Here is a 487587-nt window from a genome sequence, read left to right as displayed (position 1 = left end):
CAAAACAGCGGCTCGCCTTGGCTTTGTTTTCCCTTTCAGGTGCTCTCATTTTCTGTTAGAATTTGGTAAAGTTAGTTTTTTCTTTTTTATCAGACATCTAGTTTTTAGGTTTGTTTACCTGACATGTTTCGACGTACGACTGTCGTCTTCCTCAGAGTGTCACCGGATGTTATTGGTGACGCATCTTTTATCAGCTGATGTTTCCGAAGGCGTGGCCTTCCTGTCTGACACTCTGAGGAAGACGACAGTCGTACGTCGAAACATGTCAGGTAAACAAACCTAAAAACTAGATGTCTGATAAAGAAAAAACTAACTATATTTAATATAAGACATAATGAACGTAATCGAAAGAGAATTTGGTAAAGAAAAAATTTTTTTTTACCAGTTTAAGGTCAGTCCGTATCATGAAATACCGTGACTAAGGTCTTGAAAATACTGACCGAGGCCTCTGGGCTGAGGTCAATATTTTCAAGGCTGGTAAATTATATACGTGTTTTATTTATTTATTTAAATATATTTGTATATGTAAATTTATTTATCTAGAAGTTTTCGAAATACTTAATTTATCTAGATGTTCTCTCTTTTTTCTATTCTCTGTTTATCCGATAATGATGCTACTGGAATTTTAATTTCCCTGATGGAACCCTCCCAAAGAGAGCAATAAAGTTCTATCTAATCTAATCTAATCTTTTATAGTTCACTCAAAATGTATTTGACTCATAAAATTCTGCAAAAATCCTATAAGTAGTGTATAATTAAGCAAAGGCTCTGACAGATAGAGAAAATTACGAACAGATTTGGTCTGATCCTGTAATAAAAAGATCTAAACTACATTAAACACCAACCAAAGGACAAAGTGATAAATGTGCCGTGTGGTGAGTCTCCTCGGGGCCTCAGATTAACTCCTGAAATGCCGATCCTGTCAGGGGAGAATCTCATCAATGTTCTGAAACTGTTCCTGTCCATTTCAGCTCCCTCTTCCACTGAATGGGTTCAGCTCGAGTCCCTGTGCTTTTTCACCTGCTCTTTCAGGGTTTTTAAGGGACTGAGGTCCAGGCAGTTTCATGCAGCTCACAAGTTGTTCCACATTCAGTGTAGAATTGTGTGCAGTCTGATTCACTGTGCACCATGAACACACACTGACCACGTCTCCGAGTCTCTTTCATTTGTTAGAACTAAATGACTGATGTGTTTATGAATGTGTTGTCTGTTCCCCAGCATGGAAATGCAGGAACACCAGAGTCTTCATCTCACACACAGATGTTCATCACACCCTGAAAATAAAAGAAAAACATCTGGATTAATCCCCACACACTGGACTGTGGTACTTCATGACCAACAGCATGTAATCATCTCTGCTCCAAGAGAAACATTATTATCTCCTGTTTATAATTTAATTAAACATTTATCCAGTCTTATATAATATCTGTGTTCTAACACTGAGCTCCAACAAACGAGAACTTCCACAAGCTCTAACAGGAAAGTGAGCAGATGTTTCACATCACATCACTGCTCTTATCCAATCACAGGCTTTGGAGCTTTTTAAACAGTAACTCACACTGCGGTGGGTTTGATCTCTTGTTCTACATGTAGATTTAAGTGCAGACTTTAAGAAGAAGCCGAGGTGAATTTTACAGGAACGACAGAAGACACGGTGTGGAGGTGGAGAGCAGGAAGGAGTGTCAGAGTGAGTCAAGTGGCTTCTTAAATCACATTAGTGGCAGTGTGGCATTAAAAATGATCATTTTACTGAGTTTTGAGGAGAGTTGAGAAGAAAGTGTGCTGCTGATCAGAAACAGGGAAAAGCCGAGATCATCTTATTCAGACAAAAGCAGCAGGATGAAGTCAGAGACAGCAGGGTGTCACAAGGAGACGAGGTGTTCATTTACAATCACACTCATGCACTCAGACGGGACATTTTGGAGACTCTGACTGACTCCATCTTTGGCTTTCAGATGCCTTTTAAAATCAACACACTTTAATGAACACGAAACAGAATTAAAGCTAATTGTTAGAAGAAAAAAATCTGATGAAATAGAATACAGTGAAAATTTCTAAAACTGGTTTTTTTTCATGACCTGGTCATGTGATATTTACTGAAACATCACATTCAATTATTTTTCAAAATTTATCTCAAAGTCATTACTCACATCAGTTTCTGTAGTTTGTAATGTTTATCATTCTTAAGAGCAGAGAGCAGATTCTTTCCTGAGTCTCCAATTTTACTCCCAGACAGATCCAGGTCTCTCAGGTGTGAGGGGTTTGATCTCAGAGCTGAACTCAGAGCAGCACAGCCTTCATCTGAGATGTCACAATCACACAACCTGCAGAGACACAATGACAAACACTTCACTGCCTCAGTTTATGAACATCAAGATTTGCTTTTTTAAATTAGTGGTGTGTGTGTGTGTGTGTTCGTTCCCATGGATTGATCATTATTGTGAACATGATTTTAATGATATCTGTATAATAAAACAGAGCATAGTGGTTGTGCCCTGTGATCTCTCATACACACACCTACTGATCCTGTTCTTCATTTTACAGTGGTGCTTGAAAGTTTGTGAACCCTTTAGAATTTTCTATATTTCTGCATAAGTATGACCTAAAACATCATCAGATTTTTCACACAAGTCCTAAAAGTAGATAAAGAGAACCCAGTTAAACAAATGAGACAAAAATATTATACTTGGTCATTTATTTATTGAGGAAAATGATCCAATATTACATATCTGTGAGTGGCAAAAATATGTGAACCTCTAGGATTAGCAGTCAATTTGAAGGTGAAATTAGAGTCAGGTGTTTTCAATCAATGGGATGACAATCAGGTGTGAGTGGGCACCGTTTTATTTAAAGAACAGGGATCTATCAAAGTCTGATCTTCACAACATGTTTGTGGAAGTGTATCATGGCATGAACAAAGGAGATTTCTGAGGACCTCAGAAAAAGCGTTGTTGATGCTTATCAGGCTGGAAAAGGTTACAAAACCATCTCTAAAGAGTTTGGACTCCACCAATCCAGTCAGACAGATTGTGAACAAATGGAGGAAATTCAAGACAATTGTTACCCTCCCCAGGAGTGGTCCACCAACAAAGATCACTCCAAGAGCAAGGCGTGTAATAGTTAGCGAGGTCACAAAGAACCCCAGGGTAACTTCTAAGCAACTGAAGGCCGCTCTCGTATTGGCTAATGTTAATGTTCATGAGTCCACCATCAGGAGAACACTGAACAACAATGGTGTGCATGGCAGGGTTGCAAGGAGAAAGCCACTGCTCTCCAAAAAGAACATTGCTGCTCGTCTTCAGTTTGCTAAAGATCATGTGGACAAGCCAATAGACTATTTGAAAAATGTTTTGTGGATGGAAGAGACCAAAATAGAACTTTTTGGTTTAAATGAGAAGCGTTGTGTTTGGAGAAAGGAAAAACACTACATTCCAGCATAAGAACCTTATCCCATCTGTGAAACATGGTGGTTGTAGTATCATGGTTTGGGCCTGTTTTGCTGCATCTGGGCCAGGACGGCTTGCCATCATTGATGGAACAATGAATTCTGAATTATACCAGTGAATTCTAAAGGAAAATGTCAAGACATCTGTCCATGAACTGAATCTCAAGAGAAGTGGATCATGCAGCAAGACAACGACCCTAAGCGCACAAGTCGTTCTACCAAAGAATGGTTAAAGAAGAATAAAAAGTTAATGTTTTGGAATGACCAAGTCAAAGTCCTGACCTTAATCCAACGGAAATGTTGTGGAAGGACCTGAAGCGAGCAGTTCATGTGAGGAAACCCACCAACATCCCAGAGTTGAAGCTGTTCTGTACGGAGGAACGGGCTAAAATTCCTCCAAGCCAGTGTGCAGGACTGATCAACAGTTACCACAAACGTTTAGTTGCAGTTATTGCTGCACAAGGGGGTCACATCAGATACTGAAAGCAAAGGTTCACATACTTTTGCCACTCACAGATATGTAATATTGGATCATTTCTCCTCAATAAATAAATGACCAAGTATAATATTTTTGTCTCATTTGTTTAACTGGGTTCTCTTTATCTACTTTTAGGACTTGTGTGAAAATCTGATGCTGTTTTAGGTCAAATTTATGCAGAAATACAGAAAATTCTAAAGGGTTCACAAACTTTCAAGCACCACTGTAGCTCTGTGTTACTGTATGAATGGAACGGAGTCACTGGGTTTACTCACACGAAATAAATTCTTTGTAAAAAAATAAATAAAAGTCTTGGGCAGGTTCGAACAAAAATTACTTTTTCCTCTGATTATTTGAATAATTCAAAATCAACAGAAGGGTGGTTGCCATGGTTCTGCTCCTTTTTTGTTTTTTATTTGTCACTTTTTTTTTTATCCATTTAATTTTTTACCCCATCAGTTCTCTGACATTAACATCTCATTTTAGTTTGTCAACGCTATATTCCTGAGATCATTTCCACCATGTCACTACAGCTCACACAGAGGGCAGTTAATTTGAGTCACAGGTGCAGTTTGTGGGTGTTGTGTCCAATTTCAAGGTTCAAGCAGACCTTGTGGCTTCCATTAACAAGCTTTCAAATAAACAAAGATGTACCTTGTCGGATGAACGGTTGATGATGGATGGATGGACAGGTGGATGGAAGGCAGGCAGGCAGTGTTAGCAGGCAAGGTTAGCAGGCCGAGTTAGCATGCTAACAGAAAGGCTCCAAGGAAAGTCAGTAATCCAGTAAAGGTACATCAAAAGTATCAACTTAAGATCAAAACCAAACTAAAAATATTTCCAACTTGTTCTTAGATTTAAACTTTCAAAGTAGTTTTTAAAATAGCTTCCTAATGGTTTTCCTAAAGGCTTGTAAAGAGCTGTGTGACCACCAGGTCCTTCAAACAATTCTATTGTTCTGCTCTGCTGAACTGACTCTTAAGGTCAAAGGTGACTGGCGGCCATCTTGGCTCCAAAGTTCTTCACAAGTATCAAAATAAGAGTATATTACCAACCAAAGTAAGACCGACTAAAATAAACTAAAGTTCAACCAAAATTTCAAGTGCTCCTGTAGCACAATATTACAATTTATCTTCAAATCAAAAATGGCTCTTACATGGCCTGCCCCTTATAGCAACGAAGGAATGTGAGCTATAATAAATAAAAAAAAAATCTATTTTTTCTCAAGAGCCATATTCAATGTCTACTGTGTGCAAGAATCAGTGCATGCATCTGTATGAGTGTGTGCACGTGCGCAAGTCCATGTTTGCTTAGTCAGCTTTAGTTTGCTGGCCATCTACCAGCAAGCAAATCTTGCTGACGGGTCTTTCGAGCTGACTTGTTTTGGTCTGAAGTTGCATGCTGCGGACCAAGCCTTTGGAATCAGGAAGGGCTTCTGTGACCCTGGCCAACATCCATGATCCTTGTGGTGCAGTAGCGTCTGCTACAAGTACTATGTCTCCTTGTTGGAAATTGCGCTTGACGTGAGTCCACTTTTGCCTCATCTGTAAAAGGGGCAGATATTCTTGGGTCCACCGCTTCCAGAATAGATCGGCAATGTACTGCACTTGCTTCCAGCGGCGCCTTGCATATGCGTCTTCCTTTGTGAACAACCCTGGAGGTAGTACAGGCTGGACTTTCAGATTCAAAAGGTGGTTAGGTGTTAATGGCTCCAAGTCATTCGGATTGTCCGACATGGTTGTGAGTGGATGACTATTAAGAATGGCCTCAATCTCGCACATCACTGTCTGAAGGCCTTCATCGTCCAGATGTTGTTGACCAGTCAGTCTGTAGTATCCTCTTGACCACGCAAATAAGTCTCTCCCATATCCCTCCATGATGGGCACCATGGGGAGGATTAAAGGTCCATTTTACTCCCTTTTGGAGCAGACTTTGCTGTATTTGTTGCAAGTTCCAGGATTTCAATGCTTCTTTCAACTCCTTCTCAGTTGAGACAAGGTTTGTTCCATTGTTCAGATCGCAACTCTGAGACTTGCCCCCTTCTGGCAATGAAGCATCTGAATGCATGAATGCAAGAGTCAGTGTCGAGTGACTGTGCAACTTCCAGATCGGCTGGTGAGACATGTGAAAATCACTCCATAACGCTTCACAATGCTACGGCCTCGTCTTACTTCCAGTGGTCCAAAGTAATCAACCCCTACATGGGTAAAGGGTGGTAGATCGGGGATAAGCCTATCCACAGGGAGCTCTGCCATCTTCTGTTGACCAGCATTGGAATGGGCTTTTCTACATGTTGTGCATTCATTGATTACCTTCCTGGCAAGGGAGTTGGCACAGGGGATCCAGTATCTCTGCCTAAGTTTGGAGAGAGTAAAATTCCTTCCACTGTGTCCAACTTCTTCATGGGTATGACGAACTAACAATTTGGAGACATGATGCTTTTTGGGCAGAATTGCAGGATGCTTTTGTTCAGTGGGCATGGCCATTTTTCTAAGATGACCACCAACTCTCAAGGAGCCAGAGTCAATGAAAGGGTCTAGCCTGTAGATGGAGCTGTTCCTGCTTACACATTGCATGCCTTTCTGCAGGCAGGGTACCTCATGGGCGAACCCTTGCCTCTGGCAATATTGCACAATAGCCATCTCTGCATCCTCCATGTCACTGACTGATAGCACATAAGGGTCAGTTTTCTGCTGCTTGTTCTGCCTTGTGACCATTTTATGCCTGCTTTGATCAAGCCCTGCTTGGTGTTTCTTGGCAAGTTGCAGAAGAATGGACTTCAACCTCAGGAACCATGCAACAGCCCTCTTCAGTTTCATCCATGTGGAGAAATAGTTCATCAGGTAAGTAGTAGCATCACAGCTGTCCTTTATAGCTACATTCACCGTGACAACTTTTCTCAGTTCAGGATCATCTGAGGAGAGGACAAGTTCAACTGGAGAGTCTGGCCAGCAATCTGGTGGTTTGTTCAAGAAATCTGGGCCACTGATCCAGCTCTGTTTCTTTAAGAAGGCATCAATTTGCAGGCCCCGAGAGGCACAATCAGCAGGGTTCAAATTGGTGCCTATGTACTTCCACTGACACACCTCTGATGTGCTTCTGATGACGTTAAGGCGGTTGGCCACAAAGGTTTGAAATCTTCTGCTTTCATTCCGTATGTATCTCAGAACAGTCATGCTATTTGTCCAGAACAGAGACCTTTCCAATTTCATGTGCATATCCTCAGATAGCATCCTGTCTATATGCACTGCTAAGACTGCAGCAGTGAGCTCCATCCTAGGTGTGGTCATTTGCTTCAAAGGAGCAACTCTGGCCTTTTCCATTAGAAAGGTGATATGCACTCTGTTGCTGCTACTTGTCAACCTCAGGTAAGTGACCGTGCCATACCCTATGTCGCTTGCGTCACAGAAGTGGTGCATCTGGGCTGTGATGATGTTTCCAAAGTTGTTGGGAACAAAACGGCGACTGACCTTGAACTCCCTCACCTTTGGGAGGTCTTGCCACCATTGGTTCCAGGAGCAGACATGGATCTCTGGTAACTCCTCATCCCATCCAATGTTCTGCTTGCATAACTCCTGTAGAATGCATTTTGCAGGAAAGGTGATGGGTGCAAGGAATCCAAATGGAGCTGACCATGGAGAGAATTCCGCGTCTGCTGGTTGGGCGTTCTTTTATGGTTACTTGGAAGGTGAAGGTATCTTCTTGGACACACCATTGCACTCCTAGTGCTCTTTCAATGGGCAGGTCCTCAATGTCAAGGTCAAGATTCCTTACATCCTTGGCCCTGTCAGCTTCTAGTATGGATGCTAAGACAACCTTGTTGTTGCTAATCCATTTGGTCAATGTGAATCCTCCAGTGGCACACAGTGACTTCAGCTTCCTACAAAGCTCGATGGCATGATTTTCCTTGTCAACAGCCTTGAGCAAGTCATCGACATAAAAATTGTTCTGTACAGTGCTTGTTGCTTCAGCTGAGAAGCACCCTGTGTTATCCTCAGCTGTCTTCCTCAACGCGTAACTTGCTGCCCTGGCTGAGGATGTTGCACCAAAAAGATGCACAATCATTCTGTATTCTTTCAGGGGCCAAGTGATGTCCCCGTCTGGCCACCAAAGGAAACGGAGGAAGTTGACATGACAAGATGAGACCTTTACTTGGTGGTACATTTTCTCTATGTCTGCCATGAGGGCAATTTGTCCAAGACGAAAGCGTGCCAAAACACCAATCAAGGTGTTTGTGAGGTTTGGACCTTGGAGAAGCTCAGCATTGAGTGAGGTACCCTGGTAGCCTGCAGAGCAGTCAAATACTACATGCAAGTTTCCCTTCTTTGGGTGGAACACACCATGATTGGGTATGTACCACACCTTTCCATCTTGCTGAGTCAGCTGGTCCTGGGGTACAAGCTCGGCATGTCCACTGGCTAGGACAGTTTCCATGAAGGCCCTGTACTCCTTGTGGAAATCACTGTTCTTCTGGAATTTTCTTTTCAATGATAAAATTCTTTGTTCTGCTAGGTGACGGTTGTTTGGCATTGTGAGGTTGTCCTTCCTGAATGGTAACGGCAACTCGTAATGCCCATCGACCACCTTTGCAGAGCTGTCCATGATCTGCATGAATTTGCAGTCTTCCACTGACATTTGTTTCATTTCATCATACTTCTCTGGGAAGTCATGGTGATACTGCTGAATCAATAGCTCACCAAGTGTTTCCACTGAAATGCGGTGTGCATGAACGTGCCTTTGGCCTTGCTTGTCAGTGTATGTATTTTCACCATGAAGTCCATTCACCACCCAACCAAGCAGTGTCTTCATAGCAAAGGGTCCATTATCCTTGCTATTGATGATTCTCCAGGGTTCCATCAACTTTGGTGCATTTATACCGATAAGGAGGTCAATGTTTGCATCAATACTTGGTATACAAACATCCTGGAGGTAAGGCCATTTTCTTAGGTCTTCCTGCCTGGGGATATGCTCCTTGCTGACAGGGATTTCCTGCTGAGTATAAGTCTCTGGTAAGTCTATGAATGTCTTCGCATCCAGTGCAGCAACTTCCAGACCCCTAACTACTACGCTGTTCACAGCTTTCTTTTGCCCCATCATGCGCAGAAGAATTTGTTGGTTTTTGCCCATTGCATTCAACCTTTGTCTAAGTCATTCTGTGCAAAATGTTGCAGAGCTCCCTGGGTCGAGGAATGCGCATGTCTGCACTGTATGGTTTGAGTTCTTCAATTTCACTTGAACTGGGACAATTAAGAGAGTGCATTGCCTGTCACTACTTGCATGAGATGTCTCTGCCTTCAGTGAAACCAGCCCAGTGTTCACAGTCTTTCCATCGGTCTTTGGCATGTGTAAGATGGTAGGGTGGGGTTTAGAGCACACCGAACATGTTTCCCTTTTGGTGCAGTTTTGGCTCATATGCCCTTTAGCCAGACATCCAAAACAAATACCTTTGGTCTTGAGGAGTTCAACTCTTGTGTTATGAGACCTCTTTTCCAGTTCCGGACATGACGCGGTCTCATGTTGACCATCACAGATAGAACAGAGCTTCATTGGGCCGGAGCCTTGCATGGCATTCCCTGCAGTAGAATGCCCTGCAATGTTGTCATCTACCACTGCTATAGTTGTGGCGAAACTGGATCCTTTACTCTTCTGTTTGGTCCCAGAAATGGGCTTACTGCTGCTGGTGGTTGTCTTTGATGGTCTCTTGGGTACTGACACACCTTGAAGATTACCGAAGATGGGGTCTTGTAGAATCCTGGCCTGCCTTTCCAGGAACTGAACAAGGTCTCCAAATGTGGCCTTTGCGCCAGTCCTTTCCCTTATATCAAAGGCATGTGTTCTCCATTTTTCACGGATCTTGTATGGCACCTTGGCCACAAGAAGTCTCAGGTTTGAAGGAAGATTCAGTTCATCCATGTACCTGAGCGTGCGCATCAGATTGAAGTAGCTGCGAAGAAGTAGAACATAACTCTGCAGAGCGTCACCATTGTCTGGTGGGATGTTCATCCAGTTCAAGGCTTTATCTACATAGGCGGATGCAAGTTTGAATTCGTCCCCAAAGTGGACTTCCAGCAGCCTCTTTGCTTCCCTGTAACCACTGTCAGCATCCATGTGAAGACAGCTCCCGACCAACTCCTGTGGCTGGCCAGAGGTGAACTGCTCAAGGTAATAAAGCCTGTCTTTATTACTAGTGGTGTTGCCTTCAATGCGGTGTTCAAAGGCTTGCATGAACGGTCTGAAGTTCAGAGGCTCTCCATTGAATACAGTAAGATCTCTTGTTGGGAGTGAATTCATCTTCTGCTGTTGTACAATGAGAGCAGCTATGTCCCGTGTTGTTGTTGTTGTTGCCCGACGATGAAGGTATGGGTGGATGAGAAGCACCTGTAGCGGCTTGAGTGTTCTGTTGTGGCCGTGTTGCTTGAGCATGCCGGTCAGGCCTCCATTGCTTCACATCCGGCACTAAGACTTGTTGTAATGGTGTCTTGGGAACAACAGAAATCTTTGCATACTCCACAGGAGATAGTTCTGGCTGAAGTTCTTCCTTGACGTCCTTGTAATGACTCTCCAAATACGCATTCATGCCATCTCCTGATGTTTCCAAAAGCTCAGTTGAGGAGATTGGTTCAGCATCAACACTCTGCAAGACCTTTATTTTTGCATCTGCCGCTGTCAACTCTGTTTCAAGGTCCATTTTTTCCATGTTGATTTCAATTTCCATTTTCCTTTGTAGCAATGTATGTTTTTTCGCTAGTGCTGCATGCTTTTTCTTGAGGGCTGCCCGTTCGGCTTCAGCCTTTACTCAGGCAGAAGAGACTGACGATGTTCTGGAAATGACACTGGCAGAACGTACATGTCCCGTTTTGGCTGACACATTGGAGACACTGTCCAGTGGAGTAACTTCAGGCTGTAAGTCACCTTGAGTGTTCTTCCATGTGTCAACTTCCTTCAAGAATGTCTCAAACGTTTGCATTTTCATTCTGTACCAGTCATCATCAGATCCTTTTTCTTCTTCATCGAGCAGTTCTTGAACAGACTGATGAATGTGCTCAAACTCAAATAGTGCTGCATTCAATTGTTCAAATCCTGTATTCACATCTTCTACATTTCCACTCATCAATTCCTGCATTTCATTCATCCTCCTTATACACAAACATGTACACACAAATAACCCATTTATTGATAATATATTGATGTTTAAACGCTATATTGATGATCTTTTTGTCATTTGGAAAGGCACAGAAGAACAATTAAAAGAATTCCACCGTTACATGAATAGTTTAGTGGACACCATTACATTTAGCCTAGAATATGATAAAAGTCAGATACATTTCCTTGATACTTGGGTTAAGCATAAAGATGGGAAACTTTTTACGACATTGTATAAAAAACCCACGGATAAAAACAGCTGTTTGCATGCCTCTAGTTTTCACCCTGAGCCCACCAAACGTGGGCTCCCTTATAGTCAATTCTTATGTGTAAGGCGGATTTGTCAGAGGGATGAGGATTTCCTGATCGAGGCAGACAAAATGTATGAACAGTTTATCCAGAGTGGTTATGCCACTGATGTCCTTGATTCTGCCCTGGGCCGGGTGAAATTTGAGGGCAAATCAGGTCGCACTTGTTCAAGTGTAAAACCACCGCGCAAGGATCCTCCTCTCATCTGCTGCACCACGTACACACCCTTTAGTTATCAGATAAAAAATATTGTTAAAACAACACTGGCATGTCCTTCAAACTGATGTTATATGTTCTGAACTTTTTTCCCAGCCGCCTCTTTTTACATATTCTAGGTCTCCGAACCTTAAAGATAGGCTGGTACATTCAGATACCATTGATCACTCCAAACGCCCGTGCGCACGACTGGATGACATTACTGGTTTTTTCCCCTGTCGTAATTGTGTGTCTTGTAATAATATTCATAAAACGGACTATTTTATTAGTTTCACAACAGGGAGACGCTATAACATCAGAAAATTTATAACATGTAATTCTATTAATGTGATCTACTTCCTAAGCTGTCCCTGTGGTTTACAATATGTGGGGTGTACCCGCAGACAGTTGAGAATCCGTCTCAATGAGCATCGGAGCGCGATATATAGGGGGGACTCTAAATCGCCAGTTGCAAGACATTTCAATGAAGCTAAACATTCGGCTAATGATCTTAAGTTTGTTGGCATTGACAGAGTTCTCCCCAATCGTCGTAGTAGTTGTACTAGCCAGTTTTTACCGAGATGTGAGGCCAGATGGATTTTTTATTTAAAAACATTGCAACCGAATGGATTGAATGATGATTTTGATTTGACTTGTTTTCTATGAATAGTTTGTATACTTAGTCTTATGCTTATTGTCCGATGGTTTTTTTTTTAAAATTATTATATATATTTTTTTCTTTTCATGTGACATTTGTTGTGACTATGTATTATGTCATTGGTTGTATTATGGTGGGAATGATGCTGATGATGGTATGTCTTTGTTTATGCACCCTAATCTGTGTTCAGGCTTGGTTATAGGCCTACTACCTGTCTTCCGTGTATGTGGCCTTGTCTATATAAGGGCGTGTCTTTATTTTTAATTGTTTGCACTGAGGATGGTCTGATTGTGACCGAAACGTTTGTACTTTTCACTTTGGTAGCACTTTTTGTTTGTTTTAATATGCAATAAAAGTGCATCATTATATCGGCATGTAGGTGTGCGAGTTCCCTTTGTTTGTTTCTAGTTATTCTATTGGAACTTACGCACCCGCCAGGTATCAAATTTAAAAGGCACGGTACCTTCATTGGAAAGCACGTTCATTAAAGTTGTTCATCTGCCATTTTTTTTAATTTCAATAAACAAAAACAAAAATATTCAAATGCAATTAATGTTGAATTCTTCAAATCCACAAAAAAAAAACAGTTGTATCTTGCTTTCCTTTTCAAACAAAAATTATGTTTGCTCCAGTAGCAATTCCAAGTTAATTCAGTAGGATACTCCAATAGTCATCCACTTCATTCAAAATCAAACTTAAAACTTATAAAAATCTTCAATGTCCAAGTTTCGATGCAATTCAGTTCAATGTTGCACTCAAAACTCAAAAGATCAAAAAAAGTCCTCAATTCAAAAATCTTCAAAACTCAAAAGGCTTCAATAGTTAGCAGTTAGCCAAAGTGTCCATGCTTTCTAAACAATTTGTGATGGCACAGCTCTTTACCTCTGTTGTGTCCAATTTCAAGATTCAAGCAGACCTTGTGGCTTCCTTTAACAAGCTTTCAAATAAACAAAGATGTACCTTGTCGGATGAACGGTTGATGATGGATGGATGGAAGGCAGGCAGGCAGTGTTAAGGCCAATTTATGCTGACAACCCAGTACTCGCAGATGGTGTCTGCGAAGCCCCCCCCCCCTTTGCAGACGCTCTGCGCGCACCTCCCAAAAATTGTGACCACCGCAGACAGCCTCGCAGACAGGGTCGCAGACAAGAGGGCTCTGATTGATCCACTCTACATCCGCTGTACACGCCCTTCCGCTTCCCTACTTTCCCGGTTTGATTTGTTTTCACGACCGCCATTTTTAAAAACACGAGTGAAGATGGAGCAGCACGAAGAGCGGTTGATCGAGGAAGTACATACATCTATACGACTCCAGTTCTAGTCATTATAAGTAACCGGAGGATAAACACTCCACTAACCACACCCACCAACTACTCCTAGCGATTTCGCGACTTCGCGCCCCCTTGCGTTGTGGCGGTGAATAACATCGCGCACGCCTATTACTCCCCGCTCAATGATAAATTACAACTGTCTGCGAAAAGCTATCTGCAAAAGCCTTGTCGCAAGAGCATGCAGAGCCCCTTAGCAGGCCGGGTTAGCAGGCAAGGTTAGCAGGCCGAGTTAGCATGCTAACAGAAAGGCTCCAAGGAAAGTCAGTAATCCAGTAAAGGTACATCAAAAGTATCAACTTAAGATCAAAACCAAACTAAAAATATTTCCAACTTGTTCTTAGATTTAAACTTTCAAAGTAGTTTTTAAAATAGCTTTCCTAACGGTTTTCCTAAAGGCTTGTAAAGAGCTGTGTGACTACCAGGTCCTTCAAACAATTCTATAGAGATCTTGCAGTCACGTGACCGGAAACTTAACAGCCACCATCTTGTCGGGCAACAACACAGCTGAATACTGCTGCACTCGTGTACAGAATGGATCAATTTCAACCGACGGATTACACGGCTCATTTTTCTAATGAACAGATAACTAGATATATGTCTAAAATAAACGATCTACAGATTAGTGACCCTTTTGGCTTACCGGATGTAGTTTTCACGACCGTGTCAGTGGATGTTGAACTGCCAGAGGTGGAATACCTGGACGTGTATAATTACCTCATCAACTTTCCCTCGCTGTTCAGTGGTGAAGCACTGCGTGCTTATAAATCTCTGGACAGTTATCTTTACAGAAATTCAGGATGTGTCAGCGACTCAGATGTGGCATCTTGTAAACAAGAAAATAATTCTCATTGGACGATAAGTCACTTAAGTATTACTAGTACTGCACTGACCAGCCGATTATAGAATAGAATAGAGTAAGGCAGGGCTTTTCAAAGTGTGGGGCGCGCCCCCCCTGGGGGGCACCAGAGTTCTTCGGGGGGGGGGGGGGGGGGGGGCACAACGTGAGAGACAAAATGGATCGATTTTTAGTACCTAAAGCTACAGTGAGTGAGGAGACGGCCAAGCAAAAAAACAGAGCCTCCAGGATGTTGCGATTTGCAACTTCAGCGCAAATTCAACCAATCCCCGCGAATTCAGGGCGGTGTTGCAATTATATCCAATCACCGCAACTTTCCCGCAAATTTGACCAATCGTTGGCGTCGTCTTGAGGTGACGTCGACAAACTACCTTCCGCCTTACTTCTGGATGTCTATGTTCAAGAGAAGCAGCATGTGCGCAGTATTGCCAGATTGGCGGTTTCAATTGCATTTTGACGGGTTTTGAACATATTTTGGTCTGGAAACCGTCAGCAGTATCTGGCAACATTGCATGATGTGCGAGTCAGTGTTTATGTCGGCTTAAATTCTGTTACTGAAAGTGTGCTATGTTTACAGTGAAGGACTGTGTGCACTTTATTTTTTTTACTTAATACACGAAATTAATGGATGCCAACATTTTTGCCAAAATGGTATCTTATTTTCCATTGTTTAGGCAGCTTCAGCATCATACTGTGAGATTCTGTTCAAATTGTTTTTTTTCTTCTATGAAGCCTGAGCCATTTATTTTATTAGTTTATAATTATTGTTTAATTTAGTCTTCAGGAGAGACTGCCTGCACACAGTACTAGAATTAATAGTTTTTTTCTTGCATGAAAGCTGAGGCATTTATATTATATTTTAAGGTAACTTCATGTTGTGCTGTGAGGTTCTATGCACTTTAACTTTTGAACCAACAGGAGCATTTGGATAAGTAAAGCCTATTTTTCTGCATTTTTGTAGTCCTGCTAATCTTTTATATTGGTAAAGTTGTTTATAGGACCATTTCTCAGTGTCTTTGTTTTTTTAATCAATAGTTTTTCAGTAATAACTTAACATTTAACATATCACTCAATTTTAATCACAAAAAGAGAAAATCGCAACAATTTCTCGCAACTTTCACTTCCTCCCGCAATGTAATCGCAACAAAAACCTAAAAAACACCGCAACTTTCATAGCAATTTTTTTGGACCCCCCCCCCGCAACATCAGACATTTTAGCCCGCAACAATCACAAAAAAGGCCCGCGGAATCCTGGGGGGACTGAAAAAAGAAGGAAGTATGACCACAATTATTTAAAGTTTGGATTTTCATGGACTGGATCTGAAGATGCTCCACTGCCACAGTGTGTTGTCTGCCAAGAGGTGCTCGCTAACGATGCGATGAGATGTTTAAAATGTGTAAAACAAGATGTTTTAAAAAGCACAGATGTTTAAAATGTGAAAAAAATAATAAATAGTATGTACAACAACCATTTTTTAAAAATATGAATGGAACAAAAATTGTAAGGGGGGGTGCTGTTGTTTATTTGCTCTCCGAGGGGGGGCTGACTCTCCCTCACTTTGAAAACCCCTGGAATAAGGTAATTCCAGCTGTAATTCCAAATCGTCCATCTTGTTTACCATGGATCTGGCGTTGGAGAGTTAGAGGCTTAGCAGTAGAGATTTGAGTGGCTGTTTTCTGAGCTTAGTCAACAGGCCGGCTCTGCCTGCAGCCTCGCTTCCGCTCCCGACACCGCCTCCTTCGCTTTGCTTCCGTTAACAATCCACGGAGACCCCGCTGGTCTCGCTATCTCGTCCAGAATGTTGTGCATGCAATGGAAATCGCTACAAACTGTCATTTTCTGCTGGAAACTAACGTCCAGTAAGTCCATACGGTTGTAGTGGATATTGAAGTCCGATACAGACGAACAACATGCAAAAATAAACACAAAAAAACATAAAAACTGTGCACAGGTAGGGAGAGCTTGTAGCCGCAGCCGTGATAGTAGAATTGTATATAGTAGGGTTTTCCAGAAGAAAAGGTAGAAGCAGAAGTAGAACCAGAAGTAGAAGTAGAAGGCGGAAATATGGTGTTTGTCCAACAAAATGGCGTCTGTCACAATCTGGATCGGCTGTGACGTCACATGCAACTGCTCCATTGTTCTGCTCTGCTGAACTGACTCTTAAGGTCAAAGGTGACTGGCGGCCATCTTGGCTCCAAAGTTCTTCACAGGTATCAAAATAAGAGTATATTACCAACCAAAGTAAGATCAACTAAAATAAACTAAAGTTCAACCAAAATTTCAAGTGCTCCTGTAGCACATTATTACAATTTATCTTCAAATCAAAAATGGCTCTTACAGTGGGATTAGTTACAGTGTTGTAGTAAATTTCACAGTGAGTTCAGACACATTGCAGTTGGATCAAGTCCCGTTTTGTGCTGCAGCTTCTCACATACGTCCATCTGACCCAAAGACTCTGTGACAAATCATCAGTGTGCAGTGAACAGAAACAATCTTCCTCCTCAGGACACTGATGATGAACCTAAAACCTCTGCTTCAGTCTCACTATTAGAGAATGTGTCTTACTGAGGAGCAGGTCATGTGACTCTCAGAGAGATGATCTTACCCCAGTGTCTCCAGTTTACAGTGAGGATTCTCCAGTCCAGCACAGAGACGCTTCACTCCTGAGTCTCCCAGATTATTATTATTCAGATTCAGGTATCTCAGGTGTGAGGGGTTTGATCTCAGAGCTGAACTCAGAGCAGCACAGCCTTCATCTGAGACACCACAACGCCACAACCTGCAGAGACACAATGACACACACTTCAGTGCCTCAGTTTATTAGCATTACCACAGGCGCCTGCACACAGCATTGGATATACAATAGATATCGTGAATTGCGGTGGAGAGAAAATAGCAGTGTTATTGACCGCCGTCTCGATGCAGCAGTCAAGCAGTGTATATAACAGAGTAAATATCAAGAGAAAGTATATTTAGATAGTTTTCCATTGGTATATTTTCGTGTACATTAATTAAAAATGGTACAGGCGTTACGGTGAGTTGAAATTCAAAAATTGATCTCTAGCACAGGTCCCTCGCAGTGCTGCAGGCTACAGAGCGTGAGTGGGCCCTCCTCGTTTGCAGGGTTCACTATTTGGACCTCGACTTTCCGAGCGTTACATGAGAGACCTGGTATGAGTGGCTGCTTTTTCAGCATTACAAACAATCAGAGGAAATCCTGAGCTTCAGTCCGATAACTTATTTACTGTTGGCAACCAAAGTGATAGAATTCTATGGTAAGTTGAACTTTATCCTTTTCATCATTACTGTAATATTTGTAATTCATGAACTGTGCAAGGTTTCATAAGAACAGTAATTCTATATAGTATTCTATAACTTTTCCTGTTTCTAGAATAAAAATCCATAAAATTTAACGTCCACGGAAACACGATTTAAAATTGTTGGTTGACGTGTGTGACATCGTAAACAAACAAGTGATCGATAGAGAGAGAGAGAGAGAGAGAGAGAGAGTCAAAGTGTCAAAAATGGATTCTGCATAAAAGTTTCCTGTTAGGTGACAAGTTTCATGGAAACATCTCCAAGTCTTTAAGTTATTACACAATACGTCTCAAAATATGTAAAAACACCCCAAAATGGGGTCCATAACTTGGTACTGTTTCTGTAATTACAAACAACCCAGATCTAAGAAATTATCCCAATCCTGCATGTTGCAGTCTCTGTATCTCTGGAAATATCTGATCAACTGTGATTAAATTAAAGCATTTAAATCAGCAGAAAACAAACACACACTCTTTAAAATGCATTACACTGCAAATTAAATACATGAACATGAAATTTCCATCTGGTATTATTCATTGAAATTACACGCGAGTGTTTGTCCCATGGATTGGTCATTATTGTGAAGATGATTTTAATGAGATCTGTAGAATAAAACAGAGCGTAGTGGTCGTGCCCTGTGATCTCCTCTCATACACACACCTACTGATCCTGTTCTCTACTTTAGCTCTGTGTTACTGTATGAATGGAACTGAGTCAGTGGGTTTACTCACACACACACTGTATTTATCACTAAATTAAAATAAAAAACAACAAATAAAAATAAATAAATAATAAATCTTGGGTGGGTTCAAACAAAAATAAATTTTTCCCCTGATTCCATGGAAGCGCCTGAATCCAATAAACCCAAATTATGAGCCAAAGAAAATATTCAATATTTATTACTGTATTAAATTATTTGAATAATTCAAAATCAACAGAAGGATGGTTACCATGGTTCTGCTCCTTTTTCATTTTTTTATTTAAGGTCACTTTTTTTTAAATCCATTTAATTTTTTAGTTACAGTGTTGTAGTAAATTTCACAGTGATTTCAGACACATTGCAGTCGGATTAAGTCCCGTTTTGTGCTGCAGCTTCTCACATACGTCCATCTGACCCAAAGACTCTGTGACAAATCATCAGTGTGCAGTGAACAGAAACAATCTTCCTCCTCAGGACACTGATGATGAACCTAAAACCTCTGCTTCAGTCTCACTATTAGAGAATGTGTCTTACTGAGGAGCAGGTCATGTGACTCTCAGAGAGATGATCTTACCTCAGTTTCTCCAGTTTACAGTGAGGATTCTCCAGTCCAGCACAGAGACGCTTCACTCCTGAGTCTCCCAGATTATTAAAGGACAGATCCAGGTCTCTCAGGTGTGAGGGGTTTGATCTCAGAGCTGAACTCAGAGCAGCACAGCCTTCATCTGAGACACCACAACACCACAACCTGCAGAGACACAATGACACACACTTCAGTGCCTCAGTTTATTAGCATTACCACAGGCGCCTGCACACAGCATTGGATATACAATAGATATCGTGAATTGCGGTGGAGAGAAAATAGCAGTGTTATTGACCGCCGTCTCGATGCAGCAGTCAAGCAGTGTATATAACAGAGTAAATATCAAGAGAAAGTATATTCAGATAGTTTTCCATTGGTATATTTTTGTGTACATTAATTAAAAATGGTACAGGCGTTACGGTGAGTTGAAATTCAAAAATTGATCTCTAGCACAGGCCCCTCGCAGTGCTGCAGGCTACAGAGCGTGAGTGGGCCCTCCTCGTTTGCATGGTTCACTATTTGGACCTCGACTTTCCGAGCGTTACATGAGAGACCTGGTATGAGTGGCTGCTTTTTCAGCATTACAAACAATCAGAGGAAATCCTGAGCTTCAGTCCGATAACTTATTTACTGTTGGCAACCAAAGTGATAGAATTCTATGGTAAGTTGAACTTTATCCTTTTCATCATTACTGTAATATTTGTAATTCATGAACTGTGCAAGGTTTCATAAGAACAGTAATTCTATATAGTATTCTATAACTTTTCCTGTTTCTAGAATAAAAATCCATAAAATTTAATTAGAGATGAAAGTGGAGCAAAGAAAAAAATCCTGAACTTTTGAAATTCAAACTAAGCTTTTTTTTGGGGGGGGGCAACGTCCCCTGAAAAAATTTTAATCACATAACACGCAAAACCCTGCATTCTAGTGCATTTTAGTACTTATTTTCACTAAAACAAGTTATAACTTTTTAGCTTTTTTCTTTCATGTACATTAATGATTAACATGTCAAAAATATAAAATTTAATTCCCCTCGTTAATGAGTAATTTTCAGGAGTGCATTTAGAAAACGCGGTGATTTTCCTGGCTACACAGTTCATTACTTTGAAAAAAAATCAGACAGTTGAAGGTAAACTCAGCAAAATCCCAAAACAGTCCTGTTAAAAAGTAAAGGTCTGTTAGAGTTTCTAAAGCTTTCAGGTTTCAATGTTGGGGACACTGAGCCTCGTTTATCAATCTTTTAGTAGAGTTGTGCGTTCGCATAAGCTAAAGTGAACTAAAAATTTTCAATTCATATTTATGCAAGTTGAAGCCAATTGTTTACATTAGTTCATATTGTGGGTGGCACGGTGGTGTAGTGGTTAGCGCTGTCGCCTCACAGCAAGAAGGTCCGGGTTCGAGTCCCGTGGCCGGCGAGGGCCTTTCTGTGCGGAGTTTGCATATTCTCCCCGTGTCCGTGTGGGTTTCCTCCGGGTGCTCCGGTTTCCCCCACAGTCCAAAGACATGCAGGTTAGGTTAACTGGTGACTCTAAATTGACCGTAGGTGTGAATGTGAGTGTGAATGGTTGTCTGTGTCTATGTGTCAGCCCTGTGATGACCTGGCGACATGTCCAGGGTGTACCCTGCCTTTCGCCTGTAGTCAGCTGGGATAGGCTCCAGCTTGCCTGCGACCCTGTAGAACAGGATAAAGCGGCTAGAGATAATGAGTTCATATTGTCTGTAAATTTAAACACACCAATGAATACCAAATTTCTCATGTAAATCAGGGGCATAGCTAAGACTTTTCAGGGGTGTGTGTGCGTGCGTGTGTCACACACTGACTGGCAGCCTGAGTGCATTATGTAACAAAAAATAATTACCATTTCTAGTTTTAGGTAGCTTAGAAACAGGCTCTTCCATTATTGCTGTTTCTTCCACGTTTCTTTGATGCTGTGTTCTAGAAACGGCACTAAAACGTAGCTTCGAAACCACAAAATGCAACTTTGATGGAAAAAAATATATAATAAATTGCTTACCTCTCTTCATGTCGAAAGAAGGAGGAAAGTTTTGCTTGTTTTGACATGGCGAATTATTAACACAAGAGGAAATACTTGTAATTCACAACTAAAATGACTGCAGCTACACTGGCAGCTTGACCATGCTTTCTAGTGCGCTTGTGGTGCGCAGAACAGTGCCAGTCCTGCGCGCCTTAGCTCGTGCACCTGAAGGCATGCTGTTAACAAAGAACACCTGTCTTTAATCAATGAACTACAGTTATGTTCAATATAATAGCAGTCCCTCAACAGTAGCAAGATAAATCACTGTTTTTGTTAAAATTTCAACCTTTACACTGCAAGCAAGTTTCTGGAGGGTATAGTAAAGGTATAGAAAACCAACAGACCCAACAGGCCTGCGGTGCATGCTACTGATTCTGTGAAATTGAATGATTAGCTGAAAGGGGTGTGTTCAAAAAAATAGCAGTGGTGAGTTCAATTAGGGAGGGCATTGATTTTGTAAAAAAAAAAGGTGTTAACAGGTGGTCCTTATTTAAGGATCAAGGCAACGGACATTGCATATGCTGGCTGTCCTGCATTGGTCCTGAAAAACCAAGTAAAATGGGTCGTTCAAGACACTGTTCTGATGAAGAGCGGCTTTTAATCAAGAAATGGATAAAAGAGGGGAAAACCTACAAAGAAGTGCAGAAACTTATAGGCTGTTCAGCTAAAATGATATCAAACGCTTTAAAATGGCAGCCAAAATCAGAAAGATGAGGAAGAAAAAGAAAAACAACTTCTCGAATGGATCAGAGAATAACCAAACTGGCAAAGGCTCGGCCAATGATCAGCTCCAGGAGGATCAAAGAAGATCTAAACTTGCCTGTGAGTATTGGTACAAATCAGACGACGTCTATGTGAAGCCAATCTACCAGCAAGAAACCCCCGCAAAGTCCCATTGTTAAAGAAAAGACATGTGCTGAAGCGGCTACAATTTGCCAAAGAACACATTGACTGTCCTGAAAAGAAATGGCGTAATATTTTGTGGACAGATGAAAGTAAGATTGTTCTTTTTGGGTCTAAGGGTCACAGACAGTTTGTCAGACATCCTGCAAACACAGAATTCAAGCCACAGTACACAGTGAAGACCGTTAAGCATGGTGGTGCAAGCATCATGATATGGGGATGTTTTTCATACTACGGTGTTGGTCCTATTTACCGCATACCAGGGATCATGGATCAGTTTGAGTACATCAGGATACTGGAAGAAGTTATGTTGCCATATGCTGAAGAGGAAATGCCTTTGAAGTGGGTGTTTCAACAAGACAATGACCCCAAACACACCAGCAAGCGAGCAAAATCATGGTTCCAGACAAACAGCATCCAACGAATGGAGTGGCCAGCACAATCCCCGGACCTCAATCCCATAGAAAACTTGTGGGCTGACATAAAAAATGCTGTTCATGAGACAAAAGCAAGAAATGCAGAGGAATTGTGGAACGTAGTACAATTGACCTGGGCTGCAATACCTGTTGACCGTTGCCAGAAGTTGGTCGACTCCATGCACCACAGATGCGAAGCAGTTATCAGAAACCATGGTTATGCAACAAAATATTAGTTTAGGATACTCAGCAAAGTTGAATTTTCAAGAATTTCTTAGTTTGTATGGTACATTTTTGAGTTTCCAAAGAAAGATGTCAACACTGCTATTTTTTTGAATATTACATTTCTTGACTTTCTGTGAAATATTATGAAATGTAATTACTTTTTCCAATTTTCTTGCTTTGAAATAGAATGTGCAGTATGCCCAATGCATTTGTGTTCATTAAAGTACAATTTATTTGAAGAATTTTGACATTTACTCGCCTTTTTAAAGACACTGCTATTATTTTGAGCACAACTGTATGTTTGGGGTATTTAAGGACCGTGCCCATGCAAGGACAATGCAAAGTATTACGCCGCATCTAGGAACGCGAAAAATCTAAAAAATAAATTTCTCCATTCGGGAAACCGGAGATTTTCAAGAGTTGTGTCAAATATCCGGATTTCCGGGTAAATCTGGAAGACTTTCATCTAAATTTAATGTCCACGGAAACGTGATTTAAAATTGTTGGTCAACGTGTGTGATATCATAAACAAACAAGTGATCGATAAAAAGAGAGAGAGAGAGAGAGAGAGGGTGTCAAAGTGTCAAAAATGGATTCTGCATAAAAGTTTCCTGTTAGGTGACAAGTTTCATGGAAACATCTCCAAGTCTAAGTTATTACACAATACGTCTCAAAATATGTAAAAACACCCCAAAATGGGGTCCATAACTTGGTACTGTTTCTGTAATTACAAACAACCCAGATCTAAGAAATTATCCCAATCCTGCATGTTGCAGTCTCCGTATCTCTGGAAATATCTGATCAACTGTGATGAAATTAAAGCATTTAAATCAGCAGAAAACAAACACACACTCTTTAAAATGCATTACACTGCAAATTAAATACATGAACATGAAATTTCCATCTGGTATTGTTCATTGAAATTACACGCGAGTGTGTGTTCCCATGGATTGGTCATTATTGTGAAGATGATTTTAATGAGATCTGTAGAATAAAACAGAGCGTAGTGGTCGTGCCCTGTGATCTCCTCTCATACACACACCTACTGATCCTGTTCTCTACTTTAGCTCTGTGTTACTGTATGAATGGAACTGAGTCAGTGGGTTTACTCACACACACACTGTATTTATCACTAAATTAAAATAAAAAACAACAAATAAAAATAAATAAATCTTGGGTGGGTTCAAACAAAAATAAATTTTTCCTCTGATTCCATGGAAGCGCCTGAATCCAATAAACCCAAATTATGAGCCAAAGAAAATATTCAATATTTATTACTGTATCAAATTATTTGAATAATTCAAAATCAATAGAAGGATGGTTGCCGTGGTTCTGCTCCTTTTTCATTTTTTTACAACCCCGATTCCAAAAAAGTTGGGACAAAGTACAAATTGTAAATAAAAACAGAATGCAATGATGTGGAAGTTTCAAAATTCCATATTTTATTCAGAATAGAACATAGATGACATATCAAATGTTTAAACTGAGAAAATGTATCATTTAAAGAGAAAAATTAGGTGATTTTAAATTTCATGACAACAACACATCTCAAAAAAGTTGGGACAAGGCCATGTTTACCACTGTGAGACATCCCCTTTTCTCTTTACAACAGTCTGTAAATGTCTGGGGACTGAGGAGACAAGTTGCTCAAGTTTAGGGATAGGAATGTTAACCCATTCTTGTCTAATGTAGGATTCTAGTTGCTCAACTGTCTTAGGTCTTTTTTGTCGTATCTTCCATTTTATGATGCGCCAAATGTTTTCTATGGATGAAAGATCTGGACTGCAGGCTGGCCAGTTCAGTACCCGGACCCTTCTTCTACGCAGCCATGATGCCGTAATTGATGCAGTATGTGGTTTGGCATTGTCATATTGGAAAATGCAGGGTCTTCCCTGAAAGAGACGTCATCTGGATGGGAGCATATGTTGCTCTAGAACCTGGATATACCTTTCAGCATTGATGGTGTCTTTCCAGATGTGTAAGCTGCCCATGCCACACGCACTAATGCAACCCCATACCATCAGAGATGCAGGCTTCTGAACTGAGCGCTGATAACAACTTGGGTCGTCCTTCTCCTCTTTAGTCCGAATGACACGGCGTCCCTGATTTCCATAAAGAACTTCAAATTTTGATTCGTCTGACCACAGAACAGTTTTCTACTTTGCCACAGTCCATTTTAAATGAGCCTTGGCCCAGAGAAGACGTCTGCGCTTCTGGACCATGTTTAGATGTGGCTTCTTCTTTGAACTATAGAGTTTTAGCTGGCAACGGCGGATGGCACGGTGAATTGTGTTCACAGATAATGTTCTCTGGAAATATTCCTGAGCTCATTTTGTGATTTTCCAATACAGAAGCATGCCTGTATTTGATGCAGTGCCGTCTAAGGGCCCGAAGATCATGGGCACCCAGTATGGTTTTCCGGCCTTGACCCTTACGCACAGAGATTCTTCCAGATTCTCTGAATCTTTTGATGATATTATGCACTGTAGATGATGATATGTTCAAACTCTTTGCAATTTTACACTGTCAAACTCCTTTCTGATATTGCTCCACTATTTGTCGGCGCAGAATTAGGGGGATTGGTGATCCTTTTCGCATCTTTACTTCTGAGAGCCTCTGCCACTCCAAGATGCTCTTTTATACCCAGTCATGTTAATGACCTATTGCCAATTGACCTAATGAGTTGCAATTTGGTCCTCCAGCTGTTCCTTTTTTGTACCTTTAACTTTTCCAGCCTCTTATTGCCCCGTCCCAACTTTTTTGAGATGTGTTGCTGTCATGAAATTTCAAATGAGCCAATATTTGGCATGAAATTTCAAAATGTCTCACTTTCGACATTTGATATGTTGTCTATGTTCTATTGTGAATACAATATCAGTTTTTGAGATTTGTAAATTATTGCATTCCGTTTTTATTTACAATTTGTACTTTGTCCCAACTTTTTTGGAATCGGGGTTGTATTTAAGGTCACTTTTTTTTTAATCCATTTAATTTTTTAGTTACAGTGTTGTAGTAAATTTCACAGTGAGTTCAGACACATTGCAGTCGGATCAAGTCCCGTTTTGTGCTGCAGCTTCTCACATACGTCCATCTGACCCAAAGACTCTGTGACAAATCATCAGTGTGCAGTGAACAGAAACAATCTTCCTCCTCAGGACACTGATGATGAACCTAAAACCTCTGCTTCAGTCTCACTATTAGAGAATGTGTCTTACTGAGGAGCAGGTCATGTGACTCTCAGAGAGATGATCTTACCCCAGTGTCTCCAGTTTACAGTGAGGATTCTCCAGTCCAGCACAGAGACGCTTCACTCCTGAGTCTCCCAGATTATTATTAGTCAGATTCAGTTCTCTCAGGTGTGAGGGGTTTGATCTCAGAGCTGAACTCAGAGCAGCACAGCCTTCATCTGAGACACCGCAATCATACAACCTGCAGAGACACAATGACACACACTTCACTGCCTCAGTTTATTAGCATTACCACAGGCGCCTGCACACAGCATTGGATATACAATAGATATCGTGAATTGTGGTGGAGAGAAAATAGCAGTGTTATTGACCACCGTCTCGATGTAGCAGTCAAGCAGTGTATATAACAGTACATATCAAGAGAAAGTATATTTAGATAGATTTCCATTGGTATATTTTTGTGTACATTAATTAAAAATGGTACAGACGTTACAGTGAATTGAAATTCAAAAATTGATCTCTAGCACAGGCCCCTCGCAGTGCTGCAGGCTACAGAGCATGAGTGGGCCCTCCTCGTTTGCAGGGTTCACTATTTGGACCTCGACTTTCCGAGCGTTACATGAGAGACCTGGTATGAGTGGCTGCTTTTTCAGCATTACAAACAATCAGAGGAAATCCTGAGCTTTAGTCCGATAACTTATTTACTGTTGGCAACCAAAGTGATAGAATTCTATGGTAAGCTGAACTTTATCCTTTTCATCATTACTGTAATATTTGTAATTCATGAACTGTGCAAGGTTTCATAAGAACAGTAATTCTATATAATATTCTATAACTTTCCCTGTTTCTAAAATGAAAATCCATAAAATTTAATTAGAGATGAAAGTGGAGCAAAGAAAGAAAACCTTGAACTTTTGAAAGTCAAACTAAGATTGGGGGGGAGGCAACATACCCCGAAAAAATTTTAATCACATAACACGCAAAACCCTGCATTCTAGTGCATTTTAGTACTTATTTTCACTAAAACAAGTTATAACTTTTTAGCTCTTTTCTTTCATGTACATTAATGATTAATATGTCAAAAATATAAAATTTAATTCCCCTAGTTAATGAGTAAATTTCAGGCGTGCATTTAGAAAACGCGGTGATTTTCCTGGCTACACAGTTCATTACTTTGAAAAAAAAATCACAGTTGAACGTAAACTCAGCAAAATCCCAAAACAGTCCTGTTAAAAAGTAAAGGTCTGTTAGAGTTTCTAAAGCTTTCAGGTTTCAATGTTGGGGACACTGAGCCTTGTTTATCAATCTTTTAGTAGAGTTGTGCGTTTGCATAAGCTAAAGTGAACTAAAAATTTCCAATTCATATTTATGCAAGTTGAAGCCAATTGTTTACATTAGTTCATATTGTGGGCGGCACGGTGGTGTAGTGGTTAGCACTGTCGCCTCACAGCAAGAAGGTCTGGGTTCGCACCCTGTGGCCGGAGAGGGCCTTTCTGTGCGGAGTTTGCATGTTCTCCCCGTGTCCGCGTGGGTTTCCTCCGGGTGCTCCGGTTTCCCCCACAGTCCAAAGACATGCAGGTTAGGTTAACTGGTGACTCTAAATTGACTGTAGGTGTGAATGTGAGTGTGAATGGTTGTCTGTGTTTATGTGTCAGCCCTGTGATGACCTGGCGACTTGTCCAGGGTGTACCCCGCCTTTCGCCCGTAGTCAGCTGGGATAGGCTCCAGCTTGCCTGCAACCCTGTAGAACAGGATAAAGCAGCTAGAGATAATGAGATGAGTTCGTATTGTCTGTAAATTTAAACACACCAATGAATACCAAATTTCTCATGTAAATCAGGGGCGTAGGGTGTGTGTGCGTACGTGCGTGTCACACACTGACTGGCAGCCTGAGTGCATTATGTAACAAAAAATAATTACCATTTCTAGTTTTAGGTAGCTTAGAAACCAGCTCTTCCATTATTGCTGTTTCTTCCACGTTTCTTTGATGCTGTGTTCTAGAAACAGCACTAAAACTTAAAGGTGGGGTATGAGATTTTTTTCAGGAGTATTTTTTACCATATTGCTTGAAAAGCTCCTCACACCCATGTTGCAAGCAGTACAATAGAAGGTTTGACCCAAAAACGAAATATTTTAATCCAGTCTACAGTGTAAAATAAAGGAAAAACAACATCCAATCATATCGAGGTACCACCTCAAAATGATTGGATACTGACACGTCAATCAGACTGAAGCCGGAGCAGCCCGCCCTTCTGTGTGTGTGAGAGAGCGAGCAGACCCTCCCCCAACCCGCGCGCTGCGCTTCGAGACAGAAATGCACACAAAAAGAGCAGTTTTCCCTCAGAGTGGCTCCCTCCAAACAACGGGGATTTACACGAAAACGGAAGGAGATATTCACAAAATTCTTTCACAGTGAGCGCCACAAGGCTTTCCTGAACAAACTGATGTAATTTTTTTGTCTGTAGTGTAAAAAATGAGGTCACTCAAGCGAGTTAAAAACGAGTGACTTTTCTGCCAAGTTTTATAATGGCAGTCTATGAGGCTGCACGGCTGTCCTCTCCTCACTTTCAGGCTTCTCATTCAAAAACTGCAAGTCCTATCGTGTAGGTAGACACATTGGGTGAATCAGGACAAGTGTGGCTACTACTTTTGAGAAAATTATGTGTGTGTAGTGAAAATTGGGGTTGAAAACACAGTTTAAATGAGAAAGTTTGAGCTATTTTTCCAAGCTCTCCCCACTGGTGTGTAACACAATAGACACCCATTATAAGGCTGATTTTCTCAGTCTTTATAAGGGGGAGGAGGGGTGGAGATGTGGTGGTGGGGGGGGAGCATGGCGAGGGCGGGTGTGTTTCTTTTCAAATTATGGCTTGCAGGAACCGTTATTCCAAAATCTCATACCCTACCTTTAAGCTTCGAAGCCACAAAATGCAACTTTGATGGAAAAAAATATATAATAAATTGCTTACCTCTCTTCATGTTGAAAGAAGGAGGAAAGTTTTGCTTGTTTTGACATGGCGAATTATTAACACAAGAGGAAATACTTGTAATTCGCAACTAAAATGACTGCAGCTACACTAGCAGCTTGACCATGCTTTCTAGTGCGATTGTGTTGCGCTTGCGCAGAACAGTGTCAGTCCTGCGCGCCTTAGCTCGTACACCTGAAGGCGCGCCGTTAACAAAGAACACCTGTCTTTAATCAATGAACTATTCTTGGGGTATTTAAGGACCGCGCCCATGCAAGGACGATGCAAAGTATTACGCCGCGTCTAGGAACGTGAAAAATCTGAAAAATAAATTTCTCCATTCGGGAAACCGGACATTTTCAAGAGTTGTGTCAAATATCCGGATTTCCGAGTAAATCCGGAAGACTTTCATCTAAATTTAATGTCCATGGAAACGTGATTTAAAATTGTTGGTCGACGTGTGTGATAACATAAACAAACAAGTGATTGATAAAGAAAGAGAGAGAGAGAGGGTGTCAAAGTGTCAAAAATGGATTCTGCATAAAATTTTCCTGTTAGGTGACAAGTTTCATGGAAACATCTCCAAGTCTAAGTTATTACACAATACGTCTCAAAATATGTAAAAACACCCCAAAATGGGGTCCATAACTTGGTACTGTTTCTGTAATTACAAACAACCCAGATCTAAGAAATTATCCCAATCCTGCATGTTGCAGTCTCCGTATCTCTGGAAATATCTGATCAACTGTGATGAAATTAAAGCATTTAAATCAGCAGAAAACAAACACACACTCTTTAAAATGCATTACACTGCAAATTAAATACATGAACATGAAATTTCCATCTGGTATTGTTCATTGAAATTACACGCGAGTGTGTGTTCCCATGGATTGGTCATTATTGTGAAGATGATTTTAATGAGATCTGTAGAATAAAACAGAGCGTAGTGGTCGTGCCCTGTGATCTCCTCTCATACACACACCTACTGATCCTGTTCTCTACTTTAGCTCTGTGTTACTGTATGAATGGAACTGAGTCAGTGGGTTTACTCACACACACTGTATTTATCACTAAATTAAAATAAAAAACAACAAATAAAAATAAATAAATAAATAAATTTTGGGTGGGTTCAAACAAAAATTAATTTTTCCTCTGATTCCATGGAAGCGCCTGAATCCAATAAACCCAAATTATGAGCCAAAGAAAATATTCAATATTTATTACTGTATCAAATTATTTGAATAATTCAAAATCAACAGAAGGATGGTTGCCATGGTTCTGCTCCTTTTTCATTTTTATCCATTTAATTTTTTACCCCATCGGTTCTCTGGCATTAACGTCTCATTTTAGTTTCAAATTCTATATTCCTGAGATCATTTCCACCATGTCACTGCAGCTCACACAGAGGGCAGTTAGTTTGAGTCTCAGGTGCAGTTTGTGTGATTAGTTACAGTGTTGTAGTAAATTTCACAGTGATTTCAGACACATTGCAGTCGGATCAAGTCCCGTTTTGTGCTGCAGCTTCTCACATACGTCCATCTGACCCAAAGACTCTGTGACAAATCATCAGTGTGCAGTGAACAGAAACAATCTTCCTCCTCAGGACACTGATGATGAACCTAAAACCTCTGCTTCAGTCTCACTATTAGAGAATGTGTCTTACTGAGGAGCAGGTCATGTGACTCTCAGAGAGATGATCTTACCCCAGTGTCTCCAGTTTACAGTGAGGATTCTCCAGTACAGCACAGAGACGCTTCACTCCTGAGTCTCCCAGATTATTATTATTCAGATTCAGTTCTCTCAGGTGTGCGGGGTTTGATCTCAAAGCTGAACTCAGAGCAGCACAGCCTTCATCTGAGACATCACAACCACACAACCTGCAGAGACACAATGACACACACTTCATCAACAGATTTTCATCTTGGTTTAATTCTGACTTTAAGGATGATGAGTCTGATGTTGGACTGTCTCCCTTCTCTTGTCCAATCACAAGATATTAACTCTGACCAATTATGACTGCTGTTATTAAAATTCCTGACATTAAGTGTACAAGAGGTGGAAAGGTATTCCTGGTTTATATATTTAAGGAAAAAACAAACAAAAAACCCTGACTCATGTGTTTAACTATATTTTTTATCCCCATGTATGAAATTCTCAGTGTGTTTAATTAGTGCTTTAATGCAGAAGTGATGAGTTTAATGAAGAATATATTTGTTCTGCATGTTGTACTGTTCCAGTAAAATTCAACTGAAACTCAGCAATGAACACAACAGAGAGATGATCTTACCCCAGTGTCTCCACTTTACAGTGAGGATTCTCCAGTCCAGCACAGAGACGCTTCACTCCTGAGTCTTCTAGTTTATTCCCAGACAGATCCAGTGTCTTCACAGTCAGATGCAGTTCTCTCAGACTGGAGGTTTCTGAGTTGAGCACTGAGACCAGAGCTTCAGCGCTGCTCCATTCAATTGCATCACAACTGATCCTGAAGGAAATAAAATAAAACAAACTCACACAAATGATCAAACAGGTCCTCAAATCTTTCACTGCACCATTTCATTTTCATAAATGACAAAAGTACAAACTCCGAGTCGACAATACTCAGTACGTTTACATGCACATCCAAATCGAGCTGCTGTCGGTAATCGAGCTAAGGGTCCCAGCAGGGGTGCCAGAGAAAGCCAATCCTACATGCACACAAGGGAATCGAGCTATTGTGTGAGGTACATTGTGCACCCGAGCCACAGGTGGCGCTACACGCCCCATTGTGTTGGTACTAGAGATGTCCAATATTATCGGCCGACAGATATTATCGGCCCGATATTAACATAAAAATGTAATATCTGTTAATATCGTTATCGGATTTTTTTTGCCTCAAAACCGATAAAATAATGCTTTCGTTACACCCAAATAGTGCCTATGCGCTCCTGAAGTGTTTACCGGCGCAAAGATGATGACCTCATCAAGCTGCGTCTTGAAGCGTACAAACAAGCGTGGATGGCTGCAGTGACAAACTTGCTCGCTCTGTTTCAACATTATGTCTGTGGTTTGGAATTATTTTCAAGTGTCTCCTTCGGACGTTAAAGTTGCGATTTGCAATGACTGCAAAGCGTCAGTTATGCGAGGCGGAACCAAGACTTCTTCCTTCAATATTTCCAATTTAATCTCCCACCTCAGGATGAATCATTCAGAGAGTTACGCGACATTTGTGCAGCAAAGCAATGAGAAGAAGCAACAGGGACGGGCGGCACTGAAACAAAAGACTCAGTTGACGCTCAAAGAGTCCACCGAGAAAAAGCAGAAATACGCCAAGGACCACCCCAGGGCAAAAGCCATCAATCGGAAAATCATCGAGTGTATTGCACTGGATAACCAGCCCTTTTCAATCGTGCAAGACGCCGGATTCACCAAACTTGTGGAGTTCCTCGAGCCACGCTTTACCATGCCCAATCGCAAGTATTTATCAGATGTTTGCTTACCCGAGTTGTACAGTGTTGTTTACAGCCACGTCGAGAAGTTAATAGCTGATGCTGTATCCATTAGCTTCACAACAGATATCTGGTCTTCAAGCGTTAGCCAGGTTAGCATGTTGAGCTTGACTGCTCAATGGCTAGATAAAGACTTTGTGCTGAAGAAGTCTGTGCTTCATTCCCAAGAGTGCCACGGGTCTCACACGGCAGAAGCAATCGCATCTGCTTTTGAAGGGATGTTTGAGACGTGGAAAATCCCCAAGGAAAATGTGCACATAGTTGTCAGAGACAACGCACGTAACATGGCTAAAGCTACGTCGGAGTTTGGTGTCCCAAGTCTGCCCTGCATGGCACATACCTTGCAGCTCGCAGTGAATGGAGGTGCCCTGTCTCAGCGCAGTATTGCAGATGCTCTGGCTGTGGGGAGGCGAGTGGTGGGACACTTCAAGCACTCACCACTTGCTTGCAGTCGTTTTGAAGACATACAAAAAGAACTCAATATGCCCGTGAAGAAGCTGCAACAAGACGTCTCCACCAGGTGGAATTCCACCTATTATATGATGCAGAGCCTGGTGGAGCAAAAGAGGGCTTTAAGTGCATATGCTGCTGATTATGAACTCCCCACAACATTGACAGCAACTCAGTGGGGGATTATGGAGAAGATGATCACCCTCCTGGAACCCTTTGAGCAGCTAACCAGGGACATCAGCTCTGCAGAGGCCACTGCTGCAGATGTCATCCCTGGTGTGGTGTGATGGGAGAAGCCACCATCCTCAAGACAGCATGCCCTTTCAAGTACTGGAGCTCCACCCAGATCCGCTTCCCTGCACTTGCCCGAGTTGCACGCAAGTACCTCACTGCGCCCTGTACCAGCGTAGACAGCGAGCGGCTGTTTAGCGCCGTCTCCCATGTCATAGACGAAAAGAGAAATCGCATACACTGCAACAATGCTGAGATGCTTATTTTCATTCAGAAAAATCTACCTCTCACATATATGGACAAGGGAAAAAATTAGACCAGTCATATAGGCGAGTCAGCATCAGTCTTTTAGCCTCATTTGTTGCACTTTAAAGGAGGGTTATGTTTACTAGTCTGGACTGAAGCTATTTTTATTTTTTGTGCCTTTCTTGCTGTTTTATTTGCACATGTTGTTGTTACTCATTGAAAGAGCAGGGTGGATTGAGCCCAGTGTATGTTTATATTTTAAATGATTGTGAGTGGGGCGGCACGGTGGTGTAGTGGTTAGCGCTGTCGCCTCACAGCAAGAAGGTCCTGGGTTCGAGCCCCGGGGCCGGCGAGGGCCTTTCTGTGTGGAGTTTGCATGTTCTCCCCGTGTCCGCGTGGGTTTCCTCCGGGTGCTCCGGTTTCCCCCACAGTCCAAAGACATGCAGGTTAGGTTAACTGGTGACTCTAAATTGACCGTAGGTGTGAATGTGAGTGTGAATGGTTGTCTGTGTCTATGTGTCAGCCCTGTGATGACCTGGCGACTTGTCCAGGGTGTACCCCGCCTTTCGCCCGTAGTCAGCTGGGATAGGCTCCAGCTTGCCTGCGACCCTGTAGAAGGATAAAGCGGCTAGAGATGATGAGATGAGATGAGATGAGATGATTGTGGGTATGGCCCTTTATGAAGGCCAGTCAGTCTTTTAGCCCTGTTCATTGGACTAATACTAAAGGAGGACTTTGTTTACTACTCTGGAAGGTCTGGACTGAAACTTTGTGCCTTTCTTGTTCTTATTGCACACTACCTTAATGTTGCATATCTTTGTTGTTGCTCATGTAGAGCAGTGCTGATTGAGCCCAGTTTATAATTTCAATGATTGCATTAGCCCAAGTAATGGGCTAGGGACACAGGCTGCTTACACCTTAAAATGTTTCATTTTTTGTACTTCACCTCAAGCCTGAAGTATTTTTTGTAGCTCAAACAAATGTGCAGTTTTCAAAATTGTGCAGTATAGTTGCCACATTGTAATTGAATCATATTTGTGCATTCATTCAATTAAGGTGATTGAGTTTTAGTTAAAGAAACAGTTCATGAGGCATCCTACAAACGCAGGCTCATTTAACACAGAAAAAAGAGTAGCCTGTCATACACTATGCCTGTTATTTTAGTTGACTTTAGATGCTGCTATGTTGCACATAGTTGTTCAGGTACAATGTTTTATCATTTGTGAAGAAGTCAAATTTGCCCTATTTGTTGTGGGCACTGTCAAGATTATCTCAGGGAGAGTGTAATCCAAACTGTTGTTTGAGACAATTTAAAAAAAAATAAACATGGCACTTTTTCCCTAAATTAAGTTGAAGTATTTTTCTTATTTTGCACAGACAATGTTAACATTTGGAAAGCCTTGTTGCATTCAAGAATGCATCCAGTGGGGCATCACAATAACATTAAGCATGTTGTGTTAATTCCACAACAGGAGATACGTGATGTTACCTAAATTAGTTCTGAGGAAAAATAACCCACATATCGACATCGGTATCGGCTGATATCGGAATCGAAAATTGAGAGTTGGACAATATCGGCATATCGGATATCGGCAAAAAAGCCAATATCGGACATCCCTAGTTGGTACACTTCCGGTTGTCGTCATGAAGAAGAGCTATTCAAGAGTATAAACAAAGGGACTACAGGTGGAAATTAGCATGTAATGCTATAACCTGGTACAGACATCTGTCCTTACCACAAGGATAATGTTTAATTTGTACACTGTCCCTTTTAAAAATAAAATAAACTCTAAACTCTAAGAAGAGTGTTTGTAGTTTATGTACGAACAGAAGTGTTCCTAATAAAGTGGGTGGCTAAGGTGAAGTGTCATGCCGACCGAGGCTGTTGTGTTTCCCGCTTGTGGTCTCGTCACTCCCGGAAGGGGCAGTGCTGAAGTAAGTAGCTCGATTCCGTAGCTCGATAGGATATACATGCACCAAGTAGCTCGGCAAAAATCGCATAATCTAGGTCGTGTAGCTCGATTGTGAGAAATCAAGTTCGGTTCAATTTCAGCCTAGCTAAGGTGTTTCCATGCCGTTTAGAACTTCGATTTCAGTCGAGCAACGGCAGAAATTCGATTTTCTCTATGTGCATGTAAACGCACTGACTGAAATGCTGTAACAGTAATTCACAGTTCGAACTGTTCGGATTTGAGTTTTCTGCTGCACACGTCATCACTGACACATGGGACAAACACGCAACATCAAATCTGATCACCAAATCGGGAAATAAGAGTCCGATCTAAAATATTTATAAGAGGAGAAAGGAAAAGAGTTTCAAAAGTCAGGTTTAGATGAAGCAGGCAGAGTTCGAGGCAGAGTCATATTTATCTGAACAGATCAGACATTTGATTTGTTCTCTAATTAGTGAGCGACTGAAATGATCCCAGCCCAGTGCTGAAGGGGTTTTATGGAGATACTCATGAGGAGCTCGCTGACTAACTGTGTGTGTTGCCAGGTGCTCCATATTTGTTCCTGGTGCCAGTGATTTCCAGACTGGACATGTTCTTCCCCTTACACTCTGTGTGTGTGTGTGTGTGTGTGTGTGTGTGTGTGTGTGTGTGTGTTTTGACATGTTCTTCCCCTTACACTCTGTGTGTTGTATCTCCCTGTCTGACTTTCCCTGTGTGGGGGGGGTAAAGACCTCTCCCAGAAAAGGACACTGAAATCTGAGACAGGTTTTTGTTTCAGAGACAAATAAATCCATGAAAGAGCTTCAGCATGAAAAAGAATAAAAGCTGTGAGAAGGTCAACACAACAGAAAAAATTACAATTTATAAAAGATGTCAGTCAGGACATTACAACAACAAAAGAATAATTAGCATGTAATTAATTTATGTTATGATGTAATAAAAATAAATAACGGTGTTTCTAATGAGTTCTCTGTGAAAAGATGTTTTGAATAAAACCTTTTATCAGGTAATCATAAAGTTTTTTTTGAATTATAATTTTATTTTACTGCAAACTCCACGTGGTTCTACAGGCCCAGTGTCTGCAGCATTACATTTCAGCGAGAACACACATTTAATGTGGAGACATGTGAAGAAGAAAAAAAAATTAATTCACACTACACTCAGTGAAGGTTTTGAACAGAAGGGAAAAGAACAAAACAAAACCCCTCTGTGTTTACTGGACATTGGAGCCTGCAATAGAAAATTTTCACATGACGTCACAGAGTCGGGGATTCCCTGGTGGTGGCCATCTTGGAGGGCTAGCTTACCGTACGGGTCACTGAGCACACATTGTAGCGCGCGAGTTACATTCATTTATATATTATTTACATTTATAGTTACATTACTATTATTTAAAGCTAGCAATGGTGCACACCTGTTGTATTCATGGCTGTCGTAATAGGTCAGATGACGTCAAGCGGAGCTTTTATGGAATTCCCACTGTACGGGAGCACGAAGGCGAGCAAACAAACTCAGCATACAAAGGAGAAATCTATGGCTTGCGAGAATCAACCGCAAGGATTATCAGCCTTCCAAACACAGCAAAGTCTGCTCTGATCATTTTATAAGTGGTAAGTTGTTTAAACAAACAATCAATTGTGTTTAAGTTTGTTTTTGGAAACCAAAACATCATGTGAACAATCTCTGGAGAATGCCTAACTGGAACCGCTGAGTGTACGTTTACATTGTAATGTACACTTAATATCGCTCGTTTGTCACGTTTCTATTTGAAACTTGTCACTTCACTCACGCAAGGGTCATTTTTGAAAAACATTTTAGGTCTATTCTGTATGATTTGATTTGTGTTTGGGATGCAAACAGCGCGCCTTTTGGCGGATGCCGCCTGAATCGCGCAGATCCGATTTTTTTTTTTTGGGGGGGGCGTTGGAGTGTCTGATTATAATTTCAAAGTAAATTCTGTATTAAAATTACTAAATAAGCAAATCCGTTACAGTCCATGAAACAGGAAGTATAAGGATGAGAAAAAAACAGTTTAAATCGGGAAGCTGCGCACATTTGTGCAGCCCGAGCGGTGTGCAGGACTGCGCAAATGTGCGCAGCTTCCCGATTTAAACTGTTTTTTTCTCATCCTTATACTTCCTGTTTCATGGACTGTAACGGATTTGCTTATTTAGTAATTTTAATACAGAATTTACTTTGAAATTATAATCAGACACTCCAACGCCCCCCCTAAAAAAAAAAAAAATCGGATCTGCGCGATTCAGGCGGTATCCGCCAAAAGGCGCGCTGTGAATATATAAAGTTGTATGTATCAGACAGCCTTTAAAGTTTGATGAAGTCAGTTTCAGGCTTTGGAGCAGGCTTTGGCAGTTTCAGGCTTTGGCAGCCCTGCATAGTCACTTGAAAATGCATCTTTGTCCACTTTGTAGGGGTCAATTCCCCCAATCAAGGCCAGTTTGGCTGCATACCGTGAGATGTGTATCTATATACTTCTGTTTGCTTGATTTTGCCGACATTGATCTTTATTTTAGAAAACTGACTATATAACTTCATAAATTCGTCCGAGATAACGTAGCCAGTAATGGCGATGGTCCGTTTTGTTTGCCCTCCAAGATGGCGGCTGGGGGGCGTTCCCCGGAATGCCGTGACGTCAGTGAAAACTATCTATAGTGGTGTAAACTGTAAATAAACTCGATGTTTTCCACATGTGCTTTTAAAGTGGCGCACTGCCACATTATAATTCTGGCTCATCACCCTTCCCTTGGCCCAAAACCCCCCGTAAACTCATCTGTATACACCAAATAAATCGTATTTCACTTTATTATAATTTTGTAAATATTTAACATGCAGTTTCTCTTTCAGTTTCTCTCTTTCTAACAGTGGAACAGTAGAACAGTTCTATTCAGCTTTACTTACACGGCTTTTCTGGATGCTGCAATCACAGGCATCACCTTCACAAGAACCTCATCTGGTATCTTCTCTGTACTGGTATATTTACTCAGGTCAAACTCCTCCAGCTCCTCTGCTGAAGTCAGTAACACAAACGCCAGAGCAGACCACTGTGAAGGAGAGAGTTCACTTTGTTTTCCAGATTTCAGGTAGCGTTGGATTTCCTCCACGAGAGAATCTTCACCCAGTTCATTCAGGCAGTGGAACAGATTGATGGATTTTTCTGCAGAAAGATCTTCACTGATCTTCTCCTTAATGTACCGAACTGTTTCCTTTTTGCTCTGAGGGCTACTTCCTGTCTGTGTTACTAAGGCATGTAAGAGTTTCTGATTGGACTCCAGTGAGAGACCCAGAAGAAAGCGGAGGAACAGATCCAGATGTCCAGTCTGATTGTATAAGGTCTGATCTACAGCACTCCTGTGTACATGTGAAATTGTCTTAAAGGGCCGACTCCGAACAAGAACATTTCTCTTTTCCTTCATGAAGGTCAGATGCACATACAGAGCTGCGAGATGCTCCTGAATGCTCAGATGAACAAAGCAGTACACTTTACTCTGGTGAAGCCCAACCTCCTCTCTGAAGATCTGCGTACACACACCTGAGTACACTGCTGCTTCTGTCACATCAATGCCACACTCTCTCAGGTCTTCCTCATAGAAGATCAGGTTGCCTTTCTGCAGCTGCTCAAAAGCCAGTTTCCCAGTTTGAGAAGCATTTCTTCATCACTCTCCTGCTTCTTTGAGTACTTTTCCCTGATGATGTTTGTCTGAATGATGAGGAAGTGTGTGTACATTTGAGTCAGAGTCTTGGGGATCTCTCCACTCTCTGCTTCACCCAACATTCTCTCGAGAACGGTGGCTGAAATCCAGCAGAAGACTGGGATGTGACACATGATGTAGAGGCTTCTTAATGACTTCAGGTGTGTGATGATGTTCTTGGCCAGGCTCTGATCACTGACCCTCTTCCTGAAGTACTCCTCCTTCTGTGGGTCATTGAACCCTCGTACCTCTGTGACTCGATGGACGTACTCAGAGGGGATTTGATCAGCTGCTGCTGGTCGGGAGGTGATCCAGATGAGAGCAGAGGGAAGAAGATTCCCTTTGATCAGGTTTATCAGCAGCACATGCACTGATGCTGATTCAGTTACATCACACACTCTCACTGTGTTCTGGAAATCCAGAGGGAAACGACACTCGTCCAATCCATCAAAAATGAACAGAACCTTTTCCAACATGGACATTTCTGTTTCTTTTGTTTCCTTGAAACAGACATGAAGGAGCTCCATCAGACTCAGTTTTTGGTCCTCCATCAGATTAAGCTCTCTGAAAGGAAGTGGAAAAATGAGGGGGACGTCCTGATTTGCTTTCCCTTCAGCCCAGTCCACAATGAACTTCTGCACAGAGACTGTTTTTCCGATACCAGCCACTCCCTTTGTCACTACAGTTCTGATGGGTTCGTCTTCTTCAGATAAGGGCTTAAAGATGTCGTTGCATTTGATTGGTGTTTCCTCTGTTGTTTTTCTCCTGGACGCTGCCTCTATCTGTCTCACCTCATGTTCTTTATTGACGTCTCCACTGTCTCCCTCTGTGATGTAGAGCTCTGTGTAGATCTCATTCAGGAGCACTCGGTTTTCCTGCTTTATTATCACTCCATTTAAACACTGAAACTTCTTCATCAGATTTAATCTGAACTTTTTCTGGAATTCATTTACAGCAGGAGATTCTGAGGCGTGTCTGTGTGACAGGGTGAAATAAGATGACGTGGTGAGACATAAGGTCCAATTATTACAGTTTAAGATCACATTTATTTCTAACTGGTTTCCACAGATAGCCGTTCTTTATGATGCTAACACGATGGATTTACCTGATTTGACTGTATGTTTTCTATAATCAATTCCTGTAGATAATAACAGCAGAGAGGTTTATAATTCCAGTGCGTCAGTGTCTCAGTCATGGTGTTGGGTTTGATCTTACCCTGTATCTGTGATGAAGATCTTTTCTCTTCTGTCTCCTGCCTTCTGTAAATCACTGGGAACAAAAATAGTCACTGTTAAAGGCAAAGGTGTAAAATTATTTAAAGAACACAATACTAAAACCATCACCAACATTGTGGACCTGGGAGGAGGAAAAAAAGTCCTTGTTTTAATGTTAGGTTTCCAATTTTTCTTCTTCCAACAGTCCCCTTCAAAAGTATTGGAACATCAAGGCCATCTCTTTTGCTTTACACTGAAGACATTTGTGTTTGAGATCAAAAGATTGAGATAATAGATCAGAATTTCGGCTGTTTCAGGTCTTTTTGCTTATATTAGCATTTCCTGCTTTAGTATTTGAGACATGACCCAAAAGATTTTTTTTTGAGGGGGTCCCCCACTTTAATTTTCAGCTCTCCAAAAGTATAGGTTGTATTTAGTCATGTGATTTTTGTTTGAGAGTTTACTTCCAGTGAATGAAGTGGTGGTCAGACAAACCAATTTAGCTGCCGTTATGCAAAACGAAACCGTCTCAGATTATTTTTGCAGTTTTGACTCCAATGTACGGACAAGACACCTTCAGAAAGTTGCTCTTTGCGTTGGAATTAGATCCTTACACGTTAACAAAGAAGGATTTTTCCTACGAGTTGGAAAATTATCCATCCATTGACTGAGTTCCCAGACATCTCAAACTACCTGGTCCTGCAGACATCGTTCTACATGGACACATAGGTGAAAACCTGGAAGAGAATGGAGGTGCACAACTTTTTATATGTAGCCGAGTTAAAGATCAGGGGATCAGGACACTACAAGATAAATCCTGTATTGTTTACTCCCAGATAAGTAGTATTTTGGGGCTTTTTGTATACGTCTTCACAATGGTCTTCACAAAGTTTTAATATCAAGTAACAAACCACAGCCGCTCGATTCTCAATCCTCCCTGCTCTTCTCTTCCCGGTAAATCATTCACAAAGATCCACAGAAACCTCTTTAAAGATCTGGGTATTACAGGTATTATATTCGTGTTAGTTTACAATATGGTGACCACGATCAAACAGTAAACAGAAACACATCTGAGGACTGAAGAGTCTCCTGAACTTCAAAACATCACAAAATAATGGAAAATGGTGAGAAAATTTATTTGCGAATCCAAACGAAGTAAATCAGAGGAATTTACAAACCCTTCACCAAGTGATCACTGCAAACTCAGGGGTCTCAAAGTTTAGAGAAATAAAAGGGTATGAGGCAGAGAATAGGAGGGTACAATTAAAAAGGCTGAAGCCCTTCACCGTGAACCACAGGCGAGAAAAATGAAAAACTGGGGTCATCTGAGACAGTTTCAGGGCATTTGGGGAGGAATTTCCAATTTATTGTAAACAGCAAAATAATAGTCTGAAGTGATGGTAATCAATACTAAAACAGAACTGCCATATTGTAATGAATCAAAAAGAAATTTGACAATACAAAACTTTATATATTTTTGATGTTTACAAAATCAACTAAACAGTTAAGCTGCTAGCAACCAATACACACACACACGCATATAGACCCTTCCCACGTGACGTTACGACAAATGCGGCCGCCATTTTAGACATGAACTACCAGTAGTCTACCACAGCCAACAACGAGGAACGACGGCGAAGCATCGAAAGGAATATAGCCATCAAAGAAAGTTTTTACTTTCAGCAAGACTTCCATCATGCCATTATATTGTTGTGCACCTGGATGTAGTAACCATCAACACACAAGGCAAGATTTATCATTTTATCGGATCCCGACAGATGCTGACCGACGGAGAAGATGGATGGTCTCTAAAATATTGGCAAAATGATGTTCATTGACATAGCAATCGTGTGTAACGGGAAGCATTTGCATATCCGAAGTGTTGTGTTTACATCAAAGATAAAATAAACCGATATGACAACGACTGCTGCTGCCAGGTTGGGGACACAAACTAGTAGAAAGGAAGTGTGCCAACAGTGCCAACAGACTTCCTTTGTGGTCGATTCTGCTTTAAGGTGAGATGCATTTAATTATTCGTCTGCTGTGGGTTTGGAATCGGTAGCCTGACCGATTCGTTCATGTTTGTGGTGCCATTTGTTTGTTGACGCGTGTTGAAATGGAAGATTGGTTGTTGACATGATTTCCAGTGATGCTTTGGTGCTGCTGTGGATCAGATGTGTTGAGTAGCGTGACTGTTTTTTTTTTTCTTGCGTGTGGTATCATTGTTGACGCGAGGTTGTTTTTTGAACATGCCAATGCGGACATGATTTCCCCTGATGAGTTATGACTTCAGACGCGATGCGTGTGTGGAGTCCGCGTGATATGTGCGTAAGATAGGCTTCTCATGTGTTTGGAGATCCACGCTCTGAGACAAGCGCAAGCACCCCCCCCCCAAGGGAAAAAAAGGGACCCCCCGATAATATCGGCATAGTTCGAACACTGGGTTGGAGAAAGTAATGGCAAATAGTGAGTGCACAAACCATAGAAGGTAAACTGTACACAGCGCCAGGGCAGTGTGATGGTATGTCTACTTTTAGATTGTGTTAGCTTATCAATGAACACACTCGTCACTCGACGAGTTTCACGTCTTTACGACGGATACTGAAATGTGTGTTAGGTATTATTGTTGCAGTCTAAGCAGTCATTGTAGCAGCTAGATGAGCGAGAACCGAAAGGGTCTGTGCCATAAACCGTTATTTCTTCATGTCCAAAATGGCGGTCGCGTTTACGAAGGTCACGTGAGTGGGAAGGGTCAATATATGAGCTGGGCGATAAATCGATTAATTCTCAGTTTTAACATCCGCCACAGACGCTCCCCTCTGCGCATGTGCAGAACGGATCGGGTACTGACACTATCGCCCTCCTCCCATGCGCCTGCCACAGACACACACAAACAGCATGGCAGCGATTGGGGGAAAGCCGCAACTTGTGCCCAAGAAAGGAGTCACTTCCTCCGTGATGTGGAATTGGTTCGGTTTTGCGGCGTCGGACGCAGACCAAACAAGTCCTCGTTGTAAGGCGTGTTTGAAAACTGTTGTTTCCAAAGGAAGCAGCATGACGAATTTATTCCAACCCCTTAAACAGAAGCACACAGCGGAGCGGGAGAAGTGCTGCTCCCAGTGGAAAGAACACAGCCACAGCACGAACACACCATACACAGTAAAGCAAGCAGCCGCCCCGGACACGGTTCCCACCGCGCGCCTGATGATCCACACTAAAGCAAGCGGCCGCCCCGGACACGTTTCCCACCGCACGCCTGATGATCCACAGTAAAGGCAAGGCAAGTTTATTTGTATTGAGGTATTTCACTCACGTGACCAAGTCATGTGATGCTGCCATTTTGGACGGCACGGCTCGAATCAGTTTGAATGCGAGGAAGGTGACAAACGAAAAACATAAAAGAAAAAGGAGCGAGATGCAGAAAACACCTTCACTATCCAGCGACGTAGGGCATTTACAGGGCGAGCAGAGGGAGAGGTATTTGCAAAAATTGAGGTTAGCAGGCTTAGAGAACGACGTTTACCTGCTTCCACCAGGATTGTTCACTGATGTACGGAAGTACACCAAGCCCTCGTCTTTACCTGACTTCGGCCCACATGATCTGTATACCTATGTCGTTAAAAACCAGGCTGGGTAACATGCCTACATCAGTGGGTCGTCCCTGGAGCCGGTGGTCGCCATCTTATTACAGCTAAGGTTTGTTCACATTTTCATTTACTTTCGGTCCTCAGGATAAACAAAATGTTATTAAATGTCATTGAAATAACTTCTTAGTCTGTTGAGACATGGCCCGTTATAAATTTGCTGTTACCAGGCAATGACTAAGAACTGTATTATTAGGGTCGGTGTAGTTGTAGCAGTGCACTAGCAGCTAGCTGTTAGCACTAGCTAATGTCAACAACATCGTAGCTGGTATGTTACTGTAGCAATGTTTACGTTCAGTCATTTGGATGACTGTTAAAACCTTTCAGTCTCAAGTTTTTCCTTTACTGGATTTACTAGTTTACTGAGCTAGCGCGCTCGGCCAAACCGGGAGCCATCGCGCGCTCTCCGGCCGGGCCGGGAGCCATCGCGCGCTCTCCGGCCGGGCCGGGAGCCATCGCGCGCTCTCCGGCCGGGCCGGGAGCCATCGCGCGCTCTCCGGCCGGGCCAGGAGCCATCGCGCGCTAGCTCAGTAAACTAGTAAATCCAGTAAAGGAAAAACTTGAGACTGAAAGGTTTTAACAGTCATCCAAATGACTGAACGTAAATATTGTTACAGTAACATACTAGCTACTGTTGTTGACATTAGCTAGCTTGCCGTCCAAAATGGTGGACACCGGGGCGTCACGTGACCCTGTGACGTCAGGTGAAATACCTCAATAGCGCATTTCATACACACAGGCAATTCAATGTGCTTCACAAAAAATAAAACCATAAGAACAGTAACAAAGAATTAAAGTAAAAGTAAAATCATTAAAATCCAAGATTAAAAAGAAATTAAAATAAAGAAAGTAAAATCATTAAAATCAAAATTAAAAGAAATTATGTTAAAGGAAATTAATTACACTTTAGGTAAAAATTAATCAAGTGAAAGCATCTGAAAACAGCTTTGTCTTGAGCCTGGATTTAAAACTAACAACAGTAGGAGCATTTTTAATATCATCTGGAAGTTGGTTCCAAAGCTTAGCAGCATAGCAACTAAAGGCTGCTTCACCACACTTCGTTTTGACAGCTGGTATTACTAGCAAGTTTTTCTCTTGTGATCTTAGAGACCTAGTTGGTGCATATAATTGAAACATATCCAGTAGGTAGCTGGGTCCCATCCCATTTAATGTTTTAAATAGAAGAAGTAGTGCTTTAAAGTCAATTCTATAGCTCACTGGGAGCCAGTGCAGAGACCTTAGGATTGGAGTGATATGGACTACCCTTTTTGTTCTTGTAAGAACCCTTGCTGCTGCATTTTGGATTAGTTGAAGCTCTTTGATGGTCTTTTTTGGAAGACCTGTGAAAAGGCTATTGCAGTAATCAACCCTACTGGAGATGAAAGCATGAATAAGTTTTTCTAGATCATGTTTTGACATGAGACCCCTGAGTTTAGAAATGTTTTTTAGGTGATAGAATGCAGACTTTTTTTTACCACTTTCATATGACTGTTGAAGTTAAGTTCACTGTCAATAAGGACACCAAGGTTTTTGACAGTATCCTTTGCTTTAAGCCCCTTAGTTTCAAGAACAGTGGCAATCCTAAGCCTTTCCTCCTTTTTGCCAAATATAATTGCTTCAGTTTTATCTGCGTTCAGCTGAAGAAAATTGTGAGACATCCATTTGTTAATTTGGTCAATGCATCTATGAAGAGACTCAAGAGGGGCATAGTCATTAGGTGACATAGCTAAGTAAAGCTGAGTGTCATCTGCATAGCTATGGAAGTTTATTGAGTTATTCTTAATAATTTGTCCAAGTGGGAGCATATAAAGGTTGAATAGTAATGGTCCCAGGATTGAGCCCTGGGGAACCCCACAGTTCAAGGACACGGGTGATGAACTGTGGCCTCCAATGGCCACATAAAAATATCTTTGTTGTAGGTAAGATTTTAACCAGTTGATTACTATACCAGTAAATCCAACCCAATGCTCCAGTCGATGTAACAGTATGGAATGATCTACCGTGTCAAATGCAGCACTTAAGTCTAAAAGCACCAATACTGATGCTTTACCAGCATCAGAATTAAGACGTAGGTCATTCATGACTTTAGTAAGAGCTGCTTCAGTGCTATGATTGGCACGAAAACCTGACTGAAACTTATCAAAACATCCGTTTAATGTCAGGAAGACAGTTCATTGATTAAAAACAATTTTTTCAATTATTTTACCAACGAATGGCAAATTGGATATGGGCCTGTAGTTGTTGAGTACTGAGACATCCAGGTTATTCTTTTTCAGTAGGGGTTTTACAACCGCTTTTTTCAGAGATGAGGGAAACATGCCAGTTCGTAAGGAGGTGTCGATAATCTGAAGTACCTCATCTGATATTAGATGAAGAACAGATTTGAAAAAGACTGTAGGTAAAATGTCCAGTTCAGATGTGGAGGAGCTGAGACTTTGTACTGTTTTTCTCAGAGTCTCAACATCAATTAAACTAAATGTTGACATTGTATTACGACCCCCTCTCTCGTTATCCAATGGTTCCAGATTTTGAAGTGTTTGCACCTGTGTGGCTATATTCATACGTATTTTATCAATCTTTCCTTTGAAAAAAGATGCAAAGTCGTTGCATGTATTAACTGAGAGAAATTCAGAAGGCATTTGTCTTGATGGGTTTGTTAGCTTTTCAACTGTAGAAAATAGCACACGGGCATTGTTGATATTCCTATTAATAATGTCAGCAAAAAAAGACTGTCTTGCTTTAGAAATTTCTAAGTTGTATTTACATAACATCCCTTTGAGATTTGATAATGAATCTGGAGTTTAGATTTACGCCATTTTCTTTCAGACTTTCTACATTCCCTCTTTAATATTTTAACTGTTGGATTTAGTTTCCAGGGTGCTTTTCCTTTGTCTATGACTCTTTTGTTTTTTAAAGGAGCAATAGCATCCATAATATGTTTCATTCTTGAATTAAAAATTTCCATTAGATCATCTGCACAATCTAAAGATTGACATGGGAGTTCTGAGAGTGCCTGCTCAAAAAAAGCTGCTGTGCCATTGGTAATTACCCTCTTTTTTACAGTCACAGACTTGTTTTGAAAGTGAGGGGAAATGGAAACATCAAAGAAAACACAGAAATGATCAGATATACCCAGGTCCATGACACTAGTAGATACATTAAGACCCTTAGTGATGACAAGGTCGAGGGTGTGGCCATGGGAGTGTGTTGGCCCTTGTACATGTTGTGTTAGGTTGAAGGCATCAATCAGTGTAAGAAATTCATTTGCATACGTGTTATCTGGATTATCAACATGGAAATTAAAATCCCCAGAAATAATAAGATTGTCAAACTCTAAACAAATATTTGACAACAGTTCCCCAAACTCCTCTAGGAACAGTGGTGCAGAAAGTCTTGGTGGTCTGTAAATAGTCAACACTAATATGTTAGAAGAACATTTTAGGATTGCACTTAGGTATTCAAAAAATGTAAAATCACCAAGAGTTGTCTGTTTGTACTGAAAACATGCCTTGTATATATTTGCTATTCCTCCTCCCCGTTTATTGGTTCTTCCAACACTCATGAAATCAAAGAGTGGGGGAGTTGCTTCAATAAGCATACCTGCAAACTCATGAGGGTTGAAAAAGGTGACAAACTACCGGTAACCCCCCGGCCCCCTTAAACGGCGCGCGATCAAGGAAAATAAAGGGAAAAGACAACATTTAAAACAAAGACAAGATTTATTCATTTTTAGCTTTGCAATTTTCAGTTTTGCATCTGACACCTCATTACATTACCATTAAGGAAGGAAAAGTATAAAAAGTAAAAAGTAAAATTTGAATTTAAAAAAAGTAATTTTTGAAGTGTGACACTGGAAACTTTCTTCAGCAGACAAGTTTATCATTTTTTAGACCTTTTGGCCCAAACAAGCCATTCAAGGGCACGTTTATGCTGCTCTGCCATGTGCCTCTTTCGCGCCATGCTATCCTTCTTCACCACCTCTGCCCCATTACCAGCAGCACTGGTAGATGGCTGGACACCAAATTCAGCCCTCCTTTCCTTCAGTGCTGCCAAATTCATGGTGTGAGAGAGTGTGTGTGTGTGTGTGTGTGAGTGAGAGAGAATCTCTCTCTCACTCACACACACTCTCACTCACTCACTCACTCACTCACACACACACACACACACACACACACACACTCACTCACTCTTTTTCTCTCTCTCTCTCTCTCTCTCTCACACGCACAACTGGTTCTCTGAATACAACCGAGATCAACACATATTACGTTATAATTTTGACAATCCCACCAATAGTTTCACATAAAAATGATTTCTCTTACCCAAAACACGCGTTTATAGATCCTTATGTTCAACAAAAAATGACTTTATTCAAACTGATTTGACATTTTTTTTCTGTTTTGTTTCAGCCCACAGAAACATCTTCCGTGTCGCGCGTTCGGTTCAAACGTAACAGTCCCGCCCCTTGCGTCTTACGTCATAAAAAGGCAACTCACAGACCACCAAATCGCAGGTACCAAAGAAAACCACCCTAAAGCCTCTTTAAATCGCACTCATCGTAACACAGCTTTCTCCGCATACTAAAAATGTTTTTCCGTCTCCAGATGTAATATACAGTTCCGGAAAAAATCAGAAAATATGATTCCGTGAGCTGTTTTCAAGACTCAGGTGTCCCGTTCTGCATTGCGTTTGGATGATCTCTGCCATCCTCCTATACACACCCGTATTCAAGAAAACCCCTCCTCTATTCAGTTACAATTCGCGAATACTGTCCAGCGTTCTGTAAGACTATTGGCTCGTTGGAATGTCATCCAATCAGAGAAACGTTTGAAGTATGAAGAAGGCGGAAATGGTCTGAATGTGGGTGTGAGGAGAAAAGTAGTAGTAGTACTTTGAAGTAGTAGTACATTGAAACCAAATGTTCGGCAACGTAACCTCGCGCATTAAAAAAAAAAAAATTCTTCGGATCTACACGATTCACACAAGTGACCTATTTTGGGATCAAAACGGCGAATTTCGCCGAAAGGTGACTAGTTTGCAGGTATGAATAAGAGTAATAGAGCTGCTTGATTGTTCAAGCCAAGTTTCAGTAAGAAGCATAAAATCCAGTTTGTGTGTACCAATGAAGTCATTAATTAAAAAAGGCTTATTAAGTGATCTTACATTCTGAAGAGCTAGTTTTACAGTGAATGTGGGGATAATTTCCACAGAAGCGTTCTGTGGTTGTTTTGGAACTGGAAGGAGATTTGACGAGTTTACCCCATTGATAGGATGAATAAGAACACCTCTCCTTCTTGTTAGCACAGGAATAGAAAAGTACGTCGTGGGTCCCAGCTTATTTTCAAAACTACCATCTGGACCCAGATTATATCAGTTCGCTCCAACATGAAGGTCTTCACTGCTGCCGGTGAACTGTAGCTATGCACATGGTCCTTGAGTCTTATCTGTAATCACAGGGGGAGGTGGTGCCCTCTGTTTCTTGGGTGCTGTGGCAGTTGGATATATCATTAGAGATTTTGGGGTACACAAGGCCTGACCATGAGACAGCTCTGTGTACGGTACTTGATTTGAGTGTCCTCTTGGGCTTGCCAAAGACACTCGGCTTAAAGACAATAGTCTCTCCATTTACTCAGGAAAACGCAGTCTGGGGGGTGAAGGAGATACAGAGGGGCTTGGGGTTACATCCACTGCTGTTGTTGGTGATTGCCTATTGCCAGTCTTAGGAGGTTGTGGTGATGCTTGTTTATCTGATTGTCTTTCTGATAGTTCTGCCAGCTTACCCGTTAGCTCAGATATCATGTTGCTAGCCTTGGAAAGTGACGGGGATGTGTGTGGTGATAGATCCACCCTCTGATCATTTTCCTGAACTGTATTGGGGGCAGATGAGTCAGCATGATCCTCTGTAGTTGCTGGGGGCTTAGTTGCCTTCGTTGGTGACAAGGAGTTTTGCTTGACTCCACTGAGAATGGGAACTGAGATTGGACATTTCCCGGAATGTTGTGAATCATCTGCATGTTTGAGGTTGTTTATCATTTTTTCAGTTTGTAATCCATCAGAGTGAGCGTTAGTCCCGCTTCTTTCTGCCTGCAGATTCACTGCTTGGGTTTGAACCTCAACAGTGTGTTTCCGTACTGTTTTTGAGCCTTTGTTGATGTCCCTGGGAGGTTCAGTTTGTACCCAAACAGAGTTCGTATCAGTGTTGTTAACTCCTTTCAGTGCAGCTACAGAGCGCTTATCAGAGAGTGTACCCAAGGTCGGCATGGAATAGTGGACAGAGTGTTGATAATGGTCTGCCAAGACTTTGGCACCAGTCCAGCTGAGTTCTGTGCTATTTGGGCTGATAAAGGCTTGCGTTTCCAGAAAAGGTTAAAGTTGTCAATAAAATTAATACCAGAGGAAAAACATGTCTTTGCAAGCCAGGTGTTGAGACTGAGCAGTCGGGAAAACCCGTAATTGCCGATCACAGATCCTGGTAATGGACCACTGATAAAAAAAGGCATTCCAAGTCCGTTTAGGGCAGAAAAAAGGTCTTTGAAAGATTTCCTCACAGTGAGCTGTTCCCTGAAAACATCATTTGCTCCAACATGCACAATAATGCGTTTAATTGATTTGTAGTTTGACAGCATTTTTTAAATGTTGTCTGTAGTCTCTGAGATGGAAGCGTGAGGAAAACAGCACACAACCATGGACTCTCCTCCAATATTTTTCACAGTGAAATCACCCACAACAAGGGTTGTAGGATTAACAGGTGTTGACGGCTGCTTTCTACCTCTACTGCGAGCTTTATTTTTGTTATTCAAATTCTGCCACTTTCTAGGAACTACTGTAAGGCACTGAAATCTGTTCTGGAGTGTAATGGGCTGTGTATATCTGTAGTTTTCAGCCCGGTGGTATTCATAGACTGTAGGTTTGACGGCATCAGACCGCAATGGAGTTGAAGTTAATGCCCTTTTGTTTTTGGGTCTAGCACCTTGTCTTTTCCAGCAATCAGTACTCACATTTTGCTTTGTGAAGTCAACCGATTCATCCAAGTTCCCATCATTCAGATGCTGAACATTCCCCGCATTCCCTTTAGCGGTATCGGCTGCTGGACTCCCTTCAATCCTTAATAGACGGGTATTAATCATAGATTCCAGGCTAGAAATTCTTTTTTCAAGCTCAGTCCATTTGTTACTAGAGTTCCTTGGTTTCCCCATTTTGCTATAATCCAGTCTTCTGTGTCAGTTGCTTTGTCTAACTTCTAGGTTATCTTGTTGAATGCAAGTAAAAAGAAAGCAAATAAGAAAAAATAGAGAAATAGTGACAAAAGCAGAAAAGAGGAGTTCAAGCAGGAGCAAAGCAAAAAGCGTCCTACTCGCTTGAGTAGGAGGAGCAAATAAAGCAAGCGGCCGCCCCGGACACGTTTCCCACTGTGCACCTGATGATCAGAATGCGGCGCGGTGGAAGCGATCACAGATGCTATCGCGATGTTTACTGCAAAAGACATGGTGCCCATACATACGGTGGAAAAGTTGGGATTTTTTTCCCCATTTTGTCAGTTTTATTGAAAAGGACACAATTTTATTTATTATTTATTTTTTTCGTGGTCCAAATCCTGTGCTCTGATTGGCTGGCAAGCAGGTCCGTATGCTACGGTACGGACCCCGGTTACAGACCTCTGGCGACTCGCTCGTTCACAACAACAAACACTTATCTTTTTTTAAATAAGATTTATTTATAAGATTATCAAAAATCTTAAATTTTTGCCAGCATTTCTCATTTTTGTTAGAATTTGGTAAAGAAAAATTTTTTTTTATAATATTAGTGGTGGGCCGTTATCGGCGTTAACGTGCTGCGATAATGTGAGACTCTTATCGGGCGATATAAAAAATATCGCCGTTAATCTATTCTCAAAGTTGGGCTGGGAGCTGGGTCTATACTAAACAAACTATGATGACTTTCACCTTGATATTTTAGCGCGGATGTATACCTAGCCGAATTGCACTGTAGGGGGCGAGAACGAGTTTTCGAACCTGTATGCTACTGTGAATTACCCGAACTACCACAACGAACGTGACGTGCTAACATGGGTGCAGCTATGAAGCCACCGGGTTTGCTTCAGGGAAAATTCATTTTTAAGAAGCTTCCCAATGGAGACATCGACAAGACTAAGGTTGTTTGCACCTTATGCAATGCGGAATTAGTTTACTGTAGGAGTTCTACCAGTCTCAAGTACCACCTAAACACAAAGCATCCCTTAGCTAATGCTGCTGATGCCGGGTCAAGCACTGAAACGCCGGGTCAAGCACTGAAACGTTAGTCTTTTAGTTAATTAAAATAAAGAAAAAACATCGAATTTGAAAGTGTTTCTAAACTTTTGACTGGTACGGTACATATATAAACAGCTTTCTCAAGCAGTCAGTGATGCATTTTGGAAACAGGAGATGAGCCCCTGGTTTAATGCACCCCCTATCTTAAGAAACCTCTTCTCAAGGACTTACTTTGAGTTATTACTTAGGTAGCGCACATATTCTGAATGAGCCATTTTAATCTAGATTAATTTCAAAATTTCAGTGAGATTAATCTAGATTAAAATAATTAATCTATGCCCACCACTAATATATATATTATTTACCAGCTTAAGGTCGGTCCATATGGTGAAATACCGTGACCTCGGCCCAGAGGGCCTCGCTCAGTACTTTCAAGACCTCGGTCACGGTATTTCACCGTACGGACCTACCAGCTGGTAAAAATAGCACTTTTTTTTTTTTTTTTTTTTGCGAGGGTGTTTTTTTTCCTTTCAAGTTTGAGGGTGCATTGTGTCAGTGCCGGTTTGAAACTAAGCTATGTAGGAGAGAGCTTTCTAAAAGTTACTGTATGTTCTCACTGTTTACAATGGCATGGTCTGCCATCTCATCTACAAGCTTGTTTTTTGGCTTCTTTTTGGTTTCTGGTTGCACTTTAACCCCAAAGGGGAAATTTAAGTGAAAACAAAATAAAGCTAAAACTTGTTTTGAACCATTTCTTTGTCATCTGTAGTTTGATTTTTAATGGGGGGAAAAAATCAGTTAAAATTGAAAATAGGATTTTGTGTGAAAAAAATCGAAGATTTTTTTTAGGCTATTTCGCCCAGCTCTAATATACACGGCTCGAAATTCGCGGTGGTCCGATCGCCCGAGGCGACTTAATTTGTCATTTGGCGGGTAATTCCTGTCACTAGCCAGCCCAGATGGCTAGTTGAAAATAAAAAATATATATATGAAGCGAAAATTCAGACACACCGTCAACTAAAGCCACCACATATTAAGCGTGTGCCGTGTCTGTGTTAATCGGCAGGATGGAAAATACCGAAGAATTCCGAATCATATCATGTACGTGTCAGGCTGTCGTTTTTTTCACTACTGCGCATGCATATAACACATCTCATTGAATATCGCGGTAATCACGTTATCAAATTCGATAGATGTGGCCACATTATTGCCCATTTAAACATGTGTTTTTTTTTGTTGTTTACATCTACATCTGCCAAAGCTATGTTGCGATGTGGAATTTTCTGAAAGGTGTACAGAAACCGCCAGAGACGGGGACAAAGCGACCTCGGTCTGAAGAGGAGAAAAAGGCCGCCGATAAAGCGTACAAGAAGGAGAAACGACAAAGGACTTCTAAGCAAACGTGGGAGCAGGGTAGGCCTCGGCTGCGATACGATTTTTATGGAATAATTAATTTTTTTCAAGTTGATTCCTAGTCAATATGAAGCTCCTAATGCTTTCTCTCTCATAAATGGTTAAATACAGAAAGCATGTTGGACATATTTTGGGTGCTATAGTCATGATAGTAAGTATATTTGTTTTCAATACTCATACACCAAGTTGCCAAGTTTTCCAATATATTATTATTTGTTGATATTATATTATGGTGCTCCATGTTGTTCACATTTATGTATTTAACAACAGTATCAAAATACTCAGGTATTTTGATACCCCGCCTCCCTGGGGGGGTGTTCCAGGCATGACCCCCGGGAGGAGGCCCCGGGGAAAACCCAGGACACGCTGGAGGGACTATGTCTCTCGGCTGGCCTGGGAACGCCTTGGTGTTCTTCCCAAGGAGCTGGCCGAGGTGTCTGGGGAAAGGGAAGTTTGGGCTTCCATGCTCAGACTGCTGCCTCTGCGACCCGGCCCCAGATAAGCGGAAGAAGACGAGAAGATGAGGCATGCCCCCGGACCCCCCTAGTTTCGCTTCGTGCCATTGGTGCTCAATTGTCTGTGTATTATCATGCCAGAACTTAGGACTTTAATTTTTTTCTGGGGAAAACACTGTTGGTTGCTCAAGCATTGCATGACCGCCTGCCTCTACATGCGTCAACCTGCTATTTGCACCGACTGGAAGCAAATTGCAGCTGAAATGTGAACAGATCATGAGCCACCTGTGTCAACCTGCCTCTACTAAAGACCCTCTGCAACACTCTGCCATTATCTGCGTCGTCGTGCATTTATCTGCGATTTTGTTATCGGAGGTAGATGCAAGTAGTTGAAAACTAGTTGCAGCCTGCTGTCTGACCTGGGCATAAGCTACATTATTATATTACAACATTCAAAATCCCAAACAACATCAAAGTCAGATGTTTTCTATTAATCGCTTACATTTTTTGAAGGTGAATATACCTGGGGGCTATCGCCCTGAAACAGGGCTCCCTTAGGTGGCTGGCCAGCTGACAGAGCTTTCAGTTTAGCGGTTTTTTTTTTTTTTAAACGATCCCTGTATTACTAACGCTTCCTGATGTGCTTGAGGATGGTCGGGGATCTGAGCATCCCATGGCTGTTTCAGCCCTTAAATAAAAAAAAAAAAAACAACCCACAGATGATTACACCCCCACACCAGGCCAATTAAGATGCACTGCGATTGGTCAAAAAGGTTGGTGCTCATTTGGTAATTATGTGTTGTCAATTTTTATTGTCACAAGCACGTGCTCGTTGTTTACACTCTGGCTTCCCAAAGTCTCTTCACTGGGGCTGAATTTCAGGAAATGGAGGGATTTCTATAAAAGATGACTTATGATAATGATGACACACGTTCATTACCATGACGACTGCTACTAATTTTTTCTTCATCACTGACGGATTATGTTCGTCAGTGACGAGTGTGACAAGCGCCAGCGGGAGCCCTGGCCATTATTTAGTTGAATGAAACTTAGTTTCACATCTCACGCTGCTCAGTTTTGTACAGATATGTAAACAAAAATATTTGTTACTCAGTAAAAAATAGACGGCGGCAAATCCTACTACGGACGGCAATTTGCCGCCGCCAACCGGCTACTTTTGAGACCTCTGAAACTCGAGTGTTCTTTGACTCAGCTCCCTTTGTAGCGCAAGGTCCAAGAGCCATCTTTTTCATCATCATCTGATAAAATCCTTTGCTCCTTCACCCTTTATCACTTCTCAGAGAACCCTGAAGAAACTTATCAGTTTCATTGTTTGTTTGATTCGAACAGCCCAAAACAACGTAAGTGCAGGGCTTTTTAATGAATAACAAGGCGCCCCAGTGATAGTAACGCTTTGTGAACAGCGAGAGTAGCTGACCACCACTTCACATTTTGCACATCGAATGAGGCAGATGTGATGTTGGAAGCAACTCAGCAACTGGAACAGCAAGCCCAGCTCTTTTGTTTTTGCTTTACACTGAAGACATTTGGGTTTGATATTAAAAGATGAGAGATAATGGATCAGAATTTCAGCTGTTTCAGTTCTTTTTGCTTGTATTAGCATTTCTTGCTTTAGCATTTAAGACTTTTTCACCTGAATAAACATTTACAATCATTTGCTCTAAAGCATTTACTGAAAGTGTCGTATCCTCAAACACCAAGTAACTATAATATATATCTTCTTTTTTCAAAGGTAACTATAATATAAATCACAATAGCTGCTAATGACAGTGGAGCACATCCATTACTGAGAGTTTAACTATGAGAATTATGGGATGTTACCTGTGTACAGATGCGGGGTCTCCACTTTTAAAGTTCAAAGGGTCAATCATAGACGCATCACTCTTCATGGAGACACAGCTGGGTTCTGGAGAGTCTGATCTCTTTCTCTGGAGTTCACTGTACAACATTACAGACCGTTCATTATAGAAATCAGTTACAGGTTTTGACCGATTTGTTATTTTGACTTAATTTGACCAACAATAAAAACAGTGGAACGTGTCTTTATTGGTTGTTTAAATTATTTTTAATCATTACAATTATTTTGTCACATCCAGATGAATTTACTTCCTTAAAATGATAGGGTTTAAAAATCATACAAAAACCTGGTTGAATTAGTTTGCAAATCCCTAAACTACTACTTCATTGAAGCACCTTTTGATTTTATTACAGCACTCAGTCTTTTTGGGTCAGAGTTGATCAGTTTGGCACATCTGAACTTGCCAAATTTTGCCCACTCCTCCTTGAAAAAATTTACCAGACGTGTTGAATTACAAGGACATCTCCTGTGCACAGCTCTCTTCAGGTCACCCCACAGATTTTCAGTTGGATTAAGGTCAGAGCTCTGGCTGGACCATTCCAGAACACTGAATCTCTTTTGGTGAAGCCACTGCTTTGTTGATTTAGATGAATGCTTTGGGTCATGGTCATGTTGGCTATGTACCCAAATCCTTTAAACTAGCAGTTATCAAACCCCTGATTAAAAAACCTGACCTTGATCCCTGTCAGCTGTCCAATTATCGGCCAATATCAAACCTCCCCTTTATCTCCAAGATCCTTGAAAAAGCTGTGGCACAGCAGTTATGCTCATATTTACATAGGAATAACATCCATGAAATGTATCAGTCAGGATTTAGACCTCATCATAGCACAGAGACAGCACTGGTTAAAGTAGTAAATGACCTACTGTTGGCGTCTGATCAGGGCTGTGTCTCGCTACTTGTGTTGCTTGACCTTAGTGCAGCATTTGATACCATTGATCATTCCATTCTTCTGGATAGACTAGAAAATGTTGTGGGAGTTAAGGGAATGGACCTCTCCTGGCTCAGGTCTTATCTAACTGATCGTTATCAGTATGTTGATATAAATGGTGATATTTCTAGACGTACCGAGGTAAAGTTTGGTGTTCCACAAGGTTCTGTCTTGGGTCCACTGCTTTTTTTTCTCTATATATGTTACCTCTGGGCGATATTATTCGTAAACATTGTATTAGTTTCCACTGTTATGCTGATGACACACAGTTGTATGTCTCTGCAAAACCTGATGAGAGACACCAGCTTAATAGAATTGAGGAATGTGTAAAGGACATTAGACACTGGATGCTTATAAATTTCCTTCTGCTTAATTGACAAGACTGAAGTACTTGTGCTAGGACCACATACAGCTAGAAGTAAGTTTTCTGATTACACAGTAACTCTGGATGGCCTTTCTGTTTCTTCACGTGCAGCAGTAAAAGACCTCGGAGTGATTATTGACCCCAGTCTTTCATTCGAAACTCACATTGATAACATCACCCGGATAGCTTTCTTTCATCTCAGAAATATTGCAAAGATAAGAAATTTAATGTCATTGCATGATGCAGAAAAACTAGTCCATGCTTTCGTTACCTCCAGGTTGGATTATTGTAATGCCTTACTGTCTGGATGTTCCAATAAGTGCATAAACAAGCTCCAGTTAGTTCAAAATGCAGCAGCAAGAGTCCTTACTAGAACTAGAAAATATGACCACATCACGCCTGTCTTATCCACACTGCATTGGCTCCCAATCAAATTTCGTATTGATTATAAAATACTACTATTGACCTTTAAAGCACTAAATGGTCTCGCACCACAGTACCTGAGTGAACTTCTGCTCCTCTATGACCCGCCACGCCTACTTAGATCAAAAGGTGCAGGCTATCTGCTGGTACCTCATATAGTGAAGGCTACATCAGGGGGCAGAGCCTTTTCTTACAAAGCCCCACTGTTATGGAACAGCCTTCCAAGTAATGTTCGGGAATCAGACACAGTCTCAGCATTTAAGTCTAGGCTGAAAACATATCTGTTTAGTCAAGCCTTTTGTTAATGGTGTTTGAGGTAAAGGAGTAGATCTGGAGGGTCCTCAGACATAGAGTGTTTTGGTAAACTGGGATGTATGGATGCTGTCAGTCCCCACTCGCTTGCTCACTCGAGTTTGTTGACGGTGTAGTGGCTGGCTGCTTTATGTCCCGGGGCTCCCTCATGCCTGTGTTACCTTCTGGCTCTCTCCTTTTAGTTATGCTGTCATAGTTAGTTGCCGGAGTCCCTGCTTGTACTCGGTGCAATATGTATACTGTTCCTACTTATTCAGGTGACATTGGGCATACCTAACCACCTGTGTTTTCTTTCTCTCCCCCCCCACCCCAAATCTGTCCCTCTGAGTTACATGGAGTCAACAGGAAATCTTTTGGTGGAGAGGGTGGAGACCTCGACTGGCTATTGTAGCCTGAAGGGAATCGGCCGTCAGACATTCTGTCGCATGTCCCAGACCCGGTGAAATGTAACTGAATTGTCTTGGCCAGGCCTAAGGGTCCCATCTGCATCTCATCATTGCTGAGGAGTGTGCTCCCATCACCCAATCAAGCATCCAGCCAGAGCAGGTCATGATATATTTTTTACCATATTAACATGCCATTGTGTGTTATGCCTGATGTAAAGACTCTCGTCTCTGCGAGCCTACCACACAGATTTAATACTTGTCATTTTTAGGGCATACCTAACAACGTGTTTTCTTTCTCTCTCTCCCCCCCCCATCTGTCCCTCTGAGTTACATGTTGATCCTGGGATTGAGGTGCTGGCCTCTTCTGCCCCTCGGACCTGCTTGATCCATCCTGGTGCCCTGTGTCTGGTCGGAGTTTTATCGCCCCACTCCTGTGAAGGACGGCCCCATGAGGACAGTTGAGGGTTATACCTGTTAAAACTGTTAATATTATAGTCAGGCTGTCTGTTGTTGCCCAAATGAGGATGGGTTCCCTTTTGAGTCTGGTTCCTCTCGAGGTTTCTTCCTCATGTCGTCTGAGGGAGTTTTTCCTTGCCACCGTCGCCACAGGCTTGCTCATTGGGGATAGATTAGGGATAAAATTAGCTCATGTTTTAAGTTGTTCAAATTCTGTAAAGCTGCTTTGCGACAATGTTTATCGTTAAAAGCGCTGTACAAATAAACTTGATTTGATTTGATGTTGGAAGGTGAAATTCTCCTTTATCTTCAGCTTCCTAGCAGATGCTTGAAGGTTTTGTGCCAAAATAGACTGATATTTGGAGCTGTTCACAATTCCGTCCAGCTTGACTAAAGCCCCAGTTCCAGCTGAAGAAAAGCAGCCCCAAAGCATGATGGTGCCTCCACCATGCTTCACTGTGGGTATGCTGTTCTTTTGATGATGTGCTGTGGTATTTTTGCACCAAACCTACCTTTTGGAACGATGACCAAATAGTTCAAACTCAGTCTCATCAGACCATAATACATTTTCCACATGGTTGTGGGAGACCGGATATACGTTTTTACAAAGTTTAGCCAGGCTTGGATCTTTTTCTTTGTGAGTAAAGGTATAGCAGTCCATGTAGGTGGGTGGAGCACAGAAGGACGGCAGGACAGAACTGTTTTTAACAAAACTCTCTTTTATTTTCACTTTTCAGCTGCAAACACACACTCAGACACACGCACACACATCAGCCGTCTGGTTGTGGAGAGAGTCCCTCTGCTCTCACTCTCTCTCCTTAAGAAGGGCGCGGTCACTGGGAAGACACACAAACACATCAATTAACAACAGGTGTAGTGATTCTGCCACTTAACTTCCCCGACTCCACCCTCCTGTCACAGACCGATGCTAGACCACACCCCCGCTGCCACATACCCCCACCGCCCGACTCAGGCCGGGCAGCTGTCCGGCCCGCAGCCGACTCCCCCCCCCCGACGGGAGAGGAAGTCCGCCACGACCATCTGTGCCCCCGGCCTGTGGATCACCTTGAAGTTAAAGGGTTGGAGTGCCAGATACCAACGGGTGATCCGCGCATTGGCATCCTTCATGCGGTGGAGCCACTGGAGGGGCGTGTGGTCCGAACAGAGGGTGAAAGGGCGTCCCAGCAGGTAGTACCGGAGGGCGAGGACCGCCCACTTGATCGCCAGGCACTCCTTCTCGATGGTACTGTAGCGCCCCTCACGCACCGACAGCTTGCGGCTAATGTACAAGACGGGGCAATCCTCCCCCTCCACCTGCTGGGACAAAACGGCCCCCAGCCCTCTGTCCGACGCATCCGTCTGCAACATAAAGGGGAGAGAAAAGTCAGGGGAGTGTAAAAGTGGCCCCCCACACAGTGCAGCCTTAACCTTAGAAAAAGCCCGCTGGCATTGCTCCGTCCACTGGACCGGATCTGGTGCCCCCTTTTTAGTCAGATCAGTCAGCGGGCTGGTGACGTCCGAATAATTAGGTATAAACCTACGATAATAGCCAGCCAGCCCCAGGAACTGTCTCACCCCCTTTTTGGTCTTGGGCCTCGGGCAGGCCGCAATCGCTGCAGTCTTGTTAATTTGGGGACGCACCTGCCCGTTGCCCAAGTGGAAGCCCAGATACCGTACTTCCACCCGTCCAATCGCACACTTCTTCGGGTTGGCCGTGAGACCCGCCCGCCTCAGCGACCTAAGGACGGCCCTCAGGTGTTGTAGGTGCCGCGGCCAGTCATTACTATAAATAATGATATCATCTAAGTACGCGGCCGCATAGGTGGCGTGGGGGCGGAGGACCCTGTCCATCAGCCGCTGAAACGTAGCAGGCGCCCCAAACAGCCCAAAAGGAAGTGTGACGAATTGGTGTAAGCCGAACGGTGTGGAAAAGGCCGTTTTTTCACGGGATAATGGAGTCAAGGGGATCTGCCAATAACCCTTTGTTAAATCCAGTGTCGAGTAAAAACGAGCCGTGCCTAGCCGATCGAGCAACTCATCAATACGAGGCATTGGGTACGCATCGAATTTAGACACCACGTTGACTTTTCTATAGTCCACACAGAACCGGACCGACCCGTCGGCCTTGGGTACCAAGACCACCGGGCTGCTCCAGTCACTGTGGGACTCCTCGACGATGCCCATTTCAAGCATGGCCTCGAGTTCTTCCCGAACCACCTTTTCTTGTGTTCGGGTAACCTGTAAGGGCGGCTACGCACTACCACCCCCGGGGGCGTCTCAATGTGGTGCTCTATGAGGTTAGTGCAGCCGGGCAGGGGTGAGAACATGTCTGAAAACTCGGTCTGCAACTGGGCAACCTCCGCAAGTTGGGTCGGGGAGAGGTGGTCTCCACAGGGGACCGGAGAGGGACGTGATGCTAATGTTCCTTTTTGAACCTCCGGCCCCAGCTCCGCCTTCTCCGGAACCACCGACACCAACGCCACGGGGACCTCCTCGTTCCAGAGTTTGAGTAGGTTGAGGTGGTAAATCTGTAGCGCCCCACCCCTGTCCGTTCGCTTCACCTCATAGTCGACGTCCCCGACTCGCCGTGTGACCTCAAAGGGCCCTTGCCACTTGGCGACTAATTTAGAGCTTGATGTGGGCAACAGTACGAGTACTTTCTCTCCCGGTGCAAACTCTCTAAGGCGCGTACCCTTGTCGTACAGGCGGGTTTGCCGTTCTTGGGCCTGCCGCAAATTCTCCTGGGTTAGTTGTGTGTGTGTGTGGAGTTTTGCGTGCAGGTCAATAACGTATTGAATTTCATTTTTGCTTGGTGAAGGTCCCTCCTCCCAATTTTCTCGCAGCACGTCTAAAATGCCGCGCGGCTTACGCCCATATAATAATTCAAATGGGGAGAACCCCGTGGAGGCTTGGGGGACCTCTCACACTGCAAAGAGCAAGGGTTCGAGCCATTTATCCCAGTTACATGCGTCCTCACTTACAAATTTCTTAATTATGTTTTTAAGGGTGCGATTAAACCGTTCCACTAAGCCGTCCGTTTGTGGGTGATACACGCTGGTGCGGATCGGCTTAATACCTAATAACCCATACAGTTCATTCAGTGTTCGTGACATAAACGAGGTGCCTTGATCAGTCAGAATCTCTTTCGGGATTCCAACTCGGGAGATGACGCGGAAGAGCGCGTCCGCAATACTGCGTGCTGAGATATTGCGAAGAGGCACTGCTTCCGGGTATCGCGTTGCATAGTCCACCAGAACTAATATAAAGCGGTACCCTCGTGTTGACCGATCTAATGGCCCGACGAGATCCATTCCAATTCTTTCGAATGGGGTCTCGATTAACGGTAGAGGGCGCAAAGGCGCTTTTGGAATGGCCGCTGGATTTACTAACTGGCATTCGCGGCATGCCGTACACCACCTACGGACATCGCCACGAATCCCCGGCCAATAGAATCGGGCCATTATTCGGGCTAGTGTTTTCTCCTGCCCTAAGTGTCCAGCCATGGGATTAAAGTGAGCCGCCTGGAATACCAATTCCCGGCGACTCTTCGGAATTAAAAGCTGCGTGACTCGCTCTTTAGTTTGAGTGTCCTGCGTCACTCGGTATAATCTATCCTTCATAATCGCGAAGTAGGGGAAGGACGGGGTGGCGTTCGGCTGGAGCGTTTGACCATCGATTACTCTCACTTGGTCAAAAGCATGCCGCAGAGTCTCGTCTCGCGATTGCTCTAACGGGAAATCCGCGAGGGATTCCCCAATAGAGAGAGGAGGAGCCGGCAGCTCCTCACTCTGGCGCGGAGATGATGTAGACGGCTCTGTGACAGCTGCTCCTGCCAAAGCAACACCGGGACCTCCCCCTGTCAAATGGCAGGACCCACTCTTGACTAAGTGTGTCATTAAACCCCGAAATCCCGGCCAATCAGTCCCCAAAACTAAAGAGTGGGTAAGGCGAGGATTAACCGCCGCCTTCACTATAAATTTTTCCCCTCTGAAAATAATGTGGACCGACACTAAAGGGTAGTTGTGAACATCCCCGTGCACACACAACACCTTCACCAATTGTGCTCCCCCCAATGCCTCGTCTTGCACCAGGTTTTGGTGGATTGAGGTCTGATTACAGCCAGAATCCACCAACGCCTGATATGTATCACCTTGGATACTCACCGGTATACGATACGCTCCGGCCCGATCGAGGGCGGCTCCTGGCGCATTGGGGATCTGAACCACCGCGCCCACCTCCATTATCGAGCACTGCTGTTGGAGGTGGCCCGGTTCCCCGCAGCGCCAGCAAACCGGCCCGGGCTTCCTCTCTGCACTAGTGCTCTGGGGCTCACTCACCTGAGGGGGGGGGAGACAGACACAGAAGGAAGACACGGAAGGGCACCGCGGGTGCGGCGGGCCGGCTGAGGTGGCGCCGGCCCCTGTCTCCGCGGTGGGGGAATGGGACAAGGAGAAGACACAGGAGGAGGGGAGAGAGAGAGAGAGAAGAGAAGAGGTCGTCTGCTGTCCTGCCGTCGGGACAGCTGCCAGATGATCCTCCGCCAGCTCGATTGCCTGATCCAGCGATGCCGGGCGGTGGCACTGGACCCACTCTGCGGTTCCTGCTGGTAGACGCGCGACGAACTGTTCCAGTACCACTTGGTCGATGAGTCCCTCGGCGTCGCAGCTGTCGGCCCTCAACCACTGCCAGCAGGCGTCCCGGAGTTGCTGGCCAAACGCGAACAGCCGGCCGACTTCCTCCAAGCGCAGAGCGCGGAAACGCTGATGTTGTTGCTCCAGGGTGCGTCCCACCTGCTGGAGGATGGCCCGGCGAAGGTCCGCGTAGGCCAGCCGGCGGTCGGTGGGGAGCGCCGCGCGCTGTTCCACCGGCCACCCCGAGGTCTCTGCTACCTGCTCAAAGAGCGTGAAGAATGCCTCGGGGTCGTCCTGCGGGCCCATCTTCGTGAGGGTGAGGGGGGAAGGGCCCACGGCGGTGGAGTTGGTGGACCCCGCCGATGCGAGGAGGTGCCGGAACACCCGACGATCTTCCTGTTGCGCCAGCACCAGGGCCTCGAACCGTTGTTCTTGCTCCTTTCGGAGGGCGAGCAGCGCCTGGTGCTGGCTCTGTTGGGCCGTGGCGAGGGTGTGGATCAGGTCAGCGAAGGTGGAGGACTCCATGGGGCTGTTGTCTTCTGTGCTCGAATCCCGGGTTTCAGTACCACTGTAGCAGTCCATGTAGGTGGGTGGAGCACAGAAGGACGGCAGGACAGAACTGTTTTAACAAAACTCTCTTTTATTTGCACTTTTCAGCTGCAAACACACACTCAGACACACGCACACACATCAGCCGTCTGGTTGTGGAGAGAGTCCCTCTGCTCTCACTCTCTCTCCTTAAGAAGGGCGCGGTCACTGGGAAGACACACAAACATCAATTAACAACAGGTGTAGTGATTCTGCCACTTAACTTCCCCGACTCCGCCCTCCTGTCACAGACCGATGCTAGACCACGCCCCAGCTGTCACAAAAGGCTTTCATCTTGCTACCCTACCCCACAACCCAGACCTACGAAGAACACGACCGATTGTTGTAAAACGTAGGGAACAACCAGTACTTTCCAGGAAATCCTGCAGCTCCTTTCATGTTGCTGTAGGCCTCTTGGTGGCTTCTATGACCAGTTTTCTCCTTTTCTTCTCATCAGTCTTGGAGGGACGTCCTGATCTTGGTAGAATCACTGTTCAACCATATCTTCTCCCCTTGTTGATGACTGTCTTCACTGCGTTCTGTGGGATGCTTAATGCTTTGGATACTTTTTTGTACAACCAGGAGGATATCAGAATAATTCAACAGGAACAGCCAAACTTTATCTGAGGTCAATCAAAGCCACTTTCATTGATGTCAGGTGTATCATAACTACTATTTAAGATGAGACTGAATGTGATTGGTTGATTCTGAACACAGACACATCCTTGATTTATTAAAGGGTGTGCACAATTATGCAGCCAGGTTTTTATTTTCATTTTTAATCCTAAACAGTTCCTGATTTTTCACCTTCTTTGCATAGACTGCAATTTTGTCTATTTTTTTAATACCCACTGTAGAACAAATTGATAACTATCAAAATTAATGATCTGGGCTGGATAAAGGAATGTGTAAACACAGTCTTTCGCTCTGCAGTGACCAACTAAACACCAAGTAACTATAAATCACAATAGCTGCTAATGACAGTGGAGCACATCCATTACTGTGAGTTTAACTATGAGAATTATGGGATGTTACCTGTGTACAGATGAGTGGTTTCCACTTTTAAAGTTCAAAGGTTCAATCATAGACCAATCACTCTTCATGGAGACCCAGCTGGGTTCTGGAGAGTCTGATCTCTTTCTCTGGAGTTCACTGTACAACATTACAGACCGTTCATTATAGAAACCAGTTACAGGTTTTGACTGACTTATTTTGACCAACAATAAACAGTGGAATGTGTTTTTATTGGTTGTTAAATTTATTTTTTAACAATTACTATTATTTTGTCTCATCTAGATGAATTTACTTCCTTATCCTGTACGTGACACTGTGAAACACTGAACTGCACAGTTACTGATATTAATTACTCTAAAATATTCAGTGAAAGTTTGGAAGCAGCATTGGGACGTACTTGACAGAGGTGAAACAGTAATTTTTTTTAACGTTCCAATTTTCACACAAAATGTATGAAATTCTAATGTTCAAAGGCTTAAGTTTTTTAAACTGTTAGTGTTTTATAGAATTCCCCCCCTCTTTCTGCTATGTTCTAAGCCTTTTTCACAACCACAGACATAAAATGTCCTGTAGTGTGACATCATATTACAGTAAAGATAAAATATACATATATTGCTGATTTCAACTGCAGATGACATATGTTAAAGTTTAAGAAGCCCTTTCTCCAAATCATCATTGAAATCCAGGATACAGTTATTTTCAACAGCTGTTTTTCAGTTCACTCCTTACTTCGATTCCTTATTCTCACTCACTCCCATGGAAATATTTTGTAAAATGCAAAAAAAATCTTACTGTTCTGTTTGGTTTTCTTGTGATAGTTAAATTATGCAGTGTTTTAAAATGTACATCATGATAAAAATGAATTAACTTACTTAAAGGTGGGGTACGAGATTTTGGAATAACAGTTCCTGCAAGCCATAATTTGAAAAGAAACACGCCCGCCCTCGCCATGCTCCCCCCCCCCCATAAAGCCTGAGAAAATCAGCTTTATAATGGGTGTCTATTGCATTATACACAGTGGAGAGAGCTTGGAAAAATAGCTCAAACTTTCTCATTTAAACTGTGTTTTCAGCACCAATTTTCACTCCACACACACAATTTTCTCAAAAGTAGTAGCCACACTTGTCCTGATTCACACAATGTGTCTACCTACACGATAGGACTTGCAGTTTTTGAATGAGAAGCCTGAAAGTGAGGAGAGCACAGCTGCGCAGCCTCATAGACTGCCATTATAAACTTGGCAGAAAAGTCACTCGTTTTTAACTCGCTCTATTGACCTCATTTTTTACACTACAGACAAAAAAATTACATCAGTGTGTTCAGGAGAGCCTTGTGGGGCACACTGTGAAAGAATTTTGTGAATATCTCCTTCCGTTTTCGTGTAAATCCCCGTTGTTTGGAGGAACCTTTTTCTATGCATTTCTGTCTCTCCCTGCTGGCTCTCTCTCTCTCTCTCACACACACACACACACACAGAAGGGCCAGGCTGCTCCGGCTTCAGTCTGATTGACGTGTCAGTATCCAATCATTTTGAGGTGGTACCTCGATATGATTGGATGGCGTTTTTCCTTTATTTTACACTGTAGACTGGATTAAAATATTTCGTTTTTGGGTCAAACCTTCTATTGTACTGCTTGCAACATGGGTGTGAGGAGCTTTTCGAGCAATATGGAAAAAATTACTCCTGAAAAACATCTCGTACCCCACCTTTAAAAGGCATTTAATTCCATTTTAAGTGATGTCACACCACAGGATGGCATTTATGTTACAAAATTTAACTTGTAAATATTACTGTGTAATGTTTTTGCAAGTCAAAACCTTTTTTTTTAAATTAGTTAATATTTGCAAAATAATTCCAAAGCTTTTATGAATTATTCCAAATGTTGCTGGTTTATTTTATAGCTGTTTTATATTTCATGTCTCATTCGTGTTACAGACACACCGCAGGACATTTGGCATAACAACCTTAAAATAAACATGAACAAAATTTTTTTCATCCAAAAGTAAATTTACAACATAAAATACTGTAATTTTCTTCATTTACTTATGATTTTTGGAAGAAAAACACATTTTAGTAAGTATTTACAATATGTTACACTAAAATCACACGTCACGTCAACCACCCATAAACTGATAAATATCAAAATTCTGCTAATGATCTGGACTGGATAAAGGAATGTGTAACACGGCCTTTCACTCTGCTGTGAGAATTATGGGATGTTACCTGTGTACAGGTGAGGGGTCTCCGCTTTTAAAGTTCAAAGGTTCAATCATAGACCAATCACTCTTCATGGAGACACAGCTGGGTTCTGGAGAGTCTGATCTCTTTCTCAGGAGTTCACTGTACAACATTACAGACAGTTCATTATAGAAACCAGTTACAGGTTTTGACTGACTTATTTTGACCAACAAGAAACAGTGGAATGTTAAATTTATTTTTTAACCATGACTATTATTTTGTTACATCTAGTTGAATTTACTTCCTTATCCTGTACGTGACACTGTGAAACACTGAACTGCACAGTTACTGTTAATTAATACAGTTAATTACTCTAAAACATTCAGTGACAGTATTGGAGCAGCATTGGGACCTAATTAAAGTATCACAAACTGATAAATATCACAACTCAGCTAATGACCTGGACTGGATAAAGGAATGTGTAACACGGCCTTTCACTCTACAGTGACTTTAACTGTGTGAATTATGGGATGTTACCTGTGTACAGATGAGCGGTTTCCACTTTTTAAGCTGAAAGGTTGATCCATAAACGCATCACTCTTCATGGAGACACAGCTGGGTTCTGGTGAGTCTGATCTCTTTCTCTGCAGTTCACTGTACAACATTACAGAGTGGACATGAGACAGTTTTTCTTCCACAGAACTCCGACACAAAATACCGCTGAGATGAATTTGTATCATATCGTATATCACCATATTTCTGTTCAATATGCATTCTGACCTCCACCTCTTCTTACACACTCTGCAGCAGAGGGAGTAGCACATGTGATGACACTCATTTGTTATTTTAAATCATTTAAGGCACAATTTACCCTCAAACAATCTTTCTACATTAACAACGGTGCCATGAAATAGCTTTATTACAGCTCCACTGAAAAAGATAAAAATATGTTCATAACAGGGGAAAAATACACCTGATATTATAAATCCTGATCTACTTTTCTTCTGCACTAAACTCCAGCAGCTACTTCACCGGCTCTCCAGATCTCTGGGCTTATAGTGTAGCTATCTGTCTAGTAGCTTTCTAACAGAAACAGGAAATACGCATCGTCCCAATGAACTAATCCTGTTTCTCATCACAGCTGCTGTAAATGTGAATAAACAAAGGAACGCATTCATAAAAAACAGTAGAATAAATGTTATTACCTCATAGTGCTTACACTTCAATAGTTTCTGTTATCCCTTCTTTATCTTCAGAAACATCCTGTTCTAATTATTGGTTTTAGTCGATAGGATATGAAAAAAAAGAATGATAAACTTTGATGGATCTTCAGAGTCTCCCAGAAATGCTGATGTGTCAGAATCTGAGTTGAACACTCCTACTGTATTGATACTACAGTGGTGCGATTTGTGTCAACACCGTCTCATCAGTCTGGTCCTGTGAAGCCTGTACTGGGATACGACTCGCATCGTGGCTTTAGTGTATCGTCTCATACCTACTCTTTACTCTTTAACTGCTTTATTATTTTATAAGAACATCATTTTACTGACAGTGAACAGAATCTGAATGTTTAAAGTGGGGACTGATAACTTTTCACTCTGAGGATAAATTTTTGTTCAGTTATTCTTTTCATATCTACTCACTCCATATTTCAGATATGAACAGTTAATGACTAAAATATTAGAACATGGCAGCTTACCGCTTTTCTGAGGGTGGGTTCACATTATCTGTGTCCAGATCACAGCTCTCCATTTTTGAATATTAGTGTATGGACACACAGCTCATGGACTCACTGCTGATTCCTGAAGACACTGATCTCTTCTACTGGAATTAATTTCACTCCTAGAAAAGACAAAAACAAACATGCAGTTCTCATCTCATTATCTCTAGCCGCTTTATCCTTCTACAGGGTCGCAGGCAAGCTGGAGCCTATCCCAGCTGACTACGGGCGAAAGGCGGGGTACACCCTGGACAAGTCGCCAGGTCATCACAGGGCTGACACATAGACACAGACAACCATTCACACTCACATTCACACCTATGGTCAATTTAGAGTCACCAGTTAACCTAACCTGCATGTCTTTGGACTGTGGGGGAAACCGGAGCACCCGGAGGAAACCCACGCGGACACGGGGAGAACATGCAAACTCCACACAGAAAGGCCCTCGCCGGCCCCGGGGCTCGAACCCAGGACCTTCTTGCTGTGAGGCGACAGCGCTAACCACTACACCACCGTGCCGCCCCAAACATGCAGTTAAAACTGGAAAAAAAAAACCTTCACATCTGAAGGTGACTAAAATCATTTGTAATTAATAGAAAAGCTACTTCAAGTCTAATACTGTTTCCTTTACCAGCATTAAATTTTTTTTTTTTTAGTTTAAATGACTAATTTAAACTAAAGGAGGGCTCGGAACGCCACCTTCAGAGCTGGGGATGAGGTGGGCCTGAGGACAGCTAGGGCCAACCTGTTACGAGACATCAGGGTGGCCAAGAGACAGTATTCCAGGAACATTACTGACTATTTCAACGACAGCAGAGACACCAGGAACCTGTGGCGGGGGATTCAGACCATCACAGACTACAAGCCTTCGCTGCAGACCTGTGACAACTCCACCCCTCTGCTGAATCAGTTGAACGACTTCTTCACTCGCTTTAAGGCAGACAACAGCACCACGGCACAGAAGACCCCACCACCTCCTGGCGACCAGGTGTTGACGCTGTCCCCAGACAGCGTGAGGAGAGCTCTCAGGACGACAAATGCATGGAAAGCCCAGGGTCCTGATAACATTCCTGGTCGTGTCCTGAGAGACTGTGCCGAGGAGCTCACAGATGTCTTTACAGACATCTTCAACATCTCGTTGAGCCAGGCTGTTGTCCCCACGTGCCTCAAAGCCACCACCATCATCCCGGTCCCGAAGAAGCAGTCTCCCTCCTGCTTCAATGACTACCGCCCAGTCGCACTCACTCCCATCCTCATGAAGTGCTTCGAGCGGCTAGTCATGCGGCATATCAAGTCTGTCCTCCCCCCGCCCTGGACCCTTTCCAGTTTGCATATCAGTCCAACCGTTCGACCGATGACGCCATCTCCACTGCCCTCCACTCAGCCCTCACCCACCTGGAGACAAAAGACTTGTACGTCAGAATGTTGTTCATAGACTTCAGCTCAGCATTCAACACAATCATTCCTCAGCAGCTCATTCATAAACTGGATCAGCTGGGACTCAACACCTCCCTGTGCAACTGGCTGCTGGACTTCCTGACGGGGAGACCACAGGCTGTACGGGTCAGCAGCAACTTCTCCAGCACCATCACATTGAACACGGGGGCGGGCCCCCCAAGGATGTATGCTGAGCCCCCTCCTCTTCACTCTGCTGACTCACGACTGCACACCAACATCCAGCTCTAATCTCTTCATTAAGTTTGCGGACGACACGACTGTGGTGGGTCTCATCAACAATGGCGATGAGACAATCTACAGGAGTGAGGTGAGCCGCTTGGCCATGTGGTGTAAAGACAACAATCTCCGCCTGAACGTGGAGAAGACGAAGGAGATTGTTGTGGACTTCAGGAGAGCGCACACCCAGCATGCTCCACTAATTATCAACGGTGCTGCAGTGGAGAGGGTGAGCAGCACCAAGTTTCTGGGTGTGCACATCTCTGAAGACCTGTCCTGGAGCAACAACACTGCATCACTGGCCAAAAAAGCCCAACAGCATCTGTACTTCCTCCGCAAACTGAGGAGAGCAAGAGCCCCGGCCCCCATCATGCACACTTTCTACAGAGGCACCATCGAGAACATCCGGACCAGCTGCATCACTGTGTGGTACGGCGCCTGTACCGTGTCCTGCTGCAAAACTCTGCAGAGCATCGTGAAAGCAGCTGAGAGGATCATTGGTGTCTCTCTCCCTTCTCTTATGGGAGGCGTACTAACACCTTCTGCGCGCTTCGGCAGCGCATTGATATCTGAGCTCAGATATCAATGTGCTGCCGAAGCGCGCAGAAGGTGTTAGTACGCCTGTCATTATAGTGCGGACTTTCCATAGCATAGAAAATCGCCACGTTTCAATTTGTGTAACTGAACTTGTTTTATGTCACTGGTCATATAAACCTATGTAAACAGGAAAAACGTGGAAGAGTTTGTTCACATCTAACTACAGCCCCAAAAAATACCATTGGCCATACTGAGCCTAGCCACATTGCTAACAGGAGTGACAGCGCGTCTAACTGACTGGGAGGTCGCGCAAAGCTCGGACAGGTACGGAGCAGCTCGTCTCAATTCAGATAAGAACATATTTCATTATGGAAGTACGGTGGACTGTTCCTTTAACAGCGATTTAGTTTATTGTTTATACTGCTTATTTCATGTTTACCTGCTGTACCTCAAGTGCCCTTGACTGTTTATTTTATGTCCTTTTGCTCCAATTTTTAATTTAGTGTTTAGTCTATGTCTATTTCTTATCTAGAGTGTTTATACTGTTTATTTCAGTTATTCCATTTTTATTTATTGCATTGCCTGTTTGCACCGTGGGTCAGAGAGGACTGATATTTCATCTGTGCTGTTTTCGAGCATGTATAGCATATTTGACAATAAAGTTGACTTGACTTCTGTCCAGTTCATGAAACGTGATGAATAAATAGTGACAAATAAAATGGAGTAGTTTGAACTTTTTAGTGATAGTAAAATCTATTTTGTGTAGTGTGGGTTTGGTATTTATATAAAAAAATCATGAAGAAACTTTTGCGGTTATTTTTGCATTTTGAAGCCATTTAATATGACTTCACACACGCTCCTTATATAAGACTTTTTTTTCCCCCTTCAAAATTTTATTTAGAACATATAGTACAAACAAACAAGGCATTTCAAAGTCGCATACAATTCCTTCTTTTGGTTGAGCAAAATAAAAATAAAATAAAAAAGTAAAATAAACAAAATATGGCCCTCGCATATTAACTTAAAAGGTATCAAGTAATGCAAACAATTTAAAGGAGATGCGCAGAGCCATGGCCTCACTTTCGTTTATAAATGCCTTGAGACCTCAAGAATGACACAGGAATAGTTTTAAGCGCTAATAATAAATCTAATATAGTAATTTTTACGATTAAAGTGATTTATATAGGTAGCAGTCCGAGTGAATGACCTTGACATCTGTGACGTCACAGCAGGAAGTCTATCGGTCTCATCGCCATTTACGCTATACTAAAACACAGAGCAGACTGCAACTCCGATCCTCTATTTTGAGCTAATTTATCGCCATGCCACGTAGATGTGTTGCTGGTGGGTGCAGCAACACGACAGAAGGTGGATTTATGTTGCATTCATGGCCCAAGAATGTTCAAACTGCAAAGATTTGGACGCGTTTTGTGAGAAGTTCACGGGCACATTGGGCGCCTATGAAGTGGTCTCTCCTCTGCTCTGCACATTTTACTGAAGACTCGTATGAGACCTCTGATCTGTTGAGGAGCGTTGGCTATAAGCCCGTATTGAAAGAGGGTGCAGTCCCAACAATTAAAGGAAAAGAAAACTATAAGAATAGGAAAGTATTTATTTTATTTTTTAAAAGGAAAGTGAGTTCAGTTGCACCAGTCCTCCTGGAGTGAGCCGAGGGTTGTTGGTAAAACCCGGGATGGAACGGGACGGGACATATCGCTCGGGCAGTGACCTCCCCGCGGTTGTTGCTAAAACCGGTGACATCCTGTTCCATCCCGGGTTTTAGTAATTGCCTGAGCCCAGCAGTAGATTAGATTGAACTTTATTGATCCCTTTGGGAGGGTTCCCTCAGGGAAATTAAGATTCCAGCAGCAGCATTACAGGATAAACAGAGAATAGAAAATAGAGAAAAACTTCTAAATAAATTAAATTAAGTATTTACATATACAAATATAAAAAAGAATAAGATATGGGGAAGAGGGGAAAAAAAAGTCCAGCAGGAGAGGTATTGCACATTATATTGCACATTGTCCAGTATTGCTTATTGTCAGGCTAGGCTACTGCTCCTTCCCGTCCTCTGTCCTCCTGTTACCCCTCCCCCCCCCCAAAGAGGAGTTGTACAGTCTGATGGCGTGAGGGACAAAGGAGTTTTTGAGTCTGTTCGTCCTGCACTTGGGAAGGAGCATTCTGTCACTGAACAGGCTCCTCTGGTTGCTGATGACGGTGTGCAGAGGGTGACTGGCATCGTCCATGATGTTCAGTAGTTTGTCCATAGTCCTCTTCTCTGCCACCGTCACCAGAGAGTCCAGCTTCACGCCGACCACAGAGCCGGCCCACCTGATCAGTTTGTCCAGCCTGGATGTGTCCTTCTTGGATGTGCTGCCCCCCCACAGCACACCACGGTGTAAAACAGGACACTGGCGACCACGGAAATGGCGGAACACACAGTATGAAGAAAAGTGAAAGAGCGGAGCAGCCGTCTGATTTCTAAACTGGATATCGCTGCCATCTCGCCCTTACGGGGAAGAAGTGAATGAACGGAGAACTGAAAGTCAGACTGTTTCTGAAACAGTCGGCCTTCAAGAAGCGAGAACACAGACGGGTAAACTCCGACTCTCATTTGGATAAAAACACCGCGTTGTTTCCCTGCATTTAGATTAAAACATGTGACTTGTATTGTGTGTTTAAGCTAGCGGTATAAGATTATTTAATTTGCTTCAGAATGTGATTGTCTCAGTTCGTCTGATTATTTAATGAGCATTTTACGTTTTATCAGTGAAAATGCATGCATGTCCATGTATGCTGCATAAGTTATAGCACCCATCCTGTTTTAATGAGACTCGACCCACAATCAGTGAAGTCAAATCAGTCTGAGTGAGCGAGTCGGTGACGGGATGTGACGTCACGCGCTGAGGGTAGGGTGACCACCTGCTCATAAGCCCAAGGGGGGGCAAGGGGTATGTTTTTGAGGGACAATGTGGGACGCCGCCCCCACTGCGCCGCGCCGGCCGCTGGAAGACTCACAGATAGTGGTTTACCCATTTCTAGCACATACTACCTTACATGGTATATCAATAATACCCTATTCTGCTGTTATTGGTGATGTATGGTCATGAACAGGCCACCAAATGTGTTTTTTTTTTTAAATAAACATAATATTTTGACCATTCAATGACTTGACAGACACACTTCCACTTATGATTTACTGAAGCTACTCAATTTTATTTATTTTCCATTACAATTCATTCACTTTAAATCAATCATAATATAATATTGAGTCTGAGGCTTTGCAGTGCATCAGAACAGCAGGAATAGTGACAAGTCTCCATTTAGTTTTCAGTGGATTAACAGGAATTGTAGTGGCTCAGCACCACAGAAACAGTAGAAAAAAAGTCTCTTAACTCACAACCGCAGTCACTTTGTCAGCTAGAGAGTCGTTTTTAGGTCGGAGGAAAGACGTTTCTTTCTGTTGCACACGTTTCTTGTGAGTCTCCGCGAGCCTGTGTCGTTTCACATCGTATTCCCCGCCATGTCCGACTGAGAAAGATGTTTTGCAAAGGTCACAAAAAGCCCTCTCGGTATCCCCCTCAACCCCTTTCAGCCACAAATATTCATTTTCCCACTCTTTCCTCCTTCTCTTTTTAACTGGAGGTGGCGGTGCCTCACCTGCCATCTCCCCGGTACCTTTCTCCATTTTTTAATATGAAAGCAATGCATGCGTTGCACCTGCATCCCTCGTCACTGTCTGCGCACGTGAGTGCGGTGTCATGGCAACAACAAAAAGTTGACAACAACCAGTCAGTTGTGAGGGCTGTGTGTGTGCTTTTGATCTACAGTCTATAGTGGCGACGGTGGTGTGCTGAAATGTCAAGTAATATTCGTTTGGCTGCCTGGGTGGCCCGGGGAGAGGGACATCCCCCTCAGCAAGCATCGATTATGTGGGACACGTTCTGAATTTGCGGGACGCATAAATTCGGCTTCAAATGCTGTACGCGCACGCGCTATGCGGGACAGGTGGTCACCCTAGCTGAGGGCTGGCTGGCTCAGCTCCAATAACAACTTTGCGGTGGATTTTAACTCTCAAAAATATATATTTTTATTCCCATTTATGCAGCATACAAGAGTCACGGACGGAGATCCTATCCACTCAGAAACTTATTTAAAAATAAAGGCTCTGCGTATCTGCTTTAAGGTGTCGATAATTGTAGCCGCCGCTCGAGTTTACACTTCTTAGCGACAGTAGAAACTACTTTGTGTCGTGTGGGTTCGGTATTAACCTATAAAGCATGAAGAAACGCTTTTTTGTAGTTATTTTGGCGTTTTAAAACCATTTAATGTGATTTTTGTTTTTCTTTTCCCCTCAGCACATCAACACACACACCACGGCGACACCCAGAAAGCCCAGCTGCACTAGGGTGACCACCTGTCCCGCATAGCGCGTGCGCGTACAGCATTTGAAGCCGAATTTATGCGTCCCGCAAATTCAGAACGTGTCCCGCATAATCGATGCTTGCTGAGGGGGATGTCGCTCTCCCCGGGCCACCCAGGCAGCCAAACGAATATCACTTGACATTTCAGCACACCACCGTCGCCACTATAGACTGTAGAACAAAACCACACACACCCCTCACAACTGACTAGTTGTTGTCAACTTTTTGTTGTTGCCATGACACCGCACTCACGTGCACAGACAGTGACGAGGGACGCAGGTGCAACGCATGCATTGCTTTCATATTAAAAATGGAGAAAGGTACCGGGGAGATGGCAGGTGAGGCACCGCCACCTCCAGTTAAAAAGAGAAGGAGGAAAGAGTGGGAAAATGAATATTTGTGGCTGAAAGGGGTTGAGGGGGATACCGAGAGGGCTTTTTGTGACCTTTGCAAAACATCTTTCTCAGTCGGACATGGCGGGGAATACGATGTGAAACGACACAGGCTCGCGGAGACTCACAAGAAACGTGTGCAACAGAAAGAAACGTCTTTCCTCCGACCTAAAAACGACTCTCTAGCTGACAAAGTGACTGCGGTTGTGAGTTAAGAGACTTTTTTTCTACTGTTTCTGTGGTGCTGAGCCACTACAATTCCTGTTAATCCACTGAAAACTAAATGGAGACTTGTCACTATTCCTGCTGTTCTGATGCACTGCAAAGCCTCAGACTCAATATTATATTATGATTGATTTAAAGTGAATGAATTGTAATGGAAAATAAATAAAATTGAGTAGCTTCAGTAAATCATAAGTGGAAGTGTGTCTGTCAAGTCATTGAATGGTCAAAATACAGAGGTGGAAAGTAACGAATTACATTACTCGCGTTACTGTACTTGAGTGGCTTTTTTGTGTACTTATACTTTTTCAAGTAATTTTTAAAGAGTGTACTTTTACTTAAGTATGTTTTCTTTTAAGTAGTGTACTTTGGTACATTTTACATCACAACCGTTACTGAGTAAAAAAAAATAAATAAATAAAAAAAGGCTAAAACGGAGAAGGGGAAATGCGTTCTGGAAATGAATCACGGGAAGGACAGTTGTCGCGCGCGCGAGTCTCACACAGACGATGGCAGACATGCACCGGCGCTTTAAGGGGGGGGGCTTCGGGGGGCTCACGCCCCTGGGCCACAGCCAATCAGGGGCCTTGTAATATTAATAAAATAATAAACTGTCGGAATCGTGGGCCTACATTAATGTACGGATAGAAATAAGGTTAGAAATAAATGAGCGCACAGTAGCCTGCTGTAAGAGACATGGTGGATGTGGTTCGCGAAACGAACACCCACAACTGGACCAGAATAAAATGTAACAAAATGTAACGTCACGCACGAAAGCGCGCCAAAGACTGCAGACTACTGAGACACAAATTTAGAGACTTTGAAAGATGAAGCGTTCACATGTTAGCGGGGCGCACAAAAGGAAAAAAGAGAGAGATGCAGGTAATGATAGAATCGTTGCCTAAAGTCACAGACTTTTTTAAGGTAAGGATCACCAATCTGTTCACAATATCAGCTACTTATCAGTTATCAGCCTACCAGCAGCTAGGCTATGTGCAGCTAGGCTAGATATGCTATGATCTGTCCAACAGTAAAATAAATCAGTTGTGATTTGAATGTGTGTCGTGTGATTTGAGTTATAATCCTGTTAGTATAATAGCATATTTCGATGGGGATAATAAAATGTCTAAAACGGCATCTACTGAAGAAATTGATGAAAAGATTGTAGCCTATAATTGTCACAGTTCGGGCAGCAGACAGAGTAAGCATACTGAGGGGAATAGCAATACAAAGCTAGCGCAGATCCACATTTCTCGCTAGCTGTGTTGGGTGTGTTGTTAACCCGTGTGGATTTAAGTGAAATACTTGAGAAGTTCTGTGGTCAAGACAACGTTTTAAGGTAAGGACGCTTGATTATTAATGTTTGCCCGCTGTGGCTTGTTGTTGACGAAAGGCCCACATGATTTTGCCTTATGCAGCTACTGCTAGCGTCATGCTTTGAACTAGGTTAAGCTCATTTGCGCTAAAGGATGGGTTTATTGAAGGACTTTGATGTAGCTAGTTTCTTTTTAAAAAATCGTATGCTCAAAACAGTATGCCCGTGTTCATCATGTTTAACTTTTTTCTTGATGGAGTGCGTGAAATAGGGCTGTGCGATGTCCCCTTAATTTAGGGTGACCAGACGTCCCGGTTTTACCGGGACAGTCCCGATTTGGGGTTGTGTGTCCCGAGTCCCGACAAAAGTCTGTCGGGACACGGATATGTCCCAGTTTTCGCCACTCGCGACGTTTGCGACTGAGCAGCGTGGGCAGGGGCGCCGCCGGGGGGGGGAAGTTAGGACGATTCTAAGGGCCTGGCACTGACAGGGGGGTCTGTGAGAGATATTAATATTATTTTAATAGTATTGCCTTGTGTAAGTTTTTGAAATAAAATATTTCATTTCATCTGTTAAAATTTTTCTTGAATTATTTATGATAGTCATTTCACCCCTCCACCCTTTTTATTAATGGTACAGTGTGATTCTGGGCGGGGACGGTGAAATATGTAGCTCCATGTATGCACAGCGCTATTAGCGCAGCTTAGAGCAGCTGGCAGTTTTTCTATGTGCGCAACAGAGGTGTGCATTCTAGAAGTTGCTAAGCAGGAGCAGGTGTGATGAATTATGAAGTCCGGATATCACACTGTGTGTGAAAAAAAAATCACCTTTTTTCATAGGTATCTATATTGTATAATTAAGTCTTCATGTGTGGATTTGTTGATATTAAGTATTTAACTTTAATATTTTGCACATTAGCTGTGGTCATAGATATCATTGCTGTTGTTCATGTGTGGATTTATTGATACTGTTGCTAAGTATTTAACTTGAATATTTGAACATTTGCTGTGTTTTCTAATAAATGTGTGATGCCTAAAAGAAACCAAAAACACTTAGTGGATTTCTTGCAGTGCACTATGTAATTGTATCAAAAAACTAGTGTAGTTATTCATCAAGGCATACATTTGATCACATACAATAAGTCAATAAATGGAGGAAACAAAGGAATACATTTTGTAATCCTGATTATTGATGATGTTTGCTGGAGGTCTCTGGAGTATCCATAATGTGCATACAGAATGTTATAAATCCATACTGATACAGTGATGCATGCAATTTCTCTCAACACAAACATTTGGATTGAATGAACTCCATAGGCTACCGAGTGGCCTAATAATAGTTGCTAATAAAAGAAAAAAATATATATCTTCCATATATATCATGGAATTTTCATTTTAAGGCAACAGTCTATTGTCTAATTCTGACAGTTCTGCATTTAAAATGTTCATATCCCAAATAACTGTATCACCTAAACTTGCTAGGTAGCTGATCACATGCATAGTAAAGTAGAAGTGCCAGCCAAAAACAGACTTCAAATTCAGTTGCTTGAGCTTGAAAATTTTACCGGGGGGGCCCTAAATTGTAATCTTTCATAGGGCCCAAGATTTCTAGCGGCGCCCCTGAGCGTGGGAATCATTAGCGGAGAAATGTCTGCATTTACTATTTTGATGAATTGACAGGAATCGCAAACTTTCCTGGTTACTGCCCCCTGGCCCTGTGGCATGGGTGCTTATTTAGCCACATTATTCCAGACGACAGAACGTGTTGCCATGCAACAATAAAATAAACATTAACTGGCGTGAATGTTCTTTGTCTAGCAGCTAGCAGCAGTAATGCCACAGCAATTATGCCGAAAAGAAAATGTACCTTTTCCAAAGATTTACAGGGCACCTACCCCTTCCTCCGAGAGGTGCAGAACAATGCGCACGAAGCCTACTGCACACCCTGTAAGTGTTCCTTCTCCGTAGCCCATGGTGGTAACACCGATATACAGGATCACATTAAAACTCTTCTTGTAAATATACGTAGGCAAACGCATTTTGTTTAGGGTGGGTGGATTGACAGTCGCCTTAGCTTTGTTCCTGTGCTTTGTTCTTGGACTGAGTTGGGTAGCCTATGTTGCAAATGATGTGCGCTCCTGTGGGGGCTTTCCTCGGGCTGTCGCCCCTCTCCTCCTTTACTGCTGTTTTGTTTGAGTGTATATTCTCAAATCACTTGTCTCTTTTTTGTTTCTGTTTAACATACCATTCTGACAGTTTGGCCATATTGCTGTGTTGAACAGCTTGTTGCAGCTTCCATTAAAGTGTTCACTTTTGTACACATCTTCTTGCTTTATTCATTCAGTTGTGGGGAATGGTTAGTAAGGTTGATTCTGACCTAGGCTATGTTGAGGTCACATATCTACTTTTTAAGTTCATGCTATAGTGCATACAATTTTAGAGATATAGCCTACATGTGCATATGCATTCTTCTTGGTGTTCTCACAAACAGGTGAAATAAATCAGTTTAAATGTGGCCTATGGACATAGCCTGGCCTATTCTCAGCCATTACAAAATCTGTTGTCTGACCATAATTTAACTGATCTGTATACCACTATGCTACTAGATAACAAAATGCCTGTTTGTTTTATTTCATGTGAGATGTTGATAAATGTGAGCTTCAACAAAATGATAAGAGCACCTCTCTGAGTGTCACGTTTACGTAAAAAAAAGGTGTGTGAGCACGAGCATGGTCGCGCGCAAAAGTGTCCTGGTTTCAGACTAGGGAAATCTGGTCACCCTACCTTAATTGGCATCGACGATGTTTACAGTGCAAACATCGTGATGCACGATCATATCGTGGGCGGGGGGGATTTTAATACCACATTATTAAATATATTATTATTATTATTATTATTAAAAGTATAAGATAGATACTCATCCGAGGCTTTGGCACGTAAAGAAAAAAAAGCACTAGGTGATGTGGAATATTTGGCCTTGATAACGGATATGTGGTCCAGCTGCAACATGATGCCCTATTGAGGTATTTCACCTGACGTCACAGGGTCACGTGACGCCCCGGTGTCCACCATTTTGGACGGCAAGCTAGCTAATGTCAACAACAGTAGCTAGTATGTTACTGTAACAATATTTACGTTCAGTCATTTGGATGACTGTTAAAACCTTTCAGTCTCAAGTTTTTCCTTTACTGGATTTACTAGTTTACTGAGCTAGCGCGCGATGGCTCCCGGCCCGGCCGGAGAGCGCGCGATGGCTCCCGGCCCGGCCGGAGAGCGTGCGATGGCTCCCGGCCCGGCCGGAGAGCGCGCGATGGCTCCCGGTTTGGCCGAGCGCGCTAGCTCAGTAAACTAGTAAATCCAGTAAAGGAAAAACTTGAGACTGAAAGGTTTTAACAGTCATCCAAATGACTGAACGTAAATATTGCTACAGTAACATACTAGCTACGATGCTGTTGACATTAGCTAGTGCTAACAGCTAGCTGCTAGTACACTGCTACAACACAGACACCGACCCTAATAATACAGTTCTTAGTCATTGCCTGGTAACAGCAAATTTATAACGGGCCATGTCTCAACAGACTAAGAAGTTATTTCAATGACATTTAATAACATTTTGTTTATCCTGAGGACCGAAAGTAAATGAAAATGTGAACAAACCTTAGCTGTAATAAGATGGCGACCACCGGCTCCAGGGACGACCCACTGATGTAGGCATGTTACCCAGCCTGGTTTTTAACGACATAGGTATACAGATCATGTGGGCCGAAGTCAGGTAAAGACGAGGGCTTGGTATACTTCCGTACATCAGTGAACAATCCTGGTGGAAGCAGGTAAACGTCGTTCTCTAAGCCTGCTAACCTCAATTTTTGCAAATACCTCTCCCTCTGCTCGCCCTGTAAATGCCCTACGTCGCTGGATAGTGAAGGTGTTTTCTGCATCTCGCTCCTTTTTCTTTTATGTTTTTCGTTTGTCACCTTCCTCGCATTCAAACTGATTCGAGCCGTGCCGTCCAAAATGGCAGCATCACATGACTTGGTCACGTGAGTGAAATACCTCAATATGTCAGCTACCGTACATTATGTGGACCGAGAGTGGGCAATGCAGTCCAAATGCCTGCAGACGAGTTTCATGCCAGAGACACATTCAGCGGACAATTTAGAAGACGCATTGCGCGAGACACTTGCCGAATGGAAAATAGAGGAGAAAAAGATCGCCTGTATAACAACGGGGCGAATATTGTCACAGCCATCAGGCAGTTGAAATGGCCGTGGTTAAGTTGTTTTGGGCACAATTTGAACCTGGCCATAACCAACTCGCTTGCGCAACAGAGGGCCAGTACAGACCGAGCGTTTGGAGTTTGCCGAGCAGTCAACACTGCGTTTGCGCACAGCTGGCTTCGGAGAAATGAGCTGCGCAAAGCGCAGGTGGAAATGAACCTCCCCGAGCACTCACTGATCACGCTAAGATATTAATCTGCTCTAACAATGAAAGACTAGTATTCAAACTATGAGAAGAAACTACACTTAAGCTATTACTCATTGTTTATTTACACCATATCAACTGAAGATGCGTTTCGGCCTTTAGTGCGCACTTGAACGCGCTATTTTTTCCAATTTATTAGTGTTTGAATTATTGCACCAGCTTTTAAAATCTCATCTCATCTCATCTCATTATCTCTAGCCGCTTTATCCTTCTACAGGGTCGCAGGCAAGCTGGAGCCTATCCCAGCTGACTACGGGCGAAAGGCGGGGTACACCCTGGACAAGTCGCCAGGTCATCACAGGGCTGACACATAGACACAGACAACCATTCACACTCACATTCACACCTACGCTCAATTTAGAGTCACCAGTTAACCTAACCTGCATGTCTTTGGACTGTGGGGGAAACTGGAGCACCCGGAGGAAACCCACGCGGACACGGGGAGAACATGCAAACTCCACACAGAAAGGCCCTCGCCGGCCCCGGGGCTCGAACCCAGGACCTTCTTGCTGTGAGGCGACAGCGCTAACCACTACACCACCGTGCCGCCTCGCTTTTAAAATCATGATTTAATATTGTTTTTTTTTTTTTTTACTGTCTTTACATTTGTCAGAATCACCTTCATTCTTCCATTTGGTTTGACATTATGGCTTAGAGTGGACCATTTTGAGTCTGAAAGTAGGCCTATTTACCAGATTAAAGTTATTTGACTTCTGCCGAAGTCTGCGCGTCACTGCCGTTTGATAAGGTGCAATATTTCCCGACTGAAGTCGTTAATAGTGGCTATTTGTTTGAACAACATGACAAATTTTACATTAAAAGTATAGTGTAGGCTAAAAAATGAAGTCAAAATTTATTATTAGTAGCATACTGTATTTGTGTAACCACATGTTATGTTCACTAGCACGTCCCTGCACCATAGCCTACGTGAACAAGCGGTAATAGGATATTACTTTATAATGATTTATATAATTATGTATTTATAATATGTTATATATTTATATATTAAACAAAACTAACTAACTAAACTAACAAAAAACTAACTTTTTAGGTTAAATAGGCCCAGATGATACCGTATATGCATGATTATGACAGGAGGGGGCGTGGTATCACGATGATGGCTCTCCATCGTGGTGGATGACCACCATTGTCGATGGACGATGGCATCGTCTATCGGCACAGCCCTAGCATGAAATATTGTTGCAAGTGGTATTTTGATGCAGTCATGTCAAAAGGGCAGTTGAATGCACGGTCTCATTCAAGGAGAAGGAAGACTTGCATGATGCTTGAACATAGATCGGTAAAATAGACCCTAGTAGGACTTGGTATCGTGTATTTCGGTCTGTAGAGTTATGAGTTTGGCTGCTGTCCATGGTGTTTACGTTTCATGTGGCCGCCGAGCCAAGTACCTTGACTTGCAGTGAATGTTTGTTTTCATGCCGCCGAGCTATTCTTATGTATTTTATTTTTTAAAAGGACTTGTCTGTAGGTGTGTGTTTTTTATGTTTACAACACATAGGTCTACATTATAGCGCACGCAGGCTTGTGTGGTTATCTCTGGCCATGCCCCTGCGTGAAAGTTACGCAGTATCACTGTCCTGTCCGTGGTAATAATCAGAACCGGCTCTGTAATGATAATGCACGTGTTCTTCTCTCCCTCTGTGGTTGGATGTGTTGAGCGATGTGAGCGTGGGCCTTGCGCAGCTACGCTGAGCCAAACGTAACCTATCGTAGGCTTCTAGGCTAATTACGCACTTGCACTGTAAATGCTTGACACGTATTGCAAATAAAATAAGAGTGTTTTCCTGGCCAACGGTAAAGGTAGGGTTGACAGGTAGCCTATGAGGGGCCTAGCCCCTGGGCTACGGGTGTTGATAAAGCACCCCTGCGGACATGGAGGAGACCGAGGAACCTGTGGTGGACGACCCTGCAGAAAACGCAATTTCTTCCAGTAATGAATTGCACCCCTGGCCCTACATACGTGATCACTTCAGCTTCGTAGAGAAAAGGGGTGACAGTTTCATTATGCAATGCAGATTATGTGTGCCCAAGAAGACAACCATTGCGGCATACAAAAATTCGACGTCTAATCTGCGCAAGCATGTTGAGGTAAGTATTGTCATTGGCATCATAATCACGGGCGCAGATAGAGGGTGGGATTCGTCCCACCCAGATTTAAATTCACCTCGTTCGGTCCCCCCCCACTTATAGGGAGGAAGAAACGTCTATGCTGTCTTTCTTTGCATAAGGCAAACCTCACGGAAAAATCAAAAGACTAATTACCATTCGGTTTATTGAGGTGCACAGCAGTGTATACATAGTTGCAACAACTCACATAAAACAAAACAAAGACTGATATTCGGTTGGTTGAGCTGCGCAGACTGCACAGGTTGCGAGCTTGGTTGCTATGGTTACCCACAACAAGTTTGACAGGCATATCGGGGTTGGGGTTGGTTTGCTGGCAGCTTTGTCCCCCCCAGTTTTTTGTCCCCCCCAGTTCAAAAAACGTATCTGCGCCCCTGATCATAATGTTTCCTTTCCATAGTAAAACCGACAATAGGCTGGTTATATTCCAAAAATAGTGGATGGCATTGCTAATGTTGAAGTAGCAACCTGTTGGTACTGTAACATAATGGTAACTAGTCTGTTATTCGGTTGGCTAATCATGCAAGCAAGTTAGCTCGCCAACCTGACGTGATCAGTCCTCCTACCATTCTACATCCAACAGGCCAGAAAGGAATACTAAGCAAAACAAATAATGTTTGAATTGAATTGTTCAATAACACACAGTGCACACAGGCAAGCTACGAGATTTCGGTGCAACATTTCACTTTCATATTTCGTGTACAATGCTTTGTGTGTGGTCAGGGCGATGTAAACAACACGACTGTGTGTATTGACCTTTTTTGTTTGTCTCAGTTTTAATGCAGCATTATCCTAAGCATTCAATTTGATACACTTCCTTTAAATAAAACATCTGGGTTGAGATGTACATATATCCTTGTTTCCTCTTCTTTTTCATTTTTGCACAACACAATGGAGGCAGAAAACACCCATTGTTAAAAGTAACGTTTTACTTTTACTCAAAGTACATTTTAAATGATCTACTTTTTACTTTTACTTGAGTAGATTTTTTTTGTCTGGTAACTTTACTTGTACGTAAGTAAAATTTCATCAGAGTAACAGTACTTGTACTTGAGTATAATATTTTAGTACTCTTTCCACCTCTGTCAAAATATTATGTTTATTTAAAAAAAAAACACATTTGGTGGCCTGTTCATGACCATACATCACCAATAACAGCAGAATAGGGTATTATTGATATACCATGTAAGGTAGTATGTGCTAGAAATGGGTAAACCACTATCTGAGAGTCTTCCAGCGGCCGGCGCAGCGCAGTGGGGGCGGCGTCCCACATTGTCCCTCAAAAACATACCCCTTGCCCCCCCTTGGGCTTATGAGCAGGTGGTCACCCTAAGCTGCACCATTACATGCGCTCCAGTTACACTCCCCCAAACTCTCTGAGTGTTTAATAGATGAGAAACTGAAGAGAGAAACTCGAATATAGAACACACAGCCGATAAACAGCAGCTTTACAGGGAAGATGATTTCAGTTCCGCAGTTTTACTGCTGTTTTTACACGAGCTCAGTCAAATACAACCACATTTCTCTCCAACACAGCACTTACTTTTACTCAGCACTCCATGCTGGGCTTCATTCATCTCACCGCTTCTGCCTGGGGTTGCAGTTTTTAGAACTGATTCACTCCGACGATGTGTCGTTCAGGGAATGAATCGACTCTTTGATTCGGCTCTTTTAGATGAAAAAAAAAGCAAACAATGAAATTGAAACGTTTACTCGTTCAGGGAGACTCTGAATATAACGCAACACATAATTCACATAATTACACATATGTTATTTCATAGTTTTGATGTCTTCAGTTTTGTTCTGCAATGTAGAAAATGGTCAAAATACACAAAAACCTATGAATGAGTAGAGTGGGGTGTACAAACTTTTGACTGGTACTGTATGTATATATAGTATATATATATGTGTTGCCTATCTAAAGTGGTAACATTATTTTAATTTGTGTTTTTGTTTAAATTATATTATTTCAATCATCAAAAAAAAAAATTGAAACTCTAACCAAGGAATTGGTCTCAGTGAATAAAGAAATGTTTATTACATGAACTGAAAAATGGGACAAAAAAAATCCAATAAAGTAACCTAATGTCGAATTAAATTAAATCTTATGGAATCAGAAAAGGTCAAAATCTTTATCAGACTAATCTGTTATCTGTTTCTATTCCCTAAATCTACTGGGGTATCATACATGTGTGTATTAGAGCGCTTCTAAATCCAGTCCCTTTATTTCAGTAAATGCTGCACACAGTGTGATGGCGGTGACGGTCAGATGAATCCGAGTCTTCGAATCATGAGTCGAGTCTGAGAGCGCGAGACAAATGAATCATCGCTTCGAGGCCAGGATCCAGTTACATAAAACCACGTGACCTAGGACACAGACGGTATGAGGGTCAGGGGCCACAAAAGGAAGGTGGTTTCCTGTTACCCGGAGGCATGTGAACCCTCTGTTCCAGAACAGTAATAAATAAGTAAATAAATTCTAGTGCACAGAATGAAAAATGAAATGAAACTAATCATGTAAATAATGGATGAGACAGAGAGTTACATGTAAATATTACAAATTAACTATTTAGAAACAGATTGATCCCAATCCGTAGTTACAAATTATGTAGAATCGATCAATCATATAATAATAATAATAATAATAATAATAATAATAATAAAATTAAACAAGTCCTAAGTTAATTACAATTTACTGCATGATTATAACAAAACAATAAATTATTCTAATACTCTATTAATGACAAAATATTTCCAAACAAATTATTTCCAAATCATTAATAATTTTTGACATAAATTTCAAGAAAACCTCAATAACATCAGGCAATATCTATATATAATGATATCAAACAAAAATAAGGTCAATATAACAATTCAGTACTCCAGGGCTTTTCAAAGTGTGGGGCGCGCCCCCCCTGGGGGGCGCCAGAGTTCTTCAGGGGGGGCGCAACGTGAGAGACAAAATGGATCGATTTTTAGTACCTAAAGCTACAGTGAGTGAGGAGACGGCCAAGCAAAAAAAAAAAAAACAGAGCCTCCAGGATGTTGCTATTTGCAACTTCAGCGCAAATTCAACCAATCCCCGAGAATTCAGGGCGGTGTTGCAATTATATCCAATCACCGCAACTTTCCCGCAAATTTGACCAATCGTTGGCGTCGTCTTGAGGTTTTTTTTTTTTTTTGGTATTTTTTTTTTTATTGGAAGTTTCAAAGGTTTACAGAGCATTAAGGCAAATGTATGTCTTTTTTACAGAACCTTGTAGGAACATAGCACACATAGTACACATATCAAGAAATTATAAAACATAAGAGGAAAAAAATAAATAAAATGATAAAAAGAAAGAAAGAAAGGAAAAAAAGACACTCGAAAGAAAGTAATGGAGGGGGGTACATTATAACAAATTGAAGCTGTCTATTATTGATATAAGTTCGTTACTCCTCTTAGTTTTTAAATATCTGACGGATTTACTGTACAAACATAACTCGTTTTTAAAGGAAGGGAAAATGGGGATTGTCTTTATGCATTTGCATTTGTGAATATAATATTTTCCTAAACACGTCACCACATTTATTAAAAGCTCTATGTTTTTGTCTTCGTGTATACACCCATATTTGAGTAGATTCAAGTTTAAAAAAGGAACGGTAGGAATGTTTTCACAGAGCCAGTCACATACATCGTCCCAAAAGGTGTTACTGTATAAACATAAGAAAAATAAATGATCTGTAGTTTCAACATTTTCACAACAAAATATGCAATTCTTCAGCTCTATATTAAATCTGTAGTTAATAAGCTCCCCTGAGGGATATATGTCATTAAATATTTTAAAGTGGAGTTCCTTTGTCTTGGGAGGGATAGGTAGGTTTAAAGTGAGAGTGCGTAGTTTTTTGATAGTGTGTGAATCAATATTTTTAGGATTAAAGTTTTTATATTGGTGATAAGGAAAGAGATAAGAAGTGAACAATCCTCGGATTACTTGGTTAGGTATATCTTTCTTTATGAAGTCGTCCTCACCTACTCTTAAGGCACTAGGAAGGCTAGGGGCAGAAGTGAATTGTTTTGAGTTTTTGGCCATTAATAAAAAGGCAGGAGGGATACATTTCATGAGCCTGTTGTATTGTTGTCGATCACATTGAAAGCCGTGTTTTAAACAGAAGTTATCAAATGATAAGACAATGCCATCCTCATCTAGCAGGTGCATTATCGACCACACGTCCCTCTCCATCCATTCGCTAAAATATATTGATTTGTTTTTGTGAAGAATATATCTGCAGTTCCAGATAGGTGTGTTGTGTGGAGTGAAGTTGTGTTTGTACAGAAGGTTCCAGTAGAGGAGGACTTGAGAATGGAAAGAGGATAGTTTTAAGGGCAACTTCTTTGGGATGAAATCACAGTGCAAGAGAAAAAGAATACCACCAAGTTTTCTAAAGATTTCCCTAGGGACACAATACCAAAAACTGTTGTTGTTAACAAGGAATGATCTTAGCCCGTCGTCTTGAGGTGACATCGACAAACTACCTTCCGCCTTACTTCCGGATGTCTATGTTTAAGAGAAGCAGCATGCGCGCAGTGTTGCCAGATTGGCGGTTTCAAGTGCATTTTGACGGGTTTTGAATATATTTTGGACTGGAAAACGTCAGCAGTATCTGGCAACATTGCATGATGTGCGAGTCAGTGTTTTATATAGGCTTAAATTCTGTTACTGAAAGTGTGTTATGTTTACAGTGAAGGACTGTGTGCACTTTATTTTTTTTTTACTTAATACAAGAAATTAATGGATGCCAACATTTTTGCCAAAATGGTATTTTATTTTCCATTGTTTAGGCAGCTTCAGCATCATACTGTGAGATTCTGTTCAAATTGTTTTTTTTCTTCTATGAAGCCTGAGCCATTTATTTTATTAGTTTATAATTATTGTTTAATTTAGTCTTCAAGAGAGACTGCCTGCACACAGTACTAGTATTAATAGTTTTTTTTCTTACATGAAAGCTGAAGCATTTATATTATATTTTAAGGTAACTTCATGTTGTGCTGTGAGGTTCTCTGCACTTTAACTTTTGAACCAACAGGTGCATTTGGATAAGTAAAGCCTATTTTTCTGCATTTTTGTAGTCCTGCTAATCTTTTATATTGGTAAAGTTGTTTATAGGACCATCTCAGTGTCTTTGTTTTTTTAATCAATAGTTTTTCAGTAATAACTTAATATTTAACATATCACTCAATTTTAAATCACAAAAAGAGAAAATCGCAACAATTTCTCGCAACTTTCACTTCCTCCCGCAATGTAATCGCAACAAAAACCTAAAAAACACCGCAACTTTCATCGCAATTTTTTTGGAACCCCCCCCGCAACATCAGACATTTTAGCCCGCAACAATCACAAAAAAGGCCCGCGGAATCCTGGGGGGTCTGAAAAAAGAAGGAAGTATGACCACAATTATTTAAAGTTTGGATTTTCATGGACTGGATCTGAAGATGCTCCACTGCCACAGTGTGTTGTCTGCCAAGAGGTGCTCGCTAACGATGCTATGAGATGTTTAAAACGTGTAAAACAAGATGTTTTAAAAAGCACAGATGTTTAAAATGTGAAAAAGAAAAAAATAATGTGTACAACAACCATTTTTTTTTAAAATACAAATGGAACATTAAGTATAGCAACAACAAAAATTGTAAGGGGGGGCGCTGTTGTTTATTTGCTCTCCGAGGGGGGGCTGACTCTCCCACACATTGAAAACCCCTGCAGTAGTCTAAAAAATCCAATGTGTGTGAAAGAAAATGAGATGTGAGACGATAGTGTGAGCACTGAGGAATAATCTATAAGTTATTGAACTCTATCAGGATCCATTCATGTGTGACGTGAATTATGTGACCAATAAATACTGTTAAGACATGACTGTGAGAATGAAGTGAAAATGGCAGAGAACATGAGAAAATAATCCTGTTTCAACAACTGTCCTTAATAGAAAGTAAGAAGAAATATACGAAAGAGAAAGATACGCTGTATAAGAGAAAAACTGAAATATTATCTGTAAAAATAATTATTGCAGTAAAATAGTTGTTCAAAAAAATTATCAGAGACTGAGCTGAAAAAAAAAACAATAATAATGAAGAGGAGCGCTATAAAGATATGTAAGGAATGTGGATAAAATTGAAAAAATAAGAGGAGGGAATGAAAAGAAAAGTCAGGAAATACTTTTCTTGAGGCAACTTTGATCAGATACTATGGTTTAACACGCAAGCCAAGTACACACAATGGATGTGGTAATATGGCAGCCAGATGGCTTCACTTGTCTGTACAGCATGTACCAGCCAATGAACTCTCCAGATATTTTATGTAGAGATCAGTGGGATCAATTCATAGTTTAAACTCTATTTTAAGAACTAAAGTCACAGTTATTTTTATGATGCTTACCATTTACACTTTATGGCATGTCGCAAAACATTATCACACGTGGGCGCCACGGTGGTGTAGTGGTTAGCGCTGTCGCCTCACAGCAAGAAGGTCCGGGTTCGAGCCCCGGGGCCGGCAAGGGCCTTTCTGTGCGGAGTTTGCATGTTCTCCCCGTGTCCGTGTGGGTTTCCTCTGGGTGCTCCGGTTTCCCCCACAGTCCAAAGACATGCAGGTTAGGTTAACTGGTGACTCTAAATTGACCGTAGGTGTGAATGTGAGAGTGTGAATGGTTGTCTGTGTCTATGTGTCAGCCCTGTGATGACCTGGCGACTTGTCCAGGGTGTACCCCACCTTTCGCCCGTAGTCAGCTGGGATAGGCTCCAGCTTGCCTGCGACCCTGTAGAAGGATAAAGCAGCGAGAGATAATGAGATGAGATGAGATTATTACACGTTTACATGCGTAATCAAAAGATACAGAAAACTATTAATCAAGAGATACAGAAAATAGTATTTTAAGAAAATCTGTATCAAAAGCAACAGTAACATGGTTTAAAATAGATTACTTTCTTAAACTAATGCTGTGTGCCTACTAGATCTAAAGGCGGGAGCTACAACACAAGAAAAAAGATCATGTAGATATGACAGCTAATGAGAGCGAGAGTAACATGTCTAGGCCTAATAAAACCACCAGCTTCATTGAAAAGCAAGGTGTGGAACGATTTCATGTTTTCAGGGGACAAGCAGAAAACAGTATGTAAACACCGCCATGTTTGTCAGAGTGCAGGCAACTCCATCCATCCATTTTCTGCTGCTTATCCGGGTCCGGGTCGTGGGGGTAGCAGCCTAAGCAGAGCTGCCGAGACTTCCCTCTCCCTGGCCACCTCCAGCAGCCCTTCTGGGGGAATACCAAGGCTTCCCCAGGCCACCTGAGAGATGTAATCTCTCCAGAGTTTTCTGGGTCTGCCCCAGGGTTTCCTTCCAGTGGGGCATGCCCAGAGAGCCTCCACTGGAAGGCATCCAGGGGGCATCCTAAAAAGGTTCCCAAACCATCTCAACTGACTCCTTTCAATGTGAAGGAGCAGCAGTTCTACTCTGAGTCTCTCCTGAATGACCAAGCTTCTCATCCTATCTCTAAGGGAGAGCCCAGCCACCCTTCAGAGAAAATTCATTTTGACCGCTTGTATCCGCGATCTCATTCTTTTGGTCACCACCCATAGCTTGTGACCATAGGTGAAGGTGGGAACGTAGATGGAACTGTCATGGTCCTACCTGTGGGTTTCGTCTCTTCAGGTAACATCTCCACTCCTCTCCACTCAGCATTACCAGCCACGCCTGCTACACTTCGTCTTATTTACTCTCAGTGGCTGTCATTGGCTGTTGCCTATTACCTGCTCCTCCTCTGTGTGTATTTAAGCTGCTGTCCTTCCAAGCTTCAGTGTCAGATTGTCTTCTAGTGTTACGACCCCGCTCGTTTAGGGAGCAACATGAAAAGGAGACGACAACAGAATTCAAATTTTAGGTCATTTATTGATTTTCAACAACAACCAGTATTTCAACAAGTGTCTAGGGGAGTAATAATGTATGGATGTATGCGAGTGAATGATGTTTGAGTGGATGTATCAGTATCAGTATGTCAGCTGTAAAGGAAGAGCAAAAGAGTGAGAGGACAGAGTTAGTGGAGATAGAATGAAACAGAGTACCAGCGGTAAGGTCGAGGTCAGAGTGCCCCCCCCTTGCAAAAGAGAAAAGGAGGTATTTAACGCCACCTGTCACCTGTGCACAGGTGCAATCAATTCCCCCCATTCAGGCTCCAGTACTGCACGTGCACTTGCAGATGTGTACCTGAAGGGGCACAGGGGAACGTGACACCTCCCTCCCTAAAAGAGGTTTACTAAAACCTCAGACAAAGAAAAAAAAACAAAACAAACCAACACCCCTCTATCCAATATCCCCGGCCGAAAGGACAAAAGGACAGAGTCAGTAGTGTTCAATATGAATAAAAATACAATATAAAAATACATTACGTGTGAAATAGTTAACAGACAACCCTAGAGGTAGAAAACTCTAAGCACGAGACAAGGCATCAGCCACAATATTATCTTTGCCTCTAATGTGCTTGATCTGTAGCGGATACTGTTGGAGAAGAATACTCCAACGCATGATACGTTGATTCTTATTCCGCATACGGTCAATGAAGACTAAGGGGTTGTGATCTGTATAAACAACAGTGGGATTAGAAGAGGACCCCACATAGACCTCAAAGTTTTGAATAGCCAAAATCAAAGCAAGAGCCTCCCTTTCCACTGTAGAGTAGGCTCTCTGGTGACGGTTAAATTTTTTTGAATAATAGCACACTGGGTGCTCGACACCATCAGAACCCACCTGCAGCAAAATCGCGCCAGCGCCACTCTCACTGGCATCCACTGCAACACAGAAGGGACGGTCAAAGTTTGGTGCAGACAGAACAAGAGCAGTAGCAAGTAAAGCCTTTACATTAGCAAATGCAGCTTGACAGCTAGTGGACCACTCAAATAGAACTTTAGGACTAAGAAGAGCAGTAAGGGGTGTGACAACTGTGGCAAAGTTCTTACAAAAGGCCCTATAATAGCCAGCCATCCCAAGGAATCGCCGGAGCTCTCGACGGGTACTTGGTACAGGGTAATTGCAGATGGCCTCAATTTTAGCTTCGATAGGACGAACCTGCCCACCTCCCACTACCTTACCCAGATATGTGACACTAGCCTTCCCAAATTCACATTTAGCTAGATTTATGGTCAAGTTAGCCTTAGCAAGACGGGTGAAGAGTTCTTTGATCTGCCCCAAGTGATCAGCCCAAGTAAAACTGTATAAGACTAAATCATCCAGGTAAGCATCGCAACCACGCATGCCCACCAAAGTCCGGTTGACAAGCCTTTGAAAAGTTGCGGGAGCATTCCTGACTCCAAATGGCATGACCTGGTACTGTAAGAAATCATCAGGGGTTACAAAAGCAGACAACTCCTTTGCCCTGGCAGTCAAAGGGACCTGCCAATATCCTTTCAAAAGATCAAATTTGCTGACAAATCTTGCAGAGCCTACACGATCTATACAATCGTCACTCCTAGGCAATGGGTAACTATCAGGTTTGGTGACAGAGTTAAGTTTCCTGTAGTCAGTGCAGAAGCGGTAGGTCCCGTCTGGTTTGTTAACCAGCAGACAGGGGGAGCTCCATGCACTGGTACTAGCCTCGGCAAGACCATGGGTTAGCAGATAGTCAACTTCCTTTCTCAACAGTTCCCTCTTAACAGGATTAACACGAAATGCATGCTGTTTTATAGGCGGGGCCCCACCAACGTCAATGTCATGTTCAATCACTGAGGTACGAGTAGGAACATCAGGGAATAGAGAAGGGAATGATTTGATTAACTCAATAATGCTGTCTTGTTCGAAATCAGATAAATGAGAGAGTTGGAATGGCAATGCTGCTAAATACTCAGAGTTTTTGAGGCGTCCCTCTACAACTGCCTGAGATGGGCACTTCACCCCATCATCTATTTCACAAACATCAGAGCTCAAACATTCAGACTCATTATCCATGGAAACAGAAGGAGACACAATAGCGCCCTCTGCTGGCAAGGAAGCAATTAGCCCAACAGGTGTAGGTGGCTCAGACTCAACATAAGATTTTAAAAAATTGATGTGGCAAACTTGAACTTTCTTATGCCTGTCAGGAGTACTAAGTAAGTAATTGTAATCAGGCAAACATTTCACCACTTCGTATGGCCCACAAAATTTCGCTTGAAAAGGACTGTGTACCAGGGGCAACATTGCAAGTACTTTTTCCCCTGGCTGGAAACTTCGGTATTTAGCCTTACGGTTAAAAAGGCTCTGCATCTTTGACTGGGCCTTACCCAGTTTACGCTTCGCAGCAGCCCTTGCTTCATACAATCTGTAACGGAAACCACTAACGTAATCCAAAACGTTGGTCGGTGCTTCGGCGGCATCACACCAGTCGTCAGCTAAAACAGCTGTTGGCCCTCTAACAGTATGTCCAAACACAAGTTCGTTAGGGCTAAAACCTGTGCTTTCTTGCACCACCTCTCTAATGGCCAAAAGTAACCAAGGGAGTCCCTCTTCCCAATCAAAGCCTAGTTCAACACAATAGGATCGCAAGAGGGACTTGAGGGTCTGGTGGAATCTTTCCAACGCCCCCTGGCTTTGGGGATGGTATGCACTTGAGATATTGTGGCGTGCTTTTAGTTGTTTCAAAGCCCTAGAGAACTGTTTGGACATAAAGTTGGAACCTTGATCGCTCTGGATAATCTTTGGGATGCCAAAGATGGATATAAAATTGACCAACGCTTTCAGTACAGACTTTGTGGTGATTGATCTAAGTGGGTAAGCCGCTGGATAGCGGGTAGCCTGACACATTATGGTAAGAAGAAAACTATGTCCAGCCTTGGAGCGAGGTAGTGGTCCTACACAATCAACAATTATATGCTCAAAGGGGTTAGACATCACAGGGATGGGCTGCAATGGGGCAACAGGGATTTGTTGGTTTGGCTTGCCCGTCATCTGACACACATGACATGCTTTTACATAAGAGGAAACATCCCTCTTCAACCTAGGCCAAAAAAATCGCCGCATAATCCTATCATACGTTTTTCTTACCCCAGTATGTCCTGCCAACCCAGTGTGAGCTAAATCCATAACAGCCATTCGAAATTTATGGGGAACCACAACCTGCATCACTGTTTTTGAAAAGGTTCCATGCCGGTACACAAACTGCCTACATAGTAAATCATTCTGCAGAAAATAATGGCTCTTTTCATCATCAGAATTTTCTTTACATGAAGCCATTACAAAGAGAGGTTCAAAAGTAGAGTCACGAGTCTGTTCCTGAATTAACTCCTCACGAGAGACCTTAAACAGTTCTGGTAATGAACAGGCATCAAACTTATCAGATTCCGTCAATTCATCAACAGGAGGACTCACATTCACAGATACAACTTCACTGTCAGAATCTTCCCCATCCCCTACTGAATCAAAGTCAGCATTACCAGTTTTTGGCTCCTCTACACATGCCTGTGGGGGGAGATCGTCTACAACTGGAGGTTGGGCAAGGAAGGTATCTGTAAGTGGCACAACATCTGAGTTGAGCCCACGTGCAGTCATAGCACGAGTTACCACACATGCAGGAAATACACCAGGATATTCACGTTTACAGTCATCCGACACTCTGGAATTTTCAGACACAGGTCCAACAATAGGGAGAGACACTACATTAGAGTCAACCCACACCCTGGCACCAGCAAGATCATTGCCCAAGATGAAGGAAATTCCTGGGATAGGTAGAGATGAACGGACTCCAACCACAACATCACCAGTGACCAGTTCAGACACTAAGTGTACCCGGTGTAGGGGCACCAACATGGGAGTCATCTCAAAGCCTTTGATAACTACATAAGTCCCCATTGCAGTACTCTCAGAAAGCGGCAAGATACCAGCTAGCATAAAGGACTGTGCAGCCCCAGTATCTCTAAGTATGCGAATTGGAAGGCTAACATTGGACTGGCCAGACACAGAAACGAAACCAGGTGTAATGAAAGGTGCATAATCGGAATCTCCCCTCTCCTCACTACCTGTAATGGTAACCACAGCACGTTTACTCTTTTTAGACTTGGGCAAGAGGACTGGCCCAGTACCACATGCTGTAATTAGACCAGAAGACTTGGGGTTATTACCCTTCTTCTTACGGGAAAAGCACTCATTCGCTTTATGCCCAACTTTCTTGCAGTAAAAACAGACAAGATCAGATTTATCTGGTGGACGGCTAGGAGACGCAGATTGAGAGGACGGTGGACTATTACTACCTCCACTAGGTGGCTTACTCTTGGTAAATGGCTTATCCTTACCATGAGGTTTAGGCCCACGGCCATCAAACATGCCTTTATGGGTTAGGATGTATTTATCAGCTAAAACTGCAGCATTCTCCAAGGTCTTAACATCATGCTCCTTCAGGTGTACAGCCACAGACTCGGGAAGACCATTGGTGAAATCTTCAAGGAGAATCAGTTCACGCAAGTCTTCCTTAGTTCTAACATCATGTGCACTGCACCACCTGTCAAACAAATGCTCCTTCTCACGAGCATGTTCGACATATGTCTCCTGATCAGATTTTTTTGCATTTCTGAAGCGTTGGCGATACGCCTCAGGGACTAACTCAAAGATATGCAGGACAGTTTTCTTCACAATGTCGTAGTCCTTGGATTCGGCAACAGGTAAAGCAGTAAACACCTCTCTGGCCTTGCCAGTAAACACACACTGGAGTAGCATCGTCCACACATTTTTAGGCCAGTTCAGCGAGGTAGCTACCCTCTCAAAATGGTTAAAGTATTTGTCCACGTCCTTCTCTGTGAAGGGTGGCACAAGACGGATATTTTTACAGACGTCAAACTTTGTCTCAGCAGACAGGGCAGAAGAAGCAGAAGTCTGAGGAGGTTCAAGAGGTGGTTTTGCCTCCAGCTCAAGCCTTTTCATGGCCAGAGCATGGTCGTTGGCCATACGCTGAAGTGCTACCTGGAGTTCCAATTGTTGATTCAACTCCAATCTCCGGAGCTCCACCTCCAGCTCCCTATCACGAGTACTCATGGCCCTTTTACTCTTAGGCTTTGGTGGCCCATGAGTATTCACAGGTGGAGCATTAGCAGCCACCACTTCCTTCCGCTCTGCATTAACATCCCCTTTAACATCCACTTTACCATCAACATCACCACCACCACCATTATCATCATCGTCATCATCACCATCAGCCTCTTCAAGCTCCTCCTCCACCTCCTCTTTAATAATGGAGAGTTCAATCAGCTGGTACTTAATAATGGTAACCAACGTCTCCTTTAACTTTTTATCTCCACTACTAATGGTTAGACCATACTGTTGCGCTACAGCCAGAAGTTGTTCTTTAGTGAAAGTTAACAACAATTCTACAGACGGCTGAGCAACAAAATCTTCAACAGATGCCATTGTAAAGAAGTACCTACTCAATGAGAACATACACTTTCATTAATCACAATAGCCTACTGACTACACTATCCAGCACAGTCAAACGTGTCAATCTCACGCTAACATCAGTGATTAATTACGAATCAGGCATAGGCTACTAACCATACAAAGAGAAGGGAAAAACGTGACAAAACAAAACGTGAGGCACAAACCTACCACTGGTGATTAAACAAAAGTCTATCCCCACTTTTACAAACGACAACAGCTACAGAAAGCATTCAAATTACGATCTGCACAAGCTAAACAAACAATTATGTAATGTTTAGAAACAATTACTCGCTTGCTGTCCAAATTCACAGATACGCGAAGACGCGTTTAATCTGTACACCTCACTCACAGGCCAAGTTACAACCAATTATAAACGGAGATACCTCCTCGGTAACTTACAAAGCCTACGCGCTGCCTTCACCACAAACGGGAAAATGGGTTACTAATTAATGAACGCACACAATCGATCTAAAACAGACCCGCGTTCCAACCCAACATAACCGCAAAACAAGCAAGCGTTACAACAAACCGCTAACATTTACTGATACACAATACAAAATTCACTCACCCATCCTGCTGGCACGGCCCAAACTACTGCGATTGCATCCAGATGAGACCACTGATTAACATCGTTGAAATGTACAGAGTAGAAAAGTTACAGTCCTCTGGTGACCTGACATAGACAAAATACTAACTTTGCCTACCTAGTCTTCGGAGGCTTGCCGACCTCGGGGCGACTGGATAACGCATTAACTCAGTACAATCAAAAATTGTCTGAAGCGTGCCCCCGACAGGAATATAAAACTCCCGATCGGATTTACCCCTAAAAACAACAAACACAGATCGAAAATAATAAACAGGACTTCAATGGACAGGCAAAGCCTGGCTGAAGCACTCTTCCTAAACCAGAGACTGATAATTAACAACAAATGTTCTCACCTGGATGCGCTCACAGTCCAAGAGTCAAAGCCAAACAGGACTATCCTGGACGAGCCCCCAATTCATGTTACGACCCCGCTCGTTTAGGGAGCAACATGAAAAGGAGACGACAACAGAATTCAAATTTTAGGTCATTTATTGATTTTCAACAACAACCAGTATTTCAACAAGTGTCTAGGGGAGTAATAATGTATGGATGTATGCGAGTGAATGATGTTTGAGTGGATGTATCAGTATCAGTATGTCAGCTGTAAAGGAAGAGCAAAAGAGTGAGAGGACAGAGTTAGTGGAGATAGAATGAAACAGAGTACCAGCGGTAAGGTCGAGGTCAGAGTGCCCCCCCCTTGCAAAAGAGAAAAGGAGGTATTTAACGCCACCTGTCACCTGTGCACAGGTGCAATCAATTCCCCCCATTCAGGCTCCAGTACTGCACGTGCACTTGCAGATGTGTACCTGAAGGGGCACAGGGGAACGTGACACTAGGCATCGACTCCGTCAACTCTTCAGTCCTGGTAACCTGACCCTGCATTTCTGTCTCTTATCTTGCTACCTGATCTGTGACTCTGTGTTCCAGTCTGTTCCCTACTCCTGCCTGTTGTGCTGTCCTGTCTGTCTGCTGAGGGACTGCTCGCTGGGAGACTGCCTGAACACCTAGTGCTATCAGCTTACAGCCTCACTACTCTGACAACACCTGATCCCGTCTGATCGCTGAAGCTAAGCAGGGCCAAGCCTGGTCAGTGCTTGGATAGGAAACCGCAGATATCACTACCATGCTCCCACCAGCCATCCCTGCCTCTCAGTCTTCCGGCCACTGAACTTCACACATGCACATCCTCCCAACTCCCTTTCCCCTGTTATCAATAAAACTCAACATTTAACTTGCGCTCTTGGGTCCTCGTCTGTTTCACCTGACAGAATGATCTGACCATCATGGACCCAGCACCCTCCCCAACCAGCATGGTGATTGAGCCTGAAGTGACTGGAACGTACAGAGGGAGAAATAAACCGGATGACCGGCGACATTGCATCTCTGCTCCAGCTTGACCACCAACAACTATTTCAGCAACTCCAACAGCAGCAGCATCATCTAACCCAGGTCCTGCAAGTTCTCACCAACCTCACCACTCCATCCGCTCGTGTTCCACCTGCTCTGGCTCCTGGTGACCCGGAACCGAAGATAGGTAATCCGGAACATTTCAATGGTGACCGAAACCAGGTCCAGCCATTCCTGACCAGCTGCCGTATCCAGTTCTCTCTGCAGCCCAGGACCTTCTCGACGGAGGGAGCCAAGGTGGGGTACGTCATCACTCACCTGACCGGCCGGGGACGGCTGAATTCGACCGGCAGATCCCGGCCTGTGCCTCCTTCAGTGCCTTCGCCGAGGAGATGTTAAAGGTGTTCGACCTGGGCTTGTCAAGAACAGAGGCGTCAGGAGCACTGATGAGTATCCGTCAGGGCAACCGGACGGTGGCGGACTACTCCATCGACTTCCGCACTCTGGCGAGGCGCAGTTCGTGGAACATGGCGATGCTGGTGGACACCTTCCTCCACAGTTTGGCGGACTACGTCAAGGACGAGCTCGTTTCCCATGAGCAACCCCCGCCACTCGATGAAGCCATTGCCCTCGCCATATGCATCGATCACCGTATCCAGATCCGCAGACGAGAGAAGGGGCGTCCTAGTCAACCTGCCACCCACACTCAGGGTGAGTCTTCCGCTGCCCAGTTCCCGCCTGTCACGCCCCAAAGCCGACATAATCAGTCAGAGCCCATGGAGATCAGCCGTGCCTCCCTCACCCCCGAGGAGCGACAGCGCCACCTAACCTCCGTCCGTAAACCCCTGCTTCAGCTCCGCCTTCAGCTTTCTGACACCGCTTGTGCCCTGGCCGCCCTGGTGGACTCTGGAGCCAAAGCTAACATTATGGACACAGAGCTCGCACAGCAGCTGGGTGTGGAGTGCCACCATCTTACTCCACCCGTTCCTGTACGAGCGCTGGGTGGACATCGTCTCAGCACAGTTACACACATCACAGCCCCCGTGACAATGCTGCTGTCAAGAAACCACCAGGAGTCCATCCAATTCCACCTCCTACACTCACCCAGCCAACCACTCATCCTAGGGTACCCGTGGCTCCGTCTACACAACCCCCAACTCGACTGGGAGACTGGCACCATACGAGAGTGGGGAAGGGGCTGCCATCAGACCTGCTTGAAGGGAGCCGTCCTGCCAACCAACCAGGAGACCACCAGCTCCACCCCCGACATATCCAAGGTTCCTGTCTGCTATCACCACCTGAGGGAGGTGTTCAACAAGTCCAAGGCCACGTTGTTGCCCCCACATTGACCATACGACTGCGCCATCGACCTCCTGCCAGGCACCGCACCCCCTAAGGGCCGTCTCTACTCCCTGTCAGCCCCGGAAAGAAAGGCCATGGAAGACTACATAAACGACTATTTGGCTGCCGGCCTAATCCGTCCATCATCCTCTCCTGCCGGAGCTGGATTTTTCTTCGTGGGGAAGAAGGATGGTTCTCTTCGCCCATGCATAGATTACTGGGGCTTGAACGACATTACGTTTAAGAACCGCTACCCTCTGCCACTACTCTCTTCCGCCTTTGAACTACTGCAAGGGGCCACAGTGTTCACCAAGCTAGATTTCCAGAACGCTTACCATCTGGTGTGAGTGAGAGAAGGCAACGAGTGGAAGACTGCGTTCAACACCCCGACGGGACACTATGAATATCTGGTCATGCCATTCGGTCTCACCAATGCCCCAGCAGTGTTCCAGGCGCTGGTAAACGACATTCTCAGAAACATGCTCAACAAGTTCGTTTTCGTTTACTTGGATGACATTTTGATCTTCTCTAAAACCCTGTCTGAACACACCCACCACGTCCAGTTGGTCCTGCACCGCCTGCTTGAGAATTCGTTGTTTGTGAAAGCAGAGAAGTGCGAGTTCCACGCTCAGTCTGTCTCGTTCCTGGGATATGTGGTTACCGAGGGCAGCATACAAATGGACCCTGCGAAGGTGTCGGCAGTGACATCGTGGCTGGTTCCAGGGAGCCGTAAGAAGCTGCAGCAGTTCCTGGGGTTCGCCAACTTCTATCGGAGGTTCATCCGGGGCTACAGCACCGTGGCAGCCCCACTCACCGCACTGACCAGCATCAAACAGCCCTTCCAATGGACGGCAGCAGCTGACAAAGCCTTCGAAACCCTCAAGGCCTGTTTCACTTCAGCTCCCATCCTCTGGATGCCTGACGCCGAGCGGCAGTTTGTGGTGGAGGTAGATGCTTCGGATGTGGGAGTCAGGGCTGTGCTTTCCCAGTGGGCAGCTGAGGATGGAAAGATGCACCCCTGCGCCTTCTACTCACAAAGACTGACCCCAGCAGAGAGCAATTACGACATCGGCAATCGTGAGCTACTGGCGGTCAAGCTCGCCCTCGAGGAGTGGCGCCACTGGTTGGAGGGGTCTAAGTTTCCGTTTGTGGTCTGGACAGACCACAAAAACCTGGAATACATCCGGACAGCCAGGAGGCTAAACTCCCACCAGCGCCGGTGGTCACTATTCTTCACCCGCTTCAACTTTGTCCTTTCCTACCGTCCTGGCTCCTGCAACATCAAACCGGATGCACTCTCCCGGATATTTCAGAGGGATGAGGCTTCCAAGGAGGAATTAACACCCATCCTCCCAAGCCCCTGTGTCGTTGCTGCCCTGACCTGTGACATCGAAGAGCAGGTTCGAGAGGCCATCAGGGACCAGCCAGGCCCCAGCGCTTGCCCCTCCAACCGTCTCTACGTCTCAGCCGACCTGAGGTCTCAGGTGATTCAATGGGGACATGACTCCCGCCTGGCCTGTCACCCCGGGGTCACACGCTCCCTCCATCTGCTGTCTCAGCGATTCTGGTGGCCGTCGATGAGGAAGGACATCCAGGATTTTGTGAGAGCCTGCCCCACTTGCAACCAGCACAAGTCCCCCAGTCAGCCCCCAGCCGGGTTACTCCAGCCCCTGCCAGTACCCATGCGTACCTGGTCCCATGTCTCCCTGGACTTTGTTACTGGTCTTCCTCCATCAGAAGTTAATACGGTCATCCTCACCATTGTGGACTGCTTCAGTAAGATGACCCACTTTGTGCCTCTCCCAAAACTGCCAACTGCTAAGGAGACTGCCCGGGTCATCTTAGAACATGTCTTTCGGGTCCACGGCCTGCCCAGGGATATCGTTTCCGACCGGGGCCCACAGTTCTCCACCAGTTTCTGGAGGGAATTCTGCCACCTCCTCGGGGCCACCACCAGTCTGTCGTCCGGGTTTCACCCACAGTCAAATGGCCAAACGGAGCGCATGAATCAGGAACTGGAGAAGGCACTAAGGTGTGTGGCTTCGCACAACCCCCACGCCTGGGCTCAACATCTGCTCTGGGTGGAATATGCCCACAACTCCCTCAACAGCTCTGCCACCGGACTCTCCCCCTTCCAGTGTGTGTATGGGTATCAACCACCTCTGTTTACCAGCCAGGAGGGAGAAGCCACCTGCTCATCTGCTCTCGCCTACACCCGCCGCTGCCGCCGCATGTGGGCCCAGGCCCGCACCGCACTCCTGAAGTCCAGTACCAGCTATGCTATTGGGGCTAACCGGCAGAGGACCCCTGCACCCGCTTACCATGTCGGCCAGAAGGTATGGTTGTCGGCTCGAGACCTACCACTACGGGTGGAGTCACGCAAGTTGGCGCCTCGCTACATCGGACCCTTTCCCGTACAGAAGGTCATCAGTCCCACAGCAATTCGACTGCTGCTGCCCAAGACCATGAGGATACACCCCACCTTCCACATCTCCAAACTCAAACTGGTGCACGAGAGCCCCCTGGTCCCGGCTACACTGCCGCCTCCTCCTCCACGCGTCATTGATGGTGGACCAGTCTACACGGTCTGGCGACTGCTCCGCTCGTGACGAAGGGGTAGGGGCATCCAATACTTGGTAGACTGGGAGGGTTATGGTCCTGAGGAGAGGGCATGGGTCCCTGCTGGAAGGATTCTGGATCCGGCCCTCATCGCCGACTTCCACCGACTACACCCTGACCAGCCCTCCATCCGACGGGGTCGACGTAGGGGTTCTCACCATGCGGATCCACTCCTGGACCCTGCCCCTGCTCCAGTGCCCGAGCCAGACACTGAACCGAATCCTGGGCGGGGGGCCTTGGATGACGAGTCTTCCGACAGTGAAGATGGTGTGGAGGCTATGGACACTGACCGGTCAGAGGAATTCTGACCCTCCACTGGTATTCCCCCTCCTCCCGCCCGTCTTGGTGGATCTGTGGCTAGGGACTTCTGGAGCCGTCCCTTGAGGTGGGGGGGGGTTCTGTCATGGTCCTACCTGTGGGTTTCCTCTCTTGAGGTAACATCTCCACTCCTCTCCACTCAGCATTACCGGCCACGCCCGCTACACTTCCTCTTATTTACTCTCAGCGGCTGTCATTGGTTGTTGCCATCACCTGCTCCTCCTCTGTGTGTATTTAAGCTGCTGTCCTCCCAAGCTTCAGTGTCAGATCGTCTTCTAGGCGTCGACTCCGTCAACTCTTCAGTCCTGGTAACCTGACCCTGCATTTCTGTCCCTTATCTTGCTACCTGATCTGTGACTCTGTGTTCCAGTCTGTTCCCTACTCCTGCCTGTTGTGCTGTCCTGTCTGTCTGCTGAGGGACTGCTCGCTGGGAGACTGCCTGAACACCTAGTGCTGTCAGCTTACAGCCTCACTACTCTGACAACACCTGATCCCGTCTAATATCTAAAGCTAAGCAGGGTCGAGCCTGGTCAGTGCTTCGATGGGAGACTGCAGACATCACCACCATGCTCCCACCAGCCATCCCTGCCTCTCAGTCCTCCAGCCACTGAACTTCACACATCCTCCCAACTCCCTTTCCCCTGTTATCAATAAAACTCAACATTTAACTTGCGCTCTTGGGTCCTCGTCTGTTTCACCTGACAGGAACAGTAAGTTGAGAGCTTTGCTTTTTGGCTCAGCTCTCTCTCTAACAGAACAGACTGGTTTAGCATCTGCATCACTGCTGACACTGCCCTGATCCGTCTGTCTGACTCCCGCTCCCCCCACTCTCACTCATGACAGAGATACTTAAACTCCTCCACTTGAGGCAACAACTCCCCCTGACCCGAAGTAGGCACTCCACCCGTTTCTGGCTGAGCACCATGGCCATGGACTTGCAGGTGCTGATCCTCATCCCAGCCGCTTCAGACTCTGCTGAAAACCATCCCAGCACCTGCTGGAGGTCACAAATTGATGAAGCCAACAGGATCACATCATCTGCAAAAAACAGAGACACAATCCTGAGGCCACCAAACCAGACACTCTCCACCCCTTGGCTGCACATAGAAATTCTGTCCATAAAAGTTATGAACAGAACCGGTGACAAAGGACAGCCCTGGAAGAGTCCCACATCCACTGGGAACAAGTCCAACTTATTGCCAACAATGTGAACCAAACTTCTGCTATGGTCAGACAGGGACCAAATGGCCCACAGCAGTGGGCCCCGAACCCCATACTCCTGAAGCACCCCCTGCAGGGCACCATGAGGGACATGGCCATAAACCTTCTCCAGGTCCGCAAAACACATGTAGACCGGTTGGCCAAACTCCCATGCACCCTCCAGCTCCCGTGCAAGGGTAAAGAGCTGGTCCAGTGTTCCATGACCAGGACGAAAACCACATTGCTCCTCCTGAATCCGAGGTTCAACTATCGACTGAACTCTCCTCTCCAGCACCCCAGCATAGGCTTTCCCGGGGATGCTGAGAAGTGTGAGCCCCTTATAGTTGGAACACACTCTCCAGTCCCCTTTTTTGAAAAGTGGGACCACCACCCCAGTCTGCCAATCCAGAGGCACTGTCCCTGACCTCCATGAAATGTTGAAGAGGCGTGTCAACCAAAACAGCCCAACAACATCCAGGACCTTCACAAACTTGGGACGAATCTCATCCAGCCCGGAGCCCAGCCACCAAGGAGCTTTTTAACCACCTCGGCAACCTCAGCCCCCTTGATGGGCGAGTCCTCCCAAGTGCCCTCAGGCTCTGCATCCTCCTCAGACAACATAAAGGTGGGATTGAGGAGATCCTTGAATTATTCCTTCCACTGCTGGACGATGTCCATGGCCTCACCGAACTCCTCCCCCACCCGAGGTTTTGCTTCAGCGACTGCCAGAGCCGCATTTCGTTTGGCTTGTCAGTACCTGTCAGCTGCCTCTGGAGACCCACAGGCTAACAAAGCCCAATAGGACTCCTTCAGCTTGACAGCTCCCTTCACCAAAGGTGTCCACCACCAGGTTCAGGGATTACCGTCACAACAGGCACCAACAACTTTGCAGCCAGAGCTCCACACAGCCACCTCAGCAATGGAGGTACAGAACATGGTACACTTGGGCTCAATGTTCCCATCCTCCTCCGGTATGCAGTTGAAGCTCTGCCGGAGGTGGCAGTTGAAGATCCAACAGAGAGGAGCTTCCGCCAGATGCTCCCAGCATACCCTCACTACATGTTTGGGCCTACCAGGTCTGTCCGGCCTCCTCCCCACCATCTGATTGAGCTCACCACCAGGTAGTGATCAGTTGACTGCTCCGCTCCTCTCTTCACCTGAGTGTCCAAGACATATGGTCACAGATCAGACAAAATGACTACAAAGTCAATCATAAATCTATGGCCTAGGGTGTCCTCATGCCACATGCACTTATGCACACCCTTAGGCTTGAACATGGTGTTCATTATGGCCAGGGGTGAAAGTAACTTTTATTTCTTGCTGGTACTATTATTTTGAGTCATAGTGCACGCGCATAGCGCGCGCCGAAAAATACACCTAATTATTTATTATTGTCTACTTATCAAGCATTCACTAGGACTTCTTATCACTCAGTACTACTAGTATAGTACTTTTTATCACACTATCACTCTTTCATCCACCTGTATCAGTTTTTGATTATAAATAAATTGCAAACACATCATTTCAACAACACAATCGTTTTAATAATTTTTTTTTTTTAGCTGAACAGTTGAAAACTAACGTTTCATTTTGGACACTGGACACAGAACAGTGTAACAGAACAGAAAAGTGAAAAAGTTTTTAGGTAAAACACTCAAAATAAATTCCAAAGAGGCTTGAAGTAGCTGTCCTCATCTGTTTGACAGCGAGCCATGCCTTTTGTTTAGTGAGCAGCTCTCCTTCCTTTGCCCAGCCAAGTCTTTACATAAGGAAGGGGATCCCACTGCTTGCATGGTGGTCCCACTGTGTTGATGAAGAGGAGGTTTGCTGCATTTATTGTTGTCAGTTTGTTTCTATACTCCGTTATAATGATGTTCATTGTGCTTAACCCCCTCTCACAGTCTGCATTACTTGCTGACAGTGTGTCCACAGCAATGAACAGTTTCCTCAACCTGTTGGGTATGCCTGTTCCTCCACTTGCCTTGAATTCAATGAACCCAAGGTGTGCCTCCTTTTCGTCCAGGTGAAAAGCATTACACAGATCCCTTACCTCTTCTTTGCCATGCCGAGGATTGTCAAGGTCCCATTTGTCAGGATTAACTTGTGGTGGTGAAGAGTCTGTCTTTCATACTCTCTGCTACGGCTTTGATGAACTTAGCAGAGTCAATGATGGGGGACTTGCCAACACCTAACTTTTCTCCCTTAAATTCCATAACAACTTCTGCCTTGCTTGCTTCAACAACATGTTGGCCTGGGTGTGTACTTAGGCTCTCGATACGTTTCACATGCAATGACATGATGTCATGGGCCTTTTGGAGTGTGGTCTTCCTGTCCTGAAGAATTTCTGACAAGTTCTTCAGTTCAATGAGAACATCTAACATCAGTGCAAGACTTGTCAGGAAATTAACAGCACAATTTTGTCAGCAGTCCCTTGAATTTGGCTCTCTCTCTGCCATCCCTAGAAGTGTCCTCTGATGCCTCCCAGAAATGTTGTGCCAAGGCTGGATAAGACTGCCAAACAGCTGTAACTGCCCTACATGAAGAAGCTACCCAGCGGACACTGAACACTCTCCCAATCCTTTTGAGGGTGATGTGTAGGTTGTGAGCACATTCACTCAGCTGTCGCATATTTTTTTGGTGAGTGGCTATATAAAGAATACAAGGTGTCAAGGAAGGCCTGGAAGTTTTTTGTTCCCCCTGTTGAGTCCAGTGCCTGGTCCACAGCAAGCTCCAGTCTGTGATTAAGGCAGTGCCACAGCATGATGCCTGGGAAGTCATCCTGGAGCAGCTTCCTCACACCTGACTTCACACCTAACATTACATTGGCCTCATCACTGCAAAACCCAATGAAGACTTACTGCAGCAACTCAGTAGTGAAGCCATTCTTGAACAGGCAGGTCATTAGCTTGTCTTTGATATGGGCAGCAGACAGACTATCCAGCTCAATCAGGTCCAATGGAAAGGCAACGGGGTCCATGTCTCCATCAACACTGGTCTTCAGAAAGACAATTTAGTGTTGATTTGTGTCCAGTACTGGTTGACTCATCTGCTAATATTGTGATCTTGCATCTATTTTCTATTATCTTTTTCAGAAGTGCAGTTTTCATTTGTGAAGACACATGATCAGTTATATCAACACAGACAGTCTTACTGTGTGTTAGGTTTATATAAGTATTATTCTTGACCAAGAAGGCAGTAATTTATTAAAATGGTGACAAAATTAAGGATTAACTTAAGGTTCAGTTAAAAATGACCTTCTGTCTCGGCTGGACATTGTTTGGGAACATTTTATGAAATGTGTATTTTTGATCAGAGATGTGTCTGAACGACGCCAAGGTCTGTTTTGATGTCAGATCGACCCACACACACTTTAATGTTGGATGTAATGGTAGCCTTATTGCTGAACAAAGAGTTAAGACTTTATATTTTAGAGCTTTTTAAGATCCTTTATTATTTTGGACTATTGCATATACTATGGGAGTGATTTTAAACTGTTCCTGTGTAGCCTGACCTTCGTCCAGTGGAGAAGAACACTTTTGTTAGACCAAACATAGTCTTTGTTTAAAACATTGTCGTAAAAACATCTGTTGCGCTTTGACATGCGTAAATGAAATTGCTGAAATATTATTTTGCTTATGATTGAAGGTTTCATTCACACACACACATACATACATATGGAATTAAGATGTGATTTGCTGACCTAGCACATAGACACATATCAAAATGATGTCACTCACTCACACCCTCCCATAGACACACACACACACCCCTCTCTGAGGTCACATACAAACACACACACATTTGACAGACACAATAGCTGTTTGGAGAGATTATGATTTGTTATAAAAGATATTTGTAATCTTTCATCTTTGGCGAGAATACTGTGAATAAACAGCAGTTAAACCGATCTCTGGTTCTCTGTTTTTTTGCGGTGTTCCGTCCCAGAATTCTGCAGGTGGTACGAGGGCAGGGGTCCCGAGAAATAAGTTGACCGATTGACCGTTTCAAACTGGGTTGAACCTAACAGTATGTATGTACATACGTACTTGGTCTTCCAATATGGCGCCCTAACAAAATCTCGCGGTACAGTGACGTCACGCGATAGCTCTCTATACAGTCTATGTGCTACACAGCCCAAAAATGATAAGCTAAGGCTAGCACTATGTCTTGTAGTAACATGACTTCGGTTGGTAACATAAATATCTTCGTCAGATCCTTACTTCATTACACATCTGTTACAGACTGTGACACTGTCCAAAAACACCAAATGAAAGGAGCGTAGCTTTTAATAGTCTGTAACACAAGATTTTATAAAATATAAGTCAGTATTCTGATCGTGGTTTGGGCACAAGACAGTTGTAGATACAGACGAAGGAGTTCCTGCACTTGCCACTCCATTGAAGCGTCTGTTCATTCACTGATGACCTGAAAAACGCCAAACCTGTTGACTACTGGTCTCTCTCTCTAGCTCTGTGTGTGGGTTAGAGAGAGATAGATAAAGAAAGATTGATGGTTTTAAAACACAGCAATAAAACAATCAATGGCAACAAATTAAAATGATCATACGGGTCAGTCATTGTTTTTCTAGTACAATAATGCTGTAATATATGGTCACAATGCAGCACAGACAGAGCAAGAGAGGGAGAGTCACAGGCATGATGGAGGAAGGGAACAGACAGAGACCTGCTCTGAAGATGAACTGGTAAAGAGCATTGTATTACGAGTCCTTAAAACAACTTTACATTATTTTTAAACCTCATCATAGGCTGCATATCATCAGTAGGCTAGTAATAAGAGCATACTATCCTTTAATTAAATGTAAATAAAATTATCATTTTGGTCAGTCATTATTCTTGAAGTGCATTGATGTTATGTGGACGTAATGCAGGAAGAGCAGTGAGACAGAGAGAGTGACCGTTACATGCATGATAGAGGGACAGGACAGACAGACACCTGCTCTGAAGATGATCAGGTAAGACGTGAGACTAAAAACATGGCTGAGAACATCAATGACGCAGACCCGGTTAAACGATCTTGCCATTTGCCGTGTACATCAAGAGAAATTGGATGCACTGGATAGGAGACAGATCTGTCAGAGACTTGTTGAGTTACACGATGAACGCCTCCATATTTTTGGGCCATTTATTTAGATAAAGTCAATATATTTTCTACAAAGTTCTATGTTGTTTTGACCTATTAACCAGGGTAATGCTCCTTTCTATTGCTTTGGTAGCCATTTTTTTGTAGCAATTTGGCATTTCTGCATTTGTTTGAAATGTGTGTGTGCGCGAGACTAGCTCTGGTGTGACAGATTTTCATGCAATGTTTCACATATGTTGTATTGCGTTACATGTTTTGCAGTTGCACATTCTGTTTTGTGTTTTGCCTGATACACAATAAAAAAAAAACAAGATATAAACGTTAACATGTTCATTGGTAATTGTATTCATCAAAACAATGTTCTAGATAAGCACATCTTTATCAATAGGCCCATATGAAAATTGCACGAAATGCACTTAAAAACATTTTGGGAAGGGCTCAAATTTGGACCCCCCCAATATTTATACCACGGTTACGCCCTTGCCCAGAGCCAACACCTAGACTGTAGCCCAAAGCTAAGGGTTGTACTCACGATACCTATGCATGTAACACATTACATTAAAACATAATGCAAAAAACACTGCAGTGAAACATCCCTCTGTTCCGTTTGTACTCTGTGAAGGTGAGAAATAATATGAAACGTTAACCTACGTGGACTACTTGTCCATTTGTTCACAACATATCCCCTCAGCAATCAAATAAATTCCATAACAATTGTAACAATCAAAATAATCATCAGGACTACTCTTCCATTTTTTTCTTTTTGCACTCAATGTCCTTGTCCAAAGCTAATAAGCTTGCTCTCTTTTCTTTGGCAGAGTGCTGCAGGCTGTTTGACTGAACAACAAATCCTATACTGCGTGTTGCTTCAGCCTTCATAGCCAATTCATCAGCTGACTTCTCAAGCTGTTGAATGTCAGACTCAAGACGAATTTTTTTTTGCTTCAGTTCTTTGAGTTCATTTGCTAGGCTCCTCTTCTTGGAGGCTTTTGTTTTGCTTTTGTTTTCCTTCCTCTGGTCATCAAGGTATGCGAGATAACTTTGTCTGGCACTTGAAGCAGACATTTGAAGCTCTTTGGTGATAATTTTCTCAAGGCCACCTGCTGCCCTAATGCTATCGGCAATCACACGCTGTGCAATGACTGATTCTGCCTTCATATTCTCCACCATGACTTGCTTATTCACAGAAAACCCTCGTTCTACACTGGCTTGTCCATGGGACATGATCAAGAGAATTTGGATCATATGCCAAAGACTTTTCCATGCAGACCTGGAAGCAATGTTCTCATAGAGTAGTGTGTCAACACGGTCAGACATAGGGTCAAAATCAACAAAACCTGATGATGCTGCAGCAACATCAAGGAACTCTCTAAAATCCTGCAGCACTTTGTCACAAATTGAAACATCCACTTGGTTAGCGGCAGCCAAAGTATGCAGGATGCTTTTCATCTTCTCAACACATTGGTTCTTCTTAGAAACCATCATCCTGGGATCTAGACACTGCATATTTCTCACCAGCAGGTGATTTACTGGTGCCTTATGCAGGAGTTTAGTCAGAAGTTCGACAAGAAATGTCTTGGTCTCCATTCTAACATCGAGAACCTGCCTCTCTGTGATCTTGTCAGAGCCTCTGAGTTGTCTGATTAATGTTTCTGCCTGGAATCCAAATGTCAATTTTGGAAGCGTCCTTGTGGAGGGAAGGATTGTTGATGCTGATCTGGAGAAGTTTCTGCATGGTAGTAGCCTCTTTCAGCGCTGTGTCCTTCATGAACCTCTCCATTAGCCCTTATGAAAGAGAGAACAAATACCAATTTAATATAGACAGGTTCTTTACATTGACACCGCAACATGACAAATTATCGTAGAGTCCATTGCAACTGCCAGGTTAAGTAAATATATACATTAATTTAGACATTAAAACATAAATGTGAACCGATGGCAGAATGGTGAGCTTTTGTGTGTGCGTGCATACGAGTACAGTATGTGTGTGTGAAGCATCACATCCTGGCATTGGATATTATATTATTCTAAAAAAATTAGTAATAGTTGTGATTTCACCCATTAAGTAGACTACAGTAGTATTTTCTAAATTGTAACCTACCTACAAGGCAAAAATTAACGCATGGTGAAATGCTTATGCTATTATCAGAATAACCTTAAGACATGACATTTTTTAATCAAAGGAAATTAATTTCAATGTGGTGTTAATGTTAAAACGTACCTTTGATTAGTTTGTACATGTCTCCAATCATGAAGGGGAGCATGGTTGCATCTGTCTGATAGGCTGTCATAAATGGAGTGACCTGTTTGGCAATGCTGGAAAATATTGCCACATGCACGGGGAAGATGTTGTTTGAAGCCTGCTTTTTGACTTCTTCGTAGGACTTGCACTTTGGTTCACTGATGACCCGTCCCTTAGCCGCCTCCACGTAGCGCAGCACATCCGGCAAAATGGACAGAGCCCTGCCGCATACATCCACATTTTCTATCCAGCGGTGCTGGCAGAATTTCAAGGCGAATGTGTTGCTGCCGGTTACTTTTGTAAAATCCTCTCGATGGGAGGGGCTGTCCTTGAAGAGCCAGTACATGCTGTTTAGAGTATGGTCTACTTCCCATCCTGTGGCCTTAGCACCGCCATGAAATGCATTGTGTGTAACGGATCTCAAGCAGCACAGAGACAGAAGTTCTTGGACGGCAGTTTATTTCCTTAGACAAAAAAAAATAATTAACAGCACTCTCAATTGGCGTGACATCCTGGCTTGGACGCTGCAGTCACGCCGATTGAGAGTGCTGTTAATTATTTTTTTTGTCTAAGGTATGTGTCTCCATTTGTCAAAATGTATGTAGCTTTTTGCATTAGTGTTAATACGCAGCCAGAAGAAAGTTATCCTGGCTTGGACGCTGCAAACTTTCTTCTGGCTGCGTATTAACACTAATGCAAAAAGCTACATACATTTTGACAAATGGAGACACATACCCTTAGACAAAAAAAATAATTAACAGCACTCTCAATTGGCGTGACTGCAGTGTCTGTACAATCAAAATAAGCAAACAACATTACATTCATTTGTGTTGACGTATGCAATGCCACCGTCTCAGAATACGGGAGACGGGACAGACAGAATGTTCATGTGTGAGTTCGGTAGTTAATTAGCGTTCGGAAACCGAGTAAACATTCGGAATTCCTTCACGCCCATATAACAACAATGCATGCACAATACAATCTTGATGCTTAATACATGTAAAGCTAAATGGATTTTGCATGCATACTAGGATATTACCCACAAAATGAACAGAATGCTAATGCATCAAATGCGGAAGCCATCGTGAGAAATAAGCTAGTCACTCATGGTAACTCGTGGTGACAGGAAAAATTAATAAAACTTCTTAACAGTTTGGCTAATTCCAACCATATCCTCACAATGTGCACACAATTACATAAATCATAAGATGTATCGAATTTACAAATTACAGTGCATTTTAACATGAAGAAGCATAGAATAAAACGAGAGTGCTTAATATAATTAACCTTACCCAAGCCAGGATAACTTTCTTCTGGCTGGGAGTACGGCGACCACGAAGGGTCAAAGCGGCAGACCTGCAGTTCTCTCAGCGTCCAAAGGTGTCTCCAACAACAATTAACCAGAACACTGCTGTGCTCAATAATGGCAAAACTCACACAACTATATTATTTATGAGCAGTATTTTCTTACTCTGTTACATGTGCATTATGTGTAGTCCGCATGAACCAATGTTCAGGAGAGATCGGTTGATGTCAGCAAGCGGCTTGTTTTGTAGCAAGTCAAAGATCTTCCGGTTAACGTTAGGACCGTCCATAGATACCTGTACAAGGTTTTTCAGTCCAATGTCACCTAGCACTATGCTCATTTTATCCACCACATCTCTAGCGGTAGCTTGCCCAAAGAATTCAGAGCTGAGGTATCTGGTCTGGACAGTTCCACAGTCCCATATTCTAACGTGTAAATCCAACTGTTTCCTTTGGAGCTCGTGGTTAAGTGATTCATCAAACAGCACACAGTACCCAGACTGTCTAGATATCAGTGGTGTAGTCTATTTTTTTGCAGTGGGTATACTCAGTGCTTGCCATGCAACCCCTCCCCGGGAAAAAAATTTTATACTCACACACACATTTTATATATATATATATATATATATATATATATATATATATATATATATATATATACACACACACACACACACACACTCATACACACACACACACACACACACACACGTGTGTGTTGTGGCTATACTGTTATACTTGTACTCATCCATCTTGTAACTGTCCGATAACCTGAAAGCAACACCTCATGAGCACCATCACTGCCTAATGCATAGTAATATGCATCTTGAAACTGGTTTTGTGTACAGATCTACTGTATGCAAAACAAATGTGGTTTAAATGTACAAAATTTATAAAATTTAGATTCACCGTTCAACTTGAGATAAGTGGGCTTTTCCATCATTGTTTTTTTTATTTTTCATGTATCAAGAAAATTTGACATATTGACATGTAAATTAAACACACATCACACAATAATATATTTTAACATATTAAATGCATTTCTTATTTCTTATCTATTCAGCACATCAGCTTAAATGAACAAGAAAACATCCTAGATGTGCTAAAACAAATGTTTGCTTCAAAGAAGAAAAAATTAATTTAATTAACAAATACGCAATGTCCTTCAGTGTGTTAGTCCACAAGCCCTGCAAAAAAGGTCTACAGGACTTTCCAGGTGTTTTTATATTCTGGCATTTGAGGTCTGCATTGCCTCCTTGGTTGTGTTACAGAGTGATGGCTGAGGACACTTCTGAAAACACTGAAATAGTGTCGTTTGTTTTCGTTTCATGATTTCGCAAGCTTGACTGAATGCTAGATAATGCCGCGTGGTCTGTCATGACTGAATAAGCACTGTTGCTTAGCAACTAGACCCCTTCGCATGTTTGTAAACAAACCGACCGTTGCTAGGATGCGCGCGCAGCCTGGACTCAAACAATGGCGCTGCCCATAGACCGGCATTATGAGCGGTCAGATTATGCAAAACAATTGTCGTTACAAGATCGAGAATGCTACATAAATAAGTTAACTCTAACAAGTGGACATCGCTACCGGATCCGTATTTAATTAAAGAGTGAACGGATGATGTTAGTAAGTTCCCTGGTATACAGTGGCCAGATATACATTTGTACCTTATTGACAAGACTTCAGTGTACACCCACGAAAAACTTTGTGCCTACATCATCCAACATATCCATAATGATAGTGTAAAGAGTGCAGCTAAGAGAAATCAGAGCTGCGTAAAAAGCGAGAGGCAGAGAGCAGAAATGAAACTGAACGGGGCGGGAGCTAGGTTAGAGCAGTCAACGCAAGTTGGCATTTAGAGTGAGGGCACACAATTTTACCTTTCCATCCTTGCTTTAAAATTGTGATTTTCGGCATGCACAAATAACGATGGCACAAAATCTGGACTGCTTGAGTCAAGCGAGACCTCTCCTACAAACAAAATTGCATGCAAAGCTAAGTTAACATGCTAACAATATTCATTACATTGTGTAACAATGACCCAGCTAATCAGACAAACGTTACCAAAGTATTTTGCTACATCAATAAACGAAGACTAGAAAGAATAAAAAAGAAAGATTTAATAAATAGCCTGATCTTACCTGTGATGAAGTGGGCGCTGCAAACCCGCGCATTTTTGATAGCACTTTCATCCCAGTCTACACGTTTGATGGCTTGTAGCCATAGACGTCGGCGATTTTTTTGGAATGGGTGAGATCCTGCTGGAATTCTGTACATTTTTAACCCCATCACTGCTACGATTCTGACACCCGACAACACAACAACTAGACATTTCTTCCAAATCTTTCTTCTCGTCTCTACCGTCGCTGAGTCTTTTTTGGGTCCAGGTTGCGCGTGCAATTTACTCTTACTTATTAATGACGTTTACTGCGAAGGGGTCTACAGACGGCTGGCTTGACTGACAAAGCAACAGTTGCTATGGGGAGCGGAGCTCCCGGAAGGGTCAATTCTCTGCTCTTGGATCAACTCGCAATGGCTTGAGTGCTGAGTCGGGCTCTGTCAGCGTCTAATAAATGAAGCCCATAGGATTTGAATTGAATAGGCGCTTGTAGCGCTAAAGCGCGTTTGGTGGACACAGGCATTTAGGAATGGAACTGTGGAACATTCATCTGACAATGTTGACGTTGGTTTGGCCAGTTCAAATAACAAATATATTTTTCGGTAGGCGTATGCGCATACGCAAATCACTGAGCTCTTCAGTGAGTATACGGAAATCGTTGAGCTTTTCCAGTGGGCATACGGCGTATACCTGCGTATCACGTAGACTACACCACTGCTAGATATCTCTCGGACTAAGTGAGATTTGAAGTAAGGTGCAATGCCAAATGTGCTGAGGTAGGCTACCTTTGTGCTGCCACATGTAAACCTCCTCGCAATTTCACTGTCTGGAAACATTTTCGAGAAGAGTGGTCCAATGTCACTGCAGGAATTGTACGAGTAATGCGATGTCTCCACCTTCAGAGCCCACAGGATTTCGGCATTAGATGTTGCCAAAGCGATTGGAGCTGGTGTCAAGTTTAACGTCGATTGGTGACACTGCGACTGAGGTGTTGGTGGCCTCACTCCTTGTGCTCCGCGGGTTCCGAAGAAACTATCGAGCGAGCCTTCTCTCGCCATACTCTCACACTTAACGTGCTTCAAGCCTTTTGCATGACTAGCGAGAGCAGCCTCTCCCATGTTGCTGACATCAAAACTTCTTTTACATAGCTTACATCTTGCTCGTGAGGCGTCACTATCCGCTGCTAACCAATTTTTATACTTCTCACTACTTAACCACGCAACATTAAACGAACATTTACCCGGCATTTTCTAGCCACTTCTTGCAACTCTCGAACTCATCGAAAGGAAACCGCCAAATGCAGACGAACAGCCTACGTCACATGACGAGTTTTTGTTTATGTTCAAATAAACAATTTTTTAAATGATATTATTGATATAATGATAATATTTCAGCATATGTCTAATTGTTAAATTGCGTTTTTAAGACAAATTATTATTACTACATAAACCAAAAGAGAGATTTGTTCAGTATTAGTTTTGTTACTAGGCAACCCATCCCCTCCCCCTCCCTCACAGCCAGAGACAGGGCCGTAGAGTCAACGTTCCTGTCGCGAGTCAAATTTCGTGCTGGAGCGGCTGGCACATACTTCATAAATAATCATAAATAATAATGATAACACTGCCTAATGATAATAACACTGTAGTTGTGTGAACGAGATACTAAAATTCCATGACTTTTCCAAAACTTTCACTAAATTTACAAAATTCCATGACTTTTCCAGGCCTGGAAAATGACATTTTAAATTTCCATGACTTTTCCAGGATTTCCATGACCGTGGGAACCCTGGACACGGCTGAATTCTGAATTACTCAATTTTGTATAAATAGAGGACTGCATAGGTAGCAAAATGTAGTTTTTTTTTTCCTGCCATGGAAGTGCACTTGTATACTGAGGAGGAAGCCGTTTGCATGACAGCCGTGAATGAGGATTCAAAATGGCGGCTCGCCTTGGCTTTGTTTCCCTTTTCAGGTGCTCTCATTTTCTGTTAGAATTTGGTAAAGAAAAAAAATATTATTTACCAGTTTAAGGTCAGTCTGTATCGTGAAATACCGTGACCAAGGTCTTGAAAATACTGACCGAGGCCTATGGGCTGAGGTCAATATTTTCAAGGCTGGTAAATTATATACATGTTTTATTTATTTATTTAAATATATTTGTATATGTAAATAATTTATTTATCTAGAAGTTTTTGAAATAATTTATCTAGATGTTCTCTCTTTTTTCTATTCTATTTATCCGATAATGATGCTACTGGAATTTTAATTTCCCTGATGGAACCCTCCCAAAGAGAGCAATAAAGTTCTATCTAATCTAATCTTTTATAGTTCACTCAAAATGTATTTGACTCATAAAATTCTGCAAAAATCCTATAAGTAGTGTATACTTAAGCAAAGGCTCTGACAGATAGAGAAAATTATGAACAGATTTGGTCTGATCCTGTAATAAAAAAGATCTAAACTACATTAAACACCAACCAAAGGACAAAGTGATAAATGTGCCTTGTGGTGAGTCTCCTCGGGGCCTCAGATTAATTCCTGAAATGCCGATCCTGTCAGGTGAGAATCTCAATGTCCTGAAACTGTTCCTGTCCATTTCAGCTCCCTCTTCCACTGACTGGGTTCAGCTCGAGTCCCTGTGCTTTTCCACCTGCTCTTTCAGGGTTTTTAAGGGACTGAGGTCCAGGCAGTTTCATGCAGCTCACAAGATGTTCCACATTCAGTGTAGAATTGTGTGCAGTCTGATTCACTGTGCACCATGAACACACACTGACCACGTCTCCAGACTCTTTCATTTGTTAGAACTAAATGACTGACGTGTTTATGAATGTGTTGTCTGTTCCCCAGCATGGAAATGCAGGAACACCAGAGTCTTCATCACACACAGATGTTCATCACACACTGAAAATAAAAGAAAAACATCTGGATTAATCCCCACACACTGGACTGTGGTACTTCATGACCAACAGCATGGAATCATCTCTGCTCCAAGAGAAACATTATTATCTCCTGTTTATAATTTAATTCAACATTTATTCAGGCTTATATAATATCTGTGTTCGAACACTGAACTCCAACAAACGAGAACTTCCACAAGATCTAACAGGAAAGTGAGCAGACATTTCCCATCACATCACTGCTCTTATCCAATCACAGGCTTTGGAGCTTTTTAAACAGTAACTCACACTGCAGTGGGTTTGATCTCTTGTTCTACATGTAGATTTAAGTGCAGACTTTAAGAAGAAGCCGAGGTGAATTTTACAGGAATGACAGAAGACACGGTGTGGAGGTGGAGAGCAGGAAGGAGTGTCAGAGTGAGTCAAGTGGCTCCTTAAATCACATATTTGTGGCAGTGTGGCATTAAAGATGATCATTTTACTGAGTTTTGAGGAGAGTTGAGAAGTGCGCTGCTGATCAGAAACAGGGAAAAGCCGAGATCATCTTATTCAGACAAAAGCAGCAGGATGAAGTCAGAGACAGCAGGGTGTCACAAGGAGACGAGGTGTTCATTTACAATCACTCTCATGCACTCAGACGGGACATTTTGGAGACTCTGACTGACTCCATCTTCTGCTTTCAGATGAATTTTAAAATCAACACACTTTAATGAACACGAAACAGAATTAAAGCTAATTGTTAGAAGAAAAAAATCTGATGAAATAGAATACAGTGAAAATTTCTAAAACTGGTTTTATTTCATGACCTGGTCATGTGATATTTACTGAAACATCACATTCAATTATTTTTCAAAATTTATCTCAGAAAGTCATTACTCACATCAGTCTCTGTAGTTTGTAATGTTTATCATTCTCAAGAGCAGAGAGCAGATTCTTTCTGAAGTCTCCGATTTTACTCCCAGACAGATTCAGGTCTCTCAGGTGTGAGGGGTTTGATCTCAGAGCTGAACTCAGAGCAGCACAGCCTTCATCTGAGATGCCACAATACCCCAACCTGCAGAGACACAATGACACACACTTCACTGCCTCAGTTTATGAACATCAAGATTTGCTTTTTTAAATTAGTGGTGTGTGTGTGTGTGTGTGTTCGTTCCCATGGATTGATCATTATTGTGAACATGATTTTAATGATATCTGTATAATAAAACAGAGCATAGTGGTCGTGCCCGGTGATCACCTCTCATACACCTACTGATCCTGTTCTCCATTTTACAGTGGTGCTTGAAAGTTTGTGAGCCCTTTAGAATTTTCTATATTTCTGCATAAATATAACCTAAAACATCATCAGATTTTTCACACAAGTCCTAAAAGTAGATAAAGAGAACCCAGTTAAACAAATGAGACAAAAATATTATACTTGGTCATTTATTTATTGAAGAAAATGATCCAATATTACATATCTGTGAGTGGCAAAAGTATGTGAACCTCTAGGATTAGCAGTTAATTTGAAGGTGAAATTAGAGTCAGGTGTTTTCAATCAATGGGATGACAATCAGGTGCGAGTGGGCACCCTGTTTTATTTAAAGAACAGGGATCTATCAAAGTCTGATCTTCATAACACATGTTTGTGGAAGTGTATCATGGCATGAACAAAGGAGATTTCTGAGGACCTCAGAAAAAGCATTGTTGATGCTTATCAGGCTGGAAAAGGTTACAAAACCATCTCTAAAGAGTTTGGACTCCACCAATCCACAGTCAGACAGATTGTGTACAAATGGAGGAAATTCAAGACCATTGTTACCCTCCCCAGGAGTGGTCGACCAACAAATATCACTCCAAGAGCAAGGCGTGTAATAGTCGGCGAGGTCACAAAGGACCCCAGGGTAACTTCTAAGCAACTGAAGGCCTCTCTCACATTGGCTAATGTTAATGTTCATGAGTCCACCATCAGGAGAACACTGAACAATAATGGTGTGCATGGCAGGGTTGCAAGGAGAAAGCCACTGCTCTCCAAAAAGAACATTGCTGCTCGTCTGCAGTTTGCTAAAGATCACGTGGACAAGCCAGAAGGCTATTGGAAAAATGTTTTGTGGACGGATGAGACCAAAATAGAACTTTTTGGTTTAAATGAGAAGTGTTATGTTTGGAGAAAGGAAAACACTGCATTCCAGCATAAGAACCTTATCCCATCTGTGAAACATGGTGGTGGTAGTATCATGGTTTGGGCCTGTTTTGCTGCATCTGGGCCAGGACGGCTTGCCATCATTGATGGAACAATGAATTCTGAATTATACCAGCGAATTCTAAAGGAAAATGTCAGGACATCTGTCCATGAACTGAATCTCAAGAGAAGGTGGGTCATGCAGCAAGACAATGACCCTAAGCACACAAGTCGTTCTACCAAAGAATGGTTAAAGAAGAATAAAGTTAATGTTTCGGAATGGCCAAGTCAAAGTCCTGCCCTTAATCCAATGGAAATGTTGTGGAAGGACCTGAAGCGAGCAGTTCATGTGAGGAAACCCACCAACATCGCAGAGTTGAAGCTGTTCTGTACGGAGGAACGGGCTAAAATTCCTCCAAGCCGGTGTGCAGGACTGATCAACAGTTACCACAAACGTTTAGTTGCAGTTATTGCTGCACAAGGGGGTCACACCAGATACTGAATGCAAAAGTTCACATACTTTTGCCACTCACAGATATGTAATATTGGATCATTTCTCCTCAATAAATAAATGACCAAGTATAATATTTTTGTCTCATTTGTTTAACTGGGTTCTCTTTATCTACTCTTAGGACTTGTGTGAAAATCTGATGATGTTTTAGGTCATATTTATGCAGAAATATAGAAAATTCTAAAGGGTTCACAAACTTTCAAGCACCACTGTAGCTCTGTGTTACTGTATGAATGGAACTGAGTCAGTGGGTTTACTCACACGAAATAAATTCTTTGTAAAAAATAAATAAAGTCTTGGGCAGGTTCGAACAAAAATTACTTTTTCCTCTGATTATTTGAATAATTCAAAATCAACAGAAGGGTGGTTGCCATGGTTCTGCTCCTTTGTTTTTTATTTCAGTCACTTTTTTTTTATCCATTTAATTTTTTACCCCATCAGTTCTGTGGCATTAACGTCTCATTTTAGTTTTTCAACGCTATATTCCTGAGATCATTTCCACCATGTCACTGCAGCTCACACAGAGGGCAGTTAGTTTGAGTCTCAGGTGCAGTTTGTGGGATTAGTTACAGTGTTGTAAAGCAAGGCAAGTTTATTTGTATAGCGCATTTCATACACACAGGCAATTCAATGTGCTTCACAAAAAATAAAAGCATAAGAACAGTAACAAAGAATTAAAGTAAAAGTGAAATCATTAAAATCCAAAATTAAAAAGAAATTAAAATAAAGAATTAAAGTAAAATCATTAAAATCAAAATTAAAAGAGATTATGTTAAAGGAAATTAATTACACTTTAGGTAAAAATTAATCAAGTGAAAGCATCTGAAAACAGCTTTGTCTTGAGCCTGGATTTAAAACTAACAACAGTAGGAGCATTTTTAATATTATCTGGAAGTTGGTTCCAAAGCTTAGCAGCATAGCAACTAAAGGCTGCTTCACCACACTTTGTTTTGACAGCTGGTATTACTAGCAAGTTTTTCTCTTGTGATCTTAGAGACCTAGTTGGTGCATATAATTGAAACATATCCAGTAGGTAGCTGGGTCCCATCCCATTTAATGTTTTAAATAGAAGAAGTAATGCCTTAAAGGAACAGTCCACCGTACTTCGATAATGAAATATGCTCTTATCTGAATTGAGACGAGCTGCTCCGTACCTCTCCGAGCTTTGCGCGACCTCCCAGTCAGTCAGACGCAGTCAGACGCGCTGTCACTCCTGTTAGCAATGTAGCTAGGCTCAGCATGGCCAATGGTATTTTTTGGGGCTGTAGTTAGATGCGACCAAACTCTTCCGCGTTTTTCCTGTTTACGTAGGTTTATATGACCAGTGATATGAAACAAGTTCAGTTACACAAATTGAAACGTGGCGATTTTCTATGCTATGGAAAGTCTGCACTATAATGACAGGCGTACTAACACCTTCTGCGCGCTTCGACAGCGCATTGACATCTGAGCTCCGTATTAATGCGCTGCCGAAGCGCGCAGAAGGTGTAAGTACGCCTGTCATTATAGTGCGGACTTTCCATAGCATAGAAAATCGCCACGTTTCAATTTGTGTAACTGAACTTGTTTCATGTCACTGGTCATATAAACCTATGTAAACAGGAAAAACGTGGAAGAGTTTGGTCGCATCTAACTACAGCCCCCAAAAATACCATTGGCCATGCTGAGCCTAGCTACATTGCTAACAGGAGTGACAGCGCGTCTGACTGCAGCTGACTGACTGGGAGGTCGCGCAAAGCTCGGAGAGGTACGGAGCAGCTCGTCTCAATTCAGATAAGAGCATATTTCATTATGGAAGTACGGTGGACTGTTCCTTTAAAGTCAATTCTATAGCTCACTGGGAGCCAGTGCAGAGACCTTAGGATTGGAGTGATATGGACTACCCTTTTTGTTCTTGTAAGAACCCTTGCTGCTGCATTTTGGATTAGTTGAAGCTCTTTGATGGTCTTTTTTGGAAGACCTGTGAAAAGGCTATTGCAGTAATCAACCCTACTGGAGATGAAAGCATGAATAAGTTTTTCTAGATCATGCTTTGACATGAGACCCCTGAGTTTAGAAATGTTTTTTAGGTGATGGAATGCAGACTTTTTTTTACCACTTTCATATGACTGTTGAAGTTAAGTTCACTGTCAATAAGGACACCAAGGTTTTTGACAGTATCCTTTGCTTTAAGCCCCTTAGTTTCAAGAACAGTGGCAATCCTAAGCCTTTCCTCCTTTTTGCCAAATATAATTACTTTAGTTTTATCTGTGTTCAGCTGAAGAAAATTGTGAGACATCCATTTGTTAATTTGGTCAATGCATCTATGAAGAGACTCAAGAGGGGCATAGTCATTAGGTGACATAGCTAAGTAAAGCTGAGTGTCATCTGCATAGCTATGGAAGTTTATTGAGTTATTCTTAATAATTTGTCCAAGTGGGAGCATATAAAGGGTGAATAGTAATGGTCCCAGGATTGAGCCCTGGGGAACCCCACAGTTCAAGGACACGGGTGATGAACTGTGGCCTCCAATGGCCACATAAAAAAAATCTTTGTTGTAGGTAAGATTTTAACCAGTTGATTACTATACCAGTAAATCCAACCCAATGCTCCAGTCGATGTAACAGTATGAAATGATCTACCGTGTCAAATGCAGCACTTAAGTCTAAAAGCACCAAGACTGATGTTTTACCAGCATCAGAATTAAGACGTAGGTCATTCATGACTTTAGTAAGAGCTGTTTCAGTGCTATGATTGGCACGAAAACCTGACTGAAACTTATCAAAACATCCGTTTAATGTCAGGAAGGCAGTTAATTGATTAAAAACAATTTTTTCAATTATTTTACCAACGAATGGCAAATTGGATATGGGCCTGTAGTTGTTGAGTACTGAGACATCCAGGTTATTCTTTTTCAGTAGGGGTTTTACAACCGCTTTTTTCAGAGATGAAGGAAACATGCCAGTTCGTAAGGAGGTGTTGATAATCTGAAGTACCTCGTCTGATATTAGATGAAGAACAGATTTGAAAAAGACTGTAGGTAAAATGTCCAGTTCAGATGTGGAGGAGCTGAGACTTTGTACTGTTTTTCTCAGAGTCTCAACATCAATTAAACTAAATGTTGACATTGTATTACGACCCCCTCTCTCGTTATCCAATGGTTCCAGATTTTGAAGTGTTTGCACCTGTGTGGCTATATTCATACGTATTTTATCAATCTTTCCTTTGAAAAAAGATGCAAAGTCGTTGCATGTGTTAACTGAGAGAAATTCAGAAGGCATTTGTTTTGATGGGTTTGTTAGCTTTTCAACTGTAGAAAATAGCACACGGGCATTGTTGATATTCCTATTAATAATGTCAGCAAAAAAAGACTGTCTTGCTTTAGAAATTTCTAAGTTGTGTTTACATAACATCCCTTTGAGATTTGATAATGAATCTGGAGTTTAGATTTACGCCATTTTCTTTCAGACTTTCTACATTCCCTTTAACATTTTAACAGCTGGATTTAGTTTCCAGGGTGCTTTTCCTCTGTCTATGACTCTTTTGGTTTTTAAAGGAGCAATAGCATCCATAATATGTTTCATTCTTGAATTAAAAATTTCCATTAGATCATCTGCACAATCTAAAGATTGACATGGGAGTTCTGAGAGTGCCTGCTCAAAAAGAGCTGCTGTGCCATTGGTAATTACCCTCTTTTTTACAGTCACAGACTTGTTTTGAAAGTGAGGGGAAATGGAAACATCAAAGAAAACACAGAAATGATCAGATATACCCAGGTCCATGACACTAGTAGATACATTAAGACCCTTAGTGATGACAAGGTCGGGGATGTGGCCATGGGAGTGTGTTGGCCCTTGTACATGTGTTAGGTTGAAGGCATCAATCAGTGTAAGAAATTCATTTGCATACGCGTTATCTAGATTATCAACATGGAAGTTAAAATCCCCAGAAATAATAAGATTGTCAAACTCTAAACAAATATTTGACAACAGTTCCCCAAACTCCTCTAGGAACAGTGGTGCAGAAAGTCTTGGTGGTCTGTAAATAGTCAATGTTAGAAGAACATTTTAGGATTGCACTTAGGTATTCAAAAGATGTAAAATCACCAAGAGTTGTCTGTTTGTACTGAAAACATGCCTTGTATATATTTGCTATTCCTCCTCCCCGTTTATTGGCTCTTCCAACACTCATAAAATCAAAGCGTGGGGGAGTTGCTTCAATAAGAGTAATAGAGCTACTTGATTGTTCAAGCTAAGTTTCAGTAAGAAGCATGAAATCCAGTTTGTGTGTACCGATGAAGTCATTAATTAAAAAAGGCTTATTAAGTGATCTTACATTCTGAAGAGCTAGTTTTACAGTGAATGTGGGGATAATTTCCACAGAAGCATTCTGTGGTTGTTTTGGAACTGGAAGGAGATTTGACAAGTAAATTTCACAGTGAGTTCAGACACATTGCAGTCGGATCAAGTCCCGTTTTGTGCTGCAGCTTCTCGCATACGTCCATCTGACCCAAAGACTCTGTGACAAATCATCAGTGTGCAGTGAACAGAAACAATCTTCCTCCTCAGGACACTGATGATGAACCTAAAACCTCTGCTTCAGTCTCACTATTAGAGAATGGGTCTTACTGAGGAGCAGGTCATGTGACTCTCAGAGAGATGATCTTACCCCAGTGTCTCCACTTTACAGTGAGGATTCTCCAGTACAGCACAGAGACGCTTCACTCCTGAGTCTCCCAGATTATTATTAGTCAGATCCAGGTATCTCAGGTGTGAGGAGTTTGATCTCAGAGCTGAACTTAGAGCAGCACAGCCTTCATCTGAGACACCACAATACTGCAACCTGCAGAGACACAATGACACACACTTCAGTGCCTCAGTTTATTAGCGTTACCATAGGCGCCTGCACACAGCATTGGATATACAATAGATATCGTGAATTGCGGTGGAGAGAAAATAGCAGTGTTTTTGACCGCCGTCTCGATGCAGCAGTCAAGCAGTGTATATAACAGAGTAAATATCAAGAGAAAGTATATTTAGATAGTTTTCCATTGGTATATTTTCGTGTACATTAATTAAAAATGGTACAGGCGTTATAGTGAGTTGAAATTCAAAAATCGATCTCTAGCACAGGCCCCTTGCAGTGCTGCAGGCTACAGAGCATGAGTGGGCCCTCCTCGTTTGCATGGTTCACTATTTGGACCTCGACTTTCCGAGCGTTACATGAGAGACCTGGTATGACTGGCTGCTTTTTCAGCATTACAAACAAATCAGAGGAAATCCTGAGCTTTAGTCCGATAACTTATTTACTCAGGGTTTCCCATACATAGACCATTGTGTGGCGCAGCACCACACAATGGATTCCTATCGCCACACAATCAGACTCGCGATTTTGAAAAAAAAAAAAAATTCCGTTGCGTATCGTTCATTCATAGTGCTCTTTCTTCTCGTTCACGCGCGCGCAGACACACAGAGACAGAGAGAGACGGAGGGGCATGTCCACAGGCCTGCCGTTGCACATATACCCGGACTGCAGGTAGGCCTGTTAGGCTAATTAAAAATAAAACAGCCTTCCCGATTCGCCTTCCGGACCCTTATTTTTAAAGGTAGCCTACGTCGCGCTCGTGATGAGCTTTATCATAGCCTTCTTGGCTTACAGGAAACGGACATCCCTGAGTCAGGCTATAAACCAATTTTGATGCATACAGTAGCAGCTTGATGCGAGGAACTGGCCTTATTGCATTATCCCGTTTATCCCGCTTCAGCAATGACTTCCCTTACGATAGGCCACTGGAGTTTTTTTTTTCCAGGAAGCCATGCAGAATTAAATATTCTGATAGGGCATGCAGGCTTTGCACCAAAGGGTAATGCTTTTTCATTATTGTTAGTTGCCTTGGTGTTACCTTAAGTGGCTTCTTACATCTAATTATGATATTTTATTTTATTATTGTTACATTATACTATTTATTTCATTTTAGTATTGATTAAGTGTTGAGTTCAATATTTAAAATAAAAACCTCCAGCTTGTTTTTTGCAATTTATTCCTTGAATGTCAACTAAAGAATGATTGAAAGATTGCCAGCAAAAAGGCAAAAAACTAAGGTAAAAACCAGAGATGCACCGATTGACCGGCTGCTGATCAGAATCGGCCGATTTTCACGTGATCGGCCATGACCGGCGACTGGCCGGTCAAAATTAAAATATGCCGATCAAAACTTGTGTATCACATAGAGATGAAAGTGGAAATACTCGTAATTCGCAACTAAAAAGACTGCAGCTACACTGGCAGCTTGAACATGCTTTCTAGTGCGATTGTGTTGCGCTTGCGCAGAACAGTGTCAGTCCTGCGCGCCTAACGAGCTCCGGCGCGCGCCGTTAACAAAAAAAAAAAAAATTCACTATATTTGGATATCCAAATATAGTGAATTTTTTTTTGTGCCAGATACTGGATGTGAAAAGAAGAAAATGTTTGTGGTTGTGTGAATTTCCCATTACAGGAATTAATACGTTAGCCTATTACCAAACATCTAGTTAGATTTGTACAAAGAGAGAGAGAAAAAAATGTCTTTTTGTTTGTTTTACAGCCTTGGTTGCACTTGATTCCATTGGAAATTACTCTACAAATACACATTTGACAAAGATGATAGAATGGCTATGGTATAAGTATGACTGGAAATTATTTTTGTATTTCGATACTGAATGAAGAAATGGGTTGTTCTATAAGGCATAAGTTTTCAGATCTAAATAGGCTTATGAAAGTGTGTTCCATAGCAGTAGGGAAATAATATATGAGGGGGAAGTTGTTTTTGTGCCAGATATTGGATGGGAAAAGAAAAAAATGTTTGTGTGAATTTCCTATTTCAGGAATTAATATGTTAATACCAAACATGAAAGATTTTACAAAGAGCAATGTCTTTTTGTTTGTTTTCAACCTTTGAGGTGTTGAAAATTTATTACTGAAAATCTGGCAGAATGTTCTATTAAAGAAAAGATAAAAAGAAAACAGTCTGTGTGTGTGCGCTGTGAAGTGGTTTGAAAAAATGAAATCAGAATCGGCCAAAATCCGTATCGGCAGGTCACACTCCATGGAAAATCGGAATCGGCCCAAAAAATTGCAATCGGTGCATCTCTAGTAAAAACTAAATTTTAACTTCAATTTTGGTGAGTAATTTTCATAAATTTAAAAGACAGGTTTTCCACCAACATCAAGCCCAGCAAACTAATGGCCTGCCCTGTAATGCAAAGTCAGGTCGAGGAATGAAACCAGGCAGGGTTCTGGTAAAAACTGTTTTAGCTGTCTTCTCTTAAAGAACTTAAAAAAATTTAGACTGAACTGAATAATCTCAAATGCTTCTTGTAGCTTTAAAATAGTCCCAGCAGGTGACTCTGAAGAAAAATACTGTGTGTTTGAACACCACCCTGTAAACACTTTGCATACACCCCAATGACCGACTCCATCGACCGCCACAACACCACCGCACACGATTCCCTCATCGGCACAGTGGAGCACCACAAACTGCTACCTGGTCTGTGGGAAACACTGTTACTGTTGGCAACCAAAGTGATAGAATTCTATGGTAAGTTGAAGTTTATCCTTTTCACCATTACTGTAATATTTGTAATTCATGAACTGTGCAAGGTTTCATAAGAACAGTCATTCTATATAATATTCTATAACTTTTCCTGTTTCTAAAATAAAAATCCATAAAATTTAATATCCACGGAAACGCGATTTAAAATTGTTGGTCGACGTGTGAGATATTGTAAACAAACAAGTGATTGATAAAGAGAGAGAGAGAGAGAGAGAGAGAGAGAGTCAAAGTGTCAAAAATGGATTTTGCATAAAATTTTCCTGTTAGGTGACAAGTTTCATGGAAACATCTCCAAGTCTATAAGTCATTACACAATACGTCTCAAAATATGTAAAAAACACCCCAAAATGGGGTCCATAACTTGGTACTGTTTCTGTAATTATAAACAACCCAGATCTAAGAAATTATCCCAATCCTGCATGTTGCAGTCTCCGTATCTCTGGAAATATCTGATCAACTGTGATGAAATTAAAGCATTTAAATCAGCAGAAAACAAACACACACTCTTTAAAATGCATTACACTGCAAATTAAATACATGAACATGAAATTTCCATCTGGTATTGTTCATTGAAATTACACGCGAGTGTGTGTTCCCATGGATTGGTCATTATTGTGAAGATGATTTTAATGAGATCTGTAGAATAAAACAGAGCGTAGTGGTCGTGCCCTGTGATCTCCTCTCATACACACACCTACTGATCCTGTTCTCTACTTTAGCTCTGTGTTACTGTATGAATGGAACTGAGTCAGTGGGTTTACTCACACACACTCTGTATTTATCACTAAATTAAAGTAAAAAACAACAAATAAAAATAAATAAATAATAAATCTTGGGTGGGTTCAAACAAAAATAAATTTTTCCTCTGATTCCATGGAAGCGCCTGAATCCAATAAACCCAAATTATGAGCCAAAGAAAATATTCAATATTTATTACTGTATTAAATACAAAATCAACAGAAGGATGGTTGCCGTAGTTCTGCTCCTTTTTCATTTTTTTTATTTAAGGCCACTTTTTTTTAATCCATTTAATTTTGTAGTTACAGTGTTGTAGTAAATTTCACAGTGAGTTCAGACACTTTGCAGTCGGATCAAGTCCCGTTTTGTGCTGCAGCTTCTCACATACGTCCATCTGACCCAAAGACTCTGTGACAAATCATCAGTGTGCAGTGAACAGAAACAATCTTCCTCCTCAGGACACTGATGATGAACCTAAAACCTCTGCTTCAGTCTCACTATTAGAGAATGTGTCTTACTGAGGAGCAGGTCATGTGACTCTCAAAGAGATGATCTTACCCCAGTATCTCCACTTTACAGTGAGGATTCTCCAGTCCAGCACAGAGACTCTTCACTCCTGAGTCTCCCAGCTTATTATTAGTCAGATTCAGTTCTCTCAGGTGTGAGGGGTTTGATCTCAGAGCTGAACTCAGAGCAGCACAGCCTTCATCTGAGACACCACAACCACACAACCTGCAGAGACACAATGACACACACTTCAGTGCCTCAGTTTATTAGCATTACCACAGGCGCCTGCACACAGCATTGGATATACAATAGATATCGTGAATTGTGGTGGAGAGAAAATAGCAGTGTTTTTGACCGCCGTCTCGATACAGCAGTCAAGCAGTGTATATAACAGACTAAATATCAAGAGAAAGTATATTTAGATAGTTTTCCATTGGTGTATTTTTGTGTACATTAATTAAAAATGGTACAGGCGTTACGGCGAGTTGAAATTCAAAAATCGATCTCTAGCACAGGCCCCTCGCAGTGCTGCAGGCTACAGAGCGTGAGTGGGCCCTCCTCGTTTGCAGGGTTCACTATTTGGACCTCGACTTTCCGAGCGTTACATGAGAGACCTGGTATGAGTGGCTGCTTTTTCAGCATTACAAACAATCAGAGGAAATCCTGAGCTTCAGTCCGATAACTTATTTACTGTTGGCAACCAAAGTGATAGAATTCTATGGTAAGTTGAAGTTTATCCTTTTCATCATTACTGTAATATTTGTAATTCATGAACTGTGCAAGGTTTCATAAGAACAGTCATTCTATATAATATTCTATAACTTTTCCTGTTTCTAAAATAAAAATCCATAAAATTTAATTATAGATGAAAGTGGAGCAAAGAAAAAAATCCTGAACTTTTGAAAGTCAAACTAAGATTTTTTTTTGGGGGGGGCAACGTCCCCCGAAAAAATTTAAATCACATAACACGCAAAACCCTGCATTCTAGTGCATTTTAGTACTTATTTTCACTAAAAAAAAACAAACAAAAAGTTGTAACTTTTAAGGTTTTTTCTTTCATGTACATTAATGATTAACGTCAAAAATATGAAATTTAATTCCCCTAGTTAATGAGTAATTTTCAGGAGTGCATTTAGAAAACGTGGTGAATTTCCTGGCTACACAGTTCATTACTTTGAAAAAAAATCAGACAGTTGAAGGTAAACTCAGCAAAATCCCAAAACAGTACTGTTAAAAAGTAAAGGTCTGTTAGAGTTTCTAAAGCTTTCAGGTTTCAATGTTGGGGACACTGAGCCTCGTTTATCAATCTTTTAGTAGAGTTGTGCGTTCGCATAAGCTAAAGTGAACTAAAAATTTTCAATTCATATTTATGCAAGTTGAAGCCAATTGTTTACATTAGTTCATATTGTGGGCGGCACGGTGGTGTAGTGGTTAGCGCTGTCGCCTCACAGCAAGACGGTCCGGGTTCGAGCTCCGTGGCCGACGAGGGCCTTTCTGTGTGGAGTTTACATGTTCTCCCCGTGTCCGCGTGGGTTTCCTCCGGGTGCTCCGGTTTCCCCCCACAGTCCAAAGACATGCAGGTTAGGTTAACTGGTGACTCTAAATTGACCGTAGGTGTGAATGTGAGTGTGAATGGTTGTCTGTGTCTATGTGTCAGCCCTGTGATGACCTGGCGACTTGTCCAGGATGTACCCCGCCTTTCGCCCGTAGTCAGCTGGGATAGGCTCCAGCTTGCCTGCGACCCTGTAGAACAGGATAAAGCAGCTACAGATAATGAGATGAGTACGTATTGTCTGTAAATTTAAACACACCAATGAATACCAAATTTCTCATGTAAATCAGGGGCGTAGGGTGTGTGTGCGTGCGTGTGTCACACACTGACTGGCAGCCTGAGTGCATTATGTAACAAAAAATAATTACCATTTCTAGTTTTAGGTAGCTTAGAAACCGGCTCTTCCATTATTGGTGTTTCTTCCACGTTTCCTTGATGTTGTGTTCTAGAAATGGCACTAAAACTTAGCTTCGAAACCACAAAATGCAACTTTGATGGAAAAAAAATATATAATAAATTGCTTACCTCTCTTCATGTCAAAAGAAGGAGGAAAGTTTTGCTTGTTTTGACATGGCGAATTATTAACACAAGAGGAAATACTTGTAATTCGCAACTAAAATGACTGCAGCTACACTGGCAGCTTGACCATGCTTTCTAGTGCGCTTGCGCTGCGCTTGCGCAGAACAGTGCCAGTCCTGCGCATGCCTTAGCTCATGCACCTGAAGGCGTGCCATTAACAAAGAACACCTGTCTTTAATCAATGAACTATGTTTGGGGTATTTAAGGACTGTGCCCATGCAAGGACGATGCAAAGTATTACGCCGCGTCTAGGAACGCGAAAAATCCGAAAAATAAATTTCTCCAGTCGGGAAACCGAAGATTTTCAAGAGTTGTGTCAAATATCCGGATTTCTGGGTAAATCCGGAAGACTTTCATCTAAATTTAATGTCCACGGAAACGTGATTTAAAATTGTTGGTCGACATGTGATATCGTAAATACACAAGTGATCGATAAAGAGAGAGAGAGAGAGAGAGAGAGAGAGGGGGGGGGGGGGGGGGTGTCAAAGTGTCAAAAATGGATTCTGCATAAAATTTTCCTGTTAGGTGACAAGTTTCATGGAAACATCTCCAAGTCTATAAGTTATTACACAATACGTCTCAAAATATGTAAAAACACCCCAAAATGGGGTCCATAACTTGGTACTGTTTCTGTAATTACAAACAACCCAGATCTAAGAAATTATCCCAATCCTGCATGTTGCAGTCTCCGTATCTCTGGAAATATCTGATCAACTGTGATGAAATTAAAGCATTTAAATCAGCAGAAAACAAACACACACTCTTTAAAATGCATTACACTGCAAATTAAATACATGAACATGAAATTTCCATCTGGTATTGTTCATTGAAATTACACGCGAGTGTGTGTTCCCATGGATTGGTCATTATTGTGAAGATGATTTTAATGAGATCTGTAGAATAAAACAGAGCGTAGTGGTCGTGCCCTGTGATCTCTTCTCATACACACACCTACTGATCCTGTTCTCTACTTTAGCTCTGTGTTACTGTATGAATGGAACGGAGTCAGTGGGTTTACTCACACACACACACACACACACACACACTGTATTTATCACTAAATTAAAATTAAAAACAACAAATAAAAATAAATAATAAATCTTGGGTGGGTTCAAACAAAAATTTTTCCTCTGATTCCATGGAAGCGCCTGAATCCAATAAACCCAAATTATGAGTCAAAGAAAATGTTCAATTTTTATTACTGTATTAAATTATTTGAATAATTCAAAATCAACAGAAGGATGGTTGCCGTGGTTCTGCTCCTTTTTCTTTTTTTTTTTTTATTTAAGGCCACTTTTTTTTTTTTAACCCATTTAATTTTGTAGTTACAGTGTTGTAGTAAATTTCACAGCGAGTTCAGACACTTTGCAGTCGGATCAAGTCCCGTTTTGTGCTGCAGCTTCTCACATACGTCCATCTGACCCAAAGACTCTGTGACAAATCATCAGTGTGCAGTGAACAGAAACAATCTTCCTCCTCAGGACACTGATGATGAACCTAAAACCTCTGCTTCAGTCTCACTATTAGAGAATGGGTCTTACTGAGGAGCAGGTCATGTGACTCTCAGAGAGATGATCTTACCTCAGTCTCTCCAGTTTACAGTGAGGATTCTCCAGTCCAGCACAGAGACGCTTCACTCCTGAGTCTCCCAGATTATTATTAGTCAGATTCAGGTCTCTCAGGTGTGAGGGGTTTGATCTCAGAGCTGAACTCAGAGCAGCACAGCCTTCATCTGAGACACCACAATACTGCAACCTGCAGAGACACAATGACACACACTTCAGTGCCTCAGTTTATTAGCATTACCACAGGCGCCTGCACACAGCATTGGATATACAATAGATATCGTGAATCGTGGTGGAGAGACAATAGCAGTGTTTTTGACCGCCGTCTCGATGCAGCAGTCAAGCAGTGTATATAACAGAGTAAATATCAAGAGAAAGTATATTTAGATAGTTTTCCATTGGTATATTTTTGTTACAGTGAGTTGAAATAAAAAAAAAAAAAAAAATCGATCTCTAGCACAGGCCCCTCGCAGTGCTGCAGGCTATAGAGCGTGAGTGGGCCCTCCTCGTTTGCATGGTTCACTATTTGGACCTCAACTTTCCGATATTCTATAACTTTTCCTGTTTCTAAAATGAAAATCCATAAAATTTAATGTCCACGGAAACGCAATTTAAAATTGTTGGTCGGCGTGCGTGATATCGTAAACAAACAAGTGATCGATAAAAAGAGAGAGAGAGAGAGAGAGTGTCAAAGGCCGAATCCCATTTCACCCCTTGGACCAACCCCTTGGCCCTTCCCCTCCATTTTGCGCGTTCACGTGAAGGGGTAGGGGTATCCCAATCCCAGTTAACGCGGAGGGGTAGGGGAAGGGGGAGGGCTTCTGTACCCCTCCAAACGGAGATTTTCCTGGAGCAGACTCCGAACGAAGGGGTTTGAGTGATTTCCCACAATGCCATGCAGATTTCAGCGAGATTTCATGCGGATTTCAGAAAGATGGCGGTTCCCGCGGCGAAAGATTGTCATAAATGTATTTTCTCCATTATTTACGTGTTTTAAGTTGTTATCCAGAGGAAACACGCCGCTTGATTCGCTTTCGAGCTGAGAATGAGCAGCGATTTCTGAAATCCAAGCTGCTGCTAAAAAGCTTTGGGAGTGAGTATTGTTTTCGGTTGCTTTACTGCGTACGTTTTGTTCTGTTATTCTCGCTTTTATTGTTTACATGAGTGTTCTGACACCTCATTCTGTCGGATGTGGTGCACGAAGCGCCAAAGATCTCCCATTCAGTGGTGTTAGTTAACAAATCACACCCTGCCAGCAGAGATTTCTGGCTCTGACTGTAGCGGCTGGTCGCAGCCAATGACGCATTTGGTTGCGTTTTGCTAACGTAAACGCTGACGGAGGTACCCGATGACGTATGCGATCGTTGAAGGGCTATCCCAATACGTAAGGGTTGAATTTCAAGCCCTATCCCTTGTAGCTCAGTTTCAAGGGGAAGGGCCAAGGGGAAGGCGGAGGGGAAGGGGGAGGGGTAGGGGTAGAAATTAGAATTGGGATTGGGCCAAAGTGTCAAAAATGGATTCTGCATAAAATTTTCCTGTTAGGTGACAAGTTTCATGGAAACATCTCCAAGTCTTTAAGTTATTACACAATACGTATCAAAAAATGTAAAAACACCGCAAAATGGGGTCCATAACTTGATACTGTTTCTGTAATTATAAACAACCCAGATCTAAGAAATTATCCCAATCCTGCATGTTGCAGTCTCCATATCTCTGGAAATATCTGATCAACTGCGATGAAATTAAAGCATTTAAATCAGCAGAAAACAAACACACACTCTTTAAAATGCATTACACTGCAAATTAAATACATGAACATGAAATTTCCATCTGGCATTGTTCATTGTGCTGCAGCTTCTCACATACGTCCATCTGACCCAAAGACTCTGTGACAAATCATCAGTGTGCAGTGAACAGAAACAATCTTCCTCCTCAGGACACTGATGATGAACCTAAAACCTCTGCTTCAGTCTCACTATTAGAGAATGGGTCTTACTGAGGAGCAGGTCATGTGACTCTCAGAGAGATGATCTTACCACAGTGTCTCCAGTTTACAGTGAGGATTCTCCAGTACAGCACAGAGACGCTTCACTCCTGAGTCTCCCAGATTATTATTACGGGACAGATTCAGTTCTCTCAGGTGTGAGGGGTTTGATCTCAGAGCTGAACTCAGAGCAGCACAGCCTTCATCTGAGACACCACAACCATCCAACCTGCAGAGACACAATGACACACACTTCAGTGCCTCAGTTTATTAGCATTACCACAGGCGCCTGCACACAGCATTGGATATACAATAGATATCGTGAATTGCGGTGGAGAGAAAATAGCAGTGTTTTTGACCGCCGTCTCGATGCAGCAGTCAAGCAGTGTATATAACAGAGTAAATATCAAGAGAAAGTATATTTAGATAGTTTTCCATTGGTATATTTTTGTGTACATTAATTAAAAATGGTACAGGCGTTACGGTGAGTTGAAATTCAAAAATTGATCTCTAGCACAGGCCCCTCGCAGTGCTGCAGGCTACAGAGCATGAGTGGGACCTCCTCGTTTGCATGGTTCACTATTTGGACCTCGACTTTCCGAGCGTTACATGAGAGACCTGGTATGAGTGGCTGCTTTTTCAGCATTACAAACAATCAGAGGAAATCCTGAGCTTTAGTCCGATAACTTATTTACTGTTGGCAACCAAAGTGATAGAATTCTATGCTCAGCTGAAGTTTAGTCTTTTCATCATTACTGTAATATTTGTAATTCATGAACTGTGCAGGGTTTCATAAGAACAGTAATTCTATATAATATTCTATAACTTTTCCTGTTTCTAAAATGAAAATCCATAAAATTTAATTCGAGAAGCAAAGAAAAAAAAACTTGAACTTTTGAAAGTCAAACTAAGATGGGGGGGGGCAACGTCCCCCGAAAAAATTTTAATCAGCTGTCCTTGATGATGTTCTTAGCTCTGCTAAGGCAGCGGGAGGTGTAAATGTACATCAGGGAGGGGAGAGGGCAGCCAATGATCTTCTGTGCTGCCTTAACTACCCTCTGGAGCCTCTCCCTGTCTACAGCAGTGCAGCTGCCGTACCATACTGTAATACAGTATGTCAGCAGGCTCTCGATGGATGAGCGGTAGAAGGTCAGCAGCAAGTTGGAGTTTAGGTTGTACTTCCTGAGGACTCTCAGGAAGTGTAGCCGCTGCTGCGTCTTCTTAATGACTGCTGTGATGTTTACTGACCAGGAAATGTCGGCGGAGATGAGGACGCCGAGAAACCGGAAGGTGTGGACCCTCTCCACATACATGTTATTGATGTACGGGGGGGCTAGGTCGGTGCTGTGCTTCCTGAAGTCAACAATGAGCTCTTTGGTTTTCTTGGTGTTCAGAGCGAGGTTATTTTCTGAACACCAGGCTGCCAACTTCAGGACCTTCTCTCTGTAGGTTGCCTCGTCTCCCTTTGAAATGAGTCCGACCACTGTGGTGTCATCAGCAAACTTGATGACGAGATTGTTGTTGTGGGTTGAACTACAGTCGTGGGTGTAGAGGCAGTACAGGAGGGGGCTCAGCACACAGCCCTGTGGAGAGCCAGTGCTCAACGTGCGGGTGGAGGAGAAGTGGGGGCCAAGTCTCACAGTCTGGGGCCGGTTAGTAATAAAGTCCTTTAACCAGGCACATGTGTGGGGTGGGGTGGGGGGGGTGGGGGGGGGAGGCCGAGAGTGTCCAGTTTTCTAATAAGGATGTCTGGGATTATTGTATTAAAAGCTGAACTGTAATCCACAAAGAGTATGCAGACATAGCTCTGCTGCTGTTCCAGGTGATTTAGCGCAGAGTGGAGAACTACGGTGATGGTGTCCTCTGTGGATCTGCTTGTGCGATATGCGAACTGGTACGGGTCAAAGTCTGGGGGGAGGTGGTCCTTGATGTGCTGAAGAACTAGTCTCTCGAAGCACTTCATGATTACCGGGGTGAGGGCCACAGGACAGTAATCATTCAGGCTGGTGACGGGAGACTTCTTTGGCACTGGGATTATTGTTGCAGATTTTAGGCAGGGTGGGATGACTGCCTGAGCCAGGGAGAGGTTAAAGATCCTGGTGAAGTTAGGGGCGAGCTGGTGGGCGCACGCTCTGAGCACCTTACCAGGTACACCATCTGGGCTGGCAGCTTTCTTGGGGTTCACTGCCAGGAGCACCCGTCTGACATCGTGCTCCTGTACAGTGAAAGGAGTGGTGTAGGAACTGTGTGGTGGTGGGGGCAGGGTAGGAGCAGATGAGTGCTGCTGAGATGTCTCAAAACGAGCAAAGAAGTGATTTAGCTCCTCCGCTAGCAGCGCACTCCAGTCTCCTGTTGGCACATCACAGTCTCTGAAGTTTGTGATGTCCTGAATGCCCTGCCACACCTCCCGTGTGTTGTTGCTGGACAGGTGGGACTCTATGCGCAGCCTGTGGTCCGCCTTGGCTTTATTTATTCCTCTTTTCAGATCAGCTCGAGCAGCTCTGTACAGAGCTCTATCACCTGACCAGAAGGCAGCATTGCGAGCCCTGAGGAGTGAGCAGACCTGACTGGTCATCCAGGGTTTCTGGTTTGGGAAGACCCGGATGTTTTTATCCACCGTCACATTCCCAGTGCAGAACTTGATATAGTCCAGCACCGTTCCTGTGAATGTCTCCAGCTCTTGGTGTTCCCAATAAGTCCCAATCTGTCTGTTTAAAGCAGTCCTGTAGTTTGGAGAGTGAGTTGTCAGGCCAGGTTGTGATAGTCCTTGTGGTGGGCCTGGCTCTGCGTCTGAGGGGGGTGTAGGCTGGGGAGAGCAGGAGGGAAAGATGGTCTGACTGGCCGAGGTGGGGGAGGGGTATGGCTCTGTATGCATGCTTGATGTTGAAGTAAACATGATCCAGAGTGTTCTCCCCTCTAGTAGAACACTTAACATGTTGGTAAAACTTTGGCAGTACAGTCTTCACGTTGGCCAAGTCTCCTGCTATTATGTGAGCACTGTCAGGGTGGGCCCACTGCTGTTTGTTTATGGTGTTCAGCAGGAGAGAGAGCACTGTGTTTACACTGGTGTCAGGTGGAATATACACAGCTGTGACAATCACCACAGTTAACTCTCTTGGTAGAAAAAAAGGCCGGCATCTTACAGACATGTACTCGAGGTCTGGGGAACAGTGTTTATCTATAATTGTTCCGTTGTTACACCAATTATCATGCACGTAAATACAGAGCCCCCCCTCCTCTGCTCTTACCAGAGTTCTCATTCCTATCCCAGCGGAGCAGAGTGCGGCCTGCTAGCTGCAAGCCAGCATCGGGTATTTCTGGATGAAGCCAGGTTTGTGAGATAATTAAAACACAGCAGTCCCGAACATAGCGATTTCAAGCGAGTTGTAATTCCAGATCATCCGTTTTATGCACTAGGGATCTGGCATTGGAGAGATACAGGCTCGGTAGAGGTGGCTTGTGTGGTTGTTTTCTTAGCCTTAGCATAGCATCGGACCTGCGGCCCCGCTTCTGCTTCCTCTCCCTCGTCCGATTGTGCCGCCTCCCAGACCCGACAACAATCCACGGAGAGCCCGGCGGTCTCGCTACGTCATCTGGGATGTTATGTGTGAAGAGAAAGTCACTTGAAACAGATATCTGGTGTTGGTCACCGATGGCTAAAAGTGTCTGGCGGGTGTACTGGATGTTCGCAGAACCGATGGTGCACAAACAAGCAAGAAAGAAATACAAAAACAAACAAAAAAAAGAGCACTGAAAAGGAGAGCCGTAAGCCGCTGCAACCACGCACGCCGCCATTTTGTTCTCATCATGTTCTCCCCATGTCTGCGTGGGTTTCCTCCAGGTGCTCCGGTTTCCCCCACAGTCCAAAGACATGCAGGTTAGGTTAACTGGTGACTCTAAATTGACCGTAGGTGTGAATGTGAGTGTGAATGGTTGTCTGTGTCTATGTGTCAGCCCTGTGATGACCTGGCGACTTGTCCAGGATGTACCCCGCCTTTCGCCCGTAGTCAGCTGGGATAGGCTCCAGCTTGCCTGCGACCCTGTAGAAGGATAAAGCGGCTAGAGATGATGAGATGAGATAATGAGATGAGAGGAGTTCGTATTGTCTAAATTTAAACACACCAATGAATACCAAATTTCTCATGTAAATCAGGGGCGTAGCTAGGATTTTTCAGGTGTGTGTGTGTGTGTGTGTGTGTGTGTGTGTGTCACACACTGACTGGCAGTCTGAGTACATTATGTAACAAAAAATAAATTACCATTTCTAGTTTTAGGTAGCTTAGAAACCGGCTCTTCCATTATTGCTGTTTCTTCCACGTTTCCTTGATGTTGTGTTCTAGAAATGGCACTAAAACTTAGCTTCGAAACCACAAAATGCAACTTCGATGGAAAAAAATATATAATAAATTGCTTACCTCTCTTCATGTCAAAAGAAGGAGGAAAGTTTTGCTTGTTTTGACATGGCGAATTATTAACACAAGAGGAAATACTTGTAATTCGCAACTAAAATGACTGCAGCTACACTGGCAGCTTGACCATGCTTTCTAGTGCGCTTGCGCTGCGCTTGCGCAGAACAGTGCCAGTCCTGCGCATGCCTTAGCTCATGCACCTGAAGGCGCGCCGTTAACAAAGAACACCTGTCTTTAATCAATGAACTATGTTTGGGGTATTTAAGGACTGTGCCCATGCAAGGACGATGCAAAGTATTACGCCGCGTCTAGGAACGCGAAAAATCCGAAAAATAAATTTCTCCATTCGGGAAACCGAAGATTTTCAAGAGTTGTGTCAAATATCTGGATTTCCGGGTAAATCCGGAAGACTTTCATCTATATTTAATGTCCACGGAAACGTGATTTAAAATTGTTGGTCGACGTGTGTGATATCGTAAACAAACAAGTGATCGATAAAAAGAAAGAGAGAGAGGGGGGGGGGGGAGGGGGGGTGTCAAAGTGTCAAAAATGGATTCTGCATAAAATTTTCCTGTTAGGTGACAAGTTTCATGGAAACATCTCCAAGTCTATAAGTTATTACACAATACGTCTCAAAATATGTAAAAACACCCCAAAATGGGGTCCATAACTTTGTACCGTTTCTGTAATTACAAACAACCCAGATCTAAGAAATTATCCCAATCCTGCATGTTGCAGTCTCCGTATCTCTGGAAATATCTGATCAACTGTGATGAAATGAAAGCATTTAAATCAGCAGAAAACAAACACACACTCTTTAAAATGCATTACACTGCAAATTAAATACATGAACATGAAATTTCCATCTGGTATTGTTCATTGAAATTACACGCGAGTGTGTGTTCCCATGGATTGGTCATTATTGTGAAGATGATTTTAATGAGATCTGTAGAATAAAAGAGCGTAGTGGTCGTGCCCTGTGATCTCCTCTCATACACACACCTACTGATCCTGTTCTCTACTTTAGCTCTGTGTTACTGTATGAATGGAACTGAGTCAGTGGGTTTACTCACACACACTCTGTATTTATCAATAAATTAAAATAAAAAACAACAAATAAAAATAAATAAATAAATAAATAATCTTGGGTGGGTTCAAACAAAAATACATTTTTCCTCTGATTCCATGGAAGCGCCTGAATCCAATAAACCCAAATTATGAGCCAAAGAAAATATTCAATATTTATTACTGTATCAAATTATTTGAATAATTCAAAATCAACAGAAGGATGGTTGCCGTGGTTCTGCTCCTTTTTCATTTTTATCCATTTAATTTTTACCCCATCGGTTCTCTGGCATTAACGTCTCATTTTAGTTTCAAATTCTATATTCCTGAGATCATTTCCACCATGTCACTGCAGCTCACACAGAGGGCAGTTAGTTTGAGTCTCTTGAGTTAGTTTGTGTGATTAGTTACAGTGTTGTAGTAAATTTCACAGCGAGTTCAGACACATTGCAGTCGGATCAAGTCCCGTTTTGTGCTGCAGCTTCTCACATACGTCCATCTGACCCAAAGACTCTGTGACAAATCATCAGTGTGTAGTGAACAGAAACAATCTTCCTCCTCAGGACACTGATGATGAACCTAAAACCTCTGCTTCAGTCTCACTATTAGAGAATGTGTCTTACTGAGGAGCAGGTCATGTGACTCTGAGAGATGATCTTACCTCAGTGTCTCCAGTTTACAGTGAGGATTCTCCAGTACAGCACAGAGACGCTTCACTCCTGAGTCTCCCAGATTATTATCAGACAGATCCAGTTGTCTCAGGTGTGAGGGGTTTGATCTCAGAGCTGAACTCAGAGCAGCACAGCCTTCATCTGAGACACCACAACGCTCCAACCTGCAGAGACACAATGACACACACTTCATCAACAGATTTTCATCTTGGTTTAATTCTGACTTTAAAGATGATGAGTCTGATGTTGGACTGTCTCCCTTCTCTTGTCCAATCACAAGATATTTTTAACTCTGACCAATTATGACTGCTGTTATTAAAATTCCTGACATTAAGTGTACAAGAGGTGGAAAGGTATTCCTGGTTTATATATTTAAGGAAAAAACAAACAAACAAAAAACCACCCTGACTCATCTGTGTTTAACTGTATTTTTTATCCCCATGTATAAAATTCTCAGTGTGTTTAATTAGTGCTTTAATGCAGAAGTGATGAGTTTAATGAGGAATATATTTGTTCTGCATGTTGTACTGTTCCAGTGAAATTCAACTGAAACTCAGCAATGAACACAACAGAGAGATGATCTTACCCCAGTGTCTCCAGTTTACAGTGAGGATTCTCCAGTCCAGCACAGAGACGCTTCACTCCTGAGTCTTCTAGTTTATTCCGAGACAGATCCAGTGTCTTCACAGTCAGATGCAGTTCTCTCAGACTGGAGGTTTCTGAGTTGAGCGCTGAGACCAGAGCTTCAGCGCTTCTCCCTTTAATCGTATCACAACTGATCCTGAAGGAAATAAAATAAAACATAATAAACTCACACAAATGATCAAACAGGTCCTCAAATCTTTCACTGCACCATTTCATTTTCATAAATGACAAAAGTACAAACTCCGAGTCGACAATACACTGAAACGCTGTAACAGTAATTCACAGTTTGAGCTGTTCGGATTTGAGTTTTCTGCTGCACACGTCATCACTGACACATGGGATAAACACGCAACATCAAATCTGATCACCAAATCGGGAAATAAGAGTCTGATCTAAAATATTTATAAGAGGAGAAAGGAAAAGAGTTTCAAAAGTCAGGTTTAGATGAAGCAGGCAGAGTTCGAGGCAGAGTCATATTTATCTGAACAGATCAGACATTTGATTTGTTCTCTAATTAGTGAGCGACTGAAATGATCACAGCCCAGTGCTGAAGGGGTTTTATGGAGATACTCATGAGGAGCTCGCTGGATAACTGTGTGTGTGTGTGTTGCCAGGTGCTCCATATTTGTTCCTGGTGCCAGTGATTTCCAGACTGGACATGTTCTTCCCCTTACACTCTGTGTGTTGTATCTCCCTGTCTGACTTTCCCTGTGTGTGGGGGGTAAAGACCTCTCCCAGAAAAGGCCACTGAAATCTGAGACAGGTTTTTGTTTCAGAGACAAATAAATCCATCAAAGAGCTTCAGCATGAAAAAGAATAAAAGCTGTGAGGTCAACACAACAGAAAAAATTACAATTTATAAAAGATGTCAGTCAGGACATTACAACAACAACAGAATAATTAGCATGTAATTAATTTATGTTATGATGCAATAAAAATAAATACGAACGGTGTTTCTAATGAGTTCTCTGTGAAAAGCTGTTTTGAATAAAACCTTTTATCAGGTCACAATAAAGTTGTTGGGAATTATAATTTTGTTTTACTGCAAACTCCACATGGTTCTACAGGCCCAGTGTCTGCAGCATTACATTTCAGCGAGAACACACATTTAATGTGGAGACGTGAAGAAAAATTAATTCACACTACACTCAGTGAAGGTTTTGAACAGAAGGGAAAAGAACAAAACAAAACCCCCGTGTTTACTGGACATTGGAGCCTGCAATAGTGGTGTAAACTGTAAATAAACTCGATGTTTTCCACAGGTGCTTTTAAAGTGGCGCACTGCCATGTTATAATTCTGGCTCATCACCCTTCCCTTGGCCCAAATCCCCCCCGTAACTTCATCTGTATACACCAAATAAATCGTGAAGTATTCACTTTATTATAATTTTGTAAATATTTAACATGCAGTTTCTCTTTCAGTTTCTCTCTTTCTAACAGTGGAACAGTAGAACAGTTCTATTCAGCTTTACTTACACGGCTTTTCTGGATGCTGCAATCACAGGCATCACCTTCACAAGAACCTCATCTGGTATCTTCTCTGTCCTGGTATATTTACTCAGGTCAAACTCCTCCAGCTCCTGTGCTGAAGTCAGTAACACAAACGCCAGAGCAGACCACTGTGAAGGAGAGAGTTCACTTTGTTTTCCAGATTTCAGGTAGCGTTGGATTTCCTCCACGAGAGAATCGTCACCCAGTTCATTCAGACAGTGGAACAGATTGATGCATTTTTCTGCAGGAAGATCTTCACTGATCTTCTCCTTAATGTACCGAACTGTTTCCTTTTTGCTCTGGGAGCTACTTCCTGTCTGTGTTACTAAGGCATGTAAGAGTTTCTGATTGGACTCCAGTGAGAGACCCAGAAGAAAGCGGAGGAACAGATCCAGATGTCCAGTCTGACTTTTTAAGGTCTGATCTACAGCACGCCTGTGTACATCTAAAATTGTCTTAAAGGGCCGAGTCTGATCAAGAACATTTCTCTTTTCCTTCATGAAGGTCAGATGCACATACAGAGCTGCGAGATGCTCCTGAACGCTCAGATGAACAAAGCAGTACACTTTACTCTGGTGAAGCCCAACCTCCTCTCTGAAGATCTGCGTACACAAACCTGAGTACACTGCTGCTTCTGTCACATCAATGCCACACCCTCGCAGGTCTTCCTCATAGAAGATCAGGTTGCCTTTCTCCAGCTGCTGAAAAGCCAGTTTTCCCAGTTTGAGAAGCATTTCTTCATCACTCTCCTGCTTCTTTGAGTACTTTTCCCTGATGATGTTTGTCTGAATGATGAGGAAGTGTGTGTACATTTGAGTCAGAGTCTTGGGGATCTCTCCACTCTCTGCTTCACCCAACATTCTCTCGAGAACAGCGGCTGAAATCCAGCAGAAGACTGGAATGTGACACATGATGTAGAGGCTTCTTAATGACTTCAGGTGTGAGATGATGTTCTCGGCCAGGATCTGATCACTGACCCTCTTCCTGAAGTACTCCTCCTTCTGTGGGTCATTGAACCCTCGTACCTCTGTGACTCGATGGACGTACTCAGAGGGGATTTGATCAGCTGCTGCTGGTCGGGAGGTGATCCAGATGAGAGCAGAGGGAAGCAGATTCCCTTTGATCAGGTTTATCACCAACACATCCACTGATGCTGATTCAGTTACACCACACTCTCTCACTGTGTTCTGGAAATCCAGAGGGAAACGACACTCGTCCAATCCATCAAAAATGAACAGAACCTTTTCCAACCTGGACATTTCTGTTTCCTTTGTTTCTTTAAAACAGACATGAAGGAGCTCCATCAGACTCAGTTTTTGGTCCTTCATCAGATTCAGCTCTCTGAAAGGAAGTGGAAATATGAGGGGGACGTCCTGATTTGCTTTCCCTTCAGCCCAGTCTACAATGAACTTCTGCACAGAGACTGTTTTTCCGATACCAGCCACTCCCTTTGTCACTACAGTTCTGATGGGTTCGTCTTCTTCAGATAAGGGCTTAAAGATGTCGTTGCATTTGATTGGTGTTTCCTCTGTTGTTTTTCTCCTGGACGCTGCCTCGATCCGTCTCACCTCATGTTCTTTATTGACGTCTCCACTGTCTCCCTCTGTGATGTAGAGCTCTGTGTAGATCTCATTCAGTAGCACTCGGTTTTCCTGCTTTATTATCACTCCATTTAAACACTGAAACTTCTTCATCAGATTTAATCTGAACTTTTTCTGGAATTCATTTCCCGCAGGAGATTCTGGGGCGTGTCTGTGTGACAGGGTGAAATAAGATGACGTGGTGAGACATAAGGTCCAATTATTACAGTTTAAGATCACAGTTTTTCTGACTGGTTTCCACAGATAGCCGTTCTTTATGATGCTAACACTATGGAGTTACCTGATTCTCCTGTATGTTTTCTATCATCTAATCCTGTAGATAATAACAGCAGAGAGGTTTATAATACCAGTGCGTCAGTGTCAGTCATGGTGTTGGGTTTGATCTTACCCTGTATCTGTGATGAAGATCTTTTCTCTTCTGTCTCCTGCCTTCTGTAAATCACTGGGAATAAAAAAAATAGTCGCTGTTAAAGGCAAAGGTGTAAAATTATTTCAAGAACACAATACTAAAGCCATCACCAACATTGTGGACCTGGGAGGAGGAAAAAAAGTCCTTGTTTTAATGTCAGGTTTCTAATTTTTCTTCTTCCAACAGTCCCCTTCAAAAGTATTGGACCATCAAGGCCATCTCTTTTGCTTTACACTGAAGACATTTGTGTTTGAGATCAAAAGATTGAGATAATAGATCAGAATTTCAGCTGTTTCAGATCTTTTTGCTTATATTAGCATTAGTATTTGAGACATGACCCAAAATATTTTTTTTGGGGGGGGGGGGGGGGGGGGGGGGCACTTTAATTTTCAGCTCTCCAAAAGTATAGGTTGTATTTAGTCATGTGATTTTTGTTTGAGAGTTTACTTCCAGTGAATGAAGTGGTGGTCAGACAAACCAATTTAGCTGCCGTTATGCAAAACGAAACCGTCTCAGATTATTTTTGCAGTTTTGAGTCCAATGTACGGACAAGACACCTTCAGAAAGTTGCTCTTTGCGTTGGAAAAAGATCCTTACACGTTAACAAAGAAGGATTTTTCCTACGAGTTGGAAGATTATCCATCCATTGACTGAGTTCCCAGACATCTCAAACTACCTGGTCCTGCAGACATCGTTCTACACGGACACACAGGTGAAAACCTGGAAGAGAATGGAGGTGTACAACTTTTTATATGTAGCCGAGTTAAAGATCAGGGGATCAGGACACTACAAGATAAATCCTGTATTGTTTACTCCCAGATAAGTAGTATTTTGGGGCTTTTTGTATACGTCTTCACAATGGTCTTCACAAAGTTTTAGTATCAAGTAACAAACCACAGCCGCTCGATTCTCAATCCTTCCTGCTCTTCTCTTCCCGGTAAATCATTCACAAAGATCCACAGAAACCTCTTTAAAGATCTGGGTATTACAGGTATTATATTCGTGTTAGTTTACAATATGGTGACCACGATCAAACAGTAAACAGAAACACATCTGAGGACTGAAGAGTCTCCTGAACTTCAAAACATCACAAAATAATGGAAAATAGTGAGAAAATTTGCGAATCCAAACGAAGTAAAACAGAGGAATTTACAAACCCTTCACCAAGTGATCACTGCAAACTCAGGGGTCTCAAAGTTTAGGGGAATAAAAGAGTACGAGGCAGAGAATAGGAGGGTACAATTAAAAAGGCTGAAGCCCTTCACCGTGAACCACAGGCGAGAAAAATGCAAAACTGGGGTCATCTGAGACAGTTTCAGGGCATTTGGGGAGGAATTTCCAATTTATTGTAAACAGCAAAATAATAGTCTGAAGTGATGGTAATCAATACTAAAACAGAACTGCCATATCGTAATGAATCAAAAAGAAATTTGACAATACAAAACTTTATATATTTTTGATGTTTACAAAATCAACTAAACAGTTAAGCTGCTAGCAACCAATACACACACACACACACACACACACACACACGTATATGAGCTGGGCGATAAATCGATTAATTCTCAGTTTTAACATCCGCCACCGACGCTCCCCTCTGCGCATGTGCAGAACGGATTGGGCACTGACACTATCGTCCTCCTCCCGAGCGCCTGCCACAGACACACACAAACAGCATGGCAGCGATTGGGGGTAAGCCGCAACTTGTGCCCAAGAAAGGAGTCACTTCCTCCATGATGTGGAATTGGTTTGGTTTTGCGGCGTCGGACGCAGACCAAACAAGTCCTCGTTATAAGGTGTGTTTGAAAACGGTTGTTTCCAAAGGAAGCAGCATGACGAATTTATTCCAACCCCTTAAAGAGAAGCACACAGCGGAGCGGGAGAAGTGCTGCTCCCAGTGGAAAGAACACAGCTGTAGCACGAACACACCATACACAGTAAAGCAAGCGGCCGCCCCGGACACGTTTCCCACCGCGCCTGATGATCCGCAGTAAAGCAAGCGGCCGCCCCGGACACGTTTCCCACCGCGCGCCTGATGATCCACAGTAAAGCAAGCGGCCGCCCCGGACACGTTTCCCACCGTGCGCCTGATGATCCACAGTAAAGCAAGCGGCCGCCCCAGACACGTTTCCCACCACGCGCCTGATGATCCACAGTAAAGCAAGCAGCCGCCCCGGACACATTTCCCACCGCCCGCCTGATGATCCACAGTAAAGCAAGCAGCCGCCCCGGACACGTTTCCCACCGCGCGCCTGATGATCCACAGTAAAGCAAGCCGCCGCCCCGGACATGTTTCCCACCGCGCACCTGATGATCCACAGTAAAGCAAGCGGCCGCCCCGGACACGTTTCCCACCGCGCCTGATGATCCGCAGTAAAGCAAGCGGCCGCCCCGGACACGTTTCCCACCGCGCCTGATGATCCGCAGTAAAGCAAGCGGACGCCCCGGACACGTTTCCCACCGCGCACCTGATGATCCACAGTAAAGCAAGCGGCCGCCCCAGACACGTTTCCCACCGCGCGCCTGATGATCCGCAGTAAAGCAAGCAGCCGCCCCGGACACGTTTCCCACTGTGCACCTGATGATCAGAATGCGGCGCGGTGGAAGCAATCACAGATGCTATCGCGATGTTTACTGCAAAAGACATGGTGCCCATACATACGGTGGAAAAGTCGGGATTTTTTTCCCCATTTTGTCAGTTTTATCGAAAAGGGGACAATTTTTTTTTTCGTGGTCCAAATCCTGTGCTCTGATTGGCTGGCGAGCAGGTCCATATCCTACGGTACGGACCCCGGTTACAGACCTCTGGCGACTCGCTCGTTCACAACAACAAACACTTATCTTTTTTTAAACAAGATTTATTTATAAGATTATCAAAAATCTTAAATTTTTGCCAGCATTTCTCAGGAGAATAACATTAATTTTACAGCAACAGTGTTCACAGTGAAAGTGAGTTTTACTCCCCTGAGGAAGAAGAAATAAAACATTTCAGGAGAATGCTAAAAACCTGTAATTTGCTAACGCGGAGCAAAAACATGGCTGAATCCTGAATGACTCCTATTTGTATAAATAGGGCACTACATAGGCAGCAAAATGTAGTTTTTTTCCTGCCATGGAAGTGCACTTGTATACCGAGGAGGAATCAATTTGCATTACAGCCATGAATGCAGGGTTCCTACAGATATTTTATGTTGAATTTACTACCTTTTTACTACCTTTTTACTACCTTCACAATTTTTTTTTACTACCACAGCGACAATTTGGATTTGGACATTTTCTCACAATTTAAGAAGGTAATCTTTGAGTGTATGTGTTAGTCCAAGTGAATGTGCTACATAAGTTAGTGACAACTCTACCCAAAGAGTTAGATTGATGAGACAAGATAGAAAGAAAATCTGAACGTACCGGTAGTGTAACTCTTTCCCTTTGGACGCATAATAGAACCTCCCATTGCTAGGGCTACACATGGAGTCATGCATATTTGCATAAAAGAAAACAAACTTCCACATATAAGTTATAATTTTATTGAACTGTGAAACTGTGGCCCATAACCTCTTAACAGGTACACAGATTTGCACTAAACCTTGTGTGTCAGCACTTCACATTAGGTACAAGATCTGATTACATTTTGTCGGCCAACACTTTCAAGATGGCCAACCTTTTGTTTGTGGAATAATCTTTTGAACAGGTGAACAGATTTGCACAAAAAATCTTATGTGCTTAGGTACATCAACTCATTACATTTAGATCAGGTCAAATGGCAAACACGAACCCACACACACAAAGCGCACCAGGCGCACGCACACATGGGTGCACACACACATGACAAAGACAAGACACACACCCTAAAGATACAAAACACACATAACCCAAGCCCTATTTTGGCAGTCTCTCAACACATTGCCAAGTTTGCTTAAGACAGTCATTTGCACCAGTCCTGTAGTCGTGAAGGCCCGTGGGCAGAGTCAACACCTTCCTCCCAGAGATCAGTGTTTTAGAGGGTTAATCTTAATCATTTCAACAGTTCAACAGATTTGCTCATCACATTTTGGATGCCTCAAATGGCGCGCACACAACGCACCAGGCGCGCGTGCGCACACAACGCATTACATGTGCCTCAGTTGTTTGACCTTTTCTTCGATCAACTTTTCAATGAACGCCTCTCGCCATCTACCGCCTTTAGCCAGTCTTTAAAATCAGGTTCCTCCAGCCAGAGGTCTGAAAATTTGCATTTCCCCACTGTTTAATTCTCGTGCAGATGTCGCCAGTCGGGTCAACAGATAGATTCGACTAGAGTCGTATAAACAAAGTCAGTCTCCTACTAAACAATCTCTGGTATAAATTTATACTGGATTTGACCGTTATTGGAATTCAATGCGCATGCGCCACCACCTCCTCACTGCGGTCCTCCTCGATACATAAAAATAAATTTGCCCAAATGTAGTAATTTATGGATATTATGGCATGCAGGTTAATTAAACCAATTAGAAAACACATAGGCCCAGTTGGATGGGGTTCAAAAAAATTTACTACCACGTCAGATTACGTTTACTACCTTTTACTACTTTTTACTAGCCATAATTTAGCCTATTTTAATTAACTACCTTTTAAAACCCCGCGGGAACCCTGGAATGAGGATTCAAAATGGCGGCTCGGCTCAGTTTTCCCTTTCGGGCGCTCTCGTTTTCTGTTAGAATTTGGTAAAGAAAAAAAATTATATATATATATATATATATATATATATATATATATATATATATATATATATAAATTTACCAGCTTAAGGTCGGTCCATATGGTGAAATACCGTGACCTCAGCCCAGAGGGCCTCGCTCAGTACTTTCAAGACCTCGGTCACGGTATTTCACCATACAGACCTCCCAGCTGGTAAAAATAGCACTTTTTTTTTTTTTGCGAGGGTGTTTTTTTTTTTAAAGTTTGAGGGTGCATTGTGTCAGTGCCAGTTTGAAACTAAGCTATGTAGGAGAGAGCTTTCTAAAAGTTACTGTATGTTCTCACTGTTTACAATGAAATGGTCTGCCATCTCATCTACAAGCTTGTTTTTTGGCTTCTTTTTGGTTTCTGGTTGCACTTTAACTCCAAAGGGGAAATTTAAGTGAAATTAAAATAAAGCTAAAACTTGTTTTGAACCATTTCTTTGTCATTTGTAGTTTAATTTTTAGTAGGGGGAAAAAAAAATCAGTTAAAATTGAAAATAGGATTTTTTTGTGAAAAAAATCAAAGATTTTTTTTTTTAGGCTATTTCGCCCAGCTCTAATATACACTGCTCGAAATTCGCGGTGGTCCGATCGCCCGAAGCGACTTAATTTGTCATTTGCCGGGTAATTCCTGTCACTAGCCAGCCAGATGGCTAGTTGAAAATAAAAAAAATATATATGAAGTGAAAATTCAGACACACCGTCAACTAAAGCCACCACATATTAAGCGTGTGCCGTGTCTGTGTTAATCGGCAGGACGGAAAATACCGAAGAATTCCGAATCATATCGTGTACGAGTCAGGCTGTCGTTTTTTTCACTACTGCGCATGCATATAACACATCTCGTTGAATATTGTGGTTATCACGTTATCAAATTTGATAGATGTGGCCACATTATTGCCCATTTAAACATGTGTTTTTTTTTTTGTTGTTTACATCTACATCTGCCAAAGCTACGTTGCGATGTAGAATTTTCTGAAAGGTGTACAGAAACCGCCAGAGACGGGGACAAAGCGACCTCGGTCTGAAGAGGAGAAAAAGGCCGCTGATAAAGTGTACGAAAAGGAGAAACGACAAAGGACTTATAAGCAAACGTGGGAGCAGGGTAGGCCTTGGCTGCGATACAATTTTTATGGAATAATTAATTTTTTTCCAAGTTGATTCCTAGTCAATATGAGGCCCCTAATGCTTTCTCTCTCATAAATGGTTAAATACAGAAAGCATGTTGGACATATTTTGGGTGCTATAGTCATGATAGTAAGTATATTTGTTTTCAATACTCATACACCAAGTTGCCAAGTTTTCCAATATATTATTATTTGTTGATATTATATTATGGTGCTCCATGTTGTTCACATTTATGTATTTAACAACAGTATCAAAATACTTGGGTATTTTGATACCCCGCCTCCCTGGGGAGGTGTTCCAGGCATGACCCCCGGGAGGAGGCCCCAGGGAAGACCCAGGACACGCTGGAGGGACTATGTCTCTCGGCTGGCCTGGGAACGCCTCGGTGTTCTTCCCAAGGAGCTGGCCGAGGTGTCTGGGGAAAGGGAAGTTTGGGCTTCTATGCTCAGACTGCTGCCTCCGCGACCCGACCCCGGATAAGCGGAAGACGACGAGAAGACGAGGCATGCCCCCGGACCCCCCTAGTTTCGCTTCGCGCCATTGGTGCTCAATTGTCTGTGTATTATCATGCCAGAACTTAGGACTTTAATTTTTTTCTGGGGAAAACACTGTTGGTTGCTCAAGCATTGCATGACCGCCTGCCTCTACATGCGTCAACCTGCTATTTGCACCGACTGGAAGCAAATTGCAGCTGAAATGTGAACAGATCATGAGCCACCTGTGTCAACCTGCCTCTACTAAAGACCCTCTGCAACACTCTGCCATTATCTGCGTCGTCGTGCATTTATCTGCGATTTTGTTATCGGAGGTAGATGCAAGTAGTTGAAAACTAGTTGCAGCCTGCTGTCTGACCTGGGCATAAGCTACATTATTATATTACAACATTCAAAATCCCAAACAACATCAAAGTCAGTTGTTTTCTATTAATCTCTTACATTTTTTGAAGGTGAATATACCTGGGGGCTATCGCCCTGAAACAGGGCTCCCTTAGGTCGCTGGCCAGCTGACAGAGCTTTCAGTTTAGCGTTTTTTTTTTTTTTAAACGATCCCTGTATTACTAACGCTTCCTGATGTGCTTGAGGATGGACGGGGATCTGAGCATCCCATGGCTGTTTCAGCCCTTAAATTAAAAAAAAAAAAAAAAAAAACCAACCCACAGAGGATTACACCCCCACACCAGGCCAATTAAGATGCACCGCGACTGGTCAAAAGGTTGGTGCTCATTTGGTAATTATGTGTTGTCAATTTTTATTGTCACAAGCACGTGCTCGTTGTTTACACTCTGGCTTCCCAAAGTCTCTTCACTGGGGCTGGAGATCAGGAAATGGAGGGATTTCTATAAAAGATGACTTATGATAATGATGACACACGTTCATTACCGTGACGACTGCTACTAATTTTTTCTTCATCACTGACGGATTATGTTCGTCAGTGACGAGTGTGACAAGCGCCAGCGGGAGCCCTGGCCATTATTTAGTTGAATGAAACTTAGTTTCACATCTCACGCTGCTCAGGTTTGTACAGACATGTAAACAAAAATATTTGTTACTCAGTAAAAAACAGACGGCAGCAAATCCTACTACAGACAGCAATTTGCCGCCGCCAACCGGCTACTTTTGAGACCTCTGAAACTCGAGTGTTCTTTGACTCGGCTCCCTTTGTAGCAAAAGGTTCAAGAGCCATCTTTTTCATCATCTTCTGATAAAATCCTTTGCTCCTTCACCCTTTATCACTTCTCAGAGAACCCTGAAGAAAATTATCAGTTTCATTGTTTGTTTGATTCGAACAGCCCAAAACAACGCAAGTGCAGGGCTTTTTAATGAATAGCAAGGCGCCCCAGTGATAGTAACACTTTGTGAACAGCGAGATTAGCTGACCACCACTTCACATTTTGCACATCGAATGAGGCAGATGTGATGTTGGAAGCAACTCAGCAACTGGAACAGCAAGCCCAGCTCTTTTGTTTTTGCTTTACACTGAAGACATTTGGGTTTGATATTAAAAGATGAGAGATAATAGATCAGAATTTCAGCTGTTTCAGTTCTTTTTGCTTGTATTAGCATTTCTTGCTTTAGGATTTAAAACTTTTTCACCTAAATAAACATTTACAATCATTTCCTCTAAAGCATTTACTGAAACTGTCGTATCATCAAAACACCAAGTAACTAATATACATCATCTTTTTTTTTTTTTCCAAAGGTAACTATAATATAAATCACAATAGCTGCTAATGACAGTGGAGCACATCCATTACTGAGAGTTTAACTATGAGAATTATGGGATGTTACCTGTGTACAGATGAGCGGTTTCCACTTTTAAAGCCAAAAGGTTGATGCATAGACGTATCGCTCTTCATGGACACACAGCTGGGTTCTGAAGAGTCTGATCTCTTTCTCTGGAGTTCACTGTACAACATTACAGACAGTTCATTATAGAAACCAGTTACAGGTTTTGACCGACTTATTTTGACCAACAATAAACCATGGAATGTGTTTTTATTGGTTGTTAAATTTATTTTTTAACCATTACTATTATTTTGTCACATCCAGATGAATTTACTTCCTTATCCTGTACGTGACCCTGTGAAACACTGAACTGCACAGTTACTGATATTAATTACTCTAAAAGGTTCAGTGACCGTATTGGAGCAGCATTAGGACCTAATTAAAGTATCACAAACTGATAAATATCACAACTGCTAATGATCTGGACTGGATAAAGGAATGTGTAACATGGCCTTTCACTTCACAGTGACTTTATGAGAATTATGGGATGTTACCTGTGTACAGATGAGCGGTTTCCACTGTTAAAGCCAAAAGGTTGATGCATAGACGTATCGCTCTTCATGGAGACACAGCTGGGTTCTGGAGAGTCTGATCTCTTTCTCTGGAGTTCACTGTACAACATTACAGACAGTTCATTATAGAAACCAGTTACAGGTTTTGACCGATTTGTTATTTTGACTTAATTTGACCAACAATAAAAACAGTGGAACGTGTCTTTATTGGTTGTTTAAATTATTTTTCATCATTACGATTATTTTGTCACATCCAGATGAATTTACTTCCTTATCCTGTAGGTGACACTGTGAAACACTGAACTGCACAGTTACTGATATTAATTACTCTAAAATATTCAGTGAAAGTTTGGAAGCAGCATTGGAACCTAATTAAAGTATAAACTGATAAATATCAAAATTTTGCTAATGATCTGGACTGGATAAAGGAATGTGTAACACGGCCTTTCACTCTGCTGTGACTAACTGTGAGAATTATGGGATGTTACCTGTGTACAGGTGAGGGGTTTCCACTTTTTAAGCCGAAAGGTTGATGCATAGACGCATCACTCTTCATGGAGACACAGCTGGGTTCTGGTGAGTCTGATCTCTTTCTCTGCAGTTCACTGTACAACATTACAGAGTGGACATGAGACAGTTTTTCTTCCACAGAATTCCGACACAAAATCCCGCTGAGATGAATTTGTATCATATCGTATATCACCATATTTCTGTTCAATATTCATTATGACCTCCACCTCTTCTTACACACTCGGCAGCAGCAGCAGAGGGAGTAGCACATGTGATGACACATTTGTTATTTTAATCATTTAAGGCACAATTTACCCTCAAACAATCTTTCTACATTAACAACGGTGCCATGAAATAGCTTTATTACAGCTCCACTGAAAAAGATAAAAACATGTTCATAACAGGGGAAAAATACACCTGATATTATAAATCCTGATCTACTTTTCTTCTGCACTAAACTCCAGCAGCGACTTCACCGGCTCTCCAGATCTCTGGGCTTATAGTGTAGCTATCTGTCTAGTAGCTTTCAAACAGAAACAGGAAATACGCATCGTCCCAATGAGCTCATCCTGTTTCTCAGCACAGCTGCTGTAAATGTGAATAAACAAAGGAACGCATTCAAAAAAAACAATAGAATAAATGTTATTACCTCATAGTGCTTACACTTCAATAGTTTCTGTTATCCCTTTTTTATCTTCAGAAACATCCTGTTCTAATTATTAGTGACGCTGTTTGCACTGTTATTGGAGATGCTTTAATCTCATTGTACATGTGTATAGTGACAGTAAAGGCATTCTATTCTATCATCTGATAAAATCCTTTGCTCCTTAACCCTTTATCACTTCTCAGAGAACCCTGAAGAAAATTATCAGTTTCATTGTTTGTTTGATTCGAACAGCCCAAAACAACGTAAGTGCAGGGCTTTTTAATGAATAGCAAGGCGCCACAGTGATAGTAACGCTTTGTGAACAGTGAGAGTAGCTGACCACCACTTCACATTTTGCACATCGAATGAGGCAGATGTGATGTTGGAAGCAACTCAGCAACTGGAACAGCAAGCCCAGCTCTTTTGTTTTTGCTTTATACTGAAGACATTTGGGTTTGATATTAAAAGATGAGAGATAATCTTTTTGCTTGTATTAGCATTTCTTGCTTTAGGATTTAAAACTTTTTCACCTGAATAAACATTTACAATCATTTCCTCTAAAGCATTTACTGAAAGTATCGTATCATCAAAACACCAAGTAACTAATATACATCTTTCTTTTTTTTTTTCAAAGGTACCTATAATATTAAATCACAATAGCTGCTAATGACAGTGGAGCACATTCATTACTGTGAGTTTAACTATGAGAATTATGGGATGTTACCTGTGTACAGATGAGTGGTTTCCACTGTTAAAGCCAAAAGGTTGATGCATAGACGTATCGCTCTTCATGGAGACACAGCTGGGTTCTGAAGAGTCTGATCTCTTTCTCTGGAGTTCACTGTACAACATTACAGACAGTTCATTATAGAAACCAGTTACAGGTTTTGACCGACTTATTTTGACCAACAATAAACCATGGAATGTGTTTTTATTGGTTGTTAAATTTATTTTTTAACCATTACTATTATTTTGTCACATCCAGATGAATTTACTTCTTTATCCTGTACGTGACCCTGTGAAACACTGAACTGCACTGTTACTGATATTAATTACTCTAAAAGGTTCAGTGACAGTATTGAAGCAGCATTAGGACCTAATTAAGGTATAACAAACTGATAAATATCACAACTGCTAATGATCTGGACTGGATAAAGGAATGTGTAACATGGCCTTTCACTTCACAGTGACTTTATGAGAATTATGGGATGTTACCTGTGTACAGATGAGCGGTTTCCACTGTTAAAGCCAAAAGGTTGATGCATAGACGTATCGGTCTTCATGGAGACACAGCTGGGTTCTGGAGAGTCTGATCTCTTTCTCTGGAGTTCACTGTACAACATTACAGACCGTTCATTATAGAAACCAGTTACTGGTTTTGACCGATTTGTTATTTTGACTTAATTTGACCAACAATAAAAACTGTGGAACATGTCTTTATTGGTTGTTTAAATTATTTTTCATCATTACGATTATTTTGTCACATCCAGATGAATTTACTTCCTTAAAATGATAGGGTTTAAAAATCATACAAAAAACCTGGTTGAATTAGTTTGCAAATCCCTAAACTACTACTTCATTGAAGCACCTTTTGATTTTATTACAGCACTCAGTCTTTTTGGGTCAGAGTTGATCAGTTTGGCACATCTGGAATTGCCAATTTTTGCCCACTCCTCCTTGAAAAAAATTTACCAGACGTGTCGAATTGCGAGGACATCTCCTGTGCACAGCTCTCTTCAGGTCACCCCACAGATTTTCAGTTGGATTAAGGTCAGAGCTCTGGCTGGACCATTCCAGAACACTGATCCTCTTTTGGTGAAGCCACTGCTTTGTTGATTTAGATGAATGCTTTGGGTCATGGTCATGTTGGAAGGTGAAATTCTCCTTTATCTTCAGCTTCCTAGCAGATGCTTGAAGGTTTTGTGCCAAAATAGACTGATATTTGGAGCTGTTCATGATTCCGTCCAGCTTGACTAAAGCCCCAGTTCCAGCTGAAGAAAAGCAGCCCCAAAGCATGATGGTGCCTCCACCATGCTTCACTGTGGGTATGCTGTTCTTCTGTTGATGTGCTGTGGTATTTTTGCACCAAACCTACCTTTTGGAACGATGACCAAATAGTTCAAACTCAGTCTCATCAGACCATAATACATTTTCCACATGGTTGTGGGAGACTGGATATACCTTTTTAAAAAAGTTTAGCCAGGCTTGGATCTTTTTCTTTGTGAGTAAAGGCTTTCATCTTGCTACCCTACCCCACAACCCAGACCTATGAAGAACATGACCAATTGTTGTAAAATGTAGGGAACAACCAGTACTTTCCAGGAAATCCTGCAGCTCCTTTCATGTTGCTGTGCTGTAGGCCTCTTGGTGGCTTCGAGGACCAGTTTTCTCCTTTTCTTCTCATCAGTCTTGGAGGGACGTCCTGATCTTGGTAGAGTCACTGTTGAACCATATCTTCTCCCCTTGTTGATGACTGTCTTCACTGCGCTCTGTGGAATGTTTAATGCTTGGGTACTTTTTTGTACTCCTGCCCTGACTGAGACCCTTCAATGAGGAGATCCTGTTCCTGTTTCGAAAGCTCTTTGTGGATCAGGGCTTTTGGAGAATGATACAACCAGGAGGATATCAGAATAATTCTACAGGAACAGCCAAACTTTATCTGAGGTCAATCAGAGCCACTTTCATTGATGTCAGGTGTATCATAACTCCTATTTAAGATGAGACTGAATCTGATTGGTCGATTCTGAACACAGACATCTTTGATTATTAAAGGGTGTGCACAATTATGCAGTCAGGTTTTTTTCATTTTCAATCCTAAACAGTTTCTGATTTGTTTTCACCTTCTTTGCATAGACTGCAATTTTGTCTATTTTTTTAATACCCACTGTTGAACAAACTGATAAATATCAAAATTAATGATCTGGGCTGGATAAAGGAATGTGGAAACACAGTCTTTCACTCTGCAGTGACCAACTAAACACCAAGTAACTATAAATCACAATAGCTGCTAATGACAGTGGAGCACATCCATTACTGAGAGTTTAACTATGAGAATTATGGGATGTTACCTGTGTACAGATGAGTGGTTTCCACTGTTAAAGCCAAAAGGTTGATGCATAGACGTATCACTCTTCATGGAGACACAGCTGGGTTCTGGAGAGTCTGATCTTTTTCTCTGGAGTTCACTGTACAACATTACAGACAGTTCATTATAGAAACCAGTTACAGGTTTTGACCGACTTATTTTGACCAACAATAAACAGTGGAATGTGTTTTTATTGGTTGTTAAATTTATTTTTTAACCATGACTATTATTTTGTCACATCCAGATGAATTTACTTCCTTATCCTGTACGTGACACTGTGAAACACTGAACTGCACCGTTACTGATATTAATTACTCTAAAAGGTTCAGTAACAGTATTGGAGCAGCATGAGGACCTAATTAAAGTATAACAAACTGATAAATATCAAAACTCTGTTAATGATCTGGACTGGATAAAGGAATGTGTAACACAGCCTTTCACTGTACAGTGACTGAGAATTATGGGATGTTACCTGTGTACAGATGAGCGGTTTCCACTGTTAAAGCCAAAAGGTTGATGCATAGACGTATCGCTCTTCATGGAGACACAGCTGGGTTCTGGAGAATCTGATCTCTTTCTCTGGAGTTCACTGTACAACATTACAGACAGTTCATTATAGAAACCAGTTACAGGTTTTGACCGACTTATTTTGACCAACAATTAACAGTGGAATTAGTCTTTATGAGTTGTTTCATTTTTTTTTTTAAAGGACCCATGGCATGGTGGTTTGTTGATACTTTAAACGGGCTCGTGGAGGCTTCCGGATGTTATATCCGCAGCCTTTCTCGAAATGAACCCTGGGCACGTAGATATAGCCTCCTGGGAGAAAGCCCCATTTCAGCACTTTTCCCAGTGCGTCGTTTTGCTAATGAGAAGCAGGAGGCGGGGAAGGGTAGAGGGTGGGGGCGGGTCTTATCATTAATATTCATTACATGTAAACGTGTTACCTCTGATTGGCTAACAGCACTGTGACACTACCTCCAGTGGGTCAGAACAAGCGGATGTGGGTGTCTTACTCTGGCGAGAGAGAAGGAACAAACCGCGAAGGGAAAAATACCGCACGCTGACGTCATTAAGGTGCGACGCGAGGAAATAAAATAAATTCAACAAATGTTTGGGTTTTTACTGAACAAACAAACAAGTAAAATGAACAAGTGACTTAAAAAAAAAAAGAATGTGGGTGTCTTTGTAAAAAATGTTTTGATTGGCTATTATAACAGAGCATGCTTTTTGGTTTTGTAGCGCAGAGTACCTGGCTAACTGCAGGAAGCGGTTAGCTGCACAGCTAATGTAGCCATTGCAAGGCTAACGTGGCACCGATTTTAAAACACGGCAAAACGACTTAACAGTTATACACTTACTTGTTCGCTGTTTGTGGCTGATGCGGCAGGGATGCTTGGTACGGACCCAGGCTTCAGTGACAGTTGATGTGCAAAACCTGCCCTGTACTGTCCCAAGTTGTGGAAACATTCATCAGGAAAATGCTTCCGACAAACATACACCGTCTTAGGTAGACTCAACGGCATATTATTGAAGTAAATAAAATTAAGCCACTGCGTCTTCAGGGGCTCTGCCGTCGGCAGTAAAAACAGACTCTTTTCTGTGTTGTCACATCCATGTACAGCATAATTTCCATGTTTTGCTCGCTTAGGTGATGCCATGTTGTTGTGTCCTCTATGGTCTCCTCACTACAACTGGGCGGGCAATTCATACAGTGGGTGGGAATCCGGGGGGGGGGGCATGGGGATCATCTCCCTTGCTGACGTAGTAAAGGGAAGAGTTTATCAACGTGCCGTTTTGACGCGCCATTCTCAAATGTTGGGCATAGTTTGGTTTACACATTATGAAATTTCTAGCCACTGGGGTGACTTAAGAAGGTCAGAGGAACTCATTTTAACATTAAAAAACCTCAGAAAAGTGAAAATTTCATGCCATGGGACCTTTAACCATGACTATTATTTTATCACATCTAGTTGAATTTACTTCCTTATCCTGTAGGTGACACTGTGAAACACTGAACTGCACAGTTACTGATGTTAATTACTCTAAAATATTCAGTGAAAGTTTGGAAGCAGCATTGGAACCTAATTAAAGTATAAACTGATAAATATCAAAATTTTGCTAATGATCTGGACTGGATAAAGGAATGTGTAACACGGCCTTTCACTCTGCTGTGACTAACTGTGAGAATTATGGGATGTTACCTGTGTACAGATGAGCGGTTTCCACTTTTTAAGCCGAAAGGTTGATGCATAGACGCATCACTCTTCATGGAGACACAGCTGGGTTCTGGTGAGTCTGATCTCTTTCTCTGGAGTTCACTGTACAACATTACAGACAGTTCATTATAGAAACCAGTTACAGGTTTTGACCGACTTATTCTGACCAACAATTAACAGTGGAATGTGTTTTTATTGGTTGTTAAATTTATTTTTTAACCATGACTATTATTTTGTCACATCTAGATGAATTTACTTCCTTATCCTGTACGTGACACTGTGAAACACTGAACTGCACAGTTACTGATATTAATTACTCTAAAAGGTTCAGGGGTGGTGGTCCCTCTTTTTAAGAAAGGGGACCGGAGAGTGTGCTCCAATTATCAGGGAATCACACTTCTCAGCCTCCCGGGGAAGGTTTACTCCAGGGTACTGGAGAGGAGAATTTGACCAATAGTCGAACCTCGGATCCAGGAGGAACAATGCGGTTTTCTTCCTGGTCGCGGAACAATGGACCAGCTCTATACCCTTCATAGGGTGCTCGAGGGTTCATGGGAGTTTGCCCAACCAGTCCACATGTGCTTTGTGGATCTGGAGAAGGCATTTGACCGTGTCCCCCATGGTATTCTGTGGGGGGTGCTTCGGGAGTATGGGGTTCGGGGCTCTTTGCTAAGGGCTGTCCGGTCCCTGTACGAACGGAGCAGGAGTCTGGTTCGCATTGCCGGCAGTAAGTCAGACCTGTTCCCAGTGCATGCTGGACTCCGGCAGGGCTGCCCTTTGTCACCGGTTCTGTTCATAATTTTTATGGACAGAATTTCTAGGCGCAGCCAGGGGCCGGAAGGAATCCTGTTTTTGGAACCACAGGATTTCATCTCTGCTTTTTGCGGATGATGTTGTCCTGTTGGCTTCTTCAAACCAGGACCTTCAACATGCACTGGGGCGGTCTGCAGTCGAGTGTGAAGCGGCTGGGATGAGAATCAGCACCTCCAAGTTCGAGGCCATGGTTCTCGACCGGAAAAGGGTGGCTTGCCCTCTCCAGGTTGGTGGAGAAGTCCTGCCTCAAGTGGAGGAGTTTAAGTATCTCGGGATCTTGTTCACGAGTGAGGGAAGGATGGAGCGTGAGATCAACAGGCGGATCGGTGCAGCCTCCGCAGTGATGCGGTCGCTTTACCGGTCCGTCGTGGTGAAGAAGGAGCTGAGCCAAAAGGCGAAGCTCTCAATTTACCGGTCGATCTACGTTCCAACTCTCACCTATGGTCATGAGCTTTGGGTAATGACCGAAAGAACAAGATCGCGGATACAAGCGGCCGAAATGAGTTTCCTTCGCAGGGTGGCTGGGCGCTCCCTTAGAGATAGGTTGAGAAGCACAGTCACTTGGGAGGAGCTCGGAGTAGAGCCGCTGCTCCTCCACATCGAGAGGAATCAGCTGAGGTGGCTCTGGCATCTTTTTCGGATGCCTCCTGGACGCCTCCCTGGGGAGGTGTTCTAGGCATGTCCCCCGGGAGGAGGCCCCGGGGAAGACCCAGGACACGCTGGAGGGACTATGTCTCTCGGCTGGCCTGGGAACGCCTCGGTGTTCTTCCCGAGGAGCTGGCTGAGGTGTCTGGGGAAAGGGAAGTTTGGGCTTCCATGCTTAGACTGCTGCCTCCGTGACCCGGTCCCGGATAAAGCGGAAGAAGACGAGACGAGACGGTTCAGTGACAGTATTGGAGCAGCATGAGTACCTAATTAAAGTATCACAAACTGATAAATATCAAAACTCTGCTAATGATCTGGACTGGATAAAGGAATGTGTAACACGGCCTTTCACTCTGCAGTGACTGAGAATTATGGGATGTTACCTGTGTACAGATGAGCGGTTTCCACTTTTAAATCCAAAAGGTTGATGCATAGACGTATCACTCTTCATGGAGATACAGCTGGGTTCTGGTGAGTCTGATCTCTTTCTCTGGAGTTCACTGTACAACATTACAGACAGTTCATTATAGAAACCAGTTACAGGTTTTGACCGACTTATTTTGACCAACAATAAACAGTGGAATTTGTCTTTGAGTTGTTTCATTTTTTTTAACCATTACTATTATTTTGTCACATCTAGTTGAATTTACTTTCTTATCCTGTACGTGACACTGTGAAACACTGAACTGCACAGTTACTGATATTAATTACTCTAAAAGGTTCAGTGACAGTATTGGAAGCAGCATTGGAACCTAATTAAAGTATAAACTGATAAATATCAAAATTTTGCTAATGATCTGGACTGGATAAAGGAATGTGTAACACAGCCTTTCACTCTGCTGTGAGAATTATGGGATGTTACCTGTGTACAGATGAGGGGTTTCCACTTTTTAAGCCGAAAGGTTGATGCATAGACGCATCACTCTTCATGGAGACACAGCTGGGTTCTGGTGAGTCTGATCTCTTTCTCTGCAGTTCACTGTACAACATTACAGAGTGGACATGAGACAGTTTTTCTTCCACAGAATTCCGACACAAAATACCGCTGAGATGAATTTGTATCATATCGTATATCACCATATTTCTGTTCAATATTCATTATGACCTCCACCTCTTCTTACACACTTGGCAGCAGCAGCAGAGGGAGTAGCACATGTGATGACACTCATTTGTTATTTTAATCATTTAAGGCACAATTTACCCTCAAATAATCTTTCTACATTAACGACAGTGCCATGAAATAGCTTTATTACAGCTCCACTGAAAAAGATAAAAATATGTTCATAACAGGGGAAAAATACACCTGATGATATAAATCCTGATCTACTTTTCTTCTGCACTAAACTCCAGCAGCGACTTCACTGGCTCTCCAGATCTCTGGGCTTATAGTATAGCTATCTGTCTAGTAGCTTTCTAAAAGAAACAGGTGTTACACCTGCTGGCTCAAGGCAAGGGCAACATGAAGGGAGACCACACCAAGTAGTACGTTCGATATATCGATATTTATTTAAATAATGAAAGAACGTCAAAAATACATAAAGTAAAAGTGCAGTGTTATAGTGTGAATACAAGTAAATTAACCAAACCAAAATGAAGGAGGAAGCTCCCTCTTGCCTTCTTGGGAGACCTTTTATAGGCCAAGCCCCCATTATCTGTAATCCTCCACACCTGGACCAGTCACCTATTGATTGCACCTTAAGCAACACACGGACCAGGGTGGCGCTAAAGACACCCCCAAAACAGACAGGGTCGTGACACCCCCCTCCTTAAAATAGAGACACACCTCAGTGAGTCTCTACACAATTTAACTAAACAGAAAACTAAATATCCATATATAAAACATACACAACAGAGCACAGTGAAAACACCACAAAAACTTAAATCAGTCATATTACAGTGACTGTGAAATACCCATCCACTTTCCACTGTCCTGCATCTCCCCATCCCAACCAATCAGCACACCTTGGTGCCAGGCAGCAATTTAAGATGGGCTGAAATAAGAGAAACACAGAACACACTGGATTATGACAGAGCAATCACACATCACAAGGGGACTGCGACAAAGTGTCAGCCATGATGTTCTCCACCCCCCTAATATGACGGATATCCAAGTTATACGGCTGTAGAAACAACACCCAACGCATAAGGCGCTGGTTGGGATTCTGCAACAAATGAAGAAACGTTAGCGGGTTATGGTCAGAATAGACCACCATGGGCTGTACTCCTCCCCCCACATAAACATCAAAATGTTGCAATGCCCAAACCAAAGCTAACGCTTCCTTTTCTATAACCGAATAATTTACTTGATGATTATTGAATTTTCTGGAAAAGTAACAAACTGGGCGACGAACGCCACTGTCGTCAGATTGTAACCCACCTGACTAGCATCCACAAACAACTCGAAAGACATATCAAGCCGAGGGGCAGCAAAAACAGGCGCTGTGCTCAAAAGCAACTTCACATTCTCAAATGCAGACTGACATTCCGATGTCCAATCAAACTTAACGTCTTTCCTAAGCAGTGCAGTCAACGGAGCAACAATAGTGGAAAAATTCAAACAAAAACTGCGGTAATAACCCACCATACCCAAAAACCTCATCAACTCTTTCTTTGTGGTAGGTAGGGGAAATTCATCAATTGCTTGCACCTTGGCTCTAACTGGACAAACCTGCCCTTTTCCAACAACCTTACCAAGGTACACCACCGTAGCCTGGGCAAACTCGCATTTCGCGAGATTCACTGTAAGTTTTGCCTCACATAAACGAACAAAAAATGAACGGATGTGGGACAGATGTTACTATGTCGTCAAGATATACTGCGCAACCTTCTAACCCAGCGATAACGCGATTCATTAACCGCTGAAAAGTGGAAGGAGCGTTGCGTAAACCAAAACTCATGACGTTATAAGAGTATAAACCTGACGATGTAATAAACGCAGAAATTTCTTGTGCTCGCGATGTCAGTGGGACTTGATAATACCCTTTTAATAGATCGAACTTACTGACAAAGCGTGCCGAACCCACCCGATCAATACAGTCTTCCATCCATGGAAGAGGGAACAAATCAGGCTTTGTCACCTTGTTTACCTTACGATAGTCCGTGCAAAACCGAAAAGTATTATCCGGCTTGGCTACCAACAAACAAGGTGAGGACCAGCTAGAATAAGAAGGCTTAGCCAAACCATGATCTAATAAATAGCACACCTCCGCTTCTAAAATTTTTTCTTTCTCGGATGAAATTCTGTAAAAACGTTGACGAATGGGTTGTACATCCTCAACCACAATATCGTGTTGAATTACATTTGTGCAACTAGGAACATCAGAAAACAAAACATCAAACTGAAGAATTAAAGACTTCAACTGACTTTGCTGTCCAAGAGAAGGGTGACCAAACAACCTATCCAAATTGGACAACAACTCAGAATTTCTAAGACGAGGTTGCAGCACCACACTAGAAGAAAATGCATCCTCAGGGTCTGCAATCACATCAGAACTCACACTCAATGCGCTCGCCATAGCCAATCCGATAGACTTGGCTCTCTCACCGCTCAAGCCTGTCTGCACAGCAGGAGCATAATATGGCTTTAATAAATTAATGTGGCACAACTGGGTAGATCTTTTACGATCAGGAGTAGACAATAAATAATCCAAATCAGTTACTTGACGCACAACAACATACGGACCAGAGAACTTAGCACAAAAAGGCGAACCGGGCACTGGAAGCAAAGCCAGGACCTGGTCCCCAACATTAAATTCACGCTCCACAGCGCGACGGTCATACAGCCGCTTCATTTTCTTTTGTGCTCTAGACAGCTTTTCTTTGGACAACTTCCACGCAAGAAAAAGTTTCCGTCTAAATCCATGCACAAAATCAATTAGGTTCTAAGGTGGTTGCACTGGTTCCACCTCATGTTTTAACACAGAGAGAGGGCCTCAAACCCTGTGTGCAAACACCAGGTCGTTGGGACTAAATCCCATACTTTCCTGTGTTACTTCACGTGCAGCTAGTAAAAGCCAGGGAAGACCCTCCTCCCAATCCTTATTCAACTCAATGCAGTAAGCGCGCAGTAAAGATTTTAATGTACAGTGGAACCGTTCAAGAGCACCTTGGCTCTGCGCATGGTATGCGGTACTTACGCGATGTGTTACATGAAGCTGATTCAAAACTTCCTTAAATAGACCTGAAGTAAAATTACTTCCCCGGTCACTCTGCACAACCTTCGGTATTCCAAATATCGACATGAACTGAGACAATGCTTTCATAACTGAACGAGTGGTAATTGTGCGTAACGGATAAGCAGCTGGATACCGTGTGGCTTGACACATAACAGTCAACAAATATGTACACCCCGACTTTGAGGGTGGCAATGGACCTACACAATCAATAATAAGATGCTCAAAGGGCTGCCCAACAACAGGAATTGGATGTAATGGCGCAGGCTTTATTGTCTGATTAGGTTTACCCATTAACTGGCACACACGACATGTTCTCACATACTCAGCCACACTCCGTTTAATTCTTGGCCAAAAAAAGTGCTGCAACAGCCTCTGATAAGTCTTGCGAACACCAAAGTGCCCCGCGACATCACCATGAGCTGTCTGCAACACCAAATCACGGTATTTCACCGGAACCACAATTTGTAACACAGGCTCATCACCCATAGCAGACCATTTATGCACTAATATCCCGTCAATGACAAAATAACCACTCTCACTAGAATCCATGTCTTCAACAGATAAAGCACTCCTCAGCACATCTGCCAACTCATCATCCCCCTGCTGAGCTACAATCAGGTCATCTCGTGACAACACTGATGGCAACAGAAGCAAAGTAGGCACTAGACTGGACTTTACGCCTTGCCTGCGACTCTGCGCACGAGTTACAGCACAGGCACAAAACACATCAGGAAACTGTTCACTGCAGTCATCAGGGACACAAGGTGATGGCACCACGCTTACCACAGGTGACGGTGAGGACTCGGCCCACACACGTCCACCTGCCAAGTTGTTACCCAGAATTAAATCAACCCCCTCTACTGGTAACTCGGGCCGAACAGCCATTATAACCTCCCCTTTTACCAAATCTGAATCCAAACTGAACTCATGCAATGGAACTGAAAAAGTTTGCATTCCTATCCCCCTAATAAGAACGCAACTTCCCAAAGTTGATCCTTCGTCAAAGTATTTAATGTCTCCTCTGAAGGAAATGCCACAAATGCATTTACACTTTCCATCACAAAACCCAAATACCAAATACCTAACCAAAAATCCAAACTCTTACCAGATGCCAACTTTACCAAACTAACTTCACAAAAAGTTCGTCACAAATGCCCAATTACTCACTACACCGCATGCATGCTGGATCACCATTCCTTGAAGCGCATGTCCCACAATCAACGAAAAACCAACAGCACAGGAGTAGCCCCGCACCTAACTCAACACAAATCCCTAATTAAAACTGACCTAGTCTTCAGGAGCCCTCATACGATTGAGTTCAAAAGAACCCCCCCCCCGTGTTCGACTCCCCAAAACAAAAAACTAAAATAACAAACTAACAAAACAAACAGCGTTATGCGCTCTAATCCTATCGCAGGGTTTGCACGTTACTCCAGTGGAATCTAATCCACCTGCGTTGCCTCGCCAATCAAGGTACAATTACGTCAAGTACAAACAGCACCAGACATGCAATTAGCTTCGTCCCAAAATCAAAACAATTGATTTTCAGGACGATGAACTTCCTCCTTCCCAACCAACCAAACAGAAACAATTACTCAGACGAATTAACCAAAAACAATTTATATAACGAAAAAACTGAAACAATGTATCAAACGCACAATACTATGTGGGTCACCCTACAAAATGACCAGCGAGTTATCAATTTACTTTACCGGTTCCAAATTGCTCCCGGACGAGCCCCCATATGTTACACCTGCTGGCTCAAGGCAAGTGCAACATGAAGGGAGACCACACCAAGTAGTACGTTCGATATATCGATATTTATTTAAATAATGAAAGAACGTCAAAAATACATAAAGTAAAAGTGCAGTGTTATAGTGTGAATACAAGTAAATTAACCAAACCAAAATGAAGGAGGAAGCTCCCTCTTGCCTTCTTGGGAGACCTTTTATAGGCCAAGCCCCCATTATCTGTAATCCTCCACACCTGGACCAGTCACCTATTGATTGCACCTTAAGCAACACACGGACCAGGGTGGCGCTAAAGACACCCCAAAACAGACAGGGTCATGACACAGGAAATACGCATCATCCCAATGAGCTCATCCTGTTTCTCAACACAGCTGCTGTAAATGTGAATAAACAAAGGAACGCATTCATAAAAAACAGTAGAATAAATGTTATTACCTCATAGTGCTTACACTTCAATAGTTTGTTATCCCTTCTTTATCTTCAGAAACATCCTGTTCTAATTATTGTTCTTAGTTGATAGGATATGAAAAAAAAAATGATAAACTTTGATGGATCTTCAGAGTCTCCCAGAAATGCTGATGTGTCAGAATGTGAGTTGAACACTCCTACTGTATTGATACTGCAGTGGTGTGATTTGTGTCAACACCGTCTCATCAGTCTGGTCCTGTGAAGCCTGTATTGGGATACGACTCGTATCGTGGCTTTAGTGTATCGTCTCATACCTACTCTTTACTCTTTAACTGCTTTATTATTTTATAAGAACATCATTTTACTGACAGTGAACAGAATCTGAATGTTTAAAGTGGGGACTGATAACTTCATTCTGAGGATAAATTTTTGTTCAGTTATTCTTTTCATATCTACTCACTCCATATTTCAGATATGAACAGTTAATGACTAAAATATTAGAACATGGCAGCTTACCGCTTTTCTGAGGGTGGGGTCACATTATCTGTGTCCAGATCACGGCTCTCCATTTTTGAATATTAGTGTACGGACACACAGCTCATGGACTCACTGCTGATTCCTGAAGACACTGATCTCTTCTGCTGGAATTAATTTCACTCCTAGAAAAAACAAAAACAAACATGCAGTTAAAACTGGGAAAAAAAAAAAACCTTCACATCTGAAGGTGACTAAAATAATTTGTAATTAATAGAAAAGCTACTTCAAGTCTAATACGGTTTCCTTTACCAGCATTAAATGTTTTTTTTTTTTTTAGTTTAAATGATGAATTTAAACTAAAGGAGGGCTCAGAATGCCACCTTCAGAGCTGGGGATGAGGTGGGCATGAGGACAGCTAGGGCCAACCTGTTACGAGACATCAGGGTGGCCAAGAGACAGTATTCCAGGAACATTGCTGACTATTTCAACGACAGCAGAGACACCAGGAACCTGTGGCGGGGGATTCAGACCATCACAGACTACAAGCCCTCGCCGCAGACCTGTGATAACTCCACCCCTCTGCTCAATCAGTTGAACAACTTCTTCGCTCGCTTTAAGGCAGACAACAGCACCATGGCACAGAAGACCCCACCACCTCCCGGCGACCAGGTGTTGATGCTGTCCCCAAACAGCATGAGGAGAGCTCTCAGGACGAAAAATGCACGGAAAGCCCCGGGTCCTGATAACATTCCTGATCGTGTCCTGAGAGACTGTGCCGAGGAGCTCACAGATGTCTTTACAGACATCTTCAACATCTCGTTGAGCCAGGCTGTTGTCCCCACGTGCCTCAAAGCCACCACCATCATCCCGGTCCCGAAGAAGCAGTCTCCCTCCTGCTTCAATGACTACCGCCCGGTCGCACTCACTCCCATCCTCATGAAGTGCTTCGAGCGGCTAGTCATGTGGCATATCAAGTCTGCCCTCCCCCCCCACCCTGGATCCTTTCCAGTTTGCATATCAGTCCAACCGTTCAACCGATGACGCCATCTCCACTGCCCTCCACTTAGCCCTCACCCACTTGGAGACAAAAGACTCATACGTCAGAATGCTGTTCATAGACTTCAGCTCAGCATTCAACACAATCATTCCTCAGCAGCTCATTCATAAACTGGATCAGCTGGGACTCAACACCTCCCTGTGCAACTGGCTGCTGGACTTCCTGACGGGGAGACCACAGACTGTACGGGTCGGCAGCAACTTCTCCAGCACCATCACATTTAACACGGGGCCCCCCCCAAGGATGTATGCTGAGCCCCCTCCTCTTCACTCTGCTGGCCCATGACTGCACACCAACATCCAGCTCTAATCTCTTCATTAAGTTTGCGGACGACACGACTGTGGTGGGTCTCATCAACAGTGGCGATGAGAATCTACAGGAGTGAGGTGAGCCACTTGGCCATGTGGTGCAAGGACAACAATCTCCGCCTGAACGTGGAGAAGATGAAGGAGATTGTTGTGGACTTCAGGAGAGCGCACACCCAGCATGCTCCACTAACTATTGATGGTGCTGCAGTGGAGAGGGTGAGCAGCACCAAGTTTCTGGGTGTGCACATCTCTGAAGACCTGTTCTGGAGCAACAACACCGCACCACTGGCCAAAAAAGCCCAACAGCATCTGTACTTCCTCCGCAAACTGAGGAGAGCAAGAGCCCTGGCCCCCATCACACACACATTCTACAGAGGCACCATCGAGAACATCCTGACCAGCTGCATCACCATGTGGTACGGCGCCTGCACTGTGTCCTGCTGCAAGACTCTGCAACGCATCGTGAGAGCAGCTGAGAGGATCATTGGTGTCTCTCTCCCTTCTCTAATGGATATTTATAACTCCCGCCTCACCCGCAAAGCCATCAGGACTGCAGGTAACCCCACTCACCCATCTCACAGCCTCTTCAGCCTGCTGCTGTCAGGGAGGAGTCTGCGGAGTCTCCGAGCCAAAACCAGCAGGCTCAAGGACAGTTTCTTTCACCAGGCGGTCAGGAGGCTCAACTCCCTCCCTGTTCTGCCCCTCCTCCCCCCGCCACAGATTCTGCCCGCACACCCCCCTGCCCCCCCTTCAGCATCTGACATCATGTCACCCTCACAGTCCCCCCCCAACACACACACACCACACTCTCTCAACATTCATTCGCACACTGAACTCAGGGACTGCACATTTTACTTTACCTCGCTCATTTGCACTATTCCGCACTACCTCACCTTAACAGCGATTAGTTTGTTTATACTGCTTATTTCATGTTTACCTGCTGTACCTCAAGTGCCCTTGACTGTTTATGTCCTTTTGCTCCAATTTTTATTCAGTGTTTAATCTATGTCTATTTCTTATCTAAAGTATTTATACTGTTCATTTCAGTTATTCTATTTTTACTTATTGCATTGCCTGTTTGCACCATGGGTCAGAGAGGACTGAAATTTCATCTGTGCTGCTGTCGAGCATGTATAGCATATTTGACAATAAAGTTGACTTGACTTCTGTCCAGTTCATGAAACGTCTCATCTCATTATCTCTAGCCGCTTTATTCTGTTCTACAGGGTCACAGACAAGCTGGAGCCTATCCCAGCTGACTACGGGCGAAAGGCGGGGTACACCCTGGACAAGTCGCCAGGTCATCACAGGGCTGACACATAGACACAGACAACCATTCACACTCACATTCACACCTACAGTCAATTTAGAGTCACCAGTTAACCTAACCTGCATGTCTTTGGACTGTGGGGGAAACCGGAGCACCCGGAGGAAACCCACGCGGACACGGGGAGAACATGCAAACTCCGCACAGAAAGGCCCTCGCCGGCCACGGGGCTCGAACCCGGACCTTCTTGCTGTGAGGCGACAGCGCTAACCACTACACGACCGTGCCGCCCTTCATCAAACATGATGAATAAATAGTGACAAATAAAATGGAGTAGTTTGAACTTTTTAGTGATAGTAAAATCTATTTTGTGTAGTGTGGGTTTGGTATTAATATAAAAAAATCATGAAGAAACTTTTGCGGTTATTTTTGCATTTTGAAACCATTTAATATGACTTGTTTTTTCTTTTCCCCCTCACACGCTCCTTATATAAGACTTTTTTTTCCCCCTTCAAAATTTTATTTAGAGCATATAGTACAAACAAGGCACTTCAAAGTCACATACAATTCCTTCTTTTGGTTGAGCAAAATAAAAATAAAATAAAGTAAAATAAACAAAATATAAAGGACTCTCGCATATTAACTTAAAAGGTATCAAGTAATGAAAACAATTTAAAGGAGATGTGCAGAACCATGGCCTCACTTTCATTTATAAATGCCTCGAGACCTCAAGAATGGCACAGGAATAGTTTTAAGCGCTAATAATAAATCTAATATAATAATTTTTATGATTAAAGTGATTTATATAGGTAGCGGTCCGCGTGAATGACCTTGACATCTGTGACGTCACAGCAGGAAGTCTATCGGTCTCATCGCCATTTACGCTATACTAAAACACAGAGCTGACTGCAACTCCGAGCCTCCATTTTGAACTAATTTATCACCATGCCACGTAGATGTGTTGCTGGCCGGTGCAGCAACACGACAGAAGGTGGATTTACATTGCATTCATGGCCCAAGAATGTTCAAACTGCAAAGATTTGGATGCGTTTTGCGAGTTGTTCACGGGCACATTGGGCACCTATGAAGTGATCTCTCCTCTGCACATTTTACTGAAGACTTGTACGAGACCTCTGATCTGTTGAGGAGCGTTGGCTATAAGCCCGTATTGAAAGAGGGTGCAGTCCCAACAATTAAAAGGAAAAGAAAACCACAAGAAAAGGAAAGTATTTATTTTATTTTTAAAAGGAAAGTGAGTTCAGTTGCACCAGTCCTCCCGGAGTGAGCCGAGGGTTGTTGGTAAAACCCGGGATGGAACGGGACGGGACATATCGCTCGGGCAGTGACCTCCCCGCGGTTGTTGCTAAAACCGGTGACATCCTGTTCCATCCCGGGTTTTAGTAATTGCCTGAGCCCAGCAGTAGATTAGATTGAACTTTATTGATCCCTTTGGGAGGGTTCCCTCAGGGAAATTAAAGGGGAATGGACATTAAAATTTGTCCTAAAACTGTTTCCATATCGCGATCTAGCATAAAATTTGCTTTCTTTTGATATACGGCAAGCTAGTATCCAAATCACAAAATCCAAGATATTTAACAATAACATCGGCAGTAATCGCTATCCCAATTCGTTTTTTTTTTGCTGCCATACGATAATCTGGGCGCCATATTGTGACGTCAGCGCAGTAATCCACTCTGTGTAAACAACAAGGAAAAGCAATGTCTGACTCGGATGTCAGTGAAATTAGCGTGGATTTGTCCGAATTTTCAGAAGAATTATCTGATGATAATGGGTTAGAAGAAAGAGAACTTTCACAGGTTCAACCTAGAGATATTCAACCATATCGATTTGAACCATATGTGCCAGATAGAGAACTCGAAGTGTCTGATGATGATTTTTGCTCCATGCAGTCCATGCAATGTCCTTTCAGCCATGTTTTTGCTCCGTGTCATGGCTGAATCCTGAATGACTCCTATTTGTATAAATAGGGCACTACATAGGCAGCAGTGGTAGCTTCTTTTTCCCTGCCATGGAAGCGCACTTGTATACTGAGGAGGAAAGCAATTTGCATTACAGCTGTGAGGCGGCTCGGCTTTCCCTTTCGGGCGCTCTCGTTTTCTGTTAGAATTTGGTAAAGAAAAAAATATATATATTATTTACCAGCTTACCGGGTCCATGAACATAAATCTGACAGCTGACAAGGTCGGGATATAAACGAATCGAATACAAACCACCCGCCGGGACTCCTACTTATGCGGCTCCAGCTTATCCTTGAAGCTGGAGCCGCAGCTGGATGAAGCCGGCAGCGCGCAGTGATAAGAAGGGAGAGAAAATAGTGCCAAGCGATTGCGAGGTCTGACTTTTTATTTGGCAACGGTTTTGTGATGCAAATATATCACTCTTTTGAACACATACTGTTTTGAGACGAAAAACGTTTTACTTTCGTGACCCCAACAAACTTGCCGGACTACTTTCGTCTGGACCAAAACTGGACAAGAACTGGACTCACAGGATGTTGTCAGGGGTAAGTCAGTGTGTTTGCACAACACTATTGATGGGGATGCCATACAGATTCATGTCAAAAATCCCGAACTATCCCTTTAACATAATATTTTGAGAATGTTACATTGAGCACGGGTTCGTTGTATTTGTTTTGTCCATAGATTCCTCATATGCGAGTCCTTTGGAAACCTAAAAAGTGTCACATTGTGACTAGGAATATTACAGCAACCTGCAGCAACACATCGATTCGGCATTCTCACATAATATGTAGGGGAATCTACAACAAAAAAAAAACGATTCTGCAACTCAACGCGTATAAAGGAATGTAAACATTCATCCGAGAATTTTCCTGGTTACTGCGCTGTCGTCATATCCGGCTTCTTCCTGGCGAGTAGAACGGTTTTCGGCGGGGTGCTTGAATCTGTGATATTTCGAACTATTGTGTCGATTTGTAAAAAAACGATGTGTTTACTGATAAAAACTGCCATGTATTGGTGGACAAAATATTATAATCTTTACGAATAAATGAACTTGTGTTGGTCCTTTCTGTATCCCTTTAAGATTCCAGCAGCATCATTACAGGATAAACAGAGAATAGAAAATAGAGAAAAACTTCTAGAGAAATTAAATTAAGTATTTACATATACAAATATAAAAAAGAATAAAACATGGGGAAGAGAAAAAAAAAGCCCATCAGGAGAGGTATTGCACATTATATTGCACATTGTCCAGTATTGCTTATTGTCAGGCTAGGCTACTGCTCCTTCCCATCCTCTGTCCTCCTGTTACCCCCCCAGAGAGGAGTTGTACAGTCTGATGGCGTGAGGGACAAAGGAGTTTTTGAGTCTGTTCGTCCTGCACTTGGGAAGGAGCATTCTGTCACTGAACAGGCTCCTCTGGTTGCTGATGACGGTGTGCAGAGGGTGACTGGCATCGTCCATGATGTTCAGTAGTTTGTCCATAGTCCTCTTCTCTGCCACCGTCACCAGAGTCTCCAGCTTCATGCCGAGCACAGAGCCGGCCCGCCTGATCAGTTTGTCCAGCCTGGATGTGTCCTTCTTGGATGTGCTGCCCCCCCCCCCCAGCACACCACGGTGTAAAACAGGACACTGGCGACCACGGAAATGGCGGAACACACAGTATGAAGAAAAGTGAAAGAGCGGAGCAGCCGTCTGATTTCTAAACTGGATATCGCTGCCATCTCGCCCTTACGGGGAAGAAGTGAATGAGCGGAGAACTGAAAGTCAGATTGTTTCTGAAACAGTCGGCCTTCAAGAAGCGAGAACACAGACGGGTAAACTCCGACTCTCATCTGGATAAAAACACCGCGTTGTTTCCCTGCATTTAGATTAAAACATGTGACTTGTATTGTGTGTTTAAGTTAGAGGTGTAAGATTATTTAATTTGCTTCAGAATGTGATTGTCTCAGTTCATCTGATTATTTAATGAGCCTTTTACGTTTTATCAGTGAAAATGCATGCATGTCCATGTATGCTGCATAAGTTATAGCACCCATCCTGCTTTAATGAGACTCGACCCACAATCAGTGACGTCACGCGCTGAGGGTTGGCTGGCTCAGCTCCAATAACAACTTTGCGGTGGATTTTAACTCTCAAAAATATATATTTATTCCCATTTATGCAGCATACAAGAGTCACGGACGGAGATCCTATCCACTCAGAAACTTATTTAAAAATAAAGGCTCTGCGTATCTGCTTTAAGGTGTCGATAACTGTAGCCGCCGCTCGAGTTTACACTCTTAGCGACAGTAGAAACTACTTTGTGTCGTGTGGGGTCGGTATTAACCTATAAAGCATGAAGAAACGCTTTTTTGTGGTTATTTTGGCGTTTTAAAACCATTTGTGATTGTTTTTCTTTTCCCCTCTGTCTCAGAGAGTTTGGGGGAGTGTAACTGGAGCGCATGTAATGGCGCAGCTTTACAGGGAAGATGATTTCAGTTGCGCAGTTTTACTGCTGTTTTTACACGAGCTCAGTCAAATACAACCACATTTCTCTCCAACACAGCACTTACTTTTACTCAGCACTCCATGCTGGGCTTCATTCATCTCACCGCTTCTGCCTGGGGTTGGAGTTTTTCTTTAGTTTTATTATTTTCTCCGAACAGCAACAAAATGGCGCCGAGGCTGAAAGACAAACACTTTCACTTCCAGAAAACTGATTCACTCCGAGTGATGTGTCGTTCAGGGAATGAATGATTCGGCTCTTTGAGATGGAAAAAAAAAGCAAACAATGAAATTGAAATGTTTACTCGTTCAGGGAGACTCTGAATATAACACTTCACATAATTACACATCCGTTCCATGTGTTATTTCATAGTTTTGATGTCTTCATTTTTGTTCTACAATGTAGAAAATGGTCAAAATACACACAAACCTATGAATGAGTAGAGTGGGGTGTACAAACTTTTGACTGGTACTGTATGTATATATCACGGGCGATTGCTCTTAGACAGGGGTGTCAAACCTGATCCATAAAGGGCCTTGTGGCTGCAGGTTTTCATTCCAGCCATGCAGCAGCACACCTGACTTGGCTCATTCAATCAACTGAACTGTCTTCACACAGTCAAATACTTGCAGCCACACCCACCCTTGATTAAAGGGTGGGTGTGTCAGTTGATTGAATAAGCCAAATCAGGGTGCTGCTGCATGGCTGGAATGAAAACCTGCAGCCACATGGCCCTTTATGGATCAGGTTTGACACCCCTGCTCTAAGACAACGAGGGAGGCTCAGCCTCCTCTAAAAATGCCCTTATAACTTTAATGTGTGCGTGAGTTTTTCCCCCTCGTGACAGCGCGATGCAGCCCAGCCTCAGTGGACTTCAATGGCATTTGGGAGCTCTGCGCTTTTCAATATCAAAATGCAAGACGGTTATTGGACAAATACTGCGAAAACGCCCGCCTACGGACTCCGAGCCTCACATGGGAGGGACATGGCAAAGCTTTCCGCGAGGAGACTGGTGATTGGTGAAAGCGGCCGGATATTTTCTTTGATTGACAGCTTGTTTCAACTATAGACAGGCAGCGGTGAATTTCAGTTCAGTCGCATGCGGATTCGCAAGTGCTGTGGTGTATTGTAAGAGATCGGCTTACATTTCGATTTCATTCATTACATACGGTTTCTACCAGCTTTTTTAGTTTGTATATATTTTCATTGTAAATATAGTGTTGTCAAGTTTGCTATCTTAGTTCCAGAAATTTCGTTTATTTGAGTGACTGAACTTGAGGGGGCTAGTCAGCTAGTAAGAAAGCTGCGCACGGATGCCAAGCATTGCTTATTTAATTTTGGTGAAGCCATTTGCCAGTCTTCCTTTCGAGGAAAAAATTAAAATTAAAGAGCAGGGTAGACCAACGCCTCAAACTGACTTGGTGAAAAAGGTAGGGAATAATACTCGTTCCTTTCAGCTCTCCTGGTACGAGAAAGTGAATTGGCTAACAGCAAGTGACCCACATCAACAACAGTAAATAGGCTACTTTAGTAATACGTCATGGATGGACCAAAAATATAGAATCTATTTAAAATGTTTATGCTGAGTATATTATATTGGAATATATATTTTTCTGGATATGAATTAAACACAGCTACAATTTGGAAAACATTTTTAAACAAAAACACAGCCGAGAACATTTCACACTACAGACCTGGATTAAAGTGAAGGGTTATCAAAATTGTCAATAAAACATTTCTCAGTCAAAATAAGTAAAATATAGGGAAAGTGTCATTGAATGAAATGTGTGGCACCCAGCTCTACTGCTGAGGTTCCTGACAAAGAGCTGCTTTCAATAATGATCAATTTTTAAACAACATGCCACAATTTTAAAATATAAAATGTTAAAATATACCCCCCCCCCCCCCCCAACACCACCATCATGTATATTGGACAGTAGGCTAATGGGCCAAAAGAACCTGTTATTTCACAGTTTGTGACGCTGCCAACAATCAGCCAGATCAGAGGCAAGAGTATGGGTAAAATTGATGTGTTTTTTCTTTTAAAATCTGGAAATGTCATAACCGACCAGCCTCCCCGGTTTGAAAGACTACCAGCCGCCACTGGTATATATAGTATATATGTGTTGCCCATCTAAAGTGGTAACATTATTTTAATTTGTGTTTTTGTTTAAATTATATAATTTCAGTCATCCAAAAATAAAAATCGAAACTCTAACCAAGGAATTGGTCTCAGTGAATAAAGAAATGTTTATTACATGAACTGAAAAATGGGACAAAAAAAATCCAATAAAGTAATCTAATGTCGAATTAAATCTTATATCAGAAAAGGTCAAAATCTTTCTCAGACTAATCTGCTATCTGTTTCTATTCCCTAAATCTACTGGGGTATCATACATGTGTTTATTAGAGCTCTTCTAAATCCAAGTCCCTTTATTTCAGTAAATGCTGCACACAGTGTGATGGCGGTGACGGTCAGATGAATCCGAGTCTTCGAATCATGAGTCGAGTCTTAGAGCGCGAGACAAATGAATCATCTCTTCGAGGCGTGTATCAAGTTACATGACCACGTGACCGATGACAGAAACAGCATGTGGTCAGGGGCCACAAAAGGAAGGGGGTTTCCTGTTACCCGAGACATGTGAACCCTCATATACTGTTCCAGATCAGCAATAAATAAGTAAATAAATTCTAGTGCACAGAATGAAAAATGAAATGAAACTAATCATGTAAATAATGGATGAGACAGAGAGTTACATGTAAATATTACAAATTAACTATTTAGAAACAGATTGATCCCAATCCGTAGCTATAGTTACAAATTATGTAGAATCAATCAATCATCTAATAATAATAATAATAAAATTAAACAAGTCCTAAGTTAATTACAATTTACTGCATAATTATAACAAAACAATAAATTATTCTAATACTCTATTAATGACACAATATTTCCAAACAAATTATTTCCAAATCATGAATAATTTTGACATAAATTTCAAGAAAACCTCAATAACATCAGGCAATATCTATATATAATGATATCAAACAAAAATAAGGTCAATATAACAATTCAGTAGTCTAAAAAAATCCAATGTGTGTGAAAGAAAATGAGATGTGAGATGATAGTGTGAGCACTGAGGAATAATCTATAAGTTATTGAACTCTATCAGGATCCATTCATGTGTGACGTGAATTATGTGACCAATAAATACTGTTAAGACATGACTGTGAGAATGAAGTGAAAATGGCAAAGAACATGAGAAAATAATCCTGTTTCAACAACTGTCCTTAATAGAAAGGAAGAAGAAATATACAAAAGAGAAAGATACGCTGTATAAGAGAAAAACTGAAATATTCTCTGTAAAAATAATTATTGCAGTAAAATAGTTGTTCAAAAAAATTATCAGAGACTGAGCTGAAAAAAAAAACCATAATAATGAAGAGGAGTGCTATAAAGATATGTAAGGAATGTGGATAAAATTGAAAAAATTAGAGGAGGGAATGAAAAGAAAAGTCAGTAAATACTTTTCTTGAGGCAACTTTGATCAGATACTATGGTTTAACACGCAAGCCAAGTACACACAATGGATGTGGTAATATGGCAGCCAGATGGCTTCACTCGTCTGTACAGCATGTACCAGCCAATTAACTCTCCAGATATTTTATGTAGAGATCAGTGGGATCAACTCATAGTTTAAACTCTATTTTAAGAACTAAAGTCACAGTTATTTTTATGATGCTTACCATTTGCACTTTATGGCATGTCGCAAAACATTATCCAAAACATTATTACACATTTACATGCGTAATCAATAGATACAGAAAACTATTAATCAAGAGATACAGAAAATAGTATTTTAAGAAAATCTGTATCAAAAGCAACAGTAACATGTTTTAAAATATATTACTTTCTTAAACTAATGCTGTGCGCCTACTAGATCTAAAGGCGGGAGCTACAACACAAGAAAAAAGATTGTGTAGATATGAGAGCGAGAGTAACATGTCAGATCTAGGCCTAATAAAACCACCAGCTTCATTGAAAAGCAAGGTGTGGAACGATTTCATGTTTTCAGGGGACAAACAGAAAACAGTATGTAAACACCACCATGTTTGTCAGAGTGCAGGCAACTCCATCCATCCATTTTCTGCTGCTTATCCGGGTCCGGGTCGTGGGGGTAGCAGCCTAAGCAGAGCTGCCGAGACTTCCCTCTCCCTGGCCACCTCCAGCAGCCCTTCTGGGGGAATACCAAGGCTTCCCCAGGCCACCTGAGAGATGTAATCTCTCCAGAGTTTTCTGGGTCTGCCCCAGGGTTTTCTTCCAGTGGGGCATGCCCAGAGAGCCTCCACTGGAAGGCATCCAGGGGGCATCCTAAAAAGGTGCCCAAACCATCTCAACTGACTCCTTTCAATGTGAAGGAGCAGCAGTTCTACTCTGAGTCTCTCCTGAATGACCAAGCTTCTCATCCTATCTCTAAGGGAGAGCCCAGCCATCCTTCAGAGAAAATTCATTTTGACCGCTTGTATCCGCGATCTCATTCTTTTGGTCACCACCCATAGCTTGTGACCATAGGTGAAGGTGGGAACGTAGATGGAACAGTAAATTGAGAGCTTTGGCTTTTGGCTCAGCTCTCTCTCTAACACAACAGACCGGTTTAGCATCTGCATCACTGCTGACACTGCCCTGATCCATCTGGCTGACTCTCGCTCCCCCTACCCTCACTCATGACAGAGATACTTAAACTCCTCCACTTGAGGCAACAACTCCCCCTGACCCGAAGTAGGCACTCCACCCGTTTCTGGCTGAGCACCATGGCCATGGACTTGGAGGTGCTGATCCTCATCCCAGCCGCTTCAGACTTGGCTGAAAACCATCCCAGCACCTGCTGGAGGTCACAAATTGATGAACCCAACAGGACCACATCATCCGCAAAAAATAGAGACGCAATCCTGAGGCCACCAAACCAGACACCCTCCACCCCTTGGCTGCACATAGAAATTCTGTCCATAAAAGTTATGAACAGAACTGGTGACAAAGGACAGCCCTGGAAGAGTCCCACATGCACTGGGAATGAGTCCAACTTACTGCCAACAATGTGAACCAAACTTCTGCTATGGTCAGACAGGGACCAAATGGCCCACAGCAGTGGGCCCCGAACCCCATACTCCCAAAGCACCCCCTGCAGGGCACCATGAGGGACATGGTCGTAAGCCTTCTCCAGGTCCGCAAAACACATGTAGACCAGTTGGCCAAACTCCCATGCATCCTCCAGCACCCGTGCAAGGGTAAAGAGCTGGTCCAGTGTTCCACGACCAGGACGAAAACCGCATTGTTCCTCCTGAATCCGAGGTTCAACTATCGACCAAACTCTCCTTTCCAGCACCCCAGCATAGGCTTTCCCAGGGATGCTGAGAAGTGTGAGCCCCTTATATTTGGAACACACTCTCCAGTCCCCTTTTTTGAAAAGTGGGACCACCACCCCAGTCTGCCAATCCAGAGGCACTGTCCCCGACCTCCATGAAATGTTGAAGAGGCGTGTCAACCAAGACAGCCCAACAACATCCAGGACCTTCATAAACTCGGGACAAATCTCATCCAGCCCGGACCCCAGCCACCAAGGAGCTTTTTAACCACCTCGGCAACCTCAGCCCCCTTGATGGGCGAGTCCTCCCAAGTGCCCTCAGGCTCTGCATCCTCCTCAGACAACATGAAGGTGGGATTGAGGAGATCCTCAAATTATTCCTTCCACTGCTGGACGATGTCCATGGCCTCACCGAACTCCTCCCCCACCTGAGGTTTTGCTTCAGCGACCACCAGAGCCGCATTTCGTTTGGCTTGTCAGTACCTGTCAGCTGCCTCTGGAGACCCGCAGGCTAACAAAGACCAATAGGACTCCTTCAGCTTGACAGCTCCCTTCACCAAAGGTGTCCACCACCAGGTTCAGGGATTACCGTCACAACAGGCACCAACAACTTTGCAGCCGCAGCTCCGCACAGCCACCTCAGCAATGGAGGTACAGAACATGGTCCACTTGGGCTCAATAGGGGTGTTCACATGGCAACTTTTACTCCGGTGTAGCACCGGGGCTGCCCCGGTAGAGCGTTCACACCGGTACAAAGTTATACCGGTGTAGCCCCTGAAAGCTGCTTAAACTGGTGCAAATCTAACCCTGCTTGGGAGGTGCTTTAAGAAATTTACTCCGGAGTAAATGCTAGTTTGCGGGGCAGCACCGATATAAAATGGGACGTCTGAATGCTACAGGGGTAGACTCGCTATGCGTGAGGAGTTTTGATTACATACGGGCATTGCATAATTTGCATCCTGGTATTTTGTGCTTCCAAAATGGCAAATATCATCAACAACAGAACTGTGTGTCTTCCAGTGTTGCCAGATTGGGCGGTTTTAAGTGCATTTTGGCGGATTTGAACATATTTTGGGCTGGAAAACATCAGCAGTATGTCGCAACACTGGTGTCTTCATGCACGTTGTTTTCCCGGCGCTTGGTGATGCCATGACAACCGGGAAAAGGAAGTACATTTTCACGCATGCGCATATTTCATTTCTGCATTATTACTATCGTATAGCACGGTCGCAAAAACTGCCGTGTGAACGCAAGTAGGGCTGCACCAGTGCTAACACGCTTCTTTCTAATAAGCAGGTTTGTGACGTGTGAATGCTCCACAAAATTTACACCGGTGTAAGATATATCGCAACAAAATACATCGGTGCAGCATTGATGCAAATATGTGCCATGTGAACACCCCTATTGTTCCCATCCTCCTCCGGTATGCAGTTGAAGCTCTGCCGAAGGTGGCAGTTGAAGATCCAACAGACAGGAGCTTCCCCCAGATGCTCCCAGCATACCCTCACTGCATGTTTGGGCCTACCAGGTCTGTCCGGCCTCCTCCCCCACCATCTAATTGAGCTCACCACCAGGTAGTGATCAGTTGACTGCTCCGCTCCTCTCTTCACCTGAGTGTCCAAGACATACGGTCACAGATCAGACGAAACAACTACAAAGTCAATCATAAATCTATGGCCTAGGATGTCCTCATGCCACATGCACTTATGCACACCCTTAGGCTTGAACATGGTGTTCATTATGGCCAGGGTTGAAAGTAACTTTTATTTCTTGCCAGTACTATTATTTTGAGTCGTAGTGTGGGCGTATAGTGTGCGCCGAAAAATACACCTAATTATTTATTATTGTCTACTTATCAAGCATTCACTAGGACTCCTTATCACTCAGTAATACTAGTATAGTACTTTTTATCACACTATCACTCTTTCATCCACCTGTCTCAGTTTTTGATTATAAATAAATTGCAAACACATCATTTCAACAACACAATCGTTTTAATAACATTTTTTTTTAGCTGAACAGTTGAAAACTAACTTTTCATTTTGGACATTGGACACCGAACAGTGTAGCAGAACAGAAAAGTGAAAGTTTTTAGGTAAAACACTTAAAATAAATTCCAAAGAGGCTTGAAGTAGCTGTCCTCATCTGTTTGACAGCAAGCCATGCCTTTTGTTTAGTGAGCAGCTCTCCTTCCTTTGCCCAGCCAAGTCTTTACATAAGGAAGGGGATCCCACTGCTTGAATGGTGGTCCCACTGTGTTGATGAAGAGGAGGTTTGCTGCATTAATTGTTGTCAGTTTGTTTCTATACTCTGTTATTATGCTGTTCATTGTGCTGAACCCCCTCTCACAGTCTGCATTACTTGCTGACAGTGTGTCCACAGCAATGAACAGTTTCCTCAACCTGTTGGGTATGCCTGTTCCTCTACTTGCCTTGAATTCAATGAACCCAAGGTGTGCCTCCTTGTCGTCCAGGTGAAAAGCATTACACAGATCCCTTACCTCTTCTTCACCTTGCCGAGGATTGTCAAGGTCCCATTTGTCGGGATTAAGAACCTCCATTTTACCGATGAGGCTATTGTAGGCCTCTTTTCTAGTAGCTTTGACACTGGCCTGTGCCCTGTTTGCTGTGGTGGTGAAGAGTCTGTCTTTCATACTGTCTGCTACTGCTTTGATGAACTTAGCAGAGTCAATGTTGGGGGACTTGCCAACACCTAACTTTTCTCCCTTAAATTCCATAGCCTTGCTTGCTTCAACAACATGTTGGCCTGGGTGTGTACTTAGGCTCTCCATACGTTTCACATACACATACAATGACATGATGTCATGGGCCTTTTGGAGTGTGGTCTTCCTGTCCTGAAGAATTTCTGACAAGTTCTTCAGTTCAATGAGAACATCTAACATCAGTGTAAGACTTGTCAGGAAATTAACAGAGCACAATTTTGTCAGCAGCCCCTTGAATTTGGCTCTCTCTCTGCCATCCCTGGAAGCGTCCTCTGATGCCTCCTGGAAATGTTGTGCCAAGGCTGGATAAGACTGCCAAACATCTGTGACTGCCCTACATGAAGAAGCTACCCAGCGGACACTGAACACTCTCCCAATCCTTTTGAGGGTGATGTGTAGGTTGTGAGCACATTCACTCAGCTGTCGCATATTTTTTGGTGACTGGCTATATAAAGAATACAGGGTGTCAAGGAAGGCCTGGAAGTCTTTTGTTCCCCCTGTTGAGTCCAGTGCCTGGTCCACAGCAAGCTCCAGTCTGTGATTAAGGCAGTGCCACAGCATGATGCCTGGGAAGTCATCCTGGACCAGCTTCCCCACACCTGACTTCACACCTAACATTACATTGGCCCCATCACTGCAAAACCCAATGAAGACTTCCTGCAGCAACTCAGTAGCAAAGCCATTCTTGAATAGGCAGGTCATTAGCTTGTCTTTGATATGGGCAACAGACAGACTATCCAGCTCAATCAGGTCCAAAGGAAAGGCAACAGGGTCCATGTCTCCATCAACACTGGTCTTCAGAAACACAATTTAGTGTTGATTTGTGTCCAGTACTGATTGACTCATCTGCTAATATTGTGATCTTGCATCTATTTTTTATTATCTTTTTCAGAAGTGCAGTTTTCATTTGCGAAGACACATGATCAATTATATCAACACAGACAGTCTTACTGTGCAAAATACGCCCTAGATCAGTAGAGTTGGCTTGCTGCAGGTCAATTAGGCTCTCGAAGTCTGTGAAAGGTTTGCTTTCTTTGGCCACATACTAAGCTGTCCTAAATACTCTTGCAGTGGTCTCATATGCAGCCTCTTCACTAGTGGCATTCATGTTCAAAAGTATGTCTTTTTTTGCAGTTTGTAGAATTTTAATCACTTCATTATGTGCTGCAGACTGTCTATGTTCACAATTTTTTTTTTGCAGTGATGAAAGTTGGACCTCCCTTGATGTACCATATGGGGCTATCTTTCCATCAGCCCACTGGCTATCAATATTAACACCCCGAGATGCCATGACACCGAGATCTTTCACTTCTTGGCATGGGGTACAGCCAAGCATTCCAGTTTTAGCATACAACCATTCATTTTTTTCCATGAACTGCTTGTATTGTTCTTTTTTCCATATTGAGGGGTAAGAGGTAGGCCTAGCATCATCACTATCACCTGCTGTACTTGTTTCTGAAGATCCTTCAGCTGTCATTTCTTGCTGACCTTGTGACTCCTCACTCTGGCTTTGAACTTGCTCTGAATCATCTTCCATGGGTATTGTTCTGCTAACTTTACCTGGTATGTTTTCTGTTGCATCATTGCTGTGGTCTGTTCTCTTAAAGATATCAGTAATTTTTCTCTGCATTATTATTTTCCAGTTGTCCTCTCTTCCTTATCTTATCAAATATATCGTTGTGGTTTTCTGTTGGTGTTTTTTGGATTCTTTGTGTTTTCCCACGGGTGTGTCGGAATGTTTGAGAAAGTGCGTGCATTCTACAGTAAATGCGTGTGTTCTCAGTGTGCATGCCATGCATTGGTAGCCTAGTTACTCTGCTCGCTCCAACCAGACAGTAATCTAGAATCTTTGCCCCAACTTCCACTCGATTTACGAAGTCTGATCAAAGTAATTTTTAAATAGCCTATCATGAAACATTAACATGCTTCTTTATATGCCTTTTTATTTGGGAGACTTTGCAACTAACGTCTGTCTGCTAAAACACTTTGATTACCAGCTGCGCACGTTATAGCACGAGATCTGGTTAAGCCGTATGCGCGCTGTAGCTCGCTCGTTGTTTGTTCAGCGAAACACTGCACACATAATAGAATATTGAAACATCAACATATGTTTCTGTATATGTTGTTTTTATTTGGGAGACTTTGCAACAAATGTCTGTCTACTAATAAAACACTTTGGATACCAGCTGCACACGTTGGCGCAAGATGGTTAAGCAGTGGGCTACACGCACTATCTCGCATGTTGTCTGTCGAGTGAAACACAGAAGGAATTCACTTCAGACATAATTCAGAGACAGGTCAGAATGAGTTATATGCAATATATATTGAGGAAAATGTGTTGCTTTTGGTAAATTGACATTAGCAGGTGTGTTGTTATGCTGAAAGCACATTTTTTTTCAGAGACAGTATATTTTTCTTTCCAGTATGGCCAAATCTTTTAGTGGTATGCCGGACCGGCCAGGACCGGCTTATTTTCACCCCTGGTTATGGCCAAACCATGCATAGCACAGAAGTCCAACAACAGAACACCACTCGGGTTCAGATCGGGCAGGCCATTCCTCCCAATCACACCCCTCCAGGTCTCACTGTGATTGTCCATTTGAGCGTTGAAGTCCCCCAGTAAAACAATGGAGTCCCCTTGCGGTGCACTGTCTAGCACGCCACTCAAGGACTCCAAGAAGGCTGGGTACTTTTGAACTACCATTTGGTGCATAAGCGCAAATGACAGTCAGAGACCATCCCCCAAGCTGAAAGTGCAGGGAAACGATCCTCTCATTTACTGGGAAGAACTCCAATGTTAGCATGCCGAACTGGGGGGCTACCAATAGCCACACCCCTGCCTGGCACTGCTCACCCTTGGCAACTCCAGCATGGAAGAGAGTCCAACCCCACTCCAGGAAATTGGTTCCAGAGTCCAAGCCATGCATTGAGGTGAGCCTAACTATATCTAGTTGGTATCTCTCAACCTCACGCACAAGCTCAGGCTCCTTCTCCACCAGAGAGGTGACAGTCCATGTCCCAAAAGCCAGTTTTGTCAATCAGGGATTAGTACGCCAGGGCCTCCGCCTTTGGCTGCCACCCGAACCACAACGCATCGGACACTTACAGCACCTCCTGCAGGTGGTGGGTCCACAAGAGGGTGGTTCCATGTCGCTCATTTGTGCTGGGACTGGCCGGGCCCCATGGATATTGGCCCAGCCACCAGGCGGTCACCAATGAGCCCCTCCCCCAGGCCTGGCTCCAGGATGGGGCCCTGGTATTCCTGGTAAGGGCAAGGGCACTTGGATCCTTGTTTGTCTGCTCATAAGGGTCTTCAGAGTGCAGGAACTTACGGACACAAATACAAGGGAGAGTGGGTGTGTCACAAACTGGGTAACAAATCCAAATCTTGTGACCAGAATCACAGTCAAGTTCATGCCAGAGTTTGGTTGATCAACAAACAGGATGTCAGAGGTGAATAACAGTCAGGGTCGAGAGAATAACATAGCGAGGGTCAGAAACACTAAGAGACAGGTCAAAACAACAAAGGCTTGGTATGATCACGTATGCAGACACAGAACAATACTTTGCAATGTGCTGGAGTGTTTGGCATGCTTATATCGAGAGTTGGATAGGGAACAGGTGCACTTCCAATCAGTACTCGGGAGAGGGTGGGCGCTCTGGCGCCTGGGAGTTGTAGTCCATGGTGGCCATGCTTGAAGGCTGCCATGAACTTGTGCAGTCACTGAGAGACCCCCCCCCCCCCCCCCCCAAGGTGCTCACTCTGGGAGTGATATTCTTCCTGGGGTGCCCACACTTTTTCTGTGCTGGTTTTTCAGGGTGCTGACTGTGGAATTCTTGGGTTAACAGGGGATTGAGAATGTCCTTGGCAGATACCCAACTGTGCTCCTCTGGACTGTAGCCTTCCCAATCCACCAAGTATTCCAGGTTTCCCTCTCTGTGCTGGGAGTTAAGGATCTTATGCACCTGATACACCAATCCTCCTTCTCCTTCCACTGGGGCTGGGGGTCCAGTGGCAGGCACGTTTTCTGCTAATGGTCTTGGGACACCTGGTTTGAGCCAGGATACATGAAATGTTGGTGATAAGTGGCAGTGTGGTGGCAGCTACAGTCTGTAGGACATGTTGTTGATCTGGTAGAAAACTTTGAAGAGACCTATGTACCTAGCACTGAGCTTCTTGACAGCATTGGGGTTATGTAGGTCCTTGGTGGACACCCATACTCTGTCCCCTGGTGCATTTACGGGTCTCTCCTCTGTGCTTGTCTGCAAAATGCTTATATTTGCTGGCCACAACCTCAAAGCATTGTTGAATGCTCTCCCATACCTGATCACTCCTTTTGAACAAAGTGTCAACTGCAAGGATGTGTGGGTGAGTCAGCCCAAGGGAACAATGGAGCTTGATATCCAAGAACGCATTGGAGTGGCATGAGTTGGGTGGCTGAGTGTCTGAGGGAATTCTGGGCATATTCTGCCCATGGAAGAAACAGGAAGCAACCTATTACTTGGTTGACTCATTCCACTTAGCCATTTGACTGAGGGTGGTGTCCTGAGGTCAGACTCACCAAAATTCCAAGCTTGTTCATGAAACTGGCCCACAATCTGGATGAGAACTGGGGTCCCCTCTCACTCATGATGTCCTCAGGGATCCCAAATAACCTTAACACCTGGTCAAATATGAACTCCGCCATTTCAAGGGCTGTGGATAGACTGGGCAGGGGAATGGGTCCGAACGCCTTCGAGAACCGATCTACTACGACCATGATAACGGTGTTGCCTTGTGATCAGGGTAAGTCAGTGATAAAGTTAATAGCCATGTGGGACCATGGTCTCTGTGGTATGGGCAATGGCATGAGTTTACCTGTGGGTGGAGTTCTAGGGGCCTTAGATTGTGAGCTGACTGAGCAAAATTATATGAACTGGTTGATATCCGTTCTCATGTTCTCCCACCAATACTTGGTTCTGATGAGTTGGTATGTATGCCTGCTATTCGGGTGTCCCGTGGCAGGACATGTGTAAGCCCAGGTGATCAGACCACTTCAGTACTGAGGTGGCATGAACCTGAGTCCCGGAGGACAGTTTCTGGGCAGGTGGTGGAGTTGGTTATGGGCTAGTTCCTTATTGATTTCCCAGGAGAGAGTGTTCATAAAGCATTTGGGTGGCAGGGTAGGTGTGGACTCAGGACTCATCATGGTGAAGACACATAAGCATGACAGTTCATCTGTTTTAGTATTTTGGGAACCTGGACAGTATGCAATGGTGAAGTTGAACTGGGTGAAGAACAGTGTCCATCGTGCTTGTCGTGGGTTCAGACGCTTAGCAGATTTGAGATACTCCAGGTTCTTATGGTCTGCGAGTATGATGAACGGGTGAGCAGCCCCCTCCAGCCAATATCTCCACTCCTCCAAGGATAGCCACCAGTTCTCGGTTCCCAATGTCATAGTTCTGCTCAGTGGGTGTCAGTTTTCTGAATAAGAATGGTACTGAATGCAGCTTGGGTTTCTCTTCAAAGTGCTGGGGGATGACTCCATCGGCTCTGGTCTCAGAAGCATCCACCTTGAGGTTGAAAGGTTTCGAGGGGTCTGGGTGATTCAGCACCCATCTTGAGGTGAAGGTGTACTTGATTCAGGCAAAAGCTTCCTCTGCCCCAGTCTCTGACTGGGAGGGATATGGCCAGGAGGAATGCAGCTGGGTACATGTGTAGGCCCAATTCTCACCCAAGAATTAGACCCAGTTCTCACCCAAGAATTCCACACTGAACATACCGATAAACCAGTACACAGAAAAAGAGGTCGTTCCAGAAAGGAAATCACTCTGAGTGAGTGCAGTGGGGGGTGTCTGTCAGTAACAGTGCTGAAAATCTGGGATTGGTGTGGCATCCAAACATGGGCGCTATGGATTACATTTCCCAAGCCCCATAGCACCCATTCTCTACAGATGGCAAACCTGTTTCCCATTCTCCCAGCAATCAGCTCTTCTATATAAGCACAGCAAACACTCATACATGTCGCAAAGTATTGTTCAGTGTCCAGTAACTGATCATACCAAGTCGTTGTTTGTAGTTCCTGACTTCCCGTGACTTTGAGCCTGTTTTCTGTTAATTTCTGAATTTGAACTTTCGCCTGATCTCTGATAAACTGTTTGCACATCAACCGACCCTTGCTCAACCCTGACTTTGTATTTTGGCTCTCAATTTGGATTTGGCTACCAATTTGCAATGCACCCACTCTCCCCTGTGCCTGCATCCATAAGTTCCTACACCCTGACATAGTGAGAGGCTCTTCCTGTTTCTGAATATTTGCTTTGTTCAAGTAAAGGCTATTTATAACTGTAGCAAGCGTTCTATGTGGGTGGAGCACAGAAGCACGGCAGGCCAGTACTGAGTTCTCAATAACTCTTTTATTGTCAGCTTTTCAGCTTCGACACGTTTACTCATATAGACCCTTTTCAGTCACGTGACCTTCGTAAACGCGACCACCATTTTGGACATGTAGCAGACTTCGGCTCGAATTGGTTTGAATGCGAGGAAGGCGACAAACGGAGAACATACAAGAAAAAGGAGCGAGATGCAGAAAACACCTTCGCTATCCAGCAACGTAGGGCATTTACAGGGCGAGCAGAGGGAGAGGTATTTTCAAAAATTGAGGTTAGCAGGCTTAGAGAGCGACGTTTACCATCACACTGCCCTGGTGCTGTGTACAGTTTACCTTCTATGGTTTGTGCACTCACTATTTGCCATTACTTTCTCCAACTGTTGTTACAGATTACAGGGAACGGCCTGGATTTAAGAGACAAATACATGTTCCTCTTGTTTTGAACACTTATTTGTAGGCAGTGCTTAATTTGTAAAGTGGGAGGTCCCAGAGCGCAGAGGATGAGCGGCTCCGGTGCGGAAAAAAAGAGGGGGGGAGGGGGGCTCGGCGCTGCGCTTCTGGGCATGTTTTGTAATAACACTGCAAATAAAGTTCATCTGCAGATATTTTGTGGATGTTGTTTCATGAGAGAAATCACCAACAAGACATATCAAAATCAGACATTAACACTAAATAAACTTGCATTTTTTAATTTAATTATTATTATTTTTTTGTTACATAGTCAAAAGAGGTGTCGGATCACCGGATCCAGTGTAAATAGCTGCCGGAGCCAACGCCCGAGGTTCCGGAGCGCGCTCCGGCTTGCTCCCCCTCAAATTAAGCGCTGTTTGTAGGACACTGCCTCTGATCTGTCCTACAGTCTACCAACAGCAAAGGAACACAATGCTAGCTAATGTCGTTAGCTAATAGCTACTACAGAAGAACAAAGAGGTTACAATGGGTTATTTTAGCCTATTTGGTTACACACTCGCCGCCACAGAATGTTAACAGCAATCTAATGCCTTTTCTGGCTAATTTTATTCGTCTTACCTCCAACAAAGTGGTCACTGCACAAGTGTTGGTATGCCGAGGGCTGCCAATCTTTCCTGTTTATGGCCGCTATCCATCTTCTCCATCGGTCAGCATCTACCGGGATCCGATGAAATGATAACCCTTGCCTTGTTTGTTGATGGTTACTACATCCAGGTGCACAACAACATAGTGGCATGATGGAAGTCTTGCTGAAAATAAACACTTTCTTTGCTGCCGTTCCTCAATGCTGGCTGTGGTAAACTACTGGTAGTACATGTCCAAAATGGCGGCCGCGTTTGTCGTGACGTCATGTGAAAAGGGTCCATACATCTACACACACACCACACACACATGTGCTCTGGTCGGGAGAGAGCCCGCTCTGCTCTCGCTCTCTTCCTTAAATAGGGCGCGGCTCCTGGGAAGACACACAAACACAGGTTAATTCACATCAGGTGTAGTGATCCTGCCATTTACCTTCCCTGACTCCGCCCTCCGGTCACAGACCGATGCTTGACCACGCCCCCACTGCCACATACCCCCACCGCCTGACTCAGGCTGGGCAGCCGTCTGGCCAGCAGCCGACTCCCCCCCCCCCCCCCCCCCCCCGATAGGAGAGGAAGTCCGCCATGACCATCTGCGCCCTCGGCCTGCGGACCACCTTGAAGTTAAAGGGTTGGAGTACCAGATACCAACGAGTGATCCGCGCGTTGGCATCCTTCATGCAGTGGAGCCACTGGAGGGGTGCGTGGTCCAAACAGAGGGTGAAAGGGCATCCCAGCAGGTAGTAACGGAGGGCGAAGACTGCCCACTTGATGGCCAGGCACTCCTTCTCTATGGTGCTGTAGCGGCCCTCACGCACTGACAGCTTTTGACTTATATACAGCACTGGGCGATCCTCCCCCTCCACCTCCTGGGACAAAACAGCCCCCAGCCCTCTGTCCGACGCGTCCGTCTGCAATATAAAAGGGAGAGAAAAGTCAGGGGAGTGTAACAGTGGCCCCCCACACAGTGCAGCCTTTACCTCAGAAAAAGCCTGCTGGCATTGCTCCGTCCACTGGACCGGATCTGGTGCCCCCTTTTTAGTGAGATCAGTCAGCGGGCTGGTGACGTCCGAATAATTAGGTATAAACCTACGATAATAGCCAGCCAGCGCCAGGAACTGTCTCACCCCCTTTTTGGTCTTGGGCCTCGGGCAGGCTGCAATTGCCGCTGTCTTGTTAATTTGGGGACGCACCTGCCCGTTGCCCAAGTGGAAGCCCAGATACTCTACTTCCACCCGCCCAATCGCACACTTCTTTGGGTTGGCTGTGAGGCCCGCCCGCCTCAGCGACCTAAGAACGGCCCTCAGATGTTGGAGGTGCCTCGGCCAGTCATTACTATAGATAATGATATCGTCGAAATAGGCGGCCGCATAGGTGGCGTGGGGGCGAAGGACCCTATCCATCAGCCGCTGAAATGTAGCGGGTGCCCCAAACAGCCCAAAAGGAAGTGTGACAAACTGGTGTAAGCCGAACGGTGTGGAAAAGGCCATTTTTTCTCAGGATAACGGAGTCAAGGGGATCTGCCAATAACCCTTTGTTAAATCCAGTGTCGAGTAAAAGCGAGCCGTGCCTAGTCGATCGAGCAACTCATCAATACGAGGCATTGGGTACACGTCGAATTTAGACACCGCATTGACTTTTCTATAGTCTACACAGAACCAGACCGACCCGTCGGCCTTGGGTACCAAGACCACCGGACTGCTCCAGTCATTGTGGGACTCCTCGACAATGCCCATTTCGAGCATGGTCTTGAGTTCTTCCCGAACCACCTTTTTCTTGTGTTCAGGCAGTCTGTAAGGGCGGCTGCGCACTACCACCCCTGGGGGTGTCTCAATGTGGTGTTCTATGAGGTGGGTGCGGCCGGGCAGGGGCGAGAACACGTCAGAAAATTCTGTTTGCAACTGGGCGACCTCCGCGAGCTGGGTCGGTGAGAGGTGGGCTCCACAGGGGACCGGAGCGGTGGGTGATGCCAATTTTCCCTTTTGAACCTCCGGCCCCAGCTCCACCTTCTCAGGAACCACCGACACCAGGGCCACGGGGACCTCCTCGCTCCAACGTTTTAACAGATTGAGGTGGTATACCTGTAACGCCCCACCCCTGTCCATTCACCTCACCTCATAGTCGACGTCCCCGACTCGCTGTGTGACCTCAAAGGGCCCTTGCCACCTGGCGATTAATTTAGAGCTCGATGTGGGCAACAGTACAAGTACTTTATCTCCCGGTGCGAACTCCCTGAGGCGTGTACCCTTGTTGTACAGGCGGGTTTGTCATTCTTGGGCCTGCCACAAATTCTCCTGGGTTAGGTGGGCGAGTGTGTGGAGTTTTGCATGCAGGTCAATAACGTATTGGATTTCATTTTTCCTTTGTGAAGGTCCCTCCTCCCAATTTTCCCGCAGCACATCTAGAATGCCACGCGGCTTACGCCCGTATAACAATTCAAATGGGGAGAACCCCGTGGAGGCTTGTGGGACCTCTCACACTGAAAACAACAAGGGTTCGAGCCACTTATCCCAATTACGTGCGTCCTCACTTACGAATTTTTTAATTATATTTTTGAGGGTGCGATTGAACCGTTCAACTAAACCGTCCGTTTGTGGGTGATAAACGCTGGTGCGGATCGGCTTAATACCCAACAACCTATACAGTTCCTTTAGTGTATGTGACATAAACGTGGTGCCTTGGTCAGTCAGAATCTCTTTCGGGATTCCAACTCGGGAGATAACGCGGAACAGCGCCTCCGCAATACTGCATGCTGAGATATTGTGAAGAGGCACTGCTTCCGGGTATCGCATTGCATAGTCCACCAGAACCAATATAAAGCGGTACCCTCGTGCTGACCAATCTAATGGCCCAACGAGATCCATCCCAATTCTTTTGAATGGGGTCTCGATTAATGGTAGAGGGCGCAAAGGCGCTTTTGGAATGGCCACTGGATTTACTAACTGGCATTTGCGGCACGCCGTACACCACCTACAGACATCGCCGTGAATCCCTGGCAAATAGAACCGGGCCATTATTCAGGCTAGTGTTTTATCCTGCCCTAAGTGTCCAGCCATGGGATTAAAGTGAGCCGCCTGGAATACCAATTCCCGGCGGCTTTTCGGAATCAAAAGCTGCGTGACTTGCTCTTTAGTTTGAGTGTCCTGCGTCACTTGGTATAATCTATCCTTCATAATCGCGAAGTAAGGGATGGACGGGGTGGCATTTGGCTGGAGCTTGCGAGGGATTCCCCAAGGGAGAGAGGAGGAGCCGGCGGCTCCTCACTCTGATGCGGAGCTGACGTAAACAGCTCTGTGACAGCTGCTCCCGCCAATGCAACACCGGGACCTCCCCTTATTAAACTACGGCAGGACCCACTCTTTACTAGGTGCATCATTAATTCCCCAAATCCTGGCCAATCCGTCCCCAAAATTATTGATTGGGTAAGGCGAGGATTAACCGCCACCTTCACTATAAATTTTTCCCCTCTGAAAAAAATGTGGACTGACACTAAAGGGTAGCTGTGAACATCCCCGTGCACACACAACACCTTCACCAATTGTGCTCCCCCCAATGCCTCGTCTCGCACCAGGTTTTGGTGGATTGAGGTCTGATTACAACCAGAATCCACCAACGCCTGATATGTATCCCCTTGGATACTCACTGGTATGCGATACGCTCCGGCCTGATCGAGGGCGGCTCCTGGCGCATTGGGGATCTGAACCACCGCACCCACCTCCATTACCGAGCACTGCTGTTGGAGGTGGCCCGGCTCCCTGTAGCGCCAGCAAACCAGCCCGGGCTTCCTCTCTGCACTGGTGCTCTGGGGCTCACTCACCTGAGGGGGAGGAGAGACAGACACAGAAGGGAGAAACGGGAGGGCACCGCGGGTGCGGCGAGCCGGCTGGGGTGGGGCCGGCCCCTGCCTCCGCGGTGGGGGAACGGGGCGAGGAGGAGACACGGGAGGAGAGAGAGAGGAGAAGAGATTGTCTGCTGTCCTGCTGTCAGGACAGCCGCCAAATGGTCCTCCGCCAGCTCGATTGCCTGATCCAGTGACGCCGGTCGGTGGCACTGGACCCACTCTGCAGCTCCGGCTGGTAGACACGCGATGAACTGCTCCAGCGCCACGTGGTCAATGATCCCCTCGGTGTCGCGGTTGTCGGCCCTCAACCACCGCCTGCAGGTGTCCCAGAGTTGCTGGCCAAACGCGAACGGCCGGCCGGCCGACTTCCTCCAAGCGCAAAGCATGGAAGCGCTGCCATTGTTGCTCGGGGGTGCGCCCCACATGCTGGAGGACGGCCCGGCGAAGGTCCGCGTAGGCCAGCCGGCTGTCGGTGGGGAGCTGTAGCGCGGCCAGCTGTGCCTCTCCCATTAGCAGGGGGAGGAGGCGCGCTGCGCGATGTTCCATTGGCCACCCTGAGGTCTCTGCCACCTGCTCAAAGAACGTGAGGAAGGCCTCGGGGTTGTCCTGCGGGCCCATCTTTGTCAGGGTGAAGGGGGAAGGCCCCGCAGCGGTGGACCCCGCTGACGCGAGGAGGTGCCGGAACGCCTGTCGCTCTTCCTGCTGAGCCAGCACCAGGGCCTCGAACCACTGTTCCTGTTCCTTCCGGAGGGCAACTAGTGCCTGGTGCTGGCTTTGCTGGGCCGTGGCGAGGGCGTGGACCAGCTCGGCGAAAGGGGAGGACTCCATGGGGCTGTTCTGCTTTGGCACTCCAATCCCGGGTTTCAGCACCACTGTAGCAAGCGTTCTATGTGGGTGGAGCACAGAAGCACGGCAGGCCAGTACTGAGTTCTCAATAACTCTTTTATTGTCAGCTTTTCAGCTTCGACATGTTTACTCATATACATCTACACACACGCCACACACACACGTGTTCTGGTCAGGAGAGAGCCCGCTCTGCTCTCGCTGTCTTCCTTAAATAGGGCGCGGCTCCTGGGAAGACACACAAACACAGGTTAATTCACATCAGGTGTAGTGATTCTGGCACTTACCTTCCCTGACTCCGCCCTCCGGTCACAAACTGACACTTGACCACGCCCCCACTGCCACAATAACATTTTTGCTAATACAGTGGGACTGCCATATCTGCTGACTCGCTCAAGCATGCAAGCCTCAAACTACAATTCCCACACACTCTGCTTATAAGAAGCATTAACACCTGCTTTCACTTATTACTTATTATTTTTCCTTATTACCTGTATCATTTCAACCCCAGATTCTGTTAGTTTGTCTCATGTTTGTTTTTATTTTCCATGTTGATACTTCTTAAGTTCCTTACTTCTGCTGTCATGTTTTCATGTCTGGTGTTTTTTGGTGCTTTGATTATCCTGTGTAAATTAAAGGTTTCCACACTTGTCTCTGTCTCCGTGCAACAAACCTGATTAAAAGTATTAAGTGGAAATATCAGAATCCCATTCATGAGAAAGAGAGAGAGTGGACATTCACATAACTTTTATTACAGTCTATTATTACAATTTTTTTTTATTAGTTAATGTTGGTGTTGTGTTTTATAAATTAAACATTATCATAGGTATATATGTACATGAAAAACAAGCTTTATATATGGTTTGCTGCTATCCATGGTTTCGACTCTCCGTGTTAGGTCTTGGAACATATCCCCTATGGACACAGTCCTCTTACTATATCTGCTCATGTTTGATTTGCTTGTTGTTTTGAGTTTCTGGTTGCTTTACATTGAGGCAGTATGAGTAGTTCCACAGGAATATCATTGCATCATCATCACTTACTGTATGTCTCCACCAGCAACAAAACAACCATCACAACACATAAATCTGATGGCTCCAATTCACACTGGATTTCTGTAAATGTTACTAGGTTACCAAAGTAAAGTTTGGTGTTCCACAAGGTTCTGTCTTGGGTCCACTGCTTTTTTTCTTTATATATGTTACCTCTGGGTGATATTACTCGTAAACATTGTATTAGTTTCCACTGTTATGCTGATGACACACAGTTGTATGTTTCTGCAAAACCTGATGCGAGACACCAGCTTAATAGAATTGAGGAATGTGTAAAGGACATTAGACACTGGATGCTTATTAACTTCCTTCTGCTTAACTCTGACAAGACTGAAGTACTTGTACTCAGACCACATGCAGCTAGAAGCAAGTTTTCTGATTACGTAGTAACTCTGGATGGCCTTTCTGTTTCTTCACATGCAACAGTAAAAGACCTCAGGGTGATTATCGACCCCAGGCTTTCATTTGAAACTCACATTGATAACATTACCGGGATAGCTTTCTTTCATCTCAGAAATATTGCTAAGATAAGAAAAACTAGTTCATGCTTTTGTTCCCTCCAGGTTGGATTATTGTAATGCCTTACTGTCTGGATGTTCCAATAAGTGCATAAACAAGCTCCAGTTAGTTCAAAATGCAGCAGCAAGAGTCCTTACAAGAACTAGAAAATATGACCACATCACCCCTGTCTTATTCACACTGCATTGGCTCCCAATCAAATTTTGTATTGATTATAAAGTGCTACTATTGACCTTTAAAGCACTGAATGGTCTCGCACCACAGTACCTGAGCGAACTTCTGGTCCTCTATGACCCGCCACACCTACTTAGATCAAAAGGTGCAGGCTATCTGCTGGTACCTTGCATAGTGAAGGCTACATCAGGGGGCAGAGCCTTTTCTTACAAAGCCCCACAGTTATGGAATAGCCTTCCAAGTAGTGTTAGGAAATCAAACACAGTCTCAGTGTTTAAGTCTAGGCTGAAAACATATCTGTTTGGTCAAGCCTTTTGTTAATGGTGTTTATGAGGTAAAGGAGTAGATCTGGAGGGTCCTCAGACATCGAGTGTTTTGGTAAACTGGGATTTATGGATGCTGTCAGTCCCCACTCACTTGCTCACTTGAGTTTGTTGATGGTGTAGTGGCTGGCTGTTTTATGTCCTGGGGCTCCCTCATGCCTGTGTTACCTTCTGGCTCTCCCCTTTTAGTTATGCTGTCATAGTTAGTTTTGCTGGAGTCCCTGCTTGTACTCAGTGCAATATGTATACTATTCCTACTTATTCAGGTGACATTGGGTATGCCTAACAATCTGTGTTTTCTCTCCCCCCCCCAAATCTGTCCCTCTGAGTTACATGTCGGTCCTGGGATCGAGATGCTGACCTCTTCTGCTCCTCGGACCTGCCTGATCCATCCTGGTGCCCTGTGTCTGGTTGGAGTCTCATCGCATCGCTCCTGTGGAGCATGGCCCCATGTGGACAGTTGGGGGTCATGCCTGGAGGAAGCTCTGGACTCTTGCAGTTGACTTGCTGACTTTAGGACTGCAGTTGACTTGCTGACTTCGGGACTACGGTTGCCGTGAATGGTTTTGTGCTCTGGTTTCCATTGGTGGGGGGTTTATAGCATCAATGAAGCTGACTTTATGTTAGGACTGTTAATGTTATAGTCATGTTGTCTGTTGTTGCCCAGATGGGGATGGGTTATCTTTTGAGTCTGGTTCCTCTTGAGGTTTCTTCCTCATGTCGTCTGAGGGAGTTTTTCCTTGCCACCGTCGCCACAGGTGTGCTCATTGGGGATCGATTAGGGATAAAATTAGCTCATATTTTAAGTCATTCAAATTCTGTAAAGCTGCTTTGCAACAATGTTTATTGTTAAAAGCGCTATACAAATAAACTTGACTTGACCAAGGGTGTAGATTAATGTTTAAACTGCCCTTATTCCCACAGAACACCATTCCTGCATAATCACAGAAAATATATGGTATTCAGTGCGAGAGGGAGTGGGATATAATAATCTTAAACGTCAGTGCTGTGTTATTTTAGAAAGCAGTTTTTATAGCTGCTCCTCTCTGGACTTCCTCTCCAAATTTACATCACAGACAATAACAGTGCACATTAGGGTGCATCAGTTGCCCTCACTTTCATAAAATCTGATGCATTTTTGTTTGGGTGTTCCTTTTCACCAATAAAGACATCCTGTAAAATTTTTTGACCATATTCAAAAGTCTAATGGTGGCACCAAGAGGTTCATTTTTTGCCAAAAAACGCTTATTTTATGTTTTCGCGTAAGGTTTGAATCACAATGTTGGACTCCATTTATTGATTTCTTGTGACCCAGAGATCATGTTAAGAACCTTTGCAAGGGATTGAGAAGCATTAATGTGATTCATAATACATTTGTATTGTTTAAAAGTAGTTGAACAATGATTCAATGAATGGCTAAAACTCAAACTGTGCTTGATAATATATTGAGAATATGTACTAAAAATGTGTATCTAAGATATACTCTATAAGGTGCCATAATGTTTCATGAAAAGTGATTGAAATTTTGTCATAAAAGTCATAAAATAGCAGCTTTTTCCATAACTTTGAGCTCCTGGTGCCACCATTAAACTTTTGAATTTTGTCAAAATATTTCACCCAGTGTGTTTTCTTACCAAAAGGAACATAAAAACAAAAATGCATCATGATCAGAGGAACTTTTCATTTTTAGGGGGCAACTGATGCACCCTAGTGCACACCTCACAAAGATATGTTTTAGCATGCACATTTTAACATGTGCATACGCAGCTTTTCTCAAGTTTAGTCTATTTGGTGAATTGTAAAACACGAAGTAAGCTGCTATAAAATGACAGCTCTAAAAGAAGGAGCCGGATTTAATGTGCTGAAGTAGTTTGGCCAGTTGAGTGTTTCTTTAACGTGCATATCACGGGTAAGTTCAGGAGCAAGATCAATGTAATTCTCCTATTTTATATTAAACTTTGGTCAAATATCTGTCGCAGTTTGTGCAATTTTTTTACCTTGCGCAATACCAGAAAAATTCAGTTGAGATCAAGCCATTTGAGGTGAATTGGTCCACCTCTGAAAAAACTTGCCATTTGGATTTCCCGGGAAACATTGATTTTCGTGATGTCGCATGCGGGACGCCTCCTTCTGAATCCTATGTCAGCGCTGGTTTGTTTATGAGAAAATGACCTGGTGGTTTTCTGCAAATTTCTTCAACGTTATCATGTAATTATTAAACTCATTAACAGATGTATTGTAGGAGGGTGTAGCAACACCAATGTTGATGGGATTAGTACTCATTGTTTCTCACATTGTGCTCAAGTGACAATTCCATATTTCAATGCAAAATCACTAGCTGCTAAACTTGGTCTACACAGGCTGTGCACTGAAACTGTACAAAGCTCTCGCAGCTTGCTGGCGCTTCCGCAGGTGACATCACAAATCTGGCTCCAGACTCCCTTGGGATTTTTCCAGACGCGTTTTGTTATTTTATTTTTTTTCTGCTGTAGACAGATGGCCTTGTGCAAAATTACCCTTCTGGATAAGTGTGTAAAGGGACATTCTTTCATATAACACCCCCCCCCCCCCCCCCCGAATTTGGTCCAGGATATGCACTTTAACCTTTCCACCCTAATACACACACAGACACAGCCTCAGAGAAACTCTACGTTGTTTTTTTTTAAACACAACAAATTTAGCCTGCAATGTTACTTGTCATACAAGACCTGAAAGAAAACACCACTAATGGTGAGTTGTGCTTATTTTTAAATCCTCTCTTGATTTTTTTCCAGGAGGAAAACCATGAGCAAGTAAATCATGGTGCATGTTTTTGCCTCATCAAGTTTCTAATTGGTCTTAAACTGGGGTGTTTCTCTCTCTCTCTCACTCTAAACAGCAGCACATAATGCACATTAAGTTAAATAGTGCCTCTGTTACCTGCTCTGTGGAAAACACTGGCATTTTTAAAATCAAATTTAAGTGTAAAATAATTGCAGACATATTTTTACCCCATGTTAATATTCACCAGTTTTTAGAGCGTATCTGTGTCATCAAACCCATCTGCTCAGAGTGTGTATCACGTCACACTGAAAACTTCCAATAAACTAATCAGAGTTTGCATTCTAATGACATTAATGTCCTGTTACTTCAAGCTGTACTGCAAAGTCTGAATCATTAGTGACTTGTAAAAATCTACATGTATTTTATCATAGTTTCTCTTTCATAAAGGCTTCTCTCAGGTCCACTGTAACAGTTCCTGATGTGGGTGGAGCACAAAAGCATGACAGGCGAGAGTTGATGTTTACACACACTCTTTATTGAGCTTTTCAGCTTTCTTTCTTTCTTTCTTTCTTTCTTTCTTTCTTTCTTTCTTTCTTTCTCTCACTCACACATGCGTTGTGGTCGGGGAGAGACCCCTTTTCTCTGCTCTCTCTCCTTTTATGCTCCATCCCTGTAACACACACTAATTGACAGCAGGTGGAATGACTTAACCACTTACCTTCCCCGACCCCACCCTCCACTCACAGACTGCTGCTTGGCCACACCCCTGCTGCCACATCCACCCTGACCCATCACAATTACATCGAAATATATGAAATATTTCTAATGTTTGAATGGTCTGAGGAACACACTGATAGTAAGCTGTAGTAAGAGAAATCTAACCTAGAGAGACAAATTTAGACAAGAATGAGACAGCTAGCCTATCGAGAGAAGGCTAACTTGGTGAGCATCGCCTACATTTTCATCATGGTGTGAATACTGGTCATGAGAATTAAAGGAAAATTCCAGGATTTTTTAACCTTGGCCCTGTTTCTGGGCCTTGAGTCCAAATAGTCACTCGGGACAAACGTGATTGAAATCAGTCCAGTATGGAATGAGAACGTTATAACTAGCAACCGCAAAACAGCTATACAATGTAATCCTATTGGGCAATCATCCATGTCAAAGGAAGCCATTTGTTTTCTCCACTGATGGACTCAATGTTTTTATAAATGTCTGACTCCATGGAAAGGATCCTTACAGAGATACACCTGTCTACCTGTCTCTGTTTACCTCAATAACTGTAAAGAAACTGTACAAAATGACTGTTTTTACACTCAGTGTTTCATCTTTTTCTTCTTCTGGTCTCTGACGCAGCGCCACATTCAGTGCCTGTAGTTGATTATCACACAGGACTGTTTCCTGATGTTTAAAAACAGGATCCTTTCCATGTAATCAGATACTCATTAATATTGTTATAATCACTTATATATTCAGGTAAGGTTTCTCCTGTGAATCTTTGGAAATATTGTTCACTGCCTCTCTCAATTGTGGATAATATTTCCAAAGAGCCTTTGTGGATTCAGCTCTTGAACTCCAGCGAGTACCTGACAATGATTTCAATGTGAGTTTCACATCTGTATCACGAAACACCTGTCCCCACCTGTGTGTTGACGAGGTACAAAATGTGTATAGTGATTGCACAAAGTCAAAGAAATGGCCAGCTTCTGGGCAACTGTCAACAGCATTGACACCAACTAAATTAAACGAATGTGCTGCACAGGGGACATAACAAATTAATGGGTTTATTCATTTCAGATGAGCTTGGACTCCATTGTACTTTCCTGACATATTACTTGCATTGTCATAAGACTGGCCTCTACAGTTAGTTAAGTCTAGGCCCAGGTTCTCCACCATAGCAACAACACACTCAGCCAAACTGCTCCCACTATGATTTCCAATAGGCTCAAAAGCCAGAAAACGCTCAACTACTTCTCCACCATTATTTACAAACCTGAAAATAAAAGTGAGTTGCTCCACATGAGCAAGGTCTGGAGTGGAGTCAACTATAACAGAAAAGTATTTGGACTCTTTAATCTCGCTGATAATTGCTTCCTTTGTTCTTTCTCCCATTAAGTGGATAAATTCCTCACAGATTGTTGACGAGAGGTAGGACACAGAGCCTTTGCCCTCTCCTCCAAACCTTTGGAGATGGTCGGCTAGAAAAGGGTCAAATTTGGCCAACAGTTCGACAATGCCCAAGAAATTACCATTGTGAGGTGATCCCAGCTGCTCATCATCTCCCCTGAAAGCAAGGCCCCTCTCCCCCAAAAACTGGATTACAGCAACAACTCTTTTCAAAACTTCCTGCCAGTATTGTCTCTCTGCATCTATTTGTTTGACAAGATCAGAATCAACTCTTCCTGTGTTTTTGGAGTGATTGTGTAATGCTAGCATGCAAGCCCTATGCTCCTCACTCCTCTCATGCTCACCGATACGCTCAGAATGTTTCCAATCAGAAAATCCATGGACAAATGTATTGTGCTTACTTGAAAATAGCTTGCAAGCAAAACAAAAGATGCAACCAGTTGAAGGGGAGTAAAGTAGCCAGTGCCTAGTCACAGATTGGCCATTAGGTAGAGAACATTTGAGTAAGGAATTTGTGAAACTCCTAGTCATGCCCCCCATTGTCCTATCCCTACTTGAGGCAGGGTACTTTTCACTTCGATTTTGAAAAGCAGCTGCTCCTCTACTAACCAGAATCGACTTGGCTTGTTCAGTAATGGAACTTGGCCATAAAGCAGGGTCATTATCTGTTTCACACCAGGAGTTTGAGCCCCCAGCTTCTGGTGTGATACTGGTCTCGGTGTACCCCTTCTGACTTGACAAGACTTTCTCAGGCGATGCCTGGTCTGACAGTGAGTCTCCTGTACTAACAAGAGTGCAGTCTTGGTCGGTTGTGGTATTTGGCCGTAAAGCAGGGTCATTGAGTGTTTCACAACTGGAGTTGGAGTCCCAAGCTTCTGGTGTGAAACTGGGCTCCGTGCACTCCTCCTCACTTGGAAACACTTTCTCAGGCGATGCCTGGTCTGATTGTGGGCCTGAGGCCTGAGACTGACAGGTCGGGTCTACGCTTGATTGGGTCTGTGAGGGCTCCTGTATGATCAAGCCAGTAGTGATCTCTTCATTGCTACAACTCAGGCCACTGATGACATTATCAATACTTGAATCTTGAGGCTTGTCAAAAAGGTTAGAAATCAGAGGCACATTTAAAAAAAAAAATCAGCCTGCTTTGCCTCCCTAATTTTTTTTGGCTTTTCGTTTTGAAGCCCCACTTTTTTGTTTGCAATCCATATTACTGATGCCAAGTGTAATGTGGGAGTGTTATATCTATTGGATTTTCACTGGGACTTCCTAAATTTCTCACAACTGATTATAATATATATATATATATATATATATATATATATAATATACACACACAATACAATAATTAAAGGCAATAAGCCTTTAAAAAGGCTTTGAACCTTTAAAGGTGCAGTGTTGTTTCTAGTAACATAATATAATATAATATAATAATTAAAGACAATGAGCCTTCACAAAGGCTGTTGGAAATGCACTAGCCTTTTACAAAGGCTTTGAACCGTTGAATGTGCAGTGATGTGTTATATAATATAATATAATATAATATAATATATAAATGGATATAAGCCTTTAAAAAGGCTGTTGGATGCTAAACTGCTGAACAAGTCTGGTTGAACAGGCTGAACACAGAGGAAGTTGTCAAGCTGAACGGTCAGAATCTTGTGAGGAGTACTGAAGCAGGGAGCCTATATATAGAGAGAGCCCAAGTCTCTGCCCCTTCTGGTCAGTCCATTGGAAAATCGATATTAGATTTTCACTTAGACTTCCGAAATTTCTCACTGAAAATACACTAGTCCTTACAACGGCTTTGAGGTCGTAGTGGCGAATCAAATCGATTAAAACATTTATGTTGTTGATTTGATTGGCCACCGCAGGTGAAATTCGCTCCTCATTTGCATAATATTAAACTTGGCCAAATAGTTTCACTTCGCTTCACCCTGTTCGCTTGCCTTCGCCCCACTTCGCTTCCCTCATAGGAATGAATGGCGAATTTCGCTTCGCTTTGCCAAATTCGCGTGTATGTGTCCCCGGTGTGAGACACACAAGGCATGTTGTTATCTGCCTATGACATGACATGAAGTAAGGAACAAAAATGAACCCCAACACCAAAACCCTTGGTAAATCAGAGGCCCTTTGTAAGGACGTTTGTAATCAGAGGGCTCTCTTCAGGGGCGTTGAAGTAGGGGGGAAAGTGGGACTCATGCCCCTTTTCCACCAAAGCAGTTCCAGGGCTGGTTCGGGGCCAGTGCTTAGTTTGGAACTGGGTTTTCTGTTTCCACTGACAAAGAACTGGCTCTGGGGCCAGAAAAACCGGTTCCAGGCTAGCACCAACTCTTTTCTGGGCCAGAGGAAAGAACCACTTATGTCAGCGGGGGGGTGGAGTTGTTAAGACCAACAACAATAACAAGACCGCAAAAGATCGCCATTTTTAAGCGACGAGAAGCAGCAACTGTACAAACGTGAAGTCATCCATTATTATTATTATTGTTGTTGTTGCTGCTGCTGCTTCTTCCGTGTTTCTTTTGCTTCGATATTCACGCCAAGGTTTATGCAAACGCAGCGACGTAACTGACGTATACAGTGACGTAACTGACATATACAACGACGTAATGACGTGGCTCCCCTTAGCACCGCGAGCTATGGAAAAGCAAACTGGTTCTCAGCTGGCTCGCAAGTTGAACGAGTTGTGAACCAGCACCAGCACTGGCCCCGAACCAGCCCTGGAACTGATTTGGTGGAAAAGGGGTATCAGTCACCAGGGCCCTATGTATCGGGGGGCCCCATAGGGAGTCAGTTTTTTTTTTTTGTGGGGGGGTCCATTTGAGCTAGGTCCATAGGGCCCAGAATTTGGTGAATTTCCATAATGGGAAAGCGTAATTAACAGTACGCGTTCCCATTAGGGCTCTCTCTAGGGCCCCCAGATAGCTAGAAGTCACAACCCTTAGCAGGGGCTTTCATAATCATAGGATCCTCTGAAAGCATTCCCCCTACTTCCTTGAACCCCTAGTTGGCAGACATTATGGCCTCAGGAGTTTTCACGAGAGGCACTACAGCAGGGCCAGGGGCCCTCTGATTGCCGTCCCCCGCCGCCCACCAACCCACCCCTTCCCTCTGTTTTCTTCAGATATGCCCTATAACAGTGTAAGTAGTCATAAGATCCTAGAGAATAGAGGCCCTCTGATGTCACAATTGGCATCAGCATCGCTATGGGCCCCTCCTGGCCCCTGGACCCCTTGGGCCCCTGGGTGCCGGCCCCACTGGCCCGGTCCGTAATCCGGCCCTGCTTTTCAGTGTCAGTAGTTTTGACTCATGCAGCTCACCAGTAAGAGTCGACTCCCAAATGGCTCACAGCCCCCACCTGCCGTGTGTTTCAGGATGTCATCGAGTTCACAAAACTGGAGTTGCTGCGATTGGCTCTGGCACATAACCTGGCGAAGGCAATTGTGAAGGAAGAAACAATCAAGGGCTAAACACCAGGATTGTAGTACTGGAGTCCAGGACTCAGACTCGAGTCTGACTCATGCTCTAATTTTAAGGACTCGTGACTCGACTTGGACTCATGTATTAACTGCATCAGGACTCAGAAACTGGAGACGAGGACTCAATTTTTTCTTTATTTTTTGTAACATCCCATAATAATTTGGCACAAGATATTTATATCGACATTAATTCTGTATTAATTTCGTGTAAGAGCGTCACACCTGCGTGCCTTGGCGTGTGCATCAGATAGACTCTCAGCCCGCTCTGGACAGTGCATGCCCCAAGCGGACTCTCGCATGCGTGCCGTTAACAACTCACACCTGCACAAGATTAAGGCACAATCAGTGCACCGATATAAAAACTGTGAAAACACACTGCGAAGTATTGAGTTGCATTGCTGACACATTACTAAGCCTTATTACCTCCACCAAGGAGGTTATGTTTTCATCGGCGGTGGTTTGTCTGTTTGTTTGTTTGTCTGTCTGTGTTCAAAATAACTCAAAAAGTTATGAACGGATTTTGATGAAATTTTCAGACAAGCTGTGTATTATGACAAGGAACAAATGATTAAATTTGGGGGATGATCCGGATCACCGTCTGGATCCAGGATTTTTTTGAAGGATTCTTTATCATTGGGAGATGTATGACCCTTTTTGCCTTCCGTTTTTTCCCCATTTTTGCCTAGCCCTTGTGTGTGTTTGCCCGTTTCTCTTGTCTCCCGATTTTTTGATCCTCGCCTGTTTTCCGATTACGATTCGCCTAGCCCTGTTTAGATTGCCCGTGTCTACTGATTCCTGGTTCTTGGACTCTTGCCTGTTTCCTGATCACAACTTGTCTAGCCCTAGTTACTGTTTCGGATCTCCCGGTATTGACCTGACCTGGCTTTTGTACATTGTTTTTTACCTCCTCCAAGGAGGTTATGTTTTCGGTAGCGTTGGTTTGTTTGTTTGTTGGTTGGTCTGTTAGCAACATTATGGAAAAAGTTATGAACGGATTGCTCTTAAGTTTTTTCCAGAGGTGTGACTGGGCACAAGTAACAATCCATTAAATTTTGGCGGTGATCCGGATCACCTTCTGGATCCCGGATTTTTTTTTAAAGGATTCTAGTATCTCATTTTAGGTGTAAGTCTCAATATGTGGTGAAATGAGCTGCTTGGCGGAGGTCTGCGCTCTCCGAGTGCTTTTCTAGTTTCCTTTAGTTTCCTGATCCCTGATTTCCTGTTTCTCGTCTTTGATTCTGCCGAGTCTATGATAGCCTGTTTGTGTCTCGCTTGACCTATCGCCTGTTTCACCGTTTTACGATTTTGCCTGCCATTCTGGATTGTTTACCGTCTTCACGTGTATTAATAAACACCTTCTGCACTTACATTCGTCTCCCACCCATCTCTGACAGAATACTTCACACTCCCTGATAAAGAGAAGCACATTCACCTGTTCATATGGCATAATAAATTATTAAATTTGTATTAATTAACAATTATAATTATTATTACAACAATTGTTAAGCAATTTATTGTTATATAAAAGTACTTTACACATCTTTCAATAAATTTATTTTATAATCATGATTTATTTATTTAATATACATGTATTTATCAAAAGTGAGGTGATGTTGGGTGCGGGAGGTTTTTGCATGACCCAATAAAAATAACTTCAAAAAAGTAATATATGAGTAAAAGTTCACCAAATGCAACATCAGGAAACTAGAAATTTTGAAAACACTTTCACAGTCATAACCCTACTGTATATAAAACTGAATGTTTTGACATTTAATAAAAAAAATGCTTTTATTATTGGTTTCGCAAAAATGGTTTCATTTCTCCAAATCTCTCTCTCTCAATCTCTTAAGCATTACACCTGAAATCCCAAGAAGTGATGGTTAATGTAGGCCCCAAATAATTTCTTATACATTTTGTTGGTAGATATAAATTAATTTTGAATAACTGATAGAAACTTTTATTGCAACAAAATTCATGTTAAATGCATAAAGTTCATACAACAAAAATAACTTTTATAATTTACTCAATGTATTTGACTGATAAAATTCTACAAAACTCCTGTAAGTAGTGTATACATAAGCAAAGGCACTGACAGATATCAGAGAAAATAATGAACAGATTTGGTCTGATCCTGTAACAAAAAGATCTAAACTACACACAAAAAAAAATCTGTTGTTTTTACAAAAAAAAAAAACCTGGCAGCTGTGGTTGCCAGAATAATTCAGTATAAAATACAGTGAACATGTAAACAGTTTTACTGACCAAACAGTAATTACAACAGTGTTAAATTGTAAAATAAACAGATTGTCCCATAATTTTGTACAAATTTCTTTTGGGGGGGGCTTTTTCCACCTTTATTGGATAGGACAGTGTAGAGACAAGAAATGAGCAGGAGAGAGAGACGGGGAGGGATTGGGAAATGACCTTGGGTCGGAATCAAACACAGGTCCCCAGATTCATGGTATGGCACCTTATCCAACTGAGCCACAACGTTCCCGGTCAAATTCTTAAAAATAAAAATTCAAAATATAATGTTTGTTAAATGTAGCTTGCTATTCATTTGTCTGGATTTAATAATCACAGACATTAAATGTTATTTTTACACTGCTAAAATGTAAAAAATAAAAATTGATGTTGTTGTGAAGGATTCAACTTTTCTCTGTACAAAATACAAAAATGTGTGTTTCCCACAACAAAATACAATATTTTTGAATTTTTTTATTTTAAAATTTACAATAATTTTTGGTTCGACATTCTACATTATACTGGTAAATAAACACAATATCACTGTATTTTGCTTTACAGAATTTTTATGTCATGATTTCACAGAATTTTACTGTTGATTTAACTGACTTTAACAGTAAACACCAACCAAAGGACAAAGTGATAAATGTGCCTTGTAGCGAGTCTCCTCGGGGCCTCAGATTAACTCCTGAAATGCCGATCCTGTCAGGTGAGAATCCCATCAATGTCCTGAAACTGTTCCTGTCCATTTCAGCTCCCTCTTCCACTGACTGGGTTCAGCTGGGTTCCCTGTGCTTTTCCACCTGCTCTTTCAGGGTTTTTAAGGGACTGAGGTCCAGGCAGTTTCATGCAGCTCACAAGATGTTCCACATTCAGTGTAGAATTGGGTGCAGTCTGATTCACTGTGCACCATGAACACACACTGACCACGTCTCCAAGTCTCTTTCATTTGTTAGAACTAACTGACTGACGTGTTTATGAATGTGTTGTCTGTTCCCCAACATGGAAATGCAGGAACACCAGAGTCTTCATCATGCATGCAGATGTTCATCACACACTGAAAATAAAAGAAGAAACATCTGGATTAATCCCCACACACTGGACTGTGGTACTTCATGACCAACAGCATGTAATCATCTCTGCTCCAAGAGAAACATTATCTCCTGTTTATAATTTAATTCAACATTTATTCAGGCTTATATAATATCTGTGTTCTAACACTGAGCTCCAACAAACAAGAACTTGCACAAGATCGAACAGGAAAGTGAGCAGACGTTTCCCATCACATCACTGCTCTTATCCAATCACAGGCTTTGGAGCTTTTTAAACAGTACCTCACACTGCAGTGGGTTTGATCTCTTGTTCTAGATGTAGATTTAAGTGCAGACTTTAAGAAGAAGCTGAGGTGAATTTTACAGGAACGACAGAAGACACGGTGTGGAGGTGGAGAGCAGGAAGGAGTGTCAGAGTGAGTCAAGTGGCTCCTTAAATCACATACTTGTGGCAGTCAGTGTGGCATTAAAGATGATCATTTTACTGATTTTTGAGGAGAGTTGAGAAGTGTGCTGCTGGTCAGAAACAGGAAAAAGCCGAAATCATCTTATTCAGACAAAAGCAGCAAGATGAAGTCAGAGACAGCAGGGTGTCACAAGGAGACGAGATGTTCATTTACAATCACTCTCATGCACTCAGACAGAACATTTTGGAGACTCTGACTGACTCCATCTCCTGCTTTCAGATGAATTTTAAATCAACACACTTTAATGAACAAGAAACAGCATTAAAATAATTGTTAGAAGAAAAAACATCTGATTAAATAGAATACAGTGAAAATTTCTAAAACTGGTTTCATGTCATGACCTAGTCATGTGATATTTACTGAAATATCACATTCAATTATTTTTCTTTTTTGAATGAATGAACCGAATGTATGAACCCTTTATTGTCACTAGTCACAAGTACCAGTGAAATTAGCCGTCAACCCGTCCATACATATACACATACAAACAATTGACACGGGGAGTAGACAGGACAGGAAGACAGGGATGAAAAATACAGTAGTAACATGAGGGGAGGGGAGGAGAAAAAAGCAACCCCCACACTATGGTCCTGTGGGGAGTACAGTGTGGGAACATTAAAAAAATACCTCAGCACATAAGCACAAAAATAGCACAGTACACTTTACACATGACTCAGGACTCGAGGGGGTGAGGGAGAGGGCGGAGGTATAGGTAACCCAGCGCAAACAAGCAGTCCGGTCCTGCAGCCAGACGGCGCTTACCGACTTGCTACACTGGGGGTAAAAGCGGCGACTGTGGGAAGAGGGGGGAGAAATACGAGAGAGTCTAACAGCAGTGACCTCCGGGGGGGAATTGTTTTCCCAGCAACGGCCTTGGCCAAGGCCAGTGCTGTCTAAGGGAGCCAAAAGCAGATAAGATTGGGATTGTTTGGTCTTGGGGCGAGTAGACGTATTCCTTTACACGACTACTCTGTTTGTCCATTCTGGTCTCCGAATCGAATCCATTTTCCCATGCAAAGCCGAAAGCTGCTCCATGATGTTATCCATGTTGCGGTTCAAGTTCTGAATAGCCACAGTCTGAGTGCCGACAGCTCTGCCCACCGCGTCAATCATGTCGGTCAGCTTTATGGGGCTTTGGACAGCTGTCACCGTTTTCTGATTTCCTCGATAAACAAGGGCAATGCCTAATCCAATCAGCAAAAGTCCTGTAATCATGGTTCCGAATAGGTAGATGTCTTCAATGTCCTCCACAGAAAGAACCGCCAGGCACACGACCCACCACTGCTCCCACACATCCATCGTGTAGCCAGCTGTGAATGTTCTGGCAGGATAGGCTGGTTCCCCCGAACCCAGGCTTCTTGTCGAGATGATTATGTCAATTGGGTGAAGAGACCAGTTTATCAATTCCATGGTTTTTAGTTTGGAGAGCAGTGCGGAGAGAGTCTCTCAAAAGTATAGACACTAGACAGACGAAACAGCAGAAGCAGGAAAGATAAAGGAAGGGAGAGGCAGAGAAATGTAACCACCTTCCATGAGAGCACGGCAAGAAATGTTTTTGAACATTTCTCTAAAAAAAAAAAAAAAAAGTCATTTCTCACCACAGTTCCTTCAGTTTGTAATATTTATCATGCTTAAGAGCAAAGAGCAGAGTCTCTCCTGAGTCTCCGAATTTATTCTCCATCAGAATCAGTTCTCTCAGGTGTGAGGGATTTGATCTCAGAGCTGAACTCAGAGCAGCACAGCCTTCATCTGAGACACCACACTGCCGCAGCCTGCAGAGACACAATGACACACACTTCACTGCCTCAGTTTATGAACATCAAGATTTGCTTTGTGCATCTTTAAATTGGGGGGGGGGGGGGGGTGTTCGTCATTTTTGTGAAGATGATTTTAATGAGATCTGTATAATAAAACAGAGCATAGTGGTCGTGCCCTGTGATGATCTCTCATACACACACACCTATTGATCCTGTTCTCTACTTTAGCTCTGTGTTACTGTATGAATGGAACTGAGTCAGTGGGTTTACTCACACACACTCTGTATTTATCACAACCCCCCCCAAAAGACAAATAAATAGTAAATATGGAAATACATCTGTGTGACTTTCGGGGGGACAGTATAAAGAGTGTACTTATATTGTTGCTCATTTCTCAGATGGGTTCAAAGAAAAATTTATTTTGGAAGCGCCTGAATCTAATGAACCCACTGGCCAATGAACAGACCCAAGTTATGAGCCAAAGAAAATATTCAACATTTATTAGTATGTTAGATATGGATCATTCAAAATCAACAGAAGGATTATTGTTGTGTTTTTTTCTCCTCCTTTTTCATGTTTTTATTGAAAAGTAAATTTTTTAAATCTATTTAATTTTTTACCCCATCAGTTCTCTGGCATTAACGTCTCATTTTAGTTTAAAATTCTATATTCCTGAGATCATTACCACCATGTCACTGCAGCTCACACAGAGGGCAGTTAGTTTGAGTCTCAGGTGCAGTTTGTGGGATTAGTTACAGTGTTGTATTAAATTTCACAGTGATTTCAGACACACTGCAGTCGAATCAAGTCCCATTTTGTGCTGCAGCTTCTCACATATGTCCATCTGACCCAAAGACTCTGTGACAAATCATCAGTGTGCAGTGAACAGAAACAATCTCCCTCCTCAGGACACTGATGATGAACCTAAAACCTCTGCTTCAGTCTCACTATTAGAGAATGTGTCTTACTGAGGAGCAGGTCATGTGACTCTCAGAGGGATGATCTTACCTCAGTTTCTCCAGTTTACAGTGAGGATTCTCCAGTACAGCACAGAGACGCTTCACTCCTGAGTCTCCCACATTATTAAGGGACAGATCCAGGTATCTCAGGTGTGAGGGGTTTGATCCCAGAGCTGAACTCAGAGCAGCACAGCCTTCATCTGAGACACCACAATACTGCAACCTGCAGAGACACAATGACACACACTTCAGTGCCTCAGTTTATTAGCATTACCACAGGCGCCTGCACACAGCATTGGATATACAATAGATATCATGAATTGCAGTGGAGAGAAAATAGCAGTGTTTTTGACCGCCATCTCGATGCAGCAGTCAAGCAGTGTATATAACAGAGTAAATATCAAGAGAAAGTATATTTAGATAGTTTTCCATTGGTATATTTTTGTATACATTAATTAAATGGTACAGGCATTATGGTGAGGTGAAATTCAAAAATTGATCTCTAGCACAGGCCCCTCGCAGTGCTGCAGGCTACAGAGCGTGAGTGGGCCCTCCTCATTTGCATGATTCACTATTTGGACTTCGACTTTCCGAGCGTTACATGAGAGACCTGGTATGACTGGCTGCTTTTTCATCATTACAAACAATCAGAGGAAATCCTGAGCTTCAGTCCAATAACTTATTTACTGTTGGCAACCAAAGTGATAGAATTCTATGGTAAGTTGAAGTTTATCCTTTTCAACATTACTGTAATATTTGTAATTTATGAACTGTGCAAGTTTTCATAAGAACAGTAATATATTCTATAAATTTTCCCAGAGGTGGGCAGTAACGAAGTACATTTACTTGAGCACTGTGCTTAAGTACACTTTTTGAGTATTTGTGCTTTACTTGAGTATTTTTTTTGGACTCTTATGACTTTAACTTCACTACATTTGAAAGGCAAATATCGTACTTTTTACTCTGTTTCTATCAAGGTCCTCGTTACTATGAAGTGTCTTTGAAAGTGGATGTTTTTTCTTTTCTTAAACATGATTGTTTTTTTTCACAGGTGACACTGAGACAGCCTACCAGTAATCACTAGGGTCACGTCACGTCCATAGACTGTATAAAATCAAGTTCAATGATTTCTCAGCAGCATTATTTGAACACAGTCAGTTGATGGCAGAATGAAAGCAGGCCGTTCTTCTGGGGAATGTATGCACCCATGGCCATACCTAGAACCCATGTTTCAGTTTTCTGAAAGGATTAAAGATTCATTTTGTTTTAAATGTTTGCCAAAAATGAACCACATCATGGCCTACAAAAGCTCACCATCCAACCTGCGGAAGCATATTAGGTGTATAAATGTTTTATTCTAAGAGAAAGCTTGCAATGAAGTTGTCTGTGCTTTTAGAGCTAGCGATAACGTTGCAATAGCTATGCAGTCTGGTTAGTCAAATAACTTTCTCTGGATTTGCCCACCAAGTTGCCATCGCCTTGTCCACAGCTAACATTTACACATACTGTAGCTAGTTAACTTGGACACTGTTAGTTAGCATGTAAAAACAGAGTTATGCTAACATGAATAACGTTAACTTATCTGAAGTCCTTTCAGAAATATGTTTAGCATAATCTTGCCAAATAAACAGAATGTAGAAATCGTAAGATACGAAGGTAACTATGGATCTGTGAGACCGAGGGATGACCATCACTACGGTCTAAAAAAGGAATGACCACCTTCGTTCTGCCTATCACCGAGACCATATGTCAACAAAGTCATGTCCATGACCTCCGGAAGCAGAATGACTCACGTTATAAATAGCAGAGATTGCTCCCGGTTCAGTCTCCTACCTTGAGCGCCTCAGGATGGTCCGAGCGACAAGGATAGTGATGGTCGTCCCTTGGTCTCACAGATCCATAGTTACCTTCGTAACTTATGATCTGTTTCGACCTTGCTCTGACCATCACTACGGTGTAAAAAAGGGATGACATACCAAAAGAGTCGCGATGAACCCAGAATTAATCATTAGAACCTCGCTCGGTCACAGACATGAGGGCGGCGTCGCTGACCAGAGCTGGGCGAGTTACGTCCACCCTGTAAAATCTAGTAAAAGTGCATAGCGTAGCCCATGAAGCCACTGCACAGATATCGCCTACTGCTACACACCTAAGGGCAGCCCAAGACGTAGCTACACTTCTGGTAGAGTGAGCCCTCATACCCGAAGTTGACCGGTATCCTCTGAGCCCTGTGAGCATGGGAAATAACCTTCACCAGCCAATGAGACAGCCTCTGTTTGGAAAGTGGCAACCCGCGCTTTGCTGCCCCATAACAGACAAAAAGTTGAGAGTGTGTTCTCCTCGAGGACTGTGTACGGGCCAGATAAGCCCTCAAGGCCCTGACTGGGCACAAAGTGAGGAACTTGTCCTGCTCTGCAGAGGAAGGCTGGAATTGGGACACCTCCGGAACCTGGTTGATGGACTGCTGATTAAGAACCTTTGGCAGAAAAGCTGGATTTGGCCAAAGCGACACGCCAGTGCCTCTTGCCTGCCACCTTAGACAGTCATTGCTAATGGAGAGTGCACACAGCTCTCCGACCCGCTTTGCTGAACAGAGTGCCAAGAGAAAAGCAGTCCTAAGGGACAAAGATCGCAAATCTGTGTCTGAAATAGGCTCATACAGACCTTCAGTGAGTGATGTTAAGACTGTGGGCAGATCCCTAGCTCGGTGCCCGCAAGGTGTGACCTGGACGCAACTGGTGGGCTCCCTTCAAGAACTGGCCAATCAACAGATGCCTACCCAGGGGTCCGTTGTCTGCACCCTGGTGAAAGGCTGAATGGCCGAAGTATAGACCTTTATTGTACTGACTGCCTTGTCTTGATCCAAATGGGACTGCAAGAAGCGTAAAACATGCGGCACAGGGCAAACTGCTGGCTCAAGACCCATGCCAGCACACCAATCTGAAAAGATCCTCCATCTGAGTGCATAGCAAGCTCTAGTATATGGAGCCCTGGCGTTATCGAGTGTCTCTTGAACAGACTCGTCTAGCCGCTCAGTGATGGACTCTGTGGGGGCCAAACCCATAGACGTAGGGCACCTGGGTTCAGATACCAGATCCGCCCATCCGCCTGTGACAGAAGATCCGCTCTGCATGGTAACTGCCATGGCTGACCCTGCAGCAGCCGGAGCAGGTCCGGGAACCAAGGCCTCGACAGCCACCATGGAGCATTCAGCAGGACTGAGTGTTGGCCCTCTCCGATCCTCCGGAGGACCGGAGAGGGAGTGGAGGAAAAGCATACAACAAGCTTGTTGGCCATTCTTGTGACAGAGCATCCAGGCCCAGACTGCCCCCCTGCCCCATGAGGGAGTACCATTCCAGGCAGTGTGTTGTCTCTGCTGACACAAAGAGATCCACTTGTGCAACACTGTACTGCATCCAGATCTGGCTGATGACATCCGTGTTCAGTCTCCATTCTCCCAGGAGTGGCCCCATCCTGGAGAGAATGTCGGCCGCTCTGTTCTCCACACTCTGGATGTGCACTGCCCTCAGTGAAGAAAGTCGTGGCCATGCCCATGTCAGCAACTCCTCCGCCACCTAGAGGCACCGCCGGGACCTCGTGCCCCCTTGGTGATTCACAGGATACACCGCCGAGGTGCTGTCTGTTCTCACAAGAACATGTTGGTATTGAAACACCAGCAGGAATCTTCGAAAAGTGAGATGGATGGCCTTTAGTTCGAGGACATATGTGCTCCAACATCTACGGGGGTTGCTACATACCCCTCACCGACCGTCCTTCCCAGACAGCTCCCCAGCCTGTCGGGGACACGTCCATCGAGATGACCTGTCTCCTGTGGGGAAGGCCCCCCAGTGGGACCCCTCAGAGCAGGAACTCCCGGTCCCTCCAAGGACGTAGAGCTTGGATGCAAGCCTGAGACACATGCGGCCTCACCTGCCTGTCGTCCTTCGGATGGAGATGGAAAGCGTTGAACCAGCACTGCAGGGGGCGTGCCCTCAGCAGGCCAAGAGCCCAAGCGGAAATACTTCAGCATTTCGGTCAAGCTGTCCACTCTTCGTGGAGTGAGAGACGCCGTCATGCCAACTGAATTGAGGAAGATGCCAAGGAATTCCACCTGTTGGCGGGGTTGCAGGTTGCTCTTCTTGTGCTTGACAGTGAAGCCCAAGGATTGGATGTGGGCCAGAACTGTGTCTGTGTCGCGCACTACCTGCTCTCGGGAGGGGGTGCAGATGAACCAATCGTCCAGGTAGGGTAGGATTTTGAGACCTTGAGCCTGGAGGGGGAACAGCGCAGCTGACACCATGCGAGTAAAAAAACCCTTGGGGCCAGGGAAAGGCCAAAAGGAAGGACCTGGAACTGGAACACCCTGCCCTGGAAGGCAAAGCGCAGGAAGGGCCTGTGTTCTGCGCAGATTGGGACGTGGAAATATGCATCCTTTAGGTCCAGAGATGTGAACCACTCCCCCTGCCGGATGGATTGCATCACCACTCTTGTGTGGACCATCTTGAAAGGCAGCACCTTGAGATATCGGTTCAAGGGCCTGAGGTCAAGAACAGGCCGATGACCGCCGTCTTTTTTGGGAACAATAAACTACTTGGAGTAGAACCCAGTGAGCTGTGCGCTGGGCAGTACTTCTGAGATGGCCCCTTTTAGAAGTAACTCTTGAACCTCCTTAATGAGTACGGACATCAAAGCCAGGATGTTGCCCTGACCCCTGAAAACGTAGGGGGTTGCCGTCGAAATTGCAATCGGTAGTCGCGAGTCACTGTAGTCACGACCCAAGGGTCTGGCGCAATCCCCTCCCAGGAGGTCTGTGACCGCTGGGAAGGACAATCGACGGGCGATCCAAGACTCCTATGCAGGACTGCCGCCGTGGCCTGCACCCCTGCCTGTGCCCCGCTGCAGTCCTTTTCTTCCCCTGGGTCAGGGATTTGGGGCTGTACTTCGGTCGGGTGCACCAAATCGCCAGTCCCGTGGGGCCACCGGGTTGTTGCCTGCTGGCAGAGGCTGGGTGGGCTGCTGCAGCCTTTACCTGTCCATAGGCACCCGGCTGGCAGTTGAAGCCGACTTACGGCACACACGCTGGACAGCTTCCCTAGATGCCGCAGTGCGCTCAGCGCGATCAAGCACCTCCTGGGATCCTGGGTGAAAGACATGCCCGGGTGCCACAGGGAGGCTCAGGAGCTCCTGCTTGATGGCTTCCGGCAGGGAGGTTTGTGCCAGCCAAACCTGTCTGTGGCACCGCACCGCAGAGGCCATAGCATCCCCCACGTCTTGTGTCAGCTGGGAGTGGGAAGAAAGAGCTGCGTCCACCAGGGCCCTGGCGTCCTGATCATCTGGGTTCAGTGTCTTCCGTAGAGCCGCCAGGGTGATGGCTAGAGCGTTACCCATTCGGGCTGCTCGTGCTGATGCATTAAAAGAGCGAATGGTCAGGCGGTCCATCTTGGCGCACTCCTTACGAGGGCAACATGGATTGGGGGATACGCGGGCAAGGCCCAGGGACGTTAATGCGGCCATTGATGGCTCAACTGGTGGCATGTCCCCCAGTCCACTCTCAACCTGGTAACCAGCTGTTGCCAGCTGGCGGCAGCCTTCATGAAACTGGGGGCGTTGCAACGACTTGCCCCATGTTGACTTGAGCATTGCTGCGTAATCATCTGCCACAGGTATAGGAGGTGGTGGGGTAGCGTAAGAGATGCCCTCCCAAACTCCTCCCAAAGGAGCCAGGGCAGGTGCAGGCACCTGAAGGCCCAGGACCTTGGCAGCGCTCAGCACCCATGACACAAGGGAGCTGACAGGGGCCTCTTCCATTCCCGTGAAGCTGTCAGCCGGCTCTGCAGAGCCAGAATGCAGGTCTCCCCCGAGGCCATACCTACCTATTGTGTTGTCCATCGCTGTGTGGGGAGCGTAGAGGGAAAGCACATCCACATCGCCCCGCCCATCCTCCTCACCATAGCTCTCAGGCCTGGATGAGAGGGTACCCCCCTGGCCCGGGGGTAGGGAAGTAGATGACGAGCCCTAGTGACCTTCCAGCCTGTCCATCCTCTGTGACAGAGCCTGGAGAACCGAGAGGATCTGGAGTGACTCCGCATTACCACTCTTAGCAGGTCTGGGCACCTCTCCTTGGGCAGGCCTGTGGGGGGACTCCCACTGCCGGTCACGTGAATGCTTGCATTTGTGCTTATTGGAGAGGGACGGCTGGTCGGGGGAGCGTGGCTTCTCTCTCCAGCTCTCGCGCACATGGCTGCCCACCTGGCTGGCCTGACGCTGTCTTTCCCCACTGGAGAGGTTGCAGGCCACGCTGCAGGGGTTGTCTACGTCCTCCAGCACGTGGGCAGCTCCAAGGCACATTGGACACTCCCTGAGCCCATCTCTGGAACTCATTGAGGCCCTGCAAATCCTGCAGTAGTGGGAAGCCATCGTAGCCACACAGAGGCCTAGGCGGTCTGAAGTCTGGAGTCCTCCTCGAGTAGTCCACCAAGGTATTATGGTGGCCCGCACCAGCATGCGAACGCACTTAGCAGGTGCACACTAGCCCCACCAGCTGCAAACAGGGGTATAGGGTGTGGCAGAGAAGGGCGTTGCCGAGGAGCACTGTCATGGCCTGCACCTGGATGCACCTGATGGAAACAGGAAAAACACAGCACACAGTATTATGATGGCCTGCACCAGCACACGAATGCACTTAGTGGGCGCACACTAGCCCCACCAGCTGCAGATGGGGGTATAGAGTGTGGCATGAGAACACTGCCAAGGCCTGCACAGTGTGCAAATGCACCTAGCAGGCTACCCCAGTGAACAACAACAACAACAACAACAAAGGCACAACACAATAGCAGGTGCACACCAAAACACAGTATGAAACTCAAATAACAAATCCACTTACCATGGCAATATAGGACAATTCAAACAAGTATAGTGCTAGGTGGCCTGTAACAGCAGTCTGATAGGCTCACACGATTTCTGGCTGCGACAATAGCAGTAAAAAACACAGAACATAGGTATTACAGCAGCCCACACCAGCGCACGAATGCACTTAGTGGGCTCACACTAAGCCTACGGCTGCGAACAGCGGTATAGGCACACAGTGGTAACAAACTCAGTTTACCCGGAAATCTAGTGCATATAACGTCAAACAAAAAGGATACTTGAAAAAACAAGCTTACAGCCTACCGGCAAATTAAGCTAAGCATGTAGCTCAGAAATACACAAACCACAACAATCCTCGGGGACACAAGGCACCCGTAACACACAGGTAACGAATTAGTGGAATGTGAAGTGAAGAAATCAGGATTTCTTACCCTACGGGTCTCTTTCTTACGGTCTCGCACAAGGCGATCAAGGTGAGAGACTGAACCGGGAGCAATCTCTGCTATTTATAATGCGAGTCGTTCTGCTTCCGGAGGTCATGGACATGACTTTGTTGATATGGTCTCGGTGATAGGCAGAACAAAGGTGATCATTCCTTTTTTAAACTGTAGTGACGGTCAGAGCGAGGTCGAAACAGATCTTTCTTTTCTAGTAACGTTAGCTACCCAATATGATTTCGAGTTTGAAAAAAGTGTTTGCTACCATGTCAGGTGGAGTGTCACTGACTAGCTAGCTTAACGTTAAACCACCATGATGGCACAGCATGCATTCATTTTGTGAATTCACATTTCTGTCTTTGGTAACAGCATTAGGTTTTGTAAGCATTGTGGCAATAATACAATGATGCATTGACAGAAAATGTACTTTTAATACTTAAGTATTTTTAAAAGCAAGTACTTCAGTACTTTAACTAAAGTAAAAAATTGTACAACTTTCACTTGTATCGGAGTAACATTTGACCAGTGGGATCTGTACGTTCACTTAAGTAATAAAGTTGGGTTCTTTGTCCACCTCTGAACTGTGCAAGTTTTCATAAGAACAGTAATTCTATATAATATTCTATAACTTTTCCTGCTTCTAAAAATAATGTTGCACATGAAAATCCATAAAATTTAATGTACATGGAAACACATTTTAAAATTGTTGGTAGATGTGTGTGATATCGTAAACAAACAAGTGATCAATAAATGGAGAGACACAGAGAGAGAGATCAAAGTGTCAAAAATGGATTCTGCATACAGTTTTCCTGTTGGGTGGCAAGTTTCATGGAAATATATCCAAGTCTTTAAGTTATTGCAGAATATGTATCAAAATATCTAACCCCCCCCCTCAAAAAAATGGGATCCATAACTTGGTACTGTTTCTGTAATTACATACAACCCAGATCTAAGAAATTATCCCAAACCTGCATGTTGCAGTCTCAGTATCTCTGGAAGTATCTGATCAATTTTGATAAAATAAAAGCATTTAAATCAGCAGAAAACAAACACTTTAAAATGCATTACACTACAATTTAAATAAATCAACATGAAATTTCCATCTGGTAATGTTCGTTTAAATTACACGAGAGAGAGAGAGAGAGAGGTATCCATAATCTTTCAGTCTGTAGAAGAATACCTGATTAGTGTTGGCTGGAAATGATTTTCATTGGTTTTGTTAAACATAGACAACCTTTATTGTCACACAGAACAAAATTTTGTTGCAATTTGGCTCAGCACAGAATTAAATATAAAAGCATACTAAAATATGCAGCAGCAAAAATATTATAAAGTGCAATAGTAAAAAGTGACCTGTGGAATTAGGAATTGTTCAAGTATAAATAGAAGTTTAGAGTTCAGTTTGATTTAGAGTTTGGTTTTGGAGTTCAGCAGTCTGGTGACCTGGGGGAAAAGTTGTTACGGAATCTGGTGGTCCTGCACAGAATGCTGCGGAACCTCTTTCCAGAGGCCAGGAGGGAGAACAGTCCATAGTGAGGGTGTGAGGGATCACTGATGATGTTTCTGGCTCAAGGCATGCAGCGCTTAGGTGCAATGTCCTGAACGGAGGGAAGAGAAGTCCCAATGATTTTCTCTGCTGTCCCCACCACTCTCCTCACAGTCTTCCAGTCAGAGGCACTGCAGCCTCCACACCACACAGAGATGCAGCTGGTCAGAACGCTCTCTATGGTGCTTCTGTAGAATGTAGTGAGGATGGGTGGGGCAGGTGGGCTCTCCTCATCCTATGCAGGAAGTGCAGACACTGCAGTGCCTTCTTGACCAGTGACGCGGTGTTCACAGACCAGGTGAAGTTGTCTGTGATGTGCACCCCCAGGAATTTGATGCTATTGACCACCTCCACAGCCATGTTGTTGATGAGAAGTGGAGCGTGGCTGGGCTGGCTCTACCTAAAGTTGACAATGATCTCTTTGGTTTTGTCCATGTTCAGGATCAGGTTGTTTTCCCTGCACTAGCCTACCAGCTGCTCCACCTCCTCTCTGTAGGCCAGGTCATTGCCATCCCTGATGAGGCCCACCATTGTTGTGTCGTCCACAAACTTCACAATGTGGTTGCTGGCAGCCCTGGGGATGCACTCGTGTGCCATCAGAGTGACAGCAGAGGGCTCAGGACACAGCCCTGAGGGGAGCCTGTGCTGAGGGTGATTACACTGGAGGTGTTCTGTCCGACCTGCACTGACTGTGGTCTTTCAGTGAGGAAGTCTAGCAGCCAGTTGCATAGGGGGGTGCTGAAGCCCAGGGGACCCAGTTTGTGCACCAGATGCTGCAGAATGATGGTATTAAATGCTGATCTGAAGTCCAGGAACAGCATCCGCACATGAGTGTTCTTCTCCTCCAGGTGTGCAAGGCCCAGGTGAAGAGCAGAAGTGATGCTGTCCTCAGTGGAGCGGTTTGGCTGGTAGGCAAACTGGAAGGGGTCGAACATGGGAGGGAGCCTGGAGGTGATGTGCTCCTTTACCAGCCTCTCAAAGCACTTCATCATAATGGGAGTGAGTGTGATGGGCCGGTAGTCATTGAGTGATATGATTTGAGGTTTTTTTGGCACTGGTATGATGGTGGCAGTCTTGAAACATGATGGGACTTTGGCTTGATCCAGTGTGGTGTTGAAAATGTCCGTTAGAACATAAGCCAGCTGGTCTGCACATTCCCTGAGCACCCAACCAGGAATATTATCGGGGCCCGGGGCCTTACATGTGTTGACTCTCCTCAGAGTCCTCTGCACCTCTGCTGTATCAAGACAGAGTGCCTTTTCATCCTGATGGGGAACAGCTTTAACCGCTGGAGTGCTATTTAGTGCCTCAAACCTCCCAGAGAAGTTATTGAGTTCATTGAGGAAGTCCATGTCATCATCATACTCGGGAGGGGCCATCCTGTAGTTTGTGATAGCCTTGCCACATATCCCTAGTGTAAGCGGCGTCATGGAAAAAGTCCTGAATTTTTTTGACTGTGAGCGCGCTTTGCTAGTCTGATGGCACAGTTCAAGTTGGCTCTCGCTGTTCTCAGTGCCTTCTCATCGCCAGACTTGAAGGCTGAGTTCCGTGCCTTTAGCATACTTCATAAGTCATCCAGGGTTTTTGGTTGGCCGGGTGGTGATGCTCTTTATGTCGCTGATATTATCCACAGGGGCGTCACTAGGCCTTTTTTTACTGGGGCACGTGCCCCAGTAAAAATCAGCTGTGCCCCAGTAAGAAAATGTTGAAAGATTTTCATAAACTAGTTTCTTTGGCAGATAATTTATCTACTGTAAGTTGTAGGACAGAGTGTGTTTCAAACTTCTATCGCCTCTTCTTTCTAACTAATTTTCTGATTGGTCTGGGAGATTCTCACTGTAAACATAGCGTGCGTGCAGTGTGCCATGAGTCCATTTAGCCTACTGGAGAAGTGAGTCTACTCTTTGGATGAGTCAGAGAACGGGCTCTGGATGAGTTAAGGTAGCGCAAAGTTTTTGCAACAAAACTAAGCAAACCATATTCTAACAAACCCATTAAACTACATCGAATTAAATGATATTAAATTACTTTTCCAGATGGATATCAAACAATTCTTCTCACGAAGCAGAGACAGGGGCAGGGAAACAGTGACAGATGAGGAGGAGGGTGAGAGAAGTAAGATTAAGGTTGCAGGCTATGTGCTAGTCAGTCATAACTAACCAGCTAAGTTCGTGAATCATGAGAGTTGAGGTGACACGTTCAGCATCAGCATGCATTAAAAGCCCAAATGCCAACAATAAATTTTTTGGTGACTGGGATGTGTTTTCCGTCTCGTTGACCTATTCCTCGCATAACTTCATCCATGAGAGCATGAGAATTATCCACTTTGCATAGAGATCTTGCAGTCACGTGACCGGAAAGTTAACAGTTGCCATCTTGTCGGTAAAAAACACAGCTGAATACTGCTGCACTCGTGTACAGAATGGATCAATTTCAACCGACGGACTACACGGCTCATTTTTCTAATGAACAGATAACTAGATACATGTCTAAAATAAACGATCTACAGATTAGTGACCCTTATGGCTTAGCGGACGTAGTTTTCACGACCGTGTCAGTGGATATTGAACTGCCAGCGGAATACCCAGACATGTATAATTACCTCATTAACTTTCCCTCGCTGTTCAGTGGTGAAGCACTGTGTGCTTCTAAATCTCTGGACAGTTATCTTTACAGAAATTCAGGATTTGTCAGCCGCAGCATCTTGTAAACAAGAAAATAACAATCCTCATTGGATGGGTAAGTCACTTAAGTATTGAGTACTAATACTAGATATATCAGTAGTATCTAGTATAGCACTGACCAGCTGATTATAGAATAGAATAAGGTAATTCCAGCTGTAATTCCAAATGGTCCGTCTTGTTTACCATGGATCTGGCGTTGGAAAGGTAGAGGCTTTGCAGTGGAGAATTGAGTAGCTGTTTTCAGAGCTTAGTCAACAGGCCGGCTCTGCCTGCAGCCTCGCTTTTGCTTCCTCTCACCTCCTTCGACTGCCAGACCCGATAACAATCCACGGAGACCCTGCTGGTCTCGCTATCTTGTCCGGAATGTTGTGCATGTGATGGAAATCGCTACAAACCATCATTTTCTGCTGGAAACCAATGTCCAGCAAGTCCATACGGTTGTAGTGGATATTGAAGTCCGATACAGACGAACAACACGCAAAAATACACACAAAAAACATAAAAAACGTGCACAGGTAGGGAGAGCTTGTAGCCGCAGCCATTGTAGTAGAATTGTATAATAGTAGGGTTTTCCAGAAGAAAAGGTAGAAGTAGAAGCAGAAGTACAACCAGAAGTAGAAGGCGGAAATATGGTGTTTGACCGACAAGATGGCGTTTGTTACAATCTGGATTGGCTGTGACATCACATGCAAGATCTTTATAGGTTGGGGACAGGAACGTTAAGGTGCATTGTGCGGGGGAGGGCATTGGGCATTTTGTGTGTGTGTCGGGGGGGGGGGGGGGGGCAGTGCCCCAGTAAAGCTTAATTCCTAGTGACGCCCCTGGTCATCCATGCATTTGTTGATGTAGGCGGACACAGACACGGCATACTCATCTATGTTGAGTAACAGACTTTCATTGTAATTTATAACAGTTTTATGGTTCAGTGTTGTTTCTTCCAGTGGACACATGAACAGAGACTTTAGTGAGTTCTAGAGATTTCCGCAGCTGTTCTGCTCTCCTTTGCTTTCTCTTTCAGTATTCCATGCTGTGTTCTTGGGGTGATTTTTGCAGGATACCTCGATCTTAGGCGGAGGAGCAACAGCACTGAATCTGCTCTGTTTGGAGACAATTTATCTTCCTGTGGACCGAGTCACACACACTCGCTCTTTACAAACGCTGTTTTAGTCACTTTTTCCTTTTAATCAGAGTCCACATGAACAGCTCTTTATGGAGATCATCAGACTGTCAGTAATCAAACTGTGTGTATATTTTATAGAACAGGGTCGGTGTAACGGTTCTACCAAGGGGCGGAGCACAGAGGACAGCAGGACAGAGATCAGGTTGACCACGCCCCCGCTGCCACATACCCCCACCGCCTGGCTCAGGCCAGGCGGCTGTCCGGCCTGCAGCCGACTCCCCCCCCTTGACGGGAGAGGAAGTCCGCCACGACCATCTGCGCCCCTGGCCTGTGGACCACCTTGAAATTAAAGGGCTGGAGTGCCAGATACCAACGGGTGATCCGCACGTTGGCATCCTTCATGCGGTGGAGCCACTGGAGGGGCACGTGGTCCGAACAGAGGGTGAAAGGGTGCCCCAGCAGGTAGTAACGGAGGGCAAGGACCGCCCACTTGATTGCCAAGCATTCTTTTTCGATTGTGCTGTAGCGCCCCTCATGCACCGACAGCTTCCTACTGATGTATAAGACTGGGCGGTTCTCCCCTCCACCTCCTGGGAGATAACAGCCCCCAGCCCTCTGTCCGATGCATCCGTCTGTAACATAAAGGGGAGAGAAAAGTCAGGGTAGTGTAAAAGTGGTCTCCCACACAGTGCGGCCTTTACCTCAGAAAAAGCCCGTTGGCATTGCTCCGTCCGCTGGACCGGATCTGGTGCCCCCTTTTTAGTGAGATCAGTCAGCGGGCTGGTGACGTCTGAATAATTAGGTATAAACCTATGATAATAGCCAGCCAGCCCCAGGAACTGTCTCACCCTCTTTTTGGTCTTGGGCCTCGGGCAGGCCGCAATTGCTGCGGTCTTGTTAATTTGGGGACGCACCTGCCCGTTGCCCAAGTGGACGCCCAGATACCATACTTCCACCCACCCAATCGCACACTTCTTCGGGTTGGCTGAGAGACCCGCTCGCCTCAGCGACCTCAGGATGGCCCTCAGATGTTCGAGATGCCTGTTGTCGAGGTAGGCGGCCACATAGGTGGCGTGGGGGCGGAGGACCCTGTCCATCAGTCGCTGAAATGTAGCAGGCGCCCCAAACAGCCCAAAAGGAAGTGTGACGAATTGGTGTAAACCGAACGGTGTGGAAAAGGCTGTTTTTTCTCGGGATAGTGGAGTCAAGGGGATCTGCCAATATCCCTTCGTTAAATCCAGTGTCGAATAAAAGCGAGCAGTGCCTAGTCGATTGAGCAACTCATCAATATGAGGCATTGGGTACGCGTCGAATTTAGACACTGCGTTGACTTTTCTATAGTCCACACAGAACTGGAACGACCCGTCAACCTTGGGTACCAAGGCCACCGGGCTGCTCCAGTCCCTGTGGGACTCCTCGACGATGCCCATTTCGAGCATGGCCTCGAGTTCTTCCCGAACCACTTTTTTCTTGTGTTCGGGTAGACTGTAAGGGCAGCTACGCACTACCACCCCCGGGGGCATCTCAATGTGGTGCTCTATGAGGTTGGTGCGGCCGGGCAGGGGTGAGAACACGTCCGAAAACTCGGTCTGCAACTGGGCAATCTCCGCGAGTTGGGTCAGGGAGAGGTGGTCTCCACAGGGGACCGGAGAGGTATGCGATGTCAATGCTCCTTTTTGAACCTCCGGCCCCAGCTCCGCCTTCTCCGGAACCACCAACACCAACACTATGGGTACCTCCTCATTCCAGAGTTTGAGTAGATTGAGGTGGTAAATCTGTAGCGCCCCACCCGTCCATTCGCCTCACCTCATAGTCGATGTCCCCGACTCGCCGTGTGACCTCAAAGGGTCCTTGCCACTTGGCGACTAATTTAGAGCTCGATGTGGGCAACAGTACGAGTACTTTATCTCCCGGTGCGAACTCTCTAAGGCGCGTACCCTTGTCGTACAGGCGGGTTTGCCATTCTTGGGCCTGCCGCAAATTCTCCTGGGTTAGGTGTGTGAGTGTGTGGAGTTTTGCGTGCAGGTCAATAATGTATTGAATTTCGTTTTTACTTGGTGAAGGTCCCTCCTCCCAATTTTCTCGCAGCACATCTAAAATGCCACGCAGCTTACGCCCATATAATAATTCAAACGGGGAGAACCCTGTGGAGGTTTGGGGGACCTCTCGCACTGCAAATAACAAGGGTTCGAGCCATTTATCCCAGTTACGTGCATCCTCACTTACGAATTTTTTAATTATGTTCTTGAGGGTGCGATTAAACCGTTCAACTAAACCGTCTGTTTGTGGGTGATACACGCTGCTGCGGATCGGCTTAATACCTAATGACCCATACAGTTTGTTCAGTATTCGTGACATAAACGAGGTGCCTTGATCAGTCAAGGCAAGGCAAGGCAAGGCAAGTTTATTTATATAGCACATTTCATACACAATGGCAGTTCAATGTGCTTTACAGAAGTAAAAACAAAAACAGTAAACAATAGAGAAATAAAATTACATAAAATAATTTTATCTTTATTCTAAAATAATTAATTAAAAGAATTAAAAGAAAATAATAAGAATTAAACAATAGTAGAAATAAAATATTAAAATGCCAAAAGAACGGGATTCCAACTCGGGAGATGAGGCGGAAGAGTGCCTCCGCAATACTGCATGCTGAGATATTGCGAAGAGGCACGGCTTCCGGGTATCGCGTTGCATAGTCCACCAGAACTAATATAAAGCGGTACCCTCATGTTGACCGATCTAATGGCCCGACGAGATCCAGCCCAATTCTTTCGAACGGGGTCTCGATTAACGGTAGAGGGCGCAAAGGCGCTTTTGGAATGGCCGCTGGACTTACTAACAGGCATTCGCGGCACACCGTACACCACCTACGGACATCGCCGCGAATCCCCGGCCAATAGAATCGGGACATTATTCGGGCTAGCGTCTTATCCTGCCCTAAGTGTCCAGCCATGGGATTAAAGTGAGCCGCCTGGAATACCAATTCCCGGCGGCTCTTCGGAATTAAAAGCTGCGTGACTCGCTCTTTAGTTTGAGTGTCCTGCGTCACTCAGTATAATCTATCCTTCATAATCGCGAAGTAGGGGAAGGATGGGGTGGCGTTCAGCTGGAGCATTTGAACATCGATTACTCTCACTTGGTCAAACGCATGCCGCAGAGTCTCGTCTCGCGACTGCTCTAATGGGAAATCCGCGAGGGATTCCCCAACAGAGAGAGGAGGGGCTGGCGGCTCCTCACTCTGACACGGAGATGACGTAGACGGCTCTGTGACAGCTGCTCCCGCCAAAGCAACACCGGGACCTCCCCCTGTTAAATGGCAGGACCCACTCTTCACTAAGTGTGTCATTAAATCCCGAAATCCCGGCCAATCAGTCCCCAAAATTAGAGAGTGGGTAAGGTGAGGATTAACTGCCGCCTTCACTATAAATTTTTCCCCTCGGAAAAAAATGTGGACCGACACCAAAGGGTAGCTGTGAATGTCCCCGTGCACACACAACGCCTTCACCCCCTGTGCTCCCCCCAATGCCTCGTCTTGCACCAGGCTTTGGTGAATTGAGGTCTGATTACAACCAGAATCCACCAACGCCTGATATGTATCCCCTTGAATACTCACCGGTATGCGATACGCTCCGGCCCGATCGAGGGCGGCTCCTGGCACGTCGGGGATCTGAACCACCGTGCCCACCTCCATTACCGTGCACTGTTGTTGGAGGTGGCCCAGCTCCCCGCAGCGCCAGCAAACCGGCCCGGGCTTCCTCTCTGCACCAGTGTTCTGGGGCTCACTCACCTGAGGGGGGGAGAGACAGACACAGAAGGGAGAAACGGGAGGGCACCACGGGTGCAGCGGGCCGGCACCGGTGGCGCCGGCCCCCGCCGGCGCCGTCCCCCGCCTCAGTGGTGGGGGAATGGGGCGAGGACGAGACACAGGAGGAGAGGGGGAGAGAGAGAGAGAAGAGGAGAGGAGAGAAGAGGCTGTCTGCTGTCCTGCCGCCGGGACAGCCGCCATATGGTCCTCTGCCAGCTCGATTGCCTGATCCAGCGACGCCGGGCGGTGGCACTGGACCCACTCCGCGGTTCCTGCTGGCAAACGTGCGACGAATTGCTCCAGTACCACCTGGTCGATGATCCCCTCGGCGTCGCGGTTGCTGGCCCTCAACCACTGCCAGCAGGCATCCCGGAGTTGCTGGCCAAACGCGAACGGCCAGCCGACTTCCTCCAAGCGCAAAGCGTGGAAGCGCTGCTGCTGCTGCTCAGGGGTGTGCCCCACACGCTGGAGGACGGCCCAGTGAAGGTCCGCATACGCCAGCCGGTGGGGAGCTGTAGCGCGGCCAGCTGTGCCTCTCCCGTTAGCAGGGGGAGGAGGCGCGCTGCTCCATCAGCCACCCCGAGGTCTCTGCGACTTGCTCGAAGAGCGTGATGAATGCCTCGAGGTCGTCCTGCGGGCCCATCTTTGTTAGGGTGAGGGGGGACGGGCCCGCGGTGGGAGCGTTGATGGACCCCGCCGACGCGAGGAGGTGCCGGAACGCCTGACGATCTTCTTGCTGGGCCAACACCAGGGCCTCGAACCACTGCTCCTGCTCCTTTCGGAGGGTGACTAGCACCTGGTGCTGGCTTTGCTGGGCCGTGGCGAGGGCGTGGACCAGTTCAGCGAACGGGGAGGACTCCATGGGGCTGATAGGCTTCTGCGCTCCAATTCTCCTGGGTTTCAGCACCACTGTAACGGTTCTACCAAGGGGCGGAGCACAGAGGACAGCAGGACAGAGATCAGGTTGATAAAGCTCGGGTTTTTATTGCCACACTTTTCAGTGAACATAAAGTAAATACCACAGACACACACAACCGGCGTCTGGTTCGGGGATGAGCTCCTCTGCTCTATGCTCTCCCTCCTTAAGTAGGGCGCGGTCACTGGGAAGACACACACAAACACAGGTTAATTGACATCAGGTGTAGTGATTCTGCCACTTACCTTCCCTGACTCCGCCCTCCTGGCACAGACCGGCACGCCCCTGCCGCCACAGTCGGACTCTAATTACCTTCTGGAGAAGTCGTTATCTTAGAGCGTCACACACTTTTTAAAACCCAGAGTATGAATGTTTAAATGGTTTATTCAGGACTGACAAGAACAAGTGTGACTATTTTCTTTAGACAGAACGTGTTTGTCTACTATTCTGACTTGGATAAAGATTAGACCATGTTTTATTATTAACAAACTCAGAAAACCAGGTAATGTCAAAGTCTTCAAAAACATTTCTGGAAACACAAGTTGTGAAATAATAAAAATAAAAAAAGAATCACCTGTTATTGATGAAGAAAGATTTTGTGGGTTTAAAATTGGTGCATTTTTCAGTGTATATGAAAGAATTTTAATTTCAGAAGAGAATTCTTCCATTCTAGTTCTCTGTGTGTGTTTGTTCCCATGCATTGGTCATTATTGTGAAGATGATTTTAATGAGATCTGTATAATAAAACAGAGTGTAGTGGTCGTGCCCTGTGATCTCCACTCATACACACACCTATTGATCCTGTTCTCCACTTTAGCTTTGTGTTACTGTATGAATGGAACGGAGTCAGTGGGTTTACTCACACACACACACACACACACACTGTATTTATCACTAAATGTGGAATAATAGGAGATGAGTTTAGTGAAAGCACTACTGAGGAAAACTGCATGGGTTTAATCCCGCTGATCCACTGAGCTGCTTCTGTAATGTAGATCTGGCAACCCTGTTCAGAGCAGTGAGATGGAGATGACTTGAGAGAATATTTACAACTTTATCCTTTTATTACTACATTTTGTTTGTTTGTTTATATTTATTGCCATTTAAGCATCTATGGCTATTTCATGGCCAATACAGGTAATAAATATCACATAAAATTAAAACCAATAATAAAATAAATAAATAAATAAATAAATACATCAAATACATTTGTACACATCAATGCACTTCAAAAAGTTTAAAACCTTTAACGGTGAAACCTTATTAAAAATATCTAGCATTGTGCTTTCTTTAAAAAACTTCTGCCTTTGTATTCTAAAAGCAGGGCAAGACAAAATGTGCTTAATTGATAAGAGATCACCACAAAGATCGCAAAGTGGAGGTTCACCTCCAGTTAACAGAAAACCATGTGTTAGTCTAGAGTGTCCAATTCTACCCCTTGTGTAGACAACTTGGTCATGTCTACATGAAAAAGATTGAATAGTCACTTGTTTCACATTAGTGCATATTTCTTTCAGCTTGTTGCCAGCACAGTTAGTCCAATCGGCTTGCCATTTGTCATTTATGTAGGAAGAAAGAATAGGTCTGATATCAGAGACAGGGATTTGGCATTCAGAAATCTCTTCATTCAGGGCTCCTTTAGCAGCATTATCTGCTTTTTCATTACCAGTCAAACCCACATGGCCAGGGACCCAACAAAAAATAATGTCCATATTGATTTTAGTTAAGTATTCCACTTTTTCAAGTATGTTGACAATAAGAGGGTGGTCAGTCTTTAAGAACTCCAATGCCTGTAGGCATGATCTAGAATCTGTACAAATCAAGGCTTTTTGCAGTTTGGACTCTTCAATGTATTCAAGACTTAAGAGCAAGGCTTGGGCTTCGGCTGTAAAAATTGAGCACAGACTTGGAATGCGTATTCCACACTGATTAGAGGCGACTACCATTGCTGAGGACACACAGGTATCAGTTTTTGAGCCATCAGTATAGATCGGAGTGTGCAAAGGGAAGTGCTGTCTTACATCGAGGAAGCAACTCTGGTACTCGTTTGGGTGTGTGTTAGCTTTCTTTCTGTGACTCAGGTCCTGCACAATTACAGGTTTTCTCAAGGTCCAAGGGGGAATGGAACAAAGGGAAGAGGATATTAGTCCATCCAGATCAATATTCAGATCCTGAAGGAAAGGTTTAATTCTTAATCCGAAAGGTCTGATAGTCCGCGGTCTGGCTTCATAAAAGTCCAAATACTGTGGCTGAAAGACAGTGGGGTATGCCGGGTTATCTCTGTTCCCTTTGATTTTGACTGCATATTGAAGTGCAAGTTTCAAGCGTCGCAATTTAAGGGATGGTTCTCTTGCTTCTACATAAAGACTCTGCACTGGAGAGGTTCTAAAGGCCCCTAGGACCAGTCTTAAACCTTGGTGGTGAACAGTATCCAGCATCATAATGTAAGATTGTCTTGCTGATCCATAGACAATACTGCCATAATCCAAACTGGATCTTACAAGTGCTCTATACAGGCGTAGCAGTATAGTCCACTCTGCCCCCCACTTTGTCTTTGCCAGTACCTTTAAAATGTCCAAAGATTTAAAACATCTCTTTTTAAGAGTCTTTATATGTGGAATAAAGGATAGTTTATTGTCAAGTATCAAACCAAGGAATTTAACCTCTTTCACAACTTGGATTGTGGCACCTTCCATATACAGCAATGGGTCATGATGTAAAGCTCGAAGTTGGCAAAAATGAGTGCAAACAGTCTTGGACTTAGAGAATTTGAAGCCATTTTCAATGGACCAATTGCTGATTTTATTTATGCACAACTGGAGTTGCCTTTCGATTATACTCATGTATTTTCCTCTATAACAAATACAGAGGTCATCAACATACAGGCTGCAAAAAAGATTTGGGTTGATTTCCTTCACAATACTATTGATTTTAATACTGAATAGAGTGACTGAAAGGATGCTTCCCTGGGGAACTCCTTGTTCTTGCAAGTGTGGTGTTGAGAAAGTTGTACCCAATTGAACTTGAAAAAATCTATTAGACAAAAAATTTGAGATAAAAATGGGCAGACGACCTCTGAACCCCATGTAATACAAGTCCCTTAAAATGCCATATTTCCAAGTAGTATCGTATGCCTTTTCAAGGTCAAAAAACACTGCTATAACATGTTCCTTTTTGACAAATCCATCCCGTATATAGGCCTCCAATCTAATAAGATGGTCCATGGTGCTCTTTCCTTGCCTAAAGCCACATTGAAATGCACTCAAATGTCGTTCTGACTCGATCATCCACACAAGTCTTTTATTCACCATTCTTTCCATAGTTTTGCATAGGCAGCTGGTTAATGCAATAGGACGGTAATTGGTAGGATCAGTATGATCTTTGCCGGGTTTTGGAATAGGAATCACAAATGCTGTCTTCCAGGACTCAGGTATTGTTCCTGATTCCCAAATCACATTAAATATTGCAAGTAGATGAAATAGCACAATGGACGGTAAGTGTTTCAAGAATTGATAATGAATCATATCAGGGCCCACTGCAGTGTCATGACAGTTTCTTATGGCGCATAGGAGTTCATCCATAGAGAATGGCTGGTTGTATGGTTCGGTGTTGTCTGATAAGAAATTCAGGGCTTTGGCCTCCTCCTTTCTGCGCATGGCTTGAAATTCAGGATTGCAGTTTTCCACAGAGGAATTCTTTTCAAATGTCTCTGCAAGTTTATCAGCAATGTCTTGCTTGGATGTCAAGAGACCTGTGTGACATTTTAGATGTTGAACTCTTGCAGTTCCCCCTTTAGTTTTCATCTTTCTAATAAAACTCCAGACTTTTTTTGAGGATGCATCTCTTGTAAGGCTTGAAACATACTGTCTCCAGCTTTGTGATTTTGCATCATTCATAGTTCTACGTGCTTGGGCTCGTGCAATTTTCAATCTGGTGAGATTTGCTGTTGTTGGGTGCTTGTTGAACACCCTCTCTGCCTTTTTCCGGGCATCAATGGCCTTTTTACAATCATCATTAAACCATGGGTTTGACCTGCGGTGGGGCTTTCCTGAAGTTTTTGGGACAGCTTCCTCTGCAATAGAGATCAACATTTCAGTGAAGTGATCGACTGGATTGTCAATATCTTGGGGCACGTGACCCAGTAGGACATCACAACGGTAATGAAAGAGACTCCAGTTTGCTTTTTGAAGTTGCCATCTTGGAGGTCTGAACTGTGCATCTGTATCAGTTGATGACATGATCAGGGGGAAATGATCACTCCCACATAAGTCATCCAGTGGTCGCCAGGAAAAGTCAAGAAATAGGTCAGGATCACATATGGATAGATCAATTGCTGAGTATGTGCCATGGCCTGGATGTAAATAGGTAAAAGATCCATCATTCCAGAGGCATAAGTCAGTTTTAGTAATGAAGTCCTCCATAGCCTTGCCTTTAGCATTTGAGGAGGTCCCTCCCCATGCAGGATTATGAGCATTAAAATCTCCTAAAAACATATATGGAGGAGGCAGTTGTGCCAATAAATTGTCCAGGTCCTGCAAGGTTACTGTGACATCAGGTGGAATATAGATTGAACACAAGGTAACTACCTTATGAAGTGTTAGTCGTACTGCAACTACTTGTAGATGGGTAGTGACTACAAGATGGCTATGAATTATGTCATTTCGCACTAATATAGCTGCCCCACCAGAGGGACGCTGAACATTTGGACCATAAGCATTAAACATTGAGTAATTCTTTAAAGTCATAGTGTGGCTTAGAGCTAGGTATATCTCTTGAAGGCAGAAGGCCAAAGGATTAAAAAGAGCAGCTAGTCGCTGCAGCTCAGAAAAGTTGGCTTTAAAACCACGACAGTTCCATTGAATAATATGATTGGTTATGGTCATGTGGGGAAGATTGGAACAGGACCTTTGCTCCTACTTTTGGGGGAGAAGCTCCGGCTGCGATGGGTTGAGGGTTCCTTCATTTCCACATCCATAGAACTTCCATTCCTGACTTGACTCGATTTAGGTTGGGAAGAATTAGTAGTTGATTTCTTTTTTTCTTTTGACGGTTGGGATGATTCCAACATGACCGAAGTTTGGCTGGCAGAAGACTGAGAGTTTGTTTTGTTTTTACTGGAGGTTGATGAAGATTTATTTCCACTGATCAATTGTGGTTTGTCCTTATACATCCAGGTGAAGTCTGTTTGACAGTCAATTTCCTTCATGGTGGATTTTACAACAGAGGCAAAGGACTGCTGGAACTTATATCCACAAAACCCTTCCACCTCCTTTCTTGCTTGTGGATAACTTATTTTCTTTGTAACCCTAATTCTTTGAATTTCTTTTTCTTTTATCCAGACTGGGCAGACCTTTGATGAGGCTGGATGGTTCCCTTGACAATTGCAGCACTTGGGTGGTCTTGTACAAATCGGTTCATGGCCATCTTCACCACATGTACAACAAACTGGTTTATTTTTACAACTTGCAGAGCCATGGCCAAATTTCTGACAGCTAAAGCATCTCAAAGGGTTAGGGATATATTTATCCACTTGTACACTTAAATATCCAATCAGTAGTTTTCCAGGAAGATCATGGAGTTTGAATGTCAGGATATAAGTACCAGTTTTAATGATTTTATCATCTCTTTTTATGGTTATCCTCTTCACATGAGTCACTCCTTGATCTTTTAATTCTGTGACTATATCATCTTCTTCCATATCATGAAGATCCCTAGTGCGGATTACGCCTTTGCAACTGTTCAGATGGGGATGAGGGAGGGCCTGCACTGGGACTCCCCCTAAACTGTTGCAGTGTAGTAGATTGTCAGCATGGGATTTTTTAGAGCATTCGATCAAAATTTGACCGGATCTTATTTTTTTAACATCCTTGACAGTCCCTGCTATTCCTGAGATTCCTTTCTGAATTGCAAAAGGGGATAACTTAGTGAGGGGCATGTCTGGCGTCACAGATTCCAAAACTATAAATTTAGGCCAAGTATTGGATTTGGAGGGGTAAATCAAAGTCATTTCAGAAGCGTCATCCGAGTCTCGATCCATGAATCTTTTCTTATGGGGTTGATAAGTAGCCATATTTTGTATTGAAACATTCATCGTCTCTGCTCCTCACCCTCCTCGGAGCCCAACTAGGGGATGCACAGCGCTGCGGTTCTCCACCAGATATGCATCAAGGATACAGCGACGGTATACTCGAGTGAATTAAACAAAAAGGTTCGTATCACCCGATTGACCCTCAGCCAGAGTCTCTGGAAAAATAAAAGCATGGTCCCAAAAATATTCCAGAGAACTTTGACCAGCCGATTGATTGGATCGGGCCCTTCCAACCTCCTGTCTAGGTGAAGTAGGAGCCAAAGCACTGTGTTGGATATGTGGAAGTCGCAACAAGCCACATTCCTCAAGAACCAGGCATTCTTCCTCCACCGACACAGGTCGCGACTCACGGCAAACAAGTCGCCCCATTTGTCGCCTCTTACGAACAGCAAGGGGGTGCTGGGGACCTATTCTACCCCGGGTCCCCACGGGGTTATTACTACATTAGATTATTATTACTACAACTGTTTATTACTGTAACAACTCAATGAATAATTCAAAATCAACAGAAGGATTATTGTTGTGTGTTTTTTTCTCCTCCTTTTTTCATGTTTTTTACTGAAAAGTAAATTTTTAAAATCTATTTAATTTTTTACCTCATTACCTCTGGCATTAACGTCTCATTTTAGTTTCAAATTCTATATTCCTGAGATCATTTCCAGCATGTCACTGCTGCTCACACAGAAGGCAGTTAGTTTGAGTCTCAGGTGCAGTTTGTGGGATTAGTTACAGTGTTGTAGTAAATTTCACAGTGAGTTCAGACACTTTGCAGTCGGATCAAGTCCCGTTTTGTGCTGCAGCTTCTCACATACATTCATCTGACCCAAAGACTCTGTGACAAATCATCAGTGTGCAGTGAACAGAAACAATCTTCCTCCTCAGGACACTGATGATGAACCTAAAGCCTCTGCTTCAGTCTCACTATTAGAGAATGGGTCTTACTGAGGAGCAGGTCATGTGACTCTCAGAGAGATGATCTTACCTCAGTGTCTCCAGTTTACAGTGAGGATTCTCCAGTACAGCACAGAGAAGCTTCACTCCTGAGTCTCCCAAATTATTATAGGACAGATTCAGTTGTCTCAGGTCTGAGGGGTTTGATCTCAGAGCTGAACTCAGAGCAGCACAGCCTTCATCTGAGACACCACAATACTGCAACCTGCAGAGACACAATGACACACACTTCATCAACAGATTTTCATCTTGGTTTAATTCTGACTTTAAAGATGATGTGTCTGATGTTGGACTGTCTCCCTTCTCTTGTCCAATCACAAGATATTTCAGGGATCCCAGCAGTAATTGAAAAAAATAGAGGAATGTAAGAAACTATGGGGCGGCACGGTGGTGTAGTGGTTAGCGCTGTCGCCTCACAGCAAGAAGGTCCTGGGTTCGAGCCCCGGGGCCGGCGAGGGCCTTTCTGTGCGGAGTTTGCATGTTCTCCCCGTGTCCGCGTGGGTTTCCTCCGGGTGCTCCGGTTTCCCCCACAGTCCAAAGACATGCAGGTTAGGTTAACTGGTGACTCTAAATTGACCGTAGGTGTGAATGTGAGTGTGAATGGTTGTCTGTGTCTATGTGTCAGCCCTGTGATGACCTGGCGACTTGTCCAGGGTGTACCCCGCCTTTCGCCCGTAGTCAGCTGGGATAGGCTCCAGCTTGCCTGCGACCCTGTAGAAGGATAAAGCGGCTAGAGATAATGTGATGTAATGTGTAAGAAACTATCAGCAGGGGTCAAGGGGGCTGCCTGAAGCTGTTGAGATTTTAACATTTAAAGATGCTATAGAACACATTTTTTACATAGATTTAACATAGAAAAGCAACAGAATTTAACAATAATGTGTATCTATTTGATGCCATATTTTGTAATCAATGACATAAGTGGCAAAAAAAATTATAAAAATTAGACGAAAATGTAGCTTTGAAGAATATACTTACCTAAATATTCCACTGATTTTGTTATAACAATAGTATCCATAGTTCATCTCATTTGTTTATTTTTTTGTTTCAAGTTAATGTTAAAACTAGTCTAATATAAGCCACATTCATTTTTCAAAAATCATGAATATGAGCAGAAATCAATGATTCAGTAATATTAGATATATACATATGTACAGCAAATACTGGAGATATTTGATTTAAATCTCTCTTTTTGAAAGGTTTCACTGCAAAGGGATTTAATGCTCTTTTCTGGGGTGCATTCTGTCTTTCCTCCAGTTTTCTCTGCTTTTGTTTCTCTGATCTTTCCTTCTGCTTTTCTGATGTTCCTGCAGTGCTCTGAATTAAGCTCAACACATTAGAATTAAATTAAGTTCAACACATTAGAAACAAAAGCACGAACAGAGTTAAAACATGGTTTCTAGCAAATGGGCGCAGCCATATTGTTTTCTCGTTCTATCGCGTACAGTCTCGCGGTATTTACATCAACTTAACTTCCGAGTGTTCCCGAATGTCAACGAGAACAAACGAAGCCGACGAAAACATCGCTAAACAAGCAAACCAAATCAGAACATATTCTGCTGGTCATTTTACTTAAACATATTTTAATGGATATACAAGAGATTTAAAAAAAAAAAAAAAAAAAAAAAAAAAAAAAAAAAAAACTTTCGCTAGAAAATAGCGGAATTCCGCTAAATAGCGGACGTCTGGGATCCCTGATATTTTTAACTCCAACCAATTATTACTGCTGTTACTGAGAATTCCTAACATTAAGTGTACAAGAGGTGGAAAAGTTTTGCTGGTTTATTAAAAAAAAAACAAAAAAACCTGACTCATGTGTTTAACTGTATTTTTATACCCAGGTATTAAATTCTCAGTGTGTTTAATTAGTGCTTTAATGCAGAAGTGATGAGTTTAATGAAGAATATATTTGTTCTGCATGTTGTACTGTTACAGTAAAATTCAACTGAAAATCAACAATATACACAACAGAGAGATGATCTTACTCCAGTTTCTCCACTTTACAGTGAGGATTCTCCAGTACAGCACAGAGACGCTTCACTCCTGAGTCTTCTAGTTTATTCCCAAACAGATCCAGTGCATGTTCAGCCAGCTCTAGTTTATTCCCAGTCAGATTCAGTGTCTTCACAGTCAGATGCAGTTCTCTCAGACTGGAGGTTTCTGAGTTGAGCACTGAGACCAGAGCTTCAGCGCTTCTCCATTCAATGGTATTACAACTGATCCTGAAGGAAATAAAATAATACATAATAAACTCACACAAATAATCAAACAGGTCCTCAAATCTTTCACTGCACCATTTCATTTTCATAAATGACAAAAGCGCAAACTCCGAGTCGACAATACACTGAAATGCTGTAACAGTAATTCACAGTTCGAGCTGTTCGGATTTGAGTTTTCTGCTGCACACATCATCACTGACGCATGGGATAAACACGCAACATCAAATCTGATCACCAAATCGGGAAATAAGTGTTAGGACTAGGACTGTTTTGGCCTCTAGAGGCCGCTGTTATTTCCTTTTCATGTCGTGTTTATTTTGGCCTCTAGAGGCCGCCACTGTTCCTGTGTTTTGTGTTTGTGTTAATTGCCTAATTATCTTCACCTGTGTCCTTAATTAGTTTGTCTATTTATACCCCTGAGTTCAGTCCTCTTGTCACGGAGTCTTTGTGCTGTTATGTTTATCTCCAGTTTCCTTTGTACTGTGTTTTTTGATCTTCTTAGCTTTTGAATTTTTGCACTTTGCTTTTCTTTTGGATTATACTCTTTGGTTTTTTTTGTCTTTTGTTTTGCCCTGTATATAGTGTATATAGTTTAAATAAACCTTTTGATTCTTTTTCTACTTCCGCCTCACGCCTCTGCATTTGAGTCATCCCCCTGGTGGCCTAGTGGGGGTTTGCTGGATTATCACACCAACGAACCAGGTTCGAATCCCAGCAAAACCCTAACAGAAAGACTCCGTCATGACCGACTCAGCAGAGGCTGCTTCAACTGTCTACCCGGCCAACCTTCAGGGAATTATGGCAGCTTTGACACGCTTCGGAGCGACCATGGACGCTCATGGACGTACGCTCACCAGCCAACATGAGGCCCTCGCTCGCCACGAGGAACTGCTTCAGCAAATTGGGAAAACCCTGGCACAGCTGACATCTCTGCCTGCATCTCCTGCTCCTGATCCAGTTCCTGCTCCTGATCCAGCTCCCACTCCTGCTCCAGTGCCTCCTGCAATGCTGCCTTCTTCACCTCGCGAACCCAGCCTTCCTGCACCACAGAGGTATGACGGCAAGCACAGTGAGTGCCGAGAGTTCCTTACCCAGTGTCAACTCACCTTTGAGCTTCAGCCTACCACCTACACTACGGATCGCCGCAAGATTGCCTTTGTGATCACCTTATTAGCTGGTAAGGCGCGAGCCTGGGCTACTGCTATCTGGCAAAGACAGGGACCTGAGTGCTTTGATTTCCAGCTGTTTTCTGAAGAGATGCTTCGGGTCTTCGATCAGGCAGACATCAGTACCGACGCAGCCCGAAAGCTCATGTCCATCCGGCAAGGAGGAAGCGTCGCAGATTACGCCATCTCGTTCCGAACACTCGCAGCAGTAAGTGGATGGAACGAGACTGCCCTGGTGTCAGCCTTCCACCATGGTCTGTCTGACCCCATCAAGGACGGTCTGGCCTCTATTGGATGCCCAAGTGACCTCGAAACCCTCATCTCACATGCTATTCGTCTGGACAACAGGATGAGAGAACGCCACCAAGCCTTGAGCCCCCCCAGCCTCCCTACCTCTACCTGGAGACCGTCTACCTCCTTCAGTGACTGTCCAGAACCCATGCAAGTGGGTCGTACTCGCCTCTCCGCATCTGAGAGGGAGCGCAGAAGGAGGGACAAGTGCTGCATCTACTGTGGCAAGCCTGGTCACTTCCGAGCATCATGTCCCGAACTCTTGGGAAAAGGACCGCCCCGTCCAGCCGAGGGAGGGTTGTGACGGGGCCTACCCTCTCTCCCGGACTCCCTGGCCAAGGAATCTACATCCCGGTCTCCATCTCCTGGGGTGAGTCTGTCCACTCTTGTCAAGCTTTGATAGACTCAGGGGCGGCTGGGAACTTTATGGATATTCACTTTGCCCAAAGCATCAATATTCCGACTGCACCTCTTGAAGTCCCACTGTCTGTGTCTGCCCTCGATGGCCAAGCGTTAGGTGATGGAAGAGTCACCCAAGTTACTTCTCCAGTTTTCCTCCAGTCTCAAGGTCACAAGGAAGAAATATCCCTGCACCTGATTCCTTCACCTGAGTTCCCAGTTATTCTAGGCCTTCCTTGGCTTACTCGCCACAACCCTCGCATAGACTGGGTAACAAGCCAGGTTGTGGAATGGGGCCCTGCATGCCATGCCTCTTGTCTGCTCTCTAGCTCTCCTGTGTCTCCTGCCGAGCCCCCTGATCTCACCGAGTTATCTCAAGTTCCCACAGAGTACTGGGATCTCAAGGAGGTATTCAGCAAGAGCAGGGCCGCCGTTCTTCCTCCGCACCGGGCCTACGACTGTGCCATCGACTTGCTCCCTGGGACTACCCCTCCTCGTGGCAGACTGTTTTCACTCTCTCAGCCAGAACGCAAGGCCATGGAGGAATACCTCAAAGATGCCCTGGTCTCTGGGTTTATTCGACCCTCCACTTCACCTGCTGGAGCCGGCTTCTTCTTTGTCGGCAAGAAGGATGGGGGGCTCCGACCATGTATTGATTACAGGGGCCTGAATAAGATCACTGTGCGCAACCGATATCCCCTTCCGCTGATGTCCACAGCTTTCGACCTGCTCCAAGGCGCCACCGTCTTCACCAAGTTGGACCTACGGAACGCATACCACCTCATCCGTATCCGACAGGGAGACGAGTGGAAGACTGCCTTTAACACCCCGTCTGGGCACTACGAATACCAGGTGATGCCCTTCGGACTCACCAACGCACCAGCTGTTTTTCAGGCCCTAATCAACGACGTCTTAAGGGACATGATTAACCTATACGTTTTTGTCTACCTCGACGACATCCTTATCTTTTCCAAGACCGTGCAGGAGCACCGCCACCATGTCCGCCAGGTTCGCCAGAGGCTGCTACAGAACAATCTGTTCGCCAAGGCCCAGAAATGCGAATTTCATGTTCCCGAGGTCTCCTTTCTGGGATTTATTGTACGGACAGGCCAACTCCAAATGGACCCTGCCAAGACCCTGGCCGTCCGGGATTGGCCTACTCCCAAGTCCGTTAAGGAGGTTCAGCGGTTCTTAGGATTCGCTAACTTCTACCGCAAGTTCATCAGGAACTTCAGTTCTGTGGCAGCACCCATGTCAGACCTCACCAAAGGGACAGGTGGATCTTATGGCTGGTCTCCTCAGGCAGAAAAAGCGTTCAAAGACCTCAAGGACCGCTTCTGCACGGCACCCATTCTGGTTCTCCCGGACACCTCCCAACCATTCATCGTGGAGGTGGACGCCTCGGACAGTGGTGTCGGCGCGGTGCTCTCTCAACGTTCGGAAGGAAAGCTGCACCCCTGCGCTTACTTCTCCCACCGCCTGAGTCCTGCTGAGTCCCGGTACGATGTGGGGGATCGAGAACTGCTAGCGGTCAAACTGGCCCTTGAGGAGTGGAGGCACTGGCTGGAGGGAGCACAACATCCATTCCTGGTTTGGACTGACCACAAGAACCTGGAGTACCTCCAGCAAGCCAAGAGACTGAACCCTCGACAGGCTAGGTGGGCCCTGTTTTTCAGTCGGTTTGACTTCACCCTCTCATACCGCCCCGGCTCCAAGAACACCAAACCTGACGCACTGTCCAGACTGTTCTCTGCCACTAACAGGGAGAATGAAGTCGGGCCTATTATCCCTGTGTCCCGGATTGTGGCCCCTGTCCGCTGGGGTATTGAGGAGGCTGTCCGACGAGCCCAACGCCAGGACCCCGGTCCTGGGACGGGGCCACCAGGCCTCTTGTACGTCCCACATCAAGCCCGGGCCAAGGTTCTCCAGTGGGGTCACTCTTCCCCTCTCACCGCCCACCCAGGAGCTCGGAGGACCCTGGACTTCCTGAAAAGACGCTTCTGGTGGCCTAACATGGAGAAGGAAGTAAGGTCATTTGTCCTGTCCTGTGAGGTTTGCACCAGAACCAAGAACCCACGACAGCGTCCCCAGGGTCTCCTGCATCCTCTGACCATTCCCCGGCGTCCCTGGTCCCACGTGGCAGTCGACTTTATCACGGGTCTCCCTGAGTCACAAGGTAACACGGTCATTTTGGTCTTAGTTGACAGATTCTCCAAGGCCTGCCGCTTCATACCACTGTGCAAACTCCCCTCTGCTCTTGAAACTGCGAAACTTTTGTTTAATCATGTCTTCCGAGTCTTTGGTCTTCCACAGGACATCGTCTCAGACCGAGGGCCCCAGTTCTCCTCCCGAGTGTGGCACGGGTTCTGCAAGGTCATCGGAGCCACTGCCAGCCTCTCCTCTGGGTTTCACCCACAGTCCAATGGTCAGACGGAGAGGCTCAACCAGGACCTGGAAACCACCCTGCGAGGCCTGGCTATGGATAACCCGACATCGTGGAGCACCTGGCTGCCATGGGCGGAGTACGCCCACAACACCCTGCAGTCATCGGCCACCAAGCTGTCGCCATTCCAGTGCCAATTCGGGTTCCAGCCACCTCTGTTCCCGGACCAGGAGGAGGACGCGGGGGTGCCCTCGGTCAACCAATATGTGAGACGGTGTCGCAAGACCTGGAGCAAGGTCAGGAAGACCCTCATCCAGACCTCCAGAACCAACCAGACTCAGGCCAACCGCCATAGAAGACCTGCACACGCTTTCCGCCCTGGGCAGCGTGTTTGGCTGTCCACTAAGGACCTTCCACTGCGGGTGGAGAACCGCAAGCTTGCTCCTCGCTACATTGGCCCCTTCAAGGTGGTGCGCAGGGTGAACCCTGTCTCCTACCGGCTCCAGTTGCCCCGGACTCTGAGGATCAACCCCACTTTCCATGTTTCCCTGTTACGGCCCGTACTGACGTCTACGTATGCCCCTGCCCCTAGGAACCCCCCACCCCCCCGCATCTTCCAGGGGCAGACTGTGTTCACTGTGAATCGCCTGCTTGACTCCCGCCGGGTCCGCGGCGGGTTGCAATATCTGGTGGACTGGGAGGGCTATGGTCCTGAGGAGCGCTGCTGGGTTCCTGCTCGGGATGTCCTTGATAAAGAACTATGTCGGGACTTCCATTCGGCCCATCCGGATCGCCCTGGGAACGTCAGGAGACGCTCCTAGAGGGGGGGGTCCTGTTAGGACTAGGACTGTTTTGGCCTCTAGAGGCCGCTGTTATTTCCTTTTCATGTCGTGTTTATTTTGGCCTCTAGAGGCCGCCACTGTTCCTGTGTTTGTGTTAATTGCCTAATTATCTTCACCTGTGTCCTTAATTAGTTTGTCTATTTATACCCCTGAGTTCAGTCCTCTTGTCACGGAGTCTTTGTGCTGTTATGTTTATCTCCAGTTTCCTTTGTACTGTGTTTTTTGATCTTCTTAGCTTTTGAATTTTTGCACTTTGCTTTTCTTTTGGATTATACTCTTTGTTTTTTTTTGTCTTTTGTTTTGCCCTGTATATAGTGTATATAGTTTAAATAAACCTTTTGATTCTTTTTCTACTTCCGCCTCACGCCTCTGCATTTGAGTCATCCCCCTGGTGGCCTAGTGGGGGTTTGCTGGATTATCACACCAACGAACCAGGTTCGAATCCCAGCAAAACCCTAACAATAAGAGTCTCATCTCATCATCTCTAGCCGCTTTATCCTGTTCTACAGGGTCGCAGGCAAGCTGGAACCTATCCCAGCTGACTATGGGCGAAAGGCGGGGTACACCCTGGACAAGTAGCCAGGTCATCACAGGGCTGACACAGAGACACAGACAACCATTCACACTCACACCTACGGTCAATTTAGAGTCACCAGTTAACCTAACCTGCACCAGTTAACCTAACCTGTCTTTGGACTGTGGGGGAAACTGGAGCACCCAGAGGAAACCCACACGGACACGGGGAGAACATGCAAACTCCGCACAGAAAGGCCCTCGCCGGCCACGGGGCTCGAACCTGGACCTTCTTGCTGTGAGGCGACAGCGCTAACCACTACACCACCGTGCCGCCCGAAATAAGAGTCTGATCTAAAATATTTATAAGAGAAGAAAGGAAAAGAGTTTCAAAAGTCAGGTTTAGATGAAGCAGGCAGAGTTTGAGGCAGAGTCATATTTATCTGAACAGATCAGACATTTGATTTGTTCTCTAATTAGTGAGCGACTGAAATGATCACAGCCCAGTGCTGAAGGGGTTTTATGGAGATACTCATGAAGAGCTCATTGGATAAGTATGTGTGTGTGTGTGTTGCGTGCTCCTTATTTGTTCCTGGTGCCAGTGATTTACAGACTGGACATGTTCTTCCCCTTACACTCTGTGTGTTGTATCTCCCTGTCTGACTTTCCCTGTGTGTGGGGGGTAAAGACCTCTCCCAGAAAAGGACACTGAAATTTGAGACAGGTTTTTGTTTCAGAGACAAATAAATCCATCAAAGAGCTACAGCATGAAAAAGAATAAAAGCTGTGAGAAGGTCAACACAACAAAAAAAATGACAATTTATAAAAGATATCAGGACATTACAACAACAAAAGAATAATTAGCATGTAATTAATGAATGTTAATGATGTCATAAAAATAAGAATGATGTTTCTTAAGACCTTATCTTAAGCTCTTATATTATCTGGAGTTGGCGCATGCGCATTCTGTGCTATGCATTTCCTGGTTTCTGAGTTGTTTGTGACGAGTCTTTTTTCCCCGCGAGTGTTGGCCTTAAATCACTAATCTTTATTTTTTCTACAAATAATTTTCCAGTATTCTCTTCATTTTTTTATTGTACTTTCACTTTCCTTTTTGTACTTTCCACTTTCGCTTTCCTTTTCCCTTTTTTCCCCTTTTTTTTTGGAAGAATGCCAAGACTGGAAGCTTTCTTTTTTCTCCTCCTGCGTAAAGACCATAAGCGGAGGCCATCCGCATCGGATCTGCTTTAATATTAACAGATCTTCGTTTAAGGTACGATTAAGGAATCTTTTCATCATGGCACACCTTCAGCCTGTTCAGTGTGCTGAGTGCAGGATGTTTAGTCATTCTTCCTCCATTGCTAGTGATAGCTTTATTTGTGATAAGTGCAGATTAGTTAGCTCTCTGACGGAGAAGATTATAGTGCTAGAAGCGCATGTCCAGGCTTTAGAGAAGGTTAGTGAGCATGAGAACAGTGTAGTTTCTGTAGGGGAAAGTCTGGGTGCCCTAGGTGGAGTTCGTAATCCCCCAACTCCGGCATTAAGAGCCCTGACAGCAGGGCGAATGGGTGACAACTCGGCGGCATAAGCGTAGAGCCAAAGCTACCGCTGAGGCTCGCCCACAGGAGCACCACTCCTTTCCGCATCACTTGTCGAACAGGTTTTCTCTCCTTAGTGATGCACCCGCTGAGAAACCTGAAAGAGCTCTGGCTATAGGGGACTATTATATGACACGTGAAATTAGCTCAGCCTTTAGGGGCACCAGCAGGTGTATACCGGGAACCAGGGCACCGGACATAGCAGGTAATCTTAGGGTCCTAGGCAAGCACAGGTTCTCAAAGATAGTTATCCATGCAGGAGCTAATTATATACCCCCTCGTCAGTCAGAGGTTACTAAGAGTAACTTTGTAGAGGTGTTTAAATTAGCGAAGGCAACGTCTGATGCTGTAGTATGCTCTGCCCCATCCCAATGCGGCGGGGCGATGTAGCTTACAGCAGATTATGGTCGCTGAACTGCTGGTTGTCCAGGTGTTGCTCTGAAAACAGTGTGGGCTTTATAGATAATTGGGCTAATTTTGAGGGCACAGCTGGCCTGTTAGGGCGGGACGGTATCCATCCCACTCGGGAAGGTGCTGCTCTCATTTCTTGCAGCATAGGTCATAGTCTCAGAACAGGCCTAGTTAATTTCTGACAATCCAGAGCCAAGGCCAGGGAGCAGACGAACAGGCTAAACCGACTGTCTGCTAGCTGCACAGAGTCGTCACTCAGGGTCCACTACATCGAGACTCTGTCTGTTACCCAAGCTCAAAAAAAGTAGAAATATTCAGAGAGATTTTGTTCCAGTAACCTAATCAATATAAAATTAGATCATACTGACTGTACAGCTGCTGCCAGCACCTTTGATCTAAAGGTGGGGCTATTAAATATTAGATCTCTTACATCCAAAGTGCTAATGGTTAATGAACTTATTACTGATCAGGAGTTTAAATGTATTGTGTTTAACAGAAACATGGATTAAACCAAATGAATGTATAGCATTAAATGAAGCTAGTCCTCCTGGATACAGTTATATACACCAGCCTCGTCTAACTGGCAGAGAAGGAGGCGTCGTGGTTATTTATAATGATCATCTAGGTATAACACACAAACCTGGTTATAAATTTAATACATTTGAAGTTCTTCATACTAATATAAATGTATGTAGCCTCAAAAAATAAGTCTACCCAGTTAATTCTGTTACTTATTATTTACAGGCCCCCGGGGCCATATTCTGAGTTTCTTTCTGAATTTGCAGATTTTATCTCAGACCTAGTTATTTCCTTAGACAAAGCTTTAGTTGTTGGAGATTTTAATATTCACTTCGATAACCCAGAAGACCCTTTGAAAACAGCATTTGTGTCCATTTTAGATTCAGTAGGGGTTAATCAGAATGTCATAGGACCGACCCATAATGGTGGTCACACCCTTGACCTAATACTAACATTCGGGTTAAACATAGAAAATATAGTCATGCTTCCACAGTCTGAAGTTATCTCAGATCATTATCTCATCTCATTCAAAATATGTCTGAGTAATAATATATGCACCTCACCACACTACTGTATTAAACGTACATTCACGTCAATTACTGCACAGAGCTTTATAAATGATCTCCCAGAGTTATCAACTTTGATTGGGTCACTGTCAGCCCCTGCAGAACTTGATCAGGCAACTGAATGCTTAGAGTCAACATTCTGCCATACTTTAGATAATGTAGCTCCTCTTAAGAGGAAAATGATCAGAGAGAGAAAATTAGCACCTTGGTATAATGATGACACTCACACTTTAAAACAGACCACTCGAAAATTGGAACGTAAATAGCATCAAACAAAATTGGTAGTGTTCAAATTAGTGTGGAAGGAGAGCTTCCTGAAGTATAGAAAAGCTCTTAGTGCTGATAGATCAACATCTCTCCTCCCTAATAGAAGATAAAAATAATCCTAGATTCCTATTTAATAACATAGCAAAATTAACCAGGAATAAGTCCACTATAGACACATGCACACCTGGAGTATGTAGTAGCAATGAGTTTATGAATTTTTTAATGACAAAATTGAGAATATCTGACAAAAAAATTCTAACTACTAATTTAAGGTCAGACAATGTAAGTGACCCTGTAGTTAACAATATAACTGTATCAGATCAGCAATTAGAATGTTTTACTCCCCTTAGAGAAATTGAATTACTTTCATTCATCTCCACATCAAAAGCCTCAACTTGTGTACTAGATCCTTTACCTACACGTCTATTCAAACAGATAATACCTGAAGTAATTGAACAGCTTCTAAAAATAATAAATTCTTCTCTTATGATTGGCTATGTACCCAAATCCTTTAAACAAGCAGTTATCAAACCCCTGATTAAAAAACCTGACCTTGATCCCTGTCAGCTGTCCAATTATCAGCCAATATCAAACCTCCCCTTTATCTCCAAGATCCTTGAAAAAGCTGTGGCACAGCAGTTATGCTCATATATTTACATAGGAATAACATCCATGAAATGTATCAGTCAGGATTTAGACCTCATCATAACACAGAGACAGCTCTAGTTAAAGAAGTAAATGACCTACTGTTGGCGTCTGAGCAGGGCTGTGTCTTGCTGCTTGTGTTCCTTGACCTTAGTGCAGCATTTGATACCATTGATCATTCCATTCTTCTGGATAGACTAGAAAATGTTGTGGGAGTTAAGGGAATGGGCCTCTCCTGGCTCAGGTCTTATTTAACTGATCGCTATCAGTATGTTGATGTAAACGGTGATTTTTCAAGACATACTGAGGTAAAGTTTGGTGTTCCACAAGGTTCTGTCTTGGTCCACTGCTTTTTTCTTTATATACGTTACCTCTGGGTGATATTATTCATAAACATTGTATTAGTTTCCACTGATGTGCTGACAACACACAGTTGTATGTTTCTGCAAAACCTGATGAGAGACACCAGCTTAATAGAATTTGAGGAATGTGTAAAGGACCTTAGACACTGGATGCTTATTAACTTCCTTCTGCTTAACTCTGACAAGACTGAAGTACTTGGACCACATGCAGCTAGAAGTAAGTTTTCTGATTACACAGTAACTCTGGATGGCCTTTCTGTTTCTTCACATGCAACAGTAAAAGACCTCGAGGTGATTATTGACCCCAGTCTTTCATTTGAAACTCACACTGATAACATTACCCGGATAGCTTTCTTTCATCTCAGAAATATTGCTAAGATAAGAAATTTAACGTCACTACACGACGCAGAAAAACTAGTTCATGCTTTCATTACCTCCAGGTTGGATTATTGTAATGCCTTACTGTCTGGATGTTCCAATAAGTGCATAAACAAGCTCCAGTTAGTTCAAAATGCAGCAGCAAGAGTCCTTACTAGAACTAGAAAATATGACCACATCACCCCTGTCTTATCCACACTGCATTGGCTCCCAATCAAATTTCGTATTGATTATAAAATACTACTACTGACCTTCAAAGCACTGAATGGTCTTGCACCACAGTACCTGAGCGAACTTCTGGTCCTTTATGACCCACCACACCTACTTAGATCAAAAGGTGCAGGCCATCTGCTGGTACCTTGTATAGTGAAGGCTATTTCAGGGGGTGGAGCCTTTTCTTACAAAGCCCAACAGTTATGGAACAGCCTTCCAAGTAGTGTTCGGGAATCAGACACAGTCTCAGCATGCAAGTCTAGGCTAAAAACATATCCGTTTAGTCAAGCCTTTTGTTAATAGTGCTTATGAGGTAAAGGTGTAGATCTGGAGGGTCCTCAGACATAGAGTGTTTACTGGACATAAAGCAGCCAGCCACTACACCGTCAACAAACTCGAGTGAGCAAGCTGTCAGTCCCCCACTTGCTTGCTCACTTGAGTTTGTTGACGGTGTAGTGGCTGCTGCTTTATGTCCCGGGGCTCCCTCATGCCTGTGTTACCTTCTGGCTCTCCCCTTTTAGTTATGCTGTCATAGTTAGTTTTGACGGAGTCCCTGCTTGTACTCAGCGCAAAATGTATACTGTTCCTACTTATTCAGGTGACATTGGGCATACCTAACAACCTGTGTTTTCTCGCTCTTCTCCCCCCCTTCAATCTGTCCCTCTGAGTTACATGTCAATCCTGGGATCGACATGCTGAGCCTCTTCTGCTCCTCAGACCTACCTGATCCATCCTGATACCCCATGTCTGGTTGGAGTCTCATCACATCGCTCCTGTGGAGGACGGCCCCATATGGACAGTTGCAAGTCACACTTGGAAGACACCGTGGACACTTACAGTAATGCTTTTGTGGCTGAGGACTATAGTTGGCTTGCTAACTTTAGGACTGCACTTGTCATGAACAGTTTTGCACTCAAGTTTCCATTAATGAAGAGTTATAACATCAATGAAATTGACTTCATTTTAACTGTTAATGTTATAGTCATGTTGTCTGTTGTTGTCCAGGTTAGGATTGGCTCCCTTTTGGGTCTGGTTCCTCTTGAGGTTTCTTCCTCATGTCGCCTGGGGGAGTTTTTCCTTGCTACCATCGCCACGGGCTTGCTCATTGGGGATAGATTAGGGATAAAATTGGCTCATGTCTTGGGTAATTCAGATTCTGTAAAGCTGCTTTGGGACAATGTCTATTTTTAAAAGTGCTATACAAACAAACTTGAATTGACTTGTTTCTAATCAGTTCTCTGTGAAAGGCTGTTTTGAATAAAACCTTTTATCAGGTCATAAGAACAGTAAAGTTTTTGGGAATTATAATTTTGTTTTACTGCAAACTCCACATGGTTCTACAGGCCCAGTCTCTGCATCATTAAATTTCAGCAAGAACATATATTTAATGTGGAGATGTGAAGAAATAAAAAAAAATTACACTACAGTCAGTGAAGGTTTTGCATAGAAAAAACCCCCACCTCAATGTTTATTGGACATTGGAGCCTGCAATAGTGGTGTAATTTGGAAATATTGTAAATAATAATAAAAAAGTATGAAGTTTTGTTTGATTATTTGCTTCATTTCTGGAAATGTGGTGTTTGTGAGTCAAATTAGCTGGCCATCTTCAGCTCACAGCTTCTTGGGACAAAATGGCAGAATGAGAGACGTAAATGTTTTTCTCCTTAAATGACATCAACTGGTTTCCACTTATTTAATAGCTGAACTTCAGTTTTATTCAATTCTACATGCAACTGTTTTCCCCTCATTTATCTACTGATCTATTTGTATTCACACAGTCTGTATCACCTGAAACTCAAACCATCCCAAAGTGCGTTTCTGTCAAAGTACTTTCAGTTTCTCTCTTTCTAACAGTGGAACAGTAGAACAGTTCTATTCAGCTTTACTTACGTTGCTTTTCTGGATGCTGCAATCACAGGCATCACCCTCACAAGAACCCAATCTGGTATCTTCTCTGTACTGATATATTTACTCAGGTCAAACTCCTCCAGCTCCTGTGCTGAAGTCAGTAACACAAACACCAGAGCAGACCACGGTGAAGGAGAGAGTTCACTTTGTTTTCCAGATTTCAGGTAGCATTGGATTTCCTCCACTAGAGAATCATCACCCAGTTCATTCAGACAGTGGAACAGATTGATGGATTTTTCTGCAGGAAGATTTTCACTGATCATCTTCTTAATGTACTGAACTGTGCACTCTTTGCTCTGGGAGCTACTTCCTGTCTGTGTTACGAAGGCATGCAAGACTTTCTGATTGGACTCCAGTGAGAGACCCAGAAGAAAGCGGAGGAACAGATCCAGATGTCCAGTCTGACTGTATAACGTCTGATCTACAGCACTCCTGTGTACATCTGAAATTGCTTCGGACTGACGCTGATAAAGAACATTTCTCTTTTCCTTCATGAAGGTCAGATGCACATACAGAGCTGCGAGATGCTCCTGAATGCTCAGATGAACAAAGCAGTACACTTTACTCTGGTGAAGCCCAACCTCTTCTCTGAAGATCTGCGTACACACACCTGAGTACACTGCTGCTTCTGTCACATCAATGCCACACTCTCTCAAGTCTTCCTCATAGAAGATCAGGTTGCCTTTCTCCAGCTGCTGAAAAGCCAGTTTTCCCAGTTTGAGAAGCATTTCTTCATCACTCTCCTGCTTCTTTGAGTATTTTCCTCTAATGACGTTTGTCTGAATGATGAGGAAGTGTGTGTACATTTGAGTCAGAGTCTTGGGGATCTCTCCACTCTCTGCTTTACCCAACATTCTCTCGAGAACAGTGGCTGAAATCCAGCAGAAGACTGGGATGTGACACATGATGTACAGGCTTCTTAATGACTTCAGGTGTGTGATGATGTTCTCGGCCAGGCTCTGATCACTGACCCTCTTCCTGAAGTACTCCTCCTTCTGGGGGTCACTGAACCCTCGTATCTCTGTGACTCGATGGACGTACTCAGAGGGGATTTGATCAGCTGCTGCTGGTCGGGAGGTGATCCAGATGAGAGCAGAGGGAAGCAGATTCCCTTTGATCAGGTTTATCAGCAGCACATGCACTGATGCTGATTCAGTTACATCACACACTCTCACTGTGTTCTGGAAATCCAGAGGGAAACGACACTCGTCCAATCCATCAAAAATGAACAGAACCTTTTCCAGTCTGGACATTTCTGTTTCTTTTGTTTCCTTAAAACAGACATGAAGAAGCTCCATCAGACTCAGTTTTTGGTCCTTCATCAGATTCAGCTCTCTGAAAGGAAGTGGAAATATGAGGGGGACGTCCTGATTTGCTTTCCCTTCAGCCCAGTCCACAATGAACTTCTGCACAGAAACTGTCTTTCCGATACCAGCCACGCCCTTTGTCAGTACAGTTCTGATGGGTTCGTCTTCTTCAGATAAGGGCTTAAAGATGTTGTTACGTTTGATTGGTGTTTCCTCTGTTGTTTTTCTCCTGGACGCTGCCTCGATCTGTCTCACCTCATGTTCTTTATTGACATCTCCACTGTCTCCCTCTGTGATGTAGAGCTCTGTGTAGATCTCACTCAGGAGCACTCGGTTTTCCTGCTTTATTATCACTCCATTTAAACACTGAAACTTCTTCATCAGATTTAATCTGAACTTTTTCTGGAATTCATTTCCAGCATGAGCTTCTGGGGAGTGTCTGTGTGACAGGGTGAAATAAGATGATGTGGTGAGACCTGGGCTCCAATTTTATATATTTTTTTATATATTTTATATTTTTATATATTTTTAATATTACAATTCAAGATCACAGTTTTTCTGACTGGTTTCCACAGATAACCGTTCTTTATGATGCTAACACGATGGATTTACCTGATTTGACTATGTTTTCTATAATCTAATCCTGTAGATAATAACAGCAGAGAGGTTTATAATTCCAGTGCGTCAGTGTCAGTCATGGTGTTGGGTTTGATCTTACCCTGTATCTGTGATGATCTTTTCTCTTCTGTCTCCTGCCTTCTGTAAATCACTGGAAACAAAAATAGTCACTGTTAAAGACAATAACTTTCATCCCTTTCATACTGTAGTCTCAACTTTAGCCTAAATTTTACTGCAATAAATGGAACAAGTGAATAATTATTTAGAGAAGACAGAACTAAATACATTGTCACCAAGATTGTGGACTGTAAATGTGTCCCTGTTTTAATTTTAGGTTTCTAATTTTATTTCCTTCCCACAGTCCCCTCCAAAAGTACTGGAACAGCAAGGCCAGCTCTCTTGTTTTTGCTTTACACTGAAGACATTTGGGTTTACCTTCAAAAGATGAATATGAGATCCTAGATCAGAATTTCAGCTGTTTCAGTTCTTTTTGCTTCTGTTAGTATTTCTTGCTTTCGCATTTAAGACATTTTCACATGAATAAATGTTTACACTGTTTCCTCTAAAGCATTGTAATATCACTAAAAATCAAGTAACTATAATATAAATCACAATTGCTGCTAATGACAGTGGACCACATCCTTTACTGTGAATTTAACCATGGAAATTATGGGATGTTACCTGTGTACAGGTGAGGGGTTTCCATTTTTAAAGGTCAAAGGTTCAAACATAGACGAATCACTCTTCATGGAGACACAGCTGGGGTCTGGAGAGTCTGATCTCTTTCTCTGGAGTTCACTGTACAACATTACAGACAGTTCATTATAGAAACCATTTACAGTTTTTGACTGATTTGTTATTTTGACTTAATTTAAATAACAATAAACAGTGGAATGTGTCTTTATTGGTTGTTTAAATGATTTTGTGAGCCGTTCCTATCTCTTTTATTTTCACATCCAGATGAATTTACTTCCTTATCCTGTACGTGACACTGTGGAACACTGAACTGCACAGTTACTGATATTAATTACTCTAAAATGTTCAGTGACAGTATTGGAGCAGCATTGGGACCTAATTAAAGTATCACAAACTGATAAATATTAAAACTCAGCTCATGATCTGGACTGGATAAAGGAATGTGTCACACAATCTTTCACTCTACTGTGACTTTAACGATGAGAATTATGGGATGTTACCTATGCACAGGTGAGGGGTTTCCAGTTTTAAAGTTAAAAGGAGGACCCATAGACGCATCACTCTTCATGGAGACACAGCTGGGTTCTGGTGAGTCTGATCTCTTTCTCTGGACTTCACTGTACAACATTACAGAGTGGACATGAGACAGTTTTTCTTCCACAGAATTCTGACACAAAATATCGCTGAGATGAATTTGTATTATATCGTATATCACCATATTTCTGTTCAATATTCATTATGACCTCCACCTCTTCTTACACACTCGGCGGCAGCAGCAGCAGAGGGAGTAGCACACGTGATGACACTCATTTGTTATTTTACTCATTTAAAGCACAATTTACCCTCAAACAATCTTTCTACATTAACAACAGCACCATGAAATAGCTTTATTACAGCTCCACTGAAAAGGATAAAAATGTGTTCATAACAGGGGAAAAATACACCTGATATTATAAATCCTGATCTACTTTTCTTCTGCACTAAACTCCAGCAGCTACTTTACCGGCTCTCCAGATCTCTGGGCTTATAGTGTAGCTATCTGTCGAGTAGCTTTCTAACAGAAACAGGAAATACACATCGTCCCAATGAGCTAATCCTGTTTCTCAGCACAGCTGCTGTAAATGTGAATAAACAAAATTCTGCTAAGGATCTGTGCTGGATAAAAGAATGTGTAACACAGCCTTTCACTCTCCAGACTTTATGAGAATTATGGGATGTTACCTGTGTACAGGTGAGGGGTTTCCACTTTTAAAGCGGTAAGGTTGATGCACAGACGCATCACTCTTCATGGAGACACAGCTGGGTTCTGGTGAGTCTGATCTCTTTCTCTGGAGTTCACTGTACAACATTACAGACAGTTCATTATAGAAACTATTTACAGTTTTTGACTGATTTGTTATTTTGACTTAATTTGACCAACAATAAACAGTGGAATGCGTCTTTATTGGTTGTGTAAATGATTTTGTTAACTATAATTTTGTGACATCCAGATGAATTTACTTCCTTATCCTGTATGTGATACTGTGAAACACTGACTTGCACAGTTACTGATATTAATTACTCTAAAATGTTGAATGACAGTATTGTAACAGCATTAGAACACAATTAAAGTATAGTGGATATAAAAAGTCTACACACCCCTGCTAAAATGGCAAGTTTTTTGTGATAAAAATGAAACCAAGATAAATCCTGTCAGAACTTATTCCACCTTTATTCCAAAAATACAATTTATACAAAAAAAGAGGAAAACAAATCAGAAACTGTTTATGGTAAAAAAAAAGAAAAGAAAAATCATACAAAAACCTGGTTGAATTAGTTTGCAAATCCCTAAACTACTACTTCATTGAAGCACCTTTTGATTTTATTACAGCACTCAGTCTTTTTGGGTCAGAGTTGATCAGTTTGGCACATCAAGACTTGCCAATTTTTGCCCACTCCTATTTGAAAAAATTGACCAGACGTGTCGAATTGCGAGGACATCTCCTGTGCACAGTTCTCTTCAGGTCACCCCACAGATTTTCAGTTGGATTAAGGTCAGAGCTCTGGCTGGACCATTCAAGAACATTGATCCTCTTTTGGTGAAGCCATTGCTTTGCTGATTTAGATGAATGCTTTGGGTCACAGTCATGTTGGAAGGAGCCTTTATCTTCAGCTTCCTAGCAGATGCTTGAAGGTTTTGTGCCAAAATAGACTGATATTTGGAGCTGTTCACGATTCCGTCCAGCTTGACTAAAGCCCCAGTTCCAGCTGAAGAAAAACAGCCCCAAAGCATGATGGTGCCTCCACCATGCTTCACTGTAGGTATCCTGTTCTTTTGATGATGTGCTGTGGTATTTTTACACCAAACCTAACTTTTGGAATGATGACAAAATAGTTCAAACTCAGTCTCATTAGACCATAATACATTTTCCATATGGTTGTGGGAGACTGGATATACGTTTTTACAAAGTTTAGCCAGGATTGGATCTTTTCCTTTGTGAGTAAAGGCTTTCATCTTGCTACCCTACCCCACAACCCAGACCTATGAAGAACACGACCGATTGTTGTAAAATGTAGGGAACAACCAGTACTTTCCAGGAAATCCTGCAGCTCCTTTCATGTTGCTGTAGGCCTCTTGGTGGCTTCTATGACCAGTTTTCTCCTTTTCTTCTCATCAGTCTTGGAGGGACGTCCTGATCTTGGTAGAGTCACTGTTCAACCATATCTTCTCCCCTTGTTGATGACTGTCTTCACTGCGTTCTGTGGGATGTTGAATGCTTTGGATAATTTTTTGTACTCCTGCCCTGATTGAGACCCTTCAATGAGGAGATCCTGTTCCTGTTTCGAAAGCTCTTTGTGGATCAGGGCTTTTGGAGAATGATACAACCAGGAGGATATCAGAATAATTCGACAGGAACAGCCAAACTTTATCTGAGGTCAATCAGAGCCACTTTCACTGATGTCAGGTGTATCATAACTACTATTTAAGATGAGACTGAATGTGATTGGTCGATTCTGAAGACAGACACATCCTTGATTATTAAAGGGTGTGCACAATTATGCAGCCAGGTTTTGATTTTAATTTTTTTTATCCTAAACAGTCCCTGATTTGTTTTCACCTTCTTTGCATAGACTGCAATTTTGTCTATTTTTTAAAATATCGACTGTAGAACAAACTGATAAATATCAAAATTAATGATCTGGGCTGGATAAAGGAATGTGTAAACACAGTCTTTCGCTCTGCAGTGACCAACTAAACACCAAGTAACTATAAATCACAATAGCTGCTAATGACAGTGGAGCACATCCATTACTGAGAGTTTAACTATGAGAATTATGGGATGTTACCTGTGTACAGATGAGCAGTTTCCACTTTTAAAGACCAAAGGATGATGCATAGACGCATCAGTCTTCATGGAGACACAGCTGGGTTCTGGAGAGTCTGATCTCTTTATCTGGAGTTCACTGTACAACATTACAGACAGTTCATTACAGAAACCATTTACAGTTTTTGACTGATTTGTTATTTTGACTAACAAACAGTGGAATGTGCCTTTATTGGTTGCTTAAATTATTTTGTGAGCCATTATTATCATTTTTATTTTCATATCCAGATGAATTTACTTCCTTATCCTGTACGTGACACTGAAAAACTGAACTGCACAGTTACTGATATTAATTACTCTAAAACGTTTAGTGACAGTATTAGAGCAGCATTGGGACCTAATTAAAGTTTCACAAACTGATCAATATCAAAACTCTGCTAATGATCTGGACTGGATAAAGGAATGTGTAACACAGCCTTTCACTCTGCTGTGAGAATTATGGGATGTTACCTGTGTACAGGTGAGGGGTCTCCACTTCTTAAGCCGAAAGGTTGATGCATAGATGCATCACTCTTCATGGAGACACAGCTGGGTTCTGGTGAGTCTGATCTCTTTCTCTGGACTTCACTGTACAACATTACAGAGTGGACATGAGACAGTTTTTCTTCCACAGAATTCCGACACAAAATACCGCTGAGATGAATTTGTATCATATCGTATATCACCATATTTCTGTTCAATATTCATTCTGACATCCACCTCTTACACAGTCGGCAGCAGCAGCAGAGGGAGTAGCACACGTGATGACACTCATTTGTTATTTTAATCATTTAAGGCACAATTTACCCTCAAACAATCTTTCTACATTAACAACGGCATCATGAAATAGCTTTATTACAGCTCCACTGAAAAAGATAAAAATATGTTCATAACAGGGGAAAAATACACCTGATATTATAAATCCTGATCTACTTTTCTTCTGCACTAAACTCCAGCAGCTACTTCACCAGCTCTCCAGATCTCTGGGCTTATAGTGTAGCTAACTGTCTACTAGCTTTCTAACAGAAACAGGAAATACGCATCATCCCAATGAGCTAATCCTGTTTCTCATCACAGCTGCTGTAAATGTGAATAAACAAAGGAACCCATTCATAAAAAAAAAAAAAAAACAACAAAAAAAAAAAAACAGTAGAATAAATGTTATTACCTCATAGTGCTTACACTTCAATAGTTTGTTATCCCTTCTTTTTCTACAGAAACATCCTGTTCTAATTATTGGTCTTCGTCAATAGAATTTGAAAAAAAAAAGAATGATAAACTTTGATGGATCTTCAGAGTCTCCCAGAAATGTGGATGTGTCAGAATCTGAGTTGAACACTCCTACTGTATTGATACTGCAGTGGTGTGATTTGTGTCAACACCGTCTCATCAGTCTGGTCCTGTGAAGCCTGTATTGGGATACGACTCGTATCGTGGCTTGAGTATATCGTCTCATACCGACTCTTTACTCTTTAACTGCTTTATTATTTTATAAGAACATCATTTTACTGACAGTGAACAGAATCTGAATGTTTAAAGTGGGGACTGATAACTTTTCATTCTGAGGATAAATTTTTGTTCAGTTATTCTTTTCATATCTACTCACTCCATATTTCAGATATGAACAGTTAATGACTAAAATATTAGAACATGTCAGCTTACCGCTTTTCTGAAGGTGGGGTCACATTATCTGTGTCCAGATCACAGCTCTCCATTTTTGAATATTAGTGTATGGACACACAGCTCATAGACTCACTGCTGATTCCTGAAGACACTGATCTCTTCTGCTGAAATTAATTATAGTCCTAGAAAAGACAAAACAAACATGCTGTTAAAACTGAAAGTGAACATAATGCCTTATTGTAATGCTTTAAAATTAATATATCATTAGTAACGACTAAAATGAGTTAATAAAGCAGGGGAAAAAATATAAATTATTTGTTACTTTATTATCAAGCACAAAACTATCAACTCATCGTGGGTTCCGGATTCCAGAAAAAGGCAGCCTTGCCCCAGGGCTCAACTTGCATGACGTCACATGTGGAACCCTGGTTATCTGGGTAATTTTGGTTCATCTACAACCATGATTCCAAAAAAGTTAGGACAAAGTACAAATTGTAAATAAAAATGGAATGCAATGATATGGAAGTTTCAAAATTCCGTATTTTATTCAGAATAGAACACAGATGACATATCAAATGTTTAAACTGAGAAAATGTATCATTTAAAGAGAAAAATTAGGTGATTTTAAATTTCATGACAACACATCTCAAAAAAGTTGGGACAAGGCCATGTTTACCACTGTGAGACATCCCCTTTTCTCTTTACAACAGTTTTTAAACGTCTGGGGACTGAGGAGACAAGTTGCTCAAGTTTAGGGATAGGAATGTTAACCCATTCTTTTCTAATGTAGAATTCTAGTTGCTCAACTGTCTTAGGTCTTTTTTGTTGTATCTTCCATTTTATGATGCGCCAAATGTTTTCTATGGGTGAAAGATCTGGACTGCAGGCTGGCCAGTTCAGTACCCGGACCCTTCTTCTACGCAGCCATGATGCTGTAATTGATGCAGTGTGTGGTTTGGCATTGTCATGTTGGAAAATGCAAGGTCTTCCCTGAAAGAGACGTCGTCTGGATGGGAGCATATGTTGCTCTAGAACCTGGATATACCTTTCAGCATTGATGGTGTCTTTCCAGATGTGTAAGCTGCCCATGCCACATGCACTAATGCAACCCCATACCATCAGAGATGCAGGCTTCCGAACTGAGCGCTGATAACAACTTGGGTCGTCCTTCTCCTCTTTAGTCCGAATGACACGGCGTCCCTGATTTCCATAAAGAACTTCAAATTTTGATTTGTCTGACCACAGAACAGTTTTCCACTTTGCCACAGTCCATTTTAAATGAGCCTTGGCCCAAAGAAGACGTCTGTGCTTCTGGATCATGTTTAGATATGGCTTCTTCTTTGAACTATAGAGTTTTAGCTGGCAATGGCGGATGGCACAGTGAATTGTGTTCACAGATAATGTTCTCTGGAAATATTCCTGAGCCCATTTTGTGATTTCCAATACAGAAGCATGCCTGTATGTGATGCAGTGCCGTCTAAAGGCCTCTGCATGCTTGTGCGACAAGGCTTTCGCAGATAGCTTTTCGCAGACAGTTGTAATTTATTGTTGAGCGGGGGAATAGGCGTGCGCGATGTTATTCACCGGCACAACGCAAGGGGGCGAGAAGTCGCTAGGAGTAGTTGGTGGGTGTGGTTAATGGAGTGTTTATCCTCCGGTTACTTATAATGACTAGAACTTTTTTATAATGACTAGAACTGGAGTTGTATAGATGTCCGTACTTCTTCACTTCCTCAATCAACCGCTCTTCATGCTGCTCCATCTTCGCTCGTGTTTTTAAAAATGCCGGTCGTGAAAACAAAACAAACCGGGAAATTAGGGAAGCGGAAGTGCGTGTACAGCGGGTAGAGTGGACCAATCGGAGCCCTCTTGTCTGCGAGGCTTCTGCGGTGGTCACAATTTTTGGGAGGTGCGCGCAGAGCGTCTGCGAAGGTGGGGGGGCTACGCAGACACTGTCTGCGACACCGTCTGCGAGGACTGGGTTGTCAGCATAAATTGGCCTTAAGGGCCCGAAGATCACGGGCGCCCAGTATGGTTTTCCGGCCTTGACCCTTATGCACAGAGATTCTTCCAGATTCTCTGAATCTTTTGATGATATTATGCACTGTAGCTGATGATATGTTCAAACTATTTGCAATTTTACACTGTTGAACTCCTTTCTGATATTGCTCCACTATTTGTCGGCACGGAATTAGGGGGATTGGTGATCCTCTTCCCATCTTTACTTCTGAGAGCCGCTGCCACTCCAAGATGCTCTTTTGATACCCAGTCATGTTAATTACCTATTGCCAATTGACCTAATGACTTGCAATTTGGTCCTCCAGCTGTTCCTTTTTTGTACCTTTAATTTTTCCAGCCTCTTATTGCCCCTGTCCCAACTTTTTTGAGATGTGTGGCTGTCATGAAATTTCAAATGAGCCAATATTTGGCATGAAATTTCAAAATGTCTCACTTTCAACATTCGATATGTTGTCTATGTTCTATTGTGAATACAATATCAGTTTTTGAGATTTGTAAATTATTGCATTCTGTTTTTATTTACAATTTGTACTTTGTCCCAAATTTTTTAGAATTGGGGTTGTAATTCCATGCTTGTTTACTCACTGAAATTGGCCATTGTTATTGGAATCTTATAAAAATAATGATGTGAAATCGCTGCGTTGTGTTGTGGTTGTTTTTGGTGCAATCTGGTGACTTCTGGAGCTGCAATTGAGCCTTAAAAAGAAAGAAAGCATTAATTTTAAGTGTGAATTACTAATGCATCTAAAAAAATTAGAATATTGGAAAATATTGAACTTTTTCACATCAGTTATTTAAGAAAGTCTCATCTCATCTCATTATCTCTAGCCGCTTTATCCTTCTACAGGGTCGCAGGCAAGCTGGAGCCTATCCCAGCTGACTACGGGCGAAAGGCGGGGTACACCCTGGACAAGTCGCCAGGTCATCACAGGGCTGACACATAGACACAGACAACCATTCACACTCACATTAACACCTACGGTCAATTTAGAGTCACCAGTTAACCTAACCTGCATGTCTTCGGACTGTGGGGGAAACCGGAGCACCCGGAGGAAACCCACGCGGACACGGGGAGAACATGCAAACTCCACACAGAAAGGCCCTCGCCGGCCACGGGGCTCGAACCCAGGACCTTCTTGCTGTGAGGCAACAGCGCTAACCACTACACCACCGTACCGCCCCTATTTAAGAAAGTGAAAATGTTATATATTATAGACTCATTACACATAAACTAAAATGTTTCAAGCATTTTCCTATTTTAATTTTAATCAGTATGGTATACAGTACAAAAACATAAAAAAAAATCTCAAAATATTAGAATATTTAATTTCGAGTTTGAGTAAAACAGTATGAACACAGTGTATCTCTCAGTCTAGTTCAGTCAGTACACACAACCACAATCATGGGGAAGACTGCTGACTTGACTGTTGTCCAGAAGATGATCACTGATGCCCTCCACAAGGAGGGTAAGCCACAAAAGGTCATTGCTGAAAAGGGTGGCTGGAAAAGGTGCACAAGCAACAGGGATGGCCATAGTCTTGAGAGGATTGTCAAGAAAAGTTGATTCAAGAACTTGGGAGAGCTTCACAAGGAGTGGACTGAGGCTGGTGTATTAAGACCCATCACGAACAGACATCTTCAAGAAAGGGGATACAACTTTCGCATTCCTAATATCAAGCTACTCCTGAGCCAGAGACAATGTCAGAAGTGTCTTATCTGGGCTAAGGAGAGAAAGAAATGGACTGTTGCTCAGTGGTCCAAAGTCCTCTTTTCAGATGAAAGTACATTTTGCATTTAATTTGGAAATCACGGTTCTAGAGTCTGGAAGAAGAGTGGAGAGGCACAGAATCCAAGGTGTTTAAAGCCCAGTGTGAAGTTTCCACAGTCTGTGATGATTTGGGGTGCCATATCATCTGCTGGTGTTGGTCCACTGTATTTTATCAAGTCCAAAGTCAACACAGCCATCTACCAGGAGATTTTAGAGCACTTCATGCTTCCATCTGCTGATGAGCTTTTTGGAGATGCTGATTTCCTTTTCCAGCAGGACTTAGCACCTACCCACAGTGCCAAAACTACTACCAAATGGTTTGCTGACCATGATATTACTGTGTTTGATTGGCCAGCCAACTTGCCTGACCTGAAACCCATAGAGAATCTATGGGGTATTGTCAAGAGGAAGATGAGAAACACCCGACCCAAAAATACAGATATGCTGAAGGCCACTATCAAAGCAACCTGGGCTTCAATAACACCTCAGCAGTGCCACAGACTGATCACCTCCATGCCACACCACATTGATACAGTAATTCATGGTAAAGGAGCCCCAACCAAGTATTGAGTGTATAAATTAATATACTTTTCAGAAGTTGGACATTTCTGTATTGTAAATCCTTTTTTTGATTGATCTTAGGGAATATTCTAATAATTTGAGATACTGGATTTCTGATTTTCATGAGCTATAAGCCATAATCATCAAAATTCAAACAAAAAAGGCTTTAAATATTTCACTTTACATGTAATGAATATAGAATATATGAAAGTTTATCTTTTTTAATTAAATTGTGAAAAAAGGGAACTTTTTCATGGTATTCTAATTTTTTGAGATGCACTAGTATATTTTATTTGGCATTTAAGACAAATTTTATTGACTAACTTAATAAAATGCACTAACAAAGTTTAAATTTAGTTTTTTATTCATTAACCAGAACTTTACAAATCACTGTAATTATCAACAAAATCTTCTACAAATTCCTGCAATAAAAGCTGAAACCTTAAATTATAATTTCTAGTGCACAGAAAACAAAATACAGATTTCTGCAATAAAGTCATATTATACCGAATACATCTTTACTATATACAACAAAGATAACAAATGAGATTCAGCGGACTGTGAAGAGTAATATTATGAAACATATACAACTGAAAATAATAGATACCTTTAACAAGTTTTGATTTTACAAAATATACATAATGCAAATGTTACATCACAAAATGTTCGGAATCATTTTGATTCTGTTAAAACGTGCAATAAACAGGAGTTAAAAATAAGTGGAATTAAGTTACAAATGAAAGGAAATTTTCCTGTAATTACTTAAAATGTAAATACTGTAAACAATACAAAAAATCAATAATAACGGTAGTTTATGAAAGTACTAGGGTAAACGTACCAATTAAGCTCATGTACCCTTTAAAGGAACAGTCCACCGTACTTCCATAATGAAATATGTTCTTCTCTGAATTGAGACGAGCTGATCCGTACCTCTCCGAGCTTTGTGCGACCTCCCAGTCAGTCAGACGTGCTGTTACTCCTGTTAGCAATGTAGCTAGGCTCAGCATGGCCAATGGTATTTTTTGGGGCTGTAGTTAGATGCGACCAAACTCTTCCACGTTTTTCCTGTTTACATAGGTTTATATGACCAGTGACATGAAACAAAGTTCAGTTACACAAATTGAAACGTGGCGATTTTCTATGCTATGGAAAGTCCGCACTATAATGACAGGCGTACTAACACCTTCTGCGCGCTTCGACAGCGCATTGATACCTTCACTCCTCTTCGGGCACGGCCAGGCAGGCGAATGCCCTGGTCCGTCTGCCCTGTCTAAAAAATGGTACAACTCGAGCCCCATGGTAAAACTGGGACTTTGTCATTTTTCTGCATGAGGCCCATGGTAAAACCGCACTTCCAGGAGGGGCTGCCGTCTGCCTCCCGAGCCGGCCGAGAGCGCTCCTCGTCGGGCACGGCCAGGCGGGCGAATGCCCTGGTCCGTCCGCCCTGTCTAAAAAAAAATGGTACAACTCGAGCCCCATGGTAAAACTGGGACTTTGTCATTTTTTCAGCCTAAGGCCCATGGTAAAACTGGGACTTTGTCCTTTTTTCCGCCTAAGGCCCATGGTAAAACTGCACTTCCAGGAGGGGCTGCCGTCTGCCTCCCAAGCTGGCCGAGAGCGCTCCTCGTCGGGCATGGCCAGGCGGGCGAATGCCCTGGTCCATCCGCCCTGTCAAAAAAAATGGTACAACTCCGAGTGAAGGTATCAATGCGCTGTCGAAGCGCGCAGAAGGTGTTAGTACGCCTGTCATTATAGTGCGGACTTTCCATAGCATAGAAAATCGCCACGTTTCAATTTGTGTAACTGAACTTTGTTTCATGTCACTGGTCATATAAACCTATGTAAATAGGAAAAACGTGGAAGAGTTTGGTCGCATCTAACTACAGCCCCAAAAAATACCATTGGCCATGCTGAGCCTAGCTACATTGCTAACAGGAGTAACAGCGCGTCTGACTGACTGGGAGGTCGCACAAAGCTCGGAGAGGTACGGATCAGCTCGTCTCAATTCAGAGAAGAACATATTTCATTATGGAAGTACGGTGGACTGTTCCTTTAAGCACACTGCCAACTTTAAACTCAAATAACTAATAAAATGCACATGAAATAGTCTGGCTTTACAAATGAACCAATAGATACAGTTGTTATTAAACATTTCCTGTATTGTGCAACCAATCATTCAGCTGCATATTTTAATATGACCAAAATTCTTCTGACTCATCCTGGCGGTCATTTTGAAAGTTGTCCATAAACTTTGCTCTGAAGAGACCCCTCATTCAACAACATTTTATGAAATTTCAGCCCTCATCTTGGGTAAGTGTCTCTATTCAATACAAATTTAAGAGATTAATGTTCATGAATATATCTTGTTTGTTTACGATTGTGGATATAGAAGATAAATTACAGTCTAATCAAAAGGCAGATTTTCAGGCATACTGCAAGCGCTAATATGGGTAGTTAGCATATTAGCCATATTAAGTTATTCAGTACATCCACATTCTCCATCATATTCACTAGTAGGTTTATTTTTTTAGTTCAGTATACTGTATATTTTCAGGATTTTTTTAGATAAAAGTTGCAGATTATTGTATTATTCAAATATGTTGCATAATAATGACATGAGCTTAATGGGTACAATTGTATTAACACTACAGTATACAGTGCAGCATCATCCAAGAAAAGCACAAGTTTAGACAGATAATCAATATTTTTTTGCTGACATAACATTGCTATATGAACTGGTATATAATATATGTAATTCATGTGATAAACCACTTTTCATTTGAAAAAAATGCAGTTTATTTTTTAATCAAAATTGTGGCTGTCCCCATTAAGCTCAGTGTGTTGTTCCCAATAAGCTAATTTCCGTGCGTATATAAACACCTCTTGAAACATTCAGTTGTGGTTGTCATTGTTGAGTGAAAATTAAAGAAAAAAAAAAAGCACAAATGTTATTTTCACAGCCTAAAGGCCAATTTATGCTGACAACCCAGTCCTCGCAGATGGCGTCACAGATAGCGTCTGCGAAGCCCCCCCCTTCGCAGATGCTCTGCGCGCACCCCCTAAAAATTGTGACCACCGCAGACAGCGTCGCAGACAAGAGGGCTCTGATTGGTCCACTCTACATCCGCTGTACACACACTTCCGCTTCCTTACTTTCCCAGTTTGGTTTGTTTTCACGATCGCCATTTTTTAAAACACGAGCGAAGATGGAGCGGTTGATCGAGGAAGTGAGGAAATACGTACATCTATACGACTCCAGTTCTAGTCATTATAAGCATAATTATAAGTAACCGGAGGATAAACACTCCCTAGTAACACAGAACGTTAATGTACCGTTAGCCTATGGTTCTCTAAAGGTTTGTTAGAACGTAACCAACAACTAACATTTAGAGAACGTTTCCTCATGGTTATGCATAAACCTAACGAAGCCAAACGTCCCCGAAACGTTGAGGTAACTAACCAACTGAAACGTTATCATTTGGTTACACTATAACCTCCACACAACGTTATGTTTGGTTGTTTTTTTGTTGTTCTGAGAACTATACTATCTGCTTTTCCTGATGCTGGCTAAATTATCTTTTAATCTTTTATTTCAACCTCTTTTGTACTTGTAGCCTATTTTTTTTTGCCATAGTAAACTGTCACATATAACTTCCCTTTTGTCATGCATTGTTATGTCGTGCCATTTTGGTTTGGAGCAACCCTCACACATTGAAAACGCCATGGTCAACAGAACGTGTGCATACTAGGCTATAGGCTAGTCTATGTTGAGTTGTGAGATATATTGCAAGGAAATTTTCACAAAAATAGGCAACAAACCCATGTACATTCCTGAGTAATGTGTTTTGACTGTCTAAAGCAGTGGTTGCCAACCTTTTTTGGCCTGGGACCCCATTTTTACATCACCAATTTCTCATGACCCCATACACATTTTTTAGATTTTATAGAGATTGCACAGTGTCACATATTCTATATTTTGATCAGCAGCCTAGCCTTCAGTTATGTGGATGTTTTCTTTTCAAAGCTGATATATAGCATTTTATTTGTAATATATAACATAATTAGTTGAACATTTTTATTTTCAGTATTTTCCTTCTATTGGTTATTTCAGGCGACTCCAATTCAATTCCAGGAGACCCAATTAAGAACGAAGGAAAGGAAGCATTTTGAGTGTTAAATGTAAAAGATATTTTACTGGGCAAGAAGGGAATGGTGAAAGCAAAATGGACAGGTTAAATGTTTTTCTAGTTAGTGCAATGTGGGTAGAGTGTGGCTGATTTGCAGAAATAAACTTATAGGCTAAATTTGTTTGGATTGTAAGTGGTGATGTTTTTTGTGGAATTCAAGTGATCTGTAATGAGCAGGCTGCAGCATATATCATATGAAGAGGGTGAACATGGTTTGGCAATGGGTCGTTGTGACTTGGTGCACAGTCTTGTGTGGTGCAAATTGGCTCCTGATAATATGGCAGAGCAGCAACAAAAGTTTGACCTTTAAGTTGTGGTCACACATTTCTCCCTCAAAACATGCTGCATTACAATAATGCCTACATTTTCTCATGCACATACTTCTGGTACATTATCCCTATTGTTGCCCCAACTGCATTTTCTCATGCACATACTTCTGGTACTATTGTTGCCCCAACTCACTCACACCCAGCTCCATTGATCAACTTATTTGTACTTTGTCCCAACAACAACCAAATCCACCCTGTACCACTAACAAAATCTGCTGCAATACAAAAATCCACTTCTCTTCTCCTCTTATTTTCTAAAAATAAAAGTCCAGCTAGGTAGCTTCGATGCATCATCATCCTGCACATTACCCAGAATTCTCTGTGCTTTCAAACAGCTCTAAGGCAAATAACAAAATGGCGGACTTAATGGATGCTACGATAGCCCTTTTATTTAGCTATTTGAAAATTTCACCGAGTCTCCTTGTTGGATTTAGAACTACCAGCGCCAGTGTACGTTATCTGGATTTACAGTACGTGCGATCAGGTAATGTGTTATTTTATTCTGTATAAATGTGAATAGTATTCACCTAGCAGTTAGCTGCTATGCGTGCAATCATCTCCGGTCACATTATACAAAGTGAATCGTTGTTGGTATCTCTAAAACACGTCTTTTCCAGTCTCCCATCTGACAAAGAACTTGTACATAATTCTTTCACCTTTGTTGTGATTTAGCACGCTGATATAATGCTATGTAGCATACCTTAGCATGGCTAACGCCATAGCGCCGAGATTACGCATGATTACCCCATATCGATATTGAGGTATTTCACCTGACGTCACAGGGTCACGTGATGCCCCGGTGTCCACCATTTTGGATGGCAAGCTAGTTAATGTCAACAACAGTAGCTAGTATGTTACTGTAGCAATATTTACGTTCAGTCATTTGGATGACTGTTAAAACCTTTCAGTCTCAAGTTTTTCCTTTACTGTATTTACTAGTTTACTGAGCGAGCGCGCGATGGCTCCCGGCTCGGCCGCCGAGGGCGCGATGGCTCCCGGCTCGGCCGCCGAGGGCACGATGGCTCCCGGCTCGGCCGCCGAGCGCGCTAGCTCAGTAAACTAGTAAATCCAGTAAAGGAAAAACTTGACTGAAAGGTTTTAACAGTCATCCAAATGACTGAACATAAACATTGCTACAGTAACATACTAGCTATGATGCTGTTGACATTAGCTAGTGCTAACAGCTAGCTGCTAGTACACTGCTACAACACAGACACCGACCCTAATAATACAGTTCTTGGTCACTGCCTGGTCACAGCAAATTTATAACGGGCCATGTCTCAACAGACTAAGAAGTTATTTCAATGCCATTTAATAACATTTTGTTTATCCTGAGGACCGAAAGTAAATGAAAATGTGAACAAACCTTAGCTGTAATCAGATGGCGACCACCGGCTCCAGGGACGACCCGCTGATGTAGGCATGTTACCCAGCCTGACACAAAATATTTGTAGGCATCCAAACTCTTATACGCTTTCAGATCAATACCTGTGTATGGCGATGGGTTTTTAATGACATAGGTATACAGATCATGTGGGCCGAAGTCAGGTAAAGACGAGGGCTTGGTGTACTTCCGTACGTCAGTGAACAATCCTGGTGGAAGCAGGTAAACGTCATTCTCTAAGCCTGCTAACCTCAATTTTTGCAAATACCTCTCCCTCTGCTCGCCCTGTAAATGCCCTACGTCGCTGGATAGTGAAGGTGTTTTCTGCATCTCGCTCCTTTTTCTTTTATGTTTTTCGTTTGTCGCCTTCCTCGCATTCAAACTGATTCGAGCCGTGCCGTCCAAAATGGCAGCATCACGTGACTTGGTCACGTGAGTGAAATACCTCAATACATGTCGTGTAGGTGACGGTGTTCTCTGTTAAAATGTCTGTGTAGTTGTGCCTCAGAACGGCGGCATAACAGCAGTACGGATTTCCCCATGTATTATTTGACGAAATATAGTATGTTGGTGGATAAAACCTCAAGTGAGGGCCTACTTTTGTAGGCTGCAAAGATCAGCAACATGTTTACTGCAGTACTCTGTTAGCCTAGCTCACTCAAACCACACTGCTTAGAGTTTAGAATATAGCACGAGACAAGCATTGTAGTTCAGAGGTTGCACAGAAAACGTAACGTAACTTTTACTGTCTGTTGAAAAACAACACTTTGTTGGTGTGAAGGGTTGTCATAAAAGTTAATAATCATCATGTATTAAATCCAATGGATAAGGGAATCTGAACTATAAAATAAGTAACTTATTTTATAGTTCAGATTCCCTTATCCATTGGATTTGTTCCCATGGGGTCTACAGGAAAAAACGAGACCTAGCCACTGTAAGTTGTTGATTGGTCAGGTTGCCTGACGCAACGGCATGTGACGCAAAACGAACACTCCTCATTGGCTGGACAGATGGATAAGAGGACGTAGGTGCGTGTAGTAAAGTCACTACCCGGAACTTGGATTTGGAAGCAAACGTCTCTGTTGGAAGTACTGAAGCCTGCTTCTGTTCAAGTACTCTACTTTCGAAAAGGTAATTTGTGATTTCTTTCTGGTTGTGGTTATACCTTAAAGGAGAATTCCGTCTGTTTTGCAAATATGTCTCAAACGTTTGTGGTCAAGGAAAGTTGCTAATGATGCCTTTGTTTTCACAGATGAGTTCACAGACAATGCTATTGAGGTTGTGCCATCTTCATGGCTTGGACACACTTCTGAGGTACGAGTCTTTTTTTTTTTTTTTGTCGATACATAGCAAATATGTATGCTTACATATATGCCTATATACTTTTGATAGCAAATATATATATGCTTATTTATATATATATATATATATATATATATATATATATATATATAAAATAAATATATACAGGGTGCGATTTGTCAAAAAACCAGAAGGGGGGATTTTTTATTTTTTTTTAATCATGAAACGTCACAAAATTAAGGTAACAATAGGCTAACAGCTCAATAACATCCGATGATATCAAATGAATAACACTAAATGAAAACGAACACTAAACCAGAGATAGTAAATTCATCTTCCTATCTCTCTGACTAAATACACGAACACTAACACACAACAAAGTTCGCATTGCTTGTCGCATTGCTGTGATGTTTCTCTCCCTCCGGATTAAATGGACAGTGACTCGAAAATCATTGAAATACATGAATACTAAATGAACAGTTTGCTCTGATGGCGCAGTTCATGTGGCCTTTTCTGCTTTCCCGTCGGTGCGTTATCCGCCGCGTTTCGCCCTTCTTTAATCCACATTTCTGCGAATTTCTCAGCAGGGAAGGAACGCACGTCTGGCCCATTGACAGCGAGGAAAAGAAGGCTGTCAGTGTGGATACATTCATTCTGTTGCGCTCATCAGTAAGAATGTGATTCATGGCGCTAAATCCACGTTCACACTCTGATTATCTACAATATATCTATTTGCTGGGGATGTTCGTAGGGTTGCCAACTTTCTCATATCCAAATGAGGGACACTTTGTTCCGGGTGCGGACAAGTACCGGTACAGGCCCTGTACATGCACCCCAGCGCCCCAAAATAGTTATAGTACCGATTCGCCTTTAGGTGAGCGTTTCAAATGTAGGCCACTACAAATTCATTTCTAAAATAGAGCTTTTAAAAATTAATAGACCAATTAATGGATATTTTTAAGTAACTTAATGCAAAATAACAAACAATTCTAATATTATTGTCTCATTTTTCTCTTTTAAACTTTGGCCAAATAATTCATCAGGCCATATTTATGAAGGCAATGTCATAAACTGAAAAATGATTTGCTGTAGCTGTAAAACCCTGATATTTGCTTAATTGTCCATTTGAAAACCCTAAGAACCTTCTGCAATGCTTCAGAAGAAGAAGAGAGAAAGACATCACAAAGGCAGGAGTGTTTCGGAAGGTTTTTTTTTTTAAGCTATCTGCTATCCTTATCGAACAGTTAGGCTGTATCCACTGGCTGCACCATCTGCTCTAGTTTAATTTGATGCCTATTTTGTCAGTATAGCTTAAAAATTCAGGATATGGCAACAGTGAATGGTTTTAAATCGCAGATGACCGCGACTCGCGGTAATAGCGCTTCTCACGGCAATTACGCGATTTACACCACAGCATTGGAGTGAGGGGCAGGATCTGTCCCTGACGGGACAAATTAAAATTACCCAAAAAACGGGATGTCCCGCCCAATACGGGACGGTTGGCAACCCTAGACGTTCATGAACGTCAAAGCTGCCACTTCGGGTCATTTTGAAAGTGAGTGCAATGTAGACCATAGAAAACTGTCTCACAACATGCCTGTCATGTCAACTTTTTTTTTTGGTTTGTTTGTTTTATTGACGGGGTTGTCCCCAAGGATTTTTTTCAGCAGAGATAAAAACCAGAGGGGGGGATGATCCCCACCATCCCCCCCAGCAAATCGCACCATATATATATTTTTAGCATGGCATGGTCTGCTACTGGACGACACACAATGTGCGATTGCATGTTGTGAAGTGCCGAGCACCAAATACAACTTGGGCCAAACATCCCGTTAAGAAAACTTGGTACGAAACAGGTGAGCTATCGCTGCTATGCACTACATAGAATATACTGAATTGTTCTCTCTATGGCAGCACTTTTTTTTTTTTGTGCTACTGACTAAAAGTCATTTTCCATAGATTCATACGCCAAAGCTGAACAGAAGTGTTTGCAATTGATGGAGTCCTCAAGTGTTGAGACAGAGGATGATGTGAACACTTTTGCAATAAGGCAGCGTAAGTGCCCAAGGAGGTTTGTCTCCGAATCCTCTGATGGTAAGCTCTCTTCACTAATGACAACATTAGTTACTCAATTCAGTGTTCATTTTCAAGTCATTTACAAGAAATTTACATTGCACATTGTATGGTCTTTCCTTCCAGATGATTCTGCTCCAGTGGTAGCAGCAACCAAGAAGCAACCCAAGACTCGGACTGTGCCTGGAAGCCCTGTGTGTAAGTTAACAGTTCCCAAATCATCATTCATAGCTTGGAGCTAACATTCATGATGAATACCGGTGTATATTACGTGACTGATCTGATGTTTGTGTGCTCTTTTCAGGTCAGCAGGACCCAATGCCCTTACCACCACAATGTAAGTGTTTTTCAATTTATTTGTAAATGTCTAATGTATTATCATAGGTTCTTCTTTTGCGAATACCATGTATAAGAACCCCCCCCCAATAAATGACTTAACATCCATATGCACCATCTTTTCAGGGTCAACACCAGCTGGGACTGGAGCCAGTCCTCACCACCCTAGCCCAAGTCCTGTTGACCCTGTTCAAGGTACAGTTGCTTTCAAGTTCCCATTTACAGATGTTGGAATACAAAGTCATTAACATGAAAACTAACATTTTCTTTGTGAAAACTTCAGCCAGCAGCCAGGCACTACACCCAATTCAGTCAACCAGGCACCTCCAAGAATCACTGGAAACCTCTTTTGACTCTTCAAGGTACAGTTGCTTTCAAGTTCCCATTTACAGATGTTGGAATACAAAATCATGAACAGGAAAACTAAATATTTTCTTTTTGAAAACTTCAGCCAGCAGCCGGGCACTTCATGACGGACAGGGTGTCTCGGCTATCGCAGCCATGTTTGAGAGAAGTAAGTACTTTTATACACACTAACTAGTTCACTCACTCAGGAAAGTACATTATAAATTACAACTTCCATCACATTTGTCCCCATAGTCACAGAGGCCCACATGAGTCGCTTGATGCGGAGGCTCGAGGCTAGGTTTGACAAGATCGAGTCATTGGTGGAGACCAATGCCCCGACACACACGCCTCAACTCCAGCAAGATGATGTGGTGTTGGCTAAACCATGCAGCATGGTGATGGAGCTGCTGGAGTTGGATAGGAGTCTGGAACAACCAGACAAGTGGAACAAGATGGTAATTTTATCTATCTATCTATCTATCTATCTATCTATCTATCTATCTATCTATCTATCTATTAATTAATTAAGCTCGCTACAGTAATTTTCATTGTATAATTATTTTTATTTTTTTACAGCAACATTTTCTTGAAACTGTCAGAGGGGCAGGTTTAGGGGCAGCCATTCACCGTATGCTACGCCGAGCAGCAAATAATGAGGTACTCGCCCAGTACAGCTTGCGGGGCAGACGGGCCAAAATGTCCTTTGATGACCTCGTTCTGTGCAAGATTATAAAGGGTAAGTGTTTATATATTGATCACATCACTTTTATGCCATGCTTGACTGACTAGGTTTTGATGTGTAACTTTCCTTTATTTTGCCTTCTAGCTGCATGTGTCAAAAAATTTCCCGGCCATACGGAAGCTGAAGTGGAGGAATGCCTTGGGCAGACTCTAAAATTTGCACCACACAGACGGTATACTTCTGCTCTCTAATTTGGTGCAATCACAGAAATTTCGTGGTTGGTAGTAGGGTGGTTTATCATGCTTTTGTGGACATGTGCTCATTGTTCTTGTTTTTAAACATTTTGTTCCTTTTTCTTTTCAGATCAGCAGCAATGGATGGACAATTGAATTGTGAACAGTGATTTTTATTCTATTTTTTTGTGAAGTGATTTTTTTTATTCTATTTTGTTTATTGAATGCACAGTTACACTTTAAAAAACTTATTTCTATTTTATTCTGTTTTGAATGTGTTTTATTGAATGCACCGTTTCAGAAACTTTTCTATTTTATTCTGTTTTGTATATATGATTGTTTTATTGAATGCACTGTTACACTTTCAGAAACTTTTCTATTTTATTTTTTTATTTTCAAACATTTTTTTTATTCAAATTTGTTATTGATATTTTATCTCATTAAACTTTCAAGACCTGCCAAATTTGCCTGTTCATTCATCACTGAGTTTTCTCATGTAGATATGCTAGCAGTTGTGTTGATGTTGCTAATTAGTTGAAAGCAAAATCTAACCAAAACATAACATTCTACAACGTCAGGGGGACGTTAGGCTAACATTCAGGGAACCAAACATGCAACCAGCAAGGTTAGGGGAAGGGCAGGGGAAGGTTGTTGTTGTAACCAACAGGAAACGTTTGGGCAACGTCAGAAAAACTTTCCATGGCAACCATATGGCAACCAAGTGGCAACCAAACCTAACGTATATGCACCGTATAGGCAACCAAAGGCGTACGTGCCCAGAACGTTCTGGGAACATAAAATTGTTACTAGGGCACTAACCACACCCACCAACTACTCCTAGAGATTTCGCGACTTCGCGCCCCCTTGCATTGTGGCAGTGAATAACATCACGCACGCCTATTACTCCCCACTCAACGATAAATTACAACTGTCTGCAAAAAGCTATCTGCAAAAGCCTTGTCACAAGAGCATGCAGAGCCCCTAAAGATGTCAAAGCAGAGGAGGAACTACAGCTCATGCCCAAAAATGAAAGAGGCATGTCGTCTCTATCAGGAGGGGGCCATCAGAAACCTCTCACTTCTGTGAGGGTGCTGAGCCGTTTCACTTAAAAAACTACGATGAAGTTGAAAAGATCTTCAAAAGGCAGCTCAAAGCCTTGTGTGTGTAGGACAGTTTTTTATGAACTGGATAATGGATTGTGGATTATTTTTTTTAATGTACTGTATTGACAGTTTCCTCAGTGTATCTTTGAATATTTTGTAGAATTGTGTTCATGTTTGTGTGTGTCTTTAGGGATACAGGAACCAGTGTCATTCATTCTTGCTGGTTTTCACTCACCCCCCATCATATTTTCACATTTTATTGTTGCTGCCACTCTTCAATTAAAATGCATAAGATATAAATCCAGAAATAAACTGTCTTTTAAAGGAACAAAATGTTATAGTCTGCTTATTTGGGCCAGGGGTGGGCTTAAAGGGTACAAAATGTACCCTTTAAGCACATCCAGACTTTTTACATTTAAATAAATATATATTTATAATAATGTACAAATAAAAATGAGCAAGGTAAGGATTTGCTAGATGAGACATTAATATTTCAGCTTAAATAAATATTTCCACCTAAAAATATTGGTCTGCGTTTCAAAAATGTCTGAACATAGACTTCAGTGTGCTTAATTGGTACGTTTACCCTATTTAACCCTATGATGCAAAACATGGGTCAAAAGTGACCCGGCTGAGTTTTTATCTTCTATATCTTTGCAATAAATTAATTCCATCATTCAGTATTCAAGGTATTCCTCAATTAACTTGTTTTTGATCATCATACATCCTTATTTTATTTTTTCCTTTCTTATTTTTTGAATAAAAACCCTTTTTGTATCACTACCCTTCTAATGCACAACATGGGTCAAAAATGACCTGCATTCATTTTCCAGGTTATTTCATGTATGGCTGAGTGTTTCTATGATATACTTTTGAAATAAATTCATTTTGTCATTTACTTTTCCAAATATGCAGTAAATATCTTGTTTTTGTTTAGCACAAATCATAATTTTTATTTTTCCTTTCTTAAGTTATGAACAAGCACAGCTTTTGTAATTCTACATCAAGTTTACACACATGGGTCAGAACCGACCCGCATGCATTTACTCCAGCGTTTGGTGGGAACTGTGAATTGTGCTTGTGTCAGACATTTCACAGCTCAGTACAGCGCCCTTTGCCCATCTAATACATGTAAGGATTGTTTTTCAATTGTTCTAACATTACCTTAGAAAAAAAATTATTATGTTTAGGTTACCTTGAGAGTGAGTAGATTACTTGTCAGAAAGTTACAAGTAATTACTATTAGCTACCTAGCTGTTGACATATTCTACTTTAGTTAGCTAATTTTATTGTAGTTGGCTTAGCTAACTACATAGTTAATAAATAAATAAATAAATAACTGGCCCCATTCACTGCTAAAGTAATTACTTGAAACAAATTATTATTATAGTATTAAGACATTTAATTTTAAATCACACTTGGATGACCCATGTGTAGTAATATAAAAAGTATTTTTGTTCATAAAGTAGCAAAGAAAAAATTAAATTAATGATTTGTGGTAATTAAAAACAAAATATTTAAAGAATACTTGGAATATTCAATCATAAAATAAATTTACTTCAAAAGATAGAGCAAAGAAAAACTCAGTCAGCATGAAATAACCTGGAAAATGAATGCGGGTCATTGTTGTGCATTAGAAGGGGTGTGCATATGTTTTGCATCAAAGGGTTAAGATACTGTAAATCTTGGCGAAAGAGAAACCAATCGAAACTGAAAGAGTGAAAGTGATCATGCCGTTACCATGGGAACAGTCTTTTAAGGATGCGGAAGTGGGCTCTCAGCGTGCCGAATCCAGTGTGACTGAGGAAGGGGACAAGTTTTACGTTTCATTTAATTTAAAAACTAATATTATTTAGTAGTTCACAGAAAAGCTACTTTAAGTCTAATACTGTTTTCTTTAATAGCATTAAATGGGTTTTTGTTGAGTTTAAATGATTAATTTCTGTCCAGTTCATTTGTAATGAATAGTGATAAATAAAATGGAGTCGTTTACACTGTTTAGCGATAGTAGAAACTACTTTGTGTCGCGTGGGTTTGGTATTAATATAAAAAAATCATGAAGAAACTTTTTTTGTGGTTATTTTGGCGTTTTGAAACCATTTAATGTGATTTTTGTTTTTCTTTTCCCCTCACCAGATCAACACACACACCGTGGAGACGCCAGCCTAGCTGCACCATTACATGCGCTCCAGTTACACTTCCCCAAACTCTCTGAGTGTTTAAAAGATGAGAAACTGAAGAGAGAAACTCGAATATAGAACACACAGCCGATAAACAGCAGCTTTACAGGGAAGATGATTTCAGTTCCGCAGTTTTACTGCTGTTTTTACACGAGCTCAGTCAAATACAACCACATTTCTCTCCAACACAGCACTTACTTTTACTCAGCACTCCATGCTGGGCTTCATTCATCTCACCGGTTCTGCCTGGGGTTGGAGTTTCTTTAGTTTTCCAACAACAAAATTTGAATTTCCCTCTGGGATTAATAAAGCATGTATCTAAAATGGTCCCGAGGCTGAAAGAGAAACATTTTCACTTCCAGAAAACTGATTCACTCCGAGTGATGTGTCGTTCAGGGAATGAATCGACTCTTTGATTCTTCTTCTTCTTCTTCTTTTTAATGGCAGATTATCACAATCTGTGTATACCGCCACCTACTGTACAGGAGTGTGTGAAGGGACTGGACAGATTCTATGTCAGATTACTAGGCTACAAAAAAAAAAATTATATTCTTTTCATTAGACCTGTATCATTAAGATAACTGATTAGTGCTTTAATTCTATTTTGCTGTATTCCTTCTTCCTTTAGTATGTTGTGAATGTCTGAACCTGCTTCAACCTCCAACCATTTCTGTCTTTGATAACTGTATTTACTACAATGAAATAAAACATGCTCAACATCTTCCTTAACTCTACATCCTTGACAAAGACCATCACTTTTACCTAATATCTGTAATGTTGCATTAAGACCTGTGTGTCCCAGTCTTAATCTTGTATATACTACCTCCTCATTTCTGTTAAATCCCATTGATGTTATTCTTTCCCCCCATACCTGACTCTGCATATTAAAGTATTGTCTACCTTTGGGTTCTGTTTCCCACTCTTTTTGCCATCTTTTCATAATCTCTGTTTTAATTAAAGCTTTAGCTTCTCCTTTTCCCAGTGGAATATGAATGTCTATCTGTTCTTTATCAATGGATTCTTTGGCTATGTGGTCTGCTATTTCATTACCTTTAATTCCTATATGGGCTGGTATCCAACAAAACTCAATAGTAAGTCCCATATTCCTTATGTGAGCTAAGAGATGTTTAACTTCAATTACTAAGTCTTCCCTTGTTGAGTTACCTGATAAAAAACTTTGTAAAACTGACATTGAATCTGTACATATAACTGACTTGAGTGGTTTGATTTCTTCAATCCATCTTAATGCAGAAAGAATTCCAGCCATTTCAATTGAGTAAACTGATAGGAAATTATTCAGTCTATAGCCATATGTTTTTTTGAATTCTGGAATATAAATTCCAATGCTAGATTTACCACTTAATACATCTTTTGATCCATCAGTATAAATTTGGAGATATCCATAGAATGAAGAAGTCAAGTATTGTTTGCAAAATAATGCAAAACTCTTTTGATTTGGATAATCTTTCTTTACCTCTAGCAGTTCTATATTAACCTCAGGAGTAGGCAGACTCCATGGAGAGACACCACTTAAAGCTAATGCAGGGCTGTATGTTAATTCCTTCAAACCATACTGGTTTGCAGTATTGTCAATGTTCCACCCAAACCCATTATGCTTCTTGTAATATTCCCAGCAATCTTTAAGTACTGATATGGCTGGATTGTTAATACTGCCCTGCAGTCTGACCCAGTACATTAGAGAAAGCTTGTTAAACCTTAAATTAAGTGGGGTTTCCTCTGACTCCACCAGAAGAGCACATGCAGGAGTTGTTTTAATAGCACCCAAAGCTATTCTAATGGCCTTTAATTGTATTCTTTCCAGTTTCAGAAGGGATGTTTTACAAGCTGAGCTATATGTTATACAACCATAATCAATAGTTGATCTTATCAATGCTTTGTAAATATTCAGCAAAGATTGTCTGTCTGCTCCCCAGGTAAGACCAGATATCATCCTCATCAAGTTCAGTACCTTTTTGCATTTAGTTTCAACATGTTCAGTATGAAGTTTCCATGTCAGTTTACTATCCAACCACATACCTAGATATTTAAATGCATTCCCCATTTCAATAATATGATTATAGAGCATTACTTTAACATTTTCTGGAACTTTCTTTCTTGTAAAGTATGTGACTTGAGATTTTTGAACAGAGAACTTAAAACCCCAATCTATCCCCCATTGTTCTAGGATGTGTATGTCCTTCTGGATTGATTCAGTAATGTGCGATATGTTACGTCCCCTTTTCCATATAACAGCATCATCTGCATATAGTAAACCTTCATTCATTTCACCCAATTTCTCAAAAATATCATTAATCATAATGTTAAAAAGTATTGGACTAATGACACTCCCTTGGGGTATTCCATTTTCAACAGTAAATTCTTCTGAAATAGCTTCACCCACTCTGACCCTTAAGGTACGTTGAGAAAGTCTAATATGTAGTTGTACATCTTCCCATTAATTCCCAATTTTCCTAATTTTATTAATAATTCTTCCCTCCACATGGTATCATAAGCTTTCTCTATATCTAGAAAGACTGTTACCATAGCCTCCTTCATAACCAATGCTTTTTCAATTTCATTAGTAAGTTTGATTAATGCATCAGTTGTTGATTTCTGTTTCCTGAATCCAGTTTGATAGCTGTGAAGTGAACAATTATATTCTAAATAGTAGTTTAATCTTGACACAATCATTTTCTCCATCAGTTTCCCTGAATGTGAGGTGAGAGCTATTGGTCTATAATTCCCTGGGTTGCTTGGGTCCTTTCCGGGCTTATTAAATGGGAGGATTGTAGATCTTTTCCATACATTTGGTAGTTTACCCTCATTCCATACTTTATTAAATGGATTAAGAATCTTTTGTAGAACTGCATCAGGTAATTGCCTAAACATAGCATAACATAAGTAATCACTGCCTGGAGCAGAATATGCAGTGTTATTTAAAGCCATTTTTAATTCTGATATATTAAATTCAGCATCCATGCTGGACATGTTTGGTTCCTTCATGACTAGAGTATCCTTATTTACTTCCAAGACTTCTTTTTTCCTTTTCTTAAAACATTCTTCCAGATGGTTACTGTAGCATGTATCGAGTGTGGGTGGAGCACAGAGGACGGCGTTTGGAGGCAGACAAGGCGATTTATTTTTATAACTTTTCAGTCTAATAATCTCATTCATTCATTCATTCATTCATTCACTCACTCACTCACTCACACACACACTCGTCTGGTCCCGGGTTGCGCTCCCTCTCCTCTCTCTCTGCCTCCTTAAATAGGGAGCGGTTACTGGGAAAAAACACACAAACAGGTTAATTATCCTCAGGTGTCGCGATTCTGCCACTCACCTTCCCCGGCTCCACCCTCCTGTCACAGACCGGTGCTTGACCACGCCCCCGCTGCCACATACCCCCACCGCCCGACTCAGGCCGGGCGCTCGTCCGGCCCGCAGCCGACTCCCCCCCCCTTGACGGGAGAGGAAGTCCGCCACGACCATCTGCGCCCCCGGCCTGTGGACCACCTTGAAGTTGAAGGGTTGGAGTGCCAGATACCAACGGGTGATCTGCGCGTTGGCATCCTTCATGCGGTGGAGCCACTGGAGGGGCGTGTGGTCCGAACAGAGAGTGAAAGAGTGCCCCAGCAGGTAGTAACGGAGGGCGAGGACCGCCCACTTAATCGCCAGGCACTCTTTTTCAATTGTGCTGTAGCGCCCCTCACGCACTGACAGCTTCCGGCTGATGTACAGGACCGGGCGGTCCTCCCCCTCCACCTGCTGGGACAAAATGGCCCCCAGCCCTCTGTCCGACGCATCGGTCTGCAACACAAAAGGGAGAGATAAGTCAGGGGAGTGTAAAAGTGGCCCCCCACACAATGCAGCCTTTACCTCAGAGAAAGCCCGCTGGCACTGCTCCGTCCACTGGACCGGATCTGGCGCCCCCTTTTTAGTGAGGTCAGTCAGCGGGCTGGTGACGTCCGCATAATTAGGTATAAACCTACGATAGTAGCCAGCCAGCCCCAGGAACTGCCTCACCCCCTTTTTGGTCTTGGGCCTCGGGCAGGCTGCAATCGCTGCGGTCTTATTAATTTGGGGACGCACCTGCCCGTTGCCCAAGTGGAAGCCCAGATACCGTACTTCCACCCGCCCAATCGCACACTTCTTCGGGTTGGCAGTGAGTCCCGCCCGCCTCAGCGACCTAAGGACGGCCCTCAGGTGTTGTAGGTGCCGCTGCCAATCATTACTATAAATGATGATATCATCTAAGTAAGCGGCCGCATAGGTGGCATGGGGCCGGAGGACCCGGTCCATCAGCCGCTGAAACGTAGCGGGTGCCCCAAACAGCCCAAAAGGAAGTGTGACGAACTGGTGTAAGCTGAACGGTGTGGAAAAGGCCGTTTTTTCCCGGGATAATGGAGTCAAGGGGATCTGCCAATATCCCTTCGTCAAATCCAGTGTCGAGTAAAAGCGAGCCGTGCCTAGTCGATCGAGCAGCTCATCAATACGAGGCATTGGGTACGCGTCAAATTTAGACACCGCGTTGACTTTCCTATAGTCCACACAGAACCGGACCGAGCCGTCGGCCTTGGGAACCAAGACCACCGGGCTGCTCCAGTCACTGTGGGACTCCTCGACGATGCCCATTTCGAGCATGGCCTGAAGTTCTTCCCGAACCACCTTTTTTTTGTGTTCAGGTAATCTATAAGGACGGCTCCACACTACCACCCCCGGGGGCGTCTCTATGTGGTGTTCTATGAGGTTAGTGCAACCGGGCAGGGGTGAGAACACATCCAAAAACTCGGCCTGCAACTGGGCGACCTCCGTGAGTTGGGTCGGGGAGAGGTGGTCTCCACAGGGGACCGGAGAGGTACGTGATGCCAATGACCCTTTTTGGACCTCCGGCCCCAGCTCCACCTTCTCCGGAACTACCAACACCAACGCCACGGGGACCTCCTCGTTCCACCGTTTCAGTAGATTGAGGTGGTAGATCTGTAGCGCCCCCTCCCTGTCCTTTCGCCTAACCTCATAGTCGACGTCCCCAACTCGCCGTGTGACCTCAAAGGGTCCTTGCCACTTGGCGATTAATTTGGAGCTCGACGTGGGCAAAAGGACGAGTACCTTATCTCCCGGAGTGAACTCTCTAAGGCGCGTGCCCTTGTTGTACAGGCGGGCTTGCCGTTCCTGGGCCTGCCGCAAATTCTCCTGAGTTAGGTGGGTGAGCGTGTGGAGTTTTGCGCGCAGATCCATAACGTACTGAATTTCGTTTTTGCTCGGTGAAGGTCCCTCCTCCCAATTTTCCCGCAGTACATCTAAGATGCCGCACGGCTTACGCCCATATAATAATTCAAACGGGGAGAACCCCGTGGAGGCTTGGGGGACCTCTCGCACTGCAAACAACAAGGGTTCGAGCCACTTATCCCAGTTACGTGCGTCCTCCCTTACGAATTTTTTGATAATATTCTTGAGGGTGCGGTTGAACCGTTCAACTAAACCGTCCGTCTGTGGGTGATAAACGCTGGTGCGGATCGGCTTAATACCCAGTAGCCCATACAGTTCGCTCAGTGTCCGTGACATAAACGAGGTGCCTTGGTCAGTCAGAATCTCTTTAGGGATTCCAACCCGGGAGATGATGTGGAAGAGGGCCTCCGCAATACTGCGTGCTGAGATATTGCGAAGAGGCACCGCTTCCGGGTATCGCGTTGCATAGTCCACCAGAACCAATATAAAGCGGTACCCTCGTGTTGACCGATCTAATGGCCCGACGAGATCCATCCCAATTCTTTCGAACGGGGTCTCGATTAATGGTAGGGGGCGCAAGGGCGCTTTTGGAATGGCCGCTGGATTTACTAACTGGCATTCGCGGCACGCCGTACACCACTTACGGACGTCGCCGCGAATCCCCGGCCAATAGAATCGGGCCATTATCCGGGCGAGTGTCTTATCCTGCCCGAGGTGTCCAGCCATGGGATTAAAAGTGAGCCGCCTGAAATACCAATTCCCGGAGGCTCTTTGGAATTAGCAATTGGGTGACTCGCTCTTTCGTCTGAGTGTCCTGCGTCACTCGGTATAACCTATCCTTCAAAATGGAAAAATAGGGGAAGGAGGGGGTGGCGCCTGGCTGGAGCATCTGACCATCGATTACTCTCACTTGGTCAAACGCGTGTCGCAGAGTCTCGTCTCGTGATTGTTCCAGTGGGAAATCCGCGAGGGATTCCCCAATAGAAAGAGGAGGGGCTGGGGGCTCCTCACTCTGTCGCGGAGATGATGTAGACGGCTCTGCGACCGCAGCTCCAGCCAAAGCGACACCGGGACCCTCCCCTGTTAACCGGCAGGACCCACTCTTTACTAGGCGTGCCATTAAACCCCGAAATCCCGGCCAATCAGTCCCCAAGATCAAAGAGTGGGTAAGGCGAGGATTAACTGCCGCCTTCACTATCAATTTCTCCCCTCTGAAATGTATGTGGACCGACACCAACGGGTAGCTGTGAATATCCCCGTGCACACACAACACCTTCACCCCTTGTGCTCCCCCCAATGCCTCGTCTTGCACCAGGCTTTGGCGGATCGAAGTCTGATTGCAACCTGAATCCACCAACGCCTGATATGTAGCCCCTTGTACACTTACCGGTATGCGATACGCTCCGGCCCGATCGAGGGCAGCCTCTGGCGCGTCGGGGATCCGCACCACCGCCCCCCACTTCCATCGCTGCACACTGTTGCTGCAGGTGGCCCGGTTCCCTGCAGCGCCAGCAAACCGGCCCGGGCCTTCCCTCTGCAGCTATGTTCTGGGGCTCACTCACCTGAGAGGGGGGGGGGGGGGGGGGAGACAGACACAGAAGGGAGAAACGGGAGGGCACCACGGGTGCGGCGGGCCGGCTGGGGTGGAGCCGGCCTCCACCTCCGCGGTGGGGGAATGGGGCGAGGACAGGACACGGGAGGAGGGGGGGGAGAGAGAGAGAAGAGGAGAAAGAAGATGCTGTCGTCCGCTGTCCTGCTGCCGGAACAGCCGCCAGATGATCCTCCGCCAGTCCCACGGCCTGATCCAGCGACGCCGGGCGGTGGCACTGGACCCACTCCGCGGTTCCAGCTGGTAAGCGGGCGATGAACTGTTCCAGCGCCACCTGGTCGATGATTCCCTCGGCGTCGCGATCTTCAGCCCTCAGCCACCGCCAGCAGGCGTCCCGGAGCTGCTGGCCGAACGCGAACGGGCTGCCGACTTCCTCCAGCCGCAGTGCGCGGAAGCGCTGGCGCTGCTGCTCCGGCGTGCGCCCCACGCGCTGGAGGACAGCCCGGCAAAGGTCGGCGTAGGCCAGCCTGCGATCGGCGGGGAGCTGTAGCGCGGCCAGTTGCGCCTCTCCCGTCAGGAGGGGGAGGAGGCGCGCCGCGCGCTGCTCCATCGGCCACCCCGAGGCTTCGGCGACCTGCTCGAACAATGTGATGAAAGCCTCGGGGTCATCCTGCGGGCCCATCTTGGTCACGGTGAGGGGAGACGGGCCCGCGGCCGGGGCGCTGGTGGACCCCGCCGACGCGAGGAGAAGCCGGAACGTCTCTCGATCTTCCTGCTGGGCCAGCACCAGGGCTTCGAAGCGGCGCTCCTGCTCCTTTCGGAGCGTGACAAGTGCCTGGTGCTGGCTCTGCTGAGCCGTGGCGAGGGCGTGGACCAAGTCCGCGAACGGGGAGGATTCCATGGGGCTGCTGTGTTGGTGCTCCACCTTTTCCCGGGTTTCGGCACCACTGTAGCGTGTATCGAGTGTAGGTGGAGCACAGAGGACGGCAGGACAATGTTTGGAGGCAGACAAGGCGATTTATTTTTATAACTTTTCAGTCTAATAATCTCATTCACTCTCTCACACACACACACACACACACACACACACACACACACACACACACTCGTCTGGTCCCGGGTTGTGCTCCCTCTCCTCTCTCTCTGCCTCCTTAAATAGGGAGCGGTTACTGGGAAAAAACACACAAACAGGTTAATTATCCTCAGGTGTCGCGATTCTGCCACTCACCTTCCCCGGCTCCACCCTCCTGTCATAGACCGGCGCTTGACCACGCCCCCGCTGCCACAGTTACCTTTATGGATATCTGCAAAGGTTTTACCTAAAAGGTTCGCTTTATCAGAATCAGCAACATATTGATTATCACCTTCCATTAACACAGGGATATGTGATGGTTTATATCTTCCGGTCATTTTTTTAATCATCATCCATACTTGGTTTATTGTAGTTTCTCTACCTATTGTTGAACAAAACTGCCTCCAGGATTCTCTTTTTGTTTCTTTAATAACTTTCCTAGCTATGGCTCTTTTCTTTTGATAATTCAAGAGATTATCAGATGTTAATGTTTTACACAGAATCTTAAAAGCTTTATTTCGTTCTTTAATTGCTTCAGTACATTTATCATCCCACCATGGTACATTTCTTTTATTCTTTTTACCTTCACTAATTGGAATACTTTGGCTTGCTGCAAAGTATATAAGAGAGCTTACGCTACTATTCATATCATCCACGTTTTGATCAACTTCTGGTATCATTTAAAGCATATCTTCAGAGATTTCTTTAAACTCATCCCAATTAGCTTTGCTAAACACTCATTTGTGATGTATATAATTTGGATCAATCTTAAACTCCATATCCATTTTGCACCATATTGGAAAATGATCACTTCCAATATTAGTTGATTGATCTACATCCCACCTAGATCTATAAGCAATTCTTCTGTCAACTAAGGTTAAATCAATGCAAGATGTCTCATTCTTATAAATATTGATCCTAGTACCAGAACCATTATTTAAACAAACTAACATTCTGTCATTGGCCATTTCTTCAACTGCTAAGCCATTCATGTCTGTATGTTTACTACCCCATAAGCTGTTGTGGGCATTAAAGTCACCACACCATATTTCAGGATGTTTTTTCTCAAAGATATTGTTTAGCATGTCAGTTGTTAAACTCTTACATGGGTTATAATAGTTAACAACACTATATATTTCCTTAGGCCCATTAAATATTTCTGTGATAATACATTCATGTTCTTTATCTATATTAATACGTCTGTAAGGAATCCCATCTTTTATGAATGTCGTACATCCACCACCTCTCTCATTACTTCTATCAAATCTAATGCCTTTAAAGCCTTTGATGATAAAATCTAGGTGTGGTTTCAACCATGTCTCCTGAATACATATTATATCAGGTTTATCTGTCAAGTTTTGAATGTAACTTTTGAATTCTTGTCCATTAGCTAATAAACTCCTTGCATTCCATTGTAAAATGAAAAGAACCATAATACATTCAACTACCTTGAGTCTGTCCATATTTAAGATTTATCATTTCATGAATTACATCAGCTTTACTCATAGGCCCCAAAAAATCATTGGCAATGTCAACAATTGATTTAATCCTGTCACTTTTTCTTGAGTGTTGTAGTGCTGTGTTCATCACTGTGCAAATAAACGCAATGAATTCATTCTTATCCACAAGTAGTGTTTCTTTTGTGATTTTTGCTTTGCATTCACACTTACATGTAACTGAAGCTGGAATAGGCCTAGGCCTGTTAACATGTTGAGGATTCCCTTCTAATTGAACTCTGTTTTTCTTAGCGTGAATCTTAGCGTGTTATCAAACTGGCTCCAAGTGGATTGTTCTGGTGAAGTAGGAACACTAGTAACTCTCTTATCCTTCTTAACTATCTTAATGGCATCTGCATAAGAAGTCTTGTATGTAACTCTGTATTTCTGTATTTCTTTGGCCTCCTTTTGCTTCTCACAACCACCATATGCAGCACTGTGTGGCCCTCCACAATTGCAACACTTTAATACAGTTTCCCCACAATGGCCATATTCGTGTTCACCACCACATTTTGTACATCTTATTTTACCTCTACATTGCCCTGCCACATGACCAAATCTTTGGCATTTAAAACACCGCAATGGAGGTGGAATGTATTCACGGACCATGTAAGACATATATCCCATCTGAACTCTAGTTGGCAAGTCTTTACTGAAGCTTAATAAAATTGATGTACTTTCAGTTTTTTCTTTTCCCTTGGTCAGGCGTTTAGCATCAGTTATTGCATACCTTGTCAGATTCTCCTTGATCTCTTCCATTAAGACTGATGTTGGTATTCCTGTTATGACACCTCTAGCTTTAGATGCTGCCCCTGGAATATGTGAGGTAATTTTAAGTTTGTTAAGTGACTCCTTCATCAGGATGCTATTTCGCTGCTTTTCAGTCTTAGCAAAAATCAAAAGCCTCCCATTTCCCATGAATCTGGCGTGATTTATCTTTCCTATTTCTCTCTCAATTGCCTTAGTAATGTGGATTGGATGTAAATCTGGCCCTCCTTTTTGTTCAAAAACTACCATAACTTTCCATACTTCTTCGCTTGACCCCTTAGACATCTTTCTATCAACCTTGGTTCTTTTGATAACAGATTTTCCATACTCATCTCCACTGCTATCTCTATCTGACAGTTTCCTAATTCGACTGACTTCTTCCCAAAACATATCCTCATTCACATTAACGTCATTATTTCTTAAACAACCATCTGACTTTTCTGCCATGTCCACTTCACATTCACTGTACAGTTAAATGTCTTCTTGTGGCTTACTGCACGCCTTGTTTCTTCTTCTTCGTTGAGTTGCCGCCAAACCTCCCGACTCTTTGATTCGACTCTTTTAGATGGATTTTAAAGTGAAAAAGCAAACAATGAAATGTTTACTCATTCAGGGAGGCTCTGAATATAACGCAACACATCTCATCTCATCTCATTATCTCTAGCCGCTTCATCCTGTTCTACAGGGTCGCAGGCAAGCTGGAGATAATTCACATAATTACATATAATTCCATATCTGTTCCATGTGTTATTTCATAGTTTTGATGTTTTCAGTTTTGTTCTACAATGTAGAAAATGGTCAAAATACACAAAAACCTATGAATGAGTAGAGTAGGGGTGTACAAATTTTTGACTGGTACTGTATGTATATATAGTATTTATGTGTTGTCCATCTAAAGTGGCAACATTATTTTAATTTGTGTTTTTGTTTAAATTATGTCATTTTAATAATCAAAAAATTAATAAAAATCGAAACTCTAACCAAGGAATTGGTCTCAGTGGTTAAAGAAATGTTTATTACATGAACTGAAAAATGGGACAAAAAAATCCAATAAAGTAATCTAATGCCGAATTTACTGGCGGCTCGTTAATAGGGGCAATTTGGGCGACGCACTCCCAAACAGGGAAGGAGATTTTTTTTTTATCTACTCCTACTACCAACAGTAATGACATTGTCCAATCAGGCTAAGGTCGCGTCTGGTGTAGCCACGCCCTTTTGGGGCGATTTCTGTCAGGTTCAGATTTGCCCCCAAATCTCCCATTGACACTAATGGTACATACGTTTTTTTCGAAAATCCTGCTCCCAATGCATTTTCTATTGGGTTTTATGTGCTCGCACAAGCAGCGTGCTTACGTCATACGCCTGTTGCGCCACGCAAGTGTTGCCAGATTGGTTTTAAGTGCATTTTGGCAGGTTTTGAACATAATTTTGGGCTGGAAAACGCAACTTGCGCTGGAAATGTGTGAACATTCTATGAAGATGGCGGCGAGTGTTGAGTGCAACAATACGATAGCGTCTCTGAAAGAAGTTCCCTTTAGTCGTCGTACCAATGAGGAGAAAACGGCAATCAAACAGCTAGGACCTCCTAGACCGAATTTAAACATCAAGCAAGTGTCTACGAAGGGGGAGAAGACCTACTCAAGAGGTTTTAACAAGAACTGGTACCACCGGAAAACTTGGCTGGCTGGCTGTGATGTAGTCAGTGCTCTTTTTTGCTACCCTTGCATTCTCTTCCACCCTGGAAGTAGCACAGCAGACGGTACAGAGATATCTGATATTTGAATTTACTAGGCAAAAGTTGTTTTTGTGTGCGTGTGTGTTACCAATGGCAGTTTAACATTGCCATGTTTTTGTTTTACCAATGTCAGTTTAACATTGCCATGTTTTTGTTTTACCAATGGCAGTTTAACATTGCCATGCTTGGAATATTTCAGTAGCCTCAAGTTCTCTCTGACTTGGTGTAAATTAAGCATATTTTCAGTTTTTATATATTGTACAGTATGTGTTCATTGGAGCCAGCAGCACCTTACCTTTTTTCCAACTTGTTAAGCCAAGTTGCACTGACTACACAACCTTGTGTAACCTTGTGTGTATATAGCTAAATAACTAAAGCCTTTTGTGTTCATTGACATGCTTGTAATACTTTAAATTTCCTTTTAAGGCATGGCTTTCTGGAGGAATTCTTGGGGAAAAAAACTGCAGAATTTATTTAGAATTATTTGTTGTTAAAATGGTGCAATTCCATATAAAAAAAAACACAATTAAGCTGCACATGTTTGTTTGATGGTTATGCTTTTCTTCATCTTTTTCAAAACTTAAATAAACACTTGTTTTGGATTTATATCCTGCCACTTTAATTGCATTCTTTAGAATTGAATAAATTAGAATAAGTTTATAATTAAGAATTTGTGTCTACTTATTATAGAATACTGGAATAATATGAGAAAATAAATGAGTAATATAATATTAATTGATTGTGATGCCAAATGTTTTGCTTTGAAGGCTTCACAATGAATCTTCCTTAGTTTTAGCCTGGCAAGCCAGACTAAATGTGAATATTTGCCACTCGTAGGCAAAAATATTTTTGGCCGCTAGGCGGGTGGGTCTAGTTTACTAGGCTATCTTAGTTTGCCACCTTTAACTTGTTTAGTGTTGCCACCTAGTGGAGAGAAGAGATATTGTCTATATTGATATCTGAATTTACCAGGCAAAAACAAGTTCGGCCAATTGATTTGCTACCTAGGTCAATTTACTTCAGTCCTGTGGACATTTACGGTCCGTGTAGACATAACGGGGGAAAATTGCCCCCCCCTGAAAAAAATTCAGGAGCCGCCACTGGCTGAATTAAATTAAATCTTATGGAATCAGAAAAGGTCAAAATCTTTATCAGACTAATCTGCTATCTGTTTATATTCCCTAAATCTACTGGGGTATCATACATTTTTTTTATTAGACCTCAGGGGCGGTCCTGGGGGCGGTCCGACCAGGCAGCCGCCCGGGGCGGCATCGCGGGGGGCGGCACGAGCGCAGGTGCGAAAAAAAAAAAACGGTCCCCCCCCCAAAAAAAAGAGCTCGTGCAGGAGATCAGGAACTTTCCTGACTTGCCGTCAGCAACCAGGGGCGCTTTATCAACACTCGTGGCCCAGGGGCTACTGGGTTTTTTGAGGCCCCTCACAGGCTACCTGTCAACCCTACCCTTACCGTTGGCCAGGAAAACACTTATTTTATTTGCAATATGTGTCAAGCATTTACAGTGTAAGCGCGTAATTAGCCTAGAAGCCTACGATAGGTTACGTTTGGCTCAGCGTAGCTGCGCAAGGCCCACACTCACATCGCTCAACACATCCGACCACAGAGGGAGAGAAGAACGCGCGCATTATCATTACAGAGCCAGTTCTGATTATTACCACGGACAGGACAGTGATACTGTGTAACTTTCACTCAGGGGCATGGCCAGAGATAACCACACAAGCGTGCGTGCGCTATAATGTAGACCTATGTGTTGTAAAATAAAACACACACCTATAGACAAGTCCTTTTAAAAAATAAAATACATAAAAATAGCTCGGCGGCATGAAAACAAACATTCACTGCAAGTCAAGGTACTTGGCTTGGCGGCCACATGAAACGTAAACACCATGGACAGCGGCCAAACTCATAACTCTACAGACCGAAATACACGAAACCAAGTCCTACTAGGGTCTATTTTACCGATCTATGTTCAAGCATCATGCAAGTCTTCCTTCTCCTTGAATAAGACCATGCATTCAACTGCCTTTTTGACATGACTGCATCAAAATACCACTTGCAACAATATTTCACGCACTCCATCAAGAAAAAAGTTAAACACGATGAACACGGGCATACTTTTTTGAGCATACGATTTTTTTTTAAAAGAAACTAGCTACATCAAAGTCCTTCAATAAACCCATCCTTTAGCGCAAATGAGCTTAACCTAGTTCAAAGCATGACGCTAGCAGTAGCTGCATAAGGCAACATCATGTGGGCCTTTCGTCAACAACAAGCCACAGCGGGCAAACATTAATAATCAAGTGTCCTTACCTTAAAACGTTGTCTTGACCACAGAACTTCTCAAGTATTTCACTTAAATCCACACGGGTTAACAACACACCCAACACAGCTAGCGAGAAATGTGGATATGCACTAGCTTTGTATTGCTATTCCCCTCAGTATGCTTACTCTGTCTGCTGCCCGAACTGTGACAATTATAGGCTACAATCTTTTCATCAATTTCTTCAGTAGATGCCGTTTTAGACATTTTATTATCCCCATCAAAATATGCTATTATATAATAGCATATTTCACAAACGTAAAAAAACAGTACCTTAATGTAATAATATGCTATCTGTTACCTCATAGCATATCTAGCCTAGCTACACATAGCCTAGCTGCTGGTACGGCTGATAACTGATAACTGATATTCTGAACAGATTGGTGATCCTTACCTTAAAAAAGTCTGTGACTTTAGGCAACGATTCTATCATTACCTGCATCTCTCTCTCTTTTTTTTTCTTTCTGTAGTCTGCAGTCTTTGGCGTGCTTTCGTGCGTGACGTTACATTTTGTTACATTTTATTCTGGTACAGTTGTGGGTGTTCGTTTCGCAAACCACATCCACCATGTCTCTTACAGCAGGCTACTGTGCGCTCATTTATTTCTAACCTTATTTCTATCCGTACATTAATGTAGGCCCACGATTCCGACAGTTTATTATTTTATTAATATTACAAGGACCCTTTACGAGGCCTCTGATTGGCTGTGGCCCAGGGGCTTGAGCCCCCCGAAGCCCCCCCCCCCCCCCCCCCCCCTTAAAGTGCCGGTGTCAGCAACTGTGACCCCCCCTTGAGCTGATCACATTCATGCATGAGAAGGAAGGAGCTATCAGAGAGCTACCCCAATTTCTGGACTGGACTCAGAATTGCTGCCACTCTGCCTGTCACTGTGGCTCAGGCAGAGAGGAGCTTCTCGAAGCTAAAACTTTTTTTTTTTATTACAGATAACAAACAAGTACAGAATTGTATGAACGAAAGAAAGATACAATAACTACACACCAGGGGTTATACAGTATACATACATAAATAAAGCAAAAACACACATTTACAATACAATATTAAACTACACAGTTTCACAGTCTTGATAGCTTTTGTGTTAAGTGAGGCAGAAATGGTATTAATATAAATCTCTAGATCTTTAAAAAAATAAGTAAAGGATGGCTTAATTTTTATGACCTTGCACTTATGAATATGGAATTTAACTAAAATAATAATTAAATTACAAAGAAAATATTCCTCCTCCAACTCCTTGCTATAAGTGGTAAAACCAAATAAAACATCTTGTAAACGTAACTGAAAAGTATCACAGATATGGACAATTATAAAACGACAGATTTTATGCCAAAAGTCTTTTGAGAAGTCACAAAACCAAAAGAGATGAATGAGTGATTCTGAATGTGTATTACAAAAGGTACAATTGGTATTAATATCTTTTCTGAACTTAGCTAAGTAGGATTTCACCGGGTAAAAATGATGCATAATTTTAAAAGAAACTTCTTTTACTTTATTAACTAGTAGAAATCTGCTGGGTAGCGTCCAAGTCTTGGCCCAACATATATCTTCGGCATATCCACTCCAAGCTGAGATAGCACATGGTACTGAAATAAAGTCCTTTAGAAATAGATTGCGCACACATCGGTTATTATTACAGTTAGTGGACCTAAAGCATATTTCACCAACATATGTTTTAAGAGGATCAAGTTGAATAGTCACAAAAGAAGAAGAATATCCTTTCAAGAGCATGACCACTCCCACTGGAATTGTATCAAAAACAATGGCAAATTGTTTAGGAGTTACAGGTATTTTTACACTCTGAAGAAATTCTTGATAGCTGTCGAAGCTAAAACTGATCAAGGCAAGGCAAGTTTATTTATATAGCACATTTCATACACAGTGGCAGTTCAATGTGCTTTACAGAAGTAAAAGCAGAACAGTAAACAATAGAAAATAAAATTACATAAAATAATTGGGGAAGAAAAATAAGAATTAAACAAATAGTAGAAATAAAATAATAAAATGAAATAAAGTTAATCAGCCTCGAGATTAATTATTATTATGGGTTTAACTCATAAAGCGCGCTCTTCAAGACTTACCTAAGGTCAACAATGTCATAGGAATGGTTCAGTGGCCTTGCTGTGATCAGCCTAAGCCACAGCTTAGGGGAACAAATCTCATATGAAAACATTGTGGAAGAATTTGCATCCAGGAAGGCCAGAAAAGCCAACTTTTAGGTTGTGCTTTCACTTTTGCATCCTGAATATAATTGCCTTTTCCTCTTACTTCTTTGCACGTCTTGTTATTTATGACAAATTGTGGTTTGCCATTTTTGCCACTTTAAAGAGTGTTAACTTCTTCATTTGTTACTTCTTGTTATTTATGATACACAATAGTGTTTATTTCTTCTTATGTGTACAGGATTTACCTCTTCTCTGTCGTTAGTTCATTTATTTATGATACATGATTGCGTTTGACCATTTTTGCCACTTTAATGTATAGTATTTTTAGATCTTTTGTCACTTCATGTTATTCTGTAATTGTGATTGTTTAACTGTTTAGCTCAGGGGTGCCCAACCTTTTTTTAACCAAGATCTACTTTTGAAGTTGATGGCATGCCGAGATCTACCAAGTCAAGATCAAGGGCCGGGCAATAATTCAAACAAGGAGCCGCAATCGCAGATCACACGTAGTTGAGTTTTTATTTCCACAGGAGGAGAATAGGCAGTATAAATGCACAAAAAAATGAGGAACTGATCAACATGTCACAAATAGGTTGTCCAAAACAGAACTTCAGAGGCACATCATCTCTCTCTCTCTCTCTCTCTCTCTCTCAACCACACACACACACACAACTACAGAAAAGAACACTCCAAAAACTCCATAACAGAAATCCAAAATTGGAAAACATCAATTCAACATGAATTCAACAGATTAACACACACACACACACACACACACACACACACACACACACACACACACACACACACACACACCAGAAGAGATAACTTCAAAGCAGGAAGGAGGAGAAGAGAAGTCCAATATTTCAAAATGATAAACTTCACTGGAGAGTGGCAATAGCAGGGAAACCAGCAGTTGGATTTAAATGAATCTGGAAAACAGATAAAATACTCCTCTAAGTATATGGATATGATATGAATATGTCATTCAAGATACTACTACTACTACTACTACTAATAATAATAATAATAAACACTTCTCTACCTTAGTGGGACTTCTGGCACTGGGAGGAGGCAGCTAGCTTCTCGTAATCTGGACAGTAGGAGTTGAGTGCCAGCCTTAAGCAGGCCGCGAGGTGGTCATCAGTCAGTGTGGTTCTGTACTTGGACTTGATTATTTTCACGTGTGAAAAGGCAGACTCACACAAATATGTTGATCCAAAAAGGGAAGTCATATTCAGTGCGCATTGTCTGAGGTTTGGATACTTCTCTTCCAGCAGCAGGTTCCAGAATTCGCCAGTTAGCCCAGGTGTTGCTCTGCATTTTATCTCAATGTCATTTTGCAGTGTGATAATTTCATTCTCGACAGCACTGGAGTCCAGGCTGAAGAGTGTGGCTACTTTGGGCGCAATGCAATCCACATCAACATTTTCACCAAATGGAAAGCACAGAAACTGAGCAACAGGCTCAATGGACGCAAAGTCAGTAAACCGGCGCTCAAACTCCAAAAGAATGTTTTGGATCTGTTGCTCATAACGAGCAAGTTCCACACTGTCTTTGCCCTGACGGCGGAGCTCAGCCTCCAAGTGCGGAAAGTTCCTGACATCACACTGTTGCAACCTGCGTACCAGCAGGCGCAACTTCGTTTTAAAGGTGTTCACTGAACTGATCATGTTGGCGATGTGCTTTCCTTTCCCCTGCAGCTCGAGATTCAAGTCATTGATCTTATTGGTGACATCTGTGAGAAAAGCCAAATCAGCGAGCCACTGACCGTCCTCCAGCTGAGTATAAGCAGCAGCATGGGTAGTTGTGTGCTTCAGGAACTCTTTAATTTCGGGCAAAAGTTCCAAAAATCTTTCGAGGAATTTGCCTCGGCTCAACCACCTGACGTCGGTGTGCAGCAGCAGATCGGTGTGGTCTGCACCTGCCTCCTCGAGCTGGGCACGGAATAAGCGCCTCTGTAAACTCCTGGCCCGAAAAGAGCACGCGATTTTTATAGCTACGTCCATGACGTCCTTCATGTTCAAAATCTTCCCGCACAGCCCTTGTTGGTGAATGATACAGTGATAGTTCAAAAAATCAGGGAAAGATTCCGACTGCTTGCACAAAGCAATGAACCCAGCAGTATGCCCAACCATAGATGGAGCCCCATCAGTTGTGATTGATGTAAGTTTGAAGAGGGGTAAATGCGACTTACTGACAAACTCCATAAACGTGTCAAAAACATCCAACCCTCTTGTGTGCCCTTTCAAAGGCAAAATTGTCAGAATCTCTTCTTTTGCCGTCATGTTATGAAAAACCATCCGAATGAAAACACATAACTGCGCCACATCCACAGCATCAGTTGATTCGTCAAATTGCAGCGAAAAACAAAGACAGCTCTCAATGTCATTTCTAAGCTGTCGTTCAATGCCCTCTGACATGGTCTCGCACCGCCTTGTAATGGTGTTCCTGGATAGCTGGGTTTCTTGAATAGCCGACATGATCTCCTTCTTGTTCTTGAAGTCAGCGAAAAGTGCATCCGCGGCCTCCACAAAGGCTTCTTTGAAAACTTCGCCGTCTTTAAAACATTTCTTGTGCTTTGCCAGAACATGACTCACACGGTAAGACGCTATCGTGGCAGTTTTACTCTTATTAACAGGTCGCGTAAACACTGCCTGCTTTGCGGCTAGCTGTCTCCTCAGGTTGTTTACCTTTTCAGTTCGTACAGCTGATTTCGCCGGGAAGTCTTTAGCATAGCTCTTGTGAACTGTCATGAAATGTCGCTCCAAATTTCCCTTCTTTGGAATGGCCACGGTAGCATTACAGATCAAACACACTGGCTTTGAATTCGAAAAAACAAAAAAGTAATCCTCTTCCCACTCAGGATGAAAGTGATAATTTTTAGCTTTTTTGGTTTCCGCCATTATCTTCTCAGCTTCCACTACACTGGTTGCTAGGTTGTAACTAGGCGGACTCTAAAGCTTCTTCGCGCTTTAGGCCCCTAGTTACAACCTAGCAACCATGACAAACCATACCCAGCATGCAACAGAATAGGATTCAGAATTATTTATATATTTAAGAATTATTTATATATTTCTTAATTTTATTAATATGAAAATATATTCTGGTCACTCAGGAACGATGGTTTTATTAGTGTGCTTTTTGAACAAGTTTTTTTTTTTTTGTTATTCTCGCAATCGACTGAAACTCCGCCTGTGATCGACTGGTAGACTGCGATCGACTGGTTGGGCACCCTTGGTTTAGCTTCTTTTGTTATTTATATGGTGCGACTTTAATGGAGGTTTAAGTCTTCTTGTTAATAATAATGGTGAATGGTACTCTATTAGTGCTTTTCCACTACCAACGCGGCTGAGTTGGACTGAGCCGTGCCATGCTGAGTTGGGCTGAGTCGAGCTGAGCGGGGCTATTGGCGTTGCATTTCGACTACAACCACGCTGAACCGTGCTGGCTGGAAGTGGGTGGATACATTGGGTGGAGTTAGCGAAAGTGGGTGGATGTCACGTGATGTCGTTAGGCGGCGCAAACAGTGACATCAGTGACCTTTTAAGCGGTAGTCTCGCGACCCGGATAGTAAACAATCAACATGGAGGACATGGAGTCGTTAGTGTTGCTGGTCTTGGTGCTGTGGCTTGTTGACACCGACAACGCCAACAGATACTGGCAAGAGCGTATAGATGAGGCGAGGTGCATAATTTGTCATAATTCTTCTTCTTCCGGGTTTACGGTGTTTACAGATGGTGGTTCCCAGCGTGCTCGCGGGGCATGTGTGGGCATGTGAGGACACTCCTCCTCACCAATCAGTGCACAGGGGAGTGTCTCCTCACGCCCCTAGTCCCACTCAGCTCGGTTTGGCTTGCTTCAGCCTCGCTGCAAAACGGTGCGAGGTTTGGGTGCTGAGTAAGGCTGAAGTGAGCTAAGTCGTGCTGCTCTGAGGTAGTTGAAACGCGATCCGTGTTGGGCTGAAGTGAGCTGAAAAAGGGTAGTGGAAAAGGGCCTTATGATAATTCATTGTGCACTCTGTTGGTAAAACTGACTGACTTGTGCAATATTTTGACCATCGGGTGGTGCTGTAGTGCAGTTGTGCTTTCTTAAATAGCTGTGGATAGCTGTAATGCGAAGTCATTGAGCCTTTTTGTTTATTGTTTATCTTTTATTGTTTGTCTTTGTATTTTTTATTGCACTAGTCATTAAAACTGGAAATTTGTTCTTGAAAATGGCAGTTGTGAGTTTGTGTATGGGGTCGTGTGTGTTCTGGACGAAGTTAGTGTTTTCTTAGGTGGTGGGTGGGAGGTGGTTGTCGGGTTGGGCCGGGGGAGGGGGTGCCAGCAGGGGGTTTCACCCAGGGAGTAAATCACTCTAGGATCGCCACTGTTAGACCTCTTCTAAATCTAGTCCCTTTATTTCAGTAAATGCTGCACACACAGTTTGATGGTGGTGACGGTCAGATTAATCCGACTCTTCGAATCATGTGTCGAGTGACAAATGAATCATTGCTTCGAGGAGTGTATCAAGTTACATAAAACCACGTGAGCGACGACAGAAACAGCATGTGGTAGCATGTGGTAGGTATCACCAAGGGAACTCCGGGGAAACGCTAGAGCGAGAGGGGAGAGAAGAATATCGGAGCTTCTATATGCAGATGACCAAGCCATCTTCACAGAATCAATCAAAGAACTACAAACCATCCTCCAGATTTGTGATAACACATTTACGCGATTTGGACTGAAAATGTCGTACACAAAAACAGAGACGATGGCCTTCAATGTCAGCGATGCCGTCAAGAACCAAGAGAGTCTTGTTGATGTCAGGGGAACCAAATTAAAGAACGTCAGAAGTTTCTGATAACTGGGTTACACAATCACAAACTCAAGCGACAACACACAGAATCTTGGCACTAAAATCGGATCCGCTTTTGAGAAGTGGAACGAGCTCAAACATGTGTTAACAGATCGTATACACCTGTCCATTAGAGTAAAGTTCCTCGCTGCCTGCGTGAGATCCCGACTCTTATACAGTGTTCAGACATGGGAGCTGACTGCAAAAGAATTAGCGAAGATCAAGGTGGTCTGGAACGGTTTCTTAAAGAAGATGGTGAAAGGTGGATATAAGCGACAAAGTGATGAGGATGTGGGTAATATGAGCGATGATGGGAGACAGGAGTGGAGGTTCAAATATTCAAACGCGTATTTGCACCATATAACTGTACAGATGTTCAGTGTAATAGCACATGTAGTCCATAGGTGGCACCTTTAAGGTGTGTTGAGAAGGTTGAGCAGCGTAGAAGAAGTGTGTGAGTTTGTTTTTGTTTTTACGAAGCAGGAGTAAAGGAAGCTGTGTTCAACTTACCAAAAGTCTCTGGAGTCTGCTTTCATGCATATAAACACTTCTACATGGTGTCAGAAAGAGGTGAACCTACTGTGAATATAAAATAGGTGCTAGCGGTGTTAATTGAGTAAAGTTAGTCTGAGATAGTCCGGTAGAGACCATCACTGTTTACCTGGCCAACGGGGAGGCTGAGCTAAAGCTACACGGAGCCCGGACAGAGACGGGGAAATGGCAGATCATATATTCTCTATCACACCTCCTGGCAGTTTCAGCTTCGAGAAGCCCAGCTCATGGCCACAATGGATAAGACGGTTTGAGAGGTTCAGACTGGCATCAGGATTAGATGGAAAAGAAGATGGTTACTAAGTCAACTCCCTCCTGTACGTAATGGGTGACAAGAGCGACGACATTCTCAGTACATTACCACTAATGGACCAACAGAAGGCAGTTTATGCAGAGGTGACAAAAGCCTTTGGTGAACATTTTGTTGGTAAGCACAATGTCATTTATGAATGTGCTAAGTTTAATAGCAGACAGCAACAACAAGGCGAGTCTGCAGAGAACTTTATCACAGATGTGCATAAACTGGCGGAACACTGCAAATTTGGCGCCTTAAAGGAGGAAATGATAAGAGACCACATAGTGGTCGGGATAAGGGACTCCAAGCTGTCAGAGAGACTTCAGTTAGACCCAGACTTGATGCTGGCAAAAACAATAACCCAGGTCAGGCAGCAGGAAGAAGTAAAGAAGCAACAACAACTACTACGAGGGACACACACAGAAATTAAAGGTGCTGATGTGGATGCCATAAACACAACCAGAGGGAGAACACATTATAGACAAGCTCCCCCACGCAGGCCAGAGCAGTCTATGTACAAGCCAAGCACTGTCAAAAAGACATATTACAATGACAAATGTAAAAGATGCGGTAAAACGCCAGGACACCCATGGAAACAGTGCCCAGCCAAAGAGGCTGAGTGTTGTAAATGCAAAAAAAAGGGACATTTCGCTGTGGTCTGCAGATCATCTCAAAGAGTGGAAGCTATTGTGGACAGCAACACAGAAAATGACATAGTTTTCATGGGGACAGTTAACACAGAAGGAACTGAAGAGGAATGGTTAAAAGAAATCAGCCTCAATGGAGAGAAGGTAACATTTAAACTGGACACAGGTGCCTCAGTTACAGCTATTCCATCTTCCATGTACTCAAGAGCATGTGATGGCAGTCTTATGACACCACTTAAAAAGATTAAAGGTCCAGATAACTGTCTTTTACAGGTTTTGGGCATCATGAGAGCACACATTAAAACTGAAAGAAAAGAAACAAGGCAGAATGTATATGTGGTGGCAAACCTGGTGATGCCACTAATGGGACTCCCTGTTTTAATAAAGTTGAACCTGATTCAACAGATAGCTTCAGTTCAGGAGGAGAAACAAGAGAAGAGCCATCAGTACAGAGCTAAGTTCCCGAAAGTGTTTTCAGGGCTTGGAAAGCTACAAGGAAGCTACAAGATAAAACTGAAGGATGGAACAATTCCTTATGCTCTCTCAGCCTCACGCAGAGTCCCATTACCTATGAAAGAACAAGTTAAAGGAGAGTTAGACAGGATCAAAGCAATGGGGGTCATAAGAAAAGTCGAGGAGCCAACTGAATGGTGCGCAGGAATGGTTGTGGTCCCCAAGCCAAATAAAAAACCCCGCATATGTGTGGACCTTACCCGACTTAATGACAGTGTGTGCAGGGAGCGACACATACTGCCCGCAGTTGATGAGACGCTGGCACAGCTGGAGGGGGCAAAAGTCTTCTCAAAATTAGATGCAACATCTGGTTTCTGGCAGGTTCCTCTACACGAAGAATCACAGCCTTTAACAACTTTCATTACCCCCTTTGGAAGATACTGCTTCCAGAGGCTCCCCTTTGGTATATCTTCCGCGCCTGAACATTTTCAGTTGAGAATCTCCCAAATCATTGCAGGGGTAAAGGGCGCTCTGTGCCATGTGGATGACATCTTAGTCTATGGAAAAGACAAACCAGAGCATGATGAAAGACTGCAGGAAGTACTTAAAAGGTGTGAAAGAGCGGGCCTCACCCTCAATGAAAAATGTGAATTTGCTGTGGAAAACGTGAAATTCCTGGGACACAACATAAGCGCAGCAGGAATTGAGGCTGATCCAGACAAAATCAGCGCCATTGAAAACATGCCAGAACCTCGCAATGTGGAAGAGGTCCTCCGGTTCATGGGAATGGTAAATTATGTTGGCAAGTTTTCACCCAGCCTACCAGCTCTCACAAAACCTCTACGTGATCTGTTAAAAAGTGACAGCACATGGACATGGGACGCACAACAGAAAACAGCCTTTAAAAAAATTAAAGAGCTGAGTTCTCCCCCAGTCCTAGCACAATACAGTCCCAAGAACGAAACAATGGTATCTGTAGATGCGTCTTTATATGGACTTGGGGCGGTCCTCCTGCAGTGGCAGATGGATGGTAGGTGGAGACCGGTTGTGTACATATCACGGAGCCTGACACCCACAGAGGTCCAGTACGCGCAAATAGAAAAAGAAGCACTAGCAGCAACATGGGCTTGTGAGCGACTCAGCTCATATCTGCTAGGCTTGGAATTTACACTGAGAACTGATCACAAACCTTTAATCTCCCTGCTTGGCTCTCGGTCCTTAGATGATTTACCTCCAAGAATTCTCAGATTTAGGCTAAGACTGATGAGGTTGAACTACAAAATCATACATGTCCCGGGCAAACAACTCGTCACTGCTGACACTCTCTCAAGAGCCCCCCAAGGACTGAAGGACAGAGAGGCCAATATCAGCTTGCAGAATGAATGCTGTGCCTACATTGATTATATTCTACAGCATCTACCTGCCACTGAAAGTAAATTAGCTCACATCAGAGAAACTCAGAGTACAGACAACATTTGCAAGCAGCTGAGAACATTCACAGAAAAAGGTTGGCCCTCTCATAGGAGAAGTGTCCCTGAGCATCTTCTGCCATTCTGGCCAGAGAGGAATGACACACATGGCAGAGGGCCTGCTTCTCAGAGGAAGGAGGATTCTGATCCCTGGATGCATGTAGGGGGAAATGTTGGAAAGGTTGCATGAAGGCCATCAGGGAGTGACTAAGTGTGTAGCAAGGGCACAAGAATCCCTGTGGTGGCCAGGGATAACAAGGCAGATTAAAGAGATGGTGGAAAGGTGTGAAATCTGTTGCCAGTATTCACAGACAAAGACAGAGCCTTTAATGACCACGCCCCTACCAGCACGACCATGGCAAAAAGTGGCAGCGGATATCTTTCAGTGGAAGAATGGACATTGTATTGTGGTGATGGACTACTACTCCCGATACATTGAAGTAGCAAACATCCCAACCCTGACAACATCTACAACTGTGGAGCAGCTGAAGGTAATCTTTGCAAGATTTGGAGTACCTGAAATCTTAGTGACTGACAATGGCCCTCAGTTTGCTTCCACAGATTTTGCCATTTTTGCCCGGGACTATGGTTTCAGTCACACGACCAACAGCCCTCGCTACCCCAAGAGCAACGGGGAAGCAGAGAGAGCTGTCCGCACAGTTAAACAGCTGCTTAGCAAAAGTCCAGACCCTCAGTAAGCTCTCTTGGCTTACAGAGCTACACCACTGGCTCATGGGCTGAGTCCTGCACAACTGCTGATGGGGAGGAGGATAAGATCAACAGCTCCTACCACCCCACAAGCATTGAAACCAGCCTGGCGAAACCTCAGAGCTTTCAGGGAAAAAGACAAGGAACTAAAAGCGAAGCAGAGAAAGTCATTCGACTTGAGGCATAAGACAAAGGACTTACCCGTTCTGGTTCCAGGACAGAGAGTGTGGATTAGAACAGCACAGACCACAGCTACTGTCCAGGGACCTGCTTCAACACCAAGGTCTTACAATGTGGAAACAGACCAAGAGAGCTTAAGAGGAAACAGGGCTCACCTGACAGTGCTCCCTGAGAGAGGTCTGCCCTCTTCTGATGAAACAGTGACTGACCCAAGGCAGAAAGATTCAGGTGAAATGGTGACCAGGCCGGGAAGAGTTTCCTGCCCTCCAGATAGACTGGATTTGTGAACATTCTAGTTGACCAGAGAGTTTCCTCTGGCCTTTGGAAAAATGCATGCACCTTACAGTTTGTTGTTCCTAAAACAGAGGGTGATAGGTTGGGTACTAATGTTATTGATTGAGAGTTGAATATGCTCAGTTAGGAATACCTGATTAAGATTGAAGTAACTATCATTTTGGAATTATTTTACTTTGGAGCAGTTAACCTTAAATCTTCAATCTTAAAAGTAAAGAGGTTTACAAGCTAAAGGGGGGGGGGGGGGGGGGGATGTACAGATGTTCAGTGTAATAGCACATGTGGTCCATAGGTGGCACCTTTAAGGTGTGTTGAGAAGGTTGAGCAGCGTAGAAGAAGTGTGTGAGTTTGTTTTTGTTTTTACGAAGCAGGAGTAAAGGAAGCTGTGTTCAACTTACCAAAAGTCTCTGGAGTCTGCTTTCATGCATATAAACACTTCTACAATAACTGGGACTAAATCAATCAAGTCCGTCTGTATTGCTTATCAACTGAAATACCTGGCACACATCTGCAGGATGGACAATGCAGACATCACAAAGCAGATATTGTTTGACGAGCAGTCCTCAAAATGGACAAGGTTCAAAAGACTGTTGGGCATGCATGCCCAGCAGATCAGGCTACAAATGATGGACAGAGAGAACTTTATGTGCCTCATTGACATGGGCGCACCCCAAGGAGCCAAGTCTTCAGAAAGGGGAACATGATGATGATGATGATGTGGGTCAGGGTCACTGGGCTTGATGTCAAAAATCTGGAGAGCTCAGAGTCTAATCCCCGATGCACAGACGAGTGAAGCCATCTGGCTGCCATATTGCCACTCCCATCGTGTGTATTTGGTTTATGTTAAAGCATCATATCTGATCAAATTTGCCACAAGAAAAGTATCTCCTGACTTTTCCCCTTTTCATTACCTCCTCTTATTTTCTCAATTTTATCCACATTCCTTACATATCTTTATAGTGCTCCGCTTCACTGTTGTTTTTTCCTTTTCCAGTTCAGTCTGATCATTTTTTTGAACAGCTCCTTTACTACTATAATTATTTCAATGGAGATTATTTCAGTTTTTCTTTATACAGTGTATCTTTTGTATATTCCTTCTTCTTTTCTATATAAGATAAGATAACTTTTTATTATCCCACAAGGGGAAATTTACATTGTTACAGCAGCAAAATATATAAAAAGAAAAAGATAAGGCAGTGAAGTAGTGCAAAAGTACTAAGTATACAAAAAAGGATATATATATATATATATATATATATATATATATATATATATATATATATATATATTTAAAAGAAATAAACTACAAAATTAGAGACAAAAAATTAACAAATTTGCATAAATTAACAGGTTTGCAGATATACAGTTTACATAAGTGTATTACAAAAGTGGAATTGTGTGTGTAAGTATTGCACAGGTATTATTACCAGTATTACCCAGGTAGTATTGCACAAGTAAGTAGGTATATTCCACAAGAGCCATTTTAACCATGTGTAGCGAGCAGTTTGCTTAAAAGTACTGATGCTGACAGTCAGTGCACACAGTATATGTTCAGAGGGGTTTCTATGGATGTAGAAGTGATCTGGACAGTATTGTTCATTATTGTGAGGAGTGTCTGGTGCTGTGCTTGGTGAGGTGCCGGTTGTACAGTCTTGCAGCAGTAGGGAGGAAGGAGCTGCTATATCTCTCCTTAACACAATGCAGATGGATGAGCCAGTCACTGAAAGAGCTGCCCAGTGCTGCTACTGTTTCCTGCAGTGGATGGGACGTGTTCTCCATTAAGGATGACAACTTGGCCAACATCCTCCTCTCCCCCCACTACGTCCACTGAGTCCAGTGTACAGCCCAGAACAGATCCTGCCTTTCTAATCAGCTTGTTAAGTTTTTTCCTCTCTGCTGTTGTGATACTGCTTCCCCAACAGACAACTCCATAGAATATGGCTGATGCCACCACAGAGTCATTAAAAGAGTTCAGAAGTGGACCCTGAACTCCAAAGGCCCTGAGCCTCCTCAGCAGGTGGAGTCTGCTCTGGCCTTTCTTGTACAGGGCGTGTGTGTGATCAGTCCAGTCCAGTTTATTGTTCAGATGAACACCCAGGCAGGTACTTGTAGCTCCTAATGATCTCAATGTCCTTTCCCTGAATGTTCACTGGGGTAGGTGAAGAGAACCTCATCCTGTGGAAATCCACCACCAGTTCCTTGGTTTTACTTGCATTGATCTGGAGGGAGTTCCATTGGCACCAGTCCACAAAGTTCCTTGTCAGTTCTCTGTACTTGCCATCATCGCCATCTAAGATATAGCCCACAATAGCAGAGTCATCAGAGAACTTCTGTAGATGACAGGTAGTTGTATTGTATCTAAAGTCCGCAGTGTAAAGTGTATCTGTGAGTGGCAAAAGTATGTGAACCTTTGCTTTCAGTATCTGGTGTGACCCCCTTGTGCAGCAATAACTGCAACTAAACATTTCCAGTAACTATTGATAAGTCCTGCACACCAGCCTGGAGGAATTTTAGCCCATTCCTCTGTACAGAACAGCTTCAACTCTGGATGTTGGTGGGTTTCCTCACATGAACTGCTCACTTCAGGTTCTTCCACAACATTTTGATTGGATTAAGGTCAGGACTTTGACTTGGACATTCCAAAACATTAACTTTATTCTTCTTTAACCATTCTTTGGTGGAATGACTTGTGTGCTTAGGGCCATTGTCTTGCTGCATGACCCACCTTCTCTTGAGATTCAGTTCATGGACAGATGTCCTGACATTTTCCTTTAGAATTTTCTGGTATAATTCAGAATTCATTGTTCCATCAATGATGGCAAGCCGTCCTGGCCCAGATGCAGCAAAACAGGCCCAAACCATGATACTACCACCACCATGTTTCACAGATGGGATAAGGTTCTTATGCTGGAATGAAGTGTTTTCCTTTCTCCAAACATAATGCTTCTCATTTAAACCAAAAAGTTCTATTTTGGTCTCATCTGTCCACAAAACATTTTTCCAATAGCCTTCTGGCTTGTCCATGTGATCTTTAGCAAACTGCAGATGAGCAGCAATGTTCTTTTTGGAGAGCAGTGGCCTTCTCCTTGCAACCCTGCCATGCACACCATTGTTGTTCAGTGTTCTCCTGATGGTGGACTCATGAACATTGACATTAGCCAATGTAAGGGAGGCCTTCAGTTGCTTAGAAGTTACCCTGGGGTCCTTCGTGACCTCACCAACTATTACATGCCTTGCTCTTGGAGTGATCTTTGTTGGTCGACCACTCCTGGGGAGGGTAACAATGGTCTTGAATTTCCTCCATTTATTCACAATCTGTCTGACTGTGGATTGGTTGAGTCCAAACTCTTTAGAGATGGTTTTGTAATCTTTTCCAGCCTGATGAGTATCAGCAACGCTTTTTCTGAGGTCCTCAGAAATCTCTTTTGTTCATGCCATGATACACTTCCACAACCATGTGTTATGAAGCTCAGACTTTGATAGAGCCATGTTCTTTAAATCAAACAGGGTGCCCACTCACACCTGATTGTCATCCCAATCAATCATCTAACAATAATAATAATAAAGTCGCACTTGGAAGATGGCTCTGGACACTTACAATAATGCATCTACATCTGAGGACTACAGTCAACTTGCTAACTTTAGGACTGCAGTTGTCATGAACAGTTTTGCACTCAAATTTCCATCAATGAACAGTTTATAACTTCAACAAAACAGACTTCATGTTAAATCTATAATGAATTTCCTGGTTACACAGTTGTACTTTGTGACTCTATAGGACACAGTTATAGATGACTTGCAACCACGTGATCAAAATGTGCTACGTCATGAGCGTGTCTGTAAACAATGCTGAATTTTCTCAGTATTACCACGATTTGCACAATCGAGTGAAGATTCGATACAAAGAGAAGCTAGATATGTGTGGTTCTGACCCATATTATTTGAAAAAGTCAGACTTTTCTGAACATAAGATGCTTCTACCGACCATCGAGTACAAATACAGATAATTTCCTTCAATGCCTTTTTGTCCAATAGTTAAGGCATTTTGTCCAAAGCCTTTTTCATACGCACTATCAATTATTTTATTTCATTTTTTTCATTATTTTTTCATTATTTTATTTATTATTTTATTTGTTTGTTCGAAAAAAGAAGGAATTCTCAATGGAATTTGATTGAAGCAAAATACATTTTTGTAAAGCAAATGAGTGCCATAGTATGCGCGCTTCAACATTAAAGAGCGTACTAAGGGGGGTAACCATGTCGGCCCATGCCACTTGCTGACCCTGGGATGAGTTCACTCCCTTGTCATTGCAGGCTGCTCGCTTGCATGTCTATGTTTCTGGTTGGATCATATTAAATCTTCAGGCACAGAGCAGCATTCTCGTGGGGGCTTCATTCGTGAATCCCAGGCTGAGGCAGGGATTCAAAGATATGGCATAGCTAAAAGAATGCTTAAAGCAGTGAAAAAACAAAGAGAGTTGTGCACAAGTGACTCTGTTTTGTATAGAATGTCGCTTGACCCCGCATTTGTATCTCCACCAACATGGCCAACATCCGGGTTTCTATTTTGCTTTGATGTCACTTGCAAGTCAAAGACTGAAGTGAGTTATTTATAATCATGTTATCTGCTATCGCCCAGATGAGGATGGGTTCTCTTTTCAGTTTGGTTTCTCTTGAAGTTTCTTCCTTGTGTTGTCTGAGGGAGTTTTTCCTCAACACCGTCACCACAGGCTTGCTCATTGGGGATCAATTAGGGATAAAATGAGCTCATGTTTAAAGTCTTTAATTTTATGTAAAGCTGCTTTGTGACAATGTCTGTTGTTAAAAGCGTGATACAAATAAACTTGACTTGACTAATAATTCTTTATATTTCTCTGTATGGTTTCAGTCTTTTTTTGCTGACATTATTAATAGGAATATCAACAATGCCCGTGTGCTATTTTCTACAGTTGAAAAGCTAACAAACCCATCAAGACAAATGCCTTCTGAATTTCTCTCAGTTAATACATGCAACGACTTTGCATCTTTTTTCAAAAGAAAGATTGATAAAATATGTATGCATATAGCCACACAGGTGCAAACACTTCAAAATCTGGAACCATTGGATAAAGAGAGAGGGGGTCGTAATACAATGTCAACATTTAGTTTAATTGATGTTGAGACTCTGTGAGAAAAACAGTACAAAGTCTCAGCTCCTCTACATCTGAACTGGACATTTTACCTACAGTCTTTTTCAAATCTGTTCTTCACCTAATATCAGACGAGGTACTTCAGATTATCAACACCTCCTTACGAACTGGCATGTTTCCTTCATCTCTGAAAAAAGCGGTTGTAAAACCCCTACTGAAAAAGAATAACCTGGATGTCTCAGTACTCAACAACTACAGGCCCATATCCAATTTGCCATTCGTTGGTAAAATAATTGAAAAAATTGTTTTTAATCAATTAACTGCCTTCCTGACATCAAATGGATGTTTTGATAAGTTTCAGTCAGGTTTTCGTGCCAATCATAGCACTGAAACAGCTCTTACTAAAGTCATGAATGACCTACGTCTTAATTCTGATGCTGGTAAAACATCAGTCTTGGTGCTTTTAGACTTAAGTGCTGCATTTGACACGGTAGATCATTCCATACTGTTACATTGACTGGAGCATTGGGTTGGATTTACTGGTATAGTAATCAACTGGTTAAAATCTTACCTACAACAAAGATTTTTTTATGTGGCCATTGGAGGCCACAGTTCCTCACCCATGTCCTTGAACTGTGGGGTTCCCTAGGGCTCAATCCTGGGACCATTACTATTCAACCTTTATATGCTCCCACTTGGACAAATTATTAAGAATAACTCAATAAACTTCCATAGCTATGCACATGACACTCAGCTTTACTTAGCTATGTCACCTAATGACTATGCCCCTCTTGAGTCTCTTCATAGATGCATTGACCAAATTAACAAATGGATGTCTCACAATTTTCTTCAGCTGAACGCAGATAAAACTGAAGTAAATGTATTTGGCAAAAAGGAGGAAAGGCTTAGGATTGCCACTGTTCTTGAAACTAAGGGCTTAAAGCAAAGGATACTGTCAAAAACCTTGGTGTCCTTATTGACAGTGAACTTAACTTCAACAGTTATATGAAAGTGGTAAAAAAGTCTGCATTCTATCACCTAAAAAACATTTCTAAACTCAGGGGTCTCATGTCAAAACATGATCTAGAAAAACTTATTCATGCTTTCATCTCCAGTAGGGTTACTGCAATAGCCTTTTCACAGGTCTTCCAAAAAAGACCATCAAAGAGCTTCAACTAATCCAAAATGCAGCAGCAAGGGTTCTTACAAGAACAAAAAGGGTAGTCCATATCACTCCAATCCTAAGGTCTCTGCACTGGCTCCCAGTGAGCTACAGAATTGACTTTAAGGCATTACTTCTATTTAAAACATTAAATGGGATGGGACCCAGTTACCTACTGGATATGTTTCAATTATATGCACCAACTAGGTCTCTAAGATCACAGGAGAAAAACTTGCTAGTAATACCAGCTGTCAAAACGAAGTGTGGTGAAGCAGCCTTTAGTTGCTATGCTGCTAAGCTTTGGAACCAACTTCCAGATGATATCAAAAATGCTCCTACTGTTAGTTTTAAATCCAGGCTCAAGACAAAGCTGTTTTCAGATGCTTTCACTTGATTAATTTTTACCTAAAGTGTAATTAATTTCCTTTAACATAATTTCTTTTAATTTTGATTTTAATGATTTTACTTTAATTCTTTATTTTAATTTCTTTTTAATCTTGGATTTTAATGATTTTACTTTTACTTTAATTCTTTGTTACTGTTCTTATGCTTTTATTTTTTGTGAAGCACATTGAGGTGGCACGGTGGTGTAGTGGTTAGCGCTGTCGCCTCACAGCAAGAAGGTCCTGGGTTCGAGCCCCGGGGCCGGCGAGGGCCTTTCTGTGCGGAGTTTGCATGTTCTCCCCGTGTCTGCGTGGGTTTCCTCCGGGTGCTCCGGTTTCCCCCACAGTCCAAAGACATGCAGGTTAGGTTAACTGGTGACTCTAAATTGACCGTAGGTGTGAATGTGAGTGTGAATGGTTGTCTGTGTCTATGTGTCAGCCCTGTGATGACCTGGCGACTTGTCCAGGGTGTACCCCGCCTTTCGCCCGTAGTCAGCTGGGATAGGCTCTAGCTTGCCTGCGACCCTGTAGAAGGATAAAGTGGCTAGAGATAATGAGATGAGATGAAGCACATTGAATTGCCTGTGTGTATGAAATGCGCTATACAAATAAACTTGCCTTGCCTTCTAATTAGAATGATTTAATCAGTATTAATCATTTTACTTTCTTCTTTTTCTTTGCAGTATAAATGCGTCTTCCAAGGTATATTCCGTGTGTGTGTGTGTGTGAAATTAACACCTACGAAAACACTGATTTTATTGATAAAATATTTTCCACATGGTTGCCATTATTTTCAAAACAGATGAGAATATGCCTGTGCTCCTCTTGGTGAACACCATGAACACAGCTGGCCCCTATGTGTGTAACATTTTCTTACCGTATTTTGTCCCAAACTTGTTTTTCATTTTGTTGATACTGTATTTTGACTTCATGATTTGAATAATGATTTCTTTAGAAGAAGAAGAAGTCTTTATTTGTCACATGCACACTGAAGCACACAGTGAAATTCATCCTCTGCATTTAACCCATCTGAAGCAGTGAACACACAGTGAACCCACACCCAAAGCAGTGGGTAGCCATACTACAGCGCCCGGAGCAGTTGGGGGTTAGGTACCTTGCTCAAGGGTACTTTAGCCCAAGGCTGCCCCATGTTAACCTAACTGCATGTCCTTCAACTGTGGGGGAAACCGGAGCACCTGGAGGAAACCCATGCAGGCATGGGGAGAACATGCAAACTCCACACAGAAAGGCCCCAGTCAGCCACTGGGTTCGAATTCAGAACCTTCTTGCTGTGAGGCGACAGTGCTAACCACGACATCACTGTGCCACCACTTTAGAGAGAGAGAGACAGAGAGAAAGAGAGAGAAAGAAGCTCGACATAATTTAGCATCAATTGACTTCACAGAGCAAAGCGTGGGAAGAAGATTCCGTACTCTGAGCAAGATGAAGTGCAGAAATATCTTGTGGTATTTACTGACATCTTGTGGCGACATAGTGAAATTGCATCTATATGCAGTTACACTATGTCGCCACAAGGTGTCAGTAAATGCATATTTTCATATTGTACATTGTGCTAATAAAGACACCTAAAATTAAACTGCTGACACTCTTTATACCACTGAATAATCACAGGACAGCATTTCACTATTCACTACATAATATCATTATTGTTTTTTTTTACAATGAGCTCTAAAATTATTAGCATCCTTAGGTTGGTTAAGAAAAAGGTTCTGAAAAATGCCTGGTTTAATCAGATTAATTTAATATTAAAGTAAGAAAATATATATATTCTAAACATTTTTGTGGAAAAAGACGAGTATTTTAACAGAACCATGTATCTTTTTTGTATAATAAAATCTAAAATTGTATAAAATCAGAATGAAACATTAACTTCGAATAAAAAAGAGCAAATCCTACTCTGTTTTGTATGGTAAGAAAAAAAACCCTTATATTTTGATTTTTCATTCTGTGTAAAGCACACTGAATTGCCTTGTGTATGAAGATGAACTTTATAAATAAATTAATTAATTCAGCTTACCTTATCAATTTTGAAACTGCCATTGTAGGAAGTCACCATAGTTGCACTTGTGTTCAAGGCTTAAAATGTTTTTGTGTAATATTTAATTTTGAAGAAAGAAATATTTTAAACTAAGAAACAAGGCTAAAGAAAGCCTGAAGAAAATAATTGATTGTTGGAACATGCTTGAAACGCCATGTACAGGCGACATCTGCTGGACAGAGTGTGTAACTACACCCGAAAACAAAAAACCCACTATCTAGAAAATTAATTTTCATGTAATGATAAGCTTTAATATTATGAAATCTGATTCTGTCTAGAAGCTCTAAGCCATCAGGTATAAGTAGCTTTTCATAATCTGTGCATGATAAGCTTTCATTATGTATTAAATATAAATTTGGAAATCCTGTGTGCATGTGCTCTCAGGACATTTCCCCTCCCCAGCAGTAGAGGTCACAGTCTCGTGAGTTCTTCCTGGTTTACTGTTTTTAAAATCAGATTATGGATCTCATGATCTCTTGACTGTAAATTGTGAGTTTGTCTGTTGGATTATCCTCTGGTTTGGATTCATCATGGTATTTTAATCTTTGCCTGTTGGATTGTTGCTTCGTGTTTGCTAAACTTTTATTAAAACTTCTACACATGGATCCTCAGTCTGCCTCTGCCTCTGCATTGTTACACTGTGATTGGGACGGACCACTTTTACGCAATGTTCGAGTAAATATCAGCTGTAACCTGATCAGCAGACATTGTGGCATTCAGCTGATTAGTCTGAAGTTACTGCAGATGATGTGAGACTGATATCATTGCCACTTTTGAGACAGATTCACTTCAGTCTCCATCCCAGTGTTGTAGTCGAGTCACTAAACCTCGAGTCCGAGTCCAGTCCCAAGTCCCCAGTGTTGAAGTCCAAGTCATTAAAGAAAATTTTGAGTCAAGTCCAAGTCGAGTCCACAATGATCTGAGTCAAGTACGAGAACAAGACTCCAACCGCACCATTTGACGGTGGCTGTTGCTGCCTTTATGTGAAACCGTCTCTTCTGCTATCTTGGATTAATGTTACTGCTCAACTGCCCCATTTTAGTTAATGGGCCACAGATAAAAAAAAACTTGTTCATCGCTCAGCAAGCCCCACCCACTATCAACAGGGCAAATAACATGAGAAAGGGTTAACACTAGCTAGTTCATTGCTCAGTAAGCCCCACTATCAACAGAGCAATGAACATAGTATGTCACTTCCTTCTGTGGGTCGAGTCTCGCCAAATGATGATTGAAGTTTGAGGTTTTCCCTGTCGTTTCCTCGATAGTTCTTCTACATATGGAACACATAGCAGTGCATTTTTTCCCACTGCATGAGAAGTCTGTATAAGCAAAGCAGACAATCCTAGGGGCGTTCTCTCCAGGCATTTTAGCACCATTAATGTTAGTTTGTTCCTGAACATGACATATGAACAGGTGAATGTACATTCTCTTGCACAAAATTAGTATAAAAATTAATGTAGATATAAATATCTTATGCCAAATTATTATGGTAGGTTACAAAAAATAAAGGAAAAATCTGAGTCCTTGTCTCAAATTTGTGAGTCTGAATGCAGTTAATGCGTGAGTCTGAGTCCAAGTCCGAGTCATCAGTGCTCAAGTCCAAGTCAAGTCACGAGTCCTTCAAATTAGGGCATGAGTCGGACTCAAGTACTACAAGCCTGAACTGAGTGTAAGAATGCAGGCACTTATGGATATATGTGCAGGGGAGAGTGGGGAGCAAACTTGAAATGAGGCCAAATTGCAAAATGAGAAGCATGGTCAAGAGGCAGGCAATGGTTGGTTGATTGGCAAACAGGGCAATACAGAAAAGACAAGTAACATAAACAGAAACAGTGAGGGTCAGAAATACTAGAGTCAGGCAGAGATAGAAAGGCTTGGTATGGACTGGAAAAACACAGAGCGATACTTTGCACTGAAGGTGTGTGAGGGAGAGGCTTAAGTAGTGTGGCTGATGAGTTGTGAATGAACGACAGCTGATTTCAATAAGCTGGTGACAGGGGGCACTGTGCTCTTTGGGTGTTGTAGTTTGGCCATGTTTGTAGTTTGACTAGCGCTGTCGTTTTCAATGCCTTTACTGACAGAATCCCCCTGAGGAGCTCCCTCTGGGAGCTAAATTCTTTCTGGGGTGCCCTCTTCCCCTAGGTGCAGGTTTATCAGGGTGCTATGCATGAAACTCTTGCTTTAGCAGAGGGTCCAGAATGTCTTTGGCTCCCACCCAGCTTCATTCCTCAGGTCCATAGCCCTCCCAGTCTACCATATACTCTACTTGACCTCTTCTGCATCTGGAATGAAGTATTCTGTTGATCTGGTATATGGGCTGACCTTCTAGGCTGAGTGGTGGGTGCTCTTGGACTAGAGCATTCTCAGCAAGAGGGCCCGTAATTGCAGGTTTCAGACAGGAAACATGAAACGTGGGGAATATCTGACTGTGAGGGGGGAGTTCTAACCTGCATGAGACGTCATTGATGTGCCGAAGTACTTTGAATGGGCCGATGTAGCATGCCTGTAGTTTCTGACAAGTGTTGGGCTCCCTGAGTTTCCTTGTGGAGACTCATACTCTGTCACCTGGAGAGAAATCTGGGTTGTTGCTTCTGTGTTTATCTGCATACTCCTTGTATTTGGCGTTAACGGTCTCTATGCATTGATGTACCTGCTCCCATAAGGCTTGGCTATGAGAGAACCAGTCCTCCATTGCTTGTACTTGTGCCAGTGCATCATCCCAGGGGAACAGAGGCGGTTGGTAGCCGAGTATGCACTAAAAGGGTATTAGTTGTGTAGCAGAGTGTTTGAGTGAGTTCTGTGCATACTTGGCCCACGGAAGGGCCAAGTTCTTCATACAGAAGATTCTTAGAAAGCATCCAATTTCTTGGTTGGCCCATTCCACTCGTCTGTTAGATTGGGGATGATAACTCAATGTGAGACTCACTGAAACTCCTAACAGTTCCATAAAACAGGTCTATAAGTGTGAGATGAACTGGGGACCCCAGTCACTAACTATGTCCTCAGGGATACCAAAGTACCTGAACACCTGTTGGAAGAGCAATTCAGCTGTTTGGAGTGCTGTGGGAATGCCAGGTAAAGGAATGAGTTTCAGAGCTTTGGAAAATCTGTCAGTTGTCACCATGATGCTGGTTTTGCCCTGGGAGGGAAGTAGCTCTATGATGAAATTGATGGTTAGATGGGACCAGGGTCTTTGAGGTACTGGGAGGGGACAAAACTTACCAGTGGCAGGGGTTCATGGGACTTTCGCCTGGGCACACTCAGAACAGGAGGCAATGAACTGGTTAATTTCAGTGAGCATGTTCTCCCACCAGTATTTGTTTCTAAGCATCTGATGAGTTCATTGGCTGCCAGAATGTCCTGTGGCAGGAGATGTGTGAGCCCAGGTGATGTCACCCTCAGAGGTGCTTCAGGACGTAAAGAAGGCCAGGCAGAAGACTGATTGGGCTTGTCTGTGGTTGGGAGTTCTTTATCTCTGGATCCAGGTCCCAAGTGATGGATTGGATGAAGCAGTTGGATGAGAGAATGGGGTGAGTTATGGGGTCCTGACGTGATGAGTTGAAGGTATGAGAGAGGACGTCTGCTTTGGTATTTTTTGACCCTGGGTGGAACGAGATTGTGAAATGAAAACATGTGAAGAAGAGTGCCTATCTAGCTTGGTGTGGGTTCAGGCTTTTGCCCTTCTTGAGATATTCAAGGTTCTTATGATCAGTCAGTATCACAAAGGGGTGCATGGCTCCCTCCAGCCAGGTTCTCCACTCTTTGAGATTCAGTTTGATGGTGAGCAGTTCTCTGTTCCCAACATCATAATTCCTTTCTGCAGAGGTGAGTTTCTTAGAGAAAAAAGCCACTGGGTGAAGCTTGTGTCTCTCACCAAAGTGTTGGGACAAGACTCCTCCTACTCCTGTGTCAGAGGCATCTACTTCAACCATGAATGGCTTGGTCGGGTCAGGGTGCTGTAGGACCGGGATGGAGGTGAAGGTATTCTTGAGCCAATTAAGGGCTTTTTCTCCTTAAGGGTTCCAGTGGAGATGCTTGGGTCCCTTCTTGAGCAGGGCCATTAGGGGAGCAGCAATTGTGCTGAAACCTCTAATAAAACGATGGTAGAAGTTGGTAAAGCCTAAGAAACGTTGAAGCTCCTTTACAGATGTGAGTACTGGCCAGGATGTGACTGCAGATACCTTGGAGGAATCCATGCTGACTCCTTCTGCACAGGTAACGTAGCCCAAAAAGGAAATTCGATACTGATGAAATTCACACTTCTCTGCTTTCACATAGAGGTGATTGACTAGTAGATATTGGAGCATGCCTCTGACATGTTCCAGATGACTTTTCTTGTTGGGAGAGTAAATCAGGATATCGTCGATATACGCAATAACAAACTTGTCTAGCATGTCCCATAGCACATTGTTAATCAAGCACTAGAAAATGCTTGGCACTGAAGAAAGGCCATAGGGCATTACCCTGTACTCAAAATGGCCAGCGGTCATGCTGAAGGCAGTCTTCCATTCATCACCCTTCTTGATTCTGATTAGGTTGTAGGCACTGTGTAGGTCGAGCTTGGAGAAGATCTTAGCAGATCAAAGTTGTTCTAGGGCAGAAGGAAAAGAGGAAGAGGATAGGGATATTTGACAAAGACTTGGTTAAGTCCTCTGTAGTCTATGCAGGATCGGAGGCCACCACCTCGTTTCTCCACAAAGAAGAAGCCTGCTGATGCTGGTGACTTAGATGGACATACGTAACCCTGTTTGAGGGCTTCTTGGATGTATTCCTCCATGGCAGAGTGTTCCTTTTGAGAAAGGGGATAGATGCGACCACGTGGAGGTGATGTGCCTGGTAGAAGATTGATGACACAATCATAAGGCCAATGCGGTGGTAGCCTGCAGGCTTTCCCTTTGCTAAAGACCTCTCTCAGGTCCAGGTAACACTCGGAAACATTCTCTATGGAATCAGGTTGTGGACTCTCAACTGAGGTGGAGGAGAGACTGAGTTGGGGACATGAGAGACAGTTCTGAAAACAGGTGGGTGACCACTGGAGAATTTTCTTGTTCTGCCACGAGATTAGTGGGTAGTGAAGCTGTAACCAGAAGTAACTAAGAATGATGTCATGATTGACAGTGGTGGTCATGTTGAGGGAAATGAGTTCAGAGTGGAGTGCTCCCACCTGAATGTGAATGGGAGCAGTTTGAGTGGTGACAAGACCATCACCTATTGGTCCTCCATCGAAGGTCCTGATGCTGAGTGGACTCTGCAGAGGGGTTATACAGATATATCTGGAGCAGACAAACGTTACACGATATCCGGAGCAGAAGAACAGGCTAAACCGACTGTCTGCTAGCTGCACAGAGTCGTCACTCAGGGTCCACTACATTGAGACTGTGTCTGTTCCCTGAGCTAAACAAAAAGGTAGAAATATTCAAAGAGTTTGTTCCAGTAACCTAATCAATATAAAATTAGATCATACTGACTGTACAGCTGCTGCCAGCAGCTTTGATCTAAAGGTGGGGTTATTAAATATTAGATCTCTTACATCTAAAGCACTAATGGTTAATGAACTCATTACTGATCAGGATTTTAATGTACTTTGTTTAACCGAAACAACATGGATTAAGCCAAATGAATATATAGCATTAAATGAAGCGAGTCCTCCTGGATACAGTTATATACACCAGCCTCATCAAACTGGCAGAGGAGGAGGCGTTGCGGTTATTTATAATGATTATCTAGGTGTAACACAAAAACCTAGTTATAAATTTAATACATTTGAAGTTCTTCATACTCATACAATGTATGTAGCCTCGAAAAATAAGTCTACCTAGTTAATTCCATTGCTTATTATTTACAGGCCCCTGGGGCCATATTCTTAGTTTCTTTCTTAATTTGCAGATTTTATCTCAGATCTGGTTATTTCCTTAGACAAAGCTTTAGTTGTTGGAGATTTTAATGTCCACTTCGATAACCCAGAAGACCCTTTAAAAACAGTGTTTGTGTCCATTTTAGATTCAGTAGGGATTATTCAGAATGTCATAGGACTGACCCATAATAGTGGTCACACCCTCAATCTAATACTAACATTCGGGTTAAACATAGACAATATAGTCATACTTCCACAGTATGAAGTTATCTCAGATCATTATCTCATCTCATTCAAACTATGTCTGAGTAATAATATATGCACCTCACCACGCTACTGTATTAAACGTACATTCACGTCAAATACTGCACAGAGCTTTATAAATGATCTCCCAGAGTTATCAACTTTGATTGGGTCACTGTCAGCCCCTGCAGAACTTGATCAGGCAACTGAATGCTTAGAGTCAACATTCCACCATACCTTAGATAATGTAGCTCCTCTTAAAAGGAAAATGGTCAGAGACAAAAAATTAGCACCCTGGTATAACGATGACACTCGCACATTAAAACAGACCACTCGAAAATTGGAACGTAAATGGCATCAAACAAAATTGGTAGTGTTCAAATTAGCGTGGAAGGAGAACTTCCTGAAGTATAGAAAAGCTCTTAGTGCTGTGAGATCAACATATCTCTCCTCCCTAATAGAAGATAACAAAAATAATCCTATATTCCTATTTAATACTGTAGCAAAATTAACCAGGAATAAGTCCACTATAGACACATGCACACCTGCAGTATGTAATAGCCACGATTTCATGAATTTTTGTAATGACAAAATTGAGAATATCCGACAAAAAATTCAAACTACTAATTTAAGGTCAGACAATGTAAGTGACACTGTAGTTAACAATATAACTGTATCAGATCATCAGTTAGAATGTTTTACTCCCCTAAAAGAAACTGAATTACTTTCATTAATCTCGGCATCAAAAGCCTCAACTTGCACACTAGATCCCTTACCTACATGTCTATTTAAACAGATAATACCTGAAGTAATTGAACAGCTTCTAAAAATAATAAATTCTTATCTTACGATTGGCTATGTACCCAAATCCTTTAAACTAGCAGTTATCAAACCCCTGATTAAAAAACCTGATCTTGATCCCTGTCAGCTATCTAATTATCGGCCAATATCAAACCTCCCCTTTATCTCCAAGATCCTTGAAAAAGCTGTGGCACAGCAGTTATGCTCATATTTACATAGGAATAACATCCATGAAATGTATCAGTCAGGATTTAGACCTACGGTAATCATAGCACAGAGACAGCTTTGGTTAAAGTAGTAAACGACCTACTGTTGGCATCTGATCAGGGCTGTGTCTCGCTACTTGTGTTGCTTGACCTTAGTGCAGCATTTGATACCATTGATCATTCCATTCTTCTGGATAGACTAGAAAATGTTGTGGGAGTTAAGGGAATGGCCCTCTCCTGGCTCAGCTCTTATTTACAGTGCCTTGAAAAAGTATTCATACCCCTTGAACTTTTTCACATTTTTCCACCTTACAACCATGGACTTAAAAGTTTTTTATTGAGATTTTATGTGATAGACCAACACAGAGTAGCACATAATTGTGAAGTGAAATGGAAATGATAAATGGTCTTCAAAATTTTAAACAAATAAAAATCTGAAAAATGTGATGTGCATTAGTATTCAGCCCCCCTGCGTCAATACTTTGTAGAGCCACCTTTTGCTGCAATTACAGCTGCAAGTCTTTTGTTATGTCTCTACCAGCTTTGCACATCTAGACACTGAAATTTTTGCCCATTCTTCTTTGCAAAATAACTCAAGCTCAGCCAGATTGGATGGAGAGCGTCTGTGAACAGCAATTTTCAAGTCTTGCCACAGATGCTCAATGGGATTTAGGTATGGACTTTGACTGGGCCATTCTAACACATGAATATTCTTCGATCTAAACCATTCCATTGTAGCTCTGGCTGTATGTTTAGGGTCATTGTCTTGCTGGAAGGTGAATCTCCTTCCCAGTCTCAAGTCTTTTGCAGCCTCCAACAGGTTTTCTTCCAGGATTGCCCTATATTTAGCTCCATCCAGCTTCCCTGTCCCTGCTGAAGAAAAGCATCCCCATAGCATGATGTTGCCACCACCTTGTTTCACAGTAGGGAGGGTGTGTGCAGGGTGATGATGTTACAGGTCCCGGCCGAGAGCCTGAATACAGATAATATGCCTGTATGAACAGGAGAAAAGATGACACAGTTGGCGTTTGCATTTGTCCAGTTCAGCCTCGCTCAGCAGAATGCTTTATTTACTCATATGCAAAGTGAATCTCATCATGTCCGTCTGTATATTTCCAGTTCTCAAACTTATTTTACACAAAGATCATCTCAAAAACATAAAAAATAATATAAGACAAATAGAATTAATATGTACTGTATATCCTCTTTTCCAGACACATTTTCATTCACTTACTTATTCACTTACACCTACAGTGGTGCTTGAAAGTTTGTGAACCTTTTAGAATTTTTGATATTTCTGCATAAATATGACCTAAAACATCATCAGATTTTCACACAAGTCATAAAAGTAGATAAAGAGAACCCAGTTAAACAAATGAGACAAAAAAATTATACTTGGTCATTTATTTATTGAGGGAAGTGATCCAATATTACATATCTTTGAGTGGCAAAAGTATGTGAACCTCTAGGATTAGCAGTTAATTTGAAGGTGAAATTAGAGTCAGGTGTTTTCAATCAATGGGATGACAGTCAGGTGTGAGTGGGCACCCTGTTTTATTTAAAGGACAAGGATCTATCAAAGTCTGATGTTCACAACACATGTTTGTGGAAGTGTATCATGGCACAAACAAAGGATATTTCTGAGGACCTCAGAAAAAGTGTTGTTGATGCTCATCAGACTGGAAAAGATTACAAAACCATCTCTAAAGAGTTTGGACTCCACCAATCCACAGTCAGACAGATTGTGTACAAATGGAGGAAATTCAAGACCATTGTTACCCTCCCCAGGAGTGGTTGACCAACAAAGATCACTCCAAGAGCAAGGCATGTAATAGTCGGCGAGGTCACAAAGCACCCCAGGGTAACTTCTAAGCAACTGAAGGCCTCTCTTACATTGGCTAATGTTAATGTTCATGAGTCCACCATCAAGAGAACACTGAACAACAATGGTGTGCATGGCAGGGTTGCAAGGAGAAAGCCACTGCTGTCCAAAAAGAAAATTGATGCTCATCTGCAGTTTGCTAAAGATCACATGGACAAGCCTGAAGGCTATTGGAAAAATGTTTTGTGGATGGATGAGACCAAAATAGAACTTTTTGGTTTAAATGAGAAGTGTTAAGTTTGGGCCAGGACGGCTTGCCATCATTGATGGAACAATGAATTCTGAATTATACCAGCAAATTCTAAAGGAAAATGTCAGGACATCTGTCCATGAACTGAAGCTCAAGAGAAGGTGGGTCATGCAGCAAGACAACGACCCTAAGAACACAAGTTGTTCTACCAAAAAATGGTTAAAGAAGAATAAAGTTAATGTTTTGGAATGGCCAAGTCAAAGTTCTGACCTTAATCCAATCAAAATGTTGTGGAATGACCTGAAGCGAGCAGTTCATGTGAGGAAACCCACCAACATCCCAGCTGTTCTGTATGGAGGAATGGGCTAAAATTCCTCCAAGCCAGTGTTCAGGACTGATGAACAGTTACCGGAAATGTTTAGTTGCAGTTATTGCTGCACAAGGGTGTCACACCAGATACTGAAAGCAAAGGTTCACATACTTTTGCCACTCACAGATATGTAAGTGGATCATTTTCCTCAATAAATAAATGACCAAGTATAATATTTTTGTCTCATTTGTTTAACTGGGTTCTTTTTATCTACTTTTAGGACTTGTGTGAAAATCTGATGATGTTTTAGGTCATATTTATGCAGAAATATAGAAAATTCTAAAGGGTTCACAAACTTTCAAGCACCACTGTAAGAGTACAATAACCCTCTGTTCAATCAGTATATCAGTATAGCTTATTATCCAGTCCTTTCAGTGCCTTATATTTGAATTCGCCTTTCATAAAAGATAGTCAAATCACCAATAGCAAAATGTGGCTAATATATCAGTTACCAAAAATGTATGAGCTGCTGGCTGGCAAAGATAACATCTCCCAACATTACTTGTCATGAACATGAAAATAATAGCAACACACATTAAATAATTAAGCAGCTTATTTGCATAACAATATTGTGGTGTACTGGAGCCAAACTAGACTAAGACTTGCTAATGTCAACAAAGAAAGTTATTGGCTGGCGCCACCTTGAGATACTAAATTTATTAAAAAAAAAACCCACACAAATACACATTTCACTCGTTCAAAACCGAGTTAATTTACACATTAACCATTCACTAACATGTACATGTTTTATGATAAGTTTTAATACTTCACGAACCTGTATGAACAGGAGAAAAGATGACACAGTTGGCGTTTGCATTTGTCCAGTTCAGCCTTGCTCAGCAGAATGAACCAAGGAAAACGTAAGTCTGCTGAAGAGGGTCCAACAGCAGAACACGCCACACTGCCTCCTACTGGCAACACTGATAATTACAGCGTATATACATAAATCACCTAAATGAACAAACATACCCAAAAATAACACAAATTGTGACCATACATTTTGTGTGTGTCACACGCTCCCTGACAAAAATAAAAATGGCTCCAGACATCCACATAATCCTACATTTCAAACATTTTACATTCCATGAACACTTTCAAAACCCCAAAGTATTAGGTAAGTACCAGGTAAGTAGGTATGTGTGGATCAGTACACAAACAGTGGTGTGGGATATTGCATGCTTGGGGCATAAGGTCGGATTTGGTACGGTGGGGAATACGGCAACATCTGTGCAGGTGCGTGATGGGCCATTGGGTATGGTGGCATTCCCCAAACTGGAACTGATACTGGCCTGTAGGTTCCCACTGTGTTACAATTGGCTTCGGGGTGGTATGAGGGTTGACCCAAGGACTCATATGTCAATATCCGTGTGGGCCTTCTATCTCGTGTGGACCTCCTGATCCATTCACCATGTGTGTCAACTGCTTCAGAGGCGACAGGGCCACCACTTCCATCCATACTGGGTGTCGTTTCCTCATGCTCATACCCTCCCAGCTGTGCTTGGTCTACAGGTAGGTGTTCCTCACTGATTTGCACTTCTGGGTCATCCTGTGTGGGTTCTCTTTGTGGTATGATAACACTGGTGTTTTCTCGCCTGTCAGTTCAGGCGAGAAAACACAGGTTGGGTTGCTCGAGGCTGTACTTTGCTATTCCTCCTCGCAGGTAAGATGACCCTGGGTTGTTTGGACCCTTTTGCAGTTGGAATGTCAGCTGAACCTCCCTGAGACTGACAGATAGGTCCCACAGTGTTCTTTCCCATTTCTGTTTGTACTGGGACTCTCAACCAGTACCGTGGCTGTTAGGGTTTTGCTGGGATTCAAACCTGGTTTGTTGGTGTGATAATCCAGCAAACCCCCACTAGGCCACCAAGGGGATGACTCAAATGCAGAGGCATGAGGCAGAAGTAGAAAAAAGTATCAAACGGTTTATTTACAATATATACACAAAAAATCCAAAAAGTAATAATCCAAAAACGCTCAGAAGATATAAGGGAAAAAATAAAAAAATCCAAAAGTACAAAAACAAAAGCCAAAAAACCAGAAAAGAAAAGGCAAAAATACCAAAGCTCAGAAGATCCAAAAACACAGTAACTACTAGGTCCAAAAGAAAAGCAAAGTGCAAAACAAAGAACACGGTACAGAGGAAACTGGAGATAAGCATAACAGCACAAAGACTCCGTGACAAGAGGACTGAACTCAGGGGGTATAAATACACAAACTAAATAGAACACAGGTGAAGATAATCAGGACTAAACGGGCAATTAACACAAACACAAAACACAGGAACAGTGGCGGCCTCTAGAGGCCAAAATAAACATGACACGAAAAGGAAATAACAGCGGCCTCTAGAGGCCAAAACAGTCCTAGTCCTAACAGGACCCCCCCCCCAGGAGCGTCTCCTGACGTTCCCAGGGCGATCCGGATGGGCCAAATGGAAGTCCCGACACAGTTTTTTATCTAGGACATCCCGAGCAGGAACCCAGCAGCGCTCCTCAGGACCATAGCCCTCCCAGTCCACCAGATATTGCAACCCGCCGCGGACCCAGCGGGAGTCAAGCAGGTGATGCACAGTGAACACAGTCTGACCCTGGAAGATGCGGGGGGTGGGGGGTTCCTAGGGGCAGGGGCATACGTAGACGTCAGTATGGGCCGCAACAGGGAAACATGGAAAGTGGGGTTGATCCTCAGAGTCCGGGGCAACTGGAGCCAGTAGGAGACAGGGTTCACCCTGTGCACCACCTTGAAGAGGCCAATGTAGCGAGGAGCAAGCTTGCGGTTCTCCACCCGCAGCGAAAGGTCCTTAGTGGACAGCCAAACCCGCTGCCCAGGGCGGAAAGTGTGTGCAGGTCTTCTATGGCGGTTGGCCTGAGTCTGGTTGGTTCTGGAGGTCTGTATGAGGGTCTTCCTGACCTTGCTCCAGGTCTTGCGACACCGTCTCACATATTGGTTGACCGAGGGCACCCCCGCGTCCTCCTCCTGGTCTGGGAACAGAGGTGGCTGGAACCCGAATTGGCACTGGAATGGTGACAGCTTGGTGGCCGATGACTGCAGGGTGTTGTGGGCGTACTCTGCCCATGGCAGCCAGGTGCTCCACGATGTCAGGTTATCCATAGCCAGGCCTCGCAGGGTGGTTTCCAGGTCCTGGTTGAGCCTCTCTGTCTGACCATTGGACTGTGGGTGAAACCCAGAGGAGAGGCTGGCAGTGGCTCCGATGACCTTGCAGAACCCGTGCCACACTCGGGAGGAGAACTGGGGCCCTCGGTCTGAGACGATGTCCTGTGGAAGACCAAAGACTCGGAAGACATGATTAAACATAAGTTTCGCTGTTTCAAGAGCAGAGGGGAGTTTGCACAGTGGTATGAAGCGGCAGGCCTTGGAGAATCTGTCAACTATGACCAAAATGACTGTGTTACCTTGTGACTCAGGGAGACCCGTGATGAAGTCGACTGCCACGTGGGACCAGGGATGCCGGGGAATGGTCAGAGGATGCAGGAGACCCTGGGGACGCTGTCGTGGGTTCTTGGTTCTAGTGCAAACCTCACAGGACAGGACAAATAACCTTACTTCCTTCTCCATGTTAGGCCACCAGAAGTGTCTTTTCAGGAAGTCCAGGGTCCTCCGAGCTCCTGGGTGGGCGGTGAGAGGAGAAGAGTGACCCCACTGGAGAACCTTGGCCCGGGCTTGATGTGGGACGTACAAGAGGCCCGGTGGCCCCGTCCCAGGACCGGGGTCCTGGCGTTGGGCTCGTCGGACAGCCTCCTCAATACCCCAGCAGACAGGGGCCACAATCCGGGACACAGGGATAATTGGCCCGACTTCATTCTCCCTGTTAGTGGCAGAGAACAGCCTGGACAGTGCGTCAGGTTTGGTGTTCTTGGAGCCGGGGCGGTACGAGAGGGTGAAGTCAAACCAACTGAAAAACAGGGCCCACCTAGCCTGTCGAGGGTTCAGTCTCTTGGCTTGCTGGAGGTACTCCAGGTTCTTGTGGTCAGTCCAAACCAGGAATGGATGTTGCGCTCCCTCCAGCCAGTGCCTCCACTCCTCAAGGGCCAGTTTGACTGCTAGCAGTTCTCGATCCCCCACATCGTACTGGGACTCCGCAGGACTCAGGCGGTGGGAGAAGTAAGCGCAGGGGTGCAGCTTTCCTTCCGAACATTGAGAGAGCACCGCGCCGACACCACTGTCCGAGGCGTCCACCTCCATGATGGTTGGGAGGTGTCCGGGAGGACCAGAATGGGTGCCGTGCAGAAGCAGTCCTTGAGGTCTTTGAATGCCTTTTCCGCCTGAGGAGACCAGACATAAGATCCACCTGTCCCTTTGGTGAGGTCCGACATGGGTGCTGCTACAGAACTGAAGTTCCTGATGAACTTGCGGTAGAAGTTAGCGAATCCTAAGAACCGCTGAACCTCCTTAACGGACTTGGGAGTAGGCCAATCCCGGACGGCCAGGGTCTTGGCAGGGTCCATTTGGAGTTGGCCTGTCCGTACAATAAATCCCAGAAAGGAGACCTCGGGAACATGAAATTCGTATTTCTGGGCCTTGGCGAACAGATTGTTCTGTAGCAGCCTCTGGAGAACCTGGCAGACATGGTGGCGGTGCTCCTGCACGGTCTTGGAAAAGATAAGGATGTCATCGAGGTAGACAAAAAAGTACAGGTTAATCATGTCCCTTAAGACGTCATTGATTAGGGCCTGAAAAACAGCTGGTGCGTTGGTGAGTCCGAAGGGCATCACCTGGTATTCGTAGTGCCCAGATGGGGTGTTAAAGGCAGTCTTCCACTCGTCTCCCTGTCAGATACGGATGAGGTGGTATGCATTCCGTAGGTCCAACTTGGTGAAGATGGTGGCGCCTTGGAGCAGGTCGAAGGCTGTGGACATCAGCGGAAGGGGATATCGGTTGCGCACAGTGATCTTGTTCAGGCCCCTGTAGTCAATACATGGTCGGAGCCCCCCATCCTTCTTGATGACAAAGAAGAAGCCGGCACCAGCAGGTGAGGTGGAGGGTCGAATGAACCCAGAGACCAGGGCGTCTTTGAGGTATTCTTCCATGGCCTTGCGTTCTGGCTGAGAGAGGGAAAACAGTCTGCCATGAGGAGGGGTAGTCCCAGGGAGCAAGTCGATGGCACAGTCGTAGGCCCGGTGCGGAGGAAGAACGGCGGCCCTGCTCTTGCTGAATACCTCTTTGAGATCCCAGTACTCTGTGGGAACTTGAGATAACTCGATGAGATCAGGGGGCTCGGCAGGAGACACAGGAGAGCTAGAGAGCAGACAAGAGGCATGGCATGCAGGGCCCCATTCCACAACCTGGCTTGTTACCCAGTCTATGCGAGGGTTGTGACGAGTAAGCCAAGGAAGGCCTAGAATAACTGGGAACTCGGGTGAAGGAATCAGGTGCAGGGATATTTCTTCCTTGTGACCTTGAGACTGGAGGAAGACTGGAGAAGTAACTTGGGTGACTCTTCCATCACCTAACACTTGGCCATCGAGGGCAGACACAGACAGTGGGACTTCAAGAGGTGCAGTCAGAATATTGATGCTTTGGGCGAAGTGAATATCCATAAAGTTCCCAGCCGTCCCTGAGTCTAACAAAGCTTGACAAGAGTGGACAGACTCACCCCAGGAGATGGAGACCAGGATGTAGATTCCTTGGCCAGGGAGTCCGGGAGAGAGGGTAGGCCCCGTCACAACCCTCCCTCGGCTGGACGGGGCGGTCCTTTTCCCAAGAGTTCGGGACATGATGCTCGGAAGTGACCAGGCTTGCCACAGTAGATGCAGCACTTGTCCCTCCTTCTGTGCTCCCTCTCAGATGCGGAGAGGCGAGTACGACCCACTTGCATGGGTTCTGGACAGTCACTGAAGGAGGTAGACGGTCTCCAGGTAGAGGTAGGGAGGCTGGGGGGCTCAAGGCTTGGTGGCGTTCTCTCATCCTGTTGTCCAGACGAATAGCATGTGAGATGAGGGTTTCGAGGTCACTTGGGCATCCAATAGAGGCCAGACTGTCCTTGATGGGGTCAGACAGACCATGGTGGAAGGCTGACACCAGGGCAGTCTCGTTCCATCCACTTACTGCTGCGAGTGTCCGGAACGAGATGGTGTAATCTGCGACGCTTCCTCCTTGCCGGATGGACATGAGCTTTCGGGCTGCGTCGGTACTGATGTCTGCCTGATCGAAGACCCGAAGCATCTCTTCAGAAAACAGCTGGAAATCAAGGCACTCAGGTCCCTGTCTCTGCCAGATAGCAGTAGCCCAGGCTCGCGCCTTACCAGCTAATAAGGTTATCACAAAGGCAATCTTGCGGCGATCCGTAGTGTAGGTGGTAGGCTGAAGCTCAAAGGTGAGTTGACACTGGGTAAGGAACTTTCGGCACTCACTGTGCTTGCCGTCATACCTCTGTGGTGCAGGAAGGCTGGGTTCGCGAGGTGAAGAAGGCAGCATGGCAGGAGGCACTGGAGCAGGAGCGGGTGCTGGATCAGGATGAGGAGATGCAGGCAGAGATGTCAGCTGTGCCAGGGTTTTTCCCAATTTGCTGAAGCAGTTCCTCGTGGCGAGCAAGGGCCTCACGTTGGCTGGTGAGCGTACGTCCATGAGCATCCATGGTCGCTCCGAAACATGTCAAAGCTGCCATAATTCCCTGAAGGTTGGCCGGGTAGACAGTTGAAGCAGCCTCGGCTGAGTCGGTCATGACGGAGTCTTTCTGTTAGGGTTTTGCTGGGATTCGAACCTGGTTCGTTGATGTGATAATCCAGCAAACCGCCACTAGGCCACCAGGGGGATGACTCAAATGCAGAGGCGTGAGGCAGAAGTAGAAAAAAGTATCAAAAGGTTTATTTACAATATATACACAAAAAATCCAAAAAGTAATAAACCAAAAACGCTCAGACGATATAAGGGAAAAAATAAAAAAAAATCCAAAAGTACAAAAACAAAAGCCAAAAAACCAGAAAAGAAAAGGCAAAAATACCAAAGCTCAGAAGATCCAAAAACACAGTAACTACTAGGTCCAAAAGAAAAGCAAAGTGCAAAACAAAGAACACGGTACAGAGGAAACTGGAGATAAGCATAACAGCACAAAGACTCCGTGACAAGAGGACTGAACTCAGGGGGTATAAATACACAAACTAAATAGAACACAGGTGAAGATAATCAGGACTAAACGGGCAATTAACACAAACACAAAACACAGGAACAGTGGCGGGCTCTAGAGGCCAAAATAAACATGACATGAAAAGGAAATAACAGCGCCCTCTAGAGGCCAAAACAGTCCTAGTCCTAACAGTGGCACAAGAGTTTCATCATCTGTGTCGGTTGAATCACTATCCGGGGGTGGTGCCCTCTGGTTTTGTGTTCTCACATGTCTGTTTCGCTCTCTCCTCTCTCTAGGTTGTGTTGTCTGTGTCTGCAGGGGTGGGTCAACCGAAAGGTCATTGACATGTAGGAGGTTTCTGTGAAGAGTCCGGATCCTATTTCCGCCAGTTTCTGGGGACACCTTATAGATGGGACTATCATTCACTCGTTCCCTGACCACATACATGGTTTGTTCCCAGTAGGACCTTAACTTCCCTGGACCACCTCTTTCACCCATGTTCTGGACCAAGGCCCTATCACCAGGCTGCAGGATGACCCCTTTCAGGTGACGATCGTAGTACCTCTTGCCCCTTGCACTGGACTGGTGACTGCTTTCTGAGGCAACTCGATAGGCTTCTCTCATTTGCTTTGCCCATTTCTCTGCATAACCGCTGGGAGAACCTGCCTCCTCCTCAGTGGACAGACCAAACAACAAGTCAATAGGAAGGTGTGGGTGACATCCATACAGTAAATAGTATGGTGAAAAGCTAGTGGCTTCATGTTTAGTGCAATTATATGCATGAATGATCTGGGGCAAATGTTCTTTCCAATTTCCCTTCTCCTTCTCTCCTAGGGTCCTCAACATCTGGAGCAGGGTTCGATTTAGACGTTCCACTGGATTACCCTGAGGATGGTAGGGTGTCGTTCTGGAGTGACCTACACCAGTCAGCTGTTGTAGTGTTCTAAACAACTTGTTCTCGAACTCTCTACCCTGATCATGGTGTAACCGTGATGGATACCCAAAGCGGGGAATAAAGTCGTTGAAGATTCTTTCAGCAGCTGTTCGGCCAGACTTGTTTTTTGTTGGATACGCTTGGGCAAATCTGGTGAAGTGGTCTATAACAACCAAGATGTATTCGTATCCACCCTTGCTGGTCTCTAAGTGCATGTAGTCAATGGAGACCAGTTCCAGTGGTGAAGTGCTGGTTATACTTCCCATTGGTGCGCTGATGTGGGCAACTGGCTTCTTATTCTTGATGCAGGGACATCTCCTGGTGACATAGGCCTCGATGTCTCTTTTCATAAAGGGCCAGTAGAACCTGTCTCTCGCTAACGTGAGTACCCTTTCAGTGCCCACGTGGCCCATATCATTATGGAGGTGCTTTAAAACCACAGCCTGATACTTTGTTGGTAGGACAAGTTGTTGTCGCTGCGTGGTCTGCCTGTATAACAAGTTGTTCCTCATGTGGAGTTTGCACCATTCATGCATGAGTTTTCTCAGAGGACCATTCGCTCTTTCTCGGTCTTCCTTCAACAAGAGGTCCTTTGTCTCCTTCAGTTTTATTAGTGGCCCAATTGCTGGGTCCTCTCTCTGAGCCCTGACCAGCTCCTCATGGTCGATAGTGGGTAGTGGCCCTATCCCAGGGGATTTTGGGTCTCATGCCAGATTGAGAGCAGCCACATAAGGAATGTCTTGTTTCTCTGCAGCTTGACTGCCCTCCCACGTTGCACAGACAGTTTCTTCAGACAGTTCTTCAGTGCACTCAGCCACATACTTATCAATGTCCAATGGGAGACGTGAAAGGGTGTCAGCATCGATGTTGCTTTTTCCTGGTTGGTATCTGATGTCAAAGCTAAAGTCTGTGAGTTCACCTACCCACCTATGGCCGACAGCGTTCAGCTTGGCTGTACTCATTATATAGGTTAGCGGGTTATTGTCTATGTAGATTGTGAAGTGGGGTGCGTAGAACAAGTAGTCATGAAACTTCTCACAGACTGCCCACTTTAAAGCAAGGAACTCGAGTTTACCAGAATGGAGCCTGTAGTTTCTCTCAATGGGAGACAGGGTTCTGGATCCATAGGCGATGACTCTGAGTTTCCCATCCTGGTGCTGGTACAGCACCGCACCCAGTCCTTGCTCAGAGGCATCAGTGTGTACTACGAAGGGCAGGTCAAAGTTGGGGTAGGCCAGCACAGGTGGGTTGGTCAGAGTTTTTATGAGCTGTTGGAGGACATCCTGGTGTCCCTCTGTCCACTGAACTGGGGTCCTGGATGAGAGCTGTGGACCCTTGCCCCTCTTCAGTTGTACTGGGAGTTTCTCTGCTGTGCCTTTTTTTAACTGCAGCAACTCCTATATGGGTTTGGCAATGTGGGAGAAGTCTTGGATGTATGTCCTGTAATAACTGAGAAATCCCAGTAATTTTCGGACATCTCCCATCGTGTTGGCCGTCTTCTCCCCCAGGGCTAGGACAGCATCTAGATCCTTAGGGTCAATCCTCACTCCTTCTGCAGACACCAGCCTTCCCACATACCTTACCTCATGTTTGAAGAGCTCACATTTTGTTGGTCTTAGCTTCACACCATGATGCTGTAGGGCCCTCAGAACTCATCTCACTCCTTCAAGGTGATCATCGAAGGATTTGCCATAACAAAGGACATTGTCCAGGTAGGGAATGCAGCATTCATCTCACAGGCTGTCTAGCATTTCCTCCATGCTCCTCTGGAAAGCAGCTGGAGCACTGGAGAGGCCAAAGGGTATCCTCACCCATTCGTAAAGACCCCAGGGTGTGATGAATGCAGTCATGTGGCGAGAACCTTCAGCAATGTAACCCTGGTGGTAGGCCTTTCCCTGGTCCAAGATGGTAAACCAGCTGTGACCTCCAAGGGTATCAATTAGGTCTTGAATGCGAGGTAAGGGGAGTCAGTCTGGCACAGTCTTTTGGTTGAGTAGTCTATAATCAATACACAGCCTAAGTGTTCCATCCTTTTTTCTAACGCAGACCACAGGAGCAGCAAACAGTGACTTTGACTTGACCAGGGCTGCTGACAGCTTTGGCTGGGCCCGGGACAAAATGCTCTGAATGGGCCCCCCAACACCCCCCCCCCAGGCCAACCCACACACACACACACCTCTCTTATCCCAGTCTCTACTCACTCCAACCCTTAAATGACAGGTATTCAAAAACCATTTCACTGAATCTTTCCCCCCTGTACTGTAATGGAATAAGCGGTTACTGTTATTTTGTATCCTTTAACCGAACGCCATTAAATGTATTCCATTACTAGAGATGCGCGGATGGCGGTTGCAGCCGTGGAGTCCGCAGATAATCCGCGGATCGGGCGGGTGAACTAGCGAAAAATAAAAATTTAATTAAATTCAGGCGGGTGGTGGTTGAAGCACTGAAATAAATAACAAATATTGAATTTGTGGATGAAGTAGGGGAGTATTCCTCCACAAACTTCCATATCGATGGATCAGCAGAGGAAAATCTACTTTCCTTTTGGGAGAAACACGGGCAGGCATTTCCATGACTACAGCACCTCGCCAAGAGAATTTTATGCATTCCAGCAACAAGTGCTGCGAGCGAGCGCTCCTTCAGCACAGCAGGGCGCGTTATAGAGGCCAGGCGCTCTCGCCTAAAACCTGACACAGTAGATGCCATTTTATTTTTGCATAGTGCAAAGAAAAAAATCTAGACTCTTTAGACACATTGTGTGGTATTTGATGTCGTTTATGTTCTGAAGATTGTGTCGGGTGATTGATAACGGTTTATAAGCTACTGTAGGCACATAGGCCCATGCCTTTTATTTTATTGTATTAACATATTTTTTTAAATAAATTCAACAACTTACCAAACCACAAGTGGCTATAGGCAATGCGCAGATATTTTGTTTGTTAGCTGATGCTATGCCATTTATTTTTTGTATAGGCATAGGCCCACTATTATTTTTATTTAGCCTAAACTGTTCAACTACATATGTGGCTATAGGGCATGTGACATATTTTCTTTTGTTAGCCCTATTTATTTTCATGTTTTTCTTGCACGTCATCCCTATTTGACAGATTTGGCATTGCTCGATATCAATAAAGGTTCATCAGTCTTGTCGCACATTTGGTCTTTTCCAATATTAAATGGAGCACACCCTGCTGCCCCACTGCCTTTGCTAGTACCTGCTGCATCATCCGAATCTTTTTTAAAATATTTATGCAGTGAGCCCCTGAGTCTCTTGGTTTCTTCCTCTCTTTTTCTCTTTTCTGTGCTCCTGACTTGTGCATGTTGGCAAATGGCACGCACGCTGATTGTCGAAGCGCTATGATCGAACGATGTTGTTTTTTCCCCCTTAATCAAAGAGTCAGACCAAACCATTTTTGCATTAGGGGTGGTAGGGGGTTCTTGACGCCTTTTTCAAAGACAATAAAGGCAAAAGATCTAGAAATCATTTATTGAATGCAAATATAGCACATTTCTCCCCCAAATCAACACATTTTGAAATGAAATAAAATAATCGCAACTTCATGAGAGCACAGTTCTGGGCCCTCCCCATTCCTGGGCCCGGGACAACATACCCGTTTGTCCCCCCTGTCGGCGGGCCTGGACTTGACTATCCACCCTTTGGCGAGTAGATCCTGGACATATTCCTTGACTTCCTTATAGAGTGGCTTTGGAACAGATGCATAGGTTCGCTGGACAGGAATATCATCCTTAAGGTTGATGTTCATTTGGAGACTGGGGATGCATCCTATGTCATCATCTTCCTGAGCAAACACTACAGATTCCTCACAAAAAATAAAGAAAAAGTCAGAGTCCTCGTCTCCAATTTACGAGTCTGAATGCAGTTAACACATGAGTCTGAGTCCAAGTCTGAGTCATCAGTGCTCAATTCCAAGTCAAGTCACAAGCCCTTAAAATTAGGGCACAAGTTGGACTCAAGTACTAGAGGCCTGAACTGAGCAGCTTAACATTTCAAAAAAGTTTAACCACTTAAAAGAAACAGTAAAAAAATGTTTCTCATTATTTTGTTCTTTTTTTTTAAATGTGGACATATTAAGCAAAGCAAAAATGGTGAAAAAAATCCAGAGAAAGTCCATTTCACATGATAAATGCTTAAGACTATAAAAAACAAGAACATATCGTTTATGTATATTGTGTGATAAAGTGTGAAAGTTAGTATCCAGTAAACAGTGGAGGGACAATTAAACAGCACACCTGAGCATGAAGTAGACAAGCTTATTTAATAATAATAATAATAATAATAATAATAATAATAATAATATGCATCTTAATAAATAGAAATCTTTGTTTTACAGAAAGAAGAAAAAACACAAAGTTTAGAGTACAGAGGCAAAAAACAAGGATGGAAGGACTCATGGTGGGGGAGGGGGATGGGGAGAAATATTACTTTTCAATATATACATTTACATATTTTGTATTTTAAAACTTTTTATTTAACATGAACATTTACAAAAGAGATATTTTTTTTTATAAATCCTTATAAATCAACTTTTTCAATATAGAACAAAATACAGAATTTCAGGACCGAAAGGGGAAAGGAGTGTTATTTACAGACTTTACGAGAAATACAAAAAAAAAAAAAATGAACAAACCAGACTGTCCACAGGAGAACTGGAGGGGACTGCTCTCTCTCTCTCTCTCTCTCTCTCTCTCTCTCTCTCTCATAATGAAAGTATCATCATAGTTGATGCTGTTTGTATTCAGATTATTTGCTGAGCCGAACATGGGCACTCGCTGAAAGGGATTTTAAATTCTGCATAAACATTAAACAGCTCCTTCAGCTCATATACAGAGCGCCAAACTACGATTAATGAATTCAGCCAGAAATCAATCCACATTTTTTCATTTTATCACAATTTTCCCCACTTACCACAAATGCATAATGAAATCAACCAATCAATCAATCCTTCATGTTCTCAAATGTGTAAAGACTGAAAGATGCTGTGTTTATCTCAACATTTATAACCTCATCTACCGGTGGAAAAGCAACATTCCTGCCTTTACCTTACACAAATGTTCTCATATCAGAGCTGTTAGAGCTGCTATTAGAGAAAATTAATCAGCACCTTCTGACCAATTGGAATCCTGAACTGTGGAAAGGCTCTGTGGTGCAAAGCTTTTTAAGGAGAAACTGACATTAAAAACAACAACAATACATTTACATATCAGTTTGGTCAAATATTTTTTAGCTTTTAAATTTTTTTTAGAACTGTGATGTCAAAATATTTTACTGCCAAAAAATAAATAAACAGTTTTCCAGAATCTGGCCACAGAGATATATCCAATGGATTTCTCCAGACTGCTGCACACAAACAGCTGATAAACAAAGATGGCTGATGTTTCATGTCTGATATACAAGTCATGACATGTTCGGGCAAGAAGGACAAAATTTACTTCACCTTTGAATGGATAATTTCATTGAAAGCAAGACAGCCTTTCAATTTCATAAAAATCAGTGAAATTTAGTTCCCTCTGAAATGTGGTGATTGTGATATATGTTTATTTCTGTAATATCTCACAAAATATCAGGCAATTCTGTGGCTGGGAAGTTATTTAATTTGAGGGGATTAAAGCAAATAATGTGCATGAAATCGCTTGCTTCGTGCAGTCAAGCAGACAGGAAGTCCATGTGCACATGCGCAGGTTTACATTCTTCTTCTTTTGGATTTTATGGCAGCTGGCATCCACAGTCTTGCATTACTGCCATCTACAGGTTTAGCTTTGAGCGTGCATTGACAGTTCCATCATTCTGTCACTAATGGCCCTTTTCCACTACCCTTTTTCAGCTCACTTCAGCTCGCTTCAGCTCACTTCAGCCCGACACGGCTCGCGTTTCGACTATCTAAGAACAGCACGACTCAGCTCGCTTCAGCCCTGCTCAGCCCCCAAAACTCGCATGGTTTTGGAGTAGGGCTGAAGCGAGCCAAACCGAGCTGAGTGAGGCTAGGGGTGTGAGGAGACACTCCCCTGTGCACTGAGGAGGAGTGTGAGAGTGAGGAGGAGTGTCCTCACATGCCCACACACGCCCCGCGAGCACGCTGGGATCTGTAAACACCGTAAACCTGGAAGAAGGAGAATTACGAGAATTATGAAGCCTTATGCGCCTCGCCTCATCTATATGCTCTTGCCAGTATCTGTTGGCGTTGTCGGCGACAACAAGCCACAGCACCAAGACCAGCAACACTAACGACTCCATGTCCTCCATGTTTATTGTTTACTCTCCGGGTCGTGAGACTACCGCTTAAAAGGTCACTGATGTCACTGTTTGCGCCGCCTAATGACATCACCTGACGTCCACTCACTTTCGCTAACTCCACCCAATGTGTCCACCCACTTCCAGCCAGCACGGTTCAGCGCGGTTGTAGTCGAAATGCAACTCCAACAGCCCCACTCAGCTCGACTCAGCCCAACTCAGCACGGCACGGCTCAGCCCAACTCAGCCGCGTTGGTAGTGGAAAAGCGGCATAAACGAACAGCTGATCACACCAAGGTGCCCTTTGACCACCGATATTTATGAGTTTGGTCCTACGTTTCCTTTCCTTTGTATATAACATAACATCTTTTCTTCTCGCTTTCTGTTACTGTAGTCGGTCTTTCACATTTCATTCGCACATTCACGTCCTCCATTTTTCTCTCCTGTTTCAAATTTGTATCCCACAACGCCTTGTGCGAACGGGGAAAGCCCACCTCATGATGCATGACATAGTATCTTGAATTGGGTCATGGTAAAGTAGGAAAAAATAGTGGAGAATTTAGGGCCATGTGGCTCTAAAGTCATCCATCCATCCATTATCTGTAGCCGCTTATCCTGTGCAGTGTCGCAGGCAAGCTGGAGCCTATCCGAGCTGACTATGGGTGAGAGGTGGGGTACACCCTGGACAAGTCGCCAGGTCATCACAGGACTGACACAAAGAGACAGCTCTAAACTCATTAATTGTTCTATTAAAAAAAATAATAATAATAAAATTGGAAGTCTGTGATTCGAATTCAGTAGCTTTCGGTCACTAAACAAAAATAACTGAGTGAAAAATCTGAAATGCAGTTAACCTTTAATAACATTAATAATGGTGTAAATGTGTGAATCCATGTAGGCCAATATTGTATTGGGAAAGAATCCAGGAATGTGATAATGAAATATGAACAAATCACTCGACGCTCATACAGGATTAATATCGAATGTTCAATATGGATTTTTTTTCTGCTACATGTATATTTATTTACTCTGTTTAAAAAAAACGATAATTCTTAAAATGTTGATATCCATTTTGAGGTTAATGTTCAGAAAAAAAAAACATATATATGGGTGCGATTTGCTGGGGGGGATCATCCCCCCCTCTGTTTTTTATCTCTGCTGAAAAAAGATCCTCAGGGACAACCCCGTCAATAAAACAAACAAGCCAAAAAAAAAGTTGACATGACAGGCATGTTGTGACACAGTTTTCTATGGTCTACATTGCACTCACTTTCAAAATGACCCGAAGTGGCAGCTTTGATGTTCACGAATGTCCCCAGCAAATAGATACATTGTAGATAATAACAATATCTTTGCGTTCTATGCAGGGATGCAAACAGCGCGCCTTTTGGCGGATGCCGCCTTTTTCACGGCCGATTTTTTTTTTTAGGGGGGGCGTTGGAGTGTCTGATTATAATTTCAAAGTAAATTCTGTATTAAAATTACTAAATAAGCAAATCCGTTACAGTCCATGAAACAGGAAGTATAAGGATGAGAAAAAAACAGTTTAAATCGGAAAGCTGCGCACAATGTGAACTGCGCCATCAGAGCAAACTGTTCATTTAGTATTCATGTATTTTAGTGATTTTCGAGTCACTGTCCTTTTAATCCGGAGGGAGAAAAACATCACAGCAACGCGACAAGCAATGCGAACTTTGTTGTGTTAGTGTTCATGTATTTAGTCAGAGAGATAGGAAGATGAATTTACTATCTCTGGTTTAGTGTTCGTTTTCATTTAGTGTTATTCATTTGATATCATCGGATGTTATTGAGCTGTTAGCCTATTGTTACCTTAATTTTGTGATGTTTCATGATTAAAAAAAAAAAAAATCCCCCCTTCTGTTTTTTTGCCAAATCGCACCTTGTGTGTATACAGTATATATATATATATATATATATATATATATATATATATATATATATGTATATATATATATATATATATATATATATATATATATATATATATATATAATGTGTGTGTGTGTGTGTGTGTATGTGTGTTTGTGTGTATACACTACCATTCAAAAGTTTGGGGTCACCCAGACAATTTTGTGTTTTCCATGAAAAGTCACACTTTTATTTACCACCATAAGCTGTAAAATGGATAGAAAATATAGTCAAGACATTTTTCTGGCCATTTTGAGCATTTAATCGACCCCACAAATGTGATGCTCCAGAAACTCAATCTGCTCAAAGGAAGGTCAGTTTTATAGCTTCTCTAAAGAGCTAAACTGTTTTCAGCTGTGCTAACATGATTGTACAAGGGTTTTCTAATCATCCATTAGCCTTCTGAGGCAATGAGCAAACACATTGTACCATTAGAACCCTGGAGTGATAGTTGCTGGAAATGGGCCTCTATACACCTATGGAGATATTGCACCAAAAACCAGACATTTGCAGCTAGAATAGTCATTTACCACATTAGCAATGTATAGAGTGTATTTCTGATTAGTTTAAAGTGATCTTCATTGAAAAGAACAGTGCTTTTCTTTCAAAAATAAGGAAATTTCAAAGTGACCCCAAACTTTTGAATGGTAGTGTATATACACTGACTAATTTAATGTGAATGTACAGCTGTGATTTTAATGTACATGTGAATAAATGGTGTTAAATATAAAGATAAGAAAGGGTCAGTGAACCAGGTATATATTACACTTATACTCTTATAGTACAGCTGATTGAATTGATTCCCCTGCTGTAAATAGTGGGGGAAATGAATAGAACCCCCCTCCCCTGATAGTCTGCTTATACTGTATGTATATGACATACTATATGAATGAGATATGAAGTGTATCACAATACACACACTCTCACTCACCCACACACTCACTCACTCACACACTCACTCACTCACACATCAAATGTTAACATCTCCACATTCACAGACTCACAGCTCAAAATACTCAAATGTCAAGTTTCCCCTAAAATTTGTCCTCTTGTTTTTTTTAAATAGTCAGTCTTTTTTTATCCAACCCTTTACCTCTATCAACCCTCCATATGCAACATATGCTTTTATATAATTTATTTTGGATAAAAATGACAAAATGTCATAACAGTCAGCTGTGGAACATTACTGTGTGGAAGCATTTTATATATAAGGTTTTATAAACCTTTGAATAATATTCAATAAAAGTCATTAGTATAATAATAGCAACATCAGGGCTCATTTTTAACACTAAACCATATATATATATATATATATATATATATATATATATATATATATATATATATATATATATATATATATATATAAACCGTGTAGCTTAGCTTCTGGCTGGAAGTACCTGGGTTGTTGAAAGAGAGAGTAAACAGCGACAGCAGCAGTAAAGTCTCATCAGATCAGAAGATTACAGTCTTGATGAAGAGCACAATCCAGTTTCTGTGTTCCAGCACTGTTTTTTAATCATGCCTTCATTGATTTCCACTGACAACCTGAAACATGTGGCGTCAATGTTACATTACAGTGTGTATCATGTGTTTGTGTAGATCCAGATGCCCCAGGAGTCATATCTTTCAGAGGTTCCTGTTCCACTTGAGGACCTTCAGAAAATTCTCATGTACTTCTTTATGATTTTATTATTATAATCATCATTCCTGAGAATCAAGTCTAAAACTGTGGCAGCTGTTGTTCTGTTGCGATATGTGGCTAGCATTTTAGGGCATAATTTAACCAGATCAACTGTTAAGTTGTATCACGTTAGATGATTCACTTCGCCCCATCACTAATTATCATTTACCTGGGGAGGGTGAAGGTGAACACATGAAACCAGCCAAACACACCTTTTCCAGCCACCAGTTGTGCTAAATCACACCAAAGAAAGTGCCATCTGCCCTCTTCAACATACATTAGCTCCCGTAGGTGCTAGTGATTGGCTAATGTGAATGTGATTGGCAAGGGAGAGAAAAAGAATATGCCCCTCCCACTCAAAGAACACTGCTAATTTTGCTCTCTTGGATTCTATGGATTGCTGTGACATCACTGATATTTGAATGCATTTTATGATGACTAATTCAATGGAACTGTCAGTGCTGCTGTTATGTAAGGAAGGACACACTCCAGACCGTACTGTGAATAAAAATAACACACGCCAGGGGGAAGTGGATTATTTTCAGATAACCACGCAGACTTATATCATGTCGATTCTCCAACAATTAGCCTACAATGTAATTATACATACAACCCCAAGTGAAAGTTGGGACGCTATGTAAACTGTAACTAAAAACAGAATGTGATAATTTGCAGATCATGGAAACCTTATATTTCATTGAGAATAGAACAAAGACAACATATCAAATGTTGAAACTGAGAAATTTTTCATTGTTTTTTGAAAAATATATGCTCATTTTGAATTTGATGTCAGCAACACGTTTTAGAAAAGTTGGGACAGGGGCAACAAAAGACTGAAAAAGTTGTGTAATGCTAAACAACAACAACAACAACAACAACAACAACAATCTAATTTGGTTACTTGGCACCAAGTTAGTAACATGATTGTGTATAACAAGAGCATCCCATAGAGGCGGAGTCTCTCAGAAGTAAAGATGGGAAGGGGTTCATCGCTCTGTGAAAGACTGTGTGGGCAAACAATTTGAAAAGAATTTGTGGATCACATAATCTATGGTCCATAATATCATTAAAAAAATTCAGAGAATCTGGAGAAATCTCTGTATGCAAGAGATTCAGGCCCTCAGGAGACACTGCATTAAAAGCAGACATGTGTCTGTAGTAGAAATCACTGTATGGGCTCAGGAACACTTCAGAAAACCATCGTCTGTGAAAACACTTCATTACTGCATCCAAAATGCAAGTTAAAACCAGATTTAAACAAGTGTTGCCAGGCAAAACAAACCTCACCCGGTAGCACTTATCATGAATATGAAGGAAGATATTGAGAAAAAATTAGGTACCCTATGGGTCCATGTGGCTACTGCTTATAAATAAAATAGTTTTCTGATCCAGGCGGCACGGTGGTGTAGTGGTTAGCACTGTCGCCTCACAGCAAGAAGGTCCTGGGTTCGAGCCCCGGGGCCGGCGAGGGCCTTTCTGTGTGGAGTTTGCATGTTCTCCCCGTGTCCGTGTGGGTTTCCTCCGGGTGCTCCGGTTTCCCCCACAGTCCAAAGACATGCAGGTTAGGTTAACTGGTGACTCTAAATTGACCGTAGGTGTGAATGTGAGTGTGAATGGTTGTCTGTGTCTATGTGTCAGCCCTGTGATGACCTGGCGACTTGTCCAGGGTGTACCCCGCCTTTCGCCCGTAGTCAGCTGGGATAGGCTCCAGCTTGCCTGCGACCCTGTAGAAGGATAAAGCGGCTAGAGATAATGAGATGAGATGAGTTTTCTGATCCCATGTCCATACAGTAAATATAGCATATATATTTACTCTATGAGGCAGTAGCCACAAAAATGAAGTGTAACCCAAAAATGAACAATTTAAAAACCACAGAAGTAAAGTATACCAAGTGTACTCTTACCTCTTACAGTTTTCGAAACTCAAACCTCTGAACCAAGGCTGACACACACACACGCTGTCGCCATGAACCAAACTCTTATTTCCCAGAAATGGCCCGGTGCTAGAGCTCAGTGGAACGCACTTTCCCTCTGTAATAAGCATAAACATGTCTGAAAGCGATTTCTTTAGTCTAGTCCATTTATTTCGAATGATGAACCGAATTATATACACTCACCAGCCATTTTAATAGGAATATGTGTATGCACATGTGCAGTGCACGATTGTTACACTCTTAGGGGCTCTGCATGCTCTTGCGACAAGGCTTTCGCAGATAGCTTTTCGCAGACAGTTGTAATTTATCATTGAGCGGGGAGTATAGGTGTGTATGTGTGCGCGATGTTATTCACCACCACAACACAAGGGGGCGCGAAGTCGCTAGGAGTAGTTGGTGGGTGTGGTTAGTGGAGTGTTTATCCTCCGGTTACTTATAATTATGCTTATAATGACTAGAACTGGAGTCATATAGATGTACGTACTTCCTCACTTCCTTGATCAACCGCTCTTTGTGCTGCGCCATCTTCGCTCATGTTTTTAAAAATGGCGGTCGTGAAAACAAACCAAACCGGGAAAGTAAGGAAGCGGAAGTGCGTGTACAGCGGATGTACAGTAGAGTGGACCAATCAGAGCCCTCTTGTCTGTGACGCTGTCTGCGGTGGTCACAATTTTTGGGAGGTGCGCGCAGGGTGCGCGTAGAGCGTCTGCGAAGGGGAGAGGGCTTCGCAGACGCTATCTGCGATGCCATCTACGAGGACTGGATTGTCAGCATAAATTGGCCTTTACACTCTTACAGCACGATGATGTAGTGGCTAGCGCCTGTATATGAGGCAGTAGCCACAACAAAAACGATTTTGACCTTTTTAGTGACCTTGACCGGATGACCCCCAAAATGTTAGAGGTTCTATTTGAGTCCAATGCCCATCTATTCTGAAAGTTTCATAAAGATTGATCCAGCTGTTTTCTTGTAATATTGTTAGCAAAAAAACAAACAAAGAAACCCGACCGAAAACAATACCTCGCCCCCTGGTGGACTCCATCCCGGGCGAGGTAACAATATCTAGAAACACCACCAACTTCTCTGGGCCTGAGCCCTTTTACGATGGACTGAGGCAAAGTGGAAAACCGCCCCGAGGTCTGATGAATCAAAAGTAGAAATTCTTTTTAGAAATCATGGACACCATGTCTTCCAGGCTAAAGATGAGAGGGACTATCTGGCTTGTTATCAGAGCACAGCTCAAAAGCCAGCATCTGTGATGGTATGAGGGGGCATTAGTGCACATGATATGGGTAGCTTGTACATCTGGGAAGGCATCAGTAATGCTGAATGATATATACACATTTCAGAGCAATATGCTGCCATCTAGACAAAATCTTTTTCAGGGAAGGCCTTCCTTTTTTCAGCAAGACAATGCCAAACCACTTTCTGCACATATTACAACTGCATGACTCCATAGTAAAAGAGTCTGGGTGCTAAAGTGCAGGGGTGATAGCGTTCCGGCGCCGCAAAAAAAAAAAAATCTAGTTCGCCCATTATCCTGTGTCATTCTGAGATGCGCAGATAGACAGTAAAGGGAATTCCGAATTCCCTTTACTGTCTATCTGCGCATCTCAGAATGACACAGGATAATGGGCGAACTAGATTTTTTTTTCCGGCGCCGCGGTATGCCGGAAATCCGGCGCGGCGCCGGAACGCTATCACCCCTGAAAGTGGCCTGCCTGCAAACATTTGGTATACTATGAAGCACAAAATATGACAAAGGAGACCCCGAACTGTTGAGCAACTGAAATTGTCTATCAGGCAAGAATGGGACAACATTTCTCTTTCAAAACTACAGCAATTGGTTTCCTCAGTTCCCAAACATTTACAGAGTGTTGTTAAAAGTAGAGGTGATGCAACACAGTGGTAAACACACCCTTGTCCCAACTTTTTTGAAATGTGTTGCTGACATCAAATTCAAAATGAGCATATATATTAAAAAAATAAAAATAAATAAAAATGAAATTCCTGTTTCAGCACTTCATATGTTGTCTGCACTATTTTCAATGAAATATAGGGTTTCCATGATTTGCAAATTATGGCATTCTGTTTTTATTTACAGTTTATACAGCATCCCAACTTTTTGGAATTGGGGTTGTACTACAATGTAACTAATCACCATCAATTTATGGTAGATTTAGAGTATCTAAAACTAAGGAAAGATGCTCATAATGTCTATTGAACTATTCAATAATTGGTTGGTCTGGAAAGCTAGTGGACTAAAAAAAAATGTTTTAACTAGTTTTATATGAAACTGTTGTAAATATTTTCTGTAAAATGTGTTACTATATAATCCAAAGGTATTTAAAAAAAAAAAAGCAAATTATAAATAAGCACTAGATAAAAACCCATCTGCCTTATGTAAATAAAGATACAAATTTCATTGTCCGGTGGTCAAGTGTTTATGAGATACATTGCCTTGCACTTATGATCGGGTTCCCTGTGGTGGTACATGTATGTCATTGTATGGACGGATGTTGACACAAAAACCATCAAAAATCAGGTCGATGCTTTACTGTACCATCTTACTTATGGCGCTTCACTATAAACCTTGTTATCTATCACACTGTTATATACAGCTATGGACAGAATTAAGAGACAGCTTTTCATGGTACATTGGGGAAGGTGAAGTCAGCGAAGGTGTGTTAAACAGTGCTGGAACGCAGAATGAGTTTTCTCATTTTCTAATCCTTTCCAGGTCATAACACAACAGGAAGTTAGCAAACAGGAAGAGAGTTATGACATCAGCAACAGGAAGTGAATCAGGATCTTCGCTTATTGGAAAGAAGGGAGTAGGGTGGGGCAGCTTTTGCAGATGTGGCACGGCAGGAAATGGTCAGCCATGTTTAAGAAGAAGGCAAGAAGCCACTGTTGCATTATGGGAGACTGAGTTCAGAAATTCTGGTATCTCCATGTTGATCCTCCTCATTCATCGGGAATGCTGACACTGTCAGAGTTTCAGCCGGAATAAATTCAGTGTCACTCCACATATCCACTTTTAGTCAGTGTCTTGTAGTGCGTGGTTTTTCTCAAACACTGTGGAAGCACAACGAGAAAGACTTCAAGTTTATTTTGAGGATTTCTCAAATCAGCGTAACAAAAAAAAGGGCACAGAACTGCATCCAGGAAGTGCTATAAGATCGAAAGCACAGGACAGAGTGACATCACGGCACAGGAAGTGGACTGATCAAAACTCCCCGAACGGGAAGTAGATTATTATTATTATTATTATCATAATTATTATTCACACAAGACCTTGGCTGTGGGTCTGGATGCTGTGATCCGTTTTCACATCGATGGTGTGGGCAGAGCTAAAAGCTGAGCCTTGTCATCTCAGCTGTGTTCTGACAACGTTTTCTCTTCAGTATATAATTATGTGTGTGTGTATATATATATATATGTAAGTGGATATTTATATCTCTTAAACACACTTTCTGCATCAACAAAAATATAGAAAAATAAAATGCTTTGTCCCCTCCTGCTTTTTCAGCTTCTTTTATTCTTTTTGTTTTGCTCTTTTTTCATGCCCATCTGCTTTTTGGTCATTCTGGTCTTGTGTTTCTTGTCATTTCTGGTTGTGGTGTGTCCATCATTCCTCTGTCGCCCTCTGATGCCGAGCACTGTACTCCTTCTCTCTCTCTTTCTCTTTCTCTCTCTCTCTCTCTTGCTCTCTCCACATTTTTACTGAAAAATAAAATACACATCAGGTGAGGCTGAGAATCTGCTCTCTGATACAATAACTCCAGAAAGAATTTTAAATCTTATTCAAACTTTAAAAGGAGAATAACTAAATGTGCATCAGGTGAACCAAGTCTTAATCTCAGGAGCTGACAGTGATGGGGAAAAAAAATCTCAAAAGCATAACAATTTGACTGCTCATGACTGAGGGGATAAAATAGTGAAAGAAAGAAAGAGAGAGAGAGAGAGAGAGAGAGAGAGAGAGAGAGAGAGAGAGAAAGAAAAGTATGCAATGAAAAAGAATGAGAAAGAAGAAAATAAACAACTAAATAACTAAAAATTAAAAACTTGAGAAAAAATTAAGAAAAGACAGAAAAAAAGAAACAAATAAAATAAAAAACAAAATAAAAAAAGTTTTGTGAAAAGCAATACTTTGTTTCAAGTGATGTTTCTTGTAAAGTGATGTTTCCTGTATAGCAGGAGTTCTAAAATATTTGCAAGTTGGGCCTCCCAAACTGTTCGACTATGAAGCCTAATGGTTAGAGAAGCAGCTTTGGGACCAAGAGGTCACTGGTTTAATTCCTTGGACCAGCAGGAATGTCTGAAGTGCCCTTGAGCAAGGCACCTACGTAACCCCCATCTGCTCCCCAGGCTGCTCTGGGTATGTTGTACGTTGCTCTGGATAAGAGCATCTGCTAAACACCTGGAATGTAATGTACTATTTGAACGCTCCCCCCCCCAAGATCTACTGCTTCCTGCAATGTCCGTGTTTATGTGGTATTTTGTTTTGAGCATAGGGAGTTTGAAAAAGCCTGTCTCACACAAACAGAGGCGATTTTTCTCACCAGGCAAGCCAATCAGCTGCTTGGGGCCCCCACCAGGTGGCGACAGAGTCGAAATTTGCACAGCAGTTGATAGAGAAATTTGCGAGTCGAGAGTGAAGAAGAATCGAAATTTGCGTTTTGAAAAGTCATTCGCTGAGTCTGACTCTCACGGGTTTCCCGTTTACAATAAGCTGTTGGGAGGAACAAAATGCTAAGCAGCCAATTGTGTGACCACATTTTTGAGTGACAAAAGTCTTCAAGCAATCAGCGGTTGCAGTCTGCAGAGGGATCCCTTCCTGCGCGTGCAACCACATGTTTGCACAAATCGGAAACCCTGTAGGCTATTAACGTGCACATATTGCGTGTTGGTAGACCTCCATGGCTAAATTATTATGAAGAGAAACTATCCATCCGGGAGTGAAAAAAGAAAGAAGAAAAAAGAAGACGAGGGGAGAAGAAAGCAAGATGGTGGTAAGTCAGTAGCAATAATAATGAACAGAGACAATAGTATTTTTCCCTACCGTTGATAATGAATGATGTAGTGCAAATGGTGCTAGTCTTGTTTCACTCGCGCTAGCATGACCATACTTTATTTATGTTGTTTTTTTTTGTTGTGGGCGGGCGGTGGTGGGGCCCCCCAATGAATTTCTGATTGGGGCCCCACTAGACCCTAGAATCGCCACTGCACACAAATATGCTGAAGCGAAATGGAGGAGAACTTTTAAGGCCGCATCTGAAACTCGGGGGTATTCCTGCATCAAAGGTATGTACAATTTCGCAAGAGAACAAATGGCAAAAAGATGCTTCAACCTTCCACCGTTCTTCAGCTCAGTAAGCTCTTTCTGCATTTCTAAAGCCTGATCATTTGCTGTGCTGTACAAGCAAATGGGTCCTGACCCCACATGTTCCACAGAACTATAGTCCTCCTTAAAGGATGATGTGAACTATTCCTGGGGTACAGTAAGTGATCAGCAGCTAAAATAAGGACACCAAACACATTTTCGCCTCTTCTCGCAGTTTGTAAGACGTGGTAACACTCTCCTTCTGGAAAGCCAGTGAACCTCCATGTGAAAGAGGAGCTGCTCATGTTCAGAGCCCATTTCTTGATTGAGGACTGTGAATAACGACGAGTTCAGTAGCTGTGCATTAATGGACTCTATTACCTGAATCACTTGATGAAAGGCAGACTCTAAGGGCTTCTGCATTTTTTTTTTGCTCCAAGTGCCTCACAATGGCTCATGCAGTGAGTCCTTCTTGCCAGTGAAGTTTCCTGCTGGATGTGTATGACCAGGCCACTCACACATCCTATCATTGATCGCACCCTGTTGGAACAAATTCCTATACATTTGTCCCAGCACAAGTCAGCATCTTTGACAAATGTGTCAAGCACAATAAAACATCTCCTCACCAGTTGTGTGGGTTTGAAGAGGATGACAAAACAGAGCATCCTCTTCAACCCCCTGGTCTTTGAGAAATTGTCCAGAGGTAAGCAACTGGGCTTGCTCAGCAACATCAGAGATCTGAGGGCTCATAAACTGGTAGTGCATAATATGGACTCTGCTTAACATACTGTAATGCTTGCTCTTTAGTATTGGCACTCCTACATTTAATACTTTGTACACCCCCCTTGGCAGTAAAACAGCACTGAAACTTCTCCTATAACACTTTATAAGGTTGGCGATACAGAACAGATCATCTGAACCCATTCCTCTTTGCACAATCTCTCCAGATCATCCAGGGTCCTCGGCCCTGTCTTGTGCTCTCTCCTCTTCAGCTCAGCCCACAGGGTTTCACTGGGGTTCAGCTCAGGGGACCGAGATGGCCAGGGCAGAAGCTTGATTCTGTGCTCAGTGAACCATGTTTGTGTTGATTTGGACATATGTTTCAGATCATTGTCCTGCTGGAAGATCCAATGACGACCCAGTTTTAGTTTCCTGCCCGAGGAGCCAGATTCTGATTTAAAATGTCCTGGTATTTCGTGGAGTCCATGATTCCATAGACCGTAACAAGGTTTCAGGGCCTTTGGAGGAAAAACAGCCCCAAAACATCACAGAAACTCCACCATATTTTACAGTTGGGATCAAGTTCTTTTCATTATAGCCATCCTTCTTTTTACACCAAACCCACCATGAGTGTTTATTGAAAAAAAAAAATCCTCCATTTTTGTTCCATCAGACCAGAGAACATGGTTCCAGTCAAGATTGTAGTCATGTTTTGCAAACTTCAGGTACTTACATTTGTGGTTAACTGACAGAAAAGGCTCCCCCCCCGGCAAACCTTCCAAATAATTTGCTGGCATGGAGGTGGAGTTTGATGGTGGGTTTGGAGACATGGAAACCCCAAGATTTTTGTAATTCACCAACAGTGATCCTGGGGGATTTGTTGCCTCTCTTACCCTCCTTACTATACATGGAGCAAAATAAACTTGGCTCCTTTTCCAGGAGAGTTTGTAACAGTTCCAGTTGGTGTCCACTTTTTTTTTTTATTATTGCCCTAACAGTAGAAATGGACATTTTCAGGTGAGGAGCTGTTTCTTATAACCATTCCCTGACTTATGAAGATCAACACACTTCTCGCTCATTTGGTTTGTGTCTCTCTTATCTTTCCCATGTTGATGTTGAGGGAATTTGGCCTCTGTGTCACCTCATATTTGTTCCCCAGTTAATCAGGAAGTGATGGATTACAGCTTGAAAGTTCCTACACACTTCAATCAACTCAAAAATACTGTACAATTTAAATGGAAATGTACTTCAGTTACACTGTGTTCACTGTCATTTCCAGGGGTGCCAATAATAGTGGCATGTGTTTTAGTTGAAAATAATGATTTCTTGATGAGAGATTTTTCTCGGAATAAACTTATTTCAATTAAAGGTCATATTTTTTCTCGTTTTTTTTCAGTGTGAGATGAAGCAACTTCAACAAAAGGTGAATTTATTCTAACCTTTTTTCATGTTAAGGATTTGTATCTTGTAAAGCGATATTTTGTATAAAGCAATGTTTCATTTAAACTGACATTTCCTGTTAAAAAAGTGATGTTTTGTATAAAGCGATGTTTTGTGTAAAGTGATGTTTTGTATAAAGCGATGTTTTGTGTAAAGTGATGTTTCCTGTAAACTGGTGTGTCGTGTAAAGTGATGTTTCACATCAAGCAATGTTTTGTGTGAAGTGATGCTTCCTGGAAGCTGATGTGTTGTGTAAAGTGCTGTTTCTTGTAAAGCGATATTTCATTTCGACCGATGGTTCCTGTAAACTGGTGCATCATGTAAAGCGATGTTTCCCGTAAAGTGATGCTTTGTGTAAAATAATGTTTCCTGTTAACTAGTGTGTCGTATAAAGCAATATTTCCTGTAAAGTGATGTTTCGCGTAAAGTGATGTTTTTTATGTCGCAAGATCTTTTTTGTATATCAGTGATGTTTTTTTGTACATCAAATTTTCATGTCAAGCTTTGTTTCATGTTTACACAAAAAGTTTAAACATTGTTTTATAAAAAATGTTTTGTTTAAAATGATTTTTTAAAGCATATTTTGTGTAAACTAAGATTTGTTGAAATCGATGTTTTAGTGATGTTTTGTGTCAAGCACTATTCATTTTTGACCAATCCGTTCTTTTTTTTAATGTGTAATTATAAACCCTCCATGAAAGCATCATGAATGAAACACTAACGAGTGATGACGCTGTCCTGTCACCTCTTTATTCATACACTACATCCAATCAGTTTACTTTTATATGATACTGTTGTAGAAACATCACATATTCTTGTGATAAACAAAATACGGGAGGTTTATACAGAATTCAACAACTTTATGTAAAGTAAATCAATCACAGCTCTCAGGAAAAAAAATAATGTGGAATCATGTTGAAAACTGATGCATAATTTCAGATAGCTGATCTTTAAAAAAGTATATTTTGAACAAGACATGTATCAGATTAAAAAAGAGAAAGAAATACTTCAACACATCCATAATAAGATAAATAGAGACATATAAAAGAGTGATAATAGAATCAGCAGAATATGCAGCATGTACACAGAACTTTATATACACATCACAATGGTGTTGTTTTTTGCTTGTCTTCTTTTTGTTTTTCAAGGAAGATTTCTCCTTCAAACTTTCTCTGAAGCATGTATTTATAAATCATTATAATTCTTTGTAGATTTTTAAAAATAAACTCATATAATAATGCTATAAATTTCCAATGATTTACAATTGTTAATTAAAAATATAAATAAGAGAAGGAAGATAAAATTTCTCCATTTCTTGCTTCATTTATTAAGAAATAATTAAAAACAAACAAATAAAAAATAAGCAAGTAAACTCAGACAGAAATTTAAAAACTAAGCAAACAAACAAATACATATAAAAAGAAAGAAAGATGGACATAAGGAAGGAAGGATGAATAAAATAATGAAACAAACAAATAAAACCACTTCAAAAGTTCCCGAAGGTGTAAAGTATTATTAGATGTTGTACACTACACTGTTTACCAAACTCCAAAGAATTCCAAGCACAGACGTTAATGATTTATGAATACAGGCTCGGGAAAAAACCTTTTCCAGAAGTTTCTTTGATACCAGTGAAGTAAACACGATGAAAAGCCTGCATCACAGGCTTTTCCAAAGACCCAGAGTTTATAAATTTTCTACATAGGAGGTGATTAGTAGATACATTATACCTGTGCTGATATGTAGACTTTATAACAGACTCATATATAGCTGCGAAATATATAATGTTTTCACACACACACACACACACACACACACACACACACATATATATATATATATATATATATATATATATATATATATATATATATATATATATATATATATACACACACACACACCGGTATATATAAACCTGAAAATAATGAGATAAAGAAAAAGAAAAAGAAAAACCAAAAAGCTAAACCCGTTTGCTGGTTCGTTGGACAAGAAGCAGTAAAATGTACATCATTGAAACAAACTTTAAAAACATTAAAGTATTAAAATAAAACGTTAATTACAGTTATATTGTTTATTGTTGTTTTTTCATGGCTCAATACATAGCAGCCTTCGTTTGCACAGATGTGTGAGTGATGTGATGGAGTACAGAAACACAGCTGCCTTGAGGAAATATATGGTCATGATATACTGTACACTGGAAATAATGCAAAATATTGTTAAACTGTTTTTTTTTCTCTCACCCTAGCGATTTCCTCCTTGTAAAGTAAACAGTAAGATAGACTGAGGTGCACTAACTTTATTTGTTTCCTGAATCATTTTGTTTGGAGCTCAATAGAATGTACTGAGTTAAAAAAAAAAAAAATTATAAAAAATTAAAAGGTCATAATGAAGCGATGATGCTGAATTACGAAAGGCTGAGTCAGGAAATGCCCTGTGAAATGTCAACTCCGACTCTGATTCTGACTCTGGATACATTATTAAATAAAAACACAGCAGAGTTCGGATCTCTTTACTCATCATAATTGGTAATGTATTTGATATCAGGGTGAAGGTGTGTGGTTGGGGATGTAGTCACTGTTTAGTGAGTGTTTATCACTGACTCTGTGGATGGTCCTGTTTTCAGCTGATGCTCCTGAGGCCTCGTTAAAGTTTAGGAAGTTGGAAATAGAAGGGTTTGGCAAAAAAACAAACAAACAAAAAAAATTTTGACAAAAACTATGTGGCACATGTAATGTACCCTGAATATCGTCAAGACCTGTTTTGTGTCTAAAAAAACTACCAAGTCTGTGTCTGCCAAAATTCTTATCCTAAAAACAAGTCTCACAATTGGTTCAGTGTTTAATCCCAGCTGGATACTGTAGATATGGAGCTGCTGCTGTAATCATAAACACTGAAGCTCCTGAAGCTCATCCAAGGACTCGTATTCACTGAACATCCTGTAAACGCACTCAGGCCTACGTTTCATTACTCCTCTACACCTGTAAACTCTAATGACTTATAATCCCACCATCCAGGGTTTCTTCCTCATGTCATCTCGGGGAGTTTTTCCTCACCTCTGGGTTGCTAGTCAGGGATTGACACCTACACTTCTTCTGATTTCTGTAAAGCCGTCTGTGATAATGTCTACTGTTAAAAACTTTAGCAAGACTGAAGAAGTGATTCTGGTTACAGATGACAGGAAGTCTGGCTGCATCCAAAATTGAAGACTTGGGGACACATTATTTTGGTAAATTGTTGGTTAGTTACATTCGCTAAAGATGTATGGTATGGTACCGGGTTACCGATTGGCTGCATGACTCTATAGCCTGTGGGAGAAAGAAATCAGCCCCAGCCTCACTTTTCTACCACAGCTACCATTCGCAAAACTATTACTTTAACAAGCTCTAAAGCTCACAGAGTCATGTTTTAGACTCAACCATAAATGTTTTGGATCGGCATGTAGATGTATGTATGGTGAAGGTGATCTGTCTGCTTTTCTCTATTTATTTATCTGTCTAAAAGTTCTGCTTTTGGGAAGTCAGATATCCGTAATAATGGGAAACTCAGAGGAGATGTAAAAGATAATGATTGTGATAATAAAACAACAATAATAACAACAACAACAACAACAGCAAATGAGGCCATCCAGAGTGACATGAAAATTAAATAACAGGTATTTAAAAAAATAACAAAGCTACCATGCTGAATATGAGATCAGAAAACAGGTGAAGAAAAAAATATGAAATATCCAACGAATGAGAAAAGGATAGAATATTCCATTGTCAAAAACAGCTAGTCATCTCATCTCATTATCTCTAGCCGCTTTATCCTTCTACAGGGTCGCAGGCAAGCTGGAGCCTATCCCAGCTGACTACGGGCGAAAGGCGGGGTACACCCTGGACAAGTCGCCAGGTCATCACAGGGCTGACACATAGACACAGACAACCATTCACACCTACGGTCAATTTAGAGTCACCAGTTAACCTAACCTGCATGTCTTTGGACTGTGGGGGAAACCGGAGCACCCGGAGGAAACCCACGCGGACACGGGGAGAACATGCAAACTCCACACAGAAAGGCCCTCGCCGGCCCCGGGGCTCGAACCCAGGACCTTCTTGCTGTGAGGCGACAGCGCTAACCACTACACCACCGTGCCGCCACAGCTAGTCATGGTAAACATAAAAAAACAACAACATAAAGCTGAACAGTGAAATCATAATGAAGTTGTTACTTTAACATTAATGCAATAAAAGCTCGACCTGCATTTACGAGGTTGTGTTCCAATCCAGTTTTAATGCACCATCACTGACTTGCCCTGTTTCCCTGTGATCTTTGTGTTAATTTATTAAATCAGGTTTGTGAGAAAGGGAGTGAATCATTGCATTGCGCATGCCTTTGGGAAGAATTTACTCAGAATTCACTGTGATCGGACATGATTTGGGTTCGATTTGTTGGAGTGTCCATACTCTCTTTGACTAGCTAATAATCATGCGAACTAATTAGTAAGTCAATCCATACTTCAGAAAAGTTAGACTATTAAAATAAAAATCTCCAAATGAATTTGCTGCACTGTTCTTGCCATCAGTTTTGACATAGATACACTATGATTTGCGTTGTGGGTGCATTAGAAAAACAAGAATGTTACACAGCACAAGCATTGATGTACAAGTAGCTTATTTGATCCAGACCTGTTCCTTCTGCTGTCGAGAGCATTTGAAGATTTGACGGTACACACATGCAGGATTTTTGCTACACTGAAGGTTTCTCTGCATTGATTAGTCTGTTAAGATTTAACACCTAATTAAATCAGAAGTCGAGGGGCTTTGGGGAGCTGTGCGGTGTGTGGACTCACATTGATTCGCTTTGTGTGTGTGTGTGTGTGTGTGTTTTCCTTACAGATGTAAAAGAGACCTTTCTAGTCAAACATTAAACTGCACAGAGGTGGACAAAGTACCCAAATTCATTACTTAAGTCAAAGTACAGATCCCACTGGTCAAATGTTACTTTGATACAAGTGTAAGTTCATTCTCATCTCATTATCTCTAGCCGCTTTATCCTGTTCTACAGGGTCGCAGGCAAGCTGGAGCCTATCCCAGCTGACTACGGGCAAGAGGCGGGGTACACCCTGGACAAGTCGCCAGGTCATCACAGGGCTGACACATAGACACAGACAACCATTCACACTCACATTCACACCTACGGTCAATTTAGAGTCACCAGTTAACCTAACCTGCATGTCTTTGGACTGTGGGGGAAACCGGAGCACCCGGAGGAAACCCACGCGAACACAGGGAGAACATGCAAACTCCACACAGAAAGGCCCTCGCCGGCCACGGGGCTCGAACCCGGACCTCCTTGCTGTGAGGCGACAGCGCTAACCACTACACCACCGTGCCACCCACAAGTGAAAGTTCTCATCTCATCTCATTATCTCTAGCCGCTTTATCCTTCTACAGGGTCGCAGGCAAGCTGGAGCCTATCCCAGCTGACTACGGGCGAAAGGCGGGGTACACCCTGGACAAGTCGCCAGGTCATCACAGGGCTGACACATAGACACAGACAACCATTCACACCTACGGTCAATTTAGAGTCACCAGTTAACCTAACCTGCATGTCTTTGGACTGTGGGGGAAACCGGAGCACCCGGAGGAAACCCACGCGGACACGGGGAGAACATGCAAACTCCACACAGAAAGGCCCTCGCCGGCCACGGGGCTCGAACCCGGACCTCCTTGCTGTGAGGCGACAGCGCTAACCACTACACCACCGTGCCACCCACAAGTGAAAGTTGTACAGTCAAATTTTTACTTAAGTTAAAGTACTGAAGTACTTGCTTTTAAAAATACTTAAGTATTAAAAGTACATTTTCGGTCAACGTATCATTGTATTCGGAGGGAACCAGCTACTAGATGGTTCAATAAGTCTTTCGCCCCCATACCCAGGTCAGACGACCGATTTTCACATCAGGACCACTGCGGGCCTCCACCAGAGTTTCCTCTGGCTTCGCCCTGCCTGGCATATTGCTGTAAATGGCTGTGTGATGCGTCTAGTGTGGAGGCTTCCAACCCTCACCGCTAGCTAGTGGACTACAATGCCGTGAAAAGAGAGCCGAGTGCGTAAGTCTCTCCTGCCAGTACATAGCCTCTCCACAGCAAGTCCTATGCAGTGCCTCCTCATGGCTACAGACAGAAACTGGGCACCGCAAGGCCCCAGGCTAAACTGCAGGGAGCTCGGAGGAGGTCTGGCCCCCAGACATGTGGCATGCATGGCCCACCGGCGTGTGGACATGCCCTGATGCCCATGAACCAGATGGGTAAATAGCATGGGTAGACGGAGCTCATTAGCCTTGGTAGGCAGTCCGTCTAGGGGAAGGAAAACCCTGAAATCAAACCTGCAGCCAACCTGGTGCCAAATGTCGTGCGCTGCACTCCTTTGGACCCCACCAGCAAGGTGAAGAGGGATGTCCTGACATATATTTGGGAAACCCAGGACCTCCATACCTTGTACCAACTACTTCTGCCCAGGCCTGTGCGCTGGAGAGGCCACTCCAGCCTCACCCTACACTGTGAGGAAACAACACGGAAGCTGGCAGTCTACGAGTGATAAGCCCTTTCCTGATTGATGTAGGGTACGGACGCCATGGGTCATCTTCAATGGTGGGAGGGGCCATTGTGTCCCAACGGTCAGCTACCGCCTGCCTCAAGCCAGGCAGCCCCTGGCCAGTAAGGTGCTGACCCGTCATGGTGTGCCTGCTTCAGTGGGTACCTGGAGCTTAGAGCACATTGCTTAACAAGCAGATCATTAAATGTGTACCAGACAAGCAGTAAAAGAGTAAAACAAAGACATCAGCTCTTCGTATTGGTAGCTGGAACATGTGAACCATGTGCACAGGATTGTCCAATGACCTCCAAGAAATAGATGATGTCCAAAAAATTGCAGTGATCAATTGTGAACTGGACAGACTTGACATTGACATAGCAGCCCTACAAGAAACCTGACTTCCAGACAGCTGATCTCTAAAGGAGGAGCACTACACCTTCTTCTGGCAGGGGAAAGGTGCAGAGGAAACAAGGGAACATGGGGTTTGCTTTGCTGTTAAAAACATCCTGCTCCGCTTGATTGAACATCCATCAGGTGGCACAGAGAGAATCCTCACCCTTCGTCTCTCTACATCAGAAGGCCCTGTAAACCTTGTGTATATTTATGCACCAACACAACAAGCTACACCAGAGGTAAAAGACTGATTCTATAATCAACTTGATAGCATCGTCAACAAAGTTCCAACACGAGAGCACATTTACCTCCTGGGAGATTTTAATGCCAGGGTGGGCGCAGACAGAGAGTCTTGGCCAAGTATGCTTGGTCACCATGGCATAGGAAAAATGAACGAGAATGGTTAGCAGCTCTTGGAGTTTCGCTGCTACCACAAGTTTTACATGATAAACACCTACTTCCAGAACAAGGCATGCCACAAAGCATCCTGGAGACACCCAAGGTCAAAACATTGGCATCAGCAGGACTTGATCATCACCAGATGTGACTCCCTGAACAATGTGTGCAATACCAGAGCCTACCACAGTGTGGACTGTGACACTGAGCACTCCCTTATCATCTCAAAGCTCAAGCTAAAACCAAAGAAACTTCACCACTCTAGGAAGAAATGTCAACCAAGAATCAACATCAGCAAGACTGCCAACCCAACCAAAAACCAAGAGTTTATAGACCACTTGGAGGGGACACTGACTAGTAACCAAGCACAGTGTGCTGAGGACAGGTGGAACTTCCTGTGAAATACCATTTACAATACCACAGTTTGTACCTATGGAAAGAAAGAATGCAGACTGGTTTGAAGCCAACATCCCAGTGTTAGAGCCGATCATTGATGCCAAACGTAGCGCACTAATTAGCTACAAGTGTGACCCAAGTCAGCAAAACCTACAAGCACTGAAAGCCGCCGGCAGAAAGGCCCAATGAGCTGCCCGTCACTGCACAAACGACTACTGGATCCAACTGTCAGCCAAAATCCAGCAGGCATTGGACACTGGAAACATCAGGAGCATGTACAAGGGCATAAAACAAGCAACAGGCAAACCAATAAAGAAGTCTATGCCCCGAAATCAAAGTCTGGAGATCCGATACCAGACAAAGACAAGCAAATGGAGTGTTGGGTTGAGCACTACCTGGACCTTAACTCTAGAGAAAACTCCATCATTCAAGAAGCTCTGGATGCCATCAAAGACTTACCTGTTCTGAAAGAACTGGACTTGGAACCCAGCGTGGAAGAGCTTGGTAAAGCTATTGATGTCCTCAAATGCGGAAAAGTCCCCCGGTGAGGACAACATCTCACCTGAGATTATCAAATGTGGAAAGCCAGCTCTGCTAAAACCATTTTGTGAACTATTGTGTCTTTGCTGGAGAGAAGGCAAAGTACCTCAAGACATGCACAACACCAAGATAGTCACTTTATACAAAAACAAAGGCGACCGTAGTGACTGTAACAACTACAGAGGCATTTCCCTACTGAGTGTTGTGGGCAAAGTCTTCACTCGGGTGGTCCTAACTCAAATAAAAGTCCTAGCTGACCGCATCTACCCAGAATCCCAGTGTGGATTCAGGTCCGAGAGGTCTACAGTTGACATGATCTTCTCCATATGCCAGTTATAGGAGAAATGTCACAAACAACAGATGCCACTATACATTGCCTTTATCAATCTTACCAAGGCTTTTGATCTCATGAGCAGGAAAGGTCTGTTTCAACTGTTGAGGAAGATTGGCTGCCCCCCATTACTACTCAGCATCATCACCTCCTTCCACGAGGACATGCAGGGTGTGGTCAGCTATGGTGGGGAAACCTCAGATCCATTTCCAATCCAAAGTAGTGTGAAACAAGGATGTGTCCTTGCTCCAACTCTGTTTGGCATCTTTTTCTCACTACTGCTGAACCTTGCATTCAAACACTCTATACAAGGCATACATCTGCACATGAGAAGTGATGGAAAACTGTTCATCCTAGCTTGCCTGAGGGCCAAGATCAAGATCCACACAGTTCTTATAAGAGAGATACTGTTTGCTAATGATGCAGCCTTGACCTCTCACACTGATCTGGGACTACAGCAGCTGACCAGCCAGTTCGATCATGGCTGTAGTCAGTTTGGACTGACCATCAGCATCAAGAAAACCATTGTCATGTGACAGAGTGTCCCCATACCACCATCAATCACCATCAACAATGAAGTGCTTCAAGTTGCCGATCAGTTTACCTACTTAGGCTCCACAGTCACCAGCAACCTGCAGCTGGACAAGGAAATTGACACTTGCATCACCAAAGCCACCAGTATGATGCCCAGATTGAGCAAAAGAGTGTGGGACAACAACAAACTGACCTCGAACACCAAACTCAAGGTTTACCAGGCATGCGTCCTCAGTACCCTACTCTATGGCTGTGAATCCTGGACGACTTACACCAGGCAGGAAAACCGTCTGGAAAGCTTCCATCGTTGCTGCTTATGACAGATCCTTAACATTACATGTCAAGACAAAGTCTCCAACACCACTGTTCTGGATCGTGCTGGCTCTCTGAGCATGCACCTCCTCCTCAGTCAGTGCTGACTGCAATGGCTGGATCATGTGCACCAGATGAAAATTGGTTGAATACCCAAAGACATCCTGTATGGTGAACTGGCTACAGGACACCGCCCAGCAGGTCACCTAGCACTGCGCTTCAGGGATGTCTGCAAGCAAGACCTGAAGCAGACAGGTATCGACCCAAACAGTTGGGAACTGCTCACTGGTGACCACAGCTGCTGGTGCCGTGCTGTCTGAGAGGGAGTCAAGAGGGGTGATGAGGAATGAAAACAAAAGTTGGAGGCCAAGAGACAACACAGGAAGGACGAGAAACAAAGCTGTCCCACCACACACTCCAACTTCATTTGTCCAACTTGCGGGAGGAACTGCCAAGCCAGGATAGGCCTGCTAAGTAACGCAAGGCACTGCACACAGACCTAACCTGACAGAGTGCTACCATCATCCCATGGGACTGATAGATGCCGAAGAAAAAGAATTGTTGTATAATTGCCACAACGCTTACAAAACCTAATACTGTTACCAAAGACAGAAATGTGAGTTCACAAAATGAATGTATGCTGTGCCATCATGTTGGTTTAACATTAAGCTAGCTAGTCAGGGAAACTCCACCTGACATGCTAGCAAACTCTTTTCAAACTCGAAATCATATTGGATAGCTAACGTTACTAGAAAAGAAAGATTTCTACATTCTGTTTATTTGACAAGATTATGCTAAAACATATTTCTGAAAGGACTTCAGATAATTTAACGTTATTCATGTTAGCATAACTCTATTTTTACATGCTAATTAACAGTGTCCAAGTTAACTAGCTATGTGTAAACATTAGCCATGGACAAGGCGATGGCAACTTGGTGGGAAAATCCATGGAAAGTCACTTAACTAACCAGATTGTACAGCTATTGCAACATTATCACTAGCTCTAAAAGTACAGACAACTTCACTGCAAGCTTTTTCTTGGAACAAAACATTTATATACCTCAATATGCTTTGGCAGGTTGGATGGCAAGTTTTTGTAGGCTGTGAAATGGTTCATTTTCGGCAAACAAAGCAAACATTTAAAATGAAACAAATCTTAAATCCTTTCAGAAAACTGAAACATGGGTTCATGGGCCGTGAGTGCATACATTCCCCAGAAGAACTGCCTCCTTCCATTCTGCCATCAACTGATTGTGTTCAAATAATGTTGCTGAGAAATCACTGAACTTGATTTTATACAGTCTATGGATGTGACGTGACCCTAGTGATTACTGATCGGCTGTCTCAGTGTCGCCTGCAAAAAACCCAATCTTTTAGAAAAGGAAAGAAAAAACATCCGCTTTCAAAGCTGCTTCATAGTAACGAGTAATGAAGACCTTGATAGAAATGTAGTGGGGTAAAAAGTATGATATTTACCTTTCAAATGTAGTGAAGTTAAAGTCATAAGTTTCCAAAAAAATAATACTTAAGAAAAGCACATATACTCAAAAAGTGTACTTAAGTACAGTACTCAAGTAAATGTACTTCGTTACTGTCCACCTCTGAAACTGAATTTGGTCAGCAACAACACACACACACACACACACACACACACACACACACACACACACACACACACGGAAACACATGCATGAGGACCCTCTGGCTGCATAAAGTTTTGGGTGGCTATAGGCCACCCTGCAGCACACCAGAGGTGCGCAGGGGGGAAGTACGACATGGGGGGTGTCTTGGGGGGGCATCCCCCATAAAATTTTGAAAAAAGGGAAAAAAGCCCATTTGGTGGCATCTGGTGACTTTTAGGAGCATTTTATGGTGGTACTGACACGGTCACTTTTTGGTTGAAAAGGTTGCTACAACAAGGTGAGGTCTGTGATGCTGTGGTTTGCAGCGTGGGGTTCACATGAGCAAAAAATAAAGTCATCATCTGACAACAATGTAGTATATAATAATGCTGTTTTATTACCTGAACCACTGCCAGAACACCACTAACCAAACTTTTAAATGAGTTCTGTTTAGAAAAAAACAAAACAAAAACAAAACCCTGCAGTGTACATTTACTGCACAAATGCCACAATCATTGAGTAGCACCTTTATACTTAGGCCTACTTAATACTTCAAACACTTTTAAGCACCTTAACAAAACGTTGAGACGAATAACATTATTTTTTAAAGAACATTATTCTTTCATCATTATATTTTTGACCACTTTTAGTTATTTTAGAATAAAAGTTACCTTTTACTCTGAGTACCTCCCGAAGCCAGAGAAACTCCTTTAGCCAATTTTCATCAAAACCAGACGTCCTTTGATTGGCCCTTTTTTTTTTGCCCTTTGGCAGCCTATCATTTTCAATTTCGGACAGATCTACTGTGTCAACAACGTTTTCGGTTTCACTTCTTTCCTCTTCTCTTTCTGGCTCTTCTGTCTGACTCTCATTTAGCTGTCGAAAATATGAATCTCTGGGGCGCCATCCGTGCCTCATTTTGGCATGATTGAAATGTGGAGATGTATACCCACCACACAAAAAACATAAACCATGATCTCATCCGCGCACTGCAGCATCATGGTACCAGTGCAGCAGCAAAGTAATTGAGGGCATTTGTTTGTTGTGAGTGAGGATTTCTCAGGGGTATTTCCGGTCTGCCTGAGTGCATCATGGCAGTGAACTGGCCCAAAACACTGATTTTTTCCTTCAACATATGCCCCAAACATCACAAGGTAGGAATCTGATGTGATTTCAGCGAGTGTCGGAACAAAAAAAAAAAAAAAATAGTGTGTTGGCAAATTTAAAGCATGTCAGCATGAAATTAAAGTGTGTTGGCCCTGACATGCAAAAGCACTCTGGAGAGAACAGTACATATAATCATATATATGGATTGCAAAAATATGTCCTGCTCCTGCAATAAAATGCATAGACAAAAAAAAAAAAAAGAAACTTTTTGGGAATGTCATTTTATTCTGTTTAAAATAACAAAATGCTCCACACAGGACACTAAGCTCAATGCTGTATAAATACTCAGTTAGGATAAGCTGCTGGTCGAAAGTTTCTGAACCTTCTGTATTAATATCTTTAGTTAGATACAAAAACGTGGTTTGAGTTAAATCCCCTAACTCCTCTAAATCCTTAAATACAAAGATTTGGGATCTTGACTGAACACTTGTTTAGTATTTTTCACTATTTGAGTATAATCTACACTCATGGCCACTTTATTAGGAACACCCCTACATCCACCTGCTGTTCTGTTTGATGCAGTTCTCTAATCAGCCGATCCCTTGATGCATAATGTCATGGAGATACAAATCAAGAGCTTCAGTTAATGTTCACAATGTTCAAACATCAGAACGGGAAAAATTGTGAACTCAAAGTGTGACTTTCTGTCATTGTGGCATGGGTGTTGGTTTGAGCCAGATGGACTGGTTTGAGTATTTCAGAAACTGCTGATCTCCTGGGGTTTCCACAGAGTTTACACAGAATGGTGTGAAAAACAAAAAAACATCATCGAGTGAGTGAATGAATGACAGTTCTGTGGGTGGAAAGTAAACAAATGCCTTGTTGATAAGAGAGGGTCAGAGGAAAATGGCCAGATTGGTTCAGGAAGGATATAGTAACTCATATAATCACTCTTTACAACTGTGGTGAGCAGAAAAGCATCTCAGCATGCAACAGAGAGAGAAGAACACATTGGCTTCCACTCCTGCAGCCAATAGAACAAGTTCCTATTAAAGTGGCCGGTGAGTGTAAACCTCCATGTACATATGAAGAAAGAAACAACTCTACCACAACTTTTAATCTCAGAACTGTAGATGTCAACAGTTAACAGTTTTAGGTTTGGGTTCAATAAATCATCCAGCATTTCAGGGTTGTTTTTTTTGGTAGATAAAAATGCATTGCCAAATCTCTTAAGGAAATACTTTTTTTTTGTTTTATACCTAAATAAAACATGACAAAAGTCCATATTCTATCCTAAATGTTTTATAAGCTAAACTAAAAGGTATCTGCTCAACTTCTGTATCTGCAAACGTGTCTCCATATCTCAAAGGCAAGGTTTACTTTGAGAAATTAAATAAACAAATAATAAATATATTATCTTGACCTATTATTTGTGTTTTCCAATCCCAAAGTTATTCAGCTCCCAGTTAACACTTGCAGAATGTTTTCTGATCATGACAGAGTGTCTTCATCTAACCAGAGGAACATCACACAGCTCACAAGGCAGACACTGAGATATCTTACTCAATAAATAAGAAGCATCACTTCAGAAGAATCCAGACTTTACAGATGATGGATGGATGATCAGACATTAAACAAACTGATACCAGGAAATCGTTACACTTTTCGTGCATGTTATATTAATATGATTTGTCCTGCTGAGTATCTTTTTGACGATCCTTTATGATGATAATGAAGAGATTCACCTCCACTTTAATATTAACACTGTATTATTAATGAATTGTTAATTTTTTTTAAAAGGAGAACGATTGCTAATTATGATTTAATTATTAGTAACTTTAACACTTTAATTGAATACATTGAATTGAAGGTTTATTTTTGATGGTGATGTTTATTATGTATATATTTTTGGGTACTATTAATTGCATTAAATGTTGCATTTAAAAATGATTTATTAATAATAATAATAATAATAATAATAATAATAATAATAATAATAATAATAATAATTTAAAAAATAATAAAAATAAGTTGTATTTTCTAATAAACAAATAGAAAAGAAGAAAAAAAATTAGAAACATGATGTTGGTAGTATCATATCAGTGGTGTTTTGTGCTGAAATGAAAGATAAGACGTGACAGTGACGGATCAGCAAACCAAATATACAGGAAACTGTGTGATTCAAATGTAAACCAATATAACCAGTGACATCATACTGAGCCTAGACACACACACAAACACCCACCCACACACACACACACACACACACAGGCAGGCATAACTGTTGTGTGTTGCGACAGTGCGTTAGTGTTGTGTCATGATGAGGCCGTCGGTAGTTGGTCGTTTCATTGTCTGTCGGGCAAGAGGAGTTTGCTCGCTTTAATTTAGCATGGCCAGTGCGTTTGTCTCGGCTTTAGTAGGGCGTGAAGCGACTGTACGCTCCTCGGCAGAGGCTAGCCTGCAACATCAAAGATGAAAAAAAAAGAGGGGGCAGTCAGAGTAATGGAGATGGAGAATGGGATCCTTCCCTCTCCTTCCTCACTCCTTTTCTTCCTGCAGAGAACCAGATCAGGAATCATGAATTTTTATATTATTCAGATCCTTTCAGATCAGGCTGTGGTGTGTTTCCCTGCCAGAAGGTGGCTCTGTATTGATTGAACTTTACACGTTATGTTGTACGTGTGTTTGTGTTACTGGTACAAGCATTTATTTGATGCTGATGCAGAGAGAAACATCACACTAACACACTCACAACCCATTTCTTAGCATTTATCACTCCCTGTATTTTTCTTTCAGAGCAAGTGGGGAAAAAAAGAGAAAATCCTAGTATTTGTTTTTTATGGATTTCAAGCATCAATCAATTCCCGTGCGATGAGAAGAATAAAACACTTTGGCATATACTGCAATAGGAAAACGAGACCGTCGATGATGGTGTAGCTCACTCTGGCCCTGTCTAGTCCAGAAGGAATGATCTAAAGTCGGCCACCTTGCGCAATAAATGTTGCAAGCTTTATATATACACTATACTAGTATATGAGCTATATATAGAAGTGATATCCACCCTAGGAATACGACCTATTTACCAGAAAGAATCCAAAACGGTGAGGAATTGACCAAGATTTTGTTGAACTGCTCATTAAGGCTTAATTAGTCCATAACTTCATTAATAATTGTAATGAAGCAAATCTGAGTAGAAGTTATATGCACCCTAGGTACCCCTACCTTCATACCAGAAAGAATCAAAATCAGTGAAGAATTGAGGGAGCAGAAGCGATTTTCATGAAATGTAGCCACCACCGGATGGTCGACGTACAACACATGATGGCATAAACTCATCACCTGTCAGCTGGATGAGCTAATAATCAACTTTGTATCTGCGACAGTAACTCTATTGAACGGTTGCGCTGACAGAGATGACTATACAACCTTAATGGTGTGTAGAGTTTAAACACGAGCCTCATGGCCATCTTTTCACTCCACTGATTTAATCTTTAATCTGGAAACATTGCTGTCATCAGTGCAGAGTGTGTAATCGCTCTTCTATGTTTTGATGATGACATGATGGTGCAGGAGCATTGATTAAGCTTATGCTGGTTTCTTTCAAGCATGTAACTCTTGATTAATGAACCCAATCAATTCCTACAGGTAGACTGATACTAAAGCCAAGTTAGAAAGAAATTGAAACAAAATGTCATTTTATTGAAAGCTCTTTACATCTTTAGTGTATATTACTGGCTCTTAGACAGAATTCAGACAGTGATATTCAGTGTTTTTTTCCCCCCAAACCCCTGCATATATTCAAAACAAAATCAGATGCATTAACAGCAAGCTGTAATTTGACATGTATTACTTACTAGAGACACCATTAATGAAAATGTGTTTTTAAGAGTATTTGTGTTGGAGCTGTTTTTAAGTCCAGAGAAAGATTATGGACTTTCAGTCGGTGTATGAGATGCTCGCTGGCTGTGGTGTGAAAATTGTCCATGCAGACGCTCATCTAAGTTTCCAAACCTGTCATTGCTTAACTCTTGAATATTTTCTATCATTAAAAATCTTATAATCTCTGCTTTCCAAAGAAATGTATCTAGTTAAGATCTGTTCAGTACTTTGGGAGTAACAGCAGGTTGAAGTCGGTACAACAGAGTAAAAACTCTGCTCGCGTGACATTGGGAAACTGCCGGTGCTTTTCTTTTTGAGTCACGGGAAAGCAGTCAGGCTCTCTCTCTCTCTCTCTCTCTCCTGATTGGTTTCCCACTGGATTACTCGTCAATATCAATCAGATCACTTTTACAGGGATGTTCTCTCACTTTCACTGTTTCTGATGAAGGATTCAGCAACATTTTTCCTCTGCTAGTTTTGATGTTATGATTCACGGGAGAATTTGAAGTGAGTTTTTATAGCTTTACCCACTTATTTTTTCAAATCAAATCGACTCATGTAAATAAATAACTATTTTAGAATATAACTGGAGTTGTTTTGATGTAAAATATTGAGATCTTAGTGGTCGGAATGAGATTTAAAAACAAAAACAGAAGTCAGAAACATGAGTGTCAATTTCAGTTCAGTTAATGTGAGGTTTGCCTTGAAAGCTGTGAATATTAATCAAAAATAATAATTTATATATATATATATATATATATATATATATATATATATATATATATATATATGTTTATTTTTTTCCATATAAACACTAGTAGGTCCTAGTGAGAAATATAAAGGACCACAGAGCACAAAGAGGAGATTAGAAATATCAACTGGTACAAAATGTATCAATTTAATGGTTTTAACTAATTAGCATAATTAACACTAATTGCATCCCAATTTGCATAAATTGTTTTTACTAATTTTTCAAACATTGTATTCAGTATACACCCATCTAGTATGTTCCTGCCAATTTCCATGTAAATATGTTTAAAAAATATAAAAGTTATTGAGAAAAAACATTTGATTTCATTGGTTAATGAGGCCCATTTTGGACCATGTGATCCTCATACAGAATATTACAGCCATTTTCTAAAAATTAAGCCTTTTTTTCAATCCATGATTTGTAATATCTCAAGAATGGATAAACATATTTTAATTCTGTAAAAAGTCTGTTGTTCAGCACTCAGTTCTGAATGCAGTGAGAGCAGGTTCAAGTGATTTGGGTTGAATTTGAATTTTCACCTAATGTGCCAACTGTCAGTAAACAAAATCAGAAAGAAAAATCCGAATAGAAAACCACCTGAGAGAGCCATGAGCTATAAACTCTTATCATATTTACTGCTGTAACACTGAAACCATCCTCTATCATCACCTCATAATTATTACTCATTCTTAATATAATATAATATAATATAATATAATATAATATAATATAATATAATATAATATAATATAATATAATATAATATAAAGTGTGAGTGAGATGTGACGCCATGCAGATCTTCACTTTCATTTCAAACAGAAGAGACATCATGTGTTAATATTCTCTTTTAAGTATGTCTAAAGGTGCCAACCTCACTGCTGGTGGCTTTTCCCCACTGTGATCCTCATCAGATGGAGCTCGTGGCTACGCTTTCTCTCCACGGGCCACGTCTCCAACCTTCAAAGGCTCACTTCCGCTAATTGAGAAGAACTTCAAACTTTCATTAGAGTGAAAAGAGTGCTTGCTGAACTTTCTCTCCACACTGGAGAAATAGATTCTTACTCGCCCTCAGAGGAGCTAATTATCAAATTACTGTCTTTTTAAATGCAAAGGAGCGCTGCATTCCTGTTCAGAGATGCTAATCAATTATGATGAAAGAATTAGGTGCCATCGAATTGGATCGTGTTCTTTCTTTCTTTCGTTCTTTTTTCTCAGGAAATTTCTCCATCTACATCAGCATCACACACACACACACACACACACACACACACACACACACACACACACACACACACATAACTGTAGTATACAGTGGTGCATGAAAGTTTGTGAACCCTTTAGAATTTTCTATATTTCTGCATAAATATGACCAAAAACATCATCAGATTTTCACACAAGTCCTAAAAGTAGAGAAAGAGAACCCAGTTAAACAAATGAGACAAAAATATTATACTTGGTCATTTATTTATTGAGGAAAATGATCCAATATTACACATCTGTGAGTGGCAAAAGTATGTGAACCTCTAGGATTAGCAGTTCATTTGAAGGTGAAATTAGAGTCAGGTGTTTTCAATCAATGGGATGACAATCAGGTGTGAGTGGGCACCCTGTTTTATTTAAAGAACAGGGATCTATCAAAGTCTGATCTTCACAACACATGCTTGTGGAAGTGTATTATGGCATGAACAAAGGAGATTTCTGAGGACCTCAGAAAAAGTATTGTTGATGCTCATCAGGCTGGAAAAGGTTACAAAACCATCTCTAAAGAGTTTGGACTCCATCAATCTACAGTCAGACAGATTGTGTACAAATGGAGGAAATTCAAGACCATTGTTACCCTCCCCAGGAGTGGCTGACCAACAAAGATCACTCCAAGAGCATGGTGTGTAATAGTCAGTGAGGTCACAAAGGACCCCAGGGTAACTTATAAACAACTGAAGGCCTCTCTCACATTGGCTAATGTTAATGTTCATGGTGTGCATGGCAGGGTTGCAAGGAGAAAGCCACTGCTCTCCAAAAAGAACATTGCTGCTCATCTGCAGTTTGCTAAAGATCACGTGGACAAGCCAGAAGGCTATTGGAAAAATGTTTTGTGGACGGATGAGACCAAAATAGAACCTTTTGGTTTAAATGATGTGTTATGTTTGGAGAAAGGAAAACACTGCATTCCAGCATAAGAACCTTATCCCATCTGTGAGACATGGTGGTGGGAGTATCATGGTTTGGGGCTGTTTTGCTGCATCTGGGCCAGGACGGCTTGCCATCATTGATGGAACAATGAATTCTGAATTATACCAGAAAATTCTAAAGGAAAATGTCAGGACATCTGTCCATGAACTGAATCTCAAGAGAAGGTGGGTCATGCAGCAAGACAACAACCCTAAGCACACAAGTTGTTCTACCAAAGAATGGTTAAAGAAGAATAAAGTTAATGTTTTGGAATGGCCAAGTCAAAGTCCTGACCTTAATCCAATCGAAATGTTGTGGAAGGACCTGAAGCGAGCAGTTCATGTGAGGAAACCCATCAATATCCCAGAGTTGAAGCTGTTCTGTACAGAGGAACGGGCTAAAATTCCTCCAAGCCGGTGTGCAAGACTGATCAACAGTTACCAGAAACATTTAGTTGCAGTTATTGCTGCACAAGGGGGTCACACCAGATACTGAAAGCAAAGGTTCACATGCTTTTGCCACTCACAGATATGTAATATTGGATAATTTTCCTCAATAAATAAATGACCAAGTATAATATTTTTGTCTCATTTGTTTAACTGGGTTCTCTTTATCTACTTTTAGGACTTGTGTGAAAATCTGATGATGTTTTAGGTCATATTTATGTAGAAATATCGAAAATTCTAAAGGGTTCACAAACTTTCAAGCACTACTGTATATACACACACAGCCTTAGATTTTATCATTGTTAAGGTTAGATGGTTTGTGAAAACACTCTTGTGGAAGGAAATTCGGAAGGAAAGAGGAAAGGAAGCAAAAAAATTGCTACAAGAAAAGTTTTAACTGAGCAAATAAAGAGGACTTGACGAGGAAATGCCATAATTAATGAAAGCTTTTAGCTAGCAGCTGCACTGCGGAACACTTTCCCTGTTTTTTTTTTTTTTAATGCTTGTTAGCATGGCGCAATGCTAAATCCCGACTCATTGCCGGTCCAATCAATTCACTCCAGTTTTGTTCCTCAGATGCGTGTTTGTACATCCCACAGCACACTGCAGCATGCTCGCAAAGCTCGCTCAGCTCTTAAACTAGAGCTTTCCTCACTCTCTGCCCGTTGTTTTCCATCTTTGATGTTGTGTTTCACGATCCTTCATCACGCTACCATGGCTAGCAATTCTTTCTTACATGCAGAGCACCTTATTGGAAATATACGCTGCTTTCGCAGAGAAGAAGTTGGATGCTGCACAGTACACGCTAGCTAAAAACAGACATTAACATCACGGCACGTGAGGTGACCGTCCCGGCGTCCCATCCTCGGAAGACTGCATCTTTCTTTCTTTTCTTTTTTTTGGGTAAGAAATCATAACAGTTGTCTTGTAAAAAATAATAAATAATAATAATTTTCCTTTTTAACTCGTCGAGACTGTTGACCTTCACTGGACAGCTGAAGGTTTGGCAAATGATCTGTCCTGATGCTTCCTTTCAAATTATCTCAGGCATAACTACTTCTCAAAGTTGCAACCTACCCAGGGAGGGACCGCAGCGAGACAGAGAACATGTGTGTGTGTGTTTGCTGGGTGTGTGTCGGCCATATGTATATTCTGTCAGTATGGTTCAATGGATCAGAATTATATGGAATAAAAAGAGGACTACTGTGTGTGTGTGTGTGTGTGTGTGAGAGAGAGAGAGAGAGAGAGAGAAACATCTGCAGTGTGCTTCATTGTGTATGGTACGAGTGAGTCAATAACAGAAGTATCCACTAGAGGGCACTAGAGACAGCATAACACACACCCACAGATCACTCCAGCACACAGAAGGAGATGAAGTTCACTCGGGTCTCAAATTAAAGTCCATCACCAAGAACTCTGTCATTCTTATATTAGTCTTTTAATAATAATAATAATAATAATAATAATAATAATAATAATGTGTCCCAAAAGTCCCCATACATAACAGAAATGAAGCCTTTAAAAAAAATCTAAATACCTTCTAAAATTTTTCATATATTATACATACAGTACCAGTTAAAAGTTTGTACACCCCTCCTTTACTCATTCATATGTTTTTTTCTGTATTTTGTATTTTCTATGTTGTCGAACAATCCTGAAGACATCAAAAGCTATGAAATAACATCTGGAACATTACACAGAGTTATGTGGTGAATTTTTTTTTTATGTTTTATTTTAGATTCTTCAGCGTATCCAGTGTTCACCTTGATAACGCTTTGCACACTATTGTCATTATCTTAACCAGCTTCATGAAGGAGTCACCTGGAATGCTTTTCAATTAACAGGTGTGACTCGTCAAAAGGTAATTAGTGGATGAGTTTTTTGCCTTTTTAATGCATTTGAAATAATCAAACAGTAAATAATAAATATAGTATGAATAAATAAATAGCTCTACTCAACACCATGACTGCAGTAATCCATACAGAGTTATATCAAGAACCGAACAACTAAGTAAAGAGAAACAACATCCATCATTACTTTAAGACATGAAGAAGTGACTTTTAATTCATAAAAAATAAAGAAAAAACACTGATATACAAACTTTTGACTGGGACTATAGACGGGTCATTCTGGAATTTGGGGTACATTTCTCGTTGCTGAGATAAACCTTTTGTTATTTCTCACAAAATAAATCTTTATTGAATCAGTTTTGAACAATAATGAAAATTATGACACACTTTCACTAATAGTACATTTAGTTTGATCTACATTTTAGACCCAATTTATCCATAAAACATTAACTAAATGACCCCCACCCTTCCCCCCACATTATTGTCTGTCTTCGACTCCTGATTCATCCATTCAACTCCAATAAACAGGAAGTGATTCAGTCTAACAATGTTTTTTAAAACTTATTCTATTAACTGTTATAAAATCAATTGCATAGAAACTCTATTTTCTGTATGATGTGAAATTTCAGTCATAAAAAATATGTATTTTTTTAATCAGTGCTGATATTCTTGTCAACTCTGTTAACTCTGTTATAAAACCGCATAAAATCCACATAGACTTTTAATAATACACATGAGACCTTCACCGAGTGATGTCACTTTCTGTGGCAGGAAACTTTGTAAAGGCAGTGAGGTCTGTTCTGTTTCTTCTCTCATTAATTTGAACAAAATGTTGATGATTTTACAAAAACAAGAGATTAATTATTTGTCAACTCTGTTATTGTGATATTGGAGTGAATCTCACACTCATTAAAAAAACAATATGATTAAAATCTATAAAGTTCTGTTTTTATACATGCCATGTGGGAGCTAGTTTGAGGTTAACATGTGGAGTTAACACATAAAATGGTGGAAAATGTCAACTCTGTTGTCATTGATTCTGTTAATAGATTGCCCAGTTTAACAACAACAGAGTTGATGATTGGGGAAGCCATGGCCAAATGGTTAGAGAACCAGCTTTGGGGCAAGAAGGTTGCTGGTTTGATTCCCTGAACCAGCAGGGTTGGCTCAAGTGCCCCTGAGCAAGGCACGTAACCACCAACTGCTCCAGCAAGACTAATGGCATACCTTGTGTCTGAGTAGCCAGAGAAAAACTGATGATGTGATTATTAGTTCTGGTAAGAATTCAGCCACAACGTAACATAATGTGAGTTGATGATGACTAACACAGTCAACACTTGAAATGTACCCAAAATTAAAGACTGGCCTGTATATATAAAATTGAACTCATGCTTATGACTAGAGAACAAAGATCAGTTTGAAAGAAACTCAATTGAAGTGTAATGACATGCAGAACTCCAGATGTGTGAACATGAGTTTATCATGAGCCATCAAAGAAATGGTAATCATGTAGAAGAGGTTTTGTAAATCTGTAAAGTTACATTTTGCTGTAAAAGTAAACAGTTCTGGAGACTTATTGAGAGGAACCGCCCCCTGGGGATCTCCCCCGAGAGCTACATATCTACAAGGGCTTTTTTCTGTTTGCTTTCACACCACCATTAAGAATGCTAAAGTGATGTAAGCTGGCTTTGTAATGTGACATTTAGTAGGAAATGCTAGCGAAGATTTTTATATTTTTTGCTTCGATGCATCAAAATCATGTTGTATTTCCTCCATCATATACACAAACACTGAATAAACCCAGGGCTTCAGTGTCAGTCCCTTTGTTAATGGTCCCCCCCCCCCATTTTTTAATGCTAACATTACGAGTTGTTGTTTACACAGCTAACGCTTTACATGGATTATTAAAGATGGTGGTTCCTGGTGCTGCATTGGCTCATTTGACCAAGTAACTCATTTGACCAATCAGTGTGCACTTACATCACTCATGGTTCCTCATGTGCTCGGGGAGAACCTACCCTGACGTAGGAGCTACAAAAGTCCCTCAAAATGGCATTCTAAGAATTTTGGTCATTCTCAGTTCCTGCAGTGTGGACACACAAAAAATGGAAGAACTTCCTCCAGTGGTTCTAAGAACTATGAAAAGGTTCCTCTGGTCCAAAAGCACCTCTAGTGTTAATGTAAGGAGGCTTTTGGGACACCCTGTAGTGTGGAATACTGAATACAAGTGTACAGTAAGGTCATTTGGATTATCAAAACAAATTATATAAAAGAAAATGTTATGTGAATGGTGTGAAGAGGAACTTCCTGTTTTTAGTTATTTATTTACTTTGCTTTACATTTTGTTCAGTTATCCCCCCAAAAGGCAAAAAGTATCAGCTTCACTCTTATTTGGATTCCACAAATGGACTAAGAGATGTGAAAACAACTCTCGGTCATGGACTCAGACTTTAGGACCCAGTTGTGCATGTGTGTGTGTGTGTGTGTGTGTGTGAGTGAGTGATGAAGCGATATGTGTGGGGAGCAGGAACTCACCATCGTGCCGATGCTGTACGTAGCAGCCGGGCTGATCGTGTGAGTGTAGGGATCTGCTGTTGCATAGACTCTCCCATAGCTAAACACACACAGTAATGAAGACGTGTTTAAGTCAGAAAGGAGGAACAGAGACCTGGTTCCACAGTACTGTGTGTGTGTGTGTGTGTGTGTGTGTGTGTGTGTGTGTGAGAGAGAGAGAGAGCGAGAGAGAGAGAGAGAGAGAGAGAGAGAGAGAGAGAGAGATGGAGGTTTAAAGGAGAAAGATGGAAAAATGGCGCAAAATGTCAAAAATAATACATCACAGTGTTACCTTGTAATCTGTACGGTATATGAATGTGTGTGTGTGTGTTCATTGTATGTGCTATATTTCTATTTATTCATCTGTCTGTCTATCTATCTATCTATCTATCTATCTATCTATCTATCTATCTATCTATCTATCTATCTATCTATCTATCTATCTATCTATCTGTCTTTATCATCCGTCCGTCTATCTATCTATCTATCTATCTATCTATCTATCTATCTATCTATCTATCTATCTATCTATCTATCTATCTATCTATCTATCTACAGTGGTGCTTGAAAGTTTGTGAACCCTGTAGAATTTTCTATATTTCTGCATAAATATGACCTAAAACATCATCAGATTTTCACACAAGTCCTAAAAGTAGATAGAGAACCCAGTTAATCAAATCAGACAAAAATATTATACTTGGTCATTTATTTATTGAGGAAAATGATCCAATATTACATATCTGTGAGTGGCAAAAGTATGTGAACCTTTGCTTTCAGTATCTGTTGTGACTCGCTTGTGCAGCAATAACTGCAACTAAACATTTGCAGTAACTGTTGATCAGTCCTGCACACTGGCTTGGAGGAATTTTAGCCCATTCCTCCGTACAGAACAGCTTCAACTCTGGGATGTTGGTGGGTTTCCTCACATGAACTGCTCGTTTCAGGTCCTTCCACAACATTTCGATTGGATTAAGGTCAGGACTTTGACTTGGTCATTCCAAAACATTAACTTTATTCTTCTTTAACCATTCTCTAATAGAACGACTTGTGTGCTTAGGGTCATTGTCTTGCTGCATGACCCACCTTCTCTTGAGATTCAGTTCATGGATAGATGTCCTGACATTTTCCTTTAGGATTTGCTGGTATAATTCAGAATTCATTGTTCCATCAATGATGGCAAGCCGTCCTGGTCCAGATGCAGCAAAACAGGCCCAAACCATGATACTACCACCACCATGTTTCACAGATGGGATAAGGTTCTCATGCTGGAATGCAGTGTTTTCCTTTCTCCAAACATAACGCTTCTCATTGAAACCAAAATGTTCTATTTTGGTCTCATCCATCCACAAAACATTTTTCCAATAGCCTTCTGGCTTGTCCATGTGCTTTTTTTCAAACTGCAGATGAGCAGAAATGTTGTTTTTTGGAGAGCAGTGGCTTTCTCCTTGCAACCCTACCATGCATACCATTGTTGTTCAGTGTTCTTCTGATGGTGGACTCATGAACATTAATATTAGCCAGTGTGAGAGAAGCCTTCAGTTGCTTAGAAGTTATCCTGGGGTCCTTTGTGACCTTGCCGACTATTACACGCCTTGCTCTTGGAGTGATCTTTGTTGGTCAACCACTCCTGGGGAGGGTAACAATGGTCTTGAATTTCCTCCATTTGTAAACAATCTGTCTGACTGTGGATTGGTGGAGTCCAAACTCTTTAGAGATGGTTTTGTAACCTTTTCCAGCCTGATGAGCATCAACAACGCTTTTTCTGAGGTCTTCAGAAATCTCCTTTGTTCGTGCCATGATACACTTCCACAAACATGTGTTGTGAAGATCAGACTTTGATAGAGCCCTGTTCTTTAAATAAAACAGGGTGCCCACTCACACCTGATTGTCATCCCATTGATTGAAAACACCTGACTCTAATTTCACCTTCAAATTAACTGCTAATCCTAGAGGTTCACATACTTTTGCCACTCACAGATATGTAATATTGGATCATTTCCCTCAATAAATAAATGACCAAGTATAATATTTTTGTCTCATTTGTTTAACTGGGTTCTCTTTATCTACTTTTAGGACTTGTGTGAAAATCTGATGATGTTTTAGGTCATATTTATGCAGAAATATAGAAAATTCTAAAGGGTTCACAAACTTTCAAGCACCACTGTATCTGTCTGTTTCTGTATATTTATTTATCTGTCTGTCTGTCTGTCTGTCTGTCTGTCTGTGAGAGAGAATTGTTCAAACTTTGACAGCTGGAAAAAGACATAAACAGAGAAAATAAGACAGAAAGAGAAGAAAATTGAGAGATTGAGGAAATGCTTGAGGAGCATCTCTCTCTCTCTCTCTCTCTCTCTCTCTCTCTGTCCATTGTGTTTCTGTACAGTTTTTATCACTGCCGGTTCAGAACTAATCCTCCTTCTTTTTTCCTTCAGATGCAGGACAAGAAGCGTGGCTTTTGTTTATTTATTCATTTGACTTCACTTCATCCTTTATTTACTCTCACTTTCCTCCCCTTCCCCTCTTTCCTCCAGCACTCACTTACAAATAGAGGAGGTCTGCAGGGAGCAGATAAGAAAACCTGAGCCGGGAGCGCAGGACAGCAAGTCAACAGCAGTACAGAGAGAGAGAGAGAGAGAGAGAGAGAGAGACAGAAAGACAGAGAGAAGGAGAGAGAGAGACAGAGCAAGAGAGATAGTGAGAGAGAAAGAGAAGGAGAGAGACAGAAAAGCAGAGAGAGAAAGAGATAGAGATATTGAATGCTATAATAACTAAATCAGCAGGTGAACATGAGATCCTTAGATTCAGTGAGTTTCTGTGCTGCTGTTAAACTCATTTGAGTATTAAATGCAGTATGTTTTTGAACAGAGGGATATTAGCATGGGGAGACATAAGAATGGATGGACATTAGGGCAGAGAGACATTAGGATGTAGGATGGAGGGACATTAGGACAGAGGGACATTAGGACAGGGAGACATTAGGATGGAGGGACATTATGGTAGAGAGACATTAGGGCAAAGAGACATTAGGACGGATGGACATTAGGACAGAGGGACATTAGAATGGAGGGACATTATGGTGGAAAGACATTAGGACAAAGGGACATTAGGATGGATGGATATTAGGTGTCTTTTCCCTGTGAGCTTAAACCAGGACTTGAGTTTGTCTCTCGTGTTCCTAGTCCAGGTTCTCTCCCACACTCAGGGACAAATACTGAGACCTGCCACCTGATGTGGCAGGTGACGTGGTTACTATAGTTACATCATAATTTACCAATTCATACAGAATTATAAAAATATTATGAGTAAAAATTCAGTAAAATAAAAATAACTAAAGTCAAACACTTTGGCGTCTTCAGGATGATAAATTGCTGGGGATAAAAAGCTCCAGTCCCAAAGATATTAACGTTTACAGGGTGCATTTACTTTTGGCTCATTTGGCTGCTGCTTTTATCCAAAACAACTTTAACTTTAACTGAGCAGCTGAGGATTAAGGTTTTGGCTAAAGGGCCCAATGGGGATGTCATGGTGATGCTGGGATTTGAACTCAAGACTGTCTGTTCAGGAGACTGTATTCGATTTGGATAAATTTAATTGACCAAATTGACATTTCTGGACTAGTTTACTATTTTTCTGGGAAATTTTCATGGGTTAAAGCCGTGGACAGATTTCATGTACCAAAACATTTCTGGGATAAATTTCACAAACCAAATGTCTCGAGGCTGAAGTTCTACAGGAGAAATACAGCTCATTTTTGGTTCCATTATGGTGGCGGGAAGCAGTCGTTCGCAGCCCATACATTGTGTGTTTCGACAGGAAAAGCCGTTTGTGGAGAATTTATCGGACATTTTGCAAGTTAGTTTACTGTTTCAGGTCTCGGGAGAAGGCCAGACTAAAATCTTTAGCGAAGTCCCGCCACATATCCGATAATGTTGTGCTGAGACGAGGCGCACGTTAATCGATGGTGGAGTTCAAGGCATTTATTCAGGAACAGAAACAAATACACAGAGAGCTGAGAAACAAAACAAAACAAACGGCCCTGTCCCCGTGGCCAGAGTGAAATGAGTTTATACACCAGGAGAAATATGGATGAGAAGGAGCAGGGAGGGAAATCAGTCCTGAGGGAAACACACACACACACACACACACACACACACACACACACACACACACACACACACACACACACACACACTTACCAGTTATTTGTCCCAGTGCCACTGATTGGCATGTGTGGATCAATTGTGATGTTACTGATGGTGTAACACAGGGGGCAGTGTTTAGATCGTCACCATCAACACACTCCAACCATAACGTCCACGACTACTGATAATCCTCTCTCTCTCTCCTCCCTCTCTCTCCCTCTCCCCTTTCTCTCCCTCTCTCTCTCTCCCCCCATTATTACTCATTTTTCCGCTTTCCTCCACTTTGTCTCATTCTTCCCACTTTATCTTTTGTGCACACCTCAGGCTCAGTAATTTCCACTCACATTCTTCACCATAGCTTTGAGAAACTGTGTGTGTGTGTGTGTGTGTGTGTGTGTGTGTGTGTGTGTGTTAGTTATACATACCTGTCACTGTATGCAGTAGCTGTGGCAGGCTGGGCATATCTGTATGCTGCATAGCCTCCCTGCACACACACACACACACACACACACACACACACACAGTATAAACCATATACTAGGAACAGAGATGGAATGTGTGTGTGTGGGGGGGGGATGTATTTTTTGTGAGATTGTATTTATGTCTCTAATGGTGCAGAGGAGAGACAGATCTGATGCCAGTGCCAAACGCTAACCTCATCTTCATCCTGTGTGTGTGTGTAGGGAGTTTAGAATTTGCTTGTCGGGTTTCTTGGTATAGCAGTGGCCCATCCATCGACTCAGTTTTTTGTTTAGAGAGTGAAAGTGGAGTAAAACTAGGGTCGTGTTACACTCTCAGGGAGTCGCAACACACACACACACACACACTTTCTCTCTCTCTCTCTAAAATTTGAGATTTGAAGTATACTCACATAGATCTCAGCACCGTAGAATCCATCCTGATAAACAACACTGGGAAGAGAGACAGAGAGAGAGAGGCAGACAGAGAGAGAGAGAGAGAGAGAGAGAGAGAGATGAGAAATACACTTCACTGCAGTTATATTAATTACATTAATGAATGGAGAAAAATCTGAATGATAGAGTGATATTGGGGGAATGAAGTGAAGATGGAGTGACAGATGGAGAATCAAGATGGAGGGATAGAAGAGGGAAAATATAGTGATGCGAGAATGTAAAGATGGAGTGAGAGGAAGAATGATAGAAGGAAGGTTAGAATGGTGGGATGAACAGAGGAGTGTTTTGATGCACTCATGCGACTCAAAGACAAATGACTTTGGTGCAGAGGAGGAGCTCTGACACTTACAGAGATGGATGGGATACACACACGTGTGTGTGTGTGTGTGTGTGTGTGTGTGTGTGTGTGTGTGTGTGTGTGTGTGTAAAGTATAACTCATGTTATGCAAATGAGTTCTTATATATAAACGTGGGCCACTATAACCACACTCCTTATATAGAACAAGCTATGTAGAACACACACACACACACACACACACACACACACACACACACACACACACACACACACACAATTTAGAACACAGTGTATAAAAGCACATACATTAATCAGTCTTTCAAGCACAGGTCACACACACTCTCGAACACTAACATCCTCTCGTACACCAGAATGGAAAATAACTTCAGAACCACACAGTATGTCTACGATGGAACTTCAGAACTGCTTCAGAACTAGAAGAGAACTCCACCACAACTGCTGGTCAAGTACAAAGGCACTTCAGAAGTGATTCAGCAGTGCATAAGAATTCACAACAGGACTCCAGAACTGCTTCAGTACTTTAGCAAAATTTTAGACTAGAGCTTCAGAACTGCATAAGAACTCTAGAACAGAACTTCAGAACCAGTTCAGAATGGCACCCGAAATGTAGAGTAGGACTTCAGAACTTGAGTAGAACTTCAGAACTTGAACAAAATAAAAAAAAAAACTGTCTCAGATGCTACGTTATTTAAGAACTGCATTAAAACACAAGAAGAGACATCCAGCACCACATTAGAACACTTGAACAAAACTTCAGAATTCATTCAGAAGTAAATCAGAACTGGATTAGAGCATTAAAGCTGAACTTTTTTTCCCAGTTGAGCGGATGGACACTCACGCTCCGTAGGCAGGGATGGGTGGAGGAGGTGGAGCTGTGCGGAATGTGTTATAAACAGCTCGTCCTCTTCCTCTCAGATTAGCGCCTCTGTACGCGACTGCTGCCCCTGTGGCTGCATAGGGAAAACCTGTTACTGCAGAGAGAGAGAGAGAGAGAGAGAGAGAGAGAGAGAGAGAGGAGAAGAAGAAGAAGAAAAATAAAAAATCATTTTAGTGGTTGTTTCAGTGACAGGTAGATCTGCTTTGACCAACATAGTAAACTGTAAACTCTTGGTGTACACACACACACACACACACACACACACACACACACACACACACACACACACTATTATGTACGATAGTAAAGCTGTAAGTTGGGACACAGCTTCAGGTTTTTATACATGTCATGTTTTTCAGTGTGATCAGAATTTCAGAAGAAAATTCCTGAAAAACAAATAAACAAAACACCACAACCAAAACAACCCTCAGTCACTACAGAGCCTCCATGAGCCAGAAATTTCTGGAGAGACAAAAAGAAAACTCCATTCTGTGTTTGGGAATCCTGCTGCGATTCAACACCACCGATCTCTTTGATGTTGGCTGTTTAAGTCGTTGACACGCTGAGCATCTAATCTCGGGATGAAAGCAGCTATCTAATCAACGGCTAGTGCTTAATTACCTCCTTCACACACACACACACACACACACACACACACACACACACACACACACACACACACACACACTTGTTTAAGTGGTAAGGGTACTCAAACAGGATTGGGATGAAATCAATTTTAGGAGACGATCAGAAGAAGTCCTTCAGCTACTCCAGCCATCTCAGAGGGTTCTCATGTTCCACTGTCCTATCACTGTTCACTTCATGTGAAACTCTCTGTGTTCTCTCCTTCTCTCTGCTCTCTGAAGGTTTACAACCACAGCTACAGTGATTACAGTTATTCATTTATTTTTCCAACAAGTTTACTAATTTGTTATTACTATGATGCTCACACAGTAGTTCCAGTAAAGACAAAAAACTTGATGGAAATTACGGAAATGTTAATGTTAGGAGTTTCTAATCTACTAATTTACTGACTAACACTGTCCATGGTACTGAATATCATCCTCCTGTAACTGAATTGTGGTTGTCCATTGTACTGAATAACAGTTGTCCATGGTACTGAATCACTGTTGTTCATTTGCACTGAATTACAGCTGTCGTGGTACTAAAAAACTTTTGTCCATTGCAGTGAACAACAGCTGTCCATAGTACTGAATCACTGTTGTCCATTTGTACTGAAAAACAGCTGTCCATGGTACTGAATCACTGTTGTCCCTTGTAGTAAGCAACAGCTCTCCATGGTACTGAATCACAACCATTCTTGGTAATGAATCACAACCGTGTATGGTTCTGAATCAAAGCTGATTATTGGACTGAATCACAGCTGTCCATGCTACTGAATCACAGCTTTAGATGTAACCAAACAGGGCTGTCCATGGTCCTGAAACACAGCTCTCCATGGTATTAAATTACACCTGTTTGTGTTTCTGAATTATGAATGATTTTGATGCTAAATCACATCTGAGCAATGTACTGAATCACTGTTCTCCATATATAGTTGTTCATAGTTAAGATAGAACTTAGAATCACATTTTCCCCATGTAGCTGAAATGCATTTAAAAAAATATATATAAGACATATTACACTAAAATTTCAGCAGTTTATATGTAAGACAGTATGTGGTGGTAAATCACAGCCACACAGAGCCCGTGATGTTGAATCATGGCTGTTTGAGGTGCTGAATTATAGACGTCCATGGTGCTGAAGTGCATTGTTTCATCATTCCTGCTACAATAACACTTTAATAGTTCGGATTTATGGTTGTGTACGGTGCTAAATCCCAGCTCTCCATGATTCCTCTTTGCAGAATGCAGTTAGTTTTGTTATATTCCAGTCTGAATGTTTGCATTGAATTATGGTGTAAAGAAAAAAAAGGAAAAATATTGACTCTCTCTCTCTCTCAGCAGATACCTTGATATCAGATAAATACTAACATATGATGCTAAACAGAGAACCAGAGATGCCTCTCTCTCAGGAAGCACATTTTGGGCGATTACTTCATTTCCCTTCTCAGACAGGGAACCCAATCACACTGAAATAAGCCAATCCCCCTCTCTGTTCCCGTCTCCCCTTCCCTGCTGCTCTCGCTGTGCTCACAGGGAGGTTTATGTTGCAGGATGGAGAAAAGGAGAGCTGTTTTGGCGCCATGCAGACCCCCCAGTGGTACCCCCAGTGGTACTGAAGAAGTTCTCTTGCTCCCACAAACACCCCACCCCACCCCCTCTTCTGCCAATAGCTCAGTCTGAACAACAGCATGGTGAATGATCAGTGTGGCATAAAAAAAATAAAGAGATAACATGGCATCTGATTGCAAGAGCCACTGCAAAAATAACTCAAATTAAAATCATAAAGCTATCCATGTGCTATATGCTGCATAAAGTTCATATAGCTTCCCATGATTCCTTGCACAAACTATGGGTGTGACTTCAGGTCACTTGTTTATTATCCAGTCTGCACTAGTGAAGGTTGAGGTTTTGCTAAAGATATGAAGCTTTTTGCAGAAAGGAAAATAAATATTCATGACGAAAGCTGAGGCTGGAGAATGTGATCATCTCCCTGCCTTCATTTTATGAAGAATGAAGAACATTCTGCACATACAGGATTTTTCTTTACTCAGAAATCTCCAGAAATATCACTTTAACCCTCTAGAGAACTTGTCTCTTCACCAGGGGCATCTCATACTAATAGCCTTGCTGTGGCAACTAAGGGAAATGATCACAGAGTTTTTGGAGGAGGTCTTTAAGTTTAGGTTCTTCAGCCTGATTGCTTGTACAGCCACGAATGTTGCAGATTCTCTCAGAACTCGAGAATGACTTTTTCACAATCCATACAGTTCAATTACAACATGTATTAAAAACTAAGAAGTAAAAAAAAAAAATCAAAGTAAACAAGAGAAATTTAGCAAAAACACTGCGAAAAACACTCCATTCAACATTGGCCATTCCAGTCACTTCTGCTTGATCCTGGAAATTTTGCCCATCATAATTTCTTTGCTGTTATTGTCAGGAATAAGGTGGAGAAATCTTTAAAAAATTCTAAAACATTTGAGAATTTTAGAATCATCAGGAAATAAATTCCCAAAGAACAATAAAACTGTATGAGAGGTTCAGAACAGAACTTCACACCAACATGAGAACTGAAAATCTGCATCAGAAGAATAAAATAGTCCTCTAGAACTACAGTGGTGCTTGAAAGTTTCTGAACCCTTTAGAATTTTTAATATTTCTGCATAAATATGACCTAAAACATCACCAGGTTTTCACACAAGTCCTAAAAGTAGATAAAGAGAACCCAGTTAAATGAATGAGACAAAAATATTATACGTGGTAATTTATTTATTGAGGAAAATGATCCAATATTACATATCCGTGAGTGGCAAAAGTATGTGAACCTTTGCTTTCAGTATCTGGTGTGACCCCCTTATGCAGCAATAACTGCAACTAAACATTTGTGGTAACTGTTGATCAGTCCTGCACACCGGCTTGGAGGAATTTTAGCCCATTCCTCCATACAGAACAGCTTCAACTCTGGGATGTTGGTGGGTTTCCTCACACGAACTGTTCGCTTCAGGTCCTTCCACAACATTTCAATTGGATTAAGGTCAGGACTTTGACTTGGCCATTCCAAAACATGAACTTTATTCTTCTTTAACCATTCTTTGGTAGAATGACTTGTGTGCTTAGGGTCGTTGCCTTGCTGCATGACCCACTTCTCTTGAGATTCAGTTCATGGACAGATGTCCTGACATTTTCCTTTAGTATTCACTGGTATAATTCAGAATTCATTCTTCCATCAATAATGGCAAGCCGTCCTGGCCCAGATGCAGCAAAACAGGCCCAAACCATGATACAACCACCACCATGTTTCACAGATGGAATAAGGTTCTTATGCTGGAATGCAGTGTTTTCCTTTCTCCAAACACAATGCTTCTCATTTAAACCAAAAAGTTCTATTTTGGTCTCATCCATCCACAAAACATTTTTCCAATAGCCTTCTGGCTTGTCCATGTGATCTTTAGCAAACTGCAGATGAGCAGCAATGTTCTTTTTGGAGAGCAGTGGCTTTCTCCTTGCAACCCTGCCATGCACACCACTGTTGTTCAGTGTTCTCCTGATGGTGGACTCATGAATGTTAACATTAGCCAATGTGAGAGAGGCCTTCAGTTGCTTAGAAGTTACCCTGGGGTTCTTTGTGACCTCGCTGAATATTGGAGTGGTCATTGTTGGTCGAGCACTCCTGGGGAGGGTAACAATGGTTTTGAATTTCCTCCATTTGTACACAATCTGTCTGACTGTGGATTGGTGGAGTCCAAACTCTTTAGAAATGGTTTTGTAACCTTTTCAAGCCTGATGAGCATCAATAACGCTTTTTCTGATGTCCTCAGAAATCTCCTTTGTTCATGCCATAATACACTTCCACAAACATGTTTTGTGAAGATCAGACTTTGATAGATCCCTGTTCTTTAAATAAAACAGGGTGCCCACTCACACCTGATTGTCATCCCATTGATTGAAAACACCTGACTCTAATTTCACCTTCAAATAAACTGCTAATCCGAGAGGTTCACATACTGTTGCCACTCACAGATATGTAATACTGGATCATTTTCCTCAATAAGTAAATGACCAAGTCTAATATTTTTGTCTCATTTGTTTAACTGGGTTCTCTTTATCTATTTTTAGGACTTGTGTGAAAATCTGATGATGTTTTTGGTCATATTTATGCAGAAATATAAAAAATTCTAAAGGGTTCACAAACTTTCAAGCACCACTGTAGCTTCAGAACAGCATCAGGGCAACAGACCTGCCTTAAAACTCATAGGAATTACAGAACAGCATCTGTTGTGTCAAACTGCACTACAGAACTGCACCGGAACTCTAAAAGAGAACCCGAGGACAGAATCAGTACTCTAGAACCGGCTCAGAATGGAAAGACAAATGTACAGAACTGTAGAACTCGACAGGAGGACTTTAGACTGCAGAGACTTTCATCTTGTTGACTCTGTTCTTTATCTTCAGAAGACGTACCATTCTGGCACATCGATCATGGTCTCAGTTTCAGTCATTCCTGCATTTGTGTGTATGTGTGTGTGTGTTAGATTAAAGAGCGTGTCTCTCCGGGCCCAGCTGGTCAACATATGCTGGCGTTTAGGCTTGGCAAACTGCACTGAAAAATTAGCAGCCGATGAATCATAGCAGCCGAGAGCCTCCCGCCTGCTACACGCGAAAACACTCGCTGTGATTTATTACACCATCGCAAAGAGACATGCCTGTGCTGTGTGTGTGTGTGTGTGTGTGTGTGAGAGAGAGAGAGAGAGAGAGAGAGAGAGAGAGAGTAATTATGGATATGTTAGTATACAGGCACTCTGTGAATGTGTGTGTAATGGTGTGTGGATCCATGGTGTGTGTGACATGCTTACAACAAAGAGTTATCACTTTATCACTGATTTGTGATACTCCTGCTCCTTTGTCTGTGTGTGTAAGTGATGTGTGTGTGTGTGTGTGTGTGTGTGTGTGTGTGTGTGTGTGTGTGTGATGTTATTGTGAACAGAGTTTACGCTCATAACTCACACACATCAGGAACAACAATAATAATGATAGTGTGTGTGTGAGACGACATGCTCAGTGTTGATTCTGATCTGTTTACATGACGGCTGCACTGCTGCATGTGAGACACTGAAGTAATGTCAGGAATAAAACAACGTACTGTGCTGCAATAAGAAAATAATCAACAACTGGGTGATGTGACTGTGTGATGATGTTACAGTTAGCAGACCAAAGTGTTTTATCCCTCTCATGCCAAAGCAATTTAACATCAATTACATTTTTTTTCTTTTTTTTTTAATTAGAACTATATTATTAACAGTTTTTTCACAAAATCAAGTTGTACATGAGCCGATAGCTGTGAGGTGTGTAGCACAGAGATTGAGTGGAATAACTGCTCATTATATCCAGATTCACTGGATTTTGAGAAACAGAGCATTTTTATTTTTTTGCAAATTCAATAAACAAAACTTTATACAAAATGTCCAACAAAATAATTTCTGCTCAGGTGGACTTCTTAAAGCTGTACTGCCTTTTAGATTTTTCAAGTGTCGGTCATAAAAAGAATTTTCCTGACACCCAGTAATTTCTCTTTAGTGGACCAAAAGCTACTCATCTCATCTCATTATCTGTAGCCGCTTTATCCTGTTCTACAGGGTCGCAAGCAAGCTGGAGCCTATCCCAGCTGACTACGGGCGAGAGGCGGGGTACACCCTGGACAAGTCACCAGGTCATCACAGGGCTGACACATAGACACAGACAACCATTCACACTCACATTCACACCTACGGTCAATTTAGAGTCACCAGTTAACCTAACCTGCATGTCTTTGGACTGTGGGGGAAACCGGAGCACCCGGAGGAAACCCACGTGGACACGGGGAGAACATGCAAACTCCACACAGAAAGGCCCTCGCCGGCCACGGGGCTCGAACCCGGACCTTCTTGCTGTGAGGCGACAGCGCTAATCACTACACCACCATGCCACCCCCAAAAGCTACTGAATTTAAATCATGGACTTCCAATTTTATTAGTTTTTTTTAAATAGAAAAATTAATGAATTTATCTCCACGTGTCCCTAAATTCTCTGCTATTTTTTCCTGCTTCACCATTACCCAAATTAAGATACTACGTCATGCATCACATCACGTGGTGGGCTTTCCCCGTTCATGCAAGGCATTGTGAGATACAAATTTGAAACAGGAGAGAAAAATGGAGGACGTGAGTGTGCAAATGAAATGTGAAAGAGCGACTACAGTAACGGAAAGAAAGCAAGAAGAAAAGAAGTTATGTTATATATGAAGGAAAGGAAACGCAGGACCAAACTAATAAATATCGGTGCTCAGCGAGCACCTCGGTGTGATCAGCTGTTCGTTTAGCGACAGAATGATGGAACTGTCAGTGCACGCTCAAAGGTAAACCTGTAGATGGCAGTAATGCAACACTGTGGATGCCAGCTGCAGTAAAACCCAAAAGAAGAATAAGAAGGTAAACCTGCGCATGTGCATACGGACTTCCTCTGTCTGCTTGACTGTGCGAAGCGAACGATTTCATGCACATTATTTGCTTTAATCCCCTCAAATTAAATAACTTCCCAGCCACAGAATGGCCTGGTATTTTGTGAGATATTACAGAAATAAATAGATATCACAATCACCACATTTCAGACGGAACTAAATTTCACCGATTTTATGAAATCGAAAGGCCGTCCAGCTTTAGAAACCTATTGACGGCAGCATGAATTTACTTTAGTGTTATATTTTTGTAGAAAGTGCCATCTCGCTGTTGTGCCGAGGTGTAGAATAGGTTTAGACATTTATTTAATTCTTCCTTGAACATTTCAGTTCTGCAATTTTTAAACTTCTTTGAGCTTTTGAACCGGTCTAAAAAAAATTCAACAAATTTTATTGCTTAAAGATTAAGAATGTAAACAAAGCAGTGAAGTGACAGGAGCAGTTTATGAAAAATGCGATAATAATCATTCTTGAAAAATAAAAAAAAGATACGTTCTTACCATCAAATACTTTTATTCCATACTTTGTTGCTTTTTTGTATTTTTAGGGTTTTGTTTTCAAGTAGAGTTTTTATTTCGTCCTCAGTTGGTTTAGCAGCATGCTCTGCCATTTTGTTTTTCTCTACTCATGGTGTATGAGCTGATATCCTAGTTGTAGAGTAGCCAATCAGAGTGCACGATTGCTCATCCAGTGAATGTGGTGTCACAACCCTGTCTGTTTTGGGGTGTCTTTAGCGCCACCCTGGTCCGTGTGTTGCTTAAGGTGCAATCAATAGGTGACTGGTCCAGGTGTGGAGGATTACAGATAATGGGGGCTTGGCCTATAAAAGGTCTCCCAAGAAGTCAGGAGGGAGCTTCCTCCTTCATTTTGGTTTGGGTAATTTACTTGTATTCACACTATAACACATTGCACTTTTACTTTATGTATTTTTGATGTTCTTTTATTATTTAAATAAATATCGATATATCAAACATACTACTTGGTGTGGTCTCCCTTCATGTTGCACTTGCCTTGAGCCAGCTGGTGTAACATATGGGGGCTCGTCCGGGAGCAATTTGGAACCGGTAAAGTAAATTGATAACTCGCTGGTCATTTTGTAGGGTGACCCACATAGTATTATTGTGCGTTTGATACATTGTTTTAGTTTTTTCGTTATATAAATTGTTTTCGGTTAATTCGCTTGAGTAATTGTTTCTGTTTGGTTGGTTGGGAAGGACGAAGTCTCATCGTCCTGTTATCAATTGTTTTGATTTTGGGACAAAGCTAATTGCATGTCTGGTGCTGTTTGTACTTGACGTAATTGTCCCTTGATTGGCGAGGCAATGTAGGTGGATTAGATTCTACTGGAGTAACGTGCAAACCCTGCGGTAGGAGTAGAGCGCATAACGCTGTTTGTTTTGTTAGTTTGTTATTTTAGTTTTTTGTTTTGGGGAGTCGAACGCGGGGGGGTTCTTTTGAACTCAATCGTATGAGGGCTCCTGAAGACTAGGTCAGTTTTAATTAGGGATTTGTGTTGAGTTAGGTGCGGGGCTACTCCTATGCTGTTGGTTTTTTTTTGATTGTGGGACATGCGCTTCAAGGAATGGTGATCCAGCATGCATGCGGTATGGTGAGTAATTGGGCATTTGTGACGAACTTTTTGTGAAGTTAGTTTGGTAAAGTTGGCATCTGGTAAGAGTTTGGATTTTTGGTTAGGTTTTTGGTATTTGGGTTTTGTGATGGAAAGTGTAGATGCATTTGTGGCATTTCCTTCGGAGGAGACATTAAATACTTTGACGAAGGATCAACTTCGGAAAGTTGTAGGTCATTATGGGTTTGAGACTGACTTGGCAAAAACTTTACATAAAGCCGAGTTGAGATTAGCCATTAAAGATAAGTTGCTTGAGTTGGAAGTATTAGATCTTTCAAAATTGGTACCTCCTGCTGGCTTATTAATGCCGCAGGGTGCAGCACCAGTGGTTACTCCACCGGCGGCTAATTTAACTTTTGAGCAGCAGAAGCAATTGCTGGAAATTCAGATGGAAAGAGACTGGCTGGCTACCGACAGAGACCGGCTGACTGCCGAAAGAGACCGGCAAGTTGCAGCAGCGCAGTTGGAGAGAGAGCGGCTGGCTGTTGAGGTCCGTGAGAAGGACCGGCAGCTGGAGTATGACAAGTTGCGTGAGGAGGTTAAAAGGCGAAACCAGTTGGAAGAACGGGCTTCCGCCATTGTTGTTAGATCTATGGAAGGTAAGTTATCAAATATGGTTAAACTTTTGCCTAGATTTAACGATCGCAACCTCAATATGTTTTTTTCATTGTTTGAAAGTCTTGCTGATGATCAAAGGTGGGGAGACTCGGAGCGCACTTTGTTGTTGCAAAGTGTTCTCACGGGGAAGGCTCAGGATGCCTATGTTGCTCTGAGTGCTGAAGAGCGGAAAAACTATGCTTCTGTTAAAGGAGCCATATTGAAGGCTTATGAGCTGGTCCCAGAGGCCTATCGTCAGAAGTTTAGAAATTGGAGGAAAGGAGATAGACGGCTGCATACCGAGTTCGTTTGCGAACTCATTACATTTTTCAATCGGTGGTGTACGGCTGTGGGGGTGAGTACATTTCAAGGTCTTTGTGATTTGGTCTTGTTAGAACAATTTAAAAATACTATACCTGACCGAATTGCAACTTATATAACTGAGCGGAAAGCTAAAACTGCCGCTGAAGCTGCTGTGTTGGCAGATGAGTTCGTTTTGACTCATAAAGGTAATGTTAGTGGTACGTCTTTGGGCAGTCGTGATTCTCATTATAATCGTCCGGCTGGTTCAAAACAGTTTATTTATCCCAGTTTAACGGGGAACGACCGGTGTCGTTATTGTAATGAGCGGGGTCATTGGAAGAAGGAATGTCCCGTGCTGCAGGAGCGGGGCAAAGGTGGAAATACTTCTGCTAAATCTGTGTGTGTTGCCTCCTCCAAGGGCATGGATATGCCAGTGGAGGGTGTGAGTATGAAGTATAAAGATGTAAAAACTGCTGTGTGTAGCGCTTCCAGGAGTTTGTCGGGTGGTGAGAGCGCTGACAAGTCTGAAGTGACGATAACAGCTACAGGCCATAATGAAAGCTATGGGCCGTTTATTTCTACAGGTTTTGTGTCGTTGTTGGGTAGCTTGGAGAAGGTTCCTGTAAAGATATTGCACGACACAGGGGCATTTGAGTCATTTATTAGACAGCACATACTTCCATTTAATGAACAGTCCAACACGGGAAGGTGCGTTCTTATTAGAGGGATAGGAATGCAAACTTTTTCAGTTCCATTGCATGAGTTCAGTTTGGATTCAGATTTGGTAAAAGGGGAGGTTACAATGGCTGTTCGGCCCAAGTTACCAGTAGAGGGGGTTGATGTAATTCTGGGTAACAACTTGGCAGGTGGACGTGTGTGGGCTGAGTCCTCGCCGTCATCTGTGGTAAGCGTGGTGCCATCACCTTGTGTCTCTGATGACTGCAGTGAACGGTTTCCTGATGTGTTTTGTGCCTGTGCTGTAACTCGTGCGCAGAGTCGCAGGCAAGGCGTAAAGTCCAGTCTAGTGCCTACTTTGCCTCTGTTGCCATCAGTGTTGTCACGAGATGACCTGATTGTAGCTCAGCAGGGGGATGATGAGTTGGCAGATGTGCTGAGGAGTGCTTTATCTGTTGATGACATGGATTTTAGTGAGAGTGGTTATTTTGTCATTGACGGGATATTAGTGCGTAAATGGTCTGCCATGGGTGATGAGCCTGTGTTACAAATGGTGGTTCTGGTGAAATACCGTGATTTGGTGTTGCAGACAGCTCATGGTGATGTCGCGGGGCACTTTGGTGTCCGCAAGACTTATCAGAGGCTGTTGCAGCACTTTTTTTGGCCAAGAATTAAACGGAGTGTGGCTGAGTATGTGAGAACATGTTGTGTGTGCCAGTTAATGGGTAAACCTAATCAGACAAAGCCTGCGCCGTTACATCCAATTCCTGTTGTTGGGCCACCTTTTGAGCATCTTATTATTGATTGTGTAGGTCCATTGCCACCCTCGAAGTCGGGGTGTACATATTTGTTGACTGTTATGTGTCAAGCCACACGGTATCCAGCTGCTTATCCGTTACGCACAATTACCACTCGTTCAGCTATGAAAGCATTGTCTCAGTTCATGTCGATATTTGGAATACTGAAGGTTGTGCAGAGTGACCGGGGAAGTAATTTTACTTCAGGTCTATTTAAGGAAGTTTTGAATCAGCTTCATGTAACACATCGCGTAAGTACCGCATACCATGCGCAAAGCCAAGGTGCTCTTGAACGGTTCCATTGTACATTAAAATCTTTACTGCGCGCTTACTGCGTTGAGTTGAATAAGGATTGGGAGGAGGGTCTTCCCTGGCTTTTACTAGCTGCACGTGAAGTAACACAGGAAAGTATGGGATTTAGTCCCAACGACCTGGTGTTTGCACACAGGGTTCGAGGCCCTCTCTCTGTGTTAAAACATGAGGTGGAACCAGTGCAACCACCTCAGAACCTAATTGATTTCGTGCATGGGTTTAGACGGAAACTTTTATTTGCATGGAAGTTGTCCAAAGAAAAGCTGTCTAGAGCACAAAAGAAAATGAAGCGGCTGTATGACCGTCGCGCTGTGGAGCGTGAATTTAATGTTGAGGACCAGGTCCTGGCTTTGCTTCCAGTGCCCGGTTCGCCTTTTTGTGCTAAGTTCTCTGGTCCGTATGTTGTTGTGCATCAAGTAACTGATTTGGATTATTTATTGTCTACTCCTGATCGTAAAAGATCTACCCAGTTGTGCCACATTAATTTATTAAAGCCATATTATGCTCCTGCTGTGCAGATAGGCTTGAGCAGTGAGAGAGCCAAGTCTATCGGATTGGCTACTGCGAGCGCATTGAGTGTAAGTTCTGATGTGATTGCAGACCCTGAGGATGCATTTTCTTCTAGTGTGGTGCTGCAACCTCGTCTTAGAAATTCTGAGTTGTTGTCCAATTTGGATGGGTTGTTTGGTCACCTTTCTCTTGGACAGCAAAGTCAGTTGAAGTCTTTAATTCTTCAGTTTGATGTCTTGTTTTCTGATGTTCCTAGTTGCACAAATGTAATTCAACATGACATTGTGGTTGAGGATGTACAACCCATTCATCAACGTTTTTACAGAATTTCATCCGAGAAAGAAAAACTTTTAGAAGCAGAGGTGTGCTATTTATTAGATCATGGTTTGGCTAAGCCTTCTTATTCTAGCTGGTCCTCACCTTGTTTGTTGGTAGCCAAGCCGGATAATACTTTCCAGTTTTGCACCGACTATCGTAAGGTAAACAAGGTGACAAAGCCTGTTTCGTTCCCTCTTCCACGGATGGAAGACTGTATTGATCGGGTGGGTTCGGCACGCTTTGTCAGTAAGTTCGATCTATTAAAAGGGTATTATCAAGTCCCACTGACATCGCGAGCACAAGAAATTTCTGCATTTATTACATCGTCAGGTTTATACTCTTATAACGTCATGAGTTTTGGTTTACACAACGCTCCTTCCACTTTTCAGCGGTTAATGAATCGTGTTATCACTGGGTTAGAAGGTTGCGCAGTATATCTTGACGACATAGTAATTTATAGTAACACTTGAGAGGAACATCTGTCCCACATCCGTTCATTTTTTGTTTGTTTATGTGAGGCAAAACTTACAGTGAATCTCACGAAATGCGAGTTTGCCCAGGCTACGGTGGTGTACCTTGGTAAGGTTGTTGGAAAAGGGCAGGTTTGTCCAGTTAGAGCCAAGGTGCAAGCAATTGATGAATTTCCCCCACCTACCACAAAGAAAGAGTTAATGAGGTTTTTGGGTATGGTGGGTTATTACCGCAGTTTTTGTTTGAATTTTTCCACTATTGTTGCTCCGTTGACTGCACTGCTTAGGAAAGACATTAAGTTTGAGTGGACATCGGATTATCAGTCTGCATTTGAGAATGTGAAGTTGCTTTTGAGCACAGCACCTGTTCTTGCTGCCCCTCGGCTTGATATGTCTTTCGAGTTGTTTGTGGATGCTAGTCAGGTGGGTGCTGGAGCGGTTTTGTTACAGTCTGACGACAGTGGCGTTCGTCGCCCAGTTTGTTACTTTTCCAGAAAATTCAATAATCATCAAGTAAATTATTCGGTTATAGAAAAGAAAGCGTTAGCTTTGGTTTGGGCATTGCAACATTTTGACGTTTATGTGGGGGGAGGAGTACAGCCTGTGGTGGTCTATTCTGACCATAACCCGCTAACGTTTCTTCATTCGTTGCAGAATCCCCACCAGCGCCTTATGCGTTGGGCGTTGTTTCTACAGCTGTATAACTTGGATATCCGTCATTAGGGGGGTGGAGAACATCATGGCTGACGCTTTGTCGCAGTCCCCTTGTGATGTGTGATTACTCTGTCATAATCCAGTGTGTTCTGTGTTTCTCTTATTTCAGCCCATCTTAAATTGCTGCCTGGCGCCAAGGTGTGCTGATTGGTTGGGATGGGGAGATGCAGGACAGTGGAAAGTGGATGGGTATTTCACAGTCACTGTAATATGACTGATTTAAGTTTTTGTGGTGTTTTCACTGTGCTCTGTTGTGTATGTTCTATATATGGATATTTAGTTTTCAGTTTAGTTAAATTGTGTAGAGACTCACTGAGGTGTGTCTCTATTTTAAGGAGGGGGGGTGTCACGACCCTGTCTGTTTTGGGGTGTCTTTAGCACCACCCTGGTCCATGTGTTGCTTAAGGTGCAATCAATAGGTGACTGGTCCAGGTGTGGAGGATTACAGATAATGGGGGCTTGGCCTATAAAAGGTCTCCCAAGAAGGCAGGAGGGAGCTTCCTCCTTCATTTTGGTTTGGGTAATTTACTTGTATTCACACTATAACACATTGCACTTTTACTTTATGTATTTTTGACGTTCTTTCATTATTTAAATAAATATCGATATATCGAATGTACTACTTGGTGTGGTCTCCCTTCATGTTGCACTTGCCTTGAGCCAGCTGGTGTAACAGTGGATAGAATAATACTTTTTATCCATTTATCATTGCAAATTAAAACAAGTTAATTCCCTTTCTCCTTTACTTTATAACAGATATAAACACTCGTTCCTTCATCACTTTTTTACTCTCTTTCTCAGGTACTGAGAAACCACAAAGAAGTGTAAACTCATCTGTCTTGAAGATGAAGACGTCAGAAAGCTTAAAGTTACAGTTTGATCTCTCTCTGACTGTTACAGAGCGCTGACACTGGAGACTCCTTCCAGAAATGGGACAGAAATAAACACATTTCTCCTCACAGAGAGCCTCCCCACATCTCAGCACTGTTCTGACATCACTGACTATCCTAATGTGTTCACCTGTTCTGTGTCTCACCTTGACTTCAGCCCTGATGTTTCTGTGCATTAATAAAATAACCTCACTAAACTGAGTCCAGATTCCGAGGTTTCTGTGTTCCAAATTTTGGTCCTCGGCCATTTTCCTAGGGTTTTATTATTTTTTATTTCTTTATTTCAGATGAAGGATATTCTTGTCTTAAGCCTGTTCTCTTTCCTTAACTGTCACTCTGAACCACAGCTACGATGATTGTTTTCACTCAAATTAAACACATGCTGAGCACACACACTCACATCCTGTCTCTCACACCTGCAAGTTACAGCTTCAGTTTTCCTCGAACATCATCATTAATAATAACAGGTAACAAGTGTTGCCAGGCAAAACAAACCTCACCTGGTAGCACTTACTGTATGATGAATATGAAGGAAGATATTGCAAAAAAAAAAAAAAAAGGTACCTTATGGGTCCTTGTGGCTGCTGCTCATAAATAAAATAGTTTTCTGAGCCCATGTCCATACAGTAAATATAGCATATATATTTACCCTATGAGGCAGTAGCGACCAAATGAAGCATGATCCAAAAATCAACAATTAAAAATTCACAGAAGTAAAACATACCAAGTGTCTGTACTTTATATTATTCGACTCTTACCTCTTACAGTTTTCAAAACTGAAACCTCCAAACTGAGGCTGACACACACACACTGTCACCATGACCCAAACTCTTATTTCCCGGAAATGGCCTGGCGCTAGAGCTCAGTGGAACGCACTTTCCCTCTGTAATAAGCATAAATATGTCTGAAAGTGATTTCTTTAGTCTAGTCCATTTATTTCGAACGGTGAACTGAATTGTATACAGTCACCGGCCATGTTAATCAGAACACTTGTATGCACATGCGCAGTGCGCGACTGTTACACTCTTTTACATTCTTACAGCATGATGACGTAGTGGCTAGTGCCTCTATATGAGGCAGTAGACACAACAAAAACAATTTTGACCTTTTTGGTGACCTTGACCGGAGGACCCTCAAAATGTTGGAGGTTCTATTTGATACCAATGCCCATCTATCCTGAAAGTTTCATGAAGATTGGTCCAGCTGTTTTCCCATAATATCATTAGCAAAGAAACAAAGAAACCTGACTGAAAACAATCCCTTGCCCCCAGTGGACTCTGTCCCCTCTGAGGTAATAAAGCAATCAGTGAGGTTTAATTAAACGATACACAATGAACACCTGCATTAATCCATGAGAAAAAAACAACAACTTGGAATAATTAACATATAAAAGTAATATTAAATTGTTTACGGTGGGTATTAACATGTAATAATTTAATAACAATTTTTCCAAAATTATTTATTTTATGCAGGAATTAATTTTGTCATTTCTCAGTCATAAATAAAATAAATGCTGTGTGAAATTGCTCATGTATAATATTCTATAAGGTTCAGTTTTCAGTTGTACAGGCATGATTACAGTGTGTGTGTGTGTGTGTTTGTGTGTTATTGAGAGGCCGGCTGTAAAGCTGTCTGAGGAATGAACAGACTTTAGCCTAATGAGCAGAAAGGCACACAGTTATGGCTTCAATATGATCAGCATTTCTTCCTGATGAAATATAACTGTACACACACACACACACACTGCAGGCAGAGAGACAGAGGGAGTAGACAAACGTGTGTGTGTCTCACCTGCATAAAGTTCAGGTGCATAAACGGCTCCCACCACAGGATTCAGCTTCCAGCCTGCAAAACACACACACACACACACACACACACACACACACACACGCAAAAGCAATACAGTAAGTGAAAGAGAGGAGGAGAAATAATGTAGATATTTACAAAAGAGTGAGAGAAGATTGAGAAGAAAAAAAAGCAAAAATACTCAAACAGTAAACACCTCACATCACTCACACACTAATGTAGTTCTATCTATCTATCTATCTATCTATCTATCTATCTATCTATCTATCTATCTATCTATCTATCTGAGTGTTGATGTGAAGGAGTTGATTTTATCGCCCGAGCTGCTGCTGTGTGAGTGCAGTTCAGTCAGTGATTCATTAGATTCAGCGTCACAGCAAAAACCTCCAGCTTCTGTTTTCTACAAAGTTAATCTTTAATAAAACCCTCAGTCAACTCACACCTCAACTAACATTATACTGTATACAGAGCCAGTGTGGGAGAGAGAGAGAGAGAGAGAGAGAGAGAGAGAGAGAGAGAGTGATAGAGAGAGAGAAAGATCAAAAGAAAGAGAGAGCGTGGTAGAGAGAGTGTGAGAGAGATGGTGAGTGAGCGTGAGAGAGAGAGCAACAGAGAGAGAGAGTGCGAGTGAGAGACAGCATGATAGAGAGACAGAGAGAGAGTGAAAGAGAGAAAAAGAGAGAAACAGAGAGACAGAGAGATTGAAAGAGAGTGAGAGATAGAGAGAGATGATTATTTGTGACTGCTGTTGGATGGCTGTCTCTCAGAATGGGGTCCAATTTAAATTCAATAAAACGTCACATCAAATGAGAAACAGAAATATTGAGTCGTGTTGCTCTTTAAGACCACGAGCTCTCGAGTGATGTCTCAGTTTCAGCTTCATGTCTTTACTGAGGGGAAACAGAGAGACACTGCATGTGAGATCACATCCCACAGCTCGGGACCTCATACAGCATGTCATCGTCAGTAACGGACCACTAGTGAGCTGTGAGCTAACACTCTGAGCAATCGTGTAGTGGGTAAAGGTTTAGCCTCAGTACCATTTGTGTAAGGATTCACTGCCTTCTTATTCGTCATCACTCTCGCTGTCGCATTGTTCACCTGCTCACAGGAAGAGAAAAAAACAACAGAGAAATATTAAGAGAGAGGGAGAGAGAGCGAGCATCAGGTCACAAAAACAACAGGAGAACAGCCTCATCATCTCAGTCATGCTACAAACAAACAAACAAACAAAACAAAACTGTTAAAAAAGAAGCAGAACAAACCCAGTTCAACTGAAAAACCACATTTCAGCATCAATGTGACATGATGAAGGAGTGAATTTAAATTCATTACCACATGCTCATGATAAAAACAACCTAAAACTTGGAAAATCATTCTCCGAAAATCCAAATCAAATCGCAAATGATATGAAGCATAAACAAAGAAGTGAAATAACATCAAAACAAGACGATACGTTTACATTCTGATCCGATCAAAAGATGATTGGATGGTTTCATGCTGATGTTCTCCAATCAGGGACGAGGATGAGGCTTTGTGCCTTTCTTTGGGGTTTCTCTCTCACACACACACACACACACACACACACACACACACACACACACACACACACACACACGAGAAGAAGGAAAAGGAGTGAGAGAAGAGAAATCAGAAAGGACAGCGAGAGAGATAAAGTCAGGAAAAAGAAGAACAGAGAAAGGCAGAGGGAAGATGGGAATGAGCAGAAGTGAAAAGGAGAAAAGCACCTCGATCTTGCGTCCCTCTACGATTGTACCGTTTAGTTTCTCCCGTGCTCGGTCTGCGTCTGTGCTTGTTTCAAAAGTTACAAAACCGAAGCCCTGAGGATGAGTGCAGAGAAGAACAGAGCACAGCGGAGGAGAGAAGGTGTTAGGGACAGAGAGAAAGAGGAAAGGGAGAAAGTGGTCATGAGCAGCAGGAAGTGGACAGCAGCAGACAGGAAGTAGTGTTTCATTACAGGCTGTTAGAGGAAAAGCGAAGAGCAGTGAGGTTGCCATGGAAACGCAGCGATGCGTAAAGGAGGAAGTGAGACACAGACGTGTTCTGTTAAACTTCCAGGTTTAGTTTATTACGACAGGTGAATTTGTGGTTGATATGAAATTGAAATAAATTGTATTATATACTGTAAGCATTTTCATGCGCTTCATCTGCTAACTGGAACAGCCTTCAGAGATTATTTCAAAATAAACTTCCAGGAAAGTAAGTTATTTTCACGATTAATGAGATCAAGATAATATAATCATAAATAAAAAAATTACAAAGCCTGAGGACAGTCAAACAGAGGACTGCAGTCTGGATGTGGACTCAAAATAAATAGAACTCATAACTGAGCGATGTCGGGTTTCGAAAGTGGAGTGGTTTATCCAGTCACAAGCATTTCATGTCAATGATTCAGCTGAAGGCAGCTCATTGGGCCAGAGAGCAGTGACAGGGCTAAAGACTTAACAAATTTCAAAGACTTTAACAATTTAAAACAAACAAAAACATTACAGGCATTTAGCAGACGCTCTTATCCAGAGTGACATACAACACACCCAGAGCAGCCTGGGGAGCAATTGAGGATTCTGTGCCCTGCTCAAGGGCACTTTCAGTCCTTCCTGCTGGTCCAGGAAATCAAACCGGCAACCTTTTGGTCCCAAAGCCACTTCTCTAACCATTAGGCCATAGCTTACTTTGATTGCTCCTCTTTGGTCTGATTACCAAACTCACAATGTTACCTGTTTAAAAAAAATCTACAAGTAAAGCTGCTTTTACATGGGCACTCACACCAGAACAAGTTGCTCTGGCACAACTGCCGATTGAAACACAGTTTGTTCTGGAGTAATTTGAGACCAGAGGGCGCAACTTGCTCCACTGTCCCAGGTGGTGCAGCTTGTTCTGGAACATCTTGTTCCAGGCACAACTTATTCCCAATTACCATCTAAACACAATCAGTGGCTAGTAGGCATGCTTACACACGTGTGGTAGCATTCATCCGGGTCATTTATCATCCAGACCAGACCGCTTCACAGCAAAATCAATGGTCAATTCTTTTCCAGTGCTTTTGCTGATCAAACTTCACCTTTAAACGATGGAGTCAAGTGAGTCCCAAACCAATCACAGTGAAAACTGGACTAAAGAAGTTCTTACCCTCATCCAGTTGTGTGGAGATGCAGATACCCAGCTGGATTTGGAGAAATTGGGCTGCAACAAGCCGAATGTTTAAACAGTGTTTACCCATCTAACCTTTGGCTCACCACTGATACAGAGTGAGCGTGTAAACACAAAGGAAAGTGGGTGTGACTTGTAAAAGCAGCTTAACTCTTTACCCCTTAAAGCAGTTGCTACAGCCACCCTTGTATATGTATATACTGTTCACCCTTAGAACATATTTAGAAGAAAAAAAGTCTAAAGACAAGGTTTTGTTCATATCAGTTTTCTTCATTATGTTGAAACAATCATGACATATCATAAATTTTTGAAAAGAGTGATGACACAGAATACACAATTCACTCATAAAGTTATGTTTCAACATTCACCAACTCACAGGTAGTGTCTGAAAGGTGAGTAATACCTGTGTGAAAACCAACCTTCACACTTTACATGAAGAATTCATGTCAAATGGTGTACAATAAATGATTACTGCAACTTTACAAAGATGCTTTATATAACGTTGTTCAATTATCTTTTCAAAATTCATACATTTTATCATAAATATTCACCTGGGATACCTGTAAAGGGTAAAATACTTATGTAGAGGCAAATTCAGAGTCGTCAAATGTCATCATTATGGTGCATACACGCCAGCATCATATGTTGTCATTATGGGATATACACGGAGTCGTCATATGTCATCATTAAGGGGTAAAGAGTTAAGACAGAATGTTTAAAGCTGACCAGACAGGGAAGTGCGTCTTTCCTCTTTCTGCGACAAACAAACTTGAGTCTGTGAGGTGAGTCAGACGTGGAAGCACCTTGAAAGACAAAAAAATCATCAATTGAGATTGCTTTACTGCATATAGTCATGAACTGATCATTAATGATTTCGCATTAAAAGCAGACTGCTTTTCAGATTTTTCAAGTATACCTGTAGGTCATAAAAAGAATTTTCCCCAACACCCAATTATTTTTGTTTAGTGGACCGAAAGCTACTGAATTTGAATCACAGACTTCCAATTTTATTAGTTTTTTTTTTTTAATAGAACAATTACTGAACTTAAGGCCATGTGGCCCGAAATTCTCTGCTATTTTTTCCTGCTTCACCATGACCCAATACAAGATACTACATCATGCATCATGTGGTGGGCTTTCCTCGTTCACGCCAGGCATTGTGGGATACAAATTTGGAACAGGAGAGAAAAATGGAGGACGTGAGTGTGCGAATGAAATGTGAAAGACCAGAAAGATGGAAAGTGAGAAGAAAAGACGTTATGTTACATACGAAGGAAAGGAAAATGCAGGACCAAACTAATAAATATCGGCGGTCAGCAAGCACCTTGGTGTGATCAGCTGTTCGTTTAGCAACAGAATGATGGAACTGTCAGTGCACGCTCAAAGGGAAACCTGTAGATGGCAGTAATGCAACACTGTGGATGCCAGCTGCCGTAAAACCCAAAAGAAGAAGGTAAATCTGCACATGCACACACGGACTTCCTCTGTCTGCTTGACTGCATGAAGCGAGCGATTTCATGCACATTATTTGCTTTAATCCCCTCAGATTAAATAACGGGCGGCACGGTGGTGTAGTGGTTAGTGCTGTCGCCTCACAGCAAGAAGGTCTGGGTTCGAGCCCCGTGGCTGGCGAGGGCCTTTCTGTGCGGAGTTTGCATGTTCTCCCCGTGTCCACGTGGGTTTCCTCCGGGTGCTCCGGTTTCCCCCACAGTCCAAAGATGCAGGTTAGGTTAACTGGTGACTCTAAATTGACCGTAGGTGTGAGTGTGAATGGTTGTCTGTGTCTATGTGTCAGCCCTGTGATGACCCAGTGACTTGTCCAGGGTGTACCCCGCCTTTCGCCCATAGTCAGCTGGGATAGGCTCCAGCTTGCCTGCGACCCTGTAGGACAGGATAAAGCGGCTAGAGGAGATGAGATGAGAAATTAAATAACTTCCCAGCCACAGAATGGCCTGATACTTGTGAGATATTACAGAAATAACCATATATCATAATGAGCATATTTCAGAGGGAACTAAATTTCACCGGTTTTATGAAATTGAAAGGCTGTCGATTTCATAAAAGCTTTAAGTAATGTTAGTTGCTCATCTGGAACTTTTCGGAATGGGGAAATTTGCTGTGTCTGGACCTTTAGCTATCTTTGCTGAGTACATCTGTTCTAATGATACTTTAGTAGTAGAAAGTTAACACAGTTGTAACACATTTGTTTCCTTTAAATGCACACGTCATGCCATGGTGTCATTACATCTGAGTGCAATAACGTCATTTCTCAGTGTCTGACCAGGAAAAAAAAAAACAGCAGGATTTCTGGAGATACGTATTTGTGAAAAACTCCTTTTACATTCCCTTATATAGCTGACAAAGTTATTATCCAAAGTATCTGACAGTTCAGACAGGATACACCTGAGCAGATGAAGGTTAAAGGACTTGCTAAAGGATACAACCAGCTTGTAGCCACCTGGTAGCCCAAACCACTTAAAGCCATTGTAACCACGGTGCAACCATGTCTCACTTTGTACCAGGTTCAGAAAAACACCCCTCTTTCCTTTCTTTTTGAAAAGACTGAAACCTGTGCACTTGTGTCCGTTTCACTCTTCACTCTCTTGACAAAGCATACAGTGTGAGAAAACTATGGTGGAACTCAAATGTCTATTTCTACATAGCCAGATTTTCATTGCAGTTTTGTACAAAACAGAAGTGATTTTTTTAAACAGTTGACAAAGCACACTTGCAAATGGTTTGTGTTTCCCTTACGTGATGTTACATGATTCAAGCTGGGTTTTTCTCCTCTCGCCATAGTTCTTACACAGCGCTCTTTTTGTTTCCAGAAAGCTAGCATATCCTTTTGCTCTTGATATCATGTCAAACAACTTAAATGCGAAAAATATATTTCCATGACAATTTTGTGAAATATTGCTTTCTCAAATCATCTGAAAAACCACCTCATGTGAACGTAAAAACATGTTTGTGATATTTGCAAAGAAACACTATATACATAGGGGAAGCCTAATGGTTAGAGAAGCAGCTTTGGGACCAAAAGGGCACTGGTTTGATTCCCTGGACCAGCAGGAATGGCTGATGTGCCCTTGAGCAAGGCACCTAACCCCCTACTGCTCCCCAGGCTGGGTATGTTGTATGTCACTCTGGATAAGTGCGTCTGCTCAATGCCAGTAATATAATTTGAGATAAAAAAAAAATCATGTTTCCATTATTCATTTTTTTTGGAAACATGGCTAATAAAACAAAACTGGACAACCCCCCTCAAATTAAAACATGGTTACAATCATACCAGCTCTCTCATACTGTCTCATGATTTCACTTTGTAATTATGATGGTTAGATAAAAAGGTGGAGTTAGAGGAAGGGGCAGAGTTAAAGGAAAAGACAGGGTTAATATGTTTAGCTTTAAATAGGACTCCATTATTTGAAAATCCACTTTCGTTTATTAGAATCCATGTGTAGGAGATGACAGAGAGAGAAAGCACCACATTGAGAACACACACCAAGGGGCAAGACGAATCCTCCGAACATTTCCACACTGCTCTGTGTTTTCCTGTGTGTCTTCCCCCCCCACACACTTTTTTTCTCCTCATGCACAAATAATTAGCTTAGACGAGAGGAGAGAGAAAGCAGCCATCGTTTTTCAAAGCGGACAAACATATTGAATGCAAATTGCCGAAGCGTCATAGGAAATAGATTGTTTATTAATGGCCCGCTTGCTTCATTATACCGGCAGACTGGTGGCAAAGGGAGGGGCAAGGCACCATGGCTAATGGGCTTTGTAGGACACAAACAATAAATGTGTGCTGCAGAAGGGGAGACAGATTTATCCAGAGCTTAATCTGATCTTGAGTTGATGGGGGGCAGAGAGAAATGAGGAAAAGTGGATCCACCAGAAAAGGGAAAGCATCCTGTCATATTTACAGTGTTCAGCTTTCTCTGGGTTTTTCAGCAAGACAGAAACAAAACCAGCACTCGGAGGAGAAAGGAAAAAAAATATCTGGGAGGAGGAGAGTGAAGAACAACTTACCTTAGATCCCCGTTCGTTAAAAATGATCTCCACGTCTAAAATCTTCCCAAATTGCTGCAACAAAAAGACAGAAAATGGAAGGGAATGATGAATAATGTGGCTGATTTTTATACAGTTTTTATTACAAGGATTAACATTATTAAGAATAAAGCTCAGAGTGTTCCTTTAAACATGATTCCCTCACTCCAAGTTTTGTCTTTTTCTCCTCTTGTCCACCCATCTCTCTCTCTTTCTCTCTCTCTCTGTGTAACACGATGGGTCTCTCCAGCTGGGCCTCTGCTCTTCCACTCAGTGATTAAGTTTGGGTTGCGTCATGATGAACCTGAGGTGGGAGGATGAGTGGAACATTCCATCTCCCCTTAACGATCTCAGAAAGAGGAAGACTTTTAATTGCTGTCTGTGGCCACTGTATCATTTCATTAACTCTAATCACCATGTCACTCTCATTTCACCACAACAGGGAGGAACTCTGCCTCTGATTTAGAGAAACCATATGACTCAGTAGAACAGAAGCTAATCAGCTGCTGTTATTCTCACAAATAACTACAGCGTGACAGGAAATCTTGGATCAGATGAGTTGATTTTTATTTAATTATCACCTGGGAAACAGTGACTCAGAATAAAGTCTACTCAATCCTTTCCCCCAGTGCTTCTCAGTCTTCCTCGGGTGATGCTGGAGGTCTCGTGAAATGGAATGTCCCTCTGGTGCTTATCAAGCCATAATGGGCTGTTAGCATAGATTAATTAGCCTGGTTGAAAGGTCATCACTACCACCAGGGACTATTTATTACTATTGAGCACGTTCAGCTGGCTGCCCTGCCTCTCATTGCTCTCAAAGTTAATTCACATCACTTTCATCATGCAGAAACAGCTTCGAGTGATGTTTTTGTGCTGGACAATTAGCGTGACAGAAAAGTGGGTGAAGCTAAGGATCTTCCATTCAGTACCACTAAGAGACAAGGAATGCAGTGTGGTGTACTAGTCTCATATGTCATGGGGTAGTGTACGTAGTGTATATAATGTATGTAGTGTTTATAGTGTATATGATGAAGGTTGTCCAGAAAATTTGAAGTAGCCGGCTAAAAAAAAAAAAAAAGTAGTAGGCGGCTCTGGAATTTGTGGTGGGCCTCCCCCCCAGAAAATTTTTTTAAATTTATATGCCTTCTGGTGGCTTCTGGTGCATTCTCAGCTAATAAATTACTAACCATTTCTCTGTAAAATATTTCAAAACTATGTCTGAAAACCGAGTGAAATCATCTGCAACAACCACCAACTGCGCCTTACCCATCATCTGCTATGGTGTGCTCACATGGTCTGGCTCAGCCAATCAAAGCATGAGAATTTATCAACAAATATGGCATCAGTTCTGGTCATGAGAGACCTGAGTTGAAGACAATTTCATGGTGAAATAATTGGATTTGCAGAAAATTATGGGCAGTGGAGATGATATAAAATCGCTTGAACATTGAAAAGCAAGTTTATTATTTTTTTTCTGGGATCAAGTAGCCAGTGCAGACCATCTGTGTAGGCGGAGAAAACCACTGATCACTGGCACTTGTGGTGTATATAATGTATTGTAGGGGTAGCATGGTGGTGTAGTGGTTAGCACTGTCACCTCACATCAAGAAGATTCCAGATTTGAACCTCTTGGCCAACAGGGGCCTTTCTATGTGGAGTTTGCATGTTCTCCCCATGTCTGCATGCACTGTAAAAAATGTAACTTGCAAAATTGTTGAGTGAAAAAAGGATTCCAAGTTGAATGAACAAATTTCCCTTCTAATTGTTCAAGTAACTAAAAAAAATAGTTGAGACACCTTTCCTTTGCCACAAGTTCATAGGAATTGGAAAATCAAGTTAGGTGAACTTATATATTCAAGTGCTGATTGACGCCCCTTAACCAATGCCACTGTGCATGCGCACTTCACAAGTTCAAAAGTTTCAATGGTCGGGTGGAGTGAGAAGTCCGTGGAAACTGACACAAGACGTTGTATAGGAGTATAGACTAAGCTTTCCTCAACAGAGGCCAGGGAATTCCCTCCTTGTATGTCAGTATTTGTTTCTGTTTGTGTAATAATAGGCAAAGTGAAGTAGAACTTAAGTGTTGAGAGGTTTGTGTTAACTAAAAAATGTAATGCACACTAAATCATTGTAAAAAAAAAAATAGTCAAGCCAACTTAAAAATGTAACGCAACCTGCTGCCAAAGGATTTTGAGTAAACTCAACTTAGAACCATGATGTGCCAACTTGCTCTTCTAAGTTAATTGGCATTATTATTTCAATTTATTTCAACTAAACAATTTGTTGGACTGATCTTCTAAAGGCAAGTCAAGTCAACTCAACATAAAATACTCTTCTATGTGAACTTAAAAGAACATTTTGGGGCATCATGGCTCAGGTGGATAAGGTGCCATACCATAAATCCAGGCAACCGGGTTCGATTCCAACCTGAGGTCATTTCCTGCCTCTACACTGTCCTATCCAATAAAGGTGGAAAAAGCCCCCCAAAAAAGAATAACTTAGGATAATGTTTTTTGTGCCAACTTGCTTTTCCAAGTTAATTGGAATGATTATTTCAATTTATTTCAACATCACAATTTGAATGCACTGAACTTGCTAAATAAAGTAAGGTCAATATAAAATGCTCATCTGTGTCAACTTAAAAGAGCAAGTCAGCACAACTATTTGGCCCGGAGTTGAGTTTACTCAAAATCCTGTGGCAGCAAGTTGCGTTACATTTTTAAGTTGGCTTGACTAATTTTTTTTTTTACAGTGTGGGTTTCCTCTGGGTGCTCTGGTTTCCCCCACAGTCCAAAGACATGCAGTTTGGTTAACTGGCTACACTAAATTGCCTGTAGGTGTGAATGGTTTAGAGGAGAAAACCTCCATAATAATCCAGTAGAAGGCACCAGGAAACCCTTGAAACTTTAATAGCTAGATTGTGTATGTAGTCTGTCTCAAATCATGTAATCCGCTAAACAGTGTTCCCAGGACAGGCTCTAGAACCACCATCCACTCTTTCTAAAGATGAACAAAGCTATGGACAACACATCTGGAGTTATCAGACACTGACTGACCCTCCCCTGTAACGTGAAGAACCGCTAAACTTCTGTGCTGTTCAATGCTTTGATGAACTCTTCTGAACAGGGCAAGGGGTTGGATACGAGGTATGAGGTGTGTCAGAAAAGCAACAGGACTTAGTGTGCTGGGTGAGCTATAAGTGGGGTAGGGATTAGCAGGTTGTGTCACTGTGTGAAGTAATATCCAGGGAGTATATACTGTAACTGCGATCTCAGCTCTCCGCAGCCATTGTGTTTTCTCATGTGTTTTTATTAACAGAATCTCAATTTTAGGCCATCAAGCGATGGGTACAGAGCAACGAACCAACCTGAAGTTTCTGGTCCGGTTGGGGAAAACTCTGTCAGAAGCACTTGGACTACTGCAGCAAGTGTACGGAGATGAGACGATGTCGCGCTCATGGGTTTTCGAGTGGCACAAGAGGTTCAAAGAGGGATGCGAGGATGTGGAAGATGACCCCAGGAGCAGAAGGTCTTCAACGAGCAGGACTGAGACCAACGTTGAGTGCATGAGGCAGGTTCCTTGCCGAGAAGAACATTGCCATGCTGGAGCAACCTCCCTACTCACCCAACCTGGCTCCATGTGATTTTTTCCTTTTCCCCAAGCTCAAGGGGGTCATCAAGGGGACCTGTTTTCCAGACATGGAAGCCATCAAGAGGGCCAAGATGACGGAGCTGCAAAGAATCCCAGGAGAATCCTTCCAGGAGTGCATGGAGGCATGGCAGAAAAGGATGGGAAAGTGCATTAGACTCGAGGGAGATTATTTTGAAGGGGAAAACTTGTAGTTTGGATTTGACATAAATTTGTGTGACCCCAGTCCTGTTTCTTTTCTGACACACCTTGTCATCAGGACACCAGAAACTGATCAATTTCATATCAGTTTTCTGAACTCAGCAGTTTGGGGGAAAGTAAATAAGGATCACAGTTTATTTTATCAGTACGGTGAGTAATTTCAACCTTTCACCTTTCATTTTCTACTCATAGTTACATTAGCATCATGCAGGAGAGCTATAAATTTGTTGCCAAATATGGCAATGATGACAACAAAACAAATAATGTGCTTGAAAGACGAGTGTAATATTATTATCCTGTTATTATGAATATCTTGTGTGTGGCACCAAATCAATGTCGGATTCACTTTCCTAGCAGCGCTTTTTATATTTATTGGTTCTCTCTCCCTCTCTCTCTCTCTCTCTCAGATGCTACTCTTGTCGGGAAAATGATATACAGATTAATAATGAGACACAGAGTTTCCGTGTGTGATAGCATGAAAAGAATTTTTGGATGTTTTGGGACCGTCATCACATAACAGATAAAATGAGTCACTTTGTGGTTTTGTGGTATTCTCCCAAGACCAGGTGCTGCAGGTGAAGCTGGAAGAGTGCACTCAGAAAACTTTTTAACTCCAATATGAAATACCAGAGTCCTCAAAACTCAGACCGACCCATAGGAGACTTCAGTTCTTTTCCTTTCTTATATCCTTTACAACACTTAACGATCCTCTCACAATACATCTAATTATCAGCTTTATCCTAGTAATGCGAGGTATCACTTATGGCTCGGTCATGTTAGCGAAGCTTTTAGCTAATTAGCGCCCCTGACCTGAACTATCTGTCTGGCTCCTGAGTCCTTTCCAGCTTTATGATTGAGATCAAGTCATTAGCATAGTGCTGGATAATGTTTGATTGTGCTAACAGATGGAGTGTATAGGAATTGGCACATTTGGGTGGCAGGGGTATGTAGTGTGCGCCTTGAGAGCAGAGAGAACAATGCACAGTGCCTCGTAGCGCTTGTGAGCGATTACTGCAGCACATTTGGCCGGATAGCTCGACATGCATCCACTGCAAATAGGCAAAGTTTTGGATGGTGATAAATTTCTTGGGTGATTCTCGCCAACGTCGCTAGCAGCGATCAATTCAAAACCCTCTCTCATGCCAGCTTGTGTGTGTGTGTGTGTGTGCGCCCGTGTGTGTACTTAACAAGCCCTCCTATAATCATAAATCTACAAGCCGCAAACACTTTTGCCACATGCACAAAGCCTGCAAGCTAATTACCAGCTCGGCCAGGCCCTGATCCAACACACAGAACAATAAAGCAGACAATCAGGGACAGAGAGAGAGAGAGAGAGAGAGAGAGAGAGAGAGAGAGAGAGAGATGAGGCATGCTATATACATGAACAGCTTTGCTGTAATTGATATTGGACGTGTGACAGAGTGTTCATAACTACACCATGTGTGTGTGTGTGTGTGTGTTTGTGTGTGTGTGATCACTAATTAATGAGTGCTGCTCAAACAAAGCCAAAATGCAGCTGTTATTGAGCTGCAGTTCAAGAACAGGAAACAGAAGAAGGGCAAGTCTGGCCACAAATGAAATGTACACAACACTTCCTTTCCTCCCAGCGCAGTTACTCAGCCAAGACATGTTCAGGTCTTTAGCTTTGTACTGGAGCAACGAGGCTAATGTTGGAAATTAGCAAGGGCAGTTTATTGCCTCCAGGTGAGCATCACACACTCACCTCTCAGGTTCATATTAATACACAGTACTTCATCCTTTATTGTTTCTATACTAACAGCTCATTTGCAGAATACAAAGATGCTGGAGATGTTTATTTAACTTTTACAGAAGGAGTCTTCAGGGTCTGAGGCAAAGCTGGAGCTTTTCTGACATCTTCAGGATGGACAGGTTTTACGCATGAACATAACAACCAATAATTACTTAGACTTCCAGCATATTCTGATTATATTAGAGTTTATGATGCAGTGTTTTTGTTGAGGACTTTGGGGTCACTCACCCCAAACATCTGTCTGAGGTCAGGGTCACGGAAGCGGAAGGGGATGTTGGAGACATGGAGCCGCTTGGGCTGCTGTTTCTCCGGCGAGTCTGAGGTTGGCAGCGTCTCTGTTTGCGTCACGTCATCTGTCTGAATGAAACACAACACACACACACACAATCATCAGTTAGTAATTCATGCGCACACTTAATTCATCACCATTTCACAATGACAGATTGGTAACGTCACTGACGAGCCAAATGGCGTCACTGTGTGTTAAACAGACAGATGTCACAGATATCGGCGTTAATCTGTGGCAGCTGATGTGGTGATGCATGCTGATGTTCAAGTCGTTTCTTTATCAGACATGTACATTTATTCATGCAAATAAGGCTTTGTTTAATTAAATATGCATCCATTTGCATACTTAGAAAATGTAAAAAATGAGTCTTTTGATGATGATGATAGAAATAAAAAATGTTTGTTTCATTTTTATTTCATTTCTTGATTGTTGAAATATCATGAGCTGCTCAGATATAAACCAATCCAACAATAATAAACATTTTTCTGTGAAATTTCTCTGTCATGTCCTTCGAATTATAGATCGGAATAAACACAGAAAATATCATGAATGCAGCTCATCTAGAAACTGAGATCTTTAGTTCTGAATATAGAAAAAAAAAAGATTGTTTGTGTTACCATTCCAGATATTGATATTAATAAGGTTTATTGACATCAACTCGCACACAAAGTGGACACGAAGTGTTTTACTGGGAAATCCATCACTCGTACTGTTCATCCGAGCTCCATCCAGGACATGGAAACCCAAAACCATGACATAAATCTCTGTCACTTGTGAGGAAATTGATGAGTTGTTTTGATAAATTTCAGGACTTTTTGTTTGTGAACGTGTCGATATAATAAAAAGAAAATCACATGTTGACTTGAAGATATGAAGTTTATCTTCTCGTGTTGAAAAACTCACATTTTTCAGATGAAATCCATCGTGGATCTGAGTGACATATTTAAAAAATATTGGCTGACTTTTTTTCGTGGTCTATCAGATATATTCCATTCAGCTAGCATGATACTGAACAAACCGAAGATGAGTAGCTGTGAGAGTGCAGGCACTTACCGATGTATGCACAGAGGAAGCAGATAAGCAGACTGTCAACAAAGCCAAAACATGTGACTGAAATTGGTGTCAGTAAACTAGTGAGGGTCAGGCAAATAGCAAACAACATGACGTGGAAAAGACAAAGAGCAAAAACAGAGAGGAAATAGCAAAAGGTTAGGAAACGCTAGAGACAGTCAGAAAAGATACAAGGCTCAGTATGTACTGAAATGGCAGGATGATACTTCACACTGGAGTGGGGTGAATGAGCGGCTTAAATAGTGGAAGCAGTGATTAAGGAAATGCGTGGCAGCTGTAGTTCAGTGGGCTGGGGACAGACGGCGCTGTGTGTCATGGGAGTTGTAGTCCTAAGTGTTTGTAGTCTGCTCCTTCACACCAGGATTACTGACAGACCCCCCCCAGGAGCTACCTCTGGGAGCTACACTCTTTCTAGGACAACCTCTACCTCTGGGTGTTGGCTTGTTAGGATACTGGGTGTGAAACTCTTGCTTCAAGAGTGGGTTGAGAATGTCCTTGGACTTAACCCAACTTTGTTCCTCAGGTCCATATCCTTCCCAATCTACCAAGTACTTGATTTGGCCTCCTTGTCATCTGGAGTTGAGGATCTTGTTTACCTGGTAGACTGGGTCTCCCTCAAGGTTCAGTGCAGAGTGTTCCTGGTCTGGTGAGTTGTGGAGAAGGGGCCCTGGGATAGCTGGTTTGAGGTGTGAAACATGGAATGTAGGGGATATTCGACAGTGAGGTGGGAGTTAAAGACAGTATGACACATTGTTGATTCAGTACAAGACCTTGAAGGGCCCGATGTAGCGTGGCTGGAGCTTCTTGCAGGTGTTTGGTTCTCTCAAGTTCCTTGTGACTACCCACACCCTATCACTGGAGAGGAAATCAGGAGTCTCACCTCTATGTTTATCTGCATACTCCTTGTACTTGGCGCTGACTGCTTCCAGACACTGGTGGACCTCCTCCCAGATGGTTTGACTTCATTGAAACCAGTCATCGACGGCCTGTACTTGGCTGGGTGTGTCATCCCAGGGAAACAAGGGTGGCTGGTAGCTGAGTATGCACTGAAACAGTGTTAGCTGGGTGGCTGAGTGTTTGAGCGAGTTTTGTGCATACTCGGCCCAAGGTAGGAAGTGCACCCAGTCCCCCTAGCAATATATTCTCAGGAAGCAGCCAATCTCCTGATTTGATCTCTCCACTTGCACGTTAGACTGGGGGTGGTAGCTGGACGTGAGACTTACTGATACTCCCAACCTTTCCATGAAACTTGCACAGAATTGTGAGATGAATTGGGGACCCCGGTCACTGACTATATCTTTGGGGATGCTGTAGTATCAGAAGACCTGTTGAAATAACAGCTCAGCAGTCTGAGAAGCTGTGGGGATGGAAGGTAAAGGGATGAGTTTCAGAGCTTTTGAGAATCAATCGATAGTTACCATTATGGTGGTATTCCCTTGAAAGGGTGGGAGATATGTGATAAAGTCAATCGCCAGATGTGACCAGGGTCTTTGCGGAATTGGTAGAGGGTATAACTTGCCAGCGGGGGGTGTGGGAAGTTCTTGGGACCTTTGCTTGGGTGCATTCGGAGCATGAGGTGATGAACTGATTGATTTCAGACAACATGTTCTCCCACCAATACCTGTTTCTTAGCATTTGGTGAGTAGGTAGGCTGTTGGGATGTCCCATGGCGGGAGATGAGTGAGCCCAGGTGATGAATTGACTGCGTAGGTGCTTGGGCACATAGAGAAGACCAGGTGGGAGATGAATGGGGCAGGTTCAGGGCTGAGACTTGCTTATTTCTTTGTCCAGTTCCTAGGTGATGGATTGCACAAAACAGTGCAATGGGATGAGAGCTAGAACCTTGTTGAGAAGGACTGAAAGCCCATAGCCATAACATTGAAACGTTATTTTTTTAGAAAAAAGGCTACAGGGTGTAGCTTTGGTTTCTCCCCAAAGCATTGTGACAGGATGGCCCCTACCCTGGTGTTGGCTGCATCTACTTCCATGATGAAAGGCTTAGTGGGGTCAGTGTGTTGGAATAAGGGGCCTGAGGTGAATGCTAGCTTAAGTCAACTGAAGGCTTCCTCAGCCACAGAGTTCCACTGTCAGCGCTTGGGGCCCTTCTTCAACAGTGTGGTTAGGGGAGCTGCTAGAGAGCTGAAACCTCGAATGAACCGGCGATAAAAGTTCATGAAGCCTAGGAATTGTTGGAGCTCCTTTACAGACTTGGGTGTAGGCCAGGATGTGATGGCTGCTACCTTGGAGGAGTCCATGCACACTCCTTCAGCGCTAATGATATAGCTAAGGAAGTAAATCTTGTTTAGATTTAACTCACACTTCTTGGCCTTTACATAGAGGTTGTTCTCTAACAGTCACTTGAGAATGGTTCTGGCATATTCCTGGTGACTCTGGACATCTGAAGAGTAAATCAGTATATTGTCGATATAGGCGATGACATATTTGTCCAGCATGTCCCGTAGCATGTTGTTGATGAAGCACTGGAACACGCTGCCTGCCAAAGAAAGGCAATATGGCATGACCCAGTACTCGAAGTGCCCCGCGGTCATGCTGAAGGCCGTCTTCCATTCGTCACCCCTCCTTATTCGGATCAGGTTGTATGCATTTTGTAGATCGAGCTTTGAAAATATCTTAGTGGATTGAAGCTGTTCAATAGCTGCTGGAACCAGGGGAAGAGGATAAGGATACTTTATGGTGACCTGGTTTAAGCCTCTGTAGTCGATTCAAGGCCTCAGTCCACCTCCTTGTTTCTCAACAAAAAAGAAACCAGCCGATGCGGGTGACTTGGAAGGCCGGATGTATCCCTGTTTGAGAACCTCCTGAATACATTCCTCCATGGCTGCCTGTTCCTTTTGGGACAAGGGATAAATATGACCACGTGGAGGGGACATACCTGGCAGTAAGTCAAATCAAGCAATCGTATGGCCTGTAAGGAGGCAACCTGCAGGCCTTCCCCTTACTGAAGACTTCTGCAAGGGCTTCTAAGTAAGCTTCTAAGTAACAATCCAGAATATTGTCTATGGAGTCGGACTGGGGTCTCTCTATGGAGGTAGAAGCTACTCTGATCTGAGGGAGAGAGAGGCAGTTCTGGAAGCATGTGGGTGACCATTGAAGAATTTCCTTGTTTTGCCATGAAATCAGTGGATCATGCAGCTGCAGTCAGGGATAGCCAAGGATGATGTCATGATCGATGGTGGTAGTTACATAGAGTGATATGAATTCTTTGTGTAAAGCCCCTATTTGAATCTGTACTGGTTGTGTACGAGTGGTGACCAATCCATTGCCTATGGGTCCTCCATCGATGGTCTTGATATTGAGTGCGCTGCGCAGGGGGATGGTAGACAGGTCTAGGTTCTGCACGATGGCTCTACTGATAAAGCTCCCCTCTGCTCCTGAATCAACAAAAGCAGATAATACATGAGTGGCAGACCCTACCCTGAGTAGGACTGGGATGCTAAAGGATGTAGAACTGAATTTTCTCACCAGACCTGTAGAGCTTACAGGCCTCTCTGTTGGGGTCTCTCGGGCTGGTCGTATGGGATATTGCTGGATGCTATGCTCAGGGCTCCCACAGTAGAAACATAACCCCTCCTTGCATCACCTAGCACATTCGGTGTGGGTTAGACAGGTGCATGAGACCTCCATGGGTTAGCCATCCTCCATAGACTGGGCAGATTTGGTATTGAAGTGGATAGATGGTCGGTGCTTTAACAATTGGTTGAGTTGAATAGCTAAGTCAATGAGGGAGTCCAGAGTGAGGTTCTCATCTCTACAAGCCAGCTCACAAATGATCTCTGGACATAGGCCTTGGTGAAAGACTGCTTTCAGCGCCAGATCTGGTAGCTGCTAGTGTCCTGAATTCCAAGGCATATTCAGCAACACTTCTGGAGCCTTGGGAACTGGCGAGAAGACTCTCCAACCTCTATCCCTTCTGGTTCATGATCAAACACCCTTTTAAACATGGTGAGGAATTGTTCATAGGACTTGGTTTGCTCCTGACCCTTATTCCAAACTGTGGTGGCCCAGTGAAGTGCTTTGCCTGAGAGAAAAGATATAAATTTTGTGATCTTGTGCTCCTCCGCTAAATGCGGCATGGTGGAAAAATACATAGAACATTGCAGTAAAAAACCCTTACATGCGATGACGTCTCCAGTAAACTCTCTGGAGTGGGGAGTTGAAGCGCTGGGCTCGAAGGAGGCTCGGAGCATGCTAGGACAACGTGCAATATCACAGATGTGAGCTGCATCATCCAAATGTTGAGGTCGGCAAGCATCTGTTGATGTTCTCCTAGCAAATGCCCCTGCGTGTTAAGAGCAGTCTGTTTAGAACCCTCCGCTACATCCCTTATGGCAAAGTACCCTGTGAGAGTGCAGGCACTTACTGATGTATGCACAGAGGCAGCAGATAAGCAGACTGTCAACAAAGCCAAAATTTATGTCTGAAATCAGTGTCGGTAAACTAGCGATGGTCAGGAGATCGGTGAACAATGTGATGAGGAAAAGACAAAGAGCAAAAATGGAGAGGAAATAGCAAAAGGTCAGGAAACACTAGAGAGAGTCAGAAAAGATACAAGGCTCAGTATGTACTGAAATGACAGGACGATACTTTGCACTGGAGTGGTGTGAATGAGTGGCTTAAATAGCGGAAGCAGTGATTAAGGAAATGCGTGACAGCTGTAGTTCAGTAGGCTGGGGACAGAGGGCGTTGTGTGTCATGGGAGGTGTAGTCCTGAGTGTTTGTAGTCTGCTCCTTCACACTGGGATTACTGACAGTAGCTGAATGGAATATATCTGATATACCACGAAAAAAGACAGCCAATATAATAATAATAATAATAATAATAATAATAATAATTATTATTATTATTATTATACATTCCTTTTGGGTGTTCAATGCATCTTTCTCTTTCAAAATTCTCTCAAAATCTTCCGTATTTCTTGAAGCAAACCTGGCAGCCATATTTGTTTACAAATTGTCACAGTTGCTTGTTAGCATGGAAGTTTTACACCTTTGACATGTGACATCATGTCGTCTTGACAACCATGCAATATTGTAAACCATATTCAATGCTCATTCTCCATTGGGTAGAATGATGCAATATACGTAGGATAAGCGATATGCTAACACTATTGCATGGCCTCAAACCAAATGAATGAAACCCACTAGAAGGGACTAGAACATGTTTTTATTCCATTGAAAAAGTGTCCTGTATGTATAATAATTCTCAATATTTCACTCTGATGAGGTCACTCCCAGTGTTTTCCTGCTGACTAGACATGCGCTGTCAAAATGGTGAACCGGTTCAAACATAGGCGGTTTTAAACAGGGGCCGGGGAGGCCAGTGCCCCTGTAAAATTGCTCCTGGCCCCTGTTGTGGCTCCTGTGCTGAACAGATAATAAGCTTTATTAATTTCGACGTGTGCTGGCTCGAAGATCGGAACTGACATGACGGAGTGTTCTACACGGTCTCCTTAAAGCACTACATGCACACTGTTACCTGCAGCAGAAAGATCAGCAGCAGCGCGAATTGTAAACTTCAGACGTGAGAGATAACAGCTGCAGCCCTGCAAAAACTAGGCTACTGCAAAGAAGCGAAGGTAAGGAAAGTTATTCAATTTTGTAACATCAGTGTTTGCACATATCCGTGTTTTACTGTTGTTGTTCACTACAATAATAAATCAGTTTTATTGCGCTTTCTTAAAAGTGTGTTGCACAGCAATAAGTAGCCTAACTTAATATTTTTGGGAAATGGGTAAAATAACTGACAGTGTTTAACCTTCTTGTAAAACTCGAATGGCCTTGTGATATGTAGAGGCTACATTCCTCTCCGTTTACTTTTTAGTATAGGCCTACTGTAGACTATCATGAAAAGGAGCAAGAAGGACATTATGTCCTTTTTTGCCCCTGTTGGCAAAAAGCAACATAGAGAGAGTAAGGAAGATGAAGATTATGAAAGAGGAGAGCGAGCCAGAGGTGGTGGTTGGAAAGGTGGAAAGTGAGGCATCTGAAAGGCAATCTGAGAATGAGGATGAAGACATTCAGGATCAGATTGAGGGACAGAATGAGGGACAACCCAACGAGTCATTGGGACAACCAGATTCACCATGCATATCAAGTACAGCACCATCAGGTTTGTGATGTTGAACAAATGCGTGTGTGTGAGCAGTGTTGGCCTACAATTCATATAGCCTACCCTGAAAGTGTGAAGTCTGAATAATAATTAATAAATATAAAATACAAATAATAGATATAATAATAAATTAATAAATGAATAATGATAAATAAATGTTCTCAGTAGCACTCTCATATTTACTGTATTCATCTTTCTCCAGATATCAGCAAGTGCTTGGACGACACTCCAGTGCAGCCACATCTGAAGAAAAGATTCATTGTATGCAAAAATAGAAATCTTATTTTACAAAAAAGAGAAACATGGTTTTAAGATTTATTGAGCACAATTTATTTTATGTTTAGGGTATTGAGACAGAATGTTTATCTCATTGTATTTATGCTCAATGTATTTTGTTTTGGTTTTAAATAAACTAAACAAAACATTTTGAATGCTTAAATATTGCCATGTTTTGTCCATATGTGCCCCCCTGAAAAAACACTGGCCCCACCTCGGCCCCCTAGTAATTTTGGTCTAGAACCGCCACTGGGTTCAAAATTAAAATTCTTTTCATTAACTTGGGTACTTTTTTTGTGGATGTGTCCATATAATATTAAGAACATTACACGGTGGTGTGAAGATATCTATCTCTTTCTTTCTCTCTCATTATGTGTGTGTGTGAATGCATATAGATACATCTGAGATAATGCAGTGGTTGAGGATGAACAAAAACAGTGTTGAATATTTTAATAACCTCATTGCTGCTGTTTAACTGAAGATGTGTTACACTTGTGATTTATTTAAAAACTCTGAAACCTGAATGGAGTAAATAAATTGTCATTTCTATGTGGCTTTACAGGAGTGCCATAAAAAAGGAATAGATCTGAAAACAAAAGAAAAAAGAAAAAGAAAATAAATGTTGAAAAATAGATTAAAAAATAATAAAAAATAGGAAAATAAATGCAGAAATAACAGTAAAAATATTTAATATTTATTTATTTTCTTATTCTTTTATTTTATTTCTACATTTATTTTCATATTCTTGTTGTCACGCTTCTTAGGAGTGTTCCCAGCAGCATGGGTGGTGGTTGTCGTGGTCATGCTTGTCCCTTGGCCTCCTTGGACTCCTTGGGGGGGGGGGGGGGGGTACTGTCATGCTTCCGGGCTCACCCTCCATCTGCCCCAACACTCAGGACTCCATTTCCCATAATCCCCCTCACACACCAGTCACTACCACATGCACTCCATCAGCCAACCGGGAACGACTTCCTAGGAGTGGTTCCCCCAAGTTCTAATCACCATCACCTGTAGCTTTTTGTTTATGTTTGTATTTATACCACTTTGTCTGTCTTGTTCATTGCACAGTATTGCCTTGACTTCTCGTGAGGCTACTGAGTGTTATTGTACTGATTGTTTACCTGTGTATGACCCTTTTTGCCTTCTGTTTTTTTCCCGTTTCGCCAAGCCCTTGTGTTTGTTTGCCCGTTTCTCTTGCTTCCCGGTTTCTCGATCCTCGCCTGTTTTCTGATTATGATTTGCCTAGCCGTTGTGTTTAGATTGCCCGTGTCTACTGATTCCCAGTTCTTGGATGATTGCCTGTTTCTTGACCATGATTTGTCTAGCCCTCGTTACTGTTTTGCCTCTCTCAGTATTGACTCGGCCTGGCTTTTGTACATTGTCTTTGATTACACTGTTCTCATTAAAACCTTGAGTTCATTTATAATCCACGAACATCTGATCTGTTACAGCTGTGTTACAGAATATTGTGCCAACATGCAGATGGTGGATTACACGGAGTTACAGGTAGTGCTTAGCAGCCAAGGACAGATGCTTGGACAACATCAGCAGTGTTTTGACTCCGTGACTCAATCCATCCAGGCTCTCGCACAACAGCAAGGTGAGCAGCAAAAGCAGTCAGTACAAATTATTGAAAGCATGAGGGAAATCACCACCCAACTCCAGCAACTCAGCTCCTTTGGCTTGCCTATTGTTACCAACCAAGTTGCTCCCTCCACAGCTGCTACCAGTTTGTTTGCTGTCAATAAACCGGATAAATTTGATGGCTCGCCTAATCAGTGTAAAGGGTTTTTGTTACAATGCTCTATATTTTTCGCGAATTCCCCTCCGAGCTCTGACAAGGCTAGTATTTCTTTTATGATTTCTCGCCTTATGGGCAAGGCCTTAGATTGGGCTACTGCAGTTTGGCCCATAGTCCAATCCAACATTTACGACCACTTCGTAAAAGAATTTAAAGCAGTTTTCGATCACGCAAATGAGGGCCGCTCTCAAGGGGAATTACTCACCTGACTACATCAGGGTAATCACTCAGTTTCAGATTACGCTTTGGAATTTCGCACTCTTGCGGCTGGGAGTGGTTGGAATGAGTCTGCATTACTAGTGATCTTTCGCAATGGACTGAATTGGTTTGTAAGGATGATGGTCTTTCACTAGAAAAGCTGATTTCACTGGCCATTTGCCTAGACCAACTGAAACATGGGAGAGGTCTTCGTAAAACACCTATGGGTCCAGCTGCCGCACTGACCCCTCACTGCTCATATCCGCCAATGACCTGGACTCATGAGGATCCACAAATCCCCAGAACCTATGCAGTGTGACTCATTTCATTTGTCTGTGGAGGAGAAGCAACAACATCTCCATGATGGGCTGTGTCTCTATTGCAGAACTGCCAGTCACATTTTATGTAACTGTCAAATTCGTCGACACAGAACTCTGGCGCTGACCCTGGGAAAGTGCGTGTAGCCTATTCCACATGCTAATGTGGTTAATACACCCACTAAGGGGTTGGCCTCCAAGTCCTTTCTCCTACCCATAACAGTTGAATGTCCTCTGTCTGTCTCTGTTTTCTCAGCATTAATTGATTCCGGAGTTGAAGGGGACTTTATTCACACCGAGCTGGTGGAGCAACTCCAGATTCCTGTTGAGCCACTGGAAACACTGCTGAGACTGACTGCTGTTGATGGGGATCCTGTGGGAGAAGGACTTGTAAACTGGGTCATGAAACCCATCAGTATGACTGTCAGTGCTTTACATTCAGAAGAGATATGTTTTTTTGTATTGAATTCTTGTATGTTATCATTTTAGGTTTGCTCTGACTTAGAAAACATAACCCCGTCATATCTTGGTCCTATAAAGAAATACTCTCATGGTCCAGTTACTGTTATGACAACTATCTAGCACTTCCCACAGCTGTCAATGACTATAGAAAGCCCCAATGCCAATGTCGTAGTTTCTGTTCCCCCAGAATACAGTGACCTGTTAGAAGTATTAAGCAAGAAAAATGCTACCAAACTTCCTCCTCACAGATAATATGACTATTCCATTGAATTAATAGATGATGTTATTCCACCTAAGTCTTGGATTTATCCACTCACTCAAGCGGAGGAGAGAGCGATGGTGGATTATGTTCAGGAGGCTTTAGAACAGGGTTTCATCTGTCCTTCTACATCTCCTGCAGCTGCAGGGTTCTTTTTCGTCAACAAGAAGGATGGGGGACTTAGGCCCTGCATTGATCATCGTGGGCTAAATCAAATCACTGAACCCTATTCTTACCCGTTGCCTCTAGTCCCTGTAGCACTAGAACAACTTTGCGGAGCATCTATATTCACAAAACTTGACTGAAGAAGTGGATACAATTTTGTCCGCCTAAAGGAAATTGATAAATGGAAAATTGCATTTCTTACCACTAGGGGGCACTATGAGTACTTAGTAAAGCCCTTCGGGTTGCGTAATGCCCCGTCCGTATTTCAAGCATTCATAAATGATGTCCTCAGGGATATGCTTGGCCAATATGTTATTGCCTACATTGACGACATCTTGATTTATTCCCCTAATCTCGAAACTCATATTCATCATGTTCGTTCTGTCCTTATGCATCTGCTTGAAAACCAGCTATATGTTAAAGGGGAGGAGTGTGAATTTCATCTCCCTTCTACTTCTTTCCTAGGCTACGTCATCAGTCTGGAGGGTGTTGTTATGGATGATAGAAGGTAGAAGCCATAACTAATTGGCCCGTCCCTACTTCCATAAAGGAACTCCAGTGATTTCTTGGGTTTGTTAATTTCTACCGCCATTTCATTCACAATTTCAGTAGCCTAGCAGCTCCTCTTACCACCTTATTGAAGGGAAATGCCAAAAAACTCTCATGGAATCCCCGGGTGCAGGAAGCGTTCAAATCTCTCAAGGTAGCCTTGACCTCTGCTCCCATTCTTAAGCATCCTGATCCCACTCAGCCTTTTGTGGTGGAGGTGGACGCCTCTGAGGTAGGCACTGGAGCTGTGCTGTCCCAGCGTAGAGGTGATCCCTGTAAAGTACACCCGATAGCTTTCTACTCCCATAAAGTAACTCCTGCCAAATGCAATTATGGTATAGGAGATAGAGAATTGCTGGCCATGAAACTAGCCTTTGAAGAATGGCACCATTGGCTAGAGGGAGCTATGCATCCCTTCCAAGTATTAACTGATCATAAAAACCTTGAACATTTATGGTCAGCAAAACGGCTCAACCCCCCTCAGGCTCGGTGGTCCCTATTCTTCCCTCTATTCAATTTTTCCATTTCTTATCATCCCGGTTCCCGTAATACTAAAGCAGATGCCCTTTCTCATATATGTGACCCCTCATCGAATCCAGGGACACATGTTGGCCAAAACGAATCCGAGATAATCGCAAAAGAAACATTTTTTTTCTAAATTTGTGATTTTTGTTTTTTTCCATCATGTGCAAGTTGAGATCTTGAAGAATGCAATCAGTATTTCAGATAATAGATTGTTTTGTTGGAAAAGCATACATTTTTTGTTGCAAATTGTCTTGTTTTTGTCAGGACTGTAGCCTGCTGGGGGGTGTGGGTAAATTACCATATGGGCCATTCACATGATGATTTAAGTCTTTTGGGTTTTTTTTTGCGAATCAGCTGTATGATACGAGCTGAGCACATGGCTACTTAGCTGCATACAAGCATGTAATTTCACAATGGAATGAGTTACTAAACAGAGCGCAGAGGAGCTGAAACACTGCGAAGCAAACAGACACATGGTATTTACATCGGAGATAACCATTTATAGCAAAAAAAAACCGCAACCTCGTTTTCCAGATTGAATGGAATACTTGAATGATCGGATGATACACAGACCGTTCTAGGATTACATTCCATCAGAGGCATTGGTGTGTGCAAGGCGCCGTTTCTCTTTCTGATGGGGTAAGTTTATTAATCTAAGGCTGCGTGGTTATTTTGCATGTAACAGAGAGTGTTGTGGTTTGGTTAAGCCTAGGTCACAACCGGATGTACGATTTTTTGGCCGTGCGATTTTTGGCATTTCCCAAATCGCTGCTTTTTTTTTTTTTGTTCACGGAGAAAGACGCGCATTGGCCGTAAGTTTGTCTTGAAACCTGAAAAAAACGTAAGCGCCCGTACAGTTTGTTTGACATGACAAAGAACCTCTGTGGCCAGTCTGCGGCTCGAAAATCAGCACATCACACGCGCACTCTCATGCGTTTCATGCGCGCTCTCCGTGCGTTTCTTGCGTTTTTTGCATGTAGACCGGCCATAGAAGCACGTACCGTATGGTAGAGCCCTGCACTCCCGCGGGAGTCCCGCGGGACTCGCGGGACCTGCCGCAAAGCAGTGCGGCGCGGGACAAATTTTGAAAGCTCATTGCGGGCACGAGCGGGACCGGAAGTGCACATATGCGTGCGCGGGCAGGAGCGGGAGTGCACATATGCGCCGCGGGCAGGAGCAGTGATAAGCTGCAGTCCCGCTAACTAAAAATGTGTTTGAAATAAAATTTATAAATTATTAACTTATGTCTATCATATATAATTTGTGCTGGATATTTTATTTGGCATTAATAAAAACATTTTAAGATGCCTAAATTTGCAGAGAGAGTCAGATTGCCAGATTGAGTGAGGAATGGCATCTTAAACTTGCCATTGATCACCTTAACAGGAAATCCTTTGATCACTCTAATGACTCGCAGTTCACACCCAGCTAGCAAGAGAACCATGAGTGAAGTGATTTACTGCTTGCGTTAGTCTACAACTTTAATCAGAGAGACAGGTTACACAGTGACGGTAGGCTTGACTCAATGCTATCCCAGAAATCCTGCCTGTAATATGCAAATTTGGCTGTCCAATCAGAGGCGGCCAAATTTGCATATTACAGGAAGGATTTCTGGGATAGCATTGAGTCAAGCCTACCGTCACTGTGAAACCTGTCTCTCTGATTAAAGTTGTAGACTAACTCAAGCAGTAAATCAATTCACTTCTCTTACTAGCTCTGCTTTGCAATTAAAAAAAAAAAAAACACCATTGGTACCAAGCAAGCCCATTCACTTTTTTATGCTGATCAGAGAATTACAATGGTTTCTCATGTGATAAAAATGTGCGATTCACGATTAAATATTTTAATCACTTGACAGCACTAATTATTATTATTAGAGACACTACATCCTGAATTCAGAAACAAGGTAAACAATAACAAACGTGAACGTGAGCTGTAGATATTTATGCTCAAATCCACTCAAAGTAGGGGGCGGGGCACCATCACGCTGTGTCAAGACAAGAACTTTCCTGAGAAATAACGCGAACGTCTGCATCATGCGGGATTTGCGGGGGGGAGCGGGACTGAAAATCATAATTTTTTTGTGGGCGCGGGTGGGAGCAGGACTGAAAATCATAATTCTTTGTGGGCGCAGGCGGGAGTGGGACTGCACAATGCGGGCGGGAGCGGGACTGAAAAATCCAACCCGCGCAGACCTCTACCGTATGGCCGGTTGTGACCGAGGCTTTACGTGAAACTAGTGTTGTGTTAGTTGTGTCATCATCGTGCTATCTTTCTTTCTTACGGTGTGAGTAATTTTTCAACCACAAAACGTTAAAGTATACTTTAGGACTTATTTTTGTACTTCATAATTGTGTTGGGCATACTTTGCATGGAAGGAAAATTGATGTTGTGATCTTTGTTTACATGAAAGTAGTATTGTGCTAGCTTGTAGGGGGTAGAGTTTTCCTTAATATCATGCAAATGAGCACCATTATGTGCCCTCCCTACACCCAGAGTAGCTGAGATGGAAAACTTTGAGGGCGATTTTCTCCCTTTTCTGTTTTAAGAAGTATACACTTTCAAAAGCCCACACATTCTTCAAATATTGTCAGATCTCCACATGGAAGACATCATTGGAAAGCTTAGAAACTGTACTTTCTGAATCTGTCAATAACTCAAAATGCCCCCGGGCAGACATGTGTCCCTGGATTCTGTTTTCTGACACATATATCCCAGTCCTGAGTCCTCCCCTGAGGTTGTTAATATATTACCCCCATCAGGCAATAGATGGGTTCCCTCATGAGATGTCCTGAATCCTGGGTTGGTGGACGAGTTCCATCAGCATCATTCACAGAAGCCCGCGCCTCGGCCTAGGGGCCGTCCCAGGCGCCGTGTGTTCAGCCCTCCCAGCAGTCTGCGCAACAGTGGCCCCAGAGGTCATCCGTGGTGACGGCTCTCTGTCCAGCACCATGGCAGTGCTGAAGGCTCACTTAGGAGTGTTCCCAGCAGCATGGGTGGTGGTTGCCGTGGTCATGCTTGTCCCTTGGCCTCCTTGGACTCCTTGGGGGGGGGGGGGTACTGTCATGCTTCCGGGCTCACCCTCCATCTGCCCCAACACTCAGGACTCCATTTCCCATAATCCCCCTCACACACCAGTCACTACCACGTGCACTCCGTCAGCCAACCTGGAGCCAGTTCCTAGGAGTGGTTCCCCCAAGTTCTAATCACCATTACCTGTACGTTTTTGTTTGTATTTATACCCTTTTGTCTGTCTTGTTTATTGCACAGCACTGCCTCGACTTCTTGTGAGCCTACTGAGCATTATTGTACTGATTGTTTACCTGTGTATGACCCTTTTTGCCTTCTGTTTTTTCCCATTTCGCCAAGCCCTTGAGTTTGTTTGCCTGTTTTCTTGCTTCCCGGTTTCTCGATCCTCGCCTGTTTTCTGATTACGATTTGCCTAGTCCTTGTGTTTAGATTGCCCATATCTACTGATTCTCAGTTCTTGGACTATTGCCTGTTTCCTGACCATGATTTGTCTAGCCCTCATTACTATTTTGGATCTCTCGGTATTGACCCAGCCTGGCTTTTGTACATTGTCTTTGATTACACTGTTCTCATTAAAACCTTGAGTTCATTTATAATCCACGAACATCTGGTCTGTCACAGCCACGTTACACTTTTATTTATTTATTTATTTATTTATTTATCCTATTATTTTATTTTTTATTTATTTTGTTATTCTTTTTCAACAATTATTTTCTTTTGAATGGTGCTCTTACAGCACTACTGTGACTCCACACATTTTTAACTCTGAGTTCATTCAAATAAAACTCAGTGAAAAAAATTGGATCAAAATCACATTCAGGAAATTTCCTTTCTTTCATATTTTTTACAAGCTGTCCATTGTACCAATTCAGTTCCTATAATAATATATAGCAGCATAATGCGACTGTCAATAAAAGTGTAATATTATATGTGTAATGCCAGTAAAAATACTCCAACTGAACTTTGGAGTGATGTGAGGAGAGGGTGAGAGAAGTTCCCATGTATCAGATACTCCCTGAGTGAATGGCCTCATTGCATTAGTATCGCTGGTTTTAAGAGTTTTAATCCCGGACCGAGCAGGAACCTTTACCCTGAGGAATGAATGGCTGCACAGAGTTTGGAGTGAGGACACATCACATGGAAACAGAATCAACAGTAATGAACAGTTATAAAGTTAGTGATGTAGACTCCATAAAGAAAGTGTGTCCCATACTCAGGGGTCTCCCTCCATCTCCCAGAATCCTGACTAATCACACACACCTGCACCTTATACACTAATCATCTCTTCAGCTTAAACAGCTCTCAATTTGTGGATTACTTTTCATCTGTTTTCTTTGAATATTTTGAACATTTTCACATATTGTTTGTTGACACAACAAGCAAATCACCAGTGTTCACTGTGGTTAATGTGTCATGAACTTTCACACCAGTGTTCTCTAATTCCTGACACTGACCTGATTTCTGAGCTATAACACTGTGATCACACTGCTCATAAAAAAATATTAAACTCATAACACACCCTCTTAAAGTAACAGAACACTTATGAAGAGTCACGATACCATATGATGAAAGAACAAGACCGTTAATGACGGTGTAGCTCACTCTGGCCCCGTCTAGTCCAGAAGGAATGATCTAAAGTGGGCCACCTTGCACAATAAATGTTGCAAGCTATATACACTATATACAAGCTATAGACCCTTTTCACTCACGTGACCTTCGTAAACGCGACTGCCATTTTGGACATGAAGAAATAACGGTTTATGGCACAGACCCTTTCGGTTCTCGCTCATCTAGCTGCTACAATGACTGCTTAGACTGCAACAATAATACCTAACACACATTTAAGTATCCGTCATAAAGACGTGAAACTCGTCGAGTGACGAGTGTGTTCATTGATAAGCTAACACAATCTAAAAGTAGACATACCATCACACTGCCCTGGCGCTGTGTACAGTTTACCTTCTATGGTTTGTGCACTCACTATTTGCCATTACTTTCTCCAACCCAGTGTTCGAACTATGCCGATATTTTCGGGGGGTCCCTTTTTTTCCCTTGGGGGGGGGGGTGCTTGCGCTTGTGCTTGTCTCAGAGCATGGATCTCCAAACACATGAGAAGCCTATCTTACGCACATATCACGCGGACTCCACACCTCCACACACGCATCGCGTCTGAAGTCATAACTCATCAGGGGAAATCGTGTCCGCATTGGCATGTTCAAAAAACAATCTCACGTCAACAATGATACCACAAGCAAGAAAAAAAAGCAGTCAGGCTACTCAACACATCTGATCCACAGCAGCACCAAAGCATCACTGGAAATCATGTCAACAACCAATCTTCCATTTCAGCACAAGTCAACAAACAAATGGCACCACAAACATGAACGAATCGGTCAGGCTACCGATTCCAAACCCACAGCAGACGAATAATTAAATGCATCTCACCTTAAAGCAGAATCGACCACAAAGGAAGTGTGTTGGCACTGTTGGCACACTTCCTTTCTACTAGTTTGTGTCCCCAACCTGGCAGCAGCAGTCGTTGTCATATCGGTTTATTTTATCTTTGATGTAAACACAACACTTCAGATATGCAAATGCTTCCCGTTACACACGATTGCTATGTCAATAAACATCATTTTGCCAATATTTTAGAGACCATCCATCTTCTCCGTCGGTCAGCATCTGTCGGGATCCGATAAAATGATAAATCTTGCCTTGTGTGTTGATGGTTACTACATCCAGGTGCACAACAATATAATGGCATGATGGAAGTCTTGCTGAAAGTAAAAACTTTCTTTGATGGCTATATTCCTTTCGATGCTTCGCCGTCGTTCCTCGTTGTTGGCTGTGGTAGACTACTGGTAGTTCATGTCCAAAATGGCGGCCACATTTGTTGTGACGTCACGTGAAAAGGGTCCATATATAGAAGTGATATCCACCCTAGGAATACCGACCTATTTACCAGAAAGAATCCAAAATGGTGAGGAATTGACCGAGAAGAAGTGATACTTGTTGAACTGCTCATTAAGGCTTAATTAGTCCATAACTTTATTAATAATTGCAATGAAGCAAATCTGGGTAGAAGTTATATGCACCCTAGGTACCCCTACCTTCATGCCATAAAGAATCAAAATCGGTGAAGAATTGAGGGAGAAAAAGCTATGTGTGTGGAAACTGCTTATTTGGGATTGATTAATTACTCTATATTTTCATTATTAATTGCAATCATGCAAATTTGGGTAGAAACTATATGCACCCCAGGCAGACCTATCTTCCTGCCAAAAAGGATAAAAATCAGTGAAGAATTAAAAGTGAAGTGATTTTTGTGAAATGTTGATGACGCTGGACGGACAATGGACAACACATGATGGCATAAATTCATCACCTCTTGGCCGGATAAGCTAATAACTATTCATTCATTCCATCCATCCATTATCTGTAAGTGCTTATCCTGTGCAGGGTTGCAGGTGATCTGGAGCCTATCCCAGCTGACTATGGGTGAGAGGCGGGGTTCACCCTGGACAAATCACCAGGTCATCTCAGGGTGACACATAGAGACAAACAACCATTCATACTCACATTCACACCTACGGGCAATTTAGAGCCACCAGTTATCCTAATCTGCATGTCTTTGGACTATGGGGGAAACCGGAGCACCCAGAGGAAACCCACACAGACACGGGGAGAACATGTAAACTCCACACAGAAATGCCCTCATTGGCCGCTGGACTCGAACCCAGAACCTTCTTGCTGTGAGGTGACAGTGCTAACTACGACACCAGTGTGCTGCTTTCATTCATTCATTCATTCATTCATTCATTCCTCTTCTGTCATCACTCTATCCTCATCAGGGTCAGGGTGGAGCCAGGATCTGGAGTCTATCCCCAGGGAAGTGAGACAGGAATTCATTCTGTGTAATAAAGTACAATAAACTGAAAACAAGAAAGCAGTTGAGAACTGAAATATTACAAACTACAGTCTTTATTATTCAATAACAACCAGATTACAGAACGAATCATCACTCACATCAAACTAACTCTCTCTCTCTCTCCCTCACACACACACACATCTCTGTCTCTCTCTTTCTAACACTCCTCTCTCTCTCTCTTTCTCTCATACACACATCTCTCTCTCTCTCTCTCTCTCTCTCTAATGGCAGACATATACAGTTCCTTTTATCTTATCACTTTGCTTCTTGTGTGTGTGTGTGTGTGTGTGTGTGTGTGTGTGTGTGTGAGAGCATGTCTTATCTCTTCCTGTGTTGTGGGGTTTCTGCCCAGCAGGCCTGCAGATGAAATGGAATGAAATACAAAATGCAAGCACACAGAGAGAGAGAGAGAGAGAGGATAGTGTGATAAGACTTCACTCTCTCTTTTCTCAGCTCTAGGAGATGATTAAGAATGAAACATAGAGCTGATCAAACATCTCAATTTATTTATTTATTTATTTTAACAAAACCATTGTTCAGGCTGAAGGAGGTTCTCTGGACTCTGGACATGGATCAGTCAGACGCGATCAGGACGACACATACTTATTCCGCTTTCTCAATCCTATCTCTCATCTTGTATCCTCTCATCTTCATACCTTCCTGAAGTGCTTCACCAGTCAATTTTACACTTTTACATCACAGTACTAGGGATTCAGTTCTAGGGATTCAATTCAGTTCTAGTAAAATAATCAACTACGGCAGTGGCGGCTCCTGGATTTTTTTTTGGGGGGGGGGGGGGCAATTTCCCCCCATTATGTCTACACAGACCATAAATGTCCACAGGACTGAAGTAAATTGACCTAGGTAGCAAGTCAACTGTTCTACAGAATGTTCTGTAAATAGATTTTGTACTTCAAACTCCATGACCAGCAAGAATTTTACAGACTGTGCAACTTAAGGACAAACAGGAAAGTGCACTTACTGTAACAAAACATTGTAAATAGTTGGCTAACATAACAATAGCAGTTGAATAAATAGATGAGTGGATCTTTAGATCTTGCAATTACTGGTATTTACCAAGGATATTACCAAAGTGCTAACTCTCAGAGCAAAGTGTGGCAAATATAAAAATGCACATTGAAAACATCAAAAGTGAACGGATTCTGTGACTGACTGTGTGTGTGTGAGTGAGGGGCGGGAGGATTGAAGAGTGGTAGGCTATTACATTGTCTTTGCCTTGTAGAGCTAACTCGAACACTCCACAAAATTTCACGCATTGGATGAGCTGGTTTAATATGTGCCTGTTCTTGCTCACCTCATCGTTGTGGTGGTGAACTGCTAGCCTGTAGCCGTCATCCAGGTGTGTAGCGATGTTCACTCTCCCAAAAGCCAAAAATTTCAGGCAGCTGCCCATGTGAATCTTTGATGACTCATGTTTTTTTATTTTCTCCGACAAATGATGCATGTCCGAAACTCCAGTGACCGTCCAAGCAGTGTTGTCCGTGGAGCCACCTCCAGGGTGGAAAAGTAAGCAGGGGGAGCAGAAAACAGCTGAGGCGTCCTCGCAGCCAGCTCGCCAGGATTTGCGCTGGGACCATGTTGAAGTAAAACCTCGAGTATATGATTTCCCCCCTTGTCGAAATTTGTTTTATGTTTAGATTTGGTCGAGGGGGGTCCAGCTTGTTTTGTTGCCAATTTAGCTCAATTTGATCGCTGACTAAATGGAAATTCTTTTAAGGACCGCACTGAATTGCTTTCCGCATCCATCTCACCTCAGAAACTGAGCGGATCAAATGCAACTTTGCCGCGCTTCGCAGTGACGTAAACACGTTAGGGCAAGCCCCCCCGGAACCCATAGAGATTGCATTGAAGTGTCAGTCAGGAGAAAAGAAATATATTAACATGGGACTCTATCAGTGAACTCTTGGGCGATTTTCAGCGTGACTGAAATCTCCCCAAAAGGGGCGGTACTCTAGAAGCAAGACCACCCTGATTGGACAATGATACCCAGAGACAGATTAAAATGGCCTAGAGCAGCGCTGGTGAAAGTTTGTTTTAAAAAAAGAAAAAAAAAATTTTTTTTTCGTTTTGGCAGTGCGTCACCCAATCGCCCTTATGCACCAGCCGCCCTTGAACTACGGGGTCATGTGGTTTTATTCCTCTCATCAATGATTGATTTTTTTTTTCTTAAAGTACAACATAGCTTACGTTTTTATTTATTTATAGCTGCATTAAATTTTACAGGGTGGCATGGTGGTGTAGTGGTTAGCGCTGTCACTTCACACCAAGAAGGTCCTGGGTGCGAGGGCCTTTCTGTGCAGAGTTTGCATGTTCTCTGCGTGGGTTTCCTCCGGGTGCTCCGGTTTCCCCTACAGTCCAAAGACATGCAGGTTAGGTTAACTGGTGACTCTAAATTGACCGTAGGTGTGAGTGTGAATGGTTGTCTGTGCCTATGTGTCAGCCCTGTGATGACCTGGCGACTTGTCCAGGGTGTACCCCGCCTTTCGCCCGTAGTCAGCTGGGATAGGCTCCAGCTTGCCTGCGATCCTGTAGAACAGGATAAAGTGGCTAGAGGTAATGAGATGAGATGAGAAGTTAGAGCCTGTCCTGTTCTTTCTGACCAATCACAACTCAATATTGTTATTTAAAATAAGCTTAAAATATCACTTTAGAATGAGGTTGCTTTCTGAGAGTCAAACTGTCTCTCTGACCAGTGACGTGCGGTGAAGTTTGTGGCTAGTGAGGCACTGACTTTTTCAAAATCAGATTTTCAAATATGCACCAAAATATTTGCCAAATGCCGCTTAGTTTCATATCTCATAGCAGCATTCTTTACATAAGGTACATTTGAAGGTACATATTTGGCCAAGGAAGAATGAAAAATGAATGGCAGTTCAGTCGCCTACCTCCAAAAAACACCACGGCGGACCACACAGGCCACGCAGGGATAACAGAAAAGGCGGTTTCTTGTAGCACAGCCACACAGCCGATCTTTTCGGTTGTACCACTCACTTTGAAACGATCGGGTTATCTTCTGCTCAGTCCTTTGAAGTAATTCCTTTAGCTCCGGCATCGGCCGTCCATTCTTTATCACGTCCCGTTTTCCTTGAAAGTCCAACTTTGAGAAACTTTTCAGTTGAGCTATTACATCCTCCATTGTTGCAGTCAATCGGAACAAGCCAACAACAGTCCAAATTAAACTTTACGTGATGACGTAGAGAAGAAGCAACCACCAAACAAGAATAACTGAGCTCACGTACGCCCTCTGCACTGCGGCAGAGCTACTGCCTGCCTCACCTCATGTCTTTTCAGTGCGGCTTTATGTCAAATTGTTAACACTAAATAAGTGATACACATACGTAGAAAACATTACATATTATAAGGAAAGTGAGGACATATTATACACATGTCTACAATGTATAAAAACATTTTAATACAGCATTACATTGGTAGCATACACAGAGTAAGCAAAAGGCACACGCTCAACCCAGTTAACAAGGGATTGCGCAATCTGACGTGAGGCACGGCTTGGTGTTGCCTCACGTCGCTACATATTCGCTGCAATTGAATAGGAAATAGGCAAATATGGTGATTTTGATCGCAAAAATGATTGAAATTATTTGAATCATACAGAAATGGCATATATAGCACAGATGATTGGACAAATCTTTATTGTTATCATTATTTACATTCATTACATCTCATGATGGCTGGATGATGACGACCGGTGAGGCCCTGCCTCACCTGCCGCCCCTGACCGCACGTCACTGTCTCTGACTCGTGTAAAATGTACAGTATAATTAGACACAGGCCTACAGAGTGAGGACCATTGGTGCCGATATTCAGGACAGCATCATGACTATGAGTGTGTTGTTACTTTTTTATACAACTGACTTTTCAGACACAATACGGCCAAAGAAGCCACACCCACTTTGTAGCATGTCAGCTAGATCAAACAGATTTGTATTATATTCCAGTGAAAGGTGTTTCCAGTAAAATTGGTGTCAATTTTTCCTTTCCATATTTATCTGATGAGCTCTCATATTTTAAGTTGAGCTGATAGCCAACAAGGCATGTAGCACCGAGTTGTCTATAATCCATGGTACGACTGGATTGAGTGGAATAATTGTTTTATTCTATCCACATTCACTGTAATTTGTGAAACGGAGCATTTTTATTTTTTGCAAATTTGATAAATAAAATCTTTAAACAAAACATCCGACAAAATCTTTTCCCCTTAGAATGTAAACAAACCGGTGAAATGACGGGAGCAATTTGTGAAAAATGCAATAATAATAATTCTTGAAAAACAAAAAAGATACATTCTTACCATCAAATACTTTAATTCCATATTTTGTTGCTTTATTTTTATTTTTTTGGTTTTTTGTTTTCGAGTAGAGTTTTTATTTTGTCCTCAGTTGGTTCAGCAACACGCTCTGCCATTTTGTTTTTCTCTACTCACGGTATATGAGCTGATAGCCTAGTAGTAGAGTAGCCAATCAGAGCACGCGATTGCTGATATCCAGTGAATGTGGCCAGAATAATTCTTATTGTACCATAACCAATCAGATTCTGGTAAGAATGAATCCTTTCTTGTGATTGGTTGCCTTTTACTGCCTTGTATTTATAAGTCACACAGCCACCTCAGTCAGATTCAATTTTTTTTTCTTTGAGTAAGTGACCACATACACAATTTATAGCAGAAAATTTGTTACATTCAGCTCAGAAAAAACAACACGAGCCACTCGGTTGGTTACCAGGGGAGAGTGCAGTATCCCTAAACACAGGACTTCGTTTGGTAAATCATCTTTTTCTTTTGTTGCCACAAATTAATGGAACTTCCTTCCAAGAGAATTGATTACATGTGTGGACTTTCAAACATTTTCATCATGTCACACAAAATGCTGGTTGCTGGCATAGCAAACTTGTAAACATTTGTGAGTTGGTGTGTGTGTGAGAGTTATAAAAGTTGGGGGGTGGGGAGTAATTGCTTTTAGGATGTGGGAATGTGTATCTTGATAATTTTATTGCAATTTTGTCAACTTTGCGAATTCTGTTACTGATTTTAATTCATTGTATGTACGCTCCACCTACCTGCCCAGGGACTATGGGTGGAAAATAGCAACTTGGTAAAATCTGGTACAATGCATCTTTCCTGTTTTATACAAGGTTAATGTTTTATTGTGCACTGTCCCTGTTTAAATAAAATTTAAAAAAATTATAAATTACAGAACAAGTGGTGGAAATTCTTATGAATGATGGTAGTGGCGATGAAAGTAGGATAGATCGTGAAATGGGCTGTCTTTGAAGCAGAGAAGAGTTTGATTTGGACCGAGGTATTACAATATTAATCAATCAAAAAAAAGTAAATGTAAAAATGCATAGTGTACTGGCATTCCAGTCTAGAGTGTATTCCTAGTGTACATGCCTAGTGTATCTGGGAAAAGTTAGAGATCCACTGTGAATCTGACCATGCAATGAAGATGAATGAATCCAAAAGAAAGTTGTTTGCTTATAACATGATGAATGTATCAAGTGCTTCAGTGTCTAGTTCTAATGCTACTAAGCGAGTGAACCCAAGAAACTTGTATTAGGTTCTGTTCTTGAATGGATTATCACATGTCCAATTGACACCAGATTGTGTTTAAACCCCCAACTATTTCTCTTGTATATTTATCATAAACATCCAGATTTTATATTGAACCCCCCCCCAAAAAAAACCCCAAAAACAAAACTATATTAATAAATAAACATCTATAAACACTACCTAACATAGTGCAGTTGGTTAGCTTATTGATTAAGCTTTAAAATGCTATATATCATGATGGGTATCCTGAAGTCCAACCTCAAGCTAGTTTTGTTTGAATAGGCATTGGGGAAGATAGGGGAGTTAGGGGCAGGCACTAAAGGGTTAAGACACTGTTTGAGATTTCTGAATGTATCTGACACATACTGTAACATGAAAGAAGAACATGGCTTCCCTTTTGAGCCTCAGTTTCCTCCTCATGATGTTTCAGGGAGTTTTTCCTCACCACTGCTTCCTTTAGCTTGTTCATTAAGGATCTAAATCTCCCCCCAGATTTCTGTATTCAGCACTGATTGTTGAACCGAAGTAAAAATGGTGCTGTGAAAATGATCAGCAAATGTTTTGAGCTTAGTTGCATGAATAAAAGATGCTAAAAGTGATAGTTTTCATGGCTGTTTTTTTTTTTTTTGTTCCTTGACTGGATGCATTTCTCATTCCTTTGAAGATCAGCTTCATTTCATATACGTGGCAAATGAAAACTAAAAAAAGGAGCTTGTCTTTGTACCTCTCATTTTGTACTTCACTTTGTTTTTTATCCTCCTTTTCATGTCTCCGCCATTCTTTCTGCACCTCTCTACCTCCCCTCGCCCTATTTTGCTAAACCATACCGTACCTGTTTTATTTTTTTCTGCTGAAGAGACTGAACATGGTGTAGCATGAATGATTTAGAGTGTAGGAAAGGAGGCCATGCTGTACGCCTAATCTCTTTTGGCTGGGAGAATCATTAGGGATGCCCTGTAGCTCTTCTCCAGCCTTGTGCTCTCCAAATCAAAATCGCTGTTCAAGAATCTTTCCAATGCCACACAAAGAAACAACACATTTCTAGAAAACTTATCCTAAAGTGACTTGTCCAGGGTGTATCCCGCCTTTCGCCCGTAGTCAGCTGGGATAGGCTCCAGCTCGCCTGCGACCCTGTAGAACAGGATAAAGCGGCTACAGATAATGAGATGAGATGAGACTTATCCTAAAGTGCTTTTCTTCTTCTCATTTCCATTAAACTGTGAATCCAGGAATCCAGACGAGAATAAACAAAACCACAATCCACTGTAACTGACAATCATTTTCACAATGCTTCACTCTGTCCTGATTAATTTTGATCCAAATTTTTCCAATATTTCCAACTCCAAATCAGGAAAAAGCTCTTACAGTAAAATATTTACCACTTTATAATGTTCCCATTCCTTCTCACAACACTTAAAAGAGGTTTATGGACCAGGCTTGTAGTACTCCAGTCCAGGACTCGGAACCGAGTCCGACTCATGCCCTAATTTTAAGGACTCATGACTCGACTTGGACTTGAGCACTGATGACTCAAACTTGGACTCGGACTCATGTTAATTGCATTTGGACCCGTAAATTGGAGACAAGGACTCAGATTTTTTCTTTATTTTTTGTAACATGCCATAATAATTTGGAATATTTATATCTACATTAATTTTTGTACTAATTTCATGCAAGAGTGTCACACCTGTGTGCCTTTGCGTGTGCATCAGATAGACTCTCGAACACGGTCTGGACAGTGCGTGTGCCAATCGGACTCTTGCATGTGCACCGTAAATGACTTGCACCTGCACAGGATTAAGGCACAATCAGCGTGCTGATATAAAAACTGTGAAAACACACTTACTTTGCGAATTATTGAGTTGCATTGCTGACACATTACCGAGCCTTATTTCCTTGTTTGGTTTCCTGATCCCTGATTTCCTATTTCTCGTCTATGATTCTGCCGAGTCTACAACAGCCTGTGTCTGCCTCGCTCGACCTGTTGCTCATTTCATGGGTTTACAATTTTGTCTGCCATTCTGGATTGTTTACCATCTTCACTTTATTAATGAACACACCTTCTGCACTTACATCTGTTTCCCAACCATCTCTGACAGAATACTTCACACTCCCTGACAAAGAGAAGCACATTCACCTGTTCATACGTCATGTTCAGGAACAAACTAATGTTAATGGCACTAAAAAAGCCACCATCAAATGGTGCAGTTGGAGTCTTGTTCTTGGACTCGATTCGGATCAACCATGGACTGGACTCAACTCAAAAATTTTTTTAATGACTTGGACTTGAACACTGGGAACTCGAGACTGGACTCGGACTCGAGGTTTAGTGACTCTACTACAACACTGTTATGGACTGAAGACACCAAGTGATGAAGTGTTTCAGGTGTTATTTTGTCCCATTCTTCCTGTAAACAGGTCTTAATGTGTGTAACAGTACAGGGTCATCACTGTCATATTTTTCATTTCTAAATTCTCCACACATTCTTTATTGGGGACAGAGGGGACACGCCCTCTTCTTCCACAGAATGTAATGTGTGCAGAATGTGGTTTTACAGTGTGTTGAAATCTATTACAGAAGTGTAATTTACCTTTGCCATGGGCACTGACCCAACCCCATACCATTTTGGATTTGTTTCTGGTAACAGTCTGGATGGTCCTTTTCCTCTTCAGAGCACATGGCATCCAAAAGATTCCTGGAATACTGATTTATCTGACCACAATACACGTTTCCACTGTGTGATGGTCCATGGCTGTTTGTGGCAAGAGTTGTCAGAATCGAGTTTATTGCCAAGTATGTTCTCACATACAAATAATTTGCTTTGGTGGTTGGTGCTTGAACAGTTAAAACAGAAGAATTTAGCAAATACAAAACGTAGCTATATACATAGAATAATAGAAGAATCTGAAATATACAAATTTAAAATGTGGAGATATTTAAAGGGCATGTGTATAAGTTGTTGGAGTCCAAGCTGTACAGTATGTCCAGAATGTGCAAAAATAGGTCACATGATGATGATGAAGATGGAGAAGAGACACGATAAGAGTGCATGAGAGGAAGAGAATATGTGTAATGGGTGAAGTCAATAACCAAGTTGTACAGTGTGAGCTGGAATGTGCAATAAAGGTTCACAGAATGGAAATGTATGACGTGGCCTTGAAATGTGCAAAATGGCAGTTCAGAAACAAAGTGCATTAATGTTACAGATTGGAAGTGTGAGGTTCGAGTCAGTGGAGACTTAGGCCTTATTGATGAGGCAGCTGCAGTGAGGAAAAAGCTGGCCTTATGGGGTGAGGTTTTGATTTTAATGGAACACAACCTCCTACCAGAAGGGAGTGGTTTGAAAAGTTTGTGTCCAGGGTGAGAGGGGTGAGAGGTGTCGGCCACAATCCTTTCTACTCTCCTCAGGGTCCTGGACTCACACAGGTCCTAAAGAGATGGAATGTTGCAGCCAATCGCCCTCTCAGCAGAGTGAATGATGCGTGCAGTTTGTGCTTGTCCCTGGCAGTGTCATCAGCATACCAAATGGTGATGGAGGAGGTGAGGATGGACTCGATGATGGTGGTGTAAAAGTGCACCATCACTGTCTGTGGCAGATCAAACTTCTTCAACTACCACAGGAAGAACATTCTCTGCTGTGCTTTCTTGGTGCTTTCTTGGTGACAGAGCAAGTATTTGTCTCCCACTTAAGGTCCTGGGTGATTATAGTGCCCAGGAAGCAGAAATACTCCATAGAGATTACTGGGGAGTCAAACAGGGTGATGGGGGAGGGAGGGGGAGGAGGAGGAGGGGGATAACAAGAATTGTTCAATTTGTCATGGTACTTCCTATTTCTGCTTAAGTTAGATTTGTTTGTGTGTTTGCTTCGATCAAATCATGATGTGATTCACCACAGCAAGTGTCAAAGTGATCAGTTTGCAGAGTAACAAGAATCATTCAATTTGTCATAGCACTTCCTGTTTCTGCTTAAGTTATGGCAGGTAAAGGGTTGTTATCTCACCTCATCTCATCTCATTATCTCTAGCCGCTTTATCCTGTTCTACAGGGTTGCAGGCAAGCTGGAGCCTATCCCAGCTGACTACGGGCGAAAGGCAGGGTACACCCTGGACAAGTCGCCAGGTCATCACAGGGCTGACACATAGACACAGACAACCATTCACACTCACATTCACAACTACGGTCAATTTAGATTCACCAGTTAACCTAACCTGCATGTCTTTGGACTGTGGGGGAAACTGGAGCACCCAGAGGAAACCCATGCGGACATGGGGAGAACATGCAAACTTCACACAGGAAGGCCCTCGCCGGCCAAGGGGCTCGAACCCGGACCTTCTTGCTGTGAGGCGACAGTGCTAACCACTACACCACCATGCTGCGTCAGGGTTGTTATGGATATTGATAAATGAAACCAGGCTTTCACAGGACTGGAGTACTGCAATTAACTAACATTTGTGGCATGACTGCACGCTTGCACTGACAGCATTGTGAAAATGTATGTTTCTGGCTTTCTTCTTAGTAATTAAGAACAGCTTCTTGTTTACAGGTTTTCCCTACACAAGTTATCTGAAAAGCTCTGTTCTTCAACATTTGAGTGTTATTGGTTGGAAAATAATGCTAAAAATAGCAAACAACAAACCAAGTGCCTATAATCTACCATTTGCAATGCTGCATGCACAAAAGTGATGTAGGGAATTACACTTTCGAATCACATTCCAAAAGGAATTCGTTTGTATCCATACCTGTCAACATGTAAGGAACAGCCTTACAGATTTAAAAAAAAAAATTGTCAGGCTTGCAGGTGTATTTTAATAGTCTTACAGAGTCCTAGTTTTTCAGCAAAACATTTTCATTCCGCAAGTATGTCTTTCATGTCGTCACAGTGCACATTTCACACAAAACAAGCAATAGACAATCGAGCCAGAAACCATCGTGTTAGGCAGGCAGAGGGTCTTGTTTGCAACATCTTGGCTATTATCGTCCTGTGACCAGGTTTGTTCGGTGCTTGAAAGCTCAGACTTCAATATCATACTTGAAAGTCAAGCATCCACATGAAACTGAATAACATTTCTGGATGTACAACCTCTGAGTTCTATCAGAAGCACTGATTTGATGGACTTCATCTTGAACTTTAGGAAGTGAATTATGGAATTATGGTCTGGATATGATCATGAACTTCATCTAGCCAATTATGATGTGGAAAAAGTGCTTTTGAAGTTTTCCTTGTCTGTTTTTCAGTATATTATGCCTCAAAACCAACATATCAATATCGCCGCAACCAGTGATGAAGGGCCTGAGCACCTCCGGTTCCGTGACCCATCACATGTGGTCATCCAAATCTGGAATGGATCTGATGAACCTTCAAGGAGCAGTATAGCAGATATTGATGAAAAAGCCACCCTTTTTGTTGCCAAATGGTGGTGCTATACCAGAGGGTCACTTTGGGCATGTGGATATCACCAGAACCATCATATCCTATAACCTGTGAAGTTTGAGCTGTATCAGGCAATGCATGGTGAATTTATGACACACTTCCTGTTAGTGTGGCTTAACATAGAAATTTATTGTTTCACCTTTTCAACATCTTGCCAGATTTGCAATTCAAAATCAGCAACATCTTGACATCATGTATACCAAATATGACATGAATTCAACAAACCACCTAGGAGGAGAACGTTAAAGTGTAACACGTGTCAAAATGCACAAAACCAAAAATATCTCACTTCCTGTTGAGTATGCCTGATGCAATGTACTTTCAGTTTTGCTCATCTTGGGGCACTCCACACACCTACCAATTTTGACACGGATAGGTGAAACTATACATGGGACAAAAGTCTCAATAACATATGGGGGTGCTATGGAGTGCCCCGGACACACCCAGGGCCAAACCTCTATCCGTGAGTAGCTGTGACCAGGACTATACCAAATTTCATGAGTTTTCACCCATGGGAACCACCTCAAAAATGGCCAAGTCTTGAAGAAAAAAAAATCCATAGGAAAACAATAAGGCCTTTCACCTCCAGTGCTCAGGCCCTAATTATCTCATTTTTAGTTTGTAAACATTTACAAACTAAACTTTTTTGTCTCCAATAAGGGTTTTTGTGATGGCTTATAAGGCTGGCCTTTGAAATGGGTTGATAGGTATGTGTATGAAAGCAAGCCAACAATTATGAGCCTGTCTCCCAAATCAGTCCTGGATGTGATGTGGACCCCAAAACTTGAACCAGCTGAGAAAATGTCCTCGGAAACCATATCACCTTCTTAAACTAGGCATATCAGGTGAAAATTCAAATTCAACCCAACTTGCTTGAAACTGCTCTCATTGAATTCAGAATTGAATGCAGAACAACATACTTTTTACAGAATTAAAATATGTTTATCCATTCTTGAGATTTTACAAATCAAAGATTGAAAAAACGGTGTAATTTTTAGAAAACAGCCATAATATTCTGTATGAGGATCACATGGTCTAAAATGGGTCTCATTAACCAATGAGATCAAATGTTTTTTCTGAATAACTTTTATATTTTTCAAGATATTTACATGGAAATTGGCAGGAACATAGATGGTTGTATACAGAATACAAAGTTTGAAAGATTAGTAAAAACAAATTATGAAAATTAGTATTTAATTAGTATTAATTATGCTAATTAGGTCAACCATTAAATCGGTACACTCTCTTCTTCAAAGTTCCATCAAATGGCTTTATTTGTGCAATATAAAGCTGATCTTAACTCTCATTTATACATCACAAAGAAGGTGAAATCAATGTTAATTATAAAATATGCACAAATAAGCATTGAATGTCTCACATCTATCATTCTCTATGAAAAGAAAAAAGTCATAAAAGATTATTTCTAATCCCCTCTTTGTGCTCTGTAGGCCTTTGTATTTCTATGTAGGACCTACTCGTGTTCATATGAAAGAATATAAATGATTATTTCAATTAATATTCACAGCTTTCAAGGCAAACCTCAAAAAACCTGCCTGATCTACATCCAATAAACAATTCATATTAACTGAACTGAAATTGACACTCATGTTTCTGACTTCCGTTTAAAAAAAAATCTCATTCCGACCACTAAGATCTCAATATTTTTCATCAAAACAACTCCAGTTATATTCTAAAATAGTTATTTATTTACATGAATCAGTTTGATTTTAAAAAAATAAGTAGGTAAAGCTATGAAAACTCACTTCAAAGTGTTCCATGAATCATAACATCAAAACCAGCAGATGGAAAATTTTACTGAATCCTTCATCAGAAACAGGGTGAGCGAAAGAACCTCCCTATAAAAGTGATCTGATTGATATTCATGACTAATCCAGTGGGAAACTGATCAGGAGAGAGAGAGAGAGAGAGAGAGAGAGAGAGAGAGAGAGAGACTGACCGCTTTCCTGTGACTCAAAAAGAAAAGCACCGTCAGTTTCCCGACGTTCTGCGAGCAGAGTTTTTACTCTGTTGTACCGACTTCAACCTGCCGTTACTTCCAAAGTACTAAACAGATCTTTACCAGATACATTTCTTTGGAAAGCAGAGATTATAAGCTTTTTAATGAGAGTACTCATGATATAAAATATTCAAGAGTTAAGCAATGACAGATTTGGAAACTTAGATGAGCGTCTGCATGCACAGTTTTTGCAGCATGGCTAGCAAGCATCTGATACGCCAACTTATATGTTGTTGCCTTCTCATATGCTCATCAAAACTATTCTACCCTCTTCTCCTAACCAAAGCATGGTTAGTTTTTAGATGCAACTTCATCTTCAAATCTATAGGTTCCATCACTGATCGGGATTTATTATGATAACTCGATCTGGCATGTAAAGTGATGGTTTTAAGGTTCGAGCGAGGTTGTGTTATGATTTAATTTCCTTCAAACTCCAAAACACTTTGCATGCAATCAAGTTGCTGTAGGATGAGCTCCAGTACCCTTCTCCTGCAGTGAAAGGCTGACTCCACAGCAGCCTGCATGTCTCATGCTGGGAAATCACTTAAAAAGATCACATTTACACATTAAAATCATCAGGGTTAAATTAACTGTTACAAAATGCATGGTGTGCGCTCCGAACAGGCGGATCAGGCTCATAGACGCTCTGCAGGAGTGTAATAAACACCACCGATTGTGCTGCGTAGGAAAGCAGAGATTTCGCTGAACTGTAAGAAACCGCAGTTATTTAGTGCTGCTGTAGTTTCACTGTGTGTAATTAGAAAGAATCATGATTACACTGGATCAATAACGTGATGCTCACTCAGTGCTTTCTGCAAATGGAGTGATCGTTTGTTATTGCAGGAAGAAAAACTGGCGGATTTGATCATCCAAACAGCCAACTAATGCAACAACTAATGTGATTAGTGTGACATGTGCGATGCGTGTGAAGAAGTGTTACTCTTGCCATCTTGAAGTTAATTATTTTCTGAAAATGGCACATCTCTTTTTTTTCCTCCTTCACCATGACAGTTTGCCAAAGATTACTTGAAAAGTAAAAAACAACACATTGTGCTTTTTATCAGTACATCTTCTCAATCACAACAAACGTAGCAATTCTTACTGTGACAATGATCACGCAAAGAAAAAAAACAAATGATAGAAATGTGAGTCCTCCTGCAATGTCCATGTCCAAAGTGTCTCCAGCATTTACGTCAGTTTCTCTCGAACTCTGGTGCCAGATAATTCCTGAGATCCAGACACATTCAGGGTTGTGATGCAACTTCAACAAACAGCTACATGTCCTCTGTCTCAAAACAAATGAGTAATTGGCCATGAGTCGTCATAAGGAGACACGACAGCTTATGACACACACCAGGGTATTATAATAATCCTGTCTCTGACATATCATTATATCCATGTCACATGAAGATTCTTCCCTCATTATTTCAGACAGTGGACCATGTAACACTGTTCCACCACCGTTTATTGGCCTGTTCTGGTAACTCTATTCCTTTCACAGGATGCCGATATCCAAGACAAGAATTAGCTTCAAATCTTCCATATCACAATCATACCACCCACTCAGCACCTCCTGGATAAAGGGTGGATAATGAACTCACAACATGGAGAAAGGAAGCACTTTTTAAATTTGACCAAAGCTGTAAAATGATAGCAGAAGATGAGGCATGGCTAACTTTCACAATTTTTAAAATGCTAATGAGAGCGTGGTGGAAAATAAAAAACAGTAAAGGAGGCTGATCTGTCTGGTAGATGTTGCCGGGTTATGACCATTAGTATGCAGCAGTGAGAGGTGACACCTCTGGACCTGTGGGTTTAGAACAGGGGAAATGAAATGCAATCAGGGTGATGAGGTACATAATGCCAGGAAAGCGCTTGTGAAATGTGCCGATGATTGCACCACATGCCAAGAAGTCAAACCACTGACAAAACAGATACTACAGACCAAACAAAAAGTTCTTCGGGTTTGTTTGGAAGTTTTTTAGATTCAGAATTATCCTTGCCTCATTAGCTTGAGTCATTGAAGCTCTGTGTTCAGATTCTTTAGTGGGCCACCGCTGTTGTAGTCCTCTTTAATTGTTTTATTAATTCAACAAACTAAAATAGTGAATTAACATTAACATTCCATGCACACATTGTGATTCCATGACCTTGATTTATATCTTGTTCCAGCATTAATTTATTTGCATGATATAAAGATGATGCCAAGAATGTTCCACCAAACAAGAAGGAGCCACACCTAATGTTTCAGTCAGGCACCACCCAAACTGATGATCACATCAGCAGCTTTTTATTGGCTAATCAGACACAAGGTACACCACCATTCTTGCTGGAGCAGTTGGGGGTTAGGTGCCTTGCTCAAGGGCACTTCAGCCAGTCATGCTGGTCCAGGGAATCTAACCAGTGACCTTTTGGTCCCAAAGCTGCTTCTCTAACGATTAGGCCATGGCTTCCCCTAATCTTCTTCTTATGGCTGCTCCCAATTAGGGGTTGCCACAGAGGATCTTTCGTCTCCATTGCTCCCTGTCTTCCGCATCCTTCTCTACCACACCTGCCACTTTCATGTCCTCTCTCACCACATCCATGTATCTCCTCTTTGGCCTAACTCATTTTTGTGTGCCTGGCAGCTGCATCCTCAACATTCTCCTTCCAACATGCTCTGCATCTCTTCTCAGGATGTGCCCATACCATCTCAGTCTCATCTCTCTTAGCTTAATTCTCAAGCTCTCCACATGTGCTGTCCCTCTGATGTGCTTGTTCCTTATCCTGTCCAACCTTGTCACTCCCATCGCAAACCTTAACATCCTCAACTCCACCACCTCCAACTGTGCCTCCTGTTTCTTCTTTAAGGGTACTGACTCCAATCCATACATCACAGCTGGTCTCACTACTGTCTTATACATCTTACCTTTCACTTTTGCTGGGACTTTCCTATCACAAATAACTCCCAAAATCCTTCTCCAACTGCTCCACCCTGCCTGTACGCTCTTTTTCACCTCACTATTGCAGCCCCCATTTTCCTGTACAGTTGACCCCAGGTACTTGAATTCACCAACTTTCTTTATGTCTACTCCTTGCATCTTTACTACACTCTCATCCCCATTCTCATTGATGCACATGTATTCTGTTTTGCTTCTGCTCAACTTCATTCCTCTTCATTCCAATGCATACCTCCATCTCTCCAAACCCAATTCAACCTCCTTTCTACTTTCACCACGTATCACAATATCATCCGCAAACATCATGTTCCATGGTGACTCTTGCCTCACTTTGTCCATCAGGCTATCCATCACTATGGCAAACAAAAAAGGACTCAAAGCAGATCCTTGATGAAGTCCCACCTTCACCTTGAACCATTCAGTTGTTCTAACTGCACACATTACTGCTGTTTCACTGTTCTCATACACTAATGTAATCTCCCACTCTAATATACTTCCCATTCACTCCACACTTTCTCATACAATACCATAACTCATCTCTTGGCACTCTATTGTATGCTTTCTCCAGGTCTACAAACACACAATATAGCTTTCTCTGGCCTTCCCTGTACTTCTCCATTAACATTCTTAAAGCAAAAATTGCATCTGACATGCTCTTCCTTGGCATAAACCTGCACTGCTGTTCACAGATTGCTACCTCTCTTCTCAGTCTCGTCTCCAATGCCCTTTCCCATAACTTTATGGTGTGGCTTATCAATTTTATCCCACTGTAATTATTGCAGCTCTGTACATCTGTTAGGGCTTTGCTGGGATTCGAACCTGGTTCGCTGGTGTGATAATCCAGCAAACCCCCACTAGGCCACCAGGGGGATGACTCAAATGCAGAGGCGTGAGGTGGAAGTAGAAAAGTATCAAAAGGTTTATTTACAATATATACAGTCCAAACGAAAATAATCCAAAACGCTCAGAAGATGAAGGGAAAAATAAGAAATATCCAAAGTACAAAACAAAAGCCAAAAAAACAGAAAAGAAAAGGCAAAAATACAAACCCTCAGAAGATTCAAAAACACAGTAAATACTAGGTCCAAAAAGAAAAGCAAAGTGTAAAACCAAAAAGACAAGGAACACGGTACAGAGGAAACTGGAGCTAAACATAACAGCACAAAGACTCAGTGACAAGAGGACTGAACTCAGGGGTATAAATACACAAACTAATTAAGGACAGGGTGGGGCAGGAAACAGGCAATAAGACAAAAACAAAACACAGAACACAGTGGTGACCTCTAGAGGCCAAAACAAACATGACCAGAAAAGGAAATAACAGCGGCCTCTAGAGGCCAAAACAGTCCCAGTCCTAACAGGACCCCCCCCCCCGGAGCATCTCCTGACGTTCCCAGGACGATCAGAATGGGCCAAATGGAAGTCCCGACAAAGTTCTTTGTCTAGTATGTCCCGAGCTGGGACCCAGCAGCGCTCCTCAGGGCCATAGCCCTCCCAGTCTACAAGATATTGGAGACCCCGCAAACCCGGCGGGAGTCCAGCAGGCGGCGCACGGTGAAAACAGTCTGACCCTGGAAGATGTGGGGGGGTGGGGGGTTCCTAGGGGCAGGGGCATACGTAGACGTCAGTACGGGCCACAACAGGGAAACATGGAATGTGGGGTAAATCCTTAGTGTACATGGTAACTGGAGCCGGTAGGAGACAGGGTTAACTCTGCATACAACCTTGAAGGGGCCAATGTAGTGAGGAGCAAGCTTGCGGTTCTCCACCCGTAGCGGAAGGTCCTTGGTGGACAGCCCAACCTGCTGCCCAGGGCGGAAAGTGTGGGCAGGTCTCCTATGGCAGTTGGCCTGAGTCTGGTTGGTACTGGAGGTCTGGATGAGTGTCCTCCTGACCTTGCTCCAGGTCTTGCGACACCGTCTCACGTATTGGTTGACCGAGGGCATGACCTGGTACTCGTAGTGGCCTGATGGGGTGTTAAAGGCAGTCTTCCACTCGTCTCCCTGTCGGATATGGACGAGATGGTATGCGTTCCGTAAGTCCAACTTGGTGAAGATGGTGGCGCCTTGGAGCAGGTCGAATGCTGTGGACATCAGTGGAAGGGGAGAGCAGTTGCGCACGGTGATCTTGTTCAGGCCCCTATAATCAATACATGGCCGGAGCCCCCCATCCTTCTTGCCGACAAAGAAGAAGCCGACACCAGCAGGTGAGGTGGAGGGTCGAATGAACCCAGAGGCCAAGGCCTCCTTGATGTACTCCTCCATGGCCTTGCATTCTGGCTGAGAGAGGGAAAACAGTCTGCCACGAGGAGGGGTAGTCCCAGGGAGCAAGTCGATGGCACAGTCGTAGGCACGGTGCGGAGGGAGAATGGTAGCCCTGCTCTTACTGAAAACTTCCTTGAGATCCCAGTACTCTGTGGGAACTTGAGATAACTCGGTGAGATCGGGAGGCTCGGCAGGAGACACAGGAGAGCTAGAGAGCAGACAAGAGGCATAGCAAGCAGGACCCCACTCCACAACCTGGCTAGTGACCCAGTCTATACGAGGGTTGTGGCGGGTAAGCCAAGGAAGACCTAGAATAACTGGGAACTCAGGTGAAGGAATCAGGTGCAGGGATATTTCTTCCTTGTGACCTTGAGACTGGAGGAAGACTGGAGAAGTAACTTGGGTGACTCTTCCATCACCTAACTGTTACGTGTTATGCCTCCTGTGTCTGTATGTGTGCATGTTTCTCCTTCTTTGTGTGTGTCTCTCTCTCTCCTCAGGTGTAGCAGCTTGTGTTGGCTCCTCCTCCTTTCACCTGTTTTCACTTGAGGAAGGCCTATATAAACCTGTGCTTCCACCTGTTAGAGAGGAGAGAGGGTTTTGGGGTTTTTGCACGCTCGTCTTGCCATTTCGCATTTGTCTGCTTGGTTGAGGGTTGGCTCCTGGGACTGCCACCCTCCTTGTTGGACTTTGCATTCCGTTTTTTCTATCACCTTTTGTTAAGCACTTTTGTAAATAAATTTCACCCTTTTTACGTTGTCTTGTGTTTTGGGTTTATGTAACCACCCCTTTTTTTTTTTTGATTGTTCATGCCTCCCTAGAGCATGTAACAATTGGGGGCTCATCTTGAACCCAAATTTCCACTTGGGCGCTCGTACTTAATAAGCTGCTCTTATTCGGAAACTCTAGTGAGGTAGTGTGCTCCAGCTGGATTTCTGGAATTCTTCCATCGGAGCACTATTTTTGCTTTCTTTGATTTCTGTTTTGGAGGTTACCCCGGGGGGAGGTATGCTGCAAGGAGGTGGATCACGTTGATGCATCTCCTATGCGTTAAGCATTTAAAGCCGCCTTCAATCGGTACGCCTCTGAAGACTAGTCGAGGCTAGTTATTTTTTTTTATGGGGTAGGTAAGTAGGACTAGGGTTTCCGCAGTCGTGCCTTGGCTGTTTAAGGGTGGTTGGGTAAATTCGCACTAGTGGTTTTGGTCTTGTTTTATTCGTTTCATTTTGCATATTTGTTTTTTTTCAGTTGGTGGTGACGGCCCTGTTAGTATTATTATTTTTGTAGATTTAATTTCGGAATATTGTAAAGAGTTTGTTGTGTCGTAATTTCGTGGTTCTTTGTTCTGATTTGAAACCATGTCTTCATTAGAAGAATTTCGTGACAATCCTTCAAGGGATGTTTTATTAAAATGTACAAAAGATCAGCTGTTGGAAATTGCGGACCATTATTCCGTGCACGTCAGTAGTGACGACAAAATATTAAAAGACACGTTATTTTCGGCTGTGGAAAAGGCATTAATCGAGCAAGGTGTTTTTATTAAAGGTTCTAGTGCCCCTCCCTCTCCATTACGAACATTTGGTACACCTGGTTCTCAGTTGCGTGGGGGAAGTTTAGAAAAGTTTCATGCCGACTGTGAGGCGCGCGCTCTTAAAAAACTCGAGCTTGATAATAAAGTCCAACTCAGACAACTGGAAGTTGATCGTGAGTTGGACCTTAAAAAGTTGGAACAGGAGGTTGTGGAGAAAGAAAGACAAAGAGAGTTTCAATGCCAGAGAGAACAAGCGGAGCGTGAGTTCCTATTGGAAAAGCTTCGATTAGAGTTGGCTGCAAGGCAGCCCAGAGCTCCGCTAGTTCCTCCTCCTACCTCTCCTCCACACTCTGTTCAGTCGTCTCCTGTACGGCCTGTGCAGGTGACTCTACCTGCTGGTAGTTCTCAAGCTGCCGTTGTTTCTCCCCCTACTCCTCGACGTGAATTTGCTTTTGATGTAACCAGAAATATTCGAATGGTACCAATCTTTAGTGAAGCCGAAGTCGAAAAATATTTCGCACACTTTGAAAGCGTTGCAACAACATTACAATGGCCTTCTGCTGTGTGGACACTGTTGCTGCAGTGCGTGTTGACTGGAAAGGCTAAAGACATTTATTCTGCTCTAACTGTTGATCAGAGTTCGCGATTGTTAAAACTGCAATTTTGCGCGCCTACGAACTAGTCCCAGAGGCATATAGACAGAAATTTCGTGGTTTAAAAAAATTAGACAACTTGACGTTCGTGGAGTTTGCAAGAGAAAAGGAGAACTCGTTTAATCGCTGGCGTTCGTCCTTGCAAATCCAGACTAAAGATCAGCTTTGTGAGATGATTCTATTGGAGGAATTGGCACAGGCCGCTGTCTGTGCTGATGAATATACGTTGACACATAAGTCTGTTTTTAACTCCTCCCATCGCGTTCAATCTCAGCCTTCTAGTCCGAAGCGAGTCTTTAGACGATTTGACAGTGGTAATGGAAATACTGCCAGCAAGACCTCGCCTACGACTGAAACGTGTGAGTGTTTCTATTGCCACGAGTCTGGCCATCTTATTGCCGTGTGTCCTGTGTTGCAAAAACGAAAACGGTCTCCACAGACGCAGCCAAAAAGCTGTGGCTTTGTGCATGTCCAGAGTGCAGATGACGCTACCTGTTCTCTGTATGATCCGTTTATTTTAAAGGGATTGGTCTCTCTCACTGGTCGGGAGGGAGATCAGATCCCAATTAGAGTTTTGCGAGATACTGGTGCCGCCCAGTCCTTTATTTGTGACTCCATGTTTCCTTTTTCTGACCTCACGTATTGTGGCTCCAATGTCTTGGTTCAGGGAATTGAGCTGGGAATTACGTCTGTTCCATTGCATAATGTGCATATTGTTCATGATTTAGTGTCGGGTCCTGTCAAAGTGGGCATCCGCTCCAAACTTCCTGTGAAGGATGTTGATTTTATTTTGGGGAATGATTTAGCGGGTGGGAAAGTGCTACTTCCTGAGGTGACCGCTAGTCCATCGATTCTGTCTGATTGTGATTCTGATCAAAGCCTTGCTCAGGTGTTTCCAGCTTGTGTCGTTACTCGAGCTCAGGCTCGGAAATATGGTGAGGCTGTTGATCTGTCTGATACGTTCATGTCGGATGGTTTACTTGAGTCTTCTTCCAGCAGCCAATCAGTGACTGTTGTGTCTGAGCTGCTCCCAACTCCTGTGGAGGGTGACTTGTCGCTCTCTGTGGATAAGGAGTTAATTAAGCTGGAGCAGGCGAAAGACCCTAATTTGGCCAAGTGCCGGGATGCTGCTGTTAGCAAGAATGATTTGGATAGCATGTCTGTTGGTTTTTATTGGGAAGATGGTCTGCTAAAACGAAAGTGGATTCCATCACATCTTGCAGACGGAGATTTTGATTCTGTCCACCAGTTAGTTGTTCCTGCAAAATATCGGTTACATGTGTTGACACTCGGACATGATCACGACTTTGCAGGCCATTTAGGTGTAACAAAGACGTATAATCGTGTTTTGCGTTACTTCTTTTGGCCTGGTATGAAGGCTGATGCTGTTAAACATTGTTGCTCATGTTATAAGTGTCAGGTTGTTGGAAAGCCTAATCAGTGCATTTCCCCAGCGCCACTTTGCCCAATTCCAGTTATTGGCGAACCTTTTGAACGGGTAATTTTAGATTGTGTTGGACCTTTGCCCAAGACCAAGTCTGGGAACAAGTTTTTTTTAACCATAATGTGTGCTGCCACTCGGTATCCCAAGGCTTTCCCCTTGCATTCGTTGAAGGCCAAGCCCATTGTAAAGGCCCTTCTGCGATTTTTCTCTACGTTTGGTCTCCCAAAAGTAATTCAGACTGACCAAGGTTCTAATTTCCTCTCTCGTTTATTCAAACAGGTGCTGCATGAGCTGTCTATCAAGCACGCAGTATCTAGTGCATATCACCCAGAGTCCCAGGGCGCGCTAGAAAGATTCCATCAAACTTTAAAGTCAATGCTGCGCACTTATTGCTTCGAGTCTGAGAAAGAATGGGATGAGGGAGTTCCTTTGCTTTTGTTCGCTGCTCGTGAAACGACACAAGAATCTCTTGGTTTCAGTCCAGCAGACCTTGTGTTTGGTCATACAGTTCGCGGTCCTCCGAAATTGCTCAAAGAAAATTGGGAATCGGAAGAGTCTAACAAGAAGTGTAACATTCTTGACTACGTGAGTTCATTTCGAGAACGACTGCACAGAGCTTGCGAGTGCGCTCGGGAGGCTTTGTCCTCTGCGCAGAGTAAAATGAAAAAACGCTTTGATCGCAAGGCTGTGCAGCGCTCTTTTGTTAAAGGGGATAAAGTGTTGGTTTTACTGTCCGTGCTTGGTTCGTCACTGTCCGCCAAATTCTTTGGTCCTTATGAGATTGACAGAAAACTCAGTGAAACTGATTATGTGGTAAAAATGCCTGACAGAGGGCGGAAAACGCATGTGTGTCACATCAATATGTTGAAACCTTATGTGACACGAGAAGGTGAGAGCAGTGATTCTCCGGTAACTGTCGCAACAGTGTCAGCAGTAGCGCCTCTTCCTCTGCTTGAAGAGGATGGCCTTAATTTCAGCGATGTGCTGGTGTTTTGCGCTCGTTTTAAAAATTCTGAGATTTTGAAAGACTTGCCTTCATTTTTGTCTTATTTGCCTGTGTCTTATGCAACTGACATGCAACATCTTATTTTACAGTTTCCTGAGTTGTTCTCTGATGTGCCGTCTTTAACAAATGTGCTGAGCCATGACATTGACACGCAAGGCCATGCGCCGATTAAGCAACATCCGTATCGGGTAAATCCATCTAAACGTGCAATCATGAAGTCTGAAGTGGCCTATTTAATTGAACATGGTTTAGCTCAGCCAAGTTTTAGTGCGTGGAGTTCGCCCTGTCTTTTAGTCCCAAAGTCGGATGGTACATATCGTTTTTGCACGGACTATAGGAAGGTCAATGCCGTCACCAAGTCCGATTCATTTCCATTACCACGTATGGAAGACTGTGTTGATAGGGTGGGTTTGGCTTCGTTTGTCACCAAATTAGACCTTTTGAAGGGGTACTGGCAAGTACCGCTGACACCCAGAGCTGCTGAAATTTCTGCCTTTGTTACATCAGACAGTTTCCTGCAGTATTCTGTAATGGCATTTGGTTTAAAGAATGCACCCTCTACCTTCCAGCGTTTGATGAATAAAGTGCTTGCTGGAGTTTCTAATTGTGAAGCATATTTGGATGATGTCATCATTCATTCATCGTCATGGGCTGAACATTTGGAAGATGTTCGTATCGTCTTTGCGTGGTTGAGGGATGCGTCTCTAACCTTGAATCTTGCCAAGTGCGAGTTCGGGAAGGCTACCATCACCTATTTGGGGAAACAAGTTGGCCAGGGTCAAGTTCGCCCTCTAGAGGCCAAGGTGTTGGCTATTGTACAGTTTCCCATACCAACCACGAGAAGGGAGCTGCGCAGGTTTTTGGGCATGGCAGGCTACTACCGTGGTTTCTGCCGAAATTTTTCTGATGTCGTTCTTCCTCTGACAAATTTGTTAAAACATGGTTGTGACTTTGATTGGTCTCAGGATTGTGAGTTGGCATTTAAAAATGCAAAGGCTTTGTTGTGTAGTGCGCCAGTATTGGCTGCTCCCAATTTCCAGCTGCCTTTCAAACTGGAGGTTGACGCCAGTGCCACAGATGCTGGAGGAAGATTTGAATGGAATTGATCACCCCATTTCGTATTTTTCAAAGAAGTTTTCTAAACACCAACTTCATTATAGCACAATCGAAAAAGAAGCTCTAGCTCTGTTGCTTGCTTTACAACATTTTGAGGTGTATGTTGGGTCAACCACAGTTCCTTTGATTGTTTTTACTGACCATAATCCTCTTGTTTTTCTATCCAGGATGCGGAACACAAACCAGAGACTGATGCGTTGGTCTCTGTATTTACAAGGTTTCAACCTGGATATCCAGTATAAGAAGGTCAAGGATAATGTCTTGGCAGATGCTTTGTCCCGCATTTAGTGTGGATTTGTAGTGTCAGTGTTTATTCTAGTACCATATAATGGTAGTGCTGTGTGAACTATATGGCAGTCTTTTGTTCAACCTATAGTAGGTTGAACTTTTGGTGGTGGGGGTGTTATGTGTTACGCCTCCTGTATCTGTATGTGTGCATGTTTCTCCTTCTTTGTGTGTGTCTCTCTCTCTCCTCAGGTGTAGCAGCTTGTGTTGGCTCCTCCTCCTTTCACCTGTTTTCACTTGAGGAAGGCCTATATAAACCTGTGCTTCCACCTGTTAGAGAGGAGAGAGGGTTTTGGGGTTTTTGCACGCTCGTCTTGCCATTTCGCGTTTGTCTGCTTGGTTGAGGGTTGGCTCCTGGGACTGCCACCCTCCTTGTTGGACTTTGCATTCTGTTTTTTCTATCACCTTTTGTTAAGCACTTTTGTAAATAAATTTCACCCTTTTTACATTGTCTTGTGTTTTGGGTTTATGTCACCACCCCTTTTTTTTTTTTGATTGTTCATGCCTCCCTAGAGCATGTAACACTAACGCTTGGCCATCGAGGGCAGACACAGACAGTGGGACTTCAAGAGGCACAGTCGGGACATTGATACTTTGGGTGAAGTGGATATCCATAAAGTTTCCAGCCACCCCTGAGTCTAACAAGGCTTGACAAGAGTGGACGGACTCACCCCAGGAGATGGAGACCGGGATGTAGATTCCTTGGCCAGGGAGTCCGGGAGAGAGGGTAGGCCCCGTCACAACCCTCCCTCAGCTGGATGGGGCGGTCCTTTTCCCAAGAGCTCGGGACATGATGCTCGGAAGTGACCAGGCTTGCCACAGTAGATGCAGCACTTGTCCCTCCTTCTGCGCTCCCTCTCGGCTACAGAGAGATGAGTACGGCCAACTTGCATGGGCTCTGGACAGTCACTGGAGGAGGTAGATGGGCTCCAGGTAGAGGCAGGGAGGCTGGGGAGGCTCAGGACTTGGCGGCGTTCTCTCATCCTGTTGTCAAGGCGAGTAGAATGTGAGATCAGTGTTTTGAGGTCACTTGGGCATCCGATAGAAGCCAGACCATCTTTGATGGGGTCAGACAGACCATGGTGGAAGGCTGGCCCCAGGGCAGTCTCGTTCCATCCACTTACTGCTGCAAGAGTCCGGAACGAGATGGCGTAGTCTGCAACGCTTCCCTCCTGTCGGAGAGACATGAGCTTCCTGGCTGCATCTTTACTGATATCTGCCTGATCGAAGACCCAAAGCATCTCCTCCGTAAATAGCTTGAAGTCAGAACACTCGGGTCCCTGTCTTTGCCAGATGGCCATTGCCCAAGCTCGTGCCTTACCAGCTAACAAGGTTATCACAAAGGCAATCTTGCAGCAATCCATAGTGTAGGTGGTAGGCTGGAGCTCAAAGGTGAGTTGGCACTGGGTAAGGAACTCCCAGCACTCACCGTGCTTGCCGTCATACCTCTGTGGTGCAGGAAGGCTGGGTTCGCGAGGTGAAGGAGACAGCGTGGTGGGAGGCACTGGAGCAGGAGCCAGATCAGGATGAGGAAATGCAGGCAGAGGTGTCAGCTGTGCCAGGGTTTTCTGAAGCTGAAGCAGTTCCTCGTGGTGAGCAAGGGCCTCACGTTGGCTGGTGAGCGTACGTCCATGAGCGCTCCGAAGCGTGTCAAAGCTGCCATAATTCCCTGAAGGTTGGCTGGGTAGACAGTTGAAACAGCCTCTGCTGAGTCAGTCATGACGGAGTCTTTCTGTTAGGGTTTTGCTGGGATTCGAACCTGGTTCACTGGTGTGATAATCCAGCAAACCCCCACTAGGCCACCAGGGGGATGACTCAAATGCAGAGGCGTGAGGCGGAAGTAGAAAAGTATCAAATGGTTTATTTACAATATATACAGTCCAAACGAAAATAATCCAAAACGCTCAGAAGATGAAGGGAAAAATAAGAAATATCCAAAGTACAAAACAAAAGCCAAAAAAACAGAAAAGAAAAGGCAAAAATACAAACCCTCAGAAGATCCAAAAACAGTAAATACTAGGTCCAAAAAGAAAAGCAAAGTGCAAAACCAAAAAGACAAGGAACACGGTATAGAGGAAACTGGAGCTAAACATAACAGCACAAAGACTCCGTGACAAGAGGACTGAACTCAGGGGTATAAATACACAAACTAATTAAAGACAGGGTGGGGCAGAAAACAGGCAATAAGACAAAAACAAAACACAGAACACAGTGGTGACCTCTAGAGGCCAAAACAAACATGACCAGAAAAGGAAATAACAGCGGCCTCTAGAGGCCCAAACAGTCCCAGTCCAAACAACATCTCCCTTATTCTTGTATATTGGGACTAGCACACTCTTTCTCCATTCATTCGGCATTTTCTTATTCTCTAAGATCTTATTAAACAATCTCGTTAGGAACTCCACAGCTGTCTCACCCAAACATCTCCAAGCTCCAATCGGGATACCATCTGGTCTGACTGTTTTCCCAGTCTTCATTCTTTTCATGGCTGCCCTCACCTCATTCTTACTAACCAACTCTGCTTCCTGATTTGCTGTCTCCAGTGAATCTGCCCTTTTCTCTCTTGGATTCTCTTCATTTAATAAATCCTCAAAGTACTCTTTCCACCTTCTTCATACACTCTCTTTGTTTGTCAGCACATTTCCATTTACATCTTTCATCACTCTTACCTGTTGTACATCCCTCATGTCCCTGTTTCTCTGCCTAGCTAGTCTGTACAGGTCTTTCTCTCCTTCTTTGGTCTCCAGTCTTTCGTACAACTCCTGGTATGCATCTGCTTTTGCCTTCACTACCACTCTTTTTGCCTTCTGTCTCATTTCTCTGTATAACTGCCTGCTTTCCTCATCTCTCTGATCATCCCAATTCTTCTTTGCTAGCCTTTTCTCTTTTATAATTTCCTGCACTTCTTTGTTCCACCACCATGTCTCCTTGTCTTCCTTCCTCCTTCCCGATGACCCCCCAGCACCTTTCTTGCTGCCTCTCTTACTAGTATAGCAAGAATTTCAGTGAACTATTAGGGGAAGCCAGAAAACTATTGGCTTCCCCTAATAGTTCACTGACATTCAAGATAAGGTGGAATCAAGTGTGGCTTCTACTGGGTTGGAATGAAAATCTGCACCCACTTGCACCAGCCTTTTGCAGGTAAGATCTGAGATTGCTTCCATAATCTGGATAGGCCATATGCAGGGGTTTGTAAATGAGACCGTCAATGATGGTGTAGCTCACTCCAGCCCTGTCTAGTCCAGAAGGAACAATCTAAAGTGGGCCACCTTGCGCAATAAATGTTGCAACCTTTATATATACACTATATACAAGCTATATATAGAAACTATAGCCACCCTAGGAATACTGACCTCTTTGCCAGAAAGAATCCAAAACGGCGAGGAACTGACTGCAATTTTTGTTGAACTGCTCATTAAGGCTTAATTAGTCCATAACCTCATTAATAATTGTAATTAAGCAAATCTTGGTGGAAGTTATGTGCACTCTAGGTACACCTACCTTCATGCCAGAAAGAATCAAAATTGGTGAAGAATTGATGGAAAAGAAACGATTTGTGTGGAAACTGCTCATTAGGGATTGATTAATTACTCCATAACTTCATTATTAATTGCAATTATGCAAATCTGGGTAGAAGCTATATGCACCCCAGGCAGACCTACTGTCCTGCAAAAAAGAATAAAAATCAGTGAAGAATTGAGAGAGAAGAAGCAATTTCCATGAAATGTGGATGACGAATGATGGACAGATGACAGACAACACATGATGGCATAAACTCATCACCTGTCAGCCAGATGAGCTAATAAATATTGAAGAAAATCATGAAGTTTCAAGAAAACCACAGACACTGAATCTCGCTCAAGAAACCAATGACTTCTGGTTAACTATCAGTTTCTTTCCTTATTGCCTCATTACTCACTGTGTTGGTGGTAATGGTAGTTGTGTTGCTGTCACTGTTTGCAGGGTCACTGTGTGTCTGTGTGGGCGTGTAGATAGTCAGGGTGTGTTCAGGTACTCGGCTCTGTCCTGTATAATCCTGTGTGGGAAGGGCATGGGGTGTAGTGAAGTCTCCAGGGATTCCATTCTGTGGGGGAGGAGGAAACTGTGCTGGGGAGTAGGACTGAGCCATCGCGTCCACCGGATTGGTTGCCTCTTGGTTACCCTGGAAACAGAATGAAAAATAATCAAATGACTACTAGGTTGGAGTATTGGTCTGATGTAATAGTGCAAGAAAAAAATGAGAAAACAAGTCCAATGGTGTCTATTCAGAAGTAGAGTTTATAGATGTTTGGGAGGCTTACAGTCATTTGGGTTATTCAAGGTTTGTCAAGTCACGAAGAAATAATGAAGCCAATTGGTTGGATGGTGAAACATCTTAATATATCTAGACTGCTACATTTCTCACAAAATTCTCTTTGGTCTCAGACTGTTCAAAGAGCACAACAAAAAGTAACTTGGAGAGATGGTTTTCAAACTTGGCTCGGCTAAGGCGTCCCTAAAGCAGCGATGTCCCATGCTTTAAAAGAAAGCAGTGATCTGAGCAAATCTCACTGACAATTAGCAAAAGCCTTGATCAGAAGTTAAAAAAAAACAGTTTCTGAAGAAGAGCAGTGCTCAATGGATTTACACCATAGGGAATCTCATTAGCTTTTCGGAGAGCTTTTAGATGAGATTACCTCACTGACTCTCCAAGTGTTGGCTTTGATTCTTCTGAGATTGTTTGATCATCTGAACAGCTGTTCTACTGTGAAATGGACTTCTGATGCAATGTCTACTGTGTCTTCTCCTCCTCTATCCTTGTGATCTTGCTCTCCTTTCTCTTTCCTTCTCTCTCTCTCTCTCTCTCTCTCTCTCTCTCGACCATATCCATACCATACAGTGGTGCTTGAAAGTTTGTGAACCCTTTAGAATGTTCTATATTTCTGCATAAATATGACCTAAAACATCATCAGATTTTCACACAAGTCCTAAAAGTAGATAAAGAGAACCCAGTTAAGCAAATGAGACAAAAATATTATACTTGGTAATTTATTTATTGAGGAAAATAATCCAATATTACATATCTGTGAGTGGCAAAAGTAAGTGAACCTTTGCTTTCAGTATCTGGTGTGACCCCCTTGTACAGCAATAACTGCAACTAAACGTTTGCGGTAACTGTTGATCAGTCCTGCACACCGGCTTGGAGGAATTTTAGCCCATTCCTCCATACAGAACAGCTTCAACTCTGGGATGTTGGAGGGTTTCCTCACATGAACTGCTCGCTTCAGGTCCTTCCACAACATTTCAATTGGATTAAGGTCAGGACTTTGACTTGGCCGTTCCAAAACATTAACTTTATTCTTCTTTAACCATTCTTTGGTAGAACGACTTGTGTGCTTAGGGTCGTTGTCTTGCTGCATGACCCACCTTCTCTTGAGATTCAGTTCATGGACAGATGTCCTGACATTTTCCTTTAGAATTCGCTGGTATAATTCAGAATTCATTGTTCCATCAATGATGGCAAGCCGTCCTGGCCCAGATGCAGCAAAACAGGCCCAAACCATGATACAACCACCACCATGTTTCACAGATGGGATAAGGTTCTTATTCTGGAATGCAGTGTTTTCCTTTCTCCAAACATAACGCTTCTCATTTAAACCAAAAAGTTCTATTTTGGTCTCATCCGTCCACAAAACATTTTTCCAATAGCCTTCTGGCTTGTCCACGTGATCTTTAGCAAACTGCAGACGAGCAGCAATGTTCTTTTTGGAGAGCAGTGGCTTTCTCCTTTCAACCCTGCCATGCACACAATTGTTGTTCAGTGTTCTCCTGATGGTGGACTCATGGACATTAACATTAGCCAATGTGAGAGAGGCCTTCAGTTGCTTAGAAGTTACCCTGGGGTCCTTTGTGACCTCTCCGACTGTTACACGCCTTGCTCTTGGAGTGATCTTTGTTGGTCGACCACTCCTGGGGAGGGTAACAATGGTGTTGAATTGCCTCCATTTGTACAAAATCTGTCTGACTGTGGATTGTTGGAGTCCAAACTCTTTAGAGATGGTTTTGTAACCTTTTCCAGCCTGATGAGCATCAACAACACTTTTTCTGAGCTCCTCAGAAATCTCCTTTGTTCGTGCCATGATACACTTCCACAAATATGTATTGTGAGGATCAGACTTTGATAGATCCCTGTTCTTTAAATAAAACAGGGTGCCCACTCACACCTGATTGTCATCCCATTGATTGAAAACACCTGACTCTAATTTCACCTTCAAATGAACTGCTAATCCCAGAAGTTCACATGCTTTTGCCACTCACAGATATGTAATATTGGATCATTTTCCTCAATAAATAAACGGCCAAGTATAATATTTTTGTCCCATTTGTTTAACTGGGTTCTCTTTATCTACTTTTAGGACTTGTGTGAAAATCTGATGATGTTTTAGGTCATATTTATGCAGAAATATAGAAAATTCTAAAGGGTTCACAAACTTTCAAGCACCACTGTATATTGGCATTAGATGATGGATGATATACTCGCCCTGTGTTTCCTACCCCTGGGTTGAGGAAGCAAGTGAAGAACATGGCATGATAGGAAGTGGGGCAAAATGTGAACACTGTACATGACTTGTGATACTGAAATAATGGATGTTTTCCAGTGATGGACATCATGAAGTCAGGCAAGGGCCAATACAGGAAACAATACAATATCGTTCCAGCACACACACACAGAGCCCGGAGATACTGCATGTCAATGGAGCAATAACTCCACACTACGGGGATACACATGAGCCCCTAACAGCCCTTGAATAAATGGCAGGGTGGTGAGACACTATCACCACACAATCTAATAACACCTTCCATGCATCTCTTAAATCTAATTTCCAGATCCACATTGGCCGAGACGGACGTGTAATTCTTTCAAGCAGCTCACAGCTGGTGAAGAACAAGAACACATACAATAAATAGATAAAGTGGCCTCCATTTCCTTCCGGAGAGAGTGTGGGGGGAGGCACAATGGTGAGAAGGGCGGGAGGGATAAATGCATTTGATTTCTCTTCTCTTCATCACATTTGTTGCTGATTCCTGTCTCCTTCCTGGAAGTGTTGATGTTGAGAAGACCAACTCATTAACCCATGAGATTTGTTAGCAATTTGATGTACTTGTATACAGGAATTTTGTCACGTATTCAAGTAAACCAATTTTTGAATTTTATTAGTGATTAGTTAAAAAAAAGGAATCAGAAGGAAGTGGTGGTTAACTCAGTCAAAAATAATACAGTGGGACCTCTGTGTCCACTGACTTTGTAAGTGCAGTTCAGTTATCCACGGGTTTACTCCAATCTGAAAATATTAAGCAGAAACGTCAGAATTCCATTCCTTCGAGAGAGTTACCACATCCACATAACTTTTATTTTGTTATAACTGTTTTATTTTATTATTAGCTACTGTTGTTGATTTTCAATCCGCATGTTAGATTTGGCAGTTTTACGCCAGATGCCCTTCCTGATGCAACCCTCTCCATTTATTTGGGCTTGGGACTGGCACCAAGAGTACGCTTATGCATCCCCAGTGGCTGGATTTTCAAAGATCTGCTTTGAGTCCTTTCTTGTTTGCCATAGTGATGGATAGCTTGATGGATGAAGTGAGGCAAGAGTCACCATGGAACATGATGTTTGCAGATGATATTGTGATATGTGGTGAAAGTAGAAAGGAGGTTGAGCTGGGTTTGGAGAGATGGAGGTATGCATTGGAACGAAGAGGAATAAAGGTGAGCAGGAGCAAAACAGAATACATGTGCATCAATGAGAATGGGGATGAGAGTGTAGTGAAGATGCAAGGAGTAGACATAAAGAAAGTTGGTGAATTCAAGTACCTGGGGTCAACTGTGCAGGAAAATGGGGGCTGCGATAGTGAGGTGAGAAAGATAGTGCAGGCAGGGTGGAGCAGTTGGAGAAGGATTTTGGGAGTTATTTGTGATAGGAAAGTCCCAGCAAAAGTGAAAGGTAAGATGTATAAGACAGTAGTGAGACCAGCTGTGATGCATGGATTGGAGACTGTACCCTTAAAGAAGAGACAGGAGGCACAGTTGGAGGTGGTGGAGATGAGGATGTTAAGGTTTATGATGGGAGTGACAAGGTTGGACAGGATAAGGAACAAGCACATCAGAGGGACAGCACATGTGGAGAGCTTGGGAATTAAGCTAAGAGAAATGAGACTGAGATGGTATGAGCACATCCTGAGAAGAGATGCAGAGCATGCTGGAAGGAGAATGTTGAGGATGGAGCTGCCAGGCACACGAAAATGAGGAAGGCCAAAGAGGAGATACATGGATGTGGTGAGAGAGGACATGAAAGTGGCAGGTGTGGTAGAGAAGAATGCGGAAAACAGGGAGCAATGGAGACGAAAGATCCGCTGTGGCGACCCCTAATCGGGAGTAGCCAAAAGAAGAAGAAGCTACTGTTGTTGATGTTATACATGGTGTAATTTCTAAATTAAACTTTATGTACACGAAAAACAAGCTTTATATGTGATTCGTTGCTATCTGCGGTTTAGGCCATCCCCATTAGATCTTAAACGTATCCCTTACGGATACGGTGCTCCCGCTCTAATTCGAAAACCAAATCACTAACAAACTGAGGTAAGGCATTTTTGTGAGACCCTAAAGTACCAAAACTAATGTTTTTATCATGTTATAACATGCATTAGAAATACACATGTTCTCAAATCCATACCATATTTTATTTTTGTTTCACAATGATGAACCAGGGCTCAACATTAACTTCTTAATCAACTTATCCAGTCGGACAAGCAGCAGGATTTCTCACTTGTCTTGACCATAACCTTTTTATTCCCATGTATTTACTAGTTCAAAAAAAAAGGAACGTAATTAACAAAGTTTATCAAAAAGCAGGTATAGTTATGATAATCATTATGCTTTAATGATTTATAATTTTTCAATGAAACTCAAAATTTAACTTTAACAACAAACAAAAATTATCCAAAGCCCCATTTTGAGCATGTGTTGTTCTAACCCATTACCTGATCTCAGTGGCGGCTCCTGAATTTTTTTTCGGGGGGGGGCAATTTTCCCCCGTTATGTCTACACGGACCATAAATGTCCACAGGACTGAAGTAAATTGACCTAGGTAGCAAATCAATTGGCCGAACTTGTTTTTGCCTGGTAAATTCAGATATCAATATAGACAGTATTATAGACAGATATAGACAGATATAGACAGATATCAATATAGACAGTCTCTCCACTAGGTGGCAACACTGAACAAGTTAAAGGTGGCAAACTAAGGTAGCCTAGTAAACTAGACCCACCCACCTACCGGCCAAAAATATTTTTGCCTACGAGTGGCAAATATTCACATTTAGTCTGGCTTGCCAGGCTAAAACTAAGGAAGATTCATTGTGAAGCCTTCAAAGCAAAACATTTGGCATCACAATCAATTAATATTACATTACTCATTTATTTTATCATATTTTTCCAGTATTCTATAATAAGTAGACACAAATTCTTAATTATAAACATATTCTAATTTCTTCATTCTAAAGAATGCAATTAAAGTGGCAGGATATAAATCCAAAACAAGTGTTTATTTAAGTTTTGAAAAAGATGAAGAAAAGCATAACCATCAAACAAACATGTGCAGCTTAATTGTGTTTTTTTAATATGGAATTGCACCATTTTAACAACAAATAATAATTCTAAATAAATTCTGCAGTTTTTTCCCCAAGAATTCCTCCAGAAAACCATGCCTTAAAAGGAAATTTAAAGTATTACAAGCATGTCAATGAACACAAAAGGCTTTAGTTATTTAGCTATATACACACAAGGTTACACAAGGTTTTGTAGTCAGTGCAACTTGGCTTAACAAGTTGGAAAAAAGGTAAGGTGCTGCTGGCTCCAATGAACACATATACTGTACAATATATAAAAACTGAAAATATGCTTAATTTACACCAAGTCAGAGAGAACTTGAGGCTACTGAAATATTCCAAGCATGGCAATGTTAAACTGCTATTGGTAAAACAAAAACATGGCAATGTTAAACTGCCATTGGTAAAACAACTGCCATTGGTAACACACACACACACACACACACACACAAAAAAAACCCTTTTGCCTAGTAAATTCAAATATCAGATATCACTGTACCGTCTGCTGTGCTACTTCCAGGGTGGAAGAGAATGCAAGGGTAGCAAAAAAGAGCATTGACTACATCACAGCCAGCTAGCCAAGTTTTCCGGTGGTACCAGTTCTTGTTAAAACCTCTTGAGTAGGTCTTCTCCCCCTTTGTAGATACTTGCTTGATGTTTAAATTCAGTCTAGGAGGTCCTAGCTGTTTGATTGCCATTTCTCCTCATTGGTACAACGACTAAAGGGAACTCCTTTCAGAGACGCTATCGTATTGTTGCACTCAACACTCGCCATCTTCTTCATAGAATGTTCACACATTTCCCGCACAACAGGCGTATGATGTAAGCACGCTGCTTGTGCTAGCACATAAAACCTAATAGAAAATGCACTGGGAGCATGATTTTCGAAAAAAACGTACGTACCATTACTGTCAATGGGAGATTTTGGGGCAAATCTGAACCTGACAGAAATTGTACCAAAAGGGCATGGCTACACCAGGCACAACCTTAGCCTGATTGGACAATGACATTACTGTTGCCATGGTAGTAGGAGTAGATAAAAAAAAAAAAATCTCCCTCCCTGTTTGGGAGTGCGTCGCCCAAATCGCCCCTATTAACAAGCCGCCAGTGCCTGATCTGCAGTTTTAAGAGTTAGACTCACCCAAATTCAAAGCTTCTGGAGGAAATAAAGTTAAGTCTTGATTAATTCAGGAAATCTTGAAGTGTAAATTAATTTAAAGAATGAATGAATAAATAAATAAATAAATAAATAAATAAATTCTTCAGCTTCCCTGGAATTTCGTAAACAGTAACATGGCCAGATCACTGAGGGGATTGAACTAGCTTTGTTGGAACTTTATTGACGCAACTCTTGAATAATTACTATAAAAAATTGTGATTTACAACAAATATTCAACTTGTCCTGTCAGACAAGTAAATGGAGATTTGACTTGTCCGGACCAAACATTTGGCTGTCCCAGACAGTCGGAAACATCAAACCCTGTCAGGGCCGTGCAAAGACCTTTGGAGGGGCAGGGGCTCAACATTCAAAAAAGGGCACTTGGAACAAATTTTTCACACAAGTTAACTTTATTCAAAACTAAATTTCAATTGCAACTGAACATTGTGTGTGTGTGTGTGTGTGTGTGTGTGTGTGTGTGTGTGTGTGTGTGTGTGAGTGAGATCCATCTAAATGCTGCAGTATTCTTCAAAGCAGCAGTCTTCAGTTTGCCATGTTCTTGAAAATGTCTATGACAACACTGTATTCAATATGGATATCTTTCTCAATTGCCAGCAGAAGAAGGTCTGACAGCCTAGAATATGTTGTGGACGTCGTCATTCAGCCTTAAGTTTTCAAAGCTGCTAGAATATGTTATTAACGCCATCGTTCAAACTAAAGTTTCCGAATCTGCCACGTTAATGAAATGGATGGAGCAAATGGTTTAAATATAGCCTAGGCGGCTTCATTAAATGATAAACAACCCTACGCATTTACTGTTGTGTTCTAAGCTGCACAATATTGCATGTTCAGATAAGAAATGAAAGGAGACTTTCAGTGTGACCTTACCATGCCGTTCCTCGCACTGTCTCCCACTGTCAACCGCCTGCATGCGCTTTCTGCACAGAGGTTCACTGAATGCATGACGTCACGGATTGATGCCCGCATTTACATAGAAAAACGTTATTTTATAAATCTATAATTTCGTATATTATTGTCAAATTGTAGAGAATATTGATGTTGGAGCTAACTTATCTTTTACAAATATTTAAAAAAAACAACAACAACAAAACAGTCCCTATGAAAAGGGCACTTTGGACAGCAAACAGAAAAGGGGCAGGGGCTAGAGCACCTGTAGCACCGGTTCATTGCACGTGGGTGAACCCTGTGAACATTTTATTCATTCATACCACACTGTGGCAGTAAAGAAAAAATCAAACAGGCTTATATTCAATCAGAACATGCCTGCTAAGAAACTTACTCTTCCACCTTTCCTGTTTTCGCTCTCCATCAACTTCTTTTTTTAACATACACCAATCAGCCATAAAATTAAAAATACTGACAGGTACACTCGACTTTTTAACTTTTTCAGCAGTTTGAGCTCTTCTGTGGGATTGGACCATATGCACTAGCCTTCATGCCCTATGCGAATCAGTGAGCCTTTGACACCCATGTCTCTGTCACCGGTTCACTGGTTGTCCTTCTTTGGACCACTTTTGTTCAGTACTGTATACCAGGAACACCCCACAAGATGTGCCATTCTGGAGATGCTCAGTCAGACCCAGTCATCTAGCCAACACAATTTGTCAAAGTCGCTCAGATCCTTATGCTTGCCCATTTTTCCTGCTTCCAACATATCAACTTTGAGAACTGACTCTTCTCTTGCTGCCTAATATATCCCACTCCTTGACAGGTACCACTGTAATGAGATAATCAATGTAATTCACTTCACCTGTCAGTGTTTTTAATTTTATGGCTGATCAGTGCATTTATAGGTCACTACACTGGGTAATACCACAAGCTGGCTGAGTGATTAGCATGTCCTCCTGTCAACCGGGAGATTGCGAATTCTACTTGTGGTCGAGTCAAACCAAAGATGATCATAAAAATGGTACCTACTGCCACCTGGAGTAGGGAGTAAAACTTTCATGGTTACCAGAGGACCAGCCCCCACTGTAACCCTAGCTATGTAATAGGTGAGAGGCCAAGGGCTATAGAACCGGAGATCTGTGACAATCAATGCACCTTAAAGGCCTGGTTAGTACTGGAAGATCAGGTCCCGGCACAGGAGAGACTTTGACACTGGGTAATGCAATTAAGCATTTGGTGGCTATCATATGAATCAGAGTTGGGTTTTAATCTACAAGCACACTGTAAAACTTGAACACATGCTCACTATTCTATTTGTTTCAGGCTCTTTCTTATATGGTAGTCATGAACTACAGGCTGAAACGCACTGTTCTTCTTGCAAATTTGCTCTGGTCAAATGGAACAAGGCAGCTGGCCATATTGACACCTGTGATTTAAGGTCTACTGACAAGATGCAAATAAGCAAAATGCTACAGCTCTCCCTGATTAACAACCCAAGAAAGAGGGTGCATACAGCAATCCGAATAGCACACTACTGAACTGAAATGAACCGGCCCCAAGCTCAACATTCTTCTCAGATTTGCAGAATCCCTCTCTTTCCTCTTTATCACAATCTGCTCATCTATCTCATTATATTATTTGCACACTTCCATTTTTCAGTGTCCCATGATCTCTCCTGACATTAGTTTCCCCTCTTGCAATCCCTTCTTAGCCTCATAAGCTTTCATGAAGAATGATTTTGTCATCTTTCCTCATCGTCTCCACTATACCATCCCATAACTCTGGCATCGAAGTCAATCAGCAGCAGTCACAAGTCCTCTCCAGTGAATTGAACTTTTATTTCAACCTTTTTTCTGAAGCCACAAAAGAGAGGAAAGTGGTGGTGCATGATAGTGAAAATCAAGACTTCTCAACCAAACCTAACATGTAGTTATTCACAGAATACCAGTGTGTGCTTTCAAACCCCAATGTGAAGAGGAAAATGGCAGAAAAGGAAACTCATCAGAAAAACACGAATCATCCAGGGATTTCTTGTCAAAGATCTTATGTCTATGATGTACGTAGATGACAAACTCTTTGCCCCAATGGGGATGGACTGGCTGTAAAAAGGGTCTGAATATCTGACAAGTCATAGAGCTCATGTTGTTTTTACCCATTCCCAATACACAAAAGTGGCCTGTTGAACACATGTCCCCAACATGTCTTTCTTTCACCACATCAAAGACAGCAAGCCCTATGTACTCAGAAAAAGTGCTTGTCAGTGGGATGGTAGTCTCATGGGAATGTCTTTTGTACCTTTAGTTAGAGATGCATAATTTTAGAGGAACATCATTAAAGTATATAATTGGATCATAAGGACAACTACTGTACCTTTGAGGGTACATTTACATTGGTATACCGTAGGGAACACAATACACCTCTACTTCACCTTCTATTTTGACAGTCTAGGGTTCACAGAGCGCATAATAATTAGTTCTGAACTTCTCTTCTTTATCATCTTATTCAGTGCTTTAGTGTCTTACCTTGATTTTAGTTTTCAAATGCAATTACATTTAATAAAAAGGAGTCAAAGGACATGACAACCCTTCAGTAAGCACTTTAACCTGCTCAGGTGATGATAGATCCAGATCTCATCATGAAAACACTGTACAGTGGGGCAAAAAAGTATTTAGTCAGTCACCAATTGTGCAAGTTCTCCCACTTAAAAAGATGAGGCCTGTAATTTTCATCATAGGTATACCTCAACTATGAGAGACAAAATGAGAAAAAAAAATCCAGAAAATCACATTGTCTGCTTTTTAAATAATTTATTTGCAAATTATGGTGGAAAATAAGTATTTGGTCAATAACAAAAGTTCATCTCAATACTTTGTTATATACCCTTTGTTGGCAATGACAGAGGTCAAACGATTTCTGTAAGTCTTCACAAGGTTTTCACACACTGTTGCTGGTATTTTGGCCCATTCCTCCATGCAGAGCTCCTCTAGAGCAGTGATGTTTTGGGGCTGTCACTGGGCAACATGGACTTTCAACTCCCTCCAAAGATTTTCTATGGGGTTGAGATCTGGAGACTGGCTAGGCCATTCCAGGACCTTGAAATGCTTCTTACGAAGCCAATCCTTTGTTGCCCAGCTGGTGGTGTATTTGGGATCATTGTCATGCTGAAAGACCCAGCCACGTTTCATCTTCAATGCCCTTGCTGATGGAAGGAGGTTTTCACTCAAAATCTCACAATACATGGCCCCATTCATTCTTTCCTTTACACGGATGGTCCCTTTGCAGAAAAACAGCCCCAAAGCATGATGTTTCCACCCCCATGCTTCACAGTAGGTATTGTGTTCTTTGGATGCAACTCAGCATTCTTTCTCCTCCAAACACGACAAGTTGAGTTTTTACCAAAAAGTTATATTTTGGTTTCATCTGACCATATGACATTCTCCCAATCCTCTTCTGGATCATCCAAATGCTCTCTAGCAAACTTCAGACGGGCCTGGACATGTACTGGCTTAAGCAGGGGGACACGTCTGGCACTGCAGGATTTGAGTCCCTGGCGGCGTAGTGTGTTACTGCTGGTAGCCTTTGTTACTTTGGTCCCAGCTCTCTGCAGGTCATTCACTAGGTTCCCCCGTGTGGTTCTGGGATTTTTGCTCACCATTCTTGTGATCATTTTGACCCCACAGGGTGAGATCTTGCATGGAGCCCCAGATCGAGGGAGATTATCAGTGGTCTTGTATGTCTTCCATTTTCTAATAATTGCTCCCACAGTTGATTTCTTCACACCAAGCTGCTTACCTATTGCAGATTCAGTCTTCCCAGCCTGGTGCAGGTCTACAATTTTGTTTCTGGTGTCCTTTGACAGCTCTTTGGTCTTAGCCGTAGTGGAGTTTGGAGTGTGACTGTTTGAGGTTGTGGACAGGTATCTTTTATACTGATAGCGAGTTCAAACAGGTGCCATTAATACAGGTAATGAGTGGAGGACAGAGGAGCCTCTTAAAGAAGAAGTTACAGGTCTGTGAGAGCCAGAAATCTTGCTTGTTTGTAGATGACCAAATACTTATTAGGAATTTACCAATTAATTCATTAAAAATCCTACAATGTGATTTCCTGGATTCTTTCCCCCCATTCTGTCTCTCATAGTTGAAGTGTACCTATGATGAAAATTACAGGCCTCTCTCATCTTTTTAAGTGGGAGAACTTGCACAATTGGTGGCTGACTAAATACTTTTTTGCCCCATTGTATATGAGGTTGAAATACACCCTGGATAGGACATAGATAAACATCAAAGGGTAATTTAGAGTCAACAGTCCAACCACTGGCATGTTTTTGGAGGTGGAATGAACCCCAAGTATTTCATCAGCAACACTACACTTTCAGAGAACAGGGTACTAAACTGTACCTTTATTTGTCACTCAGGTCATAATGACAATCTGTTGTACTTTAAGAATGTACTTTTTTTTTTTTTGCCTGGAAGGGTGCATGTAGTTTAACTTGAAATTTCTGCTCTAAACGCTAATAGAGGTCCAATGACATACTCTTGATCACTTTCACCCCATTTGCCAGTGAAAAAAGATGTACCTTGGAGGATACCATGCCAGCAACAAGGAAACCTTTTTTGTTGTTATCACCTTTTTAAAATGAATGTGTAGTGTTGTACTTAAGACCACCTAAACCAAGACCAAGTCATGATCAAGACCTGAGTGTATTAAGACCAAAACAAGACCAAGACTTTGAGGAGTTGAGATCAAGTCAAGGCCAAGACCAAGGCAGGATGAGACCAAGTCAAGACCAAGACCAGACCAGTGGGTGAGAAGGGGGGTGGGGGAGGAGTGGCAACTGACCATTAACAGAAAGAAAAATTTAAAATTAGCAATGAGTCACGTTATTGGTCACATTTAAAGCAGGAAGCTTTATATCCAGTCACAGTAATGATGTCAACAATTAAATCAGACAAATTACTGGAATCACCACAGTTGTGGTTTTGACTGGTCTTGAAATAAAATCCTAAGTCCTCTATGTCTAAGACTGAGACAAGACCAAGTAAAAATGTGGCCAATTCCGACAAAAGACCTTCAAAAAGTGGTCTTGACACCGGTCTCCAGTACTCCAACACTATTTAAGGGTAGACCCACTGCACCATCACCATGCAGCCTTTCAAAGAACCACAAATACCTAGAAAAATATACAAGTATGAGCTGCATAGTTACTGTATATTTACACATTCACTCATCTGTGACTCCCTCAGCATTCTTAGTGCTTATCCTATGTAGGATCATGGGCAAGCTGGAGCCTATCCCAGCTGACTATGGGTGAGAGGCAGGGTACACCCTGGACATGTTGCCAGATCATTGCAGGGCTGACACATAGAGACACACAACCATTCACACTCACATTCACACCTACGGTCAATTTAGAGCCACTAATTAACCTAACCTGTATGTCTTTGGACTGTGGGAGAAACCGGAGCACCCAGAGGAAACCCACGCAGACACAAGGAGAGCATGCAAACTCCACACAGAAAGGACCCTGGCAGCCACTGGGCTCAAACCCAGGACCTTCTTGCTGTGAGGCAACAGTGCTAACCACTACACCACCGTGCCACCCTAGTCCAAATCCATCTTGGTTATTAATGCAGTTGTTGTTATTGTAACCCATCATCAGTGTGACCGCCCGTCTGAGTGGGTTTATGACTCACACGTGGATCCCTGAGAGGTGATTTGCATAACCCATCCATGGGAAAGCTATTTGATCGGGCAAAACTCTACCTCCATGGATGAGACCGCAGGGAATGCCCACTCCCAAATTAATATCGATCTCAACATTCTCTCTCTCTTTTATGCTCCATTATCCCTCTTCTCTCTCTTTCACACAGATACACATGATCTTCCCTCTCATGTTCATCCTCTCACACTCATTCTCTCTGCCTTGGGCCTTACTTTCTCTCTCTTGATCTGAACAGTTAGCTGTTTGGGGGGATTGCCTTGCCCCTGTCTCAAGTTAGCAGGCATTAGTAGAGTGGGCGGGTACACACTCAGAGATCAAACATCTCTCCCAGTTTTCAGCTTTGCTTATAAACACTACTTTATTATGCCATTTCAGGTTAAACTGCCTGTGGAGATGGAAAGTCTTTATTTGTAAGTAAAATCATATCCAGTGTGAGCTATATTCTGAGTTGACTTACTTGCATGCTGTAAGGATTTAATGCTGAAATTGCACACATTGGTAAACAGAACTCATACCGAACTACAGAGCTAAGCACTATTCAGAGAATTACAGAGGACTTGGGTGGTGCAGTGGTTAGCACTGTCAACTCACAGCAAGAAGGTTCTGGGTTCAAACTCTGCAGTCGAGTTTGCATGTTCTCCCCATATCTGTGTAGGTTTCCTCCACCATTCCAAAGACATCCAGATTAGATCAACTAGCTACTCTAAAATGTCCATGAGCATGAATGGTTGTCCATATCTGTCTTAGCCATATGATACCCTGGCAAACTGCCCAGGGTGAGCCCCGCCTCTCAGCTTAGAGCTCGGATTGGCTCTCTAAAGTGATCTCTACATTATACCTAAGTATCACAAAATGTAGCTGACAGAAAGCTACACAAATCACTACTCTTTAAAACCATGGTGAGCAGAAAAGCACCTCAGAATGCACAACATGCTAAGCCTTGACATGCTAAGTTTGCTAAGTTTCAGCAAAACAGTAGAGTTATTTTCCAGGACATTTTCTAGTTATGTCCAGTTTGAATGTATAGCTCTTAGTCCAGCTCTTATAGTCTGCATTGTTCACGAATAATCTCAAACTACTAATGAGCAACGAAGGCTCAGTTTCAGTAGCTCCGGTTCTGGGTTTTAAACTCAAGTGGAAACTATGAATTTATAAAGAATAAAGAGCATAAGGGAGTCTCTGGGGTAGAAGTGGCAGCTAAAAGGCCAAAGGTCAGGTAGTCACAGGAGGAAAATGAGAGAAAGTTTAAAAAAATTCTAATGAAGAGTCAGGGTGGTTTTAATGCTACAGTGCTTGGGGTAAATAGAGCTTTGAGTTTCAGGAAGAGGAGAAGAAGTTAGACATGGAGAGAGCGAGAGAAAGATAGAGTCCCAAAGTCCCAAATTTCATGCATATTTAAGCTGGGGTTCATCACTTCCTAGCTGGAAAAGAAGACAAGCTGGAAAAGCTTTATCTATCTATCTATCTATCTATCTATCTATCTATCTATCTATCTATCTATCTATCTATCTATCTATCTATCTATCTATCTATCTATCTATCTATCCACATCCTATCAATGCCATGGTATCCTGAAATCTCAGGCCATTTTCACAGTTAAGGTTTTTTCTTTCCCCCAGAAACTTCAGAACAGTGTAACTTCACAAAACCGTAATCACAAGCTCCTGCTGCAAACCTGAGTATTTGGGCCGAGGATTTAAAAAACAAAAAACAAAAAAACAAAACAAAAACCTTTTCTGTCTACTCCATTAAAGAACCAAACACTGTTCATGACTTCAGTGTCTTTCCACTCTTCCTTCCATCCATCCCTCGCTGGATTAATTAGCTCAATCTGTTAGACGTGAATTCTCCGTTTGCTCCTGAGTATTTGGGTTCAGACAGGCATTTGATTAATTACATCTACTTCGCTAACTTACTCGTTACAGAGGAGCAATGCAAGAGTGGAGAGAAAAATGCATCCTGTTCACGATGCCAACCTCATGGGAGCAAAAGACACCAGAGACAAAAGAGCTGCTTCCTTTAAGGGAAATTATTTAAGACATAAAGGGGGCGTTGGCTGTGTGTGACTGTGTCGATCCCATCAACTATGGACATAAAGGTGTGTGTGTGAGAGAGAGAGAGAGAGAGAGAGAGATGGAAAGATGGAAATGCACTTTACTTCTAGGAAGAGTTTTTATTGCTTGCTTTCCTGGAAAAAGAAATACACACCTAATTTTTTTTCTTCACAGAACACACAAATAGAGGAATTTCTTAAAAAAACTGATGGAGTTTTTTTTTTAAATGTGCCCTGTTTAAATGTTGACCTTCTTTGTCTTCTTTTTATCCGAGGTGCAGGTTTTCCTCAGGAAATGTGCATGTGGTGTAGATGTCGTACTGATGTGGTAATGACTCATGTGTTCAGTGTTAATGTCTGCTCTCTCACACACTTCTTTAATCACACACACTGATTCCTCTCATGAAGATGTGGAAAATACCTCACACACACACACACACACACACACACACCACAGCCCATCAGCCTGCTTCTCTAATCACTACACTCATCCCATTCCCTCACACTCTGGCTTCTCTTCTCCCTCCAATGCAGAGAGAGAGAGAGAGGAAGGAAAGAGTGAGATAGACTGAAAAGAAAGAGAGGAAAGAGCAAGAGAGACTGAAGAGAAAGAGAGAGAGGAAAGAGCAAGAGAGACTGGAGAGAGAGCAAGAGAGAAATATATATAGAGAGAGGAAAGAGTGAAAGAGACTGAAGAGAAAGAGAGAGAGAGAGAGAGATGATTATTATTATTAAGTGCAGTGAAGATGTGTGTTCTTCTATTCATTAATAAGGATAATTATTCAGTGTGATTATGAGCATCATACAGGTTATTCAGGGCGGCACGGTGGTGTAGTGGTTAGCGCTGTCGCCTCACAGCAAGAAGGTCCTGGGTTCGAGCCCCGGGGCCGGCGAGGGCCTTTCTGTGTGGAGTTTGCATGTTCTCCCCGTGTCCGCGTGGGTTTCCTCCGGGTGCTCCGGTTTCCCCCACAGTCCAAAGACATGCAGGTTAGGTTAACTGGTGACTCTAAATTGACCGTAGGTGTGAATGTGAGTGTGAATGGTTGTCTGTGTCTATGTGTCAGCCCTGTGATGACCTGGCGACTTGTCCAGGGTGTACCCCGCCTTTCGCCCATAGTCAGCTGGGATAGGCTCCAGCTTGCCTGCGACCCTGTAGAAGGATAAAGCGGGTAGAGATAATGAGATGAGATACAGGTTATTCAGCAAAGCTTGGGAAAAACAGGTAGGTGAAGTGAAGGAGGGAGAGCAGGTAAGTGAAGGAAGGAGAGAGAATAAGTGAAGGAGGGAGAGAGGGTAAGTGAAGGAGGGGGAACAGGTAAGTGAAGGAGGGAGAGAGGGTAAGTGAAGGAGGGAGAGCAGGTAAGTGAAGGAGGGAGAGAGGGTAAGTGAAGGAGGGAGATTAGATTAGATTAGATTAGATTAGATAAGATAAAACTTTATTGATCCCTTTGGGAGGGTTCCCTCAGGGAAATTAAGATTCCAGCAGTATCATTATAGATAAACACTGAAAAGAAAGAGAAAACTTCTAGATAAATTAAAATAAATTAAGTATTTACATGTACAAATATAAAAGAATAAGATATGGGGATGAGAGGAAGGGGGAAGGGGGAAAGGGGGGGGAAGTGGGGTTAGGGTAAGTGTGTGTGTGTGGGGAAAGATATTGCACTTTATATTGCACATTATATTGCACATTGTCCGGTATTGCTTATTCTTAGGCTAGGCTACTGCTCCTTCCCGTCCTCTGTCCTCCTGTTACCCCTCCTCCCCCCCAGAGAGGAGCTGTACAGTCTGATAGTGTGAGGGACAAAGGAGTTTTTGAGTCTGTTCGTCTTGCATTCTGTCACTGAACAGGCTCCTCTGGTTGCTGATGACGGTGTGCAGAGGGTAACTGGCATCGTCCATGATGTTCAACTGTTTGTCCATAGACCTCTTCTCTGCCACCATCACCAGAGAGTCCAGCTTCATGCCGACCACAGAGCCGGCCCGCCTGATCAGTTTGTCCAGCCTGGATGTGTCCTTCTTGGATGTGCTGCCCCCCCAGCACACCATGGTGTAAAACAGGAGACTGGCGACCACAGACTGATAGAACATCCACAGGAGTTTGCTGCAGATGTTAAAGGACCGCAGCCTCCTAAGGAAGTATAGCCTGCTCTGTCCCATCCTGTATAAGTGACTGGTGTTGCAAGTCCAGTCCAGCTTGCTGTCTAGCCACAGCCCAAGGTACTTGTAGGAATCCACAGCCTCCACCTCGACTCCTTCGATCAGAACTGGTCGTGACCTTGGTCTGGACCTCCCAAAGTCAATGACCAGCTCCTTGGTCTTCGAGGTGTTGAGCTGCAGATGGTTCCTGTTGCACCACACAGCAAAGTCCCTCACCAGGCTCCTATACTCCTCCTCTCTGTCGTCACTGATACACCCAATGATGGCTGTGTCATCGGCAAACTTCTGAATGTGACACAGCTCTGAGTTGTAGCAGAAGTCCGCGATGTACAGGGTGAAGAGAAGAGGGGCCAGCACCATGCCCTGGGGTGCTCCGGTGCTGCTAATTACAGTGTCAGACATGATGTCCTTCAGCCTGATGTACTGCGGCCTGTCAATGAGGTAGATGGAGATCGCATCCTGTTCAGTTTGTCCTGAAGCAGTAGGGGCTGGATGGTGTTGAAGGCACTCAAGAAGTCCAAGAAGAGGATCCTCACTGTACCATTTCCCTTATCCAGATGTGAGTGGGCTCGGTGTAGCAGGTAGAGAATGGCGTCTTCCACACCAACACTTGCCTGGTACGCAAACTGCAGACAGTCCTGGGCATGTTGTACCTGGGGTCTGAGGAGGCTGAGGAAGAACCGCTCCAACATCTTCATCAGATGTGAAGTGAGTGCCACCGGTCGGAAGTCGTTCAGCTTGCTGGGCCGATTCTTTTTGGGAACTGGAACCATACATGATGTCTTCCAGAGGGTTGGCACTCTCCCCAGCTGCAGGCTGAGGTTGAAGATGCATTGGAGTGGTTCACCCAGTTCAGCAGCGCAGGTCTTCAGTAGTCGTGGACACACCTTGTCCAGGCCTGCTGCTTTCCTGGGGTGAAGCTTCCTCAGTTGACCTCTGACCTGGTCTGCAGTGATGCATAGAGGAGTCTGTGTTGAGGTGGGGGAAGAGGGGGCTGCTGTGATGACTGGGGGGAGGTGTGTTGAGGGAAGAAGGAGAGATGGCTGCAGTGAGGGAGAGGGAGGGGGGGACGTGGGCTGGTTGAGCCAATTGAAGAAGTCATTCAACTCGTTCACCCTCTCCACTGTCCCCTCAACGACTCTGGTCTTTGTATTGTGGCCTGTGATGGTTTTCACACCTTCCCAGACCTCCCTCATGCTGTTCTCCTTCAGCCTCTGCTCCACCTTTCTCCTGTAGCTGTTCTTAGCTTCCCTTATGCAGCATTTCACCTCCTGCTGTGCTGCTTTCATCGCCTCCCTATCCCTGCTCCTGAAGGTGGCCTTCTTCCTGTTGAGGACAGCTTTGACTTCCTGTGTTACCCATGGCTTGTTATTAGGGTAACACTGTACAGTCTTAGCGGGGGAGACCACGTCTGCACAGAAGTTGAGGTAATCTGTCAGACAGTGTGTCAGCCCCTCTATGTCCTCACAGTGTGGGCTAAGCAGCACATCCCAGTCCATGATGTCATAGCAGTCTCTGAGGGCATCTTCCATTTCAGGGGACCACCTCCTGATGGAGCTAGTTGTTGCAGGCTGCCTTTGAACCAGGGGGATGTACTTTGGCTGTAGAAGAAATAGGTTGTGGTCAGACTTCCCTAGTGGGGGGAGGGGTGTGGCTCTGTATGCATCCCTCACATTAGCATACAGCAAGTCAATTGTCCTGTTGTTCCTTGTTGGACAATCCACAGCCTGGTAAAAAGCAGCCAAAGTAGAGTCCAAAGTAGCATGATTAAAGTCCCCAGAAATGATGATAAATGCCTCAGGGTGCTGTGTCTGCAGCCTTGCTGTGACAGAGTGAATCCTCTCACATGCAGTGGCTGCATCTGCCCTCGGAGGGATGTAAACACAGATGGTAATCATGTAACTGAACTCCCTTGGCAGATAATATGGCCGCAGGCTCATGGCTAGCAGCTCCAAGTCTGGGCAACATAAAACTGTCTTTATGGAGATATGTTCTGGGTTACACCAGCGGTTGTTAACATAAATGATGAGTTCCCCACCTATACTTTTCCTGCATGTGTTAGTGTCTCTGTTGGCCCTCACAGCAGTGAATCCCTGCAGGTCCATGTTAGCATCCAGTACAATGTGTGTTAGCCATGTCTCCATAAAAATAAATAAGCTGCTCTCCCGGTAAATCTGCTGATTGTTCAGTGCGGATAGCTCGTAGACTTTATTCAGCAGCGAGTTCACATTCCCCATGATAACAGGGGGAATGGATGGTTTGTAGCACTGCCAGTTGTCCGCAAGCCTAGCCTTTAGCTTAGCTCCAGCCTTGCAGCCCCTGGGCTTCCTCCTCAGCTCGGCCGGGATGGGGTGTCGTATCCCGGCTCGTCCCATTGGTTTCAGGGCCAGCAGCTCCTCTCTCGAATAAGTGAGAAAACTGGCTCCTGGTTGTGTGTTAAAGTTAAATATATCCATGTTATATAGTTAAACACACTATGTCTTCGTAAGAAGAGCAAAAAAGTAAAAAAAGGTGGAAAAAAAGAGGTTTAAAGAGCTAAAAACTACAGAGCAACTGGAGAGGCAGCTGTCTCACACAGCGCCCAGAGTGTGTGTATATGAGAGCAGGTAAGTGAAAGAGGGAGAGCAGGTAAGTGATGGAAGGAGGGAGAGAGGGTAAGCGAAGGAGGGAGAGCAGGTAAATGAAGGAGGGAGAGAGGGTAAGTGAAGGAGGGTAAGTGAAGGAGAGAGAGCAGGTAAGTGAAGGCGGGAGAGCAGGTAAGTGAATGAGGGAGAGCAGGTAAGTAAAGGAGGGAGAGAGGGTAAGTGAAGGAGGGTGAAGTGAAGGAGAGAGAGCAGGTAAGTGAAGGAGGGAGAGAGGGTAAGTGAAGGAGAGAGAGCAGGTCAGTGAAGGAGGGAGAGAGGGTGAGTGAAGGAGGGAGAGAGGGTGAGTGAAGGAGGGAGAGAGGGTAAGTGAAGGAGGGAGAGCAGGTAAGTGAAGGAGGGAGAGAGGGTAAGTGGAGGAGGGAGAGTGGGTCAAGAGGTGTTGATTAGTTTTCTCTAACTGCAGCTCTGACTGTAGCACAGATTTATATTAATGCACTTTTTCTAATACATTATTGTTTCTATAGTAATAGCACTACAGAGCTTTGTGTGTGTGTTGTGTGTGTTTGTTTGATAATCACTGATGTCAGTACTTCATAGTGGAAAGCTGTTCAGCTGATCCTGTAGATAACACTTCTGAATTATTTAGCATGCTTTAGAATCTCTCTCTCACACACACACACACACACACACACACACACACACACACACACACACACACACTCATAGAGTACATGAAGTGAAGAAGATATGGACAGAAAGAAGAAGAGAATCCAGCTGATCTGCTCTACAACAGTAAAACAGTAGGAAAGCAGTGATGGAGGTGTAGGAGGGGAAGTGGTGTACGGTGGTCTGTCTGGTGTGTGTGTGTGTGTGTGTGTGTGTGGGTGAGAGAGAGAGAGAGAGAGAGAGATGACTGTGCTTCACTGCCGGCTGGTTATTGAGATCTAATGAACATCTGAAGGAGAAAATGACCCGCTGAAAAGCCACTGAGTGACCCGTGTCACTCCTCTCACACGCACCGACCCGTGAATATTTCATTATGGAGAAGAGGCGTGTGGAACAGAACGACATGAGGGAGACCAGGGTGGGGTCTGGTGGGTGGGGTAGAGTGGAGTGTTCACCTGTCAGGAGCATCTCTTCACCTGTTTTCCCTTCCTTGTGTGTTTTAAGTATCCATTCAGTCTGTGTGGTCTGACAGCTTTAATAAAGTTTATAGATGTGGAAGGAGAGGATTCTGGGTAAAGAATGATGAACAGGTGGGTAACGAGTTTTACTGTAGGCAGCATGGTGGTGTAGTGGTTAGCACTCTTGCCTCACAGCAAGAAGGTTCTGGGTTCGAGCCCACATTTCTGTGTGGAGTTTGCATGTTCTCCCCGTGTCGGCGTGGGTTTCCTCCGGGTGCTCCGGTTTCCCCCACAGTCCAAAGACATGCAGGTTAGGTTAACTGGTGACTCTAAATTGAGCGTAGGTGTGAATGTGAGTGTGAATGGTTGTCTGTGTCTATGTGTCAGCCCTGCGATGATCTGGCGACTTGTCCAGGGTGTACCCCGCCTTTCGCCCGTAGTCAGCTGGGATAGGCTCCAGCTTGCCTGCGACCCTGTACAGGATAAGTGGCTACAGATGATGGATGGATGACTGTACTATATTCAGAAGCAACAGTTCAAGTGAGACACCGTAAAGAAATTTTTAAAAGTCATGGTGTTTTTTGAGGAGTGATTTTACAGCACAATCTAGGAAGAAACTTTAAACATCGATATAATGCTTAGAGCCTCAACAACACTATTCTTTCTTACATTCTTTATTTCTCTTTTAAATTCTTTCTTTCTTTCACTTGTTCTTTATTTATTTCTCTTGAGAATTTTCTTTCTTTCTTTCTTTCTTTCTTTCTTTCTTTCTTTCTTTCACTTTTTTCCTACTTTTTTATTTCTCTTGAAATTCTTTCTTTCTTTCTTTCTTTCTTTCTTTCTTTCTTTCTTTCTTTCTTTCCCTAACCCTTACATCTTTGTAACTGTGAAAGTTTGCTGTGCGAACAGGCAGAGACAGAGAGAGAGAAAGTTACACAGAGCGACAGATGAAGACTATCAGCAGGAAATAAAGCCCCCATGTGTCACTCATCGTCCCAGGAAGCCCTTCTGCACTTTTCCTCTCCAAACTTTCCCCCTGCCTGCAGTACGGAGGTGTTCATGTGCACAGAGCCTTGAGGAATAAACAGTGTTCTGGCTCCTCAGGGTTTCTCTCTCTCTCTCTCTCTCTCTCTCTCGACACTCACTGAGACGCCTCCAGCTTCGGCCTGCAGTCCCACCAGCGCAGGGCTTTACACAAGGAAAATGAAGGGAGTTACAGCTCAGTGGCCTATAAGAGCTAATGGAGGAGGGTTCACACACACACACACACACACACACACACACACACACACCGCTATTAGTGAAATGTCTCCACACATTCTGCTTGAAAAGGGCTTTATGGCTTAAAGAAAGGAAGAGTTCATTTCCTCCAGGGTTTGAAATGCACGATATGCGAACACATAAAACTCAACACTATATCCTAAACATCTGTGTGTGCCGTCTGTGTGGTATAGAGAGGAGCTGAACCCAGAGCCTTCTGGGAGAGAGAGAGAGAGAGAGAGAGAGAGAGAGAGTTCCGAATAATTTAAATATCATGAAGTGGTGGAGAGACACATATAGAATATAACGCTAATAATAACACGAGCCTATAGCTTGTTTTTCCTGTGCGTGCATGTGTATGAGCTTAAAAATATATTTCTCCATAGAATTGCATATTCATATTTAAAACATCTTTAATAATATTTTTAAAAACTTTTAATTATCCTGAAAAAGAAGAGAAATCTAATATATTAGTGTTCATGTAAGTCTGTACAATAACTTTAATGTTAGTGTTGATCTCATTCATCTCATCTCATTATCTCTAGCCACTTTATCCTGTTCTACAGGGTCGTAGGCAAGCTGGAGCCTATCCCAGCTGACTACGGGCGAAAGGCGGGGTACACCCTGGACAAGTCGCCAGGTCATCACAGGGCTGACACAGACACAGACAACCATTCACACTCACATCTACGGTCAATTTAGAGTCACCAGTTAACCTAACCTGCATGTCTTTGGACTGTGGGGGAAACCGGAGCACCCGGAGGAAACCCATGCGGACACGGGGAGAACATGCAAACTCTACACAGAAAGGCCCTCGCCGGCCACGGGGCTCGAACCCGGACCTTCTTGCTGTGAGGCGACAGCACTAACCACTACACCACCGTGCCACCCCGTTAGTGTTGATGTTTTTCCAATAAAAGCACATCAGGATTTTATTCCTCTTGGCATGTTTTATGAAATCAATTTATAGTTTCATTTAATGTTGTGGAATGTGTGTGAAACAAGTTGGCTCCTGCTCTCACCAGCATTTCTTTTAAAACAGCAGCGAGTTAAGTTACAGAGAACCTGCAAAGTAAACTCCTCTGTTCTGAAAATTGATCACTTGATTAATCCCAGAGGTAACTAGATAATAAGTAGCAGTAACTAGACACCTGTGCAGGTCTGAGCTCAGCCTTTTACGTCAACGCCAGGATTCAAACCTACATTGCAAATCCTGTTCCTTTCCTGGACAGCACTCTAGACCACATCACGAATTGAGGTTATGTAACATGGCACTTACATAATCAATACACAGTGGCCCCACACCATGACTGTGGAATCGCTACCTGAGACTGGCTTACCAGTTCCATTCTTAAACACGCTCTAACTCGGTTAAACACACACGTACAGAAGGGCGCCTCTATAGGCTTCAGCCAAAGGCTGAGCCAAAAATATTGTAAATATAACGATAAACACAAGCACTCTTAGTAAACGTAACTGATTTTGCAGGTAGAAATAACAGATCTACAGCAGAGACGATATGATCAGCAGAGCGTCCATGATAAGTTATACAATGTAGTTATATAGTGAGTCATACTTCTCAACTCTACTGATTTATGCAATTGTCTCCTGATTTTGACAGGTGAATCCCACTTATCAGTTTTAGTACGCTTGATTGCACACTGCTGCACTGATGAACCTCCCATGCGTCTGTATGCGAGAACAGCATGTTTTCCTTTGGCCTTTAAAGACGTTGAAAAGTGTTTAATCTACATAAAACTAGTGTCAATTCAAGAATAAATAACATATGCACAGAATAAATTGTTAATTTTGTGCGGCATTGTTATGAGTTTTTACTTTAAGTGTTTTTTTTTTTAACATTGTGTAATGCAATACACCAAACTCATGGGTGCTTCCATCTTGGGTTTTATAGTGATCCTTGTCACCGGTCCATGTGTTCTGTTGTTGTTGTTGTTTCTGGCTCAATCACTGTTGGTTCAATCAGCTACTCATGATTCCCACCTCGTGGTCAAATCTCTTATGTTGACTTGATTTTCCAATAAAATCGCCCAAATGCTTTGCTATCTAGTGCTGTGAAAGATCGGATCAATGAGGAAAATTTTGTATCCTTTCTAAAAATCAATAATTTTCCTCATATGTTTTTCATGGAGAAAAAATGAGAAGGAGTGCAAATATCATTGATACTATTTTGAAGAGAATTAACAAAAGTTTGAGCTTCTTATACACAGCGCATTCAAGCACCACTGTCATTAGTCACACTCAGTGTCCACAATTTAAAGTGAACATACCACTAAATTTTGGCTTTTACGTTTAAACACAAAGGATGGTCCAATTTCACTGATGTGTTACTTTTAAGCCTTCGAGGTGCAGAATTGTGATCTACAAGAAGAAGCCTTTATCTGTAATTCTTACCTTGATACTCAAAACTCTAAATCTCTTTATTTTTGATTTTTTGGTTTGTTAATTTCTAACTGAGGTTTTTCTCATGTATGGAAAATTAAACCAATGGAAAATGGTTGCTGGTTTGTGACCGGGGCAAAGGACAGAAATGAAAATTTTATAAAACACTGTATTTTCAAATGCTCATAACTTTATTTTTTTAAAGACATATTTACAAAATTAAGCAAGTTTTCAGTTCAAATCTTCACACTCTTTAATTTGATATATTACATAACACCATGGGCGGCACGGTAGTGTAGTGGTTAGCGCTGTCGCCTCACAGCAAGGGGGTCTGGGTTTGAGCCCCGTGGCCGGCGAGGGCCTTTCTGTGTGGAGTTTGCATGTTCTCCCCGTGTTCGCGTGGGTTTCCTCCGGGTGCTCTGGTTTCCCCCACAATCCAAAGACATGCAGGTTAGGTTAACTGGTGACTCTAAATTGACCGTAGGTGTGAATGTGAGTGTGAATGGTTGTCTGTGTCTATGTGTCAGCCCTGTGATGACCTGGTGACTTGTCCAGGGTGTACCCCACCTTTCGCCCGTAGTCAGCTGGGATAGGCTCCAGCTTGCCTGCGACCCTGTAGAACAGGATAAAGCGGCTAGAGATAATGAGATGAGACATAACACCATGACAATGACTTTAAAAAAATGGCCTGGCGCTGCTGCTTTTAGTGCTAAACAGACTGCATTACAAAATAATCAGTGAACACTGTTGGATTCAGTCTTCTGATCTCGCTTCAGCTGTTTTTGGCGCATGGGATACAAGTATACAGCCTCAGATAGCCATATGAAGTGAAACCGAGAGCCAATGGAATGGAACGGTGTAATAATCTCATCTTATTATCTCTAGCCGCTTTATCCTGTTCTACAGGGTCACAGGCAAGCTGGAGCCTATCCCATCTGACTACGGGCGAAAGGCGGGGTACACCCTGGACAAGTCGCCAGGTGATCACAGGGCTGACACATAGACACAGACAACCATTCACACTCACATTCACACCTACGGTCAATTTAGAGTCACCAGTTAACCTAACCTGCATGTCTTTGGACTGTGGGGGAAACCGGAGCACCCGGAGGAAACCCACGCGGACACGGGGAGAACATGCAAACTCCGCACAGAAAGGCCCTCACCGGCCAAGGGGCTCGAACCCGGACCTTCTTGCTGTGAGGCGACAGCGCTAACCACTATACCACCATGCCGCCCCAATTTCTAGATCAATCTTCTTCAAATATGGCACTGATAATGCAAGAGAATGCACCATTTTTAAAACATTTCCAGAGGGATGCCCTAGAAGAGTGTGACTGCGTTTCACAATCTGATCTACCGCTTTTCATTCTCAGGTGGTTGGCAAGTATGGTGAGTTATCAGCAGCACAGTAAACAGAACTTATTCTAGGATGAACAATAACCTTCTGGTGCAGTGATGAACTGGTGTACAGGGGGATGTTTGCTAGTAAAAACAACCTCCTGTGTACTGTTCCTTGCTACAGTGGATCTGTTGCTGATGGAGCTCCACTGTTTGACCAGTAAATAATGGAGGAGATCCGATACACTGTCCAGGATGGACACCAGTTTGTTTAGTGTCCTCCTTTCCACAACCAGCTAGCTTCCCAGGACAGAGCCAGCCTTCCTAATCAGTTTACTGAGCTTCCTTTGTCACAATTATACATTTTCAATCCTTAGCTATGAATGAGCTGTTACAAGAGAAACCGTAATGTATTAGAACAAGTGGATTAATAGAGTATAACCATGTGATTTCAACCCCTTCTGACCAATCAGAGTCCAGGTTTCAACAGTGTTGTGGTGTAAAGTAAAAGAAATTCCTTGGCCATGGTTTCACACCATACAGTACATACTGTAGGTTCAGAGTGTTTATGCATATACTCCTGCGCAAAAGTCTTAGTTACTTGTAAAGAACTGCTGTTGACCAAAAATAGCTTAAAAATAATGAAATGAAATGTTTCAACATTAAAAAAACATACTATAAACAGTAATCAGTAAGCCATAATAAATGAATAAATGCAAAGTCAATGTTTGGTGTGAGACGACCCTTTGCTTTAAAAATAATATGAGTCTTAGGTCCAGTGAGTGCAGTTTTATAAAGAAATGAGCTGTAGGTTTTACTGAACATCTTACAGAACCAGCCACAGTTCTTCTGGACACTTTGACTGTCACACTTGCTTCTTCATTTTGCACCAAAATGCAGTAGCCTTCATTATGTTTTCTTTTTTAGTCTGAAAAGTGCTCTCTCATGGAATATGCTACTCAGATACAAAATTTTTTTTTTCTGTAACATTTAATTTTGTGCTGGAAAAAAAAACACTTTGTGGACTCTAAAATGTTTTGTAATATTTTGTCTCAATAGTGTAGAAGTCTCATCTCATCTCATTATCTCTAGCCACTTTTTCCTGTTCTACAGGGTCGCAGGCAAGCTGGAGCCTATCCCAGCTGACTATGGGCGAAAGGCGGGGTACACGCTGGACAAGTCGCCAGGTCATCACAGGGCTGACACATAGACACAGACAACCATTTACACTCACACCTATGGTCAATTTAGAGTCACCAGTTAACCTAACCTGCATGTCTTTGGACTGTGGGGGAAACCGGAGCACCCGGAGGAAACCCACGCGGACACGGGGAGAACATGCAAACTCCACACAGAAAGGCCCTCGCCAGCCATGGGGCTCAAACCCGGACCTTCTTGCTGTGAGGCGACAGTGCTAACCACTACACCACTGTGTCGCTGGTGTAGAAGTTATAAAATAAAAATCTGCAACAAAATTTGTATGGGAAAAAATAGGGTGTCAAGACTTTTGCACAGTACTGTATATAGAGAGATGAGTGATATTACAGAGACCCTAAACCCAGAAGCGCACCCCCTAACAGACCCTGAGCTGCCTCTGTGTCCCTGCAGTAATCCTCTCTGAGATCTGGACAGCTTCGACGAGGATGAACGCTGATCTTCTCCGAACACAGCAGAGCAGCAGAGCCTCTCTCTCTCTCTCTCGCTCTCTCTCTCTCTCTCTCTCTCTCTCTCTCGTTCTCTCTCTATCACTGCGACAGTTTTACTGATCCGCACTCTCACGTTCTCACATGCGGCCAAACACACAGCATCTCTACTGGATCTATCAGCCCAAGTGCAGCACATGAAATTATAATAACCCCCCGAAATGCTCCAGCGACTCGTGAATGGTGTGAAATGTTTTGGCTGACAAGAGGTACTGAGAGAGAGAAGTGCTGCCAAATCCACCTCCCGCAGTGCCCATGGCGAAAAGCAAAACACTGCAGTTTGTTTATGCTGTAGAGGTGCATGCTGTTTTCCACACATGTGAACACACACTGCTTGAGCTGTTAGTCAAGGTTTACCACACACACACACACACACACACACACACACACACACACACACACACACTTTTTTCACATCCGCAGGAAAAGCACTCCCATTCATACAAAATGCTCGAAGATTTACAGCAACCCACCTGCATTCGCACAAAGTGCTCTCACCTTCAGAAAAATGCTCTCACATTCACACAAATACTCTCAAATTCACAAAAAATACATTCACTTTCACAAAATGCTCTCAGATTCACACAAAATGAATTTACTTTCACACAAAATGCTCTCACATTCCCACAAAATACTCTCGCATTCAGACAAAATGCTCTCACATTCACACGAAATGTTCTGACATTCACAAAAAAATACATTTACTGGACAAAATTCTCTCAAATTCACAAAAATGCATTTACTTTCACACAAAATGCTCTCACATTCACACAAAATTATCTCATTCACAAAAATGCTCTCACATTCAGAAAAAAATGCTCTAACATTCACACAAAATCCATTTACTTTCACACAAAATGCTCTCACGTTGACAAAAGGTGTTTGCATTCACACAAAATACTCTCCCTTTCACACGAAATGCTCTCACATTCCCAGAAATTAATAATCTTGTGAGGTACAAGATTGAGGACACAGAGAAAGTGTGTGTGTGTGTGTTTATAGTCTCCTTCAGTAACAATGGACTTTAAGATTCCTTTAAGTAACATTACTGATGTGAATGTTAGAATGAGTACAGTATCAGTATGTGGCAGCGGGGGCATGGCCAAGCATCGGTCTGTGACAGGAGGGCGGAGTCAGGGAAGGTAAGTGGCAAAATCACTACACCTGATGTCAATTAACCTGTGTTTGTGTGTCTTCCCAGTGACCGCACCCTATATAAAGAGAGAGAGAGCAGAGGAAGGCAGCTCTCTCTGGAACCAGTCAACTGGTGTGTGTGGTGTGACTGGAGAGATTTGTGTCTGAAAAGAACAAATAAAAGAGCATTATGGAACTTTATTCTGGCCTGCCGTCTTTCTGTGCTCCTCCCCCTCTTACGAACTGCCACAGTGGTGCCGAAACCCGGGCGGAGCACAGGAAAAGAACAGCCCCATGGAGCCCTCCACCTTCGCGGACCTGGTCCACGCCCTCGCCACGGCCCAGCAGAGCCAGCACCAGGCGCTAATCACCCTCCGGAAGGAGCAAGAGCGCCGGTTCGAGGCCCTGGTGCTGGCGCAGCAGGAAGATCGTCAGGTGTTCCGGCACCTCCTCACGTCGGCGGGGTCCACCAGCGCTCCCACCGCGGGCCCGTCCCCCCCCATCCTAACCAAGATGGGCCCGCAGGACGACCCCGAGGCATTCATCACGCACTTCGAGCAAGTCGCAGAGACCTCAGGGTGGCCGATGGAGCAGCGCGCGGCGCGCCTTCTCCCACTGCTAACAGGAGAGGCGCAGCTGGCCGTGCTACAGCTCCCCGCTGACCGCCGGCTGGCCTACGCGGACCTTCGCCGGGCCGTCCTCCAGCGGGTGGGGCGCACCCCCGAACAACAACGACAGCGCTTCCGCGCTCTGCGGCTGGAGGAAGTCGGCCGGCCGTTCGCGTTTGGCCAGCAGCTCCGGGACGCCTGCTGGCGGTGGTTGAGGGCCAACAACTGCAACGCCAAGGGAATTCTCGATCAGGTGGTGCTGGAGCAGTTCATTGGCCGCCTGCCAGAGGGAACCGCGGAGTGGGTCCAGTGCCACCGCCCGGCGTCGCTGGATCAGGCCATCGAGTTGGCGGAGGACCATTTGGCGGCTGTTCCGACGGCAGGACAGCGAACATCCTCTTCTCTCCTCTCCTCTCTCTCTCTCCCCCTCTCTCCTCCTGTGTCTCGTCCTCACCCCGTTCCCCCACCGCGGAGGCGGGGGCTGGCCCCACCCCAGCCGGCCCGTCGCACCCGCAGTGTCCTCCCGTTTTTCCCTTCTGTGTCTGTCTCTTCCCCCCCTCAGGTGAGTGAGCCCCGGGGCGCCAGTGCAGAGAGGAACTCCAGGCTGGTTTTCTGGCGCTGTGGGGAGCCGGGCCACCTCCAACAGCAGTGTTCGGCAATGGAAGTGGGCGCGGTGGTTCGGATCCCCGACGCGCCAGGAGCTGCCCTCGATCGGGCCGGAGCGTATCGCATACCGGTGAGTATCCAAGGGGATACATATCAGGCATTGGTGGATTCCGGTTGTAATCAGACCTCAATCCACCAAAGCCTGGTGCAAGACGAGGCATTGGGGGGGAGCACAGGGGGTGAAGGTGTTGTGTGTGCACGGGGATGTTCACAGCTACCCGTTGGTGTCGGTCCACATTTTGTTCCGAGGGGAAAAATTTATAGTAAAGGCGGCGGTTAATCCTCGCCTCACCCACTCGATAATTTTGGGGACTGATTGGCCGGGATTCGGGGAGTTGATGAGTCATCTAGTGAAGAGTGGGTCCTGCCATAGGTCAGCAGGGGGAGGTCCCGGTGTCACGTTGGCGGGGGCAGCTGTCGCAGAGCCGTCCACGTCATCTTCGCGTCAGAGTGAGGAGCCGCAGGCTCCTCCTCCCTCTCTCGGGGAATCCCTTGCAGATTTCCCGTTAGAGCAGTCGTGAGACGAGACTCTGCGGCATGCGTTTGACCAAGTGAGAGTAATCGATGGTCAAACGCTCCCGCCGAACGCCACCCCGTCCTTCCCCTATTTTTCTATTATGAAAGATAGATTATACAGAGTGACGCAGGACACTCAGACGAAAGAGCAAATCACCCAGCTTTTGATTCCAAAAAGCCGCCGGGAATTGGTATTCCAGGCGGCTCACTTTAATCCCATGGCTGGACACTTAGGGCAGGATAAGACACTAGCCCGAATAATGGCCCG

The 487587-nt window shown here is 42.9% G+C and overlaps 5 protein-coding genes and 2 pseudogenes across 19 annotated transcripts; 2 read left to right on the top strand and 5 right to left on the bottom strand.

Moving 5' to 3' along the window:
• Positions 1-1862: 1862 nt before the first annotated feature.
• On the bottom strand, positions 1863-85479 carry LOC132870277 (NACHT, LRR and PYD domains-containing protein 12-like; annotated as a pseudogene).
• Positions 85480-99237: 13758 nt separating this feature from the next.
• On the top strand, positions 99238-103172 carry LOC132870276 (uncharacterized; annotated as a pseudogene).
• A 6223-nt stretch (positions 103173-109395) lies between these two features.
• Positions 109396-113877, bottom strand: LOC132870362 (uncharacterized). 3 transcript variants are annotated; one of them, XR_009651095.1, is made up of 3 exons: positions 113335-113877; positions 112022-112506; positions 109396-111585 (listed from the first exon to the last, which is right to left on the bottom strand). XR_009651095.1 is itself a non-coding variant. In XM_060904001.1 (2 exons), the coding sequence occupies exon 2, from the start codon at positions 111385-111387 to the stop codon at positions 110542-110544; it is 846 nt and encodes a 281-aa protein (XP_060759984.1). In that variant the 5' UTR covers positions 111388-111585; positions 112022-112596; the 3' UTR covers positions 109396-110541. The 3 variants fall into 2 exon arrangements, 2 of the variants coding, with proteins under 2 accessions (XP_060759984.1, XP_060759985.1); XM_060904001.1 differs by lacking the exon at positions 113335-113877 and having other exon boundaries at positions 112022-112596.
• Positions 113878-114264: 387 nt separating this feature from the next.
• On the bottom strand, positions 114265-279004 carry LOC132870616 (NACHT, LRR and PYD domains-containing protein 3-like). 12 transcript variants are annotated; one of them, XM_060904325.1, is made up of 25 exons: positions 278791-279002; positions 262692-262802; positions 260410-260539; positions 260127-260269; positions 258936-259052; positions 163247-163363; positions 162768-162884; positions 160912-161028; positions 159180-159296; positions 158691-158807; positions 156838-156954; positions 156347-156463; positions 154955-155071; positions 154449-154565; positions 153958-154074; positions 145803-145856; positions 143799-145565; positions 142264-142458; positions 141668-141841; positions 135585-135761; positions 133565-133738; positions 129904-130077; positions 125685-125858; positions 119246-119419; positions 114265-118369 (listed from the first exon to the last, which is right to left on the bottom strand). In XM_060904325.1, exons 4-25 carry the CDS (start codon positions 260177-260179, stop codon positions 118363-118365), a joined length of 4410 nt encoding a protein of 1469 aa, XP_060760308.1. In that variant the 5' UTR covers positions 260180-260269; positions 260410-260539; positions 262692-262802; positions 278791-279002; the 3' UTR covers positions 114265-118362. The 12 variants fall into 12 exon arrangements, with proteins under 12 accessions (XP_060760308.1, XP_060760306.1, XP_060760313.1 ...); XM_060904323.1 differs by lacking the exon at positions 260410-260539; XM_060904330.1 differs by lacking the exons at positions 141668-141841; positions 260410-260539.
• On the top strand, positions 273373-275205 carry LOC132870361 (uncharacterized). Its single transcript, XM_060904000.1, has 8 exons — positions 273373-273493; positions 273597-273731; positions 273837-273908; positions 274015-274047; positions 274173-274241; positions 274498-274560; positions 274647-274849; positions 274971-275205. The coding sequence occupies exons 1-8, from the start codon at positions 273385-273387 to the stop codon at positions 275181-275183; spliced, it is 897 nt and encodes a 298-aa protein (XP_060759983.1). The 5' UTR covers positions 273373-273384; the 3' UTR covers positions 275184-275205.
• A 17128-nt stretch (positions 279005-296132) lies between the features above and the next one.
• On the bottom strand, positions 296133-297708 carry LOC132870275 (zinc finger BED domain-containing protein 5-like). Its single transcript, XM_060903914.1, has 2 exons — positions 296219-297708; positions 296133-296151 (listed from the first exon to the last, which is right to left on the bottom strand). The coding sequence occupies exons 1-2, from the start codon at positions 297706-297708 to the stop codon at positions 296133-296135; spliced, it is 1509 nt and encodes a 502-aa protein (XP_060759897.1).
• A 66887-nt stretch (positions 297709-364595) lies between these two features.
• On the bottom strand, positions 364596-456461 carry LOC132870360 (RNA binding protein fox-1 homolog 3-like). Of its 2 annotated transcripts, none has more exons than XM_060903998.1 (12): positions 456252-456461; positions 422144-422152; positions 409287-409415; positions 403421-403474; positions 397969-398061; positions 397261-397321; positions 396206-396259; positions 380044-380176; positions 378844-378883; positions 378398-378456; positions 373813-373891; positions 364596-364640 (listed from the first exon to the last, which is right to left on the bottom strand). In XM_060903998.1, exons 1-12 carry the CDS (start codon positions 456459-456461, stop codon positions 364596-364598), a joined length of 966 nt encoding a protein of 321 aa, XP_060759981.1. The 2 variants fall into 2 exon arrangements, with proteins under 2 accessions (XP_060759981.1, XP_060759982.1); XM_060903999.1 differs by lacking the exon at positions 422144-422152 and adding an exon at positions 412900-412908.
• Positions 456462-487587: the final 31126 nt, after the last annotated feature.

Source organism: Neoarius graeffei, chromosome 22, assembly GCF_027579695.1.
Source record: "Neoarius graeffei isolate fNeoGra1 chromosome 22, fNeoGra1.pri, whole genome shotgun sequence".
Lineage (NCBI taxonomy): Eukaryota > Metazoa > Chordata > Actinopteri > Siluriformes > Ariidae > Neoarius > Neoarius graeffei.
The sequence above is the reverse complement of the archived record's forward strand: the minus strand, read 5'-3'. Positions and strand labels throughout refer to the sequence as shown.

Coding starts and splice junctions, on each gene's coding strand:
- LOC132870616 (XM_060904325.1), bottom strand. CDS start 260,179: ATGGAGAGCTGTGATCTGGACACAGATAATGTGACCCCACCTTCAGAA. Junction 156,955..158,690: donor AACCACTCATCTGTACACAG/GTAACATCCCAT, acceptor AATGTTGTACAG/TGAACTCCAGAGAAAGAGAT. Junction 125,859..129,903: donor TGTAAAGTGGAGATACTGGG/GTAAGATCATCT, acceptor GTGTCTCTGCAG/GTTGCAGTATTGTGGTGTCT.
- LOC132870360 (XM_060903998.1), bottom strand. CDS start 456,461: ATGGCTCAGTCCTACTCCCCAGCACAGTTTCCTCCTCCCCCACAGAAT. Junction 378,457..378,843: donor TCTACGGTGCTGAGATCTAT/GTGAGTATACTT, acceptor GTGTGTGTGCAG/GGAGGCTATGCAGCATACAG. Junction 364,641..373,812: donor CGTACAGCATCGGCACGATG/GTGAGTTCCTGC, acceptor TTGATGTTGCAG/GCTAGCCTCTGCCGAGGAGC.
- LOC132870275 (XM_060903914.1), bottom strand. CDS start 297,708: ATGACAGTTCACAAGAGCTATGCTAAAGACTTCCCGGCGAAATCAGCT.
- LOC132870362 (XM_060904001.1), bottom strand. CDS start 111,387: ATGGAGACCAAGACATTTCTTGTCGAACTTCTGACTAAACTCCTGCAT.
- LOC132870361 (XM_060904000.1), top strand. CDS start 273,385: ATGGTCTGCTACTGGACGACACACAATGTGCGATTGCATGTTGTGAAG. Junction 273,494..273,596: donor GAAAACTTGGTACGAAACAG/GTGAGCTATCGC, acceptor CATTTTCCATAG/ATTCATACGCCAAAGCTGAA. Junction 274,850..274,970: donor CAGACAAGTGGAACAAGATG/GTAATTTTATCT, acceptor ATTTTTTTACAG/CAACATTTTCTTGAAACTGT.